At 35.5% G+C, this 561,318-nt stretch overlaps 8 protein-coding genes across 11 annotated transcripts; 5 read left to right on the plus strand and 3 right to left on the minus strand.

The window, feature by feature from the left end:
* The first annotated feature begins 45,587 nt into the window (after positions 1-45,587).
* On the plus strand, positions 45,588-253,122 carry LOC128988526 (teneurin-a-like). The gene is made up of 42 exons (XM_054409902.1): positions 45,588-45,735; positions 47,739-47,984; positions 189,790-190,040; positions 193,149-193,274; positions 194,338-194,530; positions 197,373-197,507; positions 199,325-199,635; positions 200,262-200,456; positions 202,313-202,407; positions 203,908-204,022; positions 205,040-205,225; positions 205,652-205,798; positions 206,283-206,490; positions 210,007-210,033; positions 224,263-224,382; positions 226,458-226,642; positions 227,458-227,606; positions 228,359-228,601; positions 229,245-229,410; positions 230,066-230,315; positions 230,993-231,228; positions 231,389-231,546; positions 231,832-232,035; positions 232,853-233,028; positions 233,962-234,127; positions 235,005-235,262; positions 236,064-236,222; positions 237,298-237,523; positions 238,046-238,305; positions 239,222-239,391; positions 239,749-239,881; positions 240,547-240,819; positions 241,558-241,866; positions 242,403-242,554; positions 242,880-243,047; positions 243,701-243,842; positions 244,002-244,133; positions 244,473-244,730; positions 247,665-247,842; positions 248,706-248,949; positions 249,601-249,946; positions 250,303-253,122. The coding sequence occupies exons 2-42, from the start codon at positions 47,842-47,844 to the stop codon at positions 250,621-250,623; spliced, it is 7,914 nt and encodes a 2,637-aa protein (XP_054265877.1). The 5' UTR covers positions 45,588-45,735; positions 47,739-47,841; the 3' UTR covers positions 250,624-253,122.
* A 2,160-nt stretch (positions 253,123-255,282) lies between these two features.
* LOC128989968 (uncharacterized) lies at positions 255,283-268,002 on the minus strand. The gene is made up of 3 exons (XM_054412145.1): positions 267,744-268,002; positions 263,668-263,729; positions 255,283-257,370 (listed from the first exon to the last, which is right to left on the minus strand). Exons 2-3 carry the CDS (start codon positions 263,727-263,729, stop codon positions 256,692-256,694), a joined length of 741 nt encoding a protein of 246 aa, XP_054268120.1. The 5' UTR covers positions 267,744-268,002; the 3' UTR covers positions 255,283-256,691.
* A 23,949-nt stretch (positions 268,003-291,951) lies between these two features.
* On the plus strand, positions 291,952-303,896 carry LOC128988855 (ubiquitin-fold modifier 1-like). Of its 2 annotated transcripts, none has more exons than XM_054410571.1 (4): positions 291,952-292,046; positions 294,819-294,881; positions 301,369-301,499; positions 303,612-303,896. In XM_054410571.1, coding segments are annotated over exons 1-4 (264 nt in total). In that variant the 5' UTR covers positions 291,952-292,044; the 3' UTR covers positions 303,680-303,896. The 2 variants fall into 2 exon arrangements, with proteins under 2 accessions (XP_054266546.1, XP_054266545.1); XM_054410570.1 differs by lacking the exon at positions 303,612-303,896 and adding an exon at positions 298,174-299,228 and having other exon boundaries at positions 291,995-292,046; positions 301,369-301,489.
* A 14,857-nt stretch (positions 303,897-318,753) lies between these two features.
* On the plus strand, positions 318,754-337,715 carry LOC128989024 (uncharacterized). Its single transcript, XM_054410879.1, has 3 exons — positions 318,754-318,908; positions 326,567-326,685; positions 336,841-337,715. The coding sequence occupies exons 1-3, from the start codon at positions 318,754-318,756 to the stop codon at positions 337,713-337,715; spliced, it is 1,149 nt and encodes a 382-aa protein (XP_054266854.1).
* A 44,565-nt stretch (positions 337,716-382,280) lies between these two features.
* On the plus strand, positions 382,281-406,516 carry LOC128989868 (G1/S-specific cyclin-D2-like). The gene is made up of 5 exons (XM_054411960.1): positions 382,281-382,559; positions 392,375-392,590; positions 398,622-398,787; positions 403,969-404,114; positions 405,256-406,516. The coding sequence occupies exons 1-5, from the start codon at positions 382,365-382,367 to the stop codon at positions 405,457-405,459; spliced, it is 927 nt and encodes a 308-aa protein (XP_054267935.1). The 5' UTR covers positions 382,281-382,364; the 3' UTR covers positions 405,460-406,516.
* A 2,719-nt stretch (positions 406,517-409,235) lies between these two features.
* Positions 409,236-444,200, minus strand: LOC128988497 (uncharacterized). 2 transcript variants are annotated; one of them, XM_054409834.1, is made up of 13 exons: positions 443,901-444,200; positions 442,970-443,151; positions 435,976-436,126; positions 435,297-435,377; positions 433,204-433,421; positions 430,761-431,022; positions 427,825-427,888; positions 424,681-424,809; positions 418,352-424,374; positions 416,207-416,379; positions 413,721-413,824; positions 412,200-412,254; positions 409,236-410,318 (listed from the first exon to the last, which is right to left on the minus strand). In XM_054409834.1, the coding sequence occupies exons 1-13, from the start codon at positions 444,054-444,056 to the stop codon at positions 410,294-410,296; spliced, it is 7,623 nt and encodes a 2,540-aa protein (XP_054265809.1). In that variant the 5' UTR covers positions 444,057-444,200; the 3' UTR covers positions 409,236-410,293. The 2 variants fall into 2 exon arrangements, with proteins under 2 accessions (XP_054265809.1, XP_054265808.1); XM_054409833.1 differs by having other exon boundaries at positions 427,783-427,888.
* A 2,999-nt stretch (positions 444,201-447,199) lies between these two features.
* Positions 447,200-453,432, plus strand: LOC128989025 (coiled-coil domain-containing protein 42 homolog). The gene is made up of 6 exons (XM_054410880.1): positions 447,200-447,225; positions 448,435-448,639; positions 450,381-450,545; positions 451,232-451,399; positions 452,503-452,652; positions 453,206-453,432. Exons 1-6 carry the CDS (start codon positions 447,200-447,202, stop codon positions 453,425-453,427), a joined length of 936 nt encoding a protein of 311 aa, XP_054266855.1. The 3' UTR covers positions 453,428-453,432.
* Positions 453,433-454,657: 1,225 nt separating this feature from the next.
* Positions 454,658-548,472, minus strand: LOC128988466 (zinc finger protein jing-like). 2 transcript variants are annotated; one of them, XM_054409770.1, is made up of 8 exons: positions 548,039-548,472; positions 474,990-475,224; positions 473,072-473,512; positions 470,433-470,612; positions 467,104-467,257; positions 466,580-466,710; positions 462,457-462,524; positions 454,658-460,196 (listed from the first exon to the last, which is right to left on the minus strand). In XM_054409770.1, exons 1-8 carry the CDS (start codon positions 548,371-548,373, stop codon positions 460,037-460,039), a joined length of 1,704 nt encoding a protein of 567 aa, XP_054265745.1. In that variant the 5' UTR covers positions 548,374-548,472; the 3' UTR covers positions 454,658-460,036. The 2 variants fall into 2 exon arrangements, with proteins under 2 accessions (XP_054265745.1, XP_054265746.1); XM_054409771.1 differs by lacking the exon at positions 548,039-548,472 and adding an exon at positions 483,001-483,154.
* Positions 548,473-561,318: the final 12,846 nt, after the last annotated feature.

Below are 561,318 nucleotides of genomic sequence, written 5' to 3' on the forward strand. Positions count from 1 at the left end.
GCCTTACTTTGTGTGTACCTTACCTTGTATGTTCATAGAAACTAATTTTAAATTTAAAAACTACCTCATGTAGCTATGTGACATGGTGTGAAATCTTATTCAACAAAAATTATCAATAAATTCCTTTACTCAAAGAGAATTAATGTGAAATTTTATAATTGTAGGTTTTGAGTACTAAACCGTTGTCCTCCAGCCCCAGTCGATGTCTCATTTAAAGTTTTGAGCCGGATATTAAGATGTTTAAGACAGTCTAAGAAGCGAAACTTTGGGGCATCAACTTTTGACAAGAGACTTGAAGCCTTTCTGCTGTCACAAGGTTTGCAAAGCTCCGACAAGTTATTCGGAGTTTCATATTTCAATTGTTGATCTAGCTTTTTGCGTGAATCGTAACGATTTCCATTGATTTACAGCAGGAGGTTACTTAGACGTTATATTGTGGTAATGTTTTAAAATACCACAAGTTAACTTAGTAAAAATATTGTTAAACAATTTATGGGTTCTTTTGAATAGAAAAATGTGTAGTGACCAGATTAAAATCTAAGTCCACATTTAAATCTCAAATATCCAAATTACCCACTTTTACCCACACAATATTTTTACCCACGCTTTTACCCAATGCAACTTAAATTACCCACGAAGTGGGTAATTACCCACCGATTAACATCCCTGGTCCTAGTAGTAATTCAATAATACTGTCAGTTTATAGAGAAAATTAGATAAAAGTTACCTACTTGGCTTGGTGCTTTCATAACTACAAACTCAAAATACACCCACCAGTAAAAAAGAATCAAGTTATTGGTAAAAAAAAAAAAAAAAAAACTATGTTTGTGTAATAACATTATTCACATGAAGTAGATGATTTGTTTGATTTGTCGATCAGCTGTTTAGTTTCAAATGAATTAATAATGTCAAAGATTTGTGATTAGATACGTGAATTATTATAGTAAATTTTTCTAAATCATGGTAACTTATTCTCCACTAAATTTTACTATTCCCAGCATTAAAATAAAGTAGTAAGATCCATTATGGGTTATCTTTAAGGTACAGAATCGTTGATTGAAATGTAGTAGGTATATATTAAGAGTCATGATACACAGCAATTATTATGTAGTAGACTTTGACAATTTTCAATTAACAAACATATGTTTCTGTAAATAAAAATTATCTCCCATGTTATCCTTATGGAGAAATACAAAACTTTAAAGGGCCCTAGGGCCTCACGCTCTAATTATTTCCCTAGAAAGAAAGTTTCCTGCACAACTTCACGTTACGCTCTTTACAATGACACCAAAAACATGTCAATCGGTTCAGTAGTTTCGGAGGAGTAATTGTCACAAAAAACCTGCTTGCGTATTAAATAAGTATATATATAGAATAGAGATGTCATAAACATCTTTAAATTCATTAGGAGTTGAATATAAATCACAAGAGTATTAAGAGTAGGTAAACTGTATGCGACCTGCTATGATTGGCTCTAAGAGTATTCACTAAAACAAATAATATTAACTACCTGCAGAGGTTTGGTTTGGACTTTAAAAATCTAACTCCAGCCTCCTTGGCTAACTTGTATCAGAGCTGCTTTATCTAGCTAAAATTCCTGATAATGATCGTAAATGACAATCATTCGCCGAATGGTTGATACAGAACCTATCTTCTTTGAATTACAAGTCTAATGTATATTTGTTACTAGCAGAGTACCCGTCCTTCGCACGGGGTTAGGAGTTTAAAATGCTTATTGCAGTTATACTCAAGCTTTGCGTTTGCAATGGGGGAGGAGATTTTGATAAAATTTGCTTCTTTAAATTGACGGTATACTATAGTATTACACATCTACCATAGCTATAATACCACTTCACCTAAGCAATAAAGAAAAAAATTACTAAACATTCGCAAAAAATCACAAATTATACATGACATTAAAAACATAAACATATCTGTAAACAATTCTACTTTGACAGTTCTCATTGCGTATCACAGTTTTTTGTTGTTGCTTAGTTCAAATTAGCTGTTTACATAAATGCAAAAAAAATTATAGTGCTGTGACCTGTTGGTAAATCTTATAACTTTTTAATGCTTTTGTGTATCATAGAACCAACTTTTTTAGTTAAAACAGCTGACTAAATTCTTTAATGCCCTTTAAATATGAATACTCATAAGGTTAACATGAGAAACTACAGAGCCACTGGGGCGGAGCCCGAAAGGATTTTTGAGATAAGAATATGCCTATATGTTAATCGGGATTGTGAGCTATCATCATGCCAAATTTCAGCCCAATCCGTCCAGTGGTTTATGCGTGATTGAACTTCAAACAAACAAACATACAGACATACAAACTTTCACATTTATAATATTAGTAAGATTATTAAAACCTAAAACCCGATTCTAATGAGAAAAATACAATAGTTATGTCAATATATAACACTATAATTAGTACTATGTTCAATATTTTAGTATTCAAATGATAGTTTATTCATTCATATTTTTTCTTATTAATCTTGAATACTATTTAAAAATTAACACGCTATATTTGAGACTATAACTAGTATGAAAATTAAAACATTGGTGCATTATTCTATAACGACTTAACTGTACTGTAATTGCATATCACAGTTTACAACCATCATTTGAATGATATATTAAATTGTTGTACATAAGATATATTTTACTTTTAGAGTGACGAAATCTGAAGTAAACTGTTTTAGTTCGTTGGTGATTGCTGTTTGTCCTGATTTCCAGATAACATTGCTGTTTATCTGGAATTCAAGAGGAAGTTGATTACCTTCATTATCCGGGTTTTCTAAATATTCTAAATCATCTTATTCCAAGTCAAATGTTTAGTAGAATATTCATAATCACAACACGACAATTATAAAAATATCTCACAAAAATAAAATGTTAAAAAACCTAAAATAAATAGTCCTTATTCTTGTTTTGTGAGACGAAGAGTGAAGCGAATAAACGTGTCTACAGTTTAAAAATCCCAGAGACAAAATAATATTTTCATTGTTAAAAAATTATTCTAAAAAAAAATCTTAGTCAAACATTTTGGAAAGGAAACTACTGTATGGATAAACAAAACATATATGAGTTACTAAGCATTTGTAGTTTTTCCCACTCGTAATCCAATAGTTCTACACTCATTTTGCAATAATATTCAGGTAACAACACGGAGGTAGTGTTTTGTCTCAAAATTGACGATAAATGTCATTTTTCATGATAAATTAATTATGAAAAGAGTTTGTGCCCCGTAAACACAGCAAGTTTTTCTCGGTTCTAAACATGACATTGATGGCTTGTGTTTCCCCGAAGAAGCGATTTTAACTTTTGTGTGTCTCTAAACTAGTTAAAAAGATGCAAATTATAATTATTGATATATTTTGATTTGTTTGGATTTGACCTTAAATTATTTAAAATATGTTACTTTGTAGTGTAAATTTTCATTTCTTTTGCATCATGGATGTCATACTATAAAACTTAAAACCAATGCAAATAACCGATTTAAAATACAAATTACGTTTATTATTACCATATTGATTATGGCAAAAAGGTTACACCATACTTTTAGCGAATTTCCCTATAGGGAAGTAGCTATTACCGTAGCTGGCACGGTAAGACATAGACCCGAGACCAATTTACTTTTTCATTTTGATGTCCCCAGAGGCCAAAAACACCATTCGTTCAAATTGTTATATATGTATATATATATATAGACTTATATATATACGTCCGTGAACGCGATAACTTGAGTAATTTTTGTCCGATTTTGATGAAATTTGGTTTAAAGGTGTAAAGCGGGATAAACTTGAATGAGTTCGCGAACCAGCATGATCGGACCATGGGAACGGGGCTTTACGGGGGGTTTTATGGGGTAAAAATTGGTTTTTCTCACTTTTGACCCTCAAAACACAAAGTTTCCCAATTTCTCTTTAGACTTTTTTAAAGAGCTTAAAAAAAAAATTAGTATATAAAAGTATTTTTGTTCGGTTAATAGTAACGGAGAAAATTAAAAAAATTGTAAATTTAAAATTCCCATGTTATTCTTATCGAGAATATTGTCAAATGTTGTAGTTTGCTTGTTTATGGAAATATTTTGTATTTTGATAAAATTTATTTATTTTGTACTAAGCTATCAATATTTTACAAAAAAAACACACTTTATTAGTTTCCTTGTAGCAGCAAACCTAGGTACTCGTTAAACCTAATGTTATTAAATAAAATATATTTAATTGAAAATCAATTAGACAAATGGAAATTCGCTTAGTCGGCAGGTTTGCTGCGGCGGGGGTATTATAATTATATATATATATATAAATGCACAGATTGATAATTCTATATTTAAAAAATATTGTTAACAATTGCAAGTTAGACGTTTCAATTTGAAATATTTATAAACCTTGAATAATAATGTATACACTGATAAAACCAGCGAATGGAGGTTATAAAATCACCCAATACTTTCTAACTTGCAAAATTTTCGATTGAAATGGAATTCAGTTTGAAGATAAAGTGGAATAGACCACAAAAGCACCGCGGAGTTGGCCTCAAAAGATCAGTGATCAGCTTTGAGCACTTTCAACTCGATTTTGCTCAGATAAGTGTTAAGAAGGGCCGTCTCTTGACTTGGCGGTTTTATAAATAACTATAAAACAATCCATAACTTTCTGTTTTTGACGGCTGATTTCGCTGTAAGATCTCAACATCATTTGTTGTACATAACCTTACTCGGTACATAGAATTATTTAAAACTTTAGCCGTTGACTTTTTTGTTGTGAACAGCCTTCTCATTCTAGTGTACAATCTAAATATGGCTATGAAGTGTTTTAGGACGATGTATATTTTTATTTAGCTTATGTAGATTAGGGTTAAGTTTATTGAGTACGAATTACGTTGTGGTTGTTATAATAGAGGACGTTCATTGGACCAACAATGGTTTTCAGTTATTCGGTTACAGTTAGTGAAAACATTAGACAAAAACTCACTCTAACTACGCCAACGAATTCTTAGTAACTGTTTCAACCTATCTGTAAGGGGGGGGGAATAAAATAAAAAAAAAATCTAAAAAGTTACCGTAGTCGTACTATTTCTTTGGAGAATTGCGTGTGAGTAAGTAAAAGTTCTGGAGATGTGCATATTTTGTAATTTTTTTTACTACGCTATACGTGGCGGAAACTATTTCAGTCCTGGAAAAAAATAATATGACACGTACAGTGAACAACAAGTATGTTCTGTCCTGCCATTTATTAAAACCATTTGGATCTAAAACTTCAATTAATATGTATTTTTCAATGTTAATATTTAAGATCATTCTCTTTTGACTTAAGAGTACCTGTAGTAATATCACCACATGTAATATCACTTACAGGGACTATATAGTGATATATTAATATAGGGATATTGTTTATATTTTTATTCAAATCCACTAAACTTGTTTCAACAAAACGCTGTCCTTGGATGATGATTGCGCATTTTTCATTGTTTTATCAAGAAGCCATAGAGCCACTCTAGCAGAACTAAAATGTAGTCAGATGATGAATAAAGTTTCATTGATATAGATTAATCAACTGTTTCTCTTAGTAGGCAATTGTTTATAAATTAGCATTAAAATATATTTGGTTTGTATATAATTTGTTCATTCATTAGCTATTTGGACTTACATGTAAAAAATATCAAAAAACAAGAACATCTGAAAGGCACTCAGATTGGAACCATAGAAAATACACAACTGTAAATTAAATATATTGTACAATTTAAAATCTCAAACTTTTTTTACCAAACAACAATGTAAACGGAATGAAAACCGAACAAAAAACAATGAAAATATTCCTGTCCACACCAATAACGGATTGCAATATCACAGAACATATTTCTCCTAATTTCAATCAAAGGGGGTAGGACGGGGGTGAAGCTTTGGATTCAAAACCAATAAAAACCGAGGCTCGCTACACCCTCAGAGGTTTATTGGTTTTGCTCTCTAATGAAGTTGAGACATCAAGTTATTGCACCTCTTCCTCCTGCTCAATTTTTCCCTTTCAACTACAAATAATCCTGTGATTTCACGTTAAATGAATACAGTGTCATCTTAACTCTGCTTCCAAATGTAATGAATGATTATCTAAAAAATACTCGTTGATTACTGGTATTTCCAATATTCTTTTATATCACTTTGACACGTCTTTTTTATATTATTATTATTATATAACTGTTAATATAAATTTAAAAAAACCCATAACTACTCAGGGGGGGGGACTACTAGTCTCTACAGTTATCTAAAAACGTATATTCTCAGATTAAATAAATTGCTTTGCAATTAGTAAAAACTAAATGTGTATGAACCTTAGGCATTCTCAAACTGTTAGTGTATGTTTATTCTAATCCGTCTTGCAAACAGGATTTTGCAGAGCTGAGTTAATTAAGCCATGGTTCAAATAATCAAATGTGCAACCGCCTGATAAGCCTCTTGCTATCTCTAGTCAAGGGGGTCCATGTCTAGGGTGATTATGCCTTTTGGGACGTCAAAGGAGATGATTATCTTGGCATAGGGGCTGCAGCCTCAGTGGCTAACCTCAAAACAATTCACCTACCTCCCTCATGCCCTTGGGGTTTCTAGTTTCTTCCCTAAATCAAAAATTCCCTTAATCAAAAATTTTCCGCGGGATGTCTTAAACATTGATGTATGGACAGTTTTTGAAGAAAACCTTTCCGCCATAATTCTACCTATAGTCAACTGACAGATGACTATAACACAGTTGTTAGTGTTAGTCTACTGATAGTGTTCTAAAGAGCCTTAATTCTTTAAAGTTTTAATAATTGAACTAGTAAGCACTTGGTAAAAATCTTATATGGGTTATTGTATGACTTATGATTGAGGGGAACTCTTATCATAGAGACGGCTCTATTCTTTTAAATGATTTTTCTTAATGTACCTAGGGCTTCAAGGTCAGGAGTCCCTTGCTCTTTACTCACAAACCCCAAACGTACTCGATAATATATTTTTACTTTTTAACATATCACGAAAATTGTGTAAAAATTTATTTAATGAGTAATCACGACATTCTGAGTACGTTACATCGATACTTCACATTAGTAGATAAGAGGAGATCATTCGGAAGAGTAGTACTTATACGCACCCACAAATACAATTTTTTTACATTAATATCTTGGGCAATAGCAATATACAGGGTGTTCAAAAAAGGTGGGGACATAATTTACGTAGTGGTTCCTTGGGTCTACAGATTTTTCAACCGATCTTTATGAAGCTTGGTACGTATATTAAGGTAGAATAGGCTCATTAAAAAAAACTATGGCGGCCACTTTAATGTTTAAACTTAAATTACTCAAAAACAGCAGATTTTATGAAAAAATGTCAGGAACCCTTTTATTTAGTATTTTTTATTCCCTATCAAACTGTATCAATTGCAAAAAGATCAGATAAGAAATGGATAAAATATTACGAATTTTGTTTTAAAATGGGGCAAACCTGAATAGCTCTTGTTTTTATCTATCCTATTTTACAATTAAAAATCGTAATATTTTAGCTATTTCTTATTCGATCTTTTTGAGCTTAATATCGTTTGATAGGGAATTAAAAATGCTAAATAAATGTGTTCTTAGCGGGGTTTTTTTTTTTTATTAAATTAGCCGTTTTTTAGTAATATAAGTTTTTAAAAATTTAAATGGCCGTCATTTTGAAATTTTAAGTTGAATCAAGATGATTTTCTTTCTAACTTGGTCCTCTACCTTAACATTAGTTCCAAGTTTCAAAAAGATCGGTTGAAAAATCCAAAAATAAAAATGTTTATGTAAAAAGATACAAAATTGTGGATATATGGTTAACAAAGCGATTTTTGAAAAAAATGTTGATCTTGATTTTCACTTTATTTTTACCCAAGGAATCACTACGTAAATTATGTCCCCACCTTTTCTTAACACCCAGTATATTACACTATTCATTCAACTAATAATCAGCATGTTGTATACACTTAATGATAAGCATGGGTGCTGTGCATAAAATATGTCTTCTGCTAAAGTGGCTCACTAACCTGATAAACATATTCAGTTTGATTGATTTCTCTGCCAAAATTATAACAAGTCAAAATAGTAATAAAGCTGACACTATTTATCTTTCTGCGCTGTATTTCTTATCATTTATCTCAAATCACGTGTTTAAAATTATGCGTTTAAATCACACAGTCATACCACCTAGCTGAGAAAATGTAAATTATTTCCAATATACCTTTTTTTACATAAATGTTATCAAAGTACTCCAATCATTCCAGTTTCGAACAACATCATTTTCCCTTCTTTTGAAGTCTCTCTACGTTGATTAGATCAATCTGTACTCTCATTATTTGCTTTCTTTGCTGTCAAAAGGATCCGGCAATTCTTGTGCAAGTTTATGGACCTAAAGGTTGTTTGGTATTTTTGTGTGAGGACTTGGGTGAATTGAGTTTTCTGTTCAGCTTTGCTTGTTTGCTTCTTCGTCAATCTTTATTAACATTTTGTATTCAACTGGCACTCCTGTAACAAAAATTAAAAGGGTATATGAAAGAAAACTCAAATATCACAAAACCTTTTGTTTATTGGGTTTCCTATTCTATACAGGGTGTCCCGGAACTGTCTACCAATATGTTAGGGCATTGCTCCTGGGTAAGAAACATACCTAAATACCATATTTAAATTGTCCGGAAGTCCTTAGTTACTCACACAGGCACCATTTTGTTTTTTTCAGTTATTATTTTTTTTCTTAAGTATGGTTAAACATACGAAATGAAAACTTTGCAAAAACATTTATGACAACTAGACAAAGCCACCAAAAAAGTTTGAAGATTTTTCAAATTCATAAAACAAAATGGCGGCCATTTAAAATTTTGTTTCTTAAATAACTCGAAAACGGTTTTCGAGTGGAAATATTGGTAGACAGTTCCGGGACACCCTGTATAACGCGTATGGATTAAATTATATAATTTACAGTAACTTTGTATTTTACAATATCGCATTCATACCATATCTCCCTAAACCAAGTGAAGTCCGTATGAACTGGGTCGGGATTAATATTGGTTCACCACAATATTTGGATTGTTTGACGTAAACATTCGTAACAACATGTAAATTCCCTTAACAGGGATGTTTCGTGTAATTTAAAATAGTAAGTTGGACAAAGGTTCCAGTGATGGTGACAAAGGCTGTATGCGGGCAGTTTGAGGTCCGCCACCCGTATGTCAAGATAATCGTCATCCCTTGAGAAACATGTTGACACTGCACACTTTAATTGTAGAAATATATAGATTATATCAGTTGAAGATTAATTATTGTACGCTCATATTGATCAGAAATTTCATAGATTCCATGTCTGAAAAGTTTAGCTAGATTTTTTCGAATTTGTCGATTCTGTCTCCTATAACATTTTCTTAACGCATGATAAATTAACACATTGCATAATGAACCAAAATAACCCTAATTGTCCTGCTCTATTCATGAAATATTTTTAGTACATATTTGCAATCGAAAAAACGTCATCTAACGTTCACATGCTTACCATGATAATGCTCAAATCCAAATTAAATTGAATGCAAACGTTCTGTTAAGGTCTGTAATACCGTTCAATACCGTTCTGACAGAACGGTTCTGGTACATATTTTTTCATAAAATCATCGGCTTTTGGAGAATGTAAATTTTACTTCTACCATGAAGCAAGTGTTATCGCAGTGTACATAGCCCATTACATCATAGTAAATAATAAATATGTATAAGATTCATTTTACCATGTAAAAGTTATTTATTTACGTTCGAAGAATGAATTATTTATATAATTGACTAATTTCGAGTTGTATATCCATGAGACATGAGTTGTATGGTATGTGACAATTAAATAACCGTGGAGTTAACCGTTGATTTAATTACTTTAAAACATTTATCCCTACACATCTGTCACATAAAAGCATAACCACCTAGATGTGTTTATTATTCTATTAAAATAGTATTATAATCATGTCATTGGGGTTTTAATAAATGGTCCTGGCTACGGAAACCACTGATCTGATTCAGTGAAAATGCTGAACGATATTTCTCACTAACCTGGTACCGTAATAGCTCCGGGTTTTGAAACATATTATAGATGGTACCAATATTTCATGTATTTAATGTAATATGTATGTCCATTAAACTAGAAATTGTCTATAGCTATTTAAAATATTGTCTTATTGACGTGTATACCAAACCTACTTAAAACTTTAGGTTCTCATAACTATTTTTAGCAAAACCAACATCTCCGCTAAACTGCAGTTCGATGCACAAGTTCCCTGAACTGAACGCAAAGTCTACGTCCATGTATCTGCAGTGCAATTTCCGGAACAGATGCGTTGAGCTTATTGATTTCCGCTCCATCTTGGACCTCAAAGACGGTGGAAACTATCAGCTTTGTCCGATGTGTACTGTATAGCAGCCCTGACTGTATAGCAGGGCTACAGATATACATCTCTAGCCCTGACTGTATAGTCTGCTTGAAGTCACTTGTCTCGCAAAGCCTCTCATGTTTGAGACGATATAACACTTGTCTTGTACCAACACCCGCCAAAGTTGACACACTCTATAGTTGAGGCATGACAATTGTTTTTATGTCCATTTAAACATATTATTTATGTTATCCATGTTCTCTGTTTTATTTTTGTGGCATTGGACTGCTTAGCAGCAATGTTTTACCATGCTAAAAATTGGGCACAACCAATTGAGGGATAAAATTGTATTTAATTTACAGTCTGTCAAACACATCCATTAAAATTATTTTACATACATTTACATTTTAAACTTACATTGAGTATCTGTATAGTTAAAGGTGGCTTGAATCTAAGTTTTTATTTTAAATCTTTTGCCTGAAAGGAGAAAGTTAGTTTTTTAAGTCATTAAATATTATTTTTACTAGTAGTTAAATATTCTATGTTGCCAAAGTTCGAGCCTTGCCAACAAACTGTGTTTGCCTACAACATGTTTTTTAATATACGTCAAGAATTCCCAAACCGTAAATGCATAGCTTTATATTTAACTAGCTGTACGCGGGCTTTGTCCCGTTTGACTTCAGAATTACTAATAAAACTATTGATTGCCGTACCGGGTTGGGTGGAACTTCGAATGGTTTTTCATGGTTACTTCGAAGAAAAACATAGGAGTTAATAAGCTGTCAGAGAGTATTTTGGCCCTAGGAGAGTATTTAAAAAATTACTATATCCACTATACCTGGATATATATTTGTTATACACTACACACTATATATTGGTTATACACTATATTGGCTCTATTCATGAAAAAAACCTACTCAATTGGTCAAGTAGTTTTCACGTTAAGGACATACTTCAAACATTCATATCTATAATATTAGTTCCTACCATCCAAGTCATTGACTTGATCAATAATGCACTAAAATTATTAACACGCTACTTCGTTTCCTATACAATATTTTTGGAGAAAACAAACACAATACTTTTTTACAAATTTGAAAAAAATAAATTCAATAAGTTGATAAATTACGCACTTAAAAATAAAATTAACGTATCCGCACAGTACCACAACAATTAATTTAGTATTTGACAGTTATCATTATGTATCACAGCTTTTTGTTGCCGCTTTGTTCAAACTAGCTGTTATCATAAACTAGCTGTGACCCACGGGCTTCGCCCCGTTTGACTTCATAAGTATTAACACAACTATTAAGTTAAGTTAAACTAAAATGAAAAAAACATAATACAATTATACAAACAAATAATCACAACTGATTTTAATAAGGTAAACAATTGAAGGAATAACAAACGAATAAGTACAGCTGAGGTATTTTTAACATTGGGTATATGAAAAGTTCCATTATGTTAATGGAATTACGAACTTAAAGGGCAATTTATGAAAAATAATGGATAGTTTGCTCAAGGTTTCTCGTCATGACGAACATTTTAAGTATATGGTTTATGGTGGTGTGACTTGTAGTTTTCTCAAAATTTTATGGACACTTTCGGATTTATATATGGATTCAAATACAAAGTTACATAGAATAGAACCAACTTGTTTAATTGAACCAGCTGTTAAGATCAATTCCTTTTAAATATGAAAAATCATTAGGTTAACATAGAAAACTTCAGAGCCACTTGGGCAGAGCCCGAAAGTCCAAGCCTCCTAGGTAAATGGGAAGTAGGAGAATTAGTGATGAGTGAGTGAATGAAATAGTCAGTCAGTCAGTGAGGGCTTTGCATTTTATACGTTTAGATCTGAAAGGCAATAACGTTCATTTATGTTTATTTGAACATTGCTTTTATTATTGTAGTTATTCTAAGTCCTCTACTCCTCCATCCTACATTTGAGACATTAGACACTGGAGAGCTGCGACAACAATGGCACACGATTGTTTATATGGAACGTTGAAAGTTGTTTCTTTCTCTCATGTGTTTTAGTTTTCTTATCTGGATATTCAGAATATTCTTCCATAAAATACATTAAATTTTATAACACGTTGTAAAGAAGGAGAAATATCTTACGATAATGGTTTTGATAAGATGAAGAACACACAAGCATAAGCATAAGAATATTAATGTATCGTAAAAAGTTTGTAAATAACGTGAAAATAAAAAAACTTAAAAAACCTACTTATTTTATTTAACCCCCTCCCTCACCACCAAACCTGACACACAAAATGGTGTAATTTATTGCGCATTCAATACAGGGACTACGTTGAAAATTTTAGAGTCCAAAATAAGATTTTACTTTGGATGTTGAGGTTTTTAACTCATTGCACTATGTTGCAGTATGTTAAAAAAATATATTTAAAACAAACTGTAAAATCAGACAACAGTTTTCACTCTTTGCTTTTTCTCATATGAGCAATGCTGCCAACAGAGAAAACAAATTACTTTACATTAACATTTGAATGACTACAGTATAAAGATTCCTCGTCACTAAAAACAAATTGAGCCTGAACGGTCGTGTAAGCTTTTACCAAATCTTTCATTGCTTGAAAAGTAATAATTGGAATTAAAAAAGTATATATCATTTAAAAATTAGATAAATTTTAATTTTTAAATGTCAAAAATACAAATCTATTTTGAAGCTAACTATAGGACTGGTCCCCGTTTTAAAACGATACTAGCTGTCAGGTTGTTAAACCCTAAATGTTATTCAACAATCTTACTTGGTAACAACAGCATTTTTGGTAAGTGGCAAAGAGGTTAGAGTGCTTTCTTTTTCAGTTTGATTATCATAATGATCATGTTATAAGCTTAAATATTCTAAACTATTCTATTTATCACTAACCAAGTGATGTGAATTTGCTAATAGAGTCTTATTCAAAACAAATTGTTTTAGGCTCTACACCAACAATTGCCGACCCTCTTCTTAAACGCTCTTAGCTGACAGAATGGTAAAACCTAAAGGTGATGAAACAACATCCGTTTAATAAAAGCAATATTTTTAACCAGGGAATGAATTTTAAAATTTTTACTTAAGCATTTTAACTAATTTTAGATTTTATGTTTAGGTACGTATTGAGCAGATACTTGATGACTTAACTGTAAGTTTGTAGGCCTAAGTAAACCCTAGTTTTCACTCTTACTTGCGTAGATGTGTAGATTATTAATACCGGCTCTCAAAACTAGCATTATTTGGTAACTTTTTATTTGCTTCTGTTTTAGTCTATAAATCAGCCGTTCAAATTTTTCTCATTAATAGAATCCAAAGTAAACATTTTTACAAGGCATCTTTGTCCAGTATGCAAAATTCGTACTTTATGAATACAAGCTTTGTAGATTTTTCTAATTTTAATGATGTTTTAAACCACTATTATTCTAAAACCCGCAGACAAGGAGATGAACATTCTTTACTCTACATAAGCATACAATGAATCGATATTTCATCTTACAAAGACGTAAAAATTATATTAAACATTTATTTCTCAATATTAGCCCTGCTATGTCGATATATTTGAATCATGGTTTCTTCTATGTTTTATTTTTTATATCTTTTCAAAAGTTTGATTTGCCAATTGCGCCAGTGGTTGAGTGTGGAGGACTTGTGTTTTGCGGTCCTCTGGCCGTGACAAGCTTTGTCATTAGTTCTCAACAACCCTCCATCATTCAACCCTTCTGCAGCCCTAAACACCGCTTATCAATTTTAATTGGATTAAGAGGATTGAATTTAAACCGCATTTTAAAATCCCCATGTTATTTTTCCATTGGTAATTTAACTGTATCAGGAACACTGGTCCAAAATAGCATTAAACTTTTTGGTCTGTAATCAATCAGATTCGAGAAATCACCTTAATTCTTTAAATGTATTTTAAATATTGTTAGTGTTATATTTTTGAGATGAGGATGCAACTTAGAGTGTTCAACCCAAAGTTGAGTAACATAAGTTGGAATAACATGAGATGCGTCGTGTAGCTGTCTTATTTTAGCCAGGACTATTTATTGAAAAGAGAGTTGGTGAAGGACGTTTGGGTTCAGTTTCTATCCGTCAAAGATCTACTAACTTTTCTTGACTTCGAACCGGCGAGAATCTGATTATGAGGTTTATAACGGCCCTTTGGTAAGCCAGTGATGAACACAATAATCAACTTGATGATGAACCTAAAGTTTCGGAACCATAACTTGCTTGGGAAACACTGATAATTTCACAGTACATATTTTTTAATAAAGAGTGTATGGCCATTAATTATAATCAATGGTTGCAATTAACATTCCTTTTGGTAAAATATTATAATCTTAACCTTCAATCATTTCGTCTAATTGCGTTCCATTTAAAATTAAAAAACGATGTTTATAGCAAATCTGTTGACAGATTTATTTCTTTTAATTGTTCAATGTCACCTGTAATACAATACAGCAAAAGATTAATTGTTGATGGTGTGTAACAAGTAACAATTATCAATGCTATAACGAGGGACGTGATCCTTGCTTGATTTCTAATAAGAGGACAAATTATCGTCATAACGATGTCCACTTAGCCTCGAAACTACTTTAAACCGTGTTAATTGGATTCAATTACATCATGTCATTGAGGACGTTTGGTTTTTGTAGTTTTCCTTGTGTTTTTATCCAACTATATATTTAATTTTCCTCAATAGTAAAACATTATGATCTCACAACAAGTTTTGTTGTTTACCTGTGTTCTTTTTAACCGAATACAAGGAATATTTAATTTAATTGTCAACTTAAAGCTTTAATCAAAGTGAAACAACTCTGTTTACTACTTTGTTTTATCTGCCGTTAAGCTCAGAAAATGTAAGAGTAAAGCTAACCACAAGTGTTTTATTTGTTGGCAAGAAAGCAAAAATAAATAAATGTACCTAAAAGTATGAATAATAATAAAAGTGTCACCCCTACACTTAGAAAGACCGTAGGCCAAAAACAGCCTGTAATAATCTTGAATCGGCAGTTTGTTTGTTTTTCTGTCAAAATGTTGGATGATTTGGTAGGGGGGGGGGGGTTGACTAGTGAAAAAAGGACAGGCAGTCATCTAAGTTTTGACAACACAGATACGAATAGAAGCTCATTAATCATTATTTAATAATCCTTCTTTACCTGACCAATTTACCGTTCTCGCCTTACTGAAATTGTATGATGCCTTTTTCACTGGAACCCTTTGTCATTTAAGGTTCATGTAGGTTTCTGAAATTCCCTTCATATTGAGCTCACACCATCGTCTTGTGTCAAACAAAGTTTCAAACCGGAAATCGTTTCCTGACGCCCTAACCTACACGCTAACCGATCTAGGGGACCTATGTGATAAGGAAATTAACTACGTCAAGGGCTTATACGCTTTGAGATTGGGTTGAAAAAAAACTGTGAAGAAGACATTCCTTACTCATGTTAGGCTGTATGATGTTTTAAAGTAACAACAACTTGGTTGAGTTGAACCCCCTACAGAATATGCTTATATAGAATGCAATCTTATTTCTTACCCTCCAACATTTTAGAATGTCAATCTAAGACTTGTTGTTCGCTACACTGCATCGTTTGGCATAACTTACCTTTAATTTACTAATTCCACAAATTAATTATTGCATGAGTAGTATTTAAAAGAATAAATAGAACCTCAAAAACGGAATTCCATACTAAAAGATGTTCAATTATGTTCACATTTAACAAGCTGGACATAACTGATCCAATGAGATGGGCTGTACTTTAGTGTCAAAACGTAAATATAGAAGTGACTTAATGATGCTAAATTAATCCAAGCTATGAACACCACTATGACGTAACAAATATGATTTCCCACGAATGTACCAAATATCGGATGACAGAATCCTAATGCATATAAACTAAAAATCAATTAACATAACCTTTAAAACCCATATAGATGCTTATATTTTTCTTCAACTGGTGATACCAATATTCTTTCTAATGATGGATAAAACATCAGAATAGGGCAGTTTGAAACGAAACATTTCTCTGAAATGGGTTCCACATTTTTTTTTCAATCCAAGCAATCAATCAGAATTGATATTGTTTTTATGAAGAAAAAAAAACAATCTTTGGCTAGCAGAACAATTTCAAAACGAGTCTACATCCAAACCCTAAACACAGTGAAAACTAGGGATTTTCAAGCCATGAAGTTTTGCTTGGGGAAAATTTTGTTAGTATTAAAGTGATGAAGGTTGTCGGTTTCAAAATTAATCAATTCAATGCTACATACCTTTTAAATTACAGTTAAAATTAATTCGCTTCACGTACATTGTTCCCTTTTATTCGTCAATTAAATTTGTATTCGCATTTAATCAGTCCGGGAACACTAAAATAAAACAGTCACTTCAGAAGTCATACTTACATTGTTTGATCTATAATATTGCATTTCAAAACAAATCAAATCAGGTTCAATCAACGGTGTCACTTGACGTATAAATTGTAATCCGAAAAAGGGAGGGGAGCTTAGTATCAAAGACCAAGGCTTATTGCTTTTTCCTAAAGTAAAGCTGAATATATTTTAAATGCGTTATGCCCATTACAAAGTGTAGCATTATATAAATTTTATTAATTATTATATAAATTAGACTCTAGATAAATTTTCCTCAAGGGCAAATGGTAAAAGTGGGTTCTTTAAACAAACAAAAAACCATGTGCAATGGCCGGAATTTTGTAAATTTCTTTTTTTAATGTCAAAATATTAAGTAATTACATAAGCAAGGGATTTTGATGAAGAAATAGCTTACAGCCGTATTGAAATATATTTATAATTATAGACGAAGTGTATTTAAACATATTTGTTGAGAAAATATATCATGTAAATAAAACGACACAAAACTCAGAAAGATAAAATTTCAGAAAGTAAACCAAACTCAGATAATTGCATTGAACTTCTCAGAAACAGACCAAAAGAAAGATTTTTTAACCTCTACAATGACAGCTTCCAATAACATTGAACTTCACAATTTCTTTCCTTAAAAACAGGGAGGGGGGAATACGCAGTAACGGGTAATAGGTAATTGTGTATTCAAAGCATATAAAACCTGAGTTGTTTTTCTGCAATTTTATTGCTTTTCTCATGGAATGATGAAAATTTTAAATACTTTATTCCCCCTGAAGTATTTTTAATGGCCAAATGACGTGTGATGGTCTGTCTAATATGTATGTTAAAACATCGACACATCATTTTAAATAGTATTCCTAAATTATCTATTATTTCTGAAAACTCGTAGCTACAGTCAAGAGATACTTTCTTTATATTACTGGTTTCCTTTTACCCTGTTAATAACTGTACGAAACCAACACATTAAAATGCCTATTTTTCCAAAATGTGTTTCACACCGTATTAAATTCACACTGCAGTGTTGTAAATATGTGTCACATTTGCATAACTATGTTTCATATGTATTGGATTTTTCCTGATTTATATTTTTACTACTATTTTAAATGTGCTTATATGTTTATTGTGCAGCTGTTCCATACAGCACATTCTTATCTAACTTTTTTCACTACTATTATTTGTTTGTCGTAAACGTATTTTAAATATTTCTTTGGTATATTTGCCACACATGCATAACATATGTTTTAAATTTATTTTATTTTTTCATCCTATTCCTAATTACTTTCCTATTAACCTTTCCTGGAAATTTTTATATTCAATTGACATGTCAGTCTTACTTTGTTAAATTTGTATTTTCTGGTAGCTTCATAGAGCTATACTAAATTGATTCACCGTCACACTTAATAAAAGGGTAGTGGCAATGCATGATAGAAACACTCGTTCACAATACTAAGGGCTGGAAAGTAGTAACAAGATGCTAGATAAAAAGTAACAAAATGGTTAATAGTAAATTAGGACTTATTGAACAAATAATACAACTTTGTTATACAGTTCTTTTAAATAAAAAAAATATACTACAAAATAGCGCACAGGTCATTAAAAGGTGAGTCAGTGCCTCAGTCAGTAGCAGGACAAACTAAAAATACAAGGTTGTGATAATATGGGTTCCGTATCGGTGACGTTAATAATTTTTATCAGAACCGATCATCAATGTGCTGTACCGGTTCGCCCCAAGTTTTTGTTAAAACGGTTCTCACCAGACACTATCCTAGATCCACAAATCAAGATTATCAGGGGGCAGGGGGAGCCAACCTCCTAAAAAGTGGATTTTTTTACGCTAGGCACGAGCCCGGGATTGTTTTTCACATTACATACTTCAGGCTAGACCTAGGGGTTGCGGCATTATCACTTAGATAAAATTCATTTGTGACTTGGCGGGGATCGAACCCGGGACCTCAGGGACTGAAGTCCCGCGCTCTAACCACTACGCCAGCTCGCTCCCCCATAAAAAGTAGATAGCTAGTGAACTTATTACAGACACAGCAATGAACAAACCAATGTGGACAGTTAAACACTAACCAGCTAAGTTACAAACGTATTACTTTTACAGGTATTTGTATATTTATCATTTCACAGCTCTAATATATTTAATTAAATGGATAACACTGATATTTTCAACATGTCCTGCATTCCATAAATTAGTTCTCACTCAGTTCGTTGCTATCATGTAGTGCTTATCTCGTTCATCTTCTTCGTAGAGAGAGAGCCAGAGTAGTCGATTGACTTGTAGTTGTAGGTGGTTGAGTGTGGAGGACTTGTGTTTTGCGGTCCTCTGGCCGTGACAAGCTTTGTCATTAGTTCTCAACAACCCTCCATCATTCAACCCTTCTGCAGCCCTAAACACCGCTTATCAATTTTAATCAACCACAGGTTTTATCGTATAAATATATTAACTCGATATTGTAGAGCGTGGTTTTTATCAGATGAAAAATTTTAATCGTATCAATTTATTTAAATAAGTACCACTTTATACAAGTTTCGGTAAAATTTACAAATCCGATTCATAGAATGTGCTCCCCACCTAAAAGACATTACTTTTTCGTATTCCGGTTTCTTAGGTCCATCGCTGAAAGTAGTCCATCTAATCGACCAAGTCAAAGTACAGGTATTGGCATTGTAATTGGTGGTTGCGGCAGTTAAAAAAAATCTTCCAGGATAATTCAATGGTCCAACTACAAGGCCAGTCTTTTTCCAAATAGAAATAAAAACACATCCGTACGCCAAACTTTTTGGTTTTTTTGTTATTTTGTCGTAGTTCCAATGCTTTAAAAGAATTCCAAACCAATTAAAATTGCTCTCATCCCGAGGAATTTAAATCCATGGACGGATACCTAAAATAGCCTTTTTACATGGATTGTTCTTTTTTTTGTAACATAATCTTTATCGTGTAAAATAAATAACTTAAAAAATACGGTCTACAAATATCACATTTATTGTATAGGAGCACGGTTTGTGTAGTATATAAACACAGCATTTTTGTTTCAGAAGCCTGGTGGGTTCAAATTCGCCAGTGACTCTTAGCTTTATAATAATTCCATTACACATTTATACCATACTAGCTGAACCCGGCAGACGTTGTCTTGCCTTTGACTATTTATAATCCCGCGGGCTTTGCCCCGTTTAACTTCTTAATTTTCAAGATGATCTCGTTCGCATGGCTCAATCACGTCCTGGTTGAAGTTCGTTCGCAAAGCTCACTCACCTTTAGGTTGGAGCTCGTTCGCTACGCTCACTCACCTTTAGGTTATCATAGAACAGAACCAACTTGTTTAATTGAAACAGCTGTTAAGATTCATTAATTCCATTTCTCATAAGGTTAACATGGGAAACTCCAGAGCCACTGGGGCGGAGCCGATTGGACGGATCACGAAATTGATGGTGTATAAACCTATTCCATGAGATTCTACACGTATGTACCAAGTTTCGTGGCAATCGGTTCAGCGGTGTCTGAGTTTATCACTGCCAAACAAACAAATATATATACAAACATCCTCTTTTATACTTATAGATTATTACAAAAAGGATTACATATATTACTTTATTCCTCAGTTTGCAGAGTTTAGAAGTTTCACATTATGGATGAGAAAAATAAAAAATATTATAGACTCTAGTTTTTCTGTATTTTTTTTTATAATTTAAACCGACCAACTTGTTGACTGGCCTCAAAACATAATCGACTGAGGAGTTAATTAGACATACACAAGCTATATCAAAGTTGTGAGATATCCACTACAGAAGGGAAGTTATGATCAAGAGCCTGTTGTAGTGAGGTTGGGGGTGGAACACACGCTGTATGTCTACACTTTAGGCCTTGTCTCGCACACAAAGGGTGATTATGTTCCTGAGATTAAGTGTTTGCTGGTTTAGCAATTGGATTTTGATAGTAATATTTGTTGGTTAAAAATCACTTTCGAATATTCTAAACTTGCAATTGAACAATTTTGATTCACTTCGCAGCTCGTGTTAAGTTTTCAAAAACATTAATTAGCAAAATTATAAATTACTATTACATGTTTTATGTATAACAATAAGCTTTTGAAGCATTATAAACGCCATTAACAAATGGGCGGATAAATTGTTAGAATGCAACAATAAATATAGGGAAGACTGACCATTTAATTATCAAACTAATTTAATTCACACAAACAAATAAGTAAAATAAAGTGCAATATTAATGTTTTTATTCAAAGCCATATGTAACCATTAGTTCTGGTAACTATAGTTTTCTTTTTTGAATACTTCATTACCAAATATTATTACCACCGGAGTTTATATCTAACTTGACCACAGGTTGGTAGCACTGAGCACTCGGTTTTGTTTGTGACGTCATCCTGCTGACTGCCAGGAACAGGCTTGTCATTGGCTCTCCACAACTTTTATAAGCCAACCCTTTAATTCTGAAGAGCCTTGAAGAGTCGCTTGTCCCAAACAGACGTGTTAATGCAATAGACTTAGTGTTCTTAGCATATCTTAAGGTCTTCAACTATTCTAGCAATACGTTCAACCTCCAATTCCATTTCAATTTTGTCAATAAATAAGTAACAATCATACTCAATTTCCTTAGTGATATGGTTCAATAGAAAATTCTAAAACTATATTAACTGTCAATTGTTTTAAATCGCTGTTTAATTTATTTTATGCGAAAACATAATACCTATATTTTTAAATGTTATGAAATTATAATAAAACTATAACGAGCTCTGAGGAAAATCTATAAATAGATATTTTGCAGCGAGAACTATAAATTACCAGCGAGTTACCATAAATTACTGTAATATCTGTCACCTAAAACTATTTAAATGTATCTTAAGGTACGAATGACATAATTGGTAGAGTATGAGCGATTTTGTGTCAATGCAACAATAAAATTTTTGAAGTTGTTTATTTTTCCCAAGCCAATATTTCATTATTTAGGAATAGTTAAACCACTCCATACAGTTTCTGATTATTGGTATTACAAAACATAGTAATTAATAATTTGTAGGTAAGTCAACAGTAATGATTATTACAAAACATAGTATGTGTTTATTAATTTTTAGGGAAGTTAATATAACTGATTTTGATTAAATTAAGATTTCAATTAAATTTGTAGATAATGTTTATAAATAAATGTAGGACTTACTAATCTTTATACCTTTACGTTTTTATTCAGGCTGTATTGCTGAAGAACCTTTAACATGGGGATGTAAGGGGCTAAGGCTACAATGTCATTCAATTCCAAGAAACACGCCGCAGGCGACGGTTTATTATTAACCTCTGCAATAACAAATCTCAATATCAGTGAGCATAATAACACTGCTTCCCTGATGAGGGGCTGGGAGGGGAAGTTAGAGATTGAGAAAGCTTCGTATTCATAGCCAATAAAAACTCGGGGTTCACCCTTCTAAAGGAGGCTTATTGCTTTTGATTTTAATACGCTTCTGATTGACTGGGTGAGGTGAATAAAATGTAGTACATACTACATAGTTCGTACTACATAGTTCTAGCACTTGCTCAAATCGAAGTGAATAAGAATTAGCTATAACTAGGTAGTAAGTACTAGGGGTTCCCTATGTGATGTAGTAAGTACTACCTGCCTAGTACGTACTACCCCCTAGTACCTACTAGAGTGATTCACTAATAAACAAGCCAAAACAGGCGCGCGGCGATAATCAGCTGTTTGTCGTTATTCCGTTGGTCATTCCTGACCGCGCCTGCAGTTGGATCAGACGTGTTGAGTGACTAGTAAGTAGCATTGCTACAAATTTGAACGAATGGTGGTGTTTTTGGCCTCTGGGGACATCAAAATGAAAAAAGTAAATCGGTCCCGGGCCTAGGTCTTACCATGCCACCTACAGTAATAGCTACTTCCTTATAGGGAAATTCGCTAAAAAGAGAAAATAACAAAACGCAACAATCCTATCGAGATAAAAAAAATAAACAATTAATTTGCAATTTTACATAATTTTTAATATGCAATTAATATTCAATCCAATTAAAAAATATCGTTTATTTAAATCACATCACTTTGTTATTATATAACTAGCTGACCCGGCGAACTTCGTATCGCCTAAGTTATAGGTTTCCCCTAAGACAGACCGATGGAAAGAAAGTACCGTTACGTTTAATTTTCAAGATGATCTCGTTCGCATCGCTCAATCACGTCCTGGTTGAAGTTCGTTCGCTACGCTCACTCACCTTTGGGTTGGAGCTCGTTCGCTACGCTCACTCACCTTTAGGTTGGAGCTCGTTCGCTGCGCTCACTTGCCTTCAGGTTAGCTCGTTCGCTACGCTAACTCGCCTCCAGGTTGAAGTTCGTTCGCTACGCTCACTCACCTTTTGGTTGCAAATTAGCTGTTGTCATAAATGTAAAAGAAATAATAGTGCTGCACCCTGTTGGTAATCCTGTAACTTTAATGCTATTGAACATCATAGAACAGAACCAACTTGTTTAATTGAAACAGCTGTTAAGATTCATTAATTCCATTTCTCATAAGGTTAACATGGGAAACTCGAGAGCCACTGGGGCGGAGCCCTTTTAAGAATTTCGAAACGGGAAATAGTTTACGTCCGATTCGCATACCTACAGAATTTACACACCAAATTTCATAACGATCGGTGAAGTCGTTCCGGAGGAGTTTGCAGACAAACACTGTGACACGAGAATTTTATATATTAGATTAAATCTTATTTAAGACAGATAAGAAGGTATTATAATTTGTACTAAAAATAGCTCAACTTACCGGGATCACCAAAATAACAAAATAAAACGTCAGTTTTCTGTCGAGATGACAGTGTGCCTCACCATTGCCAGGTAAAAACTCGTTGGTCAAAAAAATCAACACTATCATTCTCAAATCGCAGTAATTGCTTACAGTTACCAATATTTCTTCGTTCAAGGTATGTTTTCCTGTTACGGACTTGTAAAAACATCGCCATATTCGCAAACGATCAAACCGAAGCATGCCCTTGAGCGTACTACATAAAAATGAAGTAACTACTATGCCGACTGGTTTTTATTCACCGAAAAAGCCTAGTAGATACTACTTTCCCTATGTGATGTAGTATGTACTAGGGGTAGTACGAACTAGCATTTTATGCACCTGAAAGTCGTAGTTTGTACTAGGGGCTAGTACCAACTAGCATGTTTATTCACCGAAAACCGAGTAAATACTTCAAAAAGAAGTACGTACTACCAAATACTACCTTTTATTCACCTCACCCAATGATTCACTACAACACTTCATCGTTCTCCATCGACTTTGAGTCAAAATATTAACTACTACTTCGAATAAGCAACATTTACAACACAACAGCCCTTAGTGTAATAATAATATGTGTAACAAACATAACTAATAATTGTTGTCGGATCTTTAAAGCATGGATATTATTATCTTCACAATTAAACTAATAGTAGTTATGATGTGATGGATTTTCAACTTGTTCTTTGATAGTGTATTACCTTTTGTATATAATCATTATAACTATGTTATCTGTTGAATATATATTGACTTAATTCAAGAATGTTGTTTACCATAATATTTAATGGACTGTTCCTCCATCGACTGAATCACCCTTAAAACTCAGATATAGCTAACAAACCAAATACAAATAAAAATAAACATTAAATCTCCAACGGTCTCCATTCCAGACCAATACTGTACGTTTATGTACCAAAAAGAAACTTTCGCTCTGTGTGATGAACAACTATTTTCATCATACTGTGGAAATGGCCTTCTAATAATTTTTATTTTTATTTTTAGAGTGAATTGGGTTGGTCAATTAGTTCGTGACATGGTAGTAAAAAGCTCAACTCTCTTAGCTCTTTTAGTTATAAGAGAATTCCTTTGGATTTGCATCTCTTTCTCCATTAAGCATCAAAACTCGATGGAGCAAAAGCGAGGTTTTAATGTTTCAAAAACGTATTGGAATTTCCAGCTGTGTGATCACAAGGAATTCACTATCATGTGGTTTCCATAAAAAATCGTTGTGATAAAAATCGGCCTTTTTGGTTCCATCAGTTTTTTTCTTTTCCCTTTTGGAAAGAGTGCACTCACAGTACACTGTAAGCTATACAATTTAAAGCAACGATGGTAGTATTCATAGAGTATTGAATAGATAACATGTCAGTTTTGGCCCTTAGGAGAAGACCAGCTGGTTAAAGAACTCTAAGCTAGCTAAACAGTCAGAACCATGACGTGAAAAGTCTAATTATCAAGGACAGATGGGCCCAGATTTCAACAATCCAAAATTTGCAGACTTCTCAAGGTTGAAGCTGTAATCTTCTGATAACTTGGCGAGCACAATCCACATAGCTACAAGTACAAGTACAAGGGATATAAATAAATCTAGCAGCATGATTCATTGTTATTTTTCTAAATTTCCCCTGCAGTAAAATATTAACAAAATTACATCTATCTATAGACTTAAAACATTAAGGGTTTTCTTCTGTAACAACTCTTTTTCATCCGTTTTACTGAACCGATTTTTACTTGTTAGTGGTAATTTGAAAGCGTATAATCTAGCGGAGGGACGAATAGTAAGTTAAAAGGATATTCCATATAGGGCTTTACCCCCAATAGCGTTTTATTTATTTTTAGAGGTCGTATTCAAAGATCCAGGGATGACTTTCTCGCTTTCTTTTTAACTTTTTTAGATGTGAATTTCAATTTAATAACAGCTTATCCTTCAGTAAAATGTTTAACCACAGTCAATTAGTAAACGTAATATAAAACAGTTAAAGAAAAGGATTTAAGTAATGTAAGTATAGTAGCCTAGGGTAGTTTTAGTGATAATTGTAACATATTTTAGGTAGGCAAATCACTCTTTATGATGTATATAACTACAATTAACCAATTTAATTCATTTTAATTTTTCAGTTTTATCATTGACTATAAATAAAATACATTATCAATATTTTAATTCACCCAATAACCTTTATAAAACAACATAATCTTTATAAAAAAATTATTGTACTGCATTGTTCTTATTGGATCCCAATTTTGAACTCTATTCAAATGTGCTAGGCCCACGGGTCCCCACGTAATCTTTGTGTTTTAACAGTGAATGTTATGTTGACATTCCAAATTTCTTCACTTCTATTACTTGATGGATGTGTTGGCTGTAGGGTTGCAATGCGGGAGATTAGTTGTACGGTTTACCACCAGGGAGCAGCCCGTATGTCTAAATAGACGTTCCTGACATTACAAAAGAGATAATCAGCTCACTTGTCACTGCCAGAATAGGAGTGTTTTGTTACCAGTTGGATTTGATTTGAATGTCTAAGATGTGACTAACAAGCCTCTCAAAACATTTACTACTAAAGTTTGTTATAATACGAATCCCTCTTTTGGATTAAAACAACAATTTATATTTTTCATAAATGATTATGCTTATTTTTTACTCTAGCCGTATGGACAAGGACATAAAAGCATGTCTAAAACCCCCTTCAATCAATCCAAAATTCACATACAAAATTCAGGATATTAATTTTATAAAGAAAACCCTAATAGTATAGTCCTCATACAAACGATGAATCAAAATCCAATATCAACTGATAACTACATATTCCAGAACTTTTCCAGAAATTAATACTGTATTTTAGATAGTTAAATTTACATAAGTAGTAAAACATTTAGCAAACAAAACCTTTTCAGGTAAATACGACATCCTACTAATCCTACTAATAATATTATAAATGAGAAAGTTTGGATGTATGGATGTATGTTTGTGACAAGTAAACGCAAAAAATACTGGACGGATTGGGCTGAAATTTGGCATAATGATAGCTTACATTCCCGATTAACATATAGGCATATTCTTCTCTCGAAAATCCTTTCGGGCTCCGCCCCAGTGGCTCTGCAGTTCCCCATCTTAGCCTTATGAGTATTCATATTTAAAGGGAGTTAAAGAATTTAGCCAGCTATTTCAACTAAAAGATTTGGTTCTATGATATGCAAAAACATTACAAATTTACAAGATTTACCAACAGGGTGCAGCACATTATTTTTTTCATTATTTATGAAAACAGCTAATTTGAACTAAGCAGCAAAAAAAAACTGTGATAAGCAATGAGAACTGTCAATGTAGGATTGTTTACAGATGTGTTTATGATTTTAATTATAGGAATAATTTGTGATATTTTGCGAATTTTTAATAATCTATCTTTCTTAATAGGTGAAGTGGTTGAACATTATGGCTAAGGTAGATGTGTAATACTAGCCTATAGCATACAGTAAATTTCATTAAGACAATTTTCTCAAACCGTGTTTTCTCACATTGCAAACGCAAAGCTCGAGTATAACTGCAATAGGCATTTTATACTTATTTGCCAACCCCGTACGAAGGACGGGTACTCTGCTAGTAGACAATAAACTAATCCTTACAACCAAATAAATAAATGTAAAATTAATTTGTTTTTTTACAAATAACTATCTAGTTCTAAATCCATAATTAATAATACAGGAAAAGCAGGCGAACAACTTGAATCTAACAAGGGGACAAATGATTGCTATTACGAGGGCCACTTACCCGGTACAAGCTCTTATAGTTACCTTTTAATTGGATTATGTGTCTATTAAACAATTTCACACTTTGACTAATTGTTGCAATTTGTTTAGTTTTTTTTTTTTTTTTTTTCAACATAGTACACGTTTTTAGGTAAGTGTCCCTTTATTTATACCATATACAATTTAATTCAAGCCAAAACTACTTACTTACTATTTAATTATATATTTCACTTTTAAAACAGTACATTTAAAAAAAAAAAAAAAAATACTTTTAGAGTTAAAATATTTAGTTTAAAAGCGGTGTTTTACTTTTCACACGATATACTTTTTATTTCTTTAATATTTTACAATTTATTAATCCACAAATTGTTATGCATGTAATTGATTGTACAAATGGCGATTTTGCCGTAAATAAATAAACAATATCAACTGGTTAAAACATTCGCCATTATTTTAGAGAATTTCCCCAATAGGGAATAAGCTATTACCGTAGTACTCATGGTAAGACCTGGACCCAGGACCGATTTACTTTTTCGTTTTGAGGTCCCTAGAGACCAAAAACACCATCCATTCAAATTCATATGTATATATTTATATATATATATATATAGCCCATATATATATTATATGTATAAATATATTATATATATATATATATATATATATTTATGTATATATATATTTATATATGTGTCCGTTAGCGCGATAACTTGAGCAAAAATCATCCGATTTTGATGAAATTCTGAACAAAAGTGTAGACCTACGTTTATTCGAACGAGTTCGCGAACCAGCATGATCAGACTATGGGAACAGGGGTTTATGGGGGGTTTTATTGGGTAAAAGTTTAGCATTTTCTTTCCAAACCATTTTGTAGAGCTTAAAAAAACAAATAATTTAGTATACTGAACCGTTATTATGCGCCTAATGGTTACGGAGAAAATTTAAAAAAAATGAAAATTTAAAATTCCCATGTTCTTCTTATGGAGAATAAGTCAACTGTTGTAGTTCACTTGTTTATGAAAATATTTTGATCAAATTAGGAAAATGCATTCATTTCATAGGCGATTAACAACGATTAACATTTTACAAGAAAACACCTTTTTACCCTCCCTGTTGCAGTAAACCTAAGTACTCGTTAAACTAATGTTATTTAAATAGGGAATAAATGTGATATTTTTAAGGAGACATTTTAGTGTAGATCCAATCAGACAAATGGAAATTCTCTTAGTCTGCAGGTTTGCTGCGGCGGGGGTATTTTTTTTAATAACACGATTAGGGTTTTCTTTTACCTTTGATAACATGAAGTAGACCCTCCTTGAAATGCAACATTTATAAATTACAGTGTATTTTTACGGCAACACTAATTACTGTTTAAGACCAGGTAAGTGACGTCCAAGTGTTTGAATATTAATTTCCGGCTGGATGGGCCAGCTTATTGATTTCACCTCTAGACCGTTAGCGTCAACTTCTGATAGACTTTGAGGCCTTGAACCTAAATTAACATTTCAGTGGTATGAGAAACGGGGATTTACATGTACTTGGTACTAAAGTTTACGAGGTGAAGTTATGAATTTTAGAAGGTAAAAATAAAAAAAACCTTAACCTTCATATTTCACCTCTAACCCAACCTTCAACCGCATTTTGGTAAAATGTTCAACTTCATCTTAAAAGTTTAGGAACGGTTCTAGTCTTTACTGAAATATTTTCATGCCAAACCCTCTTAAAGTCGAACTTTTGCTCCATTTTCTAAAGGTTTTCTAGGTTCTACAGTGTTTCTAGGTGTTAACTGTTTCTTTTCACACAAATTGATTTATTGAAAAAAGAGTAATTTTTCTCATGTATGGGTTTCCGTGTGCTCCCACTATCTCCACGTTCCACCACCTACGAACCCAAATCTGTCCCGCCACCTCCGAATTCTTGAGTGACCCTTATAATCCCGTCACTGCCTGCGTTGTTAGCTGTCATTGCATCCACGGCTGCAAAGCCCCGTGGATGGAAGATTTTATGAAAATTTAACCCCGTGGGTTAGGTCAGGTTATGTTAGGTTAGGTTAGGTTAGGTTAAGTTAGGTTAGGTTAAGTTAGGTTTGGACGGAAAGTCTTAACGCAGGAAGTAACCGAGGATTATAGGGGTCACTCTGAAATTCGGAGGTAGCGGTACACGGAGGTGGTGGGACGCGGAGATAGCGGGAGGTAACCATGGGTTTCGATTCAATTTTGTCTGAAGTTCGGAACAGGTTGCAATTATATACAACAATATTCTAAAAAGTTTATTCTATTTTATATACGTCTCCCAATGAACTTTTTAACTGTTTGCTCTAGAGATTGGTAGCACTGAGCACTCAGTTTTGTTTATGACGTTATTCAGTAAAGACCACTGTCACTGACAGGGTTTGTCATCGGCCCTCCACAACTTTTATAAGCCAGCTCTCCATGTCGCTTGAAGAGCTTTTACAAGCTCTTCCCTAGCCTGACATGGTTTTTGTAGCTAAGCCTCCGATTCATTTTGTTTCTATAGTAAGCTACGCAAAGGTTTATTTGTATTTCAGAAAATAAATATCCGTTTAGTCGAATTCATGTATTTGAAATGGGTTACTTAATTTGCAAAGAGGATTAAAATATATATTTTGAGTTCCGTACAACTAAGTAACTAGGATAAAATCGTCTCTTCAAATAAAATATGTGAGGATTCACTTTAAAATGAATGTGACAGCATAAAGGAGTTTTAGCCTTTGAATTATTATTTTATAAGTTATTATTGTATTTATAAGACAAATAAGACAACTTGAATATAAGCTAAAGTGTTTACAGCGAATTAGGCCTACTGGATTAAAGATTTATACGGTAAGACACTTTCAGGGTTTTCAATAATCTATTATACAATGTTATTTATTCGAGTTTTCTTGTTAGATATGGGTACGGATTAAGCGAGTAGGATATCAACAAGTGTTTTCTCCTGTTGAAGGGTTGATAATTACCCATTGTCAAGACGACAGACTTGACACACGACACAACTTAGGCCGTCAGGCCCTCCTCCTCTGTCAATGTCAAAGTCAATGTCGACGTGTCAACCTATGTATTAATTACGTAAAGACTGTTTGATTGAAGGCATAATATATAAGTGCCCAAGTGATGTATGTTTGATGAATACACTTGAAAACTGTATTTATTGATTTATGGAGACTATACGTTTCTATCATATCTCCTTTAGTATATGTAAGTAATGAGTTTTTCTTCGACGTTATTTTAAACGCGTTTAAAAATTATAGCTGCTTAGTTAACTATTAGATTACTAATAAGTAATTCCCTAATAATCCAAAGTGAGCTGGTTCGATTCTGAAAAAAATTGGTAGCTATTTTGTTTAGCTGTTCTTGATTACGGCCCTGGCTAAACAAACAGCTGATCTTAGTCGGTTACGAACCTACACAGATCATCTCACTTATACAGGGTGAGGCAGTGAGAGCACCCCAATTTTCATTTCGTTGTCACACTAAGTAAAGCAACAATGAATGAACAGCTGTGCTTATAACATCAATTACAGTATGCCATTTTAGTAAACATTATGCCTGCGACTATTAACACTGAGATATTGGTGTGGAAACCTATTTTAAAAATAGCGATTCTTGTGCAAAAACCCAGAAATAGTTTGGTCCACATTCCATCCTTGGTCAACATGGCGCTTTTCCAGATTTGACAACAATGGTGAACTGGGTAAAATTATTTAGGATAACACCTTAAACCTTGTAAATAATCGGTGGGTGCCGCAAAACCTTTTGTACACCAAGCAAATGTTGAAAGAGTGCGAGACGCAGTATCTCGAAGTCCAAAGAGATTTTCCAGGAAGCTTTTGTTGTTGAAAGCTTAACGTTGGTTCTTTTTTTGAGGGGGAGTGAGGGTTATTCTAATAAGCTACTTGAAGTTTGAGGTTTTTCAAAATCGCCCTACATATTTGATTGAATTGAAGCTAAGAATCGTCCAAATACTTAAGTGATTCCTGAAGAAGTGCTGGAGGAGTATTTGATGGAGTTTTCAAGTGACTAAAAAGAAATGTCAAGTAGTACAAGGTCGTCACTTGCAATATTTTGTTTTCAAGAAATGGAAAAATTACGCTAAAATTACTAAAGATAAGCTTTGTTTTGATATGCTATTTATATCTATAGGGTGAACATTATTGAGTTTGGACTATTTATAAATTGGGGTGCTTTCATTGCCTCACCCTGTACTTGCATCTTGCATTCTTAGTCAGCCTAACTGAGCTGGAAGGCGATACTATTACAAATGTAATGAGATTTATATTCATGAAGTCTATAATAAAGTAATGCTGTAGTCATGAAGCCATGAAGGTCCTTAATTCTTGCCTTTTAGCTACATTATAATACCACCAGCCTATAGATTGAGTCCCAATATACTTTCCCTAAAAGAGAAAGCATGCCATCTTGATGCAATCAGAATTTAAAGTTATTGGATTTCACACCTGCAATGCGTTTCTTTGATGTAAATAAGTTTGATTTATGGATGTAAATGATTCTTGAAGTAAAAGAGAAATTCCAGGAAGGCAGGTAATCAGCTCCTTGCATTTCCGATAAACAAGCTCACCGGATCACTAACGAACCCGCCTTTAATCTGAGCCCTCCGTCAAATGTCAACATATTTGGTCCAACTCCCTTCTTGCCAGGCACCTTAAATTCGTAATTTATTTTCCGTTTCCCCTTGCTTTTAGCTTAGCTTTACTTCACAGTTATTAACTTGTTCAATTTTTACCCTAGGATATATCTTTCCATAAAGAGGTTTGGGACGGTTTCTACGACATCGCGTTGCATACACTTATTGGGTAAACATTAGGCAACTTTGTATCAATTTGTAACTTGCAGATATCAAACTGTCTCTAGCTGCACTTATTAGCAAAGTAGAATACCGTATTGCTTTCTTATATTTGACACTTAATGCATGTAATGAGGATATTTTATGTCGAATAACTTGTCCAAAGGAACTCAAGGAGTTATTACGACACGGTATTAGCGCTATTCTCAAGCTTTGCTCGTTAGTGCACTTTATTGGTGATAACAGATCATATAAAGTACAACAGTAACTGGAGACGTGATTCTGTAGCTTTATTTGTATCGAGAACACGGTCATTAGAGCAAAGTTGGTCAATTATTGAATCTTATTGTTACTCGTTAATTGTTCCGAATCACTGTAAACGTCCAAGACATGATTTGTCTAATAAACTACGGATATAGCTATTAGATTTGTTTTACCGTTATGTTATAGTTTAAGTCATTCCAAACGTAAAATAAAACTAACATAATAGACATAATTGAATCCAGTTCAAGCAAACCAAAACACAAACAAATAAAAAAACAGCTGGTAAACAATAGACTCAATATGATCTGTTTGAAGACAGTACCTGTAGTGAACTGTGGTTGCCTTCAATCCCAAAGGTTACCAGTTCGATCTAAGTAAGAATGGTTCTAGACCTATAGCTCATTTCGTGGGGCTATAACAATGAAAGTTTTCTTTTCACATTGCATATGCTTATAGCACAAATTAATGGCACTAACAATATGTCAGGTTGAACACCTCCCTCAAAAATATCAATGGCTTCAGAAGACTAAGATCAAACAAATGGACAATAAGGTAATAAGGCTACATTCATGGATGTAAACCTAGAAACCACAAACTCTACTTAGCTAGTGACAGTAATGGTGACATTTTGACTGTGATCATCGCTTTTAGAACTTCAAAGGCTATGATTACCTTTACGTCTGGCACGCAACCAGTGGCTACCCACACCCTTTACTATGGAAGTTTCTCGAATTAATGTTAAATTGGTTTCATTTTCAGTAATAAAGTAACAGATTAAATTTATAGTAAAAATAATATAAAAACTATTTGTTGGTTCTTGAAATTAGTTTTAATGATAGATCTTTATTAACTTTTTTATAATAATGAACATAGAAGGGAACAGTCCAAACCCTAGTCTTTTCACTAAATATAACAGATATTTTTATAAATACCTTTAATTAACCTAGGCCTATTAATAGCTTTAATCCGTAGTAAAGCTACACACCTGGCATTGTTTACCCATTAATTACACATTAAATCTTTATATAGTTGTAAATTTATCCAACTCTTCGAGTTTTTTTTAGATTGATAAACATTTACAGGAAAACGTAAATGTGTTTATATTTAAGATTATTTAATTTTTATTTAGAAAATCGCATGAAACATCAAAAAGATTCAAGAATTTACACTAATGCTTCCCAGCACTGCAATCCCTAGTGCAATGTAATTCCCGGGCAGATTCAGCAACTTTATTGATCCAGTTCAATTCAATGATAAAAACCAATAGATGTATATGAAACTTGAATTATATTCATAAAACTTCTTTACTTCTTTTAGACACCTTAGTGGTAAAAAAAACGACAAGGAAGTATCTTAGTTATTTTGTTTTGTAACATAGAGGATAATGTAGTAAAATCAATTGAGACTTAAGTAAAAATTTTATGTCAAAGCGGAATGCATGTAAATCTGAGTCTGATTATACATTCATTAGGGACCTAAAACTCGCTTATGAAAGGCAAAAGTTAACACAATATGATACATTATATTTTAATATTTTAGATATGGTTCACTTTAACTTTTACTTCCAGCTTAAGAATATAATAATGTGCTTCGCTCCGCTTGATCAGTTTTCAATTTATAACACATTTGTTCACTAATTTTATGGCCGTCATTAACACAGACATATGCAATTGACTGTAAAACAACTCTTCCTGTAGTTAATAAGTTATAATGAAATAGATACCCTAGTGGTTAACGTTATGAGTTTGGTTTTACCATTGACCATATTTTTTACCAAGGTTTCACCAAGGCCGAGCCGTGAAAGGTGTGAGTCTTTGTAGACATTAGACAGTTCAATGCTTTCTCAACATGAATGGTTTAGCTTTGACTATCAGCAGAGCCCCACATTGAACTAGACATTGAATGCACATGTTCAAACTGTAACCAGATTTAAAGTTAAAAAGGTCCTGTTACAGTCCAACCACTGACAGAGTAGTGCTGTTGGCATGTTTTCGTATACAACAAAATGTTGCTAAACTGCAATCTTACTGAATATACTATCAGTTAAACTATAATGTTGTTGCTAAATCTTACTACATTTTGGTAAATTTCAAACCATTACATCAACTATGACATTATCAACTGTCATATCAAAGCTTCAAATGTAGCAAATGTAGCATTCATCACTATATGGGATTCATCTACAACTGCTTTCATTCTTCCTGTAATCTTTAAAAGTTACTTGAACAGTAGGAGTTTTCAATCATATGTATAATACTACGTGGTTAAAACATCACATGAATGTATGGGGAACTAAGTATATATAATTAAAGTAAGAAATCATTTTATTGAAAGATCTTATGTCTCATTTATGATTTTATTATATTTTTTAATTTACCGGTTACTTCTTTGGGTATTTTATGTGTCAATCTCTTTAACATTATAGTTTCCTCTACGATTATTAGAAGATATATTTGAAAAACATAAAATACAACCTGCATCTTCCGTGAAAGTCTTTTAACAAAAGTACTTATTAAATACTCTTGCAATAATTCCTCCCTTACATTTACTGGTTTCATTTTAAACCGAATCATTCAAATATTTTTCTCGTGTTCTACATAACGTAAAAAGCATCTGAAGAAAGATTCTTATCAGTTGCCCCTAACCATAACCATGTTTCGTGATCTGCAATAGGTTTTCGTTCGGAAATGGTTCTTTGATTCAATAGATTACTGTAAACAAGATGGACTTGTCACCGGATATTCATCTTAGATGAAAATTGAAATATTTTTTTGTGCCTAACGACTCCTTCAAACCTTTTAACACGAGCGTTAGTTGTGAGTTTAATATCCTTGCAAAAATTGGTTTGTACTGTTTCATTTAAATATCAAACTAAACTTTCTCTGCAAGTTCTGACTCTATTAAGTTTGATTTTATTTAGTTGTGTGTATTCTACGCCATTTTTACATGGAGCTGACCGAACCTTAGTCTAATGAACAGCTAATCATATCAATGTTGCTAGATAGCATTAATTGATGGCTTAATCACAAATTGAATATGGAGTCGGAAGGTTTAGACTTTAGACTTAACTTTCAAATTAAATTAAACACTACAAACCCTAGGCTAGTTCGTTAGTTAAAAATTATAAAAATCTTATAATACTCCTCCATATAAATACTTAATATGATAAATATAAAAAGAAATCCAATATTAATTAGATAGAACAAGGTCAAAATGTTTTAAATACTAAGCTATTTTTTCATTTTTTACATTTAAAAATATTTGTTGAAGATATGTTTAGTTAGGATTATGTCTAAGTATTGCTTCGATTTAAAATGTGTTTCGACAATTTCTGTGACTACAAGACCGTATTTGTCTTTAATTATGTGGAATTTTGAGCAAAGGGAGCTACAAACTTCCCCCAACGTATGTTAAGGTCTTGTCATGTACACAATAGGCAATTATACCCCCTGGGGTATGAATTTTGTTGGCTTGTTAAAAAATGACAAATCACTTTAATTTAATATAGCACTCTATTGAACTTAATACCATAAAAATTATTTTAGTAGTTGGTGCAATTTCTTTCGTTTAATTGTTTCTTAAACAATATTTTCACCGATTACTCTTTCTATGTTGGCAAAGATAATGTTTTTAAAAGAACATTTTTATTATTGTAAGATTGTATTGCCTTAGCTAATCCAATGTTGTAGCTACTGCATTCTTAGTTAACAAAATTGTAATATTTGCAATTCAACGATACGCATACAAGCATTTAATTCAACATAACTTTTAGTACAAGTATACGGATTGATAATGGAAAGTTCAGACTAAAAATGTTATTACACAAAGTCTAGGAATGTATTACAGTATTTGGAAAGTGTTACAACTACAATTTAAACGTATATCTTACAAACTGTCGCTCAATATCGTCAAATCACAGACAAGAAAGCCATAACAAATATTGCGAAAAGTAATAAATAAACAAAAAAACTGTTGTATTTATATTTTAGTCATCGGATTGTTTCAAACACTCTCAGAACTTATATATGAAAGAGTACAAATAAACACATAATTTCTAATGATAAAACAAACCTTAATTAACATTAATACAAGGTCAAGCATTGCCTATCATATGAATATTGAAACTTAATGCTGTTAAAAAATTTTAGAGACTGATTATTTTGTTTTGTAACACTAGTACTCAATCTTTCAATCGTGTTTGTGATTGAGAAACAGGATCTCTTATATTAATACGTGAGGGCTGTTTTTTTGTGAACAAAACTCCTCCGTTATTTCTGGACCGATTTTACCGTTTGAGGTGTCAAATAATTCTTCTCAATTCGTAGTTTTGCATAAAGGTTTTAGAATTTAAAATCTCTTACCCTTAAGGGCACGAGACGCTCTCAAAGGTCGCATTTTCCCCATAATAATTACATTGAAAACAAATTTAAAAACAAAAACAGCTGTATATAAAAATAAACCCACCAGCTTTTGGGGAGTAAATATTGATGTTTGTAATATTTAGGAGGTTATAAACAAATCGAAACAGTTAATCAGTTTTGTTGGAAGAACAGAATATTTCTTGAATTTAAAGGAAAAATATTGAAAACATGAGTAGAAGACAATTAGACCTAATAGGATAAACGTACATATGACAAGAGTAGAGGAGAGGCCTGGTCTCACAGTAAGGAATCCAGGTACACAATCACTTTGGTGAAATGAATCATTTTTGCCAGTTATGCTAAGCAACTTATTTTGGAAGTAAAAAAAAAAACATGAAGAATATACACTTCATGTTGTCACAGTGGTAAAGTAAACCTACCCAAAGTCAGATCAAATAAAAATAAATACATGCAAAAATTGTGTACTGGTAATAGCTTTAAGTCGGGGAACATTTGTAAAAAACACTAAAAAATAAGGCCGGGTCCAAAAAATGCTAAAATATTTTTACAAGAAGCGTTTATTATTTCAAAGTGCTATTAAATAGCGAGAGTATTTCAATTAGTTACATAAACATTTAGTCGGGTCTTCGAAACTCATAGAAAATTATGACTGTTATTACTGTAGTTTTAAAATAACTTCTGTATATTACCGGTACTTGACAATTGCTCGATTTCGAGCAACAGGTACACTAGTATACATTAAAATCAGCACAATACGTACATTTTTTAAAATGAAACATGCTACAAATATTTGTCAAAATAGGTACTCTCCATAGGCTTCAAGGTAAGATGTTTAGGCCTACTTGACTGTGTGACTGCCAGTGACGACACCCCTAATCCAACCCTTTATACCCTTTGAGTGTTGAGGGTTCTTGCCAGTTTCCCCCCAATGAAGACAGCACTCTTCCACCACACACTTTTGATAAACTATTAGCTTTGCATCAGACGAAAGATAAAAGAGCAAAGAGTTTCTTTGTTTAACAAGATTACAACAACCCAGGTTTTCTTGGTTAAATTGGTATTTGAAATATTACTTGAGTTATGCAAGGTTAAAATACTCATAACTTTTTAGTTTGAGCAAAATTTTCCACGGGAAAAATGCAAAACAACAATAACAGTCATTAAATGTCCCTATTGTAATATATTTTTATCATTATTTAGTTGTGTCCAATTTATTATTATGGGATAATCCGTTAAAACCAGCTATTTGCCGTAGGTTTACAAATAGCTTTATATTTTAGTAACTAATAGCTCTAGAGTTCTTAAGAAAACACGTTATATAAAATTATCTGTAAAATATAACTTATTAATAAGCTAAGTATAATCAAGAAACCAAAAACATGCAGGAATTCCATGAAGTGTAATTTTGTCACCTGTCCTGCAAACAAATATATTATAAACAATTAGGTAAAAAACCAATGTGAAAAAAACTAAATTAAAATAGTTTGCAAATAGTCTTTGTTTATTTAAAATATTTTATTTTAATGTACCTTTTTAAACAATACTAACGTTCTTTTAAGATTCTTAAATACATTTGAGTTATTAATATGTGTCAACCTCCGATTATTTTGTAAAATGATATAGTTTTCCCTCAAACGAGGGAAAAAGATTATATCATTTATAGTGATATAGCTGGATCGGTGAGTGGATGTAATGCTCGCTTGGTAACGATAAGGCTTGGTTTGATCCAGAGAAATGTCATTAAATAATTTATAATAGTTTGAAAAGGACCTGACTGCCGTTGATCAGAATATCAACTCTGAATTTTCTTGGGTAAATAACCAGGTGACAATCGTCAGTCAGTAATAAATCTCAGAGCATCTCAATAATTTGTTTATCCCCATCTAATAAAACGCAAACCGTTTATTTGATTTTCCACCAACCGAATTCAAGCATGTGTTTTATGTTCAGTTCAATCCTTATTGTGTAATAACACTTGGAATCTTGGTGTTATGCTGTATGACTATTTTACTTACTTTTATTCTAAAAAATAAACTTTTAAATACTACAAATTGGGTTAGGGAAGTGAAAAGAAAGACTAGTCATCTCCTCATTAACTCACCGTATGTCAACACCTTGCCTTCAACAGAGATGGTCAAGTGTCGGCTCCTCTAGTCTAGGATATCAAAGTGGCATTATTTAACAAACCATTTAAGTGCATATGACTTAATAGTTACTGAGTTTTTTATTCGGGGAATAAATAAATGATAATTTATTGTAATAATAGCATATGATAAAGTAATTCGGCTAAAGTTGAATTAGGAGTATTAGATTCAATGTTGTAACTGTCTACTTTACTTAACTTTTACACTTGGAGATCTCTAACTGGTTGCTAAAACATTGATGAATTTACGATATTTTCTAACAAAATTGGATTTTTAAACATACCAAACTAGTAGAGCAAAGCAATAATGTCCTGGACTGGTATGAAGTAGTATTTATAGCTTGAAGTGGGCAAGTCAAGTGTTTAACACTTGAACATGCATCGTCCTCTATCGATGACATCCTAGCCATCAGCTATTAGGTTTCAACATCACACTATCACTCGACCACGTGTTTTCAACATCCTTAACTCGATTACTACTTTGTCTTCATGTTTTTACTACTGTTAATATTATTCGTTTAAACGAGTATATAAAAGTACGTCTTTCAACAGTTCTCAATACATAGAAATACTGAAAATATTAACAAGACGGAAAAATGTAACGAAAGATGTCATTACGATAGTTTTATAGAGAAACTCATGTCATCATCAGATCCATTTGGAGACTGAGACAATTTAAATAGGACCCATATTGTTGGTCGGGAATTCATATAATGAGTTTTAAATTATATAAGTTATATAATCGTAATAAATTCAATGCATTCATAATTTGTTTCCTAACACACTACTTCCTCACACTACTTCTTACACACTACTTCTTAAGACACGAGCTTGGGATTGTTTTTTCACATTACTTCAGGGTAGACCTAGGGGTTGCGGCATCATCACTTAGATAAAATCCATTGGTGATTTGGTGGGTTTTGAACCTGGAACCCCAGGGACCGAAGTCCCGTGATATAACCACTACACCAGCTCGCTCCACAAAAGCATACACATTAGCCCTACCTTAAATTAAATTGAGCTAAAATGGGTCGACGTTAGACCAGAGTACAGTGTATTTAGCATTATCTTGCAAAAAGATATACGAAATTACTCACACATAGATCAACATAAAAAATCCCCAAAGGTCTTCCATTAACGTAAATCCAACATTAACATTAAACATTCATCATTTTTAACTACATTACTATGCTTTAACTCCATTACTTTATTACTTAGAGTGAAAGCAATGAGACATTACTGTAAGTGCGTTCCAGGGTAAAGGGTGCGGGTAGCCACTAGGTGCTGCCTAAAGGTAATCATGGCCTTTGAAGTCCTAAATGGGATGATCACGGTTAAAATGTCACTATATTAGCGTCACTAGCTAAATGAAGTCCGTAGTTTCATTGCTTAGCAAATAATTTAGACGACAATCGGTAAAGTAAGTAAATGAGATTTAGTTTTTACTCTGTCATTGTAATCTATTGCGAAATATGAAGAATTTTTCATCCCCATTTACGTTTGAGATTTCCGATTTAGCCTTTTTGTGTTGTTCTTTATTTTATTTAAAATAATTGTATAACGTACGCTGTACTTTTTGATTGCCATGACTGAGGGAGAAGAATTTAGAATAAACTGATTTATTTTATTTGTTTAGAATATTTTTTTGGATTGTGACAAAAAATTATATGAAATATACTTTATTGGAGGTAGGGGTTATTCCTTACAAAAATAAATACTTTAAACGTACTTACAATTATTAGAAACAGAAATGTATTGACTAGTCCGTCGAATATCCTGCTTTTTTGCAGGAAAGCAATATGAAGACACTTTTAAGACACTAGAAAAAGATCAGGTTGTTTAGCAGTGACGAACGAACAGCGAAGTGGGTGATAAGTCTAGGCAGTTATTAGCCTTTGGTGGCACAAGGGGGTTTAGAGGGGGGAAACGCCCCTGGCAACGTCTTTGAGGGCTTGAAATCTCAAAAAGACTCCCCTTTAAGAAGGGATGTCAGCAGCCCTTGGCTAATTGCGGCTTTTCTTAAGCCCTTGGGTCGCGGATAATTTAATGAATTGGAAAAATTTAAATAAGTGTAATGATCTGTTATTACTTTTGGATTGCGATTAAAGTGAAATATCATTGATGAGGGTGGCTTGAAAGTGAGTGTATTTTTATATTGCGATGTATACAGTTTATTACCTTTCAAAACTTCAAATCTGTTGTAAGCTGGATTTACAAATAAGGAATAACTTTTCTACATTTTTAATTCTATCACTAATAGAAGAAGAGTTGGAATGTTTGTATGTAATGAAATGCTCAGAACTAAAAAGAATCCACCGACTGAAAGAACTTTCCAATGGATGAACTAAAATATTTCGCAAAGTAATTTTTTGTTTAAATTGACATCATTAACACACTATAAAAAAACCGCAGCCGTAGCAAACCTGCTGCCTAAGCAAACTTTCGTTTTCTGGTTAAATGTACACTAAAATATTTCTTTAAAAATGTCATATTAATTTAGTTTCTTTAGATAAAACGAGTAAATAGGTTTTCTGCTATAAGTAAGGCATAAAGTGTATTTTGATGTTATGTATTATGTATTAGTTAAATTTAAATATATTATTATGAAATAGGAAAATGTCTAAACCGGGTTAAATTAGATCTAAAAACAAACTAACTACAACAGTTTACTTATTTTCCATTCGAATTACATTGGACTGTTTAATTTAAAGTTTTTTTTTTTCTTTAAACTTTTTCCCGTAACCATTTATTGGCCAAAAGTGCCCCAATTTACAAAATTATTTGTTTAGCTCAACAAAATAGTTTAAAAAGAAATTGGTTTGGAAAAATAAATTTTACCATGTATTTAAAATCTTATTAATCAGCGTTATTAAAAAATGTTATACTTTTTTACAGTTAGATCTATAGCACTCTAAATATCTTAAAGCTCAGATCAGGGCCATACGTTGGTTCGAAACGGAAATTTACCCATAGTAATAATGGGTTTGTAGATTTGTTTTGTTTGTATTATCATCTAATGTGGTGTTGTTGTTTTACATGATGGAACTACGTGCTGGCATCTCATTTAAACTATTACAATTTTTATTATAACTTATTCGTACCGTTTCAATACAGTTGTGGTTATTGAAATAATGATTTCATAATTATTTCCTAACTAACTCATATGATTCTTGGCCCAATGTTTAATTTAATTAAAAATGATTAAGATTCACACAAATAAAAAACTGCAACAATATTGATCAATTATTGCGATTTGATTTATTTCTTCAAAATAGTGGTGACCAGGAAAAACGAGCCCTTATAACGATCAGAAGGGACAGAGAACCTGTCTTATAGGGCTGGTATAATAAGTTTGGCATAGGGCAGGATCCCATTGATAGAAGATGAATGCCCAGACGGTCAAGAATGGACATGTCAGAGGAGGGGCGCAAACATGTGCATCTGTGAAAACATTCCAACTGGTCCATCTGGGCTGAAATTGTATTCTTTGCTATTCTATTGTAAAGTGTTTCACTGAGTTTATGAATTATGTTCTAAATAGTTATTATTCAATTTTTAATATTTATTTAGTAAAAAATCACGTTATAGGCCAACATCACAATTTCCTTATGAAGTTTATAAAACTCCCAATGGTGTGCAACTATTTCTCAGAAATGTAAAAACAAAACGTAACATGTTTCACTAAAAAGTTTAAACATTTATATTTAGGCCTAATAATTAAGGAACTGTTTGGCAAACGATGTATCTTACACAGAATATATGAGAGCAAAACTTTCTTCTTATTCTTATATTGTAGTACAAATACATCGTCTAAATTTTTTTTTATTTGAATGTTTGCGAATAATTATTTCTTTCTTTAGAAGTTATCTCTGTTGTTTTTGTTTTGTAAAAGTGCCGTGAAGTGTCAGCCAATTAAAAAAGTAAACGATTCATGTACATAAGCAAGACTAAACATAAGCTTCCATACTAAGGATTTACATCAACACAATTTGTATGTAATGTTTCAAAACTATTTCTTTAAAAATTATTTGGGAAATGTATTAGCCTATCTTTATGTCTTGTTTCTGTTCAAACACTAGGTGAAGTATTCTTATTTCTAAACGTTTGGGATCAATGAGAAAAGATTGGTCTACTTTTATATATTAAGTTATTAATATTATTGATTTATTAATGACGAAACTATAATTTTCATGAAAACTACACTAAATGTATTTACACGATTAATGTAAATATATATGTACATTGCTTATTGAAATTTGTGTTTAAAAGGCGATAATTTATTATTTGATGAAGTTTGCTAAAATAAGCCAACTTATAAATCTCATGTATTTGCATTTAATTCATTATCACTTAAAAATGTAATCCGTAGAATGATTAGTCGTGAAAAACTGTTTTTTTTTTAGTTTTAATGACTTATGGTTTTTTTTCAAGGACCTGAATTATTGAATAAATAATTATTGCCAGGAACGTAAATAATCTTCTTGAAACATGGTTAGAACAATTTAAAATTTTACAAAGACACGGACCTATGTCCGTGACTTGTGTCGTATTTTGTTTTGTCCTCTTAGCAGATGTTGTCTCTTTTATTGGTATATAAATGGGTTCATATTTGTGCTGAGCAAGAATTCCACAATTTGGGTATGAGACAGGCCGCAGGCGTTCAGTGGCTTCAAAGCTGGAATGTCAAAGGCATGTAGCCTATCCTCTTTGGTTACGGCTCTTTAAAATTTAAATTAATCATTATTTTAATTTTTATTCATCATCAGTAACCAAACAAAATAAAACCGTCTTCGAAATACATCTTTTATATAACGCATATCACTGTGAAATAAAAATGGTATAAAACTGGATTTAATTACTAGTACATTGATGATGATACAAAAAACTAAATTCGTTAGATTAAAATGAATTAAATTTGTAAAAATAAAAGCCAAAGAGCATGAGATTAATTTAAAATATGTTAGATATTTGAGAGTAAAAATGAAACCGCACTAAATTGGTTTAAAAAACAGTACATTATTAGCTTTTGGACAGTACTTTCAAAAGGTTACATTAAAATTGAATTAACTAATGTCGGTTTGATAAAAAAATCTAATAACTCGAACAGTTGTAAAACACCATTCTCGTTACTGTAAAACCCTCATAATATTTGTCTAGAGTTGAATATGAACAGCTCTAAAATGCTTTGAACGTTGAAATTGTTGATAAAAGGGATTGAATATGTTTTGGGAAAGCATCTTGTAAAAACATCTGTTTCGATAATTTTATACATGCTATTACGTTTCATAATTTTGTAGTAGAGACTTTGATAAGATTCAACCTTCCAAAATTTTCTAGCTAGATCATCTCTTGAAGATTAAAGTATTGCTATGGATGTTCTATTGTAATCCAAACGATTAAATTTTTAAATATTTACTTCACTTATAAAGTTTTCTAACTTTTAAATGTATGTGATAGCAAAACTTCTATTAACACTTCTGTTACTATTAACTGGGTGCAATTTAATAATAAAAATTAATAATGGTTTCTAATCAAGCTGGTGACACAACAAGTTTTATGATATTAGGTCCCTAGTATTTAATAGCACTAATTGCTCTGCTCGTGCTTCGCTACGGGATGAGAATGCAGAAAAGAATAACTCGGGTTTTAAAATCTTCTATAAGAAACAGTTACAACACACTAACCATGAAACAATATGCAAAGCTTAATCGTACTCATTGATTATTTAAATGCAGATTTATTAATGTATTAATCGTACTCATTGATTATTTAAATGCAGATTTATTAATGTATTACCATCACTTTACATAGTGTATTGCATTTAAATACATGCAAAAGTCTAATTCATTGACGACATGGCACCAAGAAACAAATTTAATTGAATAGCAAAACGAAGCATAACAGCTGGGTTAGTAAATTTTCTTCATAAGAAATACATTGGAATGTTGATGGCCTGTGGGGCAAAGCCCGAGGACTTTTATTACATGAATTGGAGAAAGGGGGCTTCTACACAAAAAATACTTAATTTTGACGGATCGTGTGTAAAAATCCATCCATTATTAACGGAGGAGTAGTGTTTCGTAGAAATCGCCTTCACGTATTATATATAAGGATTGTGGCTGCTTATTAATTTTTAGCAAACCATTATTTTCACTGTGATGTCCAGCACATTGAACTGACAAATAGTTTTGAGAGAACTGGGATTAGCAAATACAATTTCCAGAAATCCATTACCATTCCATTGACCAACAGTATGTTTCTAAGTAGGTTTATAATGACATAGCCATCATTTAGAGTAGCCAACTACAAAACAGACAAGCTTTTAAAACCAGCTATTTGCCGTTTGGCAAACATGAAAAGATTCAGACAATATCAAATAACGGGGTCGCCCGAACTGTTGTCCTTTTATCTAACAGAACCGCGGAAACAATATTTCACTAGCATAAACGCCTTTCTTCGGTGGTGAGGAGGTTTTAATCACTTCCGTTCTAAGACAAAGCCGCACTGTAATGAAAATTACTCGCCCTCTACCTTAGATTACGTTTTTATAAGCGAAGAGGGGTTTGTAAGAGATTGTAGACGGCCCGCAGCATCCGTGTGTGTGCGCGTGCGTGCAACCTCGCCCAGGGGTGGTTGGGGTGATGGGGTGGTGGGAGCGAGGAGCGACAGTCGTGGTGCCGCTCTCAGTCGTGTGGCAGCGCTAGTGTCCTGCTCCTGCCACTGTCATGCCAGTTGTGTCTGTGAATGTCCTTGCTGTAGTGTCCTGGACTGTGTAATATCCCTCCGCGATAAGGAACGTCTAAGTGTAAGGCTTCGCACACCTGTGTCTAGTGTTAAGTGTACCAACGTGTTACAACCCTAGTGATAACCGCCCGAGTTAGATCATGCGATTATTCAAATTCGTGATAAGCATCGATATCTGTGTTGTATATCGATCTAGATTACTTCAAGTATGATATTTCGGATATCCGAAAGTGTTTAACCTTTTTAAGCTATAAATATCGATAGCTCACGCAATAACATTAATTCGTGATAATCATCAATATCTGTTTTGTATAGCTAGATCATCCTAAGTATGATAGTTCGGATTTCCGAAAGTGTTTACGTTATGTATCGTAGTATTAACCACCCAAGTTAGCTCACGCGATCGTTCAAATCCGTGATAACCAACTATATCCCTTTGCCATGTCTATAGATCAATTGTATAAGTATGATAGTTCGGATATTCGAAGGTGTTTGTTTGATCAACCACGCTCACGCACTCTAACTGGTGTTCCATTGGTAATGACCATTGATATATCCTGTTTATCGATCGATTTTATCCTAAGTACATAATAGTTCGGGTGTACGAAGGTGTTTGTTTGATCGATCAACGCTTCTTAGTCTCCTTTCCTATAACAAGATTCCCTGTCTCCTTATAGAAACATGTTATCATATTTCGTGTCCTATTACCAACAGTAACAAGGGTGTGTTTTCTTTGACGACATAAATTGGCTGTTACCCTTTACTAGTGGCGGTGTTTGGCGGAAACAAAAGACATAACATTGGTATAATTTGATATTGAGTAGGAAGTAAAATATATGTGATCTTTTTATTTTATAAAAATACATGCATCAATGTATGTATAGGATTCTTAATTTACATATCATTTAGTGTTTGATAAATATGATTACTTTAAATATATTATTTACAATTTTAAAATGTTTATTCTGCGTGAACGTTTTTGTACAAAATAATTCTGTGAGATTTAAAGTTCCTGTGATTTTAGTTAGAAACCAAACTAAACCTTATTCATTTATTGTTTAGTATATGACATAATATATTTTTGCCATTACTTTAAAATTTCCTCTACGTACTGTATGCTTTCCATTTAGGGGAATAGAATTAATTCTCGTAACGTATTTTTAGTATAGTACTTATTTACGGTATAACATGATTTAATACAGAATAATTTAAAACTTGCCATCACGTGACCGGTACAGGAATAGTATTACACTTTTACAAAATAAGTTTTTTAATGTCTCAAACTTATATAGCGTGGATATGTAATTTCTAACGTCAAAACTAAGTTCACTTGGTCCCAAATTCCTGTATAATCAATTATTAAAATTACGTCATGTTAATCTAAAAAAAGTTAAGTTCTTCCACCAATGTTTTACAATACTTATTGTTGGCTGTTTATTCATCTTATGTAATAGTTCTCTTAGGCCTACGTTAAACTTCCTGGGAATAGATTCCACCACATATTTTAACTTTCCTTAGGTCATATAAAGTGGGTTTCACGTTTGAGTTAATTTTGTGATTTCCGATTAGTTAAAATATAAATACTAACTATTAACTTGGGTTGAATACTCAGTTGCTGTCCGACGTAAATTGATCTATGGAATAAATTTATGGCCTAACTGTATGTATTTAAACAGTTAGGCCATGTTAATCGCGTATTGAAATTTACCCATGTACATATCGTATATGGGGTCTTGCTAATACCATATTGTTTCATTTTTTACAAAGGCCTACGTTCTACATATGTTTTAATAATCACTGCTTCAGGTTCTAGACAGAAATTAGTTTTTTTTTTAACGCAAATGGTACTTTGTTGTAGAAAACACTGAAGTAAATCGATCCACCTCCTTTTTGGAGGTGCTTGCGACTAGCCCGTGTCGTGCCGAAGTCTGAGACGCTCATCAATAGGGTACAACTCACTTTTTAAGGGTAAAATATTGATAAATGAACCAAACCCGTTTTTCCAACGACCCTAAGATCACTTTAGCCCTTGGTGTGTGAAGCCTTACTATCTACCAACCCCAGGTGTGCCATGCGAGGCTCCAGTGCGCGCCGACCCTCCGCTTCCAGTGACTGCGATCGCGAGTCTGTGTGTTTGTGAGAACTGGCGAGCCTCAGGGTATCCTCCATGTACCAGCACCAACCCCAGAACATGTATGATCACCATACCCAATACGGCACCCACGGTCATAACCACGGCCACCATGGGAGCCATGACTACAACCAGCCCGAGGAACAATACACCCCTCCCCTGCCTAGGCGCAACCAAAGGTATGTGTTTGTGTGTGTGTGTGTGTGTTCGTGTTTGTTACGGTACTGTGTAGTATCCAAGTACTTCTGAGTACAGTACTTTTGAGTACCATCTGAGTATCCTGCACTGAGTTATAGCAATAGGAGGTAGCCGGTTCGATTCCAATAAAGGTTGTGGGTTGACTGGACCCAGCTACCCTTGATAAACGGTTCTGAAAGGTAAAACTGCTGATATTAATTATGGAATAGTCTTATTTTTCTATTTAAATACGCATAATTTATTTCTGCCTAAAATTAGTGATAATTAATCATACACTTAGAATACCAATTTAATTCATTAAACTTAGGTGTTTATTAAATAGTTTTAACAAATTATTAATTTAGCTTAGTACCTAATGGAAAAATGGGTTTATATTGTTTTTAGAACGGAAGTATAACCAAAATAACCAATAGGTTTAACCAATGTAACCACCTTGTCTCTGAGTGAGTTATACATTTTCACTAATAATTGTAAAGTTGCTCATTCACAGACATAATAATTTAAAAAGAAAACAACCAAAACAAGGAAATACTTTAAAAAAAATACCACTAGAATTTGTACCAATAAATTAGTCAATTCGAAATGCCTCAGAGCCTATAGTTTTTAAAAACGGCTCAAAGATGGTATATTTTGATAAAATTACTTAATTACCTTTCTTGTGTCTTCACACAACCTGTGATTAAGATATGTATACTTTTAAAGTCATCTGCCGATGGACTGTGAAGAGATTTGGTGGTAGCATGAAGAAACCAAGGCAGCGATGTCCCGATGGCACCACATAAAATTCAGTACAGTCATATATACTTACATACATATTTCGTAACATATTTCATCTAGTCCATAGCCTCTAGTATACTAGAGACGGTTATGGTAAAGTTCATTCCTGTACTTAACTGACTCGTCGAATGTAATTATGTAAGCCACTACATTTACCTTACTTGATACGGTCCAAGCACAGTTCTGGGACCCTCCATGTGGACGGCCAATGCAAGAAAGGGCCACCAACATCTGAAAAGTAAAAAAGAGATGATTTTCAAGTGAAGCAGCTAACCCAACTTTTCACCCACGCTTCTTTGCCAACAATCTTTGTGTTTGCTGCAAAATCAAAATTAGGATCGGGGATAACAACTTTTTGACAACTCCCAGACATAATTTTGCTGATAACACAAGAGCAACAAGGGGGTCCTCAACAGGGCCAGATTTGTTAGTCTACCCTAACTATACTCCTTTCAAACAGCCGTGGCACCTGAGGGATTAGGAGGCCCCAAAGGTTTCCATGGGGTCTCCTAATCCGTCAGGTGCCACGGCTGTTTGAACGGAGTATATATGACGTTTAAACGTCCGTCTCACGCCCCCACAACGCCGCTAAAACAAAGGTCGCGCCTAATTCCTAGACGCGCCGTAAACGCGGCCAATGATTTATGTTTATGGGAAGGTTGAACACGTCTCGCTTCCGGAGTGTTTAAAAACCGGGTCAGAGTGCAGGCGATAACTCTTCAACTGGGGTTGATTGTGATGATTTAAGACACCCTCGTTTCACTCTGGTTTAAATTATGGATTAAATCTGAATATGATAAATAGCTGAGTGGTTTGTTTTTACGGAGCAATTGGTTTAGTTGAGTAGTTAGTTGTGAGTTTTTTTTTAGAAAATTTGTGATGATAAATTCAGTTTTTACAATTTTTTACAACTTTTAGCTTGGAATGGAAGTTTAATTGATTGCATACTTCCGTCATAAATCCTTTTTTTGTTCATAGATGTCGATTTAGGCTTTAACATTCTAAATCGGAAAAAAACTTAACTTGATGTTGTTTTTTACAATAATAACTAGTACAACATATTATCTATGATTTAAGTACTATTTTCTACGTTTGTGCTTTACACATTAAGCCGCTTTATAATGGTTTAAGTGTCAATTTTGAAATACTGTGTAAATACTGGAGGCACGGACTTAATGCCGCTAAAAACTGATGATTTTTGGGAGGACTATGTGATTTTACTCTTGTCAGGCTTTTTGAGCCACCTTTAGAATAAAAACAGGATGGACTTCTTAAGATCAGAATCCTTCGATTGTATTGTCCTCCACTGAAAAAGCCAAATTAATTTGTATGACAACCTTTTTTTCATTTATGTAGATTTTGGTTCTAAAAATCATCGTTACAACTCATTCTATCATCTTAAATAAAAAATTAAGCACGATTTTCTATGTTTTTTAAGTTTATTCGAACTAGGTTCACACCAAGGTTTGTCATCACTTCTTGCCCTAGCGTCGCCCCATCGTGTTTACTCCAAGGCACTTTACGTAATGTTTGCGTCGACCGTGTATAAGCAAAAAAGCTTTCAATCCACTTAATCCAATTGGTAAACTATTTATAGTTGTTTGTTGGATATATAAACCATTCAAAGCATTTATGGTTTTTTCGTTTTTCAAGTATATTAAGATATAGTTAAAAGTTTTAAAATATTAAAAGTTATAGTTAAGTATGAAATTGATAATTTTTTGGTGATTGTGTTATACAATACTTTAAAATCTACAAAATTGAATATTTTCGTAACACGATTTATGTTTTTCCGAGATTTGAATTAATGTGTTGTCATGGAGCTAATACATTTTTTTCAATATATTTGTAGAAAATTATGATTTCTAATTTTGGTTTGTGAAACGTTAATCAAATTTTCACCAACTTTTTGTGTTAATAATAATTTGTAAATGATTGTGTTTTCTACGCAGTTTTTTTTTTTTTTTTGCAAATGACCAGATCAAACTTCGTTCTCATTAATAGAATTGACAATACCTTGTGTATAATCGACATGCAAAAACATGTAATAACGACTTGTAACTGTTGACGATATTTTGTATATTATTTTACCAATAACTATGTGTGTAAACCATCAAGTATGTAAAACACTGTCAATGTCCAAGAAGACTTGTATACCAACGATTGACTATATAACACTAGTGTTTTATATAGTCAATGGTACCAACTGTTCAAGGTATTCACCACGGAAAAACACACCGCAAATAAATGATCAACTTATAAGCTGAGAACGTAATATATCTGCGAACTGAGACACAGTATTGCCAACTTATAAGTTGGCAACGTTATATATTCTGCCATCTGAGCCAGTGTGGCCAACTTTGCCGATCATCGTCTGATTGGTCCAGGGTGGTAAACCCTGTACGTGAGAACGCAAACCAACGCCACATCATCCCCAATCCCCATCTGTGGTTTTAAATTATATGTTTGTTTTTTTTTTCTCCATGCAGTCATGATATAATTGGGTTCATATTTCAAACATTGTTTCTTGAATGTTGCTTTATTTAAAATTTCTATTTTCAATTTTTTTCAAGATCTGAAAATAAATAATACTTTTAAAAATAAGGTTTTAAGAGATGGTAAAGATTTTCTAATTTATTTTACGTATTTATGGTGGGGTTTGTAAAATATATTGGTTATTTTGGTTTAATAATGCATTTCAATTCTAATTACAATACAATTTAACCCGGTCGTGTTTTGTTGTCAAAGTGCATTATTTTCAATTTTTTTCAAGTCTGATTAATTTTTCAATCCAACAAACAGGCCTCATTAGTAAAGCACTATTCCAAAGTTAACAAGATTCGTTCAGATAAAAGTCACCTCCATTTGTATTATGTGAACGCTGTGCAAGGTACTAAAGCTGCCTTACCTTAGATTTATGGAATGGCATAAAACTTTATTCCATAAATTTTTACTGAATGGGACTTTAAGATAGGAAGACCCCGGAGTATAAATTTTATTGCTCTGTACGGGTAATGTATTGATTGTATTGAAGGTTTAGTATCTTATTTAAATATCCCTTAAAAAGCCGTAAATGTGTTATTTAGGAATATTATTTTAATATAAAGTAATAGATAAAGTAGTTTTATTGGAAATAAGACATACGGTAAAACATCATCTGTTGTAATTTATCATTATAATAGGAAATATCGTTTTAAGGAAAAAGCAGGTATTAAGAAAATCTGGTTAGGTCAGTTTTGAAACGTACAAATTGTAAAGATTTTTCTGGCATTATTCATTTACAAATCAGTTATAAATTGAGATGAGAACACCTAGGTGCGTATTTTAACCCAACTATGTGTGAAGGATAAGTGAAAAAATTAACTATTAGTTTCTGTATAAGTTATTATTATTATATAATCATTAAATATAATAATAATACAGCATAATCTTAAAATCGATACATAAAAACAGTTAGAATTAAAATATTAATTGTATTTGCTGATAGGCCCATTGATCTGAAAGTAAATTGCCAATGATCTTGATGACTACAAGAAAATCATAGCTAGAGAGTTTTTTTTTTATTGCTTTAAGTTGCTATAGTCTTAATTTGTTGAAGGCCCTTGTTCACAATCATCTAGTCACTCATACCATTGCCACGTTATTACCCATGCTCGAACAAGATTAGCATTTTTAATATTCAGACCTCGTTTCAAACCCGGGACATTAAAATACAATGGAACATTGAACACGCACTCATAATACAAAACGTAGTTTCTGTGTTAGAATCTGTAAGCAAGGCGAGAATTAGTCCAAACATTTAAATGGTTTATATTTTCGTATCTTTCACTGTTGTTCTTGAACCATACATATTTCAACCAATAACCGTTTGGGTTAACTTTCCTGTCACTGTGATCCTTTTTGTTCAAATTTTAACAACTTGCCATCCGTTAGTGCCGTTTGTATAATTTTGCGTTTGATTAAACAATATAAAACTATACCTTTTTCGTGTATATAATTTTTCTTATCTACAACGTTCACGTCGATATGTAAGTAGCTTGAAAGCCTTTGGACTAAAAACTGTACCTTAATAAACTGCTCACAAAGCCACAATTGCCATTTTAAGTATCCATACACAGGATTGTAGGTAACAATTAATTATTGCTCTGATGGTAACAGATTGAGTTTAAACCATTATTTACGGATTCTGACGAACCAGAGGTTAATAAATGTAATTTACCTACGACCGTTTTTTAAAGTAGAAGTTTCAGTACAGTTGTTAGAATTGAAAAGTATCTCATAACAGCATTGTTTACTTTCATAACAGCATAGTTTTACTCATAACAACACAGTTCAAGGATTAAGAGAGGAGAAGCAAAATTGTAATGATTCGAAATCCAACTAATCAGCTGTTCAGGCCAATTTAATTGTTGATTGGTGCAATTAGTATTTGATCAAATGTTTCGTTGCATCACTGTCAGTGGCAATTAGAGGTTATAAACAAAAACATAACCTCACTTAGAATTGTGAGTAGTGATTTTTAGTAATTAAAACACCGTCGTAGGTAAAGTAGTGTACGCAACTCACGTAAATAGTGTTAACGACACTCGTAGAAGTTTTTAAGGCACTCGCCTTTTACTATAACGATATGTAAATAGCCTTAATAAAGCAAATAAAAGAATATTTAGAACTTCTAGCTTAGATTTGTAAAATCAATTCACTGAATTGCTGAATGGTCAGTGCAAGTAATTTTACGATCTCTATAATACCCAGTTCGCCCAACCACATGATTAGCCTAGACCACATACAGGGTGTACACAAATAACCCTTCCAATCAACCCTGGGTTTGCTAGTTTCGTGGTTATTTTACTAGGCCATGACGCAGAGCTTACTGTCTATGAGTAAGCTCCACATTCAGAATATTCTTCTATGTTTTTTACCTAAAAATGTCAATTTTTTATTTCTACAGTGATGGACATTTTCAATTTTTGTCATTGTTTTAAAAGTAGTGTAAACTATTGTGGAAATTACATCGATTTTGAATCATACTCTTTTATGACATGTTTCTTTAAAGTAGTAGAATAACAACTGGAAATTGAATATATTCCTAATGTTATCAGGAGAATGTTTAGTTTATAAAACATATATTTTTAAAATACTAACCAAAGTATCTAGGCTAAATTAACAAGGATTTTTTGTGTATACTTGGCTTTGACCAAAGGAATTTGAATGTAACTGAGAAAATAAAAAATTGCATTCTGCTAACTGGTATTTCTTATGATAGAACTAACGTAATGCTCAGCCTCCCGTGAATAGCCTATATTTACAATCATTTTAACAATATTTTGACTAATTACATTTTAGTATCAAATAGAAAACAGACAATCTAATTACGAAAATTATCAATAATATAACAAATTCTAATACTATCACTTTATATGCATTGAAAATTTTAACAATAAGAAGAGCATTCTTACAGCGTTCTTTTACAATAAAAAAACAACAAGTTCAATATTTTTTTCCGTTGATTTACTTACTCTCCACAAGCAGGATTATTTACTGCACACATTTTATGTTAGGCCTACATCAAATTACTTCGCAAAACGCAATACAATATTTTTTATTGCAATATTTTGTGACTGAATTTTTTTTTGAAAATGTTTTTTCTTTATAAAGAACTAGTTCAATATAATATTTTTTCTATTTTTACTATCTATTATTTTGATTACCTACTATTTTATTATCTATTTTATACGTCTATTTTCTTTTAGCAAATTTCCCACATAGGAAATAAGCTATTACCGTAGTACTCATCGTAAGACTTGGACCCAGGACCGATTTAATTTTTCATTTTGAGGTCCCTAGAGGCCAAAAACACCATCCGTTAAAATTCACATACATTAGGAAACCCCAAATATGGGGTTTTCCCATTTTTGACCCCCAAAAACAAAACATTTTGCAATTACTTTTAAAACCATTTTGTAGAGCTTAAAAAAAGAAATAATTTAGTATATTGAAGCGCTGTTGTAAGCCTGACGGTCACGGAGAAAATTAAAAAATAGTGTAATTTAAAATTCCCATGTTATTCTTATGGAGAAAATGAAGATCGTTGTAGTTTACTTGTTTATGGATATATGTTGACAAAATTTTGCAAATTTATTCATTTCATCCTATAGTATTGACATATGGTGAAAAACACTTTTTACCTTCCCCGTAGCAGCAAACCTAAGCACTCGTTAAATCTAATGTTATTTAAAAAGGGAATAAAAATGTCTTATTTATGGAAAAAATTTTGTAAACATGTAAACAGACAAGTAGAAATTCGCTTAGTCTGCAGGTTTGCTGCGGCGGGGGTATTTACTTTAAATACTTTCAATTATTTACTTACTCTTCATATTTTTTTCCCCTTTAACTTTTCTATCATATAAGTTTTACATAAAAAAAATCTCGCAAAGCTCAATCAACAGTATATTTTCATAGTGCAATATTTCCCGCCAAAATTGGGCCGCCCGGGCCCGAGTAGCCAATAGCTGGTGGCGTTGAGTGAAGAGTGCTGACGAGGGTTGATTAATTGATAGCGTTGGTCCATTAGCGCTGAAATGTCAAGTATAAGTGGTCCAGAGCTGGGCATCTCAACAAGCCTGGCCCGGTACAAACTATCCGTCAGCTGATAGAAAACATATGTTCCCATCGGACAAACACACTTTATTCTGACTCTTCAAGAATGCTCTCTTGATAGTGGGTCTTTAATGGTTCACTGGTGGGATTTAAGTGTAATGTTTTGGAAAGTATATTTTTTTAAAAACTCCATTGAACTGTAAATTTCAGTAGGCCTATGGTTGTCTGTTAATAAATTGTGTATTTCCTAAACAATGGTTGTTTCAATATACAATCAGATTTCTGAAGTCAAACAAAGATGTTAAAAGTATAAATACGTTTCGTTATCAATATATATCTATTTGATGAAACATTAAACTCAATAAGCATAATTTTATCATACTTAAGATTCTGGTTAATTTATTAGAATGAAACTTTAATTACTATTAACAATAGTTATACCATTTCAAACTTTGATAGTATCTGTGGCTAAAAAATCACTAGACGTAAATGATTTTTTTTAAACAACTCGAATTTTTAATCCCCTTGAATACTGCATCTAAAATGTTGCAATTAGTACAAATAGATGTACTAAAAACAGCTCAAAAATGTTAAAATTCAACAAATCATATGGGATTAAACCGATTTCCCAAATTGTGTTTGCAGAACACTCTCTCTAAAATATGAAAATGGTGCAACGTAAACAAGAAAAAACATAAGTGCCAAAAATTGCTTGTTAGTCAGCTGACATAACTGTAAGATCAAAATTTGTTTTAAACCAATCAATACAAAACTACGTGATAACTCTACAAAACTATATCCTTCCACTCTGTAGGTATAATTCCTTTAACAAATAAGTTCAACCAAAACCTAATTCTCCCCTCTAGTAACTGATATTCAATATAACATGTAGACCTGCCCTTGATTACGAAGAAGGAATTGCCTCAATCTCTTTTTAACAATCCTCGAGAGACTCGGGGTGAATATCGCCGTCTTTTAGCGACGACGGGCTGTGACGTCAGCAGCTGGTTCCGTCGTTAAGAGGGTTTGATTTACGGTCTGGTTAACTCGATTTATTCATCGCGATATTATTGCTGTAAATAATCGAAAATTCCGATTCGTCTCGGTGTTTTCTTCCAAGAGATGAATATTTTCTGAATGCTTCGTATTGTTATTTCTGTATAGGATTGGAAATTGAGTTTTCGGAAAAGGTGTCTTTATAGTGAGAACCGTCGCAGAAATGTTTAAATATGTATAATATTGTAAATAATGAATATATCTAAATTGTCTATCGCAGAAAATAATATTTTGTTATGGAAGATCCAATTCAAATAGTTTTAGCCCATAAGTTTTTGTTACCTCAGTGACTAAGGCTATTGAATTACTTTTTGGATTTGGTTCAAAATACTTTTTTATTTGGTAGAAGAATCCACAATTAAAGGTTGGTCCGAACCATATAGGGTCACAGAATCAATACACACTGGAAATCAATGGGGATTTCAGTTCTTGGATAAAGACATTTCGGACACGTATCTATCCTACACTCTGGTCTAACCAACCTAACAACAAGAGTAGCTGAGCTCTGTCATCACACAAAATACTTGTGTTATACGGTAATAGTTGTTTGGTATGGAGATTGATACAACTCACAGACTAGTTTAAAAGTGATTCAATCCCTGCAATAGTACCATAGACTAACCAACAGAAGTATGTTTTATCTATACCAACACTTTTAGGTTCAATTTTTCGTATGCATTCGTTTCGTTTTTCGTTTTTTTATTTATAAGTATGTATGTAATGAGTTGTAGATTGCTATGTATAAAAGCTTTATTCCGTTCTTGTAAATTTTATTCTTTATCTCCATGGCTAAATAAGAAATTACGATTATCATGTTGGACGAAATTAAAATGGAACGAAATCATATAAAGTTAATCACCATTCCATTTATTTGAACAAAGGTGTTAGTCAGTTTATGTTTGAGGTAAATTTACTTTTCCTACGAGTGTTTTGGCTACAATGTTTTGGAACGTAAGGGCTCTTACCCCCCGAAACATAGTGTAGTCAACTCGCTAAACTCAGTAAAATTCGGCGCTATGCTGAGTAAAAGTCGGTGTTACTGTATTACAAATTATAATAACTGTCTTTTATGATAACAATATGGACTTCAAAAACAGTGTTACAATAATACGATTTAACATCTTGAAACATTCTAGTGCTATAATACACTGAAATCAGCCTCTCTCGCCTGGCTTACTATCAAGAAGTAGGTTTATGCAAAGATAACCTAAGATTTGAAGTAGTTAAATGAAAACTGTGTTTCCCATTACAATGGGAATAGTCAGCATTTCTCTGCAGAATTACTGTTATTGTGTTCTCCAATGCACGTTAGCATGTTTGCTGAGTATAACTAGGTGTATGGCCGCATGCGATCTGTAATTCAATAAGTCCGTTGTTATTTAGCTTTTTCACGACTGACCCGTGTTGTGCGTGTTTCAATGCGAAGTGAATTGAGTTGTGTAGCCTATCGATTAAAGCGGTTTGACATTTTTATCAAATGCACGTGTCAACATTGTTCAAGCTACTTCAGTAAATGCACGAATTAGATGTATAACCTTCACTGAAAGAGTTAAATGTTGAATTTATTGTTATCCACTATGTAAAAATATAAACGGCAAGAAATATTGAAACTTGTATAATAATAAGTTGTTCATTTACGCAACGACTTTGGATCACAGTGAAAACTGTGTTTCGAGATTTTCAATTACGAAGCCGAGAGGTATTTTGTTTGAAAAAATGAAACTAACCTATCAATCTTGCTAAGGAACCCTGGCTTCTCCGTAGGCATATTTGTTTTGCTCGAGGTATTATCCCCTAGAGATGACACTCTTTAACATCCCGCCTCTCTTGATATATGAAGTGTCTGACATTTACCCGAACTCATTTGTCTTTTAACCTCTCTAAACCAACGCTTTCTTCGTATGTTTTGTAATATCTTTCCGCCATTTCCATCCTACTAACACAATTCATTTTTGTTATTAATAAACTCTACTCATGATCAAGATGTTTGAAATTAATATCATACAACGTAGATACTGTATTATTTATTCTTTAAATATTTGCATTTGGTTTAATGTCCAATTCTTGCTCTTATGTTAGGTTAGTGATTAGGTATTTTCCTTTCAATGAATTATTTCATGTGAGTCAAAAGTCACAATTGTAAAAAGGTTCCTACCGGTTATCTAACCGCATTTAAATTTCTAAGTTTCTAAGCTTCGAAGTTTAAATAGCTAAATACTTTAAATATATATACAAACTTAAAGTAATTTTATTAACTAGTAAAATTAGTATATTGACTCTTTAATTATTCTTTCTTTTACATACCAAACGCTTGTTTTTATTTTAGTTTAAAAACCCTGTAAGGTTACGTTAGGTTAACCTGTAAATGAACTGTGTGGAAGTTTTTTGTAAGGGCATGTCTATACAGGGTGATTGATATAAGTGTGCCAGCTGTTTTATTCGACTTAAATACAGGGTGTTCCATAAGAAAAATCAAAATCGGCGGCCATATTGGAAAAATGGCGGCTAAAATATTTTGTTCGACTTGACTACAATTTTTAAAATAAAAAAAAACAAGGCACTTACCTTTTAACTTTTTTTGATATCTCTTATAGTTTTCGAATAAAACAGCTGCCACACTTTCATCAGTCACCTTGTATACTAAATGTTAATAATTTAGCCTTTTAGACACGTAACAAGTCAATATGGCTGTTAAAACTGACTTGACAGTTTAAATAGCAGTGAAACCAATTTCAATTTGCATCAGAAATGACATTTGAAAGTGTACACTGACGTCACCCTATCGCATTGTAAATAATTTAAATGTAAATGCGTGTATAGTACATTTGAGACGGATAAGATCCCAAGGGGTTGTGAAAGCGTCATATACTCAGATTACGCTCGGGTATTGCAGTAATGCAGTAGCGAATGACACAATAAACCCTTTCAATCTACGGGGACGTTTAGGCTCGGATTCCTAATACAATAACTCAGATTTAGACTCGCTCGGTCATTAGGGACAAATAGACCAAGAGCTTAACTGGATAAGTATAAACCTGTTCGGATGAGGGAGGGGATGTCGTGTCGGACGAGGGGTGGTGAGTGACCAAACAGAAGGTTGTGAGAAGGTTAAAGAGTGATTATTGCTTGTGATTACTAAACCTTCAACTTTAAAAATTATTGAATATGTTTTACTAAATTGATTTTTTTTTATTGCAAAAAGAAGCCATAGTTTTGTTTGGGTCAATGTACCTATGAGATAATAATTGACATATCCTGTTACATAAATATGTTGATTTCATACCAAAGCTTACAAAACATAACCTCAGTCCTCCGATCCTGAGAACCTCTGTTAAAGGATTTTAACTTTTAAAAACCAAACTAAGCTGAAACCGGGCCACAAACTTCCAAATTTCGTTAGTCTGGAAAACTTAAAAGTACTGAATGTTGTTTACATACACATCCACATACACGTGGATAATTTCTCCTAAATGATAAACATATTTTTAAGTATTGTGCATGATGACTCATTTGTTGTATTGATTATAAACGTTGACCTCACTAAGCTTGTTTATCCATTTAAATAATCAGATCCATTCGTCAGGTTAACAAGTTTAATTTATCGATTTATTAATGACAATATAACGTGTAACCATACCAATAAATAACATATGCTGTTGGTAAAGTAGGTTAATTTACTATACATACTTTTACGACGAATAGTTTCATGTTGTAGTATTCGAAACCAACATAAGTTAGCCTAGACAATAACTAGGTAAAATATGATTGATGTTAGTACATAGCAATAATCATAATTGTTAATACTTCGTCATCATAGAGTAACAAAAAAGCGTAAATATTCCAAATTAAATCAAATGCAGTCTATTAAACTGGAACATTGATCAATTGAAACCGAATAACATTCGCAAACTAAACTCAGTTTATCAAAAATATTGCTCTCGGTCAGTAACCACTGGATATCTAGCAGAGCAGACTCGCATAGCAGCTGCATGGCAGGCGTGTATCGTGTCATGCAGCCACAGGATCCTGGTTTCACCTGACTCGTTTGTAGTGTAATTGGAAACACGTTCGTTATCAACATTTTGTTTTAGTTTCATTCACCACGTAGTGATGAATTTACTCTACATTCCTAGAATGAATAATTATTTAATTGTAGAATGGATTAATGAAAGAATATTGCGAATACGATAAAAGGGCAATGGTTTTAAATGTGAATTGAATATCGATATGTAGGGTACGTTTAAATCCTCATCCTGCTGCATAAATTAAGTTGTAAACATTTTGATTTTATCTACGGGAAAAGCTTTTAGTAATTACAAAGTTTCAAGCTGTAAGCATTCACGTCAAGTGAAATTACTGTAATGTGACATTTACAAACTAACATTAAACGTATAAAATGGCACTGGATTCAACGCAATGGTCTCTAAAACCACTAGACCACCGCTTTCAGCCAGGCGATCAGCGCAGCCGAGTGGACTGAAAAGGTTGGGTAAAACCCCGCAAACGTTCACAGTTTCTTTCACCATTGAAACTTTAAAGTGCCTCAACACTGTTGCATTCAAAACAACTCGAGAAACATTTCCTTTAAATCGCTGTAATACAGGTGGAATAAATATCTGTGGATATAAATGAATAAATGTCAATAACTGCCATAAGTTTAGGGCTGTACATTGTTTTGTGGCTTCAATACAGAGTGAGCTCTACTTATCTGAGGTATAATTGGGGTTGTCTAGATGGGCTGTTTTCGAATGGGCCCAAAATTGGCGTCATAATCACTGAGTTTCTATATTATAGTTAAAACCATTGGTGATTTTTTGGTTTTGAACGCACGCCTTCGGGATTAGGTATCGTGCTCTAACCACAAGACCTGCTGCACTCTTTGTGCTACAGAGGGTAAAAGGATTTGTTTCTTCCATATTTACTAGGTGGAATGTTAACATCAATGATGAGAGGTATAACTAAGCAACACTCAAAGTTATATTTTTTACAACAAGCCACATAATTATTAATTATTTTATTGAGTAATAATTTGAATAATATACTTTATTTTAGCAAACATATAAATTGTTCTCCGCCTTTCATATTAATGTGGAATATTCTATAAAGATATTCTAAAATAAATGTAAATTCTTATTAAATCCTATTTATTATATACCATTACCAAATGTACTTTTTCTATATATACAGGGTGTCCCGGAACTCTCTACCAATATTTTAGGGCATTGCTTCTGGGTAAGAAACATACCTAAATATCATATTTAAATTGTCCGGAAGTCCTTAGTTACTCACACAGCCACCATTTTGTTTTTTCAGTTATTAATTTTTTTCTAAAGAATGGTTAAACATACGAAATGGAAACTTTGCACAAACATTTATGACAACTAGACAAAGCTACCAAAAGATTTTGAAGATTTTTCAAATTCATAAAACAAAATTGCGGCCGTTTAAAATTTTGTTTCTTAAATAACTCGAAAACCATTGATTTTACAAAAATTTTAAACGGCCGCCATTTTGTTTTATGAATTTGAAAAATCTTCAATGGTAGCTTTGTCTAGTTGTCATAAAGGTTTGTGCAAAGTTTCCATTTCGTATGTTTAACCATTCTTTAGAAAAAAATTAATAATTATTACTGGTAACTCGTTAAGCCAACTTAGCAATGGTCAAATTTGATGTTGCAATAAACGCACGTGTCAAATGATATAAGCCAGGTGATATTAGCTGCATCAGCGTCATATATTGACCAATAAAACAACGCGGCTGCACTAAATGTCGTATCACAGCCGGCCACACGGTTTACGGCCCCAGCACCTGCTGGTGAAAACCAATTATTTTGTTTAAAAAAGTAACAATGTTACACTTTTGTGTGTTTATTAAAACAGTAAAATTCTTCCTCCGTATGATTATGTAGTATGAGCAGTGCATTTTCTTCGAAAACGAACGTTTAAAATGATTTGTAAATGTTATTTTGTAAGATTGGTTTTATTACGATGAATGGGAGGTCATAGTCGTATTTGTATATAGCCCAGGCAAATTAGTCCCAAAAAGAGCTGTAGCTCCTAAAAATTGGGGGAAAGCATGAAATCGGTTTAATCTGCTCTGGAGATAATATAAGTTCAAACTGAGTTTGCGACGGATTCCTAAGTGATCTTAGGGAGGCAGAAAACTAGGCCAGTTTTGCTCATTTTTTGTTTTTCGCTTGTTTTCCATACCTTTTTAAAGAAAGTTACATTCCGCATAGAATTTCGTTAAAATTCTTAAAATCGGTTCTGTCGTTCTGCTTCAACAGGTCGTCAAAGTTCAGTAATTTTAACATTCTCCTTGTCATCCTATTCTTGATTATTACAGCGTGATCCACCAGATGGCAGTATATGCTATACTGCATACTGCTATACTGTTTTCGGTTAAAATTGCTGAACTTTGACGACCTGTTTTCATATCTGTTTGTTTTCACGTCCAGTGCCTTTGGATGACTGAAATCTGTCATCGATGATTTCAGGAACGATGATGTCATCTGAAGTTGGGTTCCAGATTCCAAAAACCAATCAGCAAGCGATGACAGATTTCAGTCATCCAAAGGAACTGGACGTGAAAAAAACTAACATCAAAACTTATGAGTCCGTACACAATAATTTAAGAACAATGAGTTTGACGACCTGTTTTACGAAGTTAGTTACTAGTTAGTTGATTAGACTTTAAAATATATTTAAATAATATTTACATTAAGCAATAATATTTACATTTAATGTTTTCCCTATGATTATTTTAAAAACAATAATGATAATGACCAATAACAAGTCTATAAGCGTTTAATTGACTGTTGTTGTAATAATTGATTGTAAAAACAACTTATGACTACTTTAAAGAAGCACTTTTATCTTGTTTGCAGCTTTAGTTGAAACCACGAAGTAGAAAACTTCCGTATCATTAATCATGTAGTCGTCAAAGACCTTGCATCACCGATCTAACTACCTGTAGTCAGTCTTGTTACGAAATCAACAATAAATTTTATATTTGTTCTGTAAATAATAACAAAATGTGTGTTTATGTATTTTTAAATAAAAATATAATTTATTTTTGTCAATAATGGTAGCCACTATCTGCTACAATAGAAATTAAACTCAGGTTTAAAAACTATATTTGTTATTTTTCAAAGCAATTTATTTTTTCCTGGCCTAAAAATTATATCTATAAGAGTTTATAAAGATTACAGCACCTGCTGTAACCCAAAACTTAAATCGCTTTTATGGTTCCGAGATGACTATGACCTTGAAGATTCTATTCACTAATCAAAATGCAAATTGTGTATAGGATGCACATGTCATGTATTCAAATTCTACTTCCACATTGATTTACGTTTTTTTCAAGCCCAGAATATACATTTTGAACTTAACTAAAATGTGATTAATCGACATTTATTGGAATCGAATAAGAGAGATTAGCAACATTGTTATATTGTTTTCTTTTTTAAACATAATTCCTGTGAGCTAGTATCATAGCTAATGTTTCACATTATTTCAAAGGAATCCTAGATAAGTTATCAAAGTAGTAAATAAGAGGAATGTGAATCATAAGAATTATATTACCTTTTTTACAAAACATCTCCCCATATGCTAGAAGAGGGATATATATTACGATCGAGTATTTCATTTTCAAAAATAACATTCATTTTTTGTTATAAATCAATACATATACATAATAAATTATCTTCGTTCCTTATAAACCGAATCCCTACACATATTTTGGGAAAACCAAAATACAAATGCAAGATAATAAATTGATGTTTTCCTTTAGAACAACTTAATTACTTCGCATCCTTGAAAAATACTTGGATATTCATTATAATTCATTATTCAAATTTCTATGACAAAACCTTTTTTAAACGTAGCCGTCGCGTCGTGGCGAAGCAAGCTGTCCAAAATCCAATCGAACCTGTCTTTGTATCCAGTCACGTCGCTGCTCTGTTCTTTGTCCTCTCTAATAACATTGTGAACTCTGTGACAGAAGTTACTTCAACTCCCGATACATTTGTCTCTCTCAACTTCCTTGCAAACACTAAATTGGTTTAACAACTGGAAGATGCGGCATGCAGGTTAGATCAGTTGATAGTTTGGGGAGATTTTAGAAATGTGTATTAACAAGATGGTGAATTTGTATACTTGCATTGCACCTTCCCAGTGGGTATCAAAGGCCTGTAGAAACGTATCAAGCAATTCAAGGGGTCTGTACAGCAAAATAATGAACTGCACTGATAAATTACAAGGGGTGGCAACGAGGACGCAAACCCAAATCATAGCATTTACAGTCCGTCCTCCTACCGACTGAGTCACCTACATGAAAAACTTTTTCACCACCATTATTAGAAAACGATGTAATAAACTGTACCAACAACAAATAAATGGAGTAGGCTAACATAAGTCCACCTCTTTTTTATTCAGCTAAATAACAGTATATAACAAAATAGTAGTTAAATGTAAACATTTTGCGTTTTTGCAGCAACCATAAAACATAGTTATCCCTTTCAGACCCGGGAATCTTAGTCATCTCGACCGCTTTAAGTCCTGAGCAAATTTTAAATAAATGTTGGTTTTTAACCTAGATTTCAAATACTAAAATTATTGATTAGGGTTGTTTTAAAGATGAAACCTTCATAATACCATATTAACCATTTCTGTTTCAGCAATAATTAGCATTATATACGTTTAAAAACATAAATAAAACAGTCATTTACCTTAACAGTTGCCTCTTTCTCCCATCTTACACATTGCAACAAACAATCAGTGTCACCATAAGACATGAAGGCAGACTGCAAATCAAAAATTCCCGGCTTATCTCCATAACCTACACAATCGATGCGTACAGGTCTGAGCAACAGAAAGATCCAGAAACTTAAAAAAAAAATAAATAAATAAACATCTAACCTACACAATCGTGTTGGTTAGGTTGTCAGGACTTAAAAATTTACCTACACAAATGAGTGTGCTGGGTCTGAAAGGGCTATATTTACATTGATTTCTAAAAATATTCTATACATCCTAAATACGAGATAACACCTCAGAACCTTTAACATGTTTACCGAATTAAACATATTTAATTAGAAATATTAAAAAAATACGATGCTTGTGTGCTTTCAGACCATGTTCTAAATAACCTTTTCAGTCACACAATTGATATTCATGCATTTTCTTTGCCTACCAAATATTGAGAAAGAAACATAGATATTTAGGTACACTTTCAAGACATATCTCCAAGAAATCATTTTGTAGGAAAATTGGCAGCATCATTAATCATTGATACGTCAATGGCTTCACTCTCGGCTCTTAACCGTCTCTTGTGAGGCTGGAGTAAATAAACCAGAACCTTTTAGCGTCTCGTCGCATTTCTGACAGTCTTTGAGGCTCATTTGTATGTTTATTTTTCATTTTAATGCGTCTTCAATGTTTTTACATTAAAGTTAAAATCGCTTATTTAAGTACCTGCAGGAATGTTTTCAAACATTTATACTTTTATTACAGGAGCATGTTGTCATTTTATTTAGGTGTAAATATCCATCAAATACTGTATTAGGTCACAGAATGTTCTGTAGGGTTTAGTTACAGTATTTTTTTATTGCTTTCAGTTCTACTTTCTACTTTCTTCTACTTTCATAACAGCATAGTTTTCTCATAACAACACGGGTAACGGACCAATGAGGTTCAAGGATTAAAAGAAAACAAGTAAATCTGTAATGCTTCGAACGTCAACTAATCAGCTGATCAGTTTACGATTTTAATTGTTGATCCAACTTGTTCCTGTTGTTTGGTCGCGTATTCTTAACCTAAGTTGGTGTAAGTTAAAGGAAGGTAAATTAAGCTGATTTAAAAATGTCACTTATTGAAAGTGAACTTGACGAGATGGAAATGAGAGCATAAACTGTTTGTGCTAATCTTTTGCCACCAAAATCGAAACAAAGGTATGAAATTATACATACCAGCAATTCATTAAATGGACGTAACAAATTAATGTTAAATTGATAAATGAATATGTGCTCCTAGTTTATTTTGAAAACCTCTTAACCACTTTTTCACCCAACTCGTTGTGGACCACATATTAGATGCTGAAATCTAACTGTAAATTAACTATTTCACTATATTATTCAGTTGTCCAAAAGAATATGCAATATTTCCCTAATTAATTGTCCCTGATTCAGTATTTATGACAGGATGCTGCTAGCAGAACATATACCCTGAAAAAGGTTACTTATTATTTAACGAAGTTTTACAAACACGTAATTACATGAAATCAGCTGATTATACAATAAGTCGTTGCATCACTTTCAGTGGCACTGACAATAAACAAAAACATAACCTCTCTAAGAAGTTATGAGTAGTGATTGTTAGTAACTCAAAACCAGATTTTTAGTAATTAATAAACTGTCGAAGGTAAAGCAGTGTACGCAACTCGCGTTAATAGTCTTTACGCAATCGTTGCGTAAACTACTATTTCATATTTGGCTAAAAAAAAAATTCAACCACATATAGCACATATTTTGAAGAAATTGATTTTCCTCTTGTAGTAGTAATGACGTTATATGTTTTCTTTCTGTTCAATTTGCTATGAATTTCAGTTGTAACATTTAAGATAATATACTCTACAACTTTGATACAATTTGAATTATTTAATTGATGAGAAAAAGTCGATTGTTAACCACAGAACACGCCATTGACGCAATACGACGATTTTTTTCGATCCTACAAACGCTTCAACCTAAATGAGGGATGTAGTGTCATTATCATGGGAGTGTTTCTTAACCGAAACATACGAAACCTTTTAACATAGGAACGCATCGCGAAAATTCATGATAATCAGAAGAACTTGAGCATTAACACTGAAGCAATACTCTTGCACGCACGTACATTTCAACACATTACAACAAAGACAATACTTAAATGAACTGTGACAAGAACGCTGTTAGGTTTACACATTACGTTTAGTGTCGCAATAAGCCCTTTCAATCTACTTTGATGTCCCTGTTCGGATTTCTAATTGAATAGCTCTTAGATTCGGATTAACACGTTACGGACGAACGGATAACTGAGGCTTAGCTGTATTGAGTTACCTCTATTAGCTTCATGAAAGGGAACAAAAAGGATTGTATAAAGAACGTTTCAACCCTGATATTTCTAATTCTAACAACATTGCACCAATTATAAATAAATTTAATATTCTGTATACCTGTAGAATTTACGCCCGAAAAGTATTATGACTTGTGGTTCACTGACTAAATAAGGAGGAGTTTACGAAAATGTATACAGTGAAACAACTATTTAATTTTGAAAGAGTTCCTTAGAATTTGGCTATTTTTCAAGTTATACTACTCGGTTATTCGGTTTAAATATGTGTAATAATTTGGCAATGAAACGTGTAAATAATACTTGTAAATATGAAATGCTAGGTCATTCATGTTTTATGCCTTTCGTCTTAGTTTCAAGCCCAAGTTGGTCTTATTTGTTTTAGTAAGACCACATTACATTTAACCATTAGGTCTTTAATTGACTCTTTTTGTCATGAACTCAAAATAGGTAATAAACATAACAGGTACATTTTTATTGTATATTTTTGGCCATACTGTGATATTCCTTGTAGTATTTGTACCTTGTAAACGAAATTTACTCTTTCAAGTGAGCGATTTTTGTGGATAAATTGAATTTAAATTACGCCTGTTTCAAACATTTCATTCCAGGTTTCCTTTGACACATGGCTCTCTCACATCTATCCATAACCACCGGTGTCTATTCCTCTACATATCTACATGGTTAGCGGATATAGTGGTGTGTGGCCCTATACCGCAATACCGAACTGCAATGAACCAACGAGCGACCTATTTCCCTTCTGTCTTTGCCTTTGCGAATCGTGGGGTGATTTTGTTCCTTTGATATAGTTAAACTGAAACAAAATATGTATAAATTAAATCCAGAAAGATGAAAGTGCCCTAAAAGTAATATAAAAAAAATATCCCGGTTTATTGAATTCACATTTCACTTAGACAGCGACGCATACCAAGATAGCTCTGGTGATAATGAATGATATTTATGGAAAACTAGTAAAACGCGACACGTTGTAAAAACTAATTATTTTCAAATAAACTCAAATGTATTATTTAAATTGTTAATTTTGTAATTATAAGCGCAAAGTGCGTACGTCAATGCCGCTCGAGAACTGTAGATGGCCGGATGAAGCTTTTTCTTCCGTACGAGAGGGGCAATGACTGTTTGTGCTCGTAATACAAACATGATTTTTCCACCATCATAACACACAGATTAACTTTTGGTTGTTAAAATTCCATTTAGGTTATGTTTGCATTTAAGGCTATCTTATTTACATAACGAATGTTAAACTAAGTGTATTATAGAAACCCTAACTATGAAGGAAATCAGCGTATTTAGTAAGCGGGAATGATCCATTCCTGCTCTGGAGCGGAAATGAGCAATTTTACGTACATGTGTGGCAATGTGATAATTTGCATGCAGTGGTAAGAAAAAATTGCATAAATTGCACCTCTGCGATTAGTTTGGAAACACAGACAAGGTTGACTTCCCTAGGGGGAAACTTGAATCAGCTATGTCATACTTAGATCTAATAACAGGGCTTACTATACAGTTATCATGAGACAAACTCATTTTTTTAAATCGTATTTTAAATGTTGTCATTAATTATTTCCCAGACAGCAGAGCCCCCTAGGAGAGTATTTGAATGTGGAATTGAATACAGGGTGTGTATGGAACGGAGTGGAAGATCTGTTAGCTTTTTCACTTACCAAGACCAACCACCTACCTGACCATTTACCTGTTTTTAATTTTAATGACTGTTCATGAAAGTCCCTGATCTATAATAACATTTTAATTGTCATGCACAGTTCCTTGCAGCAGGCAGTAACCATTAGCCATTACTTTGTTTTGCATGTGTTTCAACGGCCTTTACACGTCTAACGGCGCTCAAATGTCACAGTTTCATACTTCTCGTCTGACGCGCTCGTTTAATTGCCTTGTTTGTTGGAGGCAAATACACATTCTGTGCTACAAAGAACAATGGCTCTATCGATATTTCGTAGCAAAAACATCAAACGTGGTCGTAATTGTGTGCATTATTAGTGTTTCTTGCTGGCATTTTATGTTTTTAATTAAATGAACATTCAAAAATGGTATGTTCACGAGCAGAAATTTTTTGTATCAAACTCTGCACCAGGCTACCAGTTAGTTTTTTGAAGGTTAAATGTAATGGAAGTTTAGAAATATCAAAATAAGCTCAATAGTTTTGAAAAAAAATACTTCCTTATGCTTTGGGAGTAAATGGAAACCCTCACGCCTACATAAAATAAAAATGTGTATTTAGATAGTAGGCTGTAGTAATATTTTTGCCCTATTGCCATTATTTTATAGATATATCACAAACACATTCATGTGTCTCATGAAGCATGCGTATTTTAGGTCATTTGTTGCGTTCCCTTACTGAAATACATCATATGATAAATATTATGTTTAAAATCTCTAATTCTCTTCTTTTGATATGTTCCAGGTATGATCTCAAAGTCTCGATTTGTAAGTACTTTTAAGCATGTTCCATAGTGCGTTCAGAGTTACATTTCATCTTAGCAAACAAACGGGATACAAACCAATTAATGTAGACTCCTTCCTATACACTGCCCAAAAGAAAAACCTAAATATTTAATTAATTATACTTGAAAAAACTGAGTAAAAACTAAGCTCACTATCTTGAGTTTTGTTAGTCTGTATAGTCCCGGATGTTTTTAATTGGAAACAGGGTATATTTTAAATTCATTAAGTAATAAGATCAAGCCTTGTTTCCTTAATGGATCCGCTACACTCTACGCATAATACTGAGGAAAAGTGACCTCCATTCGTTATAGCGTGGATTAAACGTACTCCCTTATCCATGGGGAGCGAGCTGGCGTAGTGGTTAGAGCGCGGGACTTCAGTCCCTGAGGTCCCGGGTTCGATCCCTGCCAAGTCACCAATGGATTTAATCTAAATGATAATGCCGTAACCACTAGGTCTAGCCAGAAGTAATGTAAAAAACAATCCCAGGCTCGTGCCTAGCGTCATAGGACAAAAAGAAACTCCCTCATCTATACTCTTTTAGATATGTATCGTCCTAATGAAAGAGTTTAAGGCAATTGTAGTATATATTTACTTCCGTTTACTCTTAAGTGTATTAATACCAAATATTTATTGACTGATTGGGCTTCACAATGAACAGTGGGATTGGTCGAAAGAAATCTTTACTGTAACGTAAATGTTATAAATTAATTGTATATCTAGTAAATTAATGCATATAATTGTGTGTATCACAAAGTGTAGGGTGGGGTATTTCTTAACTGTAACATAAATGTTGTAAATAAATTGTATTTCTTGTAAATTAATACAGATAATTATGTGTACCACAAAGCGTTAAGTGGGGTAAGTCTTAACTGTAACATAAATGTTGTAAATAAATTGTATTTCTTGTAAATTAATACAGATAATTATGTGTATCACAAAGTGTTGGGTGGGGTAAGTCTTAACTGTAATATAAATGTTGTAAATAAATTGTATTTCTTGTAAATTAATACAGATAATTATGTGTATCACAAAGTGTTGGGTGGGGTAAGTCTTAACTGTAATATAAATGTTGTAAATAAATTGTATTTCTTGTAAATTAATACAGATAATAATTATGTGTATCACAAAGTGTTGGGTGGGGTATTTTGATTGTATTCGTTTAACAGTACCAACGCTTATAGTAAACTGCTGGTTTAAAAGCTTGGCAATAATTTCAGATACAAAGTTGCTACCTTAAAATAAATGTATAGAGCAATACAATAATTGCATCATGATTTATAATCTTTTTCGCCTTTATGATGTTCGTGTTTAATTTAATGTGCCCCAATTATTATTTTCTAATCAAGTTTTTATTTAAAAATGTTTTTGCTCAATTATAAAAAAACATAACGGTTTAATAACAGCCGTAAACGGTTTTATGGTCAATATTTAATTGGACAAAATACAGTTAACTATCTCGTAACGATCGATGGTATATAGTGTCTGTACAACTAAAGCATATTTCTCATGACTACAGGTAGTGAAAGTACTATTATGCTATGATCTGTAAAACACAATACAGTTGAATAAAACTAATAACAATTTTTGTGATTTTGGTGTGATGCATTTAATATTTAAATGTCTTACAAATTACAGTTAGTCGAATGGCTGAAACATCACTAGCATAACAATTGTAAGGTTGTAATTTCTATCCTAAGAAAAGTCGGTAGTAAATTAATTGATGGTTCAAAACAAAAAAGCCGCTTAATTTATTTAAAAAAACTGCTTGGTCATCTCACTCAATCTTACAATCAACTCCAGCCTGGGATACGTACACAAAGTGCGTATCTATATTGTATATGGTGATATAGATATTCTAATATATACGCTGAAAGGCTTTCATAGTGAGGCCGTATCATAGTAAATTAAGAAAACTAATTTTCGTTGTACCAGCGTCAGTTAGATATAGTAAAACTCTAATATTTGATTATTAGACAACACATAAATGTATGTATAAGTGTAACGGAATTTCCTTCTCACATCTACACCCTAGGCAATCAATAAACAAAGTGAAATATTATGAATATAATAATTCTCTATCTGCCTTGATTATTCTGCCTAATGTATTTTTCTGGTTATGCCTGGTTAGCTCTCCGCCTCTCTATGCTCTTGATATATGAAGTGTCTGGCATTTATCAAAAACTCATTTGTTTCTTAAGCCACCCCAGAGCATCATTTATTTCTTCCTTGCTACTTGTTCCTTTTAAGTTTTTTCAGCGTTGGGTTTTACCTCAAAACACATGAATTATTTGGAGCAACAATATAATTTGTGCTGATTTTGTCAACGTATACATTATACATCATACGTTACATTATACATTATACATTATACATTATTCAGCTTGTAAGCAAAATTAACGTTTGAATTATTTTTTTAGTTCAAATTTTGTTAATAGTATTTGTGTTTGTTGTAGATTTGTTAAAAGTCACTCTTAAAAATAAAAAAATAATTGTATAGATTGTTGTAGAAAGTTATAGACTAATTTTGTTATATGTTTTCATAATGGGAATTTTAATATTGGGAATTACTTCTTTTGTTGGGAATACTTCGTAGCCGTTCATATCAGCTAAACAACAATACGTTTTAATACAAGTTTTAGTAATTTTATTTTTTTAATTGGTTTTCCTCCTACATTATATGAGAAAACAGCTATAAAAGGGGTATCTCGGCTATTTGGCAATGTTTTTGTTAAGTTAATAAATTAACTATGCAGCTATGGACATAAGTATTTCACTGGTATATTTGAAAATTGCCTCGCCTTATCAGATACATGGTGGTATAATAATGGTGGTTTAACATTTTCCGTACAACTAATCAACACCCTAACAATAACAAATCGTACAGTCTTTCGTAACTAGTTAAATTTAAACAATACAAAACCTGAAAGGTATACAGCATACGTAGATTACTCCCTTACCTCAGTGAATATGAACATAGTATGTCAAATTTCATTCGCTTTACAATATACATACATCTATAAAATCCAAAACTCTAATTGATTAAACTAATACAATAGGTAAAAAATACTGTATGTACATAAATAGAGAATAGTATATAAAAATTCCCACACTTTGCCGTTTTCAATCCACATATCAAATCTATAACATTAACTTGTTAAATTAATGCCTTACTATTATCACAAAGAGTTGCAGTCAGACCAATTGAGTAAACACACGCATTTTTAGTTGTAGGAACCTTTTATCAAGTACATTATTAACTAGATACACTAATAAAATGCTACAACTCAAATATTTATAGATAAACTCCCTTATATCAAGTTGATAAACTCGACTTGTTAAATTAATACAAAACTGACCTGAAAGATATTTTCATGGACAGATAATATTTATAGACAGATAAACTGTCTACCTGAGCATAGTAGATCAAATTTCGCTGTTTGGTCAGCTCAAATGTAATATGTGGTGCAAAACAAAACTGGCGCGTGGTCGACGGAGATAACCATGTTTAATATGGCCGGCGTGTTTTATTGCCTATTAGATGTCCAATATCACCTGTAACCGAACGAAACACGACTGAACCAACTATTTTGTATAGTTTTGTTATATTTAGCTATTTCGTGTGTATGAACATACAGGATTGTTAACCAGTGTTGATGTATATAAAATAAAAACACATATAATTTAATTTATTATAACAATACCTACGGTTTGTTTTGTTTGACGATTTGGTGGTCTAAGATTTGAATTCTGTGGTGGAATAATTTGAATATTATGAAGACAAATTTTTTATCGAATGGAACATAGCTTAATAAGCTTCTCTAAAAGTGTGCTACGAAAAAAGATATATTTTGTTGTTATAGGTTTTAATACAAGGCTACGGTAATAAAATATAGACTTAAGATCTGATATTGTTTAATATATGGTTGCCCTTTCAGTTTGGGATGGGGAAAATTGTTGTGAAAAAACGGTATTTTATAACAGTACAATCCAAAGGTGATTTAATTGATCTAAGGTCATTACAAAACTGGTCATTCAACCTTTGACTATGGAAAGAAAGAGACATTCTATTTCCATGTATAAGCTGTAGGCAAATTGTGTAAACGTACCTATGGTTTGAATTGAGTTGACGACGGAGTGCTGTTGTCAACTGCTGATTTTTCTCCAATAGTCAACTTTTTAAAGAAAGCTTAACTGAAATAATAACTTACGGTAAAGTAAAATAGCTGATGCTACTATATTTGGGAAACTAATATAGAACATGTTATGTTGGCATTAGCTGTTTTGTTGAAATTTACCTAAAGCTGGTCCAAATTATAGATTGAATGTCTAACTTAGTATTTATAAGTCAAAGTTACAAGAAAACCATTAGTTGCTGTTGTCTGGTAAAAGTTGACAAATTTAAAATTAGTAGTGAGTTTGTATTCCATAGCAATAAATCTATATTTATAGACACTTAAACTTTTTATTAATCGAACCTCGTTTAACACCTTATGTCCTTCTGATAACGGTTACATCTTAACTGGGGCTAGTTCTTTGTTTGAAGTTCATTGTTGGTGATGGTGAGTTAATGTTGTTCAAAGGTTTATTGCGGACATTTTCCATCACGAATGTAAAAAACCATACGCAACGTTTCGGGATCTGGAATCTGATCCCGTCCTCAGGTGAAAAAACTTAACTAACACATTACAACATTGGGCGTTTGTGTATTGTTAGTTGTTATGTGTTAGTTAAGTTTTTTTTCACCTGAGGACGGGATCAGATGCCAGATCCCGAAACGTTGTGTATTGTTTTTTTGCATTCGTGATGGAAAATGTCCGCAATAAACCTTTGAACAACATGGGGCTAGTTTTCACCACAACAACAGAGGATTGTCAATAAAATAGGTACTCAAACTGTTAACTCCTTACAGTAACGCTCAATGTCCTTAGGCCATTATTGCATTCGTTTAAAGTTACACTACATGATTCCTGACACAGTGTAATAACTATAGAACGTAAACAGAGCTCCGGTCGCCATTTTGTCACGTGACTCCTATTTCATTGGCCGTTAGATGGCGTTAATGACGCTCAAATGTCACTGTGGGGCGTCCCGCGTCTGACGCTGCGTTTAATGACGCTGTTTTAACTGCACAAACATTTTATGCGTTTCAAAATCTATGAGTTTTCAAATTGGTGTTGCATAGGTCGTAACAACAAAAAATCATTTTGCTGCATTGTGTTTACAAAACGGATTTTAAAACGTATTTTGTCAAATTGGTTTGGTAAGAAATATCTTTTTTAGAGACGAATATCTTAGCGTAAAGAGATTTTTCATAGTAATCACTATATTCAATGCATTTGAACTCTTAAGTAAGCTATCTTATCAAGCTATCGTAGAGCCTAAGGACTAAGGGAAAAAAATCCATTCCCACGTTTAAGTTGTTGCTAGTGTTACAATTAAACAAACGTAGTTGAATCGAGCCGTCGATAGAATCTGCTTCGCTCAATGACAGTATGATTTATGTTGTATACCCACCTTTTAAACCAAGCCAAACAAAGAATGACAACTTACAGTAAACTATCGTATACAGTATTAACTTTCATATTTCAAAAACTACGATGAAAGTAATCATCTCGAGACCAATTAGTTTCCATCGCACATCAATCTGAAGGTTTGCTGCCTAGGAAAAATTAAAAATATATAACTCTTACGAGAATAACTTTCTCTGTACTGTAAAGTTCCCCTCGCTATTAAGTTGAATAATAATAGGGTGATTAATTCAACAAATTTCATATTTAAGTGCAACTAGCGTAGATTGTCGTAGAATTGATCATTGTCAAGTTTGAGCTCTATTGAATGTATAAAATGTTTTGTAGCTCAATCAAACGTGGTCATAAAAGTAGCCTGTCAAACGAGGGACACAAAACAGAAACATTTGAGCGTCATTACGACATCTAACTGCCAATAAAGCACGCATCACGGGGTAATATGGCTGACTTACAGTTTTAATTCAACTATTCTTTAGAACCATAGTTCGGTTGGTGAGATATATTTTAACAGTGATGTTATCAATATGTTTTACTATAGTTTAAGATAATTATTTATTTGACAAACAGATGCAAGCAGAACTTTAACTAGATTTTATAGGTTAAATTATAATGCTTCTTTAAATACTGTTGGCTTACTTTTTTTATTTAATTTAAATTTTTGTTTTACTTATGCTTTTCAACAAGGTTGTGATGCAAATGAGCATAATATAATTCCAAACAAACTTAAAATGGAAAAAAATTAAACACACATATCATTGATTTTGTACATATTCTTTGGTTTTTAATTTAATCAAATGTGTTACATTAAAATAATTTAAAATATTTTGTTATATTAACGAAGTACAATTAAAATTGAAATCATAGAAAGTATAGTTTTTAGCAGATATGGCTGATTAAGGCTGGATTAGTAAGTTGGGTTATATAGTTCATCATTTAATCAGATCTCAGTTCTATACTGAGCAGTCAGTAGATTTTTAATTCTTCGAAACTGAACTGTCCTTTATCATTGTGCGTTTAATGAAAGGCAAAGAAACAACTAATCTAGGTTGGTAACAATTAGCAAAGCTAGGAAAATTACCACCCTTCATTCTATATCTTGCCTCATATCCATTTCATATTGCTTTTATATATAAAGTAAAATAAGCACATTTATTGTGTTACGTTGATGTCCAAAAGGTATTAATAAGGGCTTTTTACTTACATTTTACTATTAACTATAAACGTTGAAAACCATACGATAATTTAATTTCCCCCAAACAGCTGTTAACATAGTCAACTTGGTCTCCCCCAGGGTAGGGCGTTGGGTGCTGTTCTATTTTGGTAGACAAGAGCCACTAGAGTGCAGAGTACGGGGAGTCACAAGAGGTGTATATTACCAACATGAGTACCAAGTTTGATAGGTTCCCTAATAGCTTAGTTTGATAATAGCTTACTCATGTTCCTTGTAATGTACAATACCTCTTAAAGCTTTGATTTATGGTTGAAATACTCCGAAATTTTCTATTAGAAAATTTATAGAATTACGTTATTTAACCTTACAATTTTTGTCTGGATCGTTAAATTCAAAATTTACGCTTCAGTCAAAATATGTTTTGAACTCATGACCACATTCAAGTCCAAAGGCCAAGTATTTTTTATCAATCATCGTAAGGTTTTAAATACATTACATAAATAAGCAAAAAATGAAATTAAACACATTAAACAATTAACTTGGTCTATTGTATACCTACCTTCCTAGAATGGTTTTCATGACGTTTCCGATTGGTAATTTATACATCTCCAATTCATTTTTCATAACTTGGTGACTTACTTATTAATACGAATCAGCTGCGGTCATTTCAACTTCAAAGGATCATTTTATTGGAGAATTTTTTTGCTGAACCGAACATTTTATTAGGATTACTAGTTCGAAACCACCGTTTTCGAACCACAGTTAATTTGAAATTATTGTGAAAACAATGTTAAGTAAAATTGTGATATATTTGTACTTTGTTCTAATCGCTTTAATTATAAATGACAAGGCTTTAATGGCACCAGATTAGAACGTTCACATGCCCCAGTTCCCAGTGGTCTGTCTGAGGACGATCACTTGACACCTCACTAATGGACCAGCTTCATCACTTAGTCGATCACTTGGCCACTAACCACATCTTGGGTATTCTGTGTCTGTGACGTAATTCAATTTATATGACAATCAACCAAATCATTCCATCATATGAATATATGTGTTCTTATTAAACGGAAGAATTTACACACACTAGTTCTCCTAGTAAAAACATTGGTCAATATGGTGTTTTTGTCAACAGCTTATTTTATACTGGTTTTACAAACCTAAGGGAAGCGATGTGTTTGTGGTTATAGCAAAACTTTCTCTGGAAACATATGATACCTATGGAGCAATGAAATGCTATTCACACTTGGGAAGACAGAAAACCACTCAACCGCCAACCAAACTTAGATATTCAGAAACCCGTTTAACAGCCACCAAACCAGAAGGTGTAAAATAGATAATTTCCCAACTTCCATTCGCATCCCATCCATGGTCAGTGTGTGTAGACCTAATGCTATTCGAACTAAAAGGGACAGCAATACTTCGATCGCTATCCAAATATACAAATGTAGCAAGCAGATCGACTGCCAACAATGTTTGAATGACTAACCTATTAGCAACAACCCCAAAGTCCACCCACATTCGATACATTAATCAGTAAACCAAATGCCTTTCAAACACGTGAATCAATAGGTTGCCGACCAACCTTACATGGGGTTGCAAAAGCTAGCTCACCAGCCAACCAAACACTGATGGGTAGTAGTATATATAGTAGTTATAATTTTACCTACATTAATGCATTTTTCAGCGGACCAAATGTCATGTGAATTCCATTTCGGTAGGACAGCGAAATATGTTTAAAACACAGCATACTCGCAGGCATAGATAAAGCTTAAATTCCATTTACACTCGATATAGGTATTATTCAGTAGACCAAAAGCCATCTAAACTTGGAGAGACAGCAAATAGCTCGATCGCCAACCAAACATGGAGCTACAGCAAGTGGTTGGCGTAGCTAAGCCGATATTGATCGTATGTTAAACATTCACGCGCGGACGTTCGGTTGGCGCTATCGATATCTCGTAAAACAATATTTACGCCTGCAATAACTCTCAACAACTAGCAGTTAATGGCCATGTTGTTTAATGGCCAAATACTCTATCTAATTAATTCTGGCTTAAGGGGACTGTGACTGCCTATCTTATATATTGTTATCTATATGTCACATATCTAGAGAACTTTGACATGTAGAGCCTTAATTTTTTTTTATTTTAAAGGCCATATGTTTATCTAGTTCTTCCTAGAAGATTTAAAAAAAATATTTACATCAAGTTTTTTTTTTTAATTTTAAAAAAATTACAATTTTTTTCATAGAAATTTAGTACAAAAAAATTTTTAACGACTCGTGGGTATAATAAATCAGAATCCTTCTGGGAGGAACTAGTATATTAAGTATAAAATATGTGGTAAAAATTTGGATACTCTAGTCCTACAGATAGCTGAGAAAAGTGACATCAAAGTTATAAAAAGCTAACTTACGGGAATCGCAGAAAACATAGGCCCATGTGCAATATAACTAAACAACTTTTTGTTGCTATGAGACCGGGTAAAAATATTTTCTTTTATCTTTTTTACTAACTTCCAGTCAAGCTGGAAAAAAAATAATTATACCGTTGTAATCAGGAGATTTTAATTAATAATAAAAGACCAAAATACAAAAATGTCAATTGTTGATAATTTTTACGGTCACAGTCCCCTTAAATCACTCGGTTTTATGAACTCTTTTAATACCGCATAACTGTTCACATGATCCTATGATATTATTATTTATTGTCCTTATTGCCAATGGTGATTGTGACCACTTCTGTTTGATTCACGTACTATTTTGTTGTGATATAATAAAATACACCATTTGTTCAAGCAACTTCTCTGTATACATACGATTACACTTACCTACACAACACAACATGTAGGATCTATAGATATTAGACACACCTGCAGCAAACACAAATGTTTTTATTTTACTTCAAACTTTAAGTAGCTCAACCACTGTTACATTCACAGCTTCTAAAAGTATCGGTTTAACTTGTTGCTTAAAGTTTAGCTAAATGGGTGGAATACCTTGTAAACCAACTTGTACATTCTACAACTGTTTGAACTGGTTCAAAAGATAAAGTTTGCTAAGGATTTACTTTTGTTATTTTTCTTTTATAGTGTGTATTTCTTACCCTAACGGTGTCCAGGTTTTTGTTAAAGTACTTCATGTATAATTTCAATTATTATTTTTAAAGCTAATGATGAATATTTAATAGTTTGTTGTAGTGAAACAAAATATAAGAACGATTTACTTAATTTATTTAAATTTAACTTTACATTTATTAAAAAAAAAATAGAGATTCCTATCTAAAATCAATAAATATGTGTTTCAAAACCAAACGCAATATCTGAATCAAATACCCTAGCCAAAAATCATCATTATTTGTTAAGTAACCAATTTATATAGAAAACATCTGCAAAGTAAACCTGTAAGATCAACGTGACAGCCCTAAATGAGAATTTGTGATTCAAGTTAGAAAAACAAAGGTTGGAAATGTTAGGTGGAGAAGTAAAAAGCGAGTGTTGAAGTTTCCTTAATGATATGTAAGGGTCTGCAAAACATGATGAAAGAATGCAAATTTTACATGTGTTCTGGGGATTTAAATTTCGTCAAAAATCCCTCTTTGTTTTAAGATTTCTTATTAATAATATACAAGTATTTTATTTTATTTTTGTATTTTATAGATATACAAAATTATAGCTATTTTATAGAAATAGCTTACATTCCTTCCGCCCTCCGTTGTCACTAACAGTTTTAAACTCAGCGACAGAGTTATCTGAACTCTCGATACATTTATTTGTCTTCCTTTGCTTCTACAAACATGTTAGGCGTTAAGATTGACTTTACTAAAGCTTTTAAACAATAATTGAAAGTGCACTTATTATTTAATGTATAGTACTTTCCACTTACTATATGTAGTTAAGTGACCTGTTAAAATATTTGCTTTCAGTCTGAATGGATAATTTTGTCAAATAACTCATTATTTTTAACTTATTACTCAAAGATTAAATTATGTTTAAGTTACTCCATTCTTAACACTCCATTCTCCACACTAGGGTGAAGGCCCGAGCTCTTCTTGCTCATAGAAGTTTCTGCATAGCTGGATCAACTTTGTAACAAATATAACAGACTAATAAACAGAAATAATAAAACACTTTACTGGTAAATAAAAAAATACAAACTCTTAGATGATGACGTATCAGCAAAATAATCATCAATAATGATAATGACAAGCGTGTCAATGACTCGCTTCATAACGTTCAACCTACGCTTGCAAATCCGGTGGTAAATTAGCCAGAACCTTTGAAAACCACCAGAGCGTTTCTGAAAGTTGTTTCTTATTAACCTTATAACTTTTTTCATAAATAAAACATAAAGCACGATGACTTTTTAAATTCCCTTTCAACCTATAACAGTTGCTATTGCATACGTTTGCGTGTGGTTGGTAACAACGAAATAAATTACCCGACTGGGTAATTAAAGGCTTTCTTTCACCTATGATGGTGAACATGTTGTGGCCTGGTGAATCTTGTCCTTCCTTAGTCTACAGTTCTGTCTATCTGGAAACAAAAAAGAAGGTATTTGAGGGGAAATCTGTTTCTGTATATAAAACACACTGCATTGCAAGCTTTGCGATATATTTTATAATATGAGTTTGTGCGCATGACCCTATACTTATCAGCATGTTGTTCAATGTGTTTATAATAGTTTACGCAACGATTGCGTAAAGATAGTGTTAAACGACACGAGTAGAAAATTTAAGGTACGAGCCTTGGCGAGTGCCTTAAAAACTTCTACGAGTGTCGTTAACATTATTAACGCGAGTTTCGTACACTACTTTACCTACGACATTGTTTTAATTACTAAAAATCACTACTGATAACTTCTGAAAGAGGTTATGTTTTCGTTTATAACCTCTCATTGCCACTGACAGTGATGCATCGAAACACACTAATTGCACCAATCGACAATTAAATTGGCCTGAACAGCTTATTAGTTGAATTTTGAATCATTTCAATTTTACTTCTCCTCTCTCAGTCTTTGAACCTCATTGGTCCGTTACCGGTGGGGCACACGGGAGGGACTAAGGCTAACATATCTTGTAGTGTCAGCGTTCGCTGCTAGAAGTTGAAAAAATTTAATTTTTTTTTTAAATTTTAGTTATAAAATTAACTTTTTAACTATAAAATATTGTTTTAAAATTATTAACTGTCATAACATAACCTAACCAACCAGACTTGCTGATAATAACAAAAACTATATAAGATACAAATCTAATTAATGATTACAGTACTTTTAATTTTTAATTAATTATAAAATTAATTTTAAAACTTAGTATTATAAAATTAAACTGTTATAACCTAACCTAACCAACCAAACTTGCTTATATGAAAAATTTGTTGACAAAAAGTTTGTGTTGCCAGCGGGAATCGAACCCGGGACCTCTTGATCATCAATCCGAAACGCTACCAACTATGCCACGAACACCGCTGAAATCACATCGTTTCGTTACGGTAATCGTGTTGCCTCAAGAGAAGACATTAGCCACGAGAAATGACGTCACTACACCTTAGCCTTAGTCCCTCCCGTGTGCCCATTCCGGTCCGTTACCCGTGTTGTTATGAGTAAAACTATGCTGTTATGAAAGTAAATAATGCTGTTATGAGATACTTTTCAATTCTAAGAACTTTACTGAAACGGCTACTTTAAAAAACGGTCGTAGGTACCTCGCATTGAGCAAAATATGCAATAAGGGATGCGTATTACAATTAAATAAAATGTATATTGATTAGGGTTTTATGTTCGTATCTATTGAGTATGAAATTTAGTGTAAATCATTCGTAAAAATATGATAGAAAAATTTAAAATTCTTTATGGGGCATTATGAAACTTTGTTAGTAATTTTCTCGATGCTACATGTGTGATACTGTAGCTAATTCCGAAATTATTACAATACTTGTATCTTAGATATTAGTGCTTTATGGATTTGTACCTAATGTCTATTGTTCCTGATCTTTTTATAGTTACAATTTGGCCAGTATCTTTTTTCTTCAAATAAATGATTATAGCATCTTAAACTAAAAATATAAGTATAACATGACTTCTCGAAGAAATCCCACTAACCGAACTATGGTTCTAAAGAAAAGTTGAATTAAAACTGTAAGTCAGCCATATTACCCCGTGATGCGTGCTTTATTGGCAGTTAGATGTCGTAATGACGCTCAAATGTTTCTGTTTTGTGTCCCTCGTTTGACAGGCTACTTTTATGACCACGTTTGATTGAGCTACAAAACATTTTATATGTTGGATATCACTCAAACGTGGTAAGGGAATGATCAATTCTACGACAAACTACGTTTGTCACCCCTGAATACAAAATTAATTTTAATCATTCATGATATTATCATTGAACAAAAGGTTTTTAGTAGAAGGTCAAGCAACGTAATCTTACCAATTTACGAGTATCTAAATAACTATACAGCCCGATGTGTAACTCACTCACTCACTCACTCACGGGGGATACTAATTCTAGACCACTTCTAGATGAGCTAGAGACTTGAAATTTTCGGTGGTTGTAGGTCTAGTGCCCAAACCCCCGGGAAAATTCCAAAAAGTGACATTTTTAAATTTTAACCCCCCCGTAATCTCGAATTTCCCCCCCATGTTATTCTTATGGGAAATAGCATTGAAAATTGCCGACTTTGGTAAGCCCATATGAACATTTTAGAAACGCGCTAGAGACTTCAAATTTGCGTAGTATTGTAGTAAGAGATCTTACGTTACCGGTGGAATATGCAAAAGTCCCATTTTCAAATTTTAACCCACCCAAAAATCCAAAATGGCGGACCTCTGAAAACGAAAAAACACTTTTTTTTCAACCGGATGTAGCTCGGAAACGGTAAGAGATAGAAAAGATTTGAAAGAATCTTAGCGAAAGGAAATTAAATTTTCTACAAAACCCTGTTAGGCGGTTTCCAAAAATCGGACTCCTTCAGCTTCAAAAAACGCCCTACTTTCAAAATTTGGTGAATTTTTATTAAATTTTTACCGGTTTTCGCCATTTTTTTTACTTAAATAATTACTTTTCGCGAATATTATTATTGCTTTGTATTCTCCTTGGTTTACTTTAAATTCTACTCCTTTAATGTTTTTTCGTATCTTTACTCCTTAACCCCCTAACCCCCCCAAAAATCCAAAATGGCGGACCTCTGAAAACGAAAAAACACGTTTTTTTCAACCGGATGTAGCTCGGAAACGGTAAGAGATAGAAAAGATTTGAAAGAATCTTAGCGAAAGGAAATTAAATTTTCTACAAAACCCTGTTAAGCGTTTTCCAAAAATCGCACTCCTTCAGCTTCATAAAACGCCATACTTTTAAAATTTGATAAATTTCTTTCTAATTTTTACCGGTTTTCGCTATTTTTTCATACTTAAATAATTACTTTTCACGAATATTATTATTGCTTTGTATTCTCCTTGGTTTATTTTAAATTCTACTCCTTTAATGTTTTTTCTTATCTTTACTCCTTAACCCCCAAAACTTATTTTTAATGTCAAAATTTGAAGGTTTTTTACCACTTTTACGAGCCCCATGTTATTCTTATGGAGAATAAGATTGAAATATAATGACTTTGGTATGGTCATATGAATCGTTTAGAAACGTACTAGAGACTTGGAATTGGGTACTATTGTAGTAAGGGATCATAAGTTTATGGTGAATTTTGCAAAAGTCCCATTTTCAAATTTTAACCACCCTAAAAATCCAAACTGGCGGACCTCTAAAAACGACAACACACATTTTTTTTTTTAATCGCCTATAGCTCGAAAGCGGTAAGAGATAGAAAAGATTTGAAAGTATATCCAGGAACGGGAATTAAATTTTATACATAACCCTCTTAGGCGTTTTCCGAAAATCGCACTCCTTAACCTTTAAAAAACGCCCTACTTTCAAAATTTGGTAAATTTTTTAAATTTTTACCGGTTTTCGCCATTTTTCATACTTAAATGATTTGTTTTTGCAAAAATTAATATTGCTTTGTATTCTCCTTACTTAACTTTAAATTTTACACGTTACGTGTTTTTTCGTAACTTTACTCCTTGACCCCCAAAACTTAGGTTTAATGTCAAAATTTGGGCCCCCCCCAATATTATTCCTACAGGTGCATCGGTCTAAATCAATTTTACCTACTTCTAGATTAGCTAAAGATCTGAAATTTTGCTCAATCGTAGGTCTTGCGCCATGGCCCATTTGTATTTACCCCCAACCAAAAAAGGGGGCCTAGGGGCCTCGTATTTTCACCCCCCCCCCAATTTTAAATCCTCCCCCCCTAATGTTATTCTTACAGGTGCATCGGTCTAAATCAATTTTACCCACTTCTAGATTAGCTAAAGATCTGAAATTTGGCTCAATTGCAGGTCTTGTGCCATGGCTCATTTCTATTTACCCCCAACCAAAAAAGGGGGCCTGGGGGCGGAGCCCCCAGCGAGCCAAAGGCGAGTCTAATATATATACAGCCGCATATGTAACTCACTGGGGGATACAAATTCTAGCCCACTTCTAGATGAGCTAGAGACTTGAAATTTTCGGTGTTTTGTAGGTCTAGTGCCCAAACCCCCGGGAAAATTCCAAAAAGTGACATTTTTAAATTTTAACCCCCCCGAAATTAAGGGTTTCCCCCCCCCATGTTATTCTTATGGGGAATAACATTAAAAATGTCCGACTTTGGTGTGCCCATCCGAACGGTTTAGAAACGTGCTAGAGACTTGAAATTTGCGTAGTATTGTACTATGGGATCTTAAATTAACGGTGAATTTTACAAAAGTCCCATTTTCAAATTTTAACCAACCCAAAAATCCAAAATGGCGGACCTCTGAAAACGACAAAACACGTTTTTTCCAACCGGATGTAGCTCGAAAACGGTAAGAGATAGAAAAGATTTGAAAGTATATTCAGGAACAGGAATTAAATTTTATACAAAACCCTCTTAGGCGTTTTCCAAAAATCAGACTCCTTCAGCTTCAAAAAACGGCCTACTTTCAAAATTTTGTAAATTTCATTCACATTTTTTACGGTTTTCGCTATTTTTTCATATTTAAATAATTTCTTTTTGCAGATATTATTAATGCTCTGTAATAATCTCACTTTACTTTATATTTTACTCATTTAATGTTTTTTTGTATCTTTACTCCTTAACCCCCAAAACTTAGGTTTAATGTCAAAATTTAAAGGTTTTTTACAACTTTTACACGCCCCATGTTATTCTTATGGAGAAAAACATTGAAAAATGCCGACTTTAGTATGCTCATCTGAACCACTTAGAAACGTGCTAGAGACTTGAAACTTGGTAGTATTGTAGTATGGGATCTTACATTACCGGTGAAATTCCCAAAAGTCCCATTTTCAAATTTTAACCCCCCCAAAAATTCAAAATGGCGGACATTTGAAAACGAAAAAACACTTTTTTTTCAACCGGATGTAGCTCGAAAACGGTCAGAGCTAGAAAAGATTTGAAAGGATTTAAGCGAAAGGAAATTAAATTTTCTACAAAACCCTCTTCGGCGTTTTCCAAAAATCGCACTCCTTAACCTTCAAAAAACGCCCTACTTTCAAAATTTTGTAAATTTCTTTGAATCTTTTTACGGTTTTCGCTATTTTTTCATATTTAAATAATTTATTTTTGCAGATATTATTAATGTTCTGTATTAATCTCACTTTACTTTATATTTTACTCATTTAATGTTTTTTTGTATCCTCACTCCTTAACCCCCAAAACTTAGGTTTAATGTCAAAATTTAAAGGTTTTTTTACCACTTTTACAAGCCCCATGTTAATCTTATGGAGAATAACATTGAAAATGGTAGACTTTGGTGTGCTCAACTGAACCGTTTAGAAACGTGCTAGAGACTTAAAACTTGGTATTATTGTAGTAGGGGATCTTATATTAATGATGAAATTTGCAAAAGTCCCATTTTCAAATTTTAACCCCCCCAAAAATTCAAAATGGCGGACATTTGAAAACGAAAAAACACTTTTTTTTCAACCGGATGTAGCTCGAAAACGGTAAGAGCTAGAAAAGATTTGAAAGGATCTTAGCGAAAGGAAATTAAATTTTCTACAAAACCCTCTTAGGCGTTTTCCAAAAATCGCACTCCTTAAGCTTAAAAAAACACCCTAATTTTAAAATTTTGTAAATTTCTTTCAAATTTTTACCGGTTTTCGCTATTTTTTCATACTTAAACAATTCCTTTTTGCAAATATCAATATTGCTTTGTGTTCTCCTTACTTTACTTTAAATTTTACACATTACATGTTATTTCGTAACTTTACTCCTTGACCCAAAATACTTAAGTTTTTACCACTTTTACGAGCCCCATATTATTCTTATGCAGAATAAGATTGAAATTTGATGACTTTGGTATGGTCAAATGAATCGTTTAGAAATGTGCTAGAGACTTGAAATTTGTTAGTATTCTAGTAATGGATCCTAAGTTAATGGTGAAATTTGCAAATTCCAATTTTTAAATTTTAACACACCCAAAAATCCAAAATGGCGGACCTCTGAAAACGACAAAACACGTTTTTTTTCAGTCGGCTATAGTTCGAAAACTGTAAGAGCTAGAAAAGATTTGAAAGATTTTTCATGAACAGGAATTAAATTTTCTACAAAACCCTTTTAAGCGTTACCCGAAAATCGCACTGCTTCAGCTTCCCCCTACTTTCAAAATTTGGTAAATTTCTATAAAATTCTTACCGGTTTTCGCAATTTTTTTATACTTGAATAATTTATTTTTGCAAATATTATTATTGTTTTTCCCTTACTTTGCTTTAAATTTTACTCATTTAATTTTTTTTCGTAACTTTACTCCTTGACCCCCAAAACTACGAGCCCAATGTTATTATTATGGAGAATAACATTGAAATTTAATGACTTTGTTATGGTCATCAGAATCGTTTAGAATCGTGCTAGAGACTTGTAATTTGGCAGTATTGTAGTATGGGATACTAAGTTAAGGGTGAAATTTGCAAAAGTCACATTTTAAAATTTTTAACTCCCCAAAAGTCCAAAATGGCGGATATCTAAAGACGATATAACACGTTTTTTTACGGCTATCAGAAATTGGTATTTTTCAAATTTTTACTGGTTTTCGCTATTTTTACATACTTAAATAATCACTTTTTGCAAATGTTATTAATGCTTTGTATTTTCCTTGGCTTAATTTCGGTTTTAATCATACATGTTTTTTCGTAACTTTACTCTTTAACCCCCAAAACTTAAAAGTTGAATATCAAAATTTAAAAGGTTTCACCAGTTTCACGAGGTAATAATAGACTCTTTACCTTTTCTGTATGCACAAGGTTATTAAAACTATACAAAGTTTACTGTATTAGATCTAACACCAAGGTATGAATATAATAAGGACCATTTAAAAAGTCCCCCCCTCTCGAAATCCCCCTTATATCTATCCTATAGCCACCACAGATTCATCGGTCTAAATCACGTTTACCAATTTCTAGATTAGCTAAAAATCCTGAAATTTGCACCCTGTCGCCCTGTGGCACATTTGTACTTACAAAATTTTACCCCCAATTTTCGCTACTTTTCCCAATCTATGTAAATTCTTGGGAACTGTTTCATTGACTGCTTTGTTACCCTCTTTGTTACAACTAAACTACTATCTACTAATTCACACCCCTTCATCCCACCGCTAATGACGACTAACAGCTAGGGGGCCTGGGGGCGGAGCCCCCAGCGAGCCAAAGGCGAGTCTACCTATATCAGATTCCAACTATCCGCAATTTGGCAATGGGCAGATATTTTCGACTATTCCATGTAGTATTTATCTTTAGGTTCAATACCGGATATCCTGTCACTCCATTTAAAGGTCATCATCACTATAAACGAATAAGCTGAAAACCAGCCAGAAAACAAACATATATTTAAAAGGTAAAAAAAACTAAAAAAAAAACTACACTTACTATTGCGTATTAATGAGACACGACGTGACCGAGTATGATTAAATTCTATAAAAAACGTAACTACAACATTATAAACCGAATTACTAGTTGCTCCAGACACTTGTTCATTTACACGCTGCACTATGGTTTTACAAGCCATCTCACGTCAACGGTAACTTCGCCCGTCAACCCTATATTGCCGTGTTTATTCTCAACAAGTCAACAATGGCGCAATAACATTTGCCCGCTTAAATTAAAAGCCTGTTATTACTTTCTTTCAGACCCTCTTTCTGTACAATATTAGAGCAAGATATTGCATTTTCTACTTGGAAAATCTCCTTAAGGGGAAAACGTAAAGGCTCCAAACTTTTTAGGATCCATAAAGTTTATGAATACTTCAAGTTATCTTTGCGTGTTTTTCATTTTCTATACTTTGATATCGATGTTTGGAAGAGAACGTAATTGTTAGTACTCAGTGAATAATAGTAGCCTATGTCCAAGTATTCGCATCCAGAGAACCACTTTGATAGCTTATTTGTTGTAGGGCAGCTGACCTTCAGTTTAATTGCAAGCAGTTAGGCTAAAAATCGGTTATGCTACCCAACAAGAGGCCAACGTTTGATAGTAAAAAGACGTTCCATAAGAAACCTAATAATTTTCCATACTCAGTTGTGAAAATATTAAACGTTGCAAATAATATATGACTTTGAGGCAAGACGAATATTGTCTACATTTAAGAATGCACTTTTTGCAATTTTTAAATACAGTTTTGCCACAAGATGATATATATGAACTATTATATTTTTTACAAATGTATGATAATATAATGTGTAAATTTTTAATATTATTAGAATTTAAAGCCACTGATCGACTGTTACAAATATTCTTAACAATGGTCATTCTTTTTTTGTGTCAGGTATGGTGATATTACTAAAATATCTGGTTTTACAATACCTTTATCAGTTCCAAAAGTAACTTTTGGACTTTTTCTAAGTTACTTTTGGAACTGATAAAGGTATTGTAAAACCAGATATTTTATATATTACAGTTCCGGGGCTACAACAATGAATTTTGATATTACTAAAGTTATGTACTGTAAATAAAGTAAGTACACTTGGCAAGTAATGCAAATTACTATACAATAAACAGTTTACGATACTTTTGTAAAATAATAAATAATTGAACCATCCTCTTGTCATAGAATATTAAAAAACTAATTATGCTTGAATTATAAGAGTGATTGAAAAGTAATCAAAACTAATTGTCAATTAAAGGTCAGGTAAATTTTACTGACTGTGTTACTATCCAACAAAAACCTCTTCAACTATTAGTTTTAATATTTTGCTGCAAAACGATCAAAATTAAATTTTATGTAGACATATGGATGTTTTAAGTAATTATGTAAATCAAGTAGGCTAATATATTTTGAAAGAGTATACACGCAGTTACTTCCAATGTATGCCCAGTAATACTTACTTACTTATACTTACAACAATACAGTTATATTACTGTATTGTTTTCTAAAAAGCTACATTTTATTTTAGGTTATAAAGTTTGAGAAAGCTTGTGTAGTAACGTAACGAAATGTTAGCCAATAAGTATTCTCGCCAACCACATGTAGACAAACAGTAGGGACAACAATTCTGTTATTGATTGAATGTTAAAACATTCAGGCGTTGTCATTAACATCGCTGCCGTCGATTGGTCATAGGGCTTCGTTTATGTCACTTTTATAACCTGTTCTAATTATCTTTTCAACGTCAGTTTTGTAAACCAATGGAAACCAATTGGAAGTCCTAAAGGCCTTGTTAGGCGTGAAATGTTAAAAACTATGCTGACAAGTTTCTACACTCTACTAATAAATCATTTTTGATTACTTGTTGCTCTGTAAGCACAGAGCAACGCTTGTTTTAGTTAATCCCTTACTACAAAAGGTTTCATTTTTGAAATAATAAAATTACAAAATTTTATATGGTCAGTCAAGAGTTCACAAGCAGAGGAAGAAGTGTTAATCATTTATCTTGTTATCATGTATGACTATCATAGTTTACATGCATCGACCTTCACCTTGAAAATGTATTCTTCGTATTCAAAAGAATATGTTAAACAATAAGACACGAGCTGTAAGTGAGTAGTTGTCTGTACGTCCGTTGTTTGTCTTTTTACTAAACCCTTAATAACTTTTTACATACAAAAGTTGATAACTGAATACATTTCAGTGACAAACTTGAATCTTAACATTGGCTTTAAGTGTGATAAAGAGCATTAACAAATTAAATGTAGAGAGCTGATACCATTACGAAATAGTGTATCAAAAATATTAAACCAATCGGGATGCAACTATCACAGTCACCATTTTTTACAGCAACACCTGTTAACCTAAAAGCAAAACAATGTTTTTAATCAGAAGAATAAAAATACAACAAATAAAATGAAAATAATATAATTATGATAGTAAAAAGTTAATTCTATTAATATACAGGGTGTCCCGGAACTCTCTACCAATATTTTAGGGCATTGCTCCTGGGTAAGAAACATACCTAAATATCATATTTAAATTGTCCGAAAGTCCTTAGTTACTCACACAGCCGCCATTTTGTTTTTTTTCAGTTATTAATTTTTTTCTAAAGAATGGTTAAACATACGATATGGAAATTTTGCACAAACATTTATGACAAACTAGACAAAACTACCAAAAAATTTTGAAGATTTTTCAAATTCATAAAACAAAATGGCGGCCGTTTAAAATTTTATTTCTTAAATAACTTGAAAACCATTGATTTTACAAAAATTTTAAACAGCCGCCATTTTGTTTTATGAATTTTAAAAATCTTCAAAATTTTTTGGTAGCTTTGTCTAGTTGTCATAAATTTTTGTGCAAAATTTCCATTTCGTATGTTTAACCATTCTTTAGAAAAAAATTCATAACTGAAAAAAAAACAAAATGGCGGCTGTGTGAGTAACTAAGGACTTTCGGACAATTTAAATATGATATTTAGGTATGTTTCTTACCCAGGAGCAATGCCCTAAAATATTGGTAGAGAGTTCCGGGACACCCTGTATATTCTCTCTGTTTAACTTACATAAATAGCTAAGTATTTAACGTGTGTAATAAGTCATCAACACCACCATCTTGGCTTTCAAATTGGATGTTTTGCACATGTTATTTAACACAAAACACTGATGACAGGAGAGAGGAGGAAAGGGTGAAATAGTAAAAAGTGAGAGTTCCCTTAATGATATGCAAGGGTTAACAAAACATCTCGAGGAAATGTAAATCCTACATGTGTAACGTGCGAGAACTGTGAGGAGGAATTTACGTACAAGATGATATCATGTACACGAAGAAAAACAATTCAGTTAATAAATTAAATTTTTAATTTACATACAGTATTAACTTTATTGTTTTTACAGATTTTAGAAATTAAATAAAAACGATTTTAAGGTGACTTTAATGTATACAGGGTGGTAAAAGAGTCTTAGGACAGTTAAATATTTTAAAAAATAATACAGATAGAGCTACAATACTTGGTACAAAGTTACAGGGCATAAAACTCTATTTTAACACATATTCAGTGATCCAATAACTCTTCAGGGGGACGGCCCACAAGGAGTCGGAAGAAAATATTAAAGGAAGCATAGGTCAATATATATAAAAAAACCTTTAATTTGATGTGCATATTGACATAATGCTTCCGTTTAAGATTTCCTTCCGACTCCTTGTGGGCCGTCCCCCTGAAGAGTTATTGGATCACTGAATATGTGTTAAAATAGAGTTTTATGCCCTGTAACTTTGTACCAAGTATTGTAGCTCTATCTACATTATTTCTTTAAAATATTTAACTGTCCTGGGACTTTTTTACCACCCTGTATAGCTTAAATTAAGACGGTAGTCCTTTGCACTTTATTACCTACACCTCAGTTATCGACGAGTATATTAACAATGTCGAACAAGATACTGACTACTGATCGTCTTTATTCCGACAAAGTTATTGTATACTTGTAATAATGTAACATGAGTTTGAAAAAGTAACTTATTTTTAGACAGATTGTAGTCCTCTCGCTAAAATTATATTGTTAGTGTAAATAGTATAAGACAAAATAATTAATCAATTGGGTAATTTGTTTAGTCATATAATGTTAGTTAATTCGTGATAGTTAGTTGCTTGGGGCTCCAATGCAACTCCAAGATGTTCGGAGAACGAGGTGGTCTAGTATTAGAGCGTGGGTCCCTGGTTCAAATCCAGCCAAATAAGAAATGGATTTTATCCATGTAATAATGTGTCTAACATGGCGTAATGTGAAAAACTACCTCAAGCTAAAGCCTAGCGTCCTTCATCAGAGGAAACTCAAATATGTTCAGACTGTAAGATCTAATAAATAACAAAACAAAATGTCATCTAAAACCCTTAATACTCAAACATACGTGAAGATTTGTTTTATCGCGAACTAACATTTCCGATTATGCAAGCCCCTAGAGAGAAACACATTGTCTCACATTTACAAGTTTTTTTTCCCCTTCGGAAATAAATTTTACCAATCGTACAATTTGTGTCGTCAGCATGAAAGAAACGAGAATAATAAATTGTATCACTCCCGGAGGACGAGGGGCAGCATTAGAGGGGCGGGGGGGGGGAGAATGTGTTATTGATAAATGTCAATGTAGCCCATGTGTCATGAGAGTGTTGCTGCAGGTAGACCTGTGTTATTGAGTGCGAATTAACAATTCGTTCGATGCGATGGCATGATATTGAGCACGGCTTAGAAGTTTTTTTTTTTTTATTTCATCCACTACTTATTCAGTACTGTTAGTGTATATTATTAGGGGTTTCACACTAGTAAGGAGACATACTTATGTAAACTGTTAAATTATTATACAATAGTATTAACAGTATTATAGTTTCATTCTTCTATACTTCCTCTAACTTATTATTGTTATAACCTTTTTATTAGTTAAGATACAACTTTTTACCCAATAACCTTTTCTATTGGCCATATTTTTTGGATTGAAACTACGTTTTAACCGATGTCCTATCTCGTACCGTTCTCGAGCTACAGTCATTTCGATGTATAGCGCGTTCCGCCATCTTTGCCCCCCTCCCCCCAAGTTCTCGACCACCTGAAAAGTAGGCGACATGCGTATTTTTTATCACCACAGTCCATATTACAACTATCAGCAAAGATATTTGGTATTACTTCTTTGCAACACTCACAAATTAATTCTACTTTCGGAAAAAAAACTACACGAAAAGTCCATTTTTACATATTTTATACAATAACTTGTTTATTTATAGAGATACGACCTCGGACTCAATAACCATTATTGTAGTCCACATTTTTAGAATTACAACGACGTTTTAACCGATGATCTATCTTTTTACCGTTTTCAAAATATCACCGTTTTAACGCATAGCACAAACCACCATGTTTGCCCCCTCCCTCCCACCTTATCGACCACTTTTGAAATAGGCGACATACGTAATTTTGATCACCACAGTCCATATTACAATAATCAGCAATAACATTGCGTACTACTTTCATGCATGCTCAAACGCCAGCTCCTGGACTTCTAGTAGAGTTTACACGTTGCTTGAATTGAGTATTCATTTGAAACGTGGTTCGATTTGTAAATGGCATATTAATAATATTTATACATAATTAAATCACAATAATAATGATATACATATTATTCTAATTGTCCAAATGTTATTTTTATGTATTTGTGTGTCCTAGTTTGGTTAACAGGCATTTAAAATATTGTTAACCCGAATTTTATATATATATTTTTTTTTTTTGTTTCATTATTACAAACTTCGAAGGATCCCGTATTATGTATTTTATCACGCGTTGATAGAGCACCTACACAACGATAGTATGTCTAACACCAATAATTTCATTCGCACATCACAATATTCCTTACCATATGAATATAGTAATGTGAATACAAAGCAAGAATTCCGGATGGACAGGTGAAGGTACAAGATAAAGAGAGAGGAAAGACAGATGTATAGAGAGAGAGAGAGACGGAGGGATGAGAGGACAGCGTGGTATTGATCTCGTCACTGGCTACAACCACCCTTATATCACGGGCTGAAACAAAATATGTAAGTGGCACAAAACACTACGTATGCTACTGTAGGGTATTGTTATTTGTTTGCGGCGAAATTCGTTTTATATTACATCCACATGCATAAACAGTTGTAGAGAACAGCCTCAGGAATTGTAAAACGTAAACGGTTACTCATACAAATATATCACTATCTTCAAACGATCAAGTTTTGTATATGTTAATTTAATAGGTTGAATTGAAATTGTGTTTACCGCTACCCTTTAAATATTTTTTTCCTTTGTACGCCGGTGGTATTTTTAAAAGTAAGTAGTTTTTTTTTTCCTGAAAGAGAATGTGTGTGAGTTTTTCAAACGCTTTATGGGATAGCTATCCAAACCCAAATGTTTTGTGGGTGTGCCGGGATCCCCTCCCGCAACGCAGTCCGAGTCGCCAACTAGGCTAGCATCACACCCTATTACATGTTACTCATCATAATATGTTTAAATGCCTTAAAATATGAATACGAGTTCCTGGAATATTTTGATACATCATTTAAAATGATTGAAAGCACTATTTTTAAGGAAGGGCATTCTTTATTGGAGGGAAATCAAAACATCAACAACGAACGTTTTCCAGTACTACTAAAGAATCTTTTGAATCTTGGACTCCTTATACATTTTTCTATCGATTTTATATGTCGTTCGAATTTTTATTTCGGACCCATTATAAATAAGTAAAGCACAAGTTGGCAAAGGTTTAATTGTACCCCAGCTTCGATGGGAGAAACCTAAAGGACATTTTTACACAAGCTGAGCAGCACCGAGATCTAATTTTTTTACCCCAAAAGGTTGTTTTGTTCTAAATTATTCATCGGGTTTCCCCTCACTTAGTACAGGCTAATGTGAAATTGTGTGCAACCGTCAACAAATTATTTTGAATAGAGCAGCACAATCTAACTAGGAAATTTACTTTTTTCCGCGTGTAATGTATAAGTATACCGTCCCTGAGTTTAAATATCCAACGCAATACATGTTTTACTTTTGAGCACAGCTTTATCAGAGTATCCAATAATTTTCTAGGTCCCGTTAGGACTTCATAAAACCATTTTCCCTCCTATACTCGCTTAATTGATTATATTAATTCAATATTCGCTTCGTTCATTGAATGCCTCAAAATCAAACACTACCCATCTACTGGTGGCCACTCGCACCATCTACTGGTGCCCACTCGCACCATCTACTGGTGCCCACTCGCACCATCTACTGGTGGCCACTCGCACCATCTACTGGTGGCCACTCGCACCATCTACTGGTGCCCACTCGCACCATCTACTGGTGCCCACTCGCACCATCTACTGGTGCCCACTCGCACCATCTACTGGTGGCCACTCGCACCATCTACGCCATGATTTATAGAGTTACTGACATTTATCAATGAGAACATTTGCCACCCCAGTGTTTTACTAATGCATACAGCCCCTCCCCACCCCCAGAAACTGTGTTGTTATAGAATAATGTAAATTTATGTTGCTCTCCCCGGCCTACCGTACAATCGAAATGCAAAACGAACTACACACAGATTATACGGCGTTTTAGACGTGATGGAATTGCTTCCTGTGATGTTATGAGTGAGGCCATTAGTAGATGAACACTTTCGGAATCCGATACTGCGTAATTTATTGCCTAAACGTGATATTGCGTGTGGGAGTTTATGAACAACTTTTGAAAAATTGCTGGGAATATGAAATGTTTGGAAAGTAATACCGCCTAATGGCGAATAAAGTCTCTCAAGCAAAGTTTGGTGGGTGTTTTTGGTTAACATGTTGTGAAAGAGTTGCGGCTGGTAATCAAATCGGGACTTATGTCCTTGAGATCAGAGTTCAAATCCTATCAATCACTAGTAAATTTTAGATACGGGTTTTGGCCACATATGTTTAACAATTGACTACTGCCTCCACTAAAAGCTTTTTTTATGTCGTGGTTAATTCTTACACGATTTAAATATACTGTGTTACTTACTTTTCTCTAAAATAAGGTACTTGAGTTCGTCAAAGGAAATATAATACATTCTTCCTTACAGTAATCGTTAATCGTAAAAGATATTAACCTTATGCAATAATTTGATATAGTGATATAGTGGTTATATAGGTAAACAGGGACATTTTTCTGGACACAAATGAGCCTTCAATGTAAAGCTCAGCTGAGGGTTTACCAGAAACACACACACAGTTTAAGGCCAAAATTACCGAGGTCACCAGCAGCTTTGGAGAACATAAGTTTCACTTTGAATGTAGGTAGTAATAGTACAGACTATTTCAAAATTATACATGATGTATAACTAAAACTATTAGTTTTAAATGCACGTGTTGTAAAGACATTTAATTCAGCGACATTATTTTTGTAATGCTTTTATTTTGTTTATCAAGAATTTTTGTTGCGAGCTAACTGGAAATAAATCTGGCTTATATCGATAGTCGATTAGATTTTTGATCTAACACTAGTAAAATTAAAATTAAATTCCACGTTTACAGTTATATGTTATAACAATGATTTTTTTCTCCACTGGGCGAGTCTTTTAGAGTTTTAAATCTCATCATAAAACTAAGCAACACACTCGGGAATATTTCAATGTTTTATCATGACAACCCCTCTTGCCTTTTGTACAACTCTTGAACAAGAGATGTCCATTGAAACTTCTGCTTCAGTGGCTAGCCAAGAGATCATTGACCGTCCCCTGGGTCTCAACAATGGGACAGCTGATTTCAATAGTATCAGAATCACAGCTGATCGAGCGGCCAGTATCAACAATTACGTCTTGCCCCTCCACACCCTGTTGTGGACCCTGTGGCTATAGGCCGGCCCTTTCATTTGCCCATGGAGCCCGATGAGTGACTGTAACCATATTGATCCAGCTGTTCATTGACGCATGGAACAAAACCCCTTTAGCCCTTTGAGGTCTGAAACGAACTGCGGTTTCTTTTTGTCAGTGCTTTTTGTTGCAATGGATTGTTTTAGTTTGTTCTAAAGAGTGTAATTTAATTTTCTGTTATAAAGAGTTGACCAATGTAAATTTTAATTGAGTTGTGTGTATGTAAACACAAATGGATTGCTTTAAAAGAGAGTGTAAATGATATTACTATTACAGACGTATTGGTATTATTAAGGCTTTGTAGTAGATAATTAGATTAACCGTTTTGATGTGAATTTTACCGCCCAACAGTCACCTAAAAAATGGCCATATGTTGCACATAATATAAAAAATGTGGTTCTACATGAAAATATCACGTATTTTACAGCATTTTACACTTGAACCTTTAGAAACTGAAACAGTCTTTTAAAAGTCGCTTGCATTTTGTAGATAAATCTGTTGAATGACATTCTACAAGGTCATATTATGAGGACAAGATAAATTTCACATGTACTAAGGAAGTTTGGCTGCCTTTAAGGTGTTTTTTTTTTCAAATTGGGTAATCCTTTCATTTTGTAAATGAAAAGGGAAAAATTGAATCGTTGAGTAAATTTTAGGATAAGCCTGCCAACAAATTTTTATAACCCAACCTATATTTTGAGGCTAACTAACAGAGGGAACCACAGCTATGTAACTGTCACTTAGACACATGCAAAACATATTATTACAATCTTATAAGGAAATCAGCCTTTATAAACAGTACACGATTTGCACAAATAATCATAGAATGATTATTTAATTGCATTAATTGCTGCAAGCTAATAATTAGGCTAAAAATTTCCAAGTTATTATTAATCAGGTAGCCTAATTAGTCTCATATTAACTAGTTATACATTGGGTAAAGATTAATATTCCATTATCCTAACTAAGTAACATAATGTATGACTAGCTATAAGTATCTTCTGTTTTTATCAAACATTTACTGCCCGTCACCATAGACCGTAGGCCTAATCTGTATCCGATCTGTATGTAGTAGTTAAGACCAAAATCACATAGACAAACCGATGGTACTAGTAGGTGGGATGGTTAAAGATGTGTAGTGTCTCGAACCAGCTTATCTGACTTCTCAGCTGTAGACACTACCAATAATCTTCCGTGTTCGTTAACAATAGTTTAAAGTAAAATTAAGTTAAGATTACAACTTGGAATGGAACCAGAGTTTAAACTTTCGGCATGGTACGAAATCAATAATAAATAATATCTTACACAACTTAATTCATAATAGTTTCTCAATCAAATTCTGAAAAATATTAAAATACCAGGAAACAGTTTGTAGTACAAATTTTTATATTAGGCCCTAATCATATTCACCAACTTCATCTAATGTAATTTATCCGTCGATGTGCTCAAATCCTCCTTTTTAGGACAATAAATAATGAATAAAATAATGTTCGATGTTGAACTTTACTTTCAACAAATTGTTCTGTGTGTTGTTCTACTCAAAGATTTCTCAAACTTTTTGTCGTATTCTCTGGGGCGATTTCTTCTGTAGTTTGACATTTAACGTTTGTCGCAACACAGGAAAAGACTTGTGGGAATAACGGACGTTTATTATGTGCGGCGCGGCGAGCCGTACTCTGTTTATTTCTATCATTGTTTCCACAAGTTGAGAGTGGGTTGGGGTTGTAAGGGACGAGGTAGGGGTGTGGGGCACACTGGGAACACCGCCAAAACCGATAATCATTGCTGCCGAGTTTACACCGCGAAAGTAACAATGTGAACTGCACTTGCCTTAGGAATGCACAGGTCTCAAAATTGTGTTGCGCATGTCTCAGGATTGGAGTGGTTTGAACTCAAGAACATTGTATTAGATCGCTATGGAGCGATGGAGAGTGGACCGTTTGGACGGCCAGTGTGACTGGTCAAAATCTACCTCGATTGTAACTTACAGTAAGATTGATGAGATTTCAACATTCAAGAAGTTGGCTGCATCTTGTAAGTTTGCATTTCACCGTCCAAATTAGGCCTTAAAGAGTTTTGTATGGAACGTAGCCTATCAGGCAAAGCAAGATGCGGTATAGTACAAGAATAAACTGTACTTAAATTGTGAATAGCAGGACACGAACTGAAGCCATGTTTGCCTTGGTTTTACAGTCGGCTGCACTTTACTTTAGATCCTACACTCATTCGAACGAAAATATCGAGCGATATATCGATCGATATATCGATTGTTCAATATATCGTTTGGTTAGTTAGGTAAGATTAACCTAACCTAACTAACCAAACGATATATCGAATGAAACAATCGAATAGTCGATATTTTCATTCGGTTGTTTGTGTAGGACCTAAAGTAAAGTGCAGCCGAGAGAAATGGTAGTTTAGTATCAGCACAATCAAACGTCACAGCATAAACCCCGCTAAAACCAGACAAAATGTGATGAGAAGTCAATAGTAAAAAATCAATTTAGATCCTTGGTAGACATCCTATCTCTATAAATGAAACGGATGTTGCCTTGTTTTAAGGGAAAAGAGTCTTCTTTTTAATTCTTAAGCTACATTTTTCCTTTCTGTCTTCTACTACTATGATAAATAATATGGAAAAACAACATTATTTTACATAAAGTTTTACTTTTAGTTTAGAAATATTAAAATATAGGTATACAAGAAAGGTAACTGTATTTTAAATTGACGCACTCTCTTTGTGGCTCAGTTAGAATATTGTTCAATTTCTAAATTGTTTACATTTTTTACATGAGAATGCCTCCTCCGCTCTTTTGTATCTATGGTTGAAGATAAAACACTTGACAAAAGATGTTTAGTAACAAGGGTTTTATCAATTTTACCTTCTTTAATCGTACATTATATGTTTCAATTTTAGCGAATTTCCCATATTGGGAATAAGCTATTACCGTAGTACTCCATCATGGTAAGACCTGGACGTGGGACCGATTTTTTTTCGTTTTGAGGTCCCTAGAGGTCAAAAACACCATCCGTTTAAATTCATACATGTATATATATATATATATATATATATGTATGGGACGGGGGTTTACGGGGGGTTTTATGGGGTAAAAAATGTTTTTTCCCATTTTTGACCCAAAAAAACATAAAATTAAGCAATTTATTTCCAAACCATTTTGTAGAGCTTAAAAAACAAATAATTTAGTATATTGAAGTGTTATTATGCGCCTAATGGTTACGGAGAAAATTAAAAAAAAAATGTAAATTTAAAATTCCCATGTTATTCTTATGGAGTTGCTTGTTTATGAACAGTAAACTGTTGTAGTTTGCTTGTTTATGAACATATTTTGATGAAATATATTTTTATTTCTTACTAACTATTAACATTTTATAAAAAAAAAACTGTTTACTCTCCCTGATGCAGCAAACCTAAATACTTGTTAAACTAATTATATTTAAATAGGAAATAAATGTTATATTTTTAAGTGGTAGACATTTTAGTGTAAATCCAATCAGGCGAATGGAAATTCGCTTAGTCTGCAGGATTGTTGTGGTGTACAATAAACAATATAAAAATATATTTTTTGTTATTATCTAACCATAATAGTTGACTTACAGGTATTACGAAATCACAATCACTATTACATTACAAAACAGTTTTCAACACTAACCATAGTCTTTAAATTAAAATGAAGAGTGAAATGTTGAAAAAAAGCAAGTAAACTGTCAGTAAACAGCAAGTTGAGAGAAGCGTTCAACGAATGCTCAAAAGACCTCGCACCGCTGAAGTTAAGTACTAGTGTCAATAAGAGGTTGTAAGAGGTTTAGACAACTCAGGACAATGGGTTAAGACCATCTCCAAACAACTAGGACTGGGAGAAGATGAAACATTTAAATAACGCTTTATGAGCTACAGCGATGGTTTGAGGGGTTTGTTGCATTCGACTTACGAGTGAATTAAATTTCGAATTCTCTACTAGTGTTAATCTGCTCTTATGGCTTTAAGTATGATTTAATTGTAGGTAAAGACTAAAAAATTCGTTACCCGCTGAACTACTTTCAAAGTAAGTCGGATCAGGTAGGAGTAGATTAAGGTAGTTATTTTATCCATCAAAAAACTTGTATCATATTTCCCCTTAAAGATACAACTAATGCTACGTTCTTACTAACTGACCCGAACTGCATTAAAATAATAAGAAACAAAATAGGGAGTTACCCAATGTGGTACTTTCCTGTTAAAGGGAACATTCATTATCATCGATGATTTTTTTCTCGATGTATCGATGTTTTTGTTTTCCGATCGATTACAAATTGACAACAACTAACTGATCTTGTTTAGACTAAAATAATAGTCTATTATATGGATTAAGAAATGAAACTGTTCCAAGCTAACCTAACATAACCAACCAAACTTGCTGTACCATTTAAAAATTACGTTTGGGTTTGAATATAAAAGGCAAGTTATAAACTCGGAATTTTTAAATGTTACGGCAAGTTTGGTTAGTTATGTTAGGTGATTTTTTTTCAGTTTCATTTCATTATTGTTTGTTGATACTGAACAATATTTTTCGTAGTTGTCAGATGATATGTTTCAATTTCAATATCTGGTGAGTCGGTGGCTCAGTCGGTAGCGTCGCGGACTTCGGGCCCAAGGCAGTAGTGTCGTGGGTTCGGATCCTGGTCACTGCCACTAACTTTTATCAGTACAGTTCACCTTTGTACTGTACCGGCTCACCCCTTGCTTTGCTGGATACGTTCCACGCACAGATCTGTAGTCTATGTGGACGGGCAAATGCAAGGTTAAAAGAGGCCGCCAACCTCTTAAAAAAAAAAAAAAAAAATTGTTAATATCGATATATTGAGAAAAAAAATCATCGATAATAATGAATGTTCCCTTTAACAGGAGAGTACCCAAAATGTTATCTGTATAGCCTGACGTAATACATTGGGTTAAAAGGTTAATTAAGAAATATAGCTTATTAAATTAAAGATTTAAAGTATCTAAGATTATTATTCATGAATATTCCAGGTTTGCCAGTCCAGGGTGTTGGGTTATCATCTCCGAACAGACCTACTACAGCTGATTGCTACCATTGTTTCGACTTGACAGCTCGGATTTGGAGGGAGTTGAGGGGTTTTGGAGGGAGGGTTGAACAAATCACTGCGGAACGTTGCCAAAACCGATAACCCTTGATTGTATTTACTTCACCTTTCACACTCTGGCATTTTTCTGTTGCCAAAAACAACTATCAAAAAGTGATTTATCGTTTGTATTTATCACAACTGAAACATGATTAATTAGATTGGTTAAGAATTTGTATATTTGATCGAGTTGTGCAAATTAAATACGTTTATTCCTGTGTACTTTGAACGAAAATAATGGTATATTACTCCTAAAAAGATGTATATCCCGCTGCAATTATGCTGTAGGTTAAAAGAGTCTCTCATTGGGTTAGATATTATTAATTAAGATGGAGACGCCAGCTAGCATGATTGTCACAGGTTATTAAGTCGATCTGTAAAATCTCATTATGTATTTACATATTGTAAAAGTAAACAGTATAAGTTCAAGATTCGTTAAAAAGTGTTGGGAGACGTATTAAATCAATAATTATATAATAGCATAAACATCTAAAAATCCTAATCGAGAAGTTTTTGTTTGACCTTTTAAAAAGAAATCTTATGTTTCAAAAATGGAGTTCGATATGAGGACAAATTAAGTTCCAACGAAAATTGTCTATGCTGATCATCGTTACATGGGTGCATAGGTAGCTAAGGGGGTACTGTATATTTTTTATTTAATCATGTTCACCGGTTGGCTACCCTAAAATCAGCTGTTTTTAGATGGTTGTGAATCGGTTCAATTGCTTTAACTGTTGGACTTATAATAAATGGTTCTGCCGAAAGAAACAGATGATCTTTGTCATAAAAAAAGAAATCATCCCATTCTATTCTGTTCACACCCTGAATTCACACTTGGTGCATACAGTATATATTTTGTAATACGTATAATGTAGGTTGTTGCTTTTTAAATGGTTGAGATGTCGAGTTTATTAAATTTAATTTTACAATATCTTGTAAACCAAGAGAACAATCTTTTTAAAACTATTATGGCTACTTTAGATTATCATTAAAACATCGTTAGAATCTTAGAAAAATAAAGTTATTATAGGGTATTTTAATGTAACCTGACTTGGAAAAAACTAAACCTAATTTAAATACCCCCGCCACAGCAAACGTGCCGACTAAGCAAATTTCCATTTGTCTGAATTGATTTTCAATTAAATATAATATTTTAATATCATTAGGTTTAACGAGTACCTAGGTTTGCTGCTACAAGGAAATTAATAAAGTGTGTTTTTTAGTAAAATATTGATAGCTTAGTACAAAATAAATAAATTTGCCAAGTTTGATTAAATTATATCCATAAACAAGCAAACTACATTTGATAATATTCTCCGTAAGAATAACATGGGAATTTTAAATTTACAATTTTTTTTAATTTTCTCCGTTACTAATAACCGAACAAAAATACTTTTATATACTAAATTATTTTGTTTTTTTAAGCTCTTCAAAAAGGTCTAAAGAGAAATTTTGAAATTTTGTGTTTTGAGGGTCAAAAGTAAGAAAAACCAATTTTTACACCATAAAACCCCCCGTAAAGCCCCGTTCCCATGGTCCGATCATGCTGGTTCGCGAACTCATTCAAGTTTATCCCGCTTTACATCTTTAAACCAAATTTCATCAAAATCGCACAAAAAATACTCAAGTTATCGCGTTCACGGACGTATAACATAACATATATAAAAATTTGAACGAATGGTGTTTTTGGCCTCTGGGGACATCAAAATGAAAAAGTAAATCGGTCCCGGGTCTAGGTCTTACCGTGCCACCTACGGTAATAGCTACTTCCCTATAGGGAAATTCGCTAAAAGGATTACATTATAAAGTATGGTTATATTTTGTTGACATTAACGACAAAAGTATGCAGTATAATGATGAATGAGTATTCAATGTGATGAGTTTACAACAGCAGATATTGAATTACTGCCTTTAACGTTACATACATTAAGCCTCCCATGCTGTCTATGCTGTCCATGCTGTCCATGTTGTCCATGCTGTCCGCTCTACTTTATACGTTCACGCTACAATGTCCATTTCCCTCCGCCACAGCACAATGCAGGCCGGGAATGGGCTTACAACAAAAGCTAACTCTCGTCTAAATTTCATTAATTTCAACCGTCTGGCTCTTTAAAAAACTTTACGGCGTAAAACAAAGCTTTGCATTTATTCTTGTAGCTCTTGTAACTTGTAACATTAATTGCGTCTCTATTTCGATTATTCATACTGACAGCTCTTAGATGGAGAAACGGAATCGCATAAATAAAAAAAGAAATTGTGATTTTTTGGGAATTGTATAACACAGGTTTTGTCAACGTAAAATATTTGAGTTGGATACAGCCATACAGAAGACAAGATGCAATACCCCTGTATCTGTACTTAATACATTGAACTTGGATATTGAATTGGCGTCATCTATATGGACCAGCTGTTGTCAATTTTGACTAAAATATAGCATAGTTAAAGAGCCTGTCATGGTTTCCTCTGTTAAACCTTTACTATGATAGTTGTTGACGGAGGCTATAAAAATACATTTTACAAATTTCCACTTTTAATTTCAAACAATCCTAAGGTTGATGTATGGAAAGAAAGACTATAATTCCATACCATCCACACTATTAGTTGCCATTTTAATATGTTAAATACATGCAGTTATAATATTACTGTCACCATCAACGCCCAAAATAGGTGTTTTATATGACAAAGTGAAAAAATCAGACTTTACTTCTTATCATAGGCGGTCAAATAGGTACACGGTTTGCAATACACCAGATGGGGCTGTTCCCACTATCACTGTGGATATCACCAGGTAACAAAGACAGGGTCGATAGTCCTATGATCCCTTACAACCCCGCGGTGATATTACATGTCGGGGATATTCAGGTGTCCCCCCCCCTTGGGTGTGAGCCCTTACGATCGCCAGTGGGCCGGAAGACCGCATCGCAAGGGATAGTGCGTAAGAGAGAGGGGATGACTCGTCGTCGTGGCGATACTCCGTATCAATGTGACATTAGGGGGTTGTTCTGACCATTGGATATTACGACAGTGTACTCCAAGGGGTGGGGGTACCTCGTTACAGAACGGATATTAATCCTGTTCTGAGTGGCGCACGGAATTGTGGGTATTTATGTACAAAGATTATTGAAATAGAAAATAGGAACACGTGTAAGGGTGTTAGAGATTATATCTGGACATTAGTGTACAAACTTGTGTAGGGACACATGAAAACATGTATTTCTTGTGTTAATGTCATTACCAAACCAAAAGATTATTTTATATACAGAATCTATAAGTTTTTTTTTCTCAAAACCATATCGGGTAAGCTGAAGTCTGTCTTTTAGAATGATAAAACAACACTAGTCGCAGTTTAGCTGGAGACTGAAATCGTTTAAGGCATTCCATTCATATTTAAAGTTACACACAGTTTAAGAAGAGAAAAACCTTAACTGATCCACTTTTAAATGAAAATAAAGAATTAGTTCAGTTTTTTTATCGTTTCTTTTCCCAATAAAATTTTATTTTCCAGTTAAAAAATAAAATAAGTTCTGTCACACAGTACAGTTTTTTTTTTGTCCTAGGACAATAGGCACGAGCCTGGGATTGTTTTCACATTACTTCAGGCTAGACCTAGGGGTTGCGGCACTATCACTTCGATAAAATCCATTGGTGACTTGGCGGGGATCGAACCCGGGACCTCAGGGACTGAAGTCCCGCGCTCTAACCACTACGCCAGCTCGCTCCCCTGTCACACAGTACAGTAGGGCCTACTTGTTTTATGTGGCTGAAAAATGTGTAATACCTAAATCATTAGAAACATCTTCCTTATTCGTTTGAACTAATACAAGTTGTGGTTTATATAAAAATGTTATCTAAAACTTTATTTATTTTCAAATAAAACCGATTAAAATTTCCTCTTTAGTGGCAAGACCCTCTAGAGCAGTTTTTATAAGGAGGTTCTCTTGTATGAACCATTTTGCCTCTTTTAACCTCCCCCTCCACTTCTTCTCGAGTACAGAGCCAATTGAGCTCGCTAAAAGAAGTGCCCCTCGCATGAAGTGAAAAGCTATTGCCACTTATCTGCTATTATTAAAGTGCTTTAGTGGAAAATCGATTCCTTTATGGTTCCCGCAGTCACATTTCTTTTAAATTACTCGATAGATTTCAAAACTACTTTCTTAAATTGAAGGTGATTAGGTTTTTTTACAGAGAAGTTCAGTGCATTTAAGCATATTCAGAATTATGCATTTGTAATACGTTTGTCGGAGTTTTACCATAATAGCATTCAGTGTATTTATGTGATTTTCTTCATAATCATTTTTCAAGCATATTTCGATTATGCTTTCCTTCTCTGCTTGCATTACTTTCCAGATTGTAAGTCTTTTGAAATATTGAAATAACCTAAAACCTTTAACCAATATGTTGAAAGAATTTTATTGTTCAGTGACTTTATATTTTTGTCGTTTGAAACCTAAATCCTGGCTAAAATTAAATAGTCAATGTCATTACCACCACTAACTTTTAAGTTAAAATGGCAAACTTTAGTGACCGTAATTAATGCATACAATGTTTAGTTTTACTTCACTCTACAGCAAAGTTCAAAGTTAAATGGTTTGATACTGTAGTAAAATCATAGTGAATGGATTTTCGTAAGCAATTAAACTAAGGGTTCAAGTTAGTTCTAATAGTTGTGTTATTGTGCTTGTAATCAAGTTATAAACTAAACGATGGCTGTGATGGCTGCTGCCGGACTTGGTTGAGGGTTTGATTAAAGTTGGCTAATGGCTATTTTAATTGCTTTACTGCAGCCATCGTAAAGCAATAAACTGAATAGTCTATTAAAGCTCCAAGATTTCTATGATTGCTTTTGCTTGTTCACATGGTTTTATGGAAATTCTATTAAATAAAACCAGTTTGTGAACAAAAAGATACACCCTATAAATAAAGGTATTTATCCCAATGAAAAAATTAAAAAAACGAATTTTATGTAGACTACTAAACAATTCAATGTTTAGTATTGCTTGGCGACAACTGGTAACTAGTGCCAGCAATCAGGAGGAAATAATATAAACATTAGGCAACACGAAGCTGAGAAAACTTACAATCTCAGCAAAATACATTTAAATGGGAAACCAAATACAACTTTGTTTATTTTCAAGTAACTTTTTGTGGTATAGTTCAATTTGGACACTTATAGGACACTAATAGGTGGTTTGGGAGACGTTTATTCATGTGGACGTGTACACGTTATCCACATAGACTAGCTTTACCAATTAATTGCTTCCATCAGCTCAATGTGTCGGCAAACTACGTTAATTTTGTTTTATTATGAAACTAGCAACAGCTTGAAAATGTGGATGGAATGACGACTTCACGGCATAATCATGTTCTAAATCCTTCATAATGCGTCATATTAACCCATAGCAAACCTAACTTCCGATACAGAAAATTGAACTCGTAAAAAAATACAAACTTGCATTTTGGTTGCCTGACGAAGCATCTTCGAAATATAAAAATGCCAATTTTCTATGTTTTACAAGAGTTAAATAGTGTAACAAAGACAATTAATATGTTAGCCGCGCCACGAAGTGTGGTGTACGGTATTTGCTCAGCCCAAGCCCGGACTCAACATATGATTACTACAACAATACAAGGGGCCAGCACAAAGCCCGCCGAATTAAATTAATTTGATATACTTGTTCCCTTTCTTTCCACACGCATTGTTCACTCATTTACTGCACGAAGGAGAGTTACAGTAACGGATGCATTGTTAAGCCCTACAATTGTGTTCACCTTGGACAATTAGCGGGTGTGGGGGTGAAAAATGACTGGAAATGGTGAGACTAGAAATAATTAACTGGGGTACTATGTATACAGCAAGGGTAGTCTGCTGCCATAGTATGTTATATTGTTATCAATGTCAACATTTAAAAATGGGGACGCAACTCAGCAGCTAAACTTTAACCTAAAAATGAATGGAGAAATATCGAATTAGTGTTAGATTTGATGGTTCATAATATTTTTTATTTCTTAGCCAGGATCACATTAAGATCCAAATGATCATGGACAGCTAGGTCCGGTTTCAAACCATCAAAATTGTACTGAATATTTTCATAACTGAATCTGCTTCAGGAAAATAACCACTCAATTATAATGATACTACAGTATTACTATTGGAGATTAATTACATTGGTTAGTTTTGCAATATAACTTATCAATGGTATATAATTTTTATTTCTTTATGGCATTACTCGCTTCAAATGTAACTGAAAGATGTTACGCAATAAAGTGTATGGTGTATGGTACCTAAACAGATTTTCAGGGTGGTACATTTCATTAAACAAATATTGCGATACCTAATAGAGAATGGAATTATTAAAACTTCTCCTAACTGCATCGCTCATAAAGTTCCTTGTCACAATTCAGAAGCCTAACCACCCACAGAAATGCTCGTCGTACTTAAACCAAATTAATTTCCCTCTCTTTAATTCTTTTTAAAAATAAAGTGAAATAACTCCGTCTTTCTTAAGCTGAAAATGTGTTCAACCCCTTCTCCAGCGCTCTCAACAGAAAAATTATTAACGCCGGCATCTTTGAAGCTGGCATTGTCCTTTGTTCGTTGGTGAGAGTTAAGATTTCCTATTTCGTCGCCCTCGCCAGTCTGCCCCAGGGGTGTTATTTTTGACGCGGTCGCCACTTAGACTTTCTGACGACAAATCTCTAGGGATGCCTTTTGTAAACATGTCTATGATCCGAGTATAAGACACCCGGTCCTTGAGAATCAGCTTGGTTTTCTATCTTGTGTAAGAATTCGATTTAGTTTAGTATTTGAATCACACAATATTTGTATTTACGTCTTTAGCTATAAGGGTAGGCATCGCTGGTTCGTCACTGCTGTCTTGTACATGTCGCTTTTACAACTTTTACCGTCTTTATGAAATGAAATTAAATTCATGAAATGAAAATGAAAATGTGCTTTATTGTACAATTTAGAACATAAATACATGTTTACACAGACACATAAAAACAATGGTTAATAACCGTCTGTTTTATTGGCACTAGAGTTGTTCCATTACTTATTAGAATAGTAGGCCTATTGAGCACTAAACAGATTTATTAATATTTCTGAAACAAAGACATAAGAGAAAAAAACATAAGAGGGAACGAGTAATTTATTACAGAAGGGGAAAAAACTAAAACAAACTGATCCTAACCTATCTATAGACGAGTTTCATATACAGTTAATTCGTTAATTTAGGTTCAAAAGTTAAATTCTGTCACTATCTCTTATCTATACTTCCAAGCGTTTCCCAGATAACTAGCTATTGCTAATTGAAAACTTTTACCGTCTTTATATCACGGCACAGAATAATAATCTATGGTGAAGAGCAATAGAGTTTTTGGTAATCAAGCTAAAGTTTTATTTAATTCAGTTAAACCTTTCTTACTATTTATAATGTTTATCCATAATTTGGTTTTGTCGTATCTGCCACTTTCAGAGTGTTTGACCCATGTGACCTATTTCTTTTGCGGACCATATTTCCAAACCCTCTATATCGAGGAACCTTGTTTAAGAACGAATTATTAGTACATAATAGTATATTTCATAAAAAGAGCATAAAGTAATATTTACACTGATTGTACAATTTTGGTTGTGGTAAAGTAACAGTTGATGAAACAATAAAAATTGTTTGTTTATGTCAGCAAAATTAAAAAATTACGTAAAATTACCCTATTTCGTTACATGTTTATCACCTGCGACAATCTATCAATACGTTGTTTACTACGGAAATAGAATGTTTACTATGCAAAAGTATTGTTTACTATCTTTTTGGATTTTGCCAACGTAAACAAATATATGTTTTTTCAACTGTTTGAATTTGCAACCACCAAAACTGTACAACCAATGTAAATGTTAACTTTAAATTGAAGGTCTAACCTAAAAGATTCTATGAGTTTTGTACTTTTCCTAGCTCTAATAAAGCAATACTCAATATCTGTTTTAATCCAGAAATTATTATCTTTGTAGAGTAGTGAAAAGTAACGTAAAAACAAGAGTAAAGTGGGTCTATACATGTTCTCAACCATCTTTAAAGTGCTCGTTAAATCTCGCACTTCAAACACATGGTCCCAAAAATGTAATGACTCCCTTTCTACTCTTGTTATGACACTATTTTTCGTAGTAAACAGTGTAATTATGAATTTTCGCAGGTGATAAACATATAACGAAAACACGTAATTTAACCAAAACATTTTATAACCATGTCATTATCGTTATAATTCAAATGTATACACTATTTATATCGATGAAATGTATTTTTTTTTTTATGAATTGTACGACATAGTCTGTTTTAAAGTGTATACTCTGATCTCAATTAGAGAATCGTATAACGACCATGTGACCATTAATACTTTTGTATGTAAGCTCAATACACCATTTATAATTACAAATCGTTATACATAAATGAATCCAAAGACATATTTAGTCTTTCAAAATCTGATTTTAAGTTTGGAACCAAAACATTTTACAACCATGTGACTCATTGCTTTTGTCTACCATCTATATACATTACTTGTATCAATCAATCGTTTCACAGGAACATGGGCATGATATGTTATTAATTATATAATCTAAATCCGAGTATAGAATCATAGAACACGTAACGACCGTGTGACTGATTAGTCTTGGACCAGATGGGGCGTAATTGCTTGGTAGATTACAAGGCATCGTGACTTGTCATCTAACTTGTCACTAGAACAACCGACCAACAGGACAACTAACAACCTCAAAAACCAACCACCAGATTGTGCAACTGTATCAAATATCTTTGCCAAAATAATGTAACTCATCTTATCTTAACTATTTTTGTTCCCAGGTATGTTCGCAGAAGTTTCCATGGCAACACACGTATGTATGACACAAGATATGTACCCTCTAAGTAAAAATAATATTTATTTATACTTTATTTCAAGGAAACAAGTAGTTTTCACGTTTATGATAACCATACTATTTTTTTAACATTCATTGACTAACTATTCTATGCTTTCCCTCGGATAGGACCAAAGACATAAAACATTTTAAGATATCGTAAATCTTTGGCCATGTTAATCTACTTTAAAACAATTTTTAACTGTTGTTTAGCTTTTATAAAAGAAATAATGCTTGATGAGAGTTCTACTGTCCTAAGAAAACTGATTTGCTTGATAACAATATTACTAATTATTTGGTTGGAGCTTAAATTGGGCGTACAGCCACCATCACTAGGTTACGGTATTATCTGTAACTGGTGGTTAAAGGCTAACTGTGATTTTCTGTGTGCGTTTGAACCTGTGACTTCAATACGCGTTCTAACCACTAGAGGAGCTAAAACACCAGTTTCATCGCACTAGCCCCACCATTTTACCTGTTTCCCGTTTCAATTCCGAGCAGTTGAAACACCCTCCTTTCATGACATCAGGGGCTTTTACATGAAGAGGTTTTACCCATTTTGAGTCCCCTAAAATGTCCTGACCTTTTAAATTTGATCATTTCAGCTTTTATAGCTTAACCATGTTTGTGGAGACGGCAGTATTAAAGAGAGTTCAGTCCCATTTCTTCTTCAAAACCTATATCCTTTCAGTATATTACATTAAAACAATGCAAAAATCACCCCTTGATTTTTTTTGTTTTACTTTCGTGGTTATTGGCTTATGCTCAAAATACGGAATGTAAAAACTACTGTGGGTCTTTCCAGTGTTTCCTCAACATATTTTATGAACAGTTATTCCATAAGTTAATTGGTGATAAACCGTTGTATTTATGAATTAATTGCCGTCAGAAAAATGATAAATAATTAGGTTTATATGCAGTTTATAGTTTCAGCGGACTACTTTTATCTGTGGTTTTATATATGATTGTTGTTATTTATTTCAATAGTGATGATTTAAATGATAGTATCATTAAGTGTTATAGGATGCTTGAATTGCAAATATAACTGGAGACGCGGCTGTTCTAGTAGTTAAAGCATAGAGATTCTGTACTAGAGGCATGGATTTATAACTCACTAATTACTAAAGGCTCTTACATCCTACCTAATCCGTTGTCTTCCTATAAAAACCCCAAAAACTACGATAACTCTCTCTGTAGGATTACTCTCGTAATAAAAAATAGGTGGATTCCTCAAACAGTTGAGAAAACTCAGCTATTCTACCCACACTAGTTACCAAACCGCCAATCCATATTTACTATTACATCTACAAACAGTGTTGTTACAGCAGCTAACAAAGCTGTTCGAACTACGTAAATAGTGCAGTCGTTTGCCAATCGTTATTTCAATCTAAACACAATTAATGTAAACAAATCGCCATCGCCGGGTTAATTACCAGCACACTCAATCTATCAGCTGAAAGAGAGTTCGTTTGCAGCGTTTGAGCTCGGTCGCCGTAGTCCGCCAGTACACGGCTTATTGGAACCACCCAAACGCAACATTCAATTTCAAATTCGATCACAGCATATTGTGTACCTACAGCCCTGGGCAGTCTGTTCCACACTGTGTGATGTTTTTTATTACGTATCCAATTAAATACAGTAATGATCGTTGAAACAACGCATCAAATATTATTTGCCACGCAAACGATTAAATTGTGTGTTTGATTTTAATAAAATCACCAATGGTCGAGTTAAATATTGTTTGTGTCCAACATTATTTATTGTTACAGTATGTAAATAGTGTTATTAGCTGTTTGTTGTTTATTAGATGGGTTTAAATTCAGTATTTTAATTATTTTCAGTCGGAGTGTTGCAAACATAATTTTAATACAAAGAAAGAAGAATAGTCAATTTAACTGTATAATAAAATTTGTCAACATTGTATTTTTTATTTTCTTAAATTATAGTTTTACTTAATATATCAGGTAATAGCTATTCTATCGGTTAGAGCACAAGGTTTCTGTCCTGGAGGCACAAGTTCAAATCCATCAATCTCCAATGTTTTTGGTCTATGCGATGTTACCTTAACCCTTTGTTTTTCATGCGATGAAAATGTGTTCAATACTTTAATACGTATTAAAATTTAAAGTCTTCTAATGGAAACTCCGTACTATATTTATTGCTATGAAAATAGAAACTTAAATACATTTCTATACGGTGTATTGCTTATCAAATATCAAACTGTATTTTGAATGTTTTTAAATGTTCTCCCAAAAACGAATCATCACAAGAAATACTTTTTTAAGATACTTCACTCAAGAACCCCCAAACTACTTAAAAACCCCCACTAATCAAAGCCTACAAAACATCTTCTGATAGAAGGAAGGGAAACAAGGTTTGTGCAGCTGAATAATCACTGGAGAGAAGGATGCTGGCAGTTGAAAGAGTACATAAATTTTAATTAGTAGGGGCTACAAGGACCTAGGCATTAGGAGTGACAGAAGCCAGACCCACAGAAGCTAGCTACTAGGTTACTCAGACTAATTGTCACTGAGACGCGTATACATTAAGTTTTTAGCGTCTCTTTGAAAGTTTATAGCAGGTAAATGAAGATTTGTTGGGAGACGTGGTCGGGCGATTCATCTTCCTCTTAATTATGCCCGTTTTATTTGGGGCAAAGACCCTCTTCAGTGGGAAGTGTTGTTTAAGCTATGTTGAAAAAGTCTAGAATAAGATTTATTATGTTTTCCTAATGAGATTCGTTTTATTTCAGTTATTTACTCCTACTCTAAATTATAATTTGTTTATTTGTATCTGGTTCACGTTTTCAAACCGACAGCTGCGTAGCTAAATAGTTATAGTGTTCGGTTATTGATTATTCTCATCGGTTCGGTTGAAACACGTCAGTAGCTTTTTAGTGGCCCTAAACTTAACTCGGCGGGAAAATAAGTGGACCTTACTAAAGAACCAAATGATATCTTATTTAGTGTCAAACCTATAATCTCATTTATTCATCCCCTTGTAATATGCATCCTGGTATATCGACGTTGCATAGTTTGATTCACTGTAATTACTGCCTGATGAAATTGTTTGAGTTGGGAAAACATTGTAGCTAACATCTAATCAAGTTTTTGGACACCAATAACCGTAACCAAACGACTAAAACTCCGTTGTAGATCCTTTGAACTATCTACTCAAAGCTAGTGTTTCTCCATACAGAAAAAACAATATCCGGTAAGAGATTACAACATCAGCATACAATTTTATTTTTTGTCATTGCAATTTTTCTTTTGATGAGACAGTTTACACCGTCTAATCTAACATACCCCCAGGCAGGTGTGATGCACCCTCCGCCCTCACCACCCTCTGGGCACCCACCCGGAAGAATCACTGAACTGTTCCGCTCGTAGTTGCCTGAGGGCTTAATCACAGACATGAGCCATCTATGGGGCGGGATGTACTTTAATAACCGTGCTACTGAATGGGTAGCATATTTAAGCCGGTTCAATCTTTTCCCCTTTTTATACCCACACGTTTTGTGGCCTACATGTTGAATAGAACTATTATTGATTGACCATAGTCGGTTTGCACCCCCTTGCAATATTAATAATTGAATGTAATGTGTTTGCTGTATTTTCTATGTTCAAGGGCTGATTATAGCATTTAAGTATATGAAACTAAGGCTACGATTTTTTTCGCGTTCCGGTGAATCTAACTTATCTGTGAAGCGAAGTATCGGTGTAAATATTGCGGTAAAGCTCGTAAAAGCACTGTACCGACTTGACCCCTTGCATTTGTCCATATTCACTCACAGGCTTGAGGCACATGCGAATGAATGAAAAAAAGATTATTGTACGTCATTCAGTGAAATAAATAGTTGAATACAAAGGAAGCTCCCATTAGCATTAGGAGATTCTTAAACAAGCGAAAGAGTGGAACAAATATGAGCTCTGATTTACAAGATTCCAGTATCCTACATCACGTAGCCATCTGTGATGGTGTTCACGTTTGATCCCCATAGCTTCCAGAGGTAGAAGACCCGCGCTCTAACCTGATATGAGTCTAACCATAAGATATATTGAAGCAAATAAAAGACCTATAACAGTCCCAGTATACTCTACCACTAAAATGGCACAATTACATCACGATAATTACCAGAGTCGCCAACCCCCACCAAGAAATAAATTTTAAAATGTATAGTTTCATAATGTAAGATATTTTCTCGATTTACAGATACTACTTCAAATATTCCTTCTAATAATCCTCAGGCTGGTATATGTCTCAGTAGTTTAGTTAGTTAGTTATCTCTACTCCTCTGCAAGCTAGTTAGCTTAGATCTCCTATATAAACAGCAAAGCCCCAGATATGAGCCTGTCACCGGACCATATGTTGCGGTCTTCGATCAATACATACCCCTACTGTAATATACACAGCAGTGTTCATGGTCATAATAGTTATACAACTATAGGTTTGTAAACGTTAAGAAATCTATCAGCTGTACAACAATGTAAAGAAGACCAAAGAAAGGCAATGTCAGCTTTTTCATCGTGTGTGTGATTAACTAGAAAATCTGTAAGCATAAAACAAATTAAAAATGTTGCTGGATGAAAATCTTGATAATGTTCAAGGTTTACTATAGTGATTGTTTTAAATACACGGTTATTAACGAAACATGTTTACCAGTCTTTGAGTAGCCGCATTTAAAAACAGTTAATAAGATTATTATACTTCTTATTTAATATTTTCCATTTATTTTATTTTTATTTATAACCTACTGGAAACATTATTTCATATTACATTTATGAATTCTTGATGTAAAAAAAATTATTATACCTATCCTAATGATACTACTTATGGACATACATGTTTACTATGTTGGTAGTAAAAATACCACGTGAGATGTGATAAAATTCATCATTACTATTCCCATGGCAGGTTAACACTTAAACCCCTCAAGTACCTTTTAACCTCGTTTTGTAAATTATCAAACATTTTCTCGTTTCCATATGAAATTTTACAAAAGAAAGTACAAATAGTTATTTGTACAACTAGTGAGCAAAGCAAAACTCACTTTGCACTCGAGTTGCACATTATATTTTTCCTACAGTTACCATAAAACAAATAAATTGGTAAAGAAACGTGACATATTTTTACACAGAAGTGATCTTTTAATATTACATTTCATGATACAACAGTACAACAGCTGACCAGCTGATTTACAGCCAGTGCTGCCAACGTATTTCGGCTCACTATTTCCTGCCTTCACGTTACAAATCTGGAGTGAGTGAGGCAAAGTAATTAGAGTGAGACAATGTTTGTCTCACTGATGAGCAAATTGGCCACTTTGCTTTCTCAAATCAGTGAGAGAACATGTACATTGTTAGGTAACTGTAGGAAAAAATATTAAAGTATTCCAGATAGGTCCCATTCTTGTTTCTGCCGGTCCCTCGCGGACCTTAATCATTCTATTCAACCTAAGCCCTATTCTACAACGGCCGGGTCATATTTAAATAGATCAAACTCTACTGTTACAGGCTTAGGCGAGGTAATCCAATATGTTGGGCTTCATACAAAGAAGGATCAGCTATTGTACCTCCGTCGACGAAGAATGTCTCCAGATCGTATTAGTTGCTCCTTTGTGCGGTGGATTTCGAAGGGATTTTATGTATTATTAATACCACTATCCGATGGATACGGCTTGAATCGTTAACTGATTAATGGAAAATGATCTCATAGAACAGTTTATAATGTTTTTTATACATTCGTTTTTTATATTGTGTTAAATTCAAGCTACAGTTCACATATTAGGATAATTTGAACAAATGCTTGCAAACATGTTTTGACCCACCCCACCTTTGCTTTTGAAGACAAGTAATCATTATGTTTACTCAAGAAACTTCTCGCTCGCTTTTGATGCTTTGGTATACTTTATGATTTTTTGCTTAAATATTATTATACGAAAGAACTAACTTTTAGTTGTTATTAAACCTTTACCGCAATTCATTTTCTTATATGGTCACGTTCTATGAAACCATTGACTTTTGGAATATAAAGTGGACATCTCATCTATAGGGACACCTGTGACAATTGCGTTACTTTTATTTAATTTAAATATAATGTATTTGAATGAGCCGTTATTATGCGCGCTAATATCACAAATTTATTTGGTCTTTAATTGTTTTAAATATATAACATCAATTAATACATAACGTTTATTTGATATGAAGTTTTTCAGTTAGTTGTCCATATGGATCGGCTTGATTAATAGATAAGAAATTTCATAGGAGCTAGTTATTAACATCAACCCTCTCTATCATTGGCTTAGTAACACTACGTTCAGTGGTAAAGAATATGAAACCTACTACCCTCTCAACTCAGGGGAGCGAGCTGGCGTAGTGGTTAGAGCGCGGGACTTCAGTCCCTGATGTCCCGGGTTCGATCCCCGCCAAGTCACCAATGGATTTCATCTAAGTGATAATGCCGCAACCCCTACTAGGTCTAGCCTGAAGTAATGTGGAAAACAATCCCAGGCTCGTGCCTAGCGTCCTAGGACAAAAAAAACTACCCCCTCAACTTAGACGTGTGTTAATTCAAACCATTTGTTCAATGTTCTTTCAGCATTTCTTCTTCAACATGATTCCTCTCCTGATCAATTGCAGACCTGTTATTTCTCAAGAGTTCTCCCAAATCGGGAGAGACATTAAGCCCCTTCCCCCTCCCTAATCGTCAGTTGTCTTTGATACAGCAGTTCCGACAATAATCGCTAATTTGTTTTTGTTCATTCGCAATTCAATTCCACCCGAGTTCTCTTCGCTCGTTACGTAGCTAAGCCTCTTACAACACTTCTATTTCTCTCATCTCTGTCCGATTTTCTCTCCATCTGATCTTAACTAAGACCTACTGCACGTTTAGGTTTGAGGGTTTATTTTGTACTTTGTGTGTATCTAGATTACCAATATAATCAATCCTCATCTTATAACGACATGCGACATAAGGAAAAGTCCTAAGGAAACCTTTTTGGTCATACTGTAACTGAAATCGTTTACAATGAATGTCGTGTGTGTTTAAGCCATTATTTTTATCCCCAGTTTATATAAATTGTTCCATAATTACCAAATATTTAATAATATGATTAATGGGCCTAAATAAACCAACGAAAATCATGAAGAGCATGTTTGTCAAAACCGCTTCGATAGTGAGTTACGTACAGTATTTAGAATGTTAAAAAAGTGTAACATTTTTGATAAATTGACAGTATATTTAATCAGCCATTAATTGATCATTGGGCATTATTTTATAAAACTTTAACTAGCCATAAGCTGTTTGGAAAATTAATCAATAATATTATTTTTTAGAATTGTCGGCTGTTTAAGTTGTTATTAGCTATTGTACTAAAATAAGGGCATCATGATACTAACAACATTACATACAATTCCTGTTTTGCGGGTACGGAATTTTAAACTTTCTTTCATTTTGATTAAATATGGACACACGCGATGAAATATATGTAGCCTATATCCGAAAGAAGTACTAACAAGACCCCGGTAAGCCTCGCCCCGTTGGCAGTTTCAAGATGTTACAGTCACCAATGCCCATGTCCTGACCCGGGGCTACTGGAGATCCAGTCAGATAAGCGCACCTCATTATTTCGAGCGGCTGCCCCCTGTAAAGACTAGGGGATGTTTTTTGAGGGGAAGGGACGAACCCACAGTAACGTTGCGTTCACCTGCCTCTGGGGGTGTTTTATTGTAATACACCCTCCTACCATCCCTGCAGTGTATTATATTAAAATAATGAAGTTTTATTGATTTCGTTCTTTTTTGATTGATCAAAACGGAGATATATGTGATAACATTATGAAGGATATAACTTCTTTACTATTTTAACCCTTTTAACATGGTGAATTCTCGAAGGTTTTAATTATATATTTCATTTCCGAATGTTTGCTCCATGTTATGAATATAAAAAGTCTAAGTATTAAAAAAAAAAAATTGTGGAAGACACAAACACAAACACACACACAGTAAAGATAAGCAAAAGGAAGGAAATGTGAACCACTAAATTTTATATGCTATTAATGTCTGTGCACAATCTTTAAAGGTATAATCGTAGATGATATTACTTCATCCATGGTACAATTATTATCAAAATCATTTTGAGATAACACCACCTATCTGCGTACTTTAACCCAAAAATGAGGGAAGGATAGGTGTAGAGTGGAGTGCGATGCCTTGTCTAGCTTTAAAACTGACTAAGACCAGCTGTTTCATTAGTCAGGACCATTTATTAAAAGCCCAATAATCAAGGACAGCGTCCCAGTTTCGAACCAACGAGGAGCGTCTGACTTTTCTCAGGATCGAACCGGTGACCTTCTCATTACCAGGCGAGAGCATTATAACCACTAAACTTCCTAAACCCAGCTATAATTTAATCTAATGGCTGCAAGTGACCAATCTCCTGTAAAGGATTTTCGAAAATATGGTGACAAGATATAAAACAGGACGTGCTTATTTTTTTATTGGTTCAAGTTGATTAACATTTTTATTGACGACTGTTTATAATGACTGGCTACCCTTCTTTGATGTGAGGATGCGTCATGCTGCCATATGTCGCTGTGGTTCCCTCTGTGCAGTCGAATCGTTTTGATGGCAAAGAAGCAAACAGTTGTCTAGAGCTACTTTGGTTTTAAGTTACCGTTGTTTAAACTCGATTCCAAGCCAAACAGACCCAACTCTCCTATCAAACTATCTTTAAAATTGCTTATATAATTGTATAGTATAATTTGGTTTTTTTTTAGTTAAGTGCATATATTACTTTAGTAAAACAGCGACACTATTTTGTGCAGATTAAGCATTCCCATGACTCTAGAGTGAACTGAAATGTGCTAATTGTAATTATGTTACCAATTTCAACGATATCTTTAGCCAGAATCATTGGTTGAATGACGTATGTGAAGGTGAAACTCATTTTCACACCATCAAAACACTTTTGAGTTTCTCCCAACCAAAAAAATTATACAGGATGTCCCATAACTCTCTGGACAATGTATATAGCGTTATTGCTTAGGTCAAGACAAACACATTTCACCATAGGAACATGGGCCTGTGGAGCCTAGTTTTCCATCTGTCTGTATTTATGTATTTTTTATTAAAAAATAATAACTCCTAAACTGTTTGAGATACAGCGTTTAGATTTTTCAAAAATGTTTATCTTATTAAGAACTATCTTAGTTTTAAATTATACTAAAAAATCATTAACCGTTTCAAAATGGCAGCCATTTAAAATATTTGCCAAATTTCACGAAAACCCTTAACTTTACAAAACAACTATAACCCTACCACTAAGGGATTATAAAATAAGGATTTTAACAGTTCTTTTGGTGTACTATAATATATCAGTTGGAACTATTTAAACTCGTCCCTAAAACATGTGGAAACTAAAACCTCTTAACAAACCTACCATCTCAAACTTTAGTCATTGTAGCCTGAATCAATTTATTGGATGATAACCTTTGGACACCCTGGTAATGATCTGATTTGGACCAGGTACAAAAAGATATTGTGAAACAATGGACCTACTCCACAAATCTCCTGATATCGAGAAAAACAATGGCTTCACTGTTCGGCGTTCAGACAACAATAACTCTCGCTCGGGTTCAGATCGCTGAACAGCCGTAGACAACTGCAACGTTGTTTCCTTTTACCTCCTTGCTCGTAGTTTTTGTCCCTATTCCGTTCCTGCACCAATACTTGTTTCTAATATCTAACTCAGATTTTTGAAAATTATTTTTGTGGGTGTGCAAAACATCGATGTTGGGGGTGTTGGTTTCGTAGTTGGAGCGTGGGATTTTTGTCCTGGAGGTTCAAATGCCACTAATCAAATATACCATAGTCATGTATAACTAGACTCTTAGACCATGCTTCTCTGTAGTAGAGGAATACTCTCTGAAAACTGCGATGATTTTTATTATCCATCCACAATACATTACGTTGTGAATTTACCTCTTTTCTATAAACATTAAATGAAAGTAGTTGCAGTATCTTATCACAAGTCCTTCGACGAATAATTTGACTAGGTTTGTGTTCCTTTAAGTGTAAATAAAATAATTAATACCGGTAGTACAAAAGCGTGTATTTTGATTGTTGTATAAAGCTACAGTACGGTGGCTCTTGTCTAACTGACATATCTTTTCTAACCGTTCTAGCTCTAGGTTAGGTCACGCACGATCACATAGCAAAATATAATCTTTGAATGTGGGGAATTATACCTGAGACATCCCGACAGAAGTCCAAAGCTCCAATTTAGACCAGATTGAGAGGTTAAGCTATTTCCTATGTTCATGAAAAATATAAACCAACAAATTAAAAAAGGCTGGAAAACACAGGTACGCATAACAATTCAACACAAAATCAACGACAAGGGCAGCTATCTACAATAAATCTACGTCAACTTGTGTCTGGACGTAGAATTTAGTTAGGTTATTATTCTTTCAGAGGCTCCCTCGCTGTCTGTTTGGAACAATAAACTTTGGTCTTTGAGCTGTTTCAGTTTTATTACTTTTTTTGTCCAGATCGTGCCCGGCAGCATCTGCTAGTTGGGGCACGAGGCTAATAAAAGACACCCGCTCTGACGGAAGTTCACATTTGTTATTTTTGTAATGTCCCGCAGGATTTTAGGGTCATTACACAATTTGAAAACGTGTCTGTCTAGGTTTATGGTGTGATATGAGGCATTGCAGAGGCTAACAACCCGGGCAGAAGTGGAGTCAATAGTTGTACAGTACACCTTCATTAGTCCGGACTGTTTGCCTCTACGTCGTCCGGTTTAATGAAAGTCTGGATTAAATTAAATAATTGTGATTTGATTCAATCAGATTTATAAATCCGGTCCTTCCTAGCTATTGTGTTACATGAAAAAGCATACAAGTAAATAAAATGTTAATCAGTATTGGACTAAAATAACTAAAGCCAATGAAGCCTCGGTGTGTTAATGTAATAATTTTTATTTCCCATAGTAAAATTTATATTGATTTCATAATATTGAATTATGAAATCAAACTAAATATAGGAATCATATAGAAACATCCAATAGTATTTAATTCGTGATGTTAGTGCTGCGATTCGAGGGCTTAAGGTCGCTAGTTTGATTCCAGACTGTGTTAATTCTAGATAATGAAAGGTCGATGTTAGATAGTATAAAGGGTGTAAAATATCCCTTGCAAAAATGTGGTAATGTCATTGCCAGTAAAAATACCATGGGAAATACTTAGTGAAAATGTTTGTGTAACTAAAACACTTGACTTTTTTACTTTTAAAACATTACAAAAATATATTAACTGTAATCAAAACGTTTACAAGGACCGACTGATGACTAAAACAATTTCAATCGTACAACTTAACACTTCTGCTAACGTAAAATGTTATTTAGAGAGAAAAGTTTGTGAGAAACGAGAAACGTCGTTAGAAGATCTGTAATGGGAATTGAATTACAAGTTGAACAATACACATTAGACTATTTGTGTAACTTGGCTAACTACTTTGTAAATTACAGGGTGTTCGGTTATGCGCAAACTGTCACCTGACTCCAGCTGTTACCCGCTGTTGCTGTTATCCGAGCTGTCATATTGGGTCCTTCGTGGTTACTTGTAGTTTATCGTATCCATTATTTAAGCTAAGATTCTTTGTTTTGCCAATATTCTTGGCATTAGGTACAATCACTGTTTTCTTGTTGTTAAAGTTCATGATTTTATTGTTTCGTCTGTTAAAGGTTGCCGTTAAAAGTTTATTGATATTATCTCATGACTTAATTAAATTTGTTCATTATGCTATTTGGACTATTTTTCATTTGCTATAGATTGTTATATTTTTTATTCGTCCACTTTGCCATTCTGTACTTTGTTACAATGTGTTTTGTTGTCACGTTACCAGTCTTTTTACTTGTATATTTAATTATCATCATTGTTACTTGTTAATTTTGTCATTTTATCCGTTTAATCGTTGATACTTGTGTCTGCCATCTCTTATATGAGCTAAACTTCATAACTATTTTGTAACATTTTGTAAAGTTAAGAATTTTTATAAAGTTTAGAAATTTTGTAAAGTGTGAAATTTTGTGTATTATGTATAGGCCTATGTTATTGTAAAAAGGTATTGTCCGTTGGAATGAATAAATGTACCTTTGTAGGGTTTTATTCAAATATTCATAGTTTAAAATGTTAAATTCATTGTAACGTTGTTTGCATTGTAAAAGTTAGGAGCAGAGTTTGGTTTACTTTCAATCTAAACCTATCCATTGATATCTTTTAATGATTTATCCAAAGTATACAAATATGCTAACCAATGGACTTTTTATGTTTTTTAATAGTATTAAGCTAATCTTGCAAAACAAATAATTACTCCCACAGTCACCTCATAAAGTGGGGTTTCTTGTACTGATTATAGCACGGGAAGTTGCTAATTGCTGCATTTACTTACTTTTGCCGCACTAATTTTTTCGTCGCATTACAGTATTCCAACCAAACGAAAAAAACAGTATGCTTTTATTAGACACGTGATACGTGTAACTTGAAGATAAGTTGGCAACACAAAAGATACTACGACTACGATCAGCTGTGTTGAGTGTTTCGAATGGTGCAGTGTTTCCTATTTCCTTCAACACTTGTATTTAAACTAAACTAAAACGTGTTGTTTCTTGTTTGAAATATTTTGTTTATATGCTTTATAATAAGTGTAGAAAAATATAACGTGTAACACGAGTGCAAATTGCCTTTGCTGCACTCGAGAAACTTTCCACTCTCGCCTGTGGCTCGTGCGTAAACATTTCTCTCTTGTGCGGTAGTGCCACTTTACACACTAGTTTCACAAATAACTATTTACGTCGATTATTTATGTGGTTAACTGGAATACTGAAAAAAAATTACTATAAAGTTTTCAAATTAATAGTGCTTCGCAATGGGAGGATAGTGAAAAGGATGGCGTGGTTTTTTAAACACACTGTAGATCCACTGCACCACTTAGTTTTAAAATATTTTCTCGCGTTAGGAACTTTCAGTTGTGTGGCAGAATTAAACTAATGAATTTAATTCACAGGATTTGTTAAATACATCAAAACTAACTGTTGTTGGTTTTCTTTTCATTTTCATTGATATTGATCAATATTTAATTCCTAAATTACCATGGAGATCAATATTTAACTCCTACATTACCATGGAGATAATATTTAACTCCTACATTACAATGGAGATCAATATTTAACTCCTAAATTACCATGGAGTTCAATATTTAACTCCTAAATTACCATGGAGTTCAATATTTAACTCCTGCATTACCATGGAAATCAATATTTAACTCCTAAATTACAATGGAGATCAATATTTAACTCCTACATTACCATGGAGATCAATATTTAACTCCTGCATTACCATGGAAATCAATATTTAACTCCTAAATTACAATGGAGATCAATATTTAACTCCTACATTACCATGGAGATCAATATTTAACTCCTGCATTACCATGGAAATCAATATTTAACTCCTAAATTACAATGGAGATCAATATATAACTCCTACATTACCACGGAAATCAATATTTAACTCCTAAATTACAATGGAGTTCAATATTTAACTCCTAAATTACAATGGAGATCAATATTTAACATTTTCATAGGGGCGGATCAAACGCCTACATTACAATAGAGATCAATTTAACTCCTACATTACAATAAGGATCAATATTTAACTCCAATATTGATATGAAAAGGGATCAATATTAAATTCCCAAAACACCCAGTTGAAACGTTTGACATCTGCAATACGTGGCCCGAAGGATTTGGAAGACATAAATAAGCTTGTGTACTGACAGTACTCAGATCTACCTTTTAGGTCAATATCATTGTAAATAGTCATTTTTACCCGGAACCATCCTGTCCAAATATAAACTTACTATTTTGTAATAGTGTCGACTTTTTTTTACATATTTGTTTACTACTATTTTTCTTGTTTAGCCCTGCCTAATAGGTTAAAGAACTAAATATTTGATAGCTAAGAAGGATAATACAATCATCACTGTCACCATTCATCCCCTGCTTTCCTTACGTCTTTTTCCCCAACACTCGACATGCCAGCCCCTAAGGTAGGGTACGTCCCCCTGTTAGCAGTAGGATCTGACAGTTATAAGGGACATCAAGACAGTATGGCTAATTTGTTTTTGTTCATTCACAATTCAATTTCTAGGGACCCTTCTGACAGGCACAGCTTACAGGATTCGCTCCTCTCAGTGGTTGTCGAACCGCGTGTTTATATTGTTGATTTCCATGCCAAAATTTAAGGACTAATTATGAGTGTTAACGTTCACTGTAAGTTTAGCATGGTAAAGCTTTTACTAGTAAGCTCTTTACAAAAATATGAGTTTCCAAATGTACACTATTAAAAAATATAAGCTTGGTTACAACAGTTGAATTAGGCCTACTTCGTTTTCAAATACCAGCACAAATAGAATTTCACACTATGATGTGACTTGTATCATATGTCTTGAAAGAATCAAACTATTGGCGTTTGACACTGTTGGTTTCCCTTTGCTCACTAGTTGCACAAATAACTATAACCAAATCCGTAGCTTCCTTATAGATCAAAACAAGACCTAGTTGGTTTCCCTTTTGAGCATAACTTTCTTAATAAACAGCTGATTCAAAACCAGTAACAAAACTGCTCAAACAAACATCATCTCACTGCAATCTACATCCTACATACATTCACATGTTAAAATACACACCCAGTTTGTGTCTTGTCTTAATGAATAATGAACATGTTTGTGAAATCCAACTGATAGCAGACAGACAATTAATTAATTTCACATATCACATATCAGGTTCAGGAACAACGAATGACTTCAACAATTACTCTGCCTGATAGGAACAGTCCGGAGCAGACCGTGTGGGTTTAGGAGTTGCGTTGTCATGACAGGTCGATTAGAAACAGCTCCGATTGTTGTTATTTCATTGTAACAGTTCCCGCGATTGGTGTTATTTCATTGTAACCGCTTCCAGATGCTATCTTGTATTGTCAGTATTCCATCTGTTATCGGTGTTGAATTTCGACAACGATGTGTCTCTTCTGGAATTGGCAACTGTATTTGTCTGGGGATGTATAGTGTAGGTTGTTATTGGCAAGGAAAATATTATTAGTCAATTGTGTAATTAAAGGTGATTCATAAACAACAACAAATCCAAGTTGGGTTTTGGTTGAGAGGCTCGTCAAAAGAAATAAATAGCTTATTTTTGATTTAAAGAGGAAGACTCCCAACTCAATATGGATTCCAAATACGACATTTATTCAAAGCTAATATTGTGATTTACTAAGGTTGACTAATGCGTTTTTCAAACCGTGTGTGTAAGAAACAATGATTTAAAGTTAATATTATATTTGATTATTTCAAACCAAACCTTTAAGGATGACAACTTCATCACTATTATGTTCACTTTTACTAAAGCATTAGCAAAGTTTATTACCAACTTTTCCAATTAATTTAAAATCGTTCAGTGGCATTTAAAATTACTTAGGTTAACCAAGCAATAAAACGCCCTTTCCCTCTTAAGTTGTAATACTTTAATTCTAGCATTTTCAAATATTTTCTTACTCAAATATTGTTAGTACAGGAATTTAATCTTGTGCGAATAACAAATTTGATAATTTACACCATAAAGGATCATTTAACAATATTTATCGTTATCTGTTTGAAACATCCAAACATTCTCTTTTATATTCCCATTTCACAAAACTAAAAAGAGTAACAGTCAAGTAGGTCGTGGACACAAAGAGAGCTTTTATGTTAGAATGCAGTTTGTAAAAGGCTATTTACGGTTCAAAGATACTCTACGATTTATTTTCGACTGCAGTGCCGCCACAAAGCGAATGCTGGCTACAAACGATTCAGACTTAAAACTTAGTCTTTTGAAAACTATATAGTTCCCCCCCCCCCCGCCATTTGCCAGTGTTGTTATTAACATTAGATAGCTTCTCAGTTGAAGTTATTAACAGTACTTTTTTTTAATGTGTTATTGATTTATTTAATCGTATTGCTTTTAAATGGACGTTATCTAATACACAAAAAGTTCTCTTCTCTGGAATGGATTGTTTTTTTCTTGATAATGTTTCAGTGGGCTGTATACAGTGATTCTTTAAGGACTATTTCCTCTTCAACTTAAGCAACTTACTGCTTAAAAGTAGACTCTCCAAGCCATCGCGTTACGGCTTGTCACATTGCTATAAAACCATTATTAAATGGCGGAACGGTGGAACTGATCACTAGCCTGCAAGAAATTAGTGTAGGTCCCGTCCACTGGTCGTAAATTCAGGGGCCATATTTATATAATCTAACGTAATATAACCTATCCAACATAATCAAACATTTCATCCTGTAAATAAATATATTTACAGGATGACATTTATATATTTTAATTCTAAATGAACTGCTGTTTAATACAATATAAATATAATTTAATTTGTGCCAGTGTGTAATTATAAATTAAGATAAATATAAAAAGGTTACTCTGAGTGAACATGAAAAAGTAAGTAAGCGAGGATTTTTTTATTATTTTTTGGTCAGAGAAAAACTGTTACGGGGAAAAGTATAGATAATTAGATGTTCCTCAATTTTTGTTTGAAACATTTTTTCCTAGTCACCAGTAAGGACGGGAAGCATGCCCGCGGCCGAGGTGGCCCGAGTTCTCGAGCAAATCTCGTACTGTCAAGTCGATGATTTTGAAAACATACGTGGAAATGGATGGGGATTTTAAATGTTTTATAGAGCTGTACAATAGTATTGAACATTTGTATGGGCTTGTATAGACAAAGATCAGGGTTTTTGAAAAGTGGCTAAAAAATTATCCCCATGTTATTCTTATGGGGCAAACGGCCCAAGTGGCGTCTCTTTCTCCTATTGCCCCTACTGATACATCTGTGTTAATGGCTAGAGTCTGGTACCTGCTAGGAAACCTCCGGGTTCAACTCCCGCTAATATCTCATAACTGCGTCACAAGAAGGTTCAAAACCCAGCTTAATCTGTATATCCCCTTCTAGCAAAAAATTAAAGTTAGGTCTTTCAGGTGAGAAAATTCTATATAAGTAAGTATAAGTCTGAAATCCAGCCTAATTGTTTTTAGCACAAAACAATGACAGCTTTCGATTATGATCCATACTACGTACACTGTTACGCAATTCATAGCTTCAGTTGAGTTATTCCTCTCAGATTTTTGTCGCCAGCCCAAAAACAACCACAAGTAGTAAAGCATTATGATACGGTTGTTTATAATAGTACTCGACTTCATTCATGCCATTAAACAACCAGACGGTCATGAATCAACAGAATGAGACACATTAATCCCCATCACACACATCTTCTACGGTCCCCAGTAGTTTATGGGGTACAGAAACAAGCGTATCACATGTTTAATCTTGATGTGTGTAGGTCATTGTGCTTGGAAACAGAAGGATTATCACTTTGGACAGTGCTCTCAGAAACTTAGAAGATTTGATTTAACAACTACATTTAATGTATATATTTTTATAGGTTAAACCGCTTCCTGTGTACACACATCTTAGATAAAATACGAGTGTATTTGCAATTATGTGATGTATCCTAATTGTTAGTGCAAGTTAATTATGTATCCTAATATTACAAACAAATATCTTCCTTTTCAGATCTTAAATTTTCCACAGACTGTACTGTTTTTCTCGGTATGCTCCCAGATTCATCCGACGGCATTTCAATAGTAAGCAAATTGCAAATTAATTTAATACGGTAAATCTCATAACAAGGTAAGATTTAGGAGGGTTAGTTGGCTGGAGGGCAGTTCATTACGAAATAACCCTTGCCCCTATGTAACATTTACATCAACCCAGCAACATCCCCCGGCGCACCTAGCGTACAGAGCGAGGGGCGCACATTTCAAACAGCAAATAACTCCCGTCTTGTAGCACTGGATAAGCAAGTATATTTGTATTATAATCTAGGGGTGAAGTTAGAGTGTATGATTACTTTGTTATAAAATCTGAGAAACGGCGGCACTACTATTTGGATTCATAGAAAGTACAGATTTCTCAAGCTTTCTCACTTTGTATAAAGTTTTAATATTCTCAATATCAGGTAAATCAAGCCAAACCAATGCCAAAATAAATTCATGAATATGAAATACAGTAGAGCAAGTCATAATTTACATTATTGACAAATACATACAGGGTGAGTTTTAATTGTGTCCCCCCCCCCATAACTTTTTTCAACATTTTTTCAAATATCAATCCCAGACCACTTCCAAACATTGTTGGATAGTAAGTACTTCATTTTGACAAGGTGGTCATTTCCGGCCGCCATCTTGGATCCACCATATTGGATGCAAACTTTTTTTTCAAATGTAAAGGTGGGGTTGTGACCCATTATTTCGAACCAACTTTACCCTGATTACAATGCCGAAAACCGTTTTTAAAAATCTTGATTCATTCTAAAGTTATGAGGGCTTTTTAAAACTTTATTTTTAGCCCATTTTAACATTGTGCATTTACAAACTAAGACCATAATCTCAAAATAGTGCTAGATAAAGATAAGTATACACTACCAGTAATTGTCGACCTATTTTCACTTGGTTATGACTGATGTATTTTTTTCGGCCGCCATCTTGGATCCGCCATTTTTGAAATGTGATAAATTATTTTAAATATGAAGGGGGTGTTGTGACCCATCATTTCGAACTACTTTTTTAAGTTGAACTTAATTCCATGATCCGTTTTTCATTTTCATTTTTTGATTTTGAAATATTGATATTTTTAACAAAAAAATTGCAATATTTCATAAATAAAACTTGATAACAAAAAATGGATTGCGGCATTGAGTTTAGCTTAAAAAAGTAGTTCAAAATGATGGGTCACAACACCACCTTCATATTTAAAATAATTTATCACATTTCAAAATGGTGGATCCAAGATGGCGGCCGAAAAAAATACATCAGTCATAACCAAGTAAAAATAGGTCGACAATTACTGGTAGTGTATACTTATCTTTATCTAGCACTATTTTGAGATTATGGTCTTAGTTTGTAAATGCACAATGTTAAAATGGGCTAAAAATAAAGTTTTAAAAAGCCCTCATAACTTTAGAATGAATCAAGATTTTTAAAAACGGTTTTCGGCATTGTAATCAGGGTAAAAAGTTAGTTCGAAATAATGGGTCACAACCCCACCTTTACATTTGAAAAAAAAAATTTGCATCCAATATGGCGGATCCAAGATGGTGGCCGGAAATGACCACCTTGTCAAAATGAAGTACTTACTATCCAACAATGTTTGGAAGTGGTCTGGGATTGATATTTGAAAAAATGTAGAAAAAAGTTGGGGGGGGGACAATTAAAACTCACCCTGTATAAACTTCAAGGTGTACAGCTCAAGGTAGTTCCCTAGTTTACAAATATTCCATATCTATGTTTGTAACCAGTTCTATAGTGAAATAAGAACATGGTTGAAGCTGGAGATCAAATAAGTATTTCTGACCAATACGCAGATTTTTTTACTGAGCCAAACTAAGCCAGTACCTGTACAAAAGTAAATTATATTATCTCCAAAATTTGAGACGGACCAAAAGTGTAAATATTGGCGTTTATGTATTTTAATACTGCATACACATTGTTTAGAATGAAACTAGTTACGATAATGATTTTTTTTATTTCCGTGATTTTACCAATACTTCACCCCTCACCTTGTTCACTCCCTACCCATACAACTTCCACCATATAACAACCCAGCACCACACACCACCACATATCACGTCAAAACAACGAAACGCCAGCTCACTGAACCGGCCACAGCTGATACGGTTTACACGTCGATGAGTTACAAAGGATGGGGTTTTTCAGCTCCGTGGACACCTTTTTGATTTTCCTTCACGTTCTTAAGTTTATGCTCGGCTAACCCTCCTTCGCCTTTGTGAAAAAAAGAGATCGCTCTACGAAATATGGGACAGTTTCAAAACCAACTAAGTCAACTTAGACAAACTAAGTCTATATTCTACAACTTTAGTTGTAAAATATAGCTTAAATTGGGAGTGCAAGTGTTTTTATAATAATCAACGCTATTCCATTTAATGTGTTATTAAAATTCCACATACAGTTTTTTTGTTTCTTTTTTTCACTTATCTAACTCTACCAGAGACTGTTGGTGTGTGTGGTAATTTACATGGATTAAGGATCTTCTTTGGAACAAATATCTGCAAGTTTCGTCCAAATCATATACAAAATACTAATGACAATATTGTCTAAGATCTACATTCGTCAATGTAGTTAAGTTCCCTAAAAATATAATTAAATACTGATTTACAGACAAATTCTTTGAAAGATTACTGCTGGTAGCTAATGATTAGGATACCAAACTGATTTATTATTTCATCTAGGTAACAATAATAATAACTATTATTAGGATGATTATGGTCACTTATTAGGATGACTATTATTAGGTTGATTATAATTTCCAAGATAATTATTTAAACATTAGTTATTAACAACAACAACAATTATTAATCCAAAAATTAATCCAATACGTAAAATTGTTTAACGTTTAAAACCTAGAAGTTTAATTTTTTAAAGAAACCATATGACATATCTCTGGTATTGCTTACGTAAAATTGAACAATTGTATTTACAACCATTACATCAAAGCAAACGTATACATTTTCAGCTTAGCGATTAGTCACATAGACATAAAGGACTTGAAGGCATTTTATGTACTTCAGAAATGAAAAGAATTTTACATTTTAATAAGTTTTGCGGCTGCACAGAGGAGTTTCAAACTTAATTACCAGTTTGTTAAGTAGTTTCTTTCTTATTGCAGCGTTTACATTTATTCCCGAGTTAGCTTTGAATACTGGACGACAGTTTAACATTACACTGTTTATACCATCGTTGATAAGACAAACTTTAAAGTTTATGAAGATTTTTTCCTTCAGAAATATTGTAAGGGTAACCAAATGACAGATTTATTTGTGAATTAATTAATTTTTTATAGTGTTAAAAATCTCGTAATATTGATGGCTTTTATTTTTTCCAGGTAAAACTATTTGAGGACTTAGAGTTTGTTTGATATGGTGAGTTGGTCTTTAGTAGTTTTATATTATGTTCTATTTTCTAAACGTTGGGGAATTTTCTTTTTTTTGTACTCATCGAACTTAGTTAAATTCCAGAGGAAAATAATCTGAAGTAGGATAGATCGAAGTTTGTCAGCTGTTTCAATGCAGTCACAAATAATTTTATTTTAAATTCTATTTAAGATTATACGACCTACTCCAATTTAGAACTGTCATATCTCATAAAGCTCGTGTGGTGAGCTTTATTTCTGCATAATGTGAATTTAATATAACAAACCTAAAAAGATAAAGCTAAAATAGTATCATTCAACTAATTTTAAAATCTAATTGCTATTTCAGATTGCTAAGCCCCTTTGTATTGGTTTCCGAGTAAATTTTGCCACTGAAACGAAAGGTTAGTGATTATCGGTTTTTTTGGCGCAAATCCCAATGCAATTTGTATCCCCCCTCCCCTTCTCCTCCCCTTCTTTACCCAGGTGAAACATATCAATGTAAGAACAACGTGGGAACACCTGGACAGAGTTGCATTTAATTTAGTGGTGTTATTGTGTAAGGTGCAATCGTTAATTGAACACATCTGCTTTTTTTACAACTAATAAACATATCAAAGTAGTTTAAGGAATGAAATTAATTTAAAATGTAATGTCAATAATTAAAATGATGACAGTGTGTGCTGTCATCGTAGAGAATATGACTCTATTATATTTTTACATTCAGATGATTGTACCAAAAAGTCCACATAAAAAGAGCTGAGTTTCTGATGAACATTACCTTATGGATCACCCCTTGTCGAGTGTAGACGCCCTGAAAAGTCAATGTACTTAAATGGGATCCGTATGACCAAAAGCCAAACTATTTAGACTAGTCCGAGCCCTGACAATAGACCAATTGTTGACCAATGAATGTCTTCAATCTTCATGCAACGACTAGTACGGCTTTTACATGCCTACATAGCACAGTTAGCATACCTCCCGTTGAAAGTGTTTCAATATGTGCCCTGCACATACTTACTTTTTATTTTTTTTTACTTTGTAAAATAGTAGTTAACCCTTTTCACCCTGAATTTTTCCCCGTCCTTAAAGACATGGAGCGTATCAAAGCACGGGGTGAGCCGGTATAATTCATAAATTATCTGTACTGATCAAATAATGACATGTTGACAGATTAAACTTCGCCCAATGTTTTTTCTGAAAAGGCTAAAACTTTAATGTAAGAATGGACCATCGACATATAAAACTAACTAGTTTTATAGTTAGTTTTATAGTTAGTTTTATAGTTTATAGTTTTATAGTTAGTTTTATATGTCGATGGAATGGACAGCGTACTTCACAGTGCTATAGTCAGATATTATAATCTCCGCAAAAGCCGGAAGTAGCTCTATTTTAAAACACAGACTAAGTCTACTTAGCGTTTGAAACTGCATACGAGACATTTTAAAACACATGACGGTTTTGAAAATGACTAGTAACAGTTTTAAACATAAACATATTGGTAAAATAAATACAGCTTTTGTTCGGACACAAGTTTAGTAAGAGTACAGAATGTCTCCACAAACAGAATGTGTTGATGTAAATAATACAGTACTGATTTCCGTCAAATGCAACAGCTTCAAGTCAACCAATCTGAAAGTACGACTTAATGTAAACTATAGTATCTTAAATATCACGTCAATTACTATCCTAGGAAGAAGGGAGTCACACCATGCGTGTGAGTGGCTCATTTAAACTATTTTGTTTTCAACAATAAAAAAATAACTAGCTATATCTGGTTTACATAGACGAGAATTTTTTTAATATCTATAATATAGAAATTTGGATACTGAAGCAGACATCCCATCAAAATGGACCAGCTGTAGCAAATTTTGTATTCCAAAAGGACATAGTTGAGTGAGTCACTAACATAATGCAGTGTGCTCACTCTGAAATCCCATGTCCTCCTGTTATGTTACTAAGATACTTGATTTGAGGTGAAATATTCTAAAGCTATAAGTCGTTCCATCCATTTTACTTGGTAGAAAGGTTGGCGTGTTCGACATAAATTGGTCATTTACATCAACGTAATATGTCTGCTCAAATCAACGACGTTCATTTTTATTATATATCGGGTTACAGCTTTGGAAAGATCATATGATCAATGGTCTATCACAAAATTAAACTCTCCCTCAATAGCTAAAACAATGTTAAAACCAAAGACTAGCCGTATGTTTTATCTATGCTACTAAAGAAGAAAGCATACTATAACTTTACACTGTATCAAACTCTGTGATTGTGTGATTTGCTCACTCAACTATGTTTTAGTACAAATGTGCTACAGATGGTTCATATAGATCCACTACTTCACTATCTATAAATCCATTATGTTATGCAATGAATTATTACAAATTTTAAAATTTAATTGAAAATGGGAGGGAGGGAGAGTGAGAGAAGCTAGGGGTGGAAGTGGGGGTGTGTAGGCTGGATCAATACCAGCTTGGCCTACTGCACCACTCTCAAATCGTCACACCATCACACTTTACACTTGCCATTGTGGTGAAGTGTCACTTAAAATGAGACGTGAAATGCTCCTAATTTTTCATTTCCTCCTGAACAGCTTTCTCCCTAAACACGAACTGAAGCAACAGTCGACTTTATTGAGGCAATGTCATATTGGTGGTTTTGTTGCGTATTTTCCTCGTTTTATTGGGTGTAGTTGAGTTAAATTGAATTTAGCTTCCACTTTTTTAAATTTGAAACTAGCTTTTAAGCAATTCAAAGGTATTTTTGTGACTTTTTCTTGTTCTTACATCGATTTTTCAAACATTATTTCTAATTAATACTTCAATGACAGTAGGTACATGAGTCCAAAATTGACCACACTTAAGTTCAAACTATCAGTTTTTACATATCTGGGAGTGTAGCCACTCAGGCTACCCACACAATTAGGGTCTTAGCGGAAGGTTTACTCGTGAACGTGCAATGCTGCTAAGTATTGAGACCTTTCTTATACATTCTTATACATTCATATTAAACTACACATTCTTATTTTAACGACACTTGTATTAAATTATCCATTGAATAGCCAAAGTGTTTAATGAGAATTCAATAGCCTCTTTGACCCCTTATTGTACCGTACTAATCATTTACGTGATGAGAGAGGTATAAAAACTTATAATTATGTCTGCTATTTACAAATTGAAAACCCCCTGTAACAATTAAGACCAACAAAATTAAACAGATTTTTATATTATGTTTTACTGATGCATAATATCATCACTCTGCTCACTACTGCTCGTATGTAGCAGTTTGAGATTGTATTTTTTACGATTTGAATGTAATACTTCCAGTTTTTTGTATTTGCATAATTTTAACTGAGAAAACAAAATATACTTCATGATTATTGTTCATACGGGCACATCTTGAGTTCGCAAGTATTAATCTTTATTATTTGCTCAAGTTACTTGATTAAATATTATTTCTTATTTTGCTTGATAGTAAACCTTAGTCAAAAAGTGGTACAAAAATAATGTAAAAACATTGTATCCAAAGCCAAGAATGCTCAATTACACTACTCGTATTCTAAAAATGTTGTGGAGATGAAAAAATAACAATAAGTAAAAATACTGTTTGAATCAACATACCGTATCTCTAATCCACCCTCATCCTCCCTTCTGAATAAATCAAAAAGGGCCTGAGAGAAATAACCCGAATAAAAAACAAATTTAACTCAGGCGACCAAGAAAACACGAAATCTATCAAAGGGGATTTTATTGAGCCAAAACTGCGAGACGGTCGTGATGGATTCCCGCTGTCCAAACCAAAGTCAACTTTGTCACCATTAACTTGGAATCTGATTACGGTCGAATATCGCATGAATGATGTATTCCCCCCCCCGTCACGACCCTCATTTTGAGGATTCCCTCGGGGTTCGGTCTCGCCCCTGGTCCAAATTCAGCACAGATGTGTTTTATAACGTCCAACATTGGATTGGGTGTTACACTGCCATATTGAGTGACTTTCTGAAATTGGCTGTCGGCTAGATTGTAAAAGATGGTATTATTATTTATTGGGTGCGGCCACCTTCTATTTCAGCCCCACGTTTATTTCATAATGTAGGAGGACTGTGGTTGTAGGGTTACTTAGATTTTTCTTTAGGTGGTATTTTTTATTATAAACACCGGTTTTGCGTGCTACTCTGTGCCAAAAAGTATTTTAAGGGTGTTGTGCGATTTCATAATGTTCTCTCAATAATATAGTCACGATAAAAGGTAGGACTAGAAAAAGGCATCAGGAAAAATAGGAAACAGACTTCTCAGGGTTAGCGGGGGAAATTATTATCTAGGGTAGAATTAGACTTACAAATTGCAACTCTTTACAAAACATTGCTGCAATAATTCATCAAATCTGTAAAATTTGTAAAAACCATAAAGGACTCAAACACCTTTCATGAACCAAAAATAATATAATTATAAGCGCACCGAGATGAATTTTGTTCACATTGGTCAATAAAATGGAAAAGAAAAATAATTTTGAAAGATGTTTGAAATGTTTGTTCAGTGAAATCCGATCAGAACGGCGAAAATAAAGTCAACCCGCCGATGGGTGTCGTACGTTGCCAAAATAGCTTCGTATTCTGAAAGATGAGGTTCTGAAAAACACAATTCACTGATTTAACTGCCTTTTCCAACCGCCAGATTCTGCATTTTCAATAAGACTATGTTACGAAATTGTTCTGTAAGATAATTTTGGGTACTTTCCTGTTAAAGGGAACATTCATTATTATCGATGGTTTATTTTCGATATATCGATAGTTTTGTTTTCCATCCGATATATTGATAGTAACAAATTGAAACATATCAGCTGACAAGTACGATATAGGATACACTAAATAAATATTGTTCAGTATCAACAAACAATAAAAAAAAATTACATTGAAATGAAACTGTTCTAAACCAACCTAACCAACCAAACTTGCTGTAACATTTCAAAAATCCGTATGATAGCCTATTCCCCATATGCCTTTTCTGCTATCAAATGGAATTTTGAAACGGTAACTTAGCCTATACAGCAAGTTTGGTTAGTTATGTTAGGTTAGTTTAGAATAGTTTCATGTCCTAATCCGCTATATAGGCTATTATTTTTGCCTAAACAAGGTTAGTTCTTAATTTTTAATTTAAATGCGTTTGAAGATATTAAAACAGAAGGAATACCAATCGTGAAGTAAAACCAAAATATCGATATATCGAAAATAAACAATCGATAATAATGAATGTTCCCTTTAACAGGAAAGTACCTAATTTTGATTCCACTTATCCTTGAACCGTTATCGTGCATATCTTACGGCACAACCCGTTACTTAACGTTTGTTGTTTTTTAATTTCCTCGGGGAAGATTGGTGTCACTTGGCGGGACGACGTTTGTATTTCCACCCTCGTGTTACATCACTGTCGATCTGAAAGCCTTCCTGTGTTACGTTGTTTTGGAATTTGCGAAACAGACGAATGGGAAACAAAAAGCATAAAAAAACCGCGTGTCATTGTTTAGATGGGGGATATCCCACATAGGACTCTTTCAACCATCATTACCTTAGAGGGTTACACTATATCTCGTTGTGTAACGTATGTTTACCGGTATCAAAGGTTTTTGTCAATAATTGTTGACAAAAAAAATCTAATTTGTAATGTGTTCATTGGTTCACTTAGAATCTATCTTGGTTTTGTTGTGCATCTACTTTACGTGAATTACAGGAAATATTAGATAAATACAGAGATGGATGTACGATTGTACAAGTTATACATGCAATTGTACATGTTATACATGCAATAATAGTATAGTTAGTTTGTATAGTTACTTAGGTACAAATGCATACCCTTGCAACTTCAAATTTGCTGTTAATTCATTTAAAGTAATGGTAGATGTAGAAGTTAAATTATTTAACTAGCTAGAAAAGCTTTTGTTACATAATGTACGTTTACCATACACTTTCGTCTTTAAGGTTTATTTTGAGCTACAGCATAGGGGAAATTTAGAGGTAAGTGTAGGAAAAATAATGGGTGAAAAATATTCTTCATTGTCAACGACAGTGCAATACTGTTTCCTAACAGTCGTCATTAATTAATATCCTTCTTCCTCACAGCATCGAAAGCATTTTCTTTTTATTTCAACTTGCAATGAAATCCTCAAAACGTAAACTTGAACGGTGATTGAAAGTTATCAATAAACGAAATGTTATCGGTAACTCCAGACTACTTAACCCCAAACAAACTATGAATTTAACGCAAAATGTAGGTTTAATTAAGACAAATGGCGTCCATGGGAGTCGAGGCTTGGTTGTTGGCTGAGAAAACAAGCTTTTAATTATTCAAATACGAACAATGAAACTCGGCTACATTTAACGCCAATTTGGGAAAATTTCATTTCACCTTAACTGTCTTCCACCGGTGTTCATAATTAGTAAGCGTTTCATTACAAAAGGTAAATACCAAAACTCTTCAACGCATAAACTTTCCATTTTCAGCTCTTGGTGGAACAATACGGAATATTTTATTTGGTTTGATATCCTACAAGATAAACATCACAGTTTTGTATTTGCTGCTGGTTCATTTAAAAGATTATTAATTCTCAGACAGAAAATGCCTAACGTGAAAACTATTACAGTATAATAATTTATTACACTATGAATTATCTGTCTGCGAACTAGAGACAGTGGTTTATTTGGACTCTCTTATGGACAAAATGAGCTCTCTTACTTGAGCTTTGGTTCAAATGACACCAACAAAGCTTTTGTTGAAACTTCGTTAGACATTAACAACCATCATTAACATTACCAAATCTTTAAACATTTCAAAAATAAAATAAATTAATTGCATTCAACAAAACTCAAACACGAACGTGGCACGAGAAGGAAAAGGATAGTTTTTACTCTATATTATAGGTATTACACCGTACCACAGACTATAGAGTAAAACCATTATCATATTCCATAGCCTGGGACCGAACCTTCCTGAGGTCAAAAGTAGGTAAAGGTTGAAATTTTAACCTGGAAACCGTTAGGTTGATATACAATCCTTAATAACCCATATTGTATCTTAATTCTTTAACTATTCTAGTACAACAGGAGATAGTCAGAAATTACTGAGGGTTTTCTGTGATCAGGGATTGTTGTAGGTTACAGGGCACTCTAGATCTTTCCTCGGTAAAAGTACGGGTGAAGTCTTCTCTCCCCTTTTTGTACATCATTTCTCTTCCAGCTATTCATTCACGAAATCATATTTCGCCACGTCGTGACGGGACGAACTAAAAGCATTCCCTAATCTTACGAGACGTGCCCTGAAATAATTATCCTTCCGCTGCTTTTTTCGGTAATTCTTATTACATTTTCCCTTAAAAACTTTCTGGTGGCACGCTGGAGGCTTATTGGAGTCGTATTAGGTTTAGCATTAAAACAGATTATGAAGGAAGGGTTTTTAGTAAAAAGGTTACGTAGTCATAAGTACGAAAAATATTATTCAAAGCTGTAGAACCTGAATTTGTTTGATGGATAAATACCAAGGCTATTAATATTTAAACTAAAGTACTCAATACACGACTGGGCAATTGCTTCTGTTCTGGCGACCCTGGTTCGAATCTCACCAACCACCAATGAATTTGACACTGCAGTATGGAGAAATCACCATTGACTTTCGCCATAGGCTGGATTATACATTGCGCTAATTACTTTTTTTCTTACAATACTAGAAGACATCAATGGTAAAACATTGTCCTATTTGGTTAAATAGTCAAAATTTTTATGTTAGTAAAATGTATGGTTCATACACAATTATAGCTTGTGGTTGTCTCTATGGCATATTCATAAGGATGACTGAAGGGAATATAGCCTATTGAACCAATTATATTACATCGTTAATAGTCATAGACTCTTTTATTTAGTTTTTATTGTTTTTTTTTTCATAAGATACCAAACCGGTGGGTAAATGGAACCGTCAGTAACATAGTCGACCAGCCATATATTGTGTTGGTAATATACAAAAATGAAATTTACTGATACGTTTTAAGTGTTGGAAGAACCCCACGACATGGTTTCCTTGTTTTCACAGTCCGTCAAGGGAGTCATGTCATGGGTTTATTCCAACACTTAAAACATATAAATAAAGTTCATTTTTATACAGGGTGATTGGTACTCAGTGTGACAAATTTTTTTTGTGTAAGTACAAAGTAAATGAAGTGTGATGATGCATATCAAATGTTCCAAGTCTAAAAATTAGCTTCCCAAAAAATTATTTTATGTTTTTCAAAAATAACCATGCTCTTAAACTTAATACAGCAATTTCTCAATTACCTGTATATGGATTAGAGTAGATAATGTCATTTTCGTGTTCTACATTAAATTTTGAACAAGAATAACAAAAAATGACGGAGGATCAGGCGTAAAAACTCCATTGTAAATAGATTCAAAGATAAAAATTAAGATGTTTGATAAAAATTTTAAAAACAATGGTCTATTGCATTTTTCACACCCTGTATACAAGAAAGTGTCGGAATATGTTAAAAACTGCGCCATTTTATAAGCTTTCCAACCATATGCTACACTATTGAGGTTTAGATATTTTTTTTGTTTTAGTGGTTTGAATACCAGAAAACAGTGAACTCTTTTACTGTTTTTACTGTTCAAGCTGAAACAAAAATACAACTTTTGTTTAATACATGCCGACTTTCTATGTTTTAAATGTTAAAGACACCATGCTTTGTAGTCTTCAAACCACTAAAGCGTACATAAGCAGACATAAAGCTCAATGGTGTAGCATAAGGTTGGAAAGCTTATAAAATGGCGCAGTTTTTAACATATTCCGACACTTTCTTGTATACAGAGAGTGAAAAATGTAATAGACCATTGTTTTAAAATTTTGTATCTAACATCTTAATTTTTATCTTTGAATCTATTTACAATGGAGTTTTTACGCCTGATCACTGTCATTTTAACAAAATTTAATGTAGAACACGAAAATGACATTATCTACTCAAATTCATAAACAGGTAATTGAGAAATCGCTGTATTAAGCTTAAAAGCATGGTTATTTTTTAAAAACAAAAAAAAATTTTGGGGAAGTTAATTTTTATACTTGGAACATTTGATATGCATCATCACACCTCATCTACTTTGTACTTACATCAAAAACATTTTGTCACACTGAGTACCAATCACCCTGTATACACCAACTCACGCTTTGCCTTGCCAACTGCATGCTTGCAAGTAACGTGTGGACGGGTAAGTGTAAGGCTTAAGCAAGGCTACGGACATATTTAAAATTGTAGAAAATATGTCTCAGTACTTATCTCCCAATCTTCAACAATACATGCATTTAGTAAAAATCGTCCAGGGTGAATAAATAAATCGAAAAATTCAGCTAAAACTCTAAACTAAAACTCGGTTGTAGCTCTTCTCAAAAATGTTGTTAATAAGATTAGGTTTAATCTTAATTTATGTTTCTGCGGCTAAGACCACCTGAGAGCCCCAACAAAAGAAATATTAGTCTTGTAGAAGGGTGGGCTGCAGTTCTGGCGTTTAAGGAGATTATTGCTACAAAAAAACACTCGAAGGATGAAAATAGTATAGCTGACGAGGTGCGTTTTTCATTTAGTTAAATGTTAAGAAATGCGTCATCAGAAACTAATTATTAAAGGATTTATAAAGGTAGTAAAGTTCATTTTTTTATTAAGATAACTATTATTTGTCCGTACATATACGACAACAAACTCGCGCTTAATTTTCCAACCCATCAGTTTCACAAACTACTGTAGATCCTTGGAAGTAACAACTTCTTATACTTATTATTATTCGTTTAGTCATAATTTTGCTTTAATGTTTACCTTAAACTCCGTAACCTTGTGTATCGGCGTCATATTAAATAAACCAATTGTAAATTGCATATTTAATCACTAGGTTAAAAAAAACTACTTTTTTCTGTCGAGCTGAAATTTGACGACCGAGGCAAAGCTGATGTTGGCATATGAGCAAGGGTCGACATGGCATGTTGACTCGTGTGACTAACTATATTTTTCTTCTTAAAATACCAATAGTCAAAGGTACCATTCTTTAAACTTCATAACATAAACTACTTCACTCCATGACATTTTTATATTGTGTTTTGCGACCCAGTTATTTCGATTCACAATCAAAGTTGACAAAGTAGAAAATGCACAGGTTATGTATTCGAGTCCAGCTGATATTCTTACCCTAGTAATAAAATGAACTATTCTAGCCCCACAACGCATGTTTTCCGCTACACTACTGTAAAGTTACCTGTTTTCGTTAAATATTAATCACCTGCCAAAATTAATTATTACATTGTTTACTGTGTGAATGTAATGTTTACTATACTTTTTTCATTTTGCTGACGTTAATAAATAAAGATTTGTTATTGTTTTGTAACTGTTTCAATTTTCAACAACCAAAGTAAATATTACCATTAAATTTAAGGCATAACCTAAAAATGCTATGAGTTTTGTAATGTTCATAAGTGTAATAAAGAAATATCAAATGTCTGTTTTGATTATTAAGAAAATAATTATTCTTTGTAGTGTAGCGAAAAGTAACGTTCAAACCACGAGTGAAAGTGGGTCTATACATATTCTCGACCATTTTAAGTGCTCGATAAATCTCTCACTTCAAACAAACTTCAAAATATGGTCTCAAATTTATAATGACGCACTTTCTACTGTTGTTATGAAATATACTATTATAATTTCACTGAAGAATGATGAAACATAAACTCCAGCATTACATTCGTTACAAATGATTTATCTAGTTTTAAGCAAGTAAAAATGATCAAAAACACGAACACGCTGAGGAAGTATTGGAAATCGGCTGAAATCTATACTTCCCATGCGCTGCAGATTTTAAAAGGGAAACTTTCCGAGCCTGTCGCATCTAAGCGCCAAAACACCACACTAAGCTCTTTTCAGCGCTTCCCTTCCCCTCAATACTTGTTCAACATTTTACCTGCCACACTCACTTTGCTTGGGTTTCAAATTCACCGTCTTGCCGATTCATTGACAATACACAGAAAAATTGCCTTTGTTTATAACTTTGCCCAGTCGTTATATGTCAAGTAGGCCTAGATCTGTTGAAGGCGTGGCTTGGCTAGTCAAGGTAATAGATTGTGAGTTTTCTGTGTTAAGGTCTAGGTTAATTCCCTACCAATCAGTAATAGCATTTAACTATGTGCTAATATAGACCAGGGGGGAGCGAGCTGGTGTAGTGGTTAGAGCGCCGTACTTCAGTCCATGAGGTCCCGGGTTCAAATCCCGCCAAGTCACCAATGGATTTTATCTAAGTGATAATGCCGCAACCCCTAGGTCTAGCCTGAAGTAATGTGAAAAACAATCCTGGGCTCGTGCCTGGCGTCTTAGGACAAAAAATATATATAGACCAGGTTGTTCATAGTAGATCACAGTTGAATTTTTGAGGTATTGAAGGACTCTTTTCACTAAATTCAATTTTAGGATTCTTCCAGTGAAAACAGCGTGCTAGAATTTGCGTCGAAATTAAATGGCAGTATTGAGATTTGTTTGGATAAATACCTACTCTAATAGCACGACACTGTATATGGTGTTTAAAATTTAATGAATATTTGTTTATACTTATTTTCTTTTTTCAGGTCAGTAAACTGTGAAAACAGCATTTTGTTGTGGTGAGTAAGCTAATGTGTAAGCATTTATGTAAAAAGAGGTTCACTGTTTAATTTTGTTATATAAAGATCATTCATGGTTAAAATCTACCATGGATTATGATTGATTTTCCCCTATTTTTTCTACATATTTTTATTGTTTTAAACTCGTGTTAACAATTCTAAGCATACAAATAATGATAATTATTTTATTTATCATCAATCAACTGACAGGTCCTTCTGTCGTCCTTGGAAACAAGGCATACGGTAATTATATTTTAAATTTTGCTTGGTTAAATGTTTTTATGATTATTACTTGTTTTTACACAAAAGCGATGACACAAATCAGAAAAAAAATCTAATCTCATTTTTTACATACAGTACTGGGGTTTTTAATCAGCATTAAATTACTTATAATCTTAGACTCAACCCGTACCAAATGATGGGCAAAGCCTTAAGAAATAAATATTGTTGTATTTAGTCTACAGATATTATACGAAGTGTCAATTTGTTTACTAGTATTAGGTTGACAAACAGAAGATTCCTCAACATTTTACTTTGCTCACTTTTGTCCTCGCTCCTGATGATAACCAAACAAAAGAAAATGTAAGCTAAGTTTTTTTTCTAATAATTATTAATTTTAAATGAATTCTTACATGTAAAATGTTGTAAATAAACATACTGTAGAAGGTTTTAGATTTAACAACGAAGTAGTTATTAATTTATGAAGATGATTAAGAACATCATATAAATTGATAGTAATTTCTGTTTACCAAATAGGAAACTAAAAGATTTTATACTATCCAAAGTATTGTATTAAATAAAAACTTTTAACAATTTCTTGGCCTAGATTTGAATTTAAACCCATAGGGGCGGTTTGGGAGCTCGAGCCCAGCTAGTACGCGCCTAGTGTTGGACGCGCCTAACTTTAGTCCCCGGACCAGAAACCAGGCTTGGGAGCTCGCGCCTAAGTTGAAATGGTCGTAGATCAAGTATAGTCGCGCCTAAGTTGCAGCGCGGCTAGATAAACAGGGAATCGCGGGGAATTCAGGATTTGACGTTGGCAACGGCCATTGCAGAACCCGTTACCGTTGACAACAACAAAAGATGAACACTTATTGAAGATGGATACAATTTTATCTTGGTACTACTAGCTGTACCCGCGGGCTTTGCCCCGTTTAACTTTATAAGTATTCGCATGGCTCAGGCTTGATATAACCAGATCTGGGTTTATAGGGCCAGATTTGGAATTATATATGGACAGATCTGGCTTGATATAACCAGAAATTTCCCAGTATAATATAGGGGTATTGACAAAAAAAATAATAAAAAGTAATTGCGGAGGTTATGATTGTGTGAAGCCAAGGTAAATGTAAAAAAAATCTTTTAATACAGTACTTAGAAAAAATTGTTGTCAATTTAAAATCTTTTTTTACATGACACTCTTTTATCTAACTTTCCTAGGGAAGTATCTATTACCATAGGTAGCACTTAGTTCCGGGACCGATAAACCTTTCCATTTTGATGTCCCTAGAGGCCAAAAACACTGTTCGTTCCAAATTTTATATATGTATAGCCTATATATATATATATATATATAAATGTATTATATATACGTCCATAAACGTGATAACTTGAGTAATTTTTGTCTGATTTTGATAAAATTTGGCATGAAAGTGTTAGGCGCGATTCTCCATAATGAGTTCGCGAACCAGCATGATCAGACCAAGGGAACCCGGAGTTTTATAGGATAAAAATAGTTTTTCCTCAATTTTAACCCCTATAACATAAATCTTTGTCTTTAAAATATTTTAAAGAGTAATTTAAAGAGTAAAGAGTATTTTAAAGAGTATAAAAAACAAATTAATATCTTAAAATGTTTTGTACGGTTATTGGCTACAGAGACTATTGGTAAAATTGTAAATTTTAAATTCCCATGTGATTCTTATGGAGAAAAAGTTAACTGTTCTAGTGTGGTCGTTTATGGATATATTTTTATGAAACTTGGGCAAATTTATTTATTTTTTATAAAGCTGTTAATATTTTGTTAAAAAATACACTTTATTACCCTCCCTGTAGCAGCATACCTACACCGTAGGTAGTTTCAGGTGCTTGTTAAACCTAAAGTTATTTAAATAAATTTAATTGAAAGCTCTATTAGGTTATTTGGAAATTCGCTTAGTCTGCAGGTTTTCTGTGGCGGGTTATTGATATACTGTATATATTTTCTTATACTCCAAATAATCTAGGTACCGTACTCCATTTTGATGTAACTAGCACTTGGTCAATGACACTGAACTGAGCTCTATCACAACGCAATTAAAAGATAACGATTATGACTGTGAGCTATTTGCAGTTTTTTATGTTTTGTTTACTATCTCTTCACTCTTTCGTAGGGGGTGAGTGGGGGGTATGCATGTGGTTGCTAATTATTTCCTTACTAATAAAATATTTATAATTAAGTTACGGGGGCTTATTATAGCCAAACTCTCAGTTGAAAGAAATTCTATTTAGGGTCCATATTTGTATTGCAGTTAACAGTAAAAACAAAAACCAAATAATCTTTCGTTAAATTTAGCTTTCTGCAAGATTTTCGTTTTATTTTGAACAACAGAGAACTAAAAAAAAGTTTTATCAAATATACTTTGAGAGGAATGAAAATGTTCGGAATTTAATAACGAATTCCAATATAACATTCTTTTAGTTAATATGAAAACAATTAACTTGCTAATGAGCTAATACCGGCATGATGTCGACTTAGACCTGCCCCCTGGCAGGCCTAAAGTTGGGGACTAAACTCACTGATTTTTATGACGAAAACATATCTCTTAGTCCCGAAATTGGTCTCCCAAACCCACCGAGACTATCTCTTAGGCTGGCGCCTAAGTCTACTTGACTCCCAAACCAACAATTTAGGCACGAGATTATCCCTGCACAAGTTAGGCGCGCGCCTTACTGATCCCGAGCTCACAAACCCGTTTTCGAGGCGGCAGCCTAAAATACCGGAAATATCCGGATTTAGTCGCGGACTAGCGCTAATACCGAGCTCCCAAACCGCCCCATAATATGGCATTTTATACTTGGAGTAATTTTTGATGCTTTATATTGGTTGTCTTATTTCGTGCATTATTGTCATTTATTTTTGTTTATAATTACGATTCTATGAGATATAATCATTTTACTTCCTCTTTTTTGTTGTAAAAAAGGGTTCTGAGTGTTTTAAGTTTAGTAAGCTACTTGTTTACACTATTCAATGTTATCAGTTGGTAATTAATATGATATTAATCTAAATCGTTGCTAATTAAGTTTATTTACAATATTATACACGTAAGAATTAAATTAATTCCCATACGACCCATTTCTTGTCGATTCTTACTAGTGAAAATCAACCCAGTTTAAATTTTGTTTTCTTCCCTTGTCATCTGGTGTGAGGTAAAATAGTGAGCAAAATAAAATATTGATGAACCTACTGTTTTGCAAACCAATTCATCTGAACAAAATTCCACAAAAAGAATGTAGAGGAATTAATTTTAATGAAGTAAAATTCAGTAAGAATCAATGTCAAAATAATAATAAAATATTCTGAAAATCTCCAAAAACATATGTACGAGAAATCCCAGATTTATTAAGAAGTTAAGTTGATTATTATTGTGAAGTTCAAATCTGTTAATACATTATCCGAGTAACATTTTAAAGTAAATTTGTAAACATAGATCATCAAAACGACATTATAGACCAAAGGTTGAAGTTTTCACGCAGGTAAGGCGGCCATTTCCCTGCGAGAGTGTTCTTTTGTCACAGTAATCTCTTCAAAAAGCCCGCGCATTCTGCGCTCTCCCGCCTAATATCTCTTTTGTCGGGCCTCTCAGCTGGCGAGGATAAATTAATATTACGCGGGAATCCTATTATATCGAATTTTAAAATGATTGTTCACCTCTTTCAGCTTTTGTATTTTAAAGCAGTTTCTTTAGTGTTACGACACAATATTCTTTATAATTTATAAATTTGTTTGATCCGATTATTTACCGATTGTTGTGATAAATCAATAAATGTAATTTTACTCCATGCTTTTATTATTTTTGACTTAGGTACTTCATTTATCATACAGGATTTTTAAGTGTTTAAATTTTAGCTATACATTTATTTGATTTATTTATTATTTTTACATTGACTATAGTCCATAAAGTAAATGATTGGTTTAGTGATGTTGTATTCCCATTATTTATATTCATTACAATTTCCCGTTGTATTTCTGTAATTTTATATATTTAAAATATATTATGGTTCCTCATCACTGTTGTACAATTAACCGATCACTGTACTATAGGTATAATATAGATAAATTAGATATGGTTAGATTTATTGTGTTTAAACATAACTATGGAAATAACAATGAGAAGTGGAAGAATTAACTATGAAAATATATATTGAATTAGATTTTGAATCTATTAACTTATTATAGGCATAGGCTACGTTAAAGTTTACCAATTATCCTTTCACCTTTATCCAAACCATTCTATCCAATCTCTTTTTATGTGCCAGACGGACCACTGAGTTGGTTGTTCCTCTAACGTGTTATTCTCCATTAGAGCTCCGCCGTCCCCTCTTGTTGACCTTTTCCGCTAAACGACATACAGTGTTGCCTTAGTACATCGATACTGTAAACATTACTTAGTGAAACACTGAACAGGTCCCTGAACCCTAGACTGTCTACGTGAATACCAAACACTTAAACAATTCATTATGTGCTTTTTTCCTAGGATGCTAGGCACGAGCTCGGAATTGCTTTTCACTTTACTTCAGGCTAGACTTAGGGGTTGCAGTATTATCACTTTGATAAAATCCATTGGTGACTTGGCGCGGTTTGAACCCGGGACCTCAGGGACCGAAGTCCCGCGCTCTAACCACTAAAGCCGGCTGGCTTTCCATGATGTGTTGACGATGTATAATTTGTTCATGAATTGCAGTCTTGGACATCAGTCATACTGTACAAATATTGCACAAGGGATTTCACAATAATGAACTATTAGTTAAAGGTCTATATGAAATGTAGTTAGAAATAGTCATACAGTATTTTACCGTACCATGAAGCAATTATAAAAAGATGATAAAATAAATGAAACACGCAGCGATATTTCGTACAAAGTATTAACAATTCTCTTTATGTTGAAAATGTTCCTCAGTATCCTTGTTTTCCATAATTCTTGTGATATTTTAATAAAACCCTGTGATTCTCCGATGATTTTACATCTTAGTTATTACATTCCCTCATCAAATCAAATGTGAGGATTTTCAATCTTTTTGATAATTTAACATCCTATTTCTCACCATGCTCTAAGCTCTAAAATTTAACGATTACTCGGGAGTTTAAAATACGTTATCATTTTCCGTATTATTTGACCAACAAAATACATTTCCCCTACACACGTTACTTTGACTGCAGGGATGTATCCCCCATTGCCTACACTCCACCCCCCCCCCCCCACGATCGTTACCAACTGATCCCCTCTTGACAACAGACAAAATACAGCCCCTTACTTCTCCTCTGTGTGTTCAGAACGTTATATACTACATGTATTTATTTTAAATCCAGTTTTGTCGTGGTTGGATAGTGATCGTTTATTTTTTGTTTAATTTTTTATGTCTTTTATATTTTTTTGCGTTTTACCAAACAGCATTTTGTTATTTGTACATATTGTTTAGCAAGGTATTTAATAAACCTTGTGCAGTTACTTATATTCACATTTTTCCTTAGTAATCTGACTCAAAACGTTTACACACACTGGAGCACAGTATTTGCACGTAATAAAACTTTTAGGTTCTTATTTCTGTATGGCACTGATACGACCTCACATATTATTACATGACATTTTTTATGACAAAGTTTAAAGAGCCCACCAAATTAACCTTATAATAGCTGATTGTGTTGGTAGTGTGAACACTAATGCAGTGATTATTATCAAAGGTAATTTGATAAATTACTTCACAAACTTTCAGAAATTTTTTCAACTTGTAAATTGCTTACTTCTTTAACTTCTTACAGATAATTTTGCCTTAAAGTTTTAATATAATTTTTACTCTATATTTCATTTATTTTAGTACTATGTTTAAGATGTCAAGAGTTTGATTACTACTGGATAAATGTAAAATGGAATATACTGACTCATTGCCAGGAGCTCCGTACAGACCCTTGCGTTGCTTCTTATGTTCCACGCACAAGTATAAGTATAGCCATACGCCTATGGTGAGAAGCGCAACAAGGTTCAAAGAGGTGGTTGAAAAATATGAACACCACTCTTGTAAATCTCTTGTATCTCTTGTAATCTCTAAATCTCTTGTACGCAGAGCAGTTCAATATCAGATTTAACGCGATCTCCTCACTGATATTTCCACTAATATCAGCATCCTGATACAAAGGCTCGGAAGCGGGAACCGAACGCAATACGCTCACTGCGACAAGAGAGAGATTATATAAACAAAGGGAGGGTAGGGCCGGATTAATGGCTACTTTCGGAGAGGCTTACAATTACAATGTTTACCGGGCTGGAGGTATTATTTGCAAGAACAATTATGCCGTTTCAACCACCCAAAGCGGGGAGTGCTACTTTGAAACTCAAACTGTTGGTGGGATTTAGTAAGAAGGATACGATAAAGATTGTATGTTATTGTATTTTATGTTGTTTTCATTCCATTCTGTGGCTAAGCAAAAATAGTTTGTTTAGTTTCTTTGCATATATGAATATCCATATTAACCAGTTGTATTTTCATTTGTCTTTGTACTCTTAGAGAACACTAGAGGAATTGATTATCCTCTCACAGAGTGTGGCACTTACAATGTTAAATACTATCATTAATTTTTTATTGATATAATATTTAACGGGCGCATTCAATTTTATAGGTCTGCAATAAGTTCCCACTGTCATTCGGCAACTTAAAAAGTTGTCCTAAGAAAGACACTGTGTTTTTACCCGAGTACCTTCTGTCGGTTGCATAATTATCTGATTCATCTTTGTGGGGGGTTTGGATACTGAAATTAAGTTTTTATTTCGTATTTTATTTGGTGGTTATAATTTCGCTTGAGCTCAAAAAAGATTCAACAGCGAGAAGGCTCTTCGTATTCTTGGATAGCATTCTTGGAAATGTCTTCAGCTGATTCACAAGGGAATAAATTTAAAAGGTTATGTTTAAGCTATGTTTAAAAGTGGTGCGAATTAATAAATTACAATGAACTATTAATAGTTATAATAGCAACAAGAACACTTAAGGTCCTCAAAATAGAATAATAAAAAAGAATGGATAAAACTTACACTTTTGTTTACACGTCCATAATATTCATAAATTCTACTACCCGTTGCATTTTCCAAAACATTTTAATTACATTACTGACTCCATGGCAGTACTGAGCTCCTCATTTTTTTTACCTAATAAAAATAATTTATAAATAAAGTCGAAAGGCGACGTGCTTATGTATTTAACACATTAAAAACTACCTCAGGGTGTTTTGGTTACCCTTCTAAAAGCTTTGCTATGTCTCTCGTTGTTTGAAAACGTGTCCATCAGGAAAATGAAAACAAAAAGAGGAAGGTCGATATGGTGGCAACACTAGGGACCAAAGTGTCCGTCGGTTATCATGCCGTTGTCCTCGATAGTTGGCAACATTGTGGACCAAAGTGTCCGTCGGTTATCATCCCGTTGTCCTCGATAGTTGGCAACATTGTGGGACCAAAGTGTCCGTCGGTTATCATGCCGTTGTCCTCGATAGTTGGCAACATTGTGGACCAAAGTGTCCGTCGGTTATCATCCCGTTGTCCTCGATAGTTGGCAACATTGTGGACCAAAGTGTCCGTCGGTTATCATCCCGTTGTCCTCGATAGTTGGCAACATTGTGGGACCAAAGTGTCCGTCGGTTATCCCGGTGTCCTCAATAGTTGGCAACACTGGGGACCAAAGTGTCCGTCGGTTATCCCGGTGTCCTCAATAGTTGGCAACATTGTGGACCAAAGTGTCCGTCGGTTATCCCGGTGTCCTCAATAGTTGGCAACACTGGGGACCAAAGTGTCCGTCGGTTATCCCGGTGTCCTCGATAGTTGGCAACATTGTGGACCAAAGTGTCCGTCGGTTATCCCGGTGTCCTCGATAGTTGGCAACATTGTGGACCAAAGTGTCCGTCGGTTATCATCCCGTTGTCCTCGATAGTTGGCAACATTGTGGGACCAAAGTGTCCGTCGGTTATCCCGGTGTCCTCAATAGTTGGCAACATTGTGGACCAAAGTGTCCGTCGGTTATCCCGGTGTCCTCGATAGTTGGCAACATTGTGGACCAAAGTGTCCGTCGGTTATCATCCCGTTGTCCTCGATAGTTGGCAACATTGTGGGACCAAAGTGTCCGTCGGTTATCCCGGTGTCCTCAATAGTTGGCAACATTGTGGACCAAAGTGTCCGTCGGTTATCCCGGTGTCCTCAATAGTTGGCAACATTGTGGACCAAAGTGTCCGTCGGTTATCCCGGTGTCCTCAATAGTTGGCAACACTGGGGACCAAAGTGTCCGTCGGTTATCCCGGTGTCCTCGATAGTTGGCAACATTGTGGACCAAAGTGTCCGTCGGTTATCCCGGTGTCCTCGATAGTTGGCAACATTGTGGACCAAAGTGTCCGTCGGTTATCATCCCGTTGTCCTAGATAGTTGGCAACATTGTGGACCAAAGTGTCCGTCGGTTATCCCGGTGTCCTCGATAGTTGGCAACATTGTGGACCAAAGTGTCCGTCGGTTATCCCGTTGTCCTCAATAGTTGGCAACATTGTGGACCAAAGTGTCCGTCGGTTATCCCGTTGTCCTCGATAGTTGGCAACATTGTGGACCAAAGTGTCCGTCGGTTATCCCGGTGTCCTCAATAGTTGGCAACATTGTGGACCAAAGTGTCCGTCGGTTATCCCGGTGTCCTCAATAGTTGGCAACACTGGGGACCAAAGTGTCCGTCGGTTATCCCGGTGTCCTCGATAGTTGGCAATCCTTTAAAAGTGGATATAGAGTTTCAACGTGTTTTTCTTCTACCGTATATTTGATTTGAAACCAAATAATTTCTTGCACAAAATAAAATGAGAAAGCTAGAAAGCTGCTGTTGAACTATGGGTGTATAATTATTTAGTAAAATAGCTATTTACATTACAAGTGTAGTAAGAGCGTTTTTAAGTGTAGTAAGAGCATAATTCACCGAAGTGATGTAAACACGCTCTTGCGTAACGTGTAACGTACAAGATTTTACCTGACCCGACAATATTCAGGAGGTTACGAGCAATATACTTCATTATCAATTTCACTCATCTTCTAACAGTAACGTTCATTTACAAACAAAAGCTAGGTTAGGAAAATTCTTCAAAGCATAACAATAAAATTCAAACACACAGCTGATTTCTAGCGTTGAACGTCGTTGGCTCCATAGAGGTATATTTTTTAAGTTATCCACTCAATGTTATTTAAATGGGTTTCATTACATCACCGAGTGAGTTTTTTTCAACTTTACATCACTCGAGAAGTAAGGAAGTTGTATACATCACGCTTGGGATAGGGAAGTTTAACATGGCGGGTTAGGTAAATATTTTAATATTCAGAACAATTTAGTTTCGCCTTTTACTCAGAGAAACTCTTATCAATTTGTTTGCACATTCCTTTGTACTCTTTTAAGGACTAATTTCGCTTTAAATCCCTCTTTGCATTTGAAAGTTGGCGGAAAGATAAATTAAGATAAAGCTAATCTCCCTACTTTGCTACGTGGATTGAGTGTGCAGTAGCCTTCTGAGTCTGCTCGTTACATGCGATGTACTCATCAATTTAGTTACTAGCAATTAAATAGCTCAGCATTAAAACAAATTGTTTACCCTATATGAGAATAAATATTAAAAATGTACACGGTTTTATAAAAAATCTTCAAAATGCTTAATTTATTGTCACGTAAAATGATGAGATGTTTATAGAGTAAATCTTTAATTAAATCTTAGAAGCTTTGAAATTGTATGTTAACCTTTTTTTAATGTTTGTATGTAATAGTAAAATATATTATTACAATATAATTTTAAATAACTATTACATACATCCACAGGCCTTGTTATGATTGATAGACATGAGAAGTAAGTAAAACCATAGACAAAAAGAATTAAATATGGACTATCAGCTGTGCTGCGGTTACCATAGGTTCTGGCGCACACCGCTTGGAGCGCCATGTAGTTACGGCGTACGCGCTACGTTAACTACAACGGTGTGTGCCGGAACCTATGGTAACCATGGTAACCGCAGCACGGCTGACAGTCTATATTTAATTATTTTTGTCCATGGTAAAACCTAGTATACTCTCATGAAGCACATATTCCATTCTTATAACATCAAACCATCCTGACCACGTTTAAACTGTTGCATGTTAATGTTTTCAGCTGAAGTGGAGAAATACATTGTATCAACATTTTAGTGTTTGATAAAACAACTGCTTTGGAAAATTTTTTACCATAAAAGCTACATTTGTGAAGTCCTGGAGTATAGAACAAAATTATTTTAAGTTAAAACTGGCAACGATTAGTCCATAGATGGAATGACTGCTTCAGTGTTCAAAGGCAAAGTTAAACCACCAATAGATTGAAAAGTAGTCAGTTTGTCAAGGTTTTACATTTAATCAATCAAACTTAGCCAGATTTCTACTGCACAAGAGGTAGATGTTGAGGATGTCCCTTAACTTTTTTTATGTCACAAGGAAAGAGAGTAAGATAAGAAATCTTAAGGAGGACGCTTTACCTTGGATCCAGTCTCTGTTCTCTTTTAATCTCTAAAACATTTCCTTTATTGTCCTCTTCTACAATGCTAATCTCTGTCGTTCTCCTGCACAGATTTGTTCAAAGAAGAAAGTGAAATGCGAACTAATTTCACCTTGAACAATAAAGTTAAGGAACAGATATTGTGCACTATGTTTTTTAAGGTGTCATAACTCTAAAACTCCTCGGGAATATATCTTGCCTTACAGTTTCGAAAAATTCCAATCGAGAAACAAAGTGTTTAATAAATATCGTTAAAAAGTAAGGAAATGCCATTGGCATTGCACCCAACATAATAATGTCAGTTTATGTTTATCTTTTATGGTATCAACTTATAAAATCGTACATAATTCAATCCAAAGTCGTCGCCGCAGCTTAATTTACAAAGTTAAAGATAAAATTGATTAACTTTACTTGATTAAGACACGTGCATCAGCTACTATGGACTTGTATTAATGTTATACAACTCAAATCCACACTAAAGCGTATTGCTTATTTGTAACAACAAAATTTGTTAACCTAATTACAGTAAAACAGACTTTTTAGTTATATGTAGAGGAATAGTAAAGTAGGAATATTAGTTACTTATAATAATAGGCTTATAAACTCACAAGGACTTATGTATAGAGCGCAAGTGACATATTCAAGCAGTATTTACTCTCTCTGTTAAGCAGTGTGTGTTTGCATTAGCCTTTCATCTTGTACAGACCAAGGAAACCGAAATATCAGAATGTTACACGCGGTATTCGGGAATCACAAGCATAATATGACCGACATGGAAATGTGAATAACCAACTCATCATGTTATGATTGAGATTTTTAGAATAGGAAACTATTCTTAATAGTTAAGTACGCCCTAAGTATCCTTATATGTTAAAGGTTCAATTATTATATTTTTGTAAGACAAATTATGCTAGTACGTTATACTGGAGTGGTTTTTAAAGCTTTTATTGCTTATGGTTGGTTGTAATGCCAAAACAATCAGTGGTGTCCAATGACCAGCGTTTATAATTTAAATATACATGTTAGAACGCCGATTGATTTAAACTACGTAAAACCTCCTCACTGAAATAGTCAACATAAAAAAAACACATTAGGGAAGCATACTTCAGTTACAATATCTACCCCAAGGTTACCTAAAGGTGAAACAGTGTGTTCAAGTCAATTCACAACTGCGTTCTAAGAGGATTAACTTAATCTTAATTTATCTTTCCGCCGTCTTCCGAATGCAAATGCGGATTGTGAAAGGCAAAATTAGACCTTATGAACACAAAGGAAAGCGTAAAGCGGCTGATAAGAAGTCACTGGGGTGAAATGAGATACTGGACTTATGTCTCTGACGTCTAAATTATTCGGCAAGCCTTAGATAAGACACAAAAAATGTCAGACGTGCTCAAATGCAAGGATTCTGGCTTGGATGTAAAGCATTATTACACCCAAACATAAGGCTTTCTAACAATACATATAAGAAAAACTTAAGTGTGAGTATTTTATGCTTACCTACGGCCATTTTTTAAACTAGCCTTTTCAATTCAGTTCTTCAAATTGAAAAAAATGTAAAAGACAGTATTGTTTCCATACTTAACAGTACCGATTGTTTTGTTATTTTACAGTACAAGATAGCTGTAAAATACAAGATAGTACAAGATTTTACACCTCATGTGTCAGCGAGCCCTTGGCCGGCTGCGGGGTCTATATAGATTGAAAGGAATTTTACCTGAGAACGCTAAAATAAAACTAGTAAGGGCCTTGGTATTGTCAGTTTTTGATTATTGTCTTCCAGCATACGGAAATAGCATTACGAAAGGCGACCTAAATAAAATAAAACGAATACAAAATGCATCAATTAGATTTATTTATAATTGCACGAGAAGAGATCACATAACTCCTTACAGAAACGCTGCAAACATTATGCAAATTAAAGATAATTGTATATACCTAACCTGCAGCCTGATACGTAAAGCTATAGAGCACGGCCAGCCTGAGTACCTGTGTGAGAAACTTCTCTCTCGTCGAGATGTCTCTGTCCGCAGCACGAGACAGGACAAGTTGTTGCACTTTCCTAGAGTCAGGCATGAAGTGGGGAGGCGCGCCTTCTCATACTTCGGCCCTACCATGTATAATGCTCTCCCCGATCAAGTAATAAGGGCCAACTCTTTGAACACTTTTAAAAAAAGGTTAAAGGAATATTTGTTTGCTAAAAGTAATTGTCTAAAGTAAATGTATGTTTTTATTGTTAATTGGTCTAGTCCTAGTATTGCAGATTCTGGTTATTTTAAGTAATGTTTGTTATAGATTTTTTTAATATTTTAAGATTGTTTAATAGATTGTTGGTATGGATTGTTTTACATTGTTTTCATAGATTTTTTATATATTGTTTCATAGTTAGTTTTTATGAATTGTTTATTAGTATTAAGGACAAGAGTTGTTTTGAAAAGCAGAAATATTGTATCTGAAAAACGTTTGCTAAATAAAGACATTATTATTATTACAAGTTTGGACCAATGAGGTTCAAGGATTGAGAGAAAAGAAGTAAAATGTAATGCTTCAATCATCAGCTTATCAGCTGTTAAGACCAATTAACTTGATTTGAGTCGTTTCATCACAATCAGTGGCAATGAGAGGTTAAACAAAACCATAACCTCTCTTGAACGTTGTCAGTAAGTGTTTGTAAGTAGGCCTAGTTCAAAAAATGGCCCAGGTAAAATAGTGTACACAACTCACGTAATCAGCCTTTCAGACACTCGTAGAAGTTTTAAAGGTACTCGAAAAGGTTTGTACTTCAAATTTTATACTCGTGTACAGTTTTCATGACTAACGCAAACTACTATTTCACTTCAGACTTCTTAGATTTAAAAGCCTACGAACTTAAGTCATAAAAGGTGTCAGTCAACACCTTGTTTATCTCTTAGTCTTTAGATAGTTCTTTTTCAGATCATTTTAATTTAGAAAACGTGTATGCTGTGTAGTTGGGTTTAAATACTTAGTATTTCTGTCCAAGTATGCTCCGAAAAACATTTGAAGGTGATTGGACAAAAAAACAACTTGAACAAAATCCTTAAAACAGTTTCTCGTCTTTATTTTCTCTACTGTGAGTCTCAAAAATATCCACCCAATCTCGCGTTGGTTATAGAAGTATATAAGACATTATAACTCCCTTAATCACTCCAAGACAGTGGATGAACATACAGAGAACGCAGTCTTTGTGCCGAAGACCCTTTATTTCTTCTCTCAATTCCGGGATACTCCTCTTCGATCCATTTTATCGTCAAAGCACCGTTTGTAACTAACAAAATTACTTTTCTCTTCCTCTCTTCCTTTTTACTACCTTTTACCGGATGAAATGTGTCACTTACAGATGAATCTTACAACAGATTTTAAACAGGGATTTAATTTCTTTGAGCAATCGTGACTAAGTGATGTAAATTGGAATTGTTTCTGGTTAAGACGTAAATAGGAACGCACTGTAAATTCTGGTTCGAGTAAAATGTTTAATTTGTTTATTTCCTGCAATTGTTTACATGGTACATTTAAAATTGTTCGCAACTGCTTTTTGTCGAGTGGTATTTGTTTACTGTAGTGGCACGGTCATTTTGATAGTGAAAATGTTTTTAACAATTAAATAATTTATAATATTGAAAGTTATTATACCAGAACAAGTATTGTCTAATTTTTGTTCCACGTTAGTTAATTATCTTGCATATTAAAAGAAATATTATAAGTTTTATGAATTTTTTTATGATATGTTATCGGCTTAAATGAATAGCAGTTACTTCTGCCAACTCTTGTCACAGAAATACAATGCTAAACTTATTTTATATTTTATATTATATTTTATATTTTACTACTTTAACATGAAATGAGGCAGTTTAACAGAACAGTTCGCCATCTTTATGTATTGCCGTTACCAGGTATTTCATATTCTGCATGAGCAACAAAAGCATTGCATTTAGCATTAATTTGACGACGGCACTAAAAGCTTTTTCTAATCTTTCTAAACGTGCTTGGAAATAATTAAGTCGAGGATAATGCTAAGGGGACTGGTTCGAGAAATGGGCTTTAAAATATTATATTATAGGCTAACTTTGAAAACGTGAGTCAATTTGTATAGCTCTCAAAATTTCGGTTACTAAACAATAATCAATGGCCTGATGAAAATTTTAGCGAAATGTACAGTAGTAAAATATATTCAAAAAAATAAGACAGTTTTGTTACCCGGACACACCATTTTCATGTTTATCTTTTTCACTAAATTACAGGTAGTTGTATCTAAAATTGTATAAAATACTTCAGTTTTTTGTATACTTTTCGTCTAATTTTACTTTCACATTATCAATCCATACAGCCACTGGATTGATATTGTTTTCAAAAACATATTTTCAGTTACAACACATATCCGTATACTTAAAGATTAGCGTATAAATATGTATGCAAAAGAAACAGATTATTTAACATGGGAAATGTGTAAATATTTTCAAAGATTCAAGTTGGTTCATATCGTGGATCAGTCTTGTGACTTGAATCTCGGACGACAAATTATAGTAAAAGAAGTCCCTCTACCAGTAAATGGTACCAACAAATTTACGCGTAGGTTAACTCGACTCTACAATCAAGAAATATTAACCCTCTTTAAGATGGATTTTGAACTTCGGCTTTGTAAAGACATCATCACTCACTCTAGTTTTTTTCCCTTTTTTATCATTATAGTCACAGATGTCTTTGGTGATTGGGATTTTTAATTAAAAGTATCGACTCAAAGAAACAACTGCTTTTATTCAGTATGAAGATGAACACTTCATCGAAAATCATTCTACACTGACGCTTCATACAAAATATTCAGCTTAAAATACGTATACAAAGTGCATAGGGGTATTAAATAAAGTGAGGGATCAGGTGTTAAAGTTTTAAATTCCACTTGGTTAGTAACTGTAGCAGTTTGGTAAACACCCTAATAGGATTATTTGATTTTATTAGAGCACACGTCACTCGCATAACAAACTAGATGTATTCTTTGAAAATCTATATATATACTTATTTAATACGCAAGCAAGTTTTTTGTGACAATTACTCCTCCGAAACTACTGAACCGATTGACATGATTTTGGTGTCATTGGAAAGAGCGTAACGTGAAGTTGTGCAGGAAACTTTATTTTTAGCTAAATAATTAAAGAATGAGGCCCTGGGGCCCTTTTAAGTTTCATATTTCTCCATAAGATTAACATGGGAAACAAACATTTTTATGAAACTCCAGCTGTTGTCAGAAATGTTGTTCTGCTAAAGGAGAATAATTGTTTCTTGGTGCCATGTGGTTAATGAATTGTACTTTAGCATATATATTTTAAATGCTATACAATATATAAAATGATAGTATTGTAATACATTGAGAGATCTTCATTTGAATAATCAATAAGCACGATTGAGCCTTTGCCTATATGTTTCCTGGTAAGTGTGTTGTAACTGTTTCTTATAGTATATTATAGTATCTCTAAGTAAAACCGAATTATTCTTTTCTGTATTCTCACCCCGTAGCAAAGCACGGGTAGAGCAACTAGTAATAATAAAACATCATACGTCCTATATATCATCTAAAACATCTGTTACTAGTGTTAATTACTTCATCAATCAAACCTTGTTCTTTAAAAACGCGTTTTCACCGTTCGCCAGCGTAGCAGTGTTATATTTACAAAACGCTATCTTTTGTTGAGAGGCGAAACTGCGTTTAATTAGCTAAACGTCTCAGGTATACTTAACTCCATTCAAAAACTAATTTTGAAGGATTAAATACAATGTTAATTTATGTTTGCAGCTTCCCCGACTCGAAGACGAACACAAAAGAGATATTAGCAGCGAGTGCGGCCGCGAAAGGGTTTATTTCAACAAAATAGAACGTTCAAGGAGATTAATGATTTCCTGTGGTAAATAGCTGGTTGTCGGTTTCCCTCCGTTTCCGATAGATCCTCCGAAAAAGTTTACAAATAGTTCCCTTTACATGTGCTCTTCCTTTGCGTCATGTGTTACATGTTTGCTATTAGTTTTTATTTTAATCCCTTAACTTTATGATGTGCATATTTTCCTAAAGTTTTGATACAACATTTAAAGTTAGCACTTAACTTTATATGGGGTGGATTGCACAACAAAAACGTTTACACTAGGTCTCTTCATTGAATATATGTCTCTTTGAGTATCCAATATTACAGAATAAAATCTCTAATTCAGGGGGAGATCTTTTCACCTGAGAAACAAATTTTCTTTTTTCTTGATAGGTGGACTAACACCTTAAGGTGGGTTAAAACCTTAAGTCAGATTAACACCTTAAGGTGGATTAACAACTTAAGGGGGATTAACACCTTAAGGGGGAATAACACCTTAAGGGGGGAATAACACCTTAAGGTGGGAATAACACCTTAAGGTGGATTAACAACTTAAGGGGATTAACACATTAAGGTGGATTAACACCTTAAGGTAGATTAACACCTTAAGGTGGATGAACACCTTAAGGTGGATTAACACCTTAAGGTGGATTAACACCTTAAGGTGGATTAACACCTTAAGGTGAGTTTAAACCTTAAGTTGGATTAACACCTTAGGTGGATTAACACCTTAAGGTGGATTAACACCTTGAGAAGGATGAAAACTTTAAGGTGGATTAACACCTTAAGGTGGGTTCCGAACCACACGTGTACAACTGCGTTCACAAGCTAAAATCCATTGGTTATTGACTGGAATTCGAACCCTAGCCGGCAAAAAAATACTGCGCTCCAACCACTAGACCAGGTGCGACCTTGTACAATAAGCGTTACAGAATTATAGTTTACGATATTGTTGGGTTTCTAACCCTAGATAGACATGTTATCTTACCGCTCGTTCCCTTTTGGCAGCCAGGAGTTAGATGTTCACCTGAGATAGAGCCAGGCCCCCTGGGGTGGCTCAGCCAATCAGAGCTTGAGGCTGAGATTCATTGCCCTCTGAAGAATCGCTGTCATTAAACGGAGCGGATCATTAAACGGGTCTTCACTCCCAATCCTTTAATGACGAAAAAGAGCTTTGGCTGACGTTTGCAGGCTGTGCAGAAAAGAATTTCGACTCTTTGTAAACTATATGAGTTTTACATGAGCAATTGGAGGAGAACAGTTTTTTACAGTTACTTTATTAATATTAGTGTTCAAATTACGTTTATGGATACATAACTGTCCGATTGGTTTTGGAAAATACTTATCGATGAAAGGGCCTATCATATTTTACTACTTATTGAGTTATTTGTAGAAATTAATTATTTTTAGGTTACATTATGTTTAGTTTTGTTACACTCGTTGCTTCTATAGCTTTTTCGCCACTTATCAACTCAACTAGTTAGTGTCACACTTAATGATGTATTTTGCTGTCAAAATAGTGAATCTGTTTACATCAAATTCATAGATTTTCTCCACCAGTATTATTAATAATATTTTCCCTGCACTTACTTTCAACTTACTCTATACATAGCCTTAATGAATCATCCTAACTTTAAGACAAGTCATGTCCAATAACGCTTGAATGTGTTAATAGGTTTCACTTTTTAATTTTCTTATTTAAAAAAAATATTAAAATTATATTTCCAAACCTAAACATTATTACTGCAAAATCTATAACCAAGCCACTACTTGTCGTTTTGCATTATAACTAAAGATTAAACTGCGTACTTTTAATTTCACCCTAAAATGAATTGTTTATGCATCATCAACACATATTAAAAGATTTCCGGGCATTGACACACTAAAATATGCTTCGGACAGATTATTATCACAAGTTAACTTGCAAAATACAAACCTAATCACCTGAAGTACTAATAAAGGTGATTTAATGTAAGAAAAATTCAAAAAAAATACGCCGTATGCATGAACAATATATATGAACAATACATGAATGAGTTGAAATTGTTGTTATATTTATGTAACAAAATCGATGCTAACCCGATTGAAAGGATTATAGAGAAACAAGTATTTCTCTATTCCTATTTTAGTTATTAAATACCTAAAGCTAAAACCAATAATTAATTATTGAGTGTCTGAATTTGTAATGAATATTGGCTAGATAACCGGCTGCCACGAAACCGCTTTAAATTAGTATTGTTAATTAAAAATTAACTGATATTTCAACTGAAGTAACATACTGTAATTGGATTATATTTATTTATCCGGTTCACATAATTTATGTATGTCATGCATGAAACTCAAACTGTCAAGAAATTCAAAATTTAATTAGTAGGTCTATGTATTTACATTGTATAAAGCTATGTCTATTGATTGCTATTCTAGACTAGGTAAACCCCATGAGACATAGTTATAAATTCTGTGTATTTAACCAAAATTGTAGGTTCTTGTAGGAAAAAACTTCAAGAATAATTTGATTATTTTATGAAGTATTATTTTATAATAGAGTTCTGTGTGGGGGTTTGTATGATAAAAATTGTATTCCCTAATGTTAACCTTCAATCGTGAGTTTAAGAATTTAGGAAACAGAAGTAGACATCCCATCAATATGTAAAAGCAAGCTGAAGCCAATTTGTTAATTCAAACAATACATAGTAGAATAGAAGACACTTTAGTTGAATACCACTCACGGATTCTCTTGCTGTCGAAGATTATATTTCCTTCCTTGTTTTTTTTAACATGATTGTTGATTTGACATGAGAGGCTGTAGCAAACAATAGGTTTGTCCTTTTAGTTTTGCTTGGTTAAAAAGTTGGCGTACTCAAAATAAACAATTCATATCAAAACACTCTGTCAGTGAATCGATTCAACTACGTTCATGTTATATGACTGGTTACAACTTTAACTTGGGAAATGGAGTGTCTAGCATCTGGGAGCTTACAGCCTTCACTTTGTAGCACACAGGGGGTTTTTTTAGGGCGAGGAGGGAAAATGCTTTTAGGGCGCACATGAAAAGAGCCCAAAAACTCAGGCAGACGCTTGAAAAGCGCCTGGACCTCCAAGGTCCCCCCCAGGACGGTGCGAAAAGAGCCCGGGTTCTTCCTAGAACTTTCACAACGAGTCTTTAAAGGAGAAAGAACCAATCACAGTTTAAATACATGAATTTATTTACAATATTAAAAGATACACTGTTAAAAGATGAATTATTAAAATATAGATTATTAAAAGATATTTACATTCTAAAAGATATAGTCTGTTTACCTAACCTAACCTAACCTAACCTAGCCTAACCTAATCTAACCTAACCTATCCTAACTTAATCTAACCTAACCCAACCAAACACAACGCTATTTCAGAACACGAGTCAGCGTCCTCCTCCTCAGGTACCTTACGCACACAGGTAGCCAGCCTGTAGTGTGAGACTCCTGAATTTATCAGACTACTCACTAAAAAACCCCCTCTGCTCTGTTGGACACAGACCTGGAATTGTTTGCCACATTACTTCAAGTCAGGCCAACATTTGACCTAAGACCACAGGGCTCGCACCGTTTCTGGCATTATTATTATTTTTTTTTTTTTTTTTAGCACACAGGGGTGGAAATCTCACCAGAGGTGTTGACATTAGACTGGAAATGTAACGCGTAGTGAAAATTCATGAATATGTTAGCACTCTGAGATACGATGGCACGTTTTAGGAAACCAACTCACTTCATGCCGCTTAAGTGCGCTGCTTACCATGTTCACTCACACTGACGAATGCATTGTATGCATTTACTATGTAAATAATAAATTGTATAACCAAAGGTTGATTTTCCTCATATACTTAGCTAACAACATTCACAGTTGTGTTTTCCGTTTCCGCCTGAAAGCCTTACTATGTCACTCGTTGTTTTGAAATTTGTCAGGGGATTGGAAACAAAGAAGCAACCGTGTAGAGAACAAAACAATTCACGCCGATAGCTGACGCGGTTGTGCGAATTTCAATGGTTTGGCATTGAATCGTTCTTGCGCAACTGTTTGTATAATGAACAGTGGCTTGATTGATTAAGTTAATGAATACATCGATGTTTGTGTCAGGGAGTTATTTGTCTGATTTCACACCTAAGATTGAGACAGGGAATCGTTGATTGGGTAAATTGATTTGGTTTCAGTACAAAAATATCTTGGCTTGATTTTACGGGTGTGTTTTGGTTGGTTCACAGTTTGGTTGTATTGTGATAAGTTGTCAAATAATTTATGTTACATTTGCAAATCCACATTTAGATTTAGATATAATATTCCATGCAATGACATATGCTAAATTGATCTATGTTTAGCTAGTTTGACAATGCTAGAAAATACCCTTCCCCAGATATGATTAAATAAAAACCAATGTTAATTACCTGTTTTGTACGGGTGGATGACTTTGTAATTCTTGTAAAAATACCCGAAAAAGTACAATCACGTATGATATTTTATAAATTGTTTGGTTGTTGTTTTAACCATTCTAATTCATAGCTCATTCACCAAACTATGTAAATTACAATAAAAACAATCAGATACATAACAAATATCCCTACTCAATGGCACATCACCTTAAACAACACAACCATTCCTTGAATCATTTTCAAACACTATTTGAATTATTAACACTTAAAAAAAGTTATGATATTTTGAAACTCACTCTACACGTCTTAATTCGGCAATTTTGTTCGGCAGAATTATCATTTGCATTCATTCGAAATTTTTACCTATGTATTTATTATCAAAACGGAATGTAATATATTAAACCATACTCTCTTATAACTTGGTCATACTAAATGGATCGGCAGAATCCGTATCAACTTTTCTTTGTCCTAAAGCCTTAAGTGGAATACTTTTTGATGTGTACTATGCATGTCTTGTTATTTTCACCAGCATTAGAAATGTGTAATGAATTAAACTAACGTAATGCTTGTCTTTCTAGTATTACATCCTGCTAGTAACACAACAAATTTAAGATTCAACTTACAGACATTATCAACTTTCAACCGTAACCGGACATCAAACACGTCTTAACAAGCTTCAGATCCTACATATTTGCACCATCCAAAGATAATAGTTATACTTATTTCATAAAATCTCTTTTTCCAACACTTTTGCTAAGTAAATCAGGTAACTTAATTATAACTGCTTAATCCTCGTCGAACCACCGGATACGTCTCAGGTGTTCGCAAAACTTCATTCCAAAACTAATCTAGAAGGATTAAATCCAATCTTAATTTACGTTTCCAGCTCTGTCGAGATGAAGATGAGGGCACAAAGGGATATTAGCTTCTAAAGCTGTGAAGGATTTATTTTATCAGAGGAAAATGTTCTGCAGGATCATCTATCGGTTTCCGTTGTTAATTTGTTTCAAATTAGTCGGAGTGACACACATATAGCAAGTAACACTTACTGTAAGTGTCATGAACACAAGTTTTAATTTATTTGTGAAGAAAACTATGTAAATCTACTGTAGGAAAGTTATGTTCCTAAGATCAATCATTGTATCAATCTCCCCCTTAGTTTTGTAAAATAATTAGTTTTACATATTGGAAAATGAGGAAAACTAAATACTATTGCTTGTTTTGCCCATAGATCAAGCTTTACTTTTTAAATCTTCACATTGAACATTTAGACTTCCATAGAACGTAGCCCTGGAGTTTTTAAGGTTGTTAACGAATTTTTCAGTATGTTGACAGTGTACGTGATCCACATTTTTTTATACAAATTCAGCCTAGTGTATTCAGTAGTTTTTTATTCTCTTTACCCAAAACATGTGCACAGATAGCCAGATAGAATACACTTTTATAAAATTATAATATTTTATATTACAGACCTATACTCATATTTTTGTATTTTTTAGTCGAATCACGAAGTCTTACTACAATGAGATATTATAGATACAAAGCAAAAGGGTACATATATTATTGGGGAGGAAATTTAGGGAGGTGGGGAAGCGAGCCATACGTACACCAGCAAAGAGATTATGTAAACAAAGGAAGGGAAACTGAGAAGGATTAATGACTAATTTTGGAGGGACTCATAAATGTGTTTTGAGATATACCATGTAAGACAACTCCCGTATGTAACCAGTACCGACTCTATGAACCATTTTTGTGCTCTGTGAGAATTGTGTAAAGTTTACAACTGCTTGGTTTTTAATTGTTGTTATTTCTTACACTAAAACCATATATTATGTACTGAGGCTATCACGGTGTTTATTAACCACATTTTACGAATACCAATCATAACAATACTGCAACACAATCACATTTTTATTGATTTACTTTTTCATTTTGATGTCCCCAGAGGCCAAAAACACCATTCAGTCAAATTTGTATATATGTATATACGTCCGTGAACGCGATAACTTAAGTAATTTTCCGATTTTGATGAAACTTGGTTTATAGGGTGTAAGGCGGGATAAACTTGAATGAGTTCGCGAACTGGCATGATCGGACCATGGGAACAGGGTTTTACGGGGGCTTTTATGGGGTAAAATATGGTTTTTCTCATTTTTGACCCCCAAAACACAAAAATTCCCAATTTTTCTCTAGGCCCTTTTAAAGAGCTTAAAAAAACAAATAATTTAGTATATCAAAGTGTTTTGGTACGGCTAATGGTCATGGATAAAATTCAAAAAATTGAAAATTTCAAATTCCCATGTTATTCTTATGGAGATTATTGTAAAATGTTGTAGTTTGCTTGTTTATGGATATATTTTGATCAAACTTGGCAAATTTATTTATTTTATACTAGGCTATCAATATTTTACTAAAAATACACTTTATTAGTTTCCTTGTAGCAGCAAACCTAGGCACTCATTAAACCTTATGTTATTTAAATAGATTTAATTGAAAATAAATTCATACAAATATAAATTCGCTTAGTCGGCAGGTTTGCTGTGGCGGGGGTATTTATTAATTATATTTCTTTGATCTGTTCTATGGTTTTCGGTGAGTTGAGCATAAAACTAAACCATCAAGGCGTTCGTCCTAAATTGGACCAATGTACGTGTAACAGTTTGAATGGTGTTTTTTGAAGGGCTTCATTTTTCTTCAATGTTAAAGTTGCGTTTCCACCTACAAATCTTTGAGTAGACAACAGTAGAAATGGATTAGAGATGTGAGAAAATCAGATAGCAAGTTACATTATGGCATGTATTCTCTTACTAGTGTATATTTTTTACGTTTGTTTTCAGTTGAAATTTTATATTTAAACATCTTCCTTTCATTAACAGTGTAACATCACTGATCAATCGGTGTTCATTATTTGATTTAGTTTTTCACCCCTTTTTCTTTTTATCTATTTGTTTCTTTTTCTTATTTTCTTCAATTTTCGTCTTATTGCTAGAAGTTAACGGTTGACCACAACGACTCTATAAAGCGCACACTTCGTAAATCAGTCAAAAGGGGATAATGGCGCAGGCCCATCAAACGCTGCGGGACCGTCGTAAATGATTCCCGCCGAAATAAGGGAGAGTTTTTACGACACTGGCAGAAGAAAGAAAATGAAAGGTATTAAAGAGCAAGTCCTCTTACTTTCTTTGTTTTATAAGTGTTGACAAATTGGCAATGCGCCTATCATGTTTTATCACTTTTAAACTACCGTATGGCGTTTAACAAAATGTGTTTATAATAAGGAATATACTTTTGTTTTCTATGGGTTCTGTTCATTTTGTGCTATGGATAGGTGGGCTTTTATCTTAACTGGGCTTTTCACCAACGGGGTTCGACGTTTCTATATACTAACTAATATATTATTAACTAATATAGTAACTAAATACCATTGGCGAGTTAATGAATGGTTAATTTTCCATATTTATATTTATTTCTTCAATTAATTGTATTACATTGTACTGTACTGTTTGGAAACTATGTAGCCTACATCTTATTAAAATTTGAAATATTATTTTTATTTGAATAAAAACAAATGTTTCTATATAATTTGTTAAAATTAAATGAATATATGAAAAAAATATTGTTAACCTTAATTGATATTGTAAGTTCAAACTATTTTCGATGATGCATAAAAATTAATGATTGTACAACTGTTACATTGTATAACATGTTCTCAATCCTTTAAACCCAACTAAGAGCAACTGATATGTTTGTTAATTCGTTTAGAAATTAAGGACGAATAAACATTTTATTTTATTAACAGTGTATTACTAATTAAATACAGAATCGTTGTAGGATTATTATAATGGTTTTATAGCGTAATATTATTACATAAGAAAATCTTTTATATTTTTCAACTGAAAATATTGTTTGTTTGTTTTCAGGTCAGTGGACAGTCCCCATCGCTCGTAAGTCATCCTATAAGTTTATATTTCAACTTGGCTTTTATTTGATCAGATTTTTCTGAGTTTCCCTTTAACCTATTGCTCTAAATGAAATGTGTGTTTATCATAAGTAGTTATTTGACATAGTTTTATTTACAGTACAAATAATTTTAACAATTTGGTCCAAAGATTTTCCCTTTTTGAAGTTGCATTTAGTGTAAGGTATTTAGTGCATATATCTTCAAGGTCACTAGATAGATAAAATATAATATGTACTAGCAAACATACAATTAAATGTATAGTTAGTAAGTAAACATATAACTAGTAAACATAATATAAATGGATAGTAAAATTTGAACCGTGTAAAATTGTACCCTCTAAATAAGTTTAATTTTATATTTATCGCTAGGGCCTAAAATGACTCTTTTTGACCCGAGGTCAAGTTTTACGATCGAGGCGTAGCCAAAATCGGAAAATGAGCGAGGGTTAAAAAGTCACTTTGCCCGTGTGGTGAACTATATTTTTCGTCCTATTACATCATTATTATAACAAACTAAGCTAGAAAACGAAATAAGTATTTTGTAAAGATAACCTCTCAAAACGACTTCCAACTTGTTTTAACTCTGCTAATGCAAATAAGCAGCTGTTTAGTAAGTGATTCAATCATTTCGTCTATTACGATTGTACATCATACGATCGATATGTCGAGCGATCGACAACAATAGGCAATAATGAATCAATCTATAAATAATTTCGATCGATAGGATTGTCACAATCGAAATTTACAACTGTTTACAACAGCTGATTTTTACTCCCTAGAGAGTAAAACAACTACTTTAGCCCCGCAACGCATGCATTAAAAACGGCTGTTTTTGCTGCAGTATTCGTCCCAATATTTAGTTGAAAACATTTTAGAATGCGGTAGCCTACCAGCTGTAAGCTGTGTGGTTATACCCAAATCCTAGTGGTTCGTAACCATATCACAATATGTAACTCCACTTATTTAACAGACCCCCCCCCCCTAAAAAGAAGCTATAACTTAGGTGCAAGTACTTTTAGTTAGATTAATACCTACCAATCACAAAACGCATATTCCTTGTCGTTATACGCCCCAGTCTAAATCATCCCTCTTCAATCACCCCCTTCCCTCTGTTGACCTGTCTGTCTATGTGTCTACCTGGTTGTCTGAGCCCTCTTGAATACAGCAGCTGTCAGTTTTACAAAGAACATCTTCAGTTTGACGGACACACGATATAAAACATATATTTGTCCAAGTACATTTGGTTTACAAATGGTTTTGGATTTCTCTTTTACCCTTCATTGGACGCGGTTTTATATTGCAGGATGGGGGATTCTGAAGGGACATGTGTGTTTAAAGTAAAAATAAAACGCTACAACACAACCACTACGTGTGCTATTACACAGTATTAGGATTATCTGGGTACTTATAAGACGTTGAATTATTGATTAAGAAATGTCATACTCCATTTGTAATAGATTACTTTGATGTCCATACTACAACCTGTAATATCTAAATTATTTATCTTTTATGTTTCTGCGGAATGCTGTAAATACAGTGGTTTTATTCTAAGAAAAATGAATTGCAGTATTTCCAACGTGTAGTTATGTCTACAACACTGATTACTTGAGTCACTTTTAAGTACTTTATTACTCCAAACTAAGTAAATGAATGTCCTCAATAGGATTAAAATGTAAGTTTCATGTTATTAAAAAAATGTTTAGATATAACTCTATGAAGCACTTTGAAAATTTATTCAGTCCATTACTTCAGGCTGTAACGATTGCTTTCAAAGTACACCGAGGCACTGAAATGACATATCGGTTTTAAACCCCTTTCTAAATATTCCCTCAGTTTTTCAATGATGAAAAATCCACAAAACAAATTTCCACTGGAATAATCCCTTACTCGGTTCCCTATCAGGGGTACCACACCACCTCATCCGCGCAAGGGGAACAGAACACGCGGCAAAGAGATTATTTGAACAAAAGGAGAAACAGAGAGAGGGATTAATGACTACTTGAAAGAGGATTACAATTACGATGTTTATAGAGGCTGACAAACGTATTATTTTAAGAAAATTTATGAAGTCCAAGTTAGATGCTACATTTCAGTATCTGATCGCTGCTTTTTAGCATGATTAAGAATTTGATTTACAAAAATTCATACTATAAGATACAGTTACGATCTTGATTTAATAGCTATTGGTTTACTTCAAAGTGATATTATAGCCTCCAATTTACCAATAATTTTGACAACTCTCTTAATTCCTGCTTTTGGAATCCAAATTACATTTAAAAACTAGTTTCCGCACCGAAATATAAATATCATTCTTATGAAATATTTTCTTTCCAAATGTTCCCTTCTTTTTAATCCCCATGACTACAGCCCCCACCCTATACTTACGCACGCACTCTCTCCAACTCCACCCCATTACCTGAGATTGAACCTGACATCTAAACTGGATTGATTCTCCTCCTGTTGTACGTATTCTTGATATTATTCAGCATTTTCTGCAGTTATGTGAAACTCTACAGCAAATACACAGCAAAATACACTATACAGCAGTTGGAACATGTTTGACTTATTTCCTAATGTTAGAAATAGTGAGTGAGTGAAGTATATTCTGTACTTATTAAAGAGCGCTAAATGAAATTGGGGTTACGCTTAAGTGTATATGCCAAGAACCAGAGTCTTTACAGAATACATCCAGCGCAGCAAATATGCAGACTAAGCAAATTCCCATAAGTCCGAATAGATTTTTACTAAAAGATCTCCTTAAAAATGTCATATTTATTCCCTATTTAAATAACATTAGTTTAACGAGTACCTACTTAAGTTTGTTACTACAGAGAAAGTAATTAAGTATTTTTATAGTTAAAGGTAATAGTATGGTATAAAATAAAAAAAATTTCCAAATTTGATCAAAAGATTGTTTATAAACAAGCAAACTAAAACTTTTCACTACTTAATTTTTATAAAAAATAATATGGGAATTTTTAATTTATTGGTTTTTGGAATTTTCTCCTTAACCATTAAGCGCATGAAAATGCTTCAACTTACTAAACAATTATTATTTTTTCTTTACAAAATGGTTAAGAAATGAATTGCAAAATATAATATTTTTAGGGTCAAAAATTGGAAAGACCCATTTTTATTCCATAAAAACTCTTTAAACCCCTTTTCCCGTAGGCAGATCCTGCTGGTTCGCGATCCCGTTCAAATAAATGTAGGTTTACACATTTAGATCAAATTTCAACAAAGTCGGATCATTTTTGCTCGAGGTATCGTGCTAACAGATACACTATACTATATGCTATAAATGAATTTGAACGGATTGTGTTTTTGGCTTCTGGGGACCTCAATACGAAAAAGTAAATCGGTCCCGAGTCCAGGTCTTACCATGTGAGCTACGGTAATAGTTTATCCCCTCCTATATGGGAGACTTTCCAAAAAACCGAAAACTTCATAAAATGAAGTGCGTGGATTTAGTTCTAAATTTTTTCTAAATCTTTTATCTGAGACAACTTCCTGTCTTTTGAGATTCCAATACATTTTTATGAAATTGTTGAACGTCCCGAAACCCTGTTATGATGTAATAAGAAATCATAAATCATATTTCAAGGGTTAATCATAAAAGTCAGGCTATGGTGTATTTCATTCTTAGTTATTGTAAGTGTATGTCTTTTAAACACGTTGGTAACTTTTTTTAATTTTAAGTTTTACTTAAAGTTTTCAGAAAATTAACCTTTATTACTTAATCTATTTCACTCCCTACTGCTCTCTTATTTGTACCAACAATGACTTGATATTGAAAATTTATAATCTTTAACAATATTTAACACAGTTGATCCGTTTACTATTCTGATTTGTTTGAAAGTTCTGCTTGGGGAATCAATAAGTTCTCTATCCTTGGAATCAATGAGGGGAAAGAGAGGACAAAACAATCAAACGTGGGCACGAACTGTCGTAAATGGGCTTCGGAAGGAATTAGGGTCCTTTTTATGACCTAGGGATGAAGCAAAGAAATGAGAGAGAATTAAATACCAACAACGACCCCTTAGTGACTGATCTTCCAGTGTTGCAAGTATTGATGGTTGGACTTTTTCCTCAACGAAGTCTCTTACTCTTTTACAACAATTCTTGTTGTCAATAGCATCGTTTAGGTAACACAGTTGTAAGTTTTGATGTTTAAGTGTAGAAGTATCTTATACTACTATTGTATCAACTAATATTTAAATGAACTTATCTTTTTGTACCTAATGATTATTTGAAAGTATGAATAAATTTCTTAATTGAATACCTCTAAAGCCTTTCAGCTAACAGATTGTTTTTGTTTTTTTTTAGAAAGATAAGTTTTTGGAATATTGATATATGATACTATTATAAAGCGTGTGTTCTTTTGTTCATTTTTGCAGAAAGTACCTCAGATAATAAACAAGATTTTTTTATTTGCAAAAAATCTTATGGAATCCAAAGGAGTAAAATACACGTAGAAATATAAAGTTAAATCAAGGATGCTATTTTAATTTATAATGATTATTTTAAATCAGTTTTAGATTGACAACGTATTACAAAATGCTCATTTTGTAATACATTGTGTTAGTAAATAAAGTTATAAACCTTATTAACATTAGGTAGAACTAAAATATTTCTCAGGTGCTCTCTGCAGCCAGATTATGCAAGTTTCTCACGTTTCCTCCTAGTTTTCAACCTAGTTGCCCCTAACACTTCCTCAGGTCATTAAAAAGACTTTGCCCCACTGAGCAGCCCCTGCTCGCCAATTAACCCATATGGAAGTGCGGACTTGCGCTCATAATTGTAATCATCTGACCTGGAAATGCATTCGTTCTTGTGTCTCTTTATGTTTTTTTTTTACTATTTTTTTTCAATATTTCATATGGTTTTCGCTGGTTCCATTCTATTACGAATTATTATATTTAAATAAATCGTGATTTACAATTTATTTGAACTGCTTAAAAAAGCATTGTGTCGTTGAGAGAATATTTTGAAATGTTCTAACACGTCTGCCCTTTACCTTGCAATATAGTTTATATTGTTATAGGCGACTTATGAGATGTGTTTATCCACCCTAACCTTCCTATTCTTTACCTAGATATAATTTGTAAATAGAAAATTAAAGCTTTTCATATTTTTCACATACCCATAAGTATTAATAAAATAATCGATAACAGCTCATTAAAAATAAAAGTACAGACATAGTCGTATACAAGTTCTATTTCATAAAATGTATTAATCAGATAAAATAAGAACAATAAGATAAAAATAAGAAATAAAGAACTATATTTACATTTAGACTCGAATAACATATATTCTGGAAATGGATAAATTGGAAATGGATAAAATGGGACCTATACCCAGAACAACATCTAATGAAAAAGCTATTGTTATTTTCACTTATTTAGGAACGAATTGAATACAATTTCTCACAGTAAAAAACCAAAACAATGAACCATTTTGTAGTTAAAGGCCCAAGCAATTATAGGAGCAAACTTTACCAGCTAAGGCCAGGCTCACCTTAGGGCTTGAGCCTTTGGATTTGTGAGTTTAATTAAATTTAATAGGGCTCGCAAAGGATTAAATGTAATCTTTATTGTGCAAGTCAGAATATAATTTACATTTTCTCTTCTCGTTCAAACAAACCTGACCAGATTAGCATTGTAGAAAAGCAGTAAAGGAGTATTTAGTAGGCTTTGCCGAAGTACATTTAGAAATCCATCGGTCTAAATGATTATTCTGAGTTTATTTAAACTGTTTTAATTGATTTTCGCCTTCTATCACCACGTTTTAGAAACGTTTCACCATCGAAGTTGTAGTTATTTATTTGGTTACGCTGGTTTAGAGATTACAGACAGGTATCGAACAAAATGTATTCTATACCTGTGGTAAAACCGGTTACACTATTTGTTTTCTTAATTTATTCAATATTATCACTATTATAATACAGCACCACTGATACTCAGCCGCGTGTTATTTCAAAAACTACCTCTACAAGTGAAATCATCGAGAACCCCATCGTGCCTTTTTGCATTAAAATAATTGTTCTTCAATACATATAAAATGTATATTTTTTCTCGATAAATGGGTTTATGTCAAGCTATAATCGTTTACCTACCCTCCCATCTCTACAAGTAGGTTGTCAATAATGTAAATTCTCTTGTAAACACAAGCGGTGATCACCGGCGATGCCGTTATCGATGTTATTGCCGTTATCACACGCGTGATCGACCGACACGCGCGTGCAGCCGTGTCACGTCACCCCCCCCTCCCCCCCCAACCATAATAATATAATATGATATAATATGGCCATGATAATATCTCCTTCGCCATCGTGTATTATGCAGCAACAGATAAACAGGGTTGATCTTCAATTTCTAGCACTGTTACTGTTTGATAATATCTCCTTCGCCATCGTGTATTATGCAGCAACAAACAAACATGGTTGATCTTCAATATCTAGCGCTACTGTTTGATAATATCTCCTTCGCCATCGTGTATTATGCAGCAACAGATAAACATGGTTGATCTTCTATCTCTAGCACTGTTACTGTTTGATAACATCTCCTTCATCATCGTGTATTATGCAGCAACGGACAAATAGGGCTGATCTTCAATTTCTAGCACTGTAACTGTTTCATAATATCTCCTTCAGTGTAGTGTATTGTGCAGCAACAAACAATATTCTACCAACAACCTTTCATTTCTCTCGCTTTCATACTATTAATTATAGGCCTACCACACTATAATCTGAGGGATACGCCTAACAACGTTGATTTTGTATTTCTCTCTAGCACTGGTACGGTTCGCAGTCTCCCCTAGAATATGAATAAGTTATGCAGCAAGATCCTTACATGGCTGATCTTTCTCCGTTTGCTACTGTTATTGTTGCATAATATGTTTGCCATGGATTGTCCAATAATTGCCAACAAGTTTCAGCACTAGCTTCCACTCATATAGCAATTGTTTAACAATTTTCCTAAGTAAATATTTGATTAAAGATATGGATTTTTTCTTCAATTGTTTAGTGTTATCTATACAATCTTGGTCGAATTAGCTATATTCAGCCAGTACTTTTGCATTTATGTAACATGAGATAATGGATAGACCAAGGGCAGCGTAAGAGGTTGGTAAGCCACCGACCCCTTAAGGTCATGTCCATAAAAACCTACTTTAGCTTTTCATAAAACTACAGCCTAATGGAGCGTGGGATCAATTTCAAAATGCTTTTATGTTACTTTAGAAACTCACATTAGCGGCTGGACCTCAACAATAAACAACCCTTTTAGATCTCTCATCTATTAACGCACCCAGATTTTTTCTCAGCAGAATGTTTTGCCAGGGTTTTACTAAGTGCTTAGAGTCTATTTATTTTTTTTATAATTACAGTATTGGATTTCATATTGGTTTTATAATACGTTTATGTGCACTCCTTCTATATTTTTTCATATAGTTCTTAAAACTTTCTTATGTAAAGGTCTTTGTGATCTTTTTTCTAAGAATTAGAAAATGGTTATTTAAATATCGAGCCATAAAAAGATTTTTAATCATTGAACCTCCAGTCAAAATCTACTAGTTGAATCTGTTCGTTAGAAACTGTTTCTATTAACTCAGATAGTGTTCCAGCCTACTAAGGTCCTTTCTTATCTCGTTTAAGTCAACTTCTTTGTCCGGAAAATCCAAGTGAAAGGTTAACCCAATTGTTCCTCTCCTCTTGGGCTTAAACTTATAAAGCTGCGTTAGTAGTGTGTTGGTTCTTCGTTTGTAGTATTTCAAACCAGTGTATTAACTTTTACCAAATAATATCAACTATGTGGGTGTATGAATACAGACATTTACATGAACTTATACTTAAGTGTGCTCTTCAACTGTTTTGCTCATATTATTGTTTAGCGAAATATCTCCACAAAATGTTTTAAAACTTGCTTTCTCCTAAAGATTGCTAAGTACTAACGCAAATGCTTTATAAACTTAGTTTAGTTAGAAAAAAAACATCTCTCATTATAGATTTTATAATAGATTTTTAAATACTGAGTTTTATTAATAGTCAACACAGTTATTGTAATAATTAGTCATTGTATAGTAATGGCAGTGATATTTAAAACATCGTTTATTTCATCCATTAGTTAGCAAGCAAACTCAGACCAAAATATTTTTCTTTATTTAATGACAACTGCTCAAAAAAGTCGCAAATGAATGAAAATTGAATCTATGCGAAGATCGATTTGCTGTCACTCCACTGCAAAACCCATTAGTTTCAGTTACATCGTTCATCTGCACAATGAAAACGACAATTCCAATTATGTAAAAGCTTCAGAAACACTCGTTTGAAAGTTCTGTAAGATACTAGTCAGAAACGCTCAGCTGTTCAGTCTGTATGTTCTGTGTAATTGTAATGTATCTGAAACGCGAATATGTGAAATCTGTAAACTCGTATGTAATCGTTACTCATCGGATTGTAAATTCTTTAAAGTACGTGAAGTTGTTATTCCTAAAAACGTTCGTCTGTAAAGAGAATTAAATCCATGTGGAAATGTACTTTCACTCTACTGAAAAATAAATAGAGGTCCGATAATAGCTATTTACATTACAAGGGTAGTAAGAGCGTTTTTACATCACGCAGGTGAATGTTGTGCAACGAGTGGAAGCGAGTTGTATAATTCTCCTAAGTGATGTAAACAAGCTCTTGCGTAACGTGTAACGTACAAGATTTTACCTGACCCGACAATATACAGGAGGTTACGGACAATATTCTTCATTATCCATTTCACCCATCTTCTAACAGTACAAACAAAAGCTAGGTTAGGAATATTCTTCAAAACATAACAATAACATTCAAGCGCACAGCTGATTTCTAGTGTTGAACGTCGTTGGCTACTTAGAGGTATATTTTTTAAGTTAAGCACTCAATGTTATTTAAATGGGTTTCATTACCTCGCCGAGTGAGTTTTTTCAACTTTACATCACTCGTAAAGTAAAGAAGTTGTATACATCACGCTTGGGATAGGGAAGTTTAACATGGCGGGTTAGGTAAAATATGTTTCTCAATTAAACGCCAACAGTAATTTTGTGAAAACAATCACAAACCCTAAAGAATGTCAAATCGATTCTACCCTGTGATATCTGTTAGATATGGCACAAGTAAGTGAATAAAAACGAACATGCAGAAATCAGTTCACTGCAAATCCATAAGTTGCAATTATATCGTTTAGCAGTACGACGTAGACGACAATTCCAATATTGCCACAACGTCAGAAACAGTCGTCTGCGTGGGGCGAGGGGCTACTCTTGTGTCGAGACTGACTGCGTGGGGCGAGGGGCTACTCTTGTGTCGAGACTGACTGCGTGGGGCGAGGGGCTACTCTTGTGTCGAGAGACTGACTGCTTGGACGTGTCCTCCACGGATCTGGGCTTTGATCGGAAGGATGTGACAAACTCACTAACATGTCACGGACAGAAGAGTGCAACAGGAGGCCGCGTTCAAGTGGGGATGGGAATTTAATTTTATATATTTTTTCCTACAGTTACCTAACAATGTACATGTTCTCTCACTGATTTGAGAAAGCAAAGTGGCCAATTCGCTCATCAGTTAGACAATGTTAACATTGTCTTACTCTAATTACTTTGTCTCACTCCAGATTTGCAACGTGAAGGCACGAAATAGTGAGCGCGTAACATGCAGACAAGGACGACCATTGCATACGAATGCGCGCGAAATACGTTGGCAGCACTGGCTGTAAATCAGCTAGTTAGCTGTTGTACTGTTGTATTTGTCACTTCACATTAAAAGTCATATTAAAAGTTCACTTCTGTGTAAAAATATTATGTTACGTTTCTTTACCAATTTATTGGTTATGGTAACTGTAGGAAAAATATAATGTGCAACTCGAGTGCAAAGTGCAATTGCCTCACTCGGGAGAAATCCTTACTCACGAGCCGTAGGCGAGTCAATTGCTCTCTTTTCTCACTAGTTGAACAAATAACTATACTTGCTCAAATATAGGTTTTTTTTTACTTTGACGCTTCATGTTTACACATTGCATTTTCATGTTAAAGATGTGGTAGATTTGACAAGTGTAATCGACCCACTGACAATGAAGTAATAAGTATCGTGTAGTTTTAGTACCTGTTCTCTTCTTCTAGAGACTTTTATTTTATTACAAGCTAGACCTATGTTTAAGTTTCGAATCATAGAGTCATAGAATGATCACAAAATCCGCTGGCGATTGTTGGAAAGTTCGTGCTTTGACCACAAGATCAGCTGCACCCCATACTCAACCCATACCCATACGGGTTCTGTGCCGTTGTAAGGCGTCGTTTTCTTATGAAATAACTATCACTATAAACAAGGAAGAACATATAATATTCAAAACCAAGCGGGAAAATAGAAATGTAATACTGTAGCACATTGTACGACAAACTCGTCATTTGCATTGTCTTTGAGTTAATAACGGACTACTAGCTACTTCATATAGTTAAGCATGTTTTTACCTGAGAATTCCTAGAACGTATGCACAGCATTTGATAACAAATGCAATATGCTTACTAATATTTAAACGCTGCTCTTTGTCATTTAAACTTCAAAATAGGTCTTTCATTTCGAAGAATAAATAACCCTCTATCACCGGCGTTGACTTTTCAAGAGGCTTGAACTTAGATAATGTCGTTAATTGTGAAGTTTGTTTTCAAGGTTTTAATTAGCTTGTCAGATCGGGTGAAATGTTAATGTTTAAATGGCATAAGAAGCCTGTTATCTCATCGTCGAGTGTAAATAGGAGGGTGGTTGCTACTGTTTGGCTTCCCTTCAGCTAAATGTTGTTCGACAAAGCGAAAGTCAACCCTGATCAAAGGGAAGCGGGTTGTAGTGGTATACATTAATAATCTACCTTAATTAGACTAAAAATATTGTAGTAATTTTTAAGAAAGTGTTTAATATTATTATATCACATTAAAGTATCAAAAGTGGAATTTAATCAAATAAAAACTTGAACACCAAAGTAGTACGTTCTCAAAGAGTACAATAACAGGTTTATTATTCTTATGGCTCACAAGATAGTTGAATAGTATATTTTATGGCAACAAACAGGTGAGTGGATTCTAACATAGATAAAACATACTGATTCTACTCTTTGCAAACTAATGAAATATTGTATCAATGTTTAGAACAAAAAACTATATACTGTAGTTCTAACATACTGTTTGTTCTCTAAAATAATGGAAAAACGTTTATTTGACATTCACACACATCCTTACTTGACATGTACCACAGTCATACTACACACGTTCAGTTTAATATATTATGTATAGAACTGTTCGTTTCGTAGTCTATAGCAAAATGAATCGGAATCGCAGCTACTCGAGGTTCGAAACCGTTATCTCGTTCACAACGAGAATAAATCAAATTTATAACCAGTACAGGAAGTTATTAATGCATAAGACGCACAATTCTCGGATACATTGTTTTCAGCCGTGGTCCCAAGACGGGCATCGAGTGAGTATAATGGGGCTATAAACTGTTGGCGGGCAATCCTACAACGCCCGGCGCTGTTCCTGCATAATACACGTCTGCAGAATATTGTGTATCAGTGTAACACAAGGCTATGGCATATTGTGTTTTAGCATTTAGTATGCAGCATTTAGCATTTAGTATTTTAAACTACACTATAGTCGTAGGACCTATCGTTAGTCTGTTGATTAGGTTAGCAGCGACCCAAGCGGAGAAGGGCGTGTAATAATGAGTACAGTACCACAGACAATATAATACTTTTACCTACGACCGTTTTTAAAGTAGCCATTTCAGTACAGTTCTTAGAATTGAAAAGTATCTCATAACAGTTTACTTTCATAACAGCATAGTTTTACCCATAACAACACGGTTAACGGACCAATGAGGTTCAAGGATTGAGAGAGGAGAAGCAAAATTGTAATGATTCGAAATTCAACTAATCAGCTGTTCAGGCCAATTTTATTGTTGATTGGTGCAATTAGCGAATTAGTGTTTGATTCCTTGCATCACTGTCAGTGGCAATTAGAGGTTATAAACAAAAACATAACCTCTCATAGAAGTTTTGAGTAGTGATTTTTAGCAATTAAAACACTGTCGTAGGTAAAGTAGTGTACGCAACTCGCGTAAATAGTGTTAACGACACTCGTAGAAGTTTTTAAGGCACTCGCCAAGGCTCGTACCTTAAATTTTCTACTCGTGTCGTTAACACTATCCTTACGCAATCGTTGCGTAAACTACTATAATGCATTACTATTCTATGTCGTCTCTAGCGTTCATGACGCGAACTACTGCTGACACTTCTTCTGAAAAATTGAGCTATTTTTAACGTGACGAAAAGATTGTGTTAATTTACTGAATTTATAATAGTTTACCTTGAAGATTAAACACCCATAAGTTAGGTCTAGAGCTGCGATATATACAGACAGGGCAGAAACCACGCGGTTATTATTCCAGCGCCATACAATGTTTTCTTCGCTCATTTTGGTAAAGCTGACTTCTAAAAATCTATCTAATAAGTAATAGTCATTAGAATCAGCTAGTGTATCGCTGTGAGATATTGTAACTACGGTGTATTGCGTATCAATGTATTGTATCGCTTTGGAACACAAGACTATGGGATATTGTTTTTCTATGTATCGCTGTGGAACACAATGCTACGGTTGTCGGGGATATCAACGATCAGAGGGGAATGGATATGAAATCATCTTCTAGGCGTCAGATACTGCGACCTAATCAAGGCTATCGTCCCATGGGGGAGGGGGTTTAACTAAAGGGGGTGTTTGTATGTGTCATGCAACTCGTTAATTTCAGCTATCTAGCTTACTTATTTAAAGTGTATAGCATGTCAGATTAAGTCTTTTAGAGACCAACATTCGGGATCTTTGATAAACGTGTATATTGAAATTATAATTATCCTGCTAGTTAAGATTACAGTTCGCCTATGTTTTATTACATACCTAGTGCTCTTTTAGCGAAATTCCCATACAAGGAATACGCTATTACCGTAGGTCTCATGGTAATACATGGACCCGAGACCGGTTTACTTTTTTTATTTTGATGTCTCCAGAGGTATGTGTCAGTTAGCACGATAACTCGAGCTATTATCATCCGATTTCGATCAAATTTGGTTCAAACGTGTAAACCTACGTTTATTCAAATGGGTTCGTGAACCATAAGATCGGACCATAGAAACGGGATTTAATGGGTAACTATTGGATTTTTTTCATTTTCGACCCTCAAACCTTTTATTTTTTATTTAAACCATAATGAAGAGCATAAAAAGCAAAAAGTTTAGTATATTGAAGTGATTTTTACTGTTATTGGTTATGGAGAAAATTTTAAAAAAGTTTTAAATTCCCATGTTATTCTTATGGAGAGTAAGTAAACTTTCGTAGTTTGCTTGTTTATGGGTAAATTTTGATCAAACTTGGCAAATTACTTTATTTTATACTAAGCTATTAATATAAAATAAAACTGACTTTTATTACCCTCCCTGTAGCAGCAAATCTCGGCACTCGTTAATTCAATTTTATTTAAACAGATTGAAATCACAGTGAAATCATATGCCGCCAATGGAAATTAGCTTAGTCTGCAGGTTTGCTACAGTGGGGGTATTTTTAAATCTTGTGTTTTCGATACATTAAGAACATTTCAGTAGCTGCACATAAAATGAAATTTTAACTTCTATCGATAGCTGTAAGAAGGGATGGATGATGGAAATAAGGTACTTAAGCTATTAGACTACATTTTTTAACTTTAATCTTAGAGGAAATATGTTGATACGCCCTAAAAAAGTAGCAATGATGATATTACAGAATTTGTAATAGTTATAAACACACATTTTCCCCTATTTCTACATAATTTTGTGTTAACAAGGGCACATGTGGATACTCAACAAACATCTGAATGTTTACTAAATACGTCGTCTTTTGATTAACAAGCTTTGGAATTGTAACAACGTCAACAACGTTCCGATGTCTCGTCGAAGTTTTAATATTTGATGGAATAAAAAGCCAATGCAGCTTTGGGAGCATGTAAATAAGAAGGGTTGCCGACTTTGCCCGCCCCCTTTGACTTGGAACATCATCTCCCGTACAAAAGAAGCGCCCTCAGCAAAAGAAAAAGCCTTTGGATAACAAAAGGGTTCGGAGTAATGGAATCTTGCTATTGAAAATACGAATGTCCTAATTAACATACAATTAGAAAAGTACAATAGCGAGTGGTCTTACCTTAATTATATAAACTCCAGGGGTGTTCCTTGAAATCTAATTCCGAAGTTTTAAATGGCAGCCATTATTACCTCGATTTTCATAGAGGTTAGAAAGTTTTAAATAGGTTCGTGTAAGTAATTTAACTGAAGAATTTGGCAGACAAAGTAAAATTATGTTAATTTCCATGTTTTGTGTTTTATTTTCAAGTTCTTGTATGGAAGTAGCAGGATCGTTGCGGTATCTCAACTATAGTATTCTAATTTTACAAAAGTGTTAAAAAAAATAATTTTCGTGAATTAATTTTAAGGATTTAAGATCTAAGTTATCCACCTTGTAAACTTTAGTTAGCTGTGAGTTACAAAAGTCAGTTTAACTTCACCTAAATATGGGTTGTTTGTATTGTATCAATAATTAGCTTACAAAACCCTTTCTCGAATTAATAAACCTAACAAATATTACATTACATAAAAAATAGGTAAAGTATAACCTACTTGTGTCAATATGAGTTATTTGATATTTTACTTGTAATGATTGCTGTACAGTATGCCATATAAACCACGAAGATAAAAGGAAAAATCGTACAACAGCAGAGGGGGGGGGGAGAGAGAGAAGGAGAACGAAAATCAGCAGGGTTCGGTTGTTGCTGCATAATACAAGTCGGCGAAAGAGATATTATCCAACAGTAACAGTGCTAGAAATGGAAGATCAACGCTGTTTGTACGTTGCTGCATAATACAATAACACAAGACAGTGAAGGAGTTTATCAAACAGAAGCTGCGCTTGAAATTGAAGATCAAGCATGTTTGTCTGTTGCTGCATAATACACGACGGCGAAGGAGATATTATCAAACAGTAACAGTGCTAGAAATTGAAGATCAACCCTGTTTGTCTGTTGCTGCATAATACACGACGGCGAAGGAGATATTATCAAACAGTAACAGCGCTAGAAATTGAAGATCAACCATGTTTGTCTGTTGCTGCATAATACACGATGGCGAAGGAGATATTGTCCCCCAGTGAGCCAAGCATCCCTCCATCAGTTACGCAAACATTCTTATTGCATATTCCCATCAGCAGTGTAATAAATATGAAAATGTGTTCTCTAACTGTTAAATTGTTTCCGATCACAACGCGACAGGACACTCCCATGAGAGGGGGTTGAAGTTGTCTCTTATGGGTGCGGGTTGTGGGGGGGGGGGTGACGTGACACGGCTGCACGCGCGTGTCGGTCGATCACGCGTGTGATAACGGTAATAACATCGATAACGGCATCGCCGGTGATCACCGCTTGTGTTTACAAGAGAATTTACATTATTGATAAACTGGTTTGGATTCAATTTTCTACTTTTTGTAGTGGCAAATATAACCCCATAATACCGTATCACCATAATGTCCCTGGTTAATATGTACTTGTTTACTTTTCAGTATGTAGAAGGGATTAATTGTGGTCTAAATATGGGATATTATCGATTGTAAACAGTATAAAATAATTTAATCACTCTTAAAGATGGTTTAAAACGCCAAGTAGCTTAGTAGTTATAAATGAAACATGTAGCTAATTATAAGCAATTTATATTTACCATTCCATTATCGAGATAGTAATGCAGCATTTAGTTTTTTTTATTAAACATTTGTAGTCCAACAATTGTATTAGGCCCTCAATAAAAACGTTTATCGTATATCAGGCATGCAAATTCTTTAAAAATATGGATATTATTGATAATATATCAAAATTGTTTTGTGTAGTGTGATGAACTAAGCAATGCTCAATTTTATAAACCTCAGAAAAAGTGGGAATTTACTTCTAACTAGAATGCAACTTCGAAACTCAAATTTACACTTTATTTTTTTAGATCTGGATTCGCAGAACTTCGTCAATTACTCCTGAAAATTCCACTTTCATTAAACTCTGTAATAATCTCGCAAACACATCTTTTATTGTTCTTTCTACGATGTTAATTCGAAGAGGTTTGTTTTAACAAGGGAAAATGCAAATTATACGCTGCTTCACACAGTGGAGATTACATTTTATCCTTCCAAACTCTATTGAATTTAATTAAATCTCCATGAAAGCTCAGCTGTAAATGTGAGCTTAGCAAACTCAATTGGAAATTTTGAAGAATATGATATTTTGTTGTAATTTAAGCAGTCACCCAATAAATGCCGTTTAATCTAGAATTAATCACATTTACACAGCTTATTAAACAGGCCTCAAGTGGGCACTTTTTTCTAAATAGTGTTGGTGAATCAATATTAATAATACAGTACTTTACAGATACAAAAAATGTTGTACGTTTCCAACACAAACATCCTGGTATATACAATTAATTGTAACAGTATATTTCGTACCTAGGGCCGAAAATGAGGTTTTGCTGACTCGAGATCATATTTTATGTTCGAGACGAAGTCGAATTAAATGTAAGCGTAGGTTTATATGCATATCAAATTAAAGGTTTTTGTTATGTTTTTAATGTTGGTTTTTACAATGCCTCAAACTCAAACGGACAACTGAGTGAAAAAATGGCAGCCGCTCAAAGATTTGTAATATTAAATCTTTAAACGGCTGCCATTTTTTTACTCTGTTGTTTTTTATCTCAAATTTGTGGCATTGTATTTTTGTAATTAAGACCTTTAATTTGATGTACGTATTGGCCTATGTTTTCATTTATGATTGTGTTCCAACTGCTAGCGGGTGCCGTCCTGGAGAGGTAGCGTACAAAATTGCATTGCAATTTCAAGAAATCTTTGTTCTTTTGAGCCCAAATTTGCGGCATTGTATTCGTCTAATAAAGACTTGATTTGATTTTAATATCAACCTGTGCTTACATTCAAGATTTTCTTCTGGCTCCTACCGTCTCGTCCCCCTGAGAAGGTAGCTTACATGGAACTATAAGTATTGTACTTCTTTGGTAGCGTCTCACTGATTAATGTTTTAAATTGTTTTATGACCAGTGACTTTATACCAAGCTTTATCGTTATTATTAACTTTTTTCCACCCTGTATAGGTCATCATTTTTGTATTAGTGTTCCCACTTTAAGCTGTATATCCATCCATCTAAAAATTTAAAAGGAGTCTTGTAGTCTTTCTGGTAAGAACAATTTTTCTGTACTAGAAATCTCTAAAATAAAAGTCACACAATGATTTTACTTCATCCCCATTTTCGGCTTATACCAACTACCAGTACTAAGTCGACATGATTTTAAAGAAAATTTGAGATATTTTAGACAATTGTTTCTTGATCACATCTCTCTTTACATCAAAATTTAAATCTATCGTAATTATACTACAAATAAAAATCAGGATTAAATTAAATCTGTAACGTATAAACTATTAACAATTCGCCCGTAGAGTAACAGTTGAAAGAGAATACAAGATGCTGTGGAGTATAATTAGGCCCGGGGATTGCGGTGGTAAGACTCGAGTTGTATTTGTAACTAGGTTGTCTCTAATTAAACTTAATATGAGCAAATCTTTGTGCAAAGCTGTCTTTTGCTTGCATTTAAACAAACGTGAAATTTGATCTGTTGGTTAAAATTAAAGTAGGTCTCTCTAAGGTATTTTAAGCGTGGGTTTTGTCATAAATTATATTTTTTTTAATACATTTTTTTTCAAACGACGCTGAATGTTTAAATGCAATGGATCCATTCCTCTTATCATTATAAACAAATTTTTAGTTTGAAGGACTTTTATCCCGTTTTCTGGCACTATAAGTGCTAGGCTAATCACTAATAGAGCGACACGCCTATTGTTATAGTGTTAGAGTAATTATATGTCATAAATTATGTTTGGAGTAATTGTATTTAGTTTTAACTTTGACCATAAATAAACTAACATAAAATAGACACCTCATAACATTCTTAAGGTTGTTGTCCGTTTTGCAGTAAAAAGAGGTAATTAGTGCTACTGATAGGGTAGGCTGTTGTAACATATAGTTGTTCTTCTGGTACCGAAACTTAAGTCATAATGTCTCAAAACTAAAGGGACAATTCCTTGGAATCAATCTTATCTTTTCTGCGTCCTCCAACTAACATAGAAGGATAAACAAAGAATCTTCAAAAATAATATTATGTACTAAACTATCTCCTCTTTTAGATTACCGTGCATTTAGTTGTAGCTGGTCCATTTAAGTGGGATGTCTGTTTCGTTATTCAAAGTCAATTTTTAATATTCGTACTTTTAAAAAAATAGCAAAGAACATTAACTAGGGAATTGGTTACGTGATAAAATTAAAGAACCTACACTACTCATTGAAAAATATTTAAAACATTATTGGATGCGTTATCTGTTCCCAAACTCTTGTTTTTACTATTCTTTATAAAGCTTCAAAATTATCCTACACAATTACGGAGGAATTCTTTTCAACGACCCATAATAATCATCAACAAACCACCCCCATTAACAAACTAAATATAAAGCCCATTCTCCTTTGGGTACTCTTCATAGATGATGTTTCACTTTGTTCTGTTTTCGTACACAAAAGAGTATCAGCTCTTTTGCTTCAAAGGTTCATTGTACCAACGACAGAAAGTAACATTTCCTTGGCAGTAATTTTATTTGGAGTGAATTATTAAAAAAGTTATGTCTTAATGATTAAAATAACGGCCATCAACTCTCAAGAAATATGTTTAAATACAATATAATCTTAGAGGGGTTTTAAGTAAATTATTAATGTTGATATATGACAGAAAGTGCTAAAACAGCCAGTAATCTAAGTAAATTTCTGATTACAAAACACTAATATGAGTATTTGGTTGGATCCACTCTATAATTTTGTAATCCATTGTACACTGCAACGAGGATTTTCTCTTTAAACCACTCTTTATTTGAAATAACTATGCCTTTTAATTATATACCCCACTTGGTAAAGACCAAAATGCATGTTTGATACAACAATTAACCATTTACTAAGTAAAAATCTGATTGTGAGAAACTTGTGAAGTTGATTAAAGCAAGAAACGCCGTCTTTGAAATTCTTCTAATAGCTATGTTAATCAGGGCTTTTTTCAACAATGGGCTAAATTCTATTACGCCAACCTTTCTCAACAACTATTCATTATTATTTCTTCTGAAAGCATACCTTTGTTCCTAGTCTTTCACACTAATTGAAAATGAAGCAAAAAAGGGAGAGAATTTACTTATTGTTGCTCGAAAACTAGTTTATACAATTAGTTAATCATCATTAGATTATAACAGCCATCGCCTCAAACCATAAATAAATTATCGTTATTTGTTTTTTTTTTTTTTTCAAAAAAACATAAATGCAACAACTCGACCCTTCTGTGTCAACAGATCTCTAAGGTGACGAGGTTGGGTTATCTAGTAAATTTGCCCCACTCTCGTATTGTACTGCACATAATACAGCAAGACTTAATTTAAATAATTTGCTGAAACTTTATTTACCAACTTTGTTTGAGAAGTGTTATGCAACACAATTTTCTTTATTGTTTCATCCACTAGTATGCGGCACCCCACTACGGATTTAGATCCCTCACAATTAGTGCTCTACTAGGTTATGTTTCTGTTGAAGTTAATAAAACTTGAACTACTGAAATTCCCCCCCCCCACCCCTTACCAATCGGAATCTATTTTTCAACGTACCCAAAATTCATTCAATGTAATGTTTATTTTTATTTCTAGGACCAAAATTATCTTTATTTGCGTTTATTGTGCGGATAACCAGGGCCTTTACACGTTCGCCTTTTGACTATCTGTGCCACTCCAATGCATAACATTGTCTGATGCACCCTTTAACCATATCGAGTGAAATCATTACAATCTCAAAGAAATTGGATGAGTTAATCTCAGAGTTTTCAAAGAGTTCAACTCTCCTTGAAAAGAGCATTACATTCGCTTATGAGATGTGTAGCACTTTCATCAAACGGTTAATGTACACAAAAAACTGTAATCTCAATACAAAGAACACTGTCCAGGTCGTATAACAGGTATCCAGGAAACAAAATTGGCCATACACTATATATCTACAGCTATCTCTTTATTAATAAGCCTATCGTATCCAACTTATTTCTAGTTTGTTTAATTCCAAATATTAATTGGCTCACCATCTATTGTGAGGTATTTGACAGTGGTATACAGGAGAAACGAGTATCACAACGTTGCAATCGTACCTTCATACATTTAAGGTAACTCATATTTTTAACTTAACCCTCTGTTTTGCAGGTTGGGCTCGACGCTGTCCTCCACGACGACGGCCGGTGGAGGTGTGCTAGTCTCAGCTCCATCAGCACCTCCTGCCGTCATGCCCGTGTTCCCTCTACGACCCAGTGGCTCGGCGCCCCAATACTCACCTTACTCTCCCTCCCGCTTCCACATAGACAAGCGATGTCGCCACCGCTGCTCCTGGAAATGCTGCAGTATAGCACTTATCCTCGTGTCTGTCGTCCTCACCGCTATGCTCGCCTACTTCGGAGGTCAGTGTACGTGTTGTCGGTATACTTAACTATTTAGTGAGCATCTTAGGATCTTATTTGGATGTTTTGTGTTCTGTTACATGGGCGCCCACAGGGGGGTGCAAGGGGGTGCAAATAGTGTAAAATTTTGTTTTGAAACACTATATTGAAGACATTTTCCCGGGGAAGGCCCCGGGTGTTCGTTATCTATTGCACCCCCCTGTTCCAAATCCTGCGGGTGCCCATGTTCTGTTAAGCTTTTTGTAAGGTAAACTGTCAAAAAAAACTTTCGTACTTCATCTTCACCGCCACGCTCCTTAATACTGGAGGTTCGTCAGGTTTGTTAGGGGTTGAGACTCTAGGTGAGGTTAGGTTAGGTCTCAATTATGATGAGCCAGGTAAGGCCTAAATCATGATTTTTACTTCCCCACTGCCATTGTCCAAGACTGGGGGTTCGTCAAGGTGGTCAGGGGTCAAGAGTTTTAGGTCAGATTAGGTAAGGTATAAACTTATTTTGGTTTATGCCACAAAAACCCCTGATCTGGTTGCAGTAAAACCTAACCAACTTGACAGTTCGTGGACCCAGAGGTTGTCGAGCTATCCAGAACATTGAAATGTATATTGGGTTTTAATAAATGTATACATAATTGACTAATTTGTACATACATCAAATGTATTACATAAATGATTATTTTTATGAGTAAACACTCTTAAAATTCTAAATGGTCAAAAATTTATTGGATTTAACATGTTTTGAAAATTTGCTTTTTTGAGTTCGCCCTGTCAGTTTTTGACTGTCGAGTTAATGAGGTTTTACTTTACTATCTAAAGTCAACCTTATGTTATATCGAATGTCAATCTGTTGGATCGGATCGAAACAATCGGTAGTCCTATGAAATACGCCTTTGAGTCCGGAATCGACGGCTTGGAATCCTCCATGACTGATGTAGGTTTACGTTTATGATTTGGATTATAAAGTTGGATAGTTACAATAAAGTTGTGATTCAAATTTGTGTATCAAGTTTCCTCAAACACGCTGATGATGCTCAATTATTTGTTAAGGTCTTTTAAAATGGTTAATTGCTTTAAATTTTTTCACACACACTTGGCTTAAGTTTAGTCCAACATGTGTATTTTGATTAAAATAAGTAATTTATAGTCCTAATTATAAAACCTATTTTAATTTATAAATGACAAGCCAGTAAAAAGAACCGATATATCAAAAGACTCGAAAGCATTTGTTCAGTTATGAACCAACCATTCAAAAGATGTTCTAAGTTTCAAACACCACAAACAGCTTCTATCCAGTTTATTTCGTTTCTTAATCATTCACCTTGAGGAATAAAAGCAAAGTTCATATTTCAACTTCAATCCGAGCTTGAACTGCAGTAAATATCATAAATACACTTTCAGAGGGCTTAACTTTTTTACCAAATGTAGAAAGTTTAAATACGAACGGCAAAAATTGTTTGTTATTTAAAACTTGCAACAACTTGGCAGAACTTGAAATGTGTTTCTGTTGTGTGAGTTTTAAAATACTTCCTTCAACTTCATCTTGATTTAACAACTTTTAACAAGGTCTTGCCACTGCCACCAGTCTTGATCCAGCAGGATTTAAAAATTTCATTCTAATCACACAATTATTCAAATACGATAACATTGTTTGAAACCAGAATTTCATTGTCCTTTTTATTTACGTCAATAGAATAGTTCGTCCTCATTTATATTTCTTAAGTAGATATATCGAATCTGTTATTTCATCATAGCCTAAACAAGGGAGTATGTTTTATCTATTCCTAATTTTAACTGACCGAAACATAATCTTAAACAAACACAAACTAAATTATAACCACGATCTAAACATAACCTCAATCAAACTATACTTGAACGACTTCTCAATTTTATTTCAGCATCGTTTTACACTTGTTTGGCCTTTGCAATCAAAGGTAAACTCTGATTGTTTAGATTACCTGATATACTCCAGCAAGGAAGTTAAGACGTCAAACGGTAGATGTGGAGATAGAGAGCTGTCAGTCCTTTGGATGAGAATGAAACTTCCTTCAGTCTCTTTCAATATCCTGCAGAGTTTTAATAAGAAAGAATAATGCATTAGTAGTAGTTTCTCATTAAAAAAGTAATTTATACTGCTGAAAGTTCCTCTCTTCAAATAACGCAGAGAACCATTTCTCTTAGTCCCATAAAGGAGACAAAGCTTATTTAGGCGTTTCTTTTACTGCCATATTACAAAGCTCCCAGTAATTAAAAGTTTTTGTGTCATTCCTCAAGCATTTGACATCGACTCCAGCAATCCCTTCCCCTTTCTAAACTTTCATCTCGTTTTTCTGCTAAGTACATTTAAATGATTCCCATTCTTTCCCTTCGTAACCGGTAATCATGGTAATGAGCTGTTTGTGTTTGGGGAAGATTGGTTGATTTAAATTTTGTATTAATAGCAAAGTATGGTTTAAAAAATGCATCGTCTCTTAACCAACAAAACGCAAATTTATTCCAATTTGTTTACCATCCAAACGTTGTTTCTCAATGTTAGCAGCTATGTTTTTGTTGCTCTTTTAGCCAATCAATTTTTAGTTCTATTCCAAGAAGCGTGTAGAATTTTAGGAAAGAAGATTCCTGGGTGAAAGATTTATTTCTTTTCTTGTTTGTTTATTCCGACCCATTTCACTTTCATGAGCCCCTCTGAGAAGCCATACCTTCAATCCAAAATTTACTGTTTCTATTCCTGGCAAGCTATTTTTGTAATGTTTCTGTCTACAGGAATATTGCCGATTCAAAAATTAATTTAAATAATTAATTGTATAATTAGGGAAGGTTCATTAAAATACTGTATTAATTTCATCACTGATAATAGGAATTTCTGATTACTGTATTTTAAAGATTGTTTATTTTAAGCTTCTTTTCTGTTGAACTTTACCATTTCTGTTCATTAGTTAGTACCAGAAAACTTAATTTATTAACATATAACAAAATTATTAGAAACTGTAAACTATAATATCATTTATTTGTTCAATCTAGAACCAAAGTTGGTTATGTTGACTAAAAAGAAGGTTTTATAGGAACCATTATTTATAGATGAAACTCAGTAGTTATATGAGGGGATATATGTTGCAGCAGTAAATTCGATGAGATCGAATTTGGATCCGAGCAGTTGTATTCTGGTGGAAGACGCCAAAGTGATTGCTGCTGATGACCAAATGGCTAGAGACTCGACGGCATCTGTTCAAACACCTACTGAAGGTAAAGTTTCTTATAATATAAATGAATATAGTAAGTTTGAAAATCTTAAGTGGTGGAAAGAGGAAAAGTCTTATTTACTGGATTAATTTGAAACAGCAATTTACCACCTAGATGCGTTTATTTTAAGCTAAAAATATGAGTGCAAGTTGAGAAAAGATTGAAGTCAGATGAGCTAAGTAGCTTTTAGCGAATTTCTCATATAATAAGCTATTATCGTATGTCTTATGGTAAGACCTAGATCCGGAACCGATTTCCTTTTCGTTTTGAGGTCCCTAGAGGCCAAAAACACCATCCGTTCAAATTTGTGTATATATATATATATGTGTGTATATGTATATATGTATGTGTATGTACACATGTATGTGTATGTACACATGTATGTGTATGTATGTGTATGTGTATATATGTGTCTATATGTATATATATATATATATATATATGTTGTGTGTGAGTGTCCGCTAGTGCGATATATTTGTAGTTTGCTTGTATATGGATATATTTTAACAAACAGTATGTTCCCTGTAGCAGCAAACCTAAGTACTCACTAAAATTAATGTAATTTTAATAGGAAATAAATCTGACAATTTTTTAGAGAATATTTTAGTAGAAATCCTGCCAGGTAAATGGAAATTCGCTTAGTCTGCAGGTTTGCTGCGGCGGGGGTATTTTATTTGTTCTGCTGACTAAGGAGGCCGTGCTAACATCATCAGCTGTTTATTTAGGCATGTATTACAAGTCCTATCATCAACGTTAGCTGGGCACATTTTCCAAGAACAAAAAGCTACTGACTTTCATCAGGATCAAAAACTAGCAACCTTTTGATTGTCAGACAAGCACTATAACCACTCTATACAATAATAGAGATCGATGATCCAGCCTGATTTAGCAAAAAAATCATGAAAAAGCTGAGAGCCAATAAATCAAACACACATCATTGGAGGAAGAGTAAGCTGTTATTTGGCAAGGCTTTGTATCTTCTTGGGAATAAATTGCCATGGGAATTGATACAGTTTTTCCAGTTTGGTCCAATGGTTTCAATGATTATGCTCATGTTTTGTTGTAGAGTCACTATCGACCAGCACTACGGGAGGATGGGGGCCGAGCCCCAGCCTGGCTGCTTCCAGTGACCAGAGTCAACAGCAATATCCTCAGCTTGATCTGGAGATTGACACCTTCAGAGCCCCTCAGAGAACCACAATCCCCCCCGCCCAGTTCTGGAACATCCAGTTTAGGAACAAGCAACCAGCCTTCATCAGGTAATGTGTGTTTGTGGGGAAAATGTGTTGATTTGATTAATTAAACTGGTATTTGGTGCTTTGTGTTAGTTTTGTTGTCCATCAATCCAGAACTGGGCAACAAGTCCAAATCCCATTGTAAGTACAATATAATTTTTAATAAAAAAAATAGGTACTGAAAAAGATGCAAATTACTACAGGGGGGGGGGGTCAAAATACTCACTAATCAAGTTATCCATCAAACTTTGAAAATTTACTGTAACTATAATATTTAGTTATTAATATAATTTCGGAATTTAAGGCAGTTTGTAAGTAAATTTTTGTTACCGTATAAAATTAATAAATAAAAACAAAATTATTATAAATAGTGTGTATGAAATGGAACCTGTCTCCTGACACACTACAAACTATATGTTTTTGTAACCTCCATCCAACCTGGAACTGGCTCTGGCCTTAAACCATTAGTCAGACCGCTTTGCAGACGGAGGAGGGTCAGGTGATAGGTTCCATCACAAAGACTATATGCTTCCACACCAGGCGAGGCTTGTCCAGAATTTAGAGTGTAAAACTTCTGTCTTGGAGACCCTGGTTCAAATTTTACCAATCACAAATCACTTTTAGTAGATAACGTTGTGAAGCAGTTATTCCAAGGCCACGTAAGTTGTTGGTTTAGTCATCTAAAAAACAATGACCTATCATATCTAAAGTTCTCTGGCAAGAAATACTTTTTCCTCTTTTCCCACTTTTTTAGTGACAAATTCTGTTTTACCAGCTCTGAGTTTAACCAGAGATCGTTTCTTCTCACCAAAAGAGTTGTCACACATTTTTTAATTTTATTTAGAATTTTTTTGTGTTACCAAAGTTTTTTAATATTTTTGGAATTTTATGTGGTTTACGCAATTCATCTTTATAAAAATTATTTCTCTAGTAGTTAAAAATGGCCCATAAACCCTCATAAACGTGATACAATATATAAGGCAAATCAGATGGTTTCTTACTGATACAAACCAGAAAATCAGTGGCACAAGAAACAGCTAAGAGGGTTGGGAAATATTCATGAATCCCTCCAAAATATATCCTCGTATACATGCTAATGGAGTACAACCCACCATCCCTTCGAATCCATTTACTGTTTAAGGACTCTGATTTCTATCGTAATCTTAAGTAAATAAATTTAAAACAGTCAAGTACCTTGATTGTACAATATAAAACCGTTGACTATGAATACAACAGTATCCAATAGTCAATGATAAAACTTTAAATAGATTTTAGATAGGTACCAGAGTACACCATCTTTATCTAATATTTTATTCTTGAAAATTGGCTTTTAGACTTTAAGACTTTTAAATTAATTATCAAACTATTTATACAGAAGGTAAAAAATGAATAATGTTAATGATAAAAGCTAAAACCTTGTGAATACAAACTGCTAAAAGGGTGTCGAAGCAGAGTGTAGTACGCTCTCTCTCTCTTTTTCTCTCTTTCTCTCTTTTGCACATTAATGTCATCAACTCACTTCTGAAACATTATTTTCTTTTCAATGTTCTCTGCCATAATTGTACTGTATTTAAAAAAGGGCTACAAACTCATTTTGCATGCAACATTTTTAAAACCTTGTAAGTTTTTGACTAAATTTATCAGTTTTTAAAACTACTTTTGTTACAAAATTGTTTTAACTAACTTATTTGTCCCAGAATAAGTAGATTTAGTTCTTTATTGGTTGTATGAAGTAGGATAGTATGTAGTGTGTAGTGCCTTCAAGTTTTAACATAAATTTATTAATCTATAATTTTATTCTAATGACTGAATTTTGTAAGTTTTTTTACACAGTTTGATTCAATATTGAAGAACTTAATTATATTGTCAAGAAGAGATACAGGACACATTTATGTTAATATTGCAGCATAATTATTTCTACATGATTACTGCAAGGGATAGGAATTATTATGGAAATTATCAATTATCAATTATCAATTATTTAAGATGGGGACGCCACTAAGTGCGTATTTTAACCAAAATATGAGTGAAGGAAATTTCCTTCTATATTAATTTTGAATTGACAATTTTCCTGATCAATTATATTTTTGCTGTCTTGACTTCTTAATAACAATAATGTAATACTTAAATACTGAAACCTGTTATAATATTTTACCTAACAAGCCATGTTAAGCTTCCCTATCACAAGCGTAATGTATACAACTTCTTTACTTCACAAGTGAAATAAAGTTTCAAAAACTCACTCGGTGAAGTAATGAAACCCATTTAAAAAACATTGCGTGCTCAACTTAAAAAATTATACCACTATAGAGCCAACGACGTTTAACACTAGAAATCAGCTATGTGCTTGAATTTTATTGTTATACTTTAAAAAATGTTCCTAACCTAGATTTTGTTTGTAAAATAAAATAACATTACTGTTAGAAGATGAGTGAAATGGATAATGAAAAATATTGTACGTAACCCCCTGTATATAGTCGGGTAAGGTAAAATCTTGTACGTTTCATGTTACACAAGAGCGTGTTTACATCACTTAGGTGAACTAGTGAACCTGTCTGATGTAAAAACGCTCTTACTACACTTGTAAGGTAAATAGCTATTAACACTTCAATCATGTAAAAATGCAACATTAAACCATAACAACACTCCAATTAATACACTGTAACACTACAACATTAGAACCATGCAAAACCTCTGTTACACTGATACATAATGCTGTAACACTTTAACACGGAAACACTGCAATACTGCATCACTGTGCTTGTAAAGTATTTCCCAATACCTGGTTTAACTATAATTTATTTTCATTACACACTTACTTTAATGTTTACATTTGAGACAAGTTTTAACTGATCCACTCCTGCAGATTCAACATGAGTCTACCGTGGGGTGCCAACTTTGCTGTCTACGGGAGACGCAACGTCGCCCCTAGTATCACGCAGTATGATTTCTCGGAGTTTGTGAAAGGTGGTAGAGTCGACCACAGGATAAAAAGAGAGACCAATAAACTCCTGTCCGACTTCCAACACGCTGTCAGCTTTACACCTCTGATATCTGAAAACGCCAGGTGAGACTTGGGACTTTGGCAAAGTAGCATAGCCTCCCTCTAACACAACGCCACAGTGTTGGTGTGTGGCACTGGCAATGTCGCAACGGCATGCCTATTGCCATGGTAAATGACAGAAATAACAAAACATAAGCATTGCCTATACGCTCCATTACATAAATTTGTGCAACAGCTGTTTCGGTTTGCTGGGGCAGCGGTGTTGCCACTTTTCTCTTGCCGCGGCCTTGTATTACAGAAGGCTATGGTAGTGGTCACCTAATTTATACAGATCAGATGTATTCAGGAATTTACTGATCGGAAATGGACAATCCTCCAATAAAACCAAATATGTAGTTGAACAACATGTGATACCATTGATTTTTTTGGATACTGAGGTAGACATTAATCTTTTTCAACCAGCTGTAGTTAATTTTTTATTCAATCAGTGCATAGTTGAATTACCCACCGAGCTTTGTGCTGTTGAAATTTGAAATCCTTAATATTTTGGTACTATGATGTTTATCAGGACATAAAAGATACTATTGTTTACAAGACCTTGTAATCTGGCGTTGATAGGTTTGTGTATTTGACATAAATCAGTAATCGACATCTACTTCCAACAACCGTCAAGGGTGAAACCCTTTAGAAATAGCTGATTGAGTTACATATGATAGAACTGAAAATAACAACATATAAAATTGTTTAATCAAAGATGAAGTAATTGTTCTAAAAGCTGGTTACCAAAATCTATAGTGTAAATGGTCATGGTCAACAAATAATTTTTTTATATACGCCTATATTAAAAACTCACCTTTATATTTAAAACTGTAATTTTTTTACACAAACAGTTTTAATCCTATAAAAGAACCAGTTAGAAACACTAAGACGGTTTATGAATCCCACAAATGAATTGCTTTCATAATCGCAACAAGTAAATAGCATAATGAAGGCAAGGTTTTGTGGCGGAGAGCAGTCCACCGCAGAATTGCACTTCTCACTTATTGCGCAAACCCCCTCCCCCTCCACCACCCAACACAAGCAAAAACCCATTATTAGTTAAGTGCACTCTAAGAATTGCTAGTATTTATAATCATCTCTTGGTTATGGCAGGGCAAATATTAACTTTTCTCTACTTAGCCTTAACCTATTTTCATTTTGGATTATCTCAGTTTTTCAGTTTAAAAGGAGGATTCAACTAGTTGAAAGCGGTTTAACTGTTTTTGTTCAACAAAAGTGTTTGTATTTGTATTTTTAAGTCAATGCTTAATAAAATGAGTATTGGTTGATGTTCTAAAATAAGTGTATTATGGTTTATCTTACATTTATACCGTAGTAGAAATAGTAAAATGGGTTGACTTTTATCACTGTTTATGATTAACTTTTCATTGTTATTTTATTATATTTATTAATGACATTTTCTTAAAAAATGTGCCATGTTTGGTATACATTTTTTGCATTTTGCAAATTTAAGCAACATAAAAAATTGTTTAAATACAACTAATCATTCAACCCCATGTAGTTGTAGCCATAGTTTTTTTTTTTTTTTTTTTTTTTTTTTTTTAACAAAACCGTTATATTCTATGAAAGCCGCTAAAATTTTATAGCATCCATTTACAATATAATTATATTTACTATTGATTTATTACAAATTACCTATATGATTTTGAACAAGTTAAGTCTGGTCTTAGGTTACGTGAACAACTTCATCACTTCAGTCCAACATTTCTGGGTGAGAGGAGCAGTCAGTTTTCTGAGTCCTCCTCAAAGACCAATGACCTTGAAGACACCGCAGACAATGACAAGTGGAACAGCAGATCTCTCTATCCGGAGGCCCACTTAATCACCAAGCGATCAACCAACGGTCATCTCTTGGTGAACGTCACACTGCTGCAGTATTTAGACACCGGCCGGTGGTACGTCTCACTGTACAATGACGACCTGCAGGTCCACGAAGTCATCTTGACCATTGAGGAGGCCGAGGGGATTTCCACAGCTTGTCCCAACGACTGCTCCGGTCATGGTTCCTGCTACTTGGGCAAGTGTGACTGCATTGACGGATTCGAAGGGATAGACTGTTCCAAAAGTAAGTAAATTTTTCAAGTGCTCCATGTTTTAGTAGTGACCAAGTAGACCAAGTGATTTGGTTAGATTGGTGGAGAATAATCATTTGAGAGGTTTTTGGGTTTTCTTGTGCAAAATGTTTACCCATCAAATTATTGAGCTGTTGGCTCAGTAGCGATGGACTAGGAAACCAGGCTGCAATGTTGGGGGTTTGCCTTTTGCTAACCACTAAAATTTATGAGTAGCCTTGATTCTTGACACTTTCCTCTTATTTTGGTTGGTAAATTCTACACACACTCATGAGGCCCATGTGGACAGGAAAATTCAAGATTGAAAAAGACCAACCAAAGATTTGCTAACTTACGTAACTTATATATTTAAATTCTCACTTTAAAACTTATAATTAAATTTAACACAATTTTCCTTAAGTGATAATTCAACCTTCCATTAATGCATATTAATTTATTTTTCATAATATAACTCTTTTCACAACTAATTTACTCGCTGGTTTCCTCCTTCAATTTACAGCTTTTGTTTATGTCTAACTTTCTGCTTAACAATCCATAACCAGTATTGATATTCCTATAGTATTTAAAGTATTTCCAAGTCAAGTGTTGTATTTGTTTCTCAATCAGCTGTTTTTTGCAGGTGTGTGTCCAGTTCTGTGCTCCAACCACGGCAAGTACGGTGGAGGGTTGTGCCACTGTGAGGAGGGATGGAAAGGCGCGGAGTGTGACATTCCCCTCCACGACTGTCAGGTTGCAGACTGCTCAGGACACGGTCGCTGCATCAGGGGTTCCTGCGTCTGCCAGCCGGGTTGGAAAGGTCCTGCCTGCAACATCGGTGGGATTTCACATTATTTACTGTCATACAGATGTTATCATACAGAAATTTGGACTTGAAATTAAATGAGGGCGTAAGCTAAAGCCACTAAAGTCAAATTCACATCTATAAATGCTAGGTAGCTGAGTAGTTATAGTGCTTGCCTAGAAACAGGAGTTCGCAAATCCTTATACAAGTCTGTAGCTTCATTGACTTTTGGATACTGAGGAATAAATCCCAACTATATGGAGCTGCTAGGGGCAATTCCTTATTATAATGATGACACAACATGACATGTCTTTAAAGGCAATTATGAGATTATGGACAAGATAAGGCTTGTTACTGATTACAATCAGCTAGTTCTTAGCCAGATTTTTTTTTTTTTACCTCCATTAACAAGGACGGATGTGTCTATCTTATACAGTCAAAAAGCTGCTAACTGTTCTCAACTTGGACTAATGAGTAATTTGTCTATTAAATAAATAATATGTTTAACATGACAACTGAACTACTAAATATTGTTTGGTGATCTTTTATAAATAACATCTTTTTCCTCTATTCTTGAGCAAAATTATATAATAAGGTTAGCCCTTGACATTCAAAAACCCTAGTTGTCAAAAGCTGAAGGTGCTAAGCTTATTAATAGCAAATTTAAAAAAAGTATACAGCTGTTAAAAATATTTAATTAAATTTATAATTAGTTTTTTAAGTGTTAAACAGCTGACAGTACTGTTCATTTTACAATATCTAAAAATCTAATAATAATCAAAAAATATTAATAGGTACTGTATTCCACCAAAATATGAATAAACGTAAACATGTCATTCTTCCATATCCAACTAAGCTAATTTGTTAAAACATCCCCAAATCCGAAATATTTTATCCAAAAATAACCACTTTTATCGCCAATTGTAAAAAGCTCAATAACAAATTTCCGATCACCTTCAAACTTAAAAGCCCACTGAGAATTCCAGGTTGGAATAAACTATATTACAGAGTTGTTCAGACTTAAATAAAGTTTGAGAATTATGTAACCTAAGGCATCTTGCAAGAATAAGCTTCAGGTTCTGTGGGACTTCTAAACAAAAGCAAGTTCTAAACAACGCTTTGACTAACCAACAAAGTTGTTTCTACTAATGGCTGTTTGTGCCTTTCAACTGTTTGATGTGAGCAGACGAAATTCGGGTTATCTCTTGGTGAATTTGGAGAAAGCTATTTTAACTTTGTTGATATTCGTATTTCCTTCATCATTATTATTTCATGTGAATACCTTTCAATATGTTGATATTTATTTGATTTAGATTTCTAGTTTTAACTCTTTTTATTTCTTGTTTATAATTTAGTATAGGTACTAGTTTCTTATTGAGACAAAGTTAAACCTTAACAATTAGAAAAGTTTTTAACAGTTTGTATTTTTAATCAATCATTGTTTTTCCCCTATGAGGTTGCATCTATAGTTGCAATATTAGCTATTTTAGCATTTTTTAAGTTGTCACTATGTTCAACAAAATAATTATTTGAAGGCCCACAGAAAAAAATTGAATAGGTAGTGTTAATAGATAAGAGAAATTAATAGAAATGATAATAGACTAGATTCTGAAACATTGTGACTCTATGTTACCTACTAATCATGAGTAATAATCATGAGAAATAATATCAATATCTTAATTTTTTTATCCTGAATTGTTGACTTTTTCTAATATAAATTTCTTACAATCCTTAAAGCATTTCTAGTTACCCGAAACTTCAACTCATATTGTGACATGTCAAAAACCAGTCTCTTAGTGATTTTTTACATATTTACACAATTAGAGATCCCACAGCATGTCATACATATAAACCGTGGTAGACTCATAACTATGGTATATGTTTGACAGAGGACTGTGTGGACCCGTCGTGTTCGGGCCATGGGTCCTGCGTCATGGGACGGTGCTACTGCAAAGCTGGCTGGCAGGGAACTAACTGCTCTCAGGTAAATACAAATCTTACAATCCACTTTAACAGTTTAAAAAAAACTAATATTTTGTATTCCCATTATTTAGGTTAGAATTACTAATAATTATACGAAGACATTGACTTGTTTTGTCCATACCTCAAAAAAGTCTGTATTAATATAGTAAATTCATAGATAGTAGTACGAGATATTGAGGGGGGTTTAAAATCATATGGTTGCATGTAAGTAGCTTGGGATTTTACAGTTGTGTCATTAGTGCAGATTGTTTAAACTAGTTTTTCTCACCATAAAAGTTACCATCAAATAGCTCGGTGCTATAATCTTACATTGGTAAAGAAAACATATTTCTTGTTCAAGAGCAGCTGCCTACACTTTCTAATCTCTGCAGGCTTCCCCCATGTAACTTCAACCACCATGATACTTTTGTCCTTGCTTTTGATTATCATTGAGTAGTCTTTGGTGGACAGTTGAGGATTTTTTTATCTACGTGTTTTGTGTAGAAAAAATATTATATTCTCCATAATACACAGTAAGTTCTGCAAGACAAATGATATAGTTCTTGCAATTCTGTCCGCTAAATTGTAATGATGCTCTTTCTGATATTTATATTTATTTAGTGTCCACTATAGTTTGTTTATTGTCTGATATCAATGACTGACAACACATTTCACTATGTGTTAAGTAAACTATCTATTTAAAATTATTTTAAAAAAACTCTGCTTTATATTACTAAAATTGTAGGAGAATATTTTTACAATCCTGTGTGTTCATACAGTGCAAATTAAAAGATAGTAAAAATAAATTATATTAACCCTTCCGACGGGCAAAATCATGACATAGGACGGAGAAAAAATAGAGGAAAAAATAAAAATTAATTTTTCATTTATGGGTTTTGTTATACATGTATACATAAAATAAACACAGTGGAACACATTATACTGTACAAATAATTTTTTACTCGTATTTAACTATGCGGATATATCCGCTACCAGTCCGAGGATGAGTAGAAATGCAGCGGATATATCCGCCACCCGTCTTTGAAACCCATGACAATGTTAGGCAATAAATAAAGAACAATATGTAAACAATAAATAAAGACAACGTAATATTGGGCACGAAACGTAGAGGGGGGGAGCGTAGCAGGGGTGGTAGGTGCGTGGAAGGGGGTGAGGCGCAGGAGAGGGGTTGGCGCAGGAGTGAGGGGGGAGTGCGGGGGAGAGAGCAGTCATGGAAAGAGCAGGAAAGTGGCGCCTTGGTACCGCGAAACATCTGGTTACTGCTCAAGCACCTGCCAGTCTGTCTGAAGAAAAGGCAGATATAACCGCTTCCCTTCCAGAACATCAAAAACCATATGCGGATATATCCGTCACCCGTCCACGAAGGGTTAAGAAGACAAGGCCAAGAACTTTAAAATTCCACAAATTTTGGCTCAATGCAGGGTGCTGATAGTAAATATATGTTGTACGGTTTTGGTAAATAAGTGGCATGCACTCTTTAACAACACTATCTGATTAACAGGTGGACCAAAAGGTGTACCAGTGTCTTCCAGGGTGTTCAGAACATGGAACATATGATTTGGAGACTGGAGCTTGCATCTGCGAGGAATTCTGGACTGGTCCAGATTGTTCTCAAGGTAGATTTAATTATTGTACAAACAAAACTCTTTGAAGTCCCACACATTACTAACTAAAACCACTGTCAAAGGTTATAGAACCAAGAACTAATGATTATTTGGTCTAAAAATACATAAGCTGACTTACAAACCACAAAAAATGCATACTTAACTCTTACGGCTCTTGACAAAGAAGTTGGTATTTCTCAAGGTCAACTGTTTACCTAGACTTGTTTTAAATTAATTTCATGAAGTTAATACCTTTTACAATTTATAAAAATCTACCATTCCATTATATCCTTTATAGGTAAAAATCTAGAGATCAGCCATTGCCTTATTTCTCCAATTAGACATTTCACATAAAATGTGCTACATATGGAGCTGGGTAGGTGAGTGGTTATAGTGTTTGCTTAAAGATTTACAATTTTACTGGTTCAATCACTGAGAAAAGTCATTATAGCTTTTTGAGTGGTTTGATATTGGACCCAGCTGTCCTTGATCATTATGCGTTAAGTAAATGGTCCTGGCTATAAAGAATCTTGTCAGCAAAAAAGCTATCATCTCATTCATTCAATGCTAAATCCTTCAGTCATTTTTGCCCAAAAATAGCTCCTGATTGTTTGGTATTGTAGAAATATAATCTAGATTTAGAACCTAACGTATTACAGTACAAAGGAACATTTTTATACAAGTAATTTACCAGTTTTCCATAATGTTCATCTCCTCACAAGTTCACAGTTCTTTCAGATGTCTTTAGATTCTTGGACATTTTACCTGGGTTCCCTTTTTAAAAAGGAATTTAGGTCTTTTACACTTCTTTGTACAACTTTATTTTGTATCTAATTACAGTAGATTTTTTTTCTATCATAAACGCTTTTATGGGATAGTCCAAAACTCTCAAACTATGTAAATATGCTAGGTATTGAACGTATCCCTCTCGTACCAAAGTCCATGATGCTAAATATACTAGGTCAAAACACTGTGTCGTGGTGTTTTTTCCTCCATTTAGTGTCTTATCATGATGATTGTCTGTTCCAGCTGTTTGCAGCCTAGACTGTGGCGTGCACGGCCGCTGTGACCAAGGCCAATGTGTGTGTCTGCCTGGCTGGAGCGGAGAGCGATGTGACTTGCTACCTTGCGACTCACGCTGTGCAGAACACGGACAATGCAAGAACGGAACCTGCGTCTGCTCACAGGGCTGGAATGGCCGACACTGCACTCTACGTATGTGTTTGGTTTTATATAATGTTGATGTAACATATAGCACTCAAGGGCTTAGCTTAAGGATTTTTGGGATAGTAGGCATACCTGAGCAAAGAATGTATCATGGCTCAAGAAACACAAAAACGTTACTTATGGACAAGACTTGAATAATAAGTTGAACCGGTTATAGAAATGGTTTGAAAATTATCACTTTCAATTCTCTGTTTAGGCCTGAGGAGACAGTTAATTTTTTGGAAGTCATCTAAACAAAAATCATGACTGGCTCCCTTAGATTAACAAACATAGATAAAATGAAAAATGTTCAGGCAGCCATTCCTTTAGTATACCAGAAATGAGTAAGCTTTCAAATAATTTTTACCTGTATTTGTGTACCTAACTAGTAACCGGATTATAACAAGTTAGTGTCATAATGTGTTGGTTACGTAGCCGGGTGTGTAAACGCCTGTAACCGCCACGGCAGCTGTGTGCTTGTGGACGGAGATTACCAGTGCCAATGCAGTGATGGCTGGGCAGGTGTGGACTGCAGTGTCAGGCTGGAGATGGACTGTAATGACGAGGTTGACAATGACCAAGGTATGGCTATCATAATTGTAAAAAGATACTATAAATACAACTCTTGTATCTTTGTACTTCAAAATGTATCATTCATTTGTGGAGCTTTCCTACCCCTTGAATTATCTTTTGTGGTTGCTTCACCTGAACTAAATCAGATTCATTCCTTCGTACCCAAATAAATATGACCCTCTGAAGTGAATTAAATTAACCTCTGTAGCTACAAAAATAAAAAATATTTAAAATCTAGTAAAGAAGATACATTGTGACCTAAGCAACAAAACATATTAATTTATAATCCTATGCCTTTTCTAAGGTGAAGTAGCACAGATTATCAATCTATTCTATACAGTTTATACATTTTCCAATGAAATATTAGACATTCCTTCATCTAACAATATTGCAGTATTTTTTTTAGGCCTGCTATTTTGATTAATAGTATTATCGAACATCAACTAATATGTTGAGATTATGATACAACACCCAACAAGCTGATCCCTTGCAGATGGCATGGTAGACTGTTCAGACAGTGAGTGCTGCTCTCACCCAGCATGTAATGAACACATTATGTGTCTGGCATCCAACGATCCCGTAGAAGTGCTTCTTCGGAAACAACCGCCGTCGGTCACCGCCTCGTTCTATCAGAGAGTCAAGTTTTTGGTTGAGGAAAACTCTGTTCAAAGCTATGTCCACCAGGACGAGTACACAGAAAGGTAAGCCTAGATCAGATTCAATGTCTAAGAATGTTTATACAGTTAAGTGATCAACTGAATATTTTTAACTTCATTTTGTACACGGAGAGGGTATTATATATTTTGAGTAAGACAAATTTCAAGTGTTTCATTAGCATTTGTAATGTTACATGTTTATTCGTTTTTAGTAGATGATATTGAATATTTTCGTGATATGCTGTACAACTGATAGTTTACAAAGGATGTAAAATTTTAACAAAACACCTTTGATACCTACTGTATTTTTAAATTAACTTCTGTTAAATACTTCTTAACTTACTTTCAACATACTATTATGATACAAAGTGCAAATACTTTTGTTTCTAAAAGTGTAGTTATATTTCATGGGCAATACATTGCACTAAGTGTTGTGTTGTAAAAACTTTAAATTTTTTTTACATTTTCTTTTTTCTTAAGTGTACTGTTACACCTTTTGTGTTATAATTTCCATGTCAATTACCCTCAAACCTTGCAGTGTTCATCCCAATGGTTCTAGTTCAGGATTTTGTATCTTAAATACAAAATCTTTTCTAGGATTTTGGGGTTGAACACTATTACCCATCAACAACTGGAACAGTTACTAGTCTTAACAAGCTCTCAGGGATATTAATTGATAGAAAAATAAAATCCACTTATTTCGATTACCTATCAATTTTAAAACCTCAAAAAAATTTTTATAATGTGAATTGTTAAACCTTTTTATCAACAACTATAATAAAAATATTGAGTTTTAAACTACTGTAATAACTCTACTTAATCATAATTCTTTTATTTTATTTTTTAACAAATATTTGATCAAATTCCCATTTAACTCCAGAGTTAAGCAAACAATATTTGGAAAAATTTTAAAAATTAGTTATTGAAAAACTAATAACTTAATTCATTATTTTGTATGAGATGAGGTTTTGCTAAGGACGCTGTTTCAGTTATTCCCTTCCATTGTGTTGTGTCTACGTCTTGTGTGTGTGGCCCAAACCCCTCGCCCTCGCCTCTCCTCACCTCATTCCCTTGGCCTAGCTTCTTTGTGGGTGTCTTTATCCAAACATGTTTCAAAGAGGCTTGCCTTCTCAAAACCACTCCAATTATTATTCTCATTATGTTTAACCATTGCTTTACACTTACAAACATTTATCAAGATATAGAAAGTATACAAGTTTATCCACAAAATCATTACTATGTAGGCTTTTGTGCAGCTAAAACTTTGTAAGTAAATATTTAGAAAATTAAGTTTGATTAACAACTTCTTTTACTTAATAATTAGCTAAAGTAATTAAATATCTTTATAAATTTCCTTGATTATTCATTATAAATTACACTTTTAATTTTTAATTTTTAAACTCCAACTATATCAACCCGACCACCTTTTTATCCAATTTTTTTTAACTGATTTAGCCTACTAAGTAAGTACCGTGAAACATTCATCCACTTTTGGTTTGGTCTTGTTTTATTTTTTTCCGTTTAGTTCGCATCTCTACCACAACTGTAATTTTCCTTTGTGCTTCTAGTGCTTTCTGCTCTTTTTTCAAATGATTTGGCTTTGGTTCCACTTGTTTCATTGGAGTAGAGCAGCCACTGACTGTGATCCTTAGTTTCATACTCTGTGACCAGTGTAGCCGTAAATTGACCCACCAGTTAAATCTATGATTTGTGGTGGGTCGGTCACAAAGTTTTCAGAGTTCAACTTATTGTCGGTAATCACTAGTGGTTTGGGAACTGTCAAAACTGTTGACTTAATATTGTTTTTGTTTTTCTTTAGTATCCTACCCCTGTTGTGTTGTCTACAATGTACTTTATGTGCTGTTTTGTTCCATCCTTACACCCACTGTGTAGTGTCTTATCCTAATGGCTCAATGGCTCGGCGACAGTCAAGATGTTAGGTGATCAGATGATCAGATGATCAGTCGAGGACTTATCAGTACACTTCCATGACCACCTCCTCTCTGTGTGTGTGTTGACCTTTCCGTTCCTATCCACTTATCAGTTGGCATGGCAAGTGTAACTTCGTTTTTCAACTCTCCACTATTACAGTTTAAGATATAATTTTTCAGTATAAATGTTATTTTTAGGTCGACTATTGTTAGTGGCCTAAAATCTGGAGGTTTTGTAGCGTTTGGAAAAGACATGATTTGTAATTTCGTAGTAAACATTTCAAGCATATAATTAACATAATAAAATTTTTTGGACAAATATTTTAAATTCTATAATGCTTTTATAAACAATTTCTCAATTGTAAGTTAAACTGATTCTTTTAGATTAAGCTGCTAAGGTTTTCTAACTCCCTAAACAGATTATGATAATTATAAAAACACGTTATTGCTAGATACACGTGTCCATAAAGCCCTTCCTAAAATTTCAAGCTGTTATTATTTAAGTCCAAGTAACACCACGTTCCAGTCTCTCGATGTGTCTTAAAATGAATACATTTTAATGTAGGACTCACACTAAGATTTAAGACTTAAGACGTTAAGACTTTTATGGTGCACTTTTCAGCAAACCTTCTTAGCAAAAGAAAATTCTGTTCTGAGTTCCAATAAGAAAACTCAAAAGGGAAAATTCACATGTTAACATTTTTAATTAAAATAAATAAAACCTGTCATGTAAAAAAAATGTAGAACAAATACATTTATTTTTAAAATGTAATCAAAACTGGCAATATCATTATCCTTCATCGGAATCAAGAAATTATTGAAGTATGCTCTAAACTATAGGCATTGCTACACATATATAAGTAAGGAGCATGGTATTTTTAATTATTATAATATTACTGATACTGGAACTGTTTGTTGAGTACTTGGACTTAATAACCAAAATCTCTAGTTTTGGAAGAGACTTACAGATTGTCCAAAACCACCCATGCACTTTTGAAACTAGGGGAATCTTTATGTCTGTCACAAAAAACATAATTAGTAAGTTGACTTTAGTATACCTGATTGAGGTGACTTAAACTTAAAATTGAATTGTAAATGCATGTTTCAAAAATATTTTTTTCAAGGGAAACCTTATATATATGATTAATATGAATTTAGTTAGAATCTCCTACGATTAAAAAAAATGTGAGTCCCGTTAGCTTTTCCTCAATTAACTTGAGATGTGAAACATATTGTACTTTCTGTTAACATTTTAAAGCTAAAATTACCACTTGTAAATGAAGCACATTAAATAATCTTGCTGGGGTTGTTACATTGTCAATCTAAATACAAGGTCCTCTCGGTTTTGTTTTGGACAGAGCTGTATTAGTTACTCTCATCTTTTGATAACCTTTAAGCTTTTAATATACTTTTTCCTTTTCAAAATCGTGAAATTAAATGTATACTTATTTATTTAATCACACTTTCTATTCAATCATTATATAAAACAATCCCTTAATATATGTTAGAAATTCATAGTTTTGCAACTGTTTCAAATTCTTTTAAATTCTCAACTATCTACAAGACCTCCAACTGCCAAGTCATACATATGGTAATTATTCCTTTTCTCTTTGCCCTTTCCCCCGTTTAGTCAATTCTGGAACTCATTTTCTCCTCGGTAAGTTATCAGATCCCAAATAATCTCATTGGTAATATCATTTTTTCTATTTATTTAAACTTTTCACAATAATTATACATGTTATGTAGCTTTGTATTTTCATTTTTACACACAAGCCCCATCTCACTGTATGTTGCATTGGATGTACCCTTACACAATCCACAATCCACAGTGCTAGTCGGTGACAGCGGCTAAAAGACTTTTTAAAGAATAAGGTACTAGTGAAAAAAAAGAATATAGAAACCCATTGTAAATATATGTTACATGTTCACTGCGCAGTAAAAGAACATCAGTTTGACAGCAGAAAGGCAAATTTGACATCGAAAGTGATGAGATTTACTGAAATTTGTGTTTTTCTTTTGTCAAGTTCGTATCTAACTTAGACTTTACGTTAGCTATGTATTCATTCTGTTTTGCAATATGATTCTCATCCTCTTCCACGACTAAAGTATTTATTTAATAATCATTCATAATTAATCATAAATAGCTTGGTTATGAAAATATATATTGTATATATATTTTTGATACCGTAAGTGAACACTTTTGTATCTCAAAACTTGTACCTGAGGTGAGGCATATCTTTTAGGTAAAAAGGTACGGTATGTACCTTATAATTGTCTAATTAAACAGCTCAGGGGCTAGGCTACATAATGATTTTTTAAATATATTTCTTGTAACCAGGAATAACTAGAAACTAAACCAAAGATTTAACTATGTGACAGATGACCAGGTTGTTGAACCAGTGAAAATCGTTGATGTCTTGGATGCGGCGTACCATTCTATCTTTGGAGAAAGCTAAGATTCAACTGCTAAAGTTTACTTGAATTGTAGCTTGCCCAAAAGTTAGATTGCATCTGAAACATTCGTCAGTATTTTCGCCAGTACAACAATGCGTCATCTGCCAAAGAACAAGATTCTACTATCCGTTTTGACCCACCTTGTCATCATTGAAGTATTTAAATCATTTAATTGACAACACTTTTCACAGTTAAATGACTGTTGGTTTATTGTTTTTGTGATAAGTAAATACAGGGTGTTTTTAAAAGAATGTCAGGATTTGAAATTGTAATTGTATCCTTGATTGTTGATTCAAGGTACCTAAACTTTTTATACACACTAAAATTGAAGCTAAAATAACTAAGTTTTGTTTCCCGTATAGCAAGGGAGGAAACTTTGACCTTGGCATGCGCAAAACAGGTTTGGGGCGGTAGGCCGCTATTGCGAGTAGCGCTCATGGTGCCAGTCCGATGCCAGTATGATGTTTAGGGTGCAACAGAAGACAATGAGTGTAATCTGTGGTTCACAGAGTTTATATCGATTGCTAAATTAAACTAAATTTAAATCTACTTAATAATAAAGACATTTGACGCCGGTTTAATGAGCTACACAGTGTTTTGAAAAGACAGCTGGCTGGCTAAAAACAAGCGATGACATCATCGAAGAAATGCAACAATTCTGCATCAAAAGCCCCAAAAAATCGATTGCCCGACAAAGTCTTCAGTTGAACAAACCTTAATCAACACTTTATGATGTTATCTGTAAAAGATAGAGCCTTTGTGCCTAAAAAGATTCATTTAAGACATCAGATAAACCCGACGATTGCCCTAAGCGTAGAGACTTAGCCAGTTTTACGCTCATATAAGATTGTTGATGAAAATCTGAATTTTATTAAATTATTCCAAATTGTATCAAAGTATGAGAAAAAACTTAAATCTTTTTCCTTCAATTTGACTTTTAAATCATTTAATTATCTTGACTAGTCCTCGAGGGACGACCCTTCAAAGTCTCGGCATTCTTTTACAAACACCCTGTACAGTAGTAGGATTAGATGTAACTAAGAGGGTCAACTAAATATTCCAAACATCATATGGGGCAAACATTAAAATTTGTATCTTACTTGATGGATCTAAGAATAAGTATAACTAGCAGTTGGCCCGTCCTACGTACGAGAATCAAGTAGTCGATTAAAACTGAATACAATTTAGAACAGCTAGTTTACACGCATAAAGAAACATTCTGGCAATTTTAATAAGGAAAATCATCTTGAAAACAAATATCACAAGACCGCCAATTCCTTTCATCCGATTATTAGGTCTATACGATATGCATTTTATATCCGATAATATTACAATAAAACAGTGATTGTGTTGATTTGAAAAGCCTTGAAGTGGGAATGGCGGTAGATTCACACACACACACTGGTTTGATTGAGATGATTAATTGTGATCCATCTAACAAACTTTCAACATTTGAACACTATAAATATCACATTATTTGAACTTCTTATAAATAACTTTGATACTGCCCAACACAGTCAGCCAAAATAATCATCAGCTGTCACTGACTCAGATCCACATTACAGTTTTATTTCCATTATTGTGTGAGCAAGTGTTTGTCCTTTTGTTTTGTGCACTGTTCGCTACTTTTATTTATTTTTTCATCTCTAAGTGTCCGAGTGTGTATTTTTAAATTTTTCCACAATTTGTTCTGTAAATGTGACAACTTTGTTAGCTTAGTTTTTCGTTTTGATTTCTTTAATTTTTAATTTTAAGATTTTAAGAACTTAATTTATCATGTATACTCATAAATTGAAATATATATAGGCGATCGATAAACTATTCATTATTTTAATTACATAAGAGAGAGTAAAAGGATCGGCAGCCATTTTGAAAATTTCCTACCTGTGTATCCCTGTCTCGTGTCTTTGTCTAATGTGTCTTACCTTTTGTCCACAGCCTCCTTAATTTTTTTTCTGTTTCTTGAGTGTTTTATTTCACTTAAGGACAGTCTGTTATTAGTAAGTTGATAATGTATTTCTCTATACTTTTACAGATTCCAGCACAGTAATGATTTCTTACCAGTTATTACCAATGTTTGTAATTTGTGTATGGTAAAGTATAATAGAGTAGGTACCGGTACTATTGTTAGTTCTTTAATGATATACAATATAAGATGAGAAAAATTCATATTATTTAGTACAACTTTTAAAATCATTCATTAGCTTTAAATAACACAACATTTGACCAAAAGTGAATTGCTGCTGTTGGCTTTAATAAACTTGGATGTACAGTCAAAAGTCAGTCGGAATCCAAATGTTACGGACTATTTGTTGTATCATTAATACAGTGAAGATAAGAAGCAAATATAATAGCAACTATTTCCAATCCAAGAACGTGGTGGTTTTACGATCAAGTGTACAGTCCAACAGCTAATAGGAAAGTGTCTCCCTTTTCCAAAATATAATTTATACATGCGATTGGTATTTGGTAGGTGCATTTGGAAAGTAAATCCTGCCTCCATCTTCTCGGTGGCAATGGTGCAATCATAGTCTTATCCATGTGCAGCAATAACTTTGAGCAAAGACGGACGAAATTGCGGTATTTTGAGTTAGCTGTTGCGTCTACACACCTTGTGCTTCTATTAATAAGAGTTCCCGCCAATTGTGAAATTAAGTATGTAATTCATTTTCAAATTGCTGAGGATGTTTGGTTTCTGGGGTATATTGTTAATAAGTAATTCAAGTTTCATCCCTTATGAATATTTGCGTTAGTAATGTCTGTTACCCTCGTCATAGAATGTCAACAAATCAAATGCACTGCCTGATTTGTTGAAAGAAATATCCATTGTTGTTTGTGCTGTTCAGTAATAACTTTATGCGCCCAATGTTCGTAAAGTTTAAGAAATCCCAGTTATCCAATTAATTACTTTTTACTCTCAGTGAAACTTAAAATGCTAATCTTTAATTTTAAAGGGCTTTCTTCAATTTTCTCATTAAAATTACAAACCAATTCATGATTAACTACAGATGATGCAGAGATGCCCTTTCCGCCAAGGTCAGGTGTGAAAATCATCCCAATTCAAACTGACCCTTTATATCCCCTACCTAACATAGTCACCTGCCCCTTATAACACCAGCGCCAAAATTTCAATGATTTTTTTTAAGTAAAAAAATACAGCTAACTGTCAATACTAAATTTTAATTTTTTCAGTACTAAATTATTGGGACAATAAAATAGTCACTAATCCACTAGCTAGGGGGGTTCCCGTGTGCATTTTATGTATAGAAAAACACCCTAAGGGATCATGTAGGTACTATGCGAGTTATCTTTTTTCACGTGGGTGCCAGCTTGGCAGAGTGGGCATAACCTCAGAATCCGCCATTTTTAAAATGGCGGCGGCATTTATTACATGAAACTCATTAGGAGCTTATATCTCGAAAACCGTAATATATAGCGAGTTACTTTTATAACAATAAATGTTGCTTACACAATAAGGAACAACTTTTGTATTTACAAAAATGCCCTAAATATAACTATTTAGGAGTAGTCGGTTAATTGAGCGGAGCGAGCGAAGCAAACGAAGCTCTTATACGTCGACTCTTATGCATTTCGTAATACGCAAACTCCTCCTAGACAGCTGAATCGATCGTTTTCAAATTTTGCATGGTGATAAAGACCATATCGGTGAGTGCCAACATCTATATGGCGTTAAAAAAGTCTCTCAGGAATTCGCCCCACTGGGTCTCAAAGTTTCAATGTAATCCTTATGGAAGCAGTATTTGACACATAAACAAAAACACAGATTCATCAACACAACAGGATGATCAGCTGTTGACTTTTAAATGCAGTAGATAATGAAATAGCTGATAGCATAATTCCACAGATATTAGAACAGAAACGGTATGGTTCATAATTATAATCAAATGACGACACTAGCTTGAGGTCTGTGACGTATAAAATGGTGAAGGAAGTAGTAAAGGTGAGCAGTCTGGAGTGTGGGAACTGTTTATGACGATTAGATTTAGGTATCTGCATTCCTAAAATGCTATAGGAAGGGAGGAACACAGGTCCGCGACGTAGGAAGTGGTGAAGGAAGTAGTAAATGCGAGCAGTCTGGAGTGTGGAAACTGTTTATGACGATTAGATTAAGGTATCTGCATTCCTAAAATGCTATGGGAAGGGAGGAAAACAGGTCCGCGACGTAGGAAGTGGTGAACGAAGTAGTCAAGACGAGAAGTCCAGAGTATGGGAACTGTTTATGACGATTAGATTAAGGTAACTGCAATCCTAAAATGCTATGGGAAGGGAGGAAAACAGGTCCGCGACGTAGGAAGTGGTGAACGAAGTAGTCAAGGCGAGATGTCCGGAGTGTGGGATCTGTTTATGACGATTAGATTAAGGTATCTGCAATCCTAAAATGCTATGGGAAGGGAAGAAAACAGGTCCACGACGTAGGAAGTGGTGAAGGAAGTAGTAAAGGCGAGCAGTCTGGAGTGTGGAAACTGTTTATGACGATTAGATTAAGGCATCTGCATTTCTAAAATTCTATGGGAAGGGGGGGAAACAGGTCCACGACGTAGGAAGTGGTGAAGGAAGTAATAAAGGCGAGCAGTCTGGAGTGTGGAAACTGTTTATGACGATTAGATTAAGGTATCTGCATTCCTAAAATGCTATAGGAAGGGAGGAAAACAGGTCTGCGACGTAGGAAGTGGTGAACGAAGTAGTCAAGACGAGATGTCCGGAGTGTGGGATCTGTTTATGACGATTAGATTAAGGTATCTGCAATCCTAAAATGCTATTGGAAGGGAAGGAAACAGGTCCGTGACGTAGGAAGTGGCGAAGGAAGTAGTAAAGGCGAGCTGCTCGGGGTGTGGGATCTGTTTGTGACCATTAGATTAAGGTATTTGCAATCCTAAAATGCTAGGGGAAGGGAGGAAAACAGTTCCGTGACGTAGGAAGAGGTGAAGGAAGTAGTCAAGGCGAGCTGTGTTGAGTGTGGGAACTGGAAACCGTTTGCAGCAGTTTTAATGTATCTGCAATGCTGAAATGCTATGAGAAGGGATGGAAGCATTCTCACGACATAGGAAATGGTGAAAGAAGTAGTAAAGGCTAGCAGTACGGAGTGTGGGAATGTTTTTGGCAATTAGATTAAGGTATCTAAAATTCTAAAATGCTATGGAAAGTGATGAATACAGGTCCACGACATAGAAAGTGTCTTAGGAAGTAGTAAAGTATGAGCATCAATATAGTGTGAGATTCGTCTTTGGCAGTTAGACTAATATTCTTCAATACTAAAATGAAAATGCTATGAGAAGGGAAGGAAACAGGCCCCACGACGTAGGAAGTGGTGAAGGAAGTAGTAAAGGCTGGCAGTGCAGAGTGGGGGAACCGTTTGGGCAGTTAGATAAATGAATCTGTAATACTTAAATGCTATGAGAAAGGAAGGAAACAGGTCTATGACGTAGTAAATTGAAGTAAGGCTAGCAGTGCAGAATGTGGGAACAGTCTTTGGCAATTACATTAATGTATCTGCAATCCTAAAATGATATGGGGAAGAGAGGGGAACAGGTCCACGACGTAGGGTGTGGTGAAGGAAGTAGTAAAGGTGAGCAGTGTTGAGTTTGGGAATGGATTAATGTATCTGCAATGCTAAAATGCTACAGGAAGAGCCTGTAGACTGTATGTTAAAATGATTACGAAGCACTAATCGATACATATTTTCGATACATGCAATCGTTTACAATCTAAATTTACAAACTGAGTTGACAACAGCTGATTTTTACTCCATAGAGGCTAAAAACGATTTTTACTCTCTAAATAAAAAAAATGCTACTTTAGACCCGCAACGCATGCATTAAAAACTACTGTTTTTACTGCAGTATGACAAAAGCAATATAATATGAACCCTTGATGACTCCGCTCAATTTTGTGGATGCCTCTGCGAACGCTACCTAGTTTAACCTATACATTTTTACTTTGTTTGACAAAAAAATTCTAATATCTTAAAAAAACTGTTCCTTTTTAATTTTGCACATAGCACTTATTTCTCTTTATATTTAAGGTCAAAATACCACCACCGAAGCAAACCCCCTCCCCCCAGAGTTATTTTTGTGTATCAGAATTTTTATATGAAGGAGGTTAAAATTTTTACATTTAATTTATCGCACATGTTATCTATTTTTATTACCCTGATAATTAGACTAATTAGTTAATTACAAGGCAAAAATGTGGTTCAAATTCCCCTATTAACCCCCTTAGGCCTAGTTGCTTTTGGCTGTATTGGCTATTAATTAACAGCTGTGTCTAAGGAATATGTCGGCCTTAGTCCCTCTCAAAACTAAAAGGTTGTGCCACTCATCCTACGCTCATCTCCATTAATTCTTGGCTTAAAATACCTTATTGGTATGGTCGCCATTTCAAAGTAGAGTATTAAAGTATTAATTTATTAGGTTAGTTTAATCTTTGGTTATAATTAACTCATACACTAAAAGCTGGTTAATTTAACAGATTGACGTACTTTTATCACAGGCTAAAAAATAGCCTATTACATATTTTTATTTCATCTTTGTATGGATGTCAAGCGTTTTTATCTTACAACAAATGTCTATTGGTTAATTGTGAGGTAAAATAAGATATGGGCTAACAAACACAGTCAGTAGAGTAGCAGTATATTGTATTTAACAATATTTATATCATCAACAATATTAACAATATCAATATTAGGACAAAACTAAATGTAAAATAATACAATATTAAAAGCCCCAGCCAACGTTCATGACTCCAGGCTCCAAAGTAACAAAATGTTTGCAGACGACAAAAGCAATGTACAATATCACAGAGAAGTAAAATATTTCTTGGTGACGAAAGCAAGATTGCATAGTAATCAAAGACCCGTAATTCAATCAAAGACTAATAATCAAAGACGTTATAACGAAATTAAACGATAACTGATAACAACATATTATTAATAACATCAATGTCATTACTTGTTCAATACAATTATTGAATGATTGATAATACATTTAAATAAGAATGAATTCAAATTTTTCGGCCCCACTCGTCTCACGGGCCTCTCTGCTCACTGTTTCCCGCTCACCGGTTCGCGGGCCCCCTCAGCTCCCGGGCCCTCCCGCATTGCGGGCCCTTCTGTTACGCCACTGGCAAAGTCATCATCTCCGCCTCCCTCGATCTTTGCAATATCACGTCATCCTCCTCCCCCCCGTCACGAAATCATCATCTTCACCGCCTTCCGTGTTCACGACAATATTTCTACATTGCCCTCAGTCCATCTCTCCTGTGATCGCAGAAACTCTACTTAACCCTCCCCCTGTCCCCTTATGATGTGAAGACATCATCATCGCCTTTCGTAATCACAGCAATATCTCAACTTTTCCCTGCGGTCACAGAGACATTATTATCATATCCTGCGATCACAATGATATATAATTTGATGCAAATTTTTAAGGAAAATAATACCTCACATAATATGGAATGTACAGGGTGGCACAAAAAGGATGGTCGGATTTGAACTGCGTAGTACTGGTAGTCGGGGGAGTGGCAGGTCCGCTGCAAGTCAACCAGTTTCCAGTTTGCCATCAGATGGCGCAGTGGACAGTCGAGCACCACGTTTTTGCTGTGGATCAGTTTTTCAGAAACAGTGAATATTTTATTACTGTGCAACGGCTGTTTCGACAACATTTTGGTATAGCCAGTAAATGGAGTAGTTCCTGATTGCAGATCAGCATCACATTGGGTGACTGTATTTCGGACAACATGGTCGGTCATGACTGATAAATCTACTGGACGTCCACGATGTCTACGCTCGGCAGTTACTCCACAAAACATAGACAGTAAGAGCATCAAGTGTTTCAAAGTCCACTATGTTCCACCAGGCGTCGTGTTCAAACTTTGCACCTCAGCCGTCGCTCGTTGCAGCGTATTTTACACCATGAAAAGTTTCACCAATACAAATTGGTGAGTCAGTGGCTCAATCGGTAGCGTCGCGGACTTCAGGCCCAAGGCAGTAGTGTCGTGGGTTCGGATCCTGGTCACTGCCACTAACTTTTATCAGTACAGTTCACCTTTGTACTGTACCGGCTCACCCCTTGCTTTGCTGGATACGTTCCACGCACAGATCTGTAGTCTATGTGGACGGGCAAATGCAAGGTTAAAAGAGGCCGCCAACCTCTTAAAAAAAAAAATAAAAATAATGATCACTCAACAGCTCTATTAACGCGATTTTGAGCACCGCAGTTGCTTTTGCTGGACATTTTGAACTCCAAAGATATGCCAAAGATGTGCTCATGACGTCAGATAAGCCTCATTTCCATTTGAACGGATAAGTCAACAAACAAAACTGCAGGTATTGGGGAGAAAATTTCCCAGACAACTACACCAGAAGCCTCTCCACAGTTCTAAAGTCACAGTTTGGTGCGGCATTTCCAAAACAGGGATTGTTGGGCCATACTTTTTTTATAAAACGGCCCCTACAGTCACTCTCATCTAAGAACATTATGTAAACATGCTCCGAAACTTTTTGGAACCAAAACTGCAGCAGTTACGAGTAACAGGAAACGGATTTGGTTCAAACAAGATGGTGCTACAGCACATACGGCCAATGACTCGATGAGGGTTTTGAAACAGATGTTCCCCCACCACGTCATCTCGCGTTTTGGTGACATCCACTGGCCTGCTAGATAACCTGACCTCTCAGCTTGTGATTTTTTTTCTTTGGGTATATTTAAAATCCAAAGTCTATGTTCACAACCCCCGATACTTAAACGATCTGAAAGAGGCAATCTGTGCGGAAATAAGGGTAATTGGTCAAGAAACAGTAGGAAAAGTGATGGAAAATTTTGAGAAAAGACTTCATGAGTGTATCTACGAGGAAGGGCACCATTTCCCCGAAGTTATTTTTTGTACATAAATGTTTATGGTTTGATTGACTTTTGCTTAGTGGCAACTTTGTAACCTACAAGGTTATTTTTTGTAATAGGGTATTTGAAAGTGTCCAGAAACGTATGTCAGTAAAATTTTTGTGTAAAATCATTTCACATGGGAAAATGCGTTATATTCATTTCAAAACCGACCATCCTTTTTGCGCCACCCTGTTTGAGGTTACATAATTAACACGTTCGCTACTGAGCGTCGCATATATGCGACGCCGCGGTCATTGCCACAGACCAAGTGATACGTTTGAATCTTACACATAGACCGGCTGTCACTTGGATAACAGTACACACAGACCACGGGCGAAAACCTGTAAAACAGTGATCATTTACATTGTAATACGCTACAATCGTGTTTGTAAAGAATTTATTCTTTTATTGTATTTTTTATAACCTTTTGTAATGTCGCATATTTGCGACGCCTGGTCTACAGCGAAGACAATAGTGAAAATTATCATAGTATTCTTGAAATAGACTAAACGTCGCATATATGCGACAGTTCATTTTTTTGTGTTTTGAAGTGAAAGTAAGTAAAAAAAAAACAGATTATTTAAGAACAGTTTATAACTGAACAAATATAAAAGCTACATAGAATAATGCAGCATGCATAATGCATACATACATACAGTGATGCAGAAAAGTAAAGACCAGTTTTTCCAACTATTATATGACGTCACTAATCATCATATCCACAGACCAAGCGACGCAGTTGTGCGTCAGACATCTCTGTAGACCACTGCAGGGAATTCAGTGCCTTCAAATAGACCACTACAAACATATAAGCATTTTAATAACATTAGAACCCCGACGCAAATATGCGACGGCAGTCTATTTTAATGTCACTACTAGCCGACGCATATATGCGACGGCAGTCTATGGGTGGAAACCGGCCGTCGCATATGTGCGTCGCTGGTCCATGTGAATGGAAAATTTCGTACAATTGCAGTAGCGAACGTGTTAATAGTTTATTGTGACAGACTAATAACGTTTGTGTTGAGACACAACACTTTTAATTAGGTGCAGTAGTGATGGTCAGAAAATCTTGAATGCTGAAATGAATAGACTAGCCAGAATATAAAATGGCATGCTCTTATCGGCTCAAAATGTAAATATACTTACTGTATTAACTATTTCAGTCCCTGTATGGTTTTGCTAATAAATTGGTTCTATTAATGTTATTCACCTATTTTATGATCCAAGTAAAAAAATGGATCCCTCTATAATATCTCTCTAATAGGGATTTCCTTATGTACATAGTTCCAAACTATATAAGACCAGCAAGGAATGTAAAAAATTTAAAGAATCTCAGTCACACTTCTAGAATTTAGCAACATAACTGTATAAATTGTGAGATAAATTGTCCTTCTCACACAATTTCATATTAGGATAACCCCAATTTTACTCTTCCTAATAATTTACAGGGTTTATCACACAAGTGGTTAATGGTTGGTCACAAAATTGCAGTTACAGATATTTTAAACTCAACTAATAAAAACAAGAGAGAGATTTTTCTTTTAACTAATAAAAAAAGGTTTTAAAACACAATTTGTTACACCTACTTTTTGGGCACTTTCCATCAACTGCTTCAGTGTTCTTTCTTTTTTCTAACAAGGTCTTTATTTTAAACTCGTTTTGCGTTAAACTTAATAGTTCAGCCTTTAAATATTGTTCCATAATCATCATAGTAAAATGATCAAATCAAATTACGGAAGTACGAGGATGAAATGCTTTATTTGACATTTGCAGCAGCGGACTTATTTTTTGTCTTTACTTTCTTATTGTTTTTCTTGGATGTCACCAGGTTATTCACAAATGTTCATCCAACTATTTTTACCGTCTGCTACAGCACATTGCTCACTGGCATTTCAATCAAAATTTAAAAAATCGGTTGACTCAAAATTAAAAATTAAATGAGAAAAGGTTACTTTATTGCACATGTTTTACACAAAACTAAACAGCAATAACAACACATTTGACAGGTGGCAGATGTGTGCATTGAAAGCAGCACTGTCCGGGTCGTTGGGTATCGTCATTTACTCGTCTCAGGCAACCTTATTGTAGTAGCCTCGGCACTTACTTCCCACCACAGTGGATATGAAAAGATGGCACAGGTTACAAATTACTTAGGAATTTTCCAGCTGTGTCTTTATGGCTGGAAGTGAAAACTACAGCTACACTGTAACAGCACTGATTACAGAATAATTATTGCCTGCACATAACCAATAATCATATTACCTCTGAATAATTATCACTCTTTTCTTAAAGTACTATATTGAAACTAGGAAAAAAGCCTAGTGGAAGTTAAATATTTCAAATAGCAATACACATAGAGCAACAAAACTTAGTACAAAGTTACTGGGCATTATAATCATTTTAACACATTATTAGCAGCGGGGACGAGCCGGTATGAGTCTGAAGAAAATTTAAGCATATGTTGATATGTAGGTACATCAAATTAAAGGTCTTTGTAGTAAAATACAATGTCGCAAACCCAAACTCAAACAGACATTCAAGAAAAAAATGGCAGCCATTCAAAGATTACTTGATTGATTTGCAATTTTGAATATTTATTGGCTGCCATTTTTTACTCAGTTGTTCTTTTAAGCTCAAATTTTCAGCTTGTACTCATGTAATAAAGACCTTCAATTTGATGTCCATATGTTAACGTTTATGATTTTCTTCTGACTTCCAGCAGGCATCTTCCCTCAGGAGATAGTGTATAATTGCATTGCAAATTCTAGGAATCTTTGAACGGGTGTCATTTTGACTGACATTGTATTTTACTAACAAAGGCCTTAAATATGATGTGCATATCAACATATGCTTACATTTAAGATTCTCTTCTGACTCCTAGGGGGCCGTCCCCCTGAGTAGGTCGCATATCACTGAATAATCTTTTCAAAATGGTTTTTATGCCAGTGACAAAAAGTATATTTACCATATTTTAGTCTTTATTATTTTTTGTAATATTTAACTGTCCTGGGTTTTTTTTCACCCTGCATGTATTTAGTATTTTAAAATTAAATTATTAAAAGGATTTTCATCATCATTAACATCACTAACTAAGGTGGGGAAGCCACTGCACATTTTATTTAAAACAATCATATTTTATATTGGTAATCTAGAGGTTGGTTTTCATCCCACATCGAAAAATTAAAAAGGTTAAATACCTTTTCGCAATTATTTATGCAGTATTAGTTATATACCGTCGAATGATCGTTTTTTTTTTTTTTGTTTTTTCTTTGTGACAAAAGCTTTGGACTTCTTGTTGTAGTTGCACTTTTATGCAAATCAAAATAAAAATGTTACAATTCCTGCCGACTGCCTATAGTGGTCCTCGATCATCCAACAGGATTATGCGTTTTGGTATTACTATACCATCTTTAGATACTTATATACAAAACTTGAATTTATCGACACATAATGTCACGTCACGGTTTTTAAACACAGTCATGAAACATTAAATCACGAATAAACTATTTACAGTAGTCCTACGAATTGAAAGCGAGACAAAAAAGGAGCATCGCATGCATTTCAAGTGTCGAGTAAGAGCTTTGAACCCAAGTGTCCCAAATGTTCATTTCAAGCTAATACCAAGTAGTTGGAAAAATCCTTTTCATCTCGGGGGGAGTCATCATAAACTCAAAAACACTTATGTGGTCAAATTGCAATACAGTAGCCTGCTGATAGGCGGAGGGGCGTGAAATCGCCAGCAGAAGGTGAGTCATGACTCCACAAATCAATTAATTGGTGTAGACTTAAAAAAGTTTCAATACAAATAAATTTTTATTTTGATGCTCTTTTGTGTTTTTTTTTTTTTTTTACAGAGATAAGAACAAAAGATTTTATGTGCAAATTACCAACTGTAAATACCATTACTGTGCTGGAATTATTTACAAATATATATTTTATATTCAGTAATGAAATATTTATTAACCTTGTATCTTTATGTAAAGACTGTTATCTTTCCTACTTGCATTTGAAATCTGTTAGATTTGCTTGTAGGATTTATATTAGACATTCTTCTGGTGAGACTGTCAGTGAACTATGGAGAAAAAACCCAATATTAATTCTATGACAACGATACCGGTACCTAATATTTTAAATATTACTAACAAAGAAATTAAAAACTATTTGGCTACTTTTACAATGCCAACTAGTTAGAACTTATCTATATTTACTTCTAACAATAATGTGTAGTTACAACTTTACACAAAGCTATAAATTCTTTATATCGTAAGGTACTTTAAACAATTCCACCTTTCAATTTTAATTGAGTTTAAGACACATTTGCTTTATTCATACCGTTCAGTAGATTTACATATAACTTCTTTTAGATCTGCATAAGTTGTGCTTTTTCCAAGGTTTAATCATTTTTAAATAATACTTTTAATTGTCTTCTGAATGAAATACGCCTCTTTTGACTAGCATTATGGTTGATATCAAAATGTTTCTCAACATTTGAGTTCCCTGTTGTACATTGTGTTCTAACCCTCCTGCAGGAGAGTATCCGTGATGAGAGGTCAAGTTTTGTCTCCTCAAGGCCTCGGGATAGTCGGGATCAGAGTATCCGTGGATCGTGATTCTCGATTCGGATTTACCCTTACTAGAGCTGGCGGATGGTAAGTAATTGAGGCTTTGTATCATGGTAATGGATTATAAGCTTATTAATTGTAATCGAGTCCTAGTAAAAATGTTTTAAGAGAACCTTTCATAAAAGATAAATGTCTCCGTTTAAACATTACACTTTCATTTAAAATGTAATAGAAAGATTTGCAAAAAAATACAGGGTGTTTTTTTAAAAACTTGCATCTTTATTTATGTAAAAACCGCAATAGATAGAAATATGTAGTTTGCGGAAATCTATTGACGTAGGGGGCCCAATTGTTTTGAATTCAACGTTACATTCACATTCCCCCCCTTTCCCCCCCCTGCCCCCAACTTAATTTTTCTAAATAGCAAGGTACCCCTTGTGACATATCAAATGAAAGAGCATGAAAAAAGAAAATGTTTGATGAAAAAAAATTGAAAATCGGTTCATAAATTTGCAAGATATTTCCCCCCCCTTCCCCGGAACTTAATTTGTTTTAATAGCAAGGTACCCCTTGTGACATATCAAATGAAAGAGCATGAAAAAAAGAAAATGTTTGGTGAAATTTATTTTCACAAGGGCGGGTACCTTGCTATTAAAAAACAAGTTATGGGTAGGGGGAAAGGGGGGATTATCTCACAAATTCATGAGCCGATTTTAATTTTTTTTCACCAAAAATTTTCTTTTTGCATGCTCTTTCATTTGATATGTTACAAGGGGTACCTTGCTTTAAAAAAAATTAAGTTCCGGGGGGGGGGAGCAGGGGAATATCTCATAAATTTATGAACCGATTTTCCATTTTTTTTCATCAAACATTTTCTTTTTTCATGCTCTTTTATTTGATTTGTCACAAGGGGTACCTTGCTATTTAAAAAAATTAAGTTGGGGGCAGGGGGAGAAAGGGGGGGAATGTGAATGTAACGTTGAATTCAAAACAATTGGGCCCCCTACGTCAATAGATGATTCCCGCAAACTGCATATTTCTATCTATTGCAGTTTTTACATAAATAAAGATGCAAGTTTTAAAAAAAAACACCCTGTATATGAACTCTTTATGGTAAAAGTCTATTTCATGTCAATCATGAAATGAACTGTTACTTAGAATATAAAGTAGAATATTACAGTTAAGACTACTTCCATAGTTCAAGATGACTTATACAATTTTCAATTATATATATTTCTAATAACCTGCAACTAAATTATTACATTTTGAACAATAACTCGTAATGAAAACTTTTGATATTTTTCCAGTCGATGACATTGTTATTTTATCAAACTTGCTCAGTTGTTACCTGTATTGTAGTAGTAAATAATGTAAATAACAATCATACTTGGAAATTTGCTATCCAAATCATGAATATACAGTTTAAATTGAGGGCCAAGGTAAGTATGAATAAACTAACAAAGACTAGATCTATTTTATCCATTTTGTTCAAACTGAAAAAATATTCTACAATTTTCCCTTGCTATTTTTTGAGTACAGAATGATAGGTTCCAGACTTCCAATAGATATTACTACGAACATGCTTGTGGAAAGTTACTAAAATAATTAATCCAAATAATCTGTACACCATATTTTTGTAATCTTTTAAACCTTAACTTCCACAAACAGGGAATTACCATTACGTACAGTAAATTCACATGGGCAAACAAGTGGTTACTTTTTTAAATTATTAATATTACTGTCCAACCTTTAAATCTTAGGGGGCTAGGTTTTTGCCTGGAACTGTTTTACACATTACATTGACTAGTCCTCGAGGGTTGCTGTATGGATAGATAAAATCCATTGGTGATTGGCGGGATTTGAGCCCGGGACCTTACCACTAGACCGGCTCAATACCCAAACTAGTGGTGACTTCAGTGATAAGACGGTGGCCAGTTGTGTCCAGTTTACAGCCAGAAAACCGCTTCTGCTGACCTTCAGCTGATAACAAACTGAGACTTTGTTAAACCCTTATTTACATGGGATTGCATACATTTTTCAATCTATCTATCAAAAATTACGATATAATTCTTCAAATATATCCGTTTTTGGCCTCTATCTTTTCCCAAAGTTAAAACTGAAACAAAAGTATCCAAGCACTGACCACCCACCTTATCGTCCAGGTTCGATGTTCTGGTCAATGGAGGAGGTGCAGTGACACTTCAGTTCCAGCGGAGCCCCTTCCAGCCTCTCACACGCACCCTGTTTGTCCCCTGGAACCAGATTGTGGTGCTTCCTCCCATCACCATGCAGTTAGGGGACGATGCGGATGGATACAGAGGACCCCCGCACCCTGTGCTCTCCTTAGGTAAGTGCCAATAAAAGACAAATGAATCAACATGTGTATGCAATAATTTCCATTACCTAATTGAAAAAAAATATGCCTTAATAAAACCTAAACTTCATTCTCAAATCTTAGGCGGTTAGAAGGGAAGTGATTTCATCCTTTACACCTCACCCTAACGTTGAAACAATAGCCGGCAGCTGATGAGGTGATATTTACATTAACACGTTCGCTGCTGACCGCTAGATGCCGGGACGGCGCCAGGAGCTGAACTAACACTCGCTGCTGCGTAAACATTGCTGCCGATACACTGAATTACAGTAAAAACAACAGTAGCTATACTGGATGGCAATGTTCTGCAATAAAACCGGCTTTGGACATAGTACTAAGTGATTCTGATAGATAGCAGCACTACCCAGGTTGCAGTCGGTAAATTAGTGTCGCTATCTAGCAGGAAAGAGGTGGGACAAAGCGCTGTTCTAAACGACCCTGGTGGTGATTTTGGGAAACAATATTTTTTATTGTCAGAAATATACGTTCCCACGAGCTGAAAAGAAATAATAGGACGCTCGTGACGAGCTGGCTGATCCATGAAAACGTTAAACAATAATGAACAGCGACGTTCCGGAACGTTCCTAGCTCCTGGCGCCATGGCCCGTTTGACGTTCCGGAACGTCCGTAGCAGCGAACGTGTTAAACTAAAAAAAAGTGGATTGGGTACCCAGAAAATCTTCCCCTTAAACCGCCTAAATTTTGTGGACTATAACTAGACTATTTTTTCACACTTTTTTAATAAGAGTTTGGTAGTTGATATAATGTTACCGAACGTCTTTGTCCAGGCGCCCCAAGTTTGACGTCGGCACTGCACATGGTTGAGCCTTGTTTGGACCATGACAATACTCTTCTGGTACCAGTAGTCCTCTCAACATGGATGCCTGAGAAAGTCGGCGGTATGGCAGGAAAAAGTCTCATCTTTGCTGAAACTCAGGTTTGTTTACATAAGTTATTAAATTAAAATCATTTTTGTAAACAAAGCAAAAACTTGTGAACAAAAGATGTAGTATAAATAATTATACTATAAGTATTCTTCTTTGTTGGTCTAAAACAATTAAGGTAAGAATTTGATTACAAACTAGCTTTAAAAATGTATAGGAGTTTATAAGTTGCAATTTTTGTTTTAGAACAAAATTTAAATTCTCTTTCTAATTTAAATTGTATTTTAAACAAGATAGCTGGAATTAAACTTTATTATGTGTGGTTGATTTGGCATTTCAACTTTTATAGAAGAATATTTTTCATTTAAGAATTTTTTTTTTTTAACAAGTATTTATTTACAATCTATTCAATACTAGAATAATAAGTAAATTCAATAACCATTTTAACATGGGTTAGTTACACTCCATCAAGTGCACTAACATACAAAAACTTTTAAAAAGTTTAACTAAAAACGATTTGGAAGGTCTATTGGATTAACAAATGTCTAATATAAAAAAATTAAATTTCAGTGTCACTTTTGAATACTCTAATGTTTGAGATTGTCAGAAATATTATTAACTTATAGACACTAACAAAACAAAATTTAAATTGACCAACCAAACGCTAATTAACACCTTACTTGACAATTCCTGACAATCTGGAGGCCAATCCATTACAAAGTTAAAGTTTTTGTTTTTAGTTTCAACCTATCTTTTGATCTGGAAATTTAAGCACAAATCTAACTCATAACTTTTCCCATCACAGATGCTGCAAGAAAGTATCCGTATCCCTGGATCAGGGCTCCATCTAATGTACCGCAGCAGCCTTGCCTCCGGATACCTCTCTAGAGTGGTCATGAGGCTCACTCATTCCCTCATTCCTCGGTCCCTCGTCCGAGTGCATGTTCGAGTGGAGATCGAGGGATCCGTGCACAGCAAGACCTACGAAGCAGATCCCAACCTCACTCACACCTTCGCTTGGAACAAGCGCAATGTTTATAAACAGAAGGTAGGTCCCTTGTGTAATTCACTTATGTTTTATCAGTACGAAGTTTGTTTGATTCTCAATCTTAAATGATTTTCAAAGTTAAATTGAGGCTACAGGCATAGAAATGTTGCTATAAGCAAGAAGTAAAACTTTTGCATAATTACACGATGAGGAATAAAATTAATTTAGTTAACCTTACCACAAGTGAGAAATATTTAACAACGACTTGCGTTAAATGGGGCTAAAGCTGCACAACAACAAAGTATCCCTGTACTGTATGTAAACCAAATTGAGTGTTAAGCTACTTAAAGAGCAAATTAGAAATATAATGAGGGATAAAGCATACTACTCAGTACTCACACTATGGATGATACCCTATCTACTTCAGTTATCTCACCATTTCATTTCAGTATAATTTGTGTTTAAAAATCGCTATTATTAAACACAGGTTCTGATGTTTTGATTGTAAATTTTAACAAACAGTTTCTTCAGTCTAATGTTGTCTACCTTTATATTTATTGGTTTATCCACGTAGCTCTTGATTTCTTCATTATTGATAGCCACTTTGATAGATGCAAAACCTATTAATATTCTTATCAAGTATTTTAACCTTTTTGGTTTGTGATTATATACATTTTTTTATTGATGAATACTGTATGTTTAGGTTTATGGAGTGGCCCAGGCAAAGATATCGGTTGGCTACGAACACGCAACTTGTCCAAACATCATCTGGGAGACACAAACAGCTATGCTGCAAGGGTTTGATGTTGACATTTCTGATGTTGGGGGTTGGAGTCTGGACATTCACCATCATTATAACTTCCATGAAGGTTTGTAGGTTGTACCAAGAAGTTTATCTTTTATATCTGTGATCTTCCCTTTAGTTCACTTACTTTACTTGAATTAGAAATAGATTATTCCAAAGTCAAGTCACGAGGGCAATATCCCGAATGTAACCCCGTCTTGGAGCTTTTTTGGACTTGGCAAGAATTGCCATCTTGAGGTAAGAATGTTTCTAAATTCATTACCCACCCAGCTACACAACTGTAGCTGTACAACTGGTACATGTTGTAATTTTTATACTGAGTTTTAAAAGGAAATCTGTGATTTAAAATCCTGCCAGATGGAAAGCGTGTGTCTTGCAAAATCTTTTTTATTTTCAAAAACTACAAAGCAATTAAAATTTACGCTTATGGTCAAGAATAAAATCAAAGTGAGGCAGTGGTGCTTTGGTTTTAAAAATCCATGAAGCAGATTTCACTAAGGTAAGGATTACAACAGTAAGCCCTAGTATTGTATCTGACAAAATAGGTGGAAAACTTTGTTTAACAATAATGGTTTAGTTCATAAAGTTTTGGAAAGGCTCAGTGAAAAACATTCTTAGCTAATGCTGAATTATTGGATGCCCAATTAGCTAGGCATTATACTGTTGTCTGTTTTATACTACTAAATATAATTTCTAAAAACATTTTTATTTGGTCATAGGTATTCTGCAGAAGGGAGATGGTTCCACCTTACATCTGAAGCAGTTCCCGCGCACAGTGCGTGTGGTGATGGGCACTGGACTACAGAGGCCTCTTGTGTGTAAGGACTGCGATGGGCCTGCCAAGGACGCGCGATTGCTGACCCCGGTAGCTCTCACCTCAGGACCTGATGGATCGTTGTATGTTGGAGACTTCAACCTGGTGCGTCGTCTCACTCCACAAGGAAGTGTGTACACCGTGCTACAACTCAGGTTTGTACTGCGGCTTTGATGAAATGAATCTGCCGTTTAATCCCTGTAGTCTTAGTCTATATATTATTTATCCATAGATGTCGTTACACGTATGTTAAGGATAATTATATATATCTTAGCTTTTTAATAATTTGCAACTGGAAAGACTATGTGTGGATTGTCTTGATATCTTGGGTGGCTAGCTGTAACTATTGCAGTCTTTTGCACAACAGCTCGAATAAATCTCACATCAAGTGTATTATCTGCTCAGATGGCCAGTGGTCAGCCAACATAAAAACTTTTTGAATCCTTAGAAAGCCAACAGATCTGGTCACAAACCATGTATTTTTTCGGAGACAACTGTTGTGAAATAATAGTGTACAATTGGTCAATAGAGCCAAATAAGTGAACACTTGATAAGCTCAAATAAATGTAGCATATTCTAGACAGTGGAATCTCGGTTGCCTTCATTTTTCACAATCCCAGCTTTAGTAGAAAGCTGATATTTTCTAACAACTTAGGATATACAATTACCAAAAATGTAAAAAAAATACTCTAGTTGTACTGAGTAGGCACTGTAATAAAAAAACACCTATCACAAAACTAAATAATCTGTTTACAAACAAAACTTTTAAGTTACCTACTTGTTCACTCTTTATAATTTATTTTCTGAATAATAACACTTCTGAAAATTACAGTGCCACCCAAGTTTCCTACCAGTACTACTTGAGCCTCTCCCCAGCGGACGGTCGTTTGTACATCTCCGACCCTGAGAGGCATCAGATCCTGCGGGTGCTGAACCTGGACTCTGTCCCGGACCCCAGCATCAACTGGGAGCCGGCTGTAGGGTCCGGGGAAAGATGTATCCCGGGAGATGAGACCAGCTGTGGAGACGAAGGACCTGCAATCTCAGCCAAACTGGCACATCCTAAAGGTGATTGACGATACATCCATTCTTTTTCATGATTAAAAGTTATCTGTACAAAATTATAAGTTTGGTTATTTTTTCAAACTTTTTCATATAAGATAAATCATTATTCAAGTATTCAAACATCTAATATGACAGCAGAATTTAATCAATTTGTCACTTCCAGGCCTAGCTATAGCAGCTGACAAGACCATGTACTTTGCTGATGGGACCAACATTAGGTCTGTTGACCCTGATGGTATCATTCACACTCTGATTGGGCATCACCGTCATCTCAACGTGTGGCAACCAATACCATGTCTGGGAGCTATCCCTGCTCAGCAGGTAAAAACAGTAATTTTTTTTCTTAAAAATCATTTTTTGTGAATACTCTGTACTGTACACACATATACACACATAAAGTAGCGTACTCTGTGACATAGTACACACTATAAAATTCACCTCGATGAAAGAGTCGAGCATTTAGTCAACATCAACATACTCAAACATTATAGAATATGAAATTCCAAAATTCCCAAAACAAAAGTTCAGGTCATACAATAAGATGAGAAGTATACACACAGTTTCAAAGTTCAAAGTTGTTCAATTAAATGATTTTTTCATTATCAGGCTCAACTGCAGTGGCCTACAGGATTGTCGTTGAGTCCGTTAGATGGCAGTCTTCACTTCATCGATGATCGTCTAGTGCTGAAGCTTACAGCTGATATGAAGGTCAAGGTTGTAGCTGGCACCCCTCTCCACTGCCACTCGCACAAGGATGACAAAAAATCTGATGGACATGCTCCTAGAACTGAGAGTCAACATAAAAATCAGGTTAGTACACAAATTAAGACCAATCTCAAGTTTCTTCTTTAACTTTCTGAAATTTTTAAATTTCAAACAGTAGCACCTTTTATCTTTCAGAAAACAAATCCACATATTTTATATACACATACTCAGGGATACTGACTCACCAAACAATTTAAAAAACACACAAATTTCAAAGCTAGAAATAAAGCCAGAGGAATGTCAAACAAGCTGTAAGCTCACAGCCGCAATTTCGTAGATATAAACTGCATGGAAAATTTGAACTATGAACATCATGTACAATTGATTATAACTAATAAAAGAAATCATGAAAGGATTTTTGTAGTTAGAGGTTATCAAATATTAGTCTGTAAATCTTCTATCGTAAGTGAGATGAAAACTTGTTATGCTTAGCAAACTTTCCAGCCAGAGCAGGGGGATGTTTTGAGATTATTGGAGCTTATTCAGAATAATAATTTTACAATAGCATGAAATACTAATTTTTAAAATTTGTGTACCAACAAGTTGATGAGCAATGTGAGTTTAGAACAACACATGGTTGGTTGCCAGTTCAAGACCAGTTGCCTTATAACTGCAGATATCAGTCACTGGCTTGCTCATGTGATTACACAGTTCTTCACTCTTTCTACATCACCACTATAGTTCAGCCGCTTAGAAAGCGACCTCCTCCAGCATTGGTTTAGCATTAGCGCGCAGGTCGTTTTCTAAGCGGCCGAACTATAACTATCAGGACACTGGTGAAAGTTAGTTGAGGTTTAAGAAACATTTAACAAGTCAAGTTCCATTACTTGATTTTTCTAAAACTATTCCTTTTCTATAACAGAACCAAGACGACGACAGTCCATCCACGCTGGGACAAGTGTTAGCTTTAGCGTTCAGTCCCAACGGACAGCTGTTCATCGCTGATAGTGACTCTCGCAAGGTGAATGCCATCAGAGTAGTCGATCCAGCTGGTAGAATGGCTGACTTTGCTGGTAGAGGACACTTCTTTGACAAAAGGTATTTCATTTAATCAATCATGCAAAATAATCTATTCCTACATTTTCCTCTCGTATATGGCAGTGTTTTATATAACAAACACATAGATAAACTGTAGGAATATTTGTTTAAATACTAGAAGATTGCTTTTAAACCTTGAGTTTAGTTTAGTTTTTGTTTTCCTTTATTTGGCCAAATCTAAAGAAAATATTCCGATCACCTGTTAAAAAAATCCTTAACAGTGCGGTGTATTACATGTTTTTTTACACAAATGAAGGGCCTTCAGCAAGAAAGAGGCAGCTCCATTTCTGTCCAAATTAATGGTGTAGCATTTAAGGAGTTGGATTAGAAATAATGTCAAGTAATAATAGCTCTGTAGCAAAATGTCTTAATATTTCTTCTGTGGCTAGTTACTCATCATTGACATCAACTAAGCAGCTTCATCAATGTGTTTGTGCTAAAAAGCTTTTCCAACCTCTCTAAATATAGCTACACCTCTTCCACTTTCTATAGATGTTTTCCTTTAAGAGTAAAGTTCTCTTTTATAACATCTTACCATTTCTTCAAATTCTTCTTTTTCCACTAATTTATCTTTCCAAGCCAGATTTTTCCCATTTTTAATTCATAACTTTTTAATCAGTAAATAATTTAGCTTTGTCATTCTGGTTGTTTATTATGTTGTTTTGTCACATCCAAACTTAGGCTGTGGTTTTTTTTTGTTTTTTTTTTGTAAAACTGTATCAAAATGTCTGCTTTGAAGTCTTTCTATCTCGTTTTCCGTTTTGTGATCGATAGTGTCTGGAACAATCCTTCAAACAAAAAACCTACCATCACAAACAATGAACTTCAACCAATAAATCTGTGTAGGTGCATCTTATATTGTAATTTTCTGTATAGTGTATATGTCCTGCAACTTCTTGTTACGCTGTATGTTTAACAACTTTGTTTCCGCAGGGAATGTGACTGTGTGGCCAGCAACAGTTCCTCCACTGTCCCATGTCAGTGTTGGACGGAGGCTAGCATCACTTCACGTGAGACCCTCATGTCTACCACTGCTAGGTTCACCTCCATCTCTGCCATCGCTGTCTCCCCTGACGGTGTCGTTAATGTTGCCGACCAGGTGTGTTGCGGTTTTGACTGGTCGTAAATATTACATCTTCCCTAGAACTGCCGGGTGATTTTATGTCGAATCACAGCTGTTTCTGTGGTGCCACCAGTCACAAAATTACCGACCCATTATTTTACAAAAAAATATTCAATCTCATAATTAACGGATTGATTTACATTAAGCATAGATTTAAAGATAAAGTTGTTGGCAATTTCGCTAACTCGCCTGTATTATTTTTTTTGTTGGGTTAAGATAATTAAATTTTTGTTTTCTTTATCTAAAGCATTCGATTTTCTTTCATGGAACAATTTCAACAAACAATAGATAAGATCCAAAAATTAGATAATTTTTCCTACAAAATGTATAAAATAAAACTTATTTTACAACTAACGGTACTTATTCATAGATTGTATTTTGGAATTTGTAACCGGCAGTTCCAGGGTGAAGGTTAAAAGTAGTAGAAGTAAAAATATTCTTAAATTGATAGTTAGATTGTTAAATAAAAATTACCAACTAAAAACTAGTTAGTTATTTCTCTTTTATGAGAAGCAGTGCTCGATCTGAGGAGGAAAGCAGTGATATCACAGAACCTCTGTCTCCATAGATTGGTTTGAAGTTTCGAACTATTAACAAACTATATATTTCCAAATACTGAGGCTATGATATTTTCCCCTGCTTTGGGATATACACTAGCACAGTTGCCTATTAGGATAGGTTTTTATAGGGACGGTGGAGGATGTAGAGGGGAAGTACAGCCCCCGGTATGTTTCAGTTCCGAAGAATGTTTTGATTCGGGTACATCAAATTCTTCAAACTAACCACTGATAAAATTAATTTTAACAACATTTCCAAATATCACTATAGCTTATGTCACTGTAATATTTTTCAGGGTAACCTACACATCCTTGCTCTGGAACACTACTTGGCCACTCATGACGAGAATGGAGAGTTTCGTATTCCCTACACTCCGACCGGAGAGGAATACATCTTCAACAGATACGGACAACATATCACCACCCGGGACATTACCACGGGGAAGCCGAAATACACATTCCTCTACAGCAAAAACACCAGCTTCGGCAAACTAAGCACAGTTACGGACAGCGCTGGCAACAAGATACTGTTCCTAAGAGACTACAGCAATGTTGTAAGTGTTCCAGCCTTTACTTTATTAGAACGAGTTTGCGAACCAGCATTATCAGACTATGGGAACAGGGGTTTATGGTGGGTTTTATGGGGTAAATTTTTTTTATCATGTTTTACTCTAAAAACATAAAACTTTACAAATTCTCTCCAAACTATTTTGTAGAGCTTAAAAAAAGAAATAATTTTGGATGTTGGAGCGTTGTTGTATGCTAACGGCATTGACTTTATATCTACACATATCTGTGTGAATATAAAGTCAATGCTAGCGGTTATGGAGATAATTTTAATAGGTAAATTTAAAATTCCCATTATATGGAGGATAAAAAACTGTTGTAGTTTGTTTGTTTATGGATATATTTTAATCAAATTTGGCAATTTTGTTTGTTTCATAATAAACTATGAACCTTTCAATAGAAAAACACACCTCAATACCTTCCCTGTAGCAGAAAACCTAAGTACTTATTAAAATTAATGTTATTTAAATAGGAGTTAAATCTGACAATTTTAAGCGAATATTTTAGTAGGAATCCAGCCAGGTTAGTGAAAATTCGCTTAGTTTGCAGGTTTGCAGAGGTGGGGGTATTTTTATTTTTTAGTCTAGATAATTTATGGAGAAGTATAAGAACTAAGAAGCTGTAGTTAAGAAATAAGTTGTCCTATGAGTTTAGCATTGTAAAAAATCAAACAGTGAAGAAAAAAAGTAATGATATTTTAGAACAGCATACACTCTTTTGATGTTATGTCCTAAAGAAAGGTATATCTTATCTTTTATCTAGTTACAAATCAAATGTTCCTTTTCCAGGTGAGTGCCATAGAGAACACTCAAGACCACAAGTGTGAGTTGAACATCTCGGGTGTCGGGTTCTTGACCAAGTTCTCGGAGAAAGGTCGCTCAGAAGTTGTTCTGGACTATGACTCCAATACTGGACTCCTCACTAGCAGGGCTGACCTCATGGCTGGGGTGAGTACATGACAACTGCTATCAACTACTAATTTTTATCTGTGATATTTGACGTTTTTGTTCTTAACCCTTCCCGGACGGGTGACGGATATATCCGCATAAGTCATTAGCGATTAAGGACGGGTGACGGATATATCAGCCTATGGTTTTTTATGTTCCGGACGGGAAGCGGTTATATCCGCCTTCTTTTCAGACAGACTGGCAGGTACTTAAACAGTAACCAGATGTTTCGCGGTACCAAGGCGCCACTTTCCTGCTCTATCCATGGCTGCGCTCTCTCTCGCACTCCCCCTCTCTCAGGCGCTGCCCCTCTCTCCCGCGCTGCCCCTCTCTCCCGCGCCGCCCCTTTCTCCCTCACACCAACCACCTCTCCTACACCCCCCACAACGTTTCGCGCTCAACACCACGTTGTCTGTGTGTTGGCGCCAAACGTTACAGTTGTCTGTCTAGCAGAATGAGATAGTGATGCACGATGGCTTATAACATAAATAGTACTAGTTTTTCTGGTGATATTATTGAGTTATTGAACAAGAGTTTTTCGGAGGGTGATGTTGCTGTTGATGGAATGGAATTGGACGAAGATGACAACATATCTGTGCGTAGTTGTGATGTAAATAATGCAAATATCGATGGAAATGATATTGATATAGTAAATGGTTTTGTATCCGAAAATGACAAAGACGCTGATGTTCCTCAAGATGAATGTAATGTGGTTCAAGTGGAAAGTATTAGTGATGAACAAGTTAGTGAGGACGATATTGGGAATGCCTCAAGTTTTATTGACTTGGAAAAAGAAAGCCTTCATAGTTCAACCAATGAATCTACAATGGCGTCCAAAAAGTCATTTGCAAAGAACTCTAAAAAGCCATCTAAAAAGAGGTCTACAGAGGCACAACAACCAAATCTAATAATTTTTTTTAATGGTTAGTTTTTGTTTATTTAGACCAAATTAAACCTAAAAATATTAGGTTTTAGAATGGTGGAAACCGTTTACATTTCGAGTTGCAGCTCAAATTAGCCATTTTGAAGTTTAATTGACCTAACAAGCATAAATCAATGTATTGTATTGCCTCAGGGTGGTTCCACATACCTGTACCAGTACGACCACCTTGGACGACTGTCATACGTGGTGCTGCCTACTGGAGAGAGCATCAACCTGGCCTCTCGTCTAACAGCTGACGACCAGTTGGAGGTACAGGTGTCCTCTCCTGTCCAGGCGTCAGTCAACATGGAGTCCACAACACATGTCACCACCTTCAAGATGGAGGGCCACAGCAACAAGAAAATGACCATTAGAGAAGGTTTGTGTATACAAATAAAAAGTTGATAAGAATTCATTTTTAGTGGTTGGCGACCTCTGATTCGTCGAACATATCAAACAAAGCAAGAGGTGAACCAACACATTACAGGATGAAACTGTACTGACAAATTATAGTGGTGATAATAAACCAGGAATCCAAGACATCACTGCCTTAAATTCTTAGTCTGTTGCTATACCAACCTAGCCATTGACTCAGCTCATTTCAGAAAAAGTATTGTACATTACTGTAGGCCTACTTATTTGTGTCATTCAGTTCATGGCTTATATGGAAGGTGGAAACATGAACGAATTTTCTAAAGCAAAACCCAAAGTAGATTGCTGAGTTTTTGATAACCTGCAATTTACCAATGTCTAATTTTGGTACCTACCAAATGTAGGACTACTAAATTGATTTCTCAAAAATGATCAGTTAAACAATTCTGTAATTATTAGTAAAAAAGTTACGAATTCAATTTTAATTATGTTTATGAGGAGATAATACTCTCTACCCACACTTGACCAGGTCTCGCCGGGTTGTCAGAAGCTCTGAGTCTGCGTAATGGCTCATTCGTTCTGCGTCACCACTCAGGCAGCTCAGTGCAGGTGTCTGCGGAGGCACGTCACCCACTGCTGGAGCTGTCACTGCCAGTAGAGGCCGAGATGTTCAGACTGTGGAGCCGTCAGCTCGGCCAGCGTGGGCCAGTTGCCAACAGTATGGCCTGGACATACGCTCTGGTGGGCGACGCAGGCACTAGCCACCAGACTATACACCGCCAACTATGGGTACAATAATTGCTTGTAGATTATAAGATATAGCATAATATACAACTGTTTTACTATTGATCACAATTAGACTTCCTGAGTTCAAGTTGAAGTCAGTTTTAGATGAAAGTAGATTTAGTTGAAGTGAGCCACTGTCAGAGTGCGCTGATTTCAATCGTTGATTTCTGTTGAGCTTTTAACCAAGACAAATTGAAAGGAACCATGGCACCTTTTTTGTTGCATCAAAAATATCACCAAGTAAATAATCAATCAAATTGTGACAGCAGCACTCTGAGTGACTTGTTCAGCTTATACCATACATATTACCGCACATATTATTATATTTTGATAGATAACACTCTAAATCTGATCAATGTTGATGGGGCAACTTTCATGTGATTAGTATGCGTTTCTATGGAACAATATTTTTGACCAAACTTAGAGCATTTTTGGTTTTTCTCATTCAAACATATTTTAAAATTGGAAAATGTTGGCCCATTGTGCAAAGTTGTTATTTTATCGGTTTATAAATCTTTTATATATAACTCTACAGTAAGGACAATAAAAAACTGTTGACTATACTTTGGCTTTGACTAGTCTTTGAAATAGTTTACCAATTTCTTATAGGAAAATCTAATAGTTTATAGGTAGTTTGTAAACCATCTCATATAACCTTCCCATATTTATTAACTATTTATTCAAACATAAAATGTACTTTTGAAGTACCTAACAAGAAAAAATGGTTTTCTTCTTTCTTAAAACTGCAACCATCAAAAGAGCATAGAAGTCGGTGTTTTAAATCAAAGTTTAATCCACAGACAAATAAAACGTCTTATCTACTACAATAACACCCAAACTATTTTATCATTTTTATTTTTGAACCAATAAAAATGGAATAAAAGCGATAAATCAATCCTTTATGTTGTCTTATGTTTAGGTGAACAACTCGAGAGTACTAGGTGTGATGTATGAGCAGAAGACAGGCAGAGAGACTATCCTGGACAGTGAGAAGGAACCGCTGTTGGAGGTTAGGTTTGACGGCAACGGACTTCCTCTCTCCTGGCAACCTGGGCAGACATCACTCCCCGTCAACATCACTTATGACAGGTAAGATAAGATTAGATGCTGACATACCAAAATGTATTTTTCGAGAAAAGCATGACTGAAGGATTAGTGTTGATGGATGAGATGATAGATTTATTACTGGACAAAGTCTGGGAAAATATCATAATTCTTTTCCATCCAACAATTTCTGAAAAATAAGTGATTGTTGCTAATTATTAGACAGTGTGTTTGTTTATTTCATCAACAAATATTCGTAAAAAGTTTTAGGTGTTAATAAAAGTATTGAGAACCTAAGAATGTTTATGATTTATTTACATTTAGTATTTACAGTTTTAGTATAAGTAATACATGCATATTCTAGGGTTTTAGTGTTGTTAACAAGTTTCCTTTCCTTTACAGATTTAACAGAATAGAGAGTTGGGCGTGGGGTGTACAGTCGGAACACTACAGTTATGACAGACATGGACTGCTGGCAGAAATCAAGACCAAACAGGATGGAAGCACTCTATTCTCCTACAATGACGGAAACATGGTAGGAATACAATACTAAAAATAGTTAGTAAAATGAAAACAATACTGTTTTTCAATACCTACTGTACAATAGTTAACATTTTCATTCACAAAATGCCCATCCTCAATGCTCAAGTTATAGAGGTTGAGATGTTTGAACTTAAAATTAGGCATCCTGTTTTGTGTTTTTGGTTGGAATACTGGAGTGTAGCAAAGTAAATATGAGTATGACATAAGTAAGTAAATGCATCAATTAGCTACTTTGTGTGATATAATCAATGCAAGGAAGCCTGCTTTGTCAGGTAACTGTAGGAAAAATTAATTTACTTTTATCAACTCATACTCCTTACATTCCTCTGTAGATGTGGTCTAGTACCACCCGGTAGTGTTCCTTAAGTTTTTCTGTTGAACACCTCCAATCTCTGTACACTGTCCCATCTCCACTTGCTTCCATATTTTTTAAATTAATTTTCTTCTTGGTTAAGTTCTAAGGTACCGGTACTGTATATTTATTTTTCTGTCTAACCAAAAGTATTGGTCAATTTGTCCTATTGTGAACTTCGCTTTTAATAATAATGTCTTGTAATTAATTGTGTAACGTTCTTAGCTTCAATATTTCAAATATTTGAACAAACTTCATACATTTGTAAATTATCTATTTATGATATGTACCATCCTGTCTCACAGCTCAGTCACATAACCCTGCCGAGTGGTCGCAAGTTCACACTGCTGTATGATGAGCTGGGAGGCCTACGTCACGTAATGCTGCCGTCTGGAACACGTCACTCGTTTTCAGCACAGCCGTCCATCGGTTTCATACGTTACACATACACTCCCCCAGGGTCCACCCGAGCATACCTCCAGCACTTCACCCACGGGGGACATCTCCTACAGACTGTCTATCCAGGGGATGGTGCTCGTGTACTGTACAGATACCACAACTCTGACCAACTGGCTGAGGTAGGTGGTTTGTCATTACATGCATATCCTCCTCCTACCCTTCCACCAACTCCTCCTCTCCACAGTAAATCTTCCTCAATTTTATGCTATCTCATTCTCATCTCCTCTTTCTTCTTCACAACTCAGCTGATGTTAAACAGTAAAAAAGCTGCACAGATCATGTCTATTCTACACTTATCTTATATTGATATCCTTTACTCTTATATGAGCAATGTTTGCTTGTATGCTTGTATGCTTGCTTGCACAAAGATCTTGAAAACGGCTTCGACGATTTCCTTGAATGATGTAAATAATAATAAGTAAGTAATAATTAAAGACTGCAAACAAAATCTAATTACGTAAAAAAAATTAATTGAAAGTCAAAACTTTCATTGGCCTTATGGGTTGCTAAATATTATAATTTTCCGGGAAAGTTTGTGAGTCATGGAAATCAATGGTAAATGGTCATGGATAGTCATGGAAATTAATGACGAATCTTCTGTGGACACCCTGATACATTTAAATTTAAATTAATAATACCCGGATTAATGAGCTGGTGTCACCTGTCTGCCATGTTATCATGAGATATCTGGCGCTAAACAACACCACTTGCGACGTTGCCAATTCTACCAGGCCGCGGCCTGGAGTTAAAGGTGGCCGTGCTTGAGCTTGAGATACAAATGTGTGTCGACTGTTACTGAACCTATTGAATCAATCCCATCTACCAATTGCAACTTATTTATATATTTTCCCCACCAGGTTGTTCATGGCGACGGAGTGACTCAGATCAAGCATGTTCCCAACACCAACCTGCCTAGTCAGATTCTGCACACAGAGAAGGACTTTGAGTATCGGTGGGACTACCAGTATAGTGGCGGACTACTGCAGGAGGAGCGACTGGACTACAGTCCCAAGACTGGCCTGAGCAACGCCAAGTTCACCTACCAGTACGATGACAACTTCCGAGTCATCTCTGTTCAAGGAAGGATCGGAGGACAGAGTCTACCTGAGCACGTGGTGCAATACAATGCTCGGACAGGGGCTAAACAGCAACTGGGTCAGTTCACGGTAAGTAGGCAAAAGGAAGATATACTAATGTATTTTTTGTTTATCCATATTATTCATAGTTATATATTCTTTATTTGAGATAACAACATGTTACTATCATAGGGTAAGACAAGAATCATTCTTCCCATCTTTCATCATCTTTCTTCCCAACATACTCATAGGTCTTGGTTTTTGTTAAAGACGTTTGCTTTTAAGTAGCATTAAAGTGTTGAGTGTCTAATTGAACAGTAATCAATGGTGCTGACTGTTCTAGCATGGAGCCTGCTTAAAAACATAACAAAAAATGTTTCTTACATTTGAAATATTCCATTTAGTATTACACATCGTTCTATAAAGTGGTTGCTGGTATGAGAAGGCTTGGTAAATGAGAAATAATTCATTCACACTCAAGAAGTACAACAAAACTACACTGTTCACATGAATCTTGGACTCTATGACAAAAATTACTTATAATAATCATGCTTTCACAGTTTTTATTGTAATATAAACATAACATATATTGCATAAATTATGTAAAATCTCATCATTTGTCACAGCTGAGTTGGCCCCAAGACAACGAGACTTCCCTGTCTGACGGGACAGCTGTGTTCAGCCGAGTCACCAACTCATACTTTCAAGTAGCTTCAGTCTCCGTAACCATCCACACGGTCGAAGTGTTCCGGATGGAGTTTGCTTACGACTCTAGGAAGTGAGTTTATCTTGAAAAATTATCTGTAACTTCCAGGGAAGCCTAGGCACCAAATTGCAACTGAGACTTATGTCAAACCTCTAAAGTACAATTAAGATTAGTTTTGCCACCATAACTTGAATTATTTGTGCTCTTTTGATGTTTTAAATAGTTAATGAAAACTATAAAAGTAATAAGTGGAATTGAATACATGTCCATCCCAGTTTAAACCTTCCAGCCGTAACTTTTTTAATATTCATTGACATTTACTAATTTTATTACAAGTTACTTCAAAATTTTTATAAATACAATGAATAAACTTATTTTAAAAATTCCTTTTTTTCAGTCGCGTCAGCCAAACCCGAACTTACACCCGGAACGTAGGTGTCAACATGTATACCAACATCAAGAACTTGACATACGACCCCGATGGACAGTTGGCAGCAGTGGAGGCCCAGGAACCTTGGGGATTCAAGTATGACAACAATGGAAACATGCTACATCTTACATACAGGTGTGCAACCTACGGACAGTGTTGTATATGTCAATATTTTAATTGTATAGGATTAAATTGGTCTATAGTTCGGCCGCTTAGAAAACGACCTGCTCGCTAATGCTAAACCAATGCTGGAGGAGGTCGCTTTCTAAGCGGCCGAACTATAGTAATACTTGCTGTAGGTATAATAATTGTTCCATATTGCAACAGCAAAGGTTGTAGGTACAACCATAAGAAAAGTCAGTGATGTAGCTAAGGTTCAAAACTGGACCAAGCTTTCCTTGAACATTAGGCTTATAACGGATATAACGAATAGTCCGGGCCAAAGAAAAAGCTGATTGTATTTAGTAACAAAGCTAGACTGGCTGTCCCACTCCATTACACTTGTCATTGACCAATATTCAACTTATATTAGCCTCCCAAAATGTGGTCAGTTACCGATTTCTTTTATTTACAAAAACTAGAGGGTAGGAAAACATAATGGACATATCTGACCAATATAGTGGCTCAAGCAAGACCCTTGAAAAATCCGTCTTGTTATTCAACTTTAGCATAATTGGATGATGATTGGTTTTGAGTACCGGTACTCAATCATGAAGTGAAGCTTAAAATTTACCAATTTCATTTTAAATTATTAAGGTTTTACTTACATGTTGTACTGTCTGTTGTAGGGCAAACACAATCCCAATGGAGTACAACGTGATGGATCGAATAGTGAAGCTCGGTGACGGAATGTACAGATATGACAACAGAGGTTTGGTGGTGCAGAACGCAAGAGAGGAGAAATTCCACTACAATGCCAAGGGATTGTTGGTGAGAACTTATGTCGAACATGTTGCTTTGAAACCTATTCCTTTCCAAAGAAAACACTGGCACAACCATATTTTTCATTTCCAACATTTGTTATTTTGTTACACTTAAGAAGAAGAAGTGTTAATGTACATGATTATTGATTTTGGTTGTTATTTCCAGATAAGAGCCACCAAGCGAGGGAGGTTTGATGTACGATACTACTATGATCACTTGGACAGACTCGCCACGAGGAAGGACAACTATGGAAATGTCACACAGTTCTTCTACACCAATCACCAGAGGCCTAACGAGGTAAAACTACAATGATTTCAAACAGATTTTTTACAAAATTGTTTACATGATTAAAAAAAGCCCATGGTTTTATATTTATTAAAACTATTAAAATTACTATCTAACAACAAGTTTGATTTTAGATAATATCATTAACTCATAGCCCCAATGACAAATGGTATCTGGATCTGGAAATGGTCTTGCTTTTAAAATAAGCAACTTTCAGAATTGAGCACTAAAACCACTCACATACCCAGCTACCCAGTCACTCACATATTCTTACAATTATATTCTTAATGGTGTATGCTAAAATCCAACCCTGACCAAATATTGTAATTCTGTTCAACAACAATGTTGTAGGTTTCCCAGATCTACAGTCCCCGTGATGGCAAGTTGATGACGTTGGTGTATGACGACAGAGGACACCTGATCTTTGCCCAAGTTTACCGCCACAAGTACTACATCGCCACAGACCAGTGTGGTACGCCAGTCATGGTGTTTAACCAATATGGTGAAGGCATTCGGGAGATCATGAGGTCCCCTTACGGCCACATTGTGTACGACTCCAACCCGTACCTCTACCTTCCTGTGGACTTCTGCGGAGGTCTTTTGGATCAGGTAAAATCTTTGTGATACTTTTATGTGTTTAGTTTTTTGGGGAAATACTATTTTGATCTGTAATATTACAAAGGGTTTTTGTCTATTTCTATGTCTTTTCTTGGTAAATGCAACAACCACTGAGCTAAGCAGAAATTGTTAGCAAAGGTAGTTAATGAACCTGGCCAATACTTTGGCTAATTAATTTCCTTAAAATTCTCTCAGGACGGGAGAATCAAAAGTTTAGGTGGAGCTTTAGAAATTAAATATTATTTGGTATACATTGCAACAACAAGTAAAGCACAATGTTTATATTTGCTCTGGTTTACTTTGTTTATATTTTGCTAGTTATTTGAAATTGAGCTGAATAGTGAGGCCTTGGCGAATACAGCTTATAAGAGTTGTTTGATGTAATGGAATCTAAAATCAAAATATGTGTATAAGGCCAAACACACAAGTTGTTAAATATTGAATCGTTATATTTCTACATCAGTCACACTGTTTCCACCATTCAGTATTGCTTCATGTTCATATTACTAAGTCAATATAACTTGCCTTTTTAGCTGTCAGAATTATTATAAAAAAAAAACAGAAAATACTAAAACCTAACAACACTCCATGCAACACAACTATGTAAGACATAAGACATAAGACATATTTTATTTACACAATACGTTCTTTATAAAGTACATTTCATACATAAGAACAGGTGTTTCGTCATAGTGATGTATTTTATAGTAAAATTAATAGTTAAAATAATTAAAATAAACTCATGTAGGATATCAGAGAATTTTTATCTACATTATAGGGTTCTCCAAAAATTCGTCAAGTGAATAGTAGGCTTTCTCAATTATTTTATCTTTTATTTTATCTTTGAATTGAGTAGCATTTAAAGTTTTAAGATACAAGGGTAATTCATTGTACAATCTAAGTCCCATATATTGAGGGCTGTTCCTAAAAGTCGTCAATTTGTGATGTGGTAATCTGAAATTATATTTATTCCTTGTATTATAATTATGTGTAAATTTGACTACATCTGACAAATTTTCCTTAGTGTTATGTATCCAATTTAGAATTTCATTTATGTATAATCCAAAAATGGTGTGAATTCTAAGATTTTTAAACAGGTTTTTACATGATTTTCTCCTTTTTGATTTGGTTAAGATTCTAATAATTTTTTTCTGTAAAATTAGTAGGGATTTAACTTCTGTTGACACTCCCCACAGTATGATTCCATACCTCAAGATGGATTCAACGTATCCATAGTAAACTGTGATACATGTATCCTGAGGTACACAGTTTATCAGGTGAAAGAAAGCAAAAGAAATAGATCTTAGTTTGCCTTTCATCTTATCTATGTGAATCTTCCAATTAATATGAGTATCAAGCAATACACCCAAAAATCTATGAGATTCTACTAAATTTGGAATTTTATCAAGAATTACATTGTTTTTTAAAGAAAATTTAATTATATGAGTTTTATCAATATTCAGCTTTAAACCATTATCTGTAAACCAATTTTTCATACAATCCAAAGTGTTTTCTATTGATACAATTAAGTTATTTACTGAATCCTCTCTTATGATTGCTGTTGTATCATCAGCAAATAAGATTAAATCTCTGCCAATAGCTTTTGGAAGGTCATTAATAAAGATCAGGAAAAACAGAGGGCCCAATATTGACCCTTGAGGTACACCATAATTAGATAAATTCCAGTTTGACATATGTTTCACACCGTTTTTGGTCACTATTGTTCTATACTTTCTGTTCTGTAAATAAGAGTCTAATAAAGAAAAACTTTTACCCTTTATACCATAGTCTTTTAATTTAGAAAGCAAAATTGAATGATCCACACAATCAAAGGCTTTAGACAGGTCACAGAAAACACCAGCAGTAGTTTCAGACCTGTCCAAAGCCTTTGTAACATCATTGATAAATTCAATCAGTGCACTGTTGGTGCTGAATGTCTTTCTAAACCCAAACTGTTTTTCATCAAACAAATCATTGCTGTTAAAATAGTTTACTAGCCGGAAATTGATAACTTTTTCAAATATCTTTGAAAAATTACTTAAAACAGATATTGGGCGGTAGTTATTTATATCGGTTCTAGCCCCTTTTTTGTATATCGGAGTAATATGAGAGTATTTCAATTTTTCCGGGAAAATACCACATTCAAAACATTTATTAATTATATCTGAGAGGGGTTCAGCAATTTTATTTGCTACTGCTTTGATGAGTGAAATGGGAACTTCATCCCAACCCACCGATGTCTTATTTTTCAAAGAAAATATTATTTTTAAAATTTCATTTTTGTTGGTTGGTTCAAAGTTGTACAGTGAACACCCCTTTATATCCACAGATATTTTCATATTTGGATGGACACCCTTTACAATAGGATTTGGCAAGTTTAAGCTATTAACAACATTCAAAAAAAAAGAATTAAAAGTTTTGGCAACAACATTTTGGTCTTCAATTAATTCATTATTAGAGACTTTTAATGAAATATGATTGCCACAACTATCCTCTTTTCTAATGCCTAATTCGTTATTTACAACTTTCCACATAGCTTTTGGTTTATTTAATGCATTATTTATATATTTGCTGTTAGACCTTTTTTTAGAACTGTTTACAACTTTACGAAATATCTTTTTATAAGACTTTACATAGTTAAGAAAAATTGGGTCAGTACTGGTTTTGGCTTGCCAATGCAACTCACGCTTTCTTTTGCTAGAAACCTTGATACCTGTTGTTACCCAATCCAATATAACAGTTTTTATCTTAGATTTCTTTTTTACAGCCTTTAGTGGGAAATAATGATTATGTTACTTGAATGGTATGTTGTTAAGTTGACTATAACAATGTGAGTTACACTTTAGGTAGCATATAGGCATTGGCAAACACCCCTGACATGACACAAGTTTTTTTCCACAAGAAAATAATGGTCGGGTGTTGCAGGTGACATCTTTGGTTCACATGTCCGGAGGGAAGGTTTACGACCCTCTCATTGGTCAATGGATGTCTCCAATGTGGGAGGACGTACTCAACAGAGTGACCAACCCGAGGCAGCTGCATCTCTACCGCTTCAACGGCAACGACCCCATCAACGTCGGTCAGGCGCAGAGACATCTTGCTGGTAAGTGCGTCTTCTGTAATATTCAATACGGTTGGTGCTCTTTTTGAAGAAGTTAGAGGTCTCTTTTAACCTTGACTTTGTGTGTTCACGTGGGCGTCAAGGGTAAGCGTGAAATGTTTCTAGCAAAGCAGGGGTGAGCTAGTACAGAACAAGAATGAAATATAAAGATCAATTTGAAGTGGCAGCTCAGGGAGGCAAACCTCTCTGTCCCGGTTTTATATTTTGTTGCGCTACCGACTGAACCAACAACTCACCTGCCATTAGTGTGCCCTTCAGAATTGTCATTTAAGTTACATAAATACAAAGACATACTCTTATACTATGAATGAACAAATGTTAAACTTCTAATCCAAATTAATAATGTAAATAATATGATTCGATAAGAGGATTTCATCTTTTTTCATGACTTTACATAGCTTTTGAAAGTTTTGATGATGATTAATTTCTTTATATTTACTTATCTCCTATGAGTGGCCACTCATTACCACATTTGGATCTTGGCCTCATCAACACAGCCCCTCCAGTAGGTTCATTCAGCAGCATCTTTCCAAACTTCCTCATATCCTTCCATCCTGGTCTTGTTTTTTGCTTTCCAGCCTAGTCTTCTGTCTCCTGGAACTTAACTCGATACATTTTTTGTTTGTGTTTTTACTACGGTATTAAGTTCTGCTCTTTCCTTAAAATATGTACAATCCAAAGAAACATCTGGCTTTTAATCTCTCCCTCAGTATCTGCATCTTAAACAGATTTTTGTGTTTGACTTCTTTCAAATAATTTAATTTTCAAAAGTCTTGGCATCAACTTTTCTGCATAAAATTTAGTGTGTATTTTACTAAATGACAATCATATAAATTATTTTGCAGATGAAGAGAGCTGGTTGTCGCGGCTTGGCTATGACTTGTCAAGTTTAGCTCCTCAGTTATCCAAGCAGCAAGGCGTCCCTCAGACTGACAAGTTCAGAGTCACCTCAGGGTTCTACTCTCAACTGAGCCAGAAGATGATGACAGGAGGGCTCAGCTCCCTCAGTCACCCAGAGGCTAAGATGAGACTAGATCCTCTCAGTCCGGCACTAGCGTCCAGCCGAGCTCAGCCGACCAAGTCTGTCTAGTGAGTTGAAACTAGGATAAATTATCAACTACTATGCATGTTGAAGCCACGATGTTCAGTTTTATCAAAAACATGAGTCAATAGCTTAAGCAATTATTTCACGGACTGAGTGATATACTTTGTGTAGTATTGAACTATTTTAAGCTGAATATGAATGCAGAGTATGTAACGCAGTGGATGATCTTCGTAGCTTTATCAGCTTTTGATTAGGATCGGCCGTTTCTTTAGCCAGGATCATTTATTAAGCCCAATTATATGCAATGTTTCCTTTCTGTTTGGCTTTATAGACATTGGTGTATTAGAAAGAAATCAGTTATTTACACCAGTACACTGCCGTGGCTCCATTCAACTACGTTCATTTTTAGTTGGTATGTCTATTTCTATTTATTGCCAAAACTGTTATCCGAACAAACGTTCTTAAAGTTTAGTGATAGGTACATGGACCTTGAAAGTCAAAGCAAATTGTAGGCTTGGACACAACAAGAATGATTACCTCATTTATACAAAAAAAGGGACAGCTCTAGGTTCAAAGACATAACTCCACTGTTGGTAATTCTGAAAATAACATCAATTCCTGATGTCTATACATTGTTAAAAAAAGGAGATTATGATATTACACTACAATTATAACAGTATGTTTATTCTGCACAGTGGCATGACGTCGCAGCACATACAGAACTGGCTGCTACAGCCAGGTTCTTCCTCAGAGCCTCCATTTGGAAGAGGGATCCTAGTCTCGCGTCAAGCCGGCAACCGGGCGGTCGTCCATAGTGTTCCTACAGCAAACGCCATCTACAGAGACGTCATCACGTCTGTTTTCAACAACACGTTCCTGTTACCGTTCACTCTAGTTGCACACGGGGCGCTGCAAGATGCGTTCCACTTTGTGAAGGAAGACGCGTGGCGAGCGTCTGAAGACAGAGCACAGCTCAAGCGCTTCGGATCCCAGTTCAACACGACTTTCCACGAGAAAGACGGTGAAGCTGGATCTGGGAAGGTAGAGTGGTTGATATCAGTTTTAATATTAGTTTTGGCAAGAGCTATTCATACTTTAAAAGACAAAACTAGTATTTTTGCTGTTTGTGTTTTTAGGATTGCTATTTTTTTATTTTTTACTTACAAGTTTTAAATAATTTTAGGTATCACAATTATGATTTTTTTTACAACGACCCAAGCAAAAGAATTACCGTAATCAATAAAGGTATTATAACAGCATTATAACTTAAGTAATAAAAAATTATATTTTTGCTAATTGATTTATTAATGAGAAACTTCCATTTTGAATTATTTATATACTAGAGTAACATTGTTAATTCCTTAATATTCTAATAATTCTTCTAACTCCCATTGCAGGTTCTTGATGTGAGAATACACCGTCCGAACGCAGTGATAAACCTGCGCTACGGAACCACACTGACGCGGGAACGCCAGAGGCTGCTGCACCATTGCAAGACAGCAGCCCTGCGCAAGGCGTGGCATCGAGAACGTGACGCTCTGCGCAACAACGTCCCCGCAGCGTGGGACTGGTCACAACAAGAGGCTGACGAGATACTGAAGCTGGGAGCAGCAACCGGATATGATGGGGAATATATCCGAGACGTAGACAGATATCCAGAACTGGCTGAGGATCCGTACAACATTAGGTTTGTCAAGAAGGCCCAAAGTCGGCGATAGTACACAGGGTAGAGTTTAACATGGCGCTAGACAATAGTGGAAGCAAAATATGATTTTAAGGTGCTACGAATAGTCACAACAAATTTTTTCGGTTTGTGAACGAAAACGTAACAATGTTCTTAAGGTTAACTCCTAACATTTTCGCTTCCACTTTTGAACTACGTACAGAATGAGTTGTGATAGTATTTTTTGACGATGGTTCTCTTTTCTGAGACTTTGATGTGATTTAACTTATTTAAATTGAAAAAACAATTTACTGATGTATGACGTCAGAATCGAGTCGACACTACATTCCCGAGAACGTTTGAGATTTTCTCGAATTTTTATGAGATATTTGTAAATAGCGATTAATTTTATATGAGTGCTTGTCCAATCCACACCATAATGTTGTTCTTTGTTACCTTTGTGTAAATAAAAAGATATCTTTTAATCGTCTAGCCTTATCTATATCTAGATATACGAATGGTACTTATCGGTCAAAGTATTTTTCTGAAACAGAATAATTTTGTAAGAGTCGTTTCAGCTTGGGGTCCCTCTGAATGGTGCTGAAGTGTTTTGATTTCACTGTTGTCTAAAGCCTGTTTAAAGATAAGTTAGGTGTATAAGTCTGTATATTGATAACTACGTTAGAACTTTGTATCAGCCTTTCGTACTTTCATTATGGTATATGACGCAACAACTGGAATCGTTTAAAATCACAACCCTTTGTAAAGAGAAATGCTGGAGAAACGACGTTACCTCGAATAAACCGTTTCAAGCTTTTGAATTCTGATCATTACATTCATAGAGAGCGTCTAGTGAATTGTAAATATACCAAAATGTGCGCTACATTGAATCCTAAAGTTGTCCTTAAAATCAAAGTATATTTTTATGATCATTATTGCCTATTTAAAATAAGCGTTTTAGAATATCAATTTATTAGTGATAAAATGCCTTTCTGGGCGAGTACGTGTAATATATGCATGGTATGTTTCATGTAAGCTTGACCAATATTTTTATCAGTTGTCGGTGTCCGTAGAGCATGTACAATCCGTCTTTGTCAGAATCTATATTCCAGTTGTTGCACAATATATGTTTTCTACTCAAATTTACTCGATTCACGATATAAGGAATATACTCAAATGACTTTTGAATGAGCGAGTGAAAGGAAAATTTAACGTTTTATACAGAGTGATGATTTTTTAGAGCTTATGTAAATAAAAGTATTAATATTGTCAGAGAATTATGTAAAAATAGAATATTTTGTCAGGCCTATGTCGAATGAGTGTGTGAATCTTCGAGTGTGTATGGTGTGAAAACGGAATTATTTAAGTAATGTTTCTATTTATATGTAACAAGACTTAGAATATATAAATATATATATGTTATATGTTTACCTCGTTCCCAAAATCATTTAGACTGTTAAAGAGGCTTAGTTTGAGTAGTTTGATCAAATTTTCAACTTCCTAATTTTTAGTTTTTGCTATTGATCTCAAATTTGTTATTTATTTAGAACACATTGCATTGAAATAACTTTTTAAATTGTTTCATTACATCACATGTATTTACTGAACTTCTTTTATTTTTTACTTTTTGTATTAGTGTATTTGATATCCGACTATTGTTATTGTATTATATTATATTTGTATATGTATTTTATTGTAAATGTTTTAGGCTACTGATTATCTTGATTGTGTTACCTAATTTCCTTTTAGGATGGTAAAATTTTATCTTTTAGTGATAACTATTCTTGTTTACGGATATTTAGGGTTCAAATAATTTTCCAAAATGTTTTATCAGTTTCCTAATTTTGTTTATGGTAATAGTTTTGATTTGAGGTATCACAATAAAAGCTGTATATGAAGACATTCATACATGCAACTGTGAATAATGTTTTGAGACACCGTAAAATCAGAAAACAGAAGAGAAATTTGTTAGTTACTAAAACTAATCTCCTAACATTGATTTTACATTGAATATTTTTGTTTGTCTCAAAGTACTGTGTTCCTAATGATTCTTCAAAGGTCTGTCATGAGATTTCTTTGTCTGTGTACAATGCACTTTAGTCCTACAATAGATGTCAGATGTTTCCTTCATTGATGTTGCTCTCTGAAACTGCATCCATTTGTTTTCTCTAATAAATGTTTAGTAAATTTATTTACTTTCCTCTTCTTGGTGTATTCAGGAGAATGATCAGTACTTCAATCATATAAGAATCTATTTATCATTGCCATCTTTTCCAGACTTTACCTAGGGATTAAATATTGTATGCATCTTAGTCAGAAGGGATGTGCAGACTAAGTCAATAAGTTCTCTAATGAGACTGAAATATTTGTGTAAAAAAATCTTGATTTATTGAGACCTAATCAATGGCCAACCATACTCCTGAACGTTATTTTTTTAATATACCTCTAAAAAGTCTTTGACAACATTAACTCAACCAACTCATCTTCTCTACCTCCTGAAACCCGCAACTCGTTTCAAACACTCAAACTACCTTCTTATTCCCTAACAGGTTTTCCAAACTATAGTGATATTGTGATATTGATATACTGATTTTTCCCTGGATAAATCAAGATGAGAGAGTATATATGTTATTCTTGAATGGACGAAAGAATGGTTGTAAACAGTTAGTTTCCCTCGGTCTGCTCCTAGATTATGTGACGACTGATCAGTTTTCATATGTGTTGACTAACGTGTATTATTGACAAGCTTACAGAGTACAGCCTTATTTGCATATAATTTTATACTAGAGGCCCCCCAGATCAGTTAGATGCTAGAGTTCCCTTTGCATCTTAGAAATTCCAATTTTGTAGAAATTAAAATCCTTATTTCATTACATTTTGCATCAAAAGGAATTTAACTTGATGGGTGTTTCTGTGTTCTTAGCAGTTACGTTGTTTTTTGTTTGTTTTTTATTTGTTTTTTTTAGGTAGGAACGCAAACAATCAAATTATCCGTCCAAAGTAATCACAATTTTCAACTTTCAAGACATTAAGTAGTTTTTTTAATATTATTTCTTTACTTAAAAGTACAATTCATTTTTTTCTGAAACATGTTAAACTAAAATAAATGTTGTTTGAACTTACAACTGTTTATGCATGTGCTTAATCCAGTGAGAAAATCCAATAAATAGTCATATTGCATTTTTTTCTAATTTGAAGGCCAGAAACACCCATCGAGTGATTTACCATATTTAATCATATTTTGTTTAATTCAGAAAGATATTTTTATCAGAAACATTCCTACCCCATGAGACAGTTACAGATTAGTGTGTGTATCGACTATTACACAAGTATTGTCAATTGTTTATAATGTAATGGCATCGGAGTTCCCGCACATGTACTGTATATCTGACATACGCAATGTAATTCACTTTATGTTTTTTCTGGAATATGTCATATTCCTGAAGTGGGAATGTGGAATCTTTACACAGCTTCTTATAACATGTTACCATATAAAACCCTTAAGTATTTTTTGTATCGGTGGAATATGGACTGTAACTTTATGTTAATTGATATTTCAGATGTCAGTGTTATTTTGATATTACATGTTACCTATGTATAGCATACTCTGTATTCGTGGATTTTTTTGTCGTACGATTGTAATTATTTATTTATTGTACATTTTTTAATAATTTCTGAACTGCCAAATCAATTTTATGTAGAAATAGATTTTAACAAATTTAATGGATGTTTTTATTACCTCTGTTTATTTTTATCAGTTGTGTGAGAAATGAGAGATGTGAATACAAAGTTCTGCAAACAAACATTAAACTGTAGCCTAGTAATTAGGGATCCATGTCATATTAAATGGAATACACTTAATATACAGAAAGGCAATGCTACGAAACTATATGTGTACCCTGTGTATATAATATGAAACCTCTTTACTGAACTTGGCCATGGACGATTCTTAGCTAATCTGTATGACATTCTGACATTCATACAAACTGTAGCTGTCAAATAGCTGTCCAGATTTAGCTAAGTCAGTATACCTTAAATCTCAATTATCAAGAACAAGTTTCAGAAAAATCTTCACCCAATAGTAATCTTGGAACTGGGACTAAAATCCTGTGAACATTAAAAATGTATAAAAATATCTATCTGACAACAAAGAACAATGAATTGTCCTGTATCTTATCAGTCACTTCTCAACTCTTACAATTATTTCGCGAGAGAGAAAAATTTGCTCTTTGAAAAGAGTTTTTCAAAGTCTAAATTTGAATTTTAAAAATCTCCATCCATGAAGGTAAAGGCAATGAGCGATTATTCACTCATACTTGCAGATTCAGTAGTCCAGAAACCAGTCTTTGACTATAGAATCTAATATCGTGAAACTGCCATTTACCTAATATCACAGCTCATTGATACAACATATTGTTTAAAATTGAAAATCCAAACCATTGTAGGTTCAAGACCAGATGCACTATATAGGTAGTCAGTCACCACTTTTCTTGCCCATGTCAATTACCACGTGATCACTGTATGTGCAATCAATGCAAAACAGTCTCTAGTGACAGGCTGTATAGGTTTGAAAGAAAATGACTCTGCACATCAGTAGTAGTTTGAAAGCAATTTGCTTAGCAATTTCTACAGCTTACAAGAAATAAGGATTGAAACTAAAAATGTTTATTACCTGTAACATGTAAGGTCATTTTTATAATTAAACACAGGCAAATTACAAAACCAATGTTTTATTTTAGTAAAATATTTTACCGTGATAACAAAGCAAACAATATTTACATATATTACAACAGTTGACAACGATAAAGTCTTATATAAAATCTTATACAAATCTTAAACACTATATAATCTCATAAGTCTTAGCAGCTAAATTAATAAACACTCTGATCACAAATACAACCGTATCACACCTCGCAAATCGGACTAGATTGATTAAGTTTGTAATAAAGATGGTCTGGGGACCAATCACAACAATACCTTAACCCATTGAACTCCAAGGATTTTAGTTTCATAAATTATGCCTATCGTTACAATGATTTTCCGCATCCCATGAACACAAATATTTAAAATTATGTTTTTGTTGGACGCACACTCAGTAAGAGTTCTAGTTGTTAAAAATGTTTAATTTGAGGATCAACTTACAAAGAATAATCTTAACAACATCTACCAGATTCAGCGGTGGTTCAAAAGGGGTGGGGGGGCTACAGGGGCTAAAGCAAGTAAAGTAGTTGTTAAATAATAAAAAAAACATAGATCTCATCTGGAAAACGTAAGGGAGGTTTTAAAGTACAGTTCTAGTCGTTAAAAAAGCTTTAGAAAGTTAATTAACAGTTTTAAAAATACCAAATATTCTAGAGGGAGGACATGATCCCCCTCCTTTCTTGGGAACCCCTAAATCACCTGGTAGCCAAGGTGCCATCCCCCCCTTGACAATGTCCTAGAATCACCACTGACCAGATCCTTCCACTGTTTTCAAATTTCATATCAATAGGTTTTGACTAAAGCCCCAACATAGCCTTAACGTTGGCCTTTTAACATTACAGTTTTTTAGCAATTATCTGACTGTATTCAGTCAATGATTAAGGCATAGATATCCAGTTAATTCGTAAAAACTTAATGCATTTGTTAAAATAAAGATACCGTAGTTTATGAAAGAATAGTGAACAACTGTTCTAATTGTGTTAACATATTTAGAGAATAGGTCAATTAAAATAATCGTTTGAATAGTTAAAATTTAACTTTTTGTTGAGAATTAGTAATCTAATTAATTTCAAATTTATAATAAATTGTTATGGGTTGTGAATCAAGCACAAAACTATTCCAAACGAAATTTAACTTTTGTATAAATAAGAGTGTGCCATTATTATAAATTTTATAAGATTACGTTACAAAAAATTCCTCTTATTCAACGCCAATAATCAGTCAATATTTAGTGCCATTTTAACTCACTCTAAGGTTATAATTTAAGTGACACTTAAGTTAATAAAATTAAATTAAGAACAAACCATTTCTTATATCAAAAATTAGTCTTCCTTACCCGAGAATCATAATTTAAAAACTTTGTAAATAACAACAAAACTTTTGAACAATACTCTATCCTATCCTGCATGAAGTCTTATCACATTATCTAGCCAGCGAAGTTTCCGTAACAGGCTCAGAAATAACATCTCCAGGCAGATGATGTTTCCAGCTCCTGAACAAGTAACGTGTGAATTTCCGTAACTGTCTGAACTTGCAGTACGTGGCTCCTTGAGCAGACTCCAGCTGCTGAGTCTGTATTAAGAATCCTTTTTCTCTAAAAGTCTTTTCGAGCTTTTCCCTGGCGAGGGATTTCCTGCTTTTTCTTCTTTGTGGTTCACCTCCCCCGTAGTAGCGGAAGTTACCACTAGGATCCATAGACAGCATTTTCTTCTCTTCCAAAGAAGGTGTAGCACCACCTGTAAACTTGAACTTGCACATTGACACTTCACTAGCTGATTTAGCTTTCAAGTCACGGACACACAGGTTCAAAGGTTCGTCCACAACGGTTGTTCCGTAGTTTTTGTAGATTAGGTGACAGATGTCGGCTTTCTTGGGTTTACGGCCTCGGCGTGGTCTTGCGTTGTCCAATGTCATCTCCCCCATGTACGGCAGGTCGTTGTACCTCACTGTGGCTGGCGGGGCTGTGGCTGGCGAAGTCACTGCGGGGCTGGACACAGCTGTGGCGGCCGCTGCGTTGAGAGAGGCTGTGTAATGGTCCAAGTACTCCGCCGGCAACGCTTGGTGGTGGAACTTCAGCTTCCATCGTGACTTTCTTCTGCCCCTAGACATACCAAGTACAGTAAATTTCACTACACTAATGATAAATTCTTCATTAAACTGAATAAATCAAAGCTAATTTATAAGTTAAAATCCATGTTTTAGCCCTTGAGCTGTATAATAACTAAAAATGGACTTTACCTTCGTCACTACAGCTCAAATACTGGTGTAACTACGTTGGATATGGTAAAATGTTTCAAATGCTATTCGTATAGTTTGGGTAAGTTATGTGTTTTAACTTCAACGACGCTACTTCAGCCGAGATTTCGTAGTCTGACGATGGCATTGTAATGCCGAAACGGCCGTATACAACGTAGTTACACCATTATTTGAGCTGCATTGAGGAAGGTAAAGCCTATTTTTAATTTATAAGTTTTTTCTCAAAGATTTTTTTTTATTTGTAATTTTTTTACAAGATTGTATATAGGTCACAGATTATATTTTAAAAACGTCTACACCAGGAAAAGATTAGTGAAGGATTGGGTTAAATGAATTATAGACATACCACGAACAAAACAACCTGCGCAGAAACGAAAAGACCACGTGGTTCGCGCCGGTAGGTGTGGCTTACCCTTCAAACCTGCGCGGCTCGAAACAGCCCAGGGTTCTTTTGTTTCTGGTATTACTATAGATTATAGATTTGTCTCTGACCATGATCTGATGGGACATCATTATTAAAAGCCAATGATTAAGATCAGTTGGCCCCAGTTTTGAATTATCAAAAAAGTACTAAATTTTCTTTGGATTGAACCGGCAAATTTCTGATGATTAGGCAAGCACTTTCATACACTTAGTTACCCAGCTATAACATAAGGGGTAAACCAGAGAGAGGTTGGCAAATGTATTTAGATTGTAATGATTTTAATTGTTAATTAGGTACTCCTATGATACCGTAATTAATTTGTCCATATTACTATTGACTTTGGACGATGAATATCCAATCCTTATGGAACTGCTGAAATCAGTTTTTTTTTTCTTCTTCTAAAATAACATTGTCAAATGAGCTTCATACAAAAAAAGCATTCTGCTGTTGAAGTGTGATATTATTTTTTTAGTTTTTTAAACTTTAATTGTTGGTGAAATTATTGTACAGTATGTAGTTTAAAAAATATGATGTAGTATTATACCACTTCATCAATTTCATGGCTAAAAAGTTTTATCTGGAAAGAAAATTGCATTTTAAAGCCTCTTTCGGAGACCTAATTAAAATAAGTTATATGTCATTCTCAAACAGAATACAGCTCTGTTTGACATGAAATGGAATGTCTACTGAAACTTAACTCTAAAGCTTAACTGTCATTGCTGTGATTTTTTAAAACTTGAATTTCGACCCTCATTGGTCATAGTTTATACTGCTCCACAAATTGAATAAAACATACGGCAAGTCCTTGGAAAGGATTACAATTGGTCCATTTTAGTTAAGGTCATCTAGACTTCCCACTGGACAGGATGTGGATATCAGAGAATTGGCACAAGCCAGCTGATATTTCTTAATGCAACTAAAACTTTGCTAGATAACCCGTAAAAAAAATAAAGAATGAAAACATAAGTAGCTATGTCTCAACCAAAGCAACTCTAAAGTTAGTTAAAGACCTAGTATAAAAATATAAAAAATATTATATTGTAAAAAATTATATGTGTAACCTACAACATTTAAATACATATCCGCCTTCAGACTGCTTTGGTTATCTCGTGTACTGCAGGTGGGTGCCCTATATGCGCACGTACATGTCAACCACCCACTGTAAAGTGAGCTTTTCATACCTATGTAGCAAGCTAAACCCCTCTCTTGACACCAACTGGTAAGACACATACTCTAGCATTGTCAAATTATCTCTATGCTCTGTTTTGTTTTGGGCATATTTTAATGAGGGGTTTCAACCAAAGCCTTCGGTTGGATACAGAAGAAGAGGAAGTGGATCTAACGAGGGATCTAGAATGGATACGCGTCTAACATTATTATAAAAAAAACAAAAAAAAACTATATATTATGATAGCTTTGTCTAGGTGGTTCTCTGTTTTCATCTTTAAAAATAGCTGCGACATCTGTACGGGTAGCATCATTGTAGCGATGGAACTCACTTCCTTTGTCTTTTATTGTGTACAAACGAATTCATCAGATGGTGTATTCTCCTAACAGATGATTATTATTTTATAAATTACGTATGTATGGTAGTAAACATAGGGAGACAAATTGACAAAAATCACTCAAAATTGGGGTGTTAATCGTTCGTTATTTTATTTCCAAAATAGTGAGGCCATATTTTAATGGCTAAAGACACTCTCACCAATCCTCTGAATACTAAACTATTACTGTATTAGAATCATGATCGGTACTCTAGTTTTCTTGGAGTAGGCCGTGTAAAATGCCTCTGGCCCGTGACAGACAGACAAACAGACAGAAATTAAGATAAGATTTGTTTTGGCTTCTTTAATGTATAAAACATAAAAATAACAAAAAAAATATATAATTCTGAGCAATGTAGGTGTACTGACAAAGGTATAATTTTATTTATATGTATTTGCTTGAAGAAATGTAAAATTCATTAATAAAAGAAAAATGGAACTGAGCAGCTGAGTGGTTCAAGTGCTTGCCTGAATAGACATGCATACCTTCGATCCTGAGAAAAATTTATAGCTTCTTGGATGTTTCAAGTACCCACATGACCTTGATCAGGACTTTTAATAATGATTCTGGCTAAATGAACCCAGCAGCCGCTGATCTTTGTTAGTAACAATGGTAGGCTACTCATTTAGCACTTGTCCTTCTTATATCTTCGTCTTGGGTACAACTGCTTTTGTTTGGCTACAAATCTTATATCTGGTACTGTTTTATTTTTTATATTTTCCGCTAAATTCATTTTGAGAACCAATCTGAAGGATATTCTAATAGTTTTTTAGATGAACTGAATACCCAGAAAAGGAATTAACCATCCAGTAAAGCTTTCCAACAATATGTTTAAGAGTAATTTAACCTGTATTGTTGCCAACTCCTGGTAATAACTTCAAAGCCACAGTACAACACTACATTAAATACCTACTGCCACAGAAAACGTACTACTATAACAGCACACTGCTCATAAAATCTATTTTGGTTTGTACCTAATCTCAAGTTTCTAGCTAACCATTTCAAGAAACGACCAACCTTTAAAATTGTTTTTTAAACCACTTCTATGAGTTTTACAAAATATTTGCAGGATAAAAACATATAAAAATATTACACATTTGTCATAGTTTGTAATTTGTACTTTGTAGATTACTGTCTGATACTGATAATACTGGGTTTGGTAAAATTATTATTTGTATTTTTAATAAAGACTAATATTCTAAGGGAAATTTAATCAGGCAGTTAAAAATGTGTGTAGTTTATTCGAAGTGACGTAGTCGTAGATTTTCCAGTGCAGGAACGCACTGAGGTTGCGGAAAAATATGGGTTGCTTACCATTGACTTTCTTTGGAAAAAGCAGAGTGGGAATGGCCCTAAGAGGATTAAACATGTTAATTACATCATTTCTAACAATTGACCAATGTGATGAGTATGTTATCATGGATTCTCTAAGTAAACTTGTCTTGCTATTATAGAATCTAAAGCTTGTTTTCATTCAAGTTCTCTGTACTTTACTACCAGGTTACGTTTGAGTGTTGTGAGTTGACAAAAACATATCTAAAGATTTGTCATAAGATTTTCTATAATAGTGAAAAGCCTTTTAGATCTTTGATGCTGGATTAGAAATTTCATCTATATAGGCCAGGTGGCTATTTTATTACTCAAAGAGATCATAATTACATGAACCTAGTGCTACACTGTCAAAACCCCATTATTTATCCTTTTAGCGAATTTTCCTATAGGGAATTAGCTATTACGATTACCATAGGTGGCACGGTAAGACTTAGGCCCGGGACCGATTTACTTTTTCATTTTGATGTCTCCAGAGGCCAAAAACACCATTCATTCAAATTTGTTTTATATATATATATACATATATATATATTGAATAAATATATCGTTCACTATTGAGGACTACTATTATTATTAATAAATGAAATAAATAATTAAACATTTAGTACCCTTTTTTAAGTTATTAATTTATTGAATAAACTTACATGTTTCGGCTCTTAGGCCATGATCACAGTTATGAACAAATAGTAAATAAATAAAATGTAAAAAATAAATAAGTAAATTATTTTATTTATTTACTATTTGTTCATAACTCTGATCATGGCCTAAGAGCCGAAACATGTAAGTTTATTCAATAAATTAATAACTTAAAAAAGGGTACTAAATGTTTAATTAGGTATTTATTTCATTTATTAATATATATATATACATATATATATATATATATATATACGTCAGTGAACGCGATAATTTGAGTATTTTTTGTCCGATTTTGATGAAATTTGGTTTAAAGGTGTAAGGCGGGATAAACTTAAATGAGTTCACGAACCAGTATGATCGGACCATGGGAACGGGGTTTTACGGGGGGTTTTATGGGGTAAAAAATGGGTTTTCTCAAAAAACAAATATAATTTAGTATATCGAAGTGTTTTTGTACGGTTATTGGTAACGGAGAAAATTCAAAAAATTTTAAATTTAAAATTCTCATGTTATTCTTATGGAGAATATTGTAAAATTTTGTAGTTTGCTTGTTTATGGATATATTTTTATCAAACTTGGCAAATTTATTTATTTTATACAAATTAATAATATTTTACTAAAAAATAAACTTTATTAGTGTCCTTGTAGCAGCAAACCAAGGTACTCGTTAAAACCCTATGTTATTTAAATAGATTTAATTGAAAATCAATTCAGACGAATGGAAATTTCACTTAGTAGGCAGGTTTGCTGCTGCGGGGGTATTTGTTACTATCTGATAGTTGGTAGATTATCATTTATTTGTTGGCTTAAAATAAATCATTCTTTCAGTTTGGCTTTGTTTTTGTTGATATAGGCAGAGTATTTGGTAGATTTTAGCAGGGCTGATTGGCAGTAGCTTGATCTGTGGTGGTAACTCAACTTCATTTAATTGTATTATACTTTAATTTTATACTGGCAACGGTTTTGACTCTGGACAGAACGGATGTCTATGTCTATCTAAAGTTGAAGATCATACTAATGGATTATCAAGAAGCAATATTGAGGAATGTTATCTTACTGTCCGTTGGTAAGGACTGAGCTTGTTGATGACTCACTAACTTTTAGCGAATTTCCCATATAGGGAATAAGCTATTACCGTAGTACTCATTGTAAGACCTGGACCCGGGACCGATTTACTTTTTCGTTTTGAGGTCCCTAGATACCAAAAACACCATCCGTTCAAATTCATATATATATTTATATATGTGTCCGTTAGCGCGATAACTCGAGCAAAAATCATCCGATTTTGATGAAATTTGGTACAAACGTGTAAACCTACGTTTATTCAAACAAGTTCGCGAACCAGCATGATCGGAGTATAGGAACAGGGGTTTATGGAGGGTTTTATGGGGTAAAAATTGGTTTTCCCATTTTTTACCCTAAAAACTTAAAATTTAGCAATTTCTTTCCAAACCATTTTGTAGAGCTCAAAAAAAATTTAGTATATTGAAGCGTTAATATGCGCCTAATGGTTACGGAGAAAATTCCAAAAATCTGTAAATTTAAAATTCTCATGTTATTCTTATGGAGAATATGTAAACTGTTGTAGTTTGCTTGTTTATGAACATATTTTGATCAAATTTGGAAAATGCATTAATTTCATACTAAACTATTACATTTTACAAAAAACCACCTCTTTACCCCCCCCCCCTGTTGCAGCAAACCTAAGTACTCGTTAAACTAAAGTTATTTAAATAGGGAATAAATGTGATATTTTTAAGGAGACATTTTAGTGTAAATCCAATCAGGCAAATGGAAATTCGCTTAGTCTGCAGGTTCGCTGCGGCGGGGGTATTTAATCATTGTGGCCAATAAAAAATCTGTTTTTATACGCCTACTCCTTGTGTTCTGGTATTTGAAAAAGGGTACAAGGAACCCTGCATACCATAAAATGAGGAAAAGATTTAGTCAAGCTCAACACACTTACACTCAAGCATTTCTAGATACTACATACAAAATACAACAGGATAAAAAATCTTCTCGCTGTTTCCAAAGTTAAGAGTTTAAATTTCAAAGATTCAGAATCAATAGACCCAGTTCTGAATTAGTGCAAATATGGAAATTTAAACTTAATAACTGATCAGGAAATATTGTTCCACATACACACTATCCTATAAACTTTTTAATCACTAAAATTAAAGTAATAAGTGCCTATCAATTTACCTGATGGGTTTGTTATCCTCTGGGTCAGGAATGGTCCTATTGACTACACTCGTCCCTTGCATCTGTCAAACAAAATATAGAATTAAAATAATTGTTCATTAACAGTCAGATATCGAAAGCTGTTAGTTGTAATTCATATTTAATGTAAAATTATATAATTAAGCTTTTAAGTTATGGCTTCGTTAAAACCTAGGCATGGTATGCTTAGTTTATTAAATTTTGGATTGTTATATTATTACATTGTTCCTTTGTTAATAAACTCAACAACTGTGTACAGGACAAAACTTTAACAAATCGTGTGTATTTTTCAAGAAGTTGGATTTTGAAGTAAACTAATAAACAGTTATGTTTTCCTCCTCCTATCTAATATTTAAAACTAACTAGGTGAAACCCGTCGAAATCTACGGTTACTGTTAAGGATTCAAGCAATATAGTTTACCTATCAATCGATGATAAATACAGTAACTTCATTTTTGAAAGAATTTTGGCTGTTCGTGATTCAGCAGCGTGCTTCAAATACCTCCGATCTTAACAATCAATAGATAATGAAAGCTGGTATGTCACTAAATACTTAAGGAAAACCCAATAATTATGTATAGATATTGATGTAACTGACGACTTGAACATGAACATGGACAATTTTATGTGGTATGTTGGCATGGTAAGCACTAAGAATACAAATATACAATCAGCAGTTTCAACTTAAAAACCATTGCTCTCTGTGATTTTCTCAACCAAAAACTTAACTTTTAGCGAATTTCCCATATAGGTAATAAGCTATTACCGTAGGTCTCATGGTAAGACCTAGACCCGGGACCGATTTACTTTTTCGTTTTGAGGTCCCCAGAGGCCAAAAACACCATCCGTTCAAATTCATATATATATATTTATATATGTGTCCGTTAGCGCGATAACTTGAGCAAAATTGATCCGATTTTGATGAAATTTGGTACAAACGTGTAAACCTACATTTATTCGAACGAGTTCGCTAACCAGCATAATCGGACCATGGGATTAGGGGTTTATGGGGGGTTTTATGGGGTAAAAATGGGTTTTTCTCATTTTTGACCCTAAAAACTTTAAATTTCTAAATTTCTCTCTAGATCATTTTTAAGAGCTTAAAAAAACAAATAATTTAGTATATTGAAGTGTTTTTTAATGTTCATTAACTACGGAGAAAATTAAAAAAATTGTAAATTTAAAATTTCCATGTTATTCTTATGGAGAATAAATAAACTGTTCTAGTTTGCTTGTTTATGGATATATTTTAATCAAATTTGGCAATTTGGTTTATTTCATACTAAGCTATTAATATTTCAATTGAAAAAACACACCTCAACATCTTCCCCGTAGCAGCAAACCTAACTACTCACTAAAATTAATGTTATAGGAAATAAATCTGAAAATTTATAGGGAATATTTTAGTAGAAATCAAGCCGGGTAAATGGAAATTCGCTTAGTATGCAGGTTTGCTGCGACGGGGGTAACTATATATATTTGATTAGCCACAGAGCCTATTTGCAAGGTACATTCGATTATTTTAATTTGAATGTACTGTATTGAATATTATTTTGTACCTAACAGTTTACACCCCTTGAAGGGCAGTAAGACAATAACCTAGGTTGGGCCCAAATTAGTGTTGTGAGAGGCTGCAGACGCACCGTACAAGAAGGAATGTTTATTTTGGTGGTTATTTGATATGGAAGTCATCTTTAGCTGGCCCACCCGGCTGTGTTACTACTACCTTTTGTGGAATTATCTCTCTGACGTCATTAAAATATACAAAATCTATAAAATTGTATAAATAAATTTGTATAAAAGACACATACTTGATTTACATTAAGATAATAGTCATAATTAAACATATTTTAAAATGGATTGGGTAAAATTTGGCAATATTTATTTCACAACACTTTTGAATTTATTTATTTAATTTGTCAATAAGATTTTTTCCTCTTATGGAATTTGTTAGTTCAATAAAGGTGCATACTGTATTTTTAACAATATTCTTGAGTGATACATACAATAAACAGGGAAAAAATTAGAAATGTTAAACATTCATAAACGTAGTAGGCCTACATATACTTTTTTTAGTACGCATTATATTTATATAATTACTTTTTAGATATATTCCAAGTAAAATATGTACAAATTGAATTTATTTGTACGTTATTTATTTATATTTATTCATTATTGTCATCTATTGTATTGTTGTGAGTGAATACTAATAGTTATAATTTCTTCAGCTAGAGGAACTTTACCATATTTATTATTTATCATGCATGTCAAGAGTTTGTTGTTCGAATATTAATGCTACAATGTAACTGGGTTTATCCTGTTTTGCAGCATTGTAATAAAATAAATAAATACATGAAATTGAATCCAAATACAAGTGAATACGTGTACACATTGATAGTTATTTTATTCATTGGCTCTTGTAAAACTATTTTGAAATTGTTGTGGTATGTATTAAAAAGTTGTTTTTGCAATAAAATTGTTTCTTAAATATCTACTTGCTATAGACAAATTTAAAAACATGTGCAATTTTTTTAATTGATTACCGTTTTTACTTTCTCCGATTTGAGAATGTTTAAACTCATAGCTTCTATTTCAAAGAATGAATGGTTTTCTAAAAATTGAAGACAAGTGTATGGCCTACTCCTTTACAGTAAATATTTTTTAAAGTAGTACTACTGTATTGATTTTTTTCTGCTATTTAGATTGGCTGGTTGTTGATACATATTTATAAATAGTATATTACAGTATCGTAACACAGCAAAATTAAAACTCAGTAAAATAGTTAATAGAAAATTGGGGTTAGGCTAATTTATTTATTGAAATCTTTAGGACGCCAAATAGCATCACACAACAAAATCAGGCAATGGCAATGAAAAACTAAGCTAACTGTTAATGCAAGCATATGTAAAAAAATAACTTAGGAATGTAATATAGATACTATACAACTGAAACTGTTTACCAAAATTGCATTTGCTTTAAAATTGTGATTGTAGTTTTACAATCGATTAAATCTCATTTTACAATCTTACAAAACTTAAAAGTTGGTTTTACGTTTCCTAACATGCATTTGAATCTTTAGCCGTAAAATTCAGTTTAAAAAAATAGTTTATTTACTTTACTACAATAAAAAAATAATTTACAATGTTGCAAAAAACTGAAAATAACATATATTGTGAATATTTCATATCAAAACACACTAGTCAATCGTTCATCTTCATCAATCGTTGAGTTCTTAATTGGTTAACGTTAAATAAATTCAGATGATTCCAGTTGAACATACAGGAAACATCAAAACGTATTTTAGATATGGCCTAGTTTTTTTTAGATAATTGGCTGTTTGCTTCACTATTTATTCATAAAACCCTTTCATAAAAAAACCATTTACAATACAACTAACAAATGTGTGGATTTATTTATTTTAATAATATTTTGACAGAATTGATCTAAAATAATAAAAAATTTTGAATTGTTCACTAATTTTTTTAAATAAAAAAACCGGCAATAGTTTGTTGGCTCATGAATTGGGAATAAAATAAACATACAGTAACTATTTAAAACATTTATGCTTATTTGTATCAAACACTCAACTAATGTGTTTGTGTTTGAAACTGACAAGTGAAAAACTAGCGTCGATTGTGCAAAACTACAGTTTTTACAAATTCCTAAACAATATCTTGATAATTTTAGAATAATACTTATAAATTGTATTATTAATATTTTTATTTCTGTTGTGCAATACACAGGTCGTATGGATTCGTAAATTTCCCTTTAAACACAATTGTTACGGTTTAATATTTTAATTTCTAATATTGTACACTTTGTTTTCATCGTTAGAGCATCAAATTGATTTAATAGGCTACATCAAAAATTTGATTACAGAATTCTCGTTAAAATAAAAATATTTTTTGTAGGTTCAAAACGTTCACAATTTTACTCATAATATTTTAAATAACATATATTCAACTAATTTAAAACTAACTACTAGTAATATTTTACAAAATGTACCTAATATATTGTCAAATCAACTAAGTTATTCAAAGAGAAACAAGTCTACTTACCGAGTTTACTTATGTCCAAACCACTTTCACAACACTCAACTTTTTTACAAAAATATAAATATGTTTTTCACACAGAGCAATAAACCACTTGACCACTAGATCCTTGGACTGGCCATGGTAACTGACAACTGCCCACGACGCCGACGCCACTACGCTGACCCCAACTTAGACGTTACCGTCGCGACGCTCAGAAACTTGAGATTACTCCATATTTGGATCAAAACGGCGACGCTTACCAAGTTATATTTAACCAAGTTGAGAGTTTAGACGGATCTGAGGCGCGTGCGAGCGCGGGAGTTTGTAGAGGGGAGGGGGGGGCGGTGTTCTGCCCCACCACGAGGTAGTTCATTGATAAACACTTAGGATAATATTTCGTCACCCCTACTTGGAAATATATGAGGCGATGGAGATGAATCCGGATATGTTCTTGGGAAGGAATTTGACCTCTTCCGCAGGTACGTCGCGCTAGGAGTTGCTGAGAATGAGGAGTTGAGGAGAGTTTTGGAAATGAATATTTAATATGTGTTTGTGGAAATGTCAACTGAGTCATGTGTGTATGCTAGCGTTGTTCAAGTTCTCACTAAAGTAACATAAAATGTCACAGTTAGTAGCACAATAACAAGTTACACATCAATAAGTCAAAGTAAAAAGAATACAACAAAAACTGAGTAATGCATATGCACAAAAGCTGTATACATCATCAGTGATACATAAAATTCTACTACATGTTCTACAACAATAAACTACAGGATATGAATACTAAACTCAAAAAACTGCGTTGTTAAAATATCAACTAATATGATCAGGTACATAGGCCTACCTTTACGTCAACAGTTCAATTTTGTAGTAAGTAAACTCACAACATGTTTCGCCTATTCAGGCATCGTCAGGTGGTCTCCTAGCAAGAATGCTTTGTCTTCATCCATGATGTGGGTCGTCAAGAAACATTTAAATAAATATACACACATTGCACGAAAACATTTAACAAAGTGTGTGTATTTATTTAAAAATTTAAATGTTTCTTGACGACTCCATCATGGATGAAGACAAAGCATTCTTGCTAGGATACCACCTGACGATGCCTGAATAGGCGAAACATGTTGTGAGTTTACTTACTACAAAATTGAACTGTTGACGTAAAGGTATGTACCTGATCATTAGTCTAATAAACAGTTCAGGGGCCAAATCATGAATTTTAAAATATCAACATAGTCATGCATATTTCCATCCACGACGAAATGATTATAATACCTTTCATAATTGTCCTTCCCTTAATAAAGATGTATGTCTAAAAATACGTTTTACTAGGACGAATCTTAGCCCATATAGATTAAACACTCCCTTATATAATTATTTATTTTTTTATTTTATTTGGTAACGGAATTACACAAATTTTTCAGTATGATTACAAATAAAGATTTGCTCATTATGACTAGATAGCCTATATATAATACTAAAGAGAGGAGTATCAAAAGTAACAATAAAGAATACATCAGTACATGTGAAAACTTGGACAATTGAAGAACTAAACGAGAAATAAATACATAGTTGAATGAATTACGAAGATATACGGAAAACATAGGGATTTTACAATAGGACGAATTAAGTACAAGTTTTTTTTTTCTGTCCTCTATGTGGGCAGTTTTCATCGCTTAAGATAGGCGAATGACTCCAAAGATTTGACTTTTCTCTTAAAATGTAATCATAACTATACATTACGCATGTATTTCTTTTGTGGTTATCCCGCTTTGGCTATGGGTTGTGAACTAATCTTTCCCACCTGAGGACGGAATCAGACTCCAGATCCCAAGACGTGATAAAAATCACCGCAATATTCAACTTAGACTAATCAAAGTCAAAAGAGATACAAGGTAGTATATATAAGTTTAGATATATTTGATTAGACTTGGTAGAAACATATATCACAATCTTTGTACTACAGAGAGAGAGATCCTAGTGCGATATTATGATTTTATCACACAAATAACAATTCTTTTGCGAGTTCTGTATTCCACATTCAAAGCCGTATTTATTTAACACATTCAACGTAACTGAATTGTCGTATCACATTTGAAACTGTTCGTCTCAACAAGACATTGTCCCAGAGCTCCACCATTGTTCTAGTTTGGCAAACTCACAAAATCACAACTATATGAGTACCTCGCAGATCGTTCCAAACCAACTATTTTACAAAGCTTTGTCTTTGGATATTGTAGTGGTTTTAATGCAAATTTCAACTCTGTTACGTATTTTTACTAAGGATGCTTTTGGTTATTTAACAAATTTACGAAGACATTCAATGTTGTGTGAATTGCATCGCGTTTTATTATCGGTCAATTTAATGGCATATTATTACAGAATATTTTTTTTTCCTACAGTTACCTAACAATGTATATGTTCTCTCACTGATTTGAGAAAGCAAAGTAGCCAATTCGCTCATCAGTGAGACAATGTTAACATTGTCTCACTCTAATTACTTTGTCTCACTCCATATTTGCAACGTGAAGACACGTTTCTTTACCAATTTATTTGTTTTATGGTAACTGTCGGAAAAATGTAACTAAACCTAAATAAAACTCGCCTACGGCTCGTGAGTAAGGATTTCTCTCGAGTGAGGCGATTGCTCACTTTGCTCACTAGTTGCACAAATAACTATTACATAATGAGAGCCAGTAATTGCTGGAATAGTGTGAAGTCTAAATTCGATTAATGCAATTTGTATTTAGCAGCTGGCGTTTTTATTTACAAAAAGTGACGAGTGTCAACTTGTTTTACATCATCTGTGGTTTATCGGCGTTGATAAACTTTATAAGTTTGCATCAGGACCTTCTCATGAAATTACAAACACATCTAATGTTAAAACCTACAAATTAATTCATTGAGAGCTTTGATATCATTAGTGAAATCCCAGTATAAGGAGTGGACACTATTTATACTGTCCAGATACCCTACATTCTGTGGTAAAATTGAATAGATCTACGAATCCGATTTTTCGGAAACCCTCAGTTTTGAGCATTGGATGTCAATAACTTATCTAAGGGAATTAACATTTGTTTTTCTAATTCATTTATTCGGATTGTGCAATGTAGCATTGGTGGCATGTTCGGTCCATCGCAGCCACAAAGTACAGGAAACGGAAGTAGTTTACAGCGACCTCAGTCCATGTAATGTTCACTGCATCAGATAATTACAAAGAACTGATGAAAATTTACCATTCGTATTAGTAAATGCATCTTCGTACGTGACCTTCCATTTCTCCAGATCTAAACGAAATTTGTCACTTCGGATAAAATTCCAGTTAGTATCAGGTAGCTACTTGTAGCAGCTTAGCATTCGACTTAAAATATTAATCAGCGAATGAGAATCAATAAAGGAGTACGCCAAAGTCGTTTTACGTGGTTTTTTTCAGTTATTTAATTGTGCCTATTTTTATAACATTTTCCCCAAGTTGTAACATAAAAAAACATTTTCCAAGCTTTTTGTGGTTAAACATGCAGTAAGGCGAAATAAGTAGCAAAAAGCCAGTTTTGAGATGCAATGCACAAAGAACAGATACACACTTAATCTAGTAACTCCAACCTGACTCATAATGTTCATTTACGCGTCTCTCTCCAGACACTACTGTAAGCTCTGCCAAAGAGTCACTTTCATGAGTTACTTGATCTAAAGTTTGCTATGTCAACTCATGTGTCCGATCAGTCTTTGAAGCTCAGAGGTTTATTAACTAAATGACTACGGCGAGGAAACTGTCAATCACAATCAATGTATGTAATTGTTGTACATGATTGGACTGTAGATACTGTACAATCTACTGATCAATGAATCAATTTAAATAATTTTACCTACGACCGTTTTTTAAAGTAGCCATTTCAGTTCAGTTCTTAGAATTGAAAAGTTTTACTTAACAGCTGTTTACTTTCATATCAGCATAGTTTCATTTCATATCAGCATAGTTTTTCTCATATCAACACAGGTAACGGACCAATAAGGTTCAAGTATTGAGAGAAAAGAATTAAAATTGTAATGCTTCGAACGTCAACTAATCAGCTGATCAGCTGATCAGTTGACCAATTTAATTGTTGATCCGACTTGTTCCTCTTGATACTCACGTATTCTTAATTAAGTTGGTGGAAGTTAAAGCAAGGCAGATTACCCGATTTAAAAATGTCATGTAAGAATGCTGCTAGCAATGTAATATTTAACGAAGTTTAACAAACACGTAATTACAGGAAATCAGCTGATTATACAACAAGTCGTTGCATCACTTTCAGTGGCAATGACAATACACGAAAACACAACCTCTCAAAAAGTTATCAGTAGTGATTGTTAGTAATTAAATCCAGATTGATAGTAATTAAAAAACGGTCGTAGGTAAAGTAAGGTACGCAACTCGCGTTAATAGTCTTTACGCAATCGTTGCGTAAACTACTATTACTCTATGCCTTAGTATTATTTTCAGTGTATCTGGAACACTTACTAATTTACAAATAAATGTGTGTTTAAAAACAACCAGAGAACCTTATTCGTAATGGTCTGTTAGAAATTGAGTTTAAATCAACCAACTAGTATATCTACGTAGTACTGCAGCCATAGTGCAATTATTTAGATTGCTCTTAAACATTATGTTTAAAGAAATTATTTTTCGTTTATTATTTATTAGCATTTATAACCATTTATTAATATATCTTTTGTAGTACTTGATTAACGTTTTAATTTTTTATCTATTTTTCTCCATGTCATATCGGGAAATTTGAGTAAATTTTGATTAGGATGACAACTTAGCCATCGATTAAAATATAACAAATCATTGTACTATTGACTTGAAATCACTATTCTGCAGTTAATCTATTTATCTGTCAACATTGCCAAATAAATTACAGTATATTCAAATTATGAAACGAACAATATTATGCAATCCATTTTATTGTCTCTTTGTGGGAATTTTTTTAATAGGCATTTCTGCATTTCCCCAACTCTAATCACAAGTTCTAGATAAGTATTGTGGTATTTGATAATTATCAAAAACCAATTAAAAAAAAAAATTCAAAAGCGTTAATTAAGCCTCCGTTGGTTTGCTTTACATAAAAAAATTTCTTTTATGACACAACAGACGTAACAAAATACGTCATACAAAAAGTTTATTTATTTATACAATATCGTAAACCTGTAAGACATTGCAATCTCGATTGTTCAAATGGTATGTTTTTTTTCTTTGCATTATCGAGTGCCATTAGGCTTTCCATCATGAACATTCTAGATTTTTGTAGGGTCTATATTGTATCCGTGTGTATTTTAAACTCAAAATTATGGCATCAACTAGCTGACCTAAGTCACTAGCCTGACGAAAAGCTCATGTTATTTTAATAGCCAAATGAATCACCTTAAATCTATCAAACCAACAAAGATCCAACTTCGTGAATGTATCCAGAGCTGAGCAAACGTTGTGTAAGTTTTCTGGAGTTATCTGCCATGTACGGGATAACTCGAGTTGGTCCTACACCTACACATTCTCCTCTCTCACTCTACCTCTCCTCCTCTCCTTCTCTCCTTCTCCACTCATTCACAGCCTCTATGTCACCGTCCTTTTGTCCTTCAAAACATATGACACAATCTAATGATTCAACACTGCGCAGAGGCTCTCCATTCATTGGACTGAGGAGTGGCTAAAGTTTGTCTAATCGTAGATGAAATATGTTTAACCCTAGATCTGGCGGTCATTTTAGTCCTCAGTGGCGGGTGTATTTTGGCCTTTTTGTAGTGGTACCGTATATTTCGCCACAGAGCAGTTATTTGTAAATATAAGTACAAACATTTACGTATGTTCTGTTTCAGTGATAAATGTAGAATGTAATGGAATAAAAAAAGAAATTTTCTAGCTATGCGTTTAGGCGTAGTGGCTAGTGGTTTGGAAATTTTCGGATTATGCAAATTATAAATTTCAAAAGCAAACCACAAGAAAGCCAACAAATAATTTTTTTAGACATTTGATCTAAATGTAAATGTTGTGCGGAATATGATTCCCTACGTAGAAATATCAATGTTTTTTAAATACTCCTAAACAAAAAACAGCTGTTTTTGTTGCCATGCGACTAAAACTTTCCACCGCCAAAATAAATTTTGAACACTCTAGTTTTTCAAACTATGTTTTTTCGCTAAATAATTCTCGCTCAATGATGTTTTATACATGCAAATTAATCCTCAGAATCTCATCTTTCTAATGGTATAAGATTCATTTCGGTTTTAAACTGTTTCAGTATTATAAAAATAGAAAGTTCCAAACTATGTCGTTCTGGTCCCTAGCGGACCACCGCCACTGAGAACTCAACATTTTCTGGTCCCCTAGGGACCAACGCCAGATCAAGGATTAAACGGTGTTTTCTGTGAAAATCACTAGCATTTATAACATTTAAAGTAGTTTATCTAAATTGTTCTATGTGAAATGAATAAGTCAGGATATTAATGGAGAATTCGTGAACTCCTCAAGCAAGTTATTGAGTAATTCTAATGAATAATTTGCCTGGAAGTAGTATAAATCACAGTAGTTACAATCTTTTGAATTTTCTCCGTTACCTATAACCGTACAAAACATTTTAATATACTAAATTATTCGTTTTTTTTAATCTCTTTAAGAAGGTCTAGAGAGAAATTGGGCCATTTTGTGTTTTGAGGGGGAAAAATTAGAAAAGCCAATTTTTACCCCATAAATACCCCGTAAAACCCCGTTCCCATGGACCATAGTACAATTCGGACCGATCATGCTGGTTCGCAAACTCATTCAAGTTTATTCTGCCTTACACCTTTAAACCAAATTTCCTTAAAATCGGACAAAAATTACTCAAGTTATCGTCTTTACGGACACATATATGACTATATATATACACACACAAATTGAACAAATTGTGTTTTTGGCCTCTGGGGACATCAAAATGAAAAAGTAAATCGGTCCCGGGCCTAGGTCTTACCGTACCACCTACGGTAATAGCTACTTCCCTATATGGAAATTCACTAAAACAGCCAATCATATCCTTATTAAGATTCCCTTGTTTCCATAAAAAAAACTCTAACATAAAATAGTACAAAAATAATTGCGCTATATTTAAACACAGCACATAATATGGTAGGAAATGTAATACAGTACTGTTTTAGGATCTTCTTCAATTTGCAATCTATTAGAGATTTTCTTATTACAATTAATTATGCTAACAGAACAATCCCCTAAAATGTTATGTTGATAATCAACCGGTAAAATATTTAATTAGGCCTACTATAGAAATTAAGTAAATAAAATTATGGTAAATTGGGCCAAATCTTTCAAAATTAGACGCTTAATTATTTTGTAATTTGTGGTTGATTGGACGGACGATTACTAATTTAAGTGTTCGACCCAAATACAGAAACTGTCAGATAAATACATTCGGTCACTTTGCTATAAAAAAACCGCTACAGTACTTTTTTAAATCATACACATGCAACTTTACACTAATACCGCCCATTCTATACCGTTGTATGAAATCGAATTATTTATTGGCTTGCGCACTTTAATTTTTACGTTACCGTCATCCTCCGTTTTTTTTTCTTTTTTTCTGAAGATTGACTACTGTTAAACAGATCTTTTCGTGCCAACTTTTTGAGTTTACTAAAAAGTTGAAATGTCTGATTTTCTCATCCCAATAGATCATCTGAAGCCTTTTTGGTATGTGTTTTGTTTTTTATTTCCGATTTGAGTGCGTTTATGTGAACTATAATCACTTTCTCAATCGAGGATGGATAATTAACATTACACACACACGTGTCCTTGATTGCGTTGACGTCTTAATGTTTCTCTCATTCATTTACTATTAATTTCACTGTCTTTTTTACCTATAAACCCATAGGAAAAGCAACAGTTTAGAAATATTTGTATCTATTTGGTCGTAATAGATTTTACATCTTAACTATTTTATAAATACCCCCACTGCAGCAAACCTGCAGACTAAGCGAATTTCCATTTGCCCGATTGGATTTTCAATTAAATCTATTTAAATAACATTATGTTTAACAAGTACCTAGGTTTGCTGCTACAGGGAGGGTAATAAAGTGGATTTTGTAGTATAATGTCAATAGATTAGTATAAAATAAGTTAATTTGCTAAATTTGATCAAAATATTCGTAAACAAGCAAACTACAACATTTTACATATTCTCCATAAGAATAGCATGGTTAAATTCAAGATTTTTTTTGTTATTTCCGTGACCAATAACCGTAAAAATCCCTTCAATATACTATATTATTTTTTAAGCTCTAAAAATTTTACTAAGAGAAATTGGGATTTTTTTGTTTTGAGGGTCAAAATGAGAAATATTATTTTTTACAAAAAAAAACCGTAAATCCCCGTTCTCATATTCCGAAAAGTTTATGCTGCCCTACACCTTCAAGCCAATTTTCATCAAAAACTGACGAAAATTACTCAAGTTATCGCGTTCACGGACACATATGTATATGTGTGTGTGTGTGTCCGTTATTAATATTTATATATATGTGAAATTTGTTCAAATTTATATGTATATACTCGCCTTGAATAGTCTTGTTGGCCTCTGGGGATATCAAAACGAAAAGGTAAATCGGTCCCGGACCCAGGTCTTATCTTAACATGAGACCTACTGTAATGGATACTTCCCTATAGAGAAATTCGCTAAAAAGAGAAGAGATAACTTTATGCTGTTAAAATTTATAGTAATAATCTTAAGGAAAGCAAAATTAAAATCATTCAAAATAAAGCTAACGCTCTCCAGCTGCATAAAACACACCAATAAACTGTGTTAGCTAGTCTTAGCTGACCTACAATGATGTCACGTCAGTTATGGGAATGTGTTAAGGATAAACTCTTAAAACTCTTTATAATAAAAACTCTTTTGATATTAAACATGCTAGTCTCTGTAATCAATAGTTTACTGAACATAATATGCCGATAATTATATTCTTCTGCATTCGCCATCAAGAATCAGCTGTCTAATTCATCTGAGTTCGGTCGCCACAAGAGTTATGTCGGACGACCGCAAGACTGACATATCTAATTACTAACCGCTCATTATGTCATCGAGTTACACTTGCAGCATTTGTTAAATGACAGGTTATCATTGGGTTTGCTGATCCGCTCTCACTCAACTGTTTAATATCACCTTACGGTATGTCGAGATCGCTTTGATATTTAGTCATTGCTTGGCGGAATTTGTTAGGATTTTTTGTCAGATTGCATATTAGACATATTAAACAAACAGAACTATTTTTATAATTTTCTGTATTAGTTAGTCATTGAATTTATCATTGGTATAATTAGATAGAGACATGCACACAATTATGTGTTTCAATCGGAATATGTGTGAAGGATGAGTGTGGAATGAAGTGCAGCTGGATCTTTAGCTTACACAGTGGAATTATTATCATTACTTCGTAAACAGCAACGCTATTTTGGTGCGTATTTAAAACCTGAATAATAATGAGTCAAGAATTACATAAAATTCATTTTGAAGCTTTTGTTACTTACTATGACCAGCTATTGGGCTGAGGCAGCTGAGTCTAGTTCCGAACCATCAAAAAGCAACTGATTTTCAAGTAGATGAAATGGAGAGTATGTAATTAAATTGCTTCAAACATAAGTGTTTGGTTCGATCCTAGTATGATGTTTTATCCTTCTAACAGTTCTGTATCGTTGAGCTTAATATATAATATATAGTCCATGATGAATAAACTATTGACCCTAGTCAGGAACAAAGTCACTCATAGGCAATTATATTCTACACTAACTTGAAAGAAGGATTTCTAAATAAATACTGATATTTTTAATTTGTGTAATTATTTTACTTTCACCCAATTAATGTACCAAAACATTTTAATCCACCCTGTAGTTCCAACGATCGTATGTGTTGCAGTGTTTGTACCACTATCGGTCTACTGAGCCTACACAGTACACACCCAAATGAAGAGACAATCGCTCCAAGCAAGACATTCTGTGCTCACTTACCATACAAACAGCTGATATCGGCCCATCTGACTGACTCTGGTGACGACTTAATGAATGAACTAGGCTACACAATAATCATACAAAATACAGGGTGATTGATATAAGTGTGCCGGCTATTTTATTCGAAAGTTATAAGAGATATAACAAAATGTTAAATTGTAACTGCCTTGGATTTTTTATTTAAAAAAATTTTGGTCAAGTTGAAAAAATAATTTAAGCCGCCATTTTTCCAATATGGCCGCCAACTTTGATTTTTCTTATGGAACACCCTATATTTTATGATTTTTTCAGACAGTAAATGCAATTTAAAATCGTTTTTATTCTAGAAATTTTTTCTCTAAAGCTTATCGTTTATGAGTTATAGCGTGTTAAAACTAAGAAAAAACGACTTGCGGTGTACATTCTGCATCATGTAGCTCCTAAACGAGTACGTTTAGAGCGAAAATGCAAAGAGTACAATTTGCATCTAGATTCTAAAAAAACCATAACAAACACATCTTTCCTATTTTTAAATTTCCCTGCCATTTTGGAAAATGGAGGCTATTTTTGAAACAGTGGAATCAATATTTCTTTGCTATGTTATGGTTTTTTTTAGAATCTTGATGCAATTTTTAAGACTAAACGTACTTGTTTAGGAGCTACATGATGCAGAATGTACACCGCAAGTCATTTTTTCTTAGTTTTAACACGCTGTAACTCCTAAACGATGAGCTTTAGAGAAAAAATGTCATGAATAAAAACGTTTTTAAATTGCATTTACTGTCTGAAGAAATCATAAAATATAGGGGGTTCCATAAGAAAAATCAAAGATTGTGGCCATATTGGAAAAATGACGGATAAAATTATTTTTTCAACTTGACCAAAATTTTTTAAATAAAAAATCCAAGGCAGTTACAATTTAACATTTTGTTACCTATATCTCTTATATAACTTTCGAATAAAATAGCCGGCACACTTATATCAATCACCCTGTATTATAAAAATTTTGGCAAGCCTACGACGTAGCGTTGGAAAACTAGTACGATTAGTGCATAGCTAAATAGTTCTTAGTTTTAAAACGGTTTGTTTGGACACATAGCATATTTGTTAGCAAATAAGCTCATTTATTTAAACCATTACAAATTGTCATTTGAAGAAATGCAATGGTACCTCACTGCTTTACAAGCATAGGATTTGATTTTAAAATAAATCATTGACGTTATATAAATATTTTTCACTTTGAAATTGAACTTTTCTGTTCCCCTTTTCTGTTTTCCGCAAGCTTTTACATTGTTTCATAATGTTCCATAAACCTTCAACAATCTATACAAATATATCAAACCAAGTCACACAATAGAATAAAAATACCCAAAAATCTTGAACTTCGCATCTCACCCCTATTAATCCACTTAATTTCAATTTTAAGTTTCTTAATCAATGGTGCAACTTAGAAAGTTGACCAGCGAGCTTGTTCGCCAATCAGTGTTGTCAATACCCTATTTGAATGTTAAACGGGAATTATCGGCGAAGCAAATTACTAAATTGCTTGGTAATTCAATTTCATTACAGAATGTCCGGTAATTCGGGCATTTTTGTGGTTATAAATCCAATCGATTACGTTCGCTCGTTGAAGTAATCGAGTGTCTTATAAATAATTAATCGAATTAGTCTGACGGCTCGAATTTATGTTTCTGTCTCACCCTGTAATTATTGATGTATGTTCATTATACTTGATAGTTCTTTCGATACGTTTTACCATTGACTTTGGATTCTGTCAGTAAACGTGTAAACTTGTTGTAAACCAAAAAACCTTCAGGTTTACTGTAAACTTTCAGGGGTTTTGTGCTTGCTAATGTAACATATTTCTCTATATTCTAGGGTACATTTTGCAGCGTGTAAGATATGTGTCATATCATATTAAATAGTAAAGTAACTAAAAAAATTAATATAGATAGACGCCCTAATCGTTTTTTCAACAAAGAATATTTTATGAATCATACGGATTATAAATACATAACCGCATTTTTAATCGTGATTGAACATAATTCCTATAGATGTTTATTTGGAGGAATTTTTTTTCTATTAACCAACATATAAACTTTTTTATCTAGTGAATATAACAACCTACTGCATTTAAAAATTATTGCTTGTCCCCAACTCCCACATTGTAAAGCCTACCCAATATAAGAAATGAACAGTAAGTTTATATCAGTGCAATGAGCCACTAAAACGTTAACACTATGAAAATACATCTAAAAGTTCTTCCAATTTACAATATGTTGTGAAGTCTACATACGGTGTTCAAATCCAACTGAAGATCATCGTTCATGTTAACAGACACTGGCAGCGCCATACCTTTCAATTTTATTGTTTTCAACAGTTCCAGGGATAACATATATACGATTGAGTTTTTTTTTATTAGTTGTAAAACCATAACGGAAACATATCTTACCAGCATCCATTTCAGCTGTTAAAGACATATTATCTATGGGACTTTTCTTAAAAATCTTTTTAGCGAATTTCCCATATAGGGAATAAGCTATTACCGTAGTACTTATGGTAAGACCTGGACCCGGGACCGATTTACTTTTTCGTGTTGAGGTCCCTAGAGGCAAAAAATACCATCCGTTCAAATTCACATATATATATATGTGTGTGTGTGTGTCCGTTAGCACGATAACTTAAGCAAAAATGATCTGATTTTGATGAAATTTGGTATAAACGTGTAAACCTACATTTATTCGAACGAGTTCGCGAACTAGCATGATCGGACTATGGGAACGGGGGTTTATGGGGTAAAAATCGGTTTTTCCCATTTTTGACCCTAAAAGCACAATATTTCAAAATGTCTCTCCAAACCATTTTGTAGAGCTTAAAAAACCAAATAAATTTGTATATTGAAGCGTTATTGTGCGCCTAATGGTTACGGAGAAAATCCAAAAAATTTTAAATTTAAAATTCCCATGTTAATCTTATGGAGAATAAGTCAACTGTTGTAGTTTGCTTGTTTATGAACATATTTTGATAGAATATGTAAAATGCATTCATTTCTTACTAAACTATGAACATTTTACAACAAAAAACACCTTTTTACCCTCCCTGTTGCAGCAAACCTAAGTACTCGTTAAACTAATTCTATTTAAATAGGGAATAAATGTGATATTTTTCAGGAGGCATTTTAGTGTAAATCCAATCAGGCAAATGGAAATTCGCTTAGTCTGCAGGTTTGCTGCAGCGGGGGTATTTTTTTATTTCTTACCACCACACAATAATTTAAACTATTGAACAAGTAGATACGTCTAGGAGTGGCTGAAAATAGACTAAATAAGTGATATTTCAGTTCAAACTAAATTGATCGTGGTTGTGTCGGGACAAAGACTTGGCATTGTCAGTTTATCGTGGGCTGGCCAAACCGTGGCCATATCTGCAGAAACAGTCGCGGAGCTTAGCATACTTGTTGGCAAGGACTTCAAGATAAAATACATTAAAAGATACAATCTCCTAGGTTCGTTCAAGAAATATTTGCAGGGAATTGTGAATGCTTTGTTAAGTTTTGTTTTGTTCAATTGTTCTCACGGTACTTCGACCTGTTAAAGGGAACATTCATTATTATCGATGATTTTCAATCGATATATCGATATTAACGAATTGAAACCTATCAGCTGACAACTACGATAAATTTAATATTGTTCAGTATCAAACAAATTTTGAAATGAAACTGTTCCAAACCAACCTAACAAAACTAACCAAGCTTGCTGTACATGCCTTTTCTGTAATCAAACGGAATTTTTAAAATGGTACAGCAAGTTTGGTTGGTTATGTTAGGTTAGCTTAGAACAGTTTTAATCCATAATAGACTAGATTTTAACCTAAACAAGATCAGTTGTCAATTTGTAATGGATCGTAAAGGGAAACAAAAATATCGATATATCGATTAAAAATCATCAATAATAATGAATGTTCCCTTTAACAGGAAAGTACTGTTCTCACAGTGAAAGTGGTATTCTTTTTGGCTAAGAGAAAAACGGACGCTTTATGTATTTTGCTTAAATAAATCATGAATGTATGACCAAACATTTTCAATGTTTTAATTATAACATAAGAGAAGATGTGTTACATAATATTTAGCAATGATAAATATGGAGTTTACAAGAAGTACGCAGGTATCGACTTTGGACACTACAAGTGGACTAACTTGTTCTTTTTGTTTTGCCAATTGTAATACGATTCAACCCAATAAAACTAAGTATTCTTGAACTATTGCTTGTCTTCTAATATAACCAAAGAAAATGTTTAATTTGTAAAATTTGTCCGAAAATAACAGGATAGTAGTAGCCCTAGGCTAAATCAGCGCATTTTTCATTTTCATTTATTTTTTCATTCATTCGTTGTATTTCATATCAACAAAACTTGATTACAAGAATAGTCAAGTGTTGACCTTTATCAATCAATTTTGTATGCAGCTACAACTAAGCTTTCTCCTAGGGTAATTTAGACGTTTGCCAGACCAACTTGAGCTAAGAAAGGATATAAAAAGTTAACCTCAACTGTCATACAGTTGTCAAAGAGATTGACAGGCAATTTGTCTCAGCTTCATTGACAAACTGGTTAGTATTGAAAGATCTATAAAATTATGAAGGTAAACTATAAATACAAATTCCGTAACCATTGGTTTTGCATCCAATAAGTAAAAATAAATTTACCATCAACGAGTTTTTGAATTAAAACCAAAACGACAATTCGCTTATTCTGCAGGTTTGCTGCAGCGGGGATATTTATTCAATAAAATAGGCTCGATTTTGTCATATTCCGTAATGGTGCATGTTCAGCTTTACAAATTTCTGTTTGAATTAGGTACCTAAGTTAAAGCACTTTTATAAGATACCATACAAAACAGTGTTAAGGTATAAACCGGCGACCTATACAAACTCATTTCCCATCACAAATATAATTCAGATTTTGTTATTCGTAAATGACGATAACACTTTCTGATTTGCAAATAGTCGTTGAAACCCTCAGCAAAAAAGCTAACCATACTTCAATCCATCAAACCACCCACAACCATTTTCGAATACAATTTGTTCCTGTTAAAAATGTCAGTTAAGTTTTGGCATATCAATCAGAATCAAAGTCATCGGATTTTAACTGATAATAATACTTATACAGTATGCGTTTGGGTAGGTTAATTCAAACACCAATATATATTCCACCCATCGACCAGTCCCAAACTCGATTTCAATCAAAAACATCACCTTCATTTTGGAATGCCTACCAAGATACATTTTTCTGATTTACACACACCCTGATTGAAACCCTCACTAAGTCGTCCAAACCGTTACACCGCACCCTTTTTCGACACAATCCCCAACTTGGGCAACACCTAGATCCTTGACACTTCCAAATTCATTTGGACGCGATATACGGGTTTATTAACATTCAGAGGTAGAAAAGCTGCAGTCGGCTGGCAGCTTCCCACACGGCCAAGCCTCTAGACCAGGACCGCATACTCTACAACCACGCTCTGCCTACACAGGCCTGCTTTTCCCTTCCCTTCCCCATCCCGCTCAGAATTATCTTCCTTTTTATACTACGTTAGGCGTTTCAATTCCGAGTACAGTCCGGTCGGAAAGTTCCAAAACATCGACTACAGTCCCGGATTAAAGGATGATGTTTACAGCGGATTTTTGGATTATCCTTTCGAGGAGTAGTGGTTGTCGGATTGGTTTTGTTATTGGATCTGCTCTGGATTGTGTTTTCCATGTTTCTTTCTAGATGGAAACTCGGTTTCCTTGGATAGATGGTTGGAATTGCATGATTTTCTAATTCTCATAGTGGAGTGTAGAGCTCGAATGTATATTACCGGTAACTGTCATGAGAGTAAATTTGTTCATCGCGTCACACGAATAAGTTTACAGCCTGAGTTCAAGTTATTCCTTAAGTCATAAGTATATTTTATGGTACAGCCTGAAAATATTGATTGAATTTATTCATTATTGTTTATTTCATGTTTGGTTTAGCTTTGGATGTGAAATTTTCTTGTGAGAATGTTTTGTTATTGGAAATGAATATAATTATTCCACTACGTCATAGAGAGCAGAGCTTTTGTAGTAAACCGACTTATGTTCGTCCAAAATTGCATGATTCACATTTAATATAACATCTTATCTTACAGACTTTGTACCCAGATTGGTTTTGGGGGAAAACGTGTTGAATTTTCGTAACATGTATAGAAAATAAGTAATAGTTGTCTGTAGATTTCTGTATTTTTTGACAAACGTAACTACACTTTAACACTTTGGGTAACTTACATAAATCAATCGTTTAGAAAACCAGGTTAATGTACTATGTGTTACATACAACAGGGCGTCAGATTCCTACATCAGTTTTGGCTCCAAACAATTTGGAAATTTATGCTCGAAACATCTGCGGCTCGTTCCTAGGAATGCTAAACCCGTAAACCAACGCTTCATTTGATATACCAGTCTTCAATATAATGATCAACATTTTGATAGTTTGTAAGGTTTTCAGAAGAATTAGAGGCTATTGAATTTTATCACAGTAATGTATCCCTTTATAAGACAGAGACGCACTTTGTGTTGGTATTACTGTATGAAGATGAAAGCAGTTTAGTGTAAAATTTAGTGAAGTCACTCTGTGTAGCTTTGCAAATGATTAAGGTATAATATAGCTGGGAAACTGAAGCTCGGTTATTATTGCCCGCCTGAAAATCGGAAATGCCACCGGTTCAATCCCGAGGAAACGTCAGTAGCTTTGTAATGGATCTAAACTGAACCCAGCTGCCTGACTAAGATCAGCTCTGATCTCAGTCAGTATAGAGCATCACTGCATACTGGACCCAACTCGTACGATAATTTTACGCTCCCTGTTATTTTTTAGCAATAATAGACCAATCAGCAAATGAGTTTAACGCTCCTAGATGCAAGTTGTTGTCTCGATAACGATAACAACTATTTAAGTCTGTTTTTTTCTCAGTTGTTTTTGTTTCGGGGTGGATTTTCCGTAATTTTGGACTATTCAAAACCAAACTTGACTTCTTTCATCACTTTACCTAAAAGTATGGCATATTTAAGGTATTTCATGTTCTCTATATTATGATTGATTAGTTCTTGATGATTAATATTTCAGCTACACAAACGCTAACAGTTCCACATACAAAGTGGCCAATTAATAGTTTCTCACTAAAACATGACAATCGGCTATTTTATAGCGAGAAAATAAGAAAGTATGTTGAAACTGCATCCGTAATCGCGCAGACTACAGCCAGACTCGGCATACAAATTGTTTCCGCAACCGAAATGTAAAATACCTCCTCTAATTGGTCGAGATCAGCCCGTATTGCGTGTCGTGCGTCGTGCCAATCTACATCTTAATCAGGACTCCGGGACCAACATTTGAGGTGACTGGAGAAACCTCACTATCTGTCTAGATGATTGACTGTACGATTCTATCACTCGACGGATAAAAATTCAAAGCGGTTTCAACCTCCAATTCGACACACACGCCGAAATTTATGTTTAGAAACTTTATTTAATGTATTCCCATTTAGCGATTGCCTTGGCCGGCTTAAACTGCTATTATTCTTTGAGGCAAAACGTAGGTGGAAATTAAAACCCCGTTAGACTTAAATTCTTCTACTTTTATTTAAATTTGAAAGCCTTGAAAATATAATAATGTCTTGGTTTAAGGGACTACGATATTTTTTAAACTTTGGTTCCCCTTAGTTCATGAAGAGTGATACACACAACAATGCTAAAATGCCTCAACTGATCGGCAATTTATTAAGTAAAGAAAGTAGGGCTGCCAACGTATGAGCTTGTTTTGTTTCTGAGTGCAAATCTCTACGTGTCGAAATTTCATCTTTCATAATTCCGAGTAAAACATGTCCACGAAGTCCTGAGTTTGTATATTCATGAAGTGTGTTTTTTTAATATTCCCTTAAAATATCTTTGAGCCTGGAACATGTTTTGTGTAAGCTCATTATATGTCCAAAGGTTTTCGTCTGAAGGCTAACATGAATCGTGATGTTCAAACATCTACCAGGTCGTAAAACAAGTTATTGTTCAATTACACAACACTTAAGAAAGACTTTCTATGAGTCAGTATATAACTAAGTGAATACAGTTTACAAAGTACAGAGCACGGGAAAAGTGCTTTGAGGTTGCACATAAACAATCCAAAAATTATAAACCGTTACAAGATCATTATCTCAAGTAAAGCTAGAAATAATAATATCCATGTAGGCGTTGCACTAAGTACTTATGTAGACATCAGAGTAAAATATAAAATGTGCATTAAATGTGTATTGTTTGACAAATATTATACATTATATTATATAACGCTTAGCGGAAAACTCGTCTTACAATCAAAGGTTTGTCTGTTCGATCCTGAGAAAATTTACCTCACCTTTTTATAGCTCTAATCTGTGTCTAGTGTCTAACTAAATATTTAGTTCTGGCTTAACAAACAACTGGTCTTGGCAATCAAAAACTCTACGTGATCCACTACTTTAAAAACGTATCTTTAATTCATGTTCATCTTAAAATAGGCACACAGGTGTGCTTGGCCGACTCAAGAGAAAATAATAATAATATTCTTCTACCTTACGAACTTCAAAGACTCGCTTTCAATCTTAGATTTAAAACTAATTACTGAAGAAGTCAGATTTATTTGCACCAATAAATACAAGTTGAAGATGAAGTGTTTGAAATTGCGGGCTGAACCCAAACCACTGTAATTTCGCAATCGTTGGCAATTAACTTCTACACAAGGAGAATTCCATTGATGGGTTTTCGACCGCTTTCTAATTCAAGCTTTTTTCAATTCCCAAATTTAGACTAGAATATAAAATCAGAATCGACACACAAATACTGATTCCGGAAACCGTGAATGAACCTTGAATAGTATTCTATCTTAAATACAGTAAGAGTATTTCTAACAAGATTAAGGGGGAATAAAAAGAGTAGGTACAGAATAGCATCATTTGATTTATTTTACGTCCGAGCAGCAGCAAACACTTGTCACCGTTCAGAGAAGCTCTGAATTTATCCCCACGAACGCCGTATATACTGACCACAGTTGTGACTTTCTGTGTGGTTCACAAATCTCTCATTTCTGGAGTGTGAACAGAACCTCTCTGTGACAAACTCTCCCTTACGTAGAATGTTTCTTTCACGGGTCCTCGGCAAGACCGACATCTTAATCTCCTGAGGTTTCATCGAGAGGTTGGAAGAAGTTGAAAGAAGAGGCTTAGGAAAAGTCCATTTTACAAAAAAAATAATCATTCGCAATTCCTAACTTCAAAATCACCAGTAATAAACTGTAAATGACGAGAGTTAATTTTGTTTTCGTGGTAATTTATTAAAAGCAGTTGTACACTAAAAATTGGTTGATGGTAAAGTAATTTTATTTAACGCCGGCCTCGACGCATATGGTTGGTGCAAATCAGCAAATTCTTGCCAAAGAACAGTTACTGGTCGCCTTTCCCAGCTAGTGGGTAAGTGGAAAGCCCCAATAAGAGGTAAGGATGTAATATAACGCGCGAGGTACGTAACCTCCAAATACAGTCTTGAGCTGCCCCCTCACAACCCACATTGCTCCACTTAACTGAGACCTTCCCCTCCCATCCAATACAATGATAAATTGGTATCGAGTCATATTTCAAATCATTATTTTTATATTACAACCTTATGTCGCAACATTTCTGGTGGTGCTTCACTGCCTAACATGCTTTTAAGCGCATATCATGAATCAATTTGTGGGACAATTTGTGGATTTTTTCAGAATCCCCACAAAGTTTGTTAATTTATTACTTTCCTGTGAACAATCAGGAGATCTTCGGTTCACCGCTTCATCCTGATTAAAGTCAATAGTTTTTTGATAGTTGTAACTGGGCACAGCTCTTCTCGTTCTCGACTAAATTATCTTTTAATAAAAGATTAGGTGAAACCAGTAGAAATCGACGGTTACTTTTGAGGTTTAACGCAAATTCAGTTAGTTTCGATGGATATAGTGAAGGTGTTAAAATCTTTGTTAAATAAAGAAGGGGTAAACATAATTATGACAAATGAGTAAATACAAACTTAGATGATGAATTCGTTGAATGCAAAATTTTCTGTCCTTCATCGGCAACTAACAAGAAATACTTGAAATACTTGAGGTCTTCATCCTTGACCGACAATGTTGGATAGATTGTGTCAACTCATATGAGTTTGTCAATAAAAACATATATTTATACTATTTACAATATATACAATATTTACATTTTACTGTGGCATGGCGGATATATTTTGGGCTATGATCTGAAAATAGGCTCCTCAATGAGTTCTCCCAATAAATATAGTGGCCTATCCACTAGGGCTTTTTAACAAACTGTAGTTCCAATTTACGCACTCGAACTGGCAGGGTATTGAAGACCTTTATTGCAGAGCGGTGATAACATTTTAGAGTACGACTCAAGCTACAGCGTGGCATATCCAGATCTTGTGCTCTTCTTGTGTTGTAGCTGTGCTGATATTCCCTTTTAAAATATTCTCCTTCACGTCCTTTTAATAGAATGAGTATGTCATAAACATATTGGCTGTAGATGGTAAGTATCGGCTGATCCCTGACAATAGGCCGGTAATGCTCAGAGTATTCAGAGGATGTTAAAATTCTGATTGTCTTTTTCTGGAGTAGTACAGTCCATACGTTATGTTATGTGGCTGTGGAAGAGGGCGTGATACACAGTCTTTTGGTAGGGCTGCGTTATGATTGACCTAAGTTTTCTTAATATGTACAAGACTCTGAAGAGCTTAACGCTGTCTTTTTCAATATGGCAACTCCAGCTGCATTTAGAGTAAATACAAAAACCAAGCAGCTTTACAGGTCCATATCTTCCTCTCTCCTCTCTCTAGTTTTGAGTTTGCATATCAGAGATTGCGTCTCTTGTCCTCATCTGCAATTTGTTACAGATAAACCATGTTCCGGCAGATCTCGCCCTCGAGAGAGTAGGGTAGTATCATCTGCAAACAGTAGTGTGTGACCGTTTAGCGATCAAGTCATTGATCATCATTGTGAAAAGTAAATGGGTTACCCTTGAGGTTTAACGCAATTTCAGCTAGCTTCAATATAGTGAAGTTATTAAAATCTTAATTAAATAAAGGAGGGGTCAACATAGTTATGACGATTGGGTACCCTTACAAAACGTGGATGATGAATTCATTGAATGCAAAATTTTCTGTCCTTTCATCGGCAACAGGTCACCCAAAAGGTTTTGAAGAGTCTTACGTTTCTTGTTCATGAGTTTTGATCAAAACTCATGAACAAGAAACACTGAGCTAAAATTATAACTGGAGGTAGCACTGCCATGGCAGAAGTCTGTCAAAAGCGTGTCGCTGATTTTGTTAGGTTGGTATAGCAGCAGGTTTTTTCATCCAATAACATGGCTTCTATAACTAGGTTTGCATAGCAGTGAGTTTTTCATCCAATAACATGGCTTATTTATAACTCACACCTCACGCAAACATGGCGGCTGGCGACACGCATCGTTGACATTCAGTGCTACCTCCAGTTAGAATTATAGCTCAGTGACAAGAAACGAAAGACTCTTCAAAGCCTTTTGGGTGTCAGATAACAGTATCTGGCAGAGGGAATCAATATTACTGAGAACTGGTTCCATCTGCTGCTTTAGGATTATATCTTTCAGATCATATTCGGATCGTAGTGAATCGTCATCTTTGGCTATAAACGGTAACTAATTTTAACAGCGGAAGGCAGATAAAATATTTGTTTGTGTGTATTTGATAAAAATATCTGTTTATCCAGAAAGCATTAATATTTTAACTTCGACTGTGAGGGTCTGAGAGAAAAAAAACAATTTTACCCCATAAATCCCCCGTAAAACTCCGTTCCCATAGTCACGGTTTTGCAAACTCATTTAAGTTTATCCTGCCTTACACCTTCAAACCAAATTTCATCGAAATCGGACAAAAATTACTCTATATATACCCCTGCTGCAGCAAACCTGCCGACTAAGCAAATTTCCATTTGTCTGAATTGATTTTCAATTAAATATATTTAAATAACATTAGGTACGTTTAACGACTACCTAGGTTTGTTGTTACAAGGAAACTAAAAGTGTGATTTTTAGTAAAATATTAATAGCTTGGTATAAAATAAATAAATTTGCAAGTTTGATCAAACTATCAAAATCGCAACAAGCAAACTACAACATTTTACAATATTCTCCACAAGAATAACATGGGAATTTTAAATTGACTATTTTTGGAATTTTCTCCGTTAACAATAACCACAAGCACAAAAACCACTAAAAGTACTTGGTAAACTAAATTAGTCGTTTTTAAGCTCCTTAAAAAGGTCTAGAGATAAATTGGAAAATTTTGTGTTTTGAGGGTCAAAAATGAGAAAAACAAATTTTCACCCCATAAACCCCCACCCCGCAAAACACCGTTCCCATGGCCCGATCATGGTGGTTTGCGAACTCATTCAAGTTTATCCCGATTTACACCTTTAAATCAGATTTCATCAGAATCTGACAAATATTACTCATGTTATCACGTTGACGGACACATATATAACTCTATATATAATTTTGAATAAATGATGTTTTTGGCCTCTGGGGACATCCAAATTAAAAAATTCAATCGGCCCCGGGCCTAGGCACGGCCACCTTTAACTACAGGCCGCTTAGTGACAGACGTCCCATAAGATAAGATAAGATTTTTTTTTCAAACGGAGAGCGACTTCCATTCTTCAATCCAATTAGCCTGAACGCACTAGAAATCATCTGTGGGGATGTGTTCACAGTGGTTCAGTGAGTCTATGTCAATAGTGTGGGGTCAGTGGGGGGATCCAGGGGTTGTGCGTGTGTTGGCATCGGTTTGCCGAGGGTAATGCTTACCTCCGACCTTTGTACTACTCCATCCTGAACTCCTACTCTATCCTGAACTCCTGCATCAATCTTTGCATGTTTCCAAGCTTTCTATTTATTGCATTGTTATTTATTTTTGTTAATATAGTCCATCCTGTTGTTATTGCATTGTTATATCTTGTTCTTGTACAGAGTTTATCGTATTGTTATTTTTCTGAAAGTTTTATCTGTTTTTCATTCTGCCTCTTTACTGAAGTTTCACTCGGCTACTGCATTGCATCATTGTTATTGTTCCTATACTGGTTTTGTTTTTTCGATTGTCTCGTTTTGTCAACCTGTTCAGATAGTTTGTTATTTATAGTTGTTACTTATAGTTTGTTATTCATAGTTTGTTATTTATAGTTTGTTATTTATAGTTGTTATTTATCTTTTTATGTCTTGTTATTGAAGTCTTGTATTCCAGTTTTTTCACTACTTTTGTACTGACCTGTGATTTTTTCTGCTTCTTCTGCATGTAAGACATTGTATTATTCATGTAAAAATGGTGCAACCGTTAACAAATAAATAAATAAATAAATAAGATAACATGGCAGACAGGTGACATCAGCTAATTAATTCACACTTTATTGATTTATGAACATAAATTTATTAAAATATTGAAAATACAACATAAAGAATTGAAAACCGAAACAATATGAATTAAAAATCTATATCTGTACATTCTAAGCGGAGTCAATATTGTCATAGTCCGGTAACCAATCTTTCGTAAATACACAAATACCATTAGCTGCTTCCAAACAAAACAGCTGTTACAACACCACTTGCGACGTTGCCACTTCGAAGGCCGCCCGCGGTCTAGAGTTAAAGGCGGCCGTGGCCTAGGCCATATCGTGCCACCTGCGGTAATAGCTACTTCCCTATGGGGAAATTCAAGGTTGTTAATTAGAATAAATCGATATGGTATTGTAGGGGATAAATAGTCATGAAATAAATCCATGGATAGTTTTTGTATTTTCAATGTATCAATATACAATACAATTGACATCCTGGAAATAGTGATATATGTTTGGAACCATGGTGGGAATGGAAAACCTATGCAGTTTCCTTCCACCATGGTTTGGATTGGAACCATCAAAGCGCACTAAGTGGCCGTGCCATGTGTGGCATCAAGTACTGTATGATAATTATTCAAAGCTAACAGATTGGCCAAAAGTTAGCGCATACTTTTATTTCAGGCTGGCAACACTGTCGTTAGCTGAACACAACACATGTGATGACGTTCGACGTTCACTACATACCTTCACCTTCTTCTTTTCTGTATAGTCTAGTCTGCCAGTGCCAGACAGACAGACAGATTCTAACCTCTTTAGTGTTAACCTAAGCATATGTCAAAACGATTTCGGTTATAACAAATTAATAATCCAGTTAATACCATGTAAGTAGTCATAAGATTACTTATATTCAATTTATCTTTACATTAAACTGAATAAGAATTACTTTTAACTTTAAAAATTTAATAATCTTATTGGTAAAACTAGGCCTAATTGAATGCATTGTTTGTCTATTACAAGTCCTGAGGTTTCATGAGTCAATGAAAGTTAAACCAGACAGTGTAGGGTAAATAATAGGCTAATTTCCGAATTTAAATGAGTTTAAAATTAAGTAGCCTCAATCTAACCTTCAAACCAATGGAATAGGTGTAGGTTGAATATTTTTGAACAAAGTTAACTTAGGCCTACTGGGTTATCGAAGTAGGTCTATAATGTTATGCTTCTATTTATTTAAACGTAAATCCATGGAACAACTAACTTAACTAGTTCCAAAATTGTATTCTTATTTGCTGCAATGACCCTGATAAAACACCCGCTGGTTTGCCAGCGGTTTCCAAACTTTTGGTCTGGGGCTTCACCTCCATCCTGGATTTTGTTGCAACCCATTGGTTAAAAATAAACCCTATAGCCTACTAAAAACAATAGCATTATCACGGTGGGCCCTACCGTTTTTATCATCATGTATTGTCGTATTGTCATGTACTTAGTGTCAAGTGAAATACTTACACCTCTTCATGAAAACTTTTAAGATGGTGCAATTCAGAAACATTAAATTAACGAGACTTTGGAAGTTGAAGTTAACTATTTTACAAGTCTAGACCATATCAATATTGAATGTAGACAACTTGTTGTGTTGGTTACTTCCCACATAACTTGCCGTTTCATGTCAACCTTATTTATTTTTTTAATCCATTTAGCTCTTTATGATACTACTGAATTAAACAATGTTTCCTCTTTAAATTACCTTTACGAGTGGGTTAACTGCGTTACTTTCATGTTAAAGGTAACATTCATTATTATCGGTGATTTCTTTTTCGATACGGTATATGGATATTTTATTTTTCGATCCAATATATCGATATTAACGAATTGAAACATATTGACATTAGCCTAACAAATTGAAACATATCAGCTGATAACTATGATGAATAAATATTGTTTGGTAACAAAAAAAAAAAGTTATATTGGAATGAAACTGTTCTTAAACTAACCTAACATAAGTAACCAAACTTGCTGTAACATTTCAAATAGAAGTTTTTGTTACTAGTCCCTAAAGTAGACTTTTTTTTATTTTTTGTTTGAAATTCGATTAAGTCACAAAGAAGCATTTTAGGACAAGTTACGAACAATATTTTTCATTACATTGTCATATATTATAGGAGAAAATACAAAATATAGCCAAAACCGTTTGATTAGAAAGGAACATTTACTTTTACCAAACAAATCGAACGAGTACTGTACATAAATTATAGAAAGGTTTGTTAAATTAAAGAACAGCTGATTTGTTTTTGTGATAAGCTTTGACATAACCATATGATTCGAGTCTGTAAAATTGTACGGACTAGTCCGCAAAAAGCTATCTTTAGGGACTCAAAACGATCCGTAAGACAGCTGTTTTTGAGACAGTGTAATGAAAATTATGTTTGATATTCCCAACATGCCTTTTTTGTTATCAAACAGAATTTTTAAATGGGACAGCAAGTTTATAAGTTATGTTACCGGTAGGTTAGTTTACCACAGTTTTATTTCTTACCTATTTATTTTTGCCTAAACAAGATTAACTTAGTTCTCAATAATTTGAAATTTAAATGTGTTTGATGATAATAAAACAGAAAGAATACAGATTGTAAAAGATACCATAAATATTGATTTTATTGAAAATAAATCATTGATGATAATTAATGTTCCCTTTAACAGGAAAGTAGGTCTTACTTACTTGAATATTTGTATTCTCCATCGATGACCGACATGTCGGATAGATAGTGTCATATTTTTTTTAAACTTCTATTTATATAAACATATTTAGGCCTATGCTAATTACTATAAAAAATATATATATATACTTTTCTTAGGCGGACGTGTCGTGCTACAAAAAGAGGTTCATTGTCCAACTCTGTCTACCTAAGCTGCTCCAAAGCACTTCTTTCAAAATATGTTGAATTAAGTCTAACAAATTGAACTAACTTAGGTCTTACAAATAAAAAGGTTCAGCAAATCTGTGGTTAGGATTTTAAGTAAAATACATGTCAATAGATATGTTCAATTAATTTTCTTTATATTTCATCAAAGTATGGCCATTTAGGTTTTAAGTGGGTTTGGACAAATGCTATTAAATCTACACCTAGTTTGGAAACGGCTGGACTGATTTTAGGCTGTACCTATTTATTTTCCTTAGTAATCTTTTCTCATATCTAACATAACTGTCTGCCTGTCCCAGGGTTCATAGTGCTTGCCTTCAAACCTGAAGGTTGCTAGTTCGATTCCGATCGTGGTCGTTTCTGGACTTAGCCCTTACAAACAACAACAAAAGTGTGATTCGCATAAAAAAGCACACACAAAAACTCAGGGGTGGTGGTAACTGCTATCTTAACTCCCCGTGTTAAGGATTTATTATCTTTTTAAGTAAACATCGTAGCCTAGTTAATCTTGTGAATTTGATTAAAATCTTTGTTCAAACAATATATTTTAAACCCTGGAGAGGATAAAAAAAAACAATTTCAAAGATTTTTACATTGAAAAACTGGTGTTTAAATGAAAATTAAAAGTTAACCTAGATTTCAACCAAAGAAGTCAAAGAGCTCTTGAGAGGTAGTCAATAATCCTCACCTAATGTTAAGCAGAATAGGCCTAATCGTATGATTTATTTTACTTTTCAGGGCCAAATCAAAAGTCAGCTTCAAGATTACGCTAACTTCAGACCCAAAACTTCCTTTTAAAGTGTAAGTAGGCTAACTTCTTTAAAATGATGAGTGTTAGATATAGTTTTGTTGTGTTGTACCTATGTCAAAATTAACATTGGGAGCGAGCTGGCGTAGTGGTTAGAGCGCTGGACTTCAGTCCCTGAGGTCCCGGGTTCGATCCCCGCCAAGTCACCAATGGATTTTATCCAAGTGATAATGCCGCAACCCCTAGGTTTAGCCTGAAGTAATGTGAAAAACAATCCCAGGCTCGTGCCTAGCGTTCTAGTATAAACAAAATTTCAAAATTAAATCAACCTGAAATAGACAAAGCCAGTTCTATATGCTATGAAAATAAAAACTAAGCCTTTGTCCTTTTTCAGTCATTAAAGGTCAAGTATTTAGACCACTTGAGTAAAATGTACTCGATTCTGCATAGACTCAAATACCCTACTTGTCTATAGTAAATGTTTTACCTTTTTTACCTTTTCCTCTTCTTTCTTCGCCACAATCCTCAGATTGGGTAGTCATCAAAATTTCTCCTTCTTCATCCTCTTGGCAGCCTTTCAGCTAGCCCAATGTAGGTGTGTAAGTGTGTTCTTGTATTTATTCCTTTGTTGAGTAGTATGGTTTGTTTATAAGGTAATTTTGTGTGTTTTTTACAATGTGGTATGATTTGAAATCTTTTTAATTTTGTCTGGTAGGAGATTTATGTAGGTATTTAGATCCTGTGTATGTTGGGATATTGCTGAATTGGTTTAGTCTGTATTGTGGCAGGTTTATATTGTTTTTGTGTCTGGTGTTGTGATAATGATATTGTGACCGGAGTGTTGGATTCAATTTTTTTTGCTAGGATAATGGTTTCCAGGATACATTGTGAGAAAACTGTGGGGATTTGAGTTGGATGAATAGGGGTCTACAATGTTCTAGGTAGTGTGTCCTGCATATTGTTCTCAGCACTTTCTTTTGAAGGATGCGTAGTTTGTCCATATTATTTGCAGATGATGAGTGGTAAGCCTAATCCAACAGAAGTGATTTTATAAAGTCCTTTGACTTTATAAAACCACTTCTGGCGGATTAGGCCTACCACTTTCTGTCCTCAACATCTTCAACCATTATGTGGATATCTGTCATCCAAGGTATATGACTTCCAATTATTTGAAAAGGTCCTGTAGCATTCAAGCATTCTTGACTTAATCCAACTTTGATGAAATATATCCTGTGAGACTATGCAAACTGAGCCTAGTAATAAACCGTACAGCCATGGACAAATCCTAGTACATACTTGTCTGTAACTTTGTTCTTTTCTTACCTTAAGTACATGATCACTAAAACTTGCCATTGACTACAAACTGAAAGTCAAATATTTTTCACCTTACTCCAAACTGAAAAATTAAAGTGCTACAGTCAAACAAGCTAAGAAAATCAGTAATATCATCAACAAAATCTTGAATAAATGCCTCCAATACCTGCAAATAAAATAAAGTGCTAAATTCAAGAAAGCGAAGAAAATCAGTAATGCCATCAACAAAATCTTGAATAATGCCTCCAATACCTGCAAATAAAATAAAGTGCTAAAGTCAAGAAAGTGAAGCAAATCAGTAATACCATCAACAAAATCTTGAATAATGCCTCCAATACCTACAAACAAAATAAAGTGCTAAATTCAAGAAAGCGAAGAAAGTCAGTAATACCATCAACAAAATCTTCAATAATGCCTCCAACACCTGCAAGGCTGTGTGGATGTTGTTAATGAGCGTAGGAGGTCCTGCCCTTGGTTCAAAGATTTAACTACATTTCTTGATTTGAATATGACTATTTTGTCAAGATAGCTGATGAGATCCCAACCTTACCTTATTGCAGCAGGCAGGCCGAGTAGATGCAGTCACTGACCACTCCACTAACCACACTATAACAATTCTCTCAAGGAATGTTTTACCAACTTCAGTGTCAAGTTGGATGTTGAAGCTGCTGTGGTGCATTTCTTGTATCGTAGGTACGTTAAGCAGAAGAAGAAACGATACTGGGAACATCCAATGTTAACTGAGACTTTTCCTTCTGAGTAGCGTCTTCACGCCCACCAAACACCAGCGTGATCTCCTCCCAAGCTTCCTTCTTCATCTCTCTGTTGGCATAATCTACTGCTGATATATCCTATAAACAGGGCTTTTCTTTAATAGCTATAGTAAAACTCTCAGTGTCAAAATCCTGCGACATTTTACAAAAGAAGTCACTTCACAAACCACACAAGAAACAAATGCTCACCGTTTGATTCATCTAGGAATACTGGTCGGGTCGGAGACAAGTCGGGGGAAGTGCGCGTCGTCCCATTACATTGTGTGTTATTTTTGTCTGCAACAGCCAGCGAGTCGAGCCCGACCAAACTGCAAGGGCTTTGGTCGTACGACCAGTGTGCGCTGTTCCATTTACGCCTAAAAACTGGCCGTATCCGACCAGTGGGAATCGTGGTCGGGATAGTGCTCGCCGGCCGAACTACAGCCCTAATGACCTGACACAATGAAAGGGATGTGTCAAGTTATCTAGAGGTTCTCTACTTTCTAAGGTAACTCAGAGAAGAAATCACAAAGACCCATCTGATAACCATATACCATGCCATATTCCATAGTTGTGCAGCGGATAGTGCTCTTGGGACACTCCCCTGCATGCCATGAGACAGTAGCTTTATAAAAAAAAAACTGTAAGGGTCATTGCATCAAAAGGCCCTAAAGACCATTGCTGACCCATATTTAAAGAATTGGGAATCCTCACAGTCGCAAGCCAATATGTACTCATAGAAACCCTGCTGAAAGAAACCCAAAGATAATTTAAGATTCAAAGTTGTAGGGTTGTAGGCATGATTGTGGAACAACGAGGGCCCATTATTTGGATATGCCCTGTAGACATTTAAGTCACACCTTACAATACATTTTGATTCAAAGGTGATTAAAATTATCAGCACTTTACCTGATAGTGTAAGGAACCTCAATAGTACAATGTTCAAGAACTGGAGCTTGCTCACAGCTATAGGCTCCTGTACCATCTGGAAGAGTTATCCTCCAAACCGCTAATGCCAGGCTGAAAAGAATTACGATTTCTTATACCACAGTATATTATAATTTTGTTAGTTCATATTTTCAAGTGTAAATTTTATAAATATGTTTAGTTTTTGATAACTCAATAAATCCAATAAACATTGGTCAAAGATTAAGACAAGAAAGAAAGTAAGTATACAAAAATTACCATAATGTACAAAAATTGTAGAATCTTCAAAAAGTTCAAAAAGTAGTTCTGAAAGGGGTGTGCTGAAAGTCAGTAATTTGCCTTTTTGTCGTAGGTGAATCCTGCTTGGTGAGAACTAATTGGAGAAAGACTTGATGAAATGACAAAAGAAGAGGCTTAAAATGAACCCACATGACAAGGACTATAAAGCACTATTTACTGTTTTCCACCAATTTTTACACTTTTGTGAGGGTAACAGTGAAGGTAAAGAGGTTGAAATTATGTTTCAAAGTGCTAAAATCATTGAAGATACCTGCAGAGAGATAGAAACTATTGGTGCCGCTCAGGGTTTTGATGAGAAATTAAAAGAGTCTTTGGAAATTGAAGGAACAAAAGTTGTACCTCTAAAATTCTTTTATAACGCATTTAATCATCTACTTTCCCAATACATAGTCAATAGTGAATTCAGTGAATCTGAAGTAAATGCAGCAATTTTTCAGTTTATTAAATTTAAATCTAAACAAGAGTTTCAGAAGCTCATTTACCAATTGACGATAACAAATCAAACTGTTGGAGCCCTCAGCACATCATTGTCTTCTTCTGAAGCTTTAAGAAAATTCGAAGCAGAAAATTTTCAAGAAGAATTAGAGAAAATGTTGATGAAGAATGACGGTGATGTTGAAGAAATATATGAAGAAGTAACTAAATTAGTTTTGGAGAACGGCACTATGATTGAAGTTTTCCTTGAATTGTTATGCTTACCCAGTACCAGAAAGTTTACTGACTGCATCCAAGAAGCAGTTGCTCTGTCTCTCTGTGACTTATTAGGAAATTTAGACAATGTATATTTGTATCCTCAGTTGTGTGACTTTAGTGAGCAAGAATTCCACACCGTAGTCAAAAAGTGGCCTCAATTTGTCGAAGCTATTTTAACAGTTATTCAGGCATCAGCTGGACGATTGAAATGTAGCTACAGTGGAAATACTTACTCATGGACTACCACAGGCGCAAGTCCGTGTCTTGGTTTTGATCGAATTGTCACCATAGTTAAGAAGTGTCAGAATGTGACTGGAAACAGTGTTAAATTTAAGACGTTTTTGGAACAATTAGGTGAAGAGGGTTGTAGAGTTTTAGCCGAGGATATCATGCTTAAATGTCATCTCAGTTAGGGTTGGTATTGTTTTTTGTTTGGTATTGGTTAATTATGATGTCCTATTAAGTTAGAATAATGTTAACAGTACTTTTGATGGTAGGGCCGTCCAAAGGGGGGGCAAGCTGTCCCGGGCGCCGCGGCTCAGGGGGCGCCACGCAGCGGCTATTTGTATTAACATAGTATTAAAATATGCGAATGCCACTATTACTGGGGGGGGAGGTGGCGCCACAACCACGTTTGCTCCGGGCGCCGCCAACCCTAGGGACAGCCCTGTTGGATGGAAGTATACATTTAAAAGTTGTAGCTGGTTTTAGAACACAAATGAACCTAGCCTAACCAAACCAAAACTAAACGTTCAGTTTATTTTAAACTATTGAAAGAAAACCAATCTAGTCTAGTATCCTTATGGGTCTGAGTGAAATGGATCATCTTGTAGGAAATTTGTCTCTTTAATGTCCTCGCAAAAATTGTTTATACAGTAGACCCTTGATAACAAGACTCATCATGGGGATTGTAAAATAAGACTTGTTATCAAGGTTGACTTCTTATCGAGGTTTTTCATAACATGTGATTAGGGGTAAAATCATTTTAAGGGGATTTGAAAATGATACTTGTTATCAAGGGTCTTCTTATCAAGGTGTAGAAAGAAAAGAAAATTTGTATCGCACACTCTATGATAGGCTTATTTATTTATGTTCTGTTTTAATAAAAAACTGGACACACCTGGTCCATATAAATAGTTTGTCTACCCTCGTATTCAAAAATCAATTATAATCTACTTTAACAATAAAAGTTTGTTGTTTTGTAAATTCATGAATTTTTTAGCAGTTAATTTGGTTGGTTTCTCAATTGCTAACCATAAGTTGTGAAAAGTTTGTGTGACCTAGTGGCTAATGTCAATTCTAATTAAAAAACTCAAACCGTCTATATATTATAGGCAAGCATGTTTCTTTAAAATCATCCTTCTCAGCTCGTGTGCATCGCAGGAAAAATCTGCGCAAAAAAACACATTCTGTTAGAAAGATATTTTCTTGTATGTGCAGAATCCCTTTATAAATTAAAATAGGCTAAAAAATAAGCACAAAAATCAATTTGAAATCAAACAAAAATTAACTTGGGCCTTGTGGGTACTTTTTATGCTGGTGACGAAATAACAACAAAATATAGACAAAAAATCAAAACAAATGAAAGAAATTACAATCACATGTTTAATTTACAGTGTGGCATGAAAATAAAGAAATCTGTACATTAAATATTTTTGGTCCAGTTTTTTACCACTGGATGACCTCTAGTTTGTTTAAATATAAGTCATGTTGTTACAATCTTACAAAGCAAACTTTACCTGCAGGACAAGCAAATTTCCATTTATCCAATTGGATGTTTATTAAAATTTTTTCAACATTGCAAAGTTATTCCCTATTTAAATAGAACATTTTGTTTAACGATTGGATTAAACTTACTTAGGTTTGCTACCACGGGGAAGAGGTAGTAAAATGTCAATAGGCCTAGTTTGATATAAAATAAAATACTTAGCCAAATTTTATCAAAGCACATATATTTAAGTCAACTACAGCAGTATAGCTTTTCTCCAATTTTAAATGTTCAGATTTTTTAATTTTCCCTCCAACCATTAAGTGTACAGCAACTCTTCAATGTACAAAATTATTTGTTTTTTTACTCTGCCCCACTTCCATATTCACATCCTATGACGTAGGTTCTTTTTTCACATTACTTCAACCTAGGCCTACAGGGTTGTGGCATTATCACTTGTATAAAATCCATTGTGATTGGTGGGATTTGAACCTGAGACTGGAGTCCCGTGCTCTGCCACTAGAAGACTTGGTGGTTTGGACTGATCCTGTTCTTGAAACGTGATATCTATATACATTTTAATCGTTATCCATATTACATATTAATACATCTTTATTTTCTTATATAATAGGTAGTGTTTTGGGGTACTCTCTGGGGTCATAAAAATGAAAAAGTAAGTCCTGAATGTATGTCTTACCATGTCACCTAGGGTAATAGTTTCTCCCCTATTGGAGAAATTCACTAAAAATACTAGGGCTCAGTAAGTAAGCAATCCCATACAACGGTGTTCATACCTTGGTGTATGAATGTTGAAGTCTCTTGCCTATCATTATTAACTGATTGCAGAATATCAGTGCCAGAGGAGGCCCCTATCACCGCTCTAGTGAAGTTTGCTGCTGAAGAATTCAAAGTTCCTCCTGAGACATCTGCAATTATCACTGACGATGGTATTGGCATCAACCCTTCTCAGAGCTGTGGTAAGTTGGCTTAAGTACAGTAAAGCACTTTTAAACTGCACCCCAAAACGGTTACCAAAATTATAATAAAAATCTAAACATATAAAATGCAAAGCCCTCACTGACTGACTCACTCCCTCACTCATCACTAATTCCCCTACTTCCCATTTACCTAGGAGGATGAAATTTGGTACACTGATTCTTTACCCATTGATTGTTACCCAAACTGGTAAGGCAATCAATAGTTTTATTAATACTTATGAAGTCAAATGGGGCGAAGCCCACGTGTAAAAGCTACTTTCAAATAAATTTAAAAATAGCTAGGCGAATAAAATAGCCTTTAAATTCCAACCATTGATTACCTACCCAACAAAATGAGTTATCAGAAAACCACCTCACCTCTTCTATTTCGGTTAGTCGCTGTTTCACTATTACTTAAATTAAATGTCAAACCCTTCTAATAAAGTACAATGTTTTTTTTCATAAGTTGACTTTATCTGACTAACTTGGAGAACACTAAAAAGCTTCTCCTGGACACCATCAGTAACCTTAGCATGATAACTGAAATGGTTTATGCTCAGACCTATTATAGGACAGCCAAAACACTTTAAGGCTCGTCACACACTGCGTCCGGTCCGGTAAAATCTGATCCGGTGTTTTTCACCGGATCCGGCAAATCTCCACACACTGCATCAGGCGTTCCAGTTCCGGCGACCAGTCTGAGTCTATGCGAGGACAGCGGTATTGTGAGTTGAAGAAGTGTTTAACCAACAACACACAGTAGTTTGTTTTAACAAAATTTCCCTAAAGCAATGACTGACAGTGACAGTGAAGAGATCTTCGTAGTTGCAGCAGCTCTTGCTTAAACGTCCTTGTGGCCTAGGTCGTATAGCTCAGGATACGCCTGTACTAGCACAATCAGTTTCTCTTCCAATGACATTTTGTAAAAAGTCGTACAGCGTAAACATTAACCACAAAACCACGTCTGCTGCTACTGTTAGTGCCCACTGTCACTGTCACGAGGTGAGTAGAAGTCGTCTGCGCATGCGCGAGCTCTCCGGCGTCGGAAGCTTGCCGGAAGCCTATCGCTTCTCGACCGAAATAATTTTACCGGACCGGACCTGAAGCACCGGACCGGATGCAGTGTGGGGACTTCCATTTGAATTAATGGTTTTCGAATTCACCTGATCCGGCATGCCGGATCCGATTTTACCGGACCGGACGCAGTGTGTGACGAGCCTAATTCAGCGCATGACTTAAACATCTCCCAAGATCACAGGGTTCTCACTGCAATCAAACACTGTAAATTTTTGTGATGGTAAATCGCTGCTCATGCTCATGAATAAAAAATAAAATTATCATCGTTACCTGCAATCGTCAGAAATTGCAAATATCTCCTGCATCACCCGCAGTGAGGCAACTTTTTTACATTTTTTTCAAAACACTGTGGTTGCCTAGTGGTAGATCTGGGACTGCTACAATTGCAGTTTTAGCAATTTTAGTGAGTCGGTGGCTCAGTCGGTAGCGTCGCGGACTTCGGGCCCAAGGCAGCGATGTCGTGGGTTCGGATCCTGGTCACTGCCGATAACATTTTATCAGTACAGTTCACCTTTGTACTGTACCGGCTCACTCCTTGCTTTGCTGTTAACGATCCACGCACGGGCGCTTAGTCTATGTGGACGGGCAAATGCAAGGTTAAAAGAGGCCGCCAACCTCTTTAAAAAAAAAAAAAAAAATTGTATAGTAAGTTCAAAAATAGATTCAAATAAGGTTTATCTTAACTGTAGGATTTAATGTCAAACTTTAGTGTGTCCCTGTCCCTTCACAATTTGGTACAGCATGTTTTAATTATTCTTTTGTAGTCTTCACTAAATTACACTGTCACTGTTATGAAATTAGGATTCTAGGGTGCATTTCAATTGAAATATGAAATATGAATGGAAGATGAGAGTCTTACAATTGGTAGCTGTTTTACTGACTATAGTCAAATGTTTCTGGGCCAAAAAGATAGGTTTCTCATAGAAGTGGACTTTCTATTAGAATTAGATGACTGCCTAATTCCATGCAATTTGTGTGTGTGTGTAGACTATTGAATTTTATATCAGTAAACTTGTAATGGATTCTATGTTCCAGGTAATGTATTCCTGAAACATGGCACAGAGTTGAGACTAATCCCGAGGGACAGAGTGGGCTTTAGCTGATCTGGCAAGAATCACATTCCTCCGACATAACAAATATTTATGGTTGCAAACTTTTGTATACTTTTAAAGTATTTCTTTTGACATTTGCTATTAACTGTAAATTGGATAATTTTAAGGTTTGTTACGTGTGATACACATATAGTAATTATTTACAATCTGATTGTTTTTTATGTTCTTTCTGTAAAAAATAAAAAATATATGATTTAAATTATTGAAATGATTGAAATGCATACTTTTTCAAATCACTCCTTTGGTTCTCTAGACTTCTTCAACTTTCAGCATAAAATCTAATGAATATTTCTAATTTAATAACTATAAAAGAGGTTTAATTTACCTGGTTACTGACAAAACGATCCATGGTAGTTCATCATTCGTGCTGCTAATTAAGCACAAAACATCTTATTATTTGTATATAGCTCAAAACATCTGATTACCTCCACTAGATGAATATTTTAAACTACCACTGATAGTTTTGACAGTATCAAGGTAATTATTAAACCTTTTTTAAGTTATTTAGAAGATCCAAACCATTCCATCATGAAAATGTAATACTGTAGCTCTTTCATGCTGCAAAGTCCTTATGAAGGAAGTGAATCATTTTTAATTTGCATCAATGAGACAAGAGTTGAGGCTGCTAAGTAATTGTGCATAAGAGTAATTTAACCATTCGTAGCCCTCGGAGGGTTACCTGAAAATGTTTCTGAACTTCACGCAGACTAGGCAAGGTATGGATGAGTTGTCAGCTAAAGGAATGCCCTTGTTTAGGTGTCATCATTACAAATGCATACTTGGTTGCGCCATGTATACAGTAATTTGAGCTTCCATTTCTAACTATTTCAATAGCAACCCTATCTTTATATTTTTTGGTCAGTTGTAGTACAGTTTTGGAATATGACATAACCTCCGTCTATACTAGAGTTATTTAATTAGTAGGATACTGGTACCTCTAAGGAATGGCTTTCATCAATGTCTTTTCATTAATATTATTACACTATCATACTTTTTTATTGGTTCAGCACATTTTATACGCTAGTTTCTTTGGGTTCGTCAAGATTTAGTTCCCACTCACTTTTATGTGTAATTAGCCATGTCGTCATTATAACAATTACATTTCCGATACCTTTTTTCCCTATTTCAAAGTTCATAGCACATCCTGACCAGGTATTTTGTAGATCCTAATATTAACTGTAGGTATGGTTCACTACGATCATAGTTTTTCCCTCAACTGTTAGCACGATAACATTTATTCTCCTATTCTTCCCATTTTTTCTCGGCTCTTCAGACTCAAAGATTTCAAGGTTTTGGCCAAAGTTTCATTTTGGGCGCTTGTCTTCATAATGACATTTAAATATTCTGTTCTCTTTCGTGTGGATGATAGAAAACCAGTTGACAAATACAAGCCGAGGCTGTTTCCTTGTCCTTATTCCATGTCGTTTTTGATGTTATTCTACTCTTTAATAGAATTTCTACTTTCTAGAATTTCTCATTGTTTATCTATTCTACACTATTTGTTCATGTATCAGGGACTTTTTTCTCCAATCAAAGGTTTCCCTTTTCTAGTATTGCATGTGTTTAACTTTTAGCCCTCGTATTTTTATTTTCCTGCAGCACCTTCCCGAAGCTGCCCCGGCCAAATGTTGGAGATGGGGTGGGAAGGTTTTTGAAAGCTATTGGATGAAATACTAGAGGCAGCGACATACCGAAACCTTTAGAAGGAAGTGGCAGATCGGCACTCTGGATACTCAATCCAATTGCAAACCAAAGACTATCACCCATATCTAACAACATGGCATATACTAATTTAGCCTACTAATACAATCCGTACAATCAAAAGTGAATCACATATAGCTGGGTATGGGTTATAGTTCTCGCTTAATAATGGTTTCTCAGGTCGATCATGAGAAAAGTGAGTAGTTTTTTGATGATTCAAGGACCTAGCAGTCCTTGGTCATTGGGATTTTAATAAAAGGTCCTGTCTATTGAAACAGCTGGTCTAGGTCAGTAACAAAACTACACAAGACATCTCACTCCATTCTACTCTATTCTTTCACCCACATTTGGGTTAAAATACGCACCTAGTTGGCGTCCCCATTCCACCTTGCAAGAAAATGTTGTCTTTAAGGAAACCAATTTCATCTTTATATTATATAACCTAGTTTTATAAATTTAGATTTCACCTGGTAATCAAATTTATGAAACAAATATGTGAATAGCCTTTCAAAACTTTATTATTACAGTAATTCTACTGCATCATATTTAAAAAAAAACTTGACATGCGCTGACAATAACTCAACATCCGCTGAGTTGTCTTTTGTGTTCTATGGAGCCAATCGAGGCTTATGGTTCGCTTATTTGGAGCAGACTTGATGCCCAGAAGAGTATTTATCTGTAAGATTATGGTTATGGTTACAATTGGATTACAAAAGTATTGACATTACTATTTTAATCTCTTCCAAGAGCGCTGTATGGGTTGATGCATCAGCTAACACCAAAGTAACGGCATTGGTTGCCTCATCAAAAAGCTTGCATAAAGAATGTTTTTTTCTTCTTTAAACTGATGGTAGGGGTCTATTACAAGTTCTTTATCAGCCAGTTGGTAAGTGTGCATCTCCATCTGATACCAGGCATAGAAAATCATCAATAGAGGAGTATTTCATAAAAACATTTTATACAGTACTCCTTTAAATTCAAAATACTGTATTTTCCTCTCAAGGTGATGATGGCCTTTTGCTTGAAAGTTTTATAGATGTGTAAAAGAACTTCCTGGTCCAAAGCTGTCAAGGGAAGTGGATGGAATGAACCTTTTACACAAGCAGTGTATTGGATACAAACATTTTTTAGCTTATCCCTTTTACACTATCCTGGATGGATGAAACTATTGGTTTTGAATTATATGTAATCTGTACGAAGTTCCAGGCAAAGAATATTGCTCATGCTGCTGAAGGACTGCCTCCTGATAAGAACGTAATGCTAGAACATTGTGAAAAATATTTAGATTTTAAATTTAAAAATAATCAATCTTTTAAAACAGTGACACACACTGGGTCCATACTAAACTGAACATGCATCTCTGCAGCTGCAGCTCTACAGATCTCTGTAGCGTTGTTACTATGGTCAGCGGTTTCTTTTAAGAAATTTATTTAAATCCCAAAATAAGCAGAGACAGCTGGGGCATCAAAATGCTACTGCTGATTTTTCTCAGGTCGAAGCGGCAACTTTAATATTAAGTGACTAAGTGAGCACTGTATGTAATCGCTTAGCTACCCAGAGCAAAAGGCAAATTGATGCAGTACATTTTACGGGGGTGTTTTTACCACAATTATCTTTGGCATTAGCTGACTCATTATACACAGCTAACACGTTCGCTACTGCAATAGTATGACATTTTTCATTCACATGGACCAGCGACGCACATATGCGACGGCCGGTTTCCACCCATATACTGCCGTCGCATATTTGCGTCGGGGTTCTAATGCTATTAAAATGCTTATATCTTTGTAACGGTCTATTTGAAGGCACTGAATTCCCTGCAGTTTGTCTACAGAGATGTATGACGCACAACTGCGTCGCTTGGTCTGTGGATATGATGATTGGTGACGTCATATGATAGTTGGAAAACTGGTCTTTACTCTTCTGCATCACTGTACGTATGTATGCTGCATTATCCTATGTAGCTTTTATATTTGTTCAGTTATAAACTGTTCTTGAATAATCTGTTTTTTTTACTTACTTTTACCTCAAAACACAAACAAAAATGAACTGTCGCATATATGTGACGTTTGGTCTATTTCAAGAAAACTATGATAATTTTCACTATTGTCTTCGCTGTAGACCGGGCGTCGCAAATATGCGACATTACAAAATTTGAAAAAAAACAAAAAAACAAGAATAAAATATTTACAAACACGATTGTAGCACATTACAGTGTAAATGATCATTGTTTTACAGGTTTTCACCCGTGGTCTGTGTGTACTGTTAACCAAGTGACAGCCGGTCTATGTGTAAGATTCAAATGTATATCTCGGTCTGTGGCAATGACCGCGGCGAGTGTGTTAATTGCATCGAGGTTTGTTTAACTAACTAGGTTAATTTAACTTGGGTATTTTGGTAAATAGAAAATGGCTCAATAATAAAATGTAAGTTGGTTGATGTAGGCCTGAAGGTGTCAGCATCAGCTAAGAGCCAAGAAACCAGCCTAGCTAATTATTTTGGCTATTTAGGCAGAATTTTTAGAAGCCCTATAATCATGTGTCAAGGATTATGTCTCATTGTTGGTCGACCTCAAGCATGAGCTGAAGTACTGTCTAAATTATTGTGTTGTTTTACTATTTATGTGACACTCCTTGGTTTGAATTGTAAATTTTACATTTGTTGTGGGAATTATTTGGCAAGCAGTGTCATGACTGTAAAAATTTTATCAGTTGAAATCAATGAATTACAAATGCTGTTATGAATCAAATATCAGTAATCTACATCTTTTGATGGTGGAAGCTCTCCAACCCAGAGGAGGTTCTCATCAACTGCCAATTTTATGTTAACTACAAGTAGATATAACCTACAGCTTGGTGTGGTCTATGAGTCAAATAGGTGTTATTTGATTGGATGGATTTTAACTTGTGCCTCCAGGACAGAAGTCTCGCTTCAAACTTAAAGATTCACTGCTTGGACAAAATATTAACAATAAGAATGTTGAGGGAGAATTTAACACCTCATTCACAATCAAAAACACTGATTCTCTTTAAAAAATCATGCCTTACATTTTTGTCATTACCTCCTTGGTTTTCCTAATACATACCTAATACATATTGGTTTTCCCAAATGTTATATAAATTTTTTAATTCAATTACCGGTAATTAATTTTAATAGGTATTCAAAACAATTAACAGCTGTTCATTATGTTGCCAATATACAGTCAAAATAATTAAGAAATTTGTAATATACAAATAATGTACAAAAATCAACATGGAGCATTATCCTACTTCTTCAAAAATACAAAGAAGCAAAACCAAAATTTTGAATTTTCTGACATGTCAAAAAGATCATGTCCAAGCCAAAATATTGTTTAAACCATCAGCTTGGAAAAAGTGGGTCCTTAGAACTATATTTACAATCATTTAATATAAATATTTTTACTAACCTAAAAGTAGGATTATAGGATTTGATTTTTTAAATTATTTTGTACAAATACGTGTTTACAGTTAGGCTAAGAACAACCGTTGGACCTTGAATCAGTCCACAAACATTGTAACAGAGTAGTATGTAATTATGTTAGAGTGATTAGCAGTTAACAGTGTTGCAGCAGACAGCAGACGACGCATATCAGCTGATAACTGCCACTAACAGCTGACGGCCGATCAGCTGACTGTCTTGACCTTGTCTGTAGCTAGATTGCGTCGCACAGTTTGCCGGCGTCGTCCGTCTGCTGGGGGCCTGGTTGAGGTGAACTGGTGAACGCGAACAAAGGAACTGCATGCGTTACATATGTAAACGTGTCTGTTTCTACGCGAATGTGTTTTAATTATCATCTTGAATGTTTTAATCAACATTTAAATACAACTTGAATTATATGTCTACTAAGCTTACATTTCTTATATTATTGAATATGTTTTTAAAAAGGGCTTTTGTAATATGTCCGTACCGGTAGCAGAAATAATTTAGATTACTATAGTTAAATTTTGATTTATGAACATGCAGCTTACACATGTAAATTATTTCTAATCAATAAAATTGTTGTGGTTTCACTTTTCCAAGCTGCGTTCTCTTTGTCTCTATCAACAATAATTTTAGTGACTATGGTAATAGAGTTTGAAATAGTTGTGTTTTAAATTATTGCAAGAATAATCTGATTTAACTTTTTTATTTAAAACCCGAATCTTGGTGTCTAGTTTTTAAATCCGTTACTGGCGTTACTTTATTTTCACTTCTGGCGTTAACCACTGGTTCACTACACATTTAACCATCAACAGATCATCTGTTTTTAGGAAGACTACTCAGTAGTCTGTACAAGATCTGATATAACGATCAATCTCGTGTATGCTACATATATTTGGTAAACGACAAACGTAAAAGAAACAAATTAAATTTACCACCAGGTACGATAGAAAATACATGATTTTTCTATACGGTAATGATGACATTTTTACAATGTAACTCGCATAAAGATTAATGTGATTAAAGTTTAATGGGTGGGTTAAAGATTAATGGTGTAGGTTCTACTCTCTGAACCATTAAGTACAATATTTAGAAAGTGTTTTTGATATTATTTAGTTGTAATTAAAGTTCGGTTTAGTATAATTACGTATATAAATGTTGAAATCTTTCACTTGAAAACTTATAACTTATATTATTATAACTTGAGCAACTGCTAGCTTCCTTCCTTCCTGCTTTGGCCAATGCTCATCATTATGAAATTTTATTAGTGAAATTTTATTCACTTCCATCTTAAGTGAGCCTATAAATTTTATTTATACAGGGTGAGGCAGACCACTCGTACGCATACTGTTATGGGAGTACGTTTGTTTCAGTATTTTTAATCCTAAATGTTCCTGTTTATGACCGTGTTCATGTTTGGTTTATTTGCTTATTATTAATTACCGACCGTCGAATGAATCGAAAAGACATCTTTGACAGTCTGAAGATGACTCTCAGCTTAAAATACGCAGAAGGTGTCTGAAAAATAATGACAACGATCGCTCGCATTGAGTACAAAGAACATTACAACCGAGAGAAAGGTGTATGGTACTGTACCACTTTTGTAACACATTGTCTACAGCTTGCTCAACCATATTGTCTGGACACTCGTAGTCCTTGTCCCCGAGAGCCGCTGTCCACTGTCCAACTACTGTACTGTTACTGTTAGGTGGGCAGTTTGTTTACAGCCCCCTATTGACACCTGTGCCCCCGCGTGTGTGCGTGGGTTGCGTGTGTGTGTGACAGTCAGGTGTCACAATGCCGCCGCTGATTTACTGTGGGATAGCGAGAGTTTCTTTCCAGGAACCACCCCAGGCACGGCGCCGCTCCGTCGCCCCCCCCCCCCCCCACTGCACATCCCCTAGCTGCAGGTGGGGGGTTGGGGGAAGCAGCAAGTGCATAACACCTTGAGGAATGTGATCTGGCTGTCCCGTTGGAGTTGGGGCAAAAACAACGTTACCGAAATAGATGTAATGGTTATAAGGGTTTGAATGTTTTATTCATTTTCGGTTTGTGTTACAGTTGAGGTATGGATTTCACAAGGGTTGGGAAAGCTTACTTTCATTCGTAGGTGTTCAGTTTAGCTTCATTCGAACTTTTTTTATAATGAAAGGAAATGAATCATTGTATCAGAAAAATTATATTTAGATTCAATAGGCACGTTGGTTTGCATCGAGAAAGACAATATACTGATTTTATGGTGATTTGAGCGTTGCAACTATAGTAAGGGTTAAATTTGTTTATTTAGTTTGTAAACAGCCTCCCGTTATAAAAGAAGTTCGTTAAGTTTTGTCAATATTATTCACAAACCGTTAGAGACGTATTTTCGGAATTTTATACATTACACCAAAAAGAGGCTAGTTTGACAACGTATGTTTATACTAATTGCATTGAAACGAGCCATAATCAGTGTGGACTTATAAATTTCGCCTATAAAATCATTTTTAAGATAATTTAAAATATAACAATCCTGTCTCAATGTTTATTGTTTATGATACACGAACAGAAACGGCATGGATAATCATAAGCAAATGACACCACTAACTATCAACAATAACATTTGGACAGTTACTTGCAACACAAACAAAAAACGTTTTTACTTTTTTACTTTACTACACTTACTTAATTTTGCAATAGTAGGTCATAGGTTGTTCTGTTACTGGACCAAGCTTCCTCTCATTTTCCAAAACAATTTCACTTCTTTTTAATTTTTCTATCAATGTAAATGTTTGAACGTATGTGTTTGAAATGTTTATAAAGGCTATTCAAATGTGAAATGGGGGTTTTTAATGTTGAAAATTGAATTTGTCAACATTCCTATAACTTGGTATGTTGGGGAATAATAATTGGACCAAAATAATGGTTTATAACTTAACGACCTGTTTATCAACTTTAAAAACAAATTATGTGTTTAATGCCCCTAAATCTAAAAGTGGGCTAAAAGTTGTATTAAAAACCAACAAAACATTTGTTATGGTCGTCAAATACGTTTTCTCTTTATGCATGAAGAGTTTTTGCTTGCCAAATTTAAATTTTGATTAAAACCACATCGCAACAATGGCCACAGAATTTTTACTCCAGATATTTTTTTTACTGGTGACTTTGCAAACCCATATCAAAACATTGCTAGTAAAGCTGTAGCTCTCCAATTCGCCCTCACTTGACTTAGGCCAAGGAATGGGCTTCATTGAAACCCAATTTCGACCCCCACAAGGGTTAGTTCGCCCGGGCATTCCTTGTTTTGCTCAAAACCGCCTCCAAAGCCTGAGAGGCACAAAAAACCACCCCATCTAACATTACAATAATTTTAAGTAATTTTTCTAGGAACGAGACTGTTGACTAGTCGTTTTCAACTAAAAGCCGGGATGGAATTCCTCAGGTGTTTGGTGATAGATAGCCAATCAAATTATACACTTTTGTTTTCGATAGTAATCATACGTTTGAAGGTCCGAAAGTCCGGGTTTTATTTGCAAACTAATCATAGAAATATAAAATTAAATTTATGGCATCCTTGTTAGAAAGGAAACTGATGATATTGCCGATTTGAAGTAGATTTAGAAATACACCGTGTCCCAAAAAGAATGGATCATATCTACAGCTTAATATACGTGTTACCAAAGGTCCTAGAAAAGTCAACTATGGCTAATTTAAAGCTGTTAGAGTTTCTTTCGGTTCCCTTCAACAGAAATCAGCTGTTCCATTGTTGTAGCCTGTTTGAATTTTTTAACATTAAGCTGCAATATAATTAATGGAGTTGCAGTTGAAAGCACAGTGTATTGAATGGTTTATTAAGATAAAATCTGTGGTGTGATTTCTTTAGGTCTTGGGGTTTGTGAAAGATCAAGTGTGTCTATCGCTCATTCATATCAATTATAGATCAATTTAAAGCTAAGATAAGGGAAGCCTTTGGAAAAAAAATACACCACAATGTGCAGTCAGAGCTGGAACATTGACTTGACTTTCTTTGACTAAATAGCGGAGAAAATGTAGAGATTAGGCGGTGAAACAATGGTAGGAAAAACTTATGAAGTCAAGGAAAAAGGTGTATATAAAGTAAACTTTTAATCTTTAATAATAAAGTATTTATGCAAGTTTACTTTTGATCCATTCTTTTTGGGACACCCGGTATATAAATGAGTATGGTTTGACACAAAGACTAAAGTATCCAAACTTAACTTGAAATCGGAAAATTACTTTAGATTGTATATTTACATTAAAATATAAAGCTGCATTTTATTGGTACTAATTGTGCATGAATTTGTATTACCCGAAATATTCACGGATTTTGAATAAAAGATTTTTTTGTTTAAAATTGGAATGTTTACGAAGAAAATATAGAGCAATATTATATTATAAATAAGTATGATAATAATAAAACTTATTAAAAAACACATCACAAACCTTTGTGTTAATCACGATTAAAATACAGGATAAATTTTAAAAAATCCATTATTTATAAAACTGTGTAGTAAAGCATAACAAAAACAATAATTTTTTTCATAAATACCTCTTTTTACTTTAAACATTTTATGACAGCTTTATGATCGTCATTCCCTTATTTATTATTCAAAATATTATTAAAAATTTATTAGTTTACTTGAAAAATTCAGGATGTCAAAATAAAGTATTTTATTCCAACAAAGGTTATTCAGCAATTAAGTTGTTATACAAGTAAATGATAACTTACAATGTATCTCTATCTGAGTGTTTCCCATAGGTCATAATTTATTTTATCCATATCAGTTAAAAAATTACACGCTCTCTTATTAGTGGTAACAATTCACTTTTATCATCGGCGATAGCCGTCCACTGAAGTTTTGCAACGGTTAGGGGCCTCCACAGGGTAGCGTTCTGCATGATCTTCTTGAGTATTGTCTTGATTAGCTACTTGAAATCTCTTACATAGTTATTGTGGTATAATTAACTAAAAAAATCTTAATCAAATAGAGTTCTGAGACTTCGCCGTGTGTCCAAGACATGTCTGTTTTATGTAGTATTTTGTTGTTTGGGTTCTTGAAATTTCCTCCAACATGTGTAATAACAAAGATTGTATTGTAATAACAAACAATTGTAATAACAACAACTACATATTTGGCAATTAAATTAATAACTCAAATCTGGTAAGATGATGGATAGAAAGTTCCTATCTTTTCTCTCTCATCCATTGTTATCGAAGGCTCTTCAATGATTCAAATTTTGAAATAAAATAATGCGGTGTGTGAAGTTGCTCCTATCAATTGTTGGGTTTGTCAAGACAGCATTGCCTGAATTGTCTATTTGTTATTTCCTTGTTACTTCTGCCCGATTGGAAGATTGATTGTTTAATGGAACCATTTATTTAGGTTCTAGAGTGGAAACAATTCTATTAAAAAATCATATAAAAAATATTGCATTGAAGAGAGTTGTGACCACTCTACGGTTTCTGTTTACCATGGACATCAGAACAAGAAACCTCCCATTCAGAGAAAACTGTTTTGACAGTGCACCTTCATCCACGAACTTACCATATCAACCTCCACCCTTCAGCCCCGTAAACATGCAATACCTTAAGGGTGGCACTTCTAGTTGCTGCTAAGTGAAGTGTACAGAAAAGCAGAAGTGCAGTCTTTTTAGTGAAGATAATTGTATCTACTGAAACTGCCTAAATCAATAGCTTCTGATCATCACCAGATCATGAAACCTCGCATTCTTGGAGAACTATTTCTGCAACTCTTTGTCCATGAGCTTGAGCCTTCAACTTGAACTATGTCAACCGATGGCCGAGGATGGCACTTCCGGTTGGCCCGGCGGACACGTGTAGAGTGGAGCTGGGACGCGGGCAGACCACGGGTCTATCCTTGAGGGGCCTATGACACCGTATCCAAGGTCGCCCGCGCTCCCGCGAGTATAAATTGTCTTAAACTAGTTTGGCACAACGTCCGCCGCAACTTAGTATTGCCTTGACTCATCTGTGAGCAGCGCCAAAGCCGCCTCCAGACATGACTTGTACCTCGGATACCGTCTGGAGTTGGGTATCAAATGGTTCGGTTCGATTATGGAAAATGGCTACATAATGTGTAATCGTGACGAATGGAGAGCTCTTTAGGGATCTAATTGTAGTTATGGATATCTTGCAGAATTTCATTGTACCGTATATGCTTTAAAATTTGTTGTATGCTCAGAAACCGTAATTTGTTTTGCGCTGGGATTAAAATAAAAAGTTTGATTAACCTTGTCAGTCAAAATACACAATAATAGCCCATACTAATCTAACTGAAAACAACAAATAAACTAACCAAAATTAACTAAAAAATGATTAATGAAAGTTCCAGGAAATGTAGTTTAAAGCACTTGGCGGAACCCCCAAAATATCTTGAACAGTTTCTCTAACTCGGAAACGTCAGAAATCTTTACACTTGAAGAGCTTCCAAAGAAACTACAGAACGAAATGAGCTCACAGATATTCGAGTTTGGCAGATACCTATATATATTCTTTAGTAAGCAATTTTTTCCTTTATTATACTGTACATTAATATAATACGTGTACCAACTATTATCATTGAGGATTGCGTTTTGAGCAGCCATCAACCATAAGTGTAGGCTGTTATTTTGTACAGTTTGAAGATTTACAAAAGATAACTGCAGAAAGCAAGGGAACAGTCAAATGCAACGTAAACTTGTAAATACTGTCCTTGTAGCCCTAGATCACACCAAGGTTACCAACTCCATTTGGCCTTATAGCTTAGAGATCTTATGATTCGTCACAACTCGATGTGATATAAGAACACATTAATTTATGAAAGTTGCCAACGCAATACCATTGCAAACACACCAAGGTTACCAATTAGCTTAAACTCCGTTTGGCCTTATAGCTTAGAGAGCTTATGATTCGTCAAAACTCAGATGTGACATAAGGACACATTAATTAATGAAAGTTGCCATGGCAATACCATCGCAAACACACCAAGAGTACCAATTAGCTTAAACTCCGTTTGACCTTATAGCTTAGAGAGCCTATGATTCGTCACAACAACTCTGACGATGACCTAAAAGTTGCCAAGGCAATACCATCGCAAACACACCAAGCGTACCAATTAGCTTAAACTCCGTTTGGCCTTATAGCTTAGGGAGCCTGGACCTATGATTCGTCACAACAACTCTGCCGATGACCTAAAAGTTGCCAAGGCAATACCATCGCAAACACACCTAGAGTACCAATTAGCTTAAACTCCGTTTGACCGTATAGCTTAGAGGCATTTTGGCGTCTGCAACGGAAATAGCTTTGAGTGGTCGGCCCGCCACGGCGAGGTTGACGCTATCAGCAAATAAGACGTAATGAGCTCCAAGCTCCGTCTGCGGTCGGCCGTGGAACCACCGGTAATCGACAACTATAACTGGCGGAGGAAATTACAAAAACGTCTAATGACCTTCATTGCGATAGCTTAATTTGGCTACCTACTTCATCAAAACGATGCATAGGCCTACATTTTCAGCTTGGTATTCGTAAAAAAGTTAGCTTAGAAAGAGGTTTCTCATGTGTTATCTATTACTGACTAATGTTTATATCTACTTGTTTAGAATATTTTACTATGAAGTAAAATTTAAGTTGAGTAAATTTAACTTGTATGGCCAACTTACTCTTAATCCCATGGCCATTGATACACTAGGTGGTATTTGGCCTCGCCAACAAGTTGCCTCCATCTCTCCCTGTTCTCTGAATCTTCTTTCCTTGCTCTCAATTTTTGCAAATCTTTCTCCACCTGGTCCTTCCATCGATTCTTCAGTCTTCTCCGAGGTCTTCTTCCTGCTGGGCTTTGTCTTCAAACTTCTTTTAATATTCTGTCATCTTCCCTTCTCAATACATGGCCAGCGCACCTCAGTCTTCTGCCCTTTAATTGCTTCTCCTTCTATGTCTGGGGAATGGCTTAAATGTTTAAATACTTGGTTATAATATTGATAAATACGTTCTCTTTCACAATCAACCCACTTGTTCTATATTGTAGGCCTACTCTTTTAGTTTAACCTACATTGTAAAAGTAGTGAGGCACAACCGGTACTATGGGGCATTTTTATCTACCAACCTATCATTTCTGAACACTTTCTTTGATCTCTTGAAGTGGTTACCTTATCATTTTTTTTACTGGAAATTGGCTAGGTTTCCAGTGGTGGTCCCTGGGGGATGGGAGGGATATATCCCCCCGAAATATTTTATATTTTATTAGCTAACATAAATACTATTAGCTGGAACAAGCTTTAAAGCTTAAATGCGTATAAAAATACGTTTTTAGGCTTTAAATCCCACATTTTTGGCAGGGAGGCCCCGGACCCCGTTTTTCTGGGGGATTCAATACCCCCACACTCCCGGTAGTAATCCCCCTCCAAATGAAATCCTGGTACCGCCACTGAATTTCCTTGGCGGTCGAGATATAAAAGTTGGACAAACCAGCACAATGTCAGTTACATGTCTAAGAAGTTTTTTTTCTCTGACACAGCTCATCTTTATTCATTATATTTTTACACAAATACATCTCATCTTGTTTCTCCATTTTGTTTGATGAAATACATGTTCAGGACAGTCCTTTGCTCCAGTACAACTCATCTTGGCGTGAGGAGCATATCACGCCATACTACCTTGAGGCAAACATCTTGAAACTAAATTATCAAAGGATCCGTCAAAATTTTGTCATTAGTCTTTTTAATTTTGAAATCAGGCTCCCCGAAATATTTTACATCAGATTTTAAATTTGTGTCTCAGGGTAGTTCACGAATTTCTCGTTCTTCTTCGATCACATTGCGTATACCTCATCATGTGACCACCGCTTATGACAGGGCTTTTGTTGTTACCGCTTACCGTCTTTGGAACAGCCTACCCCTACACATTAAATCCCTTGATAAACGTTCCCAGTTTGTGGCGGCACTATAAAAAATCTCTACTTTGAGCAAATGGTCTCGGCTGGCGTGTCCTAGGGCTTCTGCGTCTTTGCGCGATTGCTGGTGCGTATGAGTGTGTGTGTGTGTGTGTTTTCTTTTGTATATTCTATTTATAATAATTACTATTTTTTTTTAATTAGTAAATTAGTTAAATAAGTTGAATTTTTGCTTGATGTGTTAAATATGTATATTTATATTAGATTAAGAAATTGCATTGTATTTTTATTTATTTATAATTAAGTTTGTCAGGTTAAGTGTCAGAGAGGGCCATGTGGCCCTAACTTTGCCTGGTAAAATAAAGAATTTTTCATTTTTTTCATCTTGATCTCCGCCATTTCTTTCGAATCCTTGTTCAGAAATTGTCCTGTCCTCCAAGAGCACTCGCATTTTTCCACCTTTTCGTACAGATACAAGATAGAGGAAGATCTTTTTAGCCAATAGAGCTAATTTAATTACTCCATTATTTCTTTTGCCTGTATTTTAAAAGAACAGCGAACAGCAGAAAATCTAGAGCTTTCAATTTATTCTCCATGTTGATAACATTACTGACTATTATTGTTTAGACGAACTCAACAATGAAAACCGACAAAAGTTATAAACATCTGGAGTATGGCATTTTGCAGTAAAACCAACATTATAAAATTTAATTTTGCTTCTTGCACAAAACTATGAAAGTCCTTTTCTCCAACCAAACTCATCTTGAATCTCCATTATTTATGTCAGTAACATCACCAGGAAGACCATTTTCTGCATCTTTTCGTTCAAATACTTTCCCAGAAAATCATTTTTTTCCAATACTCCTATTCCTATTTTTCCACCTCTTCAATCAACCCTGTCTAACCCATGCTGTGTCTCCTGTTGTGTCGCGGAGAACGTATTTACAGCCAATCCTGGACTTTCCCTCCAATCTCTCGGACATTTCCTCAGAGGAAGCATCAGTCAGTTCAGTTCCGATGTTCCGGAGATGTTGACGGATGGTCCGCAGTCTCGCGTTCCTTCAGTTGCGAAACTCTGGTGGGAACGCCGGTGTTGGGGGTGGTCCCCGGATGCAGGATAAAGACGGCGCCCCATTCACCACCGACAAAACAACTCCCTTTCACCCGTACTACTTCATCCATTCATTGCGCCTGTAATTCGCTTTGAATTAACCCTCATGCGTGTTTCTATTATCTGTTCCTGGTGTCTCTGCGAGACGGTGATTACGAAATTAACATGACCTGCGTCCGTGAATGGGCTTTGTTTGGTGTCTAGGCCTTGGATGGCTTAGATCTACGTGAGGGTGAGTATTGTATTATCATATCTATTATAATTTCAATTTCACAGACTCTGAACAATCAACATTTTGAAAGAACAGTTTTCATATTTTTCGTGTTGATGCAAAGTAACATTGTCTCACTCTAATTACTTTGTCTCACTCCAGATTTGCAACGTGAAGGCACTATAAATAGTGAGCGCGTAACATGCAGGCAACGTCGTATGCGCGCGAAATACGTTGGCAGCACTGGCTGTAAATCAGCTGGTCAGCTGTTGTACTGTTGTATTTGTCACTTCACGTAAAATGTTATATATTAAAAGTTCACTTCTGTGTAAAAATAGGTTATGTTTCTTCACTAATTTATTTGTTTTATGGTAACTGTAGGAAAAGTATAATGTGCAACTCGAGTTCAAAGTATAATTGCTCACTTTTCTCACTAGTTGCACAAATAACTATTCCCAACAATAGTGCGATTTTGATACTACAGTTAATCATCTTATAAAAAAAAAAAAAAAAAAAACAATACCATAGAGTTAAACAAACCTACAGGGTCTACAGAATGGTTACAATTATGTCATGGTGGTTGGATAACATTATCCTTGATGTATTTCGATTGCTTAACTGTTGTTCGATATGACTTATACCTTACACCTGTATATTGAAACACATTAATGGACACAAAAACTGATAAATTGTATTATAAATTATTATAATTTGATATGAATAGGCGCGTTTATAGTAGTTGACTATTCAACTTTGAAACATCAGAGTCAGAGTTTTTATAAGATACTGTAGAACTAATGTTATTTAGTTATACAGTACTTATTAAAAGTTCACCCCAAGCCTGATAAAATGTTGGCCATCAAATACCATTTTCAGTTTATTTTAAGGGTGGAATAATATTATCAGAATGTGCCATGGACTCGGATGTGCGTCAAAAGTCTTATCGTAATCTAAAGATAGCGCTAAAACTTAACAGTATTACCATACGAGAATAAAACTGAATTTGGTCTTCTATAAAGTAAAATTTTATAAGCCGAATTTTGAATTAGATATAGTAACTTTGCTATATAAAATATTAAATATTTACTGTATGTAGTACCTTGGGAGTAATCTCGATTTATAACATTTAGCTTTTTCAAATTAATATAGAACTAATTTTCATTTTATCCACCTAACTTTTTTACCCTTTATCCTACTACGACTTAAATTCATAGGTCAGATATAAACTTAGGTAGTTAAAAAAGTGATAACATTGAACCATGAAAATCTACCTTGTGTTCTAAGTTTAGACACCTTTTGACAAAGTTTATTGGTCATCATTTATCGAACTAAATTACAAATTTCTTTTCTGTTATGACTTCGGCAGTAATTTATAAATACCCCCGCCACAGTAAACCTGCAGACTAAGCGAATTTCCATTTACCTGGCTGGAATTCCACTAAATTATTACCTTAAAATTGTAAGATTTATTTCCTATTTTAATATCATTAATTTTAATGAGTACTTAGGTTTGCTACTACAAAGAATATAATAATTAAGGTGTTTTTTGTATTGAAATATTGATAGATTAGTATGAAGTAAACAAATTTGACCAATTATTTTACAATATGTCCATGGACAAGCAAACTACAACAGTTTATTATTCTATAGTATAAGAATAACATGGGAATTCTGAATTTACACTTTTTTGGATCATTTCCGTAACCGTTTAGGCATGCAACAACGTTTTAATATACTTAATTATTTGTTTTTCTGAGCTCTACAAAATGGTTAGGAAAGAAATTGTAAAATATTATTTTTTTAGGGTGAAAATGGGAAACCCCCATTTTTACACCATAAAACCCCCCAAAAACCCCCGTTCCAATAGTCCGATCATGCTGGTTCGCGAACTCGTTTTAATAAATTTAGGTTTACTTATATAAAACTTATATATTTACACACCTAATGAAAAAAAAAACAAACAAAATGTATTATACACTGGCAATTAAGTAGAGTAATTATTCTATTATTGTTTTTGGTATAACTACATATTTATTATTTATTATAAAAAAAAACCTTTAAAATAATAGTTGTTAGCGCATCAACGTGCGCTGCTAGTCATCAATATTTATTTGTAGAAACGATGTAAAAAAAAACAATAGTCTACAATTAAAACAAACTAAGTATTTCCCAATCAAAACCCTCTTTTCCATCTTCCTGACACGGCTGTCAAAATCAAGTATGCAAAAACTACCCCGGATTAGATTTACATATAAATACGGCATTGAAGGTCACCCCTGGCACCCACGACGCAAGCTCAATGTTGTTATATCCACCCTAGTGTGGTAATAAGGGTTGATGAGATAGTAGGTCAGGGGTGAAGTAGTAGCTTACTTCCGCCACGCCACTCGAGGGGGACCGTTAGGGCAAGGGCAGGTCTATGCAGATCCGATTCGAGGAAATAGGAGATGAATCAAAGAACATCCCCGATCCCACGACCCGATTTGATCACTGAACGGCGAACGGCTGCGCCCGATTAGCTAAGGATCCGTTAACCCTTCGACACGGCCCTTCAATACTGTGCGAAAAGGGCTGCTCTTTGTAAGATGAAGTGGGGCGGAATAGATTTTACCCGTGTTAAATTAAAAGGGGTAGCTTGGTGTTGAGTAGTTCTTGCTTATGTGAGCGTGTATTTTGGAAAACATGTTGCGTTATAAATTTTCAGGAACTTTCCCAACGAAGAAACTGCTGATAACGTTCGTTATTGGTGTCAAAGTTGAAATTGCATCCTTAATTTTCTTGAATCGAAAACTCATTGTTGATCAACATATTGCTTTTACCTACGACCGTTTTTTAAAGTAGCCGTTTCAGTACAGTTCTTAGAATTGAAAAGTATCTCATAACAGCATTGTTTACTTTCATAACAACATAGTTTTACTCATAACAACACGGGTAACGGACCAATGAGGTTCAATGATTGAGAGAGGAGAAGCAAAATTGTAATGATTCGAAATTCAACTAATCAGCTGTTCAGACCAATTTAATTGTTGATTGGTGCAATTAGTATTTTATACAATGTTTCATTGCGTCACTGTCAGTGACAATTAGAGATTATAAACAAAAACATAACCTCTCTTAGAAGTTATGAGTAGTGATTTTTAGTAATTAAAACACCGTCGTAGGTAAAGTAGTGTACGCAACTCGCGTAAATATTGTTAAGGACACTCGTAGAAGTTTTTAAGGCACTCGCCAAGGCTCGTACTTTAAATTTTCTACTCGCGTCGTTAACACTATCTTTACGCAATCGTTGCGTAAACTACTATTCGGAACTTTCCCAATGAAGAAACTGCTGATAACGTTCGTTATTGGTGCCAAAGTTGAAATTGCATCCTTAATTTTCTTGAATCGAAAACTGATTGTTGATCAACATATTGCTTTATCAGTTTCGTGCCTGTACTGTATAGGAATTATCAAATTTTAGTGGAGTTCTTTAACTTTTTAGCACATATGGTCAAATACAATCATAAATTATTACGATATAAGCTTCAGAACTGGTAATGTATCTTTAGCTTTTTGAGTCAAATACCCAAAAATAAGCAAGCACATCTCCTTAAATAGCTATAAGAAGTAAATACTTCCTGCAGAAAAATCTAAAGATTTAATGTATGTATCAATTTAATAAAAATTTTGGTTCTATGTTATATAGTAGCGCAAATATATTTTTCCTACAGTTGCCTGACTAAGTGGACTTGTTGCTAATTGCTACCTTTACTTACTTTTGCCACACTCATTTTACTTTTTCCGCACTCCAGTATTCCAACCAAACAACACAAAACAGTGTGCTTTTATTAGGCAAGTAATACGTATTCTCTTGAAAATAGGCTGGTAACACTACTACGAATACGATCAGCTGGTGCAGCGTTTCCCATTTCGTTCAACGCTTGGATCTGCCTAACCATAAAACGTGTTTGCGTTGTTTTGAGTTTGAAGGACTAATTATTTATATGCTTTATAGCATAGACTAACCAAACAAGGGAGTGTGTTTTATCTATGTTTATAGTAACTTTAGGAAAGATATAATGTGTAACGCGAGTGCAAAGTGTCTTATTCTGCACTCGAGAAACTGTCCACACTCGCCTACGGATCGTACGTAAACATTTATCTTATGTGCAGCAAAGTGTCACTTCGCACACTAGTAACACAAATAACTATTACATCACAAATTAATATATATTTTTTATGATTTATTAACGTAAATCATGTAGGAGGAATATGGTAATGTTGAAGTTAAGTCGAGCTAAATATAAAATTCAGTATAGCAATATTATCTTTTGATATGTTTTATGATAGATTTGGTTTACAGAATTCAATTGCAATCCAAGCAAAGATCTTGCACCGCTGTCTCAAACGCTATACGCTGGAAGGTAAATCTTGATATGTTGTTAACTTTAAGTGCGCTTCAAGTTTTGTCGACGGTTTCTGTCGGTCATAAAAAGTCCACTGAATAATGAATGCTGAGCCGTCAATACACATACCGTTTAATGGTGAAAATAAACGAAGAGCTGAAAAACTAGCTGTCTCAAAACTAGTTTTCCATGTTTTCAAATTTGCTTGATTGCTGTTTTTGCTGTCGTAACATCTCAAATCATTTAATAAATGACAGCGTATATAGCTGAAATAATTATGCATTAATTAAGCGTTAAAAATTTGTCCTTGTTTTTGTACTGTTTAAACATTCTTAAAACAAGCTTGTAATAGCGGGATATTTTAAGTGATGATTAACAAGTTAGGTGACACCAAGAAACAGCAGAATTTAAATGATTGCAATGTCGACAAGTTGTTTGTTCTTAAACGTTCTTAAACATCAAAAAGATAAAGCCGTCTTTAGAATCAAAAGAAACAGGACACTTTATGGACACTTAATGGAGACAGGCAAGACAAAAGTTATAAAGTAAAAACGAACCCAATATAAAACAGTTTATCCTTCATATGAGTTTAAGCCAATTTACCGACGTGCTGTTTATGTAGTTTCTGTAGAGTACGTTTTGATGTTTACTTACTGTGTTAACAACTTAATACCACTACGATCAAGCAGAACAGTTCATAATACGTAAAAGTTCTTCACCATCGGGTATTGGTATTTAAATGTAGACGATTTATTATTGGCAAGCCAACCATCACATAAGAGCACAACGTATTATTTATTACAGCAATAAAGTAATAAAGTTCGCATTCTAAATTTTACCCTAAAAGGAATAGATAGGGCCTATCTATTATAATAAGATATCTCATAAACAGGCAGATGTACTGTTATGCTTATTTTCACTGATCAGCTGTTTGAAACAATGCATTGTTAAAATGTGATGACTTCCTATGTGTTGCTTATTGTTAATCAGTCTGGTGTTTTAGTATTATTTAAATATTTTATTAATTAAACATAAACAAGAAAAAACCAATTTATGTTACATAAATTAAACATTTATTTACGTGAGACACTACACCTTTTCCACTTTTATTTCAGAAAGGGTCAATTGTATTTCATAATAGTCATTTGTATTTCAGAAATGGCAATTTGTATTTCAGATGTAAGATTTTAATTTTAAGAAATTGTCAATTGTATTTCAGAATAGTAATTTTAATTTCAGAAATCATCACTTTTATTTCAGAAATGGTCATTTATATTCCATAAATGATTATTTGCATTTCAGAAGATATCAATTGTATTTCAGAAATAATTTGTGTTAACAACTTTGTCATCAGCATTAGGAATTAGCTATGAATTCGTTATGAGAAAAAACCTTTAGTTAGTATAATTTTTATGTCATAGGATGAGATTCAACTCGGAAAAATATCTCATTAGGCCCTGGTCAAATCAGGAAAAAAAACGTGACAAACTTTTCTAGGCTAACCTAATTAACCTAAACTTAACCCTGGGCTTCTTATAAATTGAATTTGAATCAGATCCGCTACGACTGTGTAAAATTGTCTAATCGATAATTTCTGAAATACAATTGACTTTGTCTGAAATACATTTGACTAATCCTGAAGTATAGGTGACAATTTCTGAAATACATATGACTACTTCTGAAATTCAGTTGATGTTTTCTGATATAAAAGTTACTAGTCTGGAATGCAAATGATACTTTCTGAAATGAAAATGATAATTCTGAAATACAATGGATGCTTTCTGAAATAGACTTGACACGTTCTGAAATAGAATTAGAAAAGGTGTAGTAAATCTGAACATAAGTGATTAAATCCAAGAAAATAATGTGTAATAATCTATGGCCTAACGAATATTATTTACAATTGATGTTTAATGTACCCACCACCAACTGGATTGCACATTGTGACCCGATTGCCGCACATCTTCAAATTCATTTTTCTCTTTTCTGACCACAGTAGCCTCCACAATTTTACCGATCAGGCCTATTTCACTTTCTACAGTTGTTGAATAAATAAGTTCCTTCATTCTACCTTGAACATAAACATGTATAAGATGGTGAGATCTGTGACCGTTGTGACCACGAGACTGGTCCATTATTGAGAGATTTAAATTGAGAAAATCGCTCACATTATTGCCAAAATGAGCAGGAACACCGTCATGTTGCAGTCAAATGTTAACTCTGTTTGTCAAGGGAACGTCCTTCAGGAGCTCAGGGAGTACCTCTCTAAGAAAAACAAGGTATATCGGCGAGTACAAACCTAGGCAGAATGTAACGTAGGTGCCGATTAATATATCCTCTAAAACTCCAGTCCGAACATTAACGGAAAAACTATGTTGCTTGCCAAAAATGCACAGCAGAGAATGTTTTGGCACCGGGACATTGTCTGTTTGGAAAATATTCACTATACAATCTCCTCCCCTCACTTGCATTTCCAAAAGCAGCTCCATAAAGAAAATGCATTTCACAATAGTCAACAATACTAAAATTATCCGTTTTATCAATAAGGGCAAACTGAACAAAAATACTTAAGCAGCATTATAACAACAAGCAACTAACTGGGAATTATCACGTGTTAACAATGTACTTTTTCAAACAGCTGATCAGTGTAAATAAGCAAACAGCAGCAGCTGATTGACGTGGCTCGCTAGCAGTGGTTTTGCATGATAACAGAGAGAAAACACTGTGGCTATACGAGTAACATTTGAGTTTTTGAAACTTTGAATATGATATTTTGAATTGTATAATACCCAGGCCTAATACCTGAAATAATATAATACCGGCCGAGAGTTCTGGGACCCCTTGTACAGTGTAGAATAAAAACTACAAACTATGTATGTCGAGCTTATGATCTAACATGAACTATCAAACTCATTGTCTTTTTTATGTTTGAATCAAATAACTGTATTGATTATTTCGCTGTACATGTACCTTAAATGAAGGCTGAATTGAATATATAATCCAAATGTATAGCCACGTGGGTATAATGATTTGGAATGGAAAACGGATCTAAAAGATTCGGTGTTTGGGGGAAAGTGTTGAACGAAGTCAGCTGACCAGAGTTTGGAGTTGATGTTGGGAAAGAACTACGATTGCGACGTACAGGCGGCAGCAAGTAGGGGAGAAGGACAACGGCATCAAGGACGGCAAGGACAGGACAGGGGCAACACAGGATGAGTATGGAAAGGAGAAGGGTGAAGGGACGACGAGTGTGGACATGACAGGTCAGAAATTCGTCCTTTGGGTCACCTTGGGCCGTAGTCGATTCAATTACGTTGGCCAAAATATACAATAAATTTCATTTTCCTACACACGAGAAAGTGGGCTTTGGCGCACTCCAGTATTTCAACCAAAGGACACAAAACAGCGTGCTTTTATTGTGCGCGTAATCCGTGTACGCTTTAAAAAAAGTTTTGGCAACACTTGTAAAGATATTACGACTACGATCAGCTGGTGCAGCGTTTCCTATTTCGTTCAATGTTTGGATTTAACCTAACCTAAAAACGTGTTGTGTTTGAAAGACTAATTATTTATACTAGAGGTCATCCAGTGGTAAAAAACTCGACAAAAATATTTAATGTACAGACTTTTCTATTTTCACCCTAAGCTGTAAATAAAACATGTCATTGGAATGACTTCCATTTGTTTTGATTTTCTGTTTATCATGCGTTGTTTTTTCGTCACCAGCAAGGCAACCTATAAGGTCCATGTTGATTTTTTTGTATATTTTTAATTCTTTTTTTGTGCTTATTTTTGAGCTTTTTTTAATTTATGAAGGGATTCTGCACTTCTACAGGAAAATATCTTTCCAACAGTATGCGAAGATTTTCCCTGCGATGCACACGAGCCGAGAATAAAGGTTTTAAAGAAATATGCTTGCCTATTAATATATAGATGATTTTATAGTATCTGCAGGAAAAATATAATGTGTAACACGCGTGTGTAACCTTATAAATATTGTACCAATCCAAGGAATCCTGCAAACATAGTACTGTACACAATACTGTACGTCAATATGGGGAGTTTGACGACCTAAACCCTATACAATCAATTGATCTCACTATCAATCTGAGAAGTTTCCCGAACTTCCCAACACATAGACAATCTGATCACAGCCAGCTGTTGATCAGTTGACCGCTTCCATACATTATCTCCGAGGTGGCTGATCATTCAGTGAAGAGCGCCCACATATTAAATGACAGCAGTTACCATAATGGTGGGCATTTAATATGTATCGACTCTCAGCGAAAAAATGCACTTTTTCACGAGGAAAGTACTTGTTTTACATTCCAGATTTGCAAGCCAATTGGCGTTCCTTGGCAATTTTAGTGTGGGAAAACCAGTTTTAGAATAAAACTAATTCGGCGTTTCGATGTTTTAACAAATGGATTAATCCATTGCGGCGAAGGGGGGAGTTGACGGACGGGGGGCTTAGGCTCTCATTACCCCCAAGGACGCGGTTCCTCTTGAATTCCTGCATAAGCGACCGCCACCTCACATATATTGCCGCTGACTCCCTACCGCTTCTATTTTAATTTGTCCGTCGACGCAGTCTTTAATTTAGCCCATAACTCTAGTTCAGTAACCGTGGATTGGGGTTTCGTTTTGCTGGCTCAAACACAATCAAAACGAACATATGGGAAATATATTTTCAATTGTTGAAATTGCCCTTTATATACTTGAGAATGGGGTGTACACTGTGCACAGAATGTTATGGAAAAAGATTTACAAATTCGTTGAAGTTTTCTGCTCATCAAAAAATCTTAAAGTTTCCCAGACAAATGCCTGGTAAGCGGGGGTCACGGTTTTGTTTTTGTTGGCAAAAATTATGGACATAGTGAGAAATTTACTCTTAGATGTTAACACACAACAAAACATCTAACAAAAACTTGCGTTTTTGTCTGATTGTTACATCGTATTTATATAGTAAACAAACTTACTATCTCGAGTATGTCCATGGGAACTTGAAGGCAATTACGCCTAGAGCCTGACTCATGCTGCCTGTCGCCTGTCTAGCCCTTCATCCGCTTATTGTCTTCATCCTGTCGTCCTACGTCCTTTTATACTGTGTCTGTGTTAGGTTGGCAACAAGAGATTAAATGAAATGAAAATCGTCTTTATTCTTGAGCGTTTTTCATATTACAACATATGTTTTTCAAAACAACTCACGTCAACATAAATAACATAAAACAATGGCAACTTTCAAATCTTAGGTTAGGCTAATTAAAAATTAAAATATTTTCTCTATTCCTTTTTATTTTACCATTCTTCAAGCCATTTGTTATGTATTTTTTAAACGTCTTTTCACTGTCCAACACCCCTGGCTCAGTCCTGGATGACAATATATTCCAGATTTTAGGGGCAAAATAAGAAAACCCACAACGGTCGGACTCACAGCGCACACGGGGCATCTCCAGCATGTCATCCTGCCGTGTGCATCGGGATCGCATCTCAGAGCGAGCTCTCAGTCTTACCTTCAGGTACTGAGGTATCTCCTTTGACAGTACTCTCCGGATGATGCAGGAAGTGCGTAAAAGGCACAGGTGTGCCATAATAGGCAATAAGCCAAGAGATGCGAGGTCTGATGAAATTCGATCAAATTTTCGCAGATCGACATGTATTGAAGCTGTTGGTATGTGTTTGGTTGGCAACAAGAGATAACATGTATTGAAGCTGTTGGTATGTGTTTGGTTGGCAACAAGAGATAACATGTATTGAAGCTGTTGGTATGTGTTTGGTTGGCAACAAGAGATAACATGTATTGAAGCTGTTGGTATGTGTTTGGTTGACAACAAGAGATAACATGTATTGAAGCTTTTGGTATGGGTTTGGTTGACAACAAGAGATAACATGTATTGAAGCTGTTTGTATGGGTTTGGTTGACAACTAACATGTATTGAAGCTGTTGGTATGTGTTTGGTTGACAACAAGAGCTAACATGTATTGAAGCTGTTGGTATGTGTTTGGTTGACAACAAGAGCTAACATGTATTGAAGCTGTTGGTATGTGTTTGGTTGACAACAAGAGATAACATGTATTGAAGCTGTTGGTATGTGTTTGGTTGACAACAAGAGCTAACATGTATTGAAGCTGTTGGTATGTGTTTGGTTGACAACAAGAGATAACATGTATTGAAGCTGTTGGTATGTGTTTGGTTGACAACAAGAGATAACATGTATTGAAGCTGTTGGTATGGGTTTGGTTGACAACAAGAGATAACATGTATTGAAGCTTTTGGTATGGGTTTGGTTGACAACAAGAGCTAACATGTATTGAAGCTGTTGGTATGTGTTTGGTTGACAACAAGAGCTAACATGTATTGAAGCTGTTGGTATGTGTTTGGTTGACAACAAGAGATAACATGTATTGAAGCTGTTGGTATGTGTTTGGTTGACAACAAGAGCTAACATGTATTGAAGCTGTTGGTATGTGTTTGGTTGACAACAAGAGATAACATGTATTGAAGCTGTTGGTATGTGTTTAGTTGACAACAAGAGATAACATGTATTGAAGCTGTTGGTATGTGTTTGGTTGGCAACAAGAGCTAACATGTATTGAAGCTGTTGGTATGTGTTTGGTTGACAACAAGAGATAACATGTATTGAAGCTGTTGGTATGTGTTTGGTTGGCAACAAGAGATAACATGTATTGAAGCTGTTGGTATGTGTTTGGTTGGCAACAAGAGATAACATGTATTGAAGCTGTTGGTATGTGTTTGGTTGGCAACAAGAGATAACATGTATTGAAACTGTTGGTATGTGTTTGGTTGGCAACAAGAGATAACATGTATTGAAGCTGTTGGTATGTGTTTGGTTGGCAACAAGAGATAACATGTATTGAAGCTGTTGGTATGTGTTTGGTTGGCAACAAGAGATAACATGTATTGAAGCTGTTGGTATGTGTTTGGTTGGCAACAAGAGATAACATGTATTGAAGCTGTTGGTATGTGTTTGGTTGACAACAAGAGCTAACATGTATTGAAGCTGTTGGTATGTGTTTGGTTGACAACAAGAGATAACATGTATTGAAGCTGTTGGTATGTGTTTGGTTGACAACAAGAGATAACATGTATTGAAGCTTTTGGTATGGGTTTGGTTGACAACAAGAGATAACATGTATTGAAGCTGTTTGTATGGGTTTGGTTGACAACAAGAGCTAACATGTATTGAAGCTGTTGGTATGTGTTTGGTTGGCAACAAGAGCTAACATGTATTGAAGCTGTTGGTATGTGTTTGGTTGACAACAAGAGCTAACATGTATTGAAGCTGTTGGTATGGGTTTGGTTGACAACAAGAGCTAACATGTATTGAAGCTGTTGGTATGTGTTTGGTTGACAACAAGAGCTAACATGTATTGAAGCTGTTGGTATGTGTTTGGTTGACAACAAGAGATAACATGTATTGAAGCTGTTGGTATGTGTTTGGTTGACAACAAGAGCTAACATGTATTGAAGCTGTTGGTATGTGTTTGGTTGACAACAAGAGATAACATGTATTGAAGCTGTTGGTATGGGTTTGGTTGACAACAAGAGATAACATGTATTGAAGCTTTTGGTATGGGTTTGGTTGACAACAAGAGCTAACATGTATTGAAGCTGTTGGTATGTGTTTGGTTGACAACAAGAGCTAACATGTATTGAAGCTGTTGGTATGTGTTTGGTTGACAACAAGAGATAACATGTATTGAAGCTGTTGGTATGTGTTTGGTTGACAACAAGAGATAACATGTATTGAAGCTGTTGGTATGTGTTTGGTTGACAACAAGAGCTAACATGTATTGAAGCTGTTGGAATGTGTTTGGTTGGTAACAAGAGATAACATGTATTGAAGCTGTTGGTATGTGTTTGGTTGACAACAAGAGCTAACATGTATTGAAGCTGTTGGTATGTGTTTGGTTGGCAACAAGAGATAACATATATTGAAGCTGTTGGTATGTGTTTGGTTGGTAACAAGAGATAACATGTATTGAAGCTGTTGGTATGTGTTTGGTTGGCAACAAGAGATAACATGCATTGAAGCTGTTGGTATGTGTTTGGTTGGTAACAAGAGATAACATGTATTGAAGCTGTTGGTATGTGTTTGGTTGGCCACAAGAGATAACATTTGTTGAAGCTGTTGGTATGTGTTTGGTTGGCAACAAGAGATAACATGTATTGAAGCTGTTGGTATGTGTTTGGTTGGCAACAAGAGATAACATTTATTGAAGCTGTTGGTATGTGTTTGGTTGGCAACAAGAGTTAACATGTATTGAAGCTGTTGGTATGTGTTTGGTTGGCAACAGGATATAACATACAGTACCCATCTTGAAGCTGTGTGTCTCTGTTTGGTTGGTATGCAAAGATGACAGATGTTAAAGTGACGTGGTCAAAAATACTAATCAATAAAATTGAGTTTAGTAGTCTTAAAAATTACTTTAATTATCTTATTAATAAAACTCATAACGCAGTCCTGTACATTAAATGGAAAATGTAAGACAACTACATAGATTCTTTGAAGATTATACCCTTCGACCATACCAAGTTACGAACTAGTTTGACAGAGCTTATAAATGTATGATTATTAATTTTCTATAATTGTCGGTTTCAAATAATCCAACGCTTTAGAAAACATTTTTTCTTGGCTTTCTGAAAAGGTAAAAGGCCACCAAATAATAACTTTTAAAAACGTACATGACCCTAAGTTACAATAATTTGACTGCTGATATAGAACTGACATAGACCGTTACATAGTAATGTTATCAAACTGACAATACAGTAGATATATTTTGACAACACTCCCTCAAGGCCCTGGTGTCTCCTATATCCAGTGGCCCCCCGTAACCCAGTACACCACAGCGCGGCGGCTAGGGCCTTTGTCACGCAATATTAGCCTCCAAGATCGACTTTCGTCTGGCCCGGGCCCCTAGGGCCAAAAAACGAAAACCCAAAACTGTCGGGAGAGTTACCTGTTCTTGTACAGATTTCTTTACATTGGATCAATATTGTATTTTTGTGGGAGTGTCATTATTTTACATGTTAAAATTACAAACGTTGACATCTAAACGTTAAAAGGCAACTATATGTTTTAAAAATTATTTTTGTTGTTGTAAACCTTATTATCTTGTTTTCCATAAATAAACCAACACTCGGTAGTATGGAACCCAAATTGAACTACATAACTCTCTCTGATTAAATTCATACGATAATTTACAGCAGTATGAAATAGTATGGTAGTAGGTAGACCTACATATCACTCACTGAATCTGTCCTCAGAAATTTTAAATCTCCCAAGATAGTCCGTATACAGTAGTTGTATTTTCCGCAAAGAGAACGTGAAAAGTTTATGTACTCACTGCAGAAAAGAGAGTGAAGAGAATTAAACAAGATGAAGAGAGAAGAAGGATAATAGAGGAACTGAACGAGACAAGAATACATAAAGTACGTGAGCAGTCTGGGCTGCATTCCCGACTGAGAGAATAAATCGACGGCATTCTGGATTCCTTAAACACTCCTTCCAGTATCTTTATGATGGGCAGCAGTGGAATATGTTAGGAAACCAAGGATGTTCTTTCTCTTAGGATTGTCATACGTTTGGAGTTCGGTTGGCTATATGTTGAAAACATCAACCCTTTGTATGAAGAGCAACATTATGGAGATTACCTACAAAATGTTGTAAGCACACTACACAATTTAGTTTGTACGTCACAAAGAGGTAAATGCAAAGTTCTTTTTCGTAAAGCTAGGCTTTTCAATGATGTTCTATAGGATTTTTTTTATATACTCTTTAACAATTAGGGGCAGTAACTGCTGTTATGGATGACACGATCAAATTGCGTCAGTGACCAATTTTTTAACAGCATAAATATTCCTTGAACCGGTAGGTCCACGGCCCTTTTCATTTAGAAAATCAAAAGGATAGTTCTTAGAGGCTAGGACTGGAAGTACGAGGAGGAGAAAAGTATAAAATAATCCATAGGCATTTTTTCTATTGGAATACAATTGGAGATGCCTTCGCTTCAAAATTATTAATTTAAAGATATTTGAGACCGCATTAATATTGAGAAACCTAAGACTCTTTCTTTTGCAAAAATCTCAGGAGTACAGGAGTTACCCAAAATTTCTTCTCTGAAAATTTGACGTTTTCAAATTGACATTCCGTATGCGGTATGCTAAGCTTCTTGAAATGTGATTAAAAATGGTTTACCAATATAAGGATTCCCATTTACAACCACAATGCGGGTAAAATGATGAGTAATCTTCAAAACCACAAACAGAGATCAGTGTCAGCACTAGACCTAGGCTAGAAGTATGCATGTTCTTAGTTGCTTCCATATGGATGAGTTCGTAGAACAGAAGGAAGTAGCTGACCGCGAACTGCGGAATGTCGAAGAAACATTCGAGGCGCCTCTCATTAGCCTTAAGTCATTATAATTGTAACAAGATTAAGGCCTAGTTTACTGCCCATCAAACTGCTACAAAACAGCTCATGAGCAGCTCATTGAGTTCAAATTGCATAGAATGTTGCACCCTTTGTCGTCGTTACAGTTGTTCTGTTCACTTAAACTTTACTAAAATTTTACACATGTCAACAGACGTTTCAGGGTTTGCAATAGAAGTAGAAGTTGCCATGCAAAATCTAAAGTCAATGGCACAAGGAGTGTCTCCTCAGATTAGGGCAGATGCGTGACGTCTCCCGAGCGCCGAGTCTCCCGAGCGCCGAGTCTCCCGAGCGCCGAGTATCCCCAGCGCCGAGGGCAAATGAGTATCCACAGCGCCGAGGCCATAAATGACCAAAGTAGATGCAGAAGTGACGAGGGTTAATACCTTCACTTTTACAATAGTATCAATGAGTCTGTGAAGCAGTAAAGGTTAGGTTAGGTTAAGTTAAGTTAGGGTAGGTTAATCATTCAAGATTAAGTGCTAGCATCTCAAAAGTACGATAGTCAGCATTAAAATATTCATTAAATGTTAATTTATAATTCAAGACGTATCATTTCTGCAATGAAGTGTATGTAAAAGTAACGCCATTCCAGTGCTAGTCGTCTACAATGCTCATTTGCTCATTTGGGCACAACCCTTTACCGCATTTCGTTGCTTTTGTGAATTCCAATTCGGCTGTCAAAACTGTCAGATTATGCCAGATAGCCTGCTCGGCGCTGGGGAGACGCGGCGCTCGGGAGACTCGGCGTTTGGGAGACGGGATCGGGCAGATGGCCACAAATTGCCGGACACGCCATTTATAACCTTGATTCTTGAACTGGCAAAGCATAGAGGAATTCTCCAAACTACTAGTGCGTAACACACAGACTAGGCTCAACAAGAATCCCATTGCAAAAATTGGATTCGAAGAGGTTTTTGTAAAAGCCCAGTCCGGTTATGTAACTTCTGTTGATATAAAAGTAGCATTCCAGTCCTTTTTAATCGAACAGACGCGTATTGGTCTCCACTGATCAATACAAGCCAGTTAAGATACAAGAACTCACAAAGATCACACGGATTCAAACACAATCAGTTTTGGAGTTTTGCAAGCTAAGCTCATCTTCAATTCCTTAATGACGTAGGGGTTGTTTTCTTAGAACCCAAATCAAATTATCGTCGTGTTTCTTGTCCACAAGTAAGTGTTCCACTTTCTGCCATCAGACCACCTCGGTAGACAAGTCAGTTAGACACTGACATAGACAAAGCATAGACGGATTATCCAGCTTGACAGCAGACAGCCTTACAAGCCAACCCCAAGAGAACCCATAGTAATAAAGAAATTTTAGTTTTCATAAAAAAAATTCAAGATACAACAGATGAAGCCTTTAAAATCAGAGTCCAACCACTGTCTGTTTGTGATTTATGAGTATACAGTAGTGTCACAAAGAATTTGTATTGCTGGACAAGCGAGTTAGAACGTCAACTGAAAAGGCATTAAAAGATTCTCCATCTTGACTCATACGGTTTACAAGCCAACCCCAACATGGACTCCGCATTACTAGACGAGCAAGTCTGCAAGTACTCAAACAAACAGATTCTTCAGCGTGGCAACAGGACAACAGACAACAAGCCAAACCCAAGCTCAACATCAATTCCATGATGACGTAGGGGTTCATTTCCATTACAAAATCGTGTTAGTGGAATTATCCCACAAATAAAAAAGCATGTTGAGATGCGCTATAAATAGCAGGGAGGTCTCGCGGGGTGGCGGGAGGGGGGAGCGGAGAAGAGGTGCTAGGAGCGGCGCGGCGGATGAAAGCAAGCAGTGGAGCGCTGGCGGGTTCATTCATCCTGCCAGGAATGTTGCGGCACTGCCCACAGCTTTGTCCCTCCTCCCACTCATTAGGACCACTGACTAGGTTGTTACGTGGCTTTACTAGACTGCCAGATTTACCTACCACGGTGGAAAATTGTTGTCTATGTCGTTTTAATCACATGTATTTCTGTAAATATACTAGTCCTGCTAGACTGCTAAAATAATTGTTAAGTAGTCTTCGAGTCTGGTGGGAAATTAATGCGTGGAAGAGGCTTATGATGATGTAAGGAGGCGTAAGGACTAAGGAGGTGATAGGTAGTGGTACTGGAGAAGACTTTCTAATAAACACCACACACATCGTTATAATCGGCCAATTCTCTTAATTAAACCAGTTTGGTCTTCTCATAGGAATAATTATGATTCAACGACAGGTAGAATTGGTCTTTGTTGTCTTTGAAGTTAGTTGGAAATTATTTTGTAGGGCGAGGGTTCCGGTTATGGTTAAATCACTATTGCATTAGCCAAACACTTATTACTGTAAATAGCATTAAGTCTGATCGAGTTGGTCTTGGTAGCCTCTGAATGTGTGTGAAGCTATTGCGAAAGAAGAGATTTAAACTGCACATATTTCTAGAATGACAATCGGTCATAATGGGTCAACCCATTAATTTCAACCAGTTGGCTATTCTTCTCAGGAGGATACAATTATCCTTCTTCTAAATTTTTTAGATTTCATATTCTTGCCAGCTTCTGAATTTGTTGGAAACTATTACGTAAGGGTAGATAAACGCTGCAGAGGACTTTTAATAATGGGTGATAGCAGATAATAAGTCAATCACACTATCCCAATTTGTTTGTACTTCTTGTAAACTACCCAGAAGGAAGGTGCAGCGAGTCGTGGCCGACCGTGAGATGCTGATAGTTCTCGGCGACTCTACAGGTGGAAAATCTAAAATGTTGCGACTATAATGGATCACCACAGACCTGTGTCATCCCATTGTGGCTATTGTTGTGGAGTGATGCTATTTATACTAGGATTTGTTGACAGATGTGGGAGCAGGGCGGCGAGAGGCTGCGGCGGCGGGCAGCTCAAAATGCCAATTATTTTGCCGGGAGTGAGCCGGGCACACTAGCACACTCACACACTTGCACACTTCCACATTCCAGCACGCCCGACGTCCTGTAGCCGGTGGTCCACATCCAACCTCCAGCGCAGTGTACCATCGCCACCGTCGCCACTGTCGTCCACCATCGCCACCGTCGCCACTGTCGTCCACCATCGCCACCATCGCCACCGTTGCCACCGCCGTCCACCATCGCCACCATCGCCACCGTCGTCCACCATCGCCACCGTCGCCACCGCCGTCCACCATCGCCACCATCGCCACCGTCGTCCACCATCGCCACCGTTGCCACCGCCGTCCACCATCGCCACCATCGCCACCGTCGTCCACCATCGCCACCGTCGCCACTGTCGTCCACCATCGCCACCGTCGTCCCCCATCGCCACCGTCGTTCACAATCGCCACCATCACCACCGTCATCCACCATCGCCACCGTCATCCACAATCGCCACCATCGCCACCGTCATCCACCATCGCCACCGTCGTCTCCCATCGCCACCGTCATCCACAATCGCCACCATCGCCACCGTCATCCACCATCACCACCGTCGTCCCCCATCGCCACCGTCGTCCCCCATCGCCACCGTCGTCCCCCATCGCCACCGTCGTCCACAATCGCCACCATCGCCACCGTCATCCACCATCGCCACCGTCGTCCACAATCGCCACTGTCGTCCACCATCGCCACCGTCACCACTGTCGTCCACCATCGCCACCATCGCCACCGTCATCCACCATCGCCACCATCGCCACCTCGCCACCATCGCCACTGTCGTCCACCATCGCCACCGTCACCACTGTCGTCCACCATCGCCACCATCGCCACCGTCGTCCACCATCGCCACCATCGTCCACCATCGCTACCGTCGTCCACCATCGCCACCATCTTCTACCGCTCAACTATCAAAGCTTATTTAACAATTTAAGACAGCTGGTCCAAACAAATCAAATTTTACATTTAGCACAAATAATAGTTCTAGATTGTGTGTATTAAGTTTGTACACGTTTTGAATTATTTTGATATTTTGTTTACAAATGTAATTTGCCTACAACATTTAATATAACAGCGGTAAATACTGATGAAACGTATTTCTACAAAAACACCTATTTTGTACAAAATGACTTATTCTCACGTAATTCTACATCAGAACAGGGGGGAAATTCTAGGCGTACAAATCCGGGTGTACAAATCTGGAGATAAAATCCGGGCCGTAAATTTTGAGCTAAAATCATGAAGGAGGTAAAGGTCCGGGGGTAAAATTTAGGCCCGGACATTCTAGGTTTTATAGTTTAATTTGTTCTGATTAAATTCACAAAAGTGTAAAGATGTGTTTAAGTCGGGTCGCCGGAATTTTATTAGCCTGGAATTTTTCCCCCTGAGCAGAGCCAACATCACTATGACGTAGGTTACCTACGCTCTCAAGTTTGTTCCGAGCGGAATTTCACCCCCGTTGATTTGGGAGTCTAATGAAAATAGACTGAGCGTGATAAATTAGATTAGGAATAAAATCCGGAATTTTACCCCCTGACCCCTATAACTAGGGTTTAGGCAATAGTACGGCCCAGATTTTACCTCCGGAATTTAACACTATGGCCACATACAGAAATTGTTTAAAAATGTTGTACAATGGGTGTTTTTGAGAAAGCTTTCAAAAGTCGGAGACAAAGCCTAGGTTTGTACAATTACACAGCCTAGATTGATTTAATTTGCCTGCAAATTGTAATATAAACAGCTGTAAAAATTAGCATACTAGTTAACTGTTTAAACGTCTTTCTCTAAAAACACCTATTATTAAAGAAAATCATTATTCCCACCAAATTCCATATGTGGCCAAGGGGTGTTCCGGGGGTAAAAATCAGGGCCGTACATTTTGAGCTGAACAGCCTTCTCTAATCTCTAGTACACAGGCTGTGTATTAGAGGTGGCTATGGCTGAACTCGCGAGGGGAGGTAAAAGTCCGGGGTGACATTTCGGCCCGTACACTCTAGGTGTTATACTTTTATTTGTTCTGATAAAATTCAAAACCATGAAGAGATACGTTTAATTCCACCTTTGATTTAATCAACTCATGCTGTGCAAGTCAAAAGTTCGCGGTCGGAATTTTACCTCCCAGGCTGTGATGTCAGTTTTGCTCAGGGGATAAAATTCCGCTACCCCACAGGAGCGGAGTATTCTGCAGACTACATCAAGTGGTAGTACACAGAACTTATAAAAATTCTGTCTATGATGACTCTGCAAGGTGGTTTGCAATATAGGCCCTAGATAAACCATGATTACCCCCATGTTAAAATGGCTTCAGAATGTTTTAAATCTCAACGCTGATGTGTCAAATGGTCATTTTCAGAACTATGCTTCTAAATTGGGCCAAATGGATTTTATGCGGTACTTTCGTGGGTGGGAATTACATGACGTGTCAATCGACCTTTTGAATAACTACTCGTTTATTACCATTGAGGATTCTTGTGGTTAAAGGCCTTCTAGGGACTTGAACAAGGGATACTATGCGGTGACAAGAGATCTACAGAGGAAATGTAGGAAGCTAAAGGTTCCTAGTTAGCAACCAAACTAAGTAAACCTCTTCATTTTTTATGGAAATCGATTAGTTCGGATATTGAAAGGTGATATGATTTGGCGGGAACGGTCGCTAGGCAGAAGGTGGGAGAGAAGATTCCCAGAGTAAAGTGCAGTCTCGGATTCCAGCGAGTGTCCTTGACGTCCTTGATCCTCCTCGTACCTCCCCCTCCCCTCCCTCCCCCCATCACCCCTCCGTGTTACATATGAACGATAATTGTTCAAGTAGTTTAACATCACACGCTAGACAACATAGATATTCTAGGTACTCGTAGTATCTATTGTTATGCAAAGTCTCAGACTAAGGAGATATCAAATTTTACAGGTACATGAGAACTTAACAAATTGGCATTTAGAAAGCTATCAAAAAGTGTAGAAAAAATGTTTAGTCGGAAAATATGCTGACACCTGTGGAATTCTTTTCCAAATCATTATGCACTTTTCCAAACCTTTCTGAAGGAAATATTAAGATATTTAATTACCATAAAAAGGTAAAATTATGACAATACTGCACTAAATTTGAATCCCTGTAGTAAAATATAGTTTATCCGTTATTGCATTGTCGTGCAAAGGTCCACTGTCGAAGCCTTTTGTTCCTTATCTCAATTTAACTCAATGGAGATAAGAATAGTATGCAGATAGTATCAAGCGCTACTTGTATATCTATGATAAACTACAGTTTCTTCCAAACCTCAACTGTTCCTTTGTCCATTGTCAGGGCCTTTTGTTGTTATATCCATACATCACAACTAGGTAGTATCAGACTAGGAACCGTAGTAGTAATACTTGTATGTATGGGATGCAATACAATCTCATCTAAATCTCCACTGTTCCTTTGTCCGCTGTCGAAACCTTTGTTCTTATCTCCATATAACGCAATATGGTGGTATGTAGCAATACTTGCATATCTGTGATACAATACAGTTTCCTCCAAACCTCCACTGTTCCATTGTCCATTGTCAGGACCTTTTGTTGTTATATCCATACAACACAACTAGATAGTATCAAGGGACCGTAGTAGTAATACTTGTATGTATGGGATGCAACACAATCTCATCTAAATCTCCACTGTTCCTTTGCCCGCTGTCGAAACCTTTTGTTCTTATCTCCATTTTACGCAATATGGTGGTAAATAGCAATACTTGCATATCTGTGATACAATACAGTTTCCTCCAAACCTCCACTGTTCCTTTGTCTGTTGTCGAAACCTTTTGTTCTTATCTCCATTTAATGCAATATGGTGGTATATAGCAATACTTGCATATCTGTGATACAATACAGTTTCTTCCAAACCTCCACTGTTCCTTTGTCTGTTGTCGGAGCCTTTTGTTCTTATCTCCATTTAACGCAATATGGTGGTATGTAGCAATACTTGCATATCTGTGATACAATACAGTTTCTTCCAAACCTCCACTGTTCCTTTGTCTGTTGTCGGAGCCTTGTGTTCTTATCTCCATTTAACGCAATATGATGGTACTGTATGTAGCAATACTTGCATATCTGTGATACAATACAGTTTCTTCCAAACCTCCGCTGTTCCTTTGTCTGTTGTCGGAGCCTTGTGTTCTTATCTTCGTTTATGCAGGGTCCCAGTCCTGGTCTCGGCGCTTCGCAGATCTTCACCACAATATATTGTTCCTGCTCCACATCACGACCCGCTTCTCTTCTTCTTTTATTGTCATTCTTCTATCTACATCTCCTTCGTGCCGTGGGTTTGCTCGTTTTATGTCCCGGTCTCTTTTAATTTCTTGTTATCCGCTGATTGCTCGTCAGTTCGCCGTGTGTTTGACCTTAGCCTGACCCGAGGTTTCTCCTTTTAGGACATCGCGTTGTAAACCTCAAGGTTCGCAAGTTGGGCGAAGGCTCTTGGCAATGAAGTTAATTGATGTTGCTTATGAAAGAGGTATTTCAACTAATATAAGTAGTGGAAAGTGGTTTCCGTTTATGTGATGAAGTTCTATGGACATCCAATCTTATGTGTTGACAGAAACCACACCTTAATGTTTCCTTGATAAAGCGTAAAATACACATCCTTTTGATGAGAGCGGATCCAACACGATAGATGTAACTACTAGTAGACAGTTTGCCTGTGCAAAATACTGAGCAAGAACTGCCTGTGCAGCTGAACTGATGTTACTGGTGTTACTGGTGTTGGCTATCCCAGTTTTTCATCCAGTATGTTTTCAGTTATTTCATCGTTTTCAGTTTGCATTATTTATGAGCTTAAGTGCATCCCCATATAAACCGTTGTAAAGGATTTAAAACTAGTATCAGCAGAGTGTTTACAACAAAGTATGATAAATTGTAACAAAGAATCTACACACAAAATGCGTGGTTAGTGCAATCGTATCTCAACTATTGGAGTTTGAGAGTCGAAGAGGTGTACAGATCAACTATTGTCACATTACGCTATGTCAGTGGTGTTATCGGTATTGTTTAAACCCTAGTTACCACTCAGAGCGGCGGCGGCGCGGCAAAGCTGGCTCTCATACCCATCACAGTAAGTAATTGTGGAGCGGGCGATGGTAGTTTAGATACTGAAGTAGGCCTAGTTACCTGGCGCGCTATGGCAGACGGACGCTCGAAAAAAGTAGTCTTATTAACCAGCCTTGAGGCAGAGGCCCAGCGAGGTGGACTCGTGCCGCCATCTTGTATTGCATGCGACTGTTTAGTTGAAATACAAACATTTTTTCGGATTTGTTAATGTTCTTTGACTTTCGGATTCTAAAGCAAACAACCCGTCTATATGGACTAGGACTGACTAGTTGTAGCAAACGCAAAGATTTTGTTAAAATTAACATAGTTGCATGTAAGTTGCAAGTACGCTCTGAGTCTCAGAGAGTACTTCAGTCAAAATTCTATGTTTTAAATGTTATATATTGCATAAGGTGGACAATTGTAAGTAGATATTCCACACTTCTTATCATTGACTATACACCTCTATGTAGATGTGTATAGTCAATGTTTTTATCTACCTAGTCACACCATAAACATATTCCATGTGGATTTGTCACCCCTGTAGATAAGCTGGACTATTTTAAGGTTAATCCTGTCTGGTTTAATTTATAAAGCATATGGTTGTTTACTACTTTTTTCGCTTGTTTCTTGTTATTTAATTAACTTATTTCAATGACAGTATTAAGATAACAATAGTTTTGCAAACTTCCTGATTTTCCTCTCGTGTAAAACCAAAACTATGGTAAACAGTCTAATATCACTGATATGAGCCCTAAATTGAGAGAACTTGTCGTCATCAGTGCAAAACTGTACCAACAGCTTCCATTTTTTGAATGGGCCAAGAGTTGCAGCTTTGCAGACACTTAAGAAACGGCTTTGTTAAAAATCCCAAATTTTTATCGTGAAAAAATTGAAAGGATTCCCTAGCATAAGTTATGAATCCAGCTACATATTGCGGAATTATAAACGATTAAACTAATTAAATTCTGTAGTAGTTAACATAAATGAATGACCTTGACGAAAGAAAACTTCTTATTTTGTTGCTACCACAGAATGAACAGGACCTCTATCTTTATTATGTGGTACTACGTACCTTTTAAAACGTCAAGAATTGTTAACATTAAGTTTTGTTGTAGATTGCTGTTTCGTTTCCAACACGTAATTTGGCACAAAATTAGTCGTTTTATTACAAAAAATATATTATTGGTACTTGTAAGAACCAACTTATTCTGTTGGGTTAGTCACACAATAAAAAGGTTTAGGTACCTAGTAGTAGTTGAGAAAGCATAGCCAGGTTGTCTTTAGAACGCGTATACTCTTCTTTTTCAAAAATCGTCCGCAAAAATCTATATATATAAAAGAGGATGTTTGTATATATATTTGTTTGTTTGTTTGTTTGGGGGTGATAAACTCGGACACCGCTGAACCGATTGCCACGAAACTTGGTACATACGTGTAGAATGTCATGGAATAGGTTTATACACCATCAATTTCGTGATCCGTCCAATAGGCTCCGCCCCAGTGGCTCTGGAGTTTCCCATGTTAACCTTATGAGAAATGGAATTAATGAATCTTAACAGCTGTTTCAATTATACAAGTTGGTTCTGTTCTATGATGTTCAATAGCATTAAAGTTACAAGGATTACCAACAGGGTGCAGCACTATTATTTCTTTTACATTTATGACAACAGCTAATTTGCAACCAAAAAGGTGAGTGAGCGTAGCGAACGAGCTAACCTGAAGGCAAGTGAGCGTAGCGAACGAGCTAACCTGAAGGCAAGTGAGCGCAGCGAACGAGCTCCAACCTAAAGGTGAGTGAGCGTAGCGAACGAGCTCCAACCTAAAGGTGAGTGAGCGTAGCGAACGAACTTCAACCAGGACGTGATTGAGCCATGCGAACGAGATCATCTTGAAAATTAAGAAGTTAAACGGGGCAAAGCCCGCGGGTTACAGCTAGTATTAACTAATATTTAACTTCCGCGATATATATCTCTCTATATATTCCTACAAGTCTACGAGGTAAAAATATCGCTGGTAGGAGGAGTAAACATTATGTGTCCAACAATTGCAATATGTTGGAGGTGGAACTCCACCGCGTCTGGCGAAAATTTGCGAGCGTGAACAGCAAAATGCATTTGTCAAACCCGTTGTACAGTCCTGCATGTACGGAGATGTACACTTATGACAGAGCTAAACCTATAATCATTCATGTAAATTTTCTCAATATGCGACTACAGTTAAAAAAAGAAGATCAAACAAGCAAAGTCAAACACAAATTTTGTCCCTAAATTGTTCAGTAGTAAATAGACACTAGGTAAATATTAGTGGTAACGTAATTAAATTTTAAACATTACAAAGACATGGTTATAATGGCAAAATTAGTTGCATAGCAAACACCAATAAAAAGACAGCATATACCGAAATTGCTTCCCTAATTTATGCAGCGAATATAAAAGTCTAGTAATCTTCAATTTTCTTTATATTAAATTTGTCTTAACCTGTGGTAATAGTAGTTTACGCAACGATTGCAGGCGAGTGCCTTAAAAACTTCTACTCGTGTCGTTAACACTATTTACGCGAGTTACGTACACTACTTTACCTACGACAAAATCACTACTCATAACTTCTAAGGGAGGTTATGTTTTCGTTTATAACTTCTTATTTCCACTGATAATGATGCAACGAGACGTATAAAACACAAATTGCACCAATCAACAATTAAATTGGCCCGAACAGCTGATTAGTTGAATTTCGAATCATTGCAATTTTACTTTTACTCTATCAATCCTTGAACCTCATTGGTCAGTTACCCATGTTGTTATGAGTAAAACTATGCTGTTATGAAAGTAAATAATGCTGTTATGAGATACTTTTCAATTCAATACTGTACTGAACTCTACTGAAACGGCTACTTTAAAAAACGGTCGTAGGTAAAACACTTTCCAACAAAGATATGTAGGCCATACTTTGTCCATTTTGGCCATCATTTTGTATCTTTTAGCAAAGCAATAAATTGAGTGTCGGCACCACAAAGGCCATATTTTCCCAGGAGAATTTTCAACTTTGAGTCTGATTTAAGGCGAACAATAAATCAAAGGTCCGCACCCAATAGCTCAATACCCTTACTGCGAAGCGCCTACCAATAAAATTGTCCGCTCCACCCCCGAGCGGACGCTTTGAGCAGAAATTTCACACATACTTACTACATTCGGGTGGGGAATTTAGTCCCCTGAGTCCATTGAGGTTTCTTGCTTGTCCGTCAAACATTTGTCCGCTCTTTGTGTACTTTCTGGGAAGATCCTGGCTAGAGCAGGGTCATTCAGCGCTCACTTCATTCATCAGACCTCCACGGCGAACGTCTTCATGAACCACTCCAAAGACAACAATGTTACTTCCGGTCCGTCGGACACGTTAACTCCAGCAAACAGCTTTGTCCACAGTGAATACCTCTAATTGAAGGCTGAAGACAGTTCAAGGATCGTGGAGAAGTTCAAGTGTTTGTCAACTTTTACAAAAGTACAGTGTTTTTTTATCCGGTACTGTTTTGGGCTTTAACTTAAGTTTTTTTACGCTTGTACCCACTTCTTGTAGTTTTTCATTATTTCACTTGCCCAATGTTTTCCCATTAGTTATTTTATTCTTCTAATTTATATGGGTCGGTCTAAATTAGAGTTTTGCAGGTAAGATAAGCGTTATCAGCAATCGGACACATACAGTACTTTCTCCCATTAGATTGTCAACAGCTCTTGGTGGGAGTAAACTACAGAGATGAAAAGTAAAGTAACCATGATTTATTTGATGGGAAACCCTAAAAAATTGCGATAACTTTGGAGCGGTATTTTTACGGCATCAGGGCTTGTATCATCTTGTTTAGAATTAAAAGAACTTTGGTATACAAGATTTATTTATAAATGTGAATGTGTTTTTTCAGTTCCGTTATTTTATGGGTTTTTATAGTAAAATCACCATAAAATAAAAAATCCCTAGCCATACTACGTTTGGATGCTTCCTGATATAGAAAAAGGCTCATGACTCCTTTATGTAATCGGATATTAGATCTATGGAAGGTATCTCAACGATTGTATCATGTACAGTCAAAGAGTTGTTAACCATGTTTTGGACGACTTTAATGACTGAGATCATGGACACACAGTGATACAGGATTAAACCAATTATGATGTCCTAACCAATTATTACAAGCCAGAAATGCTCAAGGCGTCAATTGATTGTCTAAACTGTTTGGCTGTTGGTTCAAAGTGACCATGGCACGCTGGCCAATGAGGGAAATGGTCTAAAATAGAAAGGTAAAGCCAAGGGGTTTTGATGCAGTTGCGGGAAAGTGTCTTAAACCGTCTCGGTAAGCAGCTCGAATCGCCCACATAGTCTCATTGTCAGTCACCACACTGAGGGTGAAGGTTGTTGAAACAGATTAAGTAAATACAACAGTGCTTTGAAAATGACTTCGTTTCTAGGAGGAAACATATTATTGAAAGAGGAATTCATACCTACTTCACGCGATCACTTGAGTCATTTTTGTTCGATTTTTGTTCATCATGAAATTTGGTTTGAAGGTGTAAGGCGAGATAAACTTGAATGGGTTTTGAAAACCAGCATTATCGGACTATGGTAACAGGGTTTTACGGGGGTTTTATGGGGTAAAAAATAATTTTCTCATTTTTGACCCTCAAAACAAAAAAATTCCCAATTTTTCTCTTGACATATTTAAAGAGCTTAGAAAACAAATAAGTTAGTATAACAAAGTGTTTTTGACGGTTGTTGGTAACGGAGAAAATTCCAAAAATTGTAAATTTAAAATTCTCATGTTATTCTCATGGAGAATATTGTAAAATTTACAATATTCTCCATGAGAATAACATGAGAATGTTGTTCATTCACATTTAATGTTGTAGTTTGCTTGTTTATGGATATATTTTGTCGGATATATATTGTTTAGTCGGCAGGCTTGCTGTGGCGGGGGTATTGTATTATCATTAACCAAAAGACGAAAGTTATCTTAGTAAACTAGTATTTATTCTGTACAAGGATATAATTGCTGCCTTCAGCAGGGTTAAACCTGGAATGATTCAAATTATTTATTGAAAATAACATCTACAAAAGCAAACAAAGCTGCTGTTTTTACAGTATAGATAAGGCGTTCTATCTATCCTAACATATACATAAATTTATTCTGAGATTTTTTTTATTGTACAATAATTTGTTTTGCATTTGAGCTTTTTGGGACTTATAGCGTGGTATACACAATATGGTATACATAATGGTATACATGTGTACATTAGCATTTGAATAAATTCCTTTAACATAAAAACAAGTTAAAAAATAAGTAATGCACATAGCTTTAGTCACAATTGAACACGTGATTAAGATTTAACTGTTTGTCTTTCTCATTTAGGAAACACAGTAGCCTTTCAAGTTGAACCCTCATAACCTCTCTCAGAATTCACAATTAGCCAGGGGGATTTCCCAAAACCGTTCTTAGCCACTAACGGTACCATTGTCAGGTGGCGCTTGCCACAACAAACAGGGGAAACGGGAACATTTGAGAAAAGGGTGTAACAAACGTATAAGCCACTCGGGGCACCTGCCATTGTGGTAGTCCATTGGACCAAGAGGCAAAACGGCGAAACGGTGACAAAGACCAGAAATAACTTGAAGAGGGGCTCCTTAGTAGACAAATGGAGAGCGGAAATCCTTTGAGGCGCCTGGATATGATCTGCGGAGTCGGGATGAATGAAGGTGTTCGTGGAAAGAGGGTGGAGTGGAGGGTGTCACGGAAGATTACGGCGGCGAGGAAGTGCTGACCACTGGCCAGGGAAGTAACTGGACACTACACGGTAGCAGGGCGGTCTGGACCCCCCAAAATATCAGCGGCACCAATGTCTCCAGAGTCCCAGCATGACCATAAATAGAGGGTAAAAATAATGTTTTCCTACAGTTACCTAACAATGTACATGTTCTCTCACTGATTTGAGAAAGCAAAGTGGCCAATTCGCTCATCAGTGAGACAATGTTAACATTGTCTCACTCTAATTACTTTGTCTCACTCCAGATTTTCAACGTGAAGGCACGAAATAGTGAGCGCGTAACATGCAGACAACGTCGTATGCGCGCGAAATACGTTGGCAGCACTGGCTGTAAATCAGCTGGTCAGCTGTTGTACTGTTGTATTTGTCACTTCACATTAAATGTTATATTAAAAGTTCACTTCTGTGTAAAAATAGGTTATGTTTCTTCACAAATGTATTTGTTTTATGGTAACTGTAGGAAAAGTATAATGTGCAACTCGAGTTCAAAGTACAATTGCCTCACTCGAGAAACCATTCCTCACTCGCCCACGGCTCGTGAGTAAGGATTTCTCTCGAGTGAGTCAATTGCTCACTTTTCTCACTAGTTGCACAAATAACTATTTTAATTATTGTCCTCTATCTTTCTCGCTTTATTTTTCAGAGATCTTGTACTGAAAGACCAATGAAATAGTCTAAATCTCTAGCACTTGCATCTGCAAGACACTGTATGCAGCAAACATCTGGCTCGCTTTGGAATGAACATTCACAGCGTTGAATTACTATTGTTCTACTCTGCAGAAGATTTGCTGTTAATCTGCAGGATGCTTCTCATTTCTCAATGACCCTGGCAACAGATTTCACCCATTCTCGCATTTGACGATTCAGGTATTAATGTTTGAATGATTTGATCTTGTTTAGCGAATTTCCCTATAAGGAATTAGCTATTACCGTAGGTGGCACGGTAAGACCTAGACCCAAACGGATATATTTTTTTTTCATTTTGATGCCCCTGGAGCCCAAAAACACTATTCGTTCAAATGTTTACATATGTATATGGATATATTTATATACAGGGTGTTCATTTGAAAACTTTCCATATCTGTTGTGTGCAAAGTTAAGGCGTTGTTTGTTCTCATTTCCCCTTAATTTGGACATGCCCAATCCAATAAAATTATTTTCAATTTTGAAAAATGCCCCAAAAGGGCCCAATTTGGGGGGTAGGGGTGCTTTTTGAGAAATTTTCAAATGTAAACATGGGTTGTGTGATACATCAATTTAATGGTCTAATCCCTAATCCCCCCGATCATTTTGGTGCAAAAAATTTAAAATTCCCATGTTTTTTCTTACGGAGAATAAGAAAACTGTTGTAGTTTGCTTGTTTATGGATATATTTTGATCAAACTTGGTACATTTATTTATTTTATACTATGCTATTCGTTTTTACATTAAAAGACACACTTTATTACCCCCCCCCCCCTGTAGCAGTAAACCTAGATACTTGTGTTTCTGTTTATTCTATGCTTATACTGCTCTACTTATTTGTATTTAGTTTATTTATCAGTAGTTTTTCCATTGTTTAACTATATATTGTTTGTTTATCACATTCAGAGTATTTAGACATATCATATCAAAGAACTAATGCCGCAGCGGTCACAGTGTTTGCAGCGCGGTTTTTAATAATTTCTACAATTAGTGGTCTGTGGTCCAGTCTTAAATTGTTCCTTAGTTATGGACGTCTGGCAGGCTTACAATAACATTTTCCTACAGTTACCTAACAATGTACATGTTCTCTCACTGATTTGAGAAAGCAAAGTGGCCAATTCGCTCATCAGTGAGACAATGTTAACATTGTCTCACTCTAATTACTTTGTCTCACTCCAGATTTGCAACGTAAAGGCACGAAATAGTGAGTGCGTAACATGCAGGCAACGTCGTATGCGCGCGAAATACGTTGGCAGCACTGGCTGTAACTCAGCTGGTCAGCTGTTGTACTGTTGTATTTGTCACTTCACATTAAATGTTATATCCAAAGTTCACTTCTGTGTAAAAATATGCTACGTTTCTTCACCAATTTATTTGTTTTATGGTAACTGCAGGAAAAATATAATGTGCAACTCGAGTGCAAAGTACAATTGCTCACTAGTTGCACAAATAACTATTTTGTTATGCATCTAAATGGAAAAATGAGCCTCTTAGCCTCTTAGTTGCTGTGGAACCTTGTTTGTGATAGTAAATTTAGTTCGGAAGTTAACACGTGGTTAACACTCCATTTAGTACAATTAATTATAGCATATGAATCTATCAATCGATTATTACTATTCTTCAACATCGAATCTTGCAACTTAAGTGTATATTTTGATAGTAAAAATAACACTATGAGAACTGCTTGTTAGCCGGAGCCGTTGCACATTGTGTAGGGCCAATGTATAATCACAGAAAACGTACTAGTACGTTTTCTGTGGTATAATGCACTTTTAGTTTGGTGTCACAAAACAGTATTTCCTTAGCTTATCGAATAACAAATGATTCTATGTGAGCATTTAGTGATCCATTATTCAGTTACAACAACGTGACTAAAAACAGAACGGCTATCATGTAACCTTTATCGAAGTAAAATATTATTGACTTACTACCGAATGTGTTAGTCGAATGTAAAAAATATATATAAAGTCCATCGTAACTTTAACAAAATGAATTATGACATTTTATTGGTGTTTGTTATTTGTAACCGCTATAGTATACTGATCCGAGGTCTTTCAGATAGAGTGTTGATTCTATGACAGATTACTAGCCGATCAACTACTTGATTAAACTTAGATTAATTCATGCAACTTTCAAAAATGTAAAAAGATATATCAGTTGGCATTGGCGCCCTATGTCCACTCACTGCAGCGCCGTCGCCGGCTGGTCCGCGGGCTGTAAGTTGTAACTACTCTACGCTACCCGGGTGGGATTGACAAGGGTAGATCACATCCATGAATGAACCCTCCGCTCTCACGCGCTCTGTTTGTAAACAGATAAACCGTCCACACATGATCAATGAGTGGGAGTAAACATCCTCCAGTGTACGACAAGATTCGGCGAAACATCAAACCTTCGGAGGCAATATTTTTGTAGACTTAATGTGAGCGGAGGCTCCAGCTTGGAGAAGTCGGTTCTTGGAACTTGGAACAACCGACGACCGGAAGTGGAAGTGGCAATTCGCACTGTCAGACCACTCTGTTACGTGTCAGATGTGTTCGGCGTCAACTAGGATACCATAACTAACTAGAGGGATAAGTTTGAGGGGTTTATTTGAGCAATAAGTTGGTGGAGTAAGTTTGTGATTGAGCTTGAGTGGTGCGTGGTATTGCTCCAAAAGTCATTACTCCAATAAGCGTTCTTTCGTAAAGAATGCGCCACCGTATCACTGATCTGAGAATAATGCGCCACCAAGTCACTGATCCGATAATAATGCGCCACTAAGTCACTGTTCCGAGAATAATGCACCGCCAAGTCACTGTTTCGTGAATAATGTGCCACCAAGTTACTGTTCCGAGAATAATGTGCCACCAAGTCACTGTTCCGAGAATAATGCGCCACCAAGTCACTGTTCCGAGAATAATGCGCCACCAAGTCACTGTTCCGAGAATAACGCGCCACCAAGTCACTGATCCGAGAATAATGCGCCAACAAGTCACTGTTCCGATAATAATGCGCCACTAAGTCACTGTTCCGAGAATAATGCACCGCCAAGTCACTGTTTCGAGAATAATGTGCCACCAAGTTACTGTTCCGAGAATAATGTGCCACCAAGTCACTGTTCCGAGAATAATGCGCCACCAAGTTACTGTTCCGAGAATAATGTGCCACCAAGTCACTGTTCCGAGAATAATGCGCCACCAAGTTACTGTTCCGAGAATAATGTGCCACCAAGTCACTGTTCCGAGAATAATGCGCCACCAAGTCACTGTTCCGAGAATAATGCGCCACCAAGTCACTGTTCCGAGAATAATGTACCACTAAGTCACTGTTCCGAGAATAATGCACCACCAAGTCTCTGTTCCGAGAATAATGCGCCACTAAGTCACTGTTCCGAGAATAATGCGCCACTAAGGAATTGTTCCGAGAATAATGCGCCACTAAGTCACTGTTCCGAGAATAATGCACCACCAAGTCTCTGTTCCGAGAATAATGCGCCACTAAGTCACTGTTCCGAGAATAATGCGCCACTAAGGAATTGTTCCGAGAATAATGCGCCACTAAGTCACTGTTCCGAGAATAATGCACCACCAAGTCTCTGTTCCGAGAATAATGTACCACTAAGTCACTGTTCCGAGAATAATGCACCACCAAGTCTCTGTTCCGAGAATAATGCGCCACTAAGTCACTGTTCCGAGAATAATGCGCCACTAGGGAATTGTTCCGAAAGAAGTGCCAGGATAGCAGTTCTTGGGCTAGGCACTGCTATGAGACAACTCCTTAGTACCTTGGGGAAGCAACTTTGGAAATTGAATTGTAAGGGGTAAGTTGGAGGAAGTATGCTTTGGGAATGGGGATTAATTTTGGTTTATGGACTTTTCCTAAATGTTTTGACTACACTACGTTTAGCGAGGTAAGGAAACTAGACCCGTTTGTATGTGAAAACTACCTATATATTAAACCTAGTTATTTAGCTAGGTAATATTACACGATTAAACATTTACAAATTAAAAAGTCCATAAACCAAAATAAAAATAGTTATCCTTTGCAATTACGAATTTCAAAAACACAGATGGGGAGTAAGTTAGGAAAAAATTTTTAAAGAAGGTTAAATAGAGTTGATTAAAGGTATAATTTAGAGAAGTAGATTAGGGGTGTAAGTTGGGAGAGGAGAGGAGATTGATGAATTAAGTAAGTAAAATGACTAATTTGTAAGTCGGAAAAGTAAGCTAAAGGTGCACACGTGTCAACAGCAGGATTTTTGGAAAAGTGAGCAATTCAGTTTTTCTCTAATACATTTTGAAAGAAATTCAAAATTTAGTCCAAAAGATTATAATTATTTGATTAATCTTTTATCATTTCAAAGCATAATTAATATTAAATTATAATGACAAGTAATGATAACAATGACTTTAGTCGATGTATTATTATTTTTTTGCAATGCACAAGTTGTAACATACATATTAATATCTTTGAGTACATGAGGTAAAAAATATAGTGGCAAAGAGGTAAACGGGTAAGTATCGATGTAGATAGACTAAATTATATTTTAGTTGGGCTATACACCGAGGCGGGTAGACTACGTGCGAATGATCACAAGAGCCATGGAGACAGCAGTCATCTTCTTTGTCTGAAATACCTTCTCTATACCTATTTAAATGGGGAGCGAGCTGGTCTACTGGTACAAATTATTTTTTTGTAGTGGTTAGACCGTGGTACTTCGGTTCTTGGGACCCCGGGTTCAAATCCCGCCAAATCACAAATGGATTTCATCTAAGTGGTAATGCCGCAACCCCTAGGTCTAGCCTGAAGTAGTGTGAATCCGGGCTCGTGCCTAGCGTTCTAGGTTCTAGGACAAAAAATATCTATTTAAATGCAGTTAAGAACATAATTTCCATACAAGTTCAATTAGAATTGTTTGTTTTACATTGTATTGTTGGCCTAACGACAGTGCTGAGGTTAGAACTAGTGAATAAATTATTATCTAAAACATAATTACGAATTCTAGCTTAGTTATTTTATTGTTACTCCGAACTAGCATGGATGGCGCTTGTTTGCCGCCAAATAAGTGGGGGGAGGGATAATTCAGGCGCGAAGAGTTCCCGCGTTATTCAATCAACGTGACGTGTCAATAGGTTGTATTAACTAGTCTGGGTATAGACACTTTAACTATAGTTCGGCCGCTTAGAAAACGACCTGCGCGCTAATGCTAAACCAATGCTAGAGGAGGTCGCTTTCTAAGCGGCCGAACTATAGTCTTCAGTTTAGTAGCCTATGTTAAATAGGTAACATTTTCTCAATTTTCGTTTTATGGTTGTAAGTAAGATCGTTTAATAGAGTAAATAGCTGTACCCACTCTGACGCCGTAATTTTACAATAGAAGCAAAATGAGGACAATTAGCAAGAGCATTTACAATTGAAGTAATGTTATGCTATTCTATAACGCATCAGGCTATACGAACACTTCTAGGATTACCTCATTCAAGTCATTCCTACTGGTTATTCCTGCAGATAATTAGACCGTGCCTAAATATATTTTCTTGTAAACTCATTTTCAAAATTACATTAAGTGTTTATTAAGCATGTGGTACTATCAACCATACATCATTTAAAATACTTTGGCCAAGTGGTCTGTGAGAGTTTTCCGTAAAAAGATAAACAAATAGTAATTAGATGGTAGTCCATGGGTTCAACTACCCAGGAGTTTTACTAGATTATTCTGCACATGAGTTGTCCATTTGAGTTTCTGTACCACATTCACACTTATATAGATCTCCACTTGACTAATTAGGCAGCTTCCAATGCATTTTAAAAGTTATTACAAAGAGATAGGCAACTATTTTGACACCAAATGTAGTCAAATATATTGAAAATTTTCGGAATTCTCCACTTCACCACTTGCCACAGTTTTCGACCTCTACAGCAAACTTTGTCCAGAGGTCAAATGGATGAGTTTTTTTACAGTTTTGATTTACTTCTTGCCGAAGTTGTACTTGTAAGTGGCATTCCGAATGTTTTTACCGAGTATTAAATGACTCAATGCCCCAGACTCTACATGTGGCAGGCACGTGGCCCTTCCATGGGTCCTCCACTTCTTTATCTTCCTGTCTGAGTGTCCCTGGCCGGAGTCTGGAGGCTGCAGCTTCTTATGTCAAGTTATATCTAGGGCATGAGGCTGTAAAAGCAGCTAACGTTTGCAAGGTAGGCCTACGCCCTACAGCTGGTGAGGATATACAAATAATGGTTTTGGCAAATTAAGAAGATAACTTTTTAAAAATTATGATGTTGAAAATGTTGCTTGAGGTGACCATTGACCAACTTTGTGCCATCCAGCTTACTATTAAGGTGTAGTGAACTCTTCAGTCAGTGGTTTTGGAGAATGGAAAAGTTGAATTTGAAAATGATACTCTTGACATAATTTTCATGAAGTTACATTAAAAATCCAATCCAAAAAAGTAAAAACGTAACCATCGATAGGTTTGGCGAATGAACTAACACAGAAAATTGGTTTGGAGATTTTGATGGTAACTTACGTAGAAACTTAAAGATAGAGATGGCAAATATGAAGCAAAGCCTCCAAGTTTTGCCTGTTTAACCTTAGACAAAGCTGAGTTTAAATGTTTAATTTGTGGTCTTGATGAAATATAGACCAGGAAATTTACTACCTTGACGTAGAAATTCCATTCCCATGGTTCTAGCTAGGTTTAACGAACCATATCGTTAAACATAATTTGTCATATGTGGTTCAACATAAAATAAACTTAGTTTGATAAAGCCATCTACACAATTCAATGAATATGCAGTCTTTATGCATAAACTTTGAAAGTGAAATGGAAACTTAACCTCTTGCTCAACAAGGATGGAAAACTAAAAGAGAAATAGATCTTATACGCAAATTAGCATTTTCGACATTCATCTGGCGAGAACCCGTATACTGAACGCATAATGTACTGTAGCTCTTAAAAGAGTGTAATTTTTATTTGACTTCATATTCCTCCGGTAACCTCATCAATTACAGGTACCATAGAAGGATTATGTTGTTTTACACGCGTATTGGAGTTTATTTTAGCTGCCTAAGTCCATGAGTTCTCTATCTAGACCTTATGTTTGTCGTGTGGTGCCAGATGGTAGTAAACAATATCTTTACTGAACAGATAACTTGTGTAGTAAAAAACATACATTGCTTGACAGCTTATGTAAAACTGTCTTTAAAATCTGTATTTCTATAAATTTAGGATCAAAAAAACGGAAATTCATACAACTAATCGAATATTTCGTGTTATTTGTATTTGCCATTATGGGCTTCAAACTACTGTACTGTAGAAGTGGGATTTTACAAGCACAAGTGTTGCCATAGCAACTGTGAAGACAGGAGTATGATAATGTTAGTTAGGTATTATGGTATTATGCTACATGTTGTCTAGCTGTTGTTCGTATTTGCATGCTAGCATTATGTTACCCTCCTTTTTCAGACTGAAAGGTTGTCAATTGCGTGCGCGGGTTGTTTCTGAACCTTCAAAGAGTTGTCCAGTTCGTCTAGGTGATTGGTAGACTATTTTGACTTTTTCTTGATATGACATAGGCCTACGTAGTAAGTTATTTACCGTGTTTGAGGGCTAATAGATTTTTTGAGACCTTTTTACAAATAAATAATTTTACTCAGTTCATGCTTTGGGATGATGAACGTAGGAACTCTTAGGATGTGATCAGTTCCTTTTTTAATTAATAGACTTTTTGTGGCCTTTTTAAACAGGCCTTTTTAAACGGGGATGAATGGGCCCTTTTCGAGTCTTTCAAAATGTTTTCCAACGTTCACCAGGGTTGAGAGTCGATCTTAATAAAAATAAAGAATGTTGTGCAGTTCCTGCTCAGCAGACTGAACGCTGGAAGGTGGAGATGCGACAGAGCAATGGTTTAACCAGGTCTGGATTGCTGATAACAAAGTATTACTGATAACTCTCCAGCATGCTCCAGTAACCGAGACAACAGCCATTTGTCGCTTATCTCTCGATAACAGGATCTCTGCGTCATTTGAGCCAATGACCTGCTTCCTCAGGATAACAGGAGAGATAACCGACTGATAGCGATACATACAACAATGCATTGGATCGCAATATGAAACGTTTCCACCGAGTAGGAGAAGCTGATTAAAAATGATCGTCATTAGAGTTAGAGTGTTATCTTGTCATTGTCACCGACTGTTCCCAACACGATAGTAATGATTTCCTCTTGTTTATCACCCTTTAACTTTGATAAGTTAAGTACATATCTCACCTTTAAAATGTCTATGCATCTTTTTACGGTGTTGCTAGTATCATTTTAGGACTGATTCCCAGAAAATTTTTATTTAGATCTTTAGCTTACCAGGGCCCTGTTTCATAAAGATACTAGTCTAGTAATTACTAGTCTAGTAAATACTAGTCCCGTATTTACCTGTCCTACTAATTTGTGTTTCATAAACGTTTTTATACCGCTAGTAAATACTAGTGTATTTTACTAGTCACGTGACCAAAACTACTAGTCACGTGACCAAAACTACTAGTCACGTGACCAACTTTACAAGGTAAACTTTCAAAACAAATTTCTAACCTCAATCACGGGTTTTCAAACCCTTTATAAAGGGTTTTAATTTTGTTTTCATTTGATACAAAAAGTAAATAGTTGTAGAAACGCAGTGTTTTCTTTTAATTAATAACTATATAGACACATAAGTAAAACAATACACATTATTTATCAAACTGCTTTTATTTATGTTCATCAACTAGCCTGCCGGCGCGGCGCGGCGTCGCGTCGCTGCAATCAACACGGTGATTGTAGTAGCCGGTTGTAGGCGAAACAATTGGGTGGAAGTTGATCTGTTGCTGCCGCATTTGCTGTGATTTGTATAGTTTTTGTTTTATTCTGACATATAAAATTAAGCTTGCTATAAGGAAAGAAAAGAAGGCTCAAATTTTGAATGTAATTAAATCGTCTAAGGACATTTTGTTTATTGGAACGGTTTCAAGTACCCTTACCTGTTTTCAAATATTCGAATGCATAAGGATATTTGGGTTAAAAAACATTTGGTGATATTCTAATTTTGAGTCTACAAACCATGAATAAAAAGCCTAAACGTTTATTGATGCAACGAATAATTGCAAAGCCGTTACAAGCAATGGAGAAGTAGGTTTTCAAGTATAGTAAAACATGGCATAGGCGCTATTGCAGGGCGTAGCTCAGAGGTGGAGTTTTCGCTTCTCATGTGGTGGGTCCCTGGGTTCAAATCCGCACCACTCACTATACTTTTTGTTCCATTAATTAAACTTTTACATGTTTTTTTACATTAAAAACAGCTCTAATCAACATCTAATTTTTTTATTACTTTGAATAACAAATTCAGAATACCAAAATGGATTAAAAGTAATGTTTTTATGATGAGCAGTTCAGTCCAACGCCCAAAAATCAAATATAGACCTACAAAATTGTTAGTACATCACAGGGTTTTAGCTATTCAGGGAATCAAATAATAAGCACCTAAAAAAATACAATGCAACTCCTCTTTAAAATTGTCTTACTATTATTTCCTATTAAAATGTCTTTAAATAAAACCGAGAGCCTTGGGTGTAAAATAATCTGATTAATGTTGCAATGTTGGATACATTTTTGTACATCTTTGTAAGCAATATGGTATGCGGTTTTTAAATTTGGTTTATCTCAAAGATTTAAAATCTTTTATCTGTGATAACTAAATAGTTGATATAACCATGAAATTTAACTCAAGTAAATTTAGACTAAAATTTCACAGAAATTGATAACTTATAATTATAATTATTCTAATAGGGCGATTTTACATACATTATAAAATTCAATTTCACTCATTTTGTACTTCGCCACATTTATTGATTGTAATTTACATCTAATAATTATCATTTTAGCACTCACAGATCTATTTTTATCTTAAATTGCAAACTTGAGACAATACGCACTTGAAAAAGGAATTCAATAATTCATTTTTTTAAGTGATGTGTGTAATGAAATAACACTCTTTCCAAAAATACTAGTCTACTTCAAATAATACGGGTGTAGAGAGGTTGTTAGAAAATCACAAGTATTTACCAGTGTAATTTACAAGAGTAAATCTTTATGAAACACATTGCTGTCTACACTAGTAAAAACCACTAGTAATACTAGTCCCTACACTAGTAACTAGTATTTTACACTAGTAGGTTTTTGAAACGTAGACTTGTAAAATACACTAGTATTACTAGTCCATGGACTTGTAAATACTAGACTAGTATTTTTATGAAACAGGGCCCAGATGACGAGCAACAGTTTTTATTATACATAATGATTCTTATGTAGGCCTACATCGTCCCCATCTCATAATGATAATGATAGTTAAATAGTTCTAAGGTTGGTTAAGAAGTACGAAAAAGTAAACAACAAATATGTCCTATACATGAACTGAAAGAGAATGCCTTAACTCGTCTTCAGCTGATCCACGATTAATTGTGATATGCCTAAAACCATAAACACAATGTCTAATGTATTACCAATTAGAAGTGATCATTCTGAACGTGATTTAATCTACATTGAGTGCACAATGAATGAAGTGAGATGCCTTGTGCACCTAGTTACAGACTTAAGATCAGCTGTTTGTTTAGCCTGGACCTCAATAATTAGCCCGATAATTAGATCATCTGGGTCCAGTTTCGAGCCATCTAAAAGATTCTGACTTTTCCAAGGATCGATGTTGTGATTTCTGATTATCTATATCACTTTCCTCCTTGCATGAATAACCTAGATTTACCTGTACGCGAGCAAGTAATGGACACTCACAATCCCTAAACAACCAACCAATAGCAAATACATTTCAATAGTCAATACATATTTTCCATTGACGTTTTTATTTCATGGATCACAGGCATGTTCCCATCACAGCTTACACGTAACGCGAGCACAAAAAGCCAATTTCAATGTCGCCGCGGGGAAGGTCGAGAACTAAAGGGCCTAAGTATTGTTCGGCCGAAATGAAAGTTTAGGGTCTAGATAAATATTAACAACGCCTGCAAGCTTGGAGGCCTGTAGTTTATCTGCCGCAGTGTCGTTAACTGTAATATCATATGTTAGTCTGTGTCTACGGTAGTGGTCGCCGCCGCGCCGTACCTACTTCCCACACTCTCACTAGACGCTGACTCTTTGAATCACTTTTAACAAGACCCTTCTTTAGATTGGACGATTCTAATCTGTTTTTAGATTTGTTCAGATTAAAAATACTCTTGTAAAAAAATATTCCAACAACATCGGGTGTAATATTTATATTATAATATCTGCGAGATCCCTTAGCATTAGTACAGTAGTCCTCTTCTTTAAAACGGCAATTTCATTTTAGAATATCAATTTCTTTTTTACCACCTACTATTACTTTATATTATCCAATTGGCTCTTGGAAAAACAAATCTAGTCATTTTGCGGTCGAAGACGCGATACTAGCAATCGATGGTCAAGGCCAATCTGAGGGTAATGGTTATGGTTTGTTATGTAAACACATCGCTGTCCAGATGATGTTACAAGACATAACTGGGCTCTTCCCACTTTGTTGCATCAGATGACGCGACTGCTCAATGTCAAATGTCGAATTCGAGTGTAGTAGATCTGCAACTATGTGAGAAGAGGACAAAGTGCTAAAGACGTAGATTATTCGACAAGTTCCTAATTTAGTGGCGAATCCAAGGGGGGCGACCGACCCCCCCCCCTCGGGCATACATAATATATATTTTTACTGCATGTAATACAGTAGTGCATAAACGTTGCAATTTGTAACACTAACTTTGGACAAAGAAATGGTATAAAACTGCCATTTTGGAGACTTAGTTTACACAAATTTTTTAGGGGGATACCCCCGAACTCCCCAAGCCTACGGTTCGCCCCCCCCCTTGTGACTGTTCTAGATCAACCACTGTCTTAATTTGTAATTTCTGTAAAATAATAATTCAAGTCCAGGTGATTATTTACATAAAGAGAGTGTTTTGAGATGCTATTTTAATGTAGAAATAAGTTGTTTTTAATTTTGCTAAATTCGTACATGTATTACATTTTAGTACAAATTATACATTGACGTACTGCCAGTTTTGTATAATGTTAAGTATTTTGTAAGTTCATTAATCTACTCTCGTAAGTTAACATCCTGTGCAATTATCACCATAATTTGAATATAGAAGCAAGTTCTTTGTCAAGAGGTTTCATTAAATCCCTCTAAGAGGGGATTTAGAATTTGAACATTTAAATGTTGTTATCCTTCTACCGGACGATATCGGTTGTAATTTAAAGGACGCCGCCATGTTTGAAAGTGAAAGGGCATTCGGCAGGCGGGCCCGTCTCGAGGGCACCGAAATCTCGACCAATCACAATCATTGATGGTCCTGTCACTAGGGGGGGGGGGGGGGTGGCCCTTGGCCTCTTTTGTCCGGAAATGACGTCATACACCCTCAATTATAACACAAGTCGCTCAACACATTGTTGAACGAGTTGTGTCTTACAGCTGTTTGTAGGACCTCCGCTGAGCGAAGTTGACATGGCTCTCAGTTCAAGTCAATTCAACAATGCCCTTTGTGGACTTTACCATTTTGGCAATTATTTCGTGTATGTTGATCAAAGTTTCGGTGTGGGGATCCTTCTCAATTCAGTTTTGCTCGGCAAACTTTTTCGCTGTAATTGTTCAAGCGATGTCTGAACCTTGAGGTGTTGGCTACCTCCAGTAAAAATCACTCATTAGTTTTGCCCATTTTTATTTTGAAGATTATGAAGTTGTCCTTTAAGAAACATTTTTGCATCAATTCCTAAACAGCTCTGGAAAACTTCGATGAACTCCATTTGGTGTATTTAGGAATATTTTTAATCATCAGGTGCCTTCTGGGCTATTCTCTCTGCACATTGAAACAACTTAAGATTGTTTGTTTTTAGTCACAGACTAATGACTATATTGCTATAACACTATTGAGCTAACACTCCAGAAGATGCATACTGTACTATTTTTCTTAAACATTGTTTCAAGTATATCATGCACCGACCGCTGAGTATGAAGAACTCGATGAACATGCAGAACACTTGATAGTGGATACGATTAACTGTTTGAAGTATTGGCCGTTGGTCACCAACAGCCTACTTAGTATTCCTTGAGTTCTGTGAAGCTATGATGTCTTGCCAACGGCTGTCATTCATAACCTATCGTAAATCTTGAATTACCTAACATTGTATATACGCTTTGTAACTATTGTGGTTTCAAAATCTTGTTTTGCTTAAATGTCTGAATTGTATTTCAAAATTCAACGAGGGAATTGGACTTACTGTATTTCCATTTTCTAACCAAACTATTTATTTAACTAATGTTGTATACCAACTGGAAATTAAGTGTCAAAACTATGGAAAACTGCACCAAAAAAACACAATCATAAATATATACGTACTATAAATTCGGGGAGTTTTAGCAAGTTATGTCCACCAATCATATAGGCGAGAACCTTTTTTGTATTGCAGATCTCTCTTCAAAAAAAGACAAGGAATTACCACTAAGATAGCAATACTGTACAATTATCCTCTAGTTCTATAAAATTATGTTCTTGCTGTCGAAAACAATGTGAAAAATCTTTCATTTTCAAGTAATGTTAGACATTAGGTTCAAACGATTTTTGAAAGCAGGTTATTTTATTTATTGTTTTCTGGACCTTCAATAACTTCCCCATCTTTTGCCATCCCTACCACATACTTGAACCTAGCTTCTTCACCAAGTTTTGTTCAGGTTTCAGTTTCAGCCTATGTGCATCTCATACCTTCAGCCACCTTGACTCCATCTCCGAGAACACAAAGATCTGAAGTCATGTCTCACACATGTAAATATTTTTACCCATAAAATAAGTCGTAACTATATATATTTTTTAAGTATATTCCATGTATTGTTTCCGATCTTCTTTACATCCCTATACATATTCCGCATGAACTTCTTCACCATGTCTCTTTCAGTTTTCAACTACCACCAGTGCACATTTATTAATTAGTATTGTATTATTTTCCGGATCTTACATGACATTCCCATCCAGTGAAAGATCCAGAGGGGGGGCGAAGGGGGCGACCGCTCCCCCCTCGGGTATACATATATGTATTTTTACTGCATGTAATACAGTAGTGAATACTCATTGCGTAAAATAATTTGTCACACTAACTTTGGACAAAGAAATGGTATAAAACTGCCATTTTGGAGACTTAGTTACACACATTTTCTGGGGGGTGCCTCCGAACCCCCCAGACCACCCGGTTCGCCCCCCCCCCTTGTGACTGTTCTAGATCCGCCACTGTTCCCATCATTAACTATGCATCTTTGCAAGGCCTTGTCCAGTTTTCAACAAATGTCTAGAATCTTCCACATTGAATTTTACCAACCCGCCTCCACCGTGATCGAAGTCTGAGTGACCTGTGAAGACTCTAACCACGAAAAATGAGCCCAAACGCTTTGTGGCAACAACAAAGCAGTCTAAATAAATAATCTATATCTATAAAAGAATAAGTATGTATGTAGACCAAGTAATTCTTCACCAAGTATGGTTCGGTTTTTTAACTATCACCTGGGCATATTTATTTAAAGTTCATTCATTCAGTTTTTGGATTACGAATGACACCTCCATCTTTTCCATTCCTGCCAAAAAGTGAAAAGGCTTTACAATACATTACAATAACCGTTAATCGGTTAGAAAAAGTGTCCCTCCCTACACCTTATAAACCCTTCTTCACCAATCTTCATTTTTAAGTTACAAACATAAGTTGAATCTTCTCCACCTTGACTGCCGCCGTGATCCCCGACGGCTACGGCTGTGGGACCTGTGGACCTGAACCGTCAGATTCAATAGTGATGATATCTCTGAGGCGGGCCGGCGGACCTGGACCGGCGGAAGTGGTGGAATCAGATGACCCGATGAGACAAAGGCAGGCGCCGAGAAGAGCGTTTTCACACGTAGGCACAGACCCGCATACCTCATTCATAGGCTCGGATACGGGCCCTCTCTCACTACAAGAATTGACCCACTTGCATCCGTATCTCACACTTGAACTGTGGATTTCAAGATAACATCTCTCCTTTTAAAATTTGAGATCGGGAATGGAGGATTCTTCTAAAAATGTGTCCGAGTAAAGTAGTTTTACAGGTAGTCTTTCGTCCTCAAAGTTTGCCTTAAATGTCACTGCCGTAACGGTCTGGGTCTGGGGATTGAAAACACCAATAACAAATCCTTAGGTTTCAGATGCTTTAATTTCACATTCTCATTGTTTATGAACAGCAAAAGTTTGAGTTTATGTTTGAGTATGTTAGTGATAATCTTATTGGCTCGAAGATAAGGGCAAAAAATTACACTACAGGCTCGAAACGAAATGGAGCGAAATTAAAATTAGTAGGGCCCACGTGGTAGGGCCTATAACATTTTATGTGGAATGTGATACCGAATTAAATACAACATATAAAAAGGAATATCGAATGAAATTAAATGAAAACACTCAAATACTTCATACTGAGGTGAACGTTGAGTATAATTTAATCAAATATCGGCTACTGTATGACGTATGATGTATAGTTCTATGTTATTTGATTGTGATGTGTCTAAATTGTACAATTAATTATTTTCTCCTTATGGAAAATATAGGATTCCCTGAGCGGTCACATTCTATTGGTCAACATATTCTCACCTAATTACTTCAAATTCGCACCTGCGTCTGCACACATCAAAGAGTTTACAATACATTTGTTTACTTATTTCATCCACATCAGAGCACACCGTTTGGTTACAAACAGTACAACCAACGCGACACACACGACACATCAAATACATCAAGCACCTGTGTTGTGCTCAGCCCGCCCAGCACTTAGCCTTCCTACGCAGCAAGGTGATGTCACAGGCATTACCGCGGCAATTTGTGAGCAAATCTGGTCCCTGATTGACACACCCGTGAATTCCATTTACAGGATTAGGCCAACTCTTCGGCTCAGGATACTTATGAATGAACAAGGCTTGAAGATAACTTAGTGCCCCCTCCATCTGGCTTTGTCAGATCACATGAATGGAGAGATGTTGGCCCAGGCCCAGGACATGGAGTCTATGAGAATACCAATCATGAGACGCCTCCAATGTCACAGGACGTACTTGCCAGTCTGGCGTCTCATGGTTGGATTGATGAACATGTGTAGATATGTATGTTATGTGTGGTACCTGGTTATGTCTAATTAGATGGGTTTGGTAAAATATAAATCAGCAAACTGAATATTTTAATATTTACTGAAGGGGTCTCCTCCTGGTAGACAAATCCGGGACTCTGATCCAGGAAGATTTCACATACCGAAATCCATTAAATTTGAATCAGGGACTCCTAGACCACAAGATCAATAGTATCCTCGGTTACCAAATTCGTGACGTGGACAGTGTGAAATACCCATGTCGCGGAGTGGGCATTTTATTCGGACTTCGGACATTGGTCGAAGCGAAATGCCCAGACCACGTTGTGGGTACACTGATTTACTCAAATTCCGAAGTTCAAACGTTCTTCGGCGATTGAGCAAATCCAAAATACCCACAACGTGGTGTGAACAAAAGTAATTGTCCACGTCGGGTTGTGGGTGATTCTATCATGCGCAATCGCCGAATTCTCGTACTCACAGGACATCCATAATGAAGACCTAAATACTGAGCAGTTAGCATACCTTTGTGCACTCTTTGCTCAAGAAAATCTGCTATTAATACAACATGGAAAAACTGTGAAACCTCCTTAAACATCCAGACACAAAAAATGTCCAGAACACGGAAAGAAAATTAATCCCAGTTTCAGTCTGATACAACGGCCGTAGAACGATTGGCACACATTTTTAGCCGATTTAGCTCGACTGGCACTATCATTAGAGGGGATTAAGAAGGGTCAACCTGTAAGGTTCGGAAAGGCACGATTGGCACAACAGACCCGTTAAGGAAGTAGCAGCCAGATAGGCAGAATGTGGGAAAATTGAAATTGTTTTGTCCCCACAAATTCCCTGCTGTAGTGCTTATTGGAGTAAGCAAGGTGTAAGTTTGCGCGAGAAATCTGCAGCTATGGTCACTGCGCTAGCTGGATCCAAATAAACTACACTAACCTAACCTAACCTAACCTAACTTGACTTAACCTAACCTAACTTACCTTACCTAACGTAATATAACCTAACCTAACCTAACCTAACTTAACCTAACATAACTTAACCTTTGAAAATACGCAATATTACCGGCAAATGACTTTCGTAGGAGAGTTGACGGGGAAGTTTAAACTTCCCGTTTTCCCTCGTTTGATGTCGTCTACCTGGTCGAGCGGTTGTGCCAATCGTGCCTTTTCCAAGCAGGCGAGTTGACCCTACTTATTCCGCTCAAATGATTGTGCCAATACTGCCATGGGCAGAAGACCCAAAAATGTGTGCCAATCATCCCGTCCCCGAGACAACGTGATGGTCAGCATTCCTGATGTTGACCGGGGACTCTTGGTGCTAAACATGGAGTTCTGGCGAAATAGCCCTCAAGTAACAAATTCCAGGTGATGCCAAATAAATTTATTTGCACCGAGGATGTACCTTATGAGCAAGTAAACGTACGTAAAGAAGCAATAATGTCATTTGGATACAAGCAAGGTTGGTCATTGGTCAAGTGTGGTTGCAAGAGGACCTGTTTAGGCAAATCGTGAAAATGTATTAGGTTATACATGAAATTCAATTCTATATGACACTGCAGCACAAACTGAGCGAACAAGTAAAATACAATGTGTAACAAGAACTGTAAATAGTCGCCGTTTTCAGGTTGCTCGCAAAGCGGAAAAACATTATTGTATGTGTATTTGTTATAGGCCTTTTTATAAATTTTCCTATTCGGTAATTTGATGTTTATCTGCATTTTTCTACAATGTTATTTATTATACTCGTACATTAAATAAATATAATTTTAAACATACACTTTTTACTACCTAGTGATTGTGGATTTCATGTCGATTTTTGTATATGCATGCGGTAGTTTATACAGTACAGACTAGAATTGCGCAAACTAGAAATACCCACTTCCCGACGAGGACAATTACTTTTGCTCACATCGCGTTGTGGGTATTTTGGCTTTGCTCAATCGCCGAAGAACATTTTGGTTTCGGCGTTTGATTAAACTACCTAGTTTACCGCGGTTACGCGGTCTAAGCATTTTGCTTCGGCCAAAGTCTGAAAAATGCTCACTCCGCACTCCGTGACATGAGTATTGTATTTCCATCGAAGTATATAACACAACTTGAATCGTTATTGTCCCTTGATATTTAACAAACAAAAACAGGTTAACAAGACTTTATAGAACTACGTTCCAACGACCATTGTGTCGGAGCTGTTGCCGGTCCAAAGAAACAATACCGGACCGAGTGCGCCTCCTTGTAGACCGCCGCATTTCAATATCGAGGGTCTATTAAACTTGTATAAACAACGCCGTCAAACACTGCAGGCGAGAACAGACTGTGTTTTTGTATTTATTTGATCGTGAACCGCGGTGTGCCTAATTGTGGCTGATGAGGGGAGGGTGAAAGAAGAAAGCTCTCGACTCCGAACAGCGTGAGAACCCTTCCGGCCTTGGCAACCCTTGATACATCAACCCTCGTGATTATTTTAGGAACACTGCCAGAGTCGGCTTATTGAGTGTTTATACCATGGAAATGAATGAGGGTAAACACTATTTTGTTTTGGTGTCTACGCCTCCCTTCCTTTCAATGAAGGAATTACAGAAGCTTTGAAGGAAAATCTGTTCAAATCCTCAACACTTTAGTAGATATTCGGAGTGCCAGGAGGATAGTATCACACAAAATTGTATTTAATCTTAATCAATGTGTGTTGAATATCAAAGTTCGAGGAGAATATCGACTAAAACCTGACATGATGAAGTTCCATTCCGTCAAGCAATACCTAATCATCTTGCTTACTCTATAGTAGAATGACCAAATACTCTCTCTTTCTCTCTTAAAGAGTTTCTTCAAATTAGCTTTCTTCAAATTCATGTACAGTATTTATAAATTTGAATCTTCTGCCTCACAAGAATTATTGTTGATTGGTGAATTTTCTTTTAAATCCAGATCAATCATCACATTCTAGGTCCCTACTCTATCTGAAAGTGTCCTCTCGTCTCGGAGATATTGGATACTGACAGAGAAGATACTAAAAATAGTGAAACATAAGATTTTTCTAAGTTTACATTCAAGAAATTGAAACTTAGGTTCCCGGGGATTGTTGTTTATTGGCATATGTATACTCAAGATATCATAATGATGGTTTTTGATCTACAAGTGTTTCAGCCCTCGAATACGTTGTATTGAGGGAGAGGGGTGACGCTTTTTCATACCTTTACATTTCTAACATCACATTGATTGTTGGTGATTAGTAAGTATTTTCCCCATCACTATTTGAACATGTCAGCAACTACCTCCAGCCCCTGTAGCATGCCGAGGCAGGGGATACTACCTGTAGGAGATTCGCAGTGTTGGGAAGGTTGGGTTGCAAATTAAACTAATTGTAAAAGGCCGGAATGTCTGTGAGCTGCTGAGGGGAGAGGGGGGAGGGGGTACCAGGGTCGTCTGAAGGCCTCAGACAAGACAGGTCCACGAACCGCTCTCCTCAAGTCCTCCTGCCTTCTAATTATCAACAGTGCGGAGTATGGTATGAGGACCAGGTAAGGCAATACCCCCCTCTCCACCTCACACACACACTCAAACACTCTTCAGGGAAAAGTATTTTAAAGCGACAGGTTTGATCGTAAAGACGTCCGTAAACTGCGCAAAACAGAAAACAAGCGCTCATAATCGGAGAACCGCAGTTTAAATTATCAGTCGTTGCGTTACCTCAATGAAGTCAGCGTAAATTTACATTTTCTTTTGAACGGGTTTTGAAATTGGCCAGAATTGAGTTTATAATACATAATATGCCTGGGAAATCTTGGAATATGGAATAATAAGTAGAATATTTGGTATTTTCTTAAATCATTACCTATTTTAAGAACCTATGAACTAAACTGTATGTCTTCTTTGTGGATCAGTTGAAGATAATTAGGATATTTATTGGTCTACTATTTTTAGACTACGTTACGATGTTATTGCTTCATAGATCTGTTTCTGTTTAGTTTTAGTTTCCTGCCATGATTATTTTTGCATGATCTATCACTGGAGAGATTCTTGCTCAAGTAATTTATTTATACTATGCCTTTTACTAATTTTACCTACGACAGTTTTTAAAGTATCCATTTCAGTTTAGTTCTTAGAATTGAAAAGTTGCACTTAACAGCTGTTTACTTTCATAACAGCATAGTTTCATTTCATAACAGCATAGTTTTTCTCATAACAACACGGGTAACGGACCAATGAGGTTCAAGGATTGAGAGAAATGAAGTAAAATTGTAATGCTTCGAACGTCAACTAATAAGCTAATGATCAGCTGATCAGTTGACGATTTTAATTGTTGATCTGACTTGTTCCTGTTGATACTCGTGTATTCTTAACCTAAGTTTGTGGAAGTTAAAGGAAGGTATATTAAACTGATTTAAAAATGTCAGTTAGTGAAAGTGAATGCAAAATTTCCCTAATTGTACCTGACACAGTATTTATGGTAAGAATGCTGCTAGCAGAACACATTCCCTGAAAAGGTATAGTAACGTATTTTTTAACGAAGTTTTAAAAAAAATCAGCTGATTATACAATAAGTCGTTGCATCACTCTCCTTTCATTGGCACTGACAATAAACGCACTGACACTCTAAGAAGTAATGAGTAGTGATTTTTAGTAATTAAAAACCAGATTGTTAGTAATTAAAAAACTGTCGTAGGTAAAGTAGTGTACGCAACTCGCGTTAATAGTCTTTACGACACGAGTAGAAAATTTAAGGCACGAGCCTTGGCGAGTGCCTTAAAAACTTCTACGAGTGTCTTACTTAACGCAATCGTTGCGTAAACTACTATTTCATAATTCTGAACAGATTGTAAAATAAAATAAAGTTATTAATACAAAAATATTTCACCAGCTTTAAATCTATTTCAAGCAAATAAATAAGCTTATTTTTTAATATGTACCTATTGCTGTTCCTCTGTAATAGTCACGATAGACTAAAATAAAAGAGACAATTTTCCATCAACTAAGCTTTAAGCTTACCAATCTTTAAACTCAGATCAAAACATGTTTCGATTTTTACAATGGTATTAGAATTCTTCTTGCAACTTCCCAAGCTAGTACAAATACCCCCGCTACAGCATAGTGACTGCCTGCAGACTACACGAATTTCCATTTGCGTGGTTGGATTTTCACTAACATATTTTCTTAAAACTGTCAGATCTATTATTACCTTTTAAATAACATTAAGTGTACTCTTTGGTATGCTGCTACAGGAAAGGTAACAAATTGGGTATTGTATATAAATGTTAATAGCTTATATAATAAATGAATTTGCTAAATTTGATCATAATAATTATCCATAAACAAACTAACTACAACTATAATAGTTTTGTTCTCATCAATATAACATTTATAAATAAAAAATTACAGGTTTTTTTATATTTTCTCTGTATCCACTAGACATACAACAGTTCAACATACAAAATTATTTAGATTTTTTGTACAGTAGGCTCTACATATTTGTTAAGAAAGAAATTGCCAAGTTGTTTTGGAGGTAAAAATGGAAATCCATTTTTTACCCCATAAAAGTCTCTTCCCATAGTTCGTATACTCGTTCGTATAAATGCAGGTTTACACGTTTGTACCAAAATTTCATCTATATCAGTTATTTCACAAATAACTAAAAAAATTATTTCTTTTCTCGCTATAGCTAAACGTAAAAATATGTTAAAACTATGGAAAAAGCTGTTATAAGTATGGCAAGCAATATATTAATTTCTCAATTATTCTATGTCCGTACTGAGCCTAATAAGATATCGTGGGATAAAATTTGCAGTGATGTTTGTAAAATAACGGATTTCGTTGTATTTAGCATAAGATGTTTAAAACAGCCGCCAATTTGATACTGTTTAAACTCATTTTGCACGAAGATAGCGGCCAATGAGATAAACATTTTTGCAGAATTTCAACGTTTTAGTTCAAACAGTTAAGAGTCTTCCTTAGTGGAAACCATGTTGGATTTCTTCCCCATAAGAACAATGTTAACTTTGGGTCCAAATATCTCATCAGCAAATTGTCATATAATTATGGATAAGGAGTTAAATTTAAGGAATTGCGGTCCTCTAGAGATTGACGTTTTTTATTTCACAATTTTTAATTTTTATAATGAATAATTGATTATTAATTAGCTTAAAATTAATCTAATTATTGAAAGGAAATGAAAATGGATTTTCGAAATTCAAAAACCTCAGTCACGAGTCTATTATGTTAAAAATACAAATTATAAATGTCAAAGCTATATCTTAACAAATAACGCCGTTACGTGTCCACAAATGATGTAATGTTTAACATTGTTCTTATGGGGAAGAAATCCAACATGGCTACCACTAAGGAAGACTCTTAAGGAGTTATGAATGTTTTTGTCTTCACACACATACATACAATACATACATACACAGTACACACATACATACAATACATACATACACAGTACACACATACAAATAGACAGAGGTTAAACGGAAAATGTTTTGTTTGGTTATTTTGACCCAAGGAATCACTACGTCAATTATATTCCCATCCTTTTTTAACACCCTTATATATAAATTTAAACGGATAGGGGTTTTTGCCTCTGTGTACATCAAAACGAAATAGTGAATCGGTCCTAGGTATTCATACCTTGGGCATGGGACTTAGGCAATAGCTTACTTACTGTATGGGAAATTCGCTAAAACTAGATTCTGTTTGTTTGAATATTATGAAAAAAAATTCTATTGGCCCTGTTTATAGGCAAAAAAATAATGAACTTTATAATTATATTCCCATCCTTTTTTAACACCCTTATATATAAATTTAAACGGATAGGGTTTTTTGCCTCTGTGTACATCAAAACGAAATAGTGAATCGGTCCTAGGTATTCAATACCTTGGGCATGGGACTTAGGCAATAGCTTACTTCCTGTATGGGAAATTCGCTAAAACTAGATTCTGTTTGTTTGAATATTATGAAAAAAAATTTCTATTGGCCCTGTTTATAGGCAAAAAAATAATGAACTTTATGGAAATACTTAATTTGCTTAAAACTGTCGTTGTTTGTTGGTTTAAATAACAAAATAATAAATAATTGTTAATTGAATTTTTATTTGAAAAACGAACTACTGAAACAATTTGTTAGCATATTCGAAGCAAGCTGCATAATGAAGACAAAGTTGGCCCAACTGTTGGCACCTTTAGTAAGAAATTCGAGCAATGTTGAAACAAGCGATACTGCACAAACAAGGAAAATAGATAGTAGATTGTAAGCAGCTTCTTTGAAAAAGACGATTATTTACTGCTTATTGATAACAATAGAGCTATGAAAAATATGGCACCGCTGATTATTAAATATTATTTCGTGCTATTTCAGATATTTAAATTTATAATTTAAACACTTAATTTAATACATAGACTTTTTTTAATAAAACAACAACTAACCTAGTGCCTGGTATTTTTCATGTTTTTAAGTCCTGCTCTAACCTCTAGACCAGCCGTGAGACAGAAATAACACAATGTGATACCGCACTTGTATCTGTGCTTATACCTTCGGAGTCATTCATCAAGAAAAGCTAGGCCGCCATATTTTACGATATCATCACATAAAACCAGCCGCTCTTACTTGTACCTGCAGAGTAGTTCATCAAGAGAAGCTCGATCTCCATAGTTTGCGATGTGATCAGATCAAATCAGCTACTCTTACTTGTACCTGCAGAGTAGTTCACCAAGAGAAGCTCGATCTCCATAGTTTACGATGTGATCAGATCAAATCAGCTTCTCATACCTGTACCTGCAGAGTAGTTCACCAAGAGAAGCTCGGTCTCCATAGTTTGCGATGTGATCAGATCAAATCAGCTACTCATACTTGTACCTGCAGAGTAGTTCACCAAGAGAAGCTCGGTCTCCATAGTTTGCGATGTGATCAGATCAAATCAGCCGCTCTTACTTGTACCTGCAGAGTAGTTCACCAAGAGAAGCTCGGTCTCCATAGTTTGCGATGTGATCAGATCAAATCAGCTACTCATACTTGTACCTGCAGAGTAGTTCACCAAGAGAAGCTCGGTCTCCATAGTTTGCGATGTGATCAGATCAAATTAGCTACTCAAACCTGTACCTGCAGAGTAGTTCACCAAGAGAAGCTCGGTCTCCATAGTTTGCGATGTGATCAGATCAAATCAGCTACTCATACTTGTACCTGCAGAGTAGTTCACCAAGAGAAGCTCGGTCTCCATAGTTTGCGATGTGATCAGATCAAATCAGCTACTCATACTTGTACCTGCAGAGTAGTTCACCAAGAGAAGCTCGGTCTCCATAGTTTGCGATGTGATCAGATCAAATCAGCTACTCATACCTGTACCTGCAGAGTAGTTCACCAAGAGAAGCTCGATCTCCATAGTTAGCGATGTGATCAGATCAAATCAGCTACTCATACTTGTACCTGCAGAGTAGTTCACCAAGGGAAGCTCGGTCTCCATAGTTTACGATATCATCAGATCAAATCAGCTACTCATACTTGTACCTGCAGAGTAGTTCACCAAGAGAAGCTCGGTCTCCATAGTTTACGATATCATCAGATCAAATCAGCTACTCATACTTGTACCTGCAGAGTAGTTCACCAAGGGAAGCTCGGTCACCATAGTTTACGATATCATCAGATCAAATCAGCTACTCATACTTGTACCTGCAGAGTATTTCACCAAGAGAAGCTCGGTCTCCATAGTTTACGATCACCAGATCAAATCAGCTACTCATACCTGTACCTACAGAGTAGTTCACCAAGAGAAGCTCGATCTCCATAGTTTACGATGTCATCAAATCAAATCAGCTACTCATACCTGTACCTGCAGAGTAGTTCACCAAGAGAAGCTTGGTCTCCATAGTTTACTATATCATCAGATCAAATCAGCCGCTCATACTTATACCTGCAGAGTAGTTCACCAAGAGAAGCTCGGTCTCCATAGTTTACGATATCATCAAATCAAATCAGCCGTTCACACTTGTTCTTGCAGAATAATAGACTTGCCGATACAGAGACATGGTTGTATTCTAGGAAATCTAAATCCCTGCCGTCCCGATATGGGCACCATAATTGTTAAATAGAGTACAGTATAGACCGGCGAGACCGTGAGAAAACCCACTAAAACACGAGAAAATGGAGTAGAAAACAAAAAGAACCTGGCCTTAAGCAGATCACAATGGAAGGCTGGAATGCAAAAAAAGCTGTCACGCGCCTTGTTTGGCGACCGGGAGGCCGCTGGGTTTTTCAAAATGATCAGTTTATGTAGCAACGCGGCCGAGTGCAGTTGCAGTGAGAATGCAGTCGTGGGATCTACCCGTGAACTGGGTGGCTTACCGCTTGACGACACACTTATGGCTACAAAGTGAAGTACAATATGTGGACATATAGTATATGTCTGTTTAAGGACAGAAAGATTTCATTTTCACCAGGAAATTCAAACGTAAAGATCATAAAACCAAAAGGTCATTTCAAATTGGTTTTAATCCCATACTACCGGAATTCATGCACCCACTACATTCATAGAATATATTTTTATAACTGAATATCTATTGAGTTTGCACAGATAATAAGGTCAAAGCTCTTGCTCTGTTATTTCACACGTGAACACTATGCTGCCAATATATTTATGGTTTTAAAGCCCATTAGCTGGTACAAATCATATACCAGGGAAACTACTTACGTGCAACTTCAAATGAAAACAACAAACATTTCAATTTATTTTCTATTATTTCTTTCAAGCATAACCGGACTGACTGGACTCCGGATCCAAACAATACTGCGGTATGGGCGTTGCAAAGAACATTTTAATCTTAAGGAATAATTGAGTTAATAAAGTCTGGAGGAATAGGCGCAATAAGTCATGAGACTGATCGGTGAGGCGAAGGTCGCGGTGTTACGCGGTGTATTACAGACAAGACAATTACAGAGATAGCGAGCACTTAGAGCCGCGCCGGCCCCTGGGGCCCCACGACTGTGGCGAGGGCGAGGCATATGGCAAACACAAGAAATACACTTGCACTTGGGTATACTGGGTATACACTACATGCTACCACGACTGTGGCGAGGCATATGGCAAACACAAGGAATACACTTGCACTTGGGTATACACTTCATGACACCACGACTGTGGCGAGGCATATGGCAAACTCAAGGAATACACTTATACAGTACTTGGGTATACTGGGTATACACTACATGACACCACGACTGTGGCGAGGGCGAGGCATATGGTAAACACAAGGAATACACTTGCACTTGGGTATACTGGGTATACACTACATGACACCACGACTGTGGCGAGGCATATGGCAAACACAAGGAATACACTTGCACTTGGGTATACTGGGTATAGGCCTACACTACATGACACGACGACTGTGGCGAGGTATATGGCAAACACAAGAAATAAACTTGCACTTGGGTATACTGGGTATAGGCCTACACTACATGACACGACGACTGTGGCGAGGTATATGGCAAACACAAGAAATAAACTTGCACTTGGGTATAGGCCTACACTACATGACACGACGACTGTGGCGAGGCATATGGAACACACAAGGAATACACTTGCACTTGGGTATACTGGGTATACACTACGTGACACCACGACTGTGGCGAGGGCGAGGCATATGGCAAACACAAGGAATACGAGTACACTTGCACTTGGGTATACTGGGTATACACTACATGACGCCACGACTGTGGCGAGGGCGAGGCATATGGCAAACACAAGGAATACGAGTACACTTGCACTTGGGTATACTGGGTATACACTACATGACACCACGACTGTGGCGAGGGCGAGGCATATGGCAAACACAAGAAACACACTTGCTCTTGGGTATACTGGGTATACACTACATGACACCACGACTGTGGCGAGGGCGAGGCATATGGCAAACACAAGGAATACGAGTACACTTGCACTTGGGTATACTGGGTATACACTACATGACACCACGACTGTGGCGAGGGCGAGGCATATGGCAAACACAAGAAACACACTTGCTCTTGGGTATACTGGGTATACACTACATGACACCACGACTGTGGCGAGGGCGAGGCATATGGCAAACACAAGGAATACGAGTACACTTGCACTTGGGTATACTGGGTATACACTACATGACACCACGACTGTGGCGAGGGCGAGGCATATGGCAAACACAAGAAACACACTTGCTCTTGGGTATACTGGGTATACACTACATGACACCACGACTGTGGCGAGGGCGAGGCATATGGCAAACACAAGGAATACGAGTACACTTGCACTTGGGTATACTGGGTATACACTACATGACACCACGACTGTGGCGAGGGCGAGGCATATGGCAAACACAAGAAACACACTTGCTCTTGGGTATACTGGGTATACACTACATGACACCACGACTGTGGCGAGGCATATGGCAAACACACAGATACACTTGGTTATAACCAAGCCTATAGGCTGCAATGGCTGCATGTCACCGTCACCATTGCTTTGTCGATACTGAAACCATCTCAAAATTATGAATGATATTTACGATACTGAAAACTTTCACAAAATCGTCCGTATGTCATAGTCAGTTGACAGTTACCCCTTCTCAAATGCTAGCGTTTTCTATTGACGTTCCTTCGACGTCATAATAGTGGTTGACCTAAAGACCACCTATCGTATAAAATGTTTTCTCAAAATACCTTTTTTCACAATATTTCGGTTAAAATATGCTTTTTCAATTCTATTAGGATCTCTTCTTCTAGGTTTATAATTCGAAAGCGATAAAAAAATATATGTAAACTAAAGACATTCATTGCAACCACTAAACCAAATCAGTGAAGGATACATCATCCGTAAAAACTTAGCCCTACAAAGGTAGAGAAATCGCTAAACTTGCGATTTCCTAAATCAGAAACAATGCAAAATAAGGATGTGTGGACAAGTTTGGGGGGGATATGCGCCACAGATGTAAATACGAAGCGATGCAGGGGGCAACATATGGGGCACAGATGTACCGTGCTGTACCATTCATCGAAACGCAGACTATTCATTCATACAAGTGTCTTTCATTGAACAGAAAATTTCTCACCTGACACCCTTTAAACAGCCACAGAAATGCGGGCGATGAAAATAAGTTACTTTTATCAAACTTTCAAGTACTGTGTCTATTCAATTGCAGCATGTTAGTGTATTTGTGTTGGGGGCATGTTTACGATTTTTAAATGATTTCCACCTACGATATAATAAAACAATCTTTTGAAACGTTCATTCGAGCTTGTATTTTATACTCAACCGAGCCATTACGGTTTTACAGAGGTTCATATGAGATATACAGTAGCGAAGTAGTTAATAGATAGGCTTGAGTAAGCAACTTTAGGCTACCATTTTATTTTTATTGCTGATTTTAGTTCGTTAAGCAAGGTTAAATAGGTTATGTATTGTTTATTTACACAAACTCTTTATGTCACAATTTTAAAGTCTCTGATTGATACGGCTCACATATTTAGGATGCCATCCGCAGTTAATTAGACGATTTAACTAGGATAGGTTTTATTATGTTGACCTCACTATACTTATTGAGGGGCTCAATGCTCAATCGTTGAGGTCCTTCCATAAATTTGTTTTCTACATGAAATTCCCAATTGATTCCCATTTACCTCAAAGTGGTTAAGAAGATACACATCACAATTCTTGCTGAAACCGAGGAATTACAACATCACTATCTGTACTCTGAAGACTGTAAGTGAAGACATTCCTCTTACTGCGGCGAGACGAAATTCTCGTAAAGACGCGCATTATCAAGGAATCCGAAATCTTAACTATGGTATGCTCTCCGCACATATGTAATGTGCATGCCTATTTCCTGGAATGCACTGTATCTTCTAGTCGAGCACATGCTGATACACTCTTTGTCCCTTGACTAAAGACTCAAGTGTGTGAATTCCATGGAATATTTACGCAATGTAATAAGTCTTAGAGTGTATCAGTACATAATGGGTTCAAATGTTGAACTTTTCTGCCTTTCTTATCACATATCCCCCCAGTTTTCCAGAATTTGTGAACGTTCAAAATTATATGTAATGGATTATGTGACTAACCGTTGAATTTTTCAGAATTTCCTCATGTTCCCCAGCTCTCTAACATTGAATACTTACTTCCTATGTACTGGGTTGCTGCTGTGATTCGATACCAAGTGACTTCACTGTCTTCACTCATCAACCCGTGCTGAGCTTGATTGACGAGTTTTCCAGATTTTCATCATCACATATTCCCCAGCTCCACAACGCTAAAGACCCCTACTTCCAGACAAGTTTACTGAAGGTAGCGGTCACTACCACATCGCTCCTTGCGATTTATCGACAGCTATCCATTCGTGTTTAGTTTTCAGTTTTGAGTCTTACAGATTTTTCTCATTTCATACTCTTCATTTCCCTATCCTTAGCAACGTCGAAGACAAGGTGTAGCCTACTATAATGAAATGGAAAATTCTTTATATTTCAGGCAAAGCTAGGGCCGGCACATGGCCCTTTCCTTTCTTTCACTTAACCTGAAGTGCGGAGGTTACGCTGGACCGCCATATGGACAATATGTATTCCACTGTAACAGCTATAAATTCCTAGAAGTCGCTAATCTGCACAACTGGAACGGTGGAATGCTGTAAATGCCTCGGCTCAAAAACAAAGAGATGTAGCCGCTGAGACGTGTGTGGTGTGCAGACTCAAGCTCCTCAACTTCTCTCTCTCTGGCGAGTGGCGTCCACTCTCACTCTCTTAACATCCTCTTCGCCCGTCGCCGTTCTATCTTAATATCTTCTTCTCTTTCACTGTCATCATTCCTCTACAAATTTTAACTTTCAGTGTTATGGCTGTTCTCATCTTGTCTTATTAAAGTCCACTCCGCTGGTTTAAAGGACTAAGTTTCACTATCCTTCTTCTACATTCATTGTAACATTCCCTTTTTACACCCTCTTCATCGTATCAAATTTGTATTTTCAGTGACACGATCTGTCTACTAGTTAGAACTTAGGACTTCTGTTTCTGCCCGTGTGGTTCATATTTCGCTAATCTACAATGTAGAAGGCATTAACACCGGATGTGATAGGCTATTGGCCCAGTGGTTCAGAACCCACGATCATATATATGTAGAAAAAAGGACAGGTCTTTTCATTTACAAGAACTTTCTTTAAACTAAACAACTACACCAGTGTAAGAGTTTTTATCAAATTAAGAGATTGACTTTGTTGGATTGAGGATTGAGGATTAAAGGTTCTTCTACTTTAAAATATAGGGACTACAACTATTTCGGGCTCTTATTCCCCCCCTCTCCCATCCTCGTTTTCACCCTCTTCTAGCCAATATTTATTTTGAATTCACAAACTGTTTCCCATTTTTACGAGTCTTGTCTAAAGATCTGAAGAAAAGGGTTTCCAAGGCTCTCGGACTACATAGAAACCTATAAGCCTATTATAACTAGAATAGAATTATAGAAGCCTATTATAACTAGAATAGAACTATAGAAGCCTATTATAACTAGAATAGAATTATAGAAGCCTATTATAACTAGAATATAATTATAGAAGCCTATTATAACTAGAATAGAATTATAGAAGCGTATTATAACTTTTCTTATTTTTATCCTTCAATAAGTAAATATTGATAAATTAATAGATCTATTAAGGTTATGAATGCCGAAATGTGGCTGAGTTTGGTAAAATATTGAAACTAGAACAGAGGCCGGAAGTTATTATCTTTAATATACTTAGGTCCTTATCACATTGTCTCGCACCATGCCTTTTGAGTTAGCATTGACGTTCTTCAGTTTATATGCTGTGACAATGGCAATGTTGCTTTAAAGCCTCCTTCAAAAAAACCTAACTTGAAAAACTTGGCAACACATTGTTTTGTAAGATGCTGATGATAATTTTGTTGGATTAGTTTAGCCAATTGATTGACTATTTTACCCAGCCATGTGTATTACCATAAACCATAGATACAAGTCCTACTACCATGAAGTAAAAATGGCATTGCCATGTTAAAATGTTAAAAAAGTTTTATGGAATGCAACAAATTAAAGGGGAAATACAATTTAACACAAACCCTTTTGACGCCTATTTAATAGGCTCATTTTAGTTATAAACTGGCTGTAGTGGATGTGTTTTCTACTTTAGTTTACTAAAGGCTATACTATTACACAATAAGAAACTACCATCAGTTAGAACATTGATAAACTGTGGTAAAACTTCTAAATTATTCCCCAATTACATACAAGTATAAGACTCTCTTGCTGATGTGTCATTGATATTGCACAGTGATATATGTTAGGTATGGCTAAAAGAATTAACACAAGGAGGAATTTGGTACAGATGTTGGGTGTACCTTCCTTTTGAACATACTAAAAGTCCCCTAAAATTGAAGCTGTGCTACGGCCCCCGTATTGGAAAATGTTGGCATCTTTCTGTATTTTTTGCTATAGTGGCTTTATTATTAGAGATAAAGGAAAAAGCTAACCATAGAAAATGTAGTCCATGTAAAAGTACACATTTTTGATATTTATCATTTTTCTCTAAGACCAACAGTTTTTGAGTTATTTGCAATTAAAATTATTCTATAGTTAGATTTTTTTATTTATAAAAAATCTGTGAAACCCATCAAAATCTATGGTTACTTTCAAGGTTTACGACACTTATTCATCCCACTCAGTTAAACAGATATCATTGAGATATAGTTTAGTCATATCATGGATGGATCAAAATAAATGGATTAAACATTCTCCCATAGATTTCTCATCTCTATGGATCAGCTGAAGAATTTTGTTGTTAGTTCCGTCCGCTGGACTGTAGAGGTCGTGGTTTGTTTACAATTTGTTTCTAGTTATGTCAGTCATTGAAAACCTAGTTAACCCGAATAAAACTATCTAATCGCAAACAATTATACGTTCCCTAGTTATATAACCAAACAGTAAAGTACAAATCACAAAATTACCCCTAAGATAATGAAACAAAATGTATTCGTCACTAGCGTTCAGTGTGACCAACATGAACTAGACACGAAAAACGATCTTCCAAATTTACAATATGATGTCAACTCCACTACTTGTGTTAGTGTGGTGGTAGCATCAAAATATTAAAAAAGTAACTTTATTTAATGGGTACAAAATGAGGATAAGATATTAATATTAATATTGCGTACTTTACAAAACATGGTTGATTACCTCACTGCTTACAACATTTTGGGTGCTTGAATACGAGTTAATATTACTAAAATAACTTGTTCCATCACCTTTTGAAACCCCCTTTGTTTAGTATTCGAATTGTGACGGTGAATCCCCATGTTTTTAGTAACCACAATATGTCAATTTAAATGTGTAATTTGTAAATTTACAAATTCCCATGCTATTCTTATGAATAAGTAAAATAGTGTTGTAGTTTTCTTGTTTATGGATTTATTTTGGAAAAATAGATTATTTTATACTAAGCTATTGATATTTTACTAAAAAACAAACTATATTACCGTCCCTGTAGCAGCAAACCTAGGTACTTGTTAAAACTAATTTTATTTATATACATTTAATAAAACATGCAATTAGCCAAATGGAAATTTTCTGAGTCTGCAGGTTTGCTGTGGGTGGCGGAGTTATTTTACTCATTAAATAAAGTTAAATTTTATAGTATCACACTATTTAGCTAAATGGGATGAATTGTCGTAAACCTTGAAAACTTTACAGTCAATTTCGATAAGTTTCGCCTATTTTTTAGAAAAAAAAAACAAACTAAATACATTTAATCACAAATAACTCAAAAACCGTTAGGTTTAGAGAAAAATGATAAGTACAAAAAATGAGTATTTTTAGATGGACTACATTTTGTACGGTTAGATTTTTCCTGTATCTAATAATAAAGCCAATATATAAAAAAATACATAAATATGCCGCCATTTTCCAATATGGCTGCCGTAGGACGTTTCAATTTTAGGGGACTTTTAGTATGTTCAAATGGAAGGCACACCCAACATCTTTACCAAATTCCTTGCTTGTGCTATTTTTTTGGGAGCGTTTATGGAATTTTTCGCCTATGTTTACTGCACTATTGGGAACATAGTATTATTATTTACTAAACAATTACATTCATCTCACTTGAAACTTGATAGAAACACAGCTGATGAACTAGGTGAGCTACTATTTGAATTTTCCGAAAAATGCTGAAATAAAGCTTTGGTGTAATGAACAGTAATGGTTTATTCGATTAATTAAAATGTTTGTGTTTTATGTAATTTTAAACATTCTCGCCTACAGAATAACCGATTATACAATGATTTTATCTTGGGTAAAACCTATCTTAACTTTTTGCCATTTTTAGTTAGGCTAGGTTAAACTCTCTTTCTTGTGTCAATTTTTGATATCATCGTCAAACAATTTAAAAGTTTCTAAACTTGTCACTGATGTGTTGATCTTTTGCAAAAGACCCGATTTAATCGTGTAACAAAGGGAAAGTTTGCGATGTTTGCCGACAGTGGCGACGCAGGGACAGTCCACGTCGAAGGCAAGGCCTCCTTTGTCTAACTCTGGGACTGGGACTGGACTGGACCCTGGACCACAACAAGAACAAGAGTGGCAGGCGCCGGCAGCGCTGCGGCGGCGGATATGTGAAGCTCGCCCGCAATGTCTTTCATTCTCCGGTGTGGAAGGGGGGGCTATGGGAAACATCAGGTGGTGGGGAGCCGGCGAGGAATTCCACCACTCTTTAATTTTTATCATTCCTGCCTGGGCTGCCTCCAGGTGTAAGTCGTGCAGTCGCGTAGTGGCGAGCTCAAACGTTAGTTCCTTCCGATTCCTAAGTGCGTTTAGTGTACCGAAGTGTTTGTAATATATCAAATATGGATTTATTATGTTGCGAAACCGAGTGCGAATGTAGATCCTACGCTGACCCGGCTTTGCTGAACGACGCACGCGTGCTGAGGAACCTGCTGACGGACGAGGACAAGTATGCGAGCGGCATCAACTACTTCGAGTGTGTCCAGAGAGAACTGAATCCGGACATGAGGAGGATTGTCGCTGATTGGATGTGGGAGGTGGGTACAGTGTCAACAATAACAACAACAACACAACAACAACACAACAATAACAATAACAACAGTGCTGAGGAACAGTAGCTTTAAGGTATAGTGAAAAAATGCTGAGAACACACACGAATCAGCTGATAACATCTGTTCAAAGTACCTAGAGCGCAATAAAACAAATAACAATACTGACTGAGGAAATACGAGAAACAGCTGATTACGTTGGGTGCAATAAACAATAATGTAAGACACGTAACAATCAGCTGATTCAACTTATAAGCGGAGTAGTGTTAAGCATACAATCAAGTGCATGTATAGATTGAACGAGACGATTTGATAGTTCTTATGGTTAAAAGTCTCAAAGACCGATAATATTGGGATGACAATGATAACAACAAAGATACTGCATATAAGTAAATAGGCAATTAGTTTAACCTGCATGGTATTGCATATGATTTAGGTTACATTTCATCCTGAAGGAAAAGATAAAATCCAGTTTTCAGTTATCAACCAATCCTAACTGAAGAACTGTTATAGTGCATGAGAAAGTTAACTTAATACCTAGGATGCAGCTAGAGCTATTACCTACTTAAGTGTTAAGAGACACGATCTACTTGACTTGACGACAGTTTGGAGATTTTGTCATTTTTCGTGAGATTTCGTAATGTAGACTAACATGTGGTTAGCCTTATTACCCTTTTCAAGAGTTTTAAAATCTTGATTGTATAGTATAAGTCGAAACAAGTCGCTATTAATAGATTTAGTTACATTACTTCGATTCATTAATGCCTACAATTCTTAAAACAACAAAACTGCACCATCATCACGCGTTCGTCGCTTTTGGGATAGCAAACTTGACTGTAGACCTTGTGTACCTAGTACTGTATTGCACAACAAATTAAAGGTTAAAAGTCTTAAAAACGATCAAATAACCTGAATAATTGAATGAACGAAGTGAATTCTCATACTTATTGCAAGATATAAATGATTACAGTAATGATAATAAATATCATTATTGTAATCATTTATATCTTGCAATACCATCATTCTTATTACACTATTTTACATTAACTATTAAGCTAAAACAACTTCTCAATAGCATACTACAAGGATGGATTTTCCTGAAATTGAATCAGGGTTTTAAAAGGTTTTATCCCTATTAAAAGGCGAAACAGGTTTACAGTTGTAGCTAACACTGGTACCGGTGTATCTATAAAATATAATATTTGTGATGGTTTTGAAAAAAATATTCGTAGAACGAAAAAGCTGTATTCGAGGGGCATTTTGTGTGTAAGTACCTACAAGTTTGCACAAGTAGATCATTTATCCTTTGAACAGTATCAAAATAAAATAAGAAAACGCACACAACAAATTACTGATTTTCTTCTAGAAAATATGGCAGTGATATCATTCTTACTTCTGACATTCTTACATATTTTATTCTTCTTTCAAATATATGTATTTCTATCACAAAACTGACGCATTATTTTATCATTGTTATATCGTTAAAGACCTAAGTGTCATTACATATACGTAACCTACATTTGCTAAAAGTTCCGGAAAAGTAAACAGGTGTATTTTGGTAAGCACAAAGTAAAAAAAAACAAAAAACGTAATCCCCGAGGATCGGCTCGTGCCGAAATCCCGAGAGGAACCAGCGCTAACAAAGGACAAGGGTGGGCCGAGTAGGCTCCTGAAAGAGATTGTAAACATTGATTCTTTTTTAGCATCCAACTAATACCTCACGCTAAATTTACTCTATTAAAATCTGTTTCATACAGTGGATAATTGTCTAATATCCTAGTTAACGAAACGCATCTAGGAAACAATGACTTGTAACAATTTCCTTTGATTCATCAAACAGAATTACCAGAACTATAATGTTAGACAAAACTTTCCTTGGAGGGATTTTAAATTCGATTGCAAAATCGCTACGTATCTGAATTTCACGTAACGAAATCAGCGCGATCAAACGAGGCTAGAAATCAGGCATAATCACGGGAAATGCCAATGACGTAGAATTTTTTCTTCGTTAAAGGCAAAGGATGCTATTTTATCAACTACGTACAGTTCTACTTCTACGGCATCTACAGTTGTTTACATTATTACCGAAGATGGTGGTCTTTCTTCGTCTCCATCGATCGGAAGATGTCGTTCTTTAACTATTAATATTATTATTAACATCAAATTTACAGCATATAGCATTATACATTTTTATGGCCGATTGAAAAAGAACGAATGTTAAAATCTGTTCCAATGGTTAAATGCAAATCGATTTATAATAGATTTCAACGCATTTTAAAATAGTCTAAAACTGTTACATTGTATCGACTACGCGCTATTATTGAGAGCTATATTGTAGTTTAATTATAAATAATAGCTTTGTCATTGTAAATGTATCCGATGTAAAAACATATACCGTACCATATACAAAATTGTATTCCTAAATTTTACCTCAAAATAAAGAGCAACCTAAACGTCACGAATATAGTGAAGGTTTCGAACACGGAACAGTTTAAAACTTGTAACTCTCATTAAGAGTTAAAATATTGAAAATGATAAAGTTTGTTATTATTTTACAGAGATATAGGATTTAATTTAAATATACAGAAGGCATGTTGACATGTTCGTATATAATGTATATTCACATACGTTTTATGTATTGTAACTTAATGCTTTGTAGAGCCTACTAATTTTTGTAACGTTCAATTTTAATTAATACTGTAAAATTGCGATATTTAAAACAATTAACTTAAGTATTCGTTTTTAATCACAATAAAGGCATTATAATAAGTTTTCCAATCTTACGTATAGCTTATGGTATTTTACATATCATTAATTTAAAAATACTAATTTTTACTTTTGCTATCCACAAATAGGCCTAAGTAGTAAGCAAAAACAGGTTCTGGCGCAATTGACTCAACAATCCAAAATGAAGCAATTCTGTTATTGACGCCGTGTTGAATTCATTGTAGTTCAATTGTTCTTGAATATATTTCGTGGTTCAATAGTAAAAAAACGGACTTTCTTTCGACAAAATATTATTTATTCTTGTTAAATACAAAGATGTATCCGAATCAAGTTTTAGTGAGGCTTTTGCGTCAATTATCTAACAGATAAATTGGCAAACATTGTGTAACAATTTTTACGTTCTATAAAATATGTCGAGTCTGCAAACTTAAAACCAATATATTTACCATATATTAAATATTTACCATTGCTCATAATGCTGTAAATTTAATGTTATGATTATTTAACCCGTTGAGGTATTCAATGCGCATTTTGTTTGTTGCAACTAACTTGTTAAATACAGTAGTAACTATTTTAATAAAATAGTAGTAAAATGTAACAAAATAATAGTTGTAGTTGTTAAATAGTAGTAGTTTATTGTTATTTTGCGCGTTTTGCGTATGTATATAACTCTTTATGTCTTAGTATATATCCCCAACTACAACGAAATCAAATATAGCCTACAGGTATTATAGAACTGTCAGTAGGCCTACTGTATTTCAAACACGACGCAGAAAAGCTAAACTGGCGAGTAGGCGGATATATATATATATATATTATGTGCATTGTTTGTAGTGCGTGTGCTTTATATTTGTGTTATTTTTCGTAGACATCGCAAAATGTCTAACAATGTTTCATGTTTGTGCCGTTTTTAACATAGAATATATATTTTTTTCATTTTATTTTACGTAGATATTCTATTCACTGCAAACAAAACAAAGTAATTACTTTGTTCAAATTTTATTAACATGTTAAATCAATGCTTTACTCGCAGATGCTATTTTAAAGCTAAACTCAATCGATACTATATTTAAGATAGACGAAATTTATAAATTCTATAGTTATAGCCTATATTTTTTCGCGTTATTCTTTGTAACAGAAGTGAACTACTAATTTATACCAATAACTATTCACTTTAAAACAAATAAGCCTTCACTACACGCCTTGTACGCATTATGGGACACAAGGTAGCGTTACTTCATGTTGTTTGTAAACTGTTATATACACAGTAAAAACGATGTTTTTGCCTCAGATAAGCACATGAATTATTTCTTTGAAATCTTTCTTGTTCGATTTCTGTGAATATTTTTAAATAATTTGTGATGTTGCGGCCTTTAGGTTTATTTTCGTTTAGTTAACAATTTTTCAAAATAGGCTAAGCTCTTCTTATTTAACAGTATTACTGTATCATTCTTGATAAAAAAAAATAACTTTGTTAAATAGGTCCATTTTCGATAATTTTATATATCAAACGATTAATGTATAAACGTAGTTTTTTTTTTTTTTTTGACGTCCACACTTTTAATCTGCTTGTCGAAAAGTTTAACTTCTTTGTATATTCTGCAAATTTAACATAGGCCTAATGAAAATTAGTTTTGTGAAATTTTTAAATGCAACCTTCACTTGTTTACATCGTATTTACTAAGAAAAAAGGGTTACATCGTTTGACTAAACTCCTCAACAGTTTTTAAAACTTAACTAAAATAGTATATACTTTTTAATGTCGATATTTAGAATTTAATTCTATCCTTACCAGTTTGAGCCCTGTGGAAGCTTTTTTTATCTGATTTACACGATTTCGCGCCATAAATATGTCAGTGATCTAAACTAGCGTTGTAACAGGCTCATCCCTCATATTAATGGCTTTCCATAAGCATTAACTAGGGGAAATGGGATATCTGAACCCGTCGTACAATCTATTTTATGTAACCTCGTCACTTTTAAGCATTATTTTTTCCTTTATAAATCCCCAACATTGTAAATTACTCTGGTGATTTGGCGTCGTTAAATTAGACATTTAAACTACCTCTAAGAATCCACTGCCTAGGTTGTTTGTTTAATTGGAAACTTACACATTTAATTTATAAAATGTTCATTAGTACGTGGTTAGTCTTTTCATTTATCTGTATTTTTAGCGAGTCAGTTTGTTTAAAAAGTAATGTTACATAAATGTATTCCTTCTTTATTATAAGCGTGATACGAAACCAAGTCTGTCGCTCTATTAATTGTTTGTGCTTTATGTTCGAGGCCATACCCAATACTACTTATGAGTTTCTTACATGATCTTGAATATTTTTTTTAAGCAATAATGTTCAATTATCCTCCCCAATCTGCAAATCCTTAATATCCAACCATTTTGACTGAGCTCTTGTCTCTTCACCCAGCGAATTATTCCGTGTTCGCTGCACCAGCCACGTTAACCAACATAAACTAAAATAACCAGCAATGTCGACCTAACCTAAATCTCTATACCCAGTTATTTGGACGCACATGAAAAGAGCCCAAAAACTCAGGCAGACGCTTGAAAAGCGCCCGGACCTCCAAGGTCCCACCCAGGACGGTACGAAAAGAGCCCAGACTCTTCCTAGAACTTTCACAACGGGTATTCAAAGGAGGAAGAACCATTAACACAGTTGAAATACATGAATTTATTTACAATATTAAAAGATATACTGTTAAAAGATACATTATTAAAATATAGATTATTAAAATATGTTTACATTACTAAAAGAAATAGTATGTTTACCTAACCTAACCCAACTTAACCTAACCTAACCCAACCAAACACAACACTATTTTAGAACACGAGTCAGCGTCCTCTTCCTCAGGTACCTGTGGAGACCCGGGCTCTTTCCATGCTTAAGATTTGTGAACCTTTTTGGGGATTAACATTTCGGGCTCTTTTCATGTGCTCCGAGTTATTTCAAACTAACTGCTACAACCACTCTTTCTTCTGACCCACCGCTCAGTTATGTTAATCGAACTCAAACCCCTATCACGAGCTATGTTATCCATATCCCTGCTGACCATACCCAAGCCTCCATACCCATCTCTGTGGTCCTGTTTCTGTTGCTGTGTTATCCTATGTTATCAGTCCCAGCTGTTGGCGGGCGCCACTCGGCAAACATCCGATCGGCAAATCGCCTAGCAGCCTGGCGCCCACACAACAAATACGACACACATTCAACACACACAGACACACGTCGGGCCTCTTCATCTGTCGTCCACTCAAATTGACATCGCTATCGTATCAATCGTTACAATGTTGATATGTGTTTCATTTCACCTATCAAGAAATCCTCTTGGGAAGCACGTTCAAAAGTACCTAGTTATTTAATTTTTTCAACTTTTTTAACATTTTTACTTTTAAGCTTTAACCTGACAATTATCTTTCTGGATTGAAACTATAAAGTTTGATATTTTAAAATATAATCATGATAAATGTTGCTGATAGCATGTTTTCCAAAGCATGTTCTCGATATTTTAATATCCTCTAGTCAGAAAATACTACTCTGCATCTGTAAATATGTATATATCTTTTAGGGGGAATAACTAATCTATACCTCCGATTTCACCAGAAATCGGTGGCTATGTTTGGTGATTGTAAGTTTTGAGCCAAATTGTGTTGTTTGTTTGTTGTTGTTGTTGTTTTGTTAGTTTTTGTTAAACTAGGACTTACTAGGACAATTTTTTTAAATAATTCTGGTTACCGTATCCTAATTCCAATCCTCAGAGATAATTTGCGCCTGCCCGTGAGATCGGAGTTTCCAGTTTGAGAGAAGGGTCTTGCAAAAGAATAGTTTGTCTTTCAACCAATCAAAGTTATACTTACAAGTTTATGTTGGTTTGAATATGTTGTTGGACGAATTAATGCATTCATGTCAACCTTAAAATGTCCATAAAATGGGATTTTCAATTTTCTTTGGGGAGTCTTTAAACGTCTAACCAAGGATTTTCCGATCGCTCAGTCTCAAGTTAAAATGGTTTGAAAACTAAATAGGAAAAATAAAATTTATTTCAGTGCCCATTTTAAATCGACCTAATTCAATTTTAGAAAAAAAGTATCTAACCAACAGTATAGGCTTTTTCAAATCGCCTGCACACGTAGTATCCGTTGTCCACAGCACGTAGGTATGCATGTTGGATGCGTTTACACGTCGGTTGTGTACATGTAGGAATGTCAATGTAGGATGCACGTTGTACTTGTGTTAGCGGCATCCCTAGTGAACCTCCCGCCTCCACGGCGCCGCCCCCAACTCCGGCCTCCGCTGTCTGGCCTCCTCACTAACACACACACACACTTACAACGACACTACGATAGTGCCGTCTCCGTCAAAACATCGTATAACTTGTGTAACCCCGAGTGTAGGAACATGGGTTGTTTCAAGTCTTGAAAAACGTCCAAATTATTCACGTTTTGGAAAATTTAACGTTATGAGACATTTAAGTAATCTGGTTGAAATTACACATACATTCGTTATATGACTCAGCGATAAGCTGGGCTTTTGCTATGAATATACAAAGAATAGGAATAATATACTGAATAACTTTGATCAATAGAACATCAAACAGATTGGTGTACAGACACCATTTCAACACTTATCATCACAGAAAGATTTGTACTAACTATTTAGTCTGTTAGTATAGGAAATCAATCAAGTCAAACGGGCATTGATCGATATAATCTGGGCAAAATATGGATTACAGTATTCAGTTTAATTTGATGAGATTTGTTCAACAATATTTGGATTATTGGTTGTAAGAAATCCGACTATTCCTTGCTAAGTTTCAATTATCCGTTGCTAGGCAACACAAAAAGAACTAAATTTTTCCGTTATTCGACATAATCTGTACTCAATTACAACTTTAAGATTACTGTAGACTATTTGTTGTTTAGTGACACAAACCATCACAAACTGTACCGTACTCAATTTCGAAATTCGTTTTAAAGTGGAACAACCTGTATAATGAGCTATGGTCTTTACCTTGTCAAACAACATGTTCATGATATGGATTCTTCGTCAAGTGAATCAGTATGTGAAAACAAAAATCGTTCGTCGTACTCAACTTGGCCTGTACAATATATCATATGGATCATTCATTGTTCAGTGACACGACCTGTGGTCGAGTGGCGTGGCAAGTTTTAGTTGCTGATGGATATGTATGGGCTGTCGACAGCAGTTTGCAAGTCATGTCTACTGCACTGTATCGATAATGTACTATAAAACATGGGCCCTGCTCCGAAATACGTATAACATTACGTATTACAATCGTACCAAGGTCGCGTCCTTTTTGACCGTTCCAGTTGAGTCGCAGTTTGCCAATTGTGTTGTTAAAAATCCTACAATAATATTGTAGGCAGTAATATTTTTGCCCAAAATAATACTTTTAATGTGTGACCTTCCAGTTCTCAATATTCTCAGATATTAACCGTCTATAGGGGAATTTTATCCTCATGTACTTCATTTTACTATCTTAAGTTGTTTTTTTATACAGTGGAACCTCGATAAGAAGACCCTCGATAACAAGTCACCCTTGAAAACAAGTGTCATTTTCATATCCCCTTTAATTTACTTTACCCTTAATCACATGATATGCAAACCTCAATAAGGAGTCAACCTTGATAACAAGTCTTTTTTAATTATCCCCATGAGAGTCTTCTTATCAAGGTTCTACTGTAATAGTTTCCGAGGATCAATTCTGGAGCCAACGTGAATTATGAATAATTTCCAGTTTTGCTTCCACAGCTTGCTTCTCTGACAATCGATGTTAAAATTCTTTTCCAATCTTTTTTCGTCGCAGCACCCATGAATCCGTCCTAATAATGAACTTTCCTCGTGGCATAATATTCTAGTTTTCCTTTTAAAGCTTAACAGCCTCAGCGTCACTGACCATCAATGTTCTTCTGCAGCAGCCATGATCCTGTTCAAACTCTGAACTCTTCTCTTGTCCCCAGGTGTGCGAAGAGCAGAAGTGTCAGGAGGATGTGTTCCCACTTAGTATCAACTACCTGGACAGGTTCCTCAGCATCTGTCCTCAGTTGCAGCAGTCATGATCCTGTCCAAACTCTGAACTCTTCCCTTGTTCCCAGGTGTGCGAAGAGCAGAAGTGTCAGGAGGATGTGTTCCCACTTAGTATCAACTACCTGGACAGGTTCCTCAGCATCTGCCCTCAGTTGCAGCAGTCATGATCCTGTCCAAACTCTGAACTCTTCCCTTGTCCCCAGGTGTGCGAAGAGCAGAAGTGTCAGGAGGATGTGTTCCCACTTAGTATCAACTACCTGGACAGGTTCCTCAGCATCTGTCCTCAGTTGCAGCAGCCATGATCCTGTCCAAACTCTGAACTCTTCCCTTGTCCCCAGGTGTGTGAAGAGCAGAAGTGTCAGGAGGATGTGTTCCCACTTAGTATCAACTACCTGGACAGGTTCCTCAGCATCTGTCCTCAGTTGCAGCAGTCATGATCCTGTCCAAACTCTGAACTCTTCCCTTGTCCCCAGGTGTGCGAAGAGCAGAAGTGTCAGGAGGATGTGTTCCCACTTAGTATCAACTACCTGGACAGGTTCCTCAGCATCTGTCCTCAGTTGCAGCAGTCATGATCCTGTCCAAACTCTGAACTCTTCTCTTGTCCCCAGGTGTGCGAAGAGCAGAAGTGTCAGGAGGATGTGTTCCCACTTAGTATCAACTACCTGGACAGGTTCCTCAGCATCTGTCCTCAGTTGCAGCAGTCATGATCCTGTCCAAACTCTGAACTCTTCCCTTGTCCCCAGGTGTGCGAAGAGCAGAAGTGTCAGGAGGATGTGTTCCCACTTAGTATCAACTACCTGGACAGGTTCCTCAGCATCTGTCCTCAGTTGCATCAGTCATGATCCTGTACAAACTCTGAACTCTTTCCCTTGTTCCCAGGTGTGCGAAGAGCAGAAGTGTCAGGAGGATGTGTTCCCACTTAGTATCAACTACCTGGACAGGTTCCTCAGCATCTGTCCTCAGTTGCAGCAGTCATGATCTTGTACAAACTCTGAACTCTTCTCTTGTCCCCAGGTGTGCGAAGAGCAGAAGTGTCAGGAGGATGTGTTCCCACTTAGTATCAACTACCTGGACAGGTTCCTCAGCATCTGTCCCATCAAGAAGTCTCAGCTACAACTGCTGGGAAGCGCTTGTCTGCTCGTGGCGTCCAAACTGAGAGAACCTCGGCCCGTCAGTGCTGAGACGATAGTCTACTACACAGACAACTCTATCACTCTCCAAGATCTGTGGGTGAGTTATTTTTACACTTAAACATTCTTGAGCAAATTCCAGAGAGTCTTGAATCCGTGATCAAATTTAGGAATTCAAATATGCTGATTAGATTGCTGATAAATCTCTGGAACATTTTTATTTCAGTGGTATGACGCGCGTCCTACTGTGGGTATGTTCTGACTACAAAGTGTTGTTAAGAAACATAGTTCTAGACTCGTTGGATGTTGGATTGCTCGAAACTCGACCCACATGGTCTTCATATTGTGTTTAATGAGCCTTACTTAAAGAGCTAGGCAATAACTTAAAAAATGCACCTCACTCCATTTTGCACTCACCATTTATTTCAGTTTCAGTAAAAATCAAGTTGCGTCGTTATCTGAATTAATTGGTAATACAATGGTAAAACATTAATAAAATATGGAATTAAATTGCTCAGTAATTATTTTAAGAAAGTAATCTATTAGAAGGAGAAACAAGTTGGCAAACAATTTTGTTTATAAGTTGGCGAGCCAAAGTGTCGAACTACCGGACCATCTGATGATTTTATCTCTTATCTAGAGCGTAGGTCGCTCAGCTGATTTTCTTATCACGTCTTGAGGCAGTTCATTGGTTCAGTGGTTTCCCTTCCCAAACTTCCGTTTTCCAAGCGATTATGTTGCTTCCTCCCAACGCGGTATCCGGTAATCCTTTGATTTTCCTGAATGATCGCGGTTTTAAAACCACCAGGGTTTTTTCATTCATTCATTTTTGTTACTAATTGACCTCTTAACAATGAGTTCACCATGTTAAATATTGTAGCACTAAGTTAATATTGTAGTGTTATGATGTGTTGGTTTAACCTATAGTCAATGGTTTAACTTACTGGTAATTGCCAGCTGTTGTCAATGTTAATATTGTATGCTTACTAATAATTAAAACACATGTTATTAATTTAAAGGAGAGAATGTAAACAAATGAGTTGAGTTTATGTTGGCTTAAAAAGAAGATGTTAGTAAAATGGTTCAAATAAATTATTGTCACTACTTTCACTGAGTACTCACATTATTTGTCAGTTTATTCGTAACATGTAGGCTAGTCTATCATTCCAATATTGTTTGAAAAGTGCCAACATTCTCTAAATGAAGAAAGTATAGTATAGCATAATTATAATTCAAACATACATATCTTTATTTTTTAAGAATTTCTGGCACCCTTAAGTTGTTATCAGGCAATTTTAATTATACTAATATCATTGACTATTGGATACAGAAGTTGTTGTATTAACAGTCAAAGCTAATATTTAGTGTGATAATATTAGTATGATTTAAATAGCCTGATTATGATTAACATTTATTTGAAAAATGGCCCTGACACTATCCTGACTAGAAACTTTGTTATCCTACACTCTTGCTTTCATTTCCCGGATAAAATACACTCTATGGTGTGTAGTCTCAGTCCGGTGGGGTTTCGGCTCCCTGGACTGAAACATCACCAAACTAACTTAATAGGTAGGTAACTAACTTAACTTAGGTGAGTCGATGGCTCAGTCGGTAGTCTATGTGGACGGGCAGATGCAATGTTCAAAGAGGCCGCCAACCTCTTAAAAAAAATGCCTAACAATAGTGATAACAATGTCATCTCCAATCTCAGTATCCTCAAAGTTTATAACCCCGTCCACATCCCCAGACAGGCAGGATCACAGTGAATGTCCAAGTATCCTCAAAGTGTACAACTCCTTCCACATCCCCAGAAAGGACCGCAGTGAATGTCCAAGTATCCTCAATGTGTACAACTCCTTCCACATCCCCAGAAAGGACCGCAGTGAATGTTCAAGTGTATAACCCGGTCCACATCCCCAGGCAGGATCACAGTGAATGTCCAAGTATCCTCAAAGTGTACAACTCCTTCCACATCCCCAGAAAGGACCGCAGTGAATGTCCAAGTGTATAACCCGGTCCACATCCCCAGGCAGGACCACAGTGAATGTCCAAGTATCCTCAATGTGTATAACCCCGTCCACATCCCCAGACAGGGCCACAGTGAATGTCCAAGTATCCTCAAAGTGTATAACCCCGTCCACATCCCCAGACAGGGCCACAGTGAATGTCCAAGTATCCTCAAAGTGTATAACCCCGTCCACATCCCCAGACAGGACCACAGTGAATGTCCAAGTATCCTCAAAGTGTATAACCCCGTCCATATCCCCAGACAGGACCACAGTGAATGTCCAAGTATCCTCAAAGTGTATAACCCCGTCCACATCCCCAGACAGGACCACAGTGAATGTCCAAGGACACACAGACCTCACCCAGTCTCCCACTCAGGTTTTGGCAACAGTTGAGTCCTCGGTTCTCATTCATTCTGTGAATATCGTTAGCGCCTCCGCGGAGGTAGTAAATCACTCCGCGCGCCGCTCTCGGCCGTCGAGCCCGCGTTTGTCGGCTCCACTCCAGTATCCCTCCAAATAACTTGCCAGAAGGTCGGGACTTCTCGGAACATCGGTCGAGGCCTTTACTTTTGTCAGGTCTTCGCCCCACGAGCCGACACGTCCCTAGGAGATGTTGGCGTTTCATTTGTTTCAGAACAAAGATCTAATCTCGGTTTAGGATCTTTTTCTCTGAAAAGTATTTGCAGTAGAGAAATTGATGGGGTCTTTCCCAAATCACAAAAGAATTTTATTGGATGTTTCCAAATGTGAGGTAAATAAATTGTGAATGTTGGTTTGTAATCTTCTCGGCAAACTTTTAGACCCTGATAACTCTAATATAGTTCATTAGTGCATTACACATTTCCCAGTATAGATTAATCATCCTTTACGTCATCAGGTGAAGACAATATTACGGTAATGTTCGGCACCGATTGAGTGCATTTACGTCTTCTCTTTATTTATAGATCATTTCACTAACGACATTATTACGACCAAATGGGATGATGTATTTGTAAATAACTGTTGCCAGGCCTTACTCTGGTATTTCCAGTTGTAAAATTGCTCTGAAATACTAAATTGAACGCCACGTAAATTCTTGCTCACTTAACAACGATACTTAACAATGGGAAACCAATCCAATCGTCACACCATTCACGTGTTCTCTCAGACAATTATAATTAAGTAATCCGCGATGGAGCCTCATTAACGGCAATGAGCGTGTAATCCAAGGCATGGACCAGACAAAGGAATCCACTGTAGACGCGGACTGGTAGGTGGTCGTACTCCGACAAAAAAACCCGGCAAGAAGCTGGAGGGTCTGTTAATAAGACATTATAGATTTCACGCGGCTCGCAGGTCTTCTCCACGATTGGTCGGCATTCCGGTAGTGGCGGGGTGCTTCGAGAGGTAATTACCAATTATACTGCGTACTTAACACTTTGGAAATCCTGTAGTTGACCTCATCACCCACTTATACGATGAGGACCGGGAAAATGTACTGACAGGTTAACGAGGTTAGACTCTCAGCTAACAGTTTCCATGGGTCTACACGAGTATTCGTTGGTTTGTATAACGTTTAGTGTTACCGTCTCGTATCTAGTAGACAGCCCGTTTCCTCCTGCCGAAATGTTTATCTTTACAACCGTGGACTCAAGTAGTGGAACTCGACCCGGAATGCCAGCTATTTCCTGTCGTCGGTGTTAACGGTGAGAGTGTTATGTTTGGATTATGTTCCGTTTGTTTTCCCCCCTCGTAGTTATGTAGATTCCGTTTGTCCCGGCGTTATACAAATAAGGTCCTCTATGAGCTCGAATCGTACACGGATAAATCCCTAATTTCACTCTAATTTACCACCGTCGTAACTCAACAATGATATTTGTTCAGCTGATTGCAGCCTGGCACCGCCTTATTACACGCCGAGTGGGGCTCGGATGGCTTCGGCTCATTTCGTTATTAACTTAACAAAACGAGAACCAGTTTTTCATTCCGCCCAAGGCCGCAGATGAAAGTGTAGTGTGCAGCGCCGACCAACGATCGGGTTTCTTTTTTACGTGTCGCGATCGTTTGAAGAACGTGTTTTGTTTTAATCGGCTCGAAATATTTTGGCTGGCTCTTTAAAGGGAACATTGATTTCCGACATGGATTGCTGTCCAACTTGACATGTTCTTGTTTGTTAAACGACATTCTGAATTGGTTTTAGCAACTCGTTTGAACGCTAATGACGTTTCCGATTATTTTGATGTGAAAAAATTGTAAAAGAATTTACATTTCCATAATGTATCGGTTATAATAAAGGCACAGTTTTCTATTTATCCTTCTTTCTTGGTGTATGAATGAAAATCTGTCCGCAATAATAGTTTAGACTTGACTATGGAAAATTTCAATGAACTATATTTACAACTCAACATTTTTAAACACTATTAGAACGATAAAATTGTATTTTGACCCAAAAATACCCCCCCCCCCCCCCCGATCATAATTTGTGTGTATAGAGACTTGAACGGGGGTGTGCACTGAAGTCCTTTAGGATAAAATTGTGACAAGTGTTGGAAACAGATAAACCAGTTTTATAAACTAGCCCACGGTATCCATAAATAATTAACTAATAGAACTACTGAAAATTGAAAAAAAATATTGTTGCAACCAGTTTTGTGGCAGAAAATACCCTAACAGCACCGCATAGGTTATTTAAAATTCCGCGGAAGGAATCAGGTTATACATAGTTAAGCCTATACATATTAAGATCGCTAAAATGATCTTTTCTGACTTCCAGTTAGTTCGTTAGAGTTATTTTATACGTAAGAACAACCCTTCAACTGCCTGTAGACCATCTACCAACAATCTTAAACTTTTCCCCCTATATCACAAGAATCCCATTTTTTCCCATCTTGATCTACCAACTCCAATCTAATAGCGTATTTTAAACACTCAGCCTATCTATATTACATTACTATTATTATGCTTCCACACTAAAAAAGTTCCTAACACGATTGTAGCTTTCTATTAAATAAGATTTACTATGGATAAATTGCAATTCTTGCGCTGTGCAACTTTCCACTTACTAAGATGAGCCAATTCTTGCATGGCGTACAGTAGCTCTCCCCTAAGTTCTAAATCCTCCCCGACCACTTCCTCGTCTGCCATGGTCCTGACAGTCTCCCTGTTTCAGAGGTGGGAGGTCCTGGTCTAAGATGAGCCAATTCTTGCATGGCGTACAGTAGCTTTCTCCCCTAAGTTCTAAATCCTCCCCGACCACTTCCTCGTCTGCCATGGTCCTGACAGTCTCCCTGTTTCAGAGGTGAGAGGTCCTGGTCTAAGATGAGCCAATTCTTGCATGGCGTACAGTAGCTTTCCCCCCTTAAGTTCTAAATCCTCCCCGACCACGTCCTCGTCTGCCATGGTCCTGACAGTCTCCCTGTTTCAGAGGTGGGAGGTCCTGGTCTAAGATGAGCCAATTCTTGCATGGCGTACAGTAGCTTTCTCCCCTAAGTTCTAAATCCTCCCCGACCACTTCCTCGTCTGCCATGGTCCTGACAGTCTCCCTGTTTCAGAGGTGGGAGGTCCTGGTCTAAGATGAGCCAATTCTTGCATGGCGTACAGTAGCTTTCCCCCCTTAAGTTCTAAATCCTCCCCGACCACGTCCTCGTCTGCCATGGTCCTGACAGTCTCCCTGTTTCAGAGGTGGGAGGTCCTGGTCTAAGATGAGCCAATTCTTGCATGGCGTACAGTAGCTTTCTCCCCTAAGTTCTAAATCCTCCCCGACCACGTCCTCGTCTGCCATGGTCCTGACAGTCTCCCTGTTTCAGAGGTGGGAGGTCCTGGTCTAAGATGAGCCAATTCTTGCATGGCGTACAGTAGCTTTCTCCCCTAAGTCCTCGTCTGCCATGGTCCTGATAGTCTCCCTGTTTCAGAGGTGGGAGGTCCTGGTCTAAGATGAGCCAATTCTTGCATGGCGTACAGTAGCTTTCTCCCCTAAGTCCTCGTCTGCCATGGTCCTGATAGTCTCCCTGTTTCAGAGGTGGGAGGTCCTGGTCTAAGATGAGCCAATTCTTGCATGGCGTACAGTAGCTTTCTCCCCTAAGTTCTAAATCCTCCCCGACCACTTCCTTGTCTGCCATGGTCCTGACAGTCTCCCTGTTTCAGAGGTGGGAGGTCCTGGTCTTAGCCAAGCTCAAGTGGGAGATATCCGCAGTGACGGCGTATGACTTTGTCAGTCACATTCTCGCCAGAGTTCCTCTAGATCTTCAGTCCTGTGAGTGTCACATGGTCCGACGACACGCCCAGACCTTCATCGCCCTGTGTGCCAGAGGTACGAGGGTTCAAATCTTGCTAATGTTGGCTTTGGGCACTGAATAAGACATTCCATTCATGGATCCGCTGTCAAAATTGTTTACAAAAGAGAACATAAATGAATTTGTTAATTAGATATTGAGCCACTATCAGAGTGTGTGTTGCTTTTGTCTATTTCTCTATAAATTTTCTATAATTTGATAGTGGGGACAAAAGGTTCTATGCTATGGCTGCTGTAGGTTTTATTTATGTATGATTTGATTAAAACGTCAGCCAAAGGGGCATTTCATAGGACACCCAAACAGTGTTTCAATTATTATACAAAAGTCATTTTTGAAACGAAAAATTGCTATAACTTTAACATAGGAATGGAATGCCTACTTCTGGGTACTTTATAAGTGAATATTTAGTTTAAGCTCAAATGTGGTCCTACCACATTTTTTCGTTACTCCTACTGTATAAAAAATGTACTATTCAATAAAACATTTGTAACCTTAGTTTTTTTTGTTTTGTTTTTTTTAGTAGACTATACCTTATACTTGACAACTTGAACATGAACAGCTTTATTTTGTTTAGATTTTAGACCTATTGTTTTAGTTTCGATTGGTTTATAAGACAACGTGCAAAGTAACCACTCTAAAATACCATAACCAAGGAACTAAATTGGAACAATCTACGAAATAATTCTGGTAAAAATATCCTCACTGCTATCCCAACATTTCTGTTCCTGACGGTGATATAAGACGAACAAAGTGAGTTGGTTTTGGGAGACAGGAAATGCTAATTAAACTAGAGAGACTAGAATTACTAATGACTGGCAATGACCATCTGACTTGCCCATTCATTGGATAAGATAAGAGGCTAAAAACAGCTGATTGAACTTAAACTCTGTACGTCAACAAGGCACCAGTGATAAACCGGCTACAATGTTGCACCGAGTTCAAACTATTCAATCTCCAATTACAAAATAGTTACAAAGATGGTTCTTAAATCTCTCAATGGATCTAGCTGTCACAAATGTGTCATTTAAATGTTTTCAGTGCGGATTAAAAGCCCCCCAAACACTACTGGAGTGTATTGCTCATTGTAACACATTCTAACAAGTTAAATGATTGCACGAATTTAAAGTCTCGTTTAGGTTTTTTCTTCGTTTCTTATCACGCTATTATCTTGATGCATCGGAAATGCAAAGTAAATAAGTTGTTGCATTTTGTTGCATAAACAACACAGTTGGTTTCCACGTTATCTCGTCTAGAAACTTTATTTCGCATTTTATGTCAAACTTAACAATAAATCAAAAGTTGGACGTTACATTGTTGAATTGAAATATATTTAACTTATCTTATTACCTATATTTTAAATTTTTTACTTAACCATCAATAGGATATTTTCTCGAAGTTCGGATTTGGCAGGAAATAAAAAATACTCTAGGTGACGGCGACTCAAGAAGTCTCAAAGATTTTGTGAATATTTCTTACTTGCATTGTTTTTTCTTTAACAATCTGTATAATACTTTCGAAGTCCGCTTCATAAACTAATGTACAAATACACAGGCGAGGGGTGACTCAGTAAAGCAACTAACGATATGGATCTTGTTCATCATGATTTCTTCCCGCGACCCACGGCTTAATGTTTTATTGTTTGAACCAGTCCGTGTCCGCTGCCCAAATTGTATACGGTCAGTATATCATAGTTATCTGTGTGTGGGGGAGGGGCCGGAAACTCCCTCCCCCTTGCCCGGCGGCGTTTAGTGATCACTGCGACCTTCAAATAAGCGTCATAGCAACATCCTATCTGAAAGAATGCTGCGTCCATATTCGACTGCAGTCTTTCTAAAAACATCGATTCATTCATTCCCGCTGTGTACTACGCGCCCCGCTAACATCGACTGTCGGTTTCTTTGTTTCAGTTTCAATGAATGATTGCGTCTGGGGCGGTACGTGTGTTTTCACGTACGTGTGCGTGAAGTCGTGTTCGCTTTAAATTTCTGATGGATTCGCGAATGTGAAGAAAAATGGAAAATTGTTATGACAAGTTTGATTTAGGATTTACGAGTCTAAAATTTACGATGTTAAAGCACCCTTTATCGTGAATTATTTCAGTTTTATAGTATAATATCAATATATAAATTTCATAGTATAATGTTAGTATTCTTATTGAAGAAATGAAGGTCACATTGTCAGATAGGCCTGCTGAGTGGGATTGTACCGGTGTATGGGTGTATGATGATCCACAACAGACAGCAGACGCCACGTAGATCGTCACGGTACACTTCCCAGTATTCACTTCACACGTCAGTAAGTCTGCGTCTGCTTCCCTCGTCCGTTATAAGACTCTATCTTGCATCATTGTGATTCATCTTTCTTGGAAAACGTTTGCATTTGCATAGACAACTTTAAGGTCACAACTTCTCAAGTAGGCCGGAGAAGTATTTGATATAGGCCTATTTCTTTTAGGGTTGTGGTGATCTAGAATCATTTGTATGGGCACTTTGGCACTTATAAGTCCATTAGTTTTCAATTAGTTTAGGGTTGCTTGGAATACTTGATTTGATAAGACATTGATTTGGGTTTGACTATACAATTGTACTTACTGTAACTAGTTTTTTTTTACGTAATTCTATCACACCGTTTGTTGTGATAGTTATTCTTTTGTCCGGACTCATTTTGTAGAATTGCCTCGCCACTGATTAAACGTGACGGTTGTTTTGGTATTTTAATTTCATACAGAGTTTAAATCGACGAAGAAAACTTTCTCGTGAAGAATTCTCTTGAAACTGAAAGTCTGCCACAAGAAGCGAAACACGATTTGACACACGAAAATTATTAATGAATTCCACATTTGTGTTTGTTTCCCAATGAGATGCACGATTAAAATTTTTTTTAATGACCCTAAAGATCGAAAAGGCAAATCGTGCAATCGATATAGCGACCTTGCCTCGTTCCGACACGAGTGTGAACTCTGCGACCATCGACCAATCACAGGCTGCTCTCGAGAGGCGACAGGAAGTGTGCAAATATCGATAAGGTGTCCAAGATGGCGGCTAGAGTGCAACGGCATGAAAATCAGCATATCTCGTGGCCCTGATAAAGAACCAGACGTTAGGGGCCTCTTTGGGGCAGCGGCGCGACGACGCGACGACCTCCCTGTAGAGGTCTCGGGCCGGGAACAACAGTCTGGAGCGATAGGAACGTTCAAACACAGAGCATGACGATGGTTGTTCTAGGAATTCGTGATTAATATTTTGTTTGCAATAGTAACTTTCTAGTGAAACATACGCAAGCTATTACTGCCAAACAAAGAACGCTAGTTGCAAAAAAACTCCCAAACAAGTCGGTTTAACATCACTAACATCAGCATAAACACATAAAACGATTTTAAAATAACGTCCCATAAACAATATGTGTATAGCATCGCCATATTATTGTAATCAATGGCAGTCAACTATTCAAGAATATCAAACCGAAAGGTTTTTAAACCGACTTGGTTCAGCGTGATCGATTCAACTTTTAAAAACCTCAGATCTAAACATTACAGTGAAATATACTGTTTTAGTCTGTAGTGTCAATCGTCAAAAATTTTAATCTAAAAGTCGTATACAATATTTCGATGAAACATCAGCAAAATTCAACGCAAATAGCAGTTAACATTTACAAAAGTGCTATCTAGGTTAATATCTGGAAAAATCGCCCAAGGAGGCTTTTAAATCGCTCAATGCATATGCTTGTAAATCGACTCAAAGATTTAAAGCGTGATTGATTTAACTTTTAAATACCTCAGTCAGAACAACCTTAAAGCTCGCATTCATCAATAACTTATCGGGATTTACAATTCAACTCGCGATGGTCTAATTGTGGGTCAACGGAACTTAAATGTATGCCAAAAAGACATACTTACTACCTACGTAAAAGACGCAAGGGGGAAAATAATAGTACAAATTAAAAAATACAGTTGCGATGTGGTTGATTATTGGAAAAAAACTACTTCACGTGAACCACTAAATGAAACTTTTTTAAGTGTTTTTAGAATAATTGTTTTTTATTTGTATTTTCAATGCGGCAATATTTGTAAAAAAATCATAGTTTGAACCTTAAATATTCTATTCCACATATTTCCCTTCCCTATGGAGCAACACTAATGTTGAGTCGAAGTGTCAAAATCGATTCGTAACTTTTTCATTAAACTCCGTTCACACAAATTCCAACATGAGACCAATTAATAGGCAATCCCTTGTCCGACAACGCCTTCTTCTCAAAGTCGGCTACATGCCTTACACATCCTTTGTGTGAAGACCTGTTCTTTCGGCGGACGAACTATATTTACTTGTTTGAAAAGAGGCCGAGTAGTCTGCGTTTCTCACGGTGTTCACATACACACGCGAGCGTTCACACACTCACACACACGCCGTGGACCGCCCAGCCACAAGGACACCACACCAGGCCACACAGCCCGTCGCATTCTCCGGCTATTGTACATTACCATTACCCATTTACTCTTACCGCTGACGCACCCCCACCCTTAACATCACAGCCTTACACTCATCAAGGTTAACAATGATTTTTGAATGCAGAGAAAATTTGATTGATTTTATCGTGGCGTGATTGGCCCTTTTCTCCAAGTTGAAATGAGGTCCAAATTGGAAGGTCGCCAGTGTAATATGTTGTATGAAAAAGGCTTAAAAGGTGTTTTGAGATTAACACTACACTGTATAATTAATTACATAATTAATCAAAGAAATCTGGCAATTAGAAATTTCTTTTACTTGGACGTCATTCTAAAAAAATGCCATTTAATAAAATAATATTCTACATTCTAATGTATTTTGTTAGTTGATGGAATTAGAATTAAAATTGTAAAAACAACATCCACTGAAGCATAGATGTTGTAAACAATACAATATTGAAATATAGTGTATTGATTGTAAAAAGTTATACAGTACATTTTGATTTTACCCTTTTTATACATGCTACAATTTATTTTTTTAACAATTAAACACGTTTAATTTAGGATGAGCTATAGAGTAGTACAACTTATGTGTGAGTACAGTGGACCAATGCTTCTAGATGTAAATATGAAGCCACAAAAATCCCAAACAACCACTTACAGAACTTGCTGTTTCTTTTTTTAATTCTTCAAATACACTTTCACATATTTTTTTACACTGAGAATGCACACAATAATTTCCATTGTTTGTTTCCAGACTACAAGTTCTGCAGATACACAGCCAGTATGATATCCGCAGCCAGTGTCGCCGCTGCTCTGCATGGCCTCGACTGGACCTCCAAGAACAATGTTCCTTTGCCTGAACTACTGCTTAGGCTGCAGAGGATACTGCACATTGAGATGGTAAATACTTCATACTCGAAACAACCACAGTTATCTAAAACAAATCATAAGTTTCTATAAAATAAAAGATAATAAGACACATTGGGGTATGGCCTATGTGAAGATGAGTAGATATGGGTTGAATGGATGAGATGATAGCTTTGGTACTGAACTGGTTCTTTAGACTGGATTATTTATTAAAATCCCATAATGATCGGACATCCGGGTCCCGTTTTGAACCACCTTAGATGAATCGGTAAACTTCTGATTTGTAGCTGAGCACTAATTAACTACTCAGCTATATCATAGAATTTCCTTTGGCATAATCTCCTGAGGAAAAAAAATACTTGTTTAACCCTATAGTGACTTTAGAATTTCAGACTTCATATTGATGTCATTTTGGAAAATTAGATGTTTACAAGTCCCATTGTCTTCATTTTATAAATGGAAACACAGATTCAATGTTTTCTTTTTTCAACCCCATAAATACCATGATATCAAACTGGATTGATACTTATGTTTTTCATTCTTTAAAAATCTTTTAAAATCCAACCAAATGCATTATAATTTCTTAACAAAAAGGCAAATTTTACGTTTTCCCCATTTAACCCCATAGTGACCCTGACATCAGAATGGATTTGCTGTTTCAGCCTTGAGCTAACCCGCATCTAAGTGGCCCCCTTCACACAAAGGACCAATCATCCACTCTCATCACGGCTCCACATAATAGAAACTCATTACACAGTTTTCATCATGTGACTGCATTTTTTTAAATCACTGTGGCCATTCATTGTACTTTATTGGTTGGGGTTTCTCTGATTTGCAAAAAACTTTAGCTCCACCTTCATTGATTTTTTAAGTTGCTATTCATATAATTTTGTTTTCATTGCAGTGTTTGTGCTCATGAATTGCACTATTTTATGTGATCAGTGTTATGGGTTCACTCAAAAATGAATGAATGATAATTGGTATTAGGGACATAGTTAAGTTACAGACTGAGTCCGCAGCTGTCTAATCATCATCATCATCATCATTCTTTTATTGATTTTCCCTCAAAAGGGGTACACCAAATAAATACATTTTCAAAATACAATTAGGCTACATGAAAAAATAAAGGTTGGTAAATTAGTTTTCCTATTTACAATTGTATTGTTTGTTCCAGGACTATCTCCAAAGCTGTTTGTCCCAGATTGAAGAGATGGTCACTTCGGCCATCTCCAACACCAAGTTATCCTCAGAGCCGAGTGTAGAACGGCCTCCAGTGGTGGACCAATCAGAGAAGCTCCTGGAGCAGCCGCAGCCTCAGCACGCCGCGCAACACGCCAAAGCTGAGACACCCACGGACGTCCGTGATATTCACTTCTGACGCCACTAGCACTGCGCCACTAGGGCATTTGTATTGTGATAAATATTAAAGACTAGGAGTTTCGAAGGTAAGACTGGTCGAATTAAGACGTTCCTGTGGTTGTGCGATTGAGCGGCATCGGAGAAAACGAGCTAGGAAACACTCCGGCTCTACGGGGAAGGCAATCAATTACGCTTTGTTACTGTTACAGTTAGAGGTAGAACACTCGGAGCTCTTAATACCGTAAGTTTTATTTTAGTTTGACGTATATTTAGATGTTTATTGGTTAGTGTAAAGTTTAGTCAAATCGAGTCATGTATATAGCGTAAGTCGGTTATACATCCTACGAGTAACAATTAGGTTCCTAGAATTCGTAAGGGAATTTCCCTCAGCAATGCCTGTAATGCATCCTGTATACAATTAGTGGGCTTATTTTGTACAGTAGTCGTTATTTACGTTCACAGTATCTTTTCGGACCGTTTTGCTCAATCCGTTTTTGTACTTAACCGGTTCCAGTAATTCTGCGGTGCTCAGCAACTATGTACCTCCTCAGTTAGAATACCGTAGTGCAATAGTCGAGTCAAGTGCCATTGAACCTTTAACCGTTTAGTCATAACTTTTGTACATACGACAAATATTACTTAACACCTCCTGTATATAGTTTGTAGATATCGCTGTGCTTCTTATATTTTATATAGAGCTTATAGTGTTTTATATATATATTATATTATTATACATATCGTTTTATTAGATTGTTAATCGATTCGCATTATATGTTGTATTTTAAAGAAATATTTTTGAGAGTTCGCAGATTTTATTGAAATTGTAATCTTTATGGAAATATATACTTATAAGAAAAAATGTGCACCATACAGTTAAGTTTAGTTTTACCATACCAAGTATGTACCAGTCAATGATTCAATCAAATATAGTCACCATATCCGATTTTTATCAATAAAATTATCAATAAGTTCTGTTGTAGTTTTAGTAGTTGATCAGATATATATATATAGATATACCTCAGGTTCCATACAACATGCTACTGCTGTACCTTCTGTTTCAAATAAATATACATTTCCAGTAGAACCTTTGTAATTGTATTACTAGAAATACCTGTGTTATTTTATATCCTTGATCTAATTCAGGTTTTGTCAAAATGCAGTGATTGCAGCGACTTTGAAGTAAACATCTCATCTAAATCACAGAAAACATACTACTATAACCCAGAATGCCAACCGCATGGTAAAAAGCATTAAGTGTTTTGAGAGAGCTTTGCCTGTCAATCGTAGGCAGCGCCACAAGCGTTGCTATGCTGAGTGCATGGCAACGCTGGTGGCGCTGCCTACGATTGACAGGCAAAGCTCTCTCAAAACACTTAATGCTTTTTACCATGCGGTTGGCATTCTGGGTTATAGTAGTATGTTTTCTGTGTCTAAATAGACCAGCTGCTGTAAGCAATTTTGTATTCAAAGAGGACAAGTTGAATATTAAAGCCTCTTATTAAATGTGTTACTATAAAGTTTTGTCTTCTCTTTTAATTTTTCATTATATAATAGTTGGTTTAAACATGAGAGACTATAATTGAACATAATCATAACATTGAACATAACACATAAACATAATCCTCGGTCAGTGGATCAATTGATGAGATCTTTTCTAAAACTGTCTAAACTTTAAATAACTTATAAATTGAATGTCTACTTCACCTAGTGTATCTGTAGCGAAAACTGAGACTGATGAAACTCTCTAACTGGTTTAGATCTTAGATCTTTTACATACAGTTCAAGTAAAATGTAGATTTATTGTGTAGATCAAACGTTTTCATAAAACTCATAAATATGTGAGTAAACAGTACAACATTTTAAACTTCATATTATGGTTTGAAGGCTACAAAAAATATTAAAGAAAGTGAATAAATTTTTTAACCAAAAATAAAATTGCTTAAAACATTACAATCCTCATGAAAAGAAAACATGGCAATGTTCATTGAGTTGAATTTTCATTTAACCATGATGGCAAGATAGAAGGACAAAACCCTATCGCAGCCCTAGTATGTAACTCATGAGCCCCACCTAAAGTAATTGGGCAGAGGTTAACAGAATAGACAAACTCTTTGTGTGTCGCATTATCAGGCATTTTGTTACTTTTTACTTTTCCTTGCTGTTTGTGTGGTTTTACTGGTTTTCAACAAAGTTTGTTTTAAAAACTGGAATCCTTTTTTTCATACAAAGAGGGAAAACACAAAAAATAATTGGCATAGTTAAATCAATGAACAACACATGGGATAGGGTTCAACGATTTTAAATAACGGACACCATACAACATGACTTGAACAAAGTTACAACCTAAAAAAAGGTACAAATAGACTTTGTCAGGAACTTTGTGTGGATGTAAATATCATCATGTGTTGGTGTGAACTAAGTGTTGAGCAGTGTGGATGAAACAGATTCATTTGCTTTAAACCACACAGCTCAACAAAACATTGTACAACTGAGAGTCAAGATGACAATGATGTGCGTTAAAGTAATAATATTCACACTAGATACTGAAGTATATAAACCAGCAGTAGGCAGCTTTTCAAACAAAGAGAACACAGTTGAAGGAGACTCTCATAGAACTTACAAGGTCTCTTTTAATCGTTTATGCTGTGATGGTTTATATGGACAGTAAAGATAATTACGTTGCTGCCCTTTCAGTTTTGCATGATAAAAAGTATATGTTTAGAGAATGTGATACAGGGTCCACTGTAGTCCAATGTGGACTGGTTCTTTGTAGCAGCAGTGAAGGGGGGTGTCACAGGTTGGGTTTGATAGAGGGGTCCTTCACCATTCAGAAGCACTTTGGTTTAGTCGCCTAAGGAGACAGGATGTCGATATTTGCGCCGAGCGTATTTTTCATTGTGTAGTCACGCCAACGGAGCGTACCGTCGAAGAACGCTGTGAAGTTTTGCTTTAAACTCGGAAAATCTGCGTAAGTGGCCCTTGCCCTCAACTCGAACATTTTGTTCACAATACTGGAACACGGCAGGAAATAACGTTGTCCAGAAAATTTTGATCTCGCAGGACGAAGTCTAAAATTTATTGCGAAATCTCCACCCTTGACAGTTCTTGTTCATCACTCAGGACTGTTGGCACCAGCTTTGCGCGTACTCTTCTCATAGCTATAGTCCTCGCCACCCTAAGTTGAGGCAGCGCAAGGCCGAAAGGCGTATATCTAGTGCGGCCTTTGGCTGCCTCAACTTAGGGTGGCGAGGACTGGTGTGGGCGATGGTTAGACGCCTGTCAGAATCCAAAACTTCTTTCACTCTGATCTCGTGAGCCTCGGTTTGAGCGGTCGTCGGGGGTCCGATGCGGTGGACGAGTTCCCGGACTTCCCCATAAACCTGTTTGGTCTCAGACGCAAATCTTCCGAGTTTAAAGCAAAACTTCACAGCGTTCTTCGACGGTACGCTCCATGTTGGAATGACGACACAATGAAATATCTACCTCCCGTCTCAACAAATGCCTGCAGGCGACTAAACCAAAGTGCTCCTGAGTGGTGAAGGACACCTAATCGAACCCAACTGTTCGGACCCCACTCCCCCGCTCTTTTGGGGCTAACTGACTACAACTTCAAATGAGTATAATGAAATATATGAGGGATATAATGGAGAAGATGTGTAGGGTATATTATTGTGTGCTTCAAGGTAATTTGAAACAATGGCAATTTACTGTAGTGTTAAAACTATCTCTAAATATTTAAAAGAGACATCAACATTTTTAATGTTTGGTTTGGAAATTATTGAGAATGTAACAAAATACTGCACTAACACTTTTATTGATTAAAAATACACATCTACAAATACGATTTGTAGCTTTTATATTCTACATTCTGCACAGTTTATTTTATTTTACATTTTTTACAATTAGTTTCAACAGTTTCAATCACAACACCCAAGCTCTTAAAAACATTTATTCACACAAATTAATAAAGCGGTGCAATCATAAAAAAAACCCTATTAAACTTTTCCCTGTAAACATTCACATAAAAATCCAAAAACACAAGAACATAACTTGTAAAAAATACTTCATATTTATTTAGGCTTTAGGTTTTGCAGCACCTTTTGATACCATTCAAATAATTGAAACAGCAAGACAGTTTGAAAAGGATTGAAATTTCAGTTTAGTAAAAAGTTTGAACGAGTTTTTTTAAATATCTGGAATGTTGGTACGAAAACAAAACTGTATTAAAATTCAAAGAGCAATGACTGTTATTGTGGTGACTTTAGGATATAAGGTAGAAGATATCCCATCTATATTGTAATTTGAATTTGTCTGGGTAGCCGAGTGGTTATAGTGCTCGACTTCAAATCTGAGGGTTGCTGGTTGATTCCAAGAAAGATATTTTCTAGACCCTAGTAACAAGACTAGGGTTTGGACCGTTTCCTTTGGCGTAGAAAACAAGCAAAATAAAATAAATGAACCAGCCGTACCCAACTTTGCATTGAAATTGAAATGGAACATAGCTATATGAGCTGCTCACAGACTGTCTTATTAATATTTTTTTTGTAATTTATGTGACAGAAAATTAGTTTACAATAAGTTGTCTTTTCAGTTTGACAAAGTTGGTATATGCAGCAGAAATCAGTAATTGGTTGCAGCACCCCCAATTCAACTCAAACATTTTAATTCAACTGTAATACTGACAACAACTTTAATATAGGAATGGGATGTCTAATACTCTCTATAGTCAAAGGTACCACATATTGACCCTTTCAATTGAGAACATACAGTTTGTAAGCTCAATAACAAAAGTGTTTGTTTATATATTTCTCTACAAACTACTGAAGTTTATGAGAATGGAATACAGTAGAAGATCAGATATCCTGTGGACCAGAGGAGCTGAAACAGAAATGAGGAAAATTATAAAATACAAATAATTAAATCCCAATGACCAATATAAATGAGTTTAGATTTAAATGTTTGTTATCCCCTACATTAACATCCTAGGACAACCTCACTACACACATCCTGGGTAGGTGTTATGGCTCTTGTTTGGAATCATTTTACACGTCATGTACTTCAGGCTAAGCCTAGAGGGTTGTGGCATTATCATATGGATAAAATAGATTGGTGATCAACGGGAATTTAAATCCAGGACCTCAGGGACCAAAGCCCCGGGTTCTACCAGTAGACCACATTGCTCACCAGTTCAGACAAGTCGAAAATGTCCCATCCCAACATTGTCTCCTGGACACAAACATTTTACCACCTTTACTAGCCTACGCATATTAGTTAGTGGAAAGTTTAGGTACAGTCCTTATCACCACTTTTCTTAATGTTTTTTTGGGTTGCTGAACAGGAATATGAGGTTTGCTGACAGATATTATGCCCGCAACATTGTTTATTTTGCAAAAAACCTTAAAATTTGGTAACTTTATTAGGTTTTTGGGCTAAATCTCAGTAATTATGGGTTTTTGAAAAGACACTACTTTGTAAAATTAAAGAAGACAAAATTTACTACAAGTTTCGTATGTAGCATTTGTTTCTACACAAACCGTTACGCCACTAGAGCATACTAAAAATGTAAGTACCAAAAATTAAAACAAACGCTAAATGCATAAATTTTTTATTAAAAATAAAACATGTTTTCAATAAGAATACATTGAATAGTACTGTGATTTTCACATTTTTAATTTGAGACAACTTATGACTGCCTTTTTTAGGAATTTTCAATAAATGCATCGTACTAATTTGTAGGAAATTATATTCTCTTTCAGAATATCACCGTCTACTTTACTTGGTTTCCCCACCATTTAAAAGTTATTTGCAAAATAGCTAAGCAAGTTCCGAATTTATAGTGGGGAGAAAATACTGAGTTAGAGATATTTTAGTTAAACTTTGTATAACTAAATCTACAATTCTACTGGATTGATTTTGTCAATTCATGAGTTGTTAAAAAACCTAATTTGTGTAGATTTGCAAATAATTATCAAGATTGGATATTATAAAACATTTGTAGTAATAAAAAACAAAAAAAAAACAAGAATACATAAAAAAAAACTGCTTTATTCAAGTTTCTATTTACAAGCTTCTATTTGTAGCCAACTTTAGCCTGCCTTTATTGAGTATTTTTGAAAAATACATAGTATTAATTTGTAGGAAATATTATTTTCTTACAAAATTTCACTTTCCACTTTGGTACGATTTCCTCCCCATTTAAAAGTTATTTGCAAAAGAGCTAATCAACCTCCAATTATTATGCTAAGCAATTTTATAGTTAGATGGTTAATGGTGGTGGTTAGATGGTTGTTGAGTAACAGATATTTTTGTAAAACTTTATAGAATTAAATATACAGTTCTACTTGACAGACTTTATTAAATAATATGTCTATGGAAAGCTTCGATGCATGTAGATTTACAAATAATTATGAAAGTTTGATTTTTTAAAGATTTGTGGCAGTAATGGGTTTGCCGGTATGCATCATCTAATCATAAAACATGTGTTAATAATTTAACAGCTGATTGTTATACCTATTGTTATTTCATTAATGTTTCTTTGTTTGCATGTTGTTGTTCACAATTTGCATTTGTATTAAAGTGCCTTATGATATGTGTGTGTTTTTGCAGTTATGTGCTTATTGTGTACCATTAATATTAGTGAGTAAAGTGGTGCATGAATTTCATAACTGTTTTTTTCCTAGAGACCGTTGTTTTTAACCACAGTGGGCTCGGTTGCTAGTACTCAAATATTAGGCTTAGCAAATATATAAATGTCATTACCTGCTTCCAAATATCCAACTGAAAAATCCTCCAGATGATTGGGAGTCGTCCTGAGCTGTAAATAAAGTTAAAGATTTGAGGTTAATACAGAACACCTGTTGAAGGGAAGGGACCAGGCATTGGCTTAGGCAGAGGTTCTAAGAGCATGGTTCCTTCCTCAAAGTTCGTAAAAAGTACTAAAAATAAACTGTAGGAAAATATTGGATGATCTTTTTAACATTTAAGACAAAAGAACTGTATAACCTAGAATATGTTTTACAATAATAAACATTTAAAACTCCTTTGTAGAGAGCTCCTGGAGAAAACCATTCAGTATTGCACCCCCCTTCCCCCCACTCAACCTCCACCAAATAAAACCTAACCCTGAATAATACCCAAGATTGGGGTATTTACTCAGGGGAGGTATAGAAGAGGCTACGATGACAGCTGGGGGCTTCTTATTAGCTGAGGGAACGCCATTACCGTAACAAAACGGTCGGTAGCCATCGGCCTCGGTGGTCTAATGGTTAGCGTGCCGGGCAGATATACAGTAGGTCCCGGGTTCGAATCCTGCTGGTAGCATTTACTTTTTGTCCAAGATTTTTTTATTATCAGCAAGTTTGGTTGGTTTGGTTCAGTTATTACAGTTTAATTTTATTATTAAGTCATTACAAAATTTTAATTGAGCAAATTCTAGTTTTATTTAATAAACAGAATTATTTTTCCGATTACTAAACTTTTGTTAGCCTATATTATTTCTTTATCAGCAAGTTTGGTTAGTTCGGTTAGGTTATGATAGTTTAATTTTATAATTAAAAAATAATAAAATTGAATTTGAGACATTTATAATTTTATTTTATGAACAGAACTATTTTTGCGATTAGTAAACCTTCATTGCCAAAGTGCTCTCTACTACAGCGCTGTTCACAAAGGAATTTTGAACTAAATGCCTCATTCGTACCTCCCCTAAGTCAGACCCCAAGATTGGGTATACTCCCAATCTAGAGATACGAAGCCTAAAACCTATTCTTTGCACACTTACACAATACAAAGACATCGCAATTCATTATTACAGTGGATTTAAATATTACATTCATCTTGGTACTCAAAAACTTGTTTTTGACATCTTTCAAACTATTGTGATGATGTAAAAAGAACCATCTAAGTAAGTTTGATGTAAATAAGCGAGGCCCAGTACTAAGGAGTGACAAAAACACAAAAATTGAGGTAACAGAACACCTATTAAACAGGAACAATGACTCTAAATAGAAACATGTTACTAAACTCAAACTATTTAACTATCATAACCACAATACATAATCAATTTTTGTGTTTGAAAATTAAAAAAAATTATCAAAGACTAAAAATATCAATTTGTTTTTATAAATAGAGGTACCACGTGACAAAGTTTTCAAAAAGTTTTGCCTTACACATTAATTTAGCCTATTATCCTTAAAGATAAACTTGATCGAGTTAGTGAAAACTTAACCAAGTGGTGCTCAATTTATGAATGATTTAGCTAGTGTTCACAGTGATACATACGTTGGGGTTGTGTGTAGAGATGCATCTGTTCCTGATGTCTTCTCTGTTGATCCTGCTGCATGGCCGGGTCTCTGCGATAACCTACGTTGTGCAACTGGTCCAGCCTACACAGACAACACTCATGTATCTTTCATATTTATTTCATTTTCAATCAATCTTTATTAACTGTAATAAAGAGATTTAGTTAGGTACAGCTAGAAATGTGCCTTTCAATGTGTTAAATGTAGACGTTTTCACCCCAGGAATTGCCTCAGTACTTTTCCAAGTACCAGGGCCCAGTACTGAGTACTTTTCCAAGTACCAGGGCCCGGTACTGAGTACTTTTCCAAGTACCAGGGCCCGGTACTGAGTACTTTTCCAAGTACCAGGGCCCAGTACTGAGTACTTTTCCAAGTACCAGGGCCCGGTACTGAGTACTTTTCCAAGTACCAGGGCCCGGTACTGAGTACTTTTCCAAGTACCAGGGCCCGGTACTGAGTACTTTTCCAAGTACCAGGGCCCAGTACTGAGTACTTTTCCAAGTACCAGGGCCCAGTACTGAGTACTTTTCCAAGTACCAGGGCCCGGTACTGAGTACTTTTCCAAGTACCAGGGCCCAGTACTGAGTACTTTTCCAAGTACCAGGGCCCGGTACTGAGTACTTTTCCAAGTACCAGGGCCCGGTACTGAGTACTTTTCCAAGTACCAGGGCCCAGTACTGAGTACTTTTCCAAGTACCAGGGCCCAGTACTGAGTACTATTCCCCTCTCATTTGAGGGAAAAGTATGCACTTACAAGGGGAGACACTCGGAGACAAGAGTCTGTTGGCCCCTTGTGGCCCGACCTACTGGGTGAGCCAGTTGAACCATGGAAAAACCTCCCTCTGGTTAGTGAAGGATGGGTATGCTGAGCCCACATTACTATTTATTTCCCCAGGTGCATGGGTGTGGTGATCTTGCTCTGGCTGTGCCTACTTGGTTGGGAGATGTCACATCAGGGACATTCATGGAAACACTGAGACAATTGAGTATTATTGCCAAAACTAACAAGGACATTAATTTTCAAAAATATTAGCGAAATTACAGGAGAATATTTAAAGCTGTTTGTGATAAAGCCAGAAAATTGTTAAACTGTAAGATAATATCAAGTGCTGAAAAAAAGTAAAGCAAGTTGTACTTTTCATACCAAACATTCCAATGCATTTTCTTGCTCTGCAATGCTGTTTTAGCGCTAACGCAGCTCGCTATTTTAGTCGAAAAAAGCTATATCAGTTAAAGGAACACAATCTGTGATTACTATAATGTTGCCTGACACAAATATGCAATTTTATTACTCTGATTAAATAATCAGAAAATTTAAAACTGGTTAAACCAGCAATTTATGATCTCATAGAAAAATAGTGATGTGTTGATACCAAAATTTATCGATTCTCCGTACCGATACCTGAAAAAATCAATTCTCAAGACCGATACCATTAAACAAATGTTACCAAACTTTTTGTATGGATTACACACCAACCCCTGTCTTTATGTAGGCCTATATAAAAGAATGTTATTTTCAAGTTATGGGTTATTTTTAAAGTAGCCTAAAGAAAAGATTAATGACGCAATGAAAAAACGAACTAGCCAATTTTAGTTTTAAAACCCTATAAACACATTTAAAAAATACCATATTAAAGGTAAATGAAGTAATTGAAAAAATTTTCAAAAGAAAACTTTATAACAACTAGAGGTGTGCCATCCTGAACTTTTTGAAAAGGCCAAACTCGAGGTAATATTGTGATCATCCACTGCTGTCGTAGAGTCATCATCATCGTCTCCCACGATCACTACAAAATCCTGAATATCTTCCTCAGTTACTGTAACATCACCACTGTCTTCTGAGGTTGTAACGAAATCCTGAATAACGGTAATGGAAACATCGTTATCCACTTGCCCGATCGTGGCAACATCATAACCATATCCCATGGTCGTGTAGACATTATCAACATCTTCCGTGAATGTGGCAAAATTCTGATCATTTCCCGGGGTCATTTGGAGATTATCATTGTCTTGTGCGATCGCGGAAAAATTCTGATCATCAGTCACGGCTGCTTGGACATCATTGTCGTCTCCCGCGGCGGTGTAGACATCATTATCGTCTTCCGTGGTAGACATCATGTAGATTCGACTTTGGCCTGATAAAAATTTCAGCATGGCACACCTCTAGTAGTAATAAAGTTTTCTTTTGGAACTTTTTTTAATATTTTCATTTACCTTTAATATGGTAATGGTCTCCCGCAATTGTGGCAATATATTAATCACCTTCCACGTTCGTGTATAGAAATCATCATCGTCTCCCTCAGTCACGGAAATGTTACTGTTGTCATACGCGATTACTGTAAATTGAAAATTCCCAGTAGAAATACAAAATTCACGCATAATACACACGTTTTGCCGGTCGGTGGACACGCTGAACAATTTCCCCTGGACTAATAAATGGAACAAAAGTGATATATTAAGTGTTACTTCTGTTTTAGCTGATGATTGGATGGATCGTCTGACTGAGGTGGTGGGGAAGCAGGCTCTCCTTCCATTTTAAAGGCCGTTTCATCAAGTAGTGAGGACTTGGCTCGCAACTCTTCGTTGAAGCGGATTGCATCAGAAAGCCTCAATTGCAGTGAATCCCTTTCCTCCAGCAGCTGAAACAGTAGATAAACAGGTTAAGAACATAACATTAATACAGTAAACAAGTGAGCACAAAAACAGTAGTATTATTAACCCTCAATTTACATCCAGCCAATCCGAGCACCAGCTTAGGTCTCATATTTATTTAGCTCAATATTTTATGTTAAATGTTGATAAATATCATGTTATTTAACTTAGCCAAGTTAGTAGAGCCTGTTCAAATGCTACCAACTCAACTAAATCTGTGTTGTACAAAAACCTAATTAGCTAGAGGACCCATGCTGCTCCGCAGCGTTAAAATAAATATAATATCCGAGAAATAATCAAATTTGAGATTTTTGATTAAGTAATCCAGTATCTTGAGCTTAACTGATTCAAACGGTCAGTAGCTCAAATTAAAGCCAATAATTAACTGATTATTTTGAGTATAAAATAAAAAAAAAAACATAAACAATACTGGAGAGATTTATTTTTAATCATAAAAAACCTTGTGAAATAATTTTTATGTTGGTTGTTCACCTTGCGTTTACTTAAAACTCAGCACATTTCAATAACTAATAGCTTGAATGAAAGCCGGTATTTCACTGAAAGTTCTTAGACTAAAATATCTAGGATTATATAATTATAACTGGTGAAATACATCATAAATTGAAGTAAGAATTCAAAAATGAATCAAACTATGTTTTTTGGTTGAGTAATACATTAGGTAAATATATGCCGAAACTTGATGTGAAATCTTTGCATGCATAGGCCTACTCAACTAAGCTGTGTGTGTGTGAGGCTTCAATTTGAGACCTCGATTATGAAAATCGGTTGGGTAGAAGAGTCAAACTCGGAAAAGGAAAACCAAATTTAACTCCCATAAGAAATACATCGGGAGCAAATTTTGTTTACGTATGAGCCGAGTGGGATTATAGATAAATATATGCCGATGCTTGATGGCAAATCTCTGCGTGCATACTTTCAATTTGATACCTCAATCATGAAAATCGGTCGGGTAGAAGGGCCTAACGAACTCGGCAATGAAAAGCCAAATTTAACTCCCATAAGAAATACATGAGGAGAAAATTTCGTTTACGTATAAGCCAAGTGGGATTGTAGATAAATATATGCCGGTGCTTGATGGCAAATCTGTGTGTGCATACCTTCAATTTGAGACCTCAATCATGAAAATCGGTCGGGTAGAAGAGCCAAACGAACTTGGCAAAGAAAAACCAAATTTAACTCCCATAAGAAATACATGGGGAGCAAATTTTGTTTATGTATAAGCCGAGTGGGATTATAGATAAATATATGGCGATGCTTGATGGCAAATATGTGCGTGCATACCTTCAGTTTGAGACCTCAATAATGAAAATCGGTCGGGTAGAACAACCAACCAAACGTACTCGGAAAAGAAAAACCATTTTTTTTTTATATATGAGATATTTTAACTGAGCATGAAGGTTCTCTAGGAATAATTCAATAAACAATTTGTCTGTTATCTATTGGCTGGTAAATAATATATTCTCCTTCCTATTAGATACATTAGAAGCAGATGGACTGTGAGAACAACTTCAGTTTACTTTTTATTGTGAGCCGTTAAAAATAAGTTTGAATTCTAAATTCTGATAGACGGACAGATAAAGCATGGACCGAAAAGACCAAAGCCAAATATGATGGATTAGACTGTAGACATTTACATTGGCTTAACTTTTCATAGCTCACTTGGTTATGTGTATTTTTGCACCAAACAACTTAAGATCTACCACTCTTATGTGAGAATGGTTACAAAACATAATACTGATACTTCAAGCTAATATAGAACTTCTTCTGGGAGTGAATTTAAGAGAGTTATGTTAAATGACCTTTTCCTATGTATCTATTAGCCTGTGGATTCAAACTTGATCAGGTTAGCTATCTGAACTCCAAACCTTACTAAAAGGAACTCTTATTAATGTATAATTCATAATAGACTCAAGTTTTGGTGAAAAAGACACTACTCACCTGCATAAGTTCTAGAGCAAGTTCATCGCAGCGCACGTCTCTTAAATGAAGCGTATACAAAGCTTCATCAAGACGCAGTCTCAAACTCTCCTCTTCTGAGTTAATAAACCTCATTTCTCCTCTGATTAAGTTTTCGTCAGCTTCATTAAGTTTTATTGAGAGTCTTGTGATTTCATTATCTTTCATGGCCAACACCTGTTTTAGCGATTCTATCTCTTTTACAAGCATTTGGTTCTGCATATGCTCCACATTTCTGTAACTACTGTCATCATCACTCGAGCTTTGCTCAGTTGAAATCCTGAAGGGCTCGGTTGCAAAGGCCCTAGTTTGAATATGTGTTTGTCGAGGCTGATTCTCAGTTACGATTCCATCTTCAGAACTTACACTTTCAGAAAATTTAACTTTATCCCTCAACAAACAAATTTGTTTTTCTTTTTCTTTAAGCTCCCCTCTAGCTTCTTCAAACTTCAAACTTAGTTCTGATAAGTTATTTTGAAGCCTCTGAACTCTTTCTGGCAAATTTATATCCAGCCTGTCATTTGGTTCTTGAAGTAATGACAGCAAAGAGTCCTGAGTATGTTTGTAGTTATTTATCTCTTGGGTAAATAATTCATTCTGCTGACTAGATAACTGTAATTTGTTTTCTAGCTCATTAATTTTTTCTTGTAAATCTTTACAATAACTGTGTGTATTTCTTAAATCATTTATGGCATTCATTAATTGTTGGTCTTTCAAAGACAATTCATCTTTATACTGTTTCTCAATATCTGCCACAATACCATCTTTAAAAGCGTCCAACTCTTTTCTCATTACTTCTTCGTTAGCTAAGGCGTTATTACTCTTTTCTTTATACATTTCTAGTTCCTTTTTCCACTCATCAAGAAGGTTTTCTTTCTCTAACTTAGCCTCATCAAGCTGTTGTTTCAGAATTTCAACTTCAGACTCCCTTTCTTGAAGCAGTTTATTCAACTCAGCAACTTCAGCACATAATGTTCTGACATCTTCAATATTTTCTGGTTGTAAAGATTGAACAAATACGTCTTCTGGAAATTGTTGAATAGAGTACGACTTGTTTACTGCTTCCATTTCAGACAGTTTTAATGACAATTCTTCTTGTAAATTCTCCTTAGCTGACAATGTTTGATCAATTTGCTGAGTCATTATTTCCAACTCGGATTCTTTGTCATCCAGTAACTGATTTAATATTACGTTTTGGTCCAAAAGCTGATCTTTACCAGAACTTGATACATCCTGCGATTGATTATCTTCGTCCTTTATCAATGTGAAATACATTTCCTTGTATTTGTTTTTTTTATCTGTCAGTGTTTCTACTTCAATCTCCTTATCGTGCAAAATTTTTGTGAGCTGTGTGATTTGTTCAACAAATTGATTTATTTTGCTTTCTTGAACATCTTCGGATTGTGAAAAAACATTGCTGAATGACCCATCCTCAAAACTGTTTGGGTCATCTGTGTTTTTTGCATCAAACAAATCACTTGTCTGAGAACTAAATTGAGTCTTTAGATTACTGATTATAGAATCTTTTTCTTCCAACTGCTTGTAAAGAGACGCTAAATCCTCACCCCATTGCTGATCTAATAATTCAGATTGTGCCTTGGAATCTTCACCCCAAAAGGTTTTATTTGAATTCCCTTCTTCAATTTTATTTTTCAGATTCGAGTTTTCTTTCTCCAATAGAGACATACGTTCTATGAGAGATGCAAACTCCAAATCTTTTAACTCCAAAATCTTTTTAAGATTTGTTATTTCTGTAAGAGTTTCACCTTTTGGAGGTTCTACAAGTAGATGGGAAAGAGGTTGATGTTGATTAATGTCAGCTTCAGCACCACTTGCTTTAGATTGAGGACTCTGCAGCATAGTTCCTTCAACCAAATTACTCTCATTGAACACTGATGCATTTTCATTCTTTTCAGTTTGCTTACTTGGCTGACTTTCAAAAAATGCATTTACTCCAGCTATTTCTTCAAACACGTCATTACCTGAAGAAGTAAATCCTCTAAACAGAACTGGACTTTCGACATTGGTAGAAAATGACTCCAAATTATTTGAACTACTTTCCTCATTTCCTTTAAATAGCCCTAAGTAAGTATTCAACATGGTATCATTGTTTATCTCTGTTTTCACATCGTCATATTTATTCATTAGCTGAATTATTTTGTTTTTTAGCATCGATACTTCAGATATAAGTTTATCACTTTCTAATGTCTGTTCAACAACTTGAAAATTTTCATAATCAGCAAAATTTGATTGGGATTTCATTGTTAAATTCTCCAAAGCAGAAGATAGCCTACTGTTCTCTTGTGCAAGATTTGCAATCTTACTAAGATAACCACTAATATTTGTGTTTTCTGTCTCAGTTATCAACTGTTTTTCCAGTGATTGCACTAAACTATTCAATCTTTCATTGTCCTCCTTTAACTTCTCAAATTCTGTTCCTTCAGTAACAGGAAGTAGATCTTTCTGTTGTTTCTTCTCCTTATCCTTCAGTTCAACAAGCAATGATTGAAGATAATCATTTTCAGCTGCTAGAGTATTTAGCTTTTCCTCCATTTCTGACGCATTTGTGCCTGCATTATCTTTATCTACATCAATGTTTTCCCTTGTCCTTGTGTCTGTTTGTTCCTGCAACTCTGCAATCGTCCACTCCAATCCCTGAACTTTATGTTGTAGGTCATTACTTCTTCTTTGCCACATTTCTACTTCTATATCTTGCCTTTCTTTCATTTCTATAAGCCTTTCGTTTCCAGATGTCAATGTATCAATTCTTTTCAATAGCCCTTCTCTTTCTGTTTGCAAGGAGTTAAGATTACTAGTGCATTCTTTGAGACTCTTTTCTAACTTTTCAATTTGGGATTTCATCTCTTCTTGCATTGCAATATCCAAATCATCAAATCCAACACTTCTTTCCCGGCTGCTTCTTTCTAAACTGTCACTTTTATTCTTGAATTCTTTAACTTTCTTAAATAGTTTTGTGCATTTTGTTTGAGCAGCTTTTAGTTCATCATTTAATCTGATATTTTCCAATTCTTGGTCTCTCAATCTGCTTTCTAGAGTTGATACTTTAGTTTCAAGCTCAGAGTTAACTTTTTGTTTTTGACTATACTCATGTTCTAACAGAGCATCTTTGCTTCCCCAACCCCACCCATCATCTTCATCTTTGCTGCCCGAGGCCCATTCTTCGTTTTCTAACAAGGCATTGCTCTCACCAACATTCTTGCTCTGAACCTCTAATTCCTGCAAACGAGTTTTCAAAGTAACGTTTTCTGAGTTTACACTGGACAGCTGATTTTCAAGTTCGGTTATTTTATTTTGCATTGCTAATATTTTTTTAGAATCAGAACTTGGTGGAGATTGAGAAGAATCTGAAGAATCTTCTGTAACATTCTCTTGAATTGATGAAATTATGTTTTGGCTAGAACTTGGTGGGACTTCAGCCATAGTAAAGTAAGTTTCCTGTGCTTTGGCAACAACATCATCTACTTGTTGGCTGGCCTTCTCCTTTAGTAACTCATATTTCAGTCTTTCGTTTTCATTCCTCTCTTCATTTAACTGCTTCCTTAATTCCATTAATTCTTCACTTGGTTGTGTAACAGAATGTGTGCCTGCGTTTGAGCTTGAAAGTTGGGATTCAAGCTCTTTTATCCTTCCAATATGAGATTCTCTTTTGTCAAACTCTTTATTAAGTTCTTCTTCTAAAATCTTCTGGTTATTTTTAAGTTCTTCTAATTCCTCCTTAGTAATATCTACAATTGTCTGTTGCATATTGTTGAACTCTTCTTCTAACACTTGTTTTTCCAAGCACAAGGACTGATATTTTTCAACCACATCTTGCCTCTCCGATTCCACAGCAACAATACGTTCATTACACCTCTGTATCTCAATTTCCATTGATTGTTCAGTTTCAGTCAAACGATTTTCTAAGTATTTCACTTGACTATCACGAGCATCCTGCATTTCCTTCAAGTTCAGTTTCAATTTTTCATAATCATCAACTGTTTTTTCAGTGGTATATAGTCTTGACTGTAAATCAACGATTTCTTTATTAAGGGCGAGAACTTTATTCTGCTCACAGGCCAAATCCTGAGATAATTTAGTGTTACTAGTTGATGAATCATTCAGAGACATAGAAAGCTCTTTGTTTTCACTCTGAAGTCTTTCGAGAGCACTTCCTAGCATTTCTTCAGTACTAAACAAATGTGATATCTTTTGCTCCAGTTCTCCTTTATGTTTTTCAAGTTCTTCGTTATTTTTCTCAGCTTGACAAAGACGTGCTCCTAACAATTCTGCTTTTTCTTCTAAAGATCTTCTTCTCTCTTCAACAGAACTTTCAATCTGTGAAAGCCTCAATCTTACCTTCTCTAACTGGTTTTCTAATTCCTCTACATAGCCCTCTTTCTCTTGTAACTTTGCCCAGGTTTGTTGATACTTGGCTGTCACATCTCTGAGTTGCTCACTTACTTCCAAAATTTCTCTCTTGTTCCCTATCATCTCATTTTCAAAACCTTCCAGAACAGATACATTTTTCAGGGCATCTTGTTTGTAGTTTTCTTGCATCTGTTCTAATTCAGTCATTAATGACTTATTCAGACCATTCAATTCAGATAATTCACATTCCATTTTTTTAAGCTGTTCAGATTTTGTTGCTGATATGTCTGCCAATTTTTGGTTTTGATTTTCTAATTCTTTTATTTGTACCAGTGGATCATAAGCATAACCTGTTGAATTCTTTAGTGTTTCTAATTCCAATGATTTCACTTTAAGTTCCTCTTTTAATGAGTTGCATTCAACAACTAAATGCCTACATTTTTCTTCAATTTCAACAGCATTTGTTGAAACGACATTACTCAATTGTGAAGTACCAGCCAATTGCTGATGGAGTTCTGAAATTTCTATATCTTTTTGCTGAAGTGTTTTGTCTAGTTCCTCTACCTTTGCTTCAAGATCTTTAACTAGTTTAGTTTTTAGTTTCAAGTTAGCAGCTAACTTTTTCATCTTGAGGGATTGTTCCTCAATTTTTTTCTCAAGGGGCTCTGTTCCTGAACTTTTGTTTTCTTTCAAATTTTGATTCTCATTTCTTAAAGTTTCTTCAATTTTTCGAGCATTATTTAAGTCTTCCTCAAGTTCTGCAATCCTTTGTTGGAGAGAAGCAGAAACTGTTTCCAACTCATGTGATATTCTGATAACATCTTCACTTTTAAGTTTATGGAATTTTTTATATTCTGACAGTTTGCGTGTCCTTTCCTCAAGTACTTTTTCTTTGCCATGTAGACTTTCATTGAGCTCCTCAACTTTCTGCTGGGTGTTGCTCAACTGTTCTACTTGTTCATACAACCGGTAAACTTCAGCTGTTGTCGACTGTAATGCTTCCCTCAAACTATCAACTTCACCTTGAAGAGTTTGGCTCTGCTGGCCCAAACTACTAAGCTCACTGTTCTTTTGAGCAACAAGTTGTTTTAAAGAAATAATTTCTTCATTTGGCGAATCACCTTTTGTTTGTAGCATTTGGTTCAACTGTTCAACGGTTTCCTTGAAGTAGACACAGTCTTTAACAAGCTTTTCATTTTCTGTTTCTAAATTATTTTTCATATTTTCTAGCTCATCACAGTGAGCTAGTGTTGCATTAAGTCTTTCTTCAAGGTTACGATACCTTTCCTGCCACTCTTCAAGGCTAGAAGAGAGATTTTGTATATTCTTAATCTCAGATACACCCTCCAACTCAACTGCTTTTTGGGTCTGTATTGTATGTTCCTTGCTTTCAAGCTTAGCAGTCAAATCAGCAATAATGCCTTGATACTCTATAAGCTTCAGTCGGGAGCTTTCTAACTCAGAATTGATAAAAGTGGAATTATTTTCCTTAGTCATAAAAGTGTCCATTTTTTCTTCCAGTTCCAAGCATTTCATTTCTGCTGATATTTTGGATTCTTCAATTTGGGAAATTTGTAGTTTGAGTGTCTCCAATAAAGATTCCTTATCTTTCAATATTTGTTCCATTTTCTTTGTTCCTGAAACAATAGAGTAAAGTATTATTTATACTACTAATAATAACAATTTTATTTATGACAATCAATTTCTTGTAGGCCATGCAACCAGATAAATTTAAAAGCGTAGATACTTAAAGTGAAACAGTGTATTTTGATAGCTTACTAACTTACTCTTTACTTGTAAAAAATATAAAAAATGTACATCACTTAAACAATGCTGTTTGAACAACCATGTCAGTATAATCTTTTAACGAAGGATGATTCAGGATCAGATAAAATAAATAAGTTAGTTAAATTTTAAACTTCACGTTAATGAAAGATATTTACCTTCAATCAAATCTAGTTTTTCAGCTTCCAACTGGGTTATAGCCTTGATGTGACTGTCCAAATCACTTTCTTGCCTTTGAAGCTTTTCCTCCATTTCAGCAATTCTTTCTTTAAGAATAACACCAGCATCTAAAAGGAAGATAAACAATGGTTCAATAAAGTCACATCTTAGGTGTACATTAACAAATAACCCAAAAATGAATAAGGTAAAGAGTGGAAAGGTAAGGTAAAGGATTTTTATAAAATTTTTAGAATTAATTTTAATAAAGTATTTTAATACTTAAGCAGCATGAATATTACAGTACACAACCGCTTAGAAATAAAGTATTTCATAATCTTACATTATACCCCCACTCTTTCGAATATCTATGGACCAGACCTTTGCCAAACCAATAAATCCTGTACCATCAGAGGTTGTATGTAATAAAAAATAAATCAATACCAATATTCAACCACATATTATGAGTGCAGAAGTGGTTAACAACAGTACAATGTCATATTTATCAAAATAAAACGAAGAATATTTTTAAAAACTTCTTAAACTGCAAAATTCCTACATCAAATTACTCTTAAATATTTTTATTCATCAGGCCTATTATATTTTAAACCAAGCAAATCTATAGCGATTAAATAACAAATAAAACCAATAAAAGCACAATATATAAGTGTATTAACAACCAAACTAGGTTATAAAACTAGATAATTGTTTCATTATATCATGTTATTAGAGTCATCATGGAATTATTTACTCTGTATTGTATCTGGATGTTGATTGTAATGTCTAGCCAAAATCATTCACTACTGCAGTATTTATTCACTGTAATGTCTGTGCACATTTATTGAAAGTTTATGCATATAAGTGTGTCGTTATTAAATGCTTCTCTCATTCAGAACCCATTTAAATAGAAAAACATAGAATCCTTCCAAAAAATAGGTTACTCACTTTGAGCTGCAATTATGAACAAATGTGTGTGAATATTTTGTAATAAAAGATTTTTGGATTTCTCAACATTAAATAAAAAATCGGCTACGTACTTGAAACACTGCAAAGTTTGAATGAATATAAGTTTGGACTATATCTATGAATCCACCATATCGTGCTTCTTTACACCAATACTCACAAGGGAGACAACTTGCAAAGCGAGGCCGATTGTTGAGCGAAGCTCTTATTTATCCATCATTCAACACAACACAACACTACTACACGTTATTAAGATAAAGGAAATCTCCCTTTGTTTATTCACATTTTTATCATTATTCTGATACGTTTGCAATACAAACTAAATGGTTAAAAATCTAATCCTGCAAAAAACTGAAATAGTAGGGGGCTTTATTTTAAAGGGAAAGTTAAGTTAGGGTAAGTTAGGGGAAGTAAAGAGGAAGTTGTTTTGCAATGTTGCACAGGTGGCTCCGGAAGAGAAAAGAATAATTTATCGGCTGAACTAAAACAGGCAGTTGTTTTAAGTACGCCACAGTATATGACGAGTCTATGACAAGGGGGTCAGTTTGAGGGGTCGCCGGAAGACTGCCCGCCGGAAAACTACCCCCCCAAGCAGGTTCCTACGTCATATTGACGTCAGAGACCGGGGGGGCAGTTTTCCAGTCACGGACATTCAAATTTAGTTGTCAAACAGTTCTAATCTAACCTAACCTAACCAACCAAACTTGCTCTGACACTTCGAAAATCTGTTTTATATTCACCACATGCCTTTACTATTATCTAACGGAATTACTCGAATTAAAATTAAAATTACATAGCATGATTTGTCTTGGGGGGGTAGTATTCCAGTCGCGGACACTGCTTCCATATTGGTTAGTTAGCAGATTTTGTGACGTCACGTTTCACCTGGGGGGGTAGTTTTCCAGGGGATAGTATTCCGCATCCCCAGTTTGAGAGACGGCGGAACTAGAGGCTTATTTTAGGTATAGAGCAATTTTTGGTATTATGTATCAAAATTGATATGTGATGATATTACTTGTACTTTGGGCTAACATTGACTATTGGATACTGAAGAAGAGATCCCATCTACATGGAACAGCTGTTTTCAACCCATCTACATGTGGACCATTTTTTATTTTAATGTGCTAGCGTCTAACATTCTATTTTCAAATTTTTTTTTGTTTGCTGACATAAGTTAGTTGATGGGTCATAATAGTTGCTTTAGCTCATTATAAGTCGTTTCATTAGTTTGACTTGGTAAACAAGTGTGTGTATTAGTTAAAAGTCAGTAATTTACTTTTCAGCACAATCTGTTGGTGGCTCACACAAACTGCGATGATTTAGATTTTAAAATTGGTGACATCTTTGGGATGAAATGTAAAAGGGGCTAACCTCATGGCTTGGAGGTTTACAGACAATCACTTTAGAGACATAGCCAAGAATTTAAACTCAAAACTTACACAGCAAGCCTTAACTTCAAATCAAATATTAGAAAAAAATACAAAGTATATTGATAAAACTGAAATAAAAATAATCTAGGAAATGAAAGAAAATACTTTAATCAAAAGCCCAATGAGGTCCCTCCAGCTCCCTAATCAAAAACAACAAACACGATATATCTAACACTTTGTCACAAACCAACCTTAGGATCAAATACCCTGACCTACATAAAACAGCAACCATGTTTAGGTAGACAGGATAAGTTACTGTTACTAACACAATTTAAATGATCAAGGACAGCTGGGCTAAGTTTTGAATAATTGAAAATCTGCTGACTTTTCTAAGAATATAACCGATGACATTTTGATTTCTAGGCTAGCTATAACCACCCAGTTATCTAGTTATCTATTGGTTTAACAACAATTTCCAGCCTAATTGTACAACATTGCTTAGCACTTTTGTTTTACAATATGAATCACCCAACACTATAACATTACTGAGCACACAAATCTTCTGTTCAAATATAACTAATACTACTGATTGAAAAAAAAATATCTGCCAAGTATCAATATCCTCTTTGTTCTTTCACAATATTTAAAGATGATTTTCTAATTTACAGTATTTACAAACTATTGCTGTCCCACAAATACCAAACCCTGCAACCTCCTGACACCAAGCCTGAGTTAGTGATGAAGTGAGTCGAGTGACGGATGTAACGTTACCTTGTATTTCATCAAAGTCTACCAGATGCAACTGAAGGTTACCTTTCTCATCCTCCAAGTCTGCGATTCGTTCACGCAATCGGTTCATCTCCTCGTTCGTATTTTCCTGAAAAACACAAGATTTAAATTGGTTATTCGTATTTATAAAATTCAAAATTATCTTGCACAGTTATGGAAAAAATCCACAAATTTTGAATTTTGAACTAGAATTTACTTTAAATCAATTTTCTTTATTTAGATTTCTTTAAGAAATACAATATTGTCATATACAAAAGATTGTTATTTGAATTTTCATCTTGCTTAGCAATTTTAATCAAAGAATTCCTTTAGTGAGTAAAATGGTTAATCCATTAGCCAGTCTTTGAGTTTCCTCTTCAGGTATTGATTTCTTAAGATCTTCAAGTGGTTGGGCAGATCTTTATATTGATTACTGTAAAAATAATTCTAGCCGTGTAATCCTTTTCAATGACAAATTGTTTTAGTTACATAATCAACAAAGATACCTTCACCTTCTACAGGTAAAGGTTTTATAATTACAGTCCAACCTGTATAACAAATCTGAAGGAACGGAACTGAACATTCGTAAAACCAAGGATTTTGTTAAAATATGGTTTGTTGTATTGAGATTAGGTCTGTTGGAATTTTGCTGATTCACTAACAGTGAGCAATCCAGAGGATCCAGAGAGAAGAATAAAAACTTATCTCAGGTCAACTATGACAGAAGACCGGTTGAACGGGATTGCACTGGCTCATATTAATAAGGAAAGGGAAATCGATGTAGATAAAGTTTTAAAGACTACATCATTTTAGTCAGTCAAAAACAAGAAGAATGAGTTTGTCAAATTGGACCATCGAAAAACTTATTCATAGCATTGTACTGTTAAAAAGGTGTAACATTAGAGTTTCTTTTAAATAAGTGTTTTTTAACAATATTACTGTCCTTTAAAAAGTCAACTTATTTCTTTGTTTTGAACTGTTGCCCTTTAATTTAAGGACCAACCAGCTAACCTATCATATACTTCTGCTTTAGACCTTTTATAATAAAAACAATATAACGACTACAAAATCCTTTTATTTTTTGTTCAATATTCTTCAGTCAAACATAGTGTTTTTTTTTAGTCATAGTTTTTGCCTCTAAACTATGGTTAAAAAAGAGTTAAAACTGCCTAAAAATGTGTCATTTTAGACTTACATTTTTACAATTTTCCGAGGGGCGACCCCCGGAGCACCCACCTTGATGGACCCCCTTGTATTTTCACCACCCTAAACACTAAGCCCCCCCCCCCTTTGGCCTATCCTGGATCCGCTACTGTTCACAAACAGCATAGCTCAATAATAAGGAAAACACATTGAAAACAATTAATCAATTAAAACATTAGATAAGCCATAACAATGTAAAATCATACTTAATGTCAATAAAAGCACTTGTAAAAATAATACAAAGATAATGACGCTTTTATTAACCCCTTAACCGCCGTCTAAGTAGCCTAGTCAAAATCCGCCATTGCCACTTATTTTTGCCGTTTTTGACGATTTTTACTTGTGATTTAAAAAACTGTACCAGTTGTTTTTTTAAAGAAAATAGTTATTAATATTGTTTGTAGACATCTTCAAAAACATTAAGCTTTAACAATACCCTACTAAAATTTGTGATTGGGGGGGGGGGGGGGTGGTGGGGTTCGGGGTTTTCTTGAGTTAGGCCTATAATAAAAATTAGGCCTACAATAAAGTCTACAACTCTAATAAATCGTCATCCTCAAGCATGTCACCAGCCATTACGACTAATATTAATATTAATACGTAAGCTTCCGCAAGCACGAGTTTTACTGAAACTACGAACGGAACTGATCGGGACCATTACTGACCTATAATACCACTAAAATCCACCAGATTGCAGCACTAGTCAAGCAGCACTGTCAACAACTTGTTTACGTACGTATATCAGAGATAAGGCGGGAAGTGAGCTGTTAAAAATAAAACACAACAGCTGATTACGTCAACATGAGATAACTCGTACGTGGCGGTTGCTCTGAAAACTAGTATCGCCCGGCATATCTCGTGCGTGGCGGTTAAGGGGTTAATTCTTTCTCTTGGTTCTTCTATTATTTCATAGGTTTCCCTTCATCCAAAAATCGCCAAGGATACTTATCACCCAATCACATCACCCAACCACACTTTAATAAGCATTAAGGCGGGAAGTGAGCTGTTAAAAATAAAACACAACAGCTGATTACGTCAACACGAGATAACTCGTACGTGGCGGTTGCTCTGAAAACTAGTATCGCCCGGCATATCTCGTGCGTGGCGGTTAAGGGGTTAATTCTTTCTCTTGGTTCTTCTATTATTTCATAGGTTTCCCTTCATCCAAAAATCGCCAAGGATACTTATCACCCAATCACATCACCCAACCACACTTTAATAAGCATTATGTCGTCATCAGTCTCCGGCAAATGAAATCAGTTGTGACCTAGCGCACTGCAGACAGATGTGTAAAATCATTGAGTATGGTGCAATGGTAAAACGGAGTAGACAATTGTCAGCGCAAGTGTTTCCAAAATTTTTCCATTTCATTTTCATCAAAGGAACTGTGATGTTTAAAAAACAATAATGTTGGGGGTTCGTTATAACAAGGGAAAGGAGCAGACACTTCGTTAAGTAGATATTAAATTCGCTATATAGAGGTTCTGCTAATGATATTTTTTTTTATATTGAGGTAGCCTAACTTATTTTAACTGATATTTTCAAAAATGGTTAAACTTTCAAAGCCCACAGGGCAGAGTCCTAAGTCCATATCCTCACACAAACAGAGAGACAGACAGACACAGACAGACAAACACCACTTCTTCTTTGTAATAGTATTGATAGATTTTGGTCAAAGTCCAATCAGACAAATGGCAATTTGCTCAGTCTGCAGGGTTGCTGTGGCACTTAGATACTTTTTAAATTTCAACTTTTTATGTAGTTGTACATCATCTCACCTTTTTAAGCAGGTCTCTTTCCTCTTCTAATGCTTTAAGTTTGACCTTGAACTGAGCCTTCAGTTTAATCGTTTGCTTGTTGCTATTTTCTAAAGCCTCAGTCAATTCTTTGGCTTTTGCAGCAGCTGCAGCAACTTCTTCTTCCAAAGACACATTCTTTGTTTGTACAGCAACAACTTTCTCCTGCAACTCTGCAACTCGGGTGGAGAGATCAAACCTGGCTGACTCGGCCGCCCTATAATTCTTTTCTAACTGTTGAAGCCTACAAAAGAATATTTTTTAAGATTTCAAAAAGTTAGCATTTACTTAAAATAATACCTAACCTAGCTAATATTCTGAGAAAAGCTCATTGTTATCTCCAGTTATTTGGAGTTAAAATGAATCAGTCTGGGAATTGTTAGTTATAAGTTCCGACAGACAAGTATTGAACCAAAGCATAGCAATGCACATATTCTACACACTGATTATAACTAGACATTCAGGGGATCAGACTGGATATGGTGAACAGAAAGATGCAAGACTTCTTTCAAGTTAGAAATTCTAGTACGGTCAAAACATTAACTTATGACTCAATTAGTACATTGCTGGGTTGTCGAATGTTGGAGTGCTAATATTGTACTTAAAATCCAATCAAAATATCTTTTATCTCGGATGAAATAGACAATGTTTACAGAACATGATGTATAAGCTATATGTAAGTTTTATGCTACTGTATAGCTAAAATAAACTAATAATCAAATCCCACATGGAAGAGTGCATGGGAGTGAGTCGTATTATATTGTCATAATTAAAAAATGAGAAACTTTGATAACATAAAACCAAGATTAAAGAAAAACAGGAACTTCTAATTATTGGCAAGACTTCACATGGTACTCAGTGTAATTGACTTCATAAGTCAATTTACAAACTTTCAGATCTGGGATAATAGTATTTAATTACAAGCTTTAAATTAAATTTCAATATTTTTATCTTAACATTGGTCTTGGGTTGTTGAACCAGCTCAACTTCAGAAATAATATTTTTAGACGTAAACGTGAAAATAAATAATGAACTGATAACCCCTGGCATTCATATCCCAGCAGACGCACAGGCAGCACTTGCCTATGTCTGCTGTATTTCATATAATTAATTAAATTAATCTATACAGACATGTTCTTTTTATTTTTAGTCTTAGTTTATATTTTGTAAGTATATTTTGTATTAAAAAGTATGTTTGGCTTTCTGTATATATTATGCGGAAATAAACACATTTAATTCAATTATTCATATCAAACCCACCAATAATCTACAATACTTACATTTTGACAGTTGTCATCCAGCCAATACCAAAAGATCTATACTGTATAGCCAAACCATCCGAGCCAAACATATTTGTTCAATAGAAGAGGAACTCTACAATTTAAATTCAAAAATTTCCAATGCATTCATTGAAAGAGGCTATCCCAAAACCTTGTAGAAACCACCGCAAAACCTAAACCTAATAACTGACTACCACCATGGCCTACAATCCCTCAACTCCATTCTAAAAGGTGGATTCAAAATTCTCCAAGCTTTCCCACACACAAAATATTTCCTGAAAACACCACTAACAACCACATTTTGCCAACCACCCAACATCAAAAAGATGAAAGATTCTTGTTCGTCCTAAGACACCGGATCCAATGACAACAAACAGAAACAAACCCTAAAAGGGCTCTTTCTCATGTAATATTTCCAGATGTAAAACGTGTCCCATCAACCCCCCCACCACAAGTTTTTCCCAACAAATGACATTTTCAAGATTCAAGAACACAACACCTGCAGTACCAGCAATTTAATCTAAGCTTCAATATAAAAACTGCCCAGCTCGGTATATAGGCCTAACAAAGAACCAGTTCCATATCAGAATGAACGGCCATCGTCAAGATGTAAAAAATAATTATAAAGATAAACCAGTAGTCTACCTTGCCTCATCACACTCCAAATCTGATTTCAATAGTTGCTTCTCTTCAAAAATAATAAAACAACTGCCTCCAAACTGCAACCCCTCAGAACTGAGAAGATGGGAACTAAGCTACCTACGGTTCACGCACTCTAGAAACCCACCAAACCTTAATATAAGATAATCCCAATTCCTCACCTTTCATAGCAGGCTAGTGTGTAAATATTTTTTATATATGTGTGTACATGTGTAAATATAGAACTTTGTATATAGTGGATTCATAATGAGTGAACATATTCATACATAAGGAACAGTAAAAACAATGTTTGGTCTCTTTAACAGTGTTGGCAACTCTGACAAGGTGAAATAGATTCAAATTGCAACTGCCATTGCCATTTCTCCAGTACGAGAATTTCTACTTTTGTGTTGTATATTTTATGTTGTGTATATGTTTATGGACTTATTCAAAGGTAAGCCTGGTTTCCTGTTAATTTCCTTAATTATTAACAACACATCACTCACTTAAGTTTCTTGGTCTCCAATTCATCCTTGAGCCTGGTCCGCTCCTCGCCCATACGCTGCTCCAGAGCCACGAAGTTGGCCTGCATTGTCTTCATCTGACTCCTCGTCTCCTCCAGCGTGTCCAGAGTGGCCTTGCCTTTACGAGCCATATCCTCCGAAAGCAGAGTGATGGCTTGTGTACGAGCTGATATCACACTGTCCTTCTCTCGCAAGTTCTCCTAAAACGTTTATTAAACTCATCAATAAAGAAGAAAATAACATGATTATTTATATCTGCTATATGAAAAAGTTACATTTCTGTCATTTATTTCAGAAACAAAACTTACAGATCTTACACAATGTATAAGATTTCCGTTCACAAAATTTAGGCCGTTTGAATCCTAACTCACCCTAACTTTGAAACAACAGCTGACAGCTGATTAATACATTAGACTAGAAAAGTGGTGGGGGAACCCAGAAAACATTCCCCTTAAACCGCCTAAATTTTTTCATGTTTGTTACTCGGCCTAGCCTATTCATTTAATTCAGCCTTCTTGACCTGCTTTGTGAGCACAATTGATTATTCTCTAAATTTCCTTTTCGGCCTTTTAATTCTAAATTTGTGCCTAGTGCATTAGCAAAATTTAGCTTGTGATTGTTGTATTATTTGTCTGTTTAAAATAAGTTTAATTCACTTGTACTGTATTTGAAACTTGTACTGTTTTTAGCCACCATCCTCATAACTTACGATTGATCGTTAAAACCGTTAGTTTTGAACTATTTAACTAATCGTTTAGTTTGAATTCTTTATTGATGTTGTAAGCCTAACCATTTAATTTGTATTTTCCTCATTTGTTATTTAAAATTGATATTTAATTTAGAGGCTATTAAAAATTGGATTTATAGGCTTTTGGTATGTATTAAAGTCAAGTGGGCTACTTATAAGGTCTGACTGTGATTTATGTAAATATTTTTGACTGCACTTGGACATCAAGTTGTGTTCATGAACCTTCCTACACTGGCTGCAAACTGAGGAACCATCTACCTGACTACCTGAGAGACCTGACTGGCAACAAGCTACACAAAAATAACGCCTCTTCGACTTCGTTATGTTTACCGGTACGCATTGTTTTCCTCACCTTACTTGCGCTTACGCTAGGTTGAGAGTTGCCCGATTTTTCCTCCAGTCTGAAACGGTACTTGTCCCAACTCCTAGCTCGAAGGCAACCTTTTTCGCTGTTTCACCAGCATCAATACGCTTGATAGCACGGAGTTTCTCTTTAACTGACACAAACAACTTCTTACGTTTATCACAACTCATTTTATCACAGTTCAGAACTCACATACAGAACACAAAACGCACAACGCAACGGTCAGACTTTAAACAACTCACACACAGAACACAATACGCACAACGCAACAGTCAAACTTTAAAGAACTCACATACAGAACACAATATGCACGCGACGCAACGGTCAAACTTTAAAGAACTCACACACAGAACACAATATGCACGCGACGCAACGGTCAGACTTTAAACAACTCACACACAGAACACAATATGCACAACGCAACAGTCAAACTTTAAAGAACTCACACACAGAACACAATATGCACGCGACGCAACGGTCAGATTGACAGGTACAGGTGAGGTCGCAGACGGTCTGACAGAGGTTAATGACATGCCCCCTCCACTCCCGAAATGGCACGTGTTGTCGACACTATGATTATTGATTTTGCAAAGAACGCCTGAAAACGCAAAATGTATGCCGTTAATGTGATGCGGGCTTGCTCGCACAATAAATTGAAGGCGTTGAAACGTAGGCGTTAGTTCCGTTTTTATTTGAATATACGTACTGTACCCCTAAAAAAAAATCACGAATGCCGATCCGGAGTTTATTTGATAATACTGTGCCGCTAAAAAAAAAAATCACAATTGCCAATCCGGACTAGCTGAATAGCTGAGTCCGGACAAGGCCGATCCGGATGAGCGAGAGTCTACTGTATGTATCATACTTAATAAAAAAACATTAAAAAAATTATAAAACAAAAATTTAGTTACACACAACATAAACCTAAATAATGAAATTTCCCATTGAATTGTTCAAGTTTACCTGTAAATCTAGAACCTTCATTTCCAAGTCAGCTATTTTCTGTTTCACTTCGGGCGGGAGATCTAGCTCTGGAGGGGTTACCTGTAACATGGAATGGAAATGTTTTTATTTATTTCTTCATACATAATAGTAAATTCAATTCAAAAACGGTCTTTTGAGTCCAAATTTTACAGCCTGCATATTAAATGTTTCTAGTAATAAATATTCTTTAAGGTACTATACGTCACTGAAACTAACCTTAAAACCAGCAATAGTAGCTGGTTTTAGAGCAAAGTTCAATACCCTAGCCCTCGCTCACAATTTGAAGGAAGACCCTGTGCCCTGTGTGATGGGAATTTTCACATAGTGCTTGCCGCTTGGGCCCTTCCTTAAGAAGCAAATTTCCTCTGTACCCACGTTTCTTGTGATCAAATGCACTAAGACATTAGATCTTTTTCATAAAAAAACTTAGCAATCCATTGGTGGTGTCCATCATAGGGCAAAGTGAATAAAACTCACAGCACTGCAAAATGCCAGACTGTCGTTCCCCAATCCAACCTATAAAAGTTAAATGTCTCCACTGCAATGCAAAAGCAATTATGAACAGTGTCTACTATTTCCCTGGAAGGTGTTACAATTTGTATCAAACCATCTTCTTGTTTTAATTTAACTTTAACTTCCTTTGACAGCCCCAACATACCTCTTCAACATGTTGGGGCTTTGGAGAGGTAAAGTTGCTGTGCATCTGCTGTATAGTCTTGTCCTGATCTTCAAGCTGCACTCTGATATGTTCTACTATCTCACTCACTCGCCCCAGATCTTCTTGGCCCTTCTTGTTCTCAAACCTCGCCCTGAAACAGTAAATTATAGTGAATTGTTGTATAACACATTACATTTCATATAAAACGGATCAGTTAGTGATTAAAAGGCCTATTTTTATGCTATGAAGTGCTAACAGTAATGATAAGCATAAAGTAGAAAAAACCTGAATTGATCGCTAAAACCCTCAAGATGGGTCAGTACTGACCCCAAACCCACATGCAGTGCGTCAATGCGAGCCTAGCATCAGTCGAAGGCAGACCTATACCACGTTAGCATGTAGTGTGTGACATTCTTTTTGTTGTAGTGTAGGTTGGTAGTAAATTTTCCCGTCTGGCAAGCTTAGAAATCAACTTGTTTTCCCGTCTTCTCCCTCCAATTAGCAATACAATGGGACCGGCTAAGTTCTAAGTAGAGCTATTATCTGTAGGTGTTTTAGCGAACTATGTCGACTCTCATCGTAACGCAGTACATCACCAAACGTTATTTGCTATTCGTTAGACCGAAATTTGTAAGCCAATCGGGTTTGATCGACGCTACGCCGCACCGGGGATACACCCGCAATTGATGGGCCTTGTTAAAGGTGTATCTCACAAGGAATATATCCATTCTGTCAACTTCTAGTAGAGCCATCCCTAATATAGTTTAGATACCTAGGTGAGTTGTACACTTGACCTAACCAAGACCGGATTGAAACCCAGGGGCCTTTTTCATAATAAAGTACAAACTAATATTATTAGTAAATCAGCTGATCGCCCAATGCAAATCTAATGGAAACAAGTTGTAACTTGTAACTTGTAGTTTATTATGAAATGGGCCCCTGATTTCTGGCTTCTGTCTTCTGGCTTGAAATACAACACCTTAGACTGCTTGGCTCTAACAGTCTCTTGCACTAGCGATGCTTTTCAACCAAGCCCAAAGCCCAATCGTAGGAGTTCAAAATTTACTCTTAAGTCATATGTTAGTAGGCTATTGAAATAAGCTCTTTTTATTGAGTTATACTCTTATAGATACGGCATGGTAAGTAGAAGTTTTTACTAAGTTATGTTAGGCCTACTGTTTTGTCCGTAGTCTTTGGAGCTCAATATATTTAGTGAAAATAATAAAAGAGATTTTAAATAAATATGAACGGCATTAGAATTTAAATCAATTTAGTCTTTGAAATGAATATGTAGGTATGCAGACATCCAATCAATGAGCTAATAAGGATCACAAAATTTTGAGAAAACCGTAAGCCACACACCTATGAACCGCATACCACTACTTAAATGACAGGTCTTGATGTGAAACACCCCGAAAAATACCAGTTTTTTGACAAACCTTCTTAGACGGGCACATACCTTCATTAAAGGTTTGTTTATTATTACATTTATTTTAAAATAGGCCTATTGAATTTAAGTCAGTTGTTAGCTTGTACATTATATTTTTTTTGTCTGTTTAGTTTCCCTCTTAGCTTTGACTATTGATACAACAGTCAACACCCTTAGTTAAACTTTTTATTCTTGGATATTGTCTATGTCTTTACAGCAAAAATTTTTTTGTTTTGATTCTGACTAGTTTCGAACAACTAATTTATTGGTATATAAGTTCATATAAGTTATAAGAGATCGCCTTCCGCCGTTTGAATGGCGGTGTCATGTGTGTGCTCGGTGCCCAACCGCCGTTTGCCGGCGGTTCGGACATTTTTTTCAAATGCAATTACGCATTGAAAATGATCCAGAAGCGTAATAATTTTGATACCGTTGGAAAGAGGTTCTGAACTTTTATTTTCATATATAAGCACCTCGCACGAGAGTACAACCTCGAGAACGAACCGACGAACCTCGAGTGTTGTAATCTCGCACGAACCTCGCAGAACTGACAGATTCAATATAACTGTTATTATAATTTGAACAATATTTGCCGCGGGTAACATTTTCGAGCCGCAATCGACAAAATCTCGTAAAACACGTTATCTTGAAAAAATCTAAAAGTCTTAATTTTTGCTTAAACAGGAAGTGGTTGGTACCATTAGAAAGAGTTTGAGTTGTTCTTTATTTTCGTATAGAGAACTTTGTCAGTCGACATTAGGAAATCTGAAAAAATATTTTTTGAAATCAGCTGTTTTGTCAGATGGCCATTTTGCCCAAACCATCTAAACAGCGGTTTCTAAATTACTAATAAATATGTCGATAATTGACATCGAGTGATGAGAGTCATACTATTTAAAGCTAAGAAAACGTTCTATCTCTATGTTTTGATGCCTATCAGTATTGAGATTCAGGTGACACGTTAGTTGTAACTGGAAAAACAAGTTGTTTGCATTCTGCTCGTCAGAATCAAAGTAAGGTTTTCAATGCGGCTACATTATTATCTGTGCTAATTTTCATCAGAGGTTAGCGTTTTAGTGTAAAAGAAGTGTATCGTCAGGTGGTGTATGAGTTAGTAGTGGTATATATCCATATCTAAATCCTAGCCTAGCCTACAATCAGTATGTGTGTCTCACGCCACAATAATTCTTCTGAAACCTTTATTTGTTTATATTTCTGTATATATTTTCTTGTTCAGAAATATATTTCCTATCAATACATGTACATGTACAAGTGCATGTTATCTTGTTATAGTAAAGTACAAAAATTATAACTTTGAATACCGGTAACTAATTTTTTGCTTACGGCAAAACTAAAATTTAGTTTTTCTAGGCATATAAAGTCATAAAAAGGTTATTACTATGTACAATATGACATTATTCTGAATAAATTTATTGTTACCCTTAGTAATATAACAACTTTTGTAATATAAATTCTAATAATATTCTTATGTTTCAAATGTTCAGATTCTTATGTCACAAATTTGTTGATTTTCCCCGTAATTCTGGTAAAAAAGATTATTTTAAACAAATTAATCACATTTCCACGTAGGGAAATAAATTGCCTACATTTCGTATATCTTAAGCCGCGTTTACACCGGAGTATGAAACACAAGTTGCAAACAGAAATTGCAAACATCTCTAAACACACCAATTTTTAGACAAAACTTTTTGCTGTTGCAAACAGTTTTTCAGTGTTTGCAACAGAAATTTTTGTTTCCACTTGTCGGTAAAGATCAAAGGGAGTTGCAAACTCTTTGTTTGCAACACTAGTTTCGGTCACTATGAGCCGTTGAAACACGAAACAGAAACATTTCTCCGCCATCCCCTACGCTACCACCTCCTGTCTCACTCACGTGATCACTCGCACCACCCTGTATCTCGACTCAGTGTTATTAACCCTGTCTGTACTGATACTAGCCTGGCTACTAGCTACCTCCTGTTTGTTGTGTCTTATCTCGTATCATGCGTGTTGTGAGTGATGGAAAATCTACTGAGTGAGACGGAGAGGGGAGATGACAATATCAAAAGCTCAATAGGTAGTCAATTAGATTGTACAGAGAACAGGAAGTGCTTTGGAATCAAGCTATTTCTGACTATACAAACAAAAACAAGAAAAACTATGTGTGGAATGACATTTTACGGGAATGAACTTAAGCAAGGCAGAGGTCCAAAATAAGATGAGGAACCTCATATAATTAAATTTAACAGAGGATCTAAAAAGGGCAATAAGTCTGGATTGGGGGCCAACGATGTGAAAACCAAGTGGAATTTTTTTTCAATCAATGATGTTTCAATCAAGGTCGAAATTATTTCAAACAATTTCATGAAACATGGAAACAAAACCATGAAATAAAAATTGCAAACTTTTATTTGAAACTACTGTTTGCAATAAAAGTTTGCAACTTTTTGTTTGAAACTCCGGTGTAAACGCGGCTTTAGATTGTCTGTAAAAAATTTGGTTTAAAAATTCTAGGCCTCTGATTATAAAAATTATTCCAAGAGTTTGAAATTGTTTTCATTTTTCACATTTAAAAAAATACCACCAACAGGGATTCCTAATATTTTATTCTAAATCTCCTTTCTTTTCTGAACAAAACAAGTATGATTATGACTAGGTTATCAACAGTACTTTCGGCACTGCGAACTGTTAAAAGAACCTCTGCAAAATGGCCAAAATTGCCAGGGCACCGAGCATTTTAGCATAAATCAGGTCAGGGCAGTCCTAGGATTAAGTATGATTGAGGGGTCCGCGGAATTGGCTAACTCTGGAACTCGCTAACCCCATGTTAAATGCCCTATCTTCAAATTTGGTCGATGAGAGGAACTCGCTAACTTGTTCGGTTTCGGAATTGGCTAACTCCGGAACCCGCTAACCCGCTCTAGAGCCGGGTTAGCGAATTCCGTCCTCGTACGGAAGTCGCTAACTCGGTCCCTCGGCGGAACTCGCTAACTCCCAATCAGAAGCCTCGCGAGCCGTCCAATGGGAGCCAAGCACGAATATTTTTGGCCAGTGTTGCCGAAAGTGTAGTACCTATATCGTATTGGCACCATAATGTCGTATCTTACGATTAATTAGGAGTAAGAGCAACGTAGTCGATAAAATAAATATATTTAGAAGTATGTTTAACCACAGAGAAGTTCTTATGATTATTAGGGTGGAAAATGCATTATAGTCTTACCATAGACTAACCAACACAAGTAAACTTTACATCCCATTGTAAACTTTGAAGCTCGTTTTTCGTGTCTAGTTCATGTCCGGTGACACTGATCGCTAGTGTCGACAAAATTGTGTTTCTATTATTTTATAGTTAACTTCATGATTTGTTCCTTACTGTTTGGTTATATAACTAGGGGACATGTTGGTTAAACGAGGTTTTAAATTACTGAAAACAAGAAACAATTGTAAACAAAACACGACCTCTAAAGACAGGGCACCAGACAGAACTAACAATACAACTGTCTTCAGATCATCCATAAGGATGAGAAATGTACTAATATAAGGGAGTATGTTTTATATGTGGGTTTCTTACTTAAATAGTAGCTTATTGGTATGAAAAAGATAAAAATGCACATTTAATTTGGATCTATTACATGTTATGAAATATCTATTTTCGTAGTCCGCCATTTGTTTCTTTTATTCGAATAAATACCATTTTGTGAACTTCTGCAAATAAAATTTTTGAGTTCGTATTTTATATACTGGGCTTGTAGTAACCTTAAATCATAAATCATAATAAAATTTACACGTTAAACGTCATTACAGAATTACATTGTAGTGGTTATGTATTTTTAAATAGAGCTATTGAATTTAAATAAATATTTATCAATACATTATAAAGTGGTAGGCCTAATGTATTCATGGATTGCATTAAAAGTTAGTCTATGCATAAATACAACTTGTAAATTTCTTTTATCGTAGGCTTTTAGTGTAGAACCTGGGTCATCCTCTTAATTTTGTTGAATTAATATTAATTGTACGTCTTTCAGTAGGCTTACTTTTTAAAAGTCTGGAGTTTTTTTCCAGGCTGGTTCTATCTTATCCAAAAACAAAGCAATTGTCTATTGTGTAGCTCAGTACTGGGGAACGGTGAACCGAGCAATGGCTTGGTATAGTTTACATCGTTTGTGAAAGCAATATAAAGGAAACCCAACACTCAAATCAGGAAAATCCGTCAATTAGTTTATTAAAAATCGTGAATTAAAATAACCCTGTCACGTTTTATTATATGAATATTATATCTTCTCCTATTTTTTACTAGTGGTGCTTAGGTGTACAATCTAAAAACCGTTTTAAAACATTTAACATTATTGCTAAAAAATTCAACACATTTTAGAATTAGGCAACTATTTACTAGTAGGTCTACAATGCTTTGGTTCAAACTATTAGGCCTAGATAAAAACTTAATCTATGTCATCATATTTGTACACGTAAGTTGGACGGTTCAACGACGAACATTTAATTTAAAATCTATGAATTAATTATGAAAGTTACGATGGTTGATGACTGTATTAATTAATGGTTTTGGTTTATTACGACATTACAATTAAATCTGTTTTCCGTTTTTAAGAACTTGCGTGTATTTTAGCTTAATTTCGTAGAGGTTTAATTATTTATTACCAATTAGACTAAATTTTGAATATTTTTCATATTCTATTATTTTCTTTTATACTGATGGCATTTATATTTAAGATCGAAATCATAAACATTTAACTGGCCATTGTACAGTTGAATAAAAAACACTTTTTTATGATTTTTTAATTGTCTTTTAATTACTTTGGGCTAGTTATCTGTTAAAAGTGGAATTGATAACAAAAAACAATAACATTTACTGTATCTTTATAGACACTGACATTTTGAAATACGGCAGTGTACGATTATTTTGTCGTACAAGGTTGGCAACGCTCCGAGCAGTGGGCGCGGCCGGGTTAGCGACTTCCAGAGTTAGCGAATTCCGCCGCGAGACAAAATCGAGTTAGCGGGTTCCGGAGTTAGCCAATTCCTGACTGAGACGGTTAACCAGTTCCAGAGTTAGCCAGTTCCGCCACACGACCGAGTTAGCGAGTTCCTGAGTTAGCCAATTCCTACGTCTCTGATTGAGCCTTGCCTCTATCAAGTGTGCTCAACTGTTAAGTGTGTAGCAACCTGTTTCTTATAGGCTAGTAGATAAAAAAATAGCTTATTCCCTATATGGGAAATTCGCTAAAACTGGATTATTCTTTTTGTATTTTAACCCCGTAGCGAAGCACGGGTCACAGCAACTATTTTTCTTTAAACAAAATATATATTACTCTTTTAAAACTAACAAGCATCAAAAATTAATCTCCATACAGCTTAATAGTAAATCTTAGGAAACTTTATAATGTATATAAGTGTATTTAGGTCTTGAACAGATTTTCTCTTCCAACCATTCTAGTTTTTCAAAATGAAGAAATCTACAAAGCATAAAAGCAATTATTGTGTATCTATTTATTGTAATGGCGTGTCAGTGACTCTCACCTTTACTTTGAACACAATTATCCTCACCTGTCTTCTTCGAGCTTCTTTTTGAGCAAATTGCTCTTCTCCTTAAGCGTGCTGGAAGAGTTAGTCCCGCTTCTCTTAGCTGGGGAGTTAGATCCGCCATCATCAGTTTTCTTCTCTCCAGATTTAGCAATTCTACGGGCCCTCTCTCTTGCCTTAATTCTTGACAGTGTGCTAACCAATTGCTTGAACAAACATTTTACCATTAAAATGTTAAGCTTGATTTTTTGCTGGCTTACACCAACCAAAGGTGCTTAACAACAACGAACAGAACACAGGTTTTGTGTTAGGTTCTGATCTATAATCACTCGATTAAAGTTAGTACTAGGCTACCCAACTTACTTAGACTAGAAAATAACTAAGCTACTAAAATCTATGGTCGACAATATTTTTACACAACAATATTCTTCCTCATTTGTGACATATTATTACGAAGTTGTCACGATAGTAGGACGTAACCACGATAATTCCTATGTTGTTTCCTATGCAAAGTCCGTGATCAGTGTACAACAATAAATCATATAGCCTAAAGAACAGAAAAATAGAAAGTCTAGTGCTAGTTATTGGCCTACTGCTAGTCATAGGCTACTACTAAGTGGTGTTTTAAGACACAATAAGGTCGGCAAATTATTGATACCGTAACTTATCAAAAAGTTTTAAATTTTAGTAGCCTTTTTAAAAGATAGAACAATAGCATAAAAACATTGCTTATTTATATTCTCTTTGATTTTCTATTCTTTCTTGGGGTTCTCTTCATCCACACATTCCACAAATTTCTAACTGTCACAAAGCCAGTTTGACAATATATTTGACAATGATTCCATGGATGCGGCTTTGTGTCGGCCCTGTTGTTCTTAACAATGTTCATCAATACCTATACAAACGTAATAAGTTATAGGCTAAGTCCTAAGTAATTTAAAAGGTCTTAACTTACCTCAGCTTTTAGTTTATTTGCCTTTTGTTGTTCTATTCTGTCCTTGATAGCTTCTATATCGGTAAGTTCGGATAAACCGGATAGTTTTAACCCAGTTCCAGGAGGCTGATCTGTTGTCTGTATATTTGGTTCATTTTCTTGGGAGACTTCTTCCATGACTGATTAACTTAAATGTAAAATGTAATCAAAACCTTTTTAAAACACACATCACTGAGTTTGGCCTAAATAGCTATGGGGCAATGACAATATGGAATAAATAACTTAAGTTAAGTTAGTTCTCTAAAAAATAGCTCACTTCTAAATAGAAAATAGCTAGTCTTCCCAAAAACAATTAAGTTAATACTGTATTAATGTGCAACGTTGCTCATGTGTTCTCAACTGCAACAACTAACTAAATAAGTACAGTAGTTGAAATTAACAAACGAACTTCTCATTCACGCAATGTATGTTGTGAATTTCTAAAGGCTAGTATAAGCTGGTCACCAATGTATACTTTGAACACTTAACATTTAAGGAATAAATAATTAATAATAATTGAACTAAAAATCCCACTGATTTTCTTTTAACTAAACGGTATAGGGTACAACGTAAAATTTTTCAATAAACGATAAGACAAGACAACAAAAAGATACGTCATACAAACTCTGTTTATTGAGAGGTTAGGAAAATAAATGTCAATTTGACAGCTGTGAATAGGGAGGAGCCCAAAGAACTTTAGAGACTCCCATTGGTCAGCTTACAAAACGGAAGTTGTTGTCAGCTTCTAATAACAATCGGTGGGGTATCAACCAATTTGTCAAAACTGTTGAGTATATGTATAAAAATTTTATAGTAAAACTACGTAGATGGCTACGTATATAGTGAACGATTAATAGAAAAATACCGGTATGGATCATAAACATAAACAAATGACATTTTTGGCCCGAAAATAAACATGATTTAACATTGCTCAAATGGAACGATCAAACATTTGTTCAATGCTCTTATGATTCGGGCCAACAACGACATTTTGTTTATGTTTATGATCCGTAGTTAAAGGCGGCCATGCTAGGGACCTCAAAACAAAAATATAAATCGTTCCCGGGTCCAGGTCTTACCATGAGTACTACGGTAATAGCTTATTCCCTATATGGAAAATTTGCTAAAATATTGTTCTAAACCAAAACAATATAAAATGAAAATGGAGTATTTCCATAACCCAAAGCCGAGTAACCAACCTTTCATCGTATTCTTATAAAATACATACACATTAGGCCCCTATTAGCCGTGAGCAACATGTGGCGCAGCCAGCGGCGCCGCCGGCGGAGCCGCCGGTGGCCCACAGTGTTTTGGAACCTGGACACTAGTCGCGCGACATATTCGTAGCTCGCTCAAACGGCGGAATTCAATAATAATAATAATAATAATAATAATAAATCTTTATTTCTCCACAAGTAATACAATAAAATTACAAAGATCTATAAAAAACAAATTATTTTACAATGTAATAAAAACTTATTGTTAATTAATTAAATAAAAACAGTTTGCTTCAACTTGCGAAGAAATATACACACCCAAAGAAGATTAAAACTTCTGTGTGTGGGCGGGAGTCTCAACTAATACTTAACAATAACAAAAAAATTCTCTGAAAAGGGTAACAAAATGAATTATAAATTAAATTTACCTTTAGTCCAATAACTTTTGTAGAAAAGACAACAAAGAAAACAAAATTCACCAATATCTAGGAAGTAAAACGAAAAGTATGTAACTATAATAATGAGAACATTTTAAGAAATTGAAGGAAACAATGAAAACCCAGACTCTGAAATACAGATACTTACAAAGATAAAGCAAATACATTGAGCTAGACATTACTTACTAATTCACCACAACACTAGTGTCAAACATGACATTGAGTGACTGCATCCACAATTTGCACGTCACTATTAGCACTAGACATTGTTTATCTAAACTAAAGACAATTAATAACGCTAATGATACAAAAAGGAAATAATACACTGTTAAAAAGGTCACTCGTAAACAAAGTGAACAGAAGTCACCAATGAATAGAACAGCAATATGGCGAGGCACGTCTCAATCGACTCAAACCACGATGTAGACTATGTGACGGGCTTCGTTTTCACGTTAATAGCGCATGCGAGCGCAGTCAGTGGCGTCGCATGTTGCCCACGGCTAATAGGCTCCATATACTGCAATGCCCCCCGACTGCCTGGACACTAAAACGGTCGCGACACATGTTGCCGGGCAAAATCACTCCCGGCAACACCTCGGGCAGCTTTTTCGGCGGCGCCACCGGTCTCCCCGCGGCTAATAGGCACCATTTGACTCCATGCCCCTCTACACGTCCGACACCGGCGGCTCCACTAGCTGCGCCACATGTTGCTCACGGCTAATAGGGGCCTTAGCTGCCTCCAAACTAAACAGCACTGCTGACAGTGTTTGCCACATTGCCGCGGCCTGTGGCCTGTCAAAAACAGCATCCGCCAAATTCATACACCTTACCTTGTATATTATTTATCCATGTCCGGTACTGGGTAGCCTAATAATTAGAACAAATATCATCCGATTTTGATTAAGTTTGGTACAAAATGTGAGTGAGTTTGCGAACAAGCATGATCAGGGGTGTTTTATAAGGGGTGTAAAGGATAAAAATAAGGTTTCCCATTTTCTTAATTTCCCATAATGAGCTACTATCGCAGGTCTCGTGTTAAGAGTAAGGCTTAGACCTGGGACCGATTTATTTTTTTGTAAAACATCATCCATTCACATTCTTATTATATGCAGGGTGTCCCGGAACTCTCTACCAATATCTTAGGGCATTGTTCCTGAGTAAAAAACATATTGTAATGATTAAAATGAATGATTGTAATTGATGGGTTATTGAAATTTAATTATATATATCATATTTAAATTTTAAATTGTCCGGAAGTCCTTATAGTTACCGGTTATCACAATTAAGTGATTTTTACACATTTTTTACAACAGTTATTGTGTGTTCTGACATATGTAACACAGTTTAATGAATCAATATTTTTGACTTCTGAAGGAACACAAAGCACATAGCAAGTGTAGAACCATTCCTAACTCTTTAAAGATTATGTACTAAATACTGTATAAGGTAAATTTTGAAATTTTCCAAACAAACATTGACAACTGAGCAATGTTGTACGATCAAAATGTCTCCGTTGTTGTATTGATAACATTTTATTGATGATTGTCCTAGTAGACTTCCCAACAACTCCTTCTAGCTGAAAGAGGGTTGCTAAGGCAACAAATCAACTAAGTCTAACACTTGCAAAATGATCAGAGGACAAGATCAGATAAAGTAAGTTAATTAAATTAACAGATATTAAATTTATTCTCTCAAACTACGCCATAAATAATTACAGTAATAGCGTATTATTATGTTTAACCATAAACGGGTCATTGAGTGTTGCATTGTATTTCAAAAACAGTTTTTAAAGTTAAAGTAAAACCTCACTAACACCATACCATTTTGGACACTGAGGTTGTCGGGTTTGGGGGATATTGATTCACTCAGAACATTGAAATTTTTTAATGGGTAATAAAAATAAATACATAACTGACAAATTTTTACAAACAGGGTGAGTTTTAAATGAGTTCCCCCCCTACTTTTTTCTACATTTCTTAAGATATCAACTCCGGACCACGTCAGATCATTGTTGAGTAGTAAGTACTTCATTTTGACTTGGTATAAATTTTTAGCCGCCATCTTGGATCCGCCATATTGGATACAAAGTTTTTTTTTTCAAATGTAAAGGTAGGGTTGTGACCCATAATTTTAAACTAGATTTTAATGCTGAATACGGTGCTGCAATTCGTTTTTAAAAATCTTGATCCATTCTAAAGTTATGAGAACCTTTTATAACATTATTTTTAGCCCATTTTAACATTGTGCATTTAGAAACTAAGAACATAATCACAAAATAGTGCTAGATAAAGATAAGTATACACCACATAATATACATAAATCTTTATCTAGCACTATTTTGCGATTATGTTCTTAGTTTCTAAATGCACAATGTTAAAATGGGCTAAAAATAATGTTATAAAAGGTTCTCATAACTTTAGAATGGATCAAGATTTTTAAAAACGAATTGCAGCACCGTATTCAGCATTAAAATCTAGTTTAAAATGATGGGTCACAACCCTACCTTTACATTTGAAAAAAAACTTTGTATCCAATATGGCGGATCCAAGATGGCGGCCAAAAGTTTATACCCAGTCAAAATGAAGTTACTCTACACAATGATCTGACGTGGTCCAGAGTTGATATCTTAAGAAATGTAGAAAAAAGTAGGGGGGGAACTCATTTAAAACTCACCCTGTATAAATTTATTACTTACATGAGTAGTATTTGTACATATTGAGGAAACAATCTTAAAGGATTTTAGATAAAACTTCACCCGTTCTTGAGAAGTCGAACGCCTGTTGACTGTCGAGTTAATGAGATTTTACTGTATTTATAAAAAACTTAAAATATCACATGAGTACGGTATTCTGTCCTGTACAGATTTGTTCAAGACTGGGATGTACCTAGACCAACCCCACTCTCAACCCTCATAGAAGCAAATTTGGAATTCAAAAGCTGTCAGGACAAATTGAAAAATCAGATTAATGAATCAGATAGCGTTAGACAGGAAATCAACGAGAAATGGAAGGAGCTTAATGATAAAAAACAAATGTTAAAAACATTACATTTGGAATTTGATAAACTGGTGAGTGTTATTATTTTTTAGTGTTTTTTTGGTGATTGTAGTATTTAAAGATACTATTGCTTTTAAGATAAACTTCTTTGATGTGTTTTACTCAAAAAACAATTTGTAGATAATCAGGGGCGGCTCCAGATGGTAGGCCCGAGCCTACCAACTTTGGTAGATATTTCAAAAATTATAAAAAAAGATTTGCTAGCAGTTAAGTTACCCGTTGCCGGCTAAGAACTATTATTTTAAATGGTAATTTGTTTTTTACGATAAATTATAAAAATGTATACCAAAAACAAAAATAGAATATTTATTTTACTTAATTGCCAGTGGAAAAATAATGTTTTTTTGTTTTTTCATTAGGTGTATAAATATATAAGTTTTTACCCATACCTACCACCACCACCAACACACAACATACAGCTGTCCGTGTGAAGAGCATGCATTTTCTAAATTTAAACCGGTGATAGTCGGGGATTGCCCTTGTACCTTATAATGGTGATTGCTAAAGCAAGATGCAATGGAAATTGTAGTCCCTAGAATCCTAAAATTCAAAGGGTAATTCGGATGAAATCATCGGCATTTCTTGGGATTACGACTATTTCTCCTTTAAACTTAGTACTGATGATTGTTGATTCGTTCAAGTTTGGTGTCATTTTTTTAATCGTCAGTCTGGTTCCATTGCACAGCTTGGGTGGAGTTAAGTTGCACATTTAGTATTATTGGATGACAGTAATGTGGTGGGTTAGTGACCAATTGGGAGGCATTTGAATAGGTACCTGCTGAGATAGCACGCACGATTATTATTCACTTAATAATTTATGTTAGATTGTGTGGGAATATAGAACAAAAGATAACAATATTAAGGCATTGCCATCCTTTTATTGTTTATACTGTAATACTTTGATAATGTTTTTTACGTTTACATATTTAATAGTGGATAATTTAAACGTTGTTGAGCAGACAGGTGCGCTGCGATTGGGATTTTATATATATGGACTTATCAAAAAGTAAAATAGTTTTCTGTGCTGCATTCTGTGGAAACAGTGTGGCACTATTTAAAATCATGACTAATACAAAATGTTGTGATTATTGAAACCTACAAAACAGTTGGTGAAAGTAAACGTCTGCTTTTAAACTATATTTATTCGTAAACATTGTAGTTTCAAAAGTCTGACATGGACCCCTTTAAACCCTCTGGGGCGGAGCCATTTTTACGGATCTGCACCAAACTTCACACAAACCATCCAGGAATAATGCTTAATAATGGCTTAAAGTGTCAATACAATCTGTCTAGCGGTTTTGGAGTCCATAGGGTATATGCATACATACATACTTCCTCTTTTATAGATATAGATAAAGAAATGTAATGATATGCAAATAAAGGGAAAGCATTTAAAACTTATTACTCTGCAATTTAAATTTTAAAATCCCCCCTTTTTGCGGGGAAGCCCCTCAAACCTCTTGTCCACAGATTAATCTACTTGCTCCTTGATCCTTGTCAGGCCTAACCAAAAAACTATTCCTGGAGCCGCCCCTGTAGATAATAGTTTTTGTTCTACAATTTATAATAGTGATGCATATCCATCCTATCAACAATTAATTAGTTTGCTTTTTTTCGGTAGAAACTTCTAACTAAATATTCAAAAAGTGTATTTTTTGAATATATTGTTTTTAGACAGGTGATTGATCTAACATAAACGGAAAAAAAGTAAACCGCTATGTCAGAGTTTATGCCGTTATTTTTGTAAAACAGGAAAGTGAAGACAAAAAGAATCGAGCCAAAAAAAAATTGGAAGATGAGAAGAAATTGCAGGGCAAATTATTAGAGCAGCTACAGAGTGTAAGACAGGAAGTCCAAGAACTCGGGGCAGTCAAAAGCAAAATGGAAGCATATTTGAACCAGTATAGGATATTTGAGGTACAGTAGGTAAAACAACGACATTTAGTAGTACAAAACAGTGTTTTAAAATATGCAGTGTTTTTACCGGTAGTTTTAGACTCCAAGACCAAGGTGGTAGTCTATGTCAATTCTTGAAAACTAGTGATTAGTGAATATGAGTTACATAAACATGTTGTCATGTTAGAAAGCCAAATCTAGCTCTGCAATCTAAGTTAGAGCTACTTCATCAGGATTAGGGAGGCTCTTCAAACATGATCCAAGCAGGATTGATTCATGAGTCAAGCAATTTTTATATAATAAGTAGAAAATCAATACGGTATAGCATTTTGTCTTTAGTTTGGACGACAGTTGCATTTTTAGACGAGGTTTAATAATCAATAATGTACAGTATGTACTGAAATACGTTTTCACGGAAGGCGGTCCATACTCCATACCCATATCTCAAATGGGTTTGAAAACAACAACTACCTTTAAATTCATTTGTAACTATAGACTAAAAAGGAAAAAAAATGTATTTATAGTTTTTAAAATTGAATTACAATGCTTCCAGGGACCCATAACATATATTTTTGTCACATAGTACTTTTGACTTGGTCCTTAAAGTAGATAGATTATATAGCCAATGTTACGCAGAGAAACAATTGAACAAATTAAAACATTATATCTTACCAAGAGTAAACTAATTTGGCTGCAATTGATTTCAGGAGTACTTGCAATACGTAGTGCATCACAACAGTGAGTTCAACACTGTCAACGATATATTAGAGAGATACAGAGTGTTGAGGAATATGCAAACTCAGTTGGAGAAAACTGTAGAGGAAGATTTGCAGTTTATGATACAGTCCAGAAACGACATTGATGACTTGACTGAGGTAATTCATCAACATGATATGCACAGAGTTCGGGATTATTTAGAAGTCATTTTAAGACTTAAGTGTGATGTTCAACTATTCAAAACATTAAAATTATGACAATGGCAAAGTTGTCTATTCACATTTCATTTTACACATCTTCAAACATTATACACCAAAACATTACAATCTAATTTATTTATAGCCTCTTAATTGCTGATACATGTTGAAAATGTGTGTAAATACCTGCATATGGTAATCCATCTATATCTATAAAAGAGGAAGCATGTGTATGTATGTATGTACCCTATGGACTGCGAAACCGCTCAACAGATTGTAATGAAACTTTCAGGCATTAATAAGCATTATTCAAGGATAGTTTGTGTGAAGTTTGGTTCTAGGACCTTGTCAAGGAGGGGGCTACCGTGGGGCTTGGGGGTCCTCCCTCTGGACGACACCACAATATGTTTTATACATATAGAGTTTTTACATGTTTCAATCTATACTACTTCTATCATCTAAAACACATAATCAGTTGAACAAAATAGAATTTTGTCTCTTGTGAAGATTGACCAATAATCTAGGACTGATAAAATCAAACTTTAGAGCCTAATGTGGATAAGATCAAAATCGATTGACTATTGGATATAAGATCCTACTCATTTATTTATTAGCAATCATAACATTAACATAATGTCATACAGTATTACGAAGACATCCCATCTATATGGATCAGCTGTCGCCAATTTTTTACTAAAAAAGAATGTAGTTGTGTGAGCCAGTCACAGATTGCGCTAGTATGTCTAAAACTCTATTTTGTACCTTATTTTTCGTTACCGACATAGTTGCTGGGTCACAACAGTTGCTATAGCTCATAATAAGTCATTCCATCAGTTTGACTTGGTAAAAACCATTGTGTAATCGGCAGAAATCAGTAATTTAGATCAGCGCAATCTGTAGGTGGCTCACATCAACTAAGACAAATTTTATTAAAAACCTGGCTACAACTTTAACATGGGGATGGAATGTCTATTAATAGTCAAAGGTATTACCATAAAAAAGATTGCAATATTAGGTTGTATATATTGCAAGGTAGACATTGAATTGGTGTATTTATATTTTAGGAAAAATGTAACGACATTAACGGGCTCGTCAATCGGCTAGCGAAGGTACGAGTGAAGGCTAAAGCTGCAAGTGACAACCTTCTGTACTGGGATACTTTGGTCACAACCATCAAAACATTCACTGCTGAAAAGTCTCTTGAAATACAAATGGTATGTTCAAACCTAAATACAAATGGTATGTTCAAACCTACTTAATTTAGCAGATTTTTATTTAGTTTCAATTAAATAACTTAAATTCACAATTTTTTTTATTATCTCCGTAACCGTTAGGAACACAAGAATGCTTCAATATACTGTACAAAATTATTTATTTTTTTTAAGCTCTACAAAATGGTTTAAAACATTATTTTTGTGATACAAGCTAGGTGTGAATGTGTGACACTGTTGATAAAGAACCCTGGCAACACAGGCTCACTAGTGTTATTTATGGCCCAAGCTTGACTAGTTTAACAACACTGGTCAACCAACAGCCTTCGTGTACTGTAGTTGTAAACTTGACTGCCAGGATGCAGCACAAGCTGTCCTCGCATCGATAATAAATTGTAAGTAGAAGTTTGGATAATTTAGTTCAGAGTCTGAGCTATAGTCTGTAAAGCTCAAAAGGTAAACACACATTTTCTGTATTATTTGATTGTGTTTGAACTTCAATGTTTCACATGAGTTAAATTAAAAAAAAATAACTTTTGTTTATATTTGTTCTCAGGTCCGAGACGCCACCTGGAGTTTGTACTTGCAGATGTGCCGCAAACATAAAGTTGAGGACCCAGTGGCCAAGAATAATTTTGAGAAGCATATAAGCTTCATTTACAAAACCATACAGCAATATAAACATATTGTTCAAATAGCCCTAAAGAAATCAAAGTCACCATTTCAATCTCATTGTCCGAATACATCCGCAGTTAGTGTAAAAAAGCCAAACTTGTAAAAAGATTAATGGTAACTCGTTGTCGGGACCACGTAAGTTTGCAGTTGGTGGAAGCCAATCACAAGACAAGGCTAGTGTGACGTTGTCACATCACCCATTGACAACACTAATTAGAATATACAAAGCAATATTTTCAAATCAGCTGGTATTATTAGATTTGGCAACACCGCATCGTTCATTGGTTCATTCAAAACCATATGGTAAATAGGCTCCTCCCTCAACTGCAAACTTATGTGGTCCCGACTATAGTTCATTATTGGACTCTCACTGTAAGTATAAAATATTGACTGAGTTCCAAGTGAAATGAAGGAACAAACATACTCCGCTAATAGATAATCAATTATGGAACAGCTGAATGTAATTTTTATGAATATTCCTACTGTTTTATCTGGTTTTTAGGTTCTTTGTAATGTTGTGTAGAAATAAAATAGATGGTTAACATTTTAAAATACACACAGTAATTTGTTTGTAAACCTGCAATATGGGTATGTTATACACATTGCTTATGCTAGGGCTACCAGCCGCTTGCTGGGTTGGGACGAGGACAGCTGAGTGTATCTGTGTGTGGTAGTGTTATGTTAAGTATGCGATTCTAATGTTATGTGCTTAATCTGTACGATTAATATTAGTGAGGAAAGTGGTGTATGGCTTTCCCAACCATTATTTTACTAGAGACCCGTTGTATCCAACCACAACGGGCTCTGTTGCTAGTGTTAAATAATGTTTACTTTTGGGCCAGTAACATAAATTATTTATGTTAGTGATCCATACCATGTCTGTTCAAGTATTAGTGCTTTGTATAGTGCATCTCTAAGATCTAGTAGGTTGTAAATAATTAAATAGCACCAATTAAAAGTAACTTTAACTACACAGCCACTTCAGTGAATATTGTAGACGGATAGCGTCAGTGACAACGAATGACAGCGAGTGTGTACTGGCTATATGTTCGTGCCCTTCTTCATTCGTTCTAGTTTGTCTCTTTTGATACATGATAGGAGACCGCCAAAAAAGTGAACGCAACCGTACAAAAATGTTGGCGATGCAAACTACCCCAAATATACATGAGCACACCAAGTACACTATTAAACTCGTCTTTGTTCACATATATTCGGCAAAAGTGTACTGCAGGCATAATACTTATTAGCTACATTTAAAATATTTTGGAGAAGAGGAATTTGTTTAAATTTTTCCCAAAGGAAATAACTTTTAACGAATTCTTGTAATGTAGATAATTTATTTAAATCTTGATACATTGAAATTGTGTCACAATTTCTGACTACTTACTAAAAATAAAATTATTATTTATAAATATATACATTAATAATTAAATAACACACAAATAATAAAAACAATATAGAGATCCAAATAAACAATTCCGATGGAAATCGTAATGAAAATTGGGACGGGTACTGTAAACAGAACTTAGCGAACAAAAGATCTAAAGAAATTAAGTAAATCAACTGCATAGGCAGATAAAATTAAACTCATCGATAAAGGTTTTACACAGTAAAAAATATTAACTGTATTCTAAACGGTATTGGTCTCCAGTTATCGTATGTTAGTAACAACTTACTGTCTATACACTGATTATCTTTATGAGGTATACTCATTTCATGAAAAGGAAATAAATGTAAACAAAACCAGGATGAAATGTCCATGATAACAAACCAAGTGGTGGCAAGTGTTTTTGGGTCATATAATCATGATATTGTCAGACATTTTTAAAGTGTTTTCCCAAATAATAAATAATTTCTTGTAGCTTCATAGCAGGAAAACTTATTTCTTCAGTTGAAGACATCCTTTTAATTTCAAATAAATTATTAGCAAATGTAAATTCAGTTCCTGAGCCATATTTGACAATTGAACATGTAAGAAAACATAATTTGCATGGTAATATCCTTTCATCAGGACCCATTGACGCCAAATTATTTGTTTATTTCTCTATTAATAATTTGTTTTATGTTACGTCCCTATATGTATTTTATCATATGTGTATTTCAACACGATGGCCATGTTTAACCGAAATAAAAGCCAAAAAGCTAAATCTGTGTCCCTCCTCCTCTATACCAATATGACAAGAAGCAAAACAGTTATTTAAACTCACTAATGCTGTCAATTTCCACCAAAGCTGGACACCGGACCTTCACAACAACTAACCCCATTATGGGATTCAAACCCACACATCTAGAAAGACCCCAATGCAACGCCTTAGCCAACTGAGTTACCATGCCACCGACGGCCATACAGGTCAGTTGCTACTATAAGCATATGACGTCACTAGCACTTGTAGGTTAGATTCATCGAACTAATCAATTAGATTAGCAGTAAATCCACCCCACTGAAAAAAAAAAACAGGGATGGCTACACACACGAGTTAGCGTCAATGGGTCTTCATGACTGACGTTAGAAACATTTTAATGTCATATTTTTTTTATTTTGACACAGCTACATAGGATATTAATTTGACATAAAAAAATGAAACGGCATTGTCATGGCTATATTTAGCTTATACAACACAACATTTAAATTGATCAATTTTATTTTACAACTACCAAGCATAAAAATGTCTTGACAATTTTTTACAAATTTAGAATATTCCTCCTAAATTACATTCAAATTTAAGATTCAACAATTGAAAATATATATTTTTTTAATTGAGAATTAATCGTGCTGTTTAATACTTTTAAATGTATAATTTTGAAGTAAAATAAATCAAAATAAGAGCACTTGGGAATAATTTATTAAAAAAGAATGCAAAGATTTGATACACAACGAGCAGTAGGCAATAGATTGGTCTAAAAGAGTGACCTACAACTCTGGTAATATTTTATTGGAGTGGGAATATCTTACTGTTATGAAACAAGGTGGATCTGATAATTGTAAAAATATGATGAGTTCTTTGGTGGGTACAAAACCATATTATTTTCAACAAGGAACGAAATTTACTTTTATAATCTTTTTTGAAGTAACCTACATCTGATTTTTGAAATTCTGACAATAACTTGCAGACCCAAAATCTTAACTGAAAAATAAAATAAAAACCCCAGCATGATTAATAGATGTACTACAGCATTGATTTGAAAATCAAACAGTGGATTAAAATCCCTTTTTTAATTTGAAACACAGTAAAATTAAAATTAAATGGTATGATTATTTTTTTCCCCTTTACAGTAGCTGATACAAACAATATTTGTCAGTATCATAAGGTATGAAAAATCATGGATTGTATTTAAAACTCGGAACAATAAGTCTAATATAAGTTTAAGTATAAATTTCCCAAATGTGACAAAAGACAATAGGTGAAACTCGCACTTTGAAATTTTGCATAAGATTTAAGACACTGAACACATGTACATTTATTGGTAAAAATGTATATTTGTTAACTAACCCCATTTTTAATTACAGGGGTAAGGCCAAAATATGTATTTGCTTGTAAATTGAACAGCTTTTAAACTAAAACATACTACTCTCAAAGGCTTTTACCAAATATCCCTGACATTTAAAGCACTAAACTCATATGGAGTATTTCACCTTTTTTAAGACTTAAGCTACAACAGAGCCGGGCGAATAAAAAAGGTAGAGGACAGTTCAATGTCAATCATTTATATTTAACATAGTTATATAAAAGGTTTAAATCATGTATACTATATAATTAACATCATTAAAATAAAAGGATTGAAATCAATCGCACACAATAAATTATACAATAGGGATCGGAAACAGGTGCTGATCGTTATGGAGATTACATAAATTACAAACTAAATTAGAATACAAGTCGTCAGGTGCGGAAACATCCGCAGAGATCAATAGGTAATGACAATGACCAAGAGTGTACAATATTGCATATCGGCTGACATCTGCCCATGGCACTAGAATCACTGAGAACTGGGCAAGCTTCAAGTTTTCCAACAACTGCAAAAGGTGACAGTAAACTAAACTGTTCAGATGTTTTTTTTTTTTATATGAAAAATATTATTTAAAGTTTAAAGTTAAACATTTGATTGTTACAAGTTACAAGTAAAAATGATAATGAATGTGAAAGTGAAAACTTGATAGTTGGCCAGTTCTAGAGAGGAGGTACAACACAAACATTGGCAGTGAACGTAAAGTTAGGCAGTACAGTATAATGGCAGTGACAATCTGATCCGGTCTTTCAGTAGCAGCAAGTTCCATAAACAAGTTTCTCCGCAGTAAAATGCTCAGCGCGGCAAACATTATCTACACTACAACCTCAATGTTTTTATTTAACATTTACTAATATATATTCACAACAGTCAGTTATGTTAGGACTCTCAGTAACAGATTGTAATTTTTATATAAATATATAATCAACAATACCGCACTTATTTGGTATGAGTACAATAACGGACATGCAATTAGAGTTCGCAAACTGTGAACGGTCAAGCATTTTACGATAAGACGAAACTTGTTGTGGAACCTCGACGATTTCACAGATTTCACCGATTACAATCTATTATCCGGCGCAAACGAACATACAATCCTTACCTCTAAACATCCTAAGCCTACCAGGAAATGGCTTACTGTAATTCAACCACACGTACATAATTAACCGTATTTTGCTACTATACAGATAAAATAGATACAATTTATCAAATCAGTCCTAAAACAAAACTTACGAATAAATATAATACTAACATCTCCGTACCGTATTACTTCCTATATGTACATAAGCCTCTTCGATCCGAAAAGTAGAGAATTACTTAGCGAATAGAATCCGATTGAACGATAATTACAACACTAATACGATACGATACAGTCCCATCGTAGATACATACATTACAATACATTGGCAGTGTGAACACCTCAGCTGGTTGTGCTCTCCCGATCTTTCTACTTACATTACAATACAATACAGTTACTTACGATATTTACAGTCGATGCTTCTCATATCTAAACCGTGTACACCGATTAAATCTACGAGTATTCTGACGAATCCAATTTGAGTAGTCAGTCTTGTCGTCAATTTGATGTTTGGACTTAAACTAAGTTGGCACGGGACAGTCTAACTCTCATGTTTCAAGAGAGGGTTTAATAATTTCACCATCACCGCAAGAAAGAGAAAAATGTTTCCATATGTGAGAACATTGACAACTGACTTTTTAAATGATTTTTAAACTTGTCCACTCGAGTCATAATTTATTCAATAGACTTTTCTGTTTGATTTTTTTAGTCTTAAACGACAATCTTCGACACCCAAGCAAAATACCTGTACAGATTTTATTTTTATTTTAAAAGCCCTGATGTTGCTAAACACAAATTACTGTGAAAACCCAGACAAATGACAAGACCTAAATGTGCGTATTCATACAAAATTATTCCAGTGAGAAACAAAAACTTTATGTCCAAAATGATGCAGAGTAATGACAACACTAACTGTTTCAATAATTTATTTGTACTATTCTACGACCCTATATGTTCTAATCTAAATTTAAGAAAGTACAATTTACACAGAGCCTATTCGGCATTCATAGTATGGAAGAGTTGACACACTTTAGGATTTATGCTTACAATTTGAGCCTAAGACACTGTAAATATCTAACATGAGATAACTTGACTACTTTGCACTTTACTGGTTCACATGTTTAGTTACGCAATTCACACAATAATGTACCACCGTGCACGATCCATTGTGGCAGTGATGAATATTCAAGGAACAAGGACAATGAAATAAGTATTTAAAGTCAAATACACAGAAAGTTCTAAAATATTCTTATCCCGAAGAGAATTTGAAGTACTGTAATCATAAAAGTACAAAATAAGATGAAAATCAGTTCTTGAATAAATCAACTATATTTAATATATAATTTTAAAAACCGACGCTAAATTTCTAACATTAATACTAATACATAAAATGTAAAAATAACAAATTTAAAAATATTAAAAGACACAAATGAACACAACGCGGCACCATTGGATAGACCGACGAGGGGTACCAGACAAGTAGTGTTACCTGTCTATCAGCTCTAAAACCTTAAAACTAAATCAAATAAATACAAGTATTTTAGGAAGAGCCTCCAAACTGAAAACGAGTTTGGAAATAAATTAACGTACGATATAAATTCAATTACAATGTGTACAATTAACAAGAGCGACGCTTTTGAAAATGCTCAGCTTACAGTAGGTTTTACATTAAACACAGCCTAATAAAGGAAATAACTATCACAAGATTAGAAGTACACAAAAGTGCAACACCAGTGTCAAGTTAAAAAACATCCCTGTTGTAAATAATTGTTTGTTTAAACATTTATTTTTATGATCCAGCCAACGTTAAAACATCTATATTCATATAATTTAGTTAGAGGATGGAAAACCTCATTCAGAAAGACTTCAGAAATAAATTTAACTACTGTATTCTCATACAAAATAAAGAAAAAATGATTTATTTTAATTGAACAGTTTAATCTCCACCAACCCAGCAGGAAAATAAGATTACTTTGTCTACAATACACTTCGAGCCCCGAATGTAAAGCCCCTAAACAAATTTCCCAATCATCCCAACTTGAAACTGAGCATTTTCAAGAGTTGGTTTAACAACAGATCAGACAAAACTAGATAAGACAATTAGGTAACTAGGAATTACACAGTGTATCATCGCTTAGCAGGGCTGGATGTGTGTTTCCTCTTGTTGTGGCCTGGGCGGGGGTGGAACAGCGGGGGCTGCATCCATGCCTGGGGCTCCTCACACTTGCTCCAACTGACCTGCTGGGTCTGACGAACCTTGGACTCGGGCACCCACTCGTCCCTTACACTGCAACAAACCATCATCCGTTACTGGAGAAACACATACTCGCACCCTTCCAAACTTTGACTTACAACTTGTGAGTATTCAACAAACGGCTGAAAGCAATATATCAGTGCAACCTCAATATATAGCAGACCAATATTACCAACTTATTCTCCTTCTGCGATCGCTGAAATATCCTGGATATCTCCAGCAGTCACAGAAACATTTTCATCGTTTTCTATGATCGTGGCAGCAGGATGCTGAATGTATCTCGGGGTCACAGAAACATCATCGTGGTCTTTTGTTATCATGCAAACGTTATTGTCTTCATCCAAAATCCCGGCGAAAGCGAGAATTTCGCAATTGCACAAGATGCATTCTGCAATCGTGATAGTAAAAGCTTGGCTCGGCCTCGATTTTCTGATTTGGTGCTTGAAATCTTGAGCTTGTAGGCTAGGCACCACTAAAAAATCAAGCCACTTGCATAACTTGAGCATAGCATTTACTTATGAATCAGTTCTAAAACGGTTAGTTTATTTTCAAACCAATTAAGGCCAGGATTTTAGTAATTACTTAACATGAAAATACTGAAAAGCCCAAATGTTTTTCTGACGTTTTGGCTTTTATACATAAATACAATCATTATCTACTATATCTATATCTATAAAGGAGGAAGTATGTATGTACACCCTATGGACTCCGGAACCGCTCGACAGATTGTAATAAAACTTTCAGGCATTATTAAGCGTTATTCAAGGATGATTTGTGTGAAGTTTGGTACAGATCAGTCAAAAGGGACGGCCCCAGAGGATTTAAAGGGGTCCAATGTCAAACTTTTGGAACTAAAATGTTTACAAAAAAATATAATTTAAAAGCAGAAGTTTACTTTCACCAACTGTTTTGTAGGTTTGAATAGTTACATCACCACTGTACATATTTTGTATTGTCCATGATTTGAAATAGTGCTACACTGTCTCCACAGAATGCAGCACAGAAAACTATTTTACTTTTGGATAGGTCCAAATATATTAAATCCCAATCGCAGCACACCTGTGCACTCAACAACGTTTAATTTCTCCACTATTAAATATGTAAACATAAAAAGTAAAAACCTTTATCAAAGTATTATAAATAATAAAAGGGATAGCAATGTCTATTTTTATCTTTTGTTCTATACCCAAACAATCTAATATAAATCATTAAGTGAATAATAATCGTGCATGCTATCTCAGGTATTCAAATGCCTCCCAATTTGTCATTAACCCATCACATTACTGTCATTAAAAGAAGGAACCTCCAATAAAACTAATGCTAATTATCAACATATATTGGGTGGTTTGCTTAAATCCACCCAAACTGTGCAACGGAACCAGACTGACAATTAATAAAATGACACCAAACTTGATCGAAGCAACAATCATCAGTAGTACGTTTAAAGAAGAAATAGTCTTAATACCAAGAATACTGATGATTTCATCCAAATTACCCTTTGAATTCAAGCGACTACAATTTCCTTTGCGTCTTGCTTTCGCAATCACCATTATAAGGCACAAGAGCAATCCCTGACTATCGCCGGTTTAAATTTAGAAAATTCATGCTTTTCACACAGACAGCTGTATGTTGCGTGCTCACGTGTGGGTAGGTACGCCTAAAAACTTATATATTTATACACCTAATGAAAAAACAAAAACCATTGTTCATCCACTCGCAATTAAGTAAAATAAACATTCTCTTTTTGTTTTTAGTATACATTTTTACTATTAGGCCTAATCATAAAGAACAAATTACCTTTTAACCCGTTGTCAGTGTCACCACAGAGTTTTTCTACAGGCGGATTCCTTTTCATGGAAAAATATTATTGTGATATCGCCAGCCGGCAGCTTTTGGAGTAAAAGTACCTCACGTGCATCTTTCTAGGAACCGATTGAACATTATTTTGAATAAGCCCGAAGAGTCACGTAGCACGAATTTCGGCTCATTGAGTCCCTGGTGGTGTTGTTTTTGTTTGCTTAATATTTTTTTTAAATACGTAAAGTAAAGCTAAATTTGATTGTAAGTACAATTTTATTGATTATATGGTTTTAATAGGTGTTTATAATGATGTATGTATAAAAACACACTGATTGCCCAAAGTTTTAACGCCCGAAAAAAACTCTTGTGTGTCACCGATCGTGTTTTAAAATCAAAGACACCGACGAAGGGTTAAAATAATAGTTGTTAGCGCAGCAACGCGCGCCGCGTAACTGTCAGTTCTATATATAAAAAGGGAGGAAAAAACACTTACAAATTCAGGGGAAACCACCTCAGAAGAACACTGGGTGTTCCATCCATGCTCGTCCTTTTGGCGATTATCTAAAACAAACAATAATCTGTTAAATAATTGAAACATTGGTTGGTCAACAATTAGATACCTCTGCTTCTTTTGATCAGCCCTAAAATAGTCATGTATAATAGTTAATATGGTAAATTCTTATTAACTAATGCAATAAATTAAGTAGGCTACATTTAATTTCTTTATACTGTGACAGTGGTAAATATTCTCAAGTTCTTGGAGTAGGTTTATCCACTCATTAGAAAAATGTTCACTGTGGAATCAATTTTTGAACCTGGTGCTACTGCAGGGACAATTTTCTTTTTACCACCAATACTGATATTTTTATAATTCATACGTTACCAATTTGTATTAATAAAATCAAGTTGCTTCAACCAATATACAGTTTTTCTGTTTGATAACTTCCATTTTAATGTAAAAATGTTGAATGGATCTGGAAGTATGAGAATATGTCAAGACTTTGATCTAAACCTAACTGAAAAAATAACACAAATTCATTTGATTTAATGAAAATGTAAAAATGTTCCCTTTTATACAAAAAAAATATACTGCTTTAAACGAAGAGAAATGATTACTAAATGACTGACGTAACAACTTCATGCAACAGCTACCTACTTAGACTATATGGAAGTTTGACAGATTTTATCTGATCCTATTTTTTGTTGGACAAGTATTTTGATTCCGTTAAAACATAACTAACAAGTAAATAGTTTTCTTCTTGTTCATCTGTGTTGTTTTTACACCCATTCTATTCCTTTAAATATTATCCTCTTCATACTGAGCAGATAGATGGTCAAAGCAAATTTCTGGTGGAATTTAATTATTTAAGAAAAAATAAGAGCTGATGCTGGTAATGTATTTAGCCCAAGCTAGATACTTTACCAACATTTTACCCATAAGTAGGTGAAGTCCATACTGGAGACATCCGGGTTGTAGTTAATTTGACGTAATTACATGACTAAGTAACTGATTTAAAATTAACTGGTTGTAAAGGAAGAACTTTGGATTAGCTTTCAATGAAAAAATCAGCAATATGATATTGCAGCAACAAAATGGATAAAGCCTAAACAAAATACTAAATAAGAGAAATTTATCTGAAGGATTGCGTCAGATGACTAAGTAAGATGTAAAAGATCAAACTATTGTAAAAAATCCCTAATATTCAATTAAAATGATTAAGTCACAAAAGTTGATGGAGAATAAAAAAAACCTATTTAAATACCATCAAGAGATGTTCTGAATCATCAGATGAGATGGACCAAAATGTACCAATTAGTTTGATGAAATTTGGACAAAATCAAATCTCATGGTATACTCACCAGAGAATATTATCTGCCAAAGACTGTTCCAAAACTACAATATTTATTTTTGTGCTTAAATATCACTTCAAGATAACAACCGCTTCTGCGGTCACTTACTGTTTCACAAAACAGCCTGAAAATCCAAAAAGAATATCTCAAGACATTAAGACTCCGGACTTATAAAATATTAGGAACTGACGCTTCATTAAGGTAGGAAATTTTGAAAATAAATTAAGAAAAGCCTAGTATACATGGAGTGAATGATGGAATAAATAATATGAATTAACTCAAGAACTTTCTACAGGCAGTAGAAGAAACCCGTGGTTTCAATAGCTGGTACACTTGAAGGTCTGAAGAATTTGTAACGAAACATAATTACCTAGACATTCACACCAAAACAATTAGTTACAGTCCTCCAACAAAACGCAAACCTTCTTAGGACATCACAAGGTTAATAATTATGAGATAAATCAATATAACAGTTGTGACAAATCTGTGTTTGGTTTTAAATCTTTAGGTTTAAATATTGAAAGAATCAATAAGAAGAAAAATAATTATATACAAAACAAATTCTACATAGCATTCAATCGGTTAAACTTAAATTCACAAATTTGTTATCAAGATAGATAACAAATTTAAAACAGTTCAAAATATATCTTAGGATTGCCCGAGTATTTTGTACATGTAACTTAAGCTATTGATTTTCAAATTCAATTAAATCATTTGTTGTACGATATATTTGTTGTCCTAAGAAAGTTTACAGCACGTTCCAAAATGTCTAATCAAATCAACATTTCAATGATGAAAGAAAGAGAAGGGGACTTTGTGCAAGCATCCATTCAATCCATCCGTACAAATCTTCGGGAAGAAACACGGGAGCAAAACCATCACTTCAAATTTAATTTTGTATAAATATTGTATGCATAATTTTCATAATATTTTTAATATATAACAAAATAAGAAAACTACCTTTCAATCATTTTTACACTTACCTTAAAATCTTAACACTAACACTTCAATATTTACATCTAACAGTCATGCTTAAGTAAAATTATCCTCAACATACAACCATGTCAAACAATCATTAAGTTTATCTACAAATATTTTACTTTCTTCAAATTCTTAGACAACTTTTTTAAACTGTATTATATATCAAAATATCAAAGTTTGGTCAATTTGGTTACAACATTTGTCCATGTGAATATTCTAATAGCAAATTGGTCCGAACTTTGTGACCAATTTTAATACACCTCAATTATTAATGTTCCCAATAATGAAGATTACAGATTGAAATAGTTTACTTAAATATTTGAGTAGGTAGTAAATTATTATTAGTAAGTTTACCCAGCTAATTGGACACTGAATTGGTTTTGATTGTGAATTCTTTCCAGAAAATCCATAATAATATTGTGCTATATTGTTGCCTATTGAAAGAGACAGGAGCAGTGGAATTGTAATATGTATCTTCCCATTAGCAATTAGTTAACTAACCACTATATATCACTAGAAAAATGGCTCAGTTACAATTTATTTATACAAATATTTCTGGCTTTCAAAAGATATAAATATTTAAATGGACCTCTGCAATAGAGGTCCCCTGCTCTTCCTTTACACAAAAACTAATCTTGTACTTTCATTCTATTTAAATAAAGTTAGATCAAGATAATTACAACAATTCATTTCAATTAGCCAATAATCACAATAAATTAAATATTTGATTATTTAAATTTCTAAAATTTTTATGTAAAAGTGATAATGTTCATTGCCATTCATTGTTCATTCTCAACTCAATAAGAAATTTCCACTTTATGATAAAACTACAAAAATATTACCAACAATCTCTCGGAATACAGTAGAACCCCCCCCCCCCCCCACCACTCCTAACTAACCTCGGAATAACAGACTTCTCAGGATATACCATAGGTCCCATTAAAAGCTATACATACCATTAGAGGTGTGCAAGGGAGTCATAAAATAGTTTTTTGTGAGTTTCTTTCTTATGGAAAGAGGGTTTTTGCTCCTACCGATATCCAACATTTTGGCTGATTCGACCATGACCACTTGACCAGGTCCCGTTGTGGTCTGATATGGGGGGGGGGGGGTTTCTACTGTAATTAAAAGACCAGCTCAACAATTTTCAATTTCTACCTGCACTTCTTTAAAACCAGCATTTACAAATTTTTATATCCATTGACTGACAATAAACTGTAAAATAAATAATTAATTAATAGTCAATTTAAGTAGTCAGAATTAATAAAAGTACCATTTCAGCAATGCTAACAGCAAAGCATTCTAGCAAAAAATTATTAAACATCATCCATTTAAACTTATACAAGTGTGTTTAAGTTTCTAAAGAAGTATTGATGAGTGGTAATCAAGTATCAAATATTAAAATATAATCTAGTAAATCTAATAGGCCACATCTGAAATGTATACATTCATTTTTATATTATTTTAACACTCAACTACAAGAATTTTGGAATAGCAGATTCAGTTAACCTTACACTTATCTGACTAAGGAATTAACATGGAACACAAGGGCCTAGGTTTTGAAATTTGCTAGGATATCAGGAGGAACAAGTTTCAAAAGTCATTTTGACAGGACAGATAAACTGTCTCAAATGAAAGATCTTAAAAATCGACCGATTATAAAGTAATTTGGTAAAGTTTTTACTGGATTTGTAGAAAGCAGGTAGAAATGCCCTATGTTCGAGACACACCACCCATCACACCACACAGTATAAATATACATAGTAACAGTTGGCTCTACTAACCTTGCTGTGCAGGGTGACACTGTTGGCTGCAGTGTCCTCTACATTGCCAAAGGACAGGTACTTGGAGATGTTGAGAAGAGAGTGCTGCACACCCTCCATCATTCCTGTGTCTATGTAGTCGAACATCCGCGCTGCAAACAAGCCACACAACCATCACCAAACTTGACAAGTTATTAACACTCCAGGTCACACAGAGGAGTGTGAAAGCTGGTAGGCAACATGTAAAGCCACAAAACATGACCTTAAAATATTCTTACATTCTTTAACATTACATATAAAAATCAAACAAGGCGATATTGTGGTTTCTACAAAAACATCCGGTTGATTTGGTACCAAATTTCACAAATCGGCCAACGTTTATCACACTTTTATTTGCAAGAAGTCTGGGGATAAAACAGATGAGTCAAGTGGCAGTAATCAGGGACCTGTCGCACTATAAACAGCTCTTCCATGTTAGCATGTCCCACAAACCAGAGTACATGCAAGGAAAAGGGGAATAATATGGTACGTAGCCAAATCCTCACCAGAGTAAGGTTGTCTCCTGTACCGCAGCTTCTTGCCATTGCGGCGGAACAGTTTGTTGGGTGTTGACTCTAGACTGCGCTTGCTGCTGGACCCGCTACTGCTGCTCTGCTCCGACTGGTTGAAGTGTTGGTTCACATGTCTCTCTAGCATGATCTAAACAACACCAGTGTCTATGTTAGCTGGAGAGTGACGGGGCTTACAGCGGTGGGGAAACGGACTAGCGATTAAACCACTTCTGGATAAACTCAAAAGAAATATCTGGATAATCCACACTCTAATTAATGATTTTCAAGTGAAAAGATCAGAAAACAAATGCACAACATATTCTGGTCATTAACCAAAAAATTATCATGTAAAATTTGTATTTAGTGGTTCGAAAATGCCCATAACTTTAAGGTTTACTGAAACCAACCACTTTTTTTTCAGGTGAAATTGAATTTTAGTACTATAAATGAAGCAACAAATTATGGGCGCATTTGAAATATTCAAATTAGTTGTCACTTTTACATTTAAGTTAATATTGGTCACTTAACAAACATTGGTGACATTGGCATTCATTAAACAGTAGACATAACTGCCTCTCTTGTTTTTACACCCACCAAAATAACAAGAGTTTTCAATATTGTGACTAATTTTAATTTTACATCCTCAGTACAATATATGCTGATTGAAGTATCAAATTACACTTCCGAGCAATAATGACTGGTAATAAACTATTTACTAAGATAATTTAAAAATTACATTGTAGTTAGTTTAATGTAGCTCATCAATTTCCCCACCACAATTCATATAAATATTGAGGCTGGAAGAAGCCTTTTTAAGAAATAGGACTAATGTTAAGCTTAGTATTCCTCACTTACCTTACAAGATCCAAATAGGGAATAGGGAAATATTTGAATCAATGATGCCTTTGGAACCATTTTTGCCATTTTGTTTGTGAGTTGTAATTTTTTCTTAGTTTTTCCATAAAGTAGTGTGTGAAATATTACTAAGAGAAATGAAACTTTCACAGGAAACAACTAGATGTATTGTAAATTATATTCAATGAAACACAGGCACCTTTCATTCAAACACAGAGAAATTAACATACTTACTATCAAGTTGGACAGCAATTGTAATCACCTGAACACTACATGTACAATTAGATATACCCAAACTATTTATGCACTCCAAAAAACCTCAAAGTCAACAGGTGGCCACTGATATCACGCTACCAAATCTTAAAAAACCTTTTACAACAGCTACCATCTAATGGAAAACTCTTGACTGAAAACTATGTTAAACCAAACATCTGAAATAGCTTTTAAAGCAAAATTTTTAAAAGTTATGTAATCATAGGTCTTTTGAAGCAAATTCACATCTTCCTTAAACATACCTACTATTAGATTTAAATTGTAAAAAAGTTCTCATAATAAAACGGTTGTGTGGACAATGAACAGACGTTTTTAATTTAACAAACCTGAATTCTAAAAAAATAACAAAAACCCATGGTTGAGCTTTCTTTTTGTTTTTAGTTTTTTTAGTTACCGTAATACACTGGTATCTGTATAATTTACAAGTGTTTAAATTTATTAAATCACCCCGAGTTTATAAACTTATGTACTTGTTTTGATACACTTAATCACTATAGAGAGGAAACACAATTAAATGGCATTAGGTTTAGACGCCACAATCAACAATGCAGTTATAAAACAAATTGTATTGGGTACAAACACGCTTTAATATTGTGCAACATGTAACCCTTTATAAGTAGTTCTGTACCAGATTGAGCGCACAGTAACAAACAAGTTTTATTTTTTAATCTGGTAAGTGTTTTTGTGCAATTGCAAGGTTATTATTATTCTAGGAAATAAAATTGTAACTTAAAATTTTTACAGGTTTTAAAGAAATACAGGGATATTTTGCAAACGAATACAAATAATTGTGAATGCCAAATTTGTTTACGCCCTTTTTCATAGTATCAGTAGCCATCCTGATGGGTGGATCTGAAAATGAATGACTCTTAATGGTAGAGCTTAAATTTCTAGATCCACCCATTGAAACAAAATCTTCCTAATTGAATAAATTCCACTGAGACAAAAATATTGTTTAAAAAATATTTAGATAGGTACTATTTTATTGATGTATGGGAAAAAACGTGAAAGGCTAGTCAAAATGTATTTACTTATTGATTATCTAATGTTTGCAAGGACAGCTAAATAGCATTGCCATTAAATTCAAAGTTAAAATCGGTCATTAATTAAGTAAAAATAACAAAATTTCAAAAGCGAAATGAGTTTCAACATAGAACATTCTACACCAGGTCTGTCCATTACGTTAGAATACAAAATATGCTCTACTTCAATTTTGGAATACTAGATAGCATATTAATAAAAGAAGCAATACCTTTCACCTCCGAATACAGTCAAGAGAAAAAGTGAACAATTAGAAGGATCAGAGAGGAAAATGTCTCTGAGAAAAACAACTTCCTAGCTAAATTTTAACCAAGATACAGAAAACAACAAACTCGCTAATTAAAGTAATTATTTTTTTTTAATTCAGATTTCTACCATCCTCCTAGAACACTCAACAACATATACAAACAACTTCCAGTTCCGGTAATGATGAAAAGCACACACATACATACCTCCATATTATGTTGTCATCATTTGGGCTATTGGTAATTGGGAATATACTAATACTGTAATATATATTGTTTAAATGGTTTAACTATAATTTATGTTTAAAATTATGCTTTAATAAGATTTTTTGAAGTCTTCGAAACAAAGGTTTTGCTTCTTATCATTAACATTGCATGATAGTATACAATAGTACGTTTTAAATGTTTAATTAAAATGTTTAATTATGTTTCAAACAGATTTCGCTTTCAAAACACTCTTGAAAGAATTTTGAAGATATGGAATAAATTAATAGACGAAACCTGTAAAAACTGCACAGGTAATATATTTGTGAATAAATTTTACTGCAACTGTGTGTATAAAAAAGAAAATCAAAACTTCAAAATTTTTTTTACTATGATTTTTTGAAAGTTGTTTAAGACTTTCTAAGTTAATTAAAGTACAATAAAGATTGGTTGACTCCTATTGGGCATGGATTATATTTTTATAATAAAGTGAATGGAGAAAAAAATCATTATTTGATTGAATACACAAGGATTCAAGTTACCATCCAAGTCCAACGTACGTTTCGACGCAATTAAATTTATAACCCAATACTCAATTCTCACACCAAGGAGCTATACTCGAACTTGACTGTACTTTAACAAACTTTCCCTACACTCACTATCCTGGTCTTGTAGCAAGTGCTTGGCTCAGAGCTGGGATCGTACCTGTGAGCTGAACCTCTGTCCGCAGCCAGTGACGATGCAGGGGAACGGCTTGTTGCCTCCATGGCTGAGCACATGCCTGCCTAGCCAGCTGGCTGAACATGATGCCTTGTCGTACACCTTGCACCCGCTCCACAGACACTTGAACGACACACAGAGGGTTTGTGTCAACACGTGCTTGGCCTGAACAGAAAATTATAATATGTTAATGTTTACACGAGATTTATTGTTAGGTCTCCCTGGTTTTACAAGACAAAATTCACCAGGTTTTACTAAAAAAGCCTAAAAAAGCTTTTAGGACAGTAAATCGGCTCATACTCGTATGCAAATCAGCTCAGATGGGTCAGGAGGGTTTATATATACACTATAAGTGAGATGTATAACTGGGATTGAAAATGGAATATATATTATGGAAATTAACACCAAAAGTAATCCTAACCTAACCTGATCCAACATGCTTCTATTCCAGCTAACTAACACTTTAGTACAGTAGACTTTCTCTTATCTGGACTCCTAAGGACCGAGGCCAGGCCGGATGACAGGTTTTCTGGTTAAACCGTCGTCCCCAATAACTCCTTACAACGGACCATTTAAATGCATACTGTATACACCAATAATGATTATTACGTATTTAGACACGTGATCACTGGTCTCAAATCTTTCCTACGAGAACAATTGTTTCAGTACCGCCCACTTCCTGCCGAAATAGTCCGTTTAAACCAATGTGCTGATAAAAATTGTCCGGTTTAAGAAATGTCATTTCCGCCGAGTGTAGTCCGGTTAAACCGATGTCTGGATAAAAGGTGTCTGGATAAGAGGGAGTCTACTGTACTTCAAAATGTCAAGAAAGTTACGACCAACTAAATAGATTTATCTGTACTCCATCGCTTATCGCTCTGGTGTAACTAGAAAAAAGTAGAGAAAAAAATATAAGGTTTGGTCAACATTTAGAGAATTATTCTCCTATAACTTAACATGCCCCAGATTGACTTTGTATAAGCCTACTGTACATAACCCTTTATAGGAAAAGTATAAAAAAGATTTAAGAGGTAAATGATTTTTCCAGCAAATGGAAGTTCTAGACATTACATCACTTCCACTATTATTATAGGTGGTGCAAGTTTTCATGATGGGATTCAAGGACAAATTGTTTACCAACAAAGAAAACACAGGCTAAGCCTGAAGCTGCTGGGAATGGTCGGGCAGGCCAAATAGGGGAAATGCCTAACCTGGCAGCCGGCTAAGGGGCATTCAACTGAACTGGTTTTCCAGTGAGAAATGGCAAACCACTTACTTCTCAATGCAATTAACCTTACAAGCAGAAGACCCATGGGTATGTATTCACGAATTCATAAATAATAGAAAGAGAGACTACTTTTTTAAACTTGATTTGTTGAGCCAAGATCTTAAATTGGTAGCAAGGCCTGAAGTAAAATACAGGTACTGAAAATTTAGTTATTCTTTAGTTTTATAAATCTTAAATTAAGATTTAACATATTAAAAACGTTATGGAGGATTTAGATTATCTTAATGAAAAGAACAAAAGCTTTAAAAGTAGTGAGTGGGAACTGAAAATTGTTGCAATAATTAAAAGTATTTTAGAAAATTACATTTTCTATTTAGTGATTTTAGTGACTGAGCAAGGATGGACCATCATTAAAGCTATTGATCAAAGATCATTAAAATTGGTCGAGTTAGAGACAAGCTAAAACCCCCAAAATAATATTAAATTTAATTTTTAGAAACCAGTTTTTATTAAAAGATTTATATCTCGGGTTGTTAATACGTCACCAAGATCTTTCTGGTCTCAAATTACTTAGTAAATGTTAAGCTTTAATTTTATGAAATCACTACATAAAATCCGACAAATTTAATTTAAGTCATGGACCTTCATTTAACATTAACATCAACTCGTCCAATTTTAATGATTAGAGAATTTTAATGCTCTAATTAAAGTCCTCACTCACATCACTGAATATGTTAAAGCAAGAACGAACTGCAGGCATTATTAATAACTGGAGATAAAATAAAAATAAACTTTAAAACATTTCTAAGTACGAAACGTCCATAAGAAATGTATGGGGGAGAGTATTCGTTTGAACATATCTTAAAAACAAAAAGATATTTAAAAACGGATTTTGGCATTGGAATCAGCGTGAAAATCTAGTTCATAATGATGTGTCACAACAGTATCATTTCAATAATATATAAATCCAAGATGGCAGCCAAAAATACGTTCCCTACGAAATGAAGTACTGACCACCCAATACATATCGGCAGTGGTCCTAAGTCAATTCAATTCCTCAAAAAATGTTCATAAAAAATGCATATATGGTATTTTTTAAATACATTTTCTAATGATGGGAAAAGCCGCCATTTTTAATCGTGATTTTAGGGGTTTACCCGTGGACCAATTTTTGGCAACTTTCAGTATGTCACTCTGCATACCCAACACTACAAAATAAAACCATAAAACGTTTTATTGAAATATTTTTAATGATCCATGTATCAATTTTTTTTTAGTTTGCCTGGACTCCTAGGACTTTTAAGTAAAATTTGTTAACATTAATATTTTAACAGCAAACAAATTAAAAGCTTACATCATTTAATTGACTAAAAATAAATCTGCAGCATAGGCCTACCTGAAGGTGTTCCAAGAGTGCGGAGGTGGTGCTGAAAGATTCTGTACAATCCGTCCACCTACAGATGACGTCAGAACACATATGTCCTTTCCACCCGTTCCTGGCTGGGAACCGAATGATACTCGGAGTCCTTAGTATAGGAGAAGGCAACGAGGGTTTGTCCGAACACGTCTCACCCGTGCTGATGGACAAAGGCGAGTCGGCGGGAGAGGAGGCGGGTGTAGAACAAGTGTTTGGTTTAGGTAAAACACTATCACTGACACTGACACTGTCTTGGACTTGTGGAGAGCTGGGTTTGCGAAACAACGAGGTAACTGGTGAGGAGGGTTCCGCCGGTTTGTCGGACTGGAAGACGAAGGGTAACCGGGCGACAGGCACGACGGTCCCTGAGAGGTGCACAGCCAGTTTATTAGCATCACAGCTGCTTTTCTTGTGCTGAGCCTGTGAATAGCAACAACTTCGGTAAAACATTGAATATTAACACCATCTATAGTAGAGAGTTAATGTTCTAAATTCTCACATTTTAACAGCTGCAACCTTACTATCATCTATACAGCTGGGTAGCCAAGTGGTTTTTAAGTACCCTAACTAACCTAGTAATGAAAAGGTCGCCAGTTTGATCCTCAGATTTAGTTTAGCAGAAATTTAGTTTGTTTCTAATAATTGTGAGGTTTCTAATGCATGGTTCTGTATAATAAACGGTTGGTCTTAATCAGTAACAAAGCTAAATACATGTTGCTGAAATACAATTATTCTATACCTTGTTAATGCCACAGTTCTAAGTGTTCTCAACAAAAGTCAAATTTGGATATGATCTCTTAAACAGGACTTTAAAGGATGGTGAACACATAATCTGATGTAACTGTACAGGTTTTTTAGGATTGTTGTGAACTTAACTTTGTGAACTCCAAAGAAAACAAGACTTCAGACTTAATTATTTTTTTACTTTCTCCCCCAATACATAGTTACCTATAACTTATGGAGGAAGAATTGTTTTTGTCAAAATGTCCAAGTTTTGGTTAAGGGTGGATTAGGGGAACCATTTTGGGTCCCCCTAAGCCCACAAATGTGGTTTTCGAGATGATGTCTGTATGTGAGTGGATGTGTAGCCTACAAACCACACCTGTAGTCCGATGTTGATGATTTTTAGTATGTGGGTACAGTGCAACCTTGATAACAAGTCACCTTTGATAACAAGTGTCATTTTCAAAACACCTTGGATTTATTTTACCCCTAATCACATGTTATTGCAAACCTCGATATGAAGTCAACCTTGATAACAAGTGTTATTTATAATCTCTTGAGTCTTGTTATCAAGATTGTTACCTTGTGCATAGTAATAGCTACATCCCTATAGGAAAATTTGATAAAAGATTTAAAGAAAACCGCTTGAACTATTTTGATTTTAAGATTTAGTATGTTATAGCTCTTATAACTCGCAAAATGGTACAGACCTTTTTTTTTTGCTGTAAAAATTATGGTCTAAAAAGGTACTGAAACTTATGTGATTTTTCCTATAAAAACCGATAAAATAACACAAAAATTTGACTTTCACGAAAGCGGCTCGACTAATTATAATCACAATTTGGTATGTTATAGTCCTTTCAACTCTAAACAAAACAATGTGAAGCTCACATTGCTGTAAAAATTAAGGTTCAAAAATTATTGTGACTTTTGTGATTCTTCCTATAAAAGTCATAGTTACTCCCACTAATAATAAGGGCTGTTGATAAGCTAATTGGAGAAAGTATGCGTCAGATTCCTGATACTGTTTATACATTTCTAATAATGGTTTATTTGAATCTAAAAAATATCCAAGCATGCAGACATTATAATAATGTTTATTCCTCCAGGCTAGTTAAATTATTCTGTGTTCTTTAACATAATCATAATACAATACACTGGAAAATTGACTCACCGGAAAGTACTCAGTGATCTTGCCCTGGAAGTATCTAGGCGAGTGAGGGTCAACCCAGGCGCAGGGCCAGTGGGCTGTAGCAGTCTCGGTGGACTGTGTAGGAGGCATCTTGCCAGGGGACTCAGGATCACTCTCGGCAGAGGAAACTGTGCTGTAGGGAGACCCAGGCTCTGTGATGTCACTGGTCCCACTGGAGCTGCCACTGCAGTCTGTGCAACTGAGGGTTGCTACTCCACTGAAACAAAACACAGTACCTCAGACTCTCGACTGTCAACAAACTAATAATAGGTCCATGTACTTCACCAATAATCAACCAATTATACCTACATAGGTACTAAAGAGAGTATAACCTTTAAAATCATCTCAGTCATAAGTAAAGGCTGGTATACACGCTACGAAAAATTGAGACGATCTGATTTGACTAATTTAATACTGTGATAAATCGAGAGATTGCAGTCAGGTCTATAAGCTGCAATCAATTGTAACAATTTCTTGTGAAAATTTCAGTATTCTGCTGTTGACCGCTATCAAACTCAGAAAAGAATTTGCCATAACACACTGATTACAATTGGTGCCATACATGTGTGACTCGTTTACACTTTCCAACTTGACATTCCAATTTGTAGAAATTGATGCTGGCCGGTATCAATCATCCAAATCAATTCCAATTTGAAAAATACGTCCAATGTGCTCGCTGTCTACTCTACTTGCTATGATAAATTGGAACAATTTGCTATTTTTAATAAATCGATATGATATATCGTAAGCGTGTATACCGACGGCTTTAAAGTTATCTCAGAGTCAATAGCCAAACAGGTTTGTAGTGAATGGTTACATATTGATGGAAGTTTATTTTATTAAAAAAAAACTTAAGCACTTAAGCATGTGTGTACCTAAGTGACAACACAGCACCCGCCGACAAAGAAGAATATAGCTGCCGAAGTTATGATTATATTTAATTGTTGGAACCAGAGAAGAAGAAAGAAATTGTTTAGAAGATTTTGGGCTAACGGGTGGCTTCAACGAAGAAATAGTTACAGCCAAATGGCACTCCTACGAGATTTGTAACTTGAAAATCCTCAGGAGTTTCCGTCATACTTAGCAACCAGTGACGGACGCACATAAAATAGAAAAAAGGACGCCAAATTGATGTTTTAGCATGGTTTTGTTTTGTCAGTTCATTTTAGTTGTATTACGCATGCCCAAGCCGTCTTTAGTTGATCAGTTGCTGAACCCTAGTGGCAACCTACAAATTGCCGTCAAAGTTTTGGGCTAAAGGATGGCTTCAACGTAGAAATAGTTACAGCCACATGGCACTCCTACGAGCTTTGTGACTTGAAAATCCTCAGGGTTTTAAGAACTCTTTACAGATGTCAAATGATAGTTTCCGTCATACTTAGCAACCAGAGACGCCTGTGATACCTCACATTGAAAACAGGACGCCAGAGATTGACATTTCAGCATGGTTTTGTTTTGTCAGTTGATTTTTAGTGGTATTGCGCATACCCAAGCCGTATTTAGTTGATCAACTTAGTCGCTGAACCCTACACACTCAAGTTTTTTTGAGAAATCTCATTGCCCGGCGATAAAATGGTTGATCGAAAACCAAAATTTCGCCTCGCAACCTACAAATCGCCGTCAATCAAATTGACAGACCCCCCCACACACGGCGATATTTGTGCAATTTGGTCGCTCGTCAACCAGATCGCCGGTTGATAAGCGACCGGGTGTCCTAGTGTGTAGCGGCCTTAAAGGCTAGTACTCACTAGGACACCCGGTCGCTTATCAACCGGCGATCTGGTTGACGAGCGACCAAATTGCACAAATATCGCCGTGTGTGTACGTGTCTGTCAATTTGATTGACGGCGATTTGTAGGTTGCTAGGCAACTTTTTGGTTTTCGGACATGTATCGAAAACCTGGGGGTTTCCGATCAACCATTTTATCGCCGGGCAATCAGATTTCTCAAAAAACTAGAGTGTGTACGCTTCAGCGACCAAGTTGATCAACTAAAGACGGCTAGCGCATGCGCAGTACACTGTTTGTGTCAACTGTCAAAACTAAACAGTGCTAGTGCTAAACGTGGTCTCTTTCAAGCTAGCTTTATTCCAATATGAGGCGTCACCAATGGCAAAATGTGACGGAAATTGTCGTCTGACATCCTCAAATAATTCTTGTAATCCTGAGGATTATCATCTCGCAAAGTTCGTAGAAGTGCCATGTGGCTGTAACTGAGTCTGCGTTGAAGCCACTCTTTAGCCCAAAATCTTTTGAACAATGTATTCCTTCTTCTATGGTTACTGAAATTAATTAGAATTATAACTGCGGCAGCAATCTCTTCTTCGTAGGTGGGCATGTTGTCACAACACACAGGTCAGTGCAACTAGATTCCAGAACCAAACACAGTCCATCCCCACCAAATTTTGATTTCCAGCTTGGTTGAAAGTGCTAGGTATCCTAGTGTGTACCCCCCGGCAATAAAACGTTCAATAATCAACTTAGTCGCTCGTCAACCAGGTCGCCGGTAGATAAGCGACCGGGTGTCCTAGTGAGTACTAGCCTTAACAGTTGAACTTGATAATCAATGACCCAAAAGCCTTTCAGCCTTCCCAGAAGCGAAACTAGTGAAATGGGACGGCAACAGCAGACGACAGGGAATGTCAACAAAGTGCGTGCGCGTGTGTGAGTGAGCGACGCTAGCGCTGCGGCGGACACAAACTGTACTAGACGAGGTTATCGAGCTGACCCGCTGTCTCTGTCAGTGGTGGGGATGGAGGGGAGGTAGCACGTGCAGCACGGCACTACCACACTGAACAGCTTCCGTCGTCCACCGCTCCTCGCTCAGACTCACTATATTTACACTGATTGATCATCCGAGGCAGACACTTCCTGCACTGCCCTTTAACTCGCACACCTCCGCCTTTACGTACATCGTACACCGACGTGTCTTGCTAAATTTAATCATTCACATCGTCATCATTCTTATAATTACAACAGATATTGTAATGTGAACAAATTAAGTTAATTTTTAATTCTTATCTAAAATCACTCTTCTTTGGCCGTTATTCCTGATTCCCTGTTTTTTCCCATAGACGTTTGTTTAGCACAAATACGCAGCATCGTTGTTTGTTTAGAAATGCATTAAAATAGATGTCAATTTTATATCATAATTAATTATAAAGCAAATGTCACGAAACACCTTTTCGCCATTTCCTACTAAAATCAAGCTTTATATATGTCAAAGTTAATGAATATACTAACAAAATCGGCAAGCTTAACGAAACCCCGGGACGTATGGAACCTCGAATCACGCGAAAAGTCCCGATCCCAACAGCGTTATCATAACATTGCCGGCATTTGTTTGAAATTTGGAACATTAAAGTTATTATGTAAACCAATTGATTTACAGCCACTAAATGAATTAATCGTTCTTTCTCGTCAATAAACGTGTTATTTTCATCCAAACATAGGCCTAAATAACTCTATTATTAGAAGAGGTTGCAAAGCAGTCAAATATTTAATTTTGTCCAGATGTTTATTGCCCATAAAACAGCCAGGCTGAACGAAGACGCAACTAAGGACACATGCCAAGGTCATGGTCGTATGCTATTTTATGTGATGGACTTATATAGGCTATAAAGAGTCAGTTGAAAAGTAATTAAAAAAAACTGTTAAAAATGAGTTATAACTGTTATGCTCGAATGAGATAGAAAGTAAGAACTGTATTTTGTTATAACATTTATCTATTGCAGGCAGTAGCTGATATTCAACAAGAACAGAAACCCACAATACAAGAAAGGCTTTCAGCTAGAGGACAGAAGATATTTTGTACTAGGAGACAATACTACCGTCTATTTTCGTCATCCTCTCTATACATAAGTTTTGACGTGTTTACTTCAGAAACTGTTGTACACTCGTGTAAACTATGTGTGTATGGACGAAATCGAAATCTTCGGTGGTGCATCCTTGTTCAAGTTCTTGTCTGCGTGCCCGTGTGTTGACTGTACACTCGTACAGTACACTGGTTGCCTGCTTGGCCATGTTGAGTGTATATACATTAGTACAAACTCTTGTTAGGTGGTAACTCCAATAACAGTCGTACAAATTCTTGTTAGGTGGTAACTCCAATAACACTCGTACAAACTCTTGTTAGGTGGTAACTCCAATAACAGGCGTACAAACTCATGTTAGGTGGTAACTCCAATAACATTCGTACAAATTCTTGTTAGGTGGTAACTCCAATAACATTCGTACAAACTCTTGTTAGGTGGTAACTCCAATAACAGTCGTACAAACTCTTGTTAGGTGGTAACTCCAATAACATTCGTACAAACTCTTGTTAGGTGGTAACTCCAATAACACTCGTACAAACTCTTGTTAGGTGGTAACTCCAATAACATTCGTACAAACTCTTGTTAGGTGGTAACTCCAATAACAGTCGTACAAACTCTTGTTAGGTGGTAACACCAATAACACTCGTACAAACTCTTGTTAGGTGGTAGCTCCAATAACAGTCGTACAAACTCTTGTTAGGTGGTAACTCCAGTAACACTCGTACAAACTCTTGTTAGGTGGTAACTCCAATAACACTCGTACAAATTCTTGTTAGGTGGCAACTCCAATAGCATTCGTACAAACTCTTGTTAGGTGGTAACTCCAATAACAGTCGTACAAACTCTTGTTAGGTGGTAACTCTAATAACATTCGTACAAACTCTTGTTAGGCAGTAACTCCATTAACATTCGTACAAACTCTTGTTAGGTGGCAACTCCATTAACATTCGTACAACCTCTTGTTAGGTGGCAACTCCATTAACATTCGTACAAACTCTTGTTAGGTGGCAACTCCATTAACATTCGTACAAACTCTTGTTAGTTGGTTCCCAATAACAGTCGTACAAACTCTTGTTAGGTGGTAACTCCAATAACATTCGTACAAACTCTTGTTAGGTGGCAACTCCATTAACATTCGTACAAACTCTTGTTAGTTGGTTCCCAATAACAGTCGTACAAACTCTTGTTAGGTGGTAACTCCAATAACATTCGTACAAACTCTTGTTAGGTGGCAACTCCATTAACATTCGTACAAACTCTTGTTAGTTGGTTCCCAATAACAGTCGTACAAACTCTTGTTAGGTAGCAACTCCATTAACATTCGTACAAACTCTTGTTAGTTGGTTCCCAATAACAGTCGTACAAACTCTTGTTAGGTGGTAACTCCAATAACATTCGTACAAACTCTTGTTAGGCAGTAACTCCATTAACATTCGTACAAACTCTTGTTAGGTGGCAACTCCATTAACATTCGTACAAACTCTTGTTAGGTGGCAACTCCATTAACATTCGTACAACCTCTTGTTAGGTGGCAACTCCAATAACATTCGTACAAACTCTTGTTAGTTGGTTCCCAATAACAGTCGTACAAACTCTTGTTAGGTGGTAACTCCAATAACATTCGTACAAACTCTGCATGGAGGAAACTATTGTACTGTACACTCGTACAAACTATGTCTGCCTGGTCGTGGTGATAGGTCTTGTTTGACGGCGCTATTAAACTTTATGGAAGGGCCCGGCTTATCAGATACTTGTTTAAAGCCTGCTGCTCTTATCTAAAGAAAATTAAATCACCGACTCGCCGTGGCCGTTCGTTGGTTTGTTGATCTGTTGCTTCTCATTTTTGTGACGAGAGCACCTACCTAGTGAATGTTTCATGTGATTGACGACACTGAATACCTCAATATCGTATCCAATGAGACGTTCTGAGACGGGACAGTATACAAGACGCAGTACTATTAAACTCATCTAGCAAATGGTTCTGTTCATAAAATTGTAGAGCTTGGGTAGTTGCATAGGAGCAATAATCGACTGGTTAAATTATTGGAACTGGACGTAGCTGTCCTTGATCATGGGGCTTTGTGGTCTTAGAAAACAACTGATCAGAGTTAGTTACAGGCTACACCGGTTTTCACTCAGGTCACCTCATATTACTGTATAGTATCATTGACTATACATATAGTCAATGATAGTATATTACACTCATATTCAATTTAAAATACACCACGTTGAGTTTCTGCTTCATACAACGATAATGACAAAACGTGGAATCATAATCAATTCGATTGTTCAATTTTGCGTATTGCAGTAATATTCTTCTTCGATTAGTAAACAACCGTGAATTGTAATTACTGTATTTGTATGTCCGACAGAACACATAGCAAGTTATACTCACCAATATTTATACTATAGCAACATTTTGTCAGCTTTTTTCAAGTCTGTGCAACTTGGACGCTTTATTTCAATAAATCAACTTATGGTGTACTACTCTATTGTTGTGTTTGCAGTGAAAGGTTACATTTTAAGATTGTCAAGATGTGTTTTATGAGATCGCCTCTTGTACTCTCTGCAGGAATAGAAAAGATCAAATCTGCTGAATCGTCATTCTTACGAATCTATACTTCATCAAAAACTAAATCCATTGAAAGAGTAGGCCTATGCCATAAAAAAAAAACATTAGAACTCTACTGTACTGCAGGAATAGAATAGATCAAATCTGCTGAATCGTCATTCTTACAAATCTATACTTCATCAAAAATGAAATCCATTGAAAGAGTAGGCTTATGCCATAAAAAAAAAAAAAAAAAAACATTAGAACTCTACTGTACTGCAGGAATAGAATAGATCAAATCTGCTGAATCGTCATTCTTACGAATCTATACTTCATCAAAAACTAAATCCATTGAAAGAGTAGGCCTATGCCATACAAAAAGAACATTAGAACTCTACTGTACTGCTACTGCAGGAAATATAAATCAAATGAGGTACACTTGGCCGCATATCATGCAAAACAATACTTTCTTATCAATCCCTTTGAATGTTATTTGAACTGTTCCCGGCCTGTGTGAGGTTGTTGTAGCGGCCCGGAGCCGGAGGGGTAGATTGTAGCCGAGGGTAGCGAATATCACGGGAGGGTAGATGTAAGGGCGCCATCGCGGCCATATGTCGACCCACGTGAGCCAAGCAAAAAATATAACAACAAAACAGAAAAACGCTTTGTTTCTGTTCCTATGTGCATAAATTACAATCAATGTTTTCAAAGAAACATGCTTCGCGAGTCAATGCCAAAGACGAATCAATTGTCACGGAACTGAGGGGAAACTAACATTCTTGGTACGTTGTGCACTGTTATTGTGTGCTTTTGGCACACTGGAAACAACCTTGACATGTTGTGTAGATAGCACAACGCGTGGCTTATAGTCCCATTGGAAATGGATACCGTACTGATTTAATGATCTATTTACTCCCTCTATGGATAAATCCTTTGAGGATTCGTGAGTGGGTGTTTGCAATTTGAAATGTATGATTTTGCTGCATAATTAAGTGAAAGATGTTTCTATTTTAGTCCATTCATTTGGCATAGTTACAAAGTTAGTGGCCAAGCTATGCAGTATCAAGTACAGTGACATATTCATGGATTATGTCCTATAGTGTATTGTTTAAACCCTCTTCACAAATTGAAGGAATTTATTTGAAAACAAAACCTATAGCCTAAACATAAAATACCCCAAAACATGTTGATGTTAAAATTGTCAAACCCACGGACGAATTCACTTAACAATAACAGTGGCAAGTATCATTGTCAACAATTTCAAGTTGACCAGGGTCCGGCCAAGCACGCGATCATAAATACTGATGCATGCAAATCATAGGGTTCACAGCCTAGCTTATAGCGGCCAGCCAACATTTTCTGCCCGGGTAGTAGTATGGGTTGGATACGCTGGGTGAGAGTAGGTACGCGTCTAAAGGCCTACGCTTCTTCTAGGGTCATCTATGTTTAGACCTTATACCTCGTTGGGGTTGGAGGTATAATCAACAACCTCGACTTCTCCTGGTGAACTTTCCAAAAGCACGATTCGATTAAAACTATGAAAAATCCGTCCGAGTAATATCATGGGTTAGATTCGCTAAGCAAGAGTAGATAAGCTAGGGCCATCTGGAATGGTTAAGTTCGTCTACCTGGTTAATGGTTTGATCACATGACTCCCGACTCCAGAAATTCCAAAAGTTCGACTCGACTCCAACTACTAAATGACAATTGTAGTACAACACTGTTCGAATTTCCCACTCGAAGAACACAAACACGCCAAACAAAGACACGACGATGTTGGACTGACAACTAACTGAGTACTGTACTGACTGACGACGACGACACTCACACTGAATGTGAATTGTGAACATTGAACAGCGGGTGTGAGCGGGGAGATATACCCCTCTGTCCCCTCCACTCCACTTACCACTTCCCCTCCGCCGCCGCCGCGCCGCTGACATAACAAACATTCTCACCTCCACCTACCTAGAGCAGACGACAGTACACCAGTCACCAGTCTGAAGACTGAGCAAACTTGTATCGTACAAGTATTATTAGATCTCAGATCTAGGAGAACTAGGATGTGTTTGAGAAACAATGAATTGTCTCCATTTGGTAGATTAAATTAGCCTACACAAGCACGAAATCTCGAAGTAGGCATATGAACGAGGTGGATTTGGTGTGAATACTGTAAATGTCTATTGCACTATTGGCCATCCATAAATAATACAGTCGAAAAGATGTGATACTGTATATCTGGGATGTAAAGTAACATGTCGTTTTATATCCAGATATAAACTGAGTGAAGACGAAATCTTAGCACCATCTTGAAGCAAACAGACTATGTTATGGACTAGGAAACCCCCATCAGTCAATCTGATTGCTTGTGAAGTCAACTAAGTAATAAATAAGTATATTTGTGATAAGAAATCAAAAACGTTCGTCGTCTTTTACAAAGGTATTTCATAAATACAACTTTATAAACATGACAAATGTAACTGCATTTTTTGTAGCCTATGGCCTACGAATAAAACTTCCAAGAATAAGTAAAATGACATCCACCCAGCAAGATATAAATAAGACAATATATTAGGTTACAACTTTGGAGCAATATTGAACGCCAACGCGAAACGCGATGGCCTGATTGTCAACAATCAACAAAAACTTCACCATTCGCATACTCACGAATTTGTTCATAACTTACGCCTATGTCACTGGGTCTTTTGGAATGTGCTATGAAAATTAGATTTCATATTATTGGTGAATAAGTGTAAAATAATTAAATACTACAAGTTTAAGTGCAACTTAAAGGGCAACTACTATCCGGATGTTCCAAGAATCTACATTTATTTATTTTTACAATGTTTACTATATAGGTCGAATAGGATACAATTAGTTCAATCCTCTAGATATCATTGCAGTGTTTATTACACTCATCAAACGTAGTAATTCGTATCCCTCCTTTTATTTCAGATTACGAAACACTTACAATCAGACCACTTAACACACTCACTTGAGTCCGCAAGTGTTCCGAAACCCCAAATTTGCCAAAAACAAAAAGCCAATCAAGGTTTGAGTGTGGGGAGGAAGGGAAGACATTCAAGATGGCGGCTCACGCGAGCTACTAGCTACGCGCCCCGGCAGCAAAATGTGTTCCCTGTGCTAATGCTAAACACCTACAGGAACAGAGTACGAGAGTGCGCAGCTGAATAAAACATAAATAAACGTAACAATCCACTCGGCACCAAGGTATTACATCGATAAACTCATAACTACCATCGATAGTGATAAGTAATCGTAGGACTAGTTTGATGAAACACCCTTTAACCATTATTGAACATTGTATTTGTACCCGGACAAAGCCGGGTTTAGCTGCTATGTTAAACAAAATGTTGATTAGTCGTTTTAGCGATAGACAGGCGTAGACGACGTTTTAACGATATACTGAACGCACCTCTACAGTCTACAGTAATTGCTGAGACAACACAAAACTTGAGAAACCACTTCACAACAGAATGTGTAGCCATGTGATGTTCATACATCGACCCCATCGACAGTGACTAGTGGTTGTAACCTCACGATAGGTAACTATATACTGAACGTATACGTAGATAGTTGTAGCTATTCAATACTGAACAAATCTTGAGATACCACTTCATAACCAAAAGTGATTATATTATGTCCATACATCTATGATTAGGACTTATACGTCGACAATCGGCAGTGATGGCTATTCAATACTGTACAAATCTTGAGATGCCACTTCATAACCAAAAGTGATTATTAATTATGGTAGCCATATGATGTTCATACATCCATGATGACTCCGACCATAAATGGTCACATCCATATGGTGTAGTGATGTAGTGGTCTTAGACTTTCGATAAATAAAGAGTATATAAACGATATATGAAGATATACCAGTATACGACGGCAGTGATGACTATTCAACACAATTCTTGAGATACCACTAATAACCGATAGTTTTGGTGATTTTAGGCAGGCTTACAAAGTTATAAGTACCACAATGGTGAATCATGACTGATAACCATCAAACATGCGGATACGAATATTGACATCAATTAAACGGAAAAAATCAGACCTGATAAAATTTGATCAATATATATCAAGAACAAGTTTACTTTCCCTTCTTTACAGATCTTTTCCATTCAAGACCAGCAACCAAAACTTTTAACTTTTAACTCTGCATCTACTACGCGATAGTCACATCATGCACCCTGCAGATTGAAGGTACGCTCTATCGCTCTATGACTGTGTTTAATTGAAGAAGAGTGCTGCAGCGGTGGGAGGAGGGAGAGAGTAATCTCTATTATCATATTCTCCATGTCATTGAACCTAGCGCGGCCTCGGCATGTAAACGCTACGCTAAACGCACTGTTGTAGCCACTACACTACACGTGTCTGTACAGTGTACAACATTGACTGCGTGACCTACTAATCTGGTACACGAGAAACAACCGAGATTTGACAAAAATCTACATTCAATTACGATTCATTAGGCTTATGCGAAAGGAATGTTGACGTTGAGTGAAACACGTTGTACTCGTCTCATAATTACCTTTTGCAAACAAAATCTTTCGACATTCTCGGAATGTGAAGGGATGCTGAGCGAATCTCCATTTGCCTCAATTGATTTCCACCCAAATGTTTCCTTAAAAATGTTACATCAATTCAATTTTTAAATAAAATTTATGCTTTGTTTTTAAAGCAGTATGTTTTGAGGGTCTTACCGAAACATTTAACCAGATGGTACATCAATCTTGTTTAAAGCGCCTACATGCCATTGACGATGTTGTTTCCATTGATCAGCTCCAGAGGGGATGACGACCCCTATGACTCATCGCTCACCCCAGTGGCCGAGTTACAACCCTTCCCCCAGCACGCAGCACGCGCGTCAGTGTTTCATGTCACCGACTTGTTTGTTTCAATCAACGTCATGAGCGTGTGCTACGAGAAAAGAGCATCGCAGATAGTGATCTGCAAGCTTAAATACTGACTGTTGGGGATAAGACGAAATTGATTGGTTTTGAAAACTAGTATCTGCCATCTGCTCAACATAAAGAGGTTTAACCGTACCCTACTTAGTAGTAAATAGGTATCTCAGTTAGTTTAAAATAATACCCAAGAACAGTTGAAATACAGTGCATTTAACTTGGTTTGTAAATTCTGCAAACTTCAAAATCTGCTTATAGATTTGAGCTTTTTTATTAGAAAACAACTATGGAAGACTACTACAGGATAATTGTCATCACTTGGTGACCAGGTACAGGTACAAGTAGGAACAACGCGACTGTAGGCAGGGTGATCACTCGGCACGACGATGAATGACTACTACAGTATAATTGTCATCACTTGGTGCCCAGGTACAAGTACAAGTAGGAACAATGCCACTGTAGGCAGGGTGATCACTCGGCACGACGATGAATAACTACTACAATATAATAGTCATCACTTGGTGCCCAGGTACAGGTACAAGTAGGAACAACGCGACTGTAGGCAGGGTGATCACTCGGCACGACGATGAATGACTACTACAGTATAATTGTCATCACTTGGTGCCCAGGTACAGTTCTCGCAGCTAGTCTGGGCGCGCGGACCCTTGTGTACTAACCGTCCCCCACGCCAAAGCCATGAAGACAGCAGTGAGGCGCTGAACAACCCCAGTGTGCCGTGTGGGCCGAATGTTTTTGGAAACGAGCAATAAACACTCCCCTCTACACCCCCTGCCCTAGCGCGGCCGCGCGCCCAGACTAACTGCGAGAACTGTACAAGTAGGAACAACGCGACTGTAGGCAGGGTGATCACTCGGCACGACGATGAATGACTTGACTACAGTACTACAGTATAATTGTCATCACTTGGTGACCAGGTACAGGTACAAGTAGGAACAACGCGACTGTAGGCAGGGTGATCACTCGGCACGACGATGAATGACTTGACTACAGTACTACAGTATAATTGTCATCACTTGGTGCCCAGGTACAGGTACAAGTAGGAACAACGCGACTGTAGGCAGGGTGATCACTCGGCACGACGATGAATGACTACTACAGTATAAATTGTCATCACTTGGTGCCCAGGTACAAGTAGGAACAACGCGACTGTAGGCAGGGTGATCACTCGGCACGACGATGAATGACTACTACAGTATAAATTGTCATCACTTGGTGCCCAGGTACAGGTACAAGTAGGAACAATGCGACTGTAGGCAGGGTGATCACTCGGCACGACGATGAATGACTTGACTACAGTACTACAGTATAATTGTCATCACTTGGTGCCCAGGTACAGGTACAAGTAGGAACAATGCGACTGTAGGCAGGGTGATCACTCGGCACGACGATGAATGACTACTACAGTATAAATTGTCATCACTTGGTGCCCAGGTACAGGTACAAGTAGGAACAACGCGACTGTAGGCAGGGTGATCACTCGGCACGACGATGAATGACTACTACAGTATAAATTGTCATCACTTGGTGCCCAGGTACAGGTACAAGTAGGAACAATGCGACTGTAGGCAGGGTGATCACTCGGCACGACGATGAATGACTACTACAGTATAATTGTCATCACTTGGTGCCCAGGTACAAGTACAAGTAGGAACAACGCGACTGTAGGCAGGGTGATCACTCGGCACGACGATGAATGACTTGACTACAGTACTACAGTATAATTGTCATCACTTGGTGCCCAGGTACAGGTACAAGTAGGAACAATGCCACTGTAGGCAGGGTGATCACTCGGCACGACGATGAATGACTTGACTACAGTACTACAGTATAATTGTCATCACTTGGTGCCCAGGTACAGGTACAAGTAGGAACAATGCCACTGTAGGCAGGGTGATCACTCGGCACGACGATGAATGACTTGACTACAGTACTACAGTATAATTGTCATCACTTGGTGCCCAGGTACAGGTACAAGTAGGAACAATGCCACTGTAGGCAGGGTGATCACTCGGCACGACGATGAATGACTACTACAGTATAATTGTCATCACTTGGTGCCCAGGTACAAGTAGGAACAACGCGACTGTAGGCAGGGTGATCACTCGGCACGACGATGAATGACTACTACAGTATAATTGTCATCACTTGGTGCCCAGGTACAAGTACAAGTAGGAACAATGCCACTGTAGGCAGGGTGATCACTCGGCACGACGATGAATGACTACTACAGTATAATTGTCATCACTTGGTGCCCAGGTACAAGTAGGAACAACGCGACTGTAGGCAGGGTGATCACTTGCACGACGATGAATGACTACTACAGTATAATTGTCATCACTTGGTGCCCAGGTACAAGTACAAGTAGGAACAATGCCACTGTAGGCAGGGTGATCACTCGGCACGACGATGAATGACTTGACTACAGTACTACAGTATAATTGTCATCACTTGGTGCCCAGGTACAGGTACAAGTAGGAACAATGCCACTGTAGGCAGGGTGATCACTCGGCACGACGATGAATGACTAAAATACTACAGTATAATTGTCATCACTTGGTGCCCAGGTACAAGTACAAGTAGGAACAATGCGACTGTAGGCAGGGTGATCACTCGGCACGACGATGAATGACTTGACTACAGTACTACAGTATAATTGTCATCACTTGGTGCCCAGGTACAGGTACAAGTAGGAACAATGCGACTGTGGGCAGGGTGATCACTCGGCACGACGATGAATGACTACTACAGTATAATTGTCATCACTTGGTGCCCAGGTACAAGTACAAGTAGGAACAATGCGACTGTAGGCAGGGTGATCACTCGGCACGACGATGAATGACTTGACTACAGTACTACAGTATAATTGTCATCACTTGGTGCCCAGGTACAGGTACAAGTAGGAACAATGCGACTGTAGGCAGGGTGATCACTCGGCACGAAGATGAATGACTACTACAGTATAATTGTCATCACTTGGTGCCCAGGTACAAGTAGGAACAACGCGACTGTAGGCAGGGTGATCACTCGGCACGACGATGAATGACTTGACTACAGTACTACAGTATAATTGTCATCACTTGGTGCCCAGGTACAGGTACAAGTAGGAACAATGCCACTGTAGGCAGGGTGATCACTCGGCACGACGATGAATGACTACTACAGTATAATTGTCATCACTTGGTGCCCAGGTACAAGTAGGAACAATGCGACTGTAGGCAGGGTGATCAATCGGCACGACGATGAATGACTTGACTACAGTACTACAGTATAATTGTCATCACTTGGTGCCCAGGTACAAGTACAAGTAGGAACAATGCGACTGTAGGCAGGGTGATCACTCGGCACGACGATGAATGACTTGACTACAGTACTACAGTATAATTGTCATCACTTGGTGCCCAGGTACAGGTACAAGTAGGAACAATGCCACTGTAGGCAGGGTGATCACTCGGCACGACGATGAATGACTTAAATACTACAGTATAATTGTCATCACTTGGTGCCCAGGTACAAGTACAAGTAGGAACAATGCGACTGTAGGCAGGGTGATCACTCGGCACGACGATGAATGACTTGACTACAGTACTACAGTATAATTGTCATCACTTGGTGCCCAGGTACAGGTACAAGTAGGAACAATGCCACTGTAGGCAGGGTGATCACTCGGCACGACGATGAATGACTTAAATACTACAGTATAATTGTCATCACTTGGTGCCCAGGTACAAGTACAAGTAGGAACAATGCGACTGTAGGCAGGGTGATCACTCGGCACGACGATGAATGACTTGACTACAGTACTACAGTATAACTGTCATCACTTGGTGCCTAGGTACAGGTACAAGTAGGAACAACGCGACTGTAGGCAGGGTGATCACTCGGCACGACGATGAATGACTACTACAGGATAATTGTCATCACTTGGTGACCAGGTACAGGTACAAGTAGGAATAATGCGACTGTAGGCAGGGTGATCACTCGGCACGACGATGAATGACTACTATAGTATAATTGTCATCACTTGGTGCCCAGGTACAGGTACATGTAGGAACAACGCGACTGTAGGCAGGGTGATCACTCGGCACGACGATGAATGACTACTATAGTATAATTGTCATCACTTGGTGCCCAGGTACAGGTACATGTAGGAACAACGCGACTGTAGGCAGGGTGATCACTCGGCACGACGATGGACGAGGACGACGCTCTGTCACGCTTTCTCTATAACACGCGACACAAAGAGACACGGCTGGATATGGCTGTTGGTGAAGACTAGGAGAGTTACTTGTTGTGACGAGGTTGAATGACGCCAATTGTTGGTTAAAGAAACAAAGCTTTAAATCTGAAGACAAGATAACGATTTGATAAATACTTACATATACGGTTTTATGGGCACCATTGCTATTTAAAATCATATAAAAGTACTACATATAATTACATGTAAATCTGACAAAACCCCTCAAATTTATAGACTTAAGGTTACCAAGAATCAAATCTGTCAATTTACCATTGAAATAAAAAAATATCAGCAAGGTTACTTACACACACAGAAAAAAACATGCCAAGGTGATAGGGTGTGGAAGATCGTAAAATTGTTTGATTTTCTTACGCAATTAAAAATTACAAGACTCGCAAAGCACACTAGTTATCTACCATTCAACCCAATTTAAACATTTTCCTGATAACACAATTCTCTCACTTATCTCAAAGTGGAGAGTGTTTAAAAAATATTTCAGCAATCACTTATCCCAAATTCGGCGAACCCCCAAACTGTCACGTCAAAATCAAACACTCTAAACGAGCCACAATCTACAATATCTACATGTCATTTCCGCTATGGAAAGGAATCAGTCAATTAGAACCATCAACATTGCTCAAACGGGACGAGCGATAAATATATCTCGGCCTTGACCGGCAAAACTAACTGGAATAACGACTAGCGAGATTGGGGGCGGACGAGGAAAATACATAAAACGTGATAAAGGAAGACACAGGCAGTGGGTGGGGGAAGGGGTTGATCACGTGAAACGCGACGGAGCAGTGTTGCCACATGTAGGGATTTTATCCGGATTTCGGGGATTTAAACATTTTCAAGGACCTTTTCGTGTAGTTAGATTTTGTGGTATTTCCGAGATTTTACATTGAGGTTACACATGTTTTAGTGAAATATGGTGGGCTGATGTTGCAGAAGCGGGTATTTTACAAGAATAATAATATGGTGTTTCGGTACTTGCAGGGATTTATTCGGGTAGTTTAATAGATTTTACAGGGTTGTCCGACTTGGACAGGTGCGCTATTTTGTAGTCACCTACTCACCTACCTAACACTACCTTCAAGTCAAATTATTGAAAAAATCAAGGAATACGAACGGAAATTGCACGCTATGAATCAAACCCCTTATGTAAAAAGTTATATGTTTCCTTTATTTCCTGTAATAGGATGAAGTTAAGTAATACGGTCCAATTTAGTTTCTAAATTAAATTATAGGTGTGAAATAATTTTTAAGCCATTTTCAAAGAACCAACCAGTATGCTCTTTTGCATAATGACCCCGTTGCAAGGCACGGGTATAGCTGCTAGTCGATGTAATATATCATCGACTGACTTCCATTATCTACCATGGAAACATTAATGTACCTCGTTGATATTTACAAAAAATCTCCTTGCATGAAGTTATAGTTTTTTTATCATTAGAAATTTTATCACGGATTGGGCTGTATTTTTCGTATCCCCATAAGACTAATTAAAACAGAAAAGATTGATAGTAATGTTTGAACATGAATATACTCAATATTTAATTTCGCTTTAATAAACCATTAACAAATATGTAAAATGTACTTCCTAAACTGTCTGTGTTAGAAAAAAAATAATATTGGACTATAAACCGATGTTTATAGGAATGGTATATTTATTACACAGCTATAGGTAGAATAGGGATATTAAGCAATCTCATCATGGATACGGGGTTGGCAGCACTGGGCGGGGGAGAGAAAAGATACTGTGACAGGGCAGATGAAATGAAAACACAATACAATGTGGGTTTTAAACTGAAATTATTTTATTTTAATTTTAATGTTTTATAGAAATTTATATTGTCTATAAATGTGTTACTATAAAAAGTTAAATTAAGTTAATCCAGCGCAGATGTTACTTTCACGGCGGCAAAATCGATAAAAGGGCGTGAGAGGCAAACGGCGCGGCGCGGCGGAGGCGTACCCTCGTCATAGAAAATAATTAATTCACACAATCATAACTGGAATATCCTCACGGAAGCAGCAAAATAGTTTCAAGTCAATGGTTTCAACTAAGATAACCCATTCTAATTCTATATAATGTATTTTGTAACCCTAAACATTTGATAAAATCCCTAATATTTATAGGAATTTTATGGTTACCGGGGATAATTAACAGCTTCGCCCCTTATATATTACAGAGTCGGCAAAAGGGGGGTCTACACGCAAGGATTTCGCGTACGTTTTATCTGCGCAGGTAAAACGTTGCAGTTAAGTCGTTGCAAAGAAATGCGTCCACACGGTGCAGGTTTCAGCACCAGCTTTTAGTATAGTTTTGTGATAACTTTCAGTGTATGTGCATGTAATATGATGGAAGATGTGTTACTGTGGTCGATTTCTGCAGCCAGTGTTACAAGAAAGCAAATAAATAAGTCTGAGCGACGACGGCGCTCACTATGGTCAAGACGTTGGTTACTAAAAAATACAACCAATTTCATAATAGTTTCTCTGTTCACGTTCGAATCTACTTTTTTTATAGACTTTAAGTCTTTTTCTTATCACAGTCACTATGTTCCTTACTCTTGACCCTCCATAAATAAGGAAATTTTCTGGACAGTTCGACGAATTCAACAATAAAATCACGGGAACATTGGCAAAGATCTGCGATCCTAATTAAAAAACACACCTCTGACAGCACGTGAAGACAACACTGACTGCAACGATTTACTTGCGCAGAAAACGTACGATAAATCCTTGCGTGTAGACCCGCCTTTTTAAGGGCGGTCGTCAAAAACCTACCCTCTTCAACGATCAGATTTCTCAGAGAATGCGAAAGGCAGTTAGACCGTTTCTAACTATTGTTTACTAAAAAACAATGAGTTTCTAAAATATTGGGTCCTTTAAACCGTCACCAAACTTACAATATTTACTGTTTTTATAAATCCTAATTAAATATTCTATAATTCTATAATTCTAATTTTAAATGTTAAAAAAAAAATTAGAAATGAAAATTGAAAACTCTGAATTTATTTGGACAGGTAAATCAGCACTTTCATACACAGATGCAGGATAAAAGCAAACCATTGAAACACTTTATACCAATTTCGCAAACTTGGAGAAAATACTTAGGCTCATACCATACGAGCGATATTGTTGTCGCGCAGTTGACGTCGAGATAGCGTCCGAAAAAGTCAATGGCGACAAATGCGTCACGTTGACGCCGTCCCGCCAACGCCGGGTGCATGTCATAGCGTCTTCCGGATGTATTTGCCGTTGCGGCACTTTATTTTAAAGATGGACACCATCCTCATCCAGAAGGTTATAAGCTGTATTATCGGATAAAGAGAGTATTGTCTTTGAATATTTAATAATCAATGGTATTATCGAAAGAACCCACGACTATGGGGACCCCATCCTGAGCTTCCTCGTTTGTCGACAGGACAGTTGCATCACGTTCCAGTATTATGCCTTCAGTTGCCTGTTCCTATAATCACTCGACTTTACGTCGTACAGAAAATTGTATTTTTCAACTGTATAGATAAATTTTTCTGTGTCAAACAATGATCGCTCCAAAAAGGTCTTCCAGTTGTTCTGCCAGTAGTCGAGCGGCAATAGCAAATGCGTCCCGCTTGACGCTAGACAGGGTCCTCCCGTCACTAGCGCCGTCTGAATGTATCCATGCTCTTCGATCGGGTAGGGGTGGATTAAAAAATAATCTTGGATTCAAACTCAGGAATGCCAACAAACACGAGTTTTGGCCCCTTTCCCCTACAAATCAAATTCTGACTACGATGTAAAATTCAAACAAAACAAAAAATCATAAACCGACTTAAACGGTAATTGGTGACTCCAATGTCCAGGTAACACCATAGAGTCGCAGCATGGCGGATCGAAGATATGGAACGTGGTAACGAGAGGAAAGTGACATCATTAACATTCCTGTAACTACTGTAGATAGACATCACCTGGGGGGTCAGTGGGTTGTTGACCGTCGTCTCCCGGGCCAGACTGCTTCTGACTATTTCTGAACCCCGACATTTGGTCTGTCTATAGTCTTTCTCTCCTGCGGTGTAACACTGTCTCATAACTGTTGCATTATCTGCAATTGGCCATTATCTGGTGTATATTTGGTACAGGAAATGTATAAAGTTCTGTAAATATATCTACCTTCACATAGTTCGAGTAATCAAATCCAACAAGCCAAATTAGGTAGTGAGTGATAGAATACCAGCCAAATTCAGTGAAGTCTATCCTCAGGCTTAGTAATGTAAGTGGAAGTGTTAGTCAAACTAAGTGGGGATCATCGATACAGCCAAAGTTAATGTTAGGATTTCATACTGCATTGCAGTGAGAGTAAGTGGAGATATGTTTTAATTCGGCAAGGATAGAGGGGGGAATTCGTATTTTATGTACTGTAAGTATGTGGAGTTATCACTATTTTAAATTAGTTTTTAGGTCATTACAATACATATCAAAATTGAGTAGTTTAGATTGATAGGCTATTGGTCAGAATTTATTACGTAATGCATTCTGATGTTGGCAGGTATAGTAATGGCGTAATATATTGTTGGTATATAGGTTATGATGTATAGTTTAATATTGGGGAGTTATGTTATGATTTAGTTTAATATTGAGTTACATTTTGGTTATACAATGTACCCTAGTTGTGTAAACACTAATTATACGCAGATGCATACCAAAACCCCCACACGAATACAACTATTGACAAACAATTTTATTTTGTAGAAATATGTGTAAACAATATCTAAACATAATTCCTAAATCCTCTATAAGCCTTTAACTGCATATTATGTCATATTATATAAAATGGTGACCCAATTTGTTCTTCCCAAACCCATCAACGTAATAAACGAAGCAATTACTCGCACGTCAAAACGTAGAGGGCAATAAATGTGGTCATTATTCACATAACACTTTCCGATCACCCCGAGCTCTGACCTAAACACCTGCATACCACCACACACCTGCAACACACACAAACACATCGCATGCAAAACAATGCGACCCGCATGGCTGTGGATCACAAGACTGTGTGGAGTGGAGTGTAAATTAGCGATAATAAGTGTGGGGACCGGTTTCTTGTCGGACATTGGAACTTTAACCTCGACAACGGTGCCCGCCGCACCGCTCTACACATACTGTATAGTATACACTGTTCAAGGTCATGCGACACAGTATACACTCAGTGTATAGACAATGACAGTACACGTCTCCACTCACTACAACTGTGATATTATCATTTGAGAATGATGCATGTTCAGCTGTTTCATTCATTGGCCAGGATTATTTGTTTAAAGTCCAAGAGGAGGACACTTGGGTCCAGTTTCGAACCATCAAAAAGCTACCGACTTTTCTCATGATCCGGCAACCCTGTTGATTGGCGAGCACTATACTATAGTGATGTAAATAATGTGTACTCAGCTGTCCAGTGTCACCAATCGTCTACGACCTACGTGTGTCATTCTGTTTAGTACATTTGGTTAACAATTCATTTATTTTCATTGAATAGAATTGCGATTGTGTATATTTCAATTAGTAAAATGTATGAAACACGTTTCACCTTGTGCTGTACAGTGTATGGTGTTGACTCACATGTGTGTATGTGTTGTATTGTGTGTACTTTATATAGATTCATCTTAAAAATAGAAGGCCTCGAGTAGTATGCCTACTTTTAGTCTATGGCATAACAGAAACTATTCGTTTTTAGATTTTTAGGATATATCTGCTGCAAAGTAATTTAAATCCAAATCTATAAAAATGGTAATGACTTTATTCAAGTCTTAAAAATTAAGAAGACAGCGTCCGTATAATTCACATTGACGAAAGCCGACAAAGGTAAAATATCTACTACAAGACCATGACGAGGCTCGCTTTCCTTCCTTGCCTTGAACCTCGTCGCCCACGTGGTGTTGGGTGTTCTGGGGTCGACCGGTCGCCGGAAGTGGGCGCGGGGGCCGCGACGCAGACAAGAATTTCGCATTGGGCTACAACGATTCGCCGATACTTCTGACAAAAACTAATCACTCTTCCTGGCAAACCATTGCCACGACCACGAGCACGAGCTGATAGGATAAGGCCTAGCGCACACGGTCGATTTTTCGATCGGCCGATTAAAAAATCGGCCAAAAATAAATCGCCCTTTATTTATGTCTAGGCGTACACGTGGCGATTTTTTAGTCGAGAAATGGATTTTTTTTTGTGCGTTTAAGCTATTCTAAAATGGACTTTGTTGAATTAAACTGTGTTTGTGCTCTTCTAATTAGATCAAAGAAAAAAAGAAGATAACTTAAATATTGGGTTCATCCGATAGTAAGTCAGAGACTTTTAAATCGACAGTTTTATAAACTATACACTTCACGTGATGACAGTAAAAAGTTATTTAATTACTATAGAATGTCTGTTGAAAGATTCAGTTTTTATTATAACAGATGTGGCCTTTTTTAGCAAAGAAAACACACAACTCACACTGAAGTTCACTGACTCCTGTGTAGAACAACAAGCGACTGGCCGATTTTTTAGTCGACCGTGTGCGCGGACTGATAACAACCTGTACGTTACAGATTTCTGGGCGACAATCGCCTCGCCTACGAATCTGTGGCAAAACCCAGATTTTAAAATCGGCGCAATTCTCGATCGCCAGTGTGCGCGCTTCCATTCAAATACATGATGCACAGATCGGCCGATGAAATAGTCGCCTCAAAATAATCGCTCGTGTGCGCCTAGCCTAACAGAATACTACACAATCTAATAACTTCCTAGTACTCTAGCGAATGGCTTTTAATGGACGAGTTGCTCATACTGAGAATCACCTTTTTGCCTGCGAGGTTTTTCATTTGTGTTATTTATATGTGTATATTCTAGCCGACGATGTAAAGAACTACTAGCTTATTAGGCATCTGAACCACCGGATCATACCATGATTATAGCCGTTGGTAGCTGATGGGAGTTTAGCCCATAGGCCCCTATTACACGAGGTAGCCTGGCGACGTCGCCAGCGGCAGTAGCTGGCGACGCACTGGCCACCAAACCTATAACCAGTTGAGTAGCCAGTTGAGTAGCCAGAATTTTACCGCCGTGGCGCCGTTGTTGTGAGTGCTTGTCTTGCACTTGTACTTGTTATGAGCGGTGTTTACAGTGAATAATGAGTGATTATAAGTATCTTCTCCTTCTGTTACTTCTGAAGAAAAGAAGGCAAAGGAAGAGAAAAATGTACGTTCATCCAATGCTTAGTGCAAGAGAATCAAAAGGGTTATATTACACCCTTTTTGATGAGCTCTGTGCGGACAGTAAAAAATGTTTCAATTATTTTCGTATGTCACAATCCAGTTTCTTCGAGTCATAAAGGATGATATAGACATTTTATCAACTGAAGTGAACAATTCATACACTCACAACACAACAGAACGCAACACAACAGTGTGCAAGTACCCCCGTGATATGAACTAACCGAGTGGCGACGTGATACTGGCGACCTAGTGTAATAAGCTCCATATGCTACAACGCAGCGTCGCCAATATGGGTAGCCAGTGGCTAACGCAGTGGCGACGGGGCTCGGTAGCCAGTCGGTCGCCAAAGTGTGGCTGCGTCGCTGGCTACCCTCGTGTAATAACATCCATAAGAATCAATGCCCCATGACAAGCTGAGTAGCCAGTTTGGTCGCTGGCGACGTCGCCAGGCTACCTCGTGTAATAGGGGCCTTATGGATGTTATTACACGAGGGTAGCCAGCGACGCAGCCACACTTTGGCGACCGACTGGCTACCGAGCCCCGTCGCCACTGCGTTAGCCACTGGCTACCCATATTGGCGACGCTGCGTTGTAGCATATGGAGCTTATTACACTAGGTCGCCAGTATCACGTCGCCACTCGGTTAGTTCATATCACGGGGGTACTTGCACACTGTTGTGTTGCGTTCTGTTGTGTTGTGAGTGTGTGAATTGTTCACTTCAGTTGATAAAATGTCTATATCATCCTTTATGACTCGAAGAAACTGGATTGTGACATACGAAAATAATTGAAACATTTTTTATTGTCCGCACAGAGCTCATCAAAAAGGGTGTAATATAACCCTTTTGATTCTCTTGCACTAAGCATTGGATGAACGTGCATTTTTCTCTTCTTTGCCTCCTTTTCTTCAGAAGTAACAGAAGGAGAAGATACTTATAATCACTCATTATTCACTGTAAACACCGCTCATAACAAGTACAAGTGCAAGACAAGCACTCACAACAACGGCGGTAAAATTCTGGCTACTCAACTGGTTATAGGTTTGGTGGCCAGTGCGTCGCCAGCTACTGTCGCTGGCGACGTCGCCAGGCTACCTCGTGTAATAGGGGCCTTACCTCCAGCAAAGAAGTCCCGCCATCTAACCAAGACCAAACGATATAGTTAGTTGTTCATAACATTTCTTAATAAAACTCTTGTAATTTTTTAATCAAAACGTGAATTTTTTAATTGTATAATGTGTTGAACAAATTGCAATGCTGTCGAGCCAAGGACGAGGAATAAGTAATTCGAAAGCAAAACAAAATATATACAGGCTAAGCCAGTGAATATGGCACAAATAACAAAATCATGTAATACACTTCTTTTGGTAAAATTTAAAACTTTTACTTTGGCCTAAATCCCAAATTTTTTTCTATCAACATTCCTTATGACTATAGTTTGTTTTGTTTCCCAATTAAGGTATATCAATTCATATTTTTTGTTCCCTAATTTCAGGCCTAACTTAACCCAACATTACTGGTGGTAACCTAAGTTGTAAGTTACCTAATAAAACCTATAGTTTGTTTGTAATAAGTTGAAAACACATATAACACTACTATTTCAAATATGATAAGAAGATGTATTTTATATGTAATGTTTTTATACTAAATGTAAATAATTAAATAATAAAAATATACTTAAAAAAACTAAATATTATAGATTAAAAAAATAAAACCATTTTAGTGTTTTTTTTCGTATTGAAATTAATAAACCATTCATATTTCTTGTTCACTAGTCAAAACAAGGTTATTATTATTCCATGATGAAGATGAATTCATCACTCAACTGCGGGTTTCCAGTGCGTTTTGCCGCTCCTACACTTCAACCGGTGCGAAATAAGCTAGGATTTACCCATTTACCGCGTGAAAAATCTCCCCTGTGGCCATAGCCTAGGGGTATATTTTTTAAAACAAACAAACCGATATCTCAAATAAATAATAAAGAGAAAATATTCAGGGTCGAGAGAATGTTTTCCGCTTCGGTCACACTGTGGTCCACCACCTGTGAGGTGTGTTATCTCCAGAGTTTGAGCGAGATATCAGTGTTGTGTTAACATTGTAATCGTCCCCTTATCATCAACTTCACAACCGCAGCCAAAGCCCCTAGGCCGCACTATGCAAAACAAGACATCATTCCTCCAGGTGACCACAAGACGTAAGATACGGTTTCGTAAACATCTGTCACCTTGACAACAATGAGTAATTGACATCGCATGACAGAAATATAATTAAATTCCATGTACGTTACGTATACTGTGGAAGTTACATGATTATAAATCGTAATGGACATTTATGTCTTAATTAATTCTTGTGCCTCGGTTTTCATCTGACAATGTCACCACAGATTCTTCTAAAACCCATTTGTCCATAATTTTTCCCAAAACCAAAGTGTGTGTTGGATATTGGGAATACAAATTTTACACAGATAACTGTTTCACGAAGTTAAAACACACTAAAACAAAAGCAGAGTCCCCTACACTAGCGAACATTGTTGAAATTTGCAAACACAGAGCGATGTCTCAACAGAACGCTGAACCTGGCTGAACTGTTATTAATTTCGTAAATGCAAAAGGTGTGTTATTTTTTCAAATTTTCACGAGTGAGTGTTGTCTTTACAGGAGATAAATTACTTATAATTCCACTTTGTTGTGATATAGTACGTAAATTAAATAGGCTTCGAAGGAAAAGAAAGATTATATATTTTACTGTACATCTCCTGAGTAGTCCATTGAGCCACCAGAGTATACCGGATTTCCCCCGTACATTCTGTGGCCGGAGGTGGAGGTATGCGGCGCCGGAAGGAGGCGGACCTCCCATTAGTGACCGAGCTGTCAAATTGCAGCTCAGGATTATGATACTTACACGCGCGACGCCACAACGCCGTGCCGCCACGCCGCGCCGCTACAGACTTGCAAAGCTCAAGTGTTGATGACGTCGAACGATATAGTGATACTGTAGAACAAACCATAAGGCTCTTCATACTGCCCCCAGTACACTCTCGCCGAGACGCTCGCCGAGTAATTCGGGCGAGAGCTAATGCGAGGTAACCATGTACACTCTCGCTTTGTCTCGCAGTCGAAATGGAGGTAAACTTCGATGTGGAAGTATCACTCGCCACACTCGTGCAGTCTCGGGCCCTTTGTCAAAAAACCTACACCAGACGGAGCACCGGCGAACACAAGGCGACGCGAGGCGAGGCGACCAGAGTCAAGGCGAGAGAAGACGAGCGCACCGAGTACACTCTCGCACTCGCCAACGCTCGCCTTGCCTCGGCGAGGTGTACTAACTGGGGGCATACAAATCGAGCCTGCCAAGTGCAAGGGGTGAAAAGGTAGTCGGACCATCTCAGTGGCAAGGCACAACGAACTACGTACAACGGCTGTGGAATACATATCTTCTAAGAGCAAAGAGACAACCAGTTGTATGGATAAGAGGTACAAACTTACGAGGTTCGCGGTACAGGTTATAGTTTATGGAACATGCCAAGTGCACAACTACAATGGTGAATGGACAAGGCATATGGTTCAGGGTGTGTCCAAGCTGCGACCATCGATGTGGAGTGGATAGACTATATTACTACATCGATGGCTGCGACAGCCGTAGAACAGTATATATAAGATCTACCAAATGCAAATCTAACATGAACTTAGAAAGGATAGGACCAACCAAGTGCAAAGCTACGAAAGAACTTAGAAAGGATAGGACCAACCAAGAACAAAGCTACGAAAGAACATGGTCTAGCCATCTGGTGTCGCAGCGTAGAGCAAACCCTGCCCCCCCCCGCGGCTTCGCAGCTGTCAGCTTGTAAACAATGTACAATTACAGTGTAATACGTAATTCACTGACACTGGACCCCCAACTTGGACAGCTCACAGCTCGCCTACTGATGCTAATGTACGCTAATGTGATCCGTGTGCAAATCATCGCGTTAGGAACATTACCATGTAGAAAATGCGTACCTAAATAAAACACAGACACGTTCGAGTAGATAGCATGGGAGGGCAATCGGGAGATAAGCTTCGAGGAAACATCGTGTACCACAACTTCATCAAATATAACATTTGGCTTCTGTAAACTCTACAGTCCCCAGTATGCAGAGGATAAGTAACTCAAAAGTTAATTGCCATCGGCTAACCATGGAACATTACATGGTAAGTTTTGCTTGTTTTTACATGGTTGGTTTTTTGGTAAGTCTTAATCCATCTTAGAGTAAAGCCGGGTTTTCCTAGGCGCGGAAGTGGAGAGCGGAGAGCGGACTCCACTTGTCTTAAATTTAGTGTTACTGTTTTCCTAGAACCGGAGCGGAACACCATGTTAATCTCTTTTCCGCTGTCCGCGTTCCTCTCTCCGCTTCCGCGCCTAGGAAAACCCAGCTTTAGTAAGGTTTGAATAAGTAATAAAGAAAGACCATTACAACAAAACCTCAAAGAACGACGTTCATTTTCCACAAAAAGGAACACCCATACCGATATCTTCTCGATGTGGATTCAAAATGGCTTTAAACAAATTTAATTCACCCTTTACTTGATTTTGGAATGAATATTGAGTGCAAACAGGAGAATCCACTATAAGACTAACAAATTTGTGTTCATTGCGTCAACTCTTAACGAATAGGTGGTTTGGGATCTTTGACTCAGGGTGACAAAATCTTTGCAAATTATTTCTTCGCTTCAAAGTACTTGCGGTTCCATGCCAGTAGAAGAGAGCTTATAACAAATTGAAGTCTCCACATTTTTATGATGACGTAATTTCCAAACTACCGAAAAAAATGAGGATGAAGTTCGGTGTTACACTTTCGGTTCCCTACAATCAGACAGTTTATCCAAAGTGATCACAGTCGACTGACAATGACAGAGAAGATCTGTTATCGTTATCAGCCCCACTAGGTCGGTGTACGGCCTTCAACCACACCGTTGCCACTGCGTCGTGCTATTGAACTAATGGCACTGGCCGCCGCCGCCACAACCTTGGCAATGCGAATTTGGCAACGGCTCTGTGCCGACCTACCTCAACAGCACGTTCACCTCTCTATCGCTCTCATGCAGCCCGCCACTGCCATCTCTCGCTCTCTCTCACTCTCGTTTATACCTCTGTTGTGATTGCACAACCGTGACCCGCTGTCCGCTGTTGTGTTGTTGTGATGATAACAGCACTCTGAGTGTGACAAGTGCAGCAAGATAACACTCCTTCACACATTGATAATCCTTTTAATCAGCTGAGGCTGAGGACAATTTCTAATGGATCAGCTAAGGACTTAGGGCGAGTTTCCATCCGATATGAAAGCTGGACGTATTCTTGTTGTTCTTTATTACTGCTATTTCATCAACTTGAAACTACAGTACATATTTTAACCTAAGCCCCCGATATATTTATACAAAGCCACTAGGCCTATGTAACATAAACAGCTTGTAACATCAAGATTTTTAAATCGATATTGCCCTATTGCCCAAATCGTCAGAAAAGTAAACATGTTTAGTTCAACTTGCACAGCTATTGCGAAATGAGATCTATTACAAGATATGTTATACCAAAACTATGGTAAACAACTAAAATTTAACGAGACGAAAGTTTGATACAAGCTCTGCACATGTAAAGAAATGTGGTAAAATGGTTGGCGTTAGTTAACGTGGGCCGAACATCGATTGTTTGCCAGCTCTTTGACAATACATTCGGGTTATTTACAGATAATGTATCTTCTTAAATAAACTACAGATGTTACTGTCTACTCTGGCCAAAATGAATAACGTTTTTGAGTTCTCATTTTATCCATCCACTTCACACTCCACTTTTGTAATTGCGATAAAACACATCTTTGCCTATTTTATGTCCATTTAAACTTCACTACTTTAATTGCAACGTAATCATTAATAATTTTCAACCATTTTACTACACTCATAATTCTTAAGGTTTATTGCCCATAAATGTAATCGCCCCGGTCAAGGAGTGTAGTTTTACGGGCACTTCGCCATACTTTACAGGCCTACGATCGCTAGAAACGTATTCAGTTTCACACTTACTTTTATGGCAGAAATCTACATTACACTAAGGCATTTAAAAGTTAGAATTTAGAACAAAGGTGTTGGATAATCAGTAGACGTGAAGGAATTCCAAAACTTGATTTTGAAGTGGTGCACACGTTTCACTGAGTATACATTGTTTTTGATCAACATTAGGCTAAAGCGATTTGCACTTAAATTAATCAATCAATCTCTTTTGAACAACCACTAAGTTTTTTCATGTTTAAAATATGTTATAATTATCTAAAAATTATCTACGTTAGGCTAGGTTTGGTTAAGTCATTAACACTTCAGTTGTGTACAGTCAAAATTACTCGTATGATGGCAGTAGTGAATTCACGAAAAAAAAATGTTAAAGAACAGAAACAATTTCAAGTGTACATCTCTTTCCTCCTTATCTACCCAAACCCCTCACTGAATTACTGTTTCTGCATATCTACCGTCTGACTTCCATCACTAGACGAAAGAACAAAATTAATTATAAAATTAAAAGTGTGCACACTGTTCATTATTTGATTGCCATGTAGCTGGTATAGATGCGTATCTCTAGAGAACAATGAAGGTGGAAGGTGTGAACACGCACGGGAGTGGCTGAGCGGTGTCACTGACCAGCGCAACACGGACGCGGACCGGATGTGAGCGGCAGCCGCCGGAACTGCACTTCTGCGGTAATTGCCAACATGACTTGAGCCGACGATGCGTGAGTGGCTAAAAGTTCAGCCGATGAGTTCTTGGCAAGAATCGAGTATTTGGATATTCGTTTGGTTATAGGTTTGATATAAAGTATTCTGTTTGGTTGGGTTAGGCCCCGTTTATGCACCAAGAGCGGGAGCGGTAGCGACAGCGGGAGCGATTTCTAACACCATTGAGTTAAATGGGGCTGTTTATGCACCAAGAGCGATAGCGATAGCGGTTGACCTCCCGCTGCGGTTTTTAATTCGCCCGCTGTGTAGTTAGAAATCGCAGCGGTTGCTTGGAATAGAGCGGTTTTCAACTACATTGAGTCAAATGGGACTGTTTATGCACGGCGGGAGCGGGAGCGGCTGAAGCCAGGGTTGCCAACTTGACCCACGCGCACGTGCACTTAGGACAAATAGTTGTGTTAATTATTTGGCAGATTTTTAGTCGGCAAGACTGTGTCCCCCTTCCATTCTCCTTTAACCAACCGCTACCGCTATCGCTCTTCGTGCATAAACAGCCCCATTCACAGCGGGAGCGGGCCCGCTATCACCCCGCTCCCGCTCTTGGTGCATAAACGGGGCCTTAGGTTTCCACAGAACGTTTAGGGTTATGTTTTGCGGCTTGAGTTACTAGGGCGATTAAGATCGGTTCAGTTTCAGTTGGTTCAAAAGGTTAGCTAACATTGATAATACATTTTAAGTGATAAAGTTATAATCCCTGTCTGTGTTGGTTGAAGTAAGGTAAGTTCTGCACTTTGCGAATACACCTAAGAACCGTTTGGTTGGATTGTGTTGGGTAAGATTTGGGAAAAGTTCAGAGGGCCAACAAATAATAAACACGGGTTAAAGTTATATACACGATAGATCAAGTGAATGTTTTTGTTTAGCTAGGTCGCATTTTAGGTTATTTTTTACTTGGTTTGGGTTGGTTATTAATCAATCAATTATCAATTACAAGGTTCTGTAGTCGACAACAGCAAAATACAACCCGACAAGCGCCATACGTAAGCAATCTTCACATTTGTATGTTACTGTAACATCCAAGTCAATGGGTATAAATGAGGTTTTGTTTATCTCATCCACTCAACCAGCTAGTGTAACAATCTTGTATTAAAACTTAACACTTTAGTACAGTTTACACAGTAGTGCTGGTGTTAGTATTCACGACATACAGTGTTGTCGATGGTAGGTGAGATATCGCGAAAGTGACTCCTCGGACCAGATTTATTTGTTTACGCGGAGGCTGGGGTCGCGGCGTTGGTCGTGGTCAATGACCAAATAACAAGCCTTCCCTCGACCAGACAAAGACTACGCCATCTGCCCAGTGTGAGGGAGATATATTGCAACGAAGGTTGGATATTGCTCGCCTTCAATGTTGTTCCGCAGGTTGATGGTTCGATTCCAAGCTGAGACAATTCTGGGGATGAAATTTGCCATTGTTAGATAGTAAAGAATTAGACCCAAAAACTGCCAATGGCGTAAACACTCACAAAACATGTAATAGAATAAATAAATTGAAAGAAAAAATGCAGAGTAGGAAAAGTTATGTGTAGTAGGTTCCAACAACATTTCCTAAAATAATAGTTCTATCACCTGGACATTATTTCCTACAAGTACAAGGAGCTTTTACAAGGCAAGGCTGTATAGGGGGACATTTATACGGCTCAAAAGTAAAGGCACTGTGTACTGTAATAACATCGAATTTGTACCAGCGTCGTGCAGTCCATCGACAGATAATCTTCGATTCCATAAAAACTATTTGTTGAATCTTCCAAACATAATATTGTATTATTTTTTCCATACACCTACAAATATTACGAATCACTCAAATATATTTCCTCACATAAATCAAGAGATGTAAATTTCAAGTAAACTCATGTCATTGTCCGCATTAACCCTCTCCCCTTCCAAAACTCAATTTCTAACCAATCAAGATATAAATAAGTGAATCTGTGCGATACACGGCCACAGCGACGGTGATTGACGCTGTGTATGTATGTGGTGGGAAGGGGGGGGGGGGGTTACACACACACATGCAAGACTCCCGCTAATTGTTTGGCGAGGGGAGGTTTTTGGCGCGACGCGAGTCCTGTAACCAGAGGACAAATACCTAAATGGAACTGTCATTTTGTCATGGCTTGCCACGAACACCGCGACTGACAGTTTATCTGTAGACTTATATGTAATCGAGATGAATCATCAATGTGTTTATCGGTTAATCTCACTTCATTTTACCATAGATGACTCCCTTATAGGCGACGACTGTTTCGGAAATGCTAGAGTTAGTCTTTTAACCAAAGCATTGTCAACTTAACGCTAAATATAGATACAATTACTAGATATTGAATTAAAGAAAATCAAACATGAAACACGAATCGTGCCAGGCTTCCGATTTTACCACATTATGGTTGAGAAACGAAAGTGAAATTAAAATGTTGTACAAAAAAATAATCGCAAGTCCTGTAGTATCAAGTTTATCAAGAGCTGTTGTTTTTAGTTGAACAAGACGGCAAACTGACTGTTTAAATTTTGAGGGTTATTGAGTTTCGTCAATCACATGAATTAAGTTTGTCTTAATATCGTAAACTCTAACCTGTGAACAAATATTTGGACCCTTTCGGGCCCGTTGTAATGGAATATCGCACATAGTAGTTTTATCCTACAATACAATGTGATAGTTCACCTACTATCAAGAGCACAATCGTAGATGAGCCGATTCTTGATTGACAGATGTGAGCTGCCGGCGCTCCCAGATCGATTGTCAATACCATCACAACGCACAACAGCTGTACAATAATTACGTAACATCATTGTCTGTTTACTCAAGTCAATCTTACTAGTATTATAAATGTGAAAGTTTGTGTGTTTGTTTGTTCATTTGTTTGTTTGTTTGTTTGTTTGAAGTTCAATCACGCATTAACTACTAGTCGGATTGTGCTGAAATTTGGTATGATGATAGCTAACATTCCCAATTAACATATAGACATATTCTTATCTCAAATATCCTTTCGGGCTCTGCCCCAGTGGCTCTAGAGTTTCCCATGTTAACCTTATGAGTATTCAAGGAATTGAAGAATTTTGTCAGCTGTTTCAACTACAAGTTGGTTCTATGATATTGAATAGCATTAAAAAGTTACAAGGTTTACCAACAGGGCGCAGAACTATTAATGTTTTTGCATCTATGACATCGATCTAGAGATCGATGATCTTATGACAACGACAACAGCTAATTTGATGAACCAAGCAGCAACAAAACAGCTGTGATATACAATGATAACTTTTTTCTATTGTTTAGGTGCAGTGGTAGAACATTTTATAGCTATGGTAGGTGTGCTATACTATACTATAGTATACCGTAAATTAAAAGATCCAAACTTTCAAACATTCCAAACTCTACACCGTGTCCTCTGCCATTGCAAACGCAAAGCATGAGTATAACTGCAATAAGAATTTTATACTTATACGCCAGCCCCGTACGAAGGACGGGTACTCTGCTTGTATCGCATATAAGTTATAAAGACCAGGTGTAGCCATTGGTAACATAGTTTGTTGATGCTATGCGAGGCTAGGATGGGGACGAAAACCTGCTCTTTCGTTGGCTTATCACAACTCCGCGCAGTGGTCACCTCAGATCCTTCGCGGCACATGTCCAACTCCGCGCGGTGGTCAATTTTAGCCCTGACGACTGAGAGTTTGAATATTTTGTAAATGTGCATAATTTAGAACTGTATGAAACCCCAGTAACTAATAAAAAAAGTTAACCAGTACATAAGAGAACACTTTTGTTTCATTTAAATTTACCTATCCTTAAAACCTAACCAAACCTAACCTGTCACATAGCTATGAACAAATAAATTCATATAATTGTGTAATATTACTTTTGTGGCACCCGGTGTAAATGACACTATTATATATAGAAGGTGATTGTACGATAAATAAATTAAAATACGGTTCATCTGCAAACTACTATAAATCAGACTAAAATTATACTCAGATACACAGAAAGTGGTAGAGGCGTAGAGAAATAACACAATGTCATGGATGGAGCTGGTCTGAGCGAGAATTAACTTCTGTGACCATTTAGCGACAGAGGGTGGGTGTGGGGGAATGCTAGAAGAAAAGTGCCAAACATATTGGAAAAAAATGTATTAAAAAATTAATATAGTAGTCCAACATACAGTAACTTACTTGATGTATTCACCGTTTACAGTATAATGCTGCATTCAGTGCTAATCGAGAAGTTGTTTCGATACCAGAGTTTATTTAATCGATTCGCAAACAGCCAAAAGTAGCTTAAAGCCCTAATAAGAGACGGAAACAACAGTCAAAAGAAAAAAAAACTTAAACTCAGAATGTACGAGACAGTTGTGATTGTAATGGTTATAGGATCGCAGTGTTTGCACAGTAGGGTTTGTATGTCACATTCGTATAATCCACCGGCTCAACAGCTGATTAATGACCGGCCAGTCGGAAGGGTGGACCCGGGCAGTACCGGCCTGTCCGGCCTGTATTACCTGTTATCCCTACTGGACACTGGACAGTTCCGACCCGTAACGGAATGTTTTAAACGTCTTTAAATCCCTTCACCATTTGTTAGGGCTTAGATGAATATGACGTGTTTTACTTGAATGAATAAATGTGTAAACGGGAGGGAGCAAATACAGTTGATCTAAGTCGCTAATAACCTTACTAAACAAATCTATACAATGTACAATCTGGTACTGTTTTATGCTATGCCAATGTTTCCATCACAATGGGCAATAAACGATCATGGGTCTAAATAAAATCATAATTCTCCTTTATTTACTGTGAACGAAATCCGACCAGCATGGTGAAATGTGTGGGGTTTCAACGCAAGCTATTTTCAGAATAATTTAGGTAAACGAAACTTGAATTTACAATGGGAAAACCACAAAATGTAATTAGAGGATTGGAATAACAAGTACAGTGCACCCAATATCAAAATATTGGATTTAGTACACATAGGGGTCTCAATCCCGGGATTATATAATATTATGATTTTTAACTTTTTAGCCATTTTAAATGAGCGAGAAGTCCCCTTGTTGAGTACTTTAATGTTTCAAACTTTGGCCAGTGTTACACTGTGCAATGTTTCCATTTTCTAAGTAAATAAATATTACCACGCGGAACTTTCATTGCCCGTATTTCTTATTTATAGTGTATAAATGTTGATATGTCACTCTAGAATATAATAAATATATTTTTTTTTAAATCACGAGCAACCGCACTCGCACGTAGGCTATACGTCACGCTCACGCTAATAGATAGATTAACGATAGCTAAGTGAAAAATATAGAATCACGAGTAGCAGCGTATAATGTTATTTTGACTTACAGCAATAAAACTATAATATTTATATGATACGATACTGTAAAACGATAAACCATCTGCTTATGTAGTAGCGTGTGTATGAAAAACGTAATTTTGGATTGTAAGAAATTTAATCACCAAACTAATAACCAAATACGAAGATAAAAGTTATAGACTCTAAATATAAGCAATCTTAATAATGAGATTATAATCGTGTGTTCATAGTTATATTTTATGGCTTCAATTAAAATAACACTAAAATTTCCGATTGAAATGTTATGTATGCTACACGAATTGCGGTGTTTACGTTTAATGTCAAAAGTAAAACATAAAATAACTTATAGGCCTACTGTAATACTGTAATTAAGTTCTAAATAATGTAATAAAAATTACAGAAAGTAAATCCAAATCGGCTAAAAACTGAAACATATATTTAGGCCAACATCCGTTCGCCTATTTGAGTTTAATGATCATTAAATTTTCCAATCAAAAAAGATCATTACTTATACCATTTCATATAATCGTCCTAAAAATAAAGAGTTTATGTGTTTCAAGTGTTATTGGACTATTTTTATTAATTTTCCGTAAGTAAAAGTCCTAAAATTTACAAAAAAATCTGTATAAACATAGGTTTTGCAATCCCGTTAATCCCGGGATTAAAAGACACCAGTCCCGGGATTTCTAGGTATCAAAAATCAGCCGAGATCCCGGGATTGAGACCCCTAAGTACACACCACCAAATACATCCATTTTACCAAAATGTTTAACCAGTAGTTTTATTCATCTGTCAACCGTCCAAAACTACAAGCAGTAGCAAAAAAACTATGAAATAAAAAACAATTCCACGTGGAATGATCAGCAAAGAGTGTAATTCAATAATCAGTTGTAAAATCTACGTGGAATGATCAGCAAAGAGTGTAATTCAATAATCAGTTGTGAAATCTACGTGGAATGATCAGCAAAGAGTGTAATTCAATAATCAGTTGTAAAATCTACGTGGAATGATCAGCAAAGAGTGTAATTCAATAATCAGTTGTAAAATCTACGTGGAATGATCAGCAAAGAGTGTAATTCAATAATCAGTTGTGAAAATCCACGTGGAATTGGCGTGTAAATAATACAGCAATTTGCACAAAACGTTGTATAATCACCTGATCTGCAGTTGTATTTAACCACGTGTGTTAGCTCACGTTTGACGCGTTAGTGAGATCAGCTGTGCACGTTTTAGCGGTAAACAACAACGACTGACTGTGCGAATTGGTGAAAATGAACCAAAACTGTTACGGTTAAAAGGTAAATTTTACATGAGTAGCAAAAATAATCCAGGACGAAAATAGCACAAAAATGTAGGTTTTTAACTAGAGTTTGTTGTACACGTAAATTGTTTTAAAATATCTTTTACTACCCCCCAATCCCAATGGAATGCTAGACGAGTCCTGGATAATATTGTTTTTAACTGTTCACACATTTGCATCTTACAGAAACCACACTAACCTATCATTGGTAAAACCTAAGACTATATACATAATTATCAATGTTTCAAAGCTAAACATTCTGGGCGTTTAAGATCAATTATTTGAAAGTTGGTCTTTTAACACATTAATAAACCATAAGATTGGCAAACACATAGAATAGCGTAACAAAAATGTTAAAGAAAATTAGGACCAATGGAAACATTGTGCACACTGCTATTTGAACGAGCAACGAGGAAACACATTTTCTGGTTTACTTCGTTCCGATAAAATGAAATTACAGATTCTTTTAAGTTCTAAGTAAAAAGTATCACCCGATGTTGTTACTGTTCTAATAAACCAATTTTATAACATATTTCTACTGAACCATCTTGAAAACTCTAGCCTTTCATCGGTACCTGCCCTGCCGAACCAAAACAAATGCCCTAACAAAGATTTTGCCCTAACTGTACCTTTGGAGCACCAGTAAAATCGGTCGGCAAAAAATAAGCCATACAAAACCTACAAAACGAACCCGCCCCAAGGGCTTCTCCCCCCCGCGCGGCCAAAGGACTTATTTTTTACCTAGCCACCCTCCCTCCCTCACCAACCCCTCTTCCGACCATTTAATTTTTTCCTCCTTCACTTAACTTACCTTCAATCAAAGGATCCCGGGAGTACAAACCCCGCGGCGTCGTTGCTACAGCGCCACAGCGGCTGCCATGGAAACTACTCAACACCGTCTTGTATGGGACAGTCACCAGTAAAGTGTACATGTATATGTGAAAGTCACTATATGATTTATTGTTGCCCTCTAAAAAACTCTTGAGTGAAAAAAAAACATTAAAAATCAAAGAGAATGCGTTTACAGAGATTATACTATACTGTGAAAGCGATACCACATTTTTTATACATCAAGGATATGCATAAAATTGTACATTATGTTCGCAATTGGGATTATTGTTATAATAGTTTTGTAAATTGGCGTTCCCAACCTTGATGATGAATGACAATAAATAAATCAATATTTGAAAACAAGTTAAGAAACACGAATCACGGGATTCTTACTTCACCAAGCTCTGTAGGGAACCAAATACAGTAGTATCGTTCTGCCTGCGAAATACGTCTTAAAAAGTGATTTATTTACTTCCATAACACGTCAAATGGGAAGAAAAATCATCACTGACGTTTTGGCCTACACGGTACCATCTTCAGGGTGACTTGACTTCCGTACAGTCGATCAAGTTATACACCGGAATGTTTAATGGAGTCTTGCAAATAACAGCGGTTTCACAACTCCGCTGCTATATTCCAAGCAGTTTCTACAGTTTAAAACTACTAAGAAAACGCCATCGCGACTCTCTTCACCGGTCGTTTAAGTCTAAGAACTAATTGCGAACAATAAAACTGTACATAGCAGCACCAATAACATTTCTTGCCGAAGACAGAAACTATTAATTTCACGTCTCACTTGTTTAACGATGGCTAACGGTACAAATACAACATTACTGTAAACCTACAACAAACTTCGATTGGTTATGGAACATAGCTGGGTAGCTGAGTGGTTATGATGCTTGTCTAGTAATCAGAAAATTGCTATTTTGATCCTAAAATACCCCCGCCGCAGCAAACCTGCAGACTAAGCGAATTTCCATTTGCCTGATTGGATTTACACTAAAATGTCTACTTAAAAATATAAAATTTATTTCCTATTTAAATAGGATTAGTTTAACAAGTACTTAGGTTTGCTGCATCAGGGAAGGCAAAACTGTTTTTTTTATGTTAATAGTTAGTAAGAAATAAAAACATTTTCCAAATTTGATCAAAATATGTTCATAAACAAGCAAACTACAACAGTTAACTTCAACAGTTTAGTTCTCCATAAGAATAACATGGGAATTTTAAATTTACATTTTTTTGGAATTTTCTCCGTAACCATTAGGCGCATAATAACACTTCAATATACTAAATTATTTGTTTTTTTAAGCTCTACAAAACGGTCTGGAAAGAAATCGTTAAATTTTATGTTTTTTGGGTCAAAATGGGAAAAACCTCTTTTTACCCCATAAAACCCCCCGTAAACCCCCATTACCATAGTCCGATCATGCTGGTTCGCGAACTGGTTCAAGTTTATCCCGCCTTACACCTTCAAACCAAATTTTATCAAAATCGGACAAAAATTACTCAGGTTATCGTGCGGATGGATATATATATATATATATATATATATATATATATATATATATTTGAACGAATGGTGTTTTTGGCCTCTGGGGATATCGAAATGAAAAAGTAAATCGGTCCCGGGCCTAGGTCTTACCATGAGACCTACGGTAATAGCTACTTCCCTATAGGGAAATTCGCTAACAGTAGGTCAAGAACACCAGCCGAGGCATTTTACTTACAAAATGTCCCTGGTGTAGTTCTATTATCCAATAAATACTGGAAACACCACAAATACTCACATACGTTATCTATTAATTGAAAGTTATATTTATAAACCTACCAGTGTTATGGGTTAATTAGTATTTGTTATGAGTAGGTACCGTATCACACTTTCTGATCATAAATAAAATATTTACCAACAACTTAACCTTACTGAAACCTTACTGTTTTTTAACCTTAGATGACTGATTTCAAATAAAACTTGTCTTTTTCCGAAACATTTTTCCAAACTTGACGTTGTATCAAAATCTTCACCACATCCTAGTCGATGATGTAAGTTAGTCACCGATTAGATGACAAGCAAGTTCTATACATCATCGCCACGTGGTGAATTATCCAATGACGTATACGATACAATGGGAATTTTCATCAACTATTCACGGTGCTATGAAACGTTGGGGACTTGAAGGGTTTTCCTCGATGAAAAGAACATCCATATTCTCAACACAACCTGAGGTACCCACAGTTTACAAAGGTGTAAATGGAAAAACTTAGAAATGATTATTAACTGATATTAAAATACACATTTATCAAAGACAACTGCGAGTAGATGGTGTAGTATAGCATTAAACAAACGTGCGGTATGTACCGTACAAGACAGGTAGACATTTTATCGGTACAGTATTACCATAAAGTAATATTTTCCCTAGTAGATGTATCATTCTTGTCCGGGATATGCGGTTGCATTTGGACGTATATTTTATTTCAGGTTACTTTAACAACTGATTAAACTATTACGTCAAAATAAATGGAAATACTTGTAAACTTATACAAAAACAAGCGGGAGACGATAGAATGATAAGTCCGCATATACTGTGTGCTTCATGACTGGCCAAAGACAATAGAATTACTGACTTATTTAAGAAATCATTTTCGATCTAACCATTTTCACTCAATGCCAAGAGGTCATAAACCATAGGTTAAGCAAATATTTAAGTGGATTTAATTATTCGTGTAGGTTTAGCGAATTTCCCATATAGGGAATAAGCTATTACCGTAGTGCAGTACTCATGGTAAGACCTAGACCCGGGACCGATTTACTTTTTCGTTTTGAGGTCCCTAGAGACCAAAAACACCATCCCTTCAAATAGGGAGAATAAATAAACTGTGTTAGTTTGCTTGTTTGTGAACATTTGATCAAATTTGGAAAATGCATTCATTTCATACTAAACTATTAACATTTTACAAAAAACACCTTATTACCCTTTTTGTTGCAGCAAACCTAAGTACTCGTTAAACTAATGCTATTTAAATAGGGAATAAATGTGATATTTTTAAGGAGACATTTCAGTGTAAATCCAATTAGGCAAATGGAAATTAGCTTAGTCTGCAGGTTTGCTGCGGCGGGGGTATTTTTTATTACGTATCTTGTGGAATCTGGTGACCGCAACCACAGTAGCTGACTTGCAAGCAATTATACCACCTTAACCATAACACGTGTCTGGAATGCGGTAATGCATTACCACAATCACAATCAACCGTCAGTTATTACTCTTCAATTGGTATTTGCTACCTTGCAAATATGAACAAGGTATGGGAAAGGTACAAGAAAAAACTGACTCGTTAATGTTTTCTACAACGTGTTCAAGTGAAGTCGTTATTGGCATTACCAACAACAATATGTAGAATATTATTTGCGTTTGCATAGGTTGACTCATAAAACACTGATTCATGACAAAAACATTTATCAATCATTTAAATGTGTTAATGGCACAATACAACATTAAAATACTGTACGTCACTTTAAATCATACGTAATCACAAACAAAATGAAGACCTTACTTTTGAACTTGCTCGATAGTGGTTCAACATACGTAAAAGGGTGTGCTGTTTTTTTACGTGTGTTGCTCACGTGAATAAAACGAGCCCAGCTTTTAAACGTCATCCCATTACATTGATGATTAAACGAGTAATTTATCAAGCAATTTTGACTTCAAATTTCACTACATCTTTCAACACATTTAGTAATGAAAATCTTTCTAATAGGTGCAATATATTATGTTATTATTCAATTGGAATTGATTACAACTTAAGAAGCTACAAAGGTTATTTATTTTGGAAAGGCTAGGCCTACATACATTTTGAGCTGGACTGTAGGTTTGATGGTTTCCAATTGTTTGATATAAACAAAGTACTGTATTGTAATATTGCAAGTTTGGGCGTACTCCTGGTTGGTATTTTTACTATCATCTTTTGCGAATCTGATCCTTGTGTTGGAAACAAAATCCATCTTAATGGTGTTTTAACACTATTTCGTGAAACAAGTTGGGAATTTCCATATTAAATACCTCGACCGTAAACATTATCAAACCATGATTGAGGATTTACGCAACCAAGTATCCATCGTGCTGCGTCATTTTACTTGATATTTTCAGGTAGCCTAATTTTAAGACAACCAACCAAATACAAGAAGTCACAATGCCTCATTGATATGTTTAAATGCCGTTTCCATGTTTCAGTACGGTCGGGTGAGTAACTGAGGCAGTGACGGGCAATGGTGGCGCTATCAGCTGTTATCAGTCCCACTTGAACTCAGCGACACCCGTTATCAGTTATCACAACCGACTGATAATAAAGTTACTCAATGTCTATATACGAGGACGACGCGGGCCTGATCTGGCGTGATCGTGATCCTCTACTATATACATCGCAAACTTCGATTGTATATATTTAAAAGATAATGATATGAACATTAGCTGTTTGTGATGGTTTTCTCTAGAGATCCAAAGACTGTACAAAGACTATATCGTGCTGCAGTACGATTTGTCTCTTTATTAGCTATTACAGAATGGCACACGTATTTATGGGATAAACTATAAACTATATATGGGATAAACTATTTATTGTTAACTATAGCATGAAATACGGAACCTAATAGTTACTCTGCAATCTCAAATCTTTAGATATATTATGACACGTAAAGAATATTGGAAGAGCTTGTCAGTGATACCCGCGACGCGACTGTATATAAAATACATACCTACATAAACTGTCTTATGAACCTCATCCCATTAAGTGACTTATACGTTTCATAACTTTTCTCATAATAAATTGAAAAGGTATGTAAATATACTGTAAACTATATAACATTTTATGTTCCTATCAACTATTAACTATGGTAGGGCCTATAGTAGTTTACGCAACGATTGCGTTAAGTTAGAAGTTTTAAAAAAAGTAAGTAAGTAAGTAAAAGTAAGAAGTTTAAAAACTCGTAGAAGTTTTTAAGGCACTCGCCAGGGCTCGTACCTTAAATTTTCTACTCGTGTCGTTAACACTATTTACGCGAGTTGCGTACACTACTTTACCTACGACAGTGTTTTAATTACTAAAAATTACTACCCATAACTTCTAAGAGAGGTTATGTTTTCGTTTATAACCTCTCATTGCCAATGACAGTGATGTATCGAAATATTGTATCAAACACTAAATTGCACTAATCAACAATTAAATTGGCCTGAACAGCTGATTAAGTGAATTTCGAATCATTACAATTTTGCTTCTCTTCTCTCAATCCTTGAACCTCATTGGTCCGTTACCCGTGTTGTTATGAGTAAAACTATGCTGTTATGAAAGTAAACAATGCTGTTATGAGATACTTTTCAATTCTAAGAACTGTACTGAAACGGCTACTTTAAAAAACGGTAACTAGAGCCTAGGATAATGAACTAACAAAATATCTTTCTGCCCAATCAAAACGTGTTTACTAGTGAGAAACGATTTTATCCTATACTCTAATACGAGCAATGTTTGTATGTATGTATGCTTGCTTGTACCAAGATCTCGAAAACGGCTCCGACGATTTTCTTCAAATGTTGTAAATAGTTTATTTCTGGCCTAAAAACGAGTTTACTGCAGTTAGAACTGCCAACAAAAATCTAAATACGTAGAAAAATGAAACTAAAAATCAAATTTTTTTAACATTAGTCTTATGGGTTGCTAGGTAACCATGTTAGCTGAATTAAATAACAAGAAAAAAGTAAACAAAAGACTTGTAATTTGTCTATCCACAGTACACTAGCAAAACAAAATACAGTACAAAAGGAAAAACATCAGTTGTTACTATTGAGCAAAGATTATACTGAAGATTACTAGATTCTATAGTCAAGGGTAGCAGTGTGGAGTGTGGGATCTGTTTATGACGATTAGATTACGGTATCTGCAATCCTTAAATGCTATGGAAAGGGAGGAAAACAGGTCCACGACATAGGAAGTGGTGAAGGAAGTAGTAAAGGCGAGCAGTCTGGACTGGAGTGTGGGAACTGCTTATGACGATTAAATTAAGGTATCTGCAATCCTAAAATGTAATGGTAGGGAGGAAAACAGGTCCATGACGTAGGAAATGGGAAAGGAAGTTGTAAGGCTAGCAGTGCAGAGTGTGGGGACCGTCTGTGGCATTTATGTATCTGCAATTCTAAAATAGTATAAAAAAGGAGGGCAAACAGGTCCATGACGTAGGAAATTGTGTAGGAAGTAGTAATCCTAGCAGTGCAGAGTGTGGGAACTGTCTGTGGCATTTATGTATCTGCAATTCTAAAATGGTATAGTGAAGGAGGGCAAACAGGTCCACGACGTAGGAAGTGATGAAGGAAGTAGTAAAGGCGAGCAGTCTGGAGTGTGAAAACTGTTTATGACGATTAGATTAAGGAATCTGCAATGCTAAAATGCTATGGGAAGGGAGGAAAACTGGTTCACGACGTAGGAAGTGGTGAAGGAAGTAGTAAAGGTGAGCAGTCCGGAGTGTGGGAACTGTTAATAATGATTAGATCAAGTTATCTACAATCCTAAAATGCTATGGGAAGGGAGGGAATCAGGTCCGCGACGTAAGAAGTGGTGAAGGAAGTAGTAAAGGTGAGCAGTCCGGAGTGTGGGAAATGTTTATGACGATTAGATTAAGGTATCTACAATCTTAAAATGCTATGGGAATGGAGGGAAACAGGTCTGCGACGTAGGAAGAGGTGAAGGAAGTAGTAAAGGCAAGCAGCCCGGAGTTTTGGAACTGTTAATGACGATTAGATTAGGGTATCTGCAATCCTAAAATGCCATTGGAAGGGAGAGAAACAGGTCCGCGACGTAGGAAGTGGTGAAGGAAGTAGTAAAGGTGAGCAGTCTGGAGTCTGGGAACTGTTTATGGGAATTACATTAAGGTATCTACAATCCTAAAATGCTACGAGAAGGGAGTAAAACATGTCCATGACGTAGGAAATGGTGTAGGAAGTAGTAATGCTAGCAGTGCAGAGTGTGGGAACTGTCTGTGGCATTTATGTATCTGCAATTCTAAAATGGTATATGGAAGGAGGGCAAACAGGTCCACGACGTAGGGAGTGGTGAAGTAAGTAGTGAAGGTTAGCAGTTTGGAGATGGGGAGTGGATTAATGTATCTGCAATACTTTTCAGAGTAAACTAATAATTTCCCCCGAGCAAAGCTCGGTCCCCAGGTACTTTCAAGTACAAGTTATGCTCAATTTATATGTTCATAAACATTTATAAACTACGTAATAACAAAGAATAAGGAAAGATAGATATATTAAGATATATTAGAAGAATACAAAATGTTACATTACACAACAAAACAGACTAACTACTCTAAGTGTACGGGTGTACGTGTTACTCACGGCGGGTCCATTGACAACTGTGTCAGGACATCATCCTACTGTACAGTGTACATCGCCAGTGGTGGTGGTGCTATTTCTGTACTCTACTGGAGGCTCTTATCATTAGACACATGCTGATCATACTCTGCTCCGCCACTGACCCACAACATAATATCCATCATCAGACAGTACCATTAGCATTACCGTAATGTTAAGAATTGTGTCACTTCTGAGTTGCATCCGCTGCATCCCAACCACGAATCTACAAGATTGACGAGCACGTTAGATTGAATTGAGCTTATAATCTGAGGCAAGTGGTGGAAACATGTCTGACCGGCTAAAAGATTTGCTCAAAGGGTTTCTTTCCAAGGCCCTGTTTCAAATAACTACCATGCAAGATACTCTCAATCGTACAATTTTATACTTCACCCCATTACGCACTGTAGATACACGACTACAGTTGATGTATAGGTCAAAACGTAGGGGCTCTAAAGAATAATGACTAAACCTAAATGGGTGGAGCAATGGCCAAAATTCCTCCATGTACTGTTTATCAAGAGTCAAGAGTACAGTTTTGTTTGCACTCATTTATATTTGACTAGAGATCGTCCAGTGGTCGAATCTCGACCAAAAATATTTAATGTACAGACTTCTTTATTTTCATTCCACACTTTGAATAGAACATTTGATTGGAGTTTCTTCATTTGTTTTGATTTTCTGTTTATATTTCGTTGTTATTTCGTCACCAGCATGGCAACTCATAATATCCATGTTAAATTTTTCAAAATTTTAAATTCATTTTTTGTGCTTATTTTTGAGCCTATTTTAATTTATAAAGGGATTCTGCACACCTACAGGAAAATAGCTTTCTAACAGTATGCGTAGATTTTCCCTACGATGCACACGAGCTGAGAAAAAAGGTTTTAAAGAAACATGCTTGCCTATTAATATATAGATAATGTTTAGCCCACAGCGATCTTCTTCAATAGCAAATGCATTGTAGTTTCAGTTAGACCTAGTTAAAACGTTCTGCAACACAAATGTAAATAGCATTCTCGTGATATAAATACTCAACACTCGAGATTGTAGTTTAATCAAGACGTTATCGCTATCACAGTACCGCAATACACGCACAATAACCTGTCAACAACGTAGCAGTGTCGAGCCATTAGCCCCACAGCTGATTGGCAGCCCCTATGTTCCACCCTAGCAGCAACCCCCAGCAGCCCCTTGATTGGGGGGGGGGGGGTGTTGGAGTACCTCTTTCCGACGTATTTGTAATCGGGTCGCTTAATCTTAATCTGCAACCAGATGGTCGGTTGATTCGAGAAATTAATATGGGGAAAGATGGCTGCAGGGACGGAAACGTTCGACTCGGTTCCCACACGTGCATGGGATGACTTAGAAGTTAACTTGGATATTGTTCTTTAACTTATCATATTATTGTAGAATATGAATCTCGTTTTGTTGTGATGTCAGCGCACTATTGCCAACATTAAACAAACAATAAACATGCTTTAATTTTTACAAAAGAATGAAAAGTGTACTTTCACTATTCAAAGTAAATAGATCAACACAAAGTTTAAATAATGTATGCATTTAAACCAACAATGTCTAAGCTAAATGCTTCATGAGCAACTAAAGTCGTTCTACACATTACTTGCTCACAGAAACATTAACACCCACGCCAACAAGGTACAACACACGCAATGTACTATGTACCACCAGGAACCGCTGTCGTATAGTTCAGCGGGACTTTCTCTGCCATAACCTACGTACCTAGGACATCTCAAGCACTTCTAGCTGGTAATTGGTCATAAACTGTAGCCTACGCGCCTGCCATAAACATTACTGTACACGCGCTACAGCCAGGAAGCTTTGTAGAGCCATTGGAAATCAATTTGGATTGGTTGGATTGAAACAAATCTTATAGAGTTTATAATATTTAGTAGAAGGGGTTCTCTATTTAAGACCAAACTCTCCTTGCTTGAGATACCTGACCTACTGTACTTTGTGTTATAGGTACGGTAAGGCAATTCAAGTTAGTGAACGGCGGGTTTGAACAGGGACCTTCTATGCAATCGCCCTCCTCTCCTTTTGTTACAATTTCCATGTACGGTGAGAACGTTGAAAATTATGTTCGTTTTTTATGTCATCAATACAATTTATGGTTTTTATGGATGTCGCCAGTGGAATTTTTGTTTGTCTTTTGAATGAAAGTCCATAATAGATTTTCTTATAGCAAAAGCTAGAGAAACATATATTTAAAAACAACTACGAATAGCAAAAACTACAAGAAAGATACACGCCATAAATGTCATACACACATTCTTTCGTCAGTTTTACAGTACGTTTACTGTTTTGAACGGGGCTTAGTTCACAACACATGTACATTGTTTGACCCAAAGGTAGCAGTCGAACATGTATACTGCCTCTTAACTATACGCATAACCTTTTCTTTACGTGCATAATAGAGTGACACCATACAGAGTATGTATTATTATTTACTTAATTTTAAAGCATAGATTTTGCATTGAAACATCGTGCTGTGAAATTGGATGAAAACAATACTTGTCCTTTGTGTGAAACCATGTAAATTGTAGCCATTGAAATGTAACGGCCAACTTTTGAAGTATAGGACAAGATTCGTTCTGTTTAACAACCTCAACAAAGTTAAATTTGTTTAACTTGTAACATGATACGAATGGAAAACAGGCAAAGTGCATCTTTGTCCAAATACATCCATAAATAATTAACATAGCCTTAATAAATAAATAATGCGATGCTTTGTCAGCCAATTCCTACAACAATACTTCGGTATCTATAATATGCGATCTACAATAATCATTTATGGTTAATTAATGCAGATAGACTAATCAGCAAATTCCAATGCTAAAATACGTAGACTAAAATATGTGATAAGCTAACTTTCAAAACGTGCATTTCTTAAAAAGAATTTTAAACTAAAATAATATAAATTCTTTGCAAAAAAGTCAGTATCCGAAACTGTCCAAAACAAATTTATCATTCCGTATCGTACATTCCATACAAGACTAACATTACAGAGGATCTTCATTTTGGCATTTAAAGCACGCTTTTCTACATTGTATGAATTCTTGACCATTGAAAACCATACTTAAAGATCTAACTCGTACAGTACTGTATTGGAAAAATGTTGATAAAATTGAAACATCCTATAATCTTCCATAGAAATCCACATACTTGTTTGAAGTTTTTAGTTTGATAAAATAACTGGGAAACGAAAGCATAGGCAATCGAAAGCTAATTTGTTAATGTCGTAATACACGTGTAAAAACCAAGCAAGTGAAAAATCTCGGAAACAAACTTAACAAAGCAAAATCAAAATTGGTGATTGGAAGGATTGGAGTCAGAACCCCTTGGTTTGAAACACCGTGCACCATCAACTAACCAAAGGCACGTGGCAAAGTAAATTTTAAGAGATATAGTTTAATTTTACTCCTGACGAGTAGGCCAAGCTGTGCTGGCTAGGGCCGCAGATGTCCACTCCGCTAAGGTCAACCACCCGTCGTCATAGTTCCATGGTCCGAGCCCGGTTGTCCTTGTATTGACTATTGCGGTCTTCCCTGAATTTCCTTTCCTCAGTCCTTACAGAAATGCTATTCGTGCCAAGCACAAAGTAATTCTAATGAATAAGAATAATACAGTACGTAATCAAAAAATGTTAAGGTTTTATATCAACACATGAGAGTGTAGAAAAACATTTTTTTCACGAGAGGAATTATTGGAAGAAGAATTATTTGAAGAAATGTGATTTTGTGGCTTTTAATACAGAAGTGCTTTGTTTAGTTTCGTACATTGTCGTAAAAGCCTTCGCATTATCTTCAGTTTCCTATAGTAAACCTTTAGCACTAGGCCTTCTTTTCAAACGTCTTGCTATTTCTTCTGTGGTCTTAATTTCGTTAAGTTTGCCCTTCCACATGAACCTCGCCCGAGCGTGGAGCGAGCAAAGCAAGGAGTTTTAGCGGGTTCTTAGAGAAAAAGAAATAGTAGCGACCTGAGACGCGAACCAAGTTTCCAAGTCACTCAAGAACCAAGTTTCACCAAGTCCGATTTTGCCGAAATAGAAACCTTTCCACCTATCTTTCTCTAGCCAGCCATGCTTTTGCTATTATTTTCACCCATTCTTCATACTCGAAATGATAAACCAAACAAAACCATCACCTACACTCAACAGCATAATGAACGTAGAAATGCGATAGTTCAACTGTTGAACGCCTCAATGACGAATCGCTGTTGATAAAACCAGAAGTGCAGTGCAATCACACGAGAGATGACGAGAGCGGTAAACAAAGAAAGAGATATGAGTAGGCTGGGAGAGTGAGAGAGTGTAGCGGCGAGGAGGAGTGGAGGGGTGGGGAGGGAGGAGAGAGGAGAGGAGAGGTCAAGGCCGTGAGTCCGTCTGTTCTGTTCTGTTATGCCAGCCCCAGCACCTGACTGCCGCGAACGGGGCCTCCAGACTACGTTCCAGGTTTAGTTGGAAGCTTACAGTAGTAACTAGTATGGATTTTAAGTGAAGATATTTTAATACAGAAAGTTCTCCATCGTAGGAAATCTAATGTATGTTGACCCAAGGTTTGTAAACCACGTTTCTGGTTTAGTTGGAAGCGTAAATCGCATGGGTTCGAATTAGGACACAGAAAGTTCTCCTTCCATAAGTAATCTAAATTTGTGTTTAATTCTACTTATAGATTGGTTGAGTCAATTCAAAGAAGATTAAAAAATGAGTTTTGTTTAAGTTGGCCCTAAGAATGTATTATACAAACGTAAATATAGTTTATCTTATCGTTTTATTGTATTTGAACCACCCTTGGTTTTAGTTTGCTATCGACTTTTATACATACATTATTGTCAACGCACCGAACTACCGGGACCAGCGAGCAAGGAATACCTTACTCGCTGACCGGGGTGCGGCCCATCTGAATGGAGAGAGTACTCCATCCTTTTCTCCCTGAGATCCCTATTTGTCCCTATAAGACATTCGGACATATAAAACTAAAGCCTAGTCCACACTTGGAGACTGAGTATGCCGACAGTCAGTCAACTACAGTTTCGGATAAAAATGTCCGATGTCTTTTGCGCCCACACAAGCCAGTTGTTGGTATGGCGACTGAGAAGGATGTTTACGGGCTTCATATTTCTGAACCATGTGGCTAATGAACCGAGGAAAAGACGATGATGGACCTGAGGTTCGTACTACGGTCCCAATCTTCTATCGGACCTTCGATTACAAGATGGTGCAGGATTTAGGAACTTCACTACGTTGACTCCTACACATGTTGAAGGTTTGCTAGGCTTTGTTGTCCCTAAGATTCAAGCTTGAAGAGATGAACGATTCAATAAAATGTCATATAGCTTTGAGAGCTTCAAACTACAAGGTCAGAATACTTCAAACGTTCAAACAATGCTTTCAACCACCGAACCACGGGGTCAAATACAAGCAAATCTATGAGCCAAGAAGATATTTTTCTTTCTTTCAATTACCTAAATTCAATAATAATTACGAAAGCATGGCATTGGCAAGTTTCAAACTGTTAGCTGAATATAAAACGTATAAGTACTGTAATACAGTATGAAACCCGCTAGCGTGTTTTCAGCGGTTTGAGAAGAGATTCGGAGTTCTCATGGTTCTCAAATGACACTCCGCCCTCCCACCACAAGTAACAATTCGAGGTGGATCAGGACCTAGCTGGCCGGGTACATTCATCTTATACTGATAACAAGTTATTAGTATGTATTCGTGTACGGTATTCATAGTTTGAACTTCTTGACTATATTCGGCCCGAGATGAAAAAAGTAATGTCTTCATAAAATTGATTATTTCCAGCCAAAGTATAGGTGAAAGTAAAATGTACTTAATTAACCTGTAGGTAGTAGGCTAGTATGTACTCTATTTTTAAATGCGGTAAAGTATTAACAGCATCCAACAAGTAATAAAGTGATGAAAAGTATGTTCAGTTGACGTTCTTTGAGCATATCATTAACTTAATGCAGCAAGGTTGAAAGATTATAAGTAGAAGATTTTACCAATTGCATCGAATTTAAATCAGCACTGCAAGTACTAGACATACCGCCATCTGTGTATCTATAACTAGAATATTCTGGGAAAACACCAATGGTGGAGATTGGAACAGCAAATTTAACAAATTGGCCACCCTTCACCCAGCATCCACCCGCCAAAAGAGGTTTCTTGCAAGACTTAAACAGGGAAAAAAATTCTACAGTACAGTATTCCGCCAACTGCATACCTTTCTCTGGAAATACAACAGTTCAGTCAGGATTGGAAGTCTAAATTCCACTAAATGCACACCCTCCTTAAAGCAACGGAAAGGCCCAAAGGATTAAAATATTTCAACCGAGATTCCACTAACAATCGGAAAGCTTTGACAACGCCCAAAGAGTGAGACTGTTTGGATCCTAAATTTAAGCAGCTATAGTGTAGAACCGTGTAGGCTTTGGTACATGATCAATTAGTCTATTGTTTCCCAAATTACACCAACCTCAGTATTCACTAAGATCGCTTCGAGAAGACTCAAGCAAAAAAAAAACAATTGAACCAATTAATCAACCATTCATATTTTGATTCTTAGTTAGGTTTGGTAAAAACACAGGAAAACGAAAGGAACTCAATCGTGAATTCCACTCTAAACAAATGTTTACCACGGCTAAGCCAATTGAAAACTCTTCGAAAAACAATACTGAACCATTTCCGCAACTGCTCTTTTATCTAAAGGTCCAAACATGGCAGCAGATTTTTACCATCGCTGTTGATTGCATAACCATCCCCGGGCCCTAGTTGCCGAAAACCCGCCATTAGTGGATTCCAAAGTCGGTCCAGAACAAAATGAAAAGCCCGAGCCGCCAAAAGACTGGTAGGTGATTTACACAGTCTGGGCGGCCGTCTGGACATTTAAACCATGTTGGCGGGACCAAACCCAAGGTCGCCGCCGTGTTTCATGAATGGACCAGTGACCCCGCATAGTACCTACCATCGATGGTACCTACAATCTAAGCCGCGGGTGTCACGGCACAAAGGAAGTGGACAGAGACCGCGGTGTGGCACTCCAGGAGACGATCCATAGAGGAGAAAAGAGGATGGGGTATTGTGGAGAGAGGAGACAAGAGGATGGGGTATTGTGAAAAGGGGGGGCAAGAGGATGGAATATTGTGGATAGAGGAGACAAGAGGATGGGGTATTGTGAAAAGGGGGGGGCAAGAGGATGGAATATTGTGGATAGAGGAGACAAGAGGATGTGGTATTGTGGAGAGAGGAGACAAGAGGATGGGGTATTGTGAAAAGGGGGGGGGGCAAGAGGATGGAATATTGTGGATAGAGGAGACAACAGGATGGAGGGGTATTGTGGACAGAGGAGACAAGAGGATGGAATATTGTGGATAGAGGAGACAACAGGATGGAGGGGTATTGTGGAGAGAGGAGACAAGAGGATGTGGTATTGTGGAGAGAGGAGACAAGAGGATGTGGTATTGTGGAGAGAGGAGACAAGAGGATGGAATATTGTGGAGAGAGGAGACAACAGGATGGAGGGGTATTGTGGAGAAAGGAGACAAGAGGATGTGGTATTGTGGAGAGAGGAGACAAGAGGATGTGGTATTGTGGAGAGAGGAGACAAGAGGATGTGGTATTGTGGAGAGAGGAGACAAGAGGATGTGGTATTGTGGAGAGAGGAGACAAGAGGATGTGGTATTGTGGAGAAAGGAGACAAGAGGATGTGGTATTGTGGAGAGAGGAGACAAGAGGATGTGGTATTGTGGAGAGAGGAGACAAGAGGATGTGGTATTGTGGAGAGAGGAGACAAGAGGATGTGGTATTGTGGAGAGAGGAGACAAGAGGATGTGGTATTGTGGAGAAAGGAGACAAGAGGATGTGGTATTGTGGAGAGAGGAGACAAGAGGATGTGGTATTGTGGAGAGAGGAGACAAGAGGATGTGGTATTGTGGAGAGAGGAGACAAGAGGATGTGGTATTGTGGAGAGAGGAGACAAGAGGATGTGGTATTGTGGAGAGAGGAGACAAGAAGATTGGCTGGTAAACATTAAATGTAGCTAGTTAAGGTCTTATAATACCGCTGTAAATCCAATTCCTATCGGTCAATGCCTTATTTGCAAGTCGCAAGTGTACAGCGTTAAAAATATAGTAGTTATTTTATAAATCAAGTGACTTTCCAGCACTATTGTTTTTAAAATATTTAAGTGCGATGTTCAAACTATATTTGGTATTTTAAAATGACTAAAATAATACTCTAACTTGTCACAAAATTAAGGATTGCGATTATTTCAACTTTTGAAATAATGAAGCAGTAAAACTTACCACAGAATACGTTACAAAAGTAGTTAAACAGCAACCAACCTGTAAACAAAGGTGACAAAGGTTAGTTTAAATATTCTTACACAACCATAATTTTCATGACAGTTGACCTTTTAGAATGATTTTAACGAACAATAGTCGAATTTAAACTAAAACTCATATGAACAGGCTACAAGAATCGGAGAGAAATCTAGGCCGCTACACACTAGGACACCCGGTCGCTTATCAACCGGCATTTATATTTGAAAAGAATCAAAGAATATTGACAGCGGTTTCAAATAAACCAACAAGTGGGTTCTATGATATTCAATATCATTAGAAAGTTGCAAGGGTTAACAACAGAGTGCAGCGCTATTTTTTTGTTCTCCCTGTTGCTAAGCACGGGCACAGCTGCTAGTTGATTATAAGTACAGAGTCTTGTGTAATTTTCTTGCCAATGACGAAGAGAGACAATCGATTCCGTAAGATAAGGTGGACTGGACCACTGGACCGACCCAGAGCAACCCCGCTGAGCTGAAAGATGCTAACTGCAAACACCTACCATTCGTAATCCTCCAGCCTTCATTCTGCACGTTTAAAGACCCTGTATCCAATAAATAATACATACCAGAGAACCCAAATTAAATTATTCACTGGTATTTTCTATTTACACTTCATTAGCTTCGGTAAGCTAAGACTTAAAATTAGAACTAATATGTCATTCAATATTACTGCAATCAACCTAAAGTAATACGCAAGGGATGAAATAGAAAAAAGATCCTGGTGAAAAAATTAATTCAACAGAGGTTTATTATAGACCTTGAAAATAACAAATGTTCTGTTAAAGGTGAAATGTAGGTTATAAAGTTGTTAAAGTTAACCGGACAACCTTCAAACTATTTTTAGATTATTTATTTCAATATTCGGTTTGCAATACAATTTTTGATAAGGCCAATCTTTATAAAAGCTTGAAATTGATATCGAGAACTAACTGGTAGTTTATAGCAGCTCTCCAAACAAATCTTCCTTTTAAAATGCCAAACAAAATCAGCAAGACAGTCCACTCGCGGACTGCTCATCCGTCACCCCTTATTGTTTCTAATTGGTTATTTCCGGTTCCGGTCAGTCACGTGACGCGTGTTCCGCCGGAAGTCAGTGCCACGTCACGCCATCACCCTTCTTCTTCCCCTGAATCTCGATACACAGGTAATGAGTTGAGCTTTCGTCGCGTCGCCCCTCGCACAGTTTTGAAAGCCATTATGTAAATCGACCGTTTACCAAGTTGTGTCTTAATTACAACTGACAACTTGGTGAACACGTCGTTTACATTTATAGCCGTTTATTACTGGCGATACACGCGTGTAAAACTTCCTGATTATGCCATTTGTTAACAATGTTTGATTTTGTTAATCATTGTCCACCCCTGTCTAGAAATAACAGTGAGGTTAGGTTAACTACATATACTGTAGTTGGGTAGCTGTGTGGTTAGTTTCCCTGCACAGTCCCCTTCGAAGTGGCGACGTCGCATGTAGCTGTTTTATTTGAAGGCAGCTAATGGTATTTTCCATAGTGAAATGTCCGTGTTAGAAAGGTGTCGAATGATGGCGTCAGGGTACCGTGCCTATCAGTGCTGTACAAAGAGGAGAGGAACATTTTAAGAGATAGAAACATATTGTTGAATAATTTGAAACAAGTTAGTGACTACTGCCACAGAAAACATATTACCTACTATAACCCAGAATGCCAACCGCGGGGTAAAAAGCATCAAGTGTTTTGAGAGAGCTTTGTCTGTCAATCGTAGGCAGCGCCACCAGCGTTGCCATGCACTCAGCATAGCATAGCAAATGTTTTCTGTGCTACTGCTCAACAGTTATTATTTATACCAATATTGAACAAATCAAAACAAACTTGAGATATAACCGATTGAGACGTCCACTGATTCAACACGCTTAGTCATGTTATCAAAATATAAATAAACACCTTCAAACTGCCAAACAAAGACAGCATCCCCGAATATAAAACAAGTGCTCGTGCTAATTGGTTTCTTTGAACAATGGGCAATCACGTGTCAATAAAGGGGCTTGGGCTACAATGGAGTTGTGCAGTCTGCTGCGCCTCTAACCCATTTATTGGACCCCGTACAGCGCGGAGCGGGGCGACGAAAAATCAATAAGGGCGAGAAGCTCTGAGGGCGTCCTACAGGAGATGGATGGCTTCTGTGTACACTACACTGCAGATGGTGTAGATGGCTTGGCTACTGACCGGACATATCTATTGCAAACCACGACGTTAAAAATAATCGTCTATAAAGCGTTGAAATACAATAAGTATCATTAATCCGGACATTGCTTAATAAATCAGACGTTTGACAGCAAGATTGTCAAAGCTATGTTTGTAATGTGTTGTCAAAACTATGCAGGTTTGAAGCACAGTTTGCAGCGCGTTAGTAGTTTATTGAACACTTATGTACAACCCCTTTAACACTGTCTTCCTTCATGTTGGACTTCTCCAACACATCATAAAACACAGATTGTATCATAACAACCTATAAAATTATCCATGAAAAAATCACGAGACAATCAAAACCAAGCTTCGGGTTTATCTTGATGAGAAGTCTAATTAATTGTAGTATGCAAAGTTTAAAGCCTACGTTTGGTCTACACGTTTTTGCATTGGCATGGCAAAATACTGTAATTGCTTACCCATCTATAAAAAGAATACAAAGAACAATCATAGCAAATTTGTTATTTACCATTTCAACAAAATAAAGTAGCATATTATTTTGTTTTTTACAATTTGTAAAACATATTACATGATCTCCTTTTATGGTTAATAGTCTATAATCATTTTTCTCAGGCACAAGAAATTCTACTACTGCAAACAGGTGTTTGAGAATTTGTAGCAACCCAACTGCTGTTTAATGTCTATTCAAAATTATCAAAAGAAGGAAGTACAATAAGAAACACTTGCCTTTCGATGATTCAAGAGGTTGATTAGAAAAACTGTTTTCCCGAGAGCATTACAACTTCCTTGATAAAATCGCTTCGTCAATCCCCTATTGTAACTTCCTTTTGACTCTCCAACTTGATACAGACAATCTGGGATTTCTGAATAGTCATCGAAAAGAATGCCTATATGTAATGTTAAATATATATAGAGCTTGTACTGTAGACAAATAGCAGATTAACAATTGGTACTCCACCTAACATAATATAGAACTTATAGTGTTATCTTTGGTGTAAACTAGTGTGGTTGTGAAGGAAATCATTTTTCCTATTGAAAATACAATCAGAATGAAATAAAACTAAAATTACTGGACTTAATTTTAATTTGTATTTCTTTACCCAAGTTATATGATATTTTTGTCACACATTAACATTCTTGCAAAGTTCAGTTTTGACCGATAACGGTTCACGCAATATAACAGTGACTGCATACAATTGCGTGATCTTCAATGTTTTTCTTTTTCAAATCTCATACAATCATCCACGAATGGTCAAGTTTTTAGTTTTAATGTTTGTCTTGTTTAATGTTTTAACGTGATAGGCAATTTCTCGTCTTTCTAAAGAGATAATTAAAATCCCAAAGTACAATCTAACGTCGATATTGTGATGGATAACATCATACACCATACATTGCTTTGTGACAAAAAAGCATTTGAGTCTACGATCAGCCCCGGTTGGTATCGGACCAGAAATATTTATATTTCAAGTCAACCTATAAACACTTAGCGAAACATACAAAATATCAATAATTGGTAAGATATATTGACGCAGTACGCGCTCAGTGTAAGTTTAAGGGCTATTTCAACTTCCGTAGATTGGTTGAAAATTAAGTTGACGGGTTTAAAAATGTAAACGGATTGAAAATACCGAGCGACGAACAACAACAGCCTACTGTGCTGCGGTTGCAGGTTGCAAACGAACAAGATTCAAACGCGCGCCTCGCGGCATCGGACGAGTTCATTCCAAGCCTACTGCACCAGCCTCCCCTCACCACAACCAGCCACTTTGACGCTAATTCTAGCGCCGCGGCCGCTCAACTCAACCTCGCTGCACACCAGAGCCAACTATCTCTTGTATACTTGCTGCAAAAGAGATTGTACAGTACAATATTGATTTTAGAACTTTTTACACGTATTCTGTTCTGTTTTACAATCTGTTTCATCATAGAACCATACGAGGCATCACAAGGTGGGGCTTTAGGCCTATTTAAATCTTCGAGCTGCCTTCAAAATGCCCCTTTCGGGATCCCAGGCAAAATTGTCATATCGACCAAAAAGATAACTTTCGTGTCATATAAAGTTTTGCAGAGTTTAATTTTTCTTGTGTCTCCATAGTTTTGCCTACACGCGGTGGCGGTCACAAACAGATTCAACTGCAGGCCACAATGCATGCACGAGTAAGGGCCAAGGTCAAACCTTGGTGAGATATGCCGCATTAACATTTAACAGTCAAATGCCACACTTTCAATAGCACATTCGCATTGTACTGGTACATAAGTACATACACCAACACCAGCTATGCGCTTTGCAATTACCAAGTCTATTGTCTACTGAAGGTTTCTAGGAAACCAGCGTGTTATCGTTTCTATCATGTCAACAAGTACCTATAGTATAAATGCATATGCATATGCATATGTACAAAATGCGCGAACGTGCCCGTGGATTTTTTTATATTTATTTGTTCACATGGGTACTATTTGTGAAGTTTTTTTTTTATATGTTACATTACCAAGGATTTATCCCTCTAAATTTATCCAATCATAAAAACACAATGTTGTGTAATTGAACCTGGACATGAGTGATGAATAACAGTGTTAATTTGAATGAAATGAAAACTGTTAAGCAAGGGACATTTAAAAAAGGAGGCAAGGTGTGTGTGAAGCAGTTTTGAACTTAATAATTAGTAGCCAAGCACTAAACCCACTTATCTTATCTAGTCAATTTTAACAACTCGACAGAAGGTCGTAACAATACCAGGGTCAAAACGATAAAAATACTATTGACATAGAAATAGACAACATAACTCACGTAATACTTGTATTGAAACGCATTTCCTAGAATTTACTAATTGAATGACTCAGTAGGCTACAAAAGAAAATTTAAAACTGCAGCTCTGTTCAACACGAAGGTCGGTTATGATCAAAATCAAGTCATGTTAAAAGTAGTGACAGATTAGTTTGTAACTAGGCCTACTAGTAAGTACTACACATAGTATTCAAATAATACTACTTTGATAAAATAATAATACTTTTTTTGAATAGTATTAAAAAAAAAAAAAAATCGTTTATTACGATCTTACTTTGAAGTATCAAAGTAAGATCGTAATAAACGATTTCTTTTTTTAGCCAACGTGTATACTTTCAGGTAGCAAAAATGTCAACTAAACCAACGAAACCAAAATGTAAGTTTCGATTTTCCCCGTCGTGTGCGCTGTCCGCGGCGCATGTCAAGGTCATGTCCTCACCTCCGTAATGTCACTGTTGCCACTTCCGCTCTCAAACCCAACACGAAATTTCAATTTTCAAACCCTATCTACCACAAAATGTGGCATTTGCGCTGATTTCTTCCCCACTCATGTCTATTCCTAGTCTAGACTATGGAACACATTATACAGTATTCACATAATAGCATGCGCTCGACCAGTCGCACTTTTTCGGTGGGACTTCGGTGTGATAAATTTCCTGTTATGGATTAACGATAGGCCTACACCTCAAAATGTGGCATTTCCCTGGTTTCTGCCTCATTCGGACTAAAACTTACCGTTTGTTTAAGACTGGTAGCATTTTTGTGTATGCCGCTCCAAAACTTAAAACGAAAGTCAATTTTATACGAAAGCTTGGTCAACAGATACACGACGAAATGAGGCATTTCCTCTGGTCTGCTCGTTTGTCTCGGACTGGTCGCATTTTTTGTCCCGTACTCGGGGGACTGGTTTGTCCCGGACCCTCGCCAGACCATTGTAGGGACACGTGCGTCCCACGTCCCACGACCGTCCCATCACCGACAGCCATCAGCTCATCAGCTGTGAAGATGGCAGGATCAATACTAACACAACGGTGGCGCTGCCTGCCGATCTCTGTCCAAAACTCGACACTTCGCGCGATTACCTGCCTACTGTGGCAAACCAAACTGTTAATTAAAGTAATGGAAAACAATAATTTGTTTACATTACGTTAAATAATGAATTCAACCAGAATCCCTTCCGATTTATCATCTATATCAACCGCAGTTCCATTCAATGCAGTACACTCTCAGACAAAAAAACAATATTAAGCTACCTAAGCACAGGACAAGTTTCTTTGAGAGACACCTATTTTATAATAGCATCAGGTTTTTCAATGTGTTGCCTGAACCCCTGAAAGTGGAGCAAGACAAAGACAAATTTGGGAGAGCGGTCAAACGCATACTCTTGGAACAAGCTCCCTACACTGTGAAAGATTTTTTAAGTTGCCGATCGAATTAAGATACTGTTTAGTTACGTTTTAGTTCTAACAGCATTTATAATTTAGTTTTATTATATATTCTTGTGACGCTATTATACAGTTTTTTCTGTGCAAAAATAAAGATGATTTTGATTTGATTTATAAAGTGACATATGACATAGTGTTTAAAATGTGACATATTCTAACAATCCAGCTATGCACGATTGATATTTACGACTATACACTATAAGTATTAGAAGCTGAAAATAAACAATTTTAATTTACTTTTCTAGGTACTAGTTTTTAGATTTAATTTAACTATAATGTCAGTCAATAAGCGTGACATAATCTAAAAAATGCACAGGTAAATATCTCGTTGAATTTATTGTTTACCTGTAATGGGCTCAGCGTTTCAAACAAATGTCCAGAGAACTATTACGGTCACAGTCAAAAATTATTTACCTTCCATGAAAATACAGCGTTAATGTAGACAATTTTCCAGAAAGTTGACAGTCTTATTAAATTCAGCGTAATCTAAGAAAATAACAAGAAAAATAATTACCATCTAGCATACATAAACTTTGTACCAACCAAGCAAACTCCCTGAAATAAATGTTATATCACAGCAAACTCGTGTAAGTTATTTCAAGATTCACTTTGCTTTTGATAACCATTTCCGTTTAACAATGAAAAGCTGCTTTGGTGATAATATTGATACAACCCACGAATAGGCCTACTATAAAAATACCGGTATGGATCATAAACATAAACAAATGACGTCGTCGGCCCGAATCCTATTCTAATAGCATTTAACATATTATGTTTTAGCAGTTCCATTTAAGCAATGTTAGTCCTAAATAATGTTTATTTTCGGGCCAAAAACGTATTTTGTTTATGTTTATGATCCATACCGGTATTTTTCTAGTATTCGCGATACAACCTGAACGCTGCACATATTATACGATGCAACGTAGGACGAACGCCTTTGTAAATGGCATAATTAATCCCCTACGTTATAGCAGCATTACACCATGTTGAATAAACATGCATGAACATGCCACACTCATTGCAATACAAAAATGAATCTACTACATAGCCTTTGAGACCATGATGGAAGGATAAAACATATGTATGGAAACTCCCGTCATAGGCTGAAGTCACCCAGATTGCAAACAACATTTCACTATTACCTCCGCCGCAGCAAACCAGCCGACTAAGCGAATTTTCATTTGTCTGAATTGATTTTCAATTAAATCTAACTTACTTAAATAACATTAGAGATATTAAGCACCTAGGTTTGCTGCTATAAGGAAACTAGGCTATGTAGATTAGTATAAAATATGCCTCAATTATCAATAAACGTACGAAAACACTATGCTAACTAATTTGTTTTTTAAGCTCTTTAAAAAGGTCTAGAAAGAATTTGGGAAATTTTGTGTTTTCAGGGTCAAACATGAGAAAACCCTAATTTTACCCCGTTAAACCCCGTATAGAATGCAAGTGCAATACTGTATGGAGAGAGGCCTATGAAACTACAGTTGCATTCAATTATTGCACATAGTTAAGTTTGCTGTAGATGTAGAGCACAGTTAATCAAAGGCAAAGGTCAAGAGTATTTATCATATCTCAGTATAAGATGCAACACCATTATCAGAGAATGTCAAGGTCTGCTTTGAAATTACTTAAATCAATCACAAGTTGTAGTTTTGACCTTAAAACGTTAGCTGGGAATTTTCAGTTGTTTGATATGCACATTGATCAATTCGATCTCGCCACACATCAAAATGTATTCCTACTTTGCTGTAGTGCAACTGTTTTTGAAGAGATGAAATAGCCTATATAGATTTTTTTAGACAAATTAAAATATATTCTGAGACAGAAATTAAAAAAAAATGAAATGTTAATAAAAATATACGCGTAGTAGAAGAAAAATTCAAACCTAATCAATCCGGAAAGCATTGTTTACTAAGAAATCGGTGCCTTGAATTTCATACATACTCAGAGTATCTAGGTACTTTTAGCGAATTTCCCATATAGGGAATAAGCTATTACCGTAGTACTCATGGTAAGACCTAGACGCGGGACCGATTTTTTTTTTTGTTTCGAGGTCCCTAGAGACCAAAAACACCATCCGTTCAAATTCATATATATATATATATTTATATATTTATATATATATATATGTGTGTGTCCGTTAGCACTATAACTCGAGCAAAAATGAACCGATTTTGATGAAATTCGGTACAAACGTGTAAACCTACGTTTATTCGAACGAGTTCGCGATCCAGCATGATCGGACCATGGGAACGGGGGTTTACGGGGGGTTTTATGGGGTAAAAATAGGTTTTTCGCATTTTTGACCCAAAAAACATAAAATTTAGCAATTTCTTTCCAAACCATTTTGTAGAGCTTAAAAAAACAAATAATTTAGTATATTGAAGCGTTATTATGCGCCTAATGGTTACGGAGAAAATTCCAAAAAATTGTAAATTTAAAATTCCCATGTTATTCTTATGGAGAATAAGTAAACTGTTGTAGTTTGCTTGTTTATGAACATATTTTGATCAAATTTGAAAAATGTTTTTATTTCTTACTAACTATTAACATAAAAAAAACAGTTTTACCTCCCTGATGCAGCAAACATAAGTACTTGTTAACCTAATTCTATTTAAATCGGGAATAAATGTTATATTTTTAAGTAGACATTTCAGTGTAAATCAAATGGAAATTCGCTTAGTCTGCAGGTTTGCTGCGGCGGGGGTATTTTATGTTGTAATATAACGAGCTGTCACAACAATAGTTTTTCTGTGTATATACTATTTACTTTCTTAAACACCTGATCTTTATCGTGTACTCAAACGTACACACGAAGACTTAAGATTTTATGGATGAGTAGGCTAGTATATCTATTGCAGTGGCTACGTACACACGAAGACTTAAGATTTTATGGATGAGTAGGCTAGTATATCTATTGCAGTGGCTACGTACACACGAAGACTTAAGATTTTATGGATGAGTAGGCTAGTATATCTATTGCAGTGGCTACGTACACACGAAGACTTTAAAAGATTTTATGGATGAGTAGGCTAGTATATCTATTGCAGCAACTAGCCACTAAGTGTTCACAATGTTTACAGGCGATGTTGAGTGTTGAGAGGTTCTGCGCGTGTTTTAGCTGGAGATTACCAAACACCCTGTATCTAGGTCACACACAGTGGTGGAGACTACACCTGGATATCCAGTTATAGCGAGATAGCGAGCAACTCAACACATCGATGGTCGATAGTCAATGTTAAAATACGTGTAGCCTACTGGAGATGAATAAGAGAGTAGGTGAAAAGAATGAATACAAGAGGTGGGCCAAACAACTTGGGCAGCGGAGTAGGCCTACATAGTTCATCGCCTAGTATTAGCGAATTTCCCATACTGTATAGGGAATAAGCTACAGTGCAGTTCGATGGTTCATGAACATATTTTGATCAAGTTTGAAAAATGCAATTATTTCATACTAAACTACATAGGCCTCAATATTACAATTAAAAAAAAACACACTTTTTAACCCTCCCTGTTGAAGCAAACCTAACTCGTTAAACTATTAAATCTATTAATGCCATTTAAATAGGGAATAAATGTAGTCTAATATTTTTAAGGAGATTTTTGAAGTATAAATCCAATCTATATATCTTATAGCAAATGGAAATTCGCGTAGTCTGCAGGTTTGCTGCGCCAGGGGTATTCAGTATTGTCAGCGGTTCAATCGTAAGACAAAAACTAGTTTTTTGATGGTGTTCAGTTGCCTTTGATGATAATTCGGCTAAATGGGCATGCCGAATGAAATAATTGGTCTTTTGACCAAAGAAATAACTCGGTCTACACAATGTGTTTCATTCGATTCTACATTCACTCATATTGTGTTCGTGTTCGTGAACTGAAGTAGTGGCCTTAAATGTCACGAGCTGTAACGGGTTGATTACTTTGGACGCATAGGGAAGAATCAGATGACATGGTTCCAGGGGAAAACTGTAAACAGGTATGACCACACAACTTGCATTTCAGAAGTCAAGTAGTTTAATTGAAAAAGAAACTTTCTCCTTTTATACTTAAACACGTAATGACAAACATCTGTAAACGCATACGGCCACCCAGCCTCCAAAATTACGTTTGCTACTTCCTGGCCGAAAGACACACACAAAAGAGCCAAGAAAAGAAGTAACGGGGTAACCACATCGGATGCATAATTAGAGTCGTAGTCAGGGTACAGTGTAATGCTAGGTTGGGGTGGCAGGTGTGGTATGTCCAGGTGCTATAGAGGCAGCTGGCGCGCCTGCGCAGACCCTCATCCGACCAGCGCAGCGACTGCGACTGCGTACACCGCGGCCGAGCACCGCGCATCGCCACAGCTGCGCCGCGACCCATGGGGGCTACCGGCCACACGACTACGATATTTGTGTTAATTAACACTGACAAAAACTGTGTAGCGAGAAACCGGTGCCAGCGACATTGTTAGGACCGTACCGTGGGGGTAAAAACTGGACGTGAACCCTTAATTCATTGCATTGTGCCTCCGGGATCGATACAATGACTATAGGTAGGGTTACCTTACCTTTAAACGTCAATCTACGATAATGATAAATGAGGAGATTCGGAGGATTATTCTCATCTATCTCATCTATATAGCTTATCTATTGTGACAATGGTTACAATGCCTAGCCAACTGCGATTATTTCAATATTTCTCATCCTATTGTAAGATCTTATGACACAGAACGTGTTTTCACGTCTATATTATCTTTGCTTTATTAATGTGAGGGACAATCTTACCTGTGCTTTCATTTTGGGTAATATGAAAGGTCAAGCAAAAGTTTACCCAACTATCTGTTAGTTAAATTATCCAAGGATGTCGACAACTTCAGCAAATAGTTTATTTTCTCCGCTTTAGATCGTCACGAGATCAAAAGCTATTGTTGCAGGACTGCAGCGTGGGAACACCGAGCGCTGTCGGACTGTAGGATCCTCTGCATCTGCCTCCGCTCCACACCCCGCGAGCCCCGACGCCGAGTATGTGTACAGGAAACAGCATCATTGTGCTCAAGGATAAGCTATTCAAGCGGAATTGCGTAATCAAGGACGAGACAGTTGACGTTGACGCCTAGCGACAAGTGACGAAACTAGGAAACCCGGAGTTGTCCAAGATAATACAGTAGTTATTGGTATTGTAGTTCAGATTTGCTGTGGTCTCTAAAACACTTGGTAGATCGTCACTTCGGTAAAGTCATTTATTATTGAACTTAAATGCATTTATGGTTGCAAGGTATGTATTCAAACTCTTCTAAAGCACTAGAGTATCCGTCCTTCGTACGGGGTTGGCGTATTAGGCTAGTATAAAATGCTTATTGCAGTTATACTTATGCTTTGCGTTTGCAATGGGAGAGGACACAGGAATTTTGGTTCTTTACGGTATACTATATTATAGCCCATCTACCATAGCCATAATTTTCTACCACTGCACCTTAATAGAAAATACCCCCGCCGCAGCAAACCTGCCGACTAAGCGAATTTCCATTTGTCCGAATTGATTTTCAGTTAAATATATTTTAATAACATTAGGTTTGAGTACCTAGGTTTGCTGCTACAAGGAAACTAATAAAGTTTGTTTTTGAGTAAAATATTGATAGCTTAGTACAAAATAAATAAATTTGCCAAGTTTGATCGAAATATATCCATAAACAAGCAAACTACAACATTTGACAATATTCTCCATAACAATAACATGGGAATTTTAAATTTAGAATTTTTTCAATTTTCTCTGTTGCTAATAATCGAACAAAAATACTTTTATATACTAAATTATTTGTTTTTTTAAGCTCTTTAAAAAGGTCTAAAGAGAAATCGGGAAATTTTGTGTTTTGAGGGTCAAAAGTGAGAAAAACCAATTTTTACCCCATAAAACCCCCCGTAAAGCCCCGTTCCCATGGTCCGATCGTGCTGGTTCGCGAACTCATTCAAGTTTATCCCGCTTTACACCTTTAAACCAAATTTCATCAAAATCGGACAAAAATTACTCAAGTTATCGCGTTCACGGACGTATATATATATATATATATATATATATATATATAAGTCTATATATATATACATATATAAAAATTTGAACGAATGGTGTTTTTGGCCTCTGGGGACATCAAAATGAAAAAGTAAATCGGTCCCGGGTCTAGGTCTTACCGTGCCTCCTACGGTAATAGCTACTTCCCTATAGGGAAATTCGCTAAAAGGAAAGTTCTCACTGTGTATTACAGCTTTTTGTTGCTGCTTGGTTCAAATTTTGTTGTCATAAATGCAAAAAATTTAAGTGATGCACCCTGTTGGTAAACCTTATAATTTTAATGCTATTGAATATCATAGAACCAACTTGTGTAGTTGAAACAGCTGACACCATTCTTTAATTCCTTTTAAATATGAATACTCACAAGATTAAGATGGGAAACTCTCGAGCCACACGGGGCAAAGCCCGAAAGGAATTTTGAGACGATAATATGTCTATTAATCGGGAATGTATCATAACAAAATTTCAACCCAATCCGATCAGTATATTTAATGCGTGATTGAACTTCAAAGAAACAAACACACAAACTTTAACATTTAGTATGAAAACTTCAGCTGATACCATATAAACTATATACGAGATCACTACCAATCCTATTTGAACCAAAATATGAATAGAAGATATAAGCCAATAGAAATGAGTGGAATTAATAGAAGAGTGTGCTATGGGATGAGTTGGATGACTGTCGCGTTGTTACTTTAGTCGCAAACACACCAACAGTGCGTAATTGAAGATCACACGAGTGAAGATAGAATGTTAAATGGCTGATAGGGTAGTTTTATAGTTATTAGTACGCCAGTGTTTTAGACCATTTTAAATGTCCAGTGGGCATTAACATTATTTATCCCGAGGATTCATAAGAATCGTAAAACAATGGTACTGAAAGCCTATGTATATTGAAGATAATACTTTTCAACCCGTGATAACCGGAAGGGGAAGACTATATTAGTTGAAATCACAGGCATGAAACCCATTAGTGTCCACTATGATGGCAAACTGCCAAGATTTACTACATCGAGTGAAGTTGTTTTGTATAACGGTTTTTGTAGGAAAAGGTGGAATGCAAATGAATTTGGGCTACTAACTTTGATATGCATTGCTCGTCACGTGTCAATCAACGAGACCTTAAAAGTGTTGGCATTGGTTATCGAGGTCATAAAAGCATATCGACTTTTCTAAAAATAATTAAAACCCAAAATTAAAATCAAAATTTTCTTCCTCACTAATCTTTCCTTAGAAGAATGTTGAAAATCCTCAGTGGTTGAATTTTTGGACTTTCCTTTACGTTTCAATATGTAGAATAGGTAGTATTAGGGTAAATCTGGATAGTATATGTCGCTCATTATGCCCTCTAGACAGCTAGAGATAACACTAACCGTAAAAACCCCTTCAGTAAATTAATTGAATATCTGTACTACTTGCGTTAATAGATAATCAATGGTACAATTATCTTGTAGGCCTATTAGATTTTCTTTAAATTAAAATCATATTCACGAAGCTAAATGAAGGTGCTTCAACTCGTCAGAGGTCGCGGCTCTTCCAAGACTTGCAATGATAGCAACAACTACTCCCCAGGTGCATTGTTACCATAAGGCTTTATCACACTATCCTTGACGCTAGTTGCAGTGTGCGGAACACCTCCATTTAGGTCACAGCTAGGAGGCTAGGAGAAAGGCGGTGACGTAGCCACTGCAAGGCCGATGTCGTTGCATCAACTGCAGCATTGCAGCTGCACTCAACCTTCGCCGTCTATGCATTCACACTCAACTACAACTACAGCGCCGAGGTTGACCGTGTAGTTGCACCATATGAAACGCGGACGGTTGAAAATAGAATAACGGAACCTCCTGTGTTTCCCAGGCTTTCGACACGAGATTGGGAGTAATCCCCAAGAGGGCTTTGAGACATTTGGAAACGTTTGGATACTTCTTTTAGCTATCAATAGATATCTAACAATGTAACGCCGTGTAGAGGTACGGAACTCACCCTAGCTCTTTAACTATCAACCTATGTAGAAAACCAAAATATTATAGGAATATCAGTTAAGGAGGAAAATGGCCGTGGGCCTTCTGGAGAACTTCCTTTGATCAAAGTCGGAAGATAAATACCATTCCACGAAAACCCCGCGCGTATACACAAGGACTTGCGTTAAAAGGAATCCATTTATAAGCTGAAACTGTATTTGCTTTTGCAGCACACGATCACAATGATAGAAAACATCCTTCGTCAGCACATAATCTACCGTGGTCAGCAGTCATATCACGCCAACTCCTTCGTTGAAGTGCCAGCACAGTATCGCAGACAATTACAGCATATCACCGAGCGCGATCGCGTTATCTAAGCATTCCGACAAATCGAGAGCTGGAAGATAAACTAGACCAATGTTGCAACGTCTAGTCTCGAACAGTACTATTCTCTAGTTGCGCAACACTGACGTCGAACGTGGGCACTTGGCAGGCTCGAAACGAGAAATCAGGGGAGAATCTCAGGGGTATATGTTCGATTTGTAATGTCACTTTTTATCACATAGAATAGTGATCACTAAAAAAGTTGTCTTTGGATTCAGCGAGTAGGTTTGTAGACGTAGGTTAGAATCTATAAATTTCACGGCGTTAACCACGTCAGATTAAATTCATCGCCACGTTTCGCAAATTGTTAAATTAGTACCGTATCGATTTGTTATAAAATCCAACCGTGTTACATGTGTTTACTGTACGGTACCAAGCTACTGTACAAAACGTATTTTCTCACTTAGTTTTCGTTACCATATTATAGTTGTTAGATAAAAAAAGGCTATATGCGAGTAATTTACAATGCGTCCTCTCGGTCAGGATTGGTTACAACGTATATTCGACAAAAACCAGCCATTATCATCAGTGCACTAGCGCACTCAGTGGCTGAATTCTGCTCTTGGGTCCTTGGTTCATCTCTATTCCAAAACTAGATAAAGGAATCTACATGACATGAATGTGAATAGGATACAACATGGTTATAGGACTACTAAATATAAATCAGTCAGAGGTTTTATGATGAGTTTGTTGCGTCCTAAGATAACCTGTAAAACAGCTCTTAGATATAAAGATAGAACACAATCTACATATCAATAGGCAAGCATGTTTCTTAAAAACCTTTTTTCTCAGCTCGTGTGCATCGCAGGGAAAATCTACGCATACCGTTGGAAAGATATTTTCCTGTAGAAGTGCAGAATCCCTTTAAAAATTAATATAAGCTCAAATATAAGCAAAAAAAATCGATTTACAATTTTTAAAAATTAACATGATGGGCTTTTTTGGGTTGCCATGCTAGAGACAAATAAAAAACTAGGTAAATAGCTTAAACAGAAAATCAAAACAAATGTAAGAAATTACAATCACAATAAAGAAGTCTGTACCTACATTAGATATTTTTGGTCGAGTTTTCGACCACTGGACGACGACCTCTAGTAGGTTATTGATTAAATACGCATCATACTTTATACACTATTTCATAATCGAAACTTGGAAGAAAATTGTTCACAGGTCAAAGTGCACAACAACACAAACAGTACTACTAAATATTGAATGCTTATTCGTTATGCGACGGGCAGACATCCAAAGGCGTGTTTAGTGTTTACCTTGCCCTACGGCCTCGGGAGCTTGGCAACATAGCGCGGTCGTCCCCTTCCTATTCCGCTGTACGCTCACGGCTACACAGCTAGGTCTACTCACTCATCTATTGTAAACTCCGAAGTTTCAAAGTGATTTGCATGACAAATAATGAATAGTCGTCAAACATCACTTAATTATCTTAAGCTAATTACCTATATGATACATTATAAAATCTGAAGCTGGTTCTAGTACGTACTTGTTGATGCGGGCTAACTTAAATATGTTGGGCCTACCTCTTAACTTTAGGTACCGGAAAATAGGTATTTAACTCAATATAAATACAAATATTATATGGGTAAACTTATTTAATATTTGCATATAGCAATCTAATTTCCGGACTACGCCAATTAAACTTAATTTTGATCGTTTGAAAAAATAGATCAGATAATCACATCCATCAAAATAAAAGCTCCCTCTACATAAACCAGGAAGACACCACACTGTAAAAACTTAGGCCTTTTGAAATTGCCTTCACCTTTTCAACTTCATTGGGACCCTTAACTTAATAGATGTATCTAATAAATACCGGTACCACCGGTATTTATAAGATAAATATACTAAGGCTCTGGTACTCTCAAATTAATTCATCATTTAGTTAAGGTGTAAAATAGTTTCAAAATATGTTCCTCTCCAGTCAGTTAGGTTTAAACGTTATTGATGGGAGTGTGTTTTTATGTTTCCTAAATTTCTTTTCATTCAATCAATCAATTTTCTTTATTGAGATTTCTTTAAGAAATACAATATAGGGTACATAGATTTTCATTTGAATTTTCATCTAGCTTAACAATTTTGAAAGGTTGATCCACTGCCAATCTTTGAGTTTCCTCTTCAAGTCTTGATTTCTTAAGATCTTCAAGTGGTTGGGCAGGCTTAGGCTATTGACGACCTTTCATCCCATGTAGGTAGGCTTCCTGCTGTATTGAGTTGTATAGTGAGCTGGGAGAGGGTAGTAGCTCTTCGAGTGTTGTGAGAGTGAGAATCTTTTCCTCTTGTAAGCTTACTCTGTCCAGTACAGTAGGCATATAGGCCTAGTTAATCACTGCAGTCTTAGTTGCTTCCTGTCCGCTACGCATTACATAAATTCCTGATCCTATTTTTTTGTTCATGAACATTAAAACTAAAAACTAAATAGTAAAAAGATATGTTTATAATACTGTATGCTTATTCTCATCCTTCATGTGTTTCCCTCCAGTATGTGGTACTGTAGGTTTACCAAAGCACACACTTTAATAATTATACTTAAACTATATAGGCCTAAGTTTGGATACCCACAGAGAAATATTTAAAGTAGGCCACATGGACATCCTAAACAGAATCCAAACACGTTTCCTCAGACTGCTAGGTCTTAAACTTGGATTCCCCTTCCTGCAAGCACTTGTGACAGCCCTGACCCTGCAGTTTGATATACAACCTGTTCCAGTGAGAGACCACATCATCTTCCTGTATAAACTGGTAAATGTGATCATCGATTGTCCTGAGCTATTAAACGATATCAACCTCACCTTTCCCAGGGGCACTCAATCTGGATCTGTCTTCACAAGGAGATACCAGCCGACCAACTACGCTCGTAACCACGGCATCTCTAGACTCCTGAGAACCAGCGAAGATGTGTCTTCTTGTCTCAACTTTTCCGGGCCATCACCAGCTTCATTCAAGCAAGACGTCCGGAGGCTACTCCTCTAAAGTGACCTCACTACAGTGTTCACGGAACGGTGTCGTGTTTTGTTTATTGGTGGCGCCTTTAAAGGGCCACAACCACATTGTGGGCGGGGGGAGTGTTTTGATTTTTCCTGCTGTTGCATCAGAGTCTATCTTTGTTATCTTTTATGAATTTTGTCACTGTTGCCTACTTTACATCTAGTTATCATTCATAATCACTGATATCTATTTCTAGTCTGTTATTAATATTACTATTACTCAGTTCCATATTGCATCCATCACCACTGCCAGTATTGTTGCCAATTATTATTGTTAGGCCTACCTAGTTATAACTTCGACTATTTATCACCAAGCATTATATATATAGGGGCCTATTGATATTGTTACCTATAGTTATAGTCTATTAATCGCCAAGCATGTTACCTACTTAATTAATATGATTACCGGTAGGCCTACCTACTCTTCATAGTTATTATAAATAACCGCATGTCATTTTCATTGAAAATTCATCTTTGCATGTATCACTGTTATTATTATTAGGCCTATTATCATAACATGGTGATGTAAGTTATCTGCACAATATTTAACTTGTCAATAAAGCTTCTTGTCGCATGTATCACAATGTAAAATTTAATTGTAAAATTGGTGTCTGCCGTCAACATAAATAAATAAATAGGTTACTGTAGCCTAAATAAAAAAGGCCAACCCTACAAAAATAAGAAATAAATAACAACTAGCTGAAATCGCTATAACTTAACTAAAAAACTTAAATTTAACAGATTTCTCATCCGTATGGAACAGCTAAAGACAATTTTATTGTTAGACCTGTAGTTTCTGTACGGTGTAGGCCCACTGTAGAGGTAAGTTACACGTTTGCGCCCAATGTCACCATAAGTTACATTCGAACTAACTTTTGACACGAAAAAGAAAACGAGCTAAGAAATTTACAATGGGATGCCAAGTTACAACTTAAGTACTCGGCTTAATACATGTGGTCATCTAATGATCATGATTGACAAACGGCTAACTTATACTGTCATAACTTAAGAGTCTTCCGTAGTGGAAGCCATGTTGGTTTTCTTTCTGCCCCATAAGAACGTTAACTTTGGGTCCAAATATCTCATCAGCAAATTGTCATATAATTATGGATAAGGAGTTAAATTTAAGGAATTGATGTCCTCTAGAGATTGATGTTTTTTATTTCACAATTTTTAATTTTTATAATGAATAATTGATTATCAATTAGCTTAAAATTAAGCTAATTATTGAAAGGAAATGAAAATGGATTTTCGAAATTCAAAAACCTCAGTCACGAGTCTATTATGTTAAAAATACAAATTATAAATTTCAAAGCTAAGTTATATCTTAACAAATAACGCTGTTACGTGTCCACAAATGATGCAATTCTAACATTGTTCTTATGGGGAAGAAATCCAACATGGCTTCCACTACGGAAGACTCTTAAGTTATGATACTTAATTATGAGATTCATTACATAGCCTACATTATTAGGCCTATTTTTTAAACATAATAGGCCTAAAGATACATAAAAAGGCTTGTAACTTTACCTATATCAATAGGCTAAGTACCTATATTGCTATAAGTTAGTGCAGCCCGCAGCCTTCCAACGCCTAACTTATTAACTTAGGTACTAACCTTAAAGAAGGTTCAAACATGTCTTAAATATTTAGCCAAGTGACCTTACCTAGTTGATTGGTTTAACTGATCAAGTCTTGAGACGCTTGGAACCAAGAATTAAATTAAGTTTATGAAGGAGCACTTTGGTTGTGTCTATGCAGCTTCAAAGAGAGATAGGCCTAACTTAATTTACGTTTAACTTATTTCAAGTAAAATTAAGCAGTAAAACTTACGATTGGGACATCAAATTTGGGCTACAAACAATAATTAGGCTACAAAATTACTAGCCTTTTAACTTCAAAGTTTAACATTCGTTTTGGCTGGACTACAGTTTCATTTCATAATCAGCTGGTAACTTAACTTAGTTTTATCATTGACAATTGGATACAACAGTTGCTATTTTACTTAACTTAGCTCATAATAAGTCATTCTATCAGTTTGACTTGGTAAAAACCATCGTGTAGTCGGCAGAAATCAGTAATTTAGATCAGCGCAATTTGTAGGTGGCTCACATCAACTAAGACAAATTTGATTAAAAACCTGGCTACAACTTTAACATGGGGATGGAATGTCTAAAAGGTTCTATCATTGACTATTGGATAATAGTCAAAAGGTTCTAAATGTGTACTTAAATAGTAAATGTAGGACGCAAGTATTTTTCTAGTATTCGTGGTAGCCTAGTACGTAAACTAATGTGCAACCGAAACATCATAATATAAACTCATTAATGAAGAAAACAAAACGGGAAGATCCACTACAAGTTAAACCTGGGCTCGTCTTTGTGCCGATGTTCATCTGCTCAATAATAAACTAAGAAGGTAAAGCTAGGCTGCATATTTTAACAAAATGATGACTGAAAACATACCTGTCTGAGCTTTCTGAACTGTCGTAGCGATCTACACAACGTTTCTTTCTGCAATTATGACCATTTTCATCGTGTATCGATTTCAGTGAGGACGAAAATTCCTCGGTGTCTGAACCCATCACACGGCCATCCATTCCGGGGCAGCTTCTCAACTGCACGCCATTTAACTGGAATTTTGAACACAAGGCGTCACTCTCACAAACAAAATACGTAGACTTAACACTATCTTCTGTATTATTGCTGTCCTCACTCGCACTTCCTAATAAAACGTCGTTTTCATTTACAACTAAATTTTTACATACAGGCAACCCGTCAACTAACGCACAGTCCGCCATCTTCTAACACACTATGCATGCACTCCACTCAGACTCAGCTCAGCCCACTCTGGCTCTGTGGCGGCAGTCGGCACTGGCACTACCACCACTACTAGTGGAAGTGGGCAGTCAGTGGCACTAGTCGACAGTCGTGTTTCCCCTCTCGTCCCACTCTCCTCTTCCTCTGTTCTTTCTCATTCTCCCTGTTTCTCTACTCGCCGCTATTTTCTGACGTCACAGTGGTGGGGGAAAGAAATGCGTGACGTCCTTAGCGTTTAAATTTTTCATCTTTTAGCGAATTTCCCATAATATGGGGAATAAGCTATTACCGTAGGTCTCATGGTCTGGACACGGGGCCGTTTACTTTTTGATTTTTGGACTCAGTAACGTCAAAAACAACATCCCCTCAAATTCATTTAAATTTGTCCGTTCGTTAGCACGATAGCAATAATCAACCGATCATGATTAAATTTTGGCACAAACGTGTAAACCTACTACATTTAGTTAAACAATCTCGCAAACCAGCATTTATTTATTTATTTATTTACACGGTAAACAAAATGTTTACAACAAACATTTTTTTTATATATATATAATGACAGTATGGATATTGAAAAGATCAAGAACAACATTAACAAACTAGCATACTGAACAAATATATTTACCTTGCTTAATGCTTGGCAATGGTAACTAAGCAGAAAAGCTAAAAATAGACATCTGAACAGAAAAACCTTGATATGAACATATGCGAGCATCATGATCAGATCAGACTATATAAACAGTCGATGGGGTTTGTATGGGGGGTTTAACTTTTTTTAATACTTTAATACCTTTTTCTGAAATAGCTATGTGGTAACAATAGTTATTATACATCGATGGTAACAATAAATTTTTCCTACAGTCACCCTACAAAGTTGGCTTCCTTGTACTGTTTATAGTACAGAAAGCTGCTAATCGCTACATATACAGGGTGTCCCGGAACTCTCTACCAATATTTTGGGGCATTGCTCCTGGGTAAGAAACATAACTAAATATCATATTTAAACTGTCCGGAAGTCCTTAGTTACTCACACAGCCGCCATTTTGTTTTTTTCAGTTATTAATTTTTTTCTAATGAATGGTCAAACATACGAAATGGAAACTTTGCACAAACATGTATTACAACTAGACAAAGCTACCAAAAAATTATCACGATTTTTCAAATTCATAAAACAAAATGGCGGTCATTTAAAATTTTTGTAAAATCAATGATTTTTGGGTTATTAAAGAAAGAAAACTTTAAATGAACGCCATTTTGTTTTGTGAATTTTAAAAATCGTGATAATTTTTTGGTAGCTTTGTCTAGTTGTAATACATGTTTGTGCAAAGTTTCCATTTCGTATGTTTAACCATTCATTAGAAAAAAATTAATAACTGAAAAAAACAAAATGGCGGCTGTGTGAGTAACCAAGGACTTCCGGGCAGTTTAAATATGATATTTAGTTATGTTTCTTACCCAGGAGCAATGCCCCAAAATATTGGTAGAGAGTTCCGGGACACCCTGTATATTTATACTTTGGTTTATACTTTGTCGTAGGGTTTATACTTTCGCACACATCAGGATTCCAACGAAACAACACAAAACAGCGAGGTTCTATTGTGCACGTAATCCGTGTACGCTTGGAAATATAGGTTGGCAACACTTAAAGATAATAATACTATGAGCAGCTGATTGACTATTATAACTACGATTTAACCTGCCATTTCGTGTTTATAGTTTCGGTATTTCTGAACTTTCTGGACTTTTCTTTTAAACGTTTTTTAAACATTCCTACGATCTTAATAAACTAGAAAATACCATTAAAGCATTTTTTTAGGCGCGGAAACCACGTCAAATTACAAAAACATACGGAACTAAATTCTCAAGTCGCGGAGCACATTTCTTGCCGAGGAAAAATAGCGGAGTGATACGGACCGGGTACTACTTTCTCTAGGGCACCTATTTGTGTTGCCAGCTGAACCTAAAAACGTGTTGTATAGTGTTTGAAAGACTAATTATTTATATGCTTTACAGTATAGTGACTGTAGGAAAAATATAATGTGTAACACGAGTGCAAAAGGCCTTTGCTGCACTCGAGATCATTCCGCACTCGCCTGCAGGTCCGTGAAGTTGGCGTACCCATATTAGCGTATCAACTTTTGATCATACCAATCATCGTTAGTTATACTTTGGCACACATCAGGATCGTTCATCGTTAGTTCTCGATAGTTCCCAATTTTTTTCGTTGGTTCTCAAAAAATAAAAAAGTTATAGCCGATAATAAGTGGGTACGCTAACTTCACACTTCCGGGTTCTAGCGCGCGCCGTTTTCTGATGAGAAATGTTTACATCTATATATCAATCGTTAGTTCTTCGTTAGTCCTCGATAGTTCCCAAATTTTTTCGTTAGTTCTCAAAAAATAAAAAAGTTACGAGGCATACAAAGTGGGTACGCTAACTTCACAATTGTACAATTACCAGCAGGCACAGTTTTCTTAATAAAAATGCTTATATCTATATACCAATCGTTAGTTCTTCGTTAGCTCTCGATAGTTCTCCAATATTTACGTTAGTTGTAGTTCTCAAAAAATAAAAAAGTTACGAGGCATGCAAAGTGGGTACGCTAACTTCACAACTATACAATTTCCAGCGGGCACCGTTTTCTTACTATAAATGCTTATATCTATACCTCAATCGTTAGTTCTTCGTTAGTTCTCGATAGTTCTCCAATATTTACGTTAGTTCTCAAAAAATAAGAAAGTTACGAAGCATAAAAAGTAGGTACGCCAATTTCACAATTATAGAATTTCCAGCGGGCACCGTTTTCTGACTAAAAATGCTTATTTCTATATACCAATCGTTAGTTCTTTGTTAGTTCTCGATAGTTCTCCAATATTTACGTTAGTTCTCAAAAAATAAAAAAGTTACGAGGCATACAAAGTGAGTACGCTGACTTCAGATTATAAAATTTCCAGCGGGCACCGTTTTCTGACTAAAAACGCTTATATCTATATACAAATTTTTAGTTCTTCGTTATTTCTTGTTAGTTCCCAAATATTATTGCTAGTTCTTAAAAAAAAAGGGCAATAAGGTCTTAAACGTGGTTATGCCAACCTCACACCTAAATCATTCCTAGCGTGCACCCTTGTCTGACTAAAAGTGCCTATATCTCAATATTAATCGTAAGTTCTTGATACCTCACCGGTTTATTTTGTTAGTTCTAAAAAAATTAAAAAATTGCACCTGATGAGTTGAAGCTGACCTAACGATTTGTATATAGATATAAGCATTTTTATTTAGAAAACTGTGCCCGCTGGAAATTCTATAATTGTGAAGTTGGCGTACCCACTTTTTATGCTTCGTAACTTGTTCATTTTGTGAGAACTAACGCACATATTGGAGAACTATCGAGAACTAACGAAGAACTAACGATTGGTATATATATATATAAGCATTTATAGTCAGAAAACAGTGCCCACTGGAAATTGTATAGTTGTGAAGTTAGCGTACCCACTTTGTATGCCTCGTAGCTTTTTTATTTTTTGAGAACTAACGTAAATATTTGAGAACTATCGAGAACTAACGAAGAACTAACGATTGGTATATAATATAAGCATTTATGGTCAGAAAACGGTGCCTGCTGGAAATTGTATAGTGTGAAGTTAGCGTACCCACTTTTTATGCTTCTTAACTTTTTTTTGAGAACTAACGTAAATATTGGAGAACTATCGAGAACTAACAAAGAACTAATGATTGTTATATAGATATATTCATTTATAGTCAGAAAACAGTGCCCGATGGAAATTGTATAATCGTGAAGTTAGCATACACACTTTGTATGCCTCGTAACTTTTTAATTTTTTGTGAACTAATGTAAATATTGGAGAACTATCGAGAACTAACGAAGAACTAACAATTAGTATATAGATATAAGCATTTAAAATTTAGAAACTGTGCCTGCTAGAAATTCTATAATTGTGAAGTTGGCGTACCCACTTTTTATGCTTCGTAACTTTTTCATTTTGTGAGAACTAACGCAAATATTGGAGAACTATCGAGAACTAACGAAGAACTAACGATTGGTATATAGATATAAGCATTTATAGTCAGAAAACGGTGCCCGCTGGAAATTGTATAATTGTGATATCAGCGTACTCACCTTGTATGCCTCGTAACTTTTTAATTTTTTGTGAACTAACGTAAATATTGGAGAACTATCGAGAACTAACGAAGAACTAACAATTAGTATATAGATATAAGCATTTTTATTTAGAAACTGTGCCTGCTGGAAATTCTATAATTGTGATGTTGGCGTACCAACTTTTTATGCTTTCTAACTTTTTCATTTTGTGAGAACTAACGCAAATATTGGAGAACTATCGAGAACTAACGAAGAACTAACGATTGGTATATAGATATAAGCATTTATAGTCAGAAAACGGTGCCCGCTGGTAATTGTATAGTTGTTAAGTTAGCGTACCCACTTTGTATGCCTCGTAGCTTTTTTTATTTTTTGAGAACTAATGTAAATATTTGAGAACTATCGAGAACTAATGAAGAACTAACGATTGGTATATAGATATAAGCATTTATGGTCAGAAAACTGTGCCCGCTGGAAATTGTATAGTTTGAAGTTATCGTACCCACTTTGTATGCCTCGTAGTATTTTTTATTTTTTGAGAACTAATGTAAATATTGGAGAACTATCGAGAACTAACGAAGATCTAACGATTGGTATATAGATATAAGCATTTTTATTCAGAAAACTGTGACCGCTGTAAATTGTATAGTTGTGAAGTTAGCATACCCACTTTGTACCTATGCCTCGTAAATTTTTTTATTTTTTGAGAACTAACGTAAATATTGGGGAACTATCGAGAACTAACGAAGAACTAACGATTGGTATATAGATATAGGCATTTATAGTCAGAAAACTGTGCCCGCTGGAAATTGTACAATTGTGAAGTTAGCGTACCCACTTTGTATGCCTCGTAACTTTTTTTATTTTTTGAGAACTAACGAAAAAATTTGGGAACTATCGAGGACTAACGAAGAACTAACGATTAATATATAGATATAAACATTTCTCATCAGAAAACTGCGCGCGCTAGAACCCGGAAGTGTGAAGTTAGCGTACCCACTTATTATCGGCTATAACTTTTTTATTTTTTGAGAACTCAATTTCAATTTCAATATTTGTCATGAGAGCCGAAGCCCCCTGACTACATACCCGGTACCTATTGTGAGACTTACCCGGGCCCCATGATGTAGGCCGAAGCTTACGCATCAACCTTTTGCACATCATGGGCGGATGACTTAAGGTCATCAGGCTCACCGGCTGCCGAAGCAGACCCTTCGGAAAGAGGGTTGCCCCTCAATCCTAACCAGGGTTTCCGGCTACTTGTTTAAGCGTCACTCCACCTGGGTTCCACTAGGTCGGGACCTAGAGGACCATGGTAGAGCGCCCCGACGCATTTAGTGCAAGCAACACTCGGGACCTATCTCATCCCTGACAGGCAAACCCGCCATCGATAGCCAGAAGGAAGGGGACCGTCAGCGGGAACCCCAACCTCCCATTTACACCACTACCCGATCGAGGCCTTACCCAGTTGCTGGGAAACCAGAGATAACCAGAGCGATAGATCCCCAGATACCCCTGGCGGGCTCGGACCCAGCACCCGATCTACTTCGTTTGCCCGTCAGACCCAACATCACTGCCAGGCCATCCATTTTTCCAGAACCCACCAATCCATTCTTTCCATTTTTTGAGAACTAACGAAAAAATTTGGGAACTATCGAGAACTAACGATGAACTAACGATTGGTATGATCAAAAGTGGATACACGCTAATATGGGTACGCCAACTTCACGGACCTCTCGCCTGCGGCTCGTGCGTAAACATTGCTCTCGTGTACCCAAGTAGCAAAAATCGTTGGCCCAACGTTTCTGTCGATCGTTGGCCAACGGTTTGTTTTGGCACTCAGTCTTACGGTTGGCCAACCAACCAATTTTTGCGGAAGGGCCAACCATCCCATTGGGCCTAAACATAAAAACACAAAATAATAAAGATTTTGTATGAAAAGCATAATTATGAGTTGAGTAAATTGATTAAATAGTTCATAAAAACTTATTTTGAAAAAAAAACAAGATAAAACTTTTCGGCCGGAACGGGTCCCGAACCCGGTACCCTCGCCTGGTGAGCCTCACGCCTTACCTCTGAGCTAACTGTGCTTGTTGATTATGAGTGTTTTCAAGTGGTGAAAGAGTAGCCGACAGGTGCAATGGTCACAATACTGTACTTAAAATATTTTTGATATTACTATATGATTCTGTTAATCTGTTTAGGCCTCAAGTAGTTGAATTGTTTTTGTGGTAGTTTGAGAGGATACTAGTATTTGAATATAGATTATTTAATTACCATTAGATTAGTAGGCTACTTTTATAATTGATTGTTATATAATTAATTAATCTTTCCCCTATAACTATTAAAAACTTGCTTAAATAAGTTAAAGAATATTGTAAAAAAAATGGAATTATAATAATTATTATATGTTAAGCAGGTGTTCCCCACTGTATCTAAAATCACAACATCATCTGACTACATTTATTATAGATCCAAATTTTTACAATATTTGTCTTATATTCTGCTGCCATAACATTTATGTACTTTTAAATAAATCAATTCGTTAAAATTCGTTTTAGAATGTTTTATACTTAAGCCCAACGAAGGCCCAACGATTCTTTCCTTTGTAGGGCCAACGAATACCAGTTTCCGTTGGGCCAACGTTGGCAAATCGTTAAAATTTTTGCCAACAATTTCCCTACCGTGCCGACCATTTCCCAACGTTGGGCCAACGATGTGTGCTACTTGGGCGTGTGCAGCAAAGTGCCACTTTTCCCACTAGTTACACAAATAACTATATATGCTTTATAGTAACTAGGAAAAAATGTGTAATACGAGTGCAAAAGGCCTTTGCTGCACTCGAGATCATTCCGCACTCGTCTGCGGCTCGTGCGTAAACATTGCTCTTGTGTGCGGGCACAAATAACTATTTCCTATAGTTGCCTGACAAAGTGGGCTTCCTTGCACTGGTTATAATGCACGCCATTGCACCAAAAGTAGCTATAATTGATAGGTACTGTACCTACATATTTTCTTACATTTGCCGCACTCCAGTATTCCAACCAAAGAACACAAAACAGTGTGCTTTTATTAAACACGTACTTGTACGCTTGAAAATAAGTTGGCCTTTGCTGCACTGCACTCGAGAAACTTTTCATACTCGCCTGTGGCTCGTGGCACAGAAAACATACTACTATAACGTATGTTTTCTGTGCTCGTGGGGAAACATTTCTCTCAAATGTGCAGCAAAGCACCACTTCGCACACTAGTTACACAAATAAAACTATTTCCCATTTTTGACCCTAAATCATAAAATTTAGCAATTTCTTTACAAACTATTATATAGAGCTAAAAATACTTAAGTGTTTTTGTACAGTTATTGGTTATACGGAAAATATTAAAAATTGTAAATTTTAAATTTATGTTATTCTTGTCTTATAACACTTAAAACATATATTTACGCTTTACTGTTACTCACAAGACCGTAAATATAAAAAAAAGATGGTAAGTGGTGATCGATTTCGATTGGACACTCCAATCATCATCAGACCCAATAGGCGAATGAACCCTAACGATTCGCCTATTGGGTCTGATGATGATTGGAGTGTCCAATCGAAATCGATCACCACTTACCATCATTTTTGTATATTTACCGTCTTGTGAGTAACAGTATAAGCGTAAATATATGTTTTAAGTGTTATAAGACGTTTCTTTTATTTACTTTCCGTAAATTTAATAACACGTACAATGCTGATCAAGAAGTTATTTAGATATTTCTTTTTTTTAGCGAATTTCCATATAGGGAATAAGCTATTACCGTAGTACTCATGGTAAGACCTGGACCCGGATTTACTTTTTCGTTTTGAGGTCCCATATATACATACAGGGTGACAAAAAAGTCTGGAAACGGCTTTTAACTAAATCCGTTAGAAAATTCAAACCTTTCACATCAACTTATATGTATGAAAACAACTTTTTAGAAGTATTACAATTTTTTCACCTTTACCAGGGGACGACCCATGAGGTGTAGGTACATAATCTTTAATTTAAGCATAGGTTGATATGCACATCATTTTAAAAGGGCTGGTCAAGTGGAGTTCATTGCCAGAAACCGCGTCTCAAAAGGTTTATCCGTTACAAAATGGCGGCAGTCCAAAGTTCTTGTGAATACTATACCTGCACAGGCCTTATTATTGGTAAAAATACCCCCGCAGCAGCAAACCTGCAGACTAAGCGAATTTCAACTTGTCTGATTACATTTTTACTAAAATATTTCTATAAATAAAACATATGTATTCCTAGGTTTTTTGACAATATGTTAATAGTAAAAGATGGAAAAAATAAATTTGCCAAATTTGTTCAACATATATCCATAAACAAGTAATCTACAACTGTTTTCATTTTCTCTCTTAAGAATAACATGGGAATTTTAAATTACACTTTTTCTTAATTTTCTCCATGACCTTTAGGCATACAAGAACGCTTTAATATGCTAAATTATTTTTTTTTTAAGCTCTACAAAATGGTTTAGAAAGAAATAGCTAATTTTTTTGTTTTTAGGTTAAAAAATGGGAAAAATCATATTTACCCCATATAACCCCCCATAACCCCCTGTTCCCATGGCCCAATTATGCTGGTTCGTGAACTTGTTCGAATAAACGTAGGTCTTCATGTTTGTACCAAATTCAAATTTCATCAAAATCTGATCATTTTTGCTCAAGTTATCGTGCTAACGGACACATATAGGTACAGAAAACAAAAGGTTTTATCTCTTGAGATCTATTGCATGGCAAAAATATAAGAGTTATTTTCAGAGTTTGGTTTACATTTTGTTTTTGGCTGTATGCAATCTATATACTGACCGATTTTAATAAATTATACTCTAAAAGCTACACAATTACATGAAATATAGAACAATAAATCATATTTCTACAAGATCTCCCATTTATTTTCCATACTAAGAGTTACCCATGTTGGAAAACATAAACTCGTAGCCTTTAAAACTGTAATATTTCTTTAAATTTAAGTTTTGGTCCGGAATGTAAGTGAGTAGTGTGGACAAAGTCTATGAGAAGATCAACGATATGGTGCTTCTTTGGAAGTGTACGATTGGGTGTTTGACGTTGAATTTCAGTGATAGCTTCTTAAACCGGCCTCCCACACGAATTATGCCGGAAGCATCCTGGAAAGGGCTAAACGTTGAAGATTAGAGATACTGGGTTTGTTTTTGTGAAGTAGAGTCAATTCATTCGTAAAACATGTAGCTTGTACACACTTGATGATCGTACGCTCTGAGTTCTTAAGTTCAGAGACGGTGAGATGCCCATGTCTTCGGTCAGAGCTACGTGCATTGTGGATAAACCGCAAGACATAGCTTGTTACTTTTTTTTGTTTTTTTTGTTGTAGTTTGGACCACAATGAGTACTTGGAGAGAAGATCCCATTCTGGAGGTTGGGTTGAAACTAGGACATTTAGAGGAGTAGTTTTACATTCTTGAGGGTCTTGCAAGTTTATGGGAACGAAGCGATTAGATGGCCAATGATCATCTGAAAGAGTTAACCATGGAGGGCCATTCCACCATAGAGGATGATCAATGAGTTGAACGGGAAGTAAACCACGTGACGCACAATCAGCGGGGTTGTCCGTTGAGGGAACGTAGCGCCAGGAGTGAGAGGGGATCAATTCTTGGACTTGAGCAACTCTGTTGGCAACATACGTTTTAAGTCGATATGAGGGGGTGTGTAACCAAGTGAGGGTTATTGATGAATCACACCATAATGTAGTTTGAGAAAGGTCAATATTTTCTTTGAAAATTGTACAACAGTAGGTTGAGTTTTGCAAGTAAGTATGCACCACATAGTTCCAAGCGGGGTAGAGTAACACGTTTCAAAGGAGCTACACGTGTTTTTGCGATAATCTGACGAGTGATGATTTCTACAGTTGAAAACTCACAGCGGAAGTATAAGACTGCTGAGTATCCTACTTCGGAGGCATCTGAAAATCCATGGAGTTCTAAGGAACATGTGGTAGTGAATTGAAACGAGCGAGGGATCTTAATCTGCGAAAGTAGAGAGGTTTCGTCAACAAAAATGTGCCATTTTTCGGTGAGTTCATTTGGAAGAGTGTCATCCCATTGGATACCCTGTGACCAGAGCATTTGTAAATGAGGGTTTTTGCCCACATGGTCACGGGTGACAAAAATCCGGAAGGGTCGAAAATGCGTGCTATAATGCTCAACACTGATCGTTTTGTAGGAGGACCATCAGGGAGACTTAAGTTGTAAGTGAAACAATCTGAAATGGGTGACCAATGTAGTCCAAGAATGGCAAAATGAGGGTGATTAGTGGCTTCCAATAAGACTGGTGTTTCTAGATGATCTTGAGGAAAATCTTGGAGTATTTCTGGGCAATTGGATGTCCATTTTCTTAGCTCGAATCCAACACGTGCAACAAGTTCGATCAGCTGATCTCGTAGTTCTTTAGCTTCGTTGAGTGTATGAGCTCCACAGATGACGTCATCCACATATGTATTATCCCGGTAAAACTTTGGCTGCTGCTGGGAAGGACCCTCCTTCGTCGTCAGCAAGTTGATGTAACGTTCTGATGGCATGGAAAGGTGAACTGCTTAGACCGTATGTAACTGTCGTTAATTTGTATGTGGAGATTTCCTGAGTCTTTGGATCATGCCATAAAATTAACTGATACTTCTGGTCGTCAGGATGAACTTGAATGCAACGATACATTTTCCTTATATCGCAACTGAACACATAATTATGTGAACAAAAATTCAACAACATGTCACAAATGTCAATTTGAAGTTTGCGACCGGTTAAAAGAATATCATTTAGTGCGACACTGGTACTGGTTTTGCAACTACCATCAAAAACTGTACGAAGTTTGGTTGTACTACTGGTTTCCTTCAGTACACCGTAATAAGGCAGATAGTAGTGTGGTTGTGAAAGATCGGAAGGGGATGTTTTGACCATGTGTCCGAGATTTTCATATTCAGTCATAAACTGTGTATACAACTCCTTGAAATTAGAGTTGGTCGTTCAATTGAGTGAAGTCTGTGTTCAGCAGCAGATTTTGAAGTGCCCAGTGGTTGATGTTGGTCCTTGAAAAGGAGTCGAACCACATATGTTCCATCTGGAAAGCGGGAGTGAGTTGATTTGAAGTGATCTTCAGCGATGCGATCGTCTTCAGAGAAAAGATTGCACTGCGGTACCTCTTCTTGTTGCCAAAAGCGAAGTAGAGTATTATGTAGCTCGTCTGTAGTGGAGAGTAGAGACGAATGGCATGAGATGGGAGAAGAGTTAGACAAAGTTGGAACATTGCCCATTAACACAAATCCCAATCGTGTTCCAATAACGAATGGAAGGTTTGAGCCCAATGAGTAGGATTGAGGTAAGAGAGAAGAGGTTTTTTAGGAGTAAGAAGTTCTGGAAACAAAGCACCTCCTATGAGAATGTCAATATTCTGAGGTATATGAAAGGTCGGATCTGCGAGGACAAAAGGTTTTACCAGTTCGTAAACCTCAAAAGAGAGTTGAGTACGAGGCAAAGGAGCGGAAATTCTATCTAAAATATGGAAAGGTTGATTTGAAGCAATTACTTCACTGCCTAATGTGGATAGTTCTAGGAGTGCATGTCCCTTTGTCGAGGATTGCAATGCAGAGATTCCCACGATTGTGTGAGTAGAGTGGTGACAAGAGACGTTTAATAGCTGTGCTGCCCTCTCTGTCATGAAGTTGAGTTGACTTCCACTGTCGAGCAGACATCGAAAGACATGAGAGATTCCATTAGTAGCGGTAATTTTAATGAGAGCGGTGCCTAGAAGTACCGTAGTTGCAGGCTGAGAAATCGAGAACGACATTTTTGGTTGAGCAGAAGCAGAAGCGACTACAGAGGGTGTAGCAGTTGAAGGTTTTGAGGGTTTGGCTACAGGAGGAGACTTTACAACATTTTCGAAGTGTAACAAGGTGTGGTGTTTTTGTTTACATTAAGACATGTGCCTGTTGAGCAACAATCTTTGACTGTGTGATTGCCAAGACATGAAATACATTTATTTTGCTCTTTTACAAGTTTGTAACGCTCGTTTCGAGATTTCTTAGCAAAAACCTTACAGTGTAGATTTTGTGATCAGTTTGCTGACAGGCAAAGCATGATGGAATTGTCTTTACAGTAGTGGAGTGATCATCTGAGCTCACAAGTGCAGTATAGCGGGTGCTTGGTTTAGAGTAATTTTTATTAGATGTGAGAGCAGGCTTTGAGTTAGCCTTGTGACAAAAAGTTGAAGAGTGTAGGTTAGCATCTTCACTGTTTGAGCATTCTTCATTGAGAAATTTAATGATTTCGTCCACAGATGGTAACGAATGAGTTTCACATGATTTAAATGAGCGGTAATGTTCAAGTTTTTGCCGTAAATTTCTATCAAGTCTACAGAGCAAATGAGCTGACAGCAAAGGATTGTCATTGGTAGTGATGTCACTTTCTAAAGCAATAAGTGATTGTGTATGTTCCAGGAAATAATTTAGGAATTCACGTATTGATTTTGTATTTTCAGATGTAGCAATGGGAAGATCTAATATAGCATTTAAATGCAAAGCAGTTAAGCGTTGTGAATTAGGCTACTGTGATCTAGAGAGTGAGAGAGATAGAGGTACGGTACAGAGAGAAAGTACATACACAATATGCGGGAACGACAATGAGAGTTTATGAGGTTATATTCGTCTTTAATCTTCACCAAAAGTCCAAATAATTATTTCAATCAATTGGTTATCAACAATCCGACGCGAACGGACCAAAGATGTAGCGTATTCTAAAGGT

Source organism: Macrosteles quadrilineatus, unplaced genomic scaffold (assembly GCF_028750875.1).
Source record: "Macrosteles quadrilineatus isolate MER2022 unplaced genomic scaffold, UCM_ALF_1.0 Scaffold_3__2_contigs__length_128488019, whole genome shotgun sequence".
NCBI lineage: Eukaryota > Metazoa > Arthropoda > Insecta > Hemiptera > Cicadellidae > Macrosteles > Macrosteles quadrilineatus.

Excerpts from the sequence above, each read along its gene's own strand:
- LOC128988526 (XM_054409902.1), top strand. The coding sequence starts at position 47,842 with ATGTACCAGCACCAACCCCAGAACATGTATGATCACCATACCCAATAC. Across the intron at positions 193,275-194,337 it reads TGTTCAAACACCTACTGAAG|AGTCACTATCGACCAGCACT; the intron begins GTAAAGTTTCTT and ends GTTTTGTTGTAG. Across the intron at positions 244,731-247,664 it reads GCGGAGGTCTTTTGGATCAG|GTGACATCTTTGGTTCACAT; the intron begins GTAAAATCTTTG and ends CGGGTGTTGCAG.
- LOC128989968 (XM_054412145.1), bottom strand. The coding sequence starts at position 263,729 with ATGCAAGGGACGAGTGTAGTCAATAGGACCATTCCTGACCCAGAGGAT. Across the intron at positions 257,371-263,667 it reads GAGGATAACAAACCCATCAG|GGGCAGAAGAAAGTCACGAT; the intron begins GTAAATTGATAG and ends TGGTATGTCTAG.
- LOC128988855 (XM_054410570.1), top strand. The coding sequence starts at position 298,241 with ATGAACCCACATGACAAGGACTATAAAGCACTATTTACTGTTTTCCAC.
- LOC128989024 (XM_054410879.1), top strand. The coding sequence starts at position 318,754 with ATGGTCCGCAGTCTCGCGTTCCTTCAGTTGCGAAACTCTGGTGGGAAC. Across the intron at positions 318,909-326,566 it reads TTCATCCATTCATTGCGCCT|GCGGCAGCAAGTAGGGGAGA; the intron begins GTAATTCGCTTT and ends TGCGACGTACAG. Across the intron at positions 326,686-336,840 it reads GACGAGTGTGGACATGACAG|CACGCCCGACGTCCTGTAGC; the intron begins GTCAGAAATTCG and ends TCCACATTCCAG.
- LOC128989868 (XM_054411960.1), top strand. The coding sequence starts at position 382,365 with ATGGATTTATTATGTTGCGAAACCGAGTGCGAATGTAGATCCTACGCT. Across the intron at positions 392,591-398,621 it reads TCACTCTCCAAGATCTGTGG|AGGTGGGAGGTCCTGGTCTT; the intron begins GTGAGTTATTTT and ends TCCCTGTTTCAG. Across the intron at positions 398,788-403,968 it reads CATCGCCCTGTGTGCCAGAG|ACTACAAGTTCTGCAGATAC; the intron begins GTACGAGGGTTC and ends GTTTGTTTCCAG.
- LOC128988497 (XM_054409833.1), bottom strand. The coding sequence starts at position 444,056 with ATGGAAGAAGTCTCCCAAGAAAATGAACCAAATATACAGACAACAGAT. Across the intron at positions 433,422-435,296 it reads TGAAGGTTCTAGATTTACAG|GAGAACTTGCGAGAGAAGGA; the intron begins GTAAACTTGAAC and ends TAAACGTTTTAG. Across the intron at positions 431,023-433,203 it reads TTGGAGACCAAGAAACTTAA|GCTTCAACAGTTAGAAAAGA; the intron begins GTGAGTGATGTG and ends ATTCTTTTGTAG.
- LOC128989025 (XM_054410880.1), top strand. The coding sequence starts at position 447,200 with ATGATCAGAGGACAAGATCAGATAAA. Across the intron at positions 450,546-451,231 it reads ACCAGTATAGGATATTTGAG|GAGTACTTGCAATACGTAGT; the intron begins GTACAGTAGGTA and ends AATTGATTTCAG. Across the intron at positions 451,400-452,502 it reads ACATTGATGACTTGACTGAG|GAAAAATGTAACGACATTAA; the intron begins GTAATTCATCAA and ends TTTATATTTTAG.
- LOC128988466 (XM_054409770.1), bottom strand. The coding sequence starts at position 548,373 with ATGGCGGACTGTGCGTTAGTTGACGGGTTGCCTGTATGTAAAAATTTA. Across the intron at positions 475,225-548,038 it reads AGTTCAGAAAGCTCAGACAG|TGGAGTAGCAACCCTCAGTT; the intron begins GTATGTTTTCAG and ends GTTTTGTTTCAG. Across the intron at positions 462,525-466,579 it reads GTGTCACCCTGCACAGCAAG|ATAATCGCCAAAAGGACGAG; the intron begins GTTAGTAGAGCC and ends TGTTTGTTTTAG.